Genomic DNA, 493,261 nt, shown 5'->3' with positions numbered 1-493,261 from the left:
CTTTCAAAATTTTAAGATGGCTCTCTATGGAAAAGTAAGTAAACTTCACCATTAAATGACATGTTGTAGTAATGTCTTCATTTCATACATTGTTTCAACAAGTGCTTCATTTCATGAAGACATAAACACAGTTACAGTTGTTAAAATGTTTTAATTGCAAAATATTTCAGTAACTCCCTTGGAGAACCGTTTAACATCACCTTGTTATTCTCCAGATCTTGACACCTTTTAAAATTTTAGTCTAAATTATCCTGTATCTGTTAACTGTGTACTGATTTTTAACAGGAACTTAGAAGGGATATGAAGATCAAAGCAGCCAATGGGAAGGAAATGACGGCCCTGAAGGTTTTTACAGAGGCTTTGAGATTTCTGAAGGACGACGCATTAAAAACCATTAATTCCAGTGCAGCAGGTATGGTACTCTTGGCCTCTGATTTCACCTGGGTCCTGACCGTTCCTGCCATCTGGGATCTTTCAGCTAAACAGTTCATGAGAGAAGCTGCAATGGAGGTGACAGCAGGTTTTTAGAGCTTTATTTTTCCTCACAAACATTCAGATGTTAGATTACTTTCTTTCCCACTTTAGGCAGGTATTGTGGAAGAGGAATCTGAGGAAAAACTGGTGATGGCACTGGAACCAGAAGCTGCTTCAATCTGGTGTAAGAAGCTTCCATCAGATGGATTCATCGCAGAAAAACACAACGGCACTTCTTTGGATCAACGTCAAGGATCTCAGTACATTGTTGTTGACTGTGGAGGTACTTTGCATAATTCTGATCCAGTTTGACATGGTAGAACAAACTCAAGAAAATAATTAATTCATCATCATACCCTTCAGAATGTATGACCTGAAGAATCAAGGTGTGAAAATAGTCTTTAATTCTTTCTTTTTCAGGAGGAACCATTGACATCACTGTTCATGAAGTCCTGGAAGGAGGAGCCTTAAAGGAGCTGCACAAACCCTCTGGAAACGATCTGGGAGGACAAACTGTGGACAGGAAGTTTAAAGAGTTCCTTAGAGAAATATTCACTGATGGAGTCTGGGATGAATATGAAGAAAATTATCCCAGTGAGATTCAGAGAATGATGTATGATTTTACCCGTCTCAAACAGTCAGGTGAAGATGTTCAGATCCCGTGTCCATTTAAACTGGGACATGTAGCCCAGAAAAAGAAAGACTTAGAGACGTTCTTTGAGTCTGTGAAAGGTGCGTCCTGGAACGAGGGATCAATAAACATTTCCAAAGAAAAAATGAGATATTTCTTTGAGGAGAGTCTGATGGGCATCACCAGGAATCTTAGGGAAATCCTTGATAAAAATTACAGAATTGAGTACGTTTTGTTAGTTGGGGGTTTATCTCAAAGCCAGATTCTGCGTCAGTACATTATTGATCAGTTTAGTGATACCTGTAAGATTCTGTGTCCTTTCAGAGCTCAGGAAGCAATCATGAGAGGAGCTGTTGAGTTTGGAAGAAAACCGTCCTGGGTTGCATCTCGAAAAAGCCCCTACACATACGCTGTGGCCATCTCTGAGCCCTTTGATGAGATCAAACATAAGCCAGAAAAGAAATTCATGATTGGTGAGGAGAAATGGTGCTGTGATAGGTTCATGACATTGGTGCGTGTAAATGAAGATGTCCGGTGGGATGAGATTAGAGAACTCATCCTTTGTCCGGTAGAGGAAGATCAGACATGCATGAAGATGAGATTTTATCGCACAGAAAGGATCTTTCCTAAGTATGTTGATGACTTGGGAGTTGAGGAAGCTGGTTCATTTGATGTTCCAATGCCTAACATTAGTGGAGGTAGAGAGCGCCAGGTGAAGTTAAAAATCAGGTTCGGCTCCACAGAGATAACAGCTACAGCCACAGACACGACTTCTGGTTCAAAAGGGTTAATCAAGTTTGACTTTATTAGGACAGATGATCCAAGGTGTGTTGAGCCTTATTTATATTACTCTCCAGATGGAAAAACACTACCAGAATGAGATTAATGTAGAAGAATCAGAGTAATCAGTTTTTGTTTAACTGTGCTGCTGAATTTTTTTGTCCTTATTTTCTTAGTATGAAACTTTGTTGTCAATATCAAATGGTTAAAATATCAACTTTTGCTTAAAGACTTTTAAAGTCCTTGAATTTCTTAAACAAGTTTATCATGATCTGCAACCTGTAAATGAAGAAACTTTGCAGACCTTCGTAAGAATGATCAAAAATCAACCTTAATCACACATAACATGAACCATGTCTTTAGCAATTGGGGATTCACATGAAGAAACAGAAAATTGAGTTTAAATCAGTTAATTGATGTTTTATTCTATGTTTTCAATATGTTTTAGGTGATAAGTGTGTTGATGTTATTTAAAGCAGCAGTTCTACCTTTGAAAATGAAGTTTTTTGCAGTTTGTGCTTTTTATTTTCTTGTACCTCAGTTATATTGCAGTACATTACATAGGGATGTTTGGGCTACAAAATAAAGAAAACATTAAATCAATGTAAATATTTGATGTGCATGATTTTGGTGATGACATCAAAATGTGACATTTGCTCAATTGTTGACTGTATTATGTTTATAACTTTGTATTTTATATTTTATGATGTAAATCTGCCTTTCTGCTGAAATGTTATATGCAAATAAACTTGATTGATTGATTTCTCCCTTGACAAGTACTTACTGAAGTTAATGTCAATACACAGTGTCTCAAACAACCACACCTGTTTAGCTTAAATATATTATCTTGATCTGAATGTGTTGTGGCTACTCTTCATCATACTAAGGTCCAAAAAACATAAATGCCAGAACAGTCTCTCAAGAGGAGCTTTTCGACTCACTCAAAATAAAAAGCATTCGCGGAGAGTTTTCTGGTTTCACAAGAATGTTTTTATTACTCATAAAAATAACAGAAATATTCTTCGAGTTGACGTCATACAAAAATTTAAACATGTTAATTTCCTACCACAAAATTATTTTACACCTCACTCCTTCACCAAACAGTCAGATCAACCACAACAGCTGCTTTTGCTTCTTAATCACAGCAGGGGGCTCATTGATGAGGAGGAGGGATTAAGCTAAATAAATAAATAACAGATCTAGAGGGAACTACACAGTTCATTACCCTGTGATGTCACAACTTCTCACTCATGTCTTTGTTTTGTCTGAATGTTGCTATGTGCATATAAAGTGTATTTTCCTCTTTTTATTTTATTTCATTACCTTTTAGAAACTGTGGGGTATTCACTATTAACCCATAAAAGGAATTAGAACAAGTACTCACTATTTAGACCAATACTATAATTTTTAAATTATTCTAGTTTAGTAGTATTTTTAGAAATTGTGGAGTACTCACTATTAAGACTAATATTATACTTCTAAATTATTATGCAGAGACTCCTATTCTTGCTACTGAGAAAAGGAATTAGAACAAACTTAGAATACAGAAAATATTCTTCCAGAACAGGAACATTTAGTTTTTATTTTTATTTAGAAATTGTGGAGTACTCACTACTTTTGCAAATTTATAAACATACTTAGAAAGTCCAGAGGATACTTACTTATACTTTAGCAACCCAAGTACTCCAAAATTTAGAATCCAGAAAAACTACCTAAGAAACTCAGAACAGGAGCTGTTAAGGTAGTCAATAATAAATAAATATCTAGCTGATATACTTTAGATCAGTTATTAGATTTTTTTCTTCTTTTGCTCTTTCCTTCATTTTTATTTTGTTTGTATTTCTTTTTCATTTATATAAAGTACTTTTTATTGCCTTGTTGCTGAAAAGGTGCTTCATCAATAAAATTACCTGACCATTAGAACATGCTTATCCTTGTAGGGCTGCCAGGTTGCTGGTGCCCATCACCAGCAGTCATTGGGCAGGAGGCTGGGTCACCCTGGACAACCAGAGTAACACAGATACAGCCAGGAAAAATAACCACACACACTCACATCTAATGAGAATTAACTAAAAGTTCATTTGTTTTGCACCATTATGCAGCCTTATTGTTTTTCCAATGGTTAAATGAAAATGTCTGGAATGAGGTAATAGATCAGAAAATTAGCTGGAAGGTAATTATTTTCTCAGTGTGGCCTGAAAAAGAAAGCAGAGTGAATGAATCATCACATCAAAAGGTATGACTGACACTCACACTGCATTTTCATTTTCTTATGTTTTATCTCCCAGCAACATTTTTTGTTCTTTGTCATAGAGCCCCAACACTAAATCAAAACAATGATTGTGTGTATTATTATGGCAAAGCTTTCTGGTAAATTCTAATTTTAAACACATAAGATGATAAATATGTTTTTTAAGTGTTGGTCATGGTGGCAATATGTTGGAGCAGCTGTCAGATTAGTTCTGATTTGTTCTTTTTGTGAACTTATGTTCATAATTTTGTTTTTGGTTGGGACTCTACATCATCTGTTTTTAGATTCTGTGCAACTGGAAAGACTTGTGCTCTTATCTTTATGGTGGATTAGCAGTGCTAGCTAACAACTTCTGGTGTTGTCCAGGACATGATACTGTGAAATACGGCTCTCAACTTCCTGGATGTTGAGCTCTTAGCATGTCATGACAGACCTGAGAGTCTTCAGTCAGAGGCCCCTTCAGGTTTGTTGCAAGAGTGACTGCTACTGCAGAGCCTTCCTGCTCACAAGTGTCTTTGAAGATACTTGCATGATTTGAGTTACAACAATATATAATTTCTTCGTGGGATTAATAAAGTATGTCTTAATTTGAATTGAATAAAGTTGTGGATTTGTTTTCTTAATGAAAACAAATCATTATATTCTAAAGCCAAGGTTCATGAGCTGATATCTCCAGCCAACACAGAGAAAAAACAAAGATCAAGTCATGTTTCTCCCTCAGAGCTCAAAAGATTATTTTTCTGTTAATGTTGTGCCTATACTTGACAATGGCAGTGAGTGTTTTATTAAATACGCATACATAACATGTTACATGTGTTCTTTAATCAGTTGTTTGCGCTCTTTGATTCTGGTGTATCTGAATCAAAGACTGTGTGCTTCAAGATTCATCACTGGTCGTAGTAAATTCATCTTTTTGAAATGAACACAGAAGCTGGCATGCCTCCCCTGAATGTATAACAACATTCCCTCTGCATGACTCTGGTGTTCAAGGCTATTATTGGACTGTTTAAAATGTATTTATGCACTTTCCTCCAGAAAACCAGGGACCTTTAAGCCTTATCCTCTAATGACATCCGGCATCTCTACATTCCTCATGTGCCAACAGAAACTGTTGCAAAAGCTTTCAGTTCCTCTGCTCCTTCTGCTTGGAATGACTTTTACGCTGAACCAGTCAGTGAACATTTCCACTTCATTTTAAAAAACAAACCAACAACAGATGTCCTTACAACTATACCTGCGTTTTAAACCTTTAATATCTCTGCTTTTAAAATTTAGATCGTCACTGTAGGAACTACTGCATATTATTGGCAAATTGTTTGAACTTTATATATTTTGAATTTCTCTTAGCCAGGTCATCCTTCTGATAGAGGTCTGAAGGATTTTATCTGTTTAGCAAAGGTTTAATAATAAAACAAAGAAAATAAGGAATATTTTTATTCCTTAAAATAAGATCATATGGACTTAATTATTTTCTCAATTCAGCTCTAAAAATAGCAACTTTTGAAAAATTGCTACAATCTGTTCTCTACCAAAAATATCTGAAGATTATATATTATTTTTTTTCTACTACTATATTATTCTTTGCTAAAGTGGACTACTGCTGTGAACTGAGTTAGTCAGCCAGACTTCATCAGCTGTTCACACGACACCTCATCTAATTCAGTTCCCTGGGGAGGTGTCTCATCTCTCCCCCTGCTGAGCAGAAAATGTATAGCACAATTATCCCATCAGGATATGAGGCATTAAAGAACTGACTGGGGATTGTGACATGAGTCACTTGTTGTTGAAACAGGTCTAGTTGGTCTGAGTAGCTCTAAGAAACCACAGAGTCAGTGAGTGGCAGTCAGAAAGTGTCTGTTTTTTGTTTTCTGAGTGTAGCTCTTTCTGTTGTCAACAGGAATAAAAGTCAATATGCCTAAAAGGAATAAAGGTAAATCTAAGAAGCCCACATCGAGGTAAGAGGAAACAAACTTCAGTTTATGAAAATCAGACTTAGAAATGAGGAATGTTAAACTGGGAACCAAAGCTATGTATTAATGAAATGCTGGAGAAAATTTTGATTCTCATCGAATGTAAAATCAGGAAACGTCTACAGAACATCTGCCTGCTCAAAGGAGTAGTTGCACCAACAGGCTCCTCTCCTGTTGCTGCAGAATGGAGCGATCTAAGAAATCTTTTGTTCCCTCTGCTATAAGATATAACACCTCAATCTGAACATGTGCACTTTCATTTTATTTAGTACCATCAATGATAACTTTCTTCAGTCTTTTATGAGCCTTTTTAATCCTCTATGTAGCCAAGTATAAATGTGTATAATAATGCTAATAATATATTTTTGGTCAGTCTTTACACAAATATTACAAATATGTTACACAGAACATATTCTGTGTAATATGTTCACAGAATATATCACACATTGTACAAGATGTACTCCATTGTACATCTTGTAAGTTATAATGGCCAACGTACGTATTTATTCTGAATACACTAGAAATATTTGGTTTAAGATGCAACAGTGACCTCTATGGCTTCAGTTTTCTCATGTCAGTGTAACAACGGCATAAACACTGGAAAGCATGTACTAACATTTATAGTTTACTGCTTGACCTCATTTAAATGCAGCAAAGAAAACTAAACAGGATGAATAAATTACAATTTTATATTTTATGTCAGTGCCTTAAAGAATATCTTGATGGAATCTAGTAATAAACTCTGCAGTTAACTTAGTTTATACACTCAATAGCCACAAATTTTCTAAGATGTTTATAGTCAGGTATAGGAACAATCCGGATAACAAAATACATTTAGGGTATTTATAAAAATTGGCATCAAAAATGTGTTAATTAAATTATCAATAAAATCATAAATCTTTGGTTTAATCGGGGCACCAATTCCAGTGTCTGCGGAATCATAAGTCAAACTCAGACTCTCAGAAAGGAAGGAATTCAGGCCACAGGCAGAAGAAACTCTGCACACAACAAGGAAAGATCACTGAAGCTCTTATTTGTCATAAAACTTAGCTCAATCAATGTTTCTGGAAAACCTCAAGCTAGAAAAAGGAAACATGGTTTTAGACCTTGTGGATATGCATTTATTAATAAAACAACAAAGAAATAAAGGGGCAGAAGGAGCAGCAGGGAGAAGGAGAAGGAAAGGAATGATTGAAGGAGAAAGGAGCCAATGAATTCCAGCAGCGTTGAATTTAATTTTTCCGATACCAAACAATCTGTAAAACATAGCAGACTCAAACCAACACAGCAATAACATAAGAATATCACAACATATAACCAACAAAACATTCAGCAAACATATAATAGAAAAGTAATTACTGACAGCCTTATTTTAAACAACTAATTCAGCCCAGATAAAGGAATCATCTCACTCAGACGATTCCTTCCTCGGTTGGGTCAAAGCAATGTCCAAAAACCCAAAAGTTGATGGGAAAGGGGAAAAAAACATTCCTTTTAGGAAACAGATGTTAAGGCTGGCATATCAGCGGAGAGGAGGTTCTAAAAAGAACCTCTGGTACTTTGAGTTAGAAAAAAGAGGAATGTTCCCAGGTGGGGGTAATTTAGAGCATTTCATATTTCAATTTTCAGCTTCGTCTCTAGAAGTCTGCCTGAGACTAAAGTCAATGCAAAATTTTCTACTTCTACTTTCATTCGGTACTACATTTAAAGTCTAATAAAGTTGGTTTGCAGTTGTATTCCACATTTAAAATGGCATATTATTTACCTTTGACACAGTTTCACTCAGATGGATTCATCGTACAAGGAAAGACAGGAAGATGCAGGGTGAGTACTGAAGGTTATCCTGCAATAGTCAGCCCCGCCCACTCCTCACTACTTCACAGGGCTGCCTACTGACCAGTTCTCCGTCTAACAGGTCCGGAAAATCTCTGAGACCTGGGTATTACCCTAAAAGTACTCTACAAGAGATAATCTATTTAAACTGGTGGCGAAAGTGATTCGTCTAGCTCTAACTACCTCCAATCCAGAAGTTATGACCCTTTACAGTTAAGAAACAATCAGCTGAGTAGCCCTCACAGCTGCGTAATTCCAATAACCACTTCTGTTAACGGTAGCCCACTTTCTAAATCATAACTTGCACTTGGAACCGGCTAGATTATGTTTAGTGACTTAGATGTAAGTCCCAGGGTCATTATTTACTCTCACCAAAGGAAATTATGAAGCCTCCTATTTACTGGAATCATGTACATTAGTTTTACCTTAATTAATAGAACTGAACAAAGATTAAATGACTCTATTAATTCCAATGTCCACCAACCTCATTAGAATTTTATAATATAAATTTATTAAGCAAGCTTAAGCAGGGATATGCGACATACAAATCAATAATCAATCTTATATAATTCAAAAACAGTGTAATAAAATTTACATGTACAATCATACTACCCTGTCTCCTTTCCCTAACTTTAAGTCGCACGTTCTGAAATGGAATTTCAATGAGCAGATTCAACTCATACCCAGACGATGGTGGATCTTTTGGCAACAGGAATTTCTAGCATTCTTGGTTGAGGTCTTTGCCTTGTGTGGAAAAATCCTCCTTAGAAAGGAAACAAAGCAGAACGGGTCCGAATCCTTTTGCAAACCCAGTTCCTCATCCTTGAGGGACCTTTGTCCTTCCTCCAAGTCTTGTTGCAGAGTTGAAATTGCTGGGTTGAGACGAGACCGACGATCGAATGAAGAACCGGAGATGGGGCGATGGGACCCAGTCCTTTCTTAGCGGTGTGAAGTCCGAGCTCCCCCGTGGTTCTGAAGTGCGGTCCGTAGCTCGATCTGCTTCCGTAGGTTGTCTCTCCTTCTGCGCCGCCGGACTGGGAACAACTGGTTCCTCTTTGCAGCCCCTTTTTATACAATTCTCCACCATGTATGTGTATGGGAGGGTTTGGTCTACGTGACTTTCTTCACATCTGCTGTGTCTCATGAAAAAGTCCCCACATTTCCCAACCTGTTTTTGCTGACCGTAGTGGAAAGTCCTGTACTTCCCCATTCTCCGTTGCTTCAGCCAAACTCACCGCACCGCCCTGGCCATCTGTTCAGAACTGCTTGAGACATTTCCTGTTTCAGGGCTGTACTGCATTCCTCTCTTTTTCTATAACTCACACATTCAACCTGTTGTTAAACCTGTTTGAATTGATTTCAAATTATCACAAGTTCAAATTATCACAAGTCTGATCCTCAGTTAATAATCAATCACATCTCTTACTTATTATGATTCATCAACCATAATCTTTCCACAGTTAAATCATTACAGAAATCATTACAGATCACATTTCAGACAATGCATTTCAGAAGGTTATTATGTGATTACTTGTATTCATTTTACTATTCATTCATATTCAATTTAATCAGCTTTTAATCAAACTACAAGATTACTTATTTTCTCCCAAGCCATTATGCACCTTTTTCTGCGTGTGCCTGGAAAGATCTCATACCCTTATGCCAGTTTTCTTGACAGTACTATAATAACTGTTACAGAACCAAATCATTGACTAAAATGTAATAAAATAATCATCATAAACTCCTGCAAGACAATTCATGATAAAACCGTTTCTACGGGACGTAATCCAGATTTTGTTTTTCTTATTTTATTACCAATAGAAAACATTAATGAATATTTTCCCACAGACTCATTTTGAAACAAAAGGAAGATGAACTGAGCTCAGTCAAAGTCAGGTAGGGAACATTTAGAATATTTCCTTTTCCAGTTTTCAGCTCTGTCTCTAAAAATCCACCTGACACTAAATTTATTGCACATTTTCTACTTTCCTGCAGGTTGACTGAGATGGAGACATGGTACACAGGGAGGCTTGGTGAGGCAGAGTAAGTATTTCATCTGATGTCTGTAAATCTTATTTTCACTAACAGCTTTATAACACTAAACGGTTCAAAACAGTTCTTCATTAGACTCACTGTAAATCAACAAATGAATTACACATTAATTGATGTTTTGTTTTCATATTGTGGTGTAACCAATGGGAAACAAAAGGATAATGAGCTGAACTCAGTCAAACAGAGGTAGTAAACATAATATGATACAGAAATATGAACATTTATATTTCTGTCTCACTCACATGGTTCCTTTGTTTTCTTTTTGTCTTTAAATATTTCTGTGAACTTCTGATTTCACACAGATTGACTGGAATGGAAAAAATGTAAGTAGATAAGCTCTTTTCACAGGCATAAAATCACAAAGCGCTGTACGATAAACAACATTAAATCATACAACAATAAAACAAGCATAAAAAGCACAGTAAAATCATGACAGAAAAGCCAGGGAAAATAAATGTGTTCTCAGTTTAAAACCTCCACAGAGTCAGCAAACGAATCCAACCCTATTTTCATTATTCTCAGGTTTCTATTGTGGTAATGAATCCTCCTGTGGTCTTAAGAGATGGGGTCATTTAGACCCGCCCTCTGTGCGGTTCTGCAGGGTCGAACTGACCCCATATGTGTTTTTCTGAGCTCTTATTTTTTGTGTAGTTTCCAAAACTAAAATATCTCAACAGAAAAGAAGACCCGTCTCCTGGCTGTGAGATTTGCTGCACCCCTCCTGAGCTTTGGGTAAAAACTGGGGATATAAAATGCACAAAAACAGCAATGAGGACATTGAATTGTTGCCTTTCCTTAAATGCTGAAACACAAAGGAAGAGGAGCATTGACTACAAATTAGTAGGAATAGTAGAACATTATTTATCATGACGCTTCTCTGTGTTCATGGGTTTGTGTTTCAGGATGACCAGCAGACTCACTGTTTCCAGTTGGACTGAGGACAAAACAATGACTGTCCAATCAGCAAACAAAGGAGCTGCTGGGATTGAGACATTGTACAGATTTAAACCTTATGATACAAGGTAACTTATTATGAGGTTTTTCTGTGAGACATACATCTATTGTTTTATGAACTTCCATGAGAGTGTGGATATTATGACAACTGTTTGGTACAATATAAAATATATTTCCAGTTTGACCTCTTGATTAAAGTTGGTGGGTATTTCAGTGATTTCTTTATGTTTTCTGTCAAGTGTTTTATAATTTCATGGCTTCCCACATTTAAAAACTAGGACTTGAAGAGACTTCAGGATTTCACTCAATCTTTTTTATTTTCACCACTGAGTGTGAATCAATGAGGTGAAAAACCTAGCTTTAACATACATTTTAGATGTTTGGTTTAAAGTTAATAATTTATCTTAATGACATATTCCATTTTTTTTTTTTGCGATGCTAGTGGCTCGTATTTTTTGTACAGTAGGCAGACAGGAAGGAGGGTGAGGAGAGGGGAGAAGACATGCGGTAAAGGTCGTCGGGACCGGGAGTCGAACCCGCGACGTCCGCGTCGAGGACTAAGGCCTCCAAACGTGGGGCGTGCTAACCCCCTGCGCCACCACAGCACGCCCCGACCAATTCCATTTTTAACCTTAGACATACATTTCCTTCACAATTTTAATCATGAATTCAAGAATTAAATCATTTAATTCTGTTTGGTTGAATCAAACAAATCCAAGCATTTTAGAATTAGATTTTTTACTTTTAATCAGGACAAAAGTTTTTACATTAAATATCTTAAATATGCATTTAATAGAGCCAAACTGTAAAAACTAGTAGTGCAAACTGTTCCTTCAATAAATTCTGCATTTCTTTTTTTCAAATGCAAAACCAAAGTCAAATTCCAACTGAATCCAATGAACGGCTTACTGGTAGTCCTTGTTAAATCCAAGTCCTTCTCCCATGAAATGCTGCTTTGGAGACTGTCTGCTTTTCTCAGCTCTGTTGCAAAACCAGCCAAATGTTTGGTGGATTCCTTATATCACCTGAGTTCAGGTGCTGCTGATTGGACCAGATTTCTTTCACCTGCTGAGAAGTGCTGCAGCGTGGCACACTAATGTGTGTGTTCATGCAGCCACATCTGAACACACGAGCAGATCTGCACAACATTATCCAAATTTATAGTCATGTTAGTATTTTTTAGAAATAAATTATTGGTGTTTTCCTCTCAACGGCTTTTAAATCTATTATCTGTTTTATAGAGAACTGGTGTTTGGATCTGGTGGTTGGAGAAAGGGTCTGTTCCACTTTAATCCTTCAGCTGTTTAATTCTAAGTTTGCTTCTGAAAGCTACCAATATTTACATGGTAACAATTCATTTTGTTTTTCTATAGTCTCCTAAAATATCTGTCACTTTTTTGTTTTATTAAATGATTGTTACACTGTTCTTGTTTTCATGGTACCTGTTTTTTTTCTTCCTCTACTCAAACCTTATGTGTTTCTTCCAGAGTTGTGCTGCATTTGCAGCTTTGAAATTAAAATGTAAAACTTTCAACAGGTGGGATCAAATGTTTCCAGGCAATTGGACACAAAGTAAACCTTGACTCAACAGTGTCGTGTGGATGTTTGGAGAAGAGCAAATGTACAATTGGTGGGTGGCGTAAAACAAACAGGATGATGAGGACCAGCCAGCTTTAAATAAGACTGGAAACATTGGGTCCAAGTATTCCTAGTTGAGTTCACCCCAAACCCACTTTACCTGATAAACAAAAAGTAATATAATAAGGTAGGCAAAGACTGGAGTAGTCACACCACCAGCTTACACTTTGTAATTGTTTTAGTTTTGTAAAGATTGCAGATTTGTAATGGTACAAATATTTCTATGAAGTGTGTCACAAAACAGTCGTGAAGAAATCAAATGCAGGTAGGCAAATTTAGGAGCAAAACGTTACCTTCTTCATGCTCCAATAAGATTTACATTTAAAATCAAAGTTTGTTTCTATAAGGAAATTAAATGGGCAAATGTAATAGACAACATGTAATAAATTTGCCTGGACCAACTTCACCAAGTTCAAAAATAAGAAGTTCTGAGGTCAGATTAACTTTTTACTCAGCTTTTCTTATGTTTCTTAAAAGTTTAAACATTATCCTCTGATGTTTCTAATTACAGTGTTGCTGAGATTGAGATATTTTACAAACGGAAATTGGATGAAGTGAGGTGTGTATTTGTTTGATGTTAATTTGATATATTTTATTACTTGTATAAACAGTATTTTCATTTGTTGATCACTTTCATAGCTCAGGAATGTTTATTTCAGAAAATATTGTATTTCTGTTCCAATAATCATTTCGCATTATTCATTTTCCAACAGTGCTGCTCTAAAACGAAAAGATAAAGAATTGAAATCCTTTAAAGACAGGTAAAAAAAAATTAAGTTATTGCAGCTAATCATTCAGTTAAATGTTGATTGTTGATTTATTTCATGATATTTTTCCCTAACTCACATCAGCTTATTCCCTCAGTTTGTTTATGGATTAAATTTCATCAGTAAATAATGTTGGATGTTCCTGCTTGACTGTTAAATTTCACATAATTTGCCCTTACAGAATTTTTGCTTATCAGTAAATGTTTATCTTTTAGTGTTTGCAGCCTCTTTCAGTTTTAGTAAAATGACTGAATCTGATTTCTTCTTGAAACAGATTGGCAGCCCAGCTCACTGTTTCAAGAGAAAACACAACATCCTACAAGATGGAAGCATCCCTTAAAGAGCAGCTTCATAAGGCCACGTTAGGTTTCTTTTCTATAATCAAAGGTTTACTGGTGTTTCTCTACATGTTGGTCAATTATTTATTTGACAATTTGTTGCATCGCTGATGCATGCTTTGATTTTTGTCAATGACATTATTTTCTATGTAAAACAAAAAATCCTCTGTGCTTTATTTCTTTCTGCAGAGTTGCTCAGAAACAAAAAGACAGAGAGCTAAAGTCGATTAAAGACAGGTACTGAACCTCCTGACAACTAAAACATGTTTTCCTGGTTATAAACTATTCTCCTAACTAATCACAGAGTGTTTTATTCAGATTGGCATCCATGTCATATTTATTTAAATCTGGAGACACTGAGAGCATGAACAACCCGGCCAGTAAAACCAGACTGACTGAGATGTACGACAACCTGAAACTGCTGCAGTGGCCAAAAGTCAAAGATCAGCTGAAGTCCACAAACATCCAATCAAAGGTTGTTGAAGGTTTGATTCAGGTACAGTAAACTGCTGCCAGGGTTTCAATAAGTAGTTTACTTGCTTTGTTTAATATGTAACATACTTGAACTGAAAATACTCAATAAGATAAAGAACAATGTATTTGTTGAAAAGACTATATTCATTTATGTATATTGACACTTATACTGGTTTTGATTTTGCAAATACAGGTGTTTTCCAGAAACTAAAGTTGCTGTTTGTTTTCAAATCACCTCTGCTTAGCTCCTTGTGGACTTAGAGTGATGTGTTGTCCGTGATCTGTTCATCTGTGATAACAGGCCAAACTAAAATCATGCAAGCTGCAGCTAATGAAGAAAGAAAGGAGTAGTTCCTACATTCCCCTCATTGACTCAAGAACACTTCAACCTGGCCAGACTCTTTGCACGTGTACATTAATTACTTTCTCCCCTGTTCATGGTGCTAGACAAAACTTCAGGGTTGTTTTGACATCCAGTGAATACAGCTTTGCTGAAAATAAGACGATTAACCTAAAACCAAAGTAATCATTTTAATTTATTAGGCTATGATCCAGTCTTAATGTCTTAAATTTAAACTGCAGGAAACCTTTAGGACTGCAGCAGGTGAAGCAAACAAAAGGAACCAGCAGATTGAAGAGGCATTTGGACTCAGTGAATATAGCAGTGGACTGACTGCACAGAAGGTATTGGACTGTAGGACAGCTATCTTCCCTGCAAAAATCTGCTTCTCTCTGGAAGCAGACTTCTGCAGCATCAGTGTGGTTCCTGTGTTCCAGGTTAAAGAGTACAGACAGCTAACAGTTCAGAACCTGCAGATGGCGCTGTTCCACACCAACAAAGAAGAACTTCTGAAGGTACTGTATGTGGGATAGATGTTAGAGAATTTTAACCCAAACAGGATAGAGCTTCATTCAGAGATAAAACTGAACAATAAACAGGTAACACTGAATATTTTCTCTACAGCCTGGTTTCCCTGAACTTGGAGGTCCGTACTCAGAGGAAGTGAAGGAGGATCTGAGACCTCTGATATCTGAATGCTACTGGCTGAGCTGCTTGATGGCTTTAAACAATCCTCCTCTTCAGCCGGACTGGACGAACCTCGTTCCTTCGATGGATCCTTGGGACATTTTCCCTCGAAACATTACATCTGCTTCTGTTATGTAGAGGAAAAGTAGTTTTGCAGCACAACATTATTGGTGTAGTTTGGGTATGCTGGTAATTCCTCTTTTATCTGATTTAATTTCAGTGGTATTAAAAAAATCACAAAGCCGTTCCATGCTTGTTTTCAGTATGCTTCACCAGTTTATCTAGAGCTAATAATAGGGTCAGACAGGGAGGCTGAACACTGTTGAGTAAAGTTTCAACAGTCTAAAGCCACATTTCTGCATGAAAATACTTTGAATTTGTCTGATGTAATGTTATAATCTGGATTGACATAAAAATAAAATTGTGAAAATTGTGTCAGGCGCACGAAAAACATAATATTTGGCATCCCATTTAGCACCTTGTAGGTGCCACTGAGAGGGATGCATGGGCATGATCTTGAAAGCATCAGTAATGTCAGCTTTAGCCAGCCACGCACCCCACCTGGCAGTTTTAATAAGTGAAATAGCATGATCTATTGTGGCGTAAAAAAGGGAAAAGGGTGTGTGACGGAGGAGCCGTCACGAGCTGGGCGTTAGAGTCCGTGTTAGCATGCCCGCATAACTGCGCACACACGCCGACAAACACATACATCATCACTAATTTACTTTTGTTGCAGGTTGGACTGGGGCGGTTCATCGTGGGTGCACACGCGGTGTTCCTGCTCCGGTTAAACATTTACTGTAACCTTTTTTTTTTAGCACTGGACGTTTTCCTGGTTTTTGTTTTCAGGTAGTGTGTTTCCGGATTGTGACGTGCCGGGAGGGAGTCACATGAGGAGGTGACGTCAGCAGAGCGCATTGGGTGTTGTATATTAAATTGAATATTGTATTTTTGTTTACAAGTTTATTTATTTATTTATTTTTGTATTATTTGGTATACTGTATAAACTTTAGGCTGATTTGAAGTTTGATTCAAATCAGAATCAAACTTCTGATTTGAGTTAGAGATGATTAGTATTTTGCTAGTTTGGATTGTCTGTGGGCGGAGCCTGTGGCTTTAAAAGCAGGGCTCTGCTCCACAGGAGTCAGTCGGTGGTTAGACTGAGAAGAAGTCACGCTGGAGGTGATGAACTATTGCAAGCAAAGGTACTAATGATTTTTGATTTCTAGCCTGCTCTGGATGTCCTTTGTGTGTGATCTGCACCTGCCACCTTTGTGAGAACCGAATAAATCTTCTAAAATGATCTCCAACTTGGAACAGTCATTCTTTTTTTGACTAAACCATAAAGAACCTCGTCACACATGGTGTCAGGAGTGGGATTATGGCAAGCCGGAGAAGAGGATCTCGTTTGGTGAAGCAAAGATCTGGTCTTCGATCACAATCAAAGATGGAAGAACAGGTGACTGACACAGCATGGGAAAGCATGCCGACGACGGATGGATCAGATGAGGAAGGTGAACCGAAGCCTGGCCCCAGTGGATCAAGTGCATCTGGCAGTGAGTTTCTCACTTTGATGAAGGACTTTATGACAGGTCAGCAAAAGCGAGAGAAAGGGATGCTGAAGGAACTGCGATCTCTTAGGCTGTCCCTGCAGCAACCACGGCAAGTACCACGTCCTCACCTTCAGTTAGGAGTTGGTGCGGAGCAAAGTGACGATGATGATGATGATGATGATGATGGTGATCAAAGTCATCAACCTCAGTCAGTAAGTTATACCACTGATCCAAAAATTCCCCCATATCAATTAGGAGAAGACCTTGAAAACTATTTGCTGCGGTTTGAGCGCATTGCCAAGACATGGAGGTGGCCAGAGTGTGAATGGGCGTGCCGTCTCATTCCACTCCTTTCTGGGAAAGCGCTGGAGGCCTATGCTGCCATGGATGAGGACTGTGCTCACTGCTACACGGACTTGAAAACTGCTTTGTTAACAAAGTTTGACATCTCACCTGAGACATACAGACAGAAGTTCAGAGCAACAAGTATACCTGTTGGTGAAACTCCTACTGAAACCTACCACCGCCTTAGAGGTCTCTACCGACGATGGATCCGTCCGGACCAGCATTCCAAGGAGGACATCGGGGAGCTCATCATCCAGGAACAACTGCTGAGCATTCTGCCCTCTGATGTAAGGACCTGGGTGAAGGAACATGAACCTGAGGATGGTCTGACTGCTGCACAGTTGGCTCTACAATACATGAACGCACGGCGAGGAGGAGCAGCACGGTTCTCCAACCCTGGACCGCGACCTGTTCAACCAGCTGGACATCAACGGTATCCCAGAGACCCAAGACAGGAGGTTAAAGGTGTCACCAGTTCTCTGAATCCACCATCTAATGGTAAGACATTGATTTGCTATTATTGCCAGCAGCTGGGCCACAAGGCTTCTGTGTGCCCAATAAAGAAGACTAAGTTTACTGGTTCCTGCTATGCTCCTAGAGTTGAAAATCAAGCTGGAGTCAAAAACTTTGAAACTAGAACTCATAAAACTGTGACTGTGAATGGACAGCAGGTGACTGCATTAATAGACAGTGGTAGTTCCACATCACTTATAAAAAAGAGTCTTGTACCTGTTGGATGTATGAACTATGAAAAAAAAACTGAGATCTTGTGTGTGCATGGAGATTGTCATGTTTATCCAAAAGCAGAAGTGACTGTCATTATTGATGATCAACCATATTTGCTAACTGTCGGTGTGGTGGAAAACCTACCTTTTGATATAATTTTGGGTACTGATCTACCTGTGATGTTTCATCTTTTGGAAGAGGTACGAACCGAGGGGAGTAAAGTTAGCAATGTTTCCGGACCTGTGATTACTCGTTCTCAGGCCAAAGAACAAGTTGAGTCCCTACCTGACTTTGATGAGAGTTTGTTTGAAGTTCCAAAGAGGTCTAGAAAATCCAGAAAACAGAAAAAATTTGAGAAAAAGTTAATGCTGAGTGGGAATGTGTTAACAGATTTAACGGTAGATGACATGTGGAAAATACCTGAAAATATTGCTACTTTACAGAAACAGGATGTGTCTTTACAACCTTTGTTTGATCGAGTGGAGGAAAAAACTGATGCTAAGTGGAGAGGAAGAGAAACTTTTGTGTTAAAAGATGGTGTATTGTATGCTTGTAATGAAAAACAGCGGTTGGTAGTTCCAACTTGCTGTAGGGCACTTGTCATGCATTTGGCACACACCATTCCATGGGCAGGGCACTTGGGGCGTCACAAAACATTTATGCGTGTCAGCTCACGTTTTTTTTGGCCGTCAATGTACAATGACATTAATGCATTGTGTGCTTCTTGTCCCACATGCCAGAAGACTCGTCCTGCTCAGAAATCAGATCGGGCGCTCCTCCAGCCACTACCAGTCGTCTCCACTCCTTTTCGTAAGGTTGCAATGGACATTGTTGGACCCCTAGTGAAGAGTGGGCGTGGTCATCAGTACATCCTGGTAGTATGTGACTATGCCACCAGATTTCCAGAGGCTTTTCCACTGCATACCATTACTGCCCCTGCAATAGTTCGAGTTCTGGTCCAGCTATTTTCAAGAGTTGGAATCCCAGATCAGATTTTGACAGACCAGGGAACTAATTTCACCTCTAACCTCCTAAAACTCTTTCATAAACAGCTTGGGATCTCAGCCATCAGGACGACGCCTTACCATCCGCAAACTGATGGACTGGTCGAAAGGTTCAACCAGACATTGAAGAGGATGCTGCAGAAGTTTGTGGATGACACTGGCAGAGATTGGGACCGCTGGTTACCATTCCTTCTCTTTGCCTATCGTGAGGTGCCGCAAGCATCAACTGGATTCTCCCCATTTGAACTCCTGTATGGGTGGGATGTTCAGGGACCATTAGACCTGCTGAGAAAAAGCTGGGATGCATCAGAGACCTCATCCAATGCCAAAGGTGTGGTCCAGTATGTGCTGCAGATGAGAGGTCGGCTTGCTGAGTACCAGGAAGAAGCTGAAAAGAACCTGCTGCAGGCTCAGCAGAAGCAAAAGAGGTGGTATGACCAGCAGGCACGGCAAAGGGTCTTAAGTCCTGGACAGAAGGTGTTGCTTCTCCTGCCTTCATCCACCAGCAAGCTTTTGGCAAAGTGGCAAGGGCCCTATACCATCAGCCGACAGCTAGGACCCACCACCTATGAAGTCTACCATCCTGACAAAAAGAAAGCTACACAGGCTTATCATGTGAACTTGCTAAAGGAGTGGAAAGAACTATCATGTCCAGCTCCAGAAACATCATGCCTGTTGAGGCCAGTGGAAGAGGAAGAAGAGGTTCCTGGTGTTGAAGTGATGGCTGAACAGTCAACCCCCAATCTCAGCCACTTGACCTCACACCAAGCCTCACAACTTCAGCAGATCTTCCAGAAACTGTCTCCTCTCTTTTCTCCTAATCCAGGCCGGACCTCCTTGATTGAGCATGCAATTCGACTGAAAGAGAAGCAGCCAATTCGTCAACGCCCATATAGAGTTCCACAGCAGTTGGTGGGGCAGCTGCGAGATGAAGTCGAGACCATGCTAACGTCAGGTATTATTGAACCTTCAAACTCTGAATGGTGCAGTCCAGTAGTCATTGTGTGTAAGAAAGATGGCTCACTGCGGATTTGCATTGATTTCAGAAAGCTTAATGCAGTTTCAGAGTTTGATGCCTATCCCATGCCCAGGGTGGATGAGCTGCTGGAAAGGATTGGAAAAGCCAAGTTCATTACCACTCTGGACCTGTGTAAAGGGTACTGGCAGGTTCCATTGGAGCCTTCAAGCAGACCGTACACAGCATTTCGTACCCCTTCTGGTCTTTTCCAATTTACTGTAATGCCATTTGGCCTGCATGGTGCTCCAGCCACCTTCCAGCGGCTAATGGACAAAGTCTTGCGAGGAAGTGAAGACTACAGCGCTGCTTATCTTGATGATGTAATCATTTACAGCAATAGCTGGGAGGAGCATGTCTCACATCTAGCAAGAGTGTTGGAAAAGATTGGAGGTGCAGGACTGACACTTAACATATCAAAGTGTGTTTGGGCACAACAGGAGACCAGATACCTGGGTTACCAGCTGGGGAGAGGAGAGGTGCGACCACAGATGGACAAAGTTGAAGCGATCCAAAAGTGCCCTCGTCCTCGAACCAAAAAGGAAGTGCGGTCGTTCCTGGGACTAGCTGGTTGGTATCGAAGGTTTGTGCCTCATTTTGCCACACTTGCTTCTCCACTCACAAGTTTGACAGCTAAAGACCAAAAGAATCCTGTGGTGTGGACTAAGGAGTGTGAAGCTTCTTTTAACACTTTGAAAGATCATCTATGTTCATCTCCTGTCCTCCGAAGTCCTGATTTCAGTAAGAAATTTCTGGTTCAAGTGGATGCATCCACAGTTGGCTTAGGAGCTGTCCTGGCTCAAGGAGATCCTGGGGAGGAGCAACCCATACTCTACCTGAGCCGTAAGCTGTTACCCTCGTGAGGTGAGGTATTCTGTAGTAGAAAAAGAAGGCCTGGCCATTAAATGGGCTCTGGAAAGTCTCAAGTATTATTTGATGGGCAGAGACTTTGATTTGGAGACAGACCATCGTGCCCTGACCTGGATCAACACCATGAAGGACAGTAACCATCGTCTGACTAGGTGGTATTTGTCCTTGCAACCGTACAAATTTACCATCTGTCATAGGAGTGGCAGACTTAATAAAGTGGCAGACTTTCTTTCTAGGTTGCCAAATTTTGCCAACCTTGGAGAGGAGAGGGGTGGTGTGACGGAGGAGCCGTCACGAGCTGGGCGTTAGAGTCCGTGTTAGCATGCCCGCATAACTGCGCACACACGCCGACAAACACATACATCATCACTAATTTACTTTTGTTGCAGGTTGGACTGGGGCGGTTCATCGTGGGTGCACACGCGGTGTTCCTGCTCCGGTTAAACATTTACTGTAACCTTTTTTTTTTAGCACTGGACGTTTTCCTGGTTTTTGTTTTCAGGTAGTGTGTTTCCGGATTGTGACGTGCCGGGAGGGAGTCACATGAGGAGGTGACGTCAGCAGAGCGCATTGGGTGTTGTATATTAAATTGAATATTGTATTTTTGTTTACAAGTTTATTTATTTATTTTTTTTTGTATTATTTGGTATACTGTATAAACTTTAGGCTGATTTGAAGTTTGATTCAAATCAGAATCAAACTTCTGATTTGAGTTAGAGATGATTAGTATTTTGCTAGTTTGGATTGTCTGTGGGCGGAGCCTGTGGCTTTAAAAGCAGGGCTCTGCTCCACAGGAGTCAGTCGGTGGTTAGACTGAGAAGAAGTCACGCTGGAGGTGATGAACTATTGCAAGCAAAGGTACTAATGATTTTTGATTTCTAGCCTGCTCTGGATGTCCTTTGTGTGTGATCTGCACCTGCCACCTTTGTGAGAACCGAATAAATCTTCTAAAATGATCTCCAACTTGGAACAGTCATTCTTTTTTTGACTAAACCATAAAGAACCTCGTCACAGGGTGGCTTCGGGGTGAGACTATTAATACTAGAATGAGGACTGGAATGAGGCGCAGAGAGAACGCAGATTAGACGTTTTTTGCCTGAATATTTTCTGGTTGCCACGCCGAGAGGATTGACGCGGTAGAGGGGTGGAGGGGGGGCAATCAAAGGGGCCGATCACTTAACCTTTAGACACTTCTTTCAGTAACAGGTGGGAAACTCTAGCCGGTTCATGGAGAGCTGACTGGAGATTGGGAATGACGAGGGAAGAGGAGGGGAAATGAGGAACACCTATTAAAAAACCCTGGGAGAGACCGGTAATTAGAAAATTAACAAATGGATCATCTGGGTGGCATTGTAAAAGAGTGGCTAATTCGGGGGCGAGGACAGGAGTAGAGAGGTAACGGGAAACTAATTCCTGAAACGTCGATGGTTCTTGTTGGGAAGCAGGTGGTGGGACAGACTGACTTTGGATGGGCATATCTGCAGAGACTACATAAGTGAAGGAAAGCACAATAGGGAAATGAACAAATGCTTTCATTGAAGTGTCATGATGCGGTGTGTTGAGGTGGTGAGGCAAACACAGCAGACCCAGGTAACGTGAGAAATTAAGGTTTTAATGAGGAATACAGTAAGTCCAAAATAGTCCACAAACAACCAGGCAGCACGACTGAGCAGACACCAGGGCTCAACGCGGGTAGCAACTGGTAACTTGACTGGACAACACAAAGGACTGAACGCACAATCGACACATTGACTTGACATAGACAAGGACCTGACGAGGAACAAGGAACACAGGTGGAGTTAAATACACTGGAGGGTAATCACAGAAACGAGACACACCTGGGAACAATCAAGGGGAGGAGAGGACAACGAAGAGACTCAAGGACAAGGAAAACTCTAAATAAACACAGAAAAACACAGATCCTGACAATACCCCCCCCCCCAAGGGCGGCTACCAGACGCCCAAAAAAAAAAAAAAACACAAGGGTGGGCGGAGGCGCAGGAAGGGCTAAGAGTCCAAAACAAACAAAAAACTACCCACAGGGTGGGCGGAGGCAAAGGAGGCGGGAACCACGGAGGTGGTCCGGCGGTCGTCCGGCGGTCGTCCGTGGCGCTGGAGGCAGGAACCACGGAGGTGGTCGCGGGCCGTCCGCGGCGCTGGAGGCAATGACGAGGAGTCTCGGGAGGAACGCAGAGGGTCCGGGTTTCAGGAGGAACGCAGAGGGTCCGGGTCTCGGGAGGAACGCAGGGGGTCCGGGTCTCGGGAGGAACGCAGGGGGTCCGGGTCTCGGGAGGAACACAGGGGGTCCGGGTCTCGGGAGGAATGCAGGGGGTCCGGGTATCGGGAGGAACGCAGGGGATCCGGGTCTCGGGAGGAACGCAGAGGGTCCGGGTCTCGGGAGGAACGCAGAGGGTCTCGGTCTCGGGAGGAACACTGGGAGTCTCGGTCGGAACACTGGGAGTCTCGGTCTCTGGTGAGCCGGCTGAAACGGGTTCGGAGGCTGGAACGGGTTCGGAGGCTGGAACGGGTTTGGGTGTGCCGGCAGGAACGCCTGCTGAAACGGCCTCGGGTGCGCCGGCTGGACCGCCGGCTGAAACGGCCTCAGGTGCGCCGGCTGGAATTCCCTCGGGTGCGCCGGCTGGAACGCCGGCTGAAACGGCCTCGGGTGCTCAGTGTATCAACAAGAGAGTGTGTGGTAGACACACCTATCACACTCATCTCAATAATAATTGGAATAATAACGACCAAAACAAAACACAGGAAATATTAAGGTCAAATAAATTGCAGGACCTAAATAGAACCCCCCTCCCCAAACCCCACAAACTCACCCTGTGGTCATGGTTGCTTAGAGACGGAGCCGTGGTGAGCTGCTATCAACCCACATCTTTTTAAAATGTCCACCCGATGCTACACCGTCCTTAGAAGTAAAACCTCTGGCATAAATACAGATGGTAGTGGAAAGACACACATTCCAGGCTAAACAATTACAGTGAAATCCATGACATGTTCGCATACTCCTCAGAAAGTATGTAGTTGCGCCCCTGACCCCATGTTATTGTTTTCAGCTGTGTCTCGTTCCCTTGATTATCTCCTCTCCTCATACTCACCTGTGTCTGTGTTTTCCCGTCGGATCCTTTTCGAGTATTATCGTACGTTATAGTTTTCTTGTGTCATTGTCCTCGCTGCGTTGTCCCTCTGTCATCTCTTCTAGTGCTACCCGTGTCTGGATTTCTGTTCACTTTTTGTTCATTAAAACCATAATTTTCCACTACAACCTGGGTCCACCGCATCTAATCCTGACCACCCAACTAACCATTTTATGACACAAGGTTTAGTAATATATTGCAGCAAACAAAAGACAAAGATAAAAGCAAAGTTAAAGAACACAGAAAACAGGTTTCTGCTATATAATATACTCAAATCAATATGTTCTTCGTTTTCTAAAAGTGAAAAGTAAAAATGTGAACATGAACACAAAACAAGCTGATAGTCATTACAAATAAGATAAAACCATTATGGCCTGTGGTATGACATCAACCTTCAACTGTAAACCATTGCAGTGTGATATTATAAATGTTTCAGACATTCTTGAACTCAAATTTAAGTGTGCTTTTCTTTCCAGTATTCAAGTCAGTCCCTGTTGCTCTAATCGCTGAGCCAAAATTTAGTTCTATTTTCACTTTACGTTCTTGATTTGTTTTAGAATCAAATAGTTTAACTACAAATGAACCTATTTCTTCCACCCCACTATCATCTACATATTCTGGATTTTTTTTTTCAGTCCTGAACAATCTAACACTCATCTGTGTCTGTTTTGGATCTGCTGCATTAAGGAAATGCTCTCTGGTTTCATCCCAGGCTACATCTTGACCTACTTCCAGCAGTATTTTAAAAATGTCCTTACACCACTCTTTTCCATCAGCTATGAGTTTCTTCTCTTGTTTATGTTCAGACTCATCAAACTTTTTTAACACGGCCACCCCATAAGTAAAGCGACTTCTCCGAAATGTCACTATCTTTGGGTTTCTTCCAAACTCTACAGCTCCTCTAAGGATCGCTTCCTGAGGTCTAACAGGACACAGGATTTTATATTCTGCTTCAAACTCTTCATTAATGTGCTTCTGTAGTATTTTACTTTCTGCGAACCCCCCCACTAAGAGAATGAAGTCAATTTTGAGATCTTTTTCTAATATTTCTTTGAGACTCTTGGTCATGCCCTGAAGACTCTCATCATAGAAAGATCTCAGTTTCTCTCTGGAGATTTTGATGACTCCGTTATTCCAGGAAGCTCCTTGTACTGACTCAAAGAACTTTTCTATGGCTTTCTTTTTCCGGGCCAGTTTCCCCAGATTATATGGACATGGGATCTCAATATCCTCATCAACCTGTTTGAGACGACTAAAATCAAATATCATTCTCTGAACTTCACTGGGATAAGTTTCTTCATATTCATCCCAGACTCCATCAGTGAATATCTCTCTCAGAAACTCTTTGAACTTTCTGTCCACAGTTTTTCCTCCCAGGTTATTCCCAGAGGCTCTGTGCAGCTCCTTTAAGGCTCCTCTTTTCAGGATTTTGTGAACAGTGATGTCAATAGTTCCTCCTGAAACCCACAACATGTGATAAAACTTTCCATATTGTAGATAATTGTTAGTCTTCTACAACAATACTGTCACTAGTAAAGGTTTTACTATAAACTGTATCAGATTTACACACACTTACCTCCACAATCAACAATAATAGTCTGAGCTCCTGGAGTCTGATCCAGTGAGACACTATTGTGGTTCTGTGTGATGAAACCATCTGATAGAAGCGTCTTACACCAGACTAAAGCAGCTTCTGGTTCCAGTGCAATCATCAGTTTGTCTTCAGTTCCTTCAGTTACAATTTCTGCCTGGAAGAGAAATATAATATAATCAATGCTGAACATTTCAGAACTTTATTGGTTTTTGTAAAACCTGATGTTACCTGAGTTGCAGCTTCTCTCATGAACTGTTTTGCTGACTCATCCCAGATGGCAGGAACCGTCAGAACCCAGGTGAAGTCAGAGGCAATGAAATTCTGTCCTGGTGCCTTGGAGTTGATTGTTTTCAGTGCGTCATCCTTCAGGAATCTCAGGGACTCAGAGAAAACCTTCAGAGCCGTCATTTCCTTATTATTTGCTGCTTTAATCTTAAGGTTCTTGTTAAGATCCTAGAAAATCACAATTATGAGAAAATTTGTTATTAAACATGAAATTTAGTTATTTTCAACTTCATTGAAAATGTGTAAAATCATCCAATGCAGTGGTTTTTTTGTGTACACAACACTAACAAACACACTGCTTTTACTTCCAGGTTTGTGAAATAGGCAGATTTTCCACAGAAAACATTTTTCTAATCTTATTACTTCTATGAAAAAAATTTTGGCTTTACACTGGGAACAATATAGAAATTACTTTAAACTGTAATTTTCAGCAGCCTACATGTTTTCAGTTCATCTGCTCTGCTAACAATTAACAACAAGTAATAAAATATCACATATTATGTTTCCTGTGATTTTACTCAACTCACCACAAGCTTCTGTTTTAGTGTGTGGAAAAGACAGGAGTTTAGACCTTACTTAATGTACTAAATAGACTGTGTAACATACATTTTCATTTAGGTCCTACACAGGCATCTTACTCAGTGTCTGTTGGGATAGACTCCACCCCTTCCTCAGATACCTTGAGCAGTAGTCAGAAAATATTAAGAATAAATATTTAAATCTTTACTTACTTTGCCATAGAGAGCCATCTTGAATCCTTCAAAGAAATAATGTTTCTTTGCTTCTTCTCCTCTCATTTTGATATATGTGGTTTTGGCTTCATATCCAAACTTCACAAATTCTTCATTTTGATCAAACAGGATGCAGGTTGAAGTCTTTGGGGTGTCCAGTCCGTGGTCTTTTCCCCAACTCTTTAATCTGGGATCACTTTCTTGCTCGCTGGTTGTGATATTGAAGGCATATCCACTGTAAGCAGTACCAAAGTCTAAGGCTATAACAAAGGAGTCACCCATTGTAGGATCGTGTTCTGCAAGTCAGGATGAAAACCAGAATACCAGTGGGAAAGTTAACAACTCTTTTTTTATCTGTCAGCTCCTCCTCCCTGGAGCCGTTTATCTGCTCAGACAGGAAAGGTTGGTTTCACATGCAGAAACTTTAGTCTAATCTTTAAAAGAGATTTATATACTCAGATTAATTTCTGACATTTATTTCTACCACTCATATAATTGTGTATAAATATCTCTTATAGACTTGTGATATTGTGAGATTTTTGTTTGGATATCGAACATCATTAAAGTTCCACAGTGAAAACAAAACTCACTGTGACCATACAAGTTGAGCTGCTCTCTGTGTTAGTAGATCTAGACTTTAGATAGATCTAGGCCATTCTAACTTGGGCTGCTTGCAGGCTCAAATTACCAAATTGTGTAATTTGATCTTTGTTAGCAATTTTCCTACTTTTCCTCATAAAAACATTATTTACATTAATTATGACATCAACAGCTACACAACATTAGTAGTAAATAATTTATGGATGTACAATTGCATGTGCAAATGTATAATAATAACCCTTAATGTGATAAAATAATTTAGCAGGGTTCTTTTTAAAAGTTCTAGCATTTGTTACTTTAAATAAAAGATGAAGATCAAAAGGTTTTTGTCACCTGCTGGGCCTCTTCTGTTTAGGTGGAGTAATTCAGCAGGTCTGGTAAGTTCAGTTTTCAAACTGTTTTATTGAGGAATCAGACATAAAAATTGAAACATCAACAATACAAATTTGTCCTCTTTTTGATGTGAGCATAAAACATAAAGACAATACAAAATCAAAACAAAACAAAAATGACATAAATAAACAAGGACATTCTCTAGACCCTCCTCCCCTTTCCCTAGGACTTACATCGTATCACACCGAGAATCAAATCAAATTCTCTACAAATAGAGTTATCAATATATTGCCAAAGGGGTTGCCAAGTTCTATTGAATCGCTTTAAGTTATTTGCTAATGAGAAATGTATTCTTTCCAGATGAGAGAGCCTTACCAGTTCCTCCAGCCACAATTTAACTGATGGAACCTCTCAATACTAGCTTTTTTCCTATGATAAAGGCATAAGATAATAATTGTCGTTGGTATTTATTAAATTGAGAAAGCTGAACAGAAACTCCGAGTACAATCAGAAGTGGGTCCAGCCTCAACTCTGTGCGGAACGTATCTGATAAAGTTTTGAATATGCCAGACCAAAATGTGGTTGCAGGTCTGGTAAGTTTAAGCTGTTATTTCCTCTGTACTAGTTTTTGGATTTAAAGGGGCAGCATTGTGAACAAATGACTTTATTGAGCTTTATATCATGTTACAATGTTGCTTCCTCATCCAAAACATACTTGGAGTGTTAATTTGATTAATTCACAGATGTGTGAAAAATCCTTTAATCTCCATGGCAACCATTCAGCTGTGCAAAACACCTGGACTAACCTAGCAACACCTTCGAGGTGTAGCTCCTCCTCAGAGCTCCAGTTTCCAATCTTCCACCTCAAAGAGCAAATCTCCCCTGCAAGTCTCACATTCAGCTCCTTCAGACTAGCCAGCAGATATTAGCAAACATCTGGTGGAGCTGAACAACTGCGAATTTAAAAAAGCGAGCTACTTCTCAGTGCAACACAGGAAACAATGTTGTTCAAGGTTTAATAGAGGAGACATGTGATGACTTCCTGCAGGCAGAGTTTCAAAAGAACAGGAGTTTTTAAAAAGACAGAGGTCCATCTTAAAAGCATTAAATCAGTAAGTAAAATTTCTTTTTAGTCATATTTAATATATAAGGCATTTTTATAAGAATTAAAGGTAACATAGTTAATTGATTGTACTATACTGTTGCACTATGTGCATGGAAAACATAATATACTATCATTTTATTAAGGTTGAGTTGCAGGGGAGATCTTTGAGGTGGAAGATCTGACTTTTCAGATCGTGAAGGAACAAATGTTTCCAAATGGCAAACTTTAGTGATATTGTAGAAATTGTTGGAGTCAAATGCAGTTAAAGTATGGAGTCAGGCTGATTTAATAAAACAAAACTTACTAAAACACAGACACGAATTCCCCCAAAAGCCAATTTTGAACCTGAAACAGAAAGTAGGCAAGAAATGATAGATGACAGACAAAAGATGAAGCACCTCTTGTGACTTCTTTACACTTATTTGTTGTTAAGTATAATTTGCATCATAAGTGACTGATTTACAATTATATGTTAAGCATAATTTATATGATGATGATTATTAATTAAATTTAACATGATTGTATATAATTACAAAAGCTTAAGTGAAACATATTTAAGTGCGAGTTATAATTTATTTGGATTGAGGAAATCTTTTTTTTTAGGAACTGGTTCTGTCACTGTCTTGCTTCTGTTGATTTGGTTGCTAGGTAACGAACAGCTATCTCCGTTTTCTCCTCAATAAAAAACTGAACAGAAATGTTCAGGAAAAGACATCCGAGCCTCCATCTTGATTGAAGAATCTGTTTCTTGATTGAAAGTAATTACTGACACTCAAAGAGGAATACATACTACTGAAAGTGGATCAGTGGAAGGCCTAATTATACAGAAAGAACAGTTGAGAGAGAAAATCAGAGAACAGAGACAAAATCAAAAAATTCCCAGATCATCTCCTTCTTCAATTCCAAACAATTTTTTTTGCAAAATTTTTATTGGATAGTTATAGCAGTCATGTACAAATGATGGATTTAAATATCACTTTACACAAAAAGATAAAATCTTAGCATGTCACATCAAGTTCAAAAAGAAGTTCAAAGATCAGTTATTGAGGCTTGCAGACTCTCCTCAAACATAACAAAAAAGGTTAAAGAGTGATACATAAATTGACAGCAGAAAATAGTAACTGTACAGAAAGTATTGTTTGGAGAATTTTCCAGCAGCAGATGACTGTTAATTCTGAAAGTATGCCTCTTATTTCCTTAATTTGATTAAATCCAATGACACATGCACATGTAGTATGGTGATGATATACTGTATGTGTTAATAAAGAGGCTGACCAAAAAAACCAAACTTCTTTACACCTGGTTTCCTAGATACTGAACACTGTTACCAGTACAGTACACGGTTAAAGTACAGTAAGAAACACATTTTTTTACTCTTTAAAATTCTCAAAAAAGAAATTCAACCAAGCTGGATGTTTTTTCTGAGACTCCACCAACTTTGGGTTTCTCCCCAACTCTACGGCTCCTTTCAGAATCGCTTCCTGGGGTCTAAGAGGACACAGGACTTTATACTGATGTTCGAACTGATCAGTGATGTGCTGACGTAGAATCTGGTTCTCAGCCAAACCCCCCACCAACACAATATAACCAATGTTGAGATCTTTTTTTAATATTTCTCCAAGGCTCTTGGTGATTCCCTGCAGACTCTCATCATAGAAAGATCTCAGTTTCTTTCTGGAGATTCTGATAGATCCATCATCCCAGGAAGCTCCTTCCACTGAATCAAAGAACGTTTTAGTCTCTTTATGTTCCTCAATCAACATTCCCAAGTTAAATGGACAGTTGATCTGAACATCTTCATCCAGCTGTTTAAGACACATAAAATCATACATGATTTTCTGAACCTCACTGGGGAAGCTTTGTTCGTATTCATCCCAGACTCCATTAGAGAAAATTTCTTTCAGAAACAATTTAAATTTTTTGTCCACAGTTTGTCCTCCCAGTTCGTTTTTAGGGGCCTCATACAGCTTCTTGAGGGATCCTCCTTCCATAACTTTGTGAACAGTGAAGTCAATTGTTTCATCTGTTTACAAACAGTAAGAGAATTGATTAATGGATAAACCTAAATAAAAAATGAGTTACACATTCAACAAACACTCAAAAAGTTATAATCAATACATGTCGTAGTATTTTTAGTGTCAATGCAAAGGTTTTTTAGATTTGTCTCCTATACAATTATTCAATCTTTTCTTCCTCTGTTTGAAAAATCCTCTGTTTGAGCATTCTGACTAAAACCAGAAAGATAGAGCACATCATCCCAGTTCCAAAGTCCCTACACTGGCTCCCTGTAGCTCAGAGAGTAGACTTTAAAATAGTGTTATTTAAAAATCACTGAACAGCATAGCACAATACATTAAAGATCTGCTATTGCTGGTGTTATAGTCTTGAGACCATTTTTTCATGGTCTGGGTCTCGTCTCGGACTCGACTGCATTTGGTCTCAGTTTTGTCTTGGTCTCGGGCGATGGGGACTCGGGATTTTATTTCGAGACTGGTCAAGACCACAACTATGGAAATGTCAATAAATTACCAGCATCTTGTCCAGGTAATTTGTTAACATCCTTGTTTTCACTGGATGCAAAACACACAGATTAAAATCCCTATTAATGTCCCTGCAAAGCTAGCTGTGCAGGGACAAATTACATTTGCTATGAAAAAATGTTGTCACTCACTGCACTGAATTATTGTGCGGCGGTGTTGACTGAGGTGTCGCATATATGGGACAACATTGTGTCCAAAAGTCTGCTATATAGTGATGTGACATTCACAAACGATCCGAGTCTTCTGAACTTCTCTTTACTTAAGAAGATAGAACTGGAGCCTCACTGAGAGCCGTTCTTTGTTCTTGTAATGCTCTGCGTACACTGCAGTAGCTATTATTGTTTTTATTTAATTATATACATTGATATTTATTTTAAAAGCAAATAAATAAAACCCAAGAACGTAAGAGCATCCTCATAGCTCTTTGATTGTTTTCGTCACCTGTCATGGTGGAAGGTATTACATCACTGTGCGCTGCCTGGCTTCATGCAGCAGGAGACAGAGTGAGAACATTCATGGTGCGCACGTTGTGCTTGGTTACTTCTTGCTTGTTGCCCCTTGGTTAGGGTTCATAGTTGAGTGTTGTTTACTGTTAGGGTATTACATTAATCGCTATGTTTTATAGTGCAGACAGTGGTGGTTTCTCACATGGGTGATATGGGCAAATGCTCAGGTTGTTATCTTTATAGGGATGGCAGGAGACCTCCACAGATTGTGGCACAGAGATGGAAGCAAAGCAGAATGAAGAGTTTGAATTGATAGTGATATTGGTTCAATTTATTTCACTTCTAAACATTTAATATCTAGGTGTTTTAATGAGAATGTGGATCTTTCCAAATCACATTCGGAAACAGTTTTGATTATATTTCACATTTTATTGTGTCATGTAGCGTGGTGCACCATTCTTGGTCTCGACTTGGTCTCGGACCCTAATGGTCTTGGTCTTGCCTCGGTCTTGTGTTAGACAGTTTTGACTACAACACTAGCTGTTGCTGCATCAACCTTCCAGATCTCTCAGGTCTTCTTTTTGTCTTGCTCTCAATGAAGGCAAACACTTTTTTGCTCTGCTCCCTCCCTGCCCTTGCCTGCCCTGCTTGCTCTGTTTTTGTCTTTTTCTATATTTTTGTTGCCTTTCTTTGCACATCTTCCAAATCTACAAATCATGGAGCCGGTCAACTGATCTCTCAACACTCAGGCTGTTGGTATGTACAGAGACTCAAGTTGGATGCGAGACTTGCAGCCCAGCTGATGACTCCAACACTCACTAACGGAATGGAATTGATCTTGGAGAAGTTGCTAGTTTCCGCTCAGTGGAACAACCAAACTAATTTGGATAATTATGCAACTGAGATGCATCAGAGAGCCTTTAGGGAAGAGTGAAATTTATTATCTACCCGCCCTAAGACATTTTGTATCTGAATTGGCTTTTCCCGTGTTGCCTGGGCTGCATATGTCCAATCTCCTTGAAGATATGTAAACATAATGCTCCTTCCCACCTCACACCCTCCCATTATCATCCATGTGACTGTGGAGCTGAGCTGATTTTCACTTATCCGCTCTTTGAAATGGGATCTTGTTGATTCCAACCTTCTAAAATTCAATCAGTGAAATTTATTTGTATAGTACATTTCAGTAACAAGCCAGTTCAAAGTGTTTTCATAATAAAAACACAAAAATACAAAGTCATAGAAGACACAACACAGTGTAAAGATGCCAAGTGTCATCATAACACATCAAAATGTCGGTTAGTGTTTAACTTGTCAATTGTTTGAATAATCATGAGTAACAGTTACCTCCACAGTCGACAACAACATATCCTTTTCCGTTTCTGTGATGGTTGTTCAGCAGGTCTTTGGTTTCTTCTTGTTTCATTAACATATCTACTGCCACCTGACTTTTGGGTAAGCCTGTAAAAACAAAGAATATGCATCTGAAGCTCCATTAAACAATTAGATAAGTGCTGATAGGGGTGTTAGTCAGACGTCTGTTAGTAAAATATTTTCTCCACTCTGTTGGCATTTTATGATATAGACTTCCACAGTTGCCCCACCAGTTTGCTAAGACATAATTTCTTCAAATTTTCCAGATGAGCATTACTTGAAGAGTTTGTACATTAAAAATTTCACATTTTTAGAGTGAAAATTTTCATCCTCACCAAATGTGTAAAAATAAATTTCTTAAGGAAAAAATTTGAGCTAGATAGTGAGATCTTTGGATATTTTGTAATTTCTTTTCAGGATGTTGGAAATATTAGTTTAATTATGCTAGTTTCAATTATGTTTAACTTTAGCGCATGTTAAAATATTAGACGGATCATGATTGTTTTGAGTAGGCCTCAGTTAATGTGTGTCTTTCCTGTGTCACCTACAGTGTAAAAGATTTAAGCTGCATTTAGTTACCAACTATCTTTTATTTATTTATTTATTTATAATCTAAATGTGTGAGTTTGTGAAACATAAACTTACACATTAAGTTGTGTTAACCTTTTATTAATTTAGTCAAATCTACAAGAGTTGAATAAACTTGGCTCTTTGGATTAGCACTTAAAAAACTCAAAGAAGTAAAAGACAAAAGTGGGAACTATCTCCAAGTAGTTAGAGGCGTATTTTTGTATCCTGTGTTGCACCGTGAGTGAGATGGAAGTGCGTTACATTGATCTGACTTTTGTACAGCAAATGTTTATTTTAAAGCTTGAGGATAATGTTCTGTTCACACAAAATGTTTCTGAGTAGAAATCACTGTGATGTTTAATAAAATTCCTCATCAGGTCAGAAATGAAGTTCATGCAATTTGAAACTGTTTATATTATTTATATTATTCTGAAGTAAAATAAGTAGTTGTTTTAACTTGATAATGTGAGCAAAGTAATAGATAAATGTGTGCTCTTTAACTAGGTGAGGGCAGTTGCACAATGTGAAATAATTATTTGGTTTAAATTGCAGCATTAAGTTAAAACTCATGATCCAAAATAAATTTGAAAAAAAAAATTCTGTTTGGACATCTTGTCTGTTGTTGTTAAATCAACTTCATGAACTTTAATTTCTGAGTTAAAACCAATAGAATTTTCTTGTTGACTTATTTTGCATTTTCAATTCAGCAGATGGACTTTCGTTGTTCAAGTTAAACCACTTCCAGATGTTTTACAGCATAAAATAGATAATGTTTATAAATGGCATGACTATTCTTCCACCAAACCTTGGGTAGAATTGACTTAAGATGCCTAAAACAGTTCTAAAGCAAGTCATTTACAACAAGTATTTTATTTACTGCAAAAATGTTGTTGTTGTTTTTGTTTAGCCTCTTTCATTTATGTAAACATTATGTGTATTTGAATTTAAGAGAAAAAGGGAGGTCAATTTCCTCAACCTCAAGTAATTTCAAAGTTTACATATGAATTTTATTTGAATTTGATGAATGTGAAGTTTAAGGAGTTGATTGTTAAAGCATTTTTAAAATGGATGATTTTTTTTAATTTTTTTTTTTTTACCAAAAGTTCATGGTGGTGAAATGTTTCTGTTGAGATTTTATAAAGGTAATTGAACAAATTTTGTGAATGATGCTATTAAAATAGTTACTTAAAAATGGAGGAAGAATAAAAGTATTGTTTGGTTTTGCAATTAAATTTGTTTCAGAGAGAAAGATGGATGTAGAACATTGTGTATTAAAACTTTCCAGTCCAGTATGTTACACGACATAGATTGTATAAGTAGGTTTTTTCTGTCATGGCAGCCATTTTGGAACACACAGGCAACAGTCTACCTTCACACAGGTTCATTATTTTACTGAATGTTCGGCTTAAAGGTAGTGAAGAAATTAATACAGTGTTTTCCTATTTAGGGTTATTTAAAGGAAAACAAGTGAAGCAAAGTTTCCTCTTAAAGGGTTTGAAATAAAAATATTTTTTAGTGAATGAACTAAAAGGGGTTTGAATTTAATAAAGCCACAAACTGTTTGTGTTCATATGGCACACTGATTTTTGGATATTGTTCATTTTAAAATAATTATTGTATTTTTTCTCCTTGTTGTCTTTAAGCAAAAATGCAAACTGAACATAGAATTACTTCCTTTAAATTTTAGGTAAAACATTTCTGGTTTCTATGTTAACATGAATGAATTGACTGGGAGAAAGCATGAAACAATGGTTAAACCTTCTGGTCTACAAAATTTACTCAAAGACAAATGAAAAATTTAGATTTTCACAGAACATACCCAAACAACATATAAAGCATTGCAGGCTTTGGATTTATAAAAATCAGAAAGAAGTTTTAGCTGCTACGTGCGACACAACCAGTGATTTGACAATGAAGATAAAATTATTATTTGTACTTACTCAGGTTATATTTACCTGATTAAATTCTTTTGGTCAAAAACATTTCAGAACAAATATAAAACAAACACAAATATATTGGTATTGTTTATCAATCGGATTAATTCAAACAGATCACATAAAGAATCCATTCATATGTTGAACTTGTCCTATCAAACAGACTAAAACCTGTTAAATGTTGAATGTTTGTATGCTTAATGTTATAGATCCACACAGTACCGTTACAGCTGGTATCAGGTTCTGCTGCTCCTGCAGTTTGATCCTGTGAGTCTCTGCTGTGGTTCTGTGTGATGAAACCATCAGATGGAAGCTTCAAACACCAAGTCAAAGCTGCTTCTGACTCCAAAACAACCATCAGTTTGCCTTTTGTTCCTTTTGTTACAAGACCAGCCTGAAAAAGAAATTAAAAGTGTCATCGTTCCCAGCTTTTCAGACCTAAACTGCTCTCTGAAAGTATATTACCTGGGTTGCAGAATCTGTCATAAACCGTTTAGCTGGATGACCCCAGAAGGCAGGAACAGTTAGCACCCAGGTGAAGTCAGAGGCTGTAAACTCGCCCTCCTTGGCCTGGGCTTTGATGGTTTCCAGAGCGTCATCCTTTAGATATCCAAGAACTTCTGTGAAGACCTTCAAGGCCTTAAGAGACTTATTATTGGCTGCTTTAATTTTCTGATTCCTGAGGTCCTGGGAATATATTTTAGTAGTAAATTAGATTGTATTCACACATAGATTACGTTGTCAGATTTATAGAAGCCTGCACTAGCAGCCCTATATAGAATTACACACCTATTAAGATCTTCTGATTGGTAAAATTATCAGGTAGCATGGGAAACATTTTAATGGTTATGCTGTTGATACTCAGCTATGCCCATCCATAAATTAAAATGTAATAAAGTGGCACATTATTCAAAAAACAATCACCAACCAGTGTTTGTGTTAATCCTAATAAGTATACTTCTAATAGACTCATGTTGTAGATCCTACATATATAAATATGGCTCCATAACATCATGGAATAACATCGGGTTTGATGCATCTTGGTCTAAATAACAATGACTGAAGGCAGGTTTCACAGGATTTAGGTGAGTTTTGGAGTTGCATAGTTTTTTATCATCTAAAAAAAGTTTGCATGGCTGCCGCACATTTTCACGGCAGGTAAGCGGTTTGCATAGATTTACTCAACGTTCATTTTTATACCTGCCAACTTGTCCGTATAATATGACACTGCACATTTTTTGTGTGTACGCATCTATTTATACATTAGGCCCCTGGTCTTTTTTCAACTTACATCACAATCAAGAGCCGTCTTGAAATGTTCAAAGAAATGATGTTTCTCAGCTTCTTCTCTTGTCATATTGGTGTATGCTGTTTTGGCTTTATAACCAAAATGTACGAAACCTCCATGTTCATCAAGTAGGATGCACGAAGAAGTCTTTGGGGTGTCTAGTCCAAGTTCCTTACCCCATCTCTTTATCTGGGTCTCACTTCCTTCCTCTCTGGGTTTAACATTGAAGGCATAGCTGCTGTATCCTGAACCAATGTCTATGGCTATTATGAAAGAGTCAGCTCCAGCTGGTTGAGAATGAGAAGAAAGTTAGAATCTGAAAAAAACAGTGACTGTTGATCTGACTGAACCGTTTTGATCACAATTAATTATGGCTTAATCAAACTTAAGACAATACATGGTAGTATACATAACCTGCTTGCATAAAACCAGACAATGGAGATCACACATTGAAATTTGAACAAATTACACAAGTTGAACTGGGAAAGAATTACATATATATCCTATTTTTTCTTTGTTGTCACAGTTAAATGTTTCAATTTATTAAACAAATTTTAATATCAGAAAAAGTTAAACTAACAATCAAATTGATAGTGGAGAAATTTGTATTTTCAAACAATAACTTTATTGTGGGTCCAACTTTAAAGATTTGTCTCATCACATAAGGCAGTCAAAAGATAAGTGAAAATATGCTCACAAAAAAAGTTGTTGTAAAACGGGAATAATAATATATTGCATACAATTTTTCTGTCTTTCATATCAGGAAAAAACAGGTTAAATGAGGGTCATTTGAATCCAAATCTTCCAGGGATAGTAAATATTCTGGGATAAACTATAGATGCCAATTACATTGTTTCTCCTTTTGTTCTTAATTTTTTTTTTGATTGGTAGATAATCTATTGATTTTTAAAATCTCTTCTCCTAAGTTCTGTTTGGGCAATTTTCCTATTATTGCAGAATAGCTTTTTTAAATTAATGAAATAAGTGTGACAAAAAAGCTAAAACAGGAGGTGGACTAAAATTATAAATTGCTTTTCTTGTTATATTGACCACTCAAAGTGGCGTAACGATGTGCTCACCCATTCACACTGACATTTAAATATGATACACAGATTATTAACTAATTAGGAAGTGCCTTGGTCACGGACACATTATTACTTAGTAGGTGAAAGCTGAAATTCAACCTACAGTAATAAGTAAATTGTGAAACCTACATGTGCAGCTCTTACCTTTGACATAGAGCAGCACTTGTTTCTTGATCAAGATCTTCCCCCATCTGTTGGAGATGGTGCAGGTGTAGGTGTCTGTATCTCTGTCTGTCGGGTTCTTCAGGATCAAACTAAAATCTCCAAATTTTAAATTTCCCTTCATCTCAGTTCGGTCTTTGTACTGCTTGTGCTGTTCTTCAAGCTTTTTACCACAGCCCTCATGCAGGTGGACTAATCGGCTGGTGTTATTTTTCCATGTTACTGTTACATCTTTGGGCAGACGAACTATGGTTTTACAGGGCAGCGTAACAGACTTCATTCCTGAATCCACCTCCACCTTGTAGACTGAAAAAACACAAACCAAAGAGTCGGCTGCTTTGACAACATAGTTGCATCAGATACATTTTCTATAATATTTGTGTGGTTATAATTTAGTCCATGAGCACCTTTGTATTTAGGACAATACACAGCAATACACAACTGTGATAAAATACCCAATTTAAATACCTCAAAACACCAATTGTTTGGTTCTCTCTGGCATCTTGCCTAGAGTGTGAGAGGTGACTTGCTGGTTTTTTCACTATCAAACATGCGTCTCTTATTCTATATCTTAACAAATCATTTCTGATACTAAAAGAAATTTCTAAAACAAATAAAACACTCACAAAACCTTAACAGGAACCTGTTAGCATTATAAAATAAATCTTACCTGACTTGAAATATTGGCGGAAGGGAAAGAAAAGGCCTCCAAAAACAAGAAGAACGACAAAAAGAACCAGGAAAGCTTTGGCCCATGGTGGAAATTTTTCTGTTGACAAACAAAAAACTTGTAAGATCTCTGTAATGATTGCACATTAATAAGCTATTTGTAGATTAACTTATTTGCTAAAGTTTCTGTGGAAGGTAACCCCAAATTACTGGTCTGCCATCTGGTGTACTTGCTTCGTCCAGCAGCCTGCTTACTGGTAAGCCTACCTTTACATACACACTAGTGTTGTGTCGTTCATGAGCAATTTGTTCGAATGAATAAATCATTTGAGTGAATGAACTGAAGCAAATAACTTCAACAATTGATTTGTTCACGGGTGGAACGTCCGCCTTTTGTGACTCTCAGAAAATATAACAAATATATGTAATTCAATGCAAAGTCCCAGAGTAAGATAGAAAGACATTTTTATCTACCTCTGGGAAGGGGGTAAGAGGGATAGTGTGAGGGGTGGAGGTAAGGGTGCATTCAAGGACCGGGAGGCGGTTAATTTCATATATACCGTATATGCAAGTAAAAAAGCAAAAAATGTCTCTTAGCACATTCAAATAAGGACAACTCCTTTCTAATCAAATGACAACACTTAATGATGTAATAGAACTATGTAACTGTCCTGGGTGATCAATATAACAATAATCCCAATCATGGTGTAGCAGCAAATTAACCACTAAACTAAAAAATCAATATGTTCTAACACTAATCAAAGTGAAATGCTATAATGGGTTCTTACGGGAGTTCTACAAATTCCTTCCGCATCTATTCAAGCAGGACACAACAACAGAGTTATTGTAGCTTTAACTGCTTCTACGAGCTTTTGCATAATAGAAAAGACTTGTTCTTGATCTTTGTTTAATAAGAATACAGTAAGGAATAAGTTTGTCTTCACGATAATACATGTTGAAAAGACTGGATAAAAACTGGAAAAAAACACTGACTCCATTGTAAGTTCATAAAAATATTCTTTCTAGCAACCTACCTCATCATCATCATCATCATCATCATCATCATCATCATCATCATCAAAATTTATTAATAAAGTGGTTTAAAAACCAGAGTGCTGTACAGGTACTGTAGCTCTTCAGTCATTCAAAACTGTAGATTCCATCTGAAATGTTTCCCAGCTTGCAAAGATAAGCTTCATGTACAGTACATCTGCACCACTGACCTTTGACAAGATGAAGAATCACTTTCTGTCTGATGACGTCACTTTTCTTGTAGAAGGTGCAGATGTAGACTCCACTATCTCTCTCTGTGGGGTATTTGAGGGTCAGACTGAGGTCTCCACTTTTTACTTGCTCTTTATTCATTATTGTACGTTCACAGTAAAACTTGTCTTGTTCTTTAGCTTTGTTGCTGCCATTCTGATACACATAGGCAATCATGAATTCTGGTTTAGTACGGGTCCACTCCACAGTGTCATCCTCCTCCACATGAGCTGTTGTTTTACAGGGCAGAACTCCAGACTCTTCTCCCTCCTGCACCTTTACTTCTACCTGTTGAACTGAGAAAACAAAATGCTAATTTAAATTTTACATGACTATAATTCATACTGCTAGTTGCAATGGGTATGACAAGTATTACTAATACTTAAATTCTTCTTTAAAGTGAGCTTTACAAAACACTGTCAGGGTATCTGGTCATTTGAAAGCTTGGATTTTTTGAGTGCAACAGGAATATAAAGGAAAATGAAGTTGACCATTTCTTGACTTTTACCAAAGAATGACCTTCAGGTATGGACATTTACAGGCCTCTTCACAATCTCTTTATTGGCACCCCAACATAAAAGTACATAGATATGTCTATAAAATCTCTATCTAGACATTATTGCTAAAGATATAGCTCTACAAAACATAAAAGTAACAGGTAAATAGGAGTCCATTTTCACTGCAAACCTAAAGATTCCTTAGATATTTTAGAATGAAACTGACTCAATTTTTATTGCCCACTTCTCTCACTTTTTAAAGTAGAGCCATGGTTTATTCATAAAAGAAAAGGGCAGTTTATTCTGAGGAGCAAATTTTTGTCCATTATATTCTTCCAATGTTCAGACTTTAGTAGTTCATGTTTTAGTTAACTTCTCATGGTGCTTTTCAAATCAGTTCAGTTTATTTAAAAACCCAATCCTAAGGTGTTCCCAGGCCAGCCGAGAGACGTAGTCCCTCCGGTCCTGGGTCTTCCCTGGGGCCTCTTCCCGATGGGATGCGCCTTGAACACCTCACCAGGGAGGCGTCCTAACCAGATGCCCGAGCCACCTCAACTCACTCCTCTTGACATGAAGGAGCAGCTGCTCTACTTTGTGTCCGTCCCCGATGACTGAGCTTCTCACTCGGTTGTTTACAGTGCAGGCAATTTCCGGTAAGCTTCAGTGCGTCGAACTGGCGCATTACATATGTCATGGCCAAGAGGGTAGGTAAAATTTAAAACTGACTGAGCCCAAACCTCCATTCGGCCCCTTCAGACATTCATTTTCTTATTTGTCTACAGCCCATCTAATTTGCTGAGAGAACACAACTCACATAAGGAGGTCTTAGTCCTCGATGTGGCCGTCACAGGTTCAATTCCTGGCCTGAATACCTTTGCTGCACGTGTTCCCACTCTTTAATTATCCATGTTTCTGTCTAACTAGTCTCAAATAAAGGCTGCCTGAGAACCCCTTTCACGCCCCCCACCTATTTTTTTTTATAAAAACATTTTATTAGTTTGCTTCTTTATTTGAAGTAAACTAAGTTATTTTCATAAGACTGACTTAAATTTGTCAAGTTAAACCAAATTAATGAATTAAGTTGGATAAACTTAATTGAATTACTTGTTACCAGTTGAAACAATTCAATTAAGTTGGTTTAACTATTTACTTTTTTTCAGTGCAGGAGGAATTTTTTTTATAAAAAGTATTTTTAACCTAGAATTTAATACATTTTCTAATTCCGGAATCCTGTCTCAAATGTCAGAACTGTCATGGTTCTGTTTTTTCCAGTGATCCACCAAGTGTTCCAGCTCTTTCCGAACCTTCCAGTGTTCCCAAGTCTTCCAGTGGCTTCCTGCATCAATGCTTCCGGCCTCCTGCATAGGTTCTCCATTGGTGCCCCCGGCCATTTGGCCGACTGCCACATTCTCTTTGTGGTTTCCACCGGCTGCACATCAGGCCACCAGACTGACCTTGAACGTTTTTGTTATTGTTTCTCTGGTAATTGGTTCCAACTGTTTGTCATTTCCTTGATTGCCCCGGTGTGTATATAGTCTCCCATGTGTCATTGTTTTTCCCTGGATCTTACGTTGTCTCCCTGTCTCTACTCCTTCTTCCTCTTCCTCTTGTGACTTTGAATCCTGTAGCATTTAGAGCAGGGGTGGGCAATCCTGGTCCTCGAGGGCCGGTGTCCTGCAACTCTTAGATGTCTCCCTGATCCAACACACTTGAATCCAATAGTTGAATCACCTCCTAAGTGCAGTCAAGTTCTCCAGAGTCCTGCTAATGACCTCATTATTTGACTCAGGTGTGTTGAAGTAGAGATACATCTAAAAGTTGCACCCCTGATTTAGAGTTTAATGAAACCATTGTTGCAACTACCTTGATCCATTACTCACCTTCACAAATCATGATAAAAACTATTTGTATATCTGTGCTTTATAGCAATGGGTCAGTCACAAATGTTTCGACTCATAGAGCCAACTCCTCACTGAGAGCCATACTTCATTACAGTACAAGGGAAGATCTACAAACACAGCAGCGCAGTGACCACACCATATGAGAGGCATGGGCAGAGAAAGAAACAGAGAGCCATGGATCCACTTTTTTTCTCTTTGGCTACTCAGCTCTCACTCTTTTAGTTGGGCTGCTATTCCCTTGGTGAAATTTCCAGTGTAGTATTGCTGAGCCATTTATTTTTGAGGTGGACGCACTTATAAGTTGCATAATTTTCATGAGCCCCATTCAGTGCTGCCACTAACATTATCTCAATGGCCAGTAAACATAACACATCAACAGGTATTGCATTTAAATTAGGCACCGACCTTCAACCTGCAGTTGAACATCTGTTAGTGTGATATCTTCTCTGTCGTCCCTGAGGCTGCAGGTGTAGGTACCACTGTCAGAGAAGTGAGGTTTTCTCAGAGTGAGGCTGAAGTCAAGAGAATCTAAAGCATTAGATTTCATTGACGTTCGCCCACTGAAACGTTGATTTTGTCCACGAAGATCATCATCTTCTCGGCGCACATGGATAGTTTGTGGTTTGAGATCATAGCGTCTCCAGATCACTGTGGGGTTTCGCTCTGGTAAAATACCTGAGTAGTGGCATGGCAGCACAACTGATTCTGCTCCCTCCAAAACATTTTCTCCCATTGCAAAAGAATACAGGGAGGCTTAAAGAGAAGAAAACGCAGACAGTTAACAAGTCTATGAAAGCATTAGTTACACAGTCAAGTTAGTCTTTAGCTCAGTATTAAACTGAGAAATGTAATTATTTTTTACTTATATTTGTGCTACTGTGCATGGATGAGATGGGATGGCATGTTGTGGGATGTAGAGAGAAACATAAAATATATTTATTGGGTTTCATGCTCTCCAAATATCATTTAAGTAAAAGTTTTAGTTATAGCCTCAGATAGTGCAGCATAAAGTGTTGATATACAGGAATGGTTTGGTTAGAAAAGTGGTGTAGTGGATGTTTTATAGCTGAAGCTGTTTTATAGCTCTGCCAATCCACCTAATTGCTAATGTTTGTGACATTCTTTTAGCAAGGTCTATCAACAGTAAACATGTACCAGTTTCCCTGCTCTACATTACAAAATAACCTATATTTAATATTGTTTAATTGTACAAGAATCTTATTATATTGCAATATATTGCCAAAACTTAAAACTTAGTTTAGCAAGCGTAATAAAGCAAAAAATAAACAAAGCCAAATTATCTGACATTTGGTTACGTCAGTATATAAATCACCAGTTATGTATTTTCTGGGCACCTTCAGCCCTTCATACCAGTATTAGTCAGTAACTAATTCTCCATGGGCACGGGTATTTAAAATGTTTTGTGAACCCAAGTTGTTCAAACAAGAGGTCAGCATACTTAACAACTGTGGCATTACAAGCTCTTCAAAAGTAGAATATGATTGGGCAGAAACTGTGGCTTTCAGCATGAGGTGGGGTATCAGTTACATCAAATTTAACCGGTACTCCTCATAGCTCCGTGTTATGTTATAATATGGTAATTTCTGGAACACTGAGATTGAAACCTTAAAGTTTATATTTTACTATATTAAAATATAGTAAAATGTTAGAAATATTTTACTATATTATAGATATAGTAAAATATTTCTAATATAGTAAAATATTAATTGAATCTCTTTGATTGTGCTTAATATTCCAAGCATCAGAAATGTTCTAACTCTCCCTCAACTAATTTATCTTCTTTCATCTTTAGCTGAAAATTTTGAGAAATTTAATAAATGATTTTATAATTCATTGATCATTGTTTGATTGATCATTGCTTTTTACACTGGATCTGCTGAGTCTATTACCCAATGGCACAAAACCTGTTGTAGGCCATCATGGAGTAATAACACTTACTGAACACTTATTACCATCATGGAGTAATAATGCTTATTGCTTGATTTAATTATTTTTAAATACCTTTTACTTAATTAGTTAATGCATTTTCTCAAAAATGTATTTTAAATTAAATTATTACTATCTAAAGTCATCATGATGCAACACTGTCTTTTTTAGTCATGCATTTAATACATTTATATGTTATTATTATTAAACTTCTAAAGGTATAAAATAGTTTCCAGTATCAGTCAGCCATGCTGGTTGATACTGTTGTTTTATTAAGAAATGACATAGCCGAACAACCAAGTTTAACAGTTTCATGCCTTGTTAGCGCCAAGCTTAAGAATACAATGTGATAATTTTTTAATGTTCTTGTACGTCAGTGAATTGCCAGGTACAAAATGACCAATCTGTTAAAGGGTATTAAATAGAAAAGGTAAAAAATTATCCAAACCCGTTGACCTTTAAGAGATTAATTTCTTACCTTGTAGGAAAATCACAAAGATCATTATATTCTTGAAAATCCAACCACTGCGTTTTTCTCTGGTTATGAAGAACATAACTTTTTCCAAGTACCAACCTCACAGAGGTGTTTAATTTTTGTTGCTGTGACTGTTGTGAAGGGAGCGGCTGTTAGAATGTGCATAAACCAGCTTGGCAGCTTTCATGCTGACAGTTTAGATTTCCTTCACTTTGCTGCTTCTCTGCCAGTTAAGCTCCTATAGATATTCATATGGAGGTTTCTACTGTACACCTATGTAATGCAGTGTAAAAAAAAATTATATCAAAAATGTTTTTTTAGATTTATATGGATGGTTATTACATCCATTTAGAAAGTGGCTTGTGAGGAATTTAAAGGTTCAGTCTTTTTTTATCATATACTTAGTCTTTGCTGAAAGGTTTTTCACAGAAAAAACTGCTGTCCAGTGACTGGCTCTTCTAGCATCCCAGTGTGTGTATGCTTTTTAAATTCCCTTTCTGTCCTTCATGCTCCTTGTAATTGAGTTTACTAACAATTTATAGCTCCAACTCATGTCATTTAAAGGCACGTAATTTAATCTCTGTTGGATGTTTTCTCCTATTAAAAACAACGTTTCTCTCTGCTCTCACATGTTGCTCAGTACTATTATTTGAAAACATTGAGCTTACTCTTCATCAGTTTAGGGAAAACTATGCAATATGTAGAAATATTCTGCCTAAATTTATTTTTTAATAAATAAACTTAGAGCAGTTACAGTCAATGACTAACGGCAAGAGAAACCAATCAAAACATCAGATCACAATACAGGCGGGTCAGAAGAGTCATTGAAGGCACTAAAAGCTGATTTGATGACATGATTGAAGATTAATTCATAGAATAAATTATGTGAATTCAGCATATGAAGAATTTACAAGAATATTTAAATTACTATAGAATAAGAACTGCACAGTTAAGGAAAATAAGATAAAAAGTGTGTGTATGCGCAGTGGATTACAAAAGGAATACAAATTGCATATAGAAAGAAAAACAAAGTTTTTAGGGAATTTATATAAAACGTAGAACTTCTGAATCATAAAACAAATATCAGAAATATAAAAATGAGTTAAGTAATATTATAAAGGCATGTAAAAAGGAATATTATAATAAATTATTGGATAGTAGTAAAAATAATATTAAGGCAACATGATAACATTTTAAATAATGTTATAAGGAAAACTTCTAATATAATATATAAAGAGTGTTGTAAATAAATCCAGTGGTTATTTTGTGAATATAGGAAATACCTGCAATAAAAACAGCAACTCATCTAAATTATGTTGAGAATAATATTAATTACAAAAGCTCTTTACAGCCACTAAGTATCATACAGAAACAAGCCGTTAGAATCATCCATAATGTTGGTTATTATGAGCACACAAACCCATTATTCTTAAAATCTACCATTTTTAAATTTGAAAAGCTGGTGGAATTTAAAATAGCTCAAATTATATTTAAGGCATCTAATAAACTGCTACCTGAGCAGATACAGAGCATGTTTTGTGAAAGAGAAGGGAGATTTAACTCAAGGGTTACTCAAACTTACAGATTCGTAGTTTACAAACTAGAAAGAGCTTTTGTATTTCAATTCATGGGGTAAAGTTACAGAACTAGTAAAAATGAGGAGTTAAAACAAAGTCAAAATTTAATGCAATTTAAAAGGAAATATAAAGAGGTAATTTTCACAAGATATAGAAATATGAGTGAGAATTAGCACTAATGTGTTTATGTTAATTGAGGCTAATGCATATGAGTGTGTGCGTATGGATGTATATATTTAGACATATGTAAACCCAGATAAAATGGAAAATTAATTAACCTGTTTATTTTTGTTTTTGATTGGATTCATTAATGAGGGTCCATCTGAAAATATTGTATGAGTTTAGGGGTCGGAGTTCATGAGTTCCTTACTTCTTCCTTCTCCTTTTCGAGCATGTTAACATTATTGTCATACAAAAATATGTCTTTTGCATTCCTTGTTCTTGTGCATGATTTATACTACTATCATGTTCGAAATAAATTTAAAAAAATAATAATAAAGATATAAATGCTGTATGTTAGATTTAGTTTTGACATTTTTTTATTAGAGTATGAATATACAATAAAATCATTTAAAATGACATTGCTTTAAGATTTGGTTTGCATGGTCCTGGAGTGACATGCCCTGTTTACTTATGAGGAAACATTTATTAAAATGTTGAAAATAATATCTGAACAAACTGGAATTTGTTCTTGTGCTGACAGTTGATGATTCACCTTTGTTGAACGTTCACATTGTTGTTTATGCCAAGTTTCTGTTTAAAATTTTGACTTGTTCTCTGGAAACTCAGATACCACAAAGAGGATAAACAGGTCCAACACACCCACACACAACCGAATGATCCCTTCCTAGAAGAATTTTACTGGAAACTTCTAACAAGTTGTGTGACAAGTATTTGCCAAACTTTGACTTCAAATCACTGTAGCAAGAACATATAATTGGGATTCAGTTTCGTGTAGCTTGTAAACCTCTGACTATCTATAGGAAGCAGAAATTCAAATAGTAAGGATAAATCTATGTGCAAAGTTCAAATCACTAAAAAATTAACGTGTCATGTAGCTTTGTCAAGAAAGTCCTTCAGTTCCATCTTGTTTAGGTCAAAGGGAATCTGCTTAAGAGTATATGTGTCGGTTAATTTGATCATTTTGGAACTGTCCAACTTACCAATGGCCTTTGGCTCTAATAGTTAAATGCATCACAGAGGCATACAGTATGTGGTGTGGGCTCAGCCTTGTGGATGCTGGCACCTGGGAGGTTCTTTTCACAGGCATCAACAGAACTTTAGTTTTGCAAGATGTTAAAAAGTGTTTCTGTCTCATGTGTTTGTAGAAATGCAATCATTTTGTGCAAAACTAAGGATCTTGTTTAATATTTTTTAAAGAAAAGCTTCCCTTTTAAAAATGCTCAAAACCAAAATATATGTCACATAACAAAAACCCTGCAAACAGTAAAAGCTTGAGCACACTTCCTAATAACTGTCCTAATAAAATTAACTTTGTTCATTTTTATTTCTTTCATCTGTCACAGACATCTCCGACAAAGTATGGCGTGTCATTGTTTTGATGTTTAGTTTTCTGTTCCCCCCTCCCCCTACCCTGCCGCCCAGTTTTTCTCACTTTACCAACAATGAGCAAAGTTTGCTTCATATTTTTACTAAAGGAATGACTGATTTGGGACACAGAGTAATAAGCACAGTAAATTTTCGCTTCCACTGATTTATTTAAATGTTTAAATAACATTGAGACTAGTTGCATATCCTTGCGCCTCCAGTCAACCAGGTGCTGATCAAATGGTCAGGAAATCTTTCTCCTGTTTCATACGTATATCTCGTTGACCCTGAACCTTGCGCCAAGCTTCAAATTATTTATGTTTTGGGAAGATGTCAAGGTTTCAGAAAGTTTCAGTTCAAAAGGCTGATTGGTTCATTCTTCTGATGTTGAGAGGAGAGGCGAGCTGATGCTGAGCTGAGCTCCATGTAACCAGGTAACAGGTAGAAGAGCTGCATCAGCCAAAACTTTACCTTATCACAGATAGCAGCTAATTCTGTGAAATTTAGTCCAGTCCAGACTGTAAGCCATCTGAGCAGCTTCTTCTTTGTATGCCAGTTCCGCCATGTTTACTTTCATCTTTCCAACTTCTATATCGTGGCATGGATAATGGGATGGCGTATTTACACGACGGAAATTAGCATTTCACAATAAAATGTATTTTACTGGGCAAGTCTTTTTACCGGTGTTATCGTGAATAATATGATATGGTCACAGCCCTCCATGTGCTAAGCAGAGTTGCCCTGACTACCAAAAGTATGGAGTGGCGTGTAAATTAGAGGAATGCACCCACCACCTGCATTATGATGGTGGGCCTGAAATGTGTCAGCAGTTCCTACATGATCAGGGGATTAATTTTATGTAAAAGGCTTGCCCGTTTCCCAGACCTGAATTTAATTGAACACATCGGGAACATTATATTTCGGTCAATCCACCACAAACAGCTCAGGAGCTGACTGAAGCTCCAATACAGGTCTGAAAAGAGATTCCTCAGGACAACATCCACAGTCTCATCAGGAACATGCCACAGGTTACACAGACATGTGGAGGCCACACACACTACTGAGCCTCATTTAGGCTTGTATTGAGGAAAATTAACTGACGATTAAGCAGTCATGTTATTTTCCACTTGAGTGTGAACCCAAATCCAGATCTCCAAGGTGTAAAAATCTTTACATTGATAAGGTTTGTGCTATTTTCCTTTCAATCACTTCCACTGTGTTAATAAAGCTTTTCAGTGAGAATGTATTTAATTAATTAAAATCTAGGATGTGTTATTTTAATGTTTAATTTTGTGAGCAGTGAAGTTAAATTAGACACAGATGGTTGTTAAAAAATATTTTATTTCTGTTAATTATGAATTTTCCTTTACAGCTAATAGAAACATGACATTTTAAATTAGAGTAGTAAATCCGAGCATTAAAACAATTTGTAAAAACAAAAATGACCAGCGTAAAGGTTATTTTCAAAAAGTAATATTACTCTTACAAGTGAGGCTACATGAAAGTGGCATTTAGCCACTATTTTATCAGGATCAGCTTCTCCATTTGGTTTTTGTTGCCTGCAGCACTAAAAGATGTGAACAAAACCCACCTGGTGCTAAGATCACAAACAAGCTCAGGTTCAATACTCCATTTTTTTGTTCATGCTTATCTTCTTCCAGGTGATCCACAGTTATCTAACCACGAAAAGTAAAAGTATACTTCACATTTTCGCAGTACAAGACTAATAACAATGACAACTTGACAACAAAACTAAGAAAACAAAAAACTTGACTGAAATATATATATAAAGCTATTCTACATCATCTTCAAGCAAAGGTATAAAACATCCAAAAGGCCATTCTGTAAGATACTACTGAAGAGTAATATCTTTTGATGTAGTAATTAAATTAATTTGGATGAAATTAAACTATATGAATGACAAAACTGAACTGTTTATTGTATGGGAGACTGCCATTTTAAACAGCAGGATGGTGATTTGTCTAAGGTAATTTATGCTTATTTTAGGGTTGAGCAACTTAACTCATTATGCCATTAATGCATTAATTGATTAACAGCAACGATTATTTTATCAATCATTGACATAGTCTTTTGAATCTGTTATTTTACAAGTCTGTGCTCACTAGATATAAAAAGCCACAAATAGGGTGGGATGATGTTTAGTGTCTAAAACTAAAAAAGCAATTGGGTTTAATACTGCGGCAGCACTCATATGAACATTTAAATTTCAAAACTGCAGTCCTGATCGAACTGAAGATATTTGTAAACGCTGCAAAGTTGAGTTCTCTTGTCACCAGAGTAACTTCGAATCTGAAATACATGACACACTATTGATTCCAGCAAACCACCCACTCAAATAAATTGTGGCAAGAGGCTTCAACTCGCTATGTTGGATGTAGCTTGTAGATAAGTGCAGAATATGCTAAAAGCAAAAACTACACAGCAAAGTGAATGCTGTTGGTCTAATGAACATCTTCAGAATTACAACAGATAACTATGAACCTCCCTCCAGACACAGCATCACGAGAAGAATCTATAACACTTTTCTGGAATGAGTTTTTGAAGCAATTAAAAAGAAAAAAAAAGCAACTTTGAACCAGAAGTGGTCATACATGTGTCTCAGAAGCAGTTAAATGCACCATCAGGATCCAGTAAATGCACCACATTCCACAAACAGTGATTAATTATCTTTGAAAGATAATAATGCTGAGTGTTTAAACTCGACTGATATTACAAGCCACAAAATTTTGCACCATAATAATCTTGTTAGCTGAAAAATTTTGTTAGCTGTTAGTGGTGGGAAGTGTTCCCATCACAGCACATATTCCACCTTATTTTTTTTAATCTTGTATAACTTTAGCATTATTTTAATAAAACAATTAAAATAATAATAAAATTATTTCTAGACTTGATTCTGCACAAAAGATAAGAAACAACAGGTATTCTGCTTTTTAGTAATCCCTTCCATACAAATGTTGATTTATCTCAGACAGTATGTCTACTACTTTCCACCACCATATGGCGAGGATTCAGCTACTACATAATCAATGACACCATGGCGTATAGTTCATGGAGTATATTTTTGAACATAACCATTTTCATTGGAAAATGCTTCTATTGATTCAATGATGATTCACTCTAACACATAAACCTCTTGGCAACAAGTTTCATCAGCACCATCTAAAGTATATTCTTCTGAGTAAGAACTGGATCCAACACTAACATCATCATCATCTGAATCTGTGGTGATGAAGTCAATTTTGACATTTTTTTTCTCTCCAGTAGTCAGGTTGGTCCCAGTAGCTTTTATCTCTGTGGAGCCAAACTTAATATTCAGTTTGACTTTACCGCCTCCAGTCATGTCTACAATGAATGAACCAACCTTTTCCACTCCCCAGTCATCTACATACACTGGATCTTTTCTTAATGAGCGGAAGAATTTCAGTTCCATCTCTTTCTGATCGGCTTTTACTGAAGAACATAAGAACTCTCTGGTACCCTCTGAACCAAGATCTTCACCTTCTTCCACCAGTTTCCTGAAAATATCTCGACTCCATTCCACACCTTTGGCTGTAAATTTCTTTCCTTCCTTATGTTTGCTATCATCAAAGTATTCATAAACAGCAAATCCATAAGTATAGGAACTTTTCTGAGAAGCCACAACATCTGGGTTTCTACCAAACTCTACAGCTCCTCTCATAATCGCCTCCTGAGCTCTGAAAGGACACAGAACTTTACACTGTTGTCCAAACTGGTCAGTAATGTGCTGCTGCAGAATTTGACTCTGAGCGTACCCACCCACTAACAGAATGTACTTGATGTTGAGACCACAGTTAAAGATTTCCTTGAGATTCTCAGTGATGCCCTTCAGACTTTCATCATAGAAAGACCTCATTTTGTCTCTTGAGATTTTGATGAAATCACCATCCCAGGAAGCACCAAGTTCTGACTGAACAAAGTTTTCTGTGTCTGATTTGTCTTTAATTAATGATCCCAGTGTGAATGGGCAGCTAATCTGAACATCTTTATCAACCTGTTTGAGGTAGGTAAACTCGTACATAATTTTCTGAGCGGCACTGGGAGAGTTTTGTTCAAATTCATCCCAGACTCCTTCAGGAAGTATCTCTCTGAGAAACTGCTTAAATTTTCTGTCTACAGTTTGTCCTCCCAGATCATTTCCAGAGACCTTGTGCCGCTCCTTCAGGGCTCCTCCATCCAGGACTTCATGAACAGTGATGTCAATAGTTCCTCCTTAAATAAACAGAGGGTATAATACAGATGGCTGGCTTAATAATAATAACAATAACAATAACAAAAACAAAAACACCTCTGTTGAAGTTGGAGTCATTCTAATTCACAACGGTCTGCAATCCCTTCCCCCAAAACATTCTGTCTTACAATGTTCTTGTATGTAGAAATTTAAAAATGCTTTGTGAATGATTCAATAACACATTGCATCAAAATCACAGACACATTACCTCCACAATCAACAACGATGTACTGAGTCCCTGCAGACTGATCCAGTGACTCTTCATTGTAATTCTCAGAAATGAAACCATCTGATGGAAGCTTCTTACACCAGATTGAAGCTGCTTCTGGTTCCAATGCCATCATCAGCTTGTCTTCAGCTCCTTCTGTTACAATACCTGCCTACAAAAAGACAAAGTCTCATAACTCTGAAGATCTCACAATTTCATTAGAATAGAATGTATTTTGTTGGTCCTCAAGGGGGAATTTGATCATTGTAAAACCTTGTGTTACCTGAGTTGCAGCTTCTCTCATGAACTGTTTAGCTGAAGGATTCCAGATGGCAGGAACCGTCAGCACCCAGGTGAAGTCAGAGGGAATGAACTCCATGCTCCCTGTGGCTTGGTTGATTGTTCTGAGTGCATCTTCTTTAAGAAATCTCAGAGATTCTGAGAAAACCTTCAATGCCTTCATAGATTTTCCAATGACGTCTTTAATCTTCAGATTATTGCTGAGTTCCTGGAGATGTTCATTTGATATTAGATACAGTGGCTTAGTGGTATAAGCAGTCTTCATTTCTGTTTTAAATTATATTATTTATATTAGAATTTAATTATATTTAGCATTAGTTAGTAATGCTCTGCCCAGTCTGGCTACAAACCTGGGTCCAGTTTTTGCTATTAGCACTTCCATTCTGGCCCCATCCCGTTCCTTGAAACCCAGAGAGCTGTGGTTCCAATCGGGGCGACTGGATGAGGCTGGTTTGAGTTCAATTGTTGATTGGTGCATTGGCACCATGATTTGAAATCATAATAATTACATATTCAATGGCAAATTCTTTTCATTCTTTTCAAATGGCTCAAGGTTTTGATGTTGATATGGATGATGAATCTGTGCATCTGTATTACACTGGAAACTCCACTTCAGCCAAAGTTCTTTAAATCAGAGAGCATTTCTCCAACTGAAGTGGTCAGAAGTTGGCAAGAGTCTCTGAACGAGTGAATTTCCTGATCTTGCTCCGCTCCAGTGGGGAAATTTCTGCAAGCTGCAGCATTAATTCAGCTGCACCAAATTCAGCTCTGAGATGACACTCAGATGAAAATTTTTGGAATAATTTAGTTAAGAGGTAAAGCTGAGGTAAATCTTTTCCTCAGATTCTTCATTTACAAATGTGTTCAGAAGGAGCTGAATGGGACAACAAGGAACAAATGTGTTCCACGGTCTGTGGGGAGAAACTTCGGCAGCTTCCATGTTCCCAGCACCCTTTGAGGCTGCACTCTGCTCAATGTAAAAATAATGAGGACCAAAGTACAACAGGTGAAACGGGGTAGGCCCTGCAGTGCAAATAGGCCTTTTGCTTTCTTGATACATCATATGATGTGTTTTATAAACAATTGCCAGGGCTTACTAAAATCCAAAAGGTGTGGGTATATTTGTAAGTTCTTTCTAATCTACCTTTAAAACGGATAGTCAGATTTCTAAAGGGGGAGCTTACAAATAATTTATACAGTTTACAAGCAGAGTTTTAGAAAGTAGACTAGTAATAGGACATCTGACAGGGTTGAAGCAGAATAAAGCTCATGGGCATGTTTCAACTATGCTACCCTTAAACATTTTACCCAAACACTTCTTTCACCTAGACATGAATATTTCTCTGACTGTTATATGGATATTCACTGTTGTTTAAATTTCTAGTTTGGTTGAATTTTCTACTCTGAGGATCCCTCCTGCTCAGGACTCCCTGCCAAATTAATGCTGGAAAATAATATATTTAAAATAGTTTTACTGATTTTGCTAATGATATAATGATGTATTAAAATAGAAGGATAACTAATTTAGCTGGTATTCTGCTTTTATGACAGATTAATGATTGTAAAAGAGACTACTTGGCCTAAAGTTAACAGAATGAGCTATACAAATGGAGACTAGTAAGGTAAAGCCATTACTGCAACATAATGCAAAGACTAATTAGCCATTAGAAAAACTCACACTCTTAACTGTAATTGTTCAGTGCAGGAATAGGAGCTGAACGATTTTCTTGTTGCAGATTTGTAAGAGAATGATGATGAGGAAGCTGAAACAGACGAGGCACAGACTGAGGAAGAGGTCAGATTATCTGCTGGTAGCCCAGTAAAACTCGCTTATTTCAGACTGCAGCGTGAAGGTTCCTGGATTTTCCTTGGTGAGGAGGGATAGGGACCTTTCCAAGAGTCGGAAGAAGAAGGGCGGCGGAATTGCACTTTATGTGAGTGAGAGGTGGTGTAATCCCGGTCATGTTAACGTGAAGGAACAGATTTGTAGCCCGGACATTGAACTTCTGGCTGTGGGAATGCGGCCGTATTATTTACCGAGGGAGTTTACGTCCGCCATTTTGATCGCTGTTTACATTCCCCCATCAGCTGATGCAGCGGTGGCCTGTGACGTCATCAGCGCTACTACAGCAAAAATACAGACTAAAAACCCGGACGCCTTCATGGTCATCACAGGTGACTTTAACCATGCCTCATTGGACAAAACTTTACACAACTTCCAGTAGTATGATGACTGTCCCACCAGGGAAAACAAAGTGTTGGATCTCCTGTATGCTAATGCCAAAGATGCATACAGCGCCACAGCCCTGCCCCCCCTTGGCAGGTCGGACCACATCTTGGTAAGGATGACTCCCAAGAATGTCCCCTTAGTGAGCAGGCAGCCTGTGCGCATCAGGGCAGTGAGGAGGTGGACACAGAAGGCAGCTGAGGCACTGCAGGACTGCTTTGGGTCGACAGACTGGGATGTGCTCTGTGGGCCTCATGGGGAGGACATCGACAACATGTCTGACTGCATCACGGACTACATCAGATTCTGTGAGGACACTGTCATGCCAGCCCGGACCGTGCGCTGCTTCTCCAACAATAAACCCTGGATTACCAGCTACCTGAAGGCACTTTTAAACAAAAGGAAGATGGCTTTCAGGTCTGGAGATAAGGAGGAGCAGAGGAGAGTCCAGCGTGAACTCAGAGAGACACTGAGGACATGCAAGGACAACTACAGGAGGAAGCTTGAGTCCAAACTTGAGCAGAACAGTGTGAAAGATGTGTGGAAAGGAATGAAGGACACACAGATATCTGGGGGCCGGGATAAAGCAAACCAGTTCAACCAGTTTTTCAACAGGTTCAGCTCACCTCCTGCTACTCCCCTACCACCACCATCCCCCCACACATCCACACTGCCCCAAGTCGTTCACTCCACCTACCGGCATTCTCCAGCACACCACCTCTCCTTCAGCCCCCCATCCCCCATCTCCACTGCAGACAACAACACCTACCCCCAGCTAACGATGACTACAGGCCAGGTTGAGAGACAGTTGGAGCGATTACACCAGGGGAAGGCTGCAGGACCTGATGGCATTACACCACGGATCTTGAAGACCTGCTCCATCCAGCTGGCCCCAGTACTGGCACACATGTACAACCTCAGCTTGAGGCTGGAGAGAGTCCCGCTGCGGTGGAAGACATCACATGTGGTTCCTGTTCCCAAGAAGCCAAGGCCAGCCGACCCAGAGGACAACAGACCAGTCGCTCTCACATCTCATGTGATGAAGGTCATGGAGAGACTGGTCCTGGCCCAGCTGAGGCCTCAGGTGAGGACGTTTCTAGACCCCCTGCAATTTGCCTACCAGCCCCACTTAGGAGTTGATGATGCCGTCATCTTCCTGCTGCAACGAGCACTGTCGCACCTGGATGGTGGAGGAGACACTGTGAGAATCACATTCTTTGATTTCTCCAGTGCCTTCAACACCATCCAGCCTCTGCTACTGGGTGAGAAGCTGCGGAAGATGGGTGTCGACGACTCAGTGATCTCCTGGGTGACTGACTACTTGACAGGCAGGCCACAGTTTGTCCATCTGGGCAGTGTCCTGTCTGATGTGGTGGTCAGTGACGTAGGGGCTCCACAGGGAACTGTGCTTTCTCCCTTTCTCTTCACCTTGTACACCACTGATTTCCAGTACAACTCTGAGTCATGTAACCTACAGAGGTTTTCTGATGACTCAGCGGTTGTCGGGTGTATAGGGGATGGAGGGCAGGGGGAGTACAGGACACTGGTGGACAGCTTTGTGGAGTGGTCTGACCAGAATCACCTGAGGCTCAACATTAGTAAGACCAGAGAGATGGTGATTGACTTCAGAAGGAAGAAGATACCTTCACGGCCACTGAAGATCAAAGGGGAAGTGGTGGAGGAGGTGGAGGATTGCAAATACCTGGGAGTTGTAATCGGCAACAGACTGGACTGGGCATCTAACACTGACGCTGTGTGCAGGAAGGGGATGAGCAGACTCTATTTTTTAAGGAAGCTGAGATCCTTCAATGTGTGCAGCAAGATGCTGGAGACCTTCTATCACAGTGTTGTTGCCGGTGCCATCTTCTTTGCTGCTGTGTGTTGGGGAAGCAGCATCAGAGCCAGCAACTCTAATAGACTAGACAAAATCATCAGGAAAGCTGGCTCTGTACTGGGACTAAGGCTGGAGTCCCTGGAAACTGTGGTGGAGAGGAGGACACTGAAGAAGGTTCTGTCTATTATGGACAATAAACAGCACCCTCTCCACCACATAGTGGACAGACAGCGGAGCACCTTCTCAGATAGGCTGCTCCAGCTCTGCTGTCGTAGGGACAGATACAGAAAATCCTTCCTGCCACATGCCATCTCACTGTACAATAAAAGCTAAATCATTGTTCTGCACTAATCAGTCCAATTTCGCACAACTGCACTGTGGCACACTTGCTGTACATATATTTACATATACATTCTGTTCTGCATTTTGAATCCTTGCAAGGACTGCTTTAAGCTGCTTTTTATATTGACAGCAAGTCATATTTTATTCTTATTTTATCTTGTCTACAATTGCTACTCGGTGGTGGATGTTGTGTGTCTTGTCTCTATGCTGCTGTAACTGCGAAATAATTTCCCTGCTGGGATGAATAAAGTAATTCTATTCTATTCTATTCTATTCTAAAAGGTCAAAATGTTCATGAAGAGGGAGATTTTCTTGTAGAGAGGAGGATAGGTGTGAGAGAGCGATGAAGTCAGAAAAAACCTGGAATTAACTGTGGAATTAACAATGAATATGTTTTTGGATGTTTGTAAGTAATAATAATAATAATAATAATAATAATAATAATAATAATAATTAATTGGTAAAGTGAAATAGAAAATGTAAAAATACAGGTAAAAAAATATATGCAATTATATTTAATACAATTTAAATATGTAAACATTATTAAGAGACACATCTTCACTAAAAACTATTTGGGGAAGCTGTACACAAAATACAGAAATGATCAATGTGGGAACATGCATTATAACATTACATTATAGAGTTATGAGGGATTTGTTCATACTTACTTTGTTGTAGAGTTCCATCTTGAAATTTTCAAAGAAATAATGTTTCTCTGCTTCTTCTCTCCTCATTTCCTTGTATGCCATTTTGGCTTCATAGCCAAAACTCAGAAATGTTTCATCTTCATTAAATAAAATGCAGGTTGGAGTCTTTGGGGTGTCAAATCCATACTCCTTTCCCCACCTTGGCAAGTTACTTTTTCCCTTTTTGGTTGTGATATTAAAGGCATATCCACTATATGCTGTGCCAAAGTCTATCGCTATGACAAGCAAGTCACTCATTGCAGAAGAAACTCCTACTAGTCAAGGTAAGGGAGGAATGCAACTGTGTGAATACGCAGCTGTCAAGCAGCATTTATTTCTCTAAACCACACCTCCTGCTACATTGACATTTGTTTTAGACAGAGTTGTTTATCAACCACTTTACGTGGCTGTTTGGGGCCTTTAACATATTCAAAAACTCACCAAACTTGACCCAAAATTGTCCTCAAGGAAAATTTTTGGATTTAGGGTTAGGGTTAGAAATCTCAAATGGGCGTGGCCAAACTGCCCCCTAACGTGAGTTGGGAGAAATCGTAGGTCAGAGAGATCTGAAACTGTATGTAGGTGGATCCCCCAAATTAAAAAAAAAGTCTCTTGGAGGTACCCTCTAAAATGCACAGGGAGGTGGCCATTTTGGGTCAAAGGTCAAATTTTGCCCATTTTTCACTTTTACTCACGTCGAACTTTAACAGACTCCTCCTAGGGATTTTGACCTATCGGCTTCATTCTTGGTCAGAATCCTGTAAGGGCATAGGGCTTTAAAAGTTATTGAAGAAAAAAACTTTTCGTATATATTCAGGGGGCGTGGCAGAGCGGCGAACTTGCCATACTCGCCAAAACAAACAAGACGCTATAACTTTCACATAATAAGGTCAATTGGCACCAAACTTGGCATGAGTGATCCTGGTTGGATGCCTGACAATCCTACATTGTCATAGTCTGATGTTGTCTATGCCCCACCCCTTCAGAACAGGAAGTGACTTTTATCACTTGGAAAGCTCCATGTCTGGCTCTTTTGACCTAATCAAGGTGATCTTGTGTCAGATGACAGATAACAAGTTGGTCTCACTTGTTTTAAAGCGTCAAGAGTTTTCAGTGGAGGGCGAGCCGTGGAGGGCGAGCCGTGGCTGTGCGGTGAAGTGTCAGGTTACGTTTGGCTCTAGATTCCTCATGTTTCAACTGAGCTGCACCAAACTCACTGAGATCAATTCTTGTCCACCCCCAACAGGAATCCGTTCCAACATTTGGTGGGCGTGGCCTAATTACTCCACAGTGCCCTGTAGAATATTTTAAAAAATCAGCCCCCAGCCATGCTTTTTCCCAGAATTATGAAACTACAAATTCAAATTCAAGATACAAATACAAATTTGTATCTTGTCAGGACCTACATAAAAGTTTCTTGAAGTCATGGTCTAAACCCAACAGGAAGTCGGCCATTTTGGATCAAAGCCGACATTTTGTCTATTTTATTGATGTTGTATCTGAGCGAACTCTTCCTACAGCTTTTGAGATCCAGTCTTCAAACTCAGTCAGCACAGTCTTGAGGCATTGAAGTTCAAAAGTTATCAAAGGAATTTTCCTATATCAAAGCATGTGAGCGTGGTCAAGCCTCAAATCTGGCTTTTCGCCATGAAACATCAAGATGGAATAACTTCCCTATATAAGCTCCCAGCTGCATCAAACTTCATTTGTATCATCACAGTCAGAGCTCATCACATTCAAATGGTCAACAGGTGACAACACTTTAGACCCGCCCCCTTCCAACAGGAAGTCACCTGTGTTCCTACTATTTTTCTTCCTCTTAATCTCTACTGCATGCAGATATAAGTCTGTGTTATTAGTCTGTGTTATTAGTCTCTTATATATTTTTCTTTGTTCATCCTAATGAGAAGCGTGGTGCTGTTTGGTAAAGTTGACGGGTCACAACAGACTTAAGAGGTCTACTTTGGCATTTTGAGTTACTTAAAAAAAAATTATGAAATTGACAATAGCCGTTTACCTGAAAGCAGAGCATCATTCAATACAGAGCAAAGAGCAGTTCTGACTAACTGGAACAATTCTTACAACTAACTGCTCAAAGGAATCAAGTCGCTATAACTTGGCTTCCTCTGATCATATACTGTAAGTACAGTAGTCCTGGAGTTGTTTTCTGTCCACTAGGGTGTGCCTCTGCACCACAAATGCTCCAGGGACCACAGTTTGAGATGATAAATTATTCTTTCAACACTGGCTGTTGGAGGAGCATGTGAGCATGTCTGAATTGCAAATTCTAATCCCCTGTAGTCTGCATACATCTCTAAATCAGTGTTTCTCAAACTTTCAGGGTGAAGACCAGCTGACCCATTTAACAAGCTGTCAAAGACCACTTAATTTAAAATTGCCCCTGCAATAACACATCTTAATATATGATGCAACCTGAAATGAAACTCTTCACTCATGTATTTTTCTTTGTTCATCTTAATGAGAAGAGTGGTGCTGTTTGGTAAATGTGACTGGCCACAACAAAGCACTGAAGAGTTCTCCTGGGGCATTTTGAGTTATTTATGAAATTAAATGAAAGTAACAATAGCTGTTTACCTGAAAGCAGAGCATCATTCATTACCAAGCAAAGAGCAGTTCTGACTAACTGAAACAATTCCTACCACTTACCGTTCCAGTCACTATAACTTAGGTTCCTCTGATCATACAAGTAGTCCTTAATATAAAATATAATATAAAAATTAAGAAACAAGAAGTGATATCAGAATCTGTTTTCCTCATTTCTGCGTCTGCTTCTTCTACATGATAGGTGGTTTGATTTCTCGAGGAAAAATATCCCAGGAGTCAAATCCAGGAACATGGTTCTTCCAGTCCGGCTGAAGAGGAGGATTGTTTAGAGCCATCAAGCAGCTCAGCCAGTAGCATTCAGAGGTCAGAGGTCTCAGATCCACCTTCACTTCCTCTGGAAATTCACCTAAACATTCTGGGAAACCAGTCTGAGAAGGAAATGCTCAAAGTTACACATTGATTGCTCCATCACAGCTATAAATGTATCTGTTTTCTGTCTGGTTTCCAAACTGGATCTTCTGTAAACATACCTTCAGAACTTCTTCTTTGTTGGTGTGGAACAGAACCATCTGCAGGTTCTGAACTGTGAGCTGTCTGTACTCTTTAACCTGGAACACAGGAAGATACTGCTTACACACTTCCTCATGCTGCTTACACACTTCCTCATGCTGCTTTAATGATTCTGTAGAGAAAGCTGTTCCACAGTCCAGTTACCTTCTGAGGAGTCAGTCCACTGCTGGACTCAGACTGTTGGAACATCTCTTCTATCTGCTGCTTCCTTCTCTTCATTTTATCTGATGCATTTCCAAATGTTTTCTACAGAGATCAGTTCCATATCAGTCAAATGAGACCCACAGTGACATTAAACCCAGCAGGTAAACGTCCTGAGATCAGATCTACCTGAATCAGATCTTTGGCCTCCTTTGGGTTGATCTTCCTGGACTTCAGCTGATCTTTGACTTTTGGCCACTGCAGCAGTTTCAGGTTGTCGTACATCTCAGTCAGTCTGGTTTTACTGACCGGGTTGTTCATGCTCTCAGTGTCTCCTGTTTTTAGTGAAGCGGCCATCTGTGTTGCCAGTCTGTCAAACAGTTAGTTTGGTTATTTATGCAGCAGGTCAGTAAATATGATGTTTCACCTTTCTGTACCTGTCTTTGACTGATTTCAGTTCTTTCTGTTTTTTGGCTGTTTCAGATCTGTGGAGGGAAAAGTGAAGCTTTGAGGGACACATCATTTGAGTTCAGTTATAATCAAACATTGATATAATATTAACAGTTGAATGAAGACCTGCAGATATAAATCATTAGGTTAAATATTAGGTGGGAACTAGCTAAACAAAATATTAGAAAAATCTTACTGGGCCTTTATGAGCTTCTCTTTGTAAAACATCTCCATCTGAGTCATACTGTGTTAAAAGATACAAGTTATTAAAATCATCAGTTCTCTGATTATTGGTTATTCATGGTATTTTATGGTTAATTTAAAAATCAAACCTTTCTTTGTGTTCACATCCTTGTGGGTTACAACGCTGGGGGCTGGATCTCACATCTGCTGATTCCTGCAGTCTTTAAGTAAATAAAATATTTGTCATCATTTACATGAATGTGCAGAACTGAAGGCAGAAGGTAATTAAGATAATTTATATTATGCTGATTCACAACAAGTGATGTCTTAAGATACGTCTTTGTATCTTATTCCTTTGAAGGTGAGTTTAGCTGAAGTAATCAAAACCAAACTAATTTGGGTTGCAGATTGCTGCTTAGAGAATTTATTTTCTTGAATTGATAAACTGATTCTCTGCTAAAAGCTTCGTCTTGCAGTCAGTTGTTTGTGCTTTAGATCACAAGTGAAGCTTTAAAGATTGCTCCAGAACATGCTGGACGGGAAAAATACTTTTAAAAGTCTAATTTAAGCAATCATGACTCATTCCTCACAGTTTGGCCTGCAGTATTTAAATGACATAATGCAAACATAATGAAGATTTGACAAAACTGAATATAAATATGATAGCTGAGCTTGTTACGTGACTTATACCTCTGTTTGAGGGATTTCACTTCTTCCTCTTTTTGTTTCAGTTCAGATCTGTGAGGGGAAAAATAAACAAAGTTTTAAAATAAATAACTAATAAACTATGCATTTAGTTATATATATATGTATATATATTTATACAAGCTGAAAGCTATTCAAACCTAATATTGTAATGATGTTGTGATGGGGAGGCAGAACAATTATTAATTTCTTTGAGCTTGTTGTGTGAATTTTACCTTTCATTCAATGATTTCAATTCTTCTTCTTTGTTTCTTAGAGCAGATCTACAGAAAGGGAAATTGTGTGCAAAAATGTCAGTCTATGTGACTTGCCAAAATTATTAATACTTCTGGCAGATTTACATAAAAAATATTCATCGAACCAAGAAGTTAGATTAAATTATTCTCTCAACAAGTGTTAAAATAATGTAACAGTAGTAGAGCTCAACCAGTATTGTTTATTCTATTGACACTGATACTGAAATATTCAAGGCATCTAACTGCCTGCGCTTTTAGCCTAATGATTTCATTTTCTTTTGTCTTTATAATGAAATGATTATTTACATGTAAATATGATATTTCACTATTAAGATTGTGTAGAACCTCAGTCATTCATTTATGAATTTCTCAGTTTCAAGCTAGAAATCTAATTAATAAGCTAAATATTTACTTAGCTGAAAACTGTGAAGTCACAGCTGTGATAGCTATGACAGTTATGAATGAATGAAAAACATGGTGAAAAAATGGTTTAGAAAAACATTTTCCAACATGCAAAATAATTCAAATTATTGCTGGTAACTTTTAACAGTGTAACTTTACTAATTTTACAGTCCATGGTGTCAGGCTCATGAATTGTAATCAGAGACAATCACACTGACAGGCAACAAAGGAGACCATTGTTATCTCTAATTTAGCTCTTTTTAAAAATTCAAGTAAATAGGAAGACTTTGGTTAACAGGATGACACTTCTTCTATAATATACAAGCTCCACACATACCCACAGACTAGTTCATTTAGATATTGTTACTCATTTAGAAGTATTTTTACAGATACTCCAAAACAAAATCAGTTCTGATTTACAGTTAATTAACTTGATAAATGTGGCCTGTTTCCTATATTTAAAGACTTTTACTGTAGAATAACTGCAGGATTGATGTAATGATGGTGGCTGATAATAAACCAAGTTCTTCTCAAGAACCAAATGTCTATTACTGAACATAGAAAGTACATCAGTAAATACAGCAAAAGGTTTCATTAATGTTTACCTGTTTACCATCTTGACAAGCTGGTTGAAAAGGTCCATTTCCTTTTTGACAGTGTCCTCTAGTGGTGAAAGATGGTATCTAAGATTACAGAACAATTGCTTCTGCTTTTAGCTCCTGGGAAACATCTTTCTGAACAGATATTAATAAAAGTGAAAGAGGGCATAATCTAATGGGAAAATTATTTATGTAATTTTTGGTGCAATTTATTCTTCAATAGATAAAACTATTACCACATGTAATTCAACACTATTTATAAAACCAATTTTTTTTCTCTCTTTTATTTTATGTTATTTGTTTCACTATCAATCTGCCATGGAACAGATGACAAATAGTCCTTGTGGGTAAATCTGGCATAGCATTTGTATGGCTGTTCATTAAAATGCACTGTCTGCAAGAAAAGTAAGAAAAAATGTCTGCAATGAAAACTGATGAACAGTTTATATTCTGGATACATAATTAATCACTTATACACAGAGACCATCTTTCAATGTTCAGTCTCAGCTAATTGGAGACCCCTGATCTATTTCATAAAGGTTGGGCAACTTTGTGTAAAATAATTTTACTCAAAGCTAATTTGTTTGAATGAACAAGAACTAACTTTCTGAATAAAAGGTCTGCAAATTAAGCAGAAACACATGAACCAAGACTTTAAGACATCTTCATTTTATCTATGAGAGTAAAAGTCTTGGCCCCATCAATATTCACTCACATAAGAATCAAAATCAGCTTTAGTGTCCAAGTTTGTGGAAACAAACAAAGGATTTTACTTTGATTCCACTTTTATCTCATGACATTTAAAATATAACAAGTGTTTTAAAATGGCAAAAATAAAAATATGTTTTCTTCAATGGTTTTGCAAAAGAACGACTAGGCTGAACATGTCGAAATAGCACTGAAAGTCTGAGCAGTTTGTGTCTAGCATGTGTGGGATCTGCAGAGATGTTAGCTGCTGATGGAGGAACTTTAAGCTCTGATGATTCTCTCTGCAGACCTGAATGTTCCTTGTAGTCTGAACTCTTTCAAGCCAAACCATGCAGTGATGGACGAACCCAGGAGGACAGATTAAATAGACGTATAGAAAATGATCTCACACATGTGACATATGATGTGCAATACATCAAAGTATTAGAAATACTGGATCAAAACTTTGCATGTATTTTGAAATACTTAATCTGTTTTTCTTTACTTTATTTTTCATAACTGAATCAGTCAAAAAAAGTTATCTATACTGATTATCAGTAATTTATACAACAATGTATTGATTCACCAGTCAACTATGAACTACATGCCACAGTATTTTAAATCACTATATTTCATCTGTACGACTAGAAATCAGAGACTAAAACTACCTGGTGACACATTTAAAGAGCTGATTGTACAGTTTAGATAATTGTCAGGAGCTGAACTTTTCTTCTGAAACTCCAACTTTGGTTTCTCCCCAACTCTTCAGCTAATTTCTTTGCTCCCAGGGGTCTAAGAGGACACAGGACTTTATAATGACGTCCAAATTGATCTGAACATTTTTATCTACTTGTTTGAGACCAGTAAATTAATCCATTATTATTTTAGCCCCCATAGAATATTTTAGTTCATATTCTTCCCAGATTCCATCTCCTGAATATTTCTCTCAGGAGCTGATTGAATTTTCCTTCCACATATTTTCCCCCCAGTTTGTCTTTTGCAGCCTTGTACAGTGTCTTCATGGCTCTTCCTTCCAGGACTTCATAAACAGTCATGTTAACATTTTAATCTGTTGACAAACAGGAAGATGGGATGAAATCTTGGCTTAATTCACTCTCCTGGTTTTGTGAAACAGCCCTCAGGAACATTAGAGGAAACAGAGCAGAACACGTTACTAAAATACTATTGTAACTTCAAGTTTTAAATAAAATCATGAAATTATTCATTTAAATTCATCTGTAAAGTGTCTAAAACATTTTCTATAGGTGGCTAAACAAAAGGAAAAATATCTATTGTCAAATTAACACTAAACCTGAAACCCTCTGAATGTTTTGGCCATAAACCACCTTCATCTTCAGTTTATCTGTAATAGCTTGATTTGCCAGTAGAGGGCGCCAGCAACTCATGGTCTACAGAGACTGAAGCTCCTGTTAGTACCTGCAGAGGGCGCAAGAAGTGTCTTGCGCCCCCTGCAGGCAGGAAAACATGGAGTATAAATGCATTTTGAAATAAATATTCTAAATAACATAAAACACTCTTGCATATTCGTTACTGCAAAAGTGAACAGCTCCACATTATCATTGAAATACATTTACAGAATAACATTTCGATAAACAAATCCAAGGATCAGTAGTTAAGAGTTTTGAAAAGGCAATAAAAACAAATGAAAGTGTACAAACTATTTCCAATAAATATCCATTCCAATAATTTTAGAAGTGCTTGCAGTGTTTCACTTTAGAATTTAGTGTACATATAAGGATTCAGCTTTGTATGTGAAAATTGAGATTTTTAATGTCTATAATTTCTATCCTCTATACTGTTCGCTCCCTGTATGTTGGTTTTCTATGTGTGTTTTTTTTATTGCTTTTGCTCTTTTTTACTGTGAAGCATCGTGACTCCTGTCTGAGAAAGATACTGTATAAATAAAATGAACTTGCTTATTTTCACTTACTTGTAAGTAAAACAAATATTTTACTTATTTTACTTCAATAAGTTAGTAAAATACTTACTTCAATACTTACTTACTTCAAAATATAAAACCTAATTTTATATTTAAAATGTTCGATAAAACAAAGTTTAAGAAAATCAAGAATTTAAAATTGAAAAATAAGCCAAAACTCCATAAATTACTTTCCTTAGAAACTTTTTATTCAAATATTTGTCATTTTTATCAGTTGTTTTATTAAACATGTGTTGGTTATTTATTTTTGAGAAACCTTTTGTCCTGTAAAATCTTCAAACGTATTTGATTTTTTTTTCTTTCTTTCCTTTGTACCATGTTTGAATCCTACAAAGCTTAATTAATTGATCAGAATTCAGACTGACGGTAAACTTAAAGCTACTCGTGATCAAACTGGGAGGAAGTAAATCCATCCATCCATTTTCTTCCACTTATCTGGGGTCGGGTCGCGGGGGTAGCAGCTTCAGAAGGGAGGCCCAGACTTCCTTCTCCCCTGCCACTTGTTCCAGCTCCTCCGAGGGAATCCCAAGGCGTTCCCAGGCCAGCCGAGAAATATAGTCCCGCCAGCGTGTCCTGGGTCTTCCCTTGGGCCTCCTCCCGGTGGGACGTGCCCAGAACACCTCTCCAGGTAGGCGTCCAGGAGGCATCCTGACCAGATGCCCGAGCCACCTCAACTGGCTCCTCTTGATGTGAAGGAGCAGCAGCTCTACTCTGAGTCCCGATTCAGCTGCGAACCACTAAAGCGAGAGCTGCAGATCACGGCCTGATGAAGCCAAAAGGACTACATCATCCGCAAAAAGCAGAGTTGCGATCCTAAGGCCACCAAAATGGATTCCCTCAACACCTTGGCTGTGCCTAGAAATTCTGTTCATAAAAGTAATGAACAGAATCGGTGACAAAGGGCAGCCCTGGTGGAGTCCAACCCTCATCGGAAACGAGCCTGACTTACTGCCGGCAATGCGGACCAGACTCTGACACCAGTCGTACAGGGACCTGACAGCCCGTATCAAAGGGCCCGGTACCCCATACTCCCGGAGGGACACGGTCAAATGCCTTTTTCAAGTCCACAAAACACATGTAGACTGGTTGGGTGAACTCCCATGCACCCTCCAGGACCCTGCTGAGGGTGTAGAGCTGGTCCAGCGTTCCACGAGCAGGACGAAAACCACACTGCTCTTCCAGAATCTGAGGTTCGACAATCCGACAGACCCTCCTCTCCAGGACCCCTGAATAGACCTTGCCAGGGAGGCTTAAGAGTGTGACCCCCTGTAATTGGAGCACACCCTCCGGTCCCCCTTTTTGAACAGTGGGACCACCGCCCCAGTCTGCCAATCCAGTGGAACTTCCCCCAATATCCATGTGATATTGCAGAGTCGTGTCAGCCAACACAACCCTACAGAGCCTTGCCACCGAGGAGCTTTTTAACCACCTCGGCGACCTCGTCCCCAGAGATTGGAGAGCCCAGCCCAGAGTCCCCAGGCTCAGCTTCCTCAATGGAAGGCATGTTGGTGGGATTTAGGAGGTTTTCGAAGTATTCTGCCTACCGGGCCACAACGTACCGAGTAGAGGTCAGCAGCACACGATCCCCACTATAAACAGTGTTGGTGCCATACTGCTTTTCCCCCTTGAGACACCGGAAGGTGGACCAGAATCACCTCAAAGCCGTACGAAAGTCTTTCTCCATGACCTCTCCAAACTCCTCCCACGCCCGAGTTTTTTTCTCAACAACCACCAGAGCTGCATGCCACTTTGTCCCCCGGTACCCATCAGCTGCTTCCGGAGTCCCACAGGCCAAAAAGGCCCGATAGGACTCCTTCAGCCTGACAGCATCCCTCACCAAAGGTGTCCACCAACAGGTTCGAGGGTTGCCACCGCGACGGGCACCGACAACCTTGCGGCCACAGCTCTGATTAGCCACCTCGACAATGGAGGCACGGAACATGGTCCACTCAGACTCGATGTCCCCCACATCCCCCGGAACGTGTTCGAAGTTCTGCCGGAGATGGGAGTTAAAGCTCCATCTCACAGGGGAAGAAGTAATTACTTTCTATAAATGAAACAGATACATTTTTCTTAATGTTGGTGACGGTGCTTAGATTTTTTCATACTTTAAGCAACAACAATTCTCTGAAAGGATAATGAAAGCATTTGAATAAAATTTAGCAACAGGGAAAAAACTAAAGTTGAACTTCCTTTTATTCACAGCACTGCTTCTTTTGCAGTAAAGCTGTAGGTGTGGAGGTAGAACATTCCCTAATGAACAGATCAAAGACCAAGAAGTCAAAATGTTTCAGAAAGAAATGTCTGAAGTAACCAGGAAGAATAAGTACAGGAAGTGGTGATCACTGAGGGGAGGCAGGTGAGGTAATGAGAAAAGTATTGGGCGCAGAGGTGACACAGGAGTAAAACATCCGTCCCATGTACGGAAGCTCCATTTTTCCATGCAGCCATCATGGGTTCGAGTCCCAGCCCTTCTACCTTTTCCGCATGTCTTCCTCCTCTCTCACAACCCACTTTCCTGTCAATTCACTGTCAAACAAAGGCCACTAGAGCCAAAATGAATCCTTTAAGAAAAGTACTAAACTCATGGGCCAAGATCAAACAAACATCTGATGAACAAGATAAACTAAAGAACATTCCAATCCAAACATATCTTAGAAGTGTGTATGTTTCTCTTTTGTAACATTTAATTAATTTATTTATCTATGAAGTCAATCAACTCAATCTGCTTTAAAATCTATGATGCTGTTGCACAAAAAGAACTTAAAAACCAACGACGTGACAAGACTGCAAAACATTGGAGAAATAAAATCTTTTCAGCTTTGACAATTTTAAAAATGTTCCTTTTTGAAATTGACTTTTAAAACATATCAACTGTCTTGTCCCAGATTAGCAGAATGACTTTAAAAGCCAGCAGCCCAGGAGTTGTCACTTAAGACGGATTTAATGGAGACTGTAGACCTGCAAAATACAAAACATCATTCAGAGGCGCTCATGTCTGAAATTGTTTCCAATCAGCAATAAAATGTTAACAGATTTTACAGTTTTTAATTCCCAGGTGAAACAACGGCTGAAACAAAACAAATATGTAAACACTGATGTATAGCAACCTACTTTGTTGTGGAGAATGTGTCTTCTGTAATATACATTTTTATCTATTGTTTGTTAATACAACAATGCTCAGTAGTCTAATTCAGCAGGTTTGCGTGGATGAACACTTTTCTTAAACTGGTCAAATGTGGACGAGGTTTTATAGAAATTAATGTCTCCGCTATTTTTAACCAATGTATACAACACTGAGTCTGTAAAAGACAGCAAAGATTTACAGTTAAAATTCAGTTCTTAACTGTATTTATTCTTTCATGTTTATTCAGTCAAATCCAATGAAGTTTGCACGTGCTGGGTAATTCACAAAAACAAAAGCATTACTTACCAGAAACCAAACTAATTTAGTTGTGAATTTTTTTCTTCCTCCAACCACTTCAGTTCCGTTGTTGTGACTCAGATGTCACTAAAACATGAGGATATGTGACAAGTTCTTTCTCTTTCATTACAAAGTATCTCCTTTAATGAAAATACAAATATCTGTTTTATGACGAGAGACTGATCAATGTTCTGAGACATTAATGGTTATTAGTTACTTGGGCTAAGAATGTTGTGTGTTAATGGCTAAGAATTAGTATTTAGAAACTAACTGAATACTAAAGATTCTTCTACAAAGTAGTTTTACATGAACACAGTTTTTTATATTTCTGCTCTCCACATAGAAAATTTTTATCAACAGTTTGTTCCACAGTTTTTATAAAAACAAACAAAACATAAACACTGATTTCCTTTTATAATGATTCTTTGGTAACACAGTGACATTTTAATTGTTCCTAATATTTTTTATATAAGAGAGCAGAATGTCCCACACTTTAGGAGCAGCTGTAAACTCATAGTTAAGTCTAATATTGAAAAACTTTGGGTCTTGGGTTAAATCCCATCTGCATTTCTTACACCTACACCCAACTCTGCACATCAGATTTCATCTCAGACTTTCATTTAAAGGAAATTGACAACGATTTTCAACAACAAAACTAAACTTGTTGATTTCCCAGCTCAATTGAAACAAGATTTTAGAAATGGCTTGATTATAGTTATCTTTCACATTCTGGGAGTACTGACATTTTTCATAAATTTGTTTCAGGAGCCCAAATGGTTTAATTTCGCAACATTTCTCAGTGGGGGCAGTGCTTTATAAAGCACCCTTCATTCTAAAAGCAGCTCAAAGTGCTGTACAGATGAATTAAAACAAACCCACAAAACAAAAATACAAACATCTACCCCATGAGAAAATACACAACTTTATGGAAAATTTATAAACAGATCCCAAATGACCCAGTTCAGGAAATGCAGCTCAAAAGATGGATCTTGAGCCTGCTCTTAAAAACAACAATATTTTCTGCGGCCCTCAGGATCTCTGGCAGAACGTCCCACAAACGGGGCCATAATACTGGAAAGAAGCCTCACCATAAGTTGGTGTTCTGATTCTTGGTACTGTTAATAATCCGGTGCCAGAGGACATCAGGGTCTCAAGGGTTGGTAAGGTAACGGCAGCTCTGCAAAATAAGACGGTGCAACATCAATGAGACATTTAAATAATCACAAAGAATCTTAAAATCAAACCTGAGGCGTACTGGGAGTCAATGCAATGAGTTAAAAACAAGTGAGATGTGAGCCTGCATGATTTTATCCCTGATTTTTTTCTGATTCTACACATGATTCCCGGTCACAGGACGTCTTTGTCAGTGTGAGTTGGCCGACAGTTATCACAAAAAACTGTTAGTATGAGATGGGATGAACACCAGAGTCTCCAAATGTAAGAGGGAACCCAACCTGACCCCCAAGCTGGGTTCCTGGTATTACTTACATGTAATGAAGTGTAAAGAATAAATTATAATTCACTTATTCTAAATAGAAACAAAGGGTTAAACTTAAACTTTCCCAGTTTACTGACGTAGAGAAGAAATAGGATGGGGCTTATAGTGATATGAACTATAAAAATCCTACAGCAACTTCCTCCTGCTGGCATTTCATCTGCTTTCTTTACAGCAACAAGCCAGACCAGTTCAAGCAATGGAAAACTCATACATAATAGCAATAGACTTTGGAACTGCATATAGTGGGTATGTCTTCAATGTCACACCCAGTGATGAAAAGCCAGACCCCCACTTAAAGAAGTGGGGAAAAGAAATTGGACTGGACACTCCAAAGACTCCAACCTGCATCTTGTTTGATGAATCTGAAGAATTTGTGGCTTTTGGTTATGAAGCCACAGAAACATACAACTGCATGAGAGGGGAAACTGGAAAGAAACACTATTTCTTTCAAAATTTTAAGATGGCTCTCTATGGAAAAGTAAGTAAACTTCACCATTAAATGACATGTTGTAGTAATGTCTTCATTTCATACATTGTTTCAATAAGTGCTTCATTTCATGAAGACATATACACAGTTACAGTTGTTAAAACGTTTTAATTGCAAAATATTTCAGTAACTCCCTTGGAGAACCGTTTAACATCACCTTGTTATTCTCCAGATCTTTACACCTTTTAAAATTTTTGTTTAAATTATCCTGTATCTGTTAACTGTGTACTGATTTTTAACAGGAACTTAGAAGGGATATGAAGATCAAAGCAGCCAATGGGAAGGAAATGACGGCCCTGAAGGTTTTTACAGAAGCTTTGAGATTTCTGAAGGACGACGCATTAAAAACCATTAATTCCAATGCAGCAGGTATGGTACTCTTGGCCTCTGACTTCACCTGGGTCCTGACCGTTCCTGCCATCTGGGATCTTTCAGCTAAACAGTTCATGAGAGAAGCTGCAATGGAGGTGACAGCAGGTTTTTAGAGCTTTATTTTTCCTCACAAACATTCAGATGTTAGATTACTTTCTTTCCCACTTTAGGCAGGTATTGTGGAAGAGGAATCTGAGGAAACACTGGTGATGGCACTGGAACCAGAAGCTGCTTCAATCTGGTGTAAGAAGCTTCCATCAGATGGATTCATCGCAGAAAAACACAACGGCACTTCTTTGGATCAACGTCAAGGATCTCAGTACATTGTTGTTGACTGTGGAGGTACTTTGCATAATTCTGATCCAGTTTGACATGGTAGAACAAACTCAAGAAAATAATTAATTCATCATCATACCCTTCAGAATGTATGACCTGAAGAATCAAGGTGTGAAAATAGTCTTTAATTCTTTCTTTTTCAGGAGGAACAATTGACATCACTGTTCATGAAGTCCTGGAAGGAGGAGCCTTAAAGGAGCTGCACAAAGCCTCTGGAAACAATCTGGGAGGACAAACTGTGGACAGGAAGTTTAAAGAGTTCCTTAGAGAAATATTCACTGATGGAGTCTGGGATGAATATGAAGAAAATTATCCCAGTGAGATTCAGAGAATGATGTATGATTTTACCCGTCTCAAACAGTCAGGTGAAGATGTTCAGATCCCGTGTCCATTTAATCTGGGACATGTAGCCCAGAAAAAGAAAAACTTAGAGAAGTTCTTTGAGTCTGTGAAAGGTGCCTCCTGGAACGAGGGATCAATAAAAATTTCCAAAGAAAAAATGAGATATTTCTTTGAGGAGAGTCTGCTGGGCATCAACAGGAATCTTAGGGAAATCCTTGATAAAAATTACAGAATTGAGTACGTTTTGTTAGTTGGGGGTTTCGCGAATAGCCAGATTCTGCGTCAGTACATTATTGATCAGTTTAGTGATACCTGTAAGATTCTGTGTCCTTTCAGAGCTCAGGAAGCAATCATGAGAGGAGCTGTTGAGTTTGGAAGAAAACCGTCCTGGGTTGCATCTCGAAAAAGCCCCTACACATACGCTGTGGCCATCTCTGAGCCCTTTGATGAGATCAAACATAAGCCAGAAAAGAAATTCATGATTGGTGAGGAGGAATGGTGCTGTGATAGGTTCATGACATTGGTGCAAGCAGGTGAAGATGTCTGGTGGGATGAGATTAGAGAACTCATCCTTTGTCCGGTAGAGGAAGATCAGACATGCATGGTGATGAGATTTTATCGCACAGAAAGGAACTTTCCTAAGTATGTTGATGACTTGGGAGTTGAGGAAGCTGGTTCATTTGATGTTCCAATGCCTAACATTAGTGAAGGTAGAGAGCGCCAGGTGAAGTTAGAAATCAGGTTCGGCTCCACAGAGATAACAGCTACAGCCACAGACACGACTTCTGGTTCAAAAGGGTTAATCAAGTTTGACTTTGTTAGGACAGATGATCCAAGGTGTGTTGAGCCTTATTTATATTACTCTCCAGATGGAAAAACACTACCAGAATGACATTAATGTAGAAGAATCAGAGTAATCAGTTTTTTAAAAAACTGTGCTGCTGAACTTTTTTGTCCTTATTTTTTTAGTATGAGACTTTGTTGTCAATATCAAATGGTTAAAATATCAACTTTTGCTTAAAGACTTTTAAAGTCCTTGAATTTCTTAAACGAGTTTATCATGATCTGCAACCTGTAAATGAAGAAACTTTGCAGACCTTCGTAAGAATGATCAAAAATCAACCTTAATCACACATAACATGAACCATGTCTTTAGCAATTGGGGATTCACATGAAGAAACAAAAAATTGAGTTTAAATCAGTTAATTGATGTTTTATTCTATGTTTTCAATATGTTTTAGGTGATAAGTGTGTTGATGTTATTTAAAGCAGCAGTTCTACCTTTCAAAATGAAGTTTTTTGCAGTTTGTGCTTTTTATTTTCTTGTACCTCAGGTATATTGCAGTACATTACATAGGGATGTTAGGGCTACAAAATAAAGAAAACAATAATTAAATCAATGTAAATATTTGATGTGCATGATTTTGGTGATGACATTAATCAAAATGTGACATTTGCTCAATTGTTGACTGTATTATGTGTATAACTTTGTATTAAGCTAAATAAATAAATAACAGATCTAGAGGGAACTACACAGTTCATGACCCTGTGATGTCACAACTTCTCACTCATGTCTTTGTTTTGTCTGAATGTTGCTATGTGCATACTTCCCTAAAGTATATTTTCCTCTTTTTATTTCATTTCATTACCTTTTAGAAACTGTGAGGTATTCACTATTAACCCATAAAAGGAATTAGAACAAGGACTCACTATTTAGACCAATACTATAATTTTTAGATTTTTCTAGTTTAGTAGTATTTTTAGAAATTGTGGAGTACTCACTATTAAGACTAATATTATACTTCTAAATTATTATGCAGAGACTCCTATTCTTGCAACTGAGAAAAGGAATTAGAACGAACTTAGAATACAGAAAATATTCTCCCAGAACAGGAACATTTAGTTTTTATTTTTATTTAGAAATTGTGGAGTACTCACTACTTTTGCAAATTTATAAACATACTTAGAAAGTCCAGAGGATACTTACTTATACTTTAGCAACCCAAGTACTCCAAAATTTAGAATCCAGAAAAACTACCTTAGCAACTCAGAACAGGAGTGGCTAAGGTAGTCAATAATAAATAAACATCCAGCTTATATACTTTAAATCAAAGTTATTAGATTATTTTTCTTCTTTTGCTCTTTCCTTCATTTTTATTTTGTTTGTATTTTTTTTAATTCATGTAAAGCACTTTTTATTGCCTTGTTGCTGAAAATGTGCTTCATCAATAAAATTACCTGACCATTAGAACATGCTTATCCTTGTAGGGCTGCCAGGTTGCTGGTGCCCATCACCAGCAGTCATTGGGCAAGAGGCTGGGTCACCTTGGACAACCAGAGTAACACAGATACAGCCAGGAAAAATAACCACACACACTCACATCTAATGAGAATTAACTAAAAGTTCATTTGTTTTGCACCATTATGCAGCCTTATTGTTTTTCCAATAGTTATAGATCAGAAAATTAGCTGGAAGGTAATTATTTTCTCAGTGTGGCCTGAAAAAGAAAGCAGAGTGAATGAATCATCACATCAAAAGGTATGACTGACAGTCACTGCATTTTCATTTTCTTATGTTTTATCTCCCAGCAACATTTTTTGTTCTTTGTCATAGACCCCCAACACTAAATCAAAACAATGATTGTTTCAAAACATTATTATGGCAAAGCTTTCTGGTAAATTCTAATTTTAAACACATAAGATGATAAATATGTTTTTAAAGTGTTGGTCATGGTGGCAGTATGTTGGAGCAGCTGTCAGATTAGTTCTGATTTGTTCTTTTTGTGAACTTATGTTCATAATTTTGTTTTTGGTTGGGACTCTACATCATCTGTTTTTAGATTCTGTGCAACTGGAAAGACTTGTGCTCTTATCTTTATGGTGGATTAGCAGTGCTAGCTAACAACTTCTGGTGTTGTCCAGGACATGATACTGTGAAACATGACTCTCAACTTCCTGGATGTTGAGCTCTTAGCATGTCATGACAGACCTGAGAGTCTTCAGTCAGAGGCCCCTTCAGGTTTGTTGCAAGAGTGACTGCTACTGGAGAGCCTTCCTGCTCACAAGTGTCTTTGAAGATACTTGTATGATTTGAGTTACAACAATATTTAATTTCCTCATGTGATTAATAAAGTATGTCTTAATTTGAATTGAATAAAGTTGTGGATTTGTTTTCTTAATGAAAACAAATCATTATATTCTAAAGCCAAGGTTCATGAGCTGATATCTCCAGCCAACACAGAGAAAAAACAAAGATCAAGTCATGTTTCTCCCTCAGAGCTCAAAAGATTATTTTTCTGTTAATTTTGTGCCTATACTTGACAATGGCAATGAGTGTTTTATTAAATACGCATGCATAACATGTTACATGTGTTCTTTAATCAGTTGTTTACGCTCTTTGATTCTGGTGTATCTGAATCAAAGACTGTGTGCTCCGAGATTCATCACTGGTCGTAGTAAATTCATCTTTTTGAAATGAACACAGAAGCTGGCATGCCTCCCCTGAATGTACGACATTCCCTCTGCATGACTCTGGTGTTCAAAGCTATCATTGGAAAGTTTCCAATTTATTTATGCACTTTCCTCCAGAAAACCAGGAACCTTTAAGCCAAGGGCCTCAAACTCCAGTCCTCGAGGGCCGTGTCCTGCAACTTTTAGATGTGCCTCTGCTGCACCACACCTGAATAGAATAATTAGGTCATTAGCAAGTGTGGTTCCTGTGTTCCAGGTTAAAGAGTACAGACAGCTAAGATCTGTTTGCACATGCTCTGTGTTCAAATCAGCACAAAGCACGCTGTGGAAACATCCTGCTGCTCTCTGCTTAAAAATGAGAAACATATTACTGTATAATGGCATAAATTGCTATATGATAATGATAATCACATTTTACATCTGGTTTTGCACTTCTTAAATAAAAGCATTTAATTATTTAGACAATTCTAGCATCTGAACAAAAAAAGTCAACAAAACATCAAAAGGGCTTGAAATCATTGAATCAAAACATAAAAATAAAACATTTTAATTCTCTATATTTATAATGAATTTTGTACACATAATCTCAGAGGCCTTTTGAGAATAATGTTCTTGGTATTTGGATGAAAAAAATAGGAAATTAACAACTAAAGGCACATGAGAAAACACCTGAACAAACTGGAAACAAACCAATGATTCAGTTTTCCTCTGAATTAAGAGTTGTTAAACAGGAAAGATGAATCAAAGAGAAACTGAAAGCTATCAACATTCCTACGACACCCACCTCTTAAAAACCTATTTTTCTGTTTCAGTTTTTCAATTTTCAGTTTAAAACATTATTTTAATTAGGAAACCAGAGAGTCAGTTAATTACTCTGGGAATCCTCTTTTCATTTCAGGGAACAACCTTTCTTTAATACTAAAACTAATAACATATTTTTGGTTTGATTTTTAACAATGTACAGAAAGGTTTCTATAAGTTATTGGTATCCATACACTTTGTTTGTGAATGTAAAATACTGCATGTAACATGTATAACTTAATTCCATCATAAGACTTAAAATTACAACATGCCACTTCTGCAATGGGGTTCTGAGTTTGAACACTTTAAATGAACCAAATCAAGAAGTTTACAGGATTTCAACATCATATTTATGTCTGTGAACATATAAGTTGGTTCTTTCCAATCTATTTATTGAATATGTCTAAAAATTATATATGCCTTGAAACCATTTAATTGTACAGGTCATTCTGTATTTATTTATTGTTCTGAGAATAAAAAAATAAAAATGAACATCTCTGTTTAAATGGATGTGACGGAGCAGAAGCAGGAGGTGTGGTTTACAGAGAGATAAATAAATGCAGTCTGACTGCTGCTTACTGGTACAGTGACATTTTCCTTTAACTTCACTGGTTGTCGTTTCTTCCTGCAATGGGTGATTCATTTGTCATAGCAATTGACTTTGGCACTGCATTTAGTGGGTATGCCATTAATATCACAAAAGGACAGGAAAAAAGTGAGCCATACTTGCCAAGGTGGGGAAAGGAGTATGGATTTGACACCCCAAAGACTCCAACCTGCATTTTGTTTAATGAAGATGAAAAATGTCTGAGTTTTGGCTATGAAGCCAAAATGGCATACCAGGAAATGAGTGGAGAAGAAGCAAAGAAGCATTATTTCTTTGAAGACTTCAAGATGGAACTGTATAGCAAAGTAAGTATGAACAATAATATTTATGCTTATAAATGTTGCATATACATTGTATAAATGTACAATGATGTCCACACATTAAATTGGAGGCATTTAGGTTGATCTTCAGCTAACAGTTCACTTAAAGTCACAGCAGAAAATCTCTAGTAAATTGTGTGATAAAACATTTGAATATCAAAAGAAGACTGAATGGAGATCTGGAAAAGATTAAAGGAACATACATGTAAATGAGTACATTACATAACTATTTCTTGTTAAACAAGTTGCTTGACATAATGGAAGATGAATATTAAGAGTACAGTCTCTGTACTACATTTTGTATTTAAATAATATTTTAATCTCCAGAAACTCAGCAGTAATCTGAAGATTAAAGCCGCCAATGGAAAATCAATGAAAGCATTGAAGGTTTTCTCAGAATCCCTGAGATTTCTTAAAGAAGATGCACTCAGAACAATCAGCCGAAACACACAAGGGAAAAACTTCTTGGCCTCTGACTTCACCTGGGTTCTGACGGTTCCTGCCATCTGGGATCTTTCAGCTAAACAGTTCATGAGAGAAGCTGCAACTCAGGTAATGTCAGGATTTATAGAGACCAATGAAGTTCTAAAATGTTCAAATGGATGAGAGTTTGTCTGTTTGTAGGCAGGTATTGTAACAGAAGGAGATGAGGAAAAGCTGGTGATGGCACTGGAACCAGAAGCTGCTTCAATCTGGTGTAAGAAGCTTCCATCAGATGGTTTCATCTCTGAGAAGCACAATGAAGAGTCACTGGATCAGTCTGCAGGGACTCAGTACATCGTTGTTGACTGTGGAGGTAATGTGTCTGTGATTCTGATGCAATGTGTTATTGATTAATTCACAAACATCATTTTTTGATAACAGTTGTGAACTAAAATGGCTGAAACTTGAATACTGTAAATGTGTTTCTTTGGATTATTAAACCATTCGTCTCTATTATTCCCTCTGTTTATTTAAGGAGGAACTATTGACATCACTGTTCATGAAGTCCTGGATGGAGGAGCCCTGAAGGAGCGGCACAAGGTCTCTGGAAATGATCTGGGAGGACAAACTGTAGACAGAAAATTTAAGCAGTTTCTCAGAGAGATATTCCCTGAAGGAGTCTGGGATCAATTTGAACAAAACTCTCCCAGTGCCGCTCAGAAAATTATGTACGAGTTTACCTACCTCAAACAGGTTGATAAAGATGTTCAGATTAGCTGCCCATTCACACTGGGATCATTAATTAAAGAAAAATCAGACACAGAAAACTTTGTTCAGTCAGAACTTGGTGCTTCCTGGGATGGTGATTTCATCAAAATCTCAAGAGACAAAATGAGGTCTTTCTATGATGAAAGTCTGAAGGGCATCACTGAGAATCTCAAGGAAATCTTTAACTGTGGTCTCAACATCAAGTACATTCTGTTAGTGGGTGGGTACGCTCAGAGTCAAATTCTGCAGCAGCACATTACTGACCAGTTTGGACAACAGTGTAAAGTTCTGTGTCCTTTCAGAGCTCAGGAGGCGATTATGAGAGGAGCTGTAGAGTTTGGTAGAAACCCAGATGTTGTGGCTTCTCGGAAAAGTTCCTATACTTATGGATTTGCTGTTTGTGAAAAGTTTGATGAGAACAAACATAAGGAAGGAAAGAAATTTACAGCCAAAGGTGTGGACTTGAGTCGAGATATTTTCAGGAAACTGGTGGAAGAAGATGAAGATCTTGGTTCACAGGGTACCAGAGAGTTGTTATGTTCTTCAGCAAGAGCAGACCAGGTAGAGATGAATCTGAGATTCTTCCGCTCATTAAGAAAAGATCCAGTGTATGTAGATGACTGGGGAGTGGAAAAGGTTGGTTCATTCACTGTAGACATGACTGGAGGCGGTAAAGTCAAACTGGAAATTGACTTTGGCTCCACAGAGATAACAGCTGTAGGGACAAACCAGATTAGTGGGGAAACACAAACAGTAAAAATTGACTTCATGACCACAGACAGAGAATGTGTCATTGATGGTGACCCAGAAGATGCTGCCAGTGTTGGATCAGAGCAATCAGGTCCTTCAGATTATTCTGATTAAAACATGCAAAAGCATAATAGATGCTCTGACACTTTCTTTGTCCACACAATAATTCAGTTTGTGACAGAGGCATCTTCAAGATATGGATGTTGAATTTCGGGTTTTCAGAAATTGTTAAGAAGAAATATTAACTTGTGCATGAATGGACTCTTAAAAGGTAAAAAATTATATCATTATTAAGAGAGTACTATGATGACCGTCGCATTTTTAATCACTTACTGGTTAAATTAAACATATAATTAATGTGTAATCTTGTAAAAAACATAGTTTTTTTCACCAATACTATGAGACCACCTAGCATAGTGGGCTAAAGCTTCACATAAAAATTTGCATGATCTACAATTATGGTTTATGAATTCCATAAATGAATAACGGAGATTAGCTGTGAGTCTTTAAAAATGTCTCTTTTTAAAATATGTTGTAGCTGATGTACTCATATAACCTCTGCTATAAATTAGTCAAAATTAGAAATTATGGGATAGATGTAGTTTTTTTGGGTGTTTTCTACATTACTTCCTGCTGGTGGGGATTTCTCTGAGTGTATTTCAACTGTATTGTGTCAATAAAATAATTTAAAATGTTAAAATTAACTACTGAGAACAAATAAAAAAATTAAAAGGTGATTTTTGCTTAGTTTATACTTTTACTGTAATAATCACATAAATGTCACATAAATATTATTTAGAAAAGGTTGTCAAGGTGATGTTGAATTTCAATAAAAAATAAATTAAATCTTTCTCTTTTGTTCTTGCCTTTTCTTTCTCGGACGTACAAAACCTCAGTGACCGTTTCCTTTAAAAAAAATGTGACACTCGCATTACATATTTTTTTGTATTCTTGGGATAAAACCATATTTGTTCAGGGAAAAAAATCCTAACATCTGTGTCCAGAAGAAGAGGTATTTAAAAAAAACAAAAAACATATTTAGTTTAATTCTTTGCATCTTTATTTCAGCAATAAATGTTTTAAACTCATACCCCCTCATCATGTAAACCACATAAAATTCATATGATGCAGCTTTTAAGCTGAAGGCTATCGATCTGGGAGTACAGGAGGGAAATAGAGCCGCTGCATGTAAGCTCGGCGTGAACAAATCCATGGTTCAGCCATGGAGACAGAGGGCTGCGTCCATAATAACAGATTTATTAAGGACCCAGCCCTCTGCTGCGGCCTTGTGAAAAACCGAGAGCAGTGGAGATAGTAGCGGCTTATAGCCCAGTGCGGCTTATATATGTACGTTTCCATTTAAAAAAAAAAAAAAAAAAAAAAAATTGTGGGTGCGGCTTATAGTGAAGTGCACTCTATAGTCTGGAAAATAAGGTAAATAAAGTAAGATTCTTTAATCAAAAGAGAAAAATTTAAATAACACATCAAAATTATTTTATTCCTCTATTTTCTCAGTCTAGTCTGTACGGATGTTTTGGGATTTATGTAATTTAGGTATGAATGAAAAGTTGGAGCATTTATCAATATGAACAGCACATGACGAAGTATCTGAACAAACTGAAAACAAGTCGATGACTCAGTTTCCCTCTGAAGAAAAAAGCTGCATACCTAAGAGTTAACAACCAGGAGAAATCAAATAAAGAGAAACAGAAAGCTGTTAAATTCCTGTTAGACCCACCTCTGGAAAACTTGTTTCTCTGTTGTAGTTCATTTAAATTTCAGTTTAAATATAATTTTAATTTGTAAACCACATAGTCAGTCATTGCAGTATTAATGCTCTGTGAATCCTTTCAGAATTTCATGCAAAAATCTTTCTTTAATATTAAAAAATAGTTTTTTTGGAGTTTTACATAGATTTATAGCCACATTACAGAAACGATTTTACAAGTTCTTGATGTCCATACTTTAAATTAAAAACATACTTACAATATCTACATTTTAGTCCTTAAACTTAAATCATTTCATTCAACATGTGTAAGTGGTGAGGACATGAGGAAGTGGAGCAGAGAGCAAACCGTGAGCAGATGGTATCTGGGCTTTGAGGTGTGTCGCGGTGACAGAGTACCATTTCTTTGTTTCAGACTGCCGGACCCAGAGTTTGGGACCGACTCTCCTTACCTGTACTGCTTGGCTACGTAGCAGTACTGCCCAGTAGTCCAGCACTGGGGCTGTCATGATTTGGGTGGTGAGGCAGAGGCAGCAGACCCAGGGTAAGATGAATAAGATGGTTTAATAACAAAAGTAGTCCAAAAATCCAAAAAAACATACAAAGTCCAAAAGACCAGGTAGCACAAAAGGAGCGCAGGGCAAATGCTCACAACTGGTGACACAGGCAGACTAGACAAACACGACGAGGACACGGCGAGGAACAAAGAACACAGGTGGGGTTAAATACACAGAGGGTAATCAAGGAGACAAGAAACACCTGGGAACAATCAAGGGGAGACAATACAATGCGGAGACTAAGAGACACAGAAACTCAAAATAAACACAGATACAGAACAGATCCTGACAGGGGCAGCCTGATAGACTCAATGTTAGGGGGATAAGCAGGGGAAAGGTGAGGGGTTTTCCCCATTACTGCAAGGACAATTAGGAAAGTAATAAAATAATTTTTGGTAAATTCAAAATCAGACCTACATTTTTCTTCAAAAACAGGTTTATGAAGAAACATAAGCATAAACATTCATCATTAACCCCTGTTGTTTTCCAGTTTGTTTTTGACAAAAATATATTCTTTGAGCTCCTTAAAGCCATTTCAGTGCTTTTCTTCTCTTGGCAATATTGCATTCAGTATTTACAGGTAACTCCTTTAATCATATTTGTTTTTAAAGCGTTTCAGCAAAACTTACAAAATCAGAATGACAAATGTATTCATGCCCTTTTGTTTTATTTTGTTTCTATTTTTAAATCTTATTTTTGATCTTTAAAGGTTTAAATACCTTAAATAATTTAAAGTAATCATAAGCAGCGTCATGAAAAATGTGGTGGTGATCATATAACAAAGCACTTTAAATATTAAATATAAAAATTCTAATTATTTAGCTGGTGGAGTAAATTTCTGAGAATTATGTGTGTGAACTAAGAAGTTTTATATTATTATTGACGTTAGTAATTTAAAACAAACCATTGCAGATGTTCTCTTCTCTTTAAGAGTGATTGATGTACGTCTACATTCTGCTTTGAGTTTTAATGATTTAAAACTAAGAATGTAAAGGGAAAAATCCATCCATCCATCCATCCATCTTCTTCCGCTTATCCGAGGTCGGGTCGCGGGGGTAGCAGCTTCAGAAGGGAGGCCCAGACTTCCCTCTCCCCGGCCACTTCTTCCAGCTCTTCCGGGGGAATCCCGAGGCGTTCCCAGGCCAGCCGAGAGACACAGTCCCTCCAGCGTGTCCTGGGTCTTCCCCGGGGCCTCCTCCCGGTGGGACGTGCCCGGAACACCTCACCAGGGAGGCGTCCAGGAGGCATCCTGACCAGATGCCCAAGCCACCTCAACTGGCTCCTCTCGATGTGAAGGAGCAGCGGCTCTACTCTGAGTCCCTCCCGGATGACTGAGCTTCTCACCCTATCTTTAAGGGAGAGCCCAGCCACCCTACGGAGAAAACCCATTTCGGCCGCTTGTATCCGCGATCTCGTTCTTTCGGTCATGACCCAAAGCTCATGACCATAGATGAGGGTGGGAACGTAGATCAACCGGTAAATCGAGAGCTTCGCTTTTTGGCTCAGCTCTCTCTTCACCACGATGGACCGGTACAGCGCCCGCTTGACAGCAGACGCTGCGCCAATCCGCCTGTCGATCTCCCGCTCCCTTCTTCCCCCGTTCGTGAACAAGATCCCGAGATACTTAAACTCCTCCACTTGGGGCAGGACACCCCCCCTGACCCGGAGAAGGCACTCTACCCTTTTCCGGCTCAAGACCATGGCCTCGGATTTGGAGGCACTGATCCCCATCCCGGCCGCTTCACACTCGGCTGCGATCCTCTCCAGCGAGCGGGAAGGGAAAAATTTTCATGAAATTAAAGTATATTATTAATACATGAAGCTCCTGGAGCCACTTCCTTGTAAGGTAAAAATGTTGCATATAGAACTGGGATAAGTTAAGGATTTGATGTTCCAGCTCATTGACGTTTTGCTGACCTATTACTGTTCAACACAAATCTTTGCAGGTTAATGACTACAGCATAGCCACAGGATTTGTCTTCCATTCTTTCACAATAGCTTGAAGCCAAACAAGATTCAAGATGACAGACCTTCCCTGTAACTTCAAACTGCTGGTAGAATAGTACTTCAGAATTAAAGTTACATTTCAAACCTGTTTGTTACTAATCAGCTGAGTGTTGGCCAAATCAAAAAAGGGAAACAGAAAGTAAGTCAAGTTTTCTTTTACATACCACAAAGTATGGTATGTACTCTCCTGTCATTGCTTGGCATGACATCAAAGAAAAGACAGAAAAGAAATAGAATCAAAAGCACACACGTAAACACATAAGTGTTGCATAAAAGAAAATAAATGTTAAATACAGATATTAAAGACATAAAACAATTGTTTCAGTCCTGATTTATATGTCTGCAACACTAAGGGGAGAAACATACCTGCAGGCACCGCTGCATGTGAGACCCCCTACCATAAAATCCAAACCACCATTTTGAAAATAACACCTCTAGTACCAAAGCAGGGTCAACCATATGCAAGACCATACATACATGGTCAAAAAGGCCATTTTGTCCTTGGATAAACCAGGACCAACTAACCATTATCCAGCCGGTAGTCAACTTTGTTCATCTGTCAACGTTTCTCTAGGGAACAGTGATAGAAATGGTGTTTCACTGGAACAGCACCACGAACATCCAAAGGTTGAAAGGTTGAATAAAATAAAACAAATTTTTAATCAGTTTTACAAAATAAAAAACATAAAAACAACTTTTAGCAATTATTTTATTACCCTATCTTCACAATGTCTTTTGTACACATAATATCGAGTGACTTTTGGAAATAATGTTCTATATATCTGCATGAAAAGATGAGGAAGTTATCTACTAAAGGCACATGAGAAAACCCTTGAACAAACTGAAAGCAAACCAATCACTCAGTTTTCCCCTGAATTTAAACACAGCATACCAAAGAGTTAACAACCAGGAAAACAAATGAAAGAGAAATGGAAAGCTGTTAGAATTCCTGTTAGACCCACCTCTTAAAAAGGTTTTTCTGTTTCGGTATTTTTTAATTTTCAGTTTAAAACATTCTTCTAATCAGGAAACTAGAGAGTCAGTTAATTGCTCTGGGAATCCTCTCATCATTTCAGCAAACAATCTTTCTCTAATACTAAAAGTAATACTAGATTTTTTTAGCAATATGTACAACATGGTTTATATAAGTTATTGGCACCCATACAGTTTTTTTATTTAATATTTTGCATGCAACATGTAGAAAGTAATTTCATAATTAGATTTAAAATTAGAACATACCACTTCGTTTGGTGAGTCTATTATGTGCAATGTGGTTCAAATATGGATCATTTTGAGATTTCCCTTTAACACCTAGAACAGTGTTTCCCAACTCGGGTCCTCAATGGACACTCCTGCATATTTTAGATGTTTCCCTGATTAAAGCCCACATTATTTCAGTTTATGTCTAATTAACAGGCTTTTGTTGAATTGCTAAAATCTTAATCAGGTGTCTTAAATCAGACAAACATCTTAGACATGCAGTCTTATAAGATTTTAACATCATAGTTATTTCCATAATCATATTTTCTTCTATGTTATTTCCATTCTATTGATTGAATATGTCTTTTAAAAACACATATGCCTTGAGACCATTGAATTATAAGTAAGAACAAAATGATGTGGTTGATGTCAAACTTCATTTTCATTATTTCATTATCAGAACATTAAGTAAATAGACATTTCTGTGTAAATGTGACGTAGAGCAGAAGAAGGAGGTGTGGTTTACAGAGAGATAAATAAATGCAGCCTGACTGCTGCTTACTGGTACAGTGACATTTTTCCTTACCTTCACTGGTTGTCGTTTCTTTCTGCAATGGGCGACTCGTTTGTCATAGCAATTGACTTTGGCACTGCATTTAGTGGGTATGCCTTTAATATCACACCCGGAAAGGAAAAAAGTGAGCCACACCTGCCAAGGTGGGGAAAGGAGTATGGATTTGACACCCCAAAGACTCCAACCTGCATTTTGTTTAATGAAGATGAAAAATGTCTGAGTTTTGGCTATGAAGCCAAAATGGCATACAAGGAAATGAGTGGGGAAGAAGCAAAGAAGCATTATTTCTTTGAAGACTTCAAGATGGAACTCTATAGCAAAGTAAGTATGAACAATAATTTTACACCAATATTTAGATTACCTTCCCTATTCTAGATTATGTGATAAAACCTTTGAATGTCAGAAGAGAATAAAAGAGAAAGAATGTAGAGTGATTATTTGTATAAATTGTTTGACAAGAAAACATTCAAAGAAAATGCACAAGGCCATAAGTAAACAAGGATGATGACTATATTGCTAAACATCCTGCTAGAAATGTATAATGGAAATGAAAGGTACAATCACTGCTCATATACAGTAACTACACTTTTGTATCTAACATCTAAATAAACATCTCCAGAAACTCAGCAGTAATCTGAAGATTAAAGCCGCCAATGGAAAATCAATGAAAGCATTGAAGGTTTTCTCAGAATCCCTGAGATTTCTTAAAGAAGATGCACTCAGAACAATCAGCCGAAACACACAAGGGAAAAACTTCTTGGCCTCTGACTTCACCTGGGTTCTGACGGTTCCTGCCATCTGGGATCTTTCAGCTAAACAGTTCATGAGAGAAGCTGCAACTCAGGTAATGTAAGGATTTATAGAGACCAATGAAGTTCTAAAATGTTCAAATGGATGAGAGTTTGTCTGTTTGTAGGCAGGTATTGTAACAGAAGAAGATGAGGAAAAGCTGGTGATGGCATTGGAACCAGAAGCTGCTTCAATCTGGTGTAAGAAGCTTCCATCAGATGGTTTCATCTCTGAAAATCACAATGAAGAGTCACTGGATCAGTCTGCAGGGACTCAGTACATCGTTGTTGACTGTGGAGGTAATGTGTCTGTGATTCTGATGCAATGTGTTATTGATTAATTCACAAACATCTTTACAGAGAAGAATATTATCTGATATGAGAGCTATTTTTTGATAACAGTTGTGAACTAAAATGGCTGAAACTTGAATACTGTAAATGTGTTTCTTTGGATTATTAAACCATTCTTCTCTATTATTCCCTCTGTTTATTTAAGGAGGAACTATTGACATCACTGTTCATGAAGTCCTGGGTGGAGGAGCCCTGAAGGAGCGGCACAAGGTCTCTGGAAATGATCTGGGAGGACAAACTGTAGACAGAAAATTTAAGAAGTTTCTCAGAGAGATACTTCCTGAAGGAGTCTGGGATCAATATGAACAAAACTCTCCCAGTGCTGCTCAGAGAATTATGTATGATTTTACCTACCTCAAACAGTCTGAAAAAGATGTTCAGATTAGCTGCCCATTCGCACTGGGATCATTAGCTAAAGAAAAATCAGACACAGAAAACTTTGTTCAGTCAGAACTTGGTGCTTCCTGGGATGGTGAGTTCATCAAAATCTCAAGAGACAAAATGAGGTCTTTCTATGATGAAAGTCTGAAGGGCATCACTGAGAATCTCAAGGAAATCTTTAACTGTGGTCTCAACATCAAGTACGTTCTGTTAGTGGGTGGGTACGCTCAGAGTCAAATTCTGCAGCAGCACATTACTGACCAGTTTGGACAACAGTGTAAAGTTCTGTGTCCTTTCAGAGCTCAGGAGGCGATTATGAGAGGAGCTGTAGAGTTTGGTAGAAACCCAGATGTTGTGGCTTCTCGGAAAAGTTCCTATACTTATGGATTTGCTGTTTGTGAAAAGTTTGATGAGAGCAAACATAAGGAAGAAAAGAAATTTACAGCCAAAGGTGTGGAATGGAGTCGAGATATTTTCAGGAAACTGGTGGAAGAAGATGAAGATCTTGGTTCACAGGGTACCAGAGAGTTCTTATGTTCTTCAGCAAGAGCAGGTCAGAAACAGATGAGAGTGAGATTCTTCCGTTCATTAAGAAAAGATCCAGTGTATGTAGATGACTGGGGAGTGGAAAAGGTTGGTTCATTCATTGTAGACATGACTGGAGGCGGTAAAGTCAATCTGGAAATTGACTTTGGCTACACAGAGATAAAAGCTACAGGGACAAACCAGATTAGTGGGGAAACACAAACTGTAAAAATTGACTTCATGACAACAGACAGAGAATGTGTCATTGATGGTGACCCAGAAGATGCTGCCAGTGTTAGATCAAAAACTCCAAAATATGTAGAGGGCACTGATTAAAACACTCTGAGCCATAATAGTTGTCTTGATATTTTCTTTCTTCACACAGTCAGTCAGTATGTCAATGACTTCAAGACATGGTAGTGGAACATCAAAATTGGCTGCTGATCCTACCCTTTATTTTAGCACACAGTGGCGAAACACTAAACAATCAAGATGAAAAATTGTGAAAAACATTTTTTGCACCAATGCTTTGAGACCACCCAGCCTCGTTGGCTAAGTTTTCACCTAAAAATGTACAAGACCTCGAATAATAGTTTATGTAATTAATGCATGAATGATGGAAATAATTTGCTAATGATGCTCATAATTTACTCATATCATAATTCCTGCCCTAAATTAGTAGAAGTTAGAATGTCTTGGGAATAGTATCGTTTTAGTTTATATAGTGCATGTGGTGGAGGTTTCTTTAAGTGTATTGTAACAATGGTGTGATCAATAAAATCATTTAAGCTAACAACTGAGAACATATATAAAAGTTAGCATGATTAATGTCTTCATACTTGTTTTAATTTTAGCATTCACATAAATGCCAGGCACTACTCCATTTTTGAAAGCTTTGAAGTGAAATTTAATTTCAATAAAAAACAAATTGAATGCTATTCTTCTGTCTGCCTTTATTTGCTGAGAAACATTTCTTTAAATATTGATCTTTGTTATAGTATTGACATAAATTCAACAGTAGGATGTTCAAAAGCCAAGATCAATCATTCCTGTAAAAAATAATTGTTTTCCTGTTTAGGCACCATATCTCTTGGAGAAAGCCCAGAAAAATTGTTTTTTTTTTCTTTTTGTTTAGTTTCTCTTCCATCATGCTCTTACATATCTGTCTATATATGTGCAAGTGAACAGACCATAAGCAGAGGCAGCGCTAGAGGAGTGGCCAGACAGCTTAGTGTTGAAAAGACGCAAGCATTAGAATATATATGACTTCTGGTTGATGTATCTGTAAAGGTCATGTGCACAAATTTACGCTTATGAAATCAATCTTTGTAGTTTGACTACAAACTACGAGACCGCTAAGAGATAGGAACTTATCTCTTAGAGGAAGAGATATGTTGGGCCTCCAGCCAACATATCTCTTCCTCTAAGAGATAAGTTCTTATACCAGTGTTCTGGTTTGAGGAACATTAATCCCACAATGCACCACATTAATGTACTTTCAGTTTCTACATCTGAACAGATCTACGTATTGATGTCCCTTAACTTTCTCCAGCTGAAAAGAAACAAAACTGAAGTTATGAGGAACGATCTAGAGTCAGCACACAGCTTCAGTTTTTACAGCTAGAAACTAGAGATCAGAACCGGACTCTGTGATGGACTCCGACCTGAACGTTCAGAGTCACAGAAGGACAGTTAAAAGTTGGCCTTCTATCACCTGGATGGGAAGACCACACATCGCTATGTTTGTAAACACTAAGTTGTCTGATTGCATTTATTTTTGAACAAAAGGTGGAAGGGAAAAACATGAACTTTATAATAATCATGCTATTTCTTTAATGAGAAAAACAACAGGACAGTTTTAAGATGACTGATCCTTAAGTATGTACTTACTTTAGAAAAAGTCACAATTTTATTTAATATTAGGATGAGTTTAGACAGAAAGGTAGCAAGATCAAGAGACTGAAGACATTTCATTTGGCTAGACTTGATCTGTCACCATCAGACAGAAATTAATTGTAATTCTATAGTAAATTCTTTCACTCACACAACATATACTTTTATTTTATTACCAACACCTACACCAATTGTATTTGATAGAACAAGAAAGAACATGAAAGCACAAAAAACCTATAAGAATAAGAATTTACATTACATGCATTTTATTTCAAATGAATAACATTTGATCAATATTTATCATTTTTTTCTATAAAGCCTAATTTGTCCATTCAGGAAACTAAAACTGTATGAAAGACATGCATGCATGATGTCCTTTTTTCTATTTATCACAATCTTTGAGTCTTTGAGGGAAAATGTCCCAGGAGTTTTTCATATAATGCTGAGTCTCCCAGTCTGGCTGAAGAGGCGGATTGTTTAAAGCGATCAAACAGCCCAGCCAGTAGCACTCCGAGGTCAGACGTCTCAGATTCACCATCACATCTTCAGCTTTTTCACCTTCATACTTAGGAAAGGGACTCTGTCAAGGAGAAACTTGTTAAATTTACATTTTAGGCCTTTTAAATCAAACTCTTTCTCTTTTTTTGTCCTGATTTACCTTCAGAAGATCTTTGTTGCTGTGGTACAGAGCCAACTGCAGATTGTGGACTGCCAGCTTTCTGTATCCTTCAACCTGGAACATATGAACCAGGAAGGTAAGGCATATTGCATTACTTCATTATAAAAATAATTTTATTTTCTAAATTCTTTTTATCTGATCTGATCTCTGTTCAATGTGACACTTTCAATGAAAACCACCTTAATACACTTATTTTCTGATTGTCTCCAGTTTCTTGAATTTTAACCAATTACATTTTTGTAATTAATTTCAAACATGACCTTGTTGTAACATGGATTCTTCTTTTCAAAACAGTTTTTATTTTTTGCTGAATCTAATAATATAAATTAATTATTTAATAAAGAACTGGATTAATTGAAATTGCACTTGTACTGGATTAAATTTTAGACCCCTTGATATGAAGCGAACCTGTTTGTCCCTGAAGGCCCCTGTACAGGAGGCAGCAGCATGTTGGCTAAAGATCACATTTGATGTAAATTAGCATGATATGAATAAAATGAACCAATCAGAACTGATATGGTGGAGAAAACGGTCCTAAGGTTGAATACCTTTTGATTTCCCTGTCCACCGCTGGACTGAGTTGATCCAAAAGTCTCCTCTATTTGCTGCTTTTTTCTTATCATTTCTTCTGCTGCTTCTTTAAAGGTTTTCTGCAACAGTGTGTTGGAGTGTTATACAAGTAAAAACCAAAGTTGAATCAAAAGGTATCCAAGCAAAAACAACAATCTCAGTTTACCTGAACCAAAATCCTTGTAAACTCTGGACTGGTTTTATTGGATTTCAGAAGGTCTTTGATTCCAGTCCACTTCTCCAGCTTTAGACTGTCATACATTTCAGTCAGTCTGGTTTTACTGACTGGGTCATTCATGCTCTCAGTGTCTCCTGTCTTTATTGAAACAGCCATGTCTTGTGCCAGTCTGTCCAAAGAAAATATGCAGTTTACTAAAAACCATTTCCTCCCTGGATTTAATGAGACAATTCTTTGTGAATGGTTTCCATGTACTGTACCTGTCTTTCAGTGATTTCAATTCCTTCCTTATCTTTTTAATAGTAGAACTGCAGAAAATACAAATTAAAGAACTAAAAAATTACTGCTTTCCAAACTTTGTGTACATTTTTGAATGTCAATATTTCTTATGGAAAGAAGTTGAAATGGTTTTACGTAGATAACTAAGCAGCGAATTGTTGAAAAATGTTCAACCTCATCTAACCCAACCTGATCATGAAAAACAAATGCCAAATAATATTAACTACATGTCTTATTCTCTATTTAACATTAGATTTTTTTTCTTCAAATAAATAAATATTTGTGTGCATGTACAATGTCTGTCAGATAATATATCCATTCTGTTTTATTACTTTTATGTGTGGGTTTATATATTTGTTTTGCAACCAGATAAATAAACCCATACAATTTGGAGATTCTGCACAACTCTGTGGAAACAGTTTGGATTTTGCTCCTTCATCTTCCGACATAATTGCATATCTTCATAAAGACATGCATGAAGAGATCTAACTGGAAGAGCAGTTAGATCTCTTCCAAACTGTGTTGAATTAGAGCAGAGATTCTGAGATGAACGACTCATGCAGCATTGATGTCCCCAAATGTGCCACTCGAACAATGGTTAAATATTCCCAGAATTACACTCCTGAAACTACTGAAAAAGCATTAAAGGAAGAGTTGTGGCTGATACTTTGCATCGATTTCCCTCCTGTACTGCCAGATCGATAGCCCTCAATGTAAAAGCTGCATCGTATGAGTACGATGCAGCCTGTGCTGCTAGCCTGTGCTTGTTCTAAATGAATATTAGCACTTTCTTCTTTGATTTCCAATTTTGACTTCCAATGATTCACTTCCTGCTAAAGAGCCCCCTGGTGGTTGAAGAAAAATCCACAGAAAGCCGCACCGGGCTATAAGCCGCCTGGTTCAAAGCGTGAGAAAGAAGTAGCGGCTTATAGTGCGAAAAATACGGTAATAATGTCTTTGGTGGATTTTTTTGATATATTAAATAATGCACAATACTCACTCTTTCTTTTTAAGTTCTTCTTTGTAATATGATTCCATCTGTGTCAGACTGGGTTAAAGACAAAAACTTTGTTTACAGAAGAGTCGAGAAATACATTTAGAAAATAAACATTGTGAATATTATCAGTGAACAGTCAATGCAGCATTTTTGCTGGTAAAGTTAGAATAGCCATTCTATTCAAGTAGGACTCACATTTCTTACATATATTTTTATTAGTATTTAAATTATTCTGCTTTACCTTTTTGACAACTAATTGAATTTATAAAAACACAATACATAATCATACATAGAAAACTTAAAGTAAACCCACATGCAGATCAACTGTTTTTGTTTTTTCTTTTTTTGCTCATAAATTGTCTAAATAAACTATTTAGGGCTCTATCTTTATGTTTCTGTGAATTGTTGCGTTTTTGTGCAATTCTTCTACTTCAGCATTATTTAGTCTAAAACTGGGTTCTGCTTTCAGAAGGAGGTTAGATATGCTTTAAAGTTACTGCAAAATCTGGTATTTTGAAATCACTGTTCTTTCAAAAGAAAGTTTTTGAAAAAAATAAACATAAAATGAATATTTGTTAGAAATAACAGAGTAAGGATAAGCATGGTGCAGAAAAGCTATGTAGAAATTAGATTTTTGTTCAGAAAGTTACTGAAGCAAATGTACATAGATACTAGTCACCTTTTTAATCAACTGGCTTTCTTGGTGTTAACACTTATATTATTGTTTTAACTTTCAGTTTTAGAAATTATTCATTCAATCTAAATGATTTCTTAAAACGAGTCAAATATTTATCTGCTTTCAGTTGTATTTCCTCGATTTGTTTTAAAAGACTTCTGGAGATAAAAATGATGTTGGTTCAAATAAGTTATAGCAGCAATAAAAGAGCTAATTACCTGCTTTATATCTGTTATAAAGCAGGTAATGAATCAACAGAGACATGACATTTAACATGTCTCATTAGTGAGACATGTTAAATCAAAATATGAATATTTCTTACTGATCACTTTGCTGTTTGTTGGTTTTTTCCTTCATGTCTTCAGCACTGTTGAAAATATTAATTATTTAGTTTTTTTTCTTCTAAAATTTATCAACATCCTCAGAAGTTTTAATCTTACCAAGGAAATATAATCATTTTCCACGTTACTTAAAATATTTCATACCTGCTTTGAATTGGATTATTGTCACTGTTTTGGTCATGATGATTACTGTGGATCAAAAGAAATGATACTAAGAAATTCCCAAATCATCAACAGAACAAAACTTTAATTGAACAATTAGATATTAAATTTTTTGTCATGTCTTATGAAATCATATTTATAAAAATACATACTTCTCTTCCTGATGTTTATTTTCTGCTTCCTCTGTCTCAGCAGGCCTGTTCACAACATGTTACATTAATTTCTAGCCAAATATTCTAAAACTCTCCAAACTGTTTATCTGATTTTACACTTTTGAAATTATTCAATCAAAAATATTTCCTAATATCGGTCAAATAATTACCCGCTTTTAGGTTTATTTTCTCCATTTTTGGTTGAAAGACTTCTGCAGGATTAAAATGATATTGGTTCAAATTGTTTATTGTTGTTATAAACAACAATGAATCAACAGAGGAAACATTGAGACATGTTCCATCAAAATATGAATATTTCTTACTGATCGCTTTGCTGTTTGTTGGTTTCTTCCTTCATGTCTTCAGAACTGTTGAAGATTTTTATGAATTAGTTATTTTTCTAAAATTGATCAACATCCTCAAAGGTTTTAGTTTTGCAAATGAAATATAAGAAATTCCCAAATCATAAACAGAGCAAAACTTTAATTGAACAATTAGATATTAAAATTTATCATGTCTTATGAAATCATATTTATAAAAATACATACTTCTCTTCCTGATGTTCTTTTTCTGCTTCCTCTGTCTCAGCAGGCCTGTTCACAAAATGTTACATTAATTTCTAGCAGATTTTTCTCAAATTTTTTAAATTGTTTATGGGATATTATTCATTCAATCTAAAATATTTCTGAAAATTGGTCAAATGCTTACTTGCTTTCAGGTTTATTTTCTCCATTGTTGGTTGAAAGACTTCTACAGAGTAAAAATGATATTGGTTCAATTTGTTTATTATTATTATAAAGCAGGTAATGAATCAACAGAGGAAACATTTTCAAAATATGAATATTTCTTACTGATCGCTTTGCTGTTTGTTGGTTTCTTCCTTCATGTCAGCTTTACTGTTAAAAATATATAAAATTATTAAAAACATGGATTCTTTCCTAATGTCCATATTTGGCTTAAACTTTAATAAACTTTTTCTCTGTATAAAGTAAATCTAGTTTCAGACAGTTTATATAATTGACCTGCTTTCAGTTTCTTCTTTACTCTTGTCTTCCTGAACATGTCTGTGGATTAAAAATACTTTGTTTAAAACTGAGTCTTATTGAAGAAAATAAATTTACCAAAGAAAAAGTCCTGAGAAAGTAATTCTTGGATTGGGTCTTTCACATTCCATCAAATCATATTTATAAAAATACATACTTCTCTTCCTGATGTTTATTTTCTGCTTCCTCTGTCTCAGCAGGCCTGTTCACAACATGTTACATTAATTTCTAGCCAAATATTCTAAAACTCTCCAAACTGTTTATCTGATTTTACACTTTTGAAATTATTCAATCAAACATATTTCCTAATATCGGTCAAATAATTACCCGCTTTTAGGTTTATTTTCTCCATTTTTGGTTGAAAGACTTCTACAGAGTAAAAATGATATTGGTTCAAATTGTTTATTATTATTTTAAACAACAGAGAATCAACAGAGGAAACATTGAGACATGTTCCATCAAAATATGAATATTTCTTACTGATCGCTTTGCTGTTTGTTGGTTTCTTCCTTGATGTCTTCAGAACTGTTGAAGATATTTATTAATTAGCTTCATTCTTAAAATTTATCAACATCCTCAAAGGTTTTAATCTTACCAAGGAAATATAATCATTTTCCACATTATTTAAAAGATTTCATACCTGCTTTGAATTGGATTATTGTCACTGTTTTGGTCATGATGATTACTGTGGATCAAAAGAAATGATACTAAGAAAATCCCAAATCATCAACAGAACAAAACTTTAATTGAACAATTAGATATTAAAATTTATCATGTCTTATGAAATCATATTTATAAAAATACATACTTCTCTTCCTGATGTTCTTTTTCTGCTTCCTCTGTCTCAGCAGGCCTGTTCACAACATGTTACATTAATTTCTAGCAGATTTTTCTAAAACTCTCCAAACTGTTTATCTGATTTTACGGTTTTGAAATTATTCAATCAAAAATATTTCCTAATATCGGTCAAATAATTACCCGCTTTTAGGTTTATTTTCTCCATTTTTGCTTGAAAGACTTCTGCAGAGTAAAAATGATATTGGTTCAAATTGTTCATTATTATTATAAAGCAGGTAATGAATCAACAGAGGAAACATTTTCAAAATATGAATATTTCTTACTGATCGCATTGCTGTTTGTTGGTTTCTTCCTTCATGTCAGTTATACTGTTAAAAATATATAAAATTATTAAAAACATGGATTCTTTCCTAATGTCCATATTTGGCTTAAACTTTAATAAACTTTTTCTCTGTATAAAGTAAATCTAGTTTCAGACAGTTTATATAATTGACCTGCTTTCAGTTTCTTCTTTACTCTTGTCTTCCTGAACATGTCTGTGGATTAAAAATACTTTGTTTAAAACTGAGTCTTATTGAAGAAAATACATTTATCAAAGAAAAACTCCTGAGAAAGTAATTCTTGGATTGGGTCTTTCACATTCCATCAAATCATATTTATAAAAATACATACTTCTCTTCCTGATGTTCTTTTTCTGCTTCCTCTGTCTCAGCAGGCCTGTTTACAAAATGTTACATTAATTTCTAGCAGATTTTTCTCAAACTCTACAAACTGTTTATCTGATTTTACTTTTTTAAATTATTCAATCAAAAATATTTCCTAATATTGGTCAAATAATTACCCGCTTTCAGGTTTATTTTCTCCATTTTTGGTTGAAAGACTTCTACAGAGTAAAAATGATATTGGTTCAATTTGTTTATTGTTGTTATAAAGCAGGTAATAAATCAACAGAAGAAACATTGAGACATGTTCCATCAAAATATGAATATTTCTTACTGATCGCTTTGCTGTTTGTTGGTTTCTTCCTTCATGTCTTCAACACTGTTAAAGATATTTATTAATTAGTTATTTTTCTAAAATTGATCAACGTCCTCAAAGGTTTTAGTTTTGCTAATGAAATATAATAATTTTCAAAATTTTCAAAAATATTTTATACCTTCTTTGCTTATCAGTCTTTTGTTCATGATGATTACTGTGGATCAAAAGAAATGATACTAAGAAATTCCCAAATCATAAACAGAGCAAAACTTTAATTGAACAATTAGATATTAAATTTTTATCATGTCTTATGAAATCATATTTATAAAAATACATACTTCTCTTCCTGATGTTCTTTTTCTGCTTCCTCTGTCTCAGCAGGCCTGTTCACAACATGTTACATTAATTTCTAGCCAAATATTCTAAAACTCTCCAAACTGTTTATCTGATTTTACACTTTTGAAATTATTCAATCAAAAATATTTCCTAATATCGGTCAAATAATTACCCGCTTTTAGGTTTATTTTCTCCATTTTTGGTTGAAAGACTTCTGCAGGATTAAAATGATATTGGTTCAAATTGTTTATTGTTGTTATAAACAACAATGAATCAACAGAGGAAACATTGAGACATGTTCCATCAAAATATGAATATTTCTTACTGATCGCTTTGCTGTTTGTTGGTTTCTTCCTTCATGTCTTCAGAACTGTTGAAGATTTTTATGAATTAGTTATTTTTCTAAAATTGATCAACATCCTCAAAGGTTTTAGTTTTGCAAATGAAATATAATAATTTTCAAAATTTTCAAAAAGATTTTATACCTTCTTTGCTTATCAGTCTTTTGGTCATGATGATTACTGTGGATCAAAAGAAATGATACTAAGAAATTCCCAAATCATAAACAGAGCAAAACTTTAATTGAACAATTAGATATTAAAATTTATCATGTCTTATGAAATCATATTTATAAAAATACATACTTCTCTTCCTGATGTTCTTTTTCTGCTTCCTCTGTCTCAGCAGGCCTGTTCACAACATGTTACATTAATTTCTAGCAGATTTTTCTCAAATTTTTTAAATTGTTTATGGGATATTATTCATTCAATCTAAAATATTTCTGAAAATTGGTCAAATGCTTACTTGCTTTCAGGTTTATTTTCTCCATTGTTGGTTGAAAGACTTCTACAGAGTAAAAATGATATTGGTTCAATTTGTTTATTATTATTATAAAGCAGGTAATGAATCAACAGAGGAAACATTTTCAAAATATGAATATTTCTTACTGATCGCTTTGCTGTTTGTTGGTTTCTTCCTTCATGTCAGCTTTACTGTTAAAAATATATAAAATTATTAAAAACATGGATTCTTTCCTAATGTCCATATGTGGCTTAAACTTTAATAAACTTTTTCTCTGTATAAAGTAAATCTAGTTTCAGACAGTTTATATAATTGACCTGCTTTCAGTTTCTTCTTTACTCTTGTCTTCCTGAACATGTCTGTGGATTAAAAATACTTTGTTTAAAACTGAGTCTTATTGAAGAAAATACATTTACCAAAGAAAAAGTCCTGAGAAAGTAATTCTTGGATTGGGTCTTTCACATTCCATCAAATCATATTTATAAAAATACATACTTCTCTTCCTGATGTTTATTTTCTGCTTCCTCTGTCTCAGCAGGCCTGTTCACAACATGTTACATTAATTTCTAGCCAAATATTCTAAAACTCTATAAACTGTTTATCTGATTTTACACTTTTGAAATTATTCAATCAAACATATTTCCTAATATCGGTCAAATAATTACCCGCTTTTAGGTTTATTTTCTCCATTTTTGGTTGAAAGACTTCTACAGAGTAAAAATGATATTGGTTCAAATTGTTTATTGTTATTTTAAACAACAGAGAATCAACAGAGGAAACATTGAGACATGTTCCATCAAAATATGAATATTTCTTACTGATCGCTTTGCTGTTTGTTGGTTTCTTCCTTGATGTCTTCAGAACTGTTAAAGATATTTATTAATTAGCTTCATTCTTAAAATTTATCAACATCCTCAAAGGTTTTAATCTTACCAAGGAAATATAATCATTTTCCACATTATTTAAAAGATTTCATACCTGCTTTGAATTGGATTATTGTCACTGTTTTGGTCATGATGATTACTGTGGATCAAAAGAAATGATACTAAGAAAATCCCAAATCATCAACAGAACAAAACTTTAATTGAACAATTAGATATTAAAATTTATCATGTCTTATGAAATCATATTTATAAAAATACATACTTCTCTTCCTGATGTTCTTTTTCTGCTTCCTCTGTCTCAGCAGGCCTGTTCACAACATGTTACATTAATTTCTAGCAGATTTTTCTAAAACTCTCCAAACTGTTTATCTGATTTTACGGTTTTGAAATTATTCAATCAAAAATATTTCCTAATATCGGTCAAATAATTACCCGCTTTTAGGTTTATTTTCTCCATTTTTGGTTGAAAGACTTCTGCAGAGTAAAAATGATATTGGTTCAATTTGTTTATTGTTGTTATAAAGCAGGTAATGAATCAACAGAGGAAACATTTTCAAAATATGAATATTTCTTACTGATCGCTTTGCTGTTTGTTGGTTTCTTCCTTCATGTCAGTTATACTGTTAAAAATATATAAAATTATTAAAAACATGGATTCTTTCCTAATGTCCTTATTTGGCTTAAACTTTAATAAACTTTTTCTGTATAAAGTAAATCTAGTCTCAGACAGTTTATATAATTGACCTGCTTTCAGTTTCTTCTTTACTCTTGTCTTCCTGAACATGTCTGTGGATTTAAAATACTTTGTTTAAAACTGAGTCTTATTGAAGAAAATACATTTATCAAAGAAAAAGTCCTGAGAAAGTAATTCTTGGATTTGGGTCTTTCACATTCCATCAAATCATATTTATAAAAATACATACTTCTCTTCCTGATGTTTATTTTCTGCTTCCTCTGTCTCAGCAGGCCTGTTCACAACATGTTACATTAATTTCTAGCAGATTTTTCTCAAACTCTATAAACTGTTTATCTGATTTTACTTTTTTAAATTATTCAATCAAAAATATTTCCTAATATTGGTCAAATAATTACCCGCTTTCAGGTTTATTTTCTCCATTTTTGGTTGAAAGACTTCTACAGAGTAAAAATGATATTGGTTCAATTTGTTTATTATTGTTATAAAGCAGGTAATAAGTCAACAGAAGAAACATTGAGACATGTTCCATCAAAATATGAATATTTCTTACTGATCGCTTTGCTGTTTGTTGGTTTCTTCCTTCATGTCTTCAGAACTGTTACAGATATTTATTAATTAGCTTTATTCTTAAAATTTATCAACATCCTCAAAAGTTTTAATCTTACCAAGGAAATATAATCATTTTCCACGTTATTTAAAAGATTTCATACCTGCTTTGAATTGGATTATTGTCACTGTTTTGTTCATGATGATTACTGTGGATCAAAAGAAATGATACTAAGAAAATCCCAAATCATCAACAGAACAAAACTTTAATTGAACAATTAGATATTAAAATTTATCATGTCTTATGAAATCATATTTATAAAAATACATACTTCTCTTCCTGATGTTCTTTTTCTGCTTCCTCTGTCTCAGCAGGCCTGTTCACAACATGTTACATTAATTTCTAGCAGATTTTTCTAAAACTCTCCAAACTGTTTATCTGATTTTACGGTTTTGAAATTATTCAATCAAAAATATTTCCTAATATCGATCAAATAATTATCCGCTATTTGCTGTATTTTCTCCATTTTTGCTTGAAAGACTTCTACAGAGTAAAAATGATATTGGTTCAAATTGTTCATTATTATTATAAAGCAGGTAATGAATCAACAGAGGAAACATTTTCAAAATATGAATATTTCTTACTGATCACTTTGCTGTTTGTTGGTTTCTTCCTTCATGTCAGTTATACTGTTAAAAATATATAAAATTATTAAAAACATGGATTCTTTCCTAATGTCCATATTTGGCTTAAACTTTAATGAACTTTTTCTCTGTATAAAGTAAATCTAGTTTCAGACAGTTTATATAATTGACCTGCTTTCAGTTTCTTCTTTACTCTTGTCTTCCTGAACATGTCTGTGGATTAAAAATACTTTGTTTAAAACTGAGTCTTATTGAAGAAAATACATTTACCAAAGAAAATGTCCTGAGAAAGTAATTCTTGGATTGGGTCTTTCACATTCCATCAAATCATATTTATAAAAATACATACTTCTCTTCCTGATGTTCTTTTTCTGCTTCCTCTGTCTCAGCAGGCCTGTTCACAACATGTTACATTAATTTCTAGCAGATTTTTCTCAAACTCTACAAACTGTTTATCTGATTTTACTTTTTTAAATTATTCAATCAAAAATATTTCCTAATATTGGTCAAATAATTACCCGCTTTTAGGTTTATTTTCTCCATTTTTGGTTGAAAGACTTCTGCAGAGTAAAAATGATATTGGTTCAAATTGTTTATTATTATTATAAAGCAGGTAATGAATCAACAGAGGAAACATTTTCAAAATATGAATATTTCTTACTGATCGCTTTGCTGTTTGTTGGTTTCTTCCTTCATGTCAGCTTTACTGTTAAAAATATATAAAATTATTAAAAACATGGATTCTTTCCTAATGTCCATATTTGGCTTAAACTTTACTAAACTTTTTCTGTATAAAGAGAATCTAGTTTCAGACAGTTTATATAATTGACCTGCTTTCAGTTTCTTCTTTACTCTTGTCTTCCTGAACATGTCTGTGGATTAAAAATACTTTGTTTAAAACTGAGTCTTATTGAAGAAAATACATTTATCAAAGAAAAAGTCCTGAGAAAGTAATTCTTGGATTGGGTCTTTCACATTCCATCAAATCATATTTATAAAAATACATACTTCTCTTCCTGATGTTCATTTTCTGCTTCCTCTGTCTCAGCAGGCCTGTTCACAACATGTTACATTAATTTCTAGCAGATTTTTCTAAAACTCTCCAAACTGTTTATCTGATTTTACACTTTTGAAATTATTCAATCAAAAATATTTCCTAATATCGGTCAAATAATTACCCGCTTTTAGGTTTATTTTCTCCATTTTTGGTTGAAAGACTTCTACAGAGTAAAAATGATATTGGTTCAAATTGTTTATTGTTGTTATAAACAACAGAGAATCAACAGAGGAAACATTGAGACATGTTCCATCAAAATATGAATATTTCTTACTGATCGCTTTGCTGTTTGTTGGTTTCTTCCTTCATGTCAGCTTTACTGTTAAAAATATATAAAATTATTAAAAACATGGATTCTTTCCTAATGTCCATATTTGGCTTAAACTTTAATAAACTTTTTCTGTATAAAGTGAATCTAGTTTCAGACAGTTTATATAATTGACCTGCTTTCAGTTTCTTCTTTACTCTTGTCTTCCTGAACATGTCTGTGGATTAAAAATACTTTGTTTAAAACTGAGTCTTATTGAAGAAAATACATGTATCAAAGAAAAAGTCCTGAGAAAGTAATTCTTGGATTGGGTCTTTCACATTCCATCAAATCATATTTATAAAAATACATACTTCTCTTCCTGATGTTCTTTTTCTGCTTCCTCTGTCTCAGCAGGCCTGTTTACAACATGTTACATTAATTTCTAGCAGATTTTTCTAAAACTCTCCAAACTGTTTATCTGATTTTACGGTTTTGAAATTATTCAATCAAAAATATTTCCTAATATCGGTCAAATAATTACCCGCTATTAGCTGTATTTTCTCCATTTTTGGTTGAAAGACTTCTACCGAGTAAAAATGATATTGGTTCAATTTGTTTATTGTTGTTATAAACAACAAAGAATCAACAGAGGAAACATTGAGACATGTTCCATCAAAATATGAATATTTCTTACTGATCGCTTTGCTGTTTGTTGGTTTCTTCCTTCATGTCTTCAGAACTGTTACAGATATTTATTAATTAGCTTTATTCTTAAAATTTATCAACATCCTCAAAAGTTTTAATCTTACCAAGGAAATATAATCATTTTCCACGTTATTTAAAAGATTTCATACCTGCTTTGAATTGGATTATTGTCACTGTTTTGTTCATGATGATTACTGTGGATCAAAAGAAATGATACTAAGAAAATCCCAAATCATCAACAGAACAAAACTTTAATTGAACAATTAGATATTAAAATTTATCATGTCTTATGAAATCATATTTATAAAAATACATACTTCTCTTCCTGATGTTCTTTTTCTGCTTCCTCTGTCTCAGCAGGCCTGTTCACAACATGTTACATTAATTTCTAGCAGATTTTTCTAAAACTCTCCAAACTGTTTATCTGATTTTACGGTTTTGAAATTATTCAATCAAAAATATTTCCTAATATCGATCAAATAATTATCCGCTATTTGCTGTATTTTCTCCATTTTTGCTTGAAAGACTTCTACAGAGTAAAAATGATATTGGTTCAAATTGTTCATTATTATTATAAAGCAGGTAATGAATCAACAGAGGAAACATTTTCAAAATATGAATATTTCTTACTGATCACTTTGCTGTTTGTTGGTTTCTTCCTTCATGTCAGTTATACTGTTAAAAATATATAAAATTATTAAAAACATGGATTCTTTCCTAATGTCCATATTTGGCTTAAACTTTAATAAACTTTTTCTCTGTATAAAGTGAATCTAGTTTCAGACAGTTTATATAATTGACCTGCTTTCAGTTTCTTCTTTACTCTTGTCTTCCTGAACATGTCTGTGGATTAAAAATACTTTGTTTAAAACTGAGTCTTATTGAAGAAAATACATTTACCAAAGAAAATGTCCTGAGAAAGTAATTCTTGGATTTGGTCTTTCACATTCCATCAAATCATATTTATAAAAATACATACTTCTCTTCCTGATGTTCTTTTTCTGCTTCCTCTGTCTCAGCAGGCCTGTTCACAACATGTTACATTAATTTCTAGCAGATTTTTCTAAAACTCTCCAAACTGTTTATCTGATTTTACGGTTTTGAAATTATTCAATCAAAAATATTTCCTAATATCGGTCAAATAATTACCCGCTTTTAGGTTTATTTTCTCCATTTTTGCTTGAAAGACTTCTACAGAGTAAAAATGATATTGGTTCAATTTGTTTATTGTTGTTATAAAGCAGGTAATGAATCAACAGAAGAAACATTTTCAAAATATGAATATTTCTTACTGATCGCTTTGCTGTTTGTTGGTTTCTTCCTTCATGTCAGTTATACTGTTAAAAATATATAAAATTATTAAAAACATGGATTCTTTCCTAATGTCCTTATTTGGCTTAAACTTTAATAAACTTTTTCTCTGTATAAAGTAAATCTAGTTTCAGACAGTTTATATAATTGACCTGCTTTCAGTTTCTTCTTTATTCTTGTCTTCCTGAACATGTCTGTGGATTAAAAATAATTTGTTTAAAACTGAGTCTTATTGAAGAAAATAAATTTACCAAAGAAAATGTCCTGAGAAAGTAATTTTTCTTACTGATCGCTTTGCTGTTTGTTGGTTTCTCCTTCTATGTCCATTTTGCTGTTGGAAAAATCTAAAATTATTATCAAGCATGGATTATTCCCTATTGCAATAAAATGGTTTGAACTTTAATAGATTATTTTCTGTATGAAGTGAAACTATTTGCCTATCATTCATATAATTTACCAGCTTCCAGAGGATGCACTCCTGCCGCCACCTACAAAATACCTCAGTGGGCAGTTGCTCTTGTTTCCCATTTCAGAACTTGCCACTAATTTTGAGTTTTCTGAAATGATTGAAAACTTCCATCAAATTCTGTTTGGTAATACGCCTGTGTTCACTTTGTTTTGCCTCATTGTTCTTTACTACTTTGAGATTTGTGTAGATTGAAAATGATATTAGCTACAAGCTGCTTCCGATCACAGAATTCGTCCCAAATGTTTAGCAGGGAAAATTTGTTTGAGGGAAAAAGTAACATAGTAAATAAATAGAGGCTAAGACAAATGATTAAAAAGTATCAGCAAAATAAGACATATTTCTATCTTTTGTATTTATTTATATAATATCAATCATATGAAATAATTTCTTTACAGATGATGCAGAATAAAAAACCCAGTTTGGGTTCTGTATAAAATATGATGTAAGCCCAATATTAACTGTGTTGTTTCATCCCAAACAGTTTTAGAGTTAATTAATTAAACCTCAGAGTCAGCAGCAATGATGAGTTTTATGCTCTGTTATTGCGCAATAACCAGCCCTGCCCTAAACTTCACATCTACCATGGACTGACTACTGACCAGCTCTCCGTCTGGGTCCGGAAAATCTCTAAACCCTTGAGTCTTACCTTGAGACAGGTGTAGGGGAGATATTCTGTCTAAGCTGGTGTGGAGAGATTTATCTAGCCTTTAACTAACTACAGTCCAAAAATTATGACTCTTTTCAGTTAAGAAGCAATTCGCTGAGTAGCCCTCACAACTGCATAACTTCAATAACCACTCTTGTTAACGGTAGCTCTCTCCCTATCAACAATGTGCATTTATTACAGACTAGATGATTTTTAATGGCTCAACATAAACCCCAAGGTCATTATTTTACCAATACTAAAGGAATTTCTGAAGCCACCAAATTTCTAGAATCATGTTCATAAGTTTTACACTAATTAGAGGAACCATAAAATAATAGGTGACTCAATTAATTTCACTGTCCACAAATCTTACAGAATACATTCATACAGAAGACATTCACTCAGCAGCCAATTTGTGATGCACAGTTGAGTCTATGTCAAGAAGAGCTACAGCAGTTCTGGAAGATACAGATCTATCTACAAATATAGAGACATCAGTAGGTCTTTTAATTGTAGAAAATTAACTGTTCCAGTTCATTGTCATGATGAAATCAGGATTTGTTATAAAAACAAAACATTTCACATGTGGCTTAACATCTGGTCCCAAATGGTTTCTCTTCCTAAAAGTGTGAATCCAGACAAAGGAACTGATATCATCCACTCAAGGTAACATGATGCTAGGTCCAATTTCAGGGACAGATTTTATCTCTGCTGCATCCTGACTGATTACAAATGTTGACAAACCCACTATGTGCAATAAGGTACCATCACCACAAGGATCTATGTTTTAACACACTTCCTATCTGTCTCACAGAAGAGATTTGTGTTGTAATCTAACATCTTTTTATCAGAAAAAGAACTATTGCCTCTTAATAATTTCAAAAAATATGTTTTAAGTAATAATGCAAGAAATCTATAAGATGTATTTCATTGCTGTTTTTTCTTTCCAATTTTCATTCCGTTTTAGGAATGATAAAATTTTCCTACCTTATGATTTTGACTTCTCAGTGTCCACACGCTCCGTTTGGTTTCCCTTGCCTCTTCTCGGTCGCTGTCGGTTTGACTTTGCTCAAGAAGTAACTAAAACGTAAAAGTTGCTGTTGGTTCTCCGACATCTTACAGAACAGGTTTCACAGCTTCAGGAAAAAACACCTTTGGCTCCAGTCCCAGTTACATTATTCACTGCATAAAATATCTTTCTGGTTAGATGATTATTGATTAAAGAGAAAGAGAGAATGAAACTCATAATCAAGATCTGTAGTCAGATTTTTTCATCTTTTTGCTTTTGAAAAGAAACTTGGTTAAATCTTTGATTAATAAAATGAACTATTTTCCAATCCTTAAAGGAAGGCTTCTTCTCACTACTGTTCTGATCACTGAAATTTACAAGCAGTCACAATAATGCTCTTTATTATTCAGTTTCATAAAAATATACATTTTAGTTGATAATGTTCACTCATTCTCCACCAGAGCATTTTAACAGCTTATCCTGATTGTGTGAATACAAGGCAACTAGAAAAGAAGTTCAGTTGATTTCTACTCAATCAGGATTAGATGACTAAAAATCTGCATCAGCATTTTGAAATGATTCCCTTTGACTGCATGTTTAACATTAAATTAACATTTGCACAATAATAATCCATTGCAATGCAAAAGTGTGCCTTCTGTTCAGCGTGATGACAGATACATTCCCTCTAAATGTTTGTGATGTTTTATGCATAAGCATAAGGAAATAGATAAGCACATAAACAGAAGATATGTTGTTGGGTTGGTCTTTTCATCTACAAGAGAAAATTATAATTCCTTCCTCAGAAAATAGTCACTCTCATACTTCCTTAAGCTGTATATAAAAAACAACACGCATATTTTCCAGGAGGCAAGAAACAAAAATGAAAGATGTTGCTTGGTGTGTCATAGTCAATGTCAATCTTTTTTGCAGAACTTAATAAAATCATATTTGTATTTGTGATCTAAAGAATGCTCCTCTTTAGTTAAATGAGAATGAGCTAAATGACTTTGACTCACATAAACATTTTTGCAAAAGGCTTCTGAATGAGGAACCAACCCAAACCCAGCAGGAATGGACCTGCTGCAGCAAGGAGCTTTGGCTCAGTTTCATTGGAACAAACTGCATTTTGTCCTGCAAACCACTGGAAATAAAACAAAACAAAACACTAACAACATTGCTTTTTGAAAACATACATGTACATATGTTGTCCGCCAATAATTTGCCTTTACTTTTTTATAGCAAAACTATTTTTAAAATATTAAATTCTGCTTTTTACAGGACAGATTAAGGTACTTTTTTATTTTTTAAATAACTTTTCACAGTTTAATTTAAACAATACACAGTTACATATTAAAAATAAGTAGATGCTGCAAATATTCTAAACATTTTTTTAACAATTTGGAGCTACATGTCTGAAGGAAAAGGCTTCAGACTGAAACAATAAAGATGACAGCTGCTTCCACAAAATGAAAGATCTTCATGTCAATCATGGTGTGAAGGATCATGCCTTTGTTGGTTCCTCTTTGAATGAAGTTTCTATTTTGTTTTCTAACCTGTTTTTACTGTTGGAACTAAAGGCCATGTCAGAAAAATATGATTTTAATTTAATTTTTTTATAGCCCTCCCATAAGGCTAGTCTACACGCTAACATTGTAAATATTCAGTTGGTCTTAAAAATACAGAGATGGATTTAAGGAAGCAAGATTTTTACGAGTTTCTCATTAAATACAAATGATGTTCATCACTGAATGTTTTAGCCATGAACTTTCCAGAGAAGGCAGGATGATTTTTTTAGCTTTGTGAAATTAAGAAAGTGTGCCATCTTGTGGTCCTTTGGACAGTGGGAATGATCGAATGCACAAATGTTCTCCTTTTTCAGATAAAACCAAAACAGATTCTGCATGAGTAAAAAGATTAACCATATGTAGAATAAAGGTTTTATTGCTTGTTTTGTGTAAATTGTTATATGTTTTAGAACCTGTTCCAAAACTGAGGGTTTTTTTTTTTTTGTATTTGTTAAGAAATTGGATGTTGTTTTCTTCCACTATCCTAAAACTTTAACTGTTGAATTCTTTTGTGTAACTCAGTAAGCACATCTTCTCGGTGCAGTGCTAAAGTCTGCCACTATGACTAATGAGTCACACATTCCAGAAACCAGTAAGTCCTGATGTCAAGTAAAAAGTAAAAGAGATAGTAAACCTTCATCAGAATGTATTTGTGTTTTCTCCGTGTCGACGGTACGGACCGACTGATGTAGACGGACAGTTCAGAAGAGAGAAGTCATAATGGGGAACTGGTAAGAGAAATATCTTTACAGTAATATCTTAGTGATATTAAACCTGTTGATTTAAAATTGTGTTACTAAAAGACTCATATGTAATCAGACAAGACAAGAGCCAATCCATTGTACCTCAGTGTGAGTGTAGGATCATAACATCCAAAATATAAATTGTATTTAAAAGTGTTAATTGCAAGTCAACAGAAGATGCCAAATTATTAATTTCATGAATATTTATGAAGATGCGAGATAAATCAAAATTTTATAATGAGAGAAATTTACTCAGTGGTTCATGGCAGATATGCACAACAGCGACCTCTGTTGTTCAGGTGATATATTGCAGATGAATAATAATCAGATTATGTTGGAGACTTTAGTTTTTCCTGCACTACCAGGAAGTGTGACATTATTAGTTGTCATACCTCATTTCAGCTACAACATTATAGTAGAGGAACCAACAAACTCATACTGAGAAATGAGATTAGGTTATTTTGGTGTTCTAGATGATTATCATTTTGAATTGGGACTCTGATTCCAAGGTTCACATTCTCCAAGCACAACGTCTTGGCCACTGGTAGATTAGAGTCTTTAACATAAGAACAAAAAGAGAAACTTCCTCACCGAAGGTAGTCCATTTGGTGTTTCTACCTATTCAGTCTAGAGACAGGCCAAATGACCTGAAGGATTTTATCTAGCAGGTGCTTTTGTTCAGTAAATAGGGCCATTACCTTATAAGTACCCTGTTAATGGCCTCAACGCATCTCACAGTTGCACAATTGTTCCTTAGACTTCGACTTAGGCTGACTTTGTTGTCATTTTGCATGCACAGGGTGTATACAGAACGAAATTTCGTTGCATACGGCTCAGGACAATGTTTGAGGTTCCAATGTTGTGAGTAAAATAAAATACAGTATAAAATATGAATATAAATCTAAATATAAAATATAAAGTGCAGGACTGACAGTAAAATAGAAGTCCACCCGTCTCTCCTGCACCCCAATGCATGCCTGATAAAGCACATGTGCATTCAGTGCTGCCATGTCAATCATGTTTGCCAGGTTTGCTGACCAGCTGTCACATAGTGATGGAACCTTGGTCACCCCCCGCAAGATTATGACTGAAATAAATGCCATTAGTTCTTGTGAACTAAATAGGTGAAGCAGTCACCTATTTATCCTCCACAGCACAAAAGGCTGCATGCAAATTTGCATGTGCAAAGTCTCCCAGATTTCTTTTGCTTACACTTTTTGCATGATTTTTTTGAGGTGGATCAACACAATTAATTTGGTTAGTTTATTTCTAAACTGTCATTTTATACCCTCTTAGCTTTATTTCAAAGAGAAACATTACTAATTTCTTTTAGAAAAACCTTTGCATACTTTTTGAAACAGATTGTATGTTTTGCAAACTCTATGTACATTTGGCAAAATGACCTGGATAATGCAGCATGGATCAGCTGCAAAAGGTCGCATCTCTCCAAAAACACTTCATGTATGCTTCAAAACTAAACTGACTAGTCGTAGGTATCATAGATACCCACCCCCAACATGGACTATTCACACTCCTACCTTCTGGCCTGACGGTCAACGACCACATGTACAATAGAACAATAGAAGAATAGAAGAATGGATGAATGGAGGCTAATTTGAGCCATCAGAGTCGTCAGTTTGGACAGGGTCTTAAAAACCCTGCCAGGTTTTTAAGACCGGGTCTTAAAAACCTTAAAAACCTGGCCCTCCTAGTGTTAAGGGATGTGTGGACCATGATAGTAATACGCCGTTCAATAAGAGTCACCAAAAACAATGCTGTGAAAGAAAAAACTAAATAAAACAAACAAAAAACTTCCTCAATCTTTGCTTTTTGGTCACACTTAATTATTTAAAAAAAGTTATGAGACACAGAAAACCTGAGTAATAACAAAAATACATCAGATAAAACTAATTCATTTTTCAAGGAAAAAAAGTGAATTACATGAATTAGTTGTGATTTACCAGGTTTTTAGAAATCTGAGTTCAGTTTGACCAGCCACACTGAATCAAGAAACCACTTAAAATATAAGTTCTGCTTCAATCTAAAGAAATTATTCACAAATTATAACAGACAAAGTCATTTACATCTGTTACTTACAAAGTGATTTATTTGGCTTTGAGATTTTACTAAAACCACAATATGAATCATTAACCACAAATAAATAAACCATGCAACAAGTTACTGGCAAGCTAAAATTATACCAAGAAGAAATAGATAATGAATAGAGGAGGTTACAAAAAGCACAACTGAAGTGCTGCAGGCCACATTTACCTCTGTAAAGGTCAAAGTTCACGACTGTAATATGCAAAAAAGATTGGACAAAATAACATAAATGGGATGATTAATAGGGGAAAACAAAAGCTGACTAAAACATTCAACAAAATAATATTTTAAAACAAGTGTCTTAAAATATTATTATAATATGTCAAAAATTACATATGTAATCTTTTTGAAAGATGTGTCTCATTGCATCTGGGATAAAACAAGCAAACATTTGATTAAAAACAACATCATACCAACAATAAAACATAATGGTGAAGCTGTGAGCAACTGGGACTGCAGTGATTCTTCACAGCCAGGGTGACCTGCTGATTCCCAGAAAATAGAAAATCACGACTTTTGGAAGTGATGTATGCAGAATCTATAGAAAAGGTTTTTTAATGCACTAGACTGATAAAATTAACAGCTTGAAAAGAACACAGATTTATACATTTGTATGTCTGTTTTAGCATTATATTTTATTCTAAGTCTATTCATTTTTTCCTCTATAGTCCGTGTAAGAAAAATTCGGAAGACACGGAACAACCTCAACAAGATGAGGAAGAGAGAATAAGGTAAGATGAACACTCCAGATGTTGTGTGGTAACTTTAAATGTTTAAGTTGTGTAAATAACCTTTTGAAAATGACATAAAATACCATGCAATGAAAAAGTGTTTGCCCACATAGATGTTTCATCATTTTTTTTTCTTTTATGTCACACTGAAATGTTTCAGATCATCAAACTATTGTTATTATTATTGAACAAAGACCTGAATAAATATAAAACGCAAATGGCAAATGATTATTTCATTCATTAAACAAAAAAGATATTAATTCCAACCTGGTCTTCTGGCTTCCCTCAATAAAACAATAAACTACCTGTGATTAAACTATTTTATTCAGAAAGCTTAGCTCAGTTTCAGAAGTCATACTGAGAACATCTCTAATGACCAAAAGATCTGAAAAAGTTACAAATCATCTAAAAAATATAATCAGTAGAAAACATTTTCAGGAGGCAAACAACTGCGTTTTTTATTGCATTGAATTTATCAATGTTTAAACTCCAGAATGCATTATAAACTTATATTTCTGGTCTAAATCCTGATAAAAGAATGAAACAAAAAGGCAATTTTGTAAAATGCAGTGAAACAAACAAGTGGAGCTCCACAAATAAAATTTCCATTAAAAATACTTAAAATATTAAAAGGAAAGAAGGAATGTAGGGTTAAGAGGTTAATGTGGCTCCCTGTGGGTCTGTAGTCCTATCTATATCATAGATAGTCCTATCTATCTATATCTATCTATATCGTAGATAGAACTACAATTTAGAGCTGTGGAAGTGAAGAGAATGTCAGGGATAAAGTGCATGTATGACTGGATGAGGACACAAAATTTGGTATTGTTCATTCATGGTTCATCATCATTGGAGAAATTAAGACTTTACTACACTTTCATACATGTTTCATATTTTCATAACTTTAAATTGGTGGGATTAAAATCTATTGCCTCTGTAATAACACTGGTGTAAATTTTTATGCAACTTTTCATTCTGTGATCTTTTTGACAGTCTTAGGACTTGTGAAGATGAACTTCAGCAGACAAAGTAAGCTTTTCAATCAATCTATAACATCAGAACAATGTGATTGGACATGAATTGACTAGAATATATTTATAAATTTAAGTTTTAAGTGCAATACCAGTAATTCCATATATTTGCTAATTGTCTTACAACGTTAGAAATGTTCACACATTTTATTCTTCACTCTTTAGAGATGCCCTCGAACAGAAAGAACAGGAGCTTGAATCAGCTAATAAAAGGTATTGTTCACACAACAAGCTAACAGAACATGTTTCAGTCCCAGATATTAGGAAGCCAAGTGTAACATTTCTTCTAACTTTGCTTATTTAATCATCATGAAAAAAATTTGTAGAGTTAATCTATCAATAGTCAGCCCCGCCCACTCCTCACAACTCCTCTGAACTGACTACTGACCAGTTCTCCGTCTAACGGGTCCGGAATATCTCTAAGACCTGGGTCTTACCCTACAGAACGTCTATTAGAGATAATCTGTTTAAACCGGTGGCGAGAGAGACTCGTCTAGCTCTAACTACCTTCGATCCAGAAGTTACGACCCTCTACAGTTAAGGAACAGTCAACTGAGTAGCCCTCACAGCTGCGTAGTCCCAATAACCACTCCTGTTAACGGTAGCCCTCTCTCTTAAATAACCTGCACTTGGAAACGGCTAGATTAGATTTAGTGACTTAGATTCAAGTCGCAGGGTCGTTATTTTTACTCTCACTAAAGGAAAGTCCGAAGCCTCCACATTACTGGAATCATGTACACTAATTTTACTTAAATTGGAGAAACTAAAACAATCAATGACTCAATTAATTTCAATGTCCACCATCCTCTATAAAATTTTATAAAGATATTTTTATTAAGCAAGCTTCAGCAGGGGTAAGTGACATACAGATTATTAAAGATTACAATACCAAATCAAAATAATAAAATCAACATAACCCAACATATTATCCTAATTTCCTTCCCTGACCTGTGTCACTAATTAGCTAAGAGAGGCTTTTAGGGCGCAGTTCGTCTCATACCCAGATGGCAATTGATCTCGGCAACAGAAGTCCTTAAATTCCTTGGTTCAGAGTCTTTATCCTTGTGTGGAAAAATCCTCTTTGGAATAGAAGCAAAGCAGAATTGGTCCTTGTCCTTCGAACATCCAATTCCTCATCCCTCCTGGGATCTTTGTCTGTTCTCCAAGTCCGTTGCGGTTGGTTTGAGATCGTTGGGTTGAGGCAGAGTCGACTGTAAAATCATGAGCCAGGGCTGGGGGTGATGGCTCTTGTCCCTTCTTGTCGGCGCGAAGTCTCAGTTTCCCCGTGGTTCTAGGGTGCGGTCCTCTGCTGGTGTTTCCTCTGCGTCGTCCTGTCGACTTGCCATCATTATGTTCAATCTCCCTGTCCTTCACATTCATCATAACGTTGAGTCCACACACATTTGCACCAACACATCATACATAATCATCATGTTATTCTCCTTACAGAGTAAAATACAAGAGTATATGAGTAAAATACAAGAATACATGTTTAAAAATCATTCAGTGTTTACATGTGCACATATATATTCATTTATAACTATACTTAAATCAACTCACAGATTACTTATTTCCCTCAGGCCTTTATGCTCCGTTTTCTGCGTGTACCTGAAGAGATCTCACAACCCCATACCAGTTTTCACGACACTTTTCATTCTGTGATCTTTTTGACAGTCTTAGGACTTGTGAAGATGAACTTCAGCAGACAAAGTAAGCTTTTCAATCAATCTATAATATCAGAACAATGTGATTGGACATGAATTGACTAGAATATATTTATAAATTTAAGTTTTAAGTGCAATACCAGTAATTCCATATATTTGCTAATTGTCTTACAACGTTAGAAATGTTCACACATTTTATTCTTCACTCTTTAGAGATGCTCTCGAACAGAAAGAACAGGAGCTTGAATCAGCTAATAAAAGGTATTGTTCACACAACAAGCTAACAGAACATGTTTCAGTCCCAGATATTAGGAAGTCAAGTGTAACATTTCTTCTAACGTTGCTTATTTAATCATCATGAAAAAAATGTAATGCATTACAAGTTCTCTGATGTTCCTGTTAATCTGCGTTGTGAAGAAGCTGATCTGTTATATATTTAACTCAGACTGACTGAGGAAAGGGCTAATCATGCAAAGGAAATCCAGGAGATCAGGTCAGTATTCAGTTTCTTCAATGATCTGCAGAAATTATTACTTAAGACATAAACTTCACTTCCTTGGTGTTAATGTACAATTTAGCTAAGATGAGATTTAATACAATTATTTCTCAAACAATGTTTTAATAGTTCATTTTTACCTCTACAGATCTACTTTAAGACAAAAAGAAGAAGAAGTGGAATCAGCCAGTAAAATGTAATGCTGGAAAGTTAAAAGAAATATTAGTGAAAATATTTTGTTTCTGACTTTCTAAATTTATGCGATAACCTTAATTATATGGTGAAATTATTAAACACACTAAAATGCTGTTGAACTTCTTCAATATCTATGTTAAACGTTTGTATCTGTCATGTTTTAAAACAGATTGATTGAGGCAAAAACATCCCATGAGGATGAGCTCCAGAAGATGAGGTATTTTTTGTATATTTGTTTTTATATGGAACCATGACCAGAAAATATTTACTGATCAAAGACTGTAAAAACATCAGTGATGAGGTTTATATCACCTTAAAGCTTTTATGGGATTATACAAACTTTATAGATCTTTGTCATATTTCTTTTTGAAACAGGAAAGGAAAAGAAGATCTGAAGTCAGCTAATCAAAGGTATCGTTCCCACATTGCAGTTTAAATATTTAATCTATATAACCACTTTGGTGCCCTAGGTGAGGTTTTATGTTTTATGTTTTTCATTAATTTCCTGCAGGACTACACTCTGTGAAATAACTAAGGCAACAAAGTTTTCATCACATTAATATTACTGCCCCTCTTTCTCTGTCATGTTTTTCCTCTTCGTTTCTCTATTTTCATCCTTTAGTACCAGATTATTTGGGATGTTTTGTTTTCCTCAGAGATATTATGTCTTGTCTATTTTCTCATACAGTACCTGAGACTGTGAGCAGAGAGGGAGGGGCCCACAGGGTCCTGGGACAAACTAAATAGTGGAGAAAGAGTAGGGCAACAAAGCAAAGTATCGTTATGCAGCTAATTCATATTATGATATTAAAAAGAACATTGAAAGTTACTTTTTATTTTGCCGTTTTTTTAGTGCCCCCTGGATGGGTGGCACCTTTAGAACTTGTCTATTCTGCCCCTGACATTTTCCTACCCTGAATCTGAAAATTTCAGTTCACTCATGAGTTCTGGGATTTTTCTACTAAAGCTGTGAGGTTAAGCCTTTTATTCTGATGTGTTTACCTCAGGCTGACTGAAACGGCAAAACTACAAGAAAAGGAGCTCAATGAAGTGAAGTAAGTGTTTTTAAAGTCAACTTTATCACATAGATATTTATTGATATTAATCTATGCACCACAAATTTGGAACAAACTTGATTGATTGATTGATTGATTGATTGATTGATTGATTGATTGATTGATTGATTGATTGATTGATTGATTGATTGATTGATTGATTGAAAATGTGGAAAAGGATTAGAAGCTCCCACATGGTCCTGAGGACAAAATAACAATAAGAGACTTTGACACATTTTATTCTTCACTCTTCAGATCAAACTTTAAACAAAAAGAAAAAGAACTGGAATCAGAGATTAAAAGGTATTGTTCACACAAACTAACAGAACATGTTTCTGCTCCAGATATTAAGATATTAAGTGAAAAAGTTCTACTAACTGTTTGCTTGTTTAGTGATCATGAAAGAAGTTTAATGCATTGCAAATTCTCTGATGTTCCTGTTTAATCTCTTTATGAAGAAAATGATTGATCATATCTTTAACTCAGACTGACTGAGACTTCTCATGAAAACGATCTCCATAAAGTGAAGTAAGTTTTCTTCTTTTTTTATTGATACTTTCCATAAAATAATGACCTTTGTCATTTTTTACCAAAAGTGATTTTGGGAATAAAGAAATTAGCAAGAACTTAAACCAGTAATGTGCCTTTCACACAACAATCTGAAAGAAAACATCGCAGTTAACATTATTAATCTTCATGTACAAATTCAGTATTACTATAATTTAATAAAATTAATACATATACAGTAAGAAGATAATAGAGACAAAGATGCTGATGATGTTAATTTGGAAAGAACTTTGATAACAAATATTTGTAATATATCTCTGGAGACAAATCTTCATGATGTGAGGTAAAAAAAAATACTTTAATCATTGTTTTGATGAAGCACAACGTTCAGATTTTTAAATTAAATGAAGAGATTAAAACCCTTTCAAGTGCATTAACTAACAGGTCTAATGCAAATATTTTCACCATTTATAGATCTGACCTAAAGCAGAAAGAAGAACTGAAATCAGTCAATAAAAGGTATTTTTCTCACAATTGCCTAAAATAATACATTACAATATAAAATAAATCTGGTGTTTCAGTTCATTTTACTGCAGGTGTTGGGAAGAATATTTATCTATTTCCTCTTTATCACAGCCTGGAATCACATGACAATGAGCTCCAGATGATGAGGTATTTTTCTGCATTTGAGTTTAGTTGAGACATTAACTAAAATATAATCACTGATTATAGACTGTAAAAACTATATTGATGTCTACATCACAACAATAAAACTCTTATTTTTTTAGGTAATAAAAACCTAAAATATCTTTCTGCTGTTTCTTCTGAAAACAGGGAAAAGGAAAAAGAATTGAAGTCAGTCAATCAAAGGTATTTATCCTACAGTTTAACATAAAACATTACAGTTTAAATATTATAATCTGAGAATCTCAGTTCACTCATCATTTCTTGGATTTTATATCAGAAATGTGAAATTAATGGTTTTGTTCTGGTATTTTTATCACAGTCTGACTGAAACAAAGACATCACTAGAAAATGAGCTCCAGCAAGTAAAGTAAGAGTTTTTATTTGTAGATTTTCATATCACCTGGTTAAATAATGAAACATGGAGGAGGGTTTGGAGATCCTATATTATGCAGTCTTAGTTTCACAGCACAATCTTGGAGTTGGACTTTTATCTGAGTGAAGAATTTGTCTTTTTTTGGTCTACATAAATATGTTACTGTTGAGACATTAACTAAAAAATGATTACTGATTATAGACTGTAAAAACTATATTGATGTCTACACCACAACAATAAAACTCTTATTTTTTAGGTAATAAAAACCTAAAATATCTTTCTGCTGTTTCCTCTGAAAACAGGGAAAAGGAAAAAGAATTGAAGTCAGTCAATCAAAGGTATTTTTCCCACAGTTTGACATAAAACATTAGAGTTTAAATATTATAATCTGAGAATCTCAGTTCACTCATCAGTTCTGGGATTTTACTTCAATATATGTGAAATTAATGGTTGTGTTCTGGTATCTTTATCACAGTCTGACTGAAACAAAGACATCACTAGAAAATGAGCTCCAGCAAGTAAAGTAAGAGTTTTTATTTGTAGATTTTTATATCACCTGGATAAATAATGAAACATGGAGGAGGGTTTGGAGATCCTATATTATGCAGTCTTAGTTTCACAGCACAATCTTGGAGTTGGACTTTTATCAAAGTGACGTTTTTGTCTTTTTTTTTTTGGTCTACATAAATATGTTACTCTGCCTTGTTTCAGTTTAGTTTGGGTCAAAGTAAACATGCAGTGCACCAGAACACTGTAATTTTGTCCAAAGCCAATATAAAATAAATAATATCTAAATAAATCATTATATTGACTAAATAACAATAAGAGATTTTCAGACATTTTATTCTTCACTCTTCAGGTCGAACCTTAAACAAAAAGAAGAAGAACTGGAATCGGAGAATAAAAGGTATTTTTCACAAGTCAAAGCTAAAGGAACATGTGTCAGCTCCAGATATTAGAATATTAAGTAGAAAAGTTCATTTATCATTTTGTTGCTTGTTTAGAGATCATGAGTAATGTTCAAAGCATTGCATGTTTTCTGATGTTCCTGTTGAATCTGTGCTGTGAGGAACATGATCTGTTCTGTCTTTAACTCAGATTGGCTGAAACAGAGACTTCTCATGAAAAGGAAATCCAGATTATGAGGTATTTTACTGCATTTGTGTGTAAATGAGACGTTAGTTAAATTATGATTACTGAGCAGGGCTGCACAGTGGCGCAGTTGGTAGAGCTGTTTCCTTGCAGCAAGACGGTCCTGGGTTTGATTCCCGGCCCGGGGTCTTTCTGCATGGAGTTTGCATGTTCTCCCTGGGTATGCTGGGTTCTCACCGGGTACTCCGGCTTCCTCCCACAATCCAAAATCATGACTGTCAGGTTAATTGGTCTCTCTAAATTCTCCCTAGGTTTGTGGGTGTGTGTGTGTGTGTGTGTTCATGGTTGTGTGTCCTGTCTGTTTCTGTGTTGCCCTGTGACAGACTGGCGACCTGTCCAGGGTGACCAAGCCTCTCGCCCACAACGTTAGCTGGAGTTAGGCACCAGCAGCCCTCCTGACCTCTCTAAGGGTGTACAGAGGATGGATGGATGGATGGATGGATGGATGGATGGATGGATGGATAGATGGATGGATTTGATTACTAATTACAGTGAAAAATCATAATTGATATCTACATCATAACATTAAAACTCAAAAATATCTTTCTGTTGTTTCCTCTGAAAACAGGGAAAAGGAAAAAGAATTGAAGTCAGTCAATCAAAGGTATTTTTCCCACAGTTCACATAAAACATTACAGTTTAAATATTATAATCTGAGAATCTAAGTTCACTCATCATTTCTTGGATTTTATATCAGAAATGTGAAATTAATGGTTTTGTTCTGGTATCTTTATCACAGTCTGACTGAAACAAAGACATCACTAGAAAATCAGCTCCAGCAAGTAAAGTAAGAGTTTTTATTTGTAGATTTTCATATCACCTGGATAAATAATGAAACATGGAGGAGGGTTTGGAGATCCTATATTATGCAGTCTTAGTTTCACAGGACAATCTTTGAGTTGGACTTTTATCAGAGTGAAGATTTTGTCTTTTTTTGGTCTACATAAATATGTTACTGTTGAGACATTAACTAAAAAATGATTACTGATTATAGACTGGAAAAACTGTATTGATATCTACACCACAACAATAAAACTCTTATTTTTTAGGTAATAAAAACCTAAAATATCTTTCTGTTGTTTCCTCTGAAAACAGGGAAAAGGAAAAAGAATTGAAGTCAGTCAATCAAAGGTATTTATCCCACAGTTTGACATAAAACATTACAGTTTAAATATTATAATCTGAGAATCTCAGTTCACTCATCATTTCTTAGATTTTATATCAGAAATGTGAAATTAATGGTTTTATTCTGGTATCTTTATCACAGTCTGACTGAAACAAAGACATCACTAGAAAATGAGCTCCAGCAAGTAAAGTAAGAGTTTTTATTTGTAGATTTTCATATCACCTGGATAAATAATGAAACATGGAGGAGGGTTTGGAGATCCTATATTATGCAGTCTTAGTTTCACAGCACAATCTTGGAGTTGGACTTTTATCAGAGTGAAGATTTTGTCTTTTTTTGGTCTACATAAATATGTTACTCTGCCTTGTTTCAGTTTAGTTTGGGTCAAAGTAAACATGCAGTGCACCAGAACTCTGTAATTTTGTCCAAAGCCAATATAAAATAAATAATATCTAAATAAATCATTTTATTGACTAAATAACAAGATATTTTCAGACATTTTATTCTTCACTCTTCAGGTTGAACCTTAAACAAAAAGAAGAAGAACTGGAATCGGAGAATAAAAGGTATTTTTCACAAGTCAAAGCTAAAGGAACATGTGTCAGCTCCAGATATTAGAATATTAAGTAGAAAAGTTCATTTAACAGTTTGGTTGTTTAGAGATCATGAGTAATGTTCAAAGCATTGCATGTTTTCTGATGTTCCTGTTGAATCTGTGCTGTGAGGAACATGATCTGTTCTGTCTGTAACTCAGATTGGCTGAAACAGAGACTTCTCATGAAAAGGAAATCCAGATTATGAGGTATTTTACTGCATTTGTGTGTAAATGAGACGTTAGTTAAATTATGATTACTGAGCAGGGCTGCACAGTGGCGCAGTTGGTAGAGCTGTTTCCTTGCAGCAAGACGGTCCTGGGTTTGATTCCCGGCCCGGGGTCTTTCTGCATGGAGTTTGCATGTTCTCCCTGGGTATGCTGGGTTCTCACCGGGTACTCCGGCTTCCTCCCACAGTCCAAAATCATGACTGTCAGGTTAATTGGTCTCTCTAAATTCTCCCTAGGTTTGTGGGTGTGTGTGTGTGTGTTCATGGTTGTGTGTCCTGTCTGTTTCTGTGTTGCCCTGTGACAGACTGGCGACCTGTCCAGGGTGACCAAGCCTCTCGCCCGAAACGTTAGCTGGAGTTAGGCACCAGCAGCCCTCCTGACCTCTCTAAGGGTGTACAGAGGATGGATGGATGGATGGATGGATGGATGGATGGATTTGATTACTAATTACAGTGAAAAATCATAATTGATATCTACATCACAACATTAAAACTCGAAAATATCTTTCTGTTGTTTCCTCTGAAAACAGGGAAAAGGAAAAAGAATTGAAGTCAGTCAATCAAAGGTATTTATCCCACAGTTTGACATAAAAACATTACAGTTTAAATATTATAATCTGAGAATCTCAGTTCACTCATCATTTCTTAGATTTTATATCAGAAATGTGAAATTAATGGTTTTATTCTGGTATCTTTATCACAGTCTGACTGAAACAAAGACATCACTAGAAAATGAGCTCCAGCAAGTAAAGTAAGAGTTTTTATTTGTAGATTTTTATATCACCTGGATAAATAATGAAACATGGAGGAGGGTTTGGAGATCCTATATTATGCAGTCTTAGTTTCACAGCACAATCTTGGAGTTGGACTTTTATCAGAGTGAAGATTTTGTCTTTTTTTGGTCTACATAAATATGTTACTCTGCCTTGTTTCAGTTTAGTTTGGATCAAAGTAAACATGTAGTGCACCAGAACTCTGTAATTTTGTCCAAAGCCAATATAAAATAAATAATATCTAAATAAACCATCCTATTGACTAAATAACAACAAGAGATTTTCAGACATTTTATTCTTCACTCTTCAGGTCGAACCTTAAACAAAAAGAAGAAGAACTGGAATCAGAGAATAAAAGGTATTTTTCACAAGTCAAAGCTAAAGGAACATGTGTCAGCTCCAGATATTAGAATATTAAGTAGAAAAGTTCATTTATCATTTTGTTGCTTGTTTAGAGATCATGAGTAATGTTCAAAGCATTGCATGTTTTCTGATGTTCCTGTTGAATCTGTGCTGTGAGGAACATGATCTGTTCTGTCTTTAACTCAGATTGGCTGAAACAGAGACTTCTCATGAAAAGGAAATCCAGATTATGAGGTATTTTTCTGCATTTGTGTGTAAATGAGACGTTAGTTAAATTATGATTACTGAGCAGGGCTGCACAGTGGCACAGTTGGTAGAGCTGTTTCCTTGCAGCAAGACGGTCCTGGGTTTGATTCCCGGCCCGGGGTCTTTCTGCATGGAGTTTGCATGTTCTCCCTGGGTATGCTGGGTTCTCTCCGGGTACTCCGGCTTCCTCCCACAGTCCAAAAACATGACTGTCAGGTTAATTGGTCTCTCTAAATTCTCCCTAGGTTTGTGTGTGTGTGTGTGTGTGTGGTCATGGTTGTGTGTCCTGTCTGTTTCTGTGTTGCCCTGTGACACACTGGCGACCTGTCCAGGGTGACCAAGCCTCTCGCCCACAACGTTAGCTGGAGTTAGGCACCAGCAGCCCTCCTGACCTCTCTAAGGGTGTACAGAGGATGGATGGATGGATGGATTTGATTACTAATTATAGTGAAAAAACATAATTGATTTCTACATCATAACATTAAAACTCAAAAATATCTTTCTGTTGTTTCCTCTGAAAACAGGGAAAAGGAAAAAGAATTGAAGTCAGTCAATCAAAGGTATTTTTCCCACAGTTTAACATAAAACATTACAGTTTAAATATTATAATCTGAGAATCTCAGTTCACTCATCATTTCTGGGATTTTATATCAGAAATGTGAAATTAATGGTTTTGTTCTGGTATCTTTATCACAGTCTGACTGAAACAAAGACATCACTAGAAAATGAGCTCCAGCAAGTAAAGTAAGAATTTTTCCTAGTAGATTCTCATATAACTCAATCACCTGGGTAAATACAAAATGTAGAGGAGGCTTTGGAAATCCTACATTATCCTGAGGTCCAAGTATCCAGTCTTAGTTTCACAGAACCATCTTGGAGTTCGACTTTTTGTGTGTAAATAAATATGTTTGAGTTTGGATCAAAGTAAACATGCAGTGTACCAGAACTCTGTAATTTTGTCAAAAGCCAATATAAATAAATCATCCTTTTTGGACTTATTCACTAAATAAAATCAATAACTATTAGTTACTATTAGTTAAATAACTAATAGTTTTTTACATATTTTATTCTTCACTCTTCAGGTCAAACTTTAAACAAAAAGAAAAAGAACTGGAATCAGAGATTAAAAGGTATTGTTCACACAAACTAACAGAACATGTTTCAGCTCCAGATATTAAGATATTAAGTGAAAAATTTCTACTAACTCTTTGATTATTTAGTGATCATGAAAGAAGTTTAATGCATTGCAAATTCTCTGATGTTCCTGTTTAATCTGTTCATGAAGAAAATGATTGATCATATCTTTAACTCAGACTGACTGAGACTTCTCATGAAAACGATCTCCATAAAGTGAAGTAAGTTTTCTTCTTTTTTTATTGATACTTTCCATAAAATAATGGCCTTTGTCATTTTTTACCAAAAGTGATTTTGGGAATAAAGAAATTAGCACGAGCTTAAATCAGTAATGTGCCTTTCACACAACAATCTGAAAGAAAACATCGCAGTTAACATTATTAATCTTCATGTACAAATTCAGTATTACTATAATTTAATAAAATTAATACATATACAGTAAGAACATAATAGAGACAAAGATGCTGATGATGTTAATTTGGAAAGAACTTTGATAACAAATATTTGTAATATATCTCTGGAGACAAATCTTCATGATGTGAGGTAAAAAAAAATACTTTAATCATTGTTTTGATGAAGCACAACGTTCAGATTTTTAAATTTCATGAAGAGATTAAAACCCTTTCTAGTGCATTAACTAACATGTCTAATGCAAATATTTTCACCATTTATAGCTCTGACCTAAGACAGAAAGAAGAACTGAAATCAGTCAATAAAATTAATTTTTTTCACAAATGCTTAAATTAATACATTACAATATAAAATAAATCTGGTGTTTCAGTTCATTTTACGAGAGAATTGATGTTTGGAAGAATACTTATCTATTGCCTCTTTATCACAGGCTGGAATCACATGACAATGAGCTCCAGATGTTGAAGTATGTTTCTCTATTTGTTTTTACATGTAAAAATAACTAGACTATATGGGGTTTGGTTCCAGCAAACATTGAGGATTTTTATAAATTGTATTCTTTAATTTTCAGATCTGCACTGAAACAGAAAGAAGAAGAACTAGAATCAGTTAATAAAAGGTTTGTTCACACAATAAGATAACATAATGTTCTTGTTAAAACTATGTTGTGAGGAACATGATCTGTTCTGTCTTTAACTCAGACTGGCTGAAACAGAGATTACTCATGAAAAGGAAATCCAGATGATGAGGTATTTCTCTGCATTTGTGTTTAGATGAGACATTAATTAAATTATGATAATTATAGAGTGTAAAAACTTAGTTTATGTCTGCATCACAACATTAAACTTTTTTAAGGTCATAAATACCTAAAATATCTTTCTTCTGTTTCCTCTGAAAACAGGGAAAAGGAAGGAGAATTGAAGTCAACCAATCAAAGGTATTTTTCCCACAATCAGAAAGAACACATTACTTTATAATATTACAGTCTGAGAATCTCAGTTCACTCATCAGGTCTGGGATTTTACTTCAATATCTGTGAAATTAATGGTTTTGTTCTGGTATCTTTTTCACAGTCTGACTGAAACAAAGACATCACTAGAAAATCAGCTCCATCAAAAGAAGTAAGAGTTTTTATTTGTAGATTTTTATATAACCCAATTATCTGGGTAAATACTGAAATATAGATGAGGGCTTGGAGTTCCTACAGTACAGGATCCTGAGGTCCAAAGATGCAATCTTAGTTTCACAGTTCAAAGTTCCAGTCAAAGGAAACATGCAGTATAACAGATTACTTTGTGTTTTTTTTAAATGCCATTATGAATAAAATATCTCATTTACCAGTTGCCACAAATAACAACAAAAGCTTTTCAGACATTTTGTTCTTCACTCTTTATAAATGACCTAAAGCGAAAAGATGAGCTACAATTGATTAATAACAGGTATTGATCAAACTAAAACTAGATGTTTCATCTCCAGATATTAGAATATTAAGTGAGAAAGTTCAACTAACAGTTTGCTTGTTTAAAAATTTTTATGTGTTGCAGGTTTTCTGTTGAATCTGTGATGTTAGAAAATCAATCTGTTATAAATTTCTCTTTTTAACAGACTACCTGAAATACAAAGTTCTTATGTAGCTGAGTTACAGCAGATTAGGTATGATGTTTTTTCTCTGTATCTATATTAATTTTGGACAAAGACTGAAGAACATTTTTATTAAATGCACATTGATCCAAAGGACACATTTTTATTATTTCCTTTAAAAACATGTTTTTAAAGCATTAGAAGAATTTCAATCAGTAACTAAAACACAATAATCTGAACGAACACATCACAGTATAGATTATTAATCTGCATGCCAAATTCAGTATTTTATTATAGTTAATAGTGTTTATTAAAATTAATAGATAGACTGTAAGAATAAATTAGGGATCACTTTTTTTTTTACTGATTATGTTAATTTGAAAAAAACTTTACTAACAATTTATGGTTTAAACAAAGATTCTCTTATTTCCAAACAGCCTCACTGTAGAAAATATTTCTCTGGAAGCAGATCTTTGTGATGTGAGGTAAAAATATACTTTAGTTGTCGCTTTGATAACACAAACGTTCAGATTTTTTAAATTTAATTAACAGACTAATAACATTACTGGAGTATTAACTGACATTCGTCTAATGCAAATATTTTCACCCTTGATAGATCTAATTTAAGACAGAAAGAAGATGAACTGATATCAGTCAATGAAAGGTATTTTCTTCTCACTAAAGGCTGAAATACATTACAACATGAGATATGAATCTGAGTCTTTCAGTTCATTTTACTGCAGATTTGATTGGGAAGAATATTTATCTATTTCCTCTTTATCACAGACTGGAGTCACATGAAAATGAGCTCCAGATTATGAGGTATTTCTTTGCATTTGTGTTTAAATGAGCCATTATTTAAATATGATTACTGATTATAGTGTAAAAACACATTTCATGTCTAAATCACAACATTAAAACTCTTATAAAACTCTAAAATATCTTTCTGCTGTTTCCTCTGAAAACAGGGAAAAGGAAAAAGAATTGAAGTCAGTCAATCAAAGGTATTTTTCCCACAGTTTGACATGAAACATTACAGTTTAAATATTATAATCTGCAGAGACTCACACAGAGAAAAACGGCAGTTAAAAAGTTTTATTGGCCCGAACATTTTGGCGCTCGGTCACCGGCAGAAGTGCTGAGAATCGCCACGAGCTGAGATGATCGGCTCGGGGCGAAGCTCAGGGTAATCTTCCCCCGGGACAAGACAGGCTTGGTGGAGCAGAGCCTGAAAAGGAAGGAGCCTGGAGCCTGGAAGATGAAAGGGAGGATGAGGGGGGAGACGGGGAGGAGGTTAGCTGAGGCAGAGGCGTGGTAATAGATGATGCCAATAGGCTGAAGAGAGTCTCACAGCTTGAATTTATGCCTAGGCTTCATAATTGTAACCTGAGAATCTCAGTTCACTCATCAGTTCTGGGATTTTATATCAGAAATGTGAAATTAATGGTTTTATTTTGGTATCTTTACGACAGTCTGACTGAAACAAAGACATCACTTGAAAATCAGCTCCAGCAAGTGAAGTAAGAGTTTTTATTTGTAGATTCTCATATAACTCAATCACCTGGGTAAATAATGAAATGTAGAGGAGGCTTTGGAAATCTACATAATCCTGAGGTCCAAGTATCCAGTCTTAGTTTCACAGAACCATCTTGGAGTTGGACTTTTTTCAGAAAGTCTTTGTCCTTTTTTGTGTGTAAATAAAGATGTTACTCTTAGTTTGAGTTTGGATCAAAGTAAACATGCAGTGTACCAGAACATTGTAATTTTGTCAACAGCCAATATAAATAATTAATCCTATGGACTAAATAACTAATAGTTTTTTACACATTTTATTCTTCACTCTTCAGGTCAAACTTTAAACCAAAAGAAAAAGAACTGGAATCAGAGATTAAAAGGTATTGTTCACACAAACTAACAGAACATGTTTCAGCTCCAGATATTAAGATATTAAGTGAAAAAGTTCTACTAACTGTTTGCTTGTTTAGTGATCATGAAAGACGTTTAATGCATTGCAAATTCTCTGATGTTCCTGTTTAATCTGTTCATGAAGAAAATGATTGATCATATCTTTAACTCAGACTGACTGAGACAGAGACTTCTCATGAAAAAGATCTCCAAGAGATGCTGTATTTTTCTGTTTGCTTTTACATGAGATATTAACTAAAATACAATTACTGAACATAAACGGTAGAAACATTAATGATGTTTGCATTACATCAAAGCTCTTGTGAGCTCTTGTTTAATGCTTCATTTTCTCCTCCACAGATCTGCTTTAGAAGAAAAAGAAAAAGAAGTTAAATCAGTCAATGAAAGGTATTGCTAAGAAGTTGAACGAAAACATCTATCAAAACTATTTCAGTTCTGTCTATAATCATGCAATAGTTCTACTTTTACTAGGAAATTGTGACATTTCCTACAAAATTTGTGTTATGAGGAGTTTTTATTTGTTGTATTTTAAAATAGACTGGCTGAGGCAAAAACATCCCATGAAAATGAGATCCAGAAGATGAGGTATTTTTCTCTATTTGTTTTTACATGTGCCATTAAAGCTGAGGTACATAACTTTTATTAAAAAATGTTTTGGTTTTTTTGGTTGTTTTACATGTTTGTTAGAACTGTCACCATGTCCTTACAGTATAACATGAGACAGATAATCAGAAAAAAACTTTAGCTTTAGAAATTAGCCACTCCCATTCAAAAACAACCTAGCAAAGCCAGGAGGAGAATGCTGTCAATCAAGCTCATGTATGCACTACTCACTGAGCTTATGGAGGAGAAATAACTTACTGTTCAAGGGAAACTGTTTATTCGCTTGTCATGGTAGCTAGCCTGAACATTCATGGCAACGTCTGCTGACGGGGAGAAGCTGTAGCATAGCAGAGAGAGAAGGGGAGAGAGTGTGAGCAGCATGTACACAAGGGTGACTGATAGCGCTAGGACCCTCCTCCTGGCTCTGACTGGTTGTTTCTGACTGAACAGGTTCATACTCATTTGGAAACAGCAATACTAATGTTTTAACTCAGGAATCTTCAGATGGTGGAATAACCAGGAGGTTTTCAATGGGGCTCAGTGCTGAGGGTTCTTCATTTTATCTAGAGCTGTGTATCTAAAGCAAGTAATTTCACCTTTTATAGATCTGCTTTAGTAAAGAAGGAAGAAGAACTGAAATCAGTCAATGAAAGGTATTTTCTTCTCACAAATACCTGAAATAACACATAATATATAAGATATAAATCTGGGTGTTTCAGTTCATTTTACTGCAGAATTGATGTAAGGAAAAACTTTTATCTATTTCATTTTTACCACAGCCTGGAATCACATAACAATGAACTCCAGATAATGAGGTATTTTTCTGCATTTGAGTTTAGTTGAGACATTAACTAAAATATAATCACTGATTATAAACTGTAAAAACTGAATTGATGTCTACATCACAACAATAAAACTATTTTAAGGTCATAAAAACATAAAATATCTTTCTGTTGTTTCCTCTGAATCAGAGGAAACAACTTTTTTTTTAGTTAATAGTGTTCATTAAAATTGATTCATTGACAGCAAGAAGAAACCAGAGAGCAATTTGCTAATTATGTTAATCTGGGAAGAACTTTAAGAACAAATAATTGAACAGAAAGAAGAAGAACTGAAATTTTATTCTTTAATTTTCAGATCTGCACTGAAACAGAAAGAAGATGAACTAGAATCAGTTAATAAAAGGTTTGTTCACACAACAAGATAACATAATGTTCTTGTTAAAACTATGTTGTGAGGAACATGATCTGTTCTGTCTTTAACTCAGACTGGCTGAAACAGAGACTACTCATGAAAAGAAAATCCAGATGATGAGGTATTTTACTGCGTTAAGTGTTTAGATGAGACATTAAACATTATTAGTAATTATAGAGAATAAAAGCAGAATTATTTTCTAAATCACAACATTAAAACCCTTTTAAGGTCATAAACATCTAAAATATCTTTCTTCTTTTTTCCTCTGAAAACAGGGAAAAAGAAAAAGAACTGGAGTCGGTTATTCAAAGGTATTTTTTTCAAAGTTTGACATAAAACATTACAGTTTAAATATTGTAATCTGAGAATCTCAGTTCACTCAACAGTTCTGGGATTTTACTTAGAAATATGTGAAATTAATGGTTTTGTTCTGGAATCTGTCTGACAGAATGAGTGAAACAAAGACGTCACTAGAAAATGATCTGCATGAAGTGAAGTAAGTAGTGAGGTTTTCCTAGTAGATTTTAACCAAATCACCTGGGTAAATACTGAAATGTGGAGGAAGGTTTGAGTTTCTACATGATCCTGAGGTCCAAGGATTCAGTCCTAGTTTCACAGAATCGTCTTGGAGTTGGACTTTTGTCTGAGAAAGGTTTTTTTGTAGGGGGTTGTGTTAATATGTAAGTTACTCTGCCTGGTTTCAGTTGAGGTTGGGTGAAAGTAAACATGCAGTGTACCAGAACCCAGTAGTTTTGTCAAAAGCCAAAATAAATTAATCATCCTACTGACTTTTTTTCTCTGAATAAGATATTTTCACATATTTTATTCTTCTCTCCTCAGGTCTAACCACAAACAAAAAGAAAATGAACTACAATCAATTATTAAAAGGTATTGTTCACACATCAAGCTAACAGAACATGTTTCATCTTCAGGTATCAGGATGATAAAATTCTCCTAACAGTTTGCTCTTTTAAAGATCATGGAAGAAGTTTAATGCATTACAAGTTCTCTGGTGTTCCTGTTGAATCTGTTTATAAAGAAAATTATATCTGTTCTATCTTTTACTCAGACTGACTGAGACAGAAACTTCTCATAAAAAAGAGCTCCATAAAGTGAAGTAAGTTTTTCCATCCATCCATCCATTTTCTTCTGCTTTATCCAGGGTCGGTTCTTTTCTTATTTTTATCGTTATCTTCATAGATTAATAAGTCATTTTTTACAGAAAGTGTTTTTGGAAAAAAACAAAACACTTCAAGCAAAGTTTCTTTTGGCCTTTATTTTAGGAAGGTGACGATGTTACCCAGTCATATGTTTAATTTCTGAAATGTACAGGAGAGCTTAGAGTTCCTACATGAGGCTGGGGTCCAAGAATTCAGGTTTGGTTCCACAGAACCACAATAGACTTGGACTTTTGTCATAGAGAAGTTATATATTATTTTTATTGTAATATATTGGTTACTCTACCTTATTTTACTTGGGTTTGGGTTACAAAAAACATGTAGTGTATGAAAGCACTATATAATTTTTTAAAATGCTAATAACAAAGGAATCTTCCTACTTACTATTTGTCCAATGATGGACTGGTGATCTGTCCAGGGTGTACCCCGCCTCTCGCCAGTTGACCGTTGGCATCAGCACTATCTGCACTAGAGACAAGAGTCTATAATACTGGATGGATGAATGGATTTACTATTTGTCTCAAAATAAAAGGAGAGTTTTTCACAGATTTTATTCTTTATTCTTCAGATCTGACCTTAAACAAAAAGAAGAAGAACTGGCATCGGTTTCTAACAGGTACTCATCATTGTTCAATGTAACATATTTCTGATTGCAAGTTCATTTTATGGTGTATTAATTAGATGGACGAGACAAATATAGAAAACATTTTGTGTGGGATTGTGTTTGTGTGTGGGTGCGATTTTTGCTTTGTTTTTTTACTGTAGAAGACATGTTCTGGTATTATTTTATCTGTATTTTAAGCATTAATTGAAACCAATGCTGACTATGACTTGTTAAGACAATTTTATTGGACTTTGTTGACCAATCAGACACACAAAGTTTTCCACTCTGTGCTAAATGAAATTAAAAACAGTTTATAGATTGATGCTGAATACTCTATTGTAAAGTATCACATAATTACTTCTGAAGTCCTGTTTGTTGAGAAGAAAAGAACAACTTGTTTAGAAAAAATGTGGTTTTCTGTTATTCACACAAAACTATTTAAAAAGAAATTGAGAGATTGACAGGTTTTATGGCTGCATGTCCAGGCTTACTGTAAAGTTTTCTGTTTTTGTTTACATTGTTAGAAATTTTCCATCTTTATTGATTTCACTTCAGAATTTGTGTTACAAATTAAAACATATCTACTTTATTTTAACACAGACTGGCTGAAACACAGACTGCTTATGAAAATGAGCTCCATGACATGAAGTTTGTATTTTTTAATTCTTCTCTTGAAACAGTGATTGATAATATTTTAACACATGTTGTAGAAACACAATTGCTCATTATTAAAATGTCAAAAAAGTCTTATGAGTTTATGTAATGTTTTTTTTAATATTTAACCATATTGGAAAGTTTTCTCACTTTCAATCTTTCCAATCTACAGATCTGCTTTAAGAGAAAGTGAAGAACTGAAATCAGAGATTAACAGGTATTGTTCACACAACAAGCTAACAGAACATGTTTCAGCTCTGTATCATAATGCTAAGTGGAAAAAGATCATCTAACATTTTGCTTGTTTAGAGATCATCAAAGAAGTTCAATGCATTATAAGTTCTCTGATGTTCCTGCTGAATCTTTGAAGAACATGATCTGTTTTATCTTTATCACAGTCTGACTGAAACAAAGACATCACTAGAAAATGAGCTCCAGCAAGTAAAGTAAGAGTTTTTATTTGTAGATTTTCATATCACCTGGATAAATAATGAAACATGGAGGAGGGTTTGGAGATCCTATATTATGCAGTTTTAGTTTCACAGCACAATCTTGGAGTTGGACTTTTATCAGAGTGAAGATTTTGTCTTTTTTTGGTGTACATAAATATGTTACTCTGCCTTGTTTCAGTTTAGTTTGGGTCAAAGTAAACATGCAGTGCACCAGAACTCTGTAATTTTGTCAAAAGTCAATATAAAATAAATAATATCTAAATAAATCATTATATTGACTAAATAACAATAAGAGATTTTCAGACATTTTATTCTTCACTCTTCAGGTCGAACCTTAAACAAAAAGAAGAACTGGAATCAGAGAATAAAAGGTATTTTTCACAAGTCAAAGCTAAAGGAACATGTGTCAGCTCCAGATATTAGAATATTTAGTAGAAAAGTTCATTTAACAGTTTGATTGTTTAGAGATCATGAGTAATGTTCAAAGCATTGCATGTTTTCTGACGTTCCTGTTGAATCTGTGCTGTGAGAAACATGACTGATTTTATCTTTACGACAGATTGATTGAAACAAAGACATCAGTGGAAAATGATCTCCATAAAGTGAAGTAAGAGTTTTTCCTAATAGATTTTCTAATCACCTGGGTAAACAATGAATAGTTGAGAAGTTTTTTAGTTCCTACATGATCCTAACATCAATGGATTCAGTCGTAGTTTCACAGAACCATCCTGGAGTTGGATGTTTATTAGAAAATGTTTTTTGCTGTTTTTTTGTGATATTATTAAATTTACTCTGCCTTGTTTCAGTTGAGGATGGGTGAAAGTAAACATGCAGTGTACTAAAGCACTTTGTAACTTTTTAAAATGCCATTATGAATAAAATATCTCATTTACCATTTGTCACAAATTATATTGATATGATAGTTCAGATATGACTTTAAGCAAAAAGATAAAGAACTAAAATTAGTTAAAGGTATTGTTCATACAAAAAGCTAAAAGAACATGTTCCATCACCAGATATTAGGATATTAAGTAGGACTTTTTTATTTTTATTTTTTTTAGTTACTAATGTTTATTAAAATTGATACATTGACAGTAAGAAGAAACTAGAGAGCAATTTGCTGATTATGTTAATTTGGGAAGAACTTTAAGAACAAATAATGGTGCTATATCTGGAGATACATTTTCATGATGTGAGGTAAAAATACTTTAATCATTTTTTTTATTTAATGAAGAGACTATAAACATTTCTGGAGTATTAACTGACATATGTGAAATTATGCAAATAATTTCACCCTTTATAGATCTAGGATAACACAGAAAGAAGAAGAACTGAAATTTTATTCTTTAATTTTCAGATCTGCACTAAAACAGAAAGAAGATGAACTAGAATCAGTTAATAAAAGGTTTGTTCACACAACAAGATAACATAATGTTCATGTTAAAACTATGTTGTGAGGAACGTGATCTGTTTTTTCTTTAACTCAGACTGGCTGAAACAGAGATTACTCATGAAAAGGAGATCCAGATGATGAGGTATTTTACTGCGTTAAGTGTTTAGATGAGACATTAAACATTATTAGTAATTATAGAGAATAAAAACAGAATTCTTTTCTAAATCACAACATTAAAGCCCTTTTAAGGTCATAAACATCTAAAATATCTTTCTTCTTTTTCCTCTGAAAACAGGGAAAAAGAAAAAGAACTGGAGTCAGTTATTCAAAGGTATTTTTTCCAAAGTTTGACATAAAACATTACAGTTTAAATATTGTAATCTGAGAATCTCAGTTCACTCAACAGTTCTGGGATTTTACTTAGAAATATGTGAAATTAATGGTTTTGTTCTGGAATCTGTCTGACAGAATGAGTGAAACAAAGACATCACTAGAAAATGAGCTGCATGAAGTGAAGTAAGTAGTGAGGTTTTCCTAGTAGATTTTAACCAAATCACCTGGGTAAATACTGAAATGTGGAGGAAGGTTTGAGTTTCTACATGATCCTGAGGTCCAAGGATTCAGTCCTAGTTTCACAGAATCGTCTTGGAGTTGGACTTTTGTCTGAGAAAGGTTTTTTTGTAGGGGGTTGTGTTAATATGTAAGTTACTCTGCCTGGTTTCAGTTGAGGTTGGGTGAAAGTAAACATGCAGTGTACCAGAACCCTGTAGTTTTGTCAAAAGCCAAAATAAATTAATCATCCTACTGACTTTTTTTCTCTGAATAAGATATTTTCACATATTTTATTCTTCTCTCCTCAGGTCTAACCTCAAACAAAAAGAAAATGAACTACAATCAATTATTAAAAGGTATTGTTCACACATCAAGCTAACAGAACATGTTTCATCTTCAGGTATCAGGATGATAAAATTCTCCTAACAGTTTTCTCTATTAAAGATCATGGAAGAAGTTTAATGCATTACAAGTTCTCTGGTGTTCCTGTTGAATCTGTTTATGAAGAAAATTATATCTGTTCTATCTTTTACTCAGACTGACTGAGACAGAAACTTCTCATAAAAAAGAGCTCCATAAAGTGAAGTAAGTTTTTCCATCCATCCATCCATTTTCTTCTGCTTTATCCAGGGTCGGTTCTTTTCTTATTTTTATCGTTATCTTCATAGATTAATAAGTCATTTTTTACAGAAAGTGTTTTTGGAAAAAAACAAAACACTTCAAGCAAAGTTTCTTTTGGCCTTTATTTTAGGAAGGTGACGATGTTACCCAGTCATATGTTTAATTTCTGAAATGTACAGGAGAGCTTAGAGTTCCTACATGAGGCTTTGGTCCAAGAATTCAGGCTTGGTTCCACAGAACCACCATAGACTTGGACTTTTGTCATAGAGAAGTTATATATTATTTTTATTGTAATATATTGGTTACTCTGACTTATTTTACTTGGGTTTGGGTTACAAAAAACATGTAGTGTATGAAAGCACTATATAATTTTTTAAAATGCTAATAACAAAGGAATCTTCCTACTTACTATTTGTCCAATGATGGACTGGTGATCTGTCCAGGGTGTACCCCGCCTCTCGCCAGTTGACCGTTGGCACCAGCACTATCTGCACTAGAGACAAGAGTCTATAATACTGGATGGATGAATGGATTTACTATTTGTCTCAAAATAAAAAGGAGAGTTTTTCACAGATTTTATTCTTTATTCTTCAGATCTGACCTTAAACAAAAAGAAGAAGAACTGATATCAGTTTCTAACAGGTACTCATCATTGTTCAATGTAACATATTTCTGATTGCAAGTTCATTTGATGGTGAATTAATTAGATGGACGAGACAAATATAGAAAACATTTTGTGTGGGATTGTGTTTGTGTGTGGGTGCAATTTTGGCTTTGTTTTTTTTACTGTAGAAGACATGTTCTGGTATTATTTTATCTGTATTTTAAGCATTAATTGAAACCAATGCTGACTATGACCTGTTGAGACAATTTTATTGGACTTTGTTGACCAATCAGACACACAAAGTTTTCCACTCTGTGCTAAATGAAATTAAAAACAGTTTATAGATTGATGCTGAATACTCTATTGTAAAGTATCACATAATTACTTCTGAAGTCCTGTTTGTTGAGAAGAAAAGAACAACTTGTTTAGAAAAAATGTGGTTTTCTGTTATTCACACAAAACTATTTAAAAAGAAATTGAGAGATTGACAGGTTTTATGGCTGCATGTCCAGGCTTACTGTAAATTTTCTGTTTTTGTTTACATTGTTAAATATTTTGCATTTTTATTGATTTCACTTCAGAATTTGTGTTACAAATTAAAACATATCTACTTTATTTTAACACAGACAGGCTGAAACACAGACTGCTTATGAAAATGAGCTCCATGAGATGAAGTTTGTATTTTTTAATTCTTCTCTTGAAACAGTGATTGATAATATTTTAACACATGTTGTAGAAACACAATTGCTCATTATTAAAATGTCAAAACGTCTTATGAGTTTATGTAATGTTTTTTTTAATATTTAACCATATTGGAAAGTTTTCTCACTTTCAATCTTTCCAATCTACAGATCTGCTTTAGGAGAAAATGAAGAACTGAAATCAGAGATTAACAGGTATTGTTCACACAACAAGCTAACAGAACATGTTTCAGCTCTGTATCATAATGCTAAGTGGAAAAAGATCATCTAACATTTTGCTTGTTTAGAGATCATCAAAGAAGTTCAATGCATTATAAGTTCTCTGATGTTCCTGCTGAATCTTTGAAGAACATGATCTGTTTTATCTTTATCACAGTCTGACTGAAACAAAGACATCACTAGAAAATGAGCTCCAGCAAGTAAAGTAAGAGTTTTTATTTGTAGATCTTCATATCACCTGGATAAATAATGAAACATGGAGGAGGGTTTGGAGATCCTATATTATGCAGTCTTAGTTTCACAGCACAATCTTGGAGTTGGACTTTTATCAGAGTGAAGATTTTGTCTTTTTTTTGGTCTACATAAATATGTTACTCTGCCTTGTTTCAGTTTAGTTTGGGTCAAAGTAAACATGCAGTGCACCAGAACACTGTAATTTTGTCAAAAGCCAATATAAAATAAATAATATCTAAATAAATCATTATATTGACTAAATAACAATAAGAGATTTTCAGACATTTTATTCTTCACTCTTCAGGTCGAACCTTAAACAAAAAGAAGAAGAACTGGAATCGGATAATAAAAGGTATTTTTCACAAGTCAAAGCTAAAAAACAGTGATTGATAATATATTTAACACATGTTGTAGAAACACAGTTGCTCATTATTAAAACGTCAAAAAGTCTTATGAGTTTATGTAATGTTTTTTTTTTTTATATTTAACCATATTGGACAGTTTTCTGACTTTCAATCTTTCCAATCTACAGATCTGCTTTAAGAGAAAATGAAGAACTAAAATCAGAGATTAACAGGTATTGTTCACACAACAAGTTAAGAAAACATGTTTCAGCTCCAGATATTAGGATATTATGTGGAAAAGTTCATCTAACAGTTTGTTTATTTAGTGATCATGAAAGACGTTCAGTGTGTTTCAAGTTCTCTGATGTTTCTGCTTAATCTGTTTATGAATAAAAGTATCTGTTATGTCTTTAACTCAGACTGACTGAGAGAGAAACTTCTCACAACAAGGAGATCCAGGAGATGAGGTATTTTTCTTTATGTGATTTTACATGAGACGACTAGAATATATTTTCTGATCATAGATTGTAAAACATTAGTTTTGTCTACATCACATTAAAACTCTTTGGAGGTCATATAAACTTTAAATATATTTTGCATATTTCTGTTAAATACAGGAAAAAAGTAGAACTGGAGACAATGAATAAACTATATTGTTCCCACAATCTGAAATATGACATTTTAAACATTATATCTCTGAAAAACTCCATTTGCTCATCAGTTGTAGAATTTTCCTTCAACATGTTATGATGGATTTTTTTCACATGTTAAACTAACAGAACATGTTCAGCTCCAGGTATCAGGATGCTAAATGTTAAAGTTCATCTAACAGTTTGTTTGTTTAGAGATCATGAAATAAATTCAGTGTGTTGCAAGTTCTGTGATGTTCCTGTTGAATCTGTTTATGAAGAAAAGTATCTGTTATACCTTTACTCAGACTGACTTCTCATGAAAAAGAGATCAATTCATTGTTTATTTACAGGAGACAATAACCCAATAAATTATTGATCCTGGACAGATACAACATATATGACCTAATAAAAAAATGAAGACTCAATGTTTTAGATGTTCATTTAAGTCTTTATTAAATAACATGGTTTTGTGTTCTTTACAGATCAATTTTAGAACAAAAGGAGGAAGAAGTGAGATCACTAAATCAAAGGTATTGATTCAGGAGAACTTAAACATCTTATATGATAATACTGAGTTTTCAATATTAATCATCAGTTTCTTGGTACATTTTTAAAAATTGTTACTTTGAGATTTTTTGCAAATGTTATTGTACTGTGTTTTGAGATGGATTGTTTTTGGATTGTTCACATATATTAAATTCAGATCACTATTTATGTTTTACAGTTTGACAGACATGGAGAAAAAACTCATTGTGACACAGTACGTAATATTTTGATTACCTTATTAAAGTTTAAAAACTGTAACAGATGTAAAATGCATATCAGGTTAAGAGAGCATGTAGCACCAGGATGCTACATTCAAGATGTTTCTCATCTAATAAGCATTTTAATATCAGTGGCAACATTAAAACCTCGAATTGATTTTGTTACAATAACATGCAAGCATTTTGTTTAACAGAACCTCTCTGAAACGAAAACAGCAAGAATTCACTTCCTTCAAAGACAGGTACTTTAACATTTAAAGTTATATAAATTGTTTACAATTATAAAATGTATTTTCTGCAATGTATCCTAAGAAATATTAGGATTTTTGTAGATGAAAAATGTAAAGGTCATACTTCTATTTTCTGTTACAGAATGGCAGGACAGTTATTTGTTTCCAAACCTGCTGCAGAAGCTGAAGACCTTCACAAGCAGAAATTAGAGGAAACAATGTAAGATTTCTTTAGAAATTACACTGATTAAGGGATTTTGAGAAGTTTACTTCTTTTATGTATATTTATCCCTTTGTCTTTCAAGCACGTGTATTTAGTGTAAATGAATATGTTCAGTTTATGGAGAAGGAGCTAAAAATTAGGGTGATGGCAAAGAAAATGTTACAACTTCAAAGATTTAGCAATTATAGCAATTTAGCAATTATACAGAAGATTTGTTTTATTCCCAGTAATTAGGTTTTAATTGATAAGGGTATACATTTTCAGCTCATCATTTTTAAAGGAATTTAAATGGTGACCTTGGTTGCCTTATTAGTGATAACAATGGTCTCCTCTGTTGCCTGTCAGTGTGATTGTCTCTGATTACAATTCATGAGCCTGACACCATGGACTGTAAAATTAGTAAAGTTACACTGTTAAAAGTTACCAGCAATAATTTGAATTATTTTGCATGTTGGAAAATGTTTTTCAAAACCATATTTTCACCATGTTTTTCATTCATTCATAACTGTCATAGCTATCACAGCTGTGACTTCACAGTCTTCAGCTAAGTAAATATTTAGCTTATTAATTAGATATCTAGCTTGAAACTGAGAAATTCATAAATGAATGACTGAGATTCTACACAATCTTAATAGTGAAATATCACATTTACATGTAAATAATCATTTCATTATAAAGACAAAAGAAAATGAAATCATTAGGCTAAAAGCACAGGCAGTTAGATGCCTTGAATATTTCAGTATCAGTGTCAATAGAATAAACAATACTGGTTGAGCTCTACTGCTGTTACATTATTTTAACACTTGTTGAGAGAATCATTTAATCTAACTTCTTAGTTCAATGAATATTTTTTATGTAAATCTGCCAGAAGTATTAATAATTTTGGCAAGTCACATAGACTGACATTTTTGCACACAATTTCCCTTTCTGTAGATCTGCTCTAAGAAACAAAGAAGAAGAATTGAAATCATTGAATGAAAGGTAAAATTCACACAACAAGCTCAATGAAAATCATTCTTAGTGTCTCATTTAAACACTTCTGTCATTTTATGGCATAAACTGTGTTGTGGAGATTTAATTAGTCAATTCTTTGCCACAGGCTTACCAAAACAAAGGCATCACATGAAAATGATCTTTATCATATGAGGTAATAATTGTTCTGTCTCCCCATCATCACAATATCAGGGTTCAAGAGCTTTCAGTTTATATATATATATATAGATATATATATATCTATATATATATATAAAGAATAACTAAGTGCATAGTTTATTAGTTATTTATTTTAAAACTTTGTTTATTTTTCCCCTCATAGATCTGAATTGAAACAAAAAGAGGAAGAAGTGAAATCCCTCAAACAGAGGTATAAGTCACATAACAAGCTCAGCTATCAAATTTATATTCTGTTCTGTCAAATCTGCATTATGTTTGCATTATGTTATTAAATACTGCAGGCTAAACAGTGAGGAATGAGTCATGATTGCTTAAATTAGACTTTTAAAAGTGTTTTTCCCATCCAGCATGTTCTGGAACGATCTTTAAAGCTTCACTTGTGATCTAAAGCACAAACAACTGACTGCAAGAGGAAGCTTTTAGCAGAGAATCAGTTTATTAATTCAAGAAAATAAATTCTCTACGCAGCAATCTGCAACCCAAATTAGTTTGGTTTTGATTACTTCAGCTAAACTCACCTGCAAAGGAATAAGTTACAAAGACGTATCTTAAGACATCACTTGTTGTAAATCAGCATAATATAAATGAACTTAATTACCTTCTGCCTTCAGTCCTGCATATTCAAATAAATAATGACAAATATTTTATTTACTTAAAGACTGCAGGAATCAGCAGATGTGAGATCCAGCCCCCAGCGTTGTAACCCACAAGGATGTGAACACAAAGAAAGGTTTGATTTTTAAATTAACCATAAAATACCATGAATAACCAGAAATCAGAGAACTGATGATTTTAATAACTTGTATCTTTTAACACAGTATGACTCAGATGGAGACGTTTTACAAAGAGAAGCTCCTAAAGGCCCAGTAAGAAATTTTCTAATGTCATTTTGTTTAGCTAGTTCCCACCTAATATTTAACCTAATGATTTATATCTGCAGGTCTTCATTCAACTGTTAATATTATATCAATGTTTGATTATAACTGAACTGAAATGATGTGTCCCTCAAAGCTTCACTTTTCCCTTCCACAGATCTGAAACAGTCAAAAAACAGAAAGAACTGAAATCAGTCAAAGACAGGTACAGAAATGTGAAACATCATATTTACTGACCTGCTGCATAAATAACCGAACTAACTGTTTGACAGACTGGCAACACAGATGGCCGCTTCACTAAAAACAGGAGACACTGAGAGCATGAACAACCCGGTCAGTAAAACCAGACTGACTGAGATGTACGACAACCTGAAACTGCTGCAGTGGCCAAAAGTCAAAGATCAGCTGAAGTCCAGGAAGATCAACCCAAAGGAGGCCAAAGATCTGATTCAGGTAGATCTGATCTCAGGACGTTTACCTGCTGGGTTTAATGTCACTGTGGATCTCATTTGACTGATATGGAACTGATCTCTGTAGAAAACATTTGGAAATGCATCAGATAAAATGAAGAGAAGGAAGCAGCAGATAGAAGAGATGTTCCAACAGTCTGAGTCCAGCAGTGGACTGACTCCTCAGAAGGTAACTGGACTGTAGAACAGCTTTCTCTACAGAATCATTAAAGCAGCATGAGGAAGTGTGTAAGCAGCATGAAGAGGTGTGTAAGCAGCATGAGGAAGTGTGTAAGCAGTATCTTCCTGTGTTCCAGGTTAAAGAGTACAGACAGCTAACAGTTCAGAACCTGCAGATGGTTCTGTTCCACACCAACAAAGAAGAACTTCTGAAGGTATGTTTACAGAAGATCCAGTTTGAAAACCAGACAGAAAACAGATACATTTATAGCTGTGATGGAGCAATCAATGTGTAACATTGAACATTTCCTTCTCAGACTGGTTTCCCAGAATGTTTAGGTGAATTTCCAGAGGAAGTGAAGGCGGATCTGAGACCTCTGACCTCTGAATGCTACTGGCTGAGCTGCTTGATGGCTCTAAACAATCCTCCTCTTCAGCCGGACTGGAAGAACCATGTTCCTGGGTTTGACTCCTGGGATATTTTTCCTCGAGAAATCAAACCACCTGTCATGTAGAAGAAGCAGATGCAGCAATGAGGAAAACAGATTCTGACATCACTTCTTGTTTCTTAATTTTTATATTAAGGGTATTTGTTCATGTGGGATTTCCTTTGTGTAACAATATGAAGGAAGAAAATAGAAAAAAAGGGGAATTCTTTCTACTTTTAAGCTGGAGTTCTTACTGGGAAACATAGCTGCTGTATTTTAATACCTGGAGTGTTTTTTTCTATATCTTTATTTTTTTTCTGCACTCTGAAAAAAATCCATTGAAGATTCTTGGAAAACACAAATCATGTTAACGTATATATTAGCCTTCAAATGCATCTTCTGCACGGAGTTTGGTTTTGTAGTCTGAAATGTTTGTGAAAGTGAGTTGAATTATGTCCAAGTCAAGGTACCAATCCACGACCAGAGAGATGCTGGAAATCAACAAACAAAATCCCTCTGGATGGTTATTGTTCCTGCAGTCACAGCAATATTTTTTTAAGATTGTCTGTAGATGTTGACTTCAGAGATCTAATCCAATTCTTCCAAACAAACACCTCTTACATAAATGTCATCATCATCAATTTTATTTTCATTTTAATGAAAAGCAGCTGCATGGAGATGGATTGGTTGCCACTTCTGCCTTGGAGGAAGAAGATCCTGGGTTTCACTCACATGTTATCCCGTTCCTTATTGGAGTTCTGTCCAGGTCCAAAAACATGATTCCTATGGATGAATAAAAAAGAATCAATATCTGGATTTGTAGTTTAGTCTCTTAACAGAAGTCCTACATATAGAACAATATGAAAATGTAGGTTGTCCCTGATTCTGAATGAACAAAACATGTGGATGAGCTTCCATTCAGATATTTCACACTTTTCTATTCCTTTAGTAGCCAAGCAATTCTCAGGAAGCTACAGTCACAGCTTGTTGCCACCAGAGGTCACTGTCAAACCAAAGATTCAGTCATTTCTCAGGTCCGTGACCTTTAGATACTGCGAGTCCGCAGCATCTAAAGGTCAACCAGCGACCTGCTTTAACATCTGAGCAGCAGAAATCTGGTTCAGAGGCTTTAATATCAGGAGACGTGTTTCTGCAGCTGACATGGTCATCACATCATAGGAAGGAAATTATTGATACTTTCAAAATAAAATTCATTACAAAATTACATTCTTACCTTTACCTTACTTTTTATATCTACTACTTTCTTCTACAGAGGATCATTGCTTTAACTACCTGTGAGTAAATATAAAAATTTTAAAAATGCCACAATACATGAAAAAGAGAACATGAAGAAAATAATTGTAACTTGATAACACAAAGCTCTGTTTTATTTAAAACTGTGAAACAGTTGTTAGCAGAATGGATGATTGTTCAAATTTCACTTTTTAATTTTCTTTTACTTTGTTTCCATTTACGCTTAGCATCTTTTTAATATCTTTCTCTTTCACTGAGTCTACAGCCAACAATAGAGGCTGAAATGCTCTTTATGCATTATTTTCATGTCAGGGTTAAAATTTGAAGCAACTCGATACCTGTTACACTAACAAAGTGTCACGATGTGTGTTAGTTGGTGGACCCAAATACAGCAGGTTCAGCCATAAAGTTCATCTTGTAGATTTAATGAAAAAAGAAAGAAGCAAGAACAAAAACTTACAAAATCACATGAAACCCACAGAGCCAGACCAAAACAACAACAGGAAGAATCAGCAAGGAGTGGGTAAACGCCTGCTGAGCTGGAGAAGGGTTTAGTGTGGGAGTGGCCGCTGGAACAAAAGAGCTGGGCTGATTGCTAACAAGGTGCAGGTGTGAGGAGAGAAAGCAGGAGGCAGACTGAGGACGGAAAGAAAGAACGTAAAGGACTAGGAAATGAATCTGACACTAATGAATAACTAGACCCATGAAACATAAACTAGAGTAAAAAGGAATAATTAGAGACAAAAACAAGACTGAAGAAAGAAAGAGACTAACAAATACAAAAAAACAAACAAACCTGAAAACATCCCAGGATCCTAATACAAGGAAGCATTTTGTTGTTGTTATTTTAAGCATGTTTTATTCAAGTTATAAGCATATTAACAGTGATCTGAACAAACTGGTGCTATTTAAGATGTTTTTTTGTGGGTTCAAAACAGAAAATTTTATTTTTCCATCAACTAAATAATAAAGCAGCACCCTGACGTTGTGCATCACACAGTGGGGTGATTATGCTTAAAATGATTACTAATTAAGAAAAAGGTTGTGACTTTTTTCAATAATATTTGATAGATTTCAGTGAAAGTTTCTTCCAAGATTTCACAAGGTTTTGTTGTTTTACACTAACAAAATCACTGTGCTTCAACACCTTCAAGGTTTTCTTCTTCTAGTTTTATAGTAGAATAAAATTCTGAAAAAATATTTATGTATTTTTGTCAAAAAAATAATGGACATATAATAAAATACTATCTTAAAAATTGTTCGAGACGCGTCTGCTGAATATCTTTAGGTAACTATGATGCTTTTATTTTGATAAAGTCTTCCGGAAGTGATTTCCTCAGCTTGACAGAGTGATTCAGCTGCAGAGAAACGGAGCTCAGCTTCATCCCTGCGCAGTTTCTGGTCCTGTCCCAGAAACCAGCTGCTGGATCCGGATCAACGCCGCAAAGGAGATACCGGACCAGGCCGAACCGAAGCCCAGCAAGCTGATCCGAACCGAGCCGAGCTGAGCCAGGCCAGAATAAAGACAGAGACAGACAGGCGGCTTCATCTCCTTCTGCAGACTGAGCGGAGTCTTCCTCACCGGTACGAACCGATTCTGGTGGTCTGACCTATCTGCGCGTGTCTGTGGGTCTGTGTGCGCGTGTGGGCCACTCCCTTTCATCGGCTCTACCTGCAGACTCACTGATCAGGTGATCAGAGCATCCTTCATCTGACCGGAAACACACGTGTGTTCTTAAACACACGGGGTGAGGTCATATGTGCGTGTAAATGTGTGTGTGTGTGTAATGAAAAAAAAATCTGGAGGATAGATCCGTGAAAATCAGCTATTAATCACAGCCTGTATGAATGATGATCAATAATCAGCCTCATGTGGCAACCTGGGGCCTAAGTAGCCAAATAGAGAGAAAAACTGTATATATTTCCAATAAGCACGGTATGCATTTGTTGTGATTTAATACAACAGAAAGGCCACTTTCCTAAGCAATCAGTGATAATATCATTGGTTAACAAAAGATTGTATTTCTGTTTGCATATTTATCATATTTCTTTTTTGATTTATGGGTTATATAAAGAAAGTGTTTGAAACTAAATGAATAAAATTAGAAATATATTTAAAGAAAAATACATGTAAAGGATTGGCAATAAATGTGTTCAGTTTTGTTTTAAAGCCAGACTTTTTAGTGACTTGAATTGAATAACATTTACTTGAGTAACTTTTTGGGAAAATGTACTTTTAGATTTTTTTTTTATTATGTTCTACTTTTTAATTTTACTTGAGTAAAGTTGTCATGAAGTATCACTCCTACTTGAGTAATTTCTTGGACGGCTGTTTGCCATTTAAATCTAAATATAAAGTATTTTAATCTGTTTTCTGTTGAACATGATGTGGAGAGAAGAGATTTAAAGGGAGAAATAATGAAATGATGTTCTGTCAGCAGTGTGTTTCCTGTCTGTACATAAAGTAAATGCTTATTTTTCAGAGTCAGCAGAGATGAGAACATCCTGTTGGTTCCCCTTGATTAAACTGATCCAGGATCAGTGATGTGGGCTCAGTTTCTGCAGCGATCCAACATGGCTGCCTCAGCGCTGACAGTGTGTGTGTTTATCCTGCTGCAGGCTGAGATCAGAGGTCAGTAAGAAGCACAACACATCATCATCCTCTTCATCATCAGCAGACAGCACAACTGGGAGCTGAACTCACTGCATGCTGCATTTATAAATCTGACGTGACTGTTTAGTCTGTATCAGCTGCTAACAGCTCTATGAACCTCACATCCAGTCTAAGATGTATATTCTTAATTACGAGAATAAAGTCACAACATTATCAGAATAAAGACGCCATATAATCAGAATCAAAATGGTAAAATTTGGTTTTAATGAGGAAAAAAGCTTTTATTAGGATCTGACATGGACAAATCCATGTCGTGTTTTCTTCAAAATACTCACAGTCGTTAACACAACCATTTCAAAGTCCTGGTGCTGATAATAATTTGATGCAGATGTGTTAAAAGATTAACTATTTCTTTATTTGTAAAACCGATATCAAACTTCACAAGTTGCTCAACATTTCTCATTTTAATTTTTTATTTTTCATGTAGAAATTCTCACGAAATTACTCCTTCATTGACTTTATTCAGTCACAATATTATGACTTTATTCTTCTAATTAAAAAAAAGGTTCTTTTCCAGCCTGACCCTAATACTCTGTCCTAATGTCCAGAGAATTAAAGGAATTCCTATAAACTAACTTTCTTAAATTTTCTGATCTCAGTTGTTTGTTCTGGTACTCTGTCTCAGATTAGATAATCACAATATCTGATTTTTTTCTTTCTAAACTGATTTTGTTGTTTCTTGCTGAATAAAAACCTGTAAAAACAGATCAGATGATGAGTTTCCGTCATGCCCTGACATGTTTTGACCCTGTGAGATTTTTGCTGTTTTTCCTCACTGACACGTTGATTTAGTACCAAACTTCAACATCAGTCTGTAACAGACCCTGATGTTTGGCATCTGAAGCTGCAGGGACGTTTTTTTTTTCTTCCCCACATTCCTGAAGTGTTTGTTCAGTTCCTGCAGCTCCTGATGAACATGTTCGCCTCACTTCCTGTCTATTCCTGATTCCTGACGTTCAGAAAGACGTCGGGCGGTCTGGGCCGGTACTGTTGTTGAGCAGATGGAGCTGATAAGAACCCTCCACCCTCGGCTCATTGTGACTTCCAGCAGACTAAACACTGAGACTCTGCTAGCTCTGATGAATTACTGAGGGCTGATACACACACCCTTGATTATGTTCCTCCAGGAACCTTAACAGAACCTTACTTAGTTTGTGGTAGTTTGTAGTTTTAGCAACAGGATGGCAGTAAAACACAACACATTGTTCTCTAAGGTACTTCTCTCATTGAATTATGTCATTTTACTGTAATAAACTCATCTAATAACAATATTTTTTTGCAAATCTGCACTGCTCTCCCATCCTTCTCATTCTGCTGCTCTTGTTAGTTTTGTAAGTTTACTTTTCTGACAGTTGTAAAACTTTATCATGGTTTTGTTGATGGAATAACTTCAGGAACAGAGAAGTAGGTTATGAAGTTGACAGTTTCAGTCTCTGTTAAAGTGGTTCTCTGTAGGAATTGTTGCTCTGTATAAATTGTTGCTCCGTATAAAGTGTTGCGCCGTATAAAGTGTCCGGTGAGACGTGTAGTTGGATCATCAGATTAACAATGTTGATGTAAAACAGCCTCAGGCCTCCGATGTTCCCGCTCGCTCTTCAAACTCTTTCTCCGATGCTGTCAGTGTTTATAGCCGTTGAGGCCTCAGAGTGTTTGACGTTCGTCAAAGTTCCTGTTGGTCCTTAATATTGTAACACTGCTATGTTGGTTAAAATACATGTGTTACCACAAAATAGGAGATTGTGAGTGGAGACAGAGCAGCGCAACGAAAGAGAAGAGCATGTCTATCCAGACTTTTTACTTAGCCTTCATCCAATAGAACAACGGTTTTCAGCCCATACAAAAACCACAGAAGAAGAAACAAAACAACTTCTCTTAGAGGCACAGCACGATTTCTTAACCATAGATCAACATCAGTAAATAACTGACCCTGTATGTAACCACGTTAATAAATTTAATTACCTAAATAAATCATCTTACAATAGCAACTTTGTAAGTCTTAAATTTGTTCTTGTGCTTCTAATTTATGTTGGTTGTGGTAAGTAGGATTGATAATCCTGATGAAAGCGCACACTGCCATAGAAAGTACAGTTTTTATGAGAGAGACTACATCTGTTCAGTATGTGGTGCTTCTTAAAGCCACATCTGCATAAACTGGCATAACTCATTGCTTCCAAGTGAAGTGATTCAGCACACCAGCGTTCATTTTATTGTTGGTGTGTTAAGTTGGGAACAATGGTTAGAATGGGTACCCTGACTGGTTTTAAGAGCCATATGCAACAATATGATGCACTGTGTTCTCTAACACCTTTGCATTATCTTCTTTGTCTGGAAACCATGGATCAGCCTAAAGACCAGCAACAACTAGCCTTAGCTGTTTTTAATGGTCATAATGTTATGGCTGACTGGCAGCGTTCTCTGTTTGCAGGTTTGCAGTCGGAGGACCAAGAGGAGAGAATCTGTGCGTTTGCCAGCAGCCTGAAGGGGGCGGAGCCTGTCTCCACCAATGAGCTACGAGGAGAGGTTCAGGAGAACGGCACGATACGCTGCAGTCGCGGCTCCCGCTGCTATGGATTGTGGGAAAGACTCGCGGACGGAGAGATGCAGCTGCTGAACCAAGGTCAGGAACGTTCAGGAACGCTTTTCCATTCAGAGTTTGAACCAAAAGATCTGGTCCAAACTGTGTTCTGGTTGACCCAGCAGGTTGTTGTCTTTCAGTAACAGAAAACAGAGTTTGGAAAACAAATGAACAATTTGCATAACTTTCATTTCCTCTGAATATTAGATTAACAGTCATTTATTGCTGAGTTTTTATGATTTGAAGCATCTTGTTTAGTGTTTCCTGATGGATCTGAGCGTTGTCGACAGGAGAAGGAAGAAAAAACTTATTGTTTTATGATTTGTCTGATTTCAATCTGACAGTTTAGGCATATATATATATATATATATTATACATCTCCTTTTTCTCAGACTTTAAAAAGTTAGAGGTGAATTTTATCAGGAGAAAAAGCCTCTAACTCTTAGTTAAGTAATCTGCTGCTCTGAAGCTGCAGACGATCCAACTGCTGTATGATCCTAATGTGATTAAACTCCTCTATTCATATCAGGAGTAGAGTTTGTTATTATTATCACAAAAATAAGATATCATGTAAAATATAACTTTATTAGAAGTGGTGGAAATTAACTGGACAGTAAAGAAAAAGCTATCAAACCTCAACGGTCTTTCTAGCTGCTGCTCGGAGTCTTGACCTCAGGTTTACTCACATTAAAAGGAATTATGGGATGGAGTAATCTGATTTCCTCTCATTCAGGAAGCTCCAGTGTTCCTGTGGAGGAAACAAAGGAGATAATGAGAGAACGACTGTAGCTGTTTTCATTTCAGCATGAAATCTCTGCTGGCGTTTAGGAACTTCCAGGTCATTTCACTCAGTTTCTGTTGGCTCACACAGCAAACATTCATATCCCTGAAACCTTCACACATTTTGCTTTGTTACAACCACAAACATCAAAAGTATTTTATTTGGATTGTGCATGACAGAAACAAAGAAAGGCCAGGAATTTAATGGATTAATTTCAATTAATTAATTACATAGATTTTAATGCATCAAACATTTTTATTTAGTTAATTTCATTTATTTTAACATACAAAGTTGGCAGCCAGAAGCTTTGTATTTGTTTGATTCTGACGCGCAAACAACATCCGCAAAAAATAGTGATGGACAACAAAGCTGCTTCTATTGAGTATGGGTATAATAGCACTTTGCACCACTCTGATGAGTGAATATCCTTAATACCTGATTAAAAATAATAAATATATTTATCTTGGAGCTGCTTGTCTACTTATTCAACACTTTAGCAGCAAAAATGGTTTTTGAATAGAAGATGTTGCTAGTAGTTTTTGATTAAAATTATTAAGTAAAGACCCTGAAAATAACTTGATTAAAAATTTTACTTGCGTTCCACCACTAAAACAAAGTATTGCATTACACTGAAGAGAAAGGAACATATATGGGTTTCAATTCAGTTCTGAAAAACATATACCAAGACAATTTCACAGAAATTATTGCAGTAAGCCTCTTGAGGTCGATCCCGACCAGATTGGCACATCTAGAAACAGACATTTGTTAATTTAATTTAGCAAATCAAGCTCAGTCAGACTGGGTGGAGCATCTGTTGGGTTGTTGTTCTGCTAGAAGTAATCCTTTGCCCCAGTCTCTTTTACAGCCTCTATTTAATACAGAACAGAGACGATGTGTTTAAAGTAATGTGTAGTTATGGCATTTTGCCTGTCAAACAAAAAGTAAAATAGTTGTCCTATCTTACCAGAGGATATTCTTCCACATATTTAATGTTTCTCCTAAATGGCTTGTCAATTTACAAACTGAACTTCTCATAATTTTCTTTCAGTGTTGCCTTTTATCTTGTCGATCTTTGATAAAGGCTAGATTTGGTATGTGCATGACTAATATCTGTCCCGCCAACAAACAGTGGTCTTGCCTGTGGATGTCTGTTGCCATGGTGATCTGTGAAGACAATTTGTTGTACTTAGTTTAATCTAAGATTAATGAGTATGAACGATTATTTCCAAACGTAAATATTTTAAGGTATGCATCATTGTTGTTTTATTTCACAATTCTGTACATCTTTGTGTTGACCTCTATGTCACATAAAATTTCTATCACTTAAAAAGTTTATTATCATATTGTTTCAGAAACTGCAGTTAATTACTTTTCCATAGCACTGTAGAAGCTGTTGCAGTAGTAATGCAGAGGTAATCCATCATTTAACCAGTTCCTGTTGTCAGACGTGTTTGACTAAAGACCCACTTCTCCTGCTGGACTTTATCTGGTATAAAACATGAAACTTTAATGTCAGATTTTTATCTTTTTTGGAATTGTTTTGTTACTCTGCATTTGTTTAACGTTTACTCAGCAGCACATCTGCTCACAGCTTCCAGTAAAACCGAGACTCTGCAGCCACTGAAACTCTCAACATTTGACCGAAACAAAGAGAACAGATCAGTCATTTTTAACAGTCCAGCTGAATAAACCGTTGTGTTTCCCTCCAGGTTGTTGGATGTATGTGGGCCACCACCAGGAGTGTTATGGTGACCGCTGCATCCTGGTGACTATGGCTCCATCTCAGATGCAGAAAGCCAGCTACCATTTCTGCTGCTGCAGCCACGACCTCTGCAACAGTAATTATACTGAAGCTCCGCCCACCGCCGACACGCCCACCCTGAGGTCGATAAGGAGGGACGACCTCAACCTCAGTCCCACAGGTGAGCTCCATTCAGACAAGTTACAGTGTTCGTCATTACTGACTGAAACATGTTCTGATCTAAAAAGAAACATTTTACTGCATTTGTTTGAATAAATGTCTGGTGGAACGTTCTTCTGTCAAAGTCCTTTTCTGACCCAGTTCTGACAGGCATCTACTGTAATATTTCAGTGCCAAATTTTCTATTAAAATTCTTGTGGGTATAAAGAGGCTGTTTATTTGTTGAAGCATGAAAAACAGTAAATTTATCAAGTTTAAGATAACACTTTCAGTTGAAGTAAGAAATCCTAGTAAATTAGAGGGCTCCTTGTGCTTACGTTGTCAAATATTGGAGTAACTTAGTTTCACAGTTGCAAACACAAAGAGCCAATTTTTTATTTATTTGTTTCTTTTGGTAAGTTGGAAACAGATTTAATGAAAAGGGTTTGCTTGTTATTAGCTGTCCAAATCTTTGACCTTGTCTGTTTGAATCACATTTGAACCTTTGAATATGAAGTTTCACAACCCCTGAATTAAAAATATATTTTTCTAACTACTGCTCATTCTGGATGGATTTTACCTCCAGCTCTGAAAACACAGACTGCTGTTCATATTTATGTTTTCTGGCCACTGGTTTATTCAGGGTCTTCTAAACCTAAGATCACAGAAAGTGACAGATGTTAGACAAACATATAAGATATATAATGTCTTATATGAACTTACATGAACACCTTTCCACAGATCGTCAGATGACGGCGAAGGAGACAGCTCTCGTTGCCCTGGCAACTGTGGCTATGGCAGCCCTCCTCATCATGGCGCTGTTCCTGGGATACCGGATGATGAAAAGTAAACACACTGAAACATCTTTTATAATAAACAGAAAGAAGAAAACAACATGTAGAGATTACAGATTACAGATCCTGCAGTGTTTGACAAAAATGCTTTTGTTATGAAAAAAAGCAAAGGTTATTAAGAAGCAGATGCACCAAGGAGAAAATAAACATCCTGAGTATTACTACTTTAAAAAAACATATCAAGAATATAAACAGAAAAATATTTCAGAGTTCATAATTTCAAGTTCTAAAATGTGTCCCGATGTGATTCCTGTAATAATCCCCCAAATAGGTCTTAGAAAATTTTAGTATATACATTTAGAAGATACATATGGTGAACAATAATGAATAATTGATCTTCTTCTGTTGTGTGGATCCAGGGAAGCACAAGCATGGTCTGTCTGCTGTGAATGCAATGGAAGCAGCAAACTCTGACTCAGCTGTGGACCTTGATAACTTGAAACTGCTGGAGGTATTTTTTTTCAATTATTGTGAGCGGAATAGTTTTTTTTAAGAACACAATACATTTTCCATGTATAAAATATTATGTTATGAGCAGATAGTGATCAATTTCCAAACTCTCTGTCAAGATGTTCTTTAAGATTTTTAAAACTACATTAACAACTGAAACATTTCTCCAGTATTTTACTCATGGGATCAATTAAGAACTTTCCAGAATATTCTTTTTGTCCTTTTCCACAAAACAGTAAAGACTGACTCCTTAACAGCCCTGGAGAAAATATATGTATTTTAAATTATCCTCTTCTTCCTCCTCTCTGGCAGCTGATTGGTCGAGGTCGTTATGGAGCGGTGTTTCGTGGCTCTCTGAATGAACGATGCATTGCTGTTAAAGTTTTCAGCTCTGCTAACCACCCAAACTTCTCCAACGAGCGCTCCATCTACCGACTGCCGCTGCTGCAGCAGCATGACAACATCGCCCGCTACCTGGCCGCCGACGAGAAGACGACAGCCGATGGGCGACCAGAGTTTCTGATCCTCATGGAGTACTACCCACATGTAAGTTAGAGACAAATGAAAGAACAAAAATAATATATCCAGAAAATTTGAAAAAGCAAACATAATATGGGGGAACGTTAAGCACAGTTATAGCAGAAAGTTTAAACTTTAGATTTAAATTAAGTTCTCATATTGACATCAATAAAAACTGTTAAATCTCCACAGAATTCAACCGGATTTTATTGTTGAAATAGGAGATTTTCATCCTAAAACACATACAAATCTATAATTAAAACTGGATAAAATGGGGTCTGTTTATTGTTTGTACTTTTAACAAAATCCTGGTCATTTATGGAGTTACAATGAAAAAGAAAAGAGGTAGAAAAAAACATTTAAATTGACTCTATAGATTGGAACCAGAGAAATTTGCTTGTTTTAAGCTGCTTCCAGTCTCTTGCTGGCACATTTTCCTGTTTGAAAATAGTGGAAAGTTTGGTGCCAACCATTACTGCTCTGATCTTATATCTTTTGCATTTTGTATTCCATGAATCCTATTGGCACGCAATAACCACTGCAGCCTCTAGGGGTGCTGTGGTTCAGATATTCTATTCCCACCCATGGCAGCATATCTGTGGTCCACCATTCCTCCAGTCTTTGTGCAGGGAGATGGTGCCGTCCTGTCTGTTTCCTGCCTGGAGCCGCCATCCACACACTCACACTCACACTCACACGCATACGTGTCTTTATGTGATTGTAAGGGCAGTTCTTTAAATATCATATTTGCAGGACTAGGAGCAAAAACCCAACCTAAACCAGCTTGGAAATAGTTTTAAAAACAAATCTGTATAAAGCCAGTTTTATCAGGAGTATCACAAATCAAGTTACGTAAGAGTGAATAAAAACAACCTTTATTTTAAAAAAATGGTTTAAATCATCAAACCTGAACAGACTTAACTGTAAAGTAAATTTTACTCATGTTAATCACTTAAAAACAATTAGAATCAAGTGTTGATGTTTTGTTTTTTTACTATAATGGGGCCAAACTTGATTTATGTTATTTATTGAACCATTATATTTGCAAATCATTCCTCATGATTTGATCTTTTAGGAAGGTTGAGTCCCCACAACATTAAATCCCTCTCAGACTGTTATCAGTATGTTTGTTCATAAGCACTAACAGAGCATGGAGGTCTGGATATAAACAGGATGGCAGCTCTTTGTGCTGGTTGCACTCTGAGGCGGTGTGACGTGTCTGTGGTGTTTTTCTGCATTCCTTTACAACTGGCAGCCGTTCATTAACAACTCTGTTCACAAACTGTAACCCAGACTGTAAAAAACAAACACAGGAACACTTAAATGTTTTTTTTTTTTTCAAAATATGAACTCATAACACAAACTCTCAGATGAAATCTGTTGCTTTTGAAGGAAAAAAATTCTTCTGGAAATTAAACTATAAACACTTAAAACAGAGGGGATCAGTCTACATGCTGGATTAATAAAAATATTTAGCCCGTAATAGCTTTAGACAATAGCGTAATAGCGTAGATAGTTTTAACCTTCTTCTCTTCCTATAAATGTAACAACAGCTAGTGGTTCATTTTTGGTCTTACACATATTTCTAAGTGGTTCCTGAAGCTGATTTTTCTTTCAACTAGAAAAGGTTCATTATGATTTATCTGTTATTCATCACACTGCTTAAGGCTGAACTAAAAACAATTATAGTTTTCACAACTGGATAACCGAACTCCTTAAATTGTTTTTTTTAAAATAGTACTGAACCTAGCAAGAGTCAGCTAAGTTCTAACATTTATTTCTCTAAAATAATACTAAAAAAGAAAGATACCCTAATTGGTAAAAAATATACAAGTCTTTCATGTAGGGAGATCAGAATTACTGTTTTCTGGGAACAAATCCAGTAAAAAAAAAAATCTTTGCCACAGTTCAGAGACAGTTGGCAGTTTTTCCTTTCCTCACAGCGATCCAATCTGCCCAGCAGCACTGGAGTTCTGCTTGTAGAAAGTTGACCAGTGATCAGATTCTTATAAATCCTGGACAACTCTAGACTTCAGATTTTAAAACTTTTCTTTGATGCCTCAAAAAGTGCCAAAAAAAAGTTATGAACTGCATATACATATCAGAAGTTACTGTCCATAGATTGTTTGTCTCCAATATTTGACATGAAATCTGTTTTCTAATGAGACATTTTGCTTCAAATTTTTAAGTTAATATGTTTGGAACAAGGTTTTTGTTTGGAAACAACCTGAGAATTCCTGAATTGACAACATAGGACTGAACTAAAAGAAACATGTTATTTTAAAATATCAGATTGAGAGAGAATCATTTGTATAAATAGAAAAATTGTTGGAAAGGGACTTTTCAGACTGTTTTAGTCAGTTTGAAGACCTGGAAGCTGCAGAGAAACTGTTTTAATTGAATTTCAGGCTCAAACTAAATGAAAGTCTCCTGCAATGTTTGTAAAGTATGGATCTGTTTCAGGGCTGTCTGTCTCAGTACCTGTCTGTGCATACTGTGGACTGGCTGACCTGCTGCAGGATGGCCCACGGCATCACCAGAGGACTCGCCTTCCTGCACACTGAACTCTACAGAGGAGGTATGAAGACCTTATCACAGGAGGAATGCGTCAGTGATTCACTTTAAAGCTTCCACTGAGCTGACAGACGGTTTGGGAACTATTTTCTCTGGCGGATGCATCTCTGTAAGGAGCATCAGGGGTAGCAATATAGTTTGTGTGGGAGTCAGAAGAAAAGCAATCTGTGTTTTCATAATGAAGGGGACAGACATCAGTCAGTGTGAGAGTGTTTCTGACGGTTTGGATGAAACGGAGCTCAACGTCAGATGGAGAAAAGATTCATTCTCACACACAACATTCAGGAGGGAGATTTCACAGAGTAGCACCATCTCCTCCATCTGCTTTGCTGTCTCTGTTGGTGTATATCTACTCTAGATTCACAAAGCAGATTGCACTAAGCACATGCAGGTGATTAAGTGGTCAAAACATGATATTACATGATATTTGCCACTGGAGTTGCTGTGGTTTCAGCTCTTGTTTAGCTTTTATCATCGTATCAGTTTTTTTTATCTGGTTGTCTGTATGTAAAAGCAAAAACTGTTTTTTGGTCAGGATAAGAAAGTATAACCCTTAAATTGCAGCAGGAACTTTTCAAGTTGCCGTATGAAACAAGTTTCTCTAAAACTAACAGAATATTTTGTATATTTTTTGATAAATTAAATAAAATCCCCCATCTGTCATGTGGGATTTTATTAGAAAATTCTTGCTTTAGAAAATAAATCATTTTATCCTCAGACCTGAACTCACTTGTTGTGTCTGTTCCCACTCAGACCAGTACAAGCCCCCCGTGGCCCACAGAGACCTGACCAGCAGGAACGTTTTGGTCCGATCCGATCTGTCCTGTGTCCTCGCCGACTTTGGCTTGTCAATGAAGCTGACTGGAACCAGAACCTGTCGGCCCGGAGAAGATGAAACCATGGCCATATCTGAGGTCTGGACTGTTGGTTTTTCCTGAGAGGTGATTAAGGTGTAGTCAGTTACCTGGGCGGAGCTAATGGGCTGTGTTTGCAGGTGGGGACAGTTCGGTACATGTCCCCGGAGGTTCTGGGAGGAGCGCTGAACCTCAGAGACTGTGAATCGGCTCTGAAGCAGGTGGACGTGTACGCTCTGGGTCTGCTGTACTGGGAGAGCTTCAGGAGGTGCTGCGACCTGTTCCCAGGTAAATCGTGACCCTTCCTGCACTTTCTGACCACCAGGTGTTCAGACTGCCTCACTGTGAGGGGTTGGTGTGTGTTTAGGGGAAGCCGTTCCAGAGTACCAGCTGGCGTTCCAGGTTGAAGTCGGGAATCATCCGAGCTTCGAGGACATGCAGATCCTGGTGGTCCGAGAGAAACACAGACCCAGATTCCCAGAAGCCTGGAAGGAGAACAGCCTGGTCAGTATTCCAAACTCTGTCTCTCTTACAATACATTTATCAAACTGAAGCCCTGTAGGTCAAAATCCAGCCAACAACATCTGGTCCACCAAAATATGAGTTCAAGATAACCGTTTTGATTTAAGTGATTCAATGCTATTTAATCACTTAAATCAAATCAGTTTTTTGCACATTGTCAAACTGCAATGTGAAAAGATGTTAAATATTTCATTTTATGAAGTGCTCATCAAATGCAAAGGAAGCTATAATACTTTAATACCTTAATAGGTTATTTTATCAGTACATTTTGCTGTTACCTGCCCTTTAAGAACATTCAAGATATTAATGTGGACCAAAATTAAAATCAGTTTGACACCACTGCCTTACAGAATGGATTCAGGATTGAAAGGCTCATCATCATATCCGATTTATTTCTGTTTAAAATGACAAAAACAGATCAGATACCTGAGAAAGTTTTAGAACTGTCTGGTTGTGTATGGCCTGCAGCTGCTGTTTGTCACCGACTCAGTTTTATGTGTTTATAGGCTCTGCGGGCTCTGAAGGAGACCATGGAGGACTGCTGGGACCAGGATGCTGAGGCTCGACTTACAGCTCAGTGTGCTGAGGAACGCCTGGCTGACCTCATCCTCCTGAGCCCTCATACAGCACTGCACAACCACAGGTAGAAACCAAGATCACACCTGGAACAGAGGAGGTACTGGAACAGGAAGATATTTAGCTCTTCTGTTCCGAGAAATCACTATTCAGTCATTGAGCTCTGTAGATGCCTTCTTCTTCTTCTGTGGAGTTTTATGACAGCTTACATCCATAAAGATGTATCACCGCCACCTGTGGGTATCAGATCCTATGAGTTTTTGAACCTTCCATTGCCAACAGGAATGACATAAAGTATTTGTATCTACACTAACTGGATCCCCAGTCCAATAAGCTCTTCAAAAAGACATTGCTTGATACTGGAGTTGCTGTTTTTTTTCATCTGAGCATCTGAGTATTTACAGCAGTCCAAGATAACGTGGTTCACAGTTTCTATACTCTGACAGAAGTCAGAATATCAACATATTAAACTGGCTAATATGGATTTGTCCCATTTATTAACGTCACAATACCTGGCTCTGCAAATTGTATTATCCAATTCAAAAACTTGTCTTCCCCTGGTTTCTTGTTCCCACTGCTGTTGTCGCTACTGGTGATCCATTCATTTGATTCAGGTGTGTTGGAACAGGGAGGCATTGAAAAGTTGTAGGAAAAAGCTTTTCAGGATTGGGTTCAGGAACCCTTTGTGACTTATACCCACATATTGCTTTTACATTCTGAAACAAAAGTCGAACCTTTCACTTATCATGATTTAGACAACAGTAGCTAGCTAGTTAGTGTTCATATTAATTTCACATCGTTACAGAATTTTTCTTCTCTAACAACTGATTTATAGCTCCAATCCCACCACAGCAATAAACTCGTGAAACAATCTTGAGATTTTGCTTTCTATTCCTTAGGAATCTGACTCACAGCCGCTGGACTCCTCAAGTTGGCTCCGCCTCCTGCTACATCGAGGATCTCCAAGTGGGCGTGGTTAAAAATCTCCAGGGAGACGGGCACTCGGCGTCGGTTGTCAGGACGGCCGTGAGTGGTGCAGAAGTTGGAGAGAAGAACAAGAACTGCATCAACCAGCAGCGGCAACAGGTAGAAGCACAACAGGCGACACATTAAATATGAACCCAAAAATATTCTGACTGACTCACTCTCTCTCTCTCCTCTTACAGATTAAAGCTCGTTCGGCCTCCTCAGACTGCAGCGTGATCACCACCAGCAGCCTGAGGACAGACTCTGTCCTTTGCAGCGTCTCTGAGCTAAACGGTAACTTACTGAACCCTGACGCTCAAATTAGAAAACTTTAATCCAGATAAATTTTAACTAGAACTCCTGTCCTGCAGGGGGCGCTGCACCCAGTATTCCTGTCTGTCTACAGCTCACAGAGGAAGACCTAGAGGCCTCCAAACTGGACCCTAAACAGGTTTTATGTTTATTTTGTCTTCAGCTTCTCTTCTTCCTCCTCACAAGGCCAGCATCTGTAAACATCTGTGTTTGCAGGTACAGAAAAACCTGAGAGAAACTTCTCAGGAAAACCTGATGGAGCATTCTCAGAAGCAGTTTGGATCAGCACCACAAACCTCCAACCTGCATCACAGTGTGGAGGTAAAACTTCTCAGTTTCTCTCTGCCTGAGGAATTGATACTGAACTCTGTCACACCTGTTCCTGTTCGTCCTGCAGGTGACCAATCAGGAAGAAGCAGGACCTTCCTTCTCCATCCAGCCCCTCCCCAAACAGCAGAACGTTCGCCAGAGGCCCACCAGCCTCCACCTGCTCCCCAAACCCAGCGAGTCCCGACTGAAGCTGGGAAGGCTCAGGTCCACTCACCAACAGGTATGACACTCTATGATCTCATTGGTCAGAGAGAATTGATTGGACCAATCAGGTTCATCAGTATCCAGACAGCAGAGAGAGAGATGATGGGGCTGAATCTCTGCAGGAATCCTGATGAGAACCTCATCAAATTTGCAAATCTGACGATTAACACCATAAATCAGTAAGATGCTGATCTGCAAAATAAATATTTCCAAATATTTAAGATAATTTTTAGATGCAGCTCTACATCAGGTGAACCTCCTCTCCAGGTTTGTGTGATGCATTCTCCTCCAGTAAGCCTGGATCTCCTTTGTTCCAGGTGGAGACAGGTGTGGCTAAGATGAACCAAATTATCCCATCTGTGGAGGCACACCTGGTCACCATGGTTACCAACATGAGGAGCAGCGCCACGAACGGGACTGAGGTCCTCTGTGCCTCCAGCAGCTACAGCTCCGGCGTTCCCGTCCTGGTGACCAATAAGACGAGAGGAGGAGGGAGAACCAACCCTGCAGGGCCGCAGGAGGATGAGGGGGATGAAGGACGAAGAGGAGGAGGAGGAGACGGAGACAGCCGACTGAACCTGAATCTGAACTTCAGTCCTGATGAACATGAACCTCTGCTGAAGAGAGAGCAGCTTCCTGCTGAGAGCGACCCTCCTCCTCCTCCTCATCATGGTTCATCGAGCAGAGCGGGAGGACGAGGATCCAACTCCAACAACAACAACAACCGCATCCCGTTGGGCTTAGAGCTCCATGTTCCTGCAGAGGTGTGTGTTCCTAAACCAGAAACCAGGAACAGTGAACCTCCTCCTGCAGGCTCTGTTATTCTTTCTGGATTAGAAATGGTGTCAGTCCATCCTGAGGACAGAAGTGAAGCCGCAGATACTGAAATATGTCAGAAAGAAATTAAAACTCCAACAGACGGAGGCCTACAGGAACAGAACTTGGCTTCAGAAGCATCAATAGCTCCTCTGAATCCATCATTGGTAGAAATTACAGCTACAGGAGCTCCACCTCTGGACATCTCCAACCTGGAAGCTAAAGATTTGGATCCTGCTCCTGCAGAAAGTCTGGCGTCAGAACCTGTAGAGCTGCAGAATCAACCTTCAGAAGCTCAGACAGCAGGTCTGTTGCTCAGGCAGACTAAAACCAGGAGACCGGAGCGTCCATGTTCCCTAGACCTGTCCTCCTCCTGCATCTCCTCAGGTGGGTCAGCATGCTTTCTGTGCAGAACATTCTGAGATGAAACAATGCAAAGATCCAACTAAACCCACTTCTCAGAGTTTGTGGTTCTTGTTCCAGATATGCAGGAACAAGTCAAGTTAATTTACAGCACATTTCATCAGGAAGGTAGTTCAAAGTGCTTTACACTAGAAAACATAATACAGTAACCAATTATGAAACCAGCAATAAACATTACATTTTTGTCCATCAAAATCATCAGGCAAATACATCAAATATATTAATGTTTTAGTTATTATGAATCAAAAGCATCTCTAAACAGGTGGATTTTTAGCCTCTATTTAAAGGAACTCAGTGTTTCGGTTGTTTTACAGTTTTCTGGAAGACTTTGGGACTTCGGAGGCCGACTTTGGAAATATCTTTATGTGGCTCCCAAGGTTCTGATCTGAGTCCAGATTTCACTAGTTTCTAGCTGTAATAACTGAACCTGCGTGCCGACTGTAAATTGTTCCTCTTTTGGCCCAAAGATAATAACTTCAGTTATTATGAGCAGTCCATGTTTCTCCTCCTGTTTCCTTATTCCCTGCTCTCTTGTCCTCAGATGATGTTTCTGTGATGGACCAGGGCAGTCTGAGCGCCACAGGTGAGAAAATCAAGCGCCGCGTGAAAACGCCGTACACCCTGAAGAAGTGGCGTCCAGCCTCCTGGGTGGTCTCCTCAGATAAGGATCTGGACCTGGAGTTTGAGTTCAGCAGCGGTCAGGTCCAGGTGTCGTCTGGTCCACTCAGAGCAGGAGGTGCAGGTGTGCCTAGAATCAACCAGTCCAAGTCCAGCATGGCCGTGTTTCTGGTCGGAGGAGGAACCACGGCAACCACAACCTCAGAGCCGGATGGGATGACCCAGTTCTGAGAAGCCTGCTGCTCCCAGTGGAGATCTTTCTTCTTTTTTTTTTTTTTTAAGAATTTAACTTTGGTTGTTGGAAACCGCAGTTAGCTACTCTGATTACAAAAAAAAAAAAAACATCTGAGGTGGAACAAACGTGATGGAACTGATGCTGTACATTTAGAGGGCATTATTTGTGAAACTCTTCAGATGGAAAACAGGAACTAGAATAATCTACTCTGTGTGCTCAGCAGGGGGCGCTGTGCACTACATCCTACAACAAATAGGAAAAAAGACAACCAGATGCAAAAGATACAGAGCGAAATCTGCAGGATTTTCTCTTGTAATTTTTAGGCATTTTTATTCTCTGGAAGCAGAAACAAGTTTTTTAAATGTCTCCTTGGTTATCCTATTTAACAAATAGTATCTGAAAGCATACTAGAATCTTTTTGAAAGGTTACTTTATAAGAAAAAAAAAATCTAATCCAAAACCCTTGATGCTGATATGAGACAAAATGGTAGAGCCCCTTTTCGATTAACCTTCCAGCTGGTTGTGACCTGCCTGAGTTAAAGCATTTTCCTTCTGAGGTCTGTCACCATGGCAACACATCGGACACACAGCTGGTCAGACATATTTCATTATAATGATAATGAAATATGTCATCATAAAGATGATTTTAAACAGTTGGATAATACAGAGATTCACTTTCTCTGATGTCCAACAGCAGCGTAAAAAAAATATTAGTCACATTCATACTTTAAATGTTTGGTTGCCACTTTGATAAGTGTCTTAATTTGCACATTTTTCCTCATCTTCAGTGTCTTACCAGGCCCAAATCAATAAGCACAATAATAAATCCCTCAAGATTTCTGTACGAAAAGAGGAACTGGTTAATTTGGGTGTGATGTCATTTCCTGATCCAAATTTTGACTTCTGATGTAAATCAGATCCTTGATCACCAGTTTATCTTCCTGGTGTTAGTGAAGATGTTCTGGTGTGCTCAAATACATGCACATAATTTACACTTGTATTTGAGTTTTCTACACAGAATATAAACGTAAAATAATTTGTGATATTACACCGAAAGGAGCCTGCAGACAAGTTGACACTCTGGACAGATTTTCAGACATAAAACTGGATCAGATTTAAACAAATTAACCAACAAACACATAAATACCCATTAGATTATCATATAGATGATCATCAGAAATTATCAAAACCTCCCTGTTGATGAAGTTAGTGGGAAGAGAGAGGCTTTCAACCAATAATGTTTTATTTTTTTAAGCACTTTAAGCACAGAGTTAGAGTAATATATTGTGTATGTGGTTCAGTTTTAGCACAAAGAGCAACTTATTTAAGAAATTCTCACTGAAACAGTAAATGTTGATCTGCAGCTACTTTCTTAACCTGTTTACAGTCTGGATCAGATGGTCAACAGATTCTGGAGAATCTTTTTTATTTACACTTTTAAAAACTGGCTAGAGAGAACCATAGAGAAGCAGGACTGAAGTCTGAAGACAGAGGAAGAAAACAACAGACAGGTTCAGGTTACGGCTCAGATGACAGCGGGACTGAATGAAAATTAAAACATCAGAGTTGTCGGAAGACAGAAGAACAAATGCAGTCTTTTTGGTGAACTGGACCTTTAAACAGCTGCTATCTTGCCCCGTCAACATTGTCTTCTCCTTGATGATCAATTCAAAAACCTTTAGAGTTTAGGCCTAATGTGATTTTAAATAGTTTTAGTCTGGCAGGTTAAAATTGTGAATCCTTCAGATTCTAGCAGATCTCATTTTCTATCATGTTTAAAAAAACAAACCGGTTTCCAACAGGAAGTTTTTAATGTCCATTTTTCTAAAGCAGGAGTTAGATCTTTTTTAAAATATATATGTAAAAACAGCAGAACATGAAACAGATTTCAGTCCAGTTTCATGTTTTCTTTGAGCTTTTTATAACAGAAGCTCTGCAGGTGCAGGAGACTTTTTCTGCAGACTGTGGCTGTTTTATATAGAAATGCCTGCTGCGATATTTACATTTACATTTATTTACATTTCATCTATATCAACTTGTTTAAATGTGCACTTGCAGTAAATTAGCAGCATTTAGCATTTAATAATGGTGTCCAACTGTTATTTAAGATCTGAAGATGCCTTCTTAGTTCTGTTTGGTTATTTTTGTATTTTATACACTTTGTACTGTTTTTAGATGCTGGTGTGAGTGAATGTGTGTGTATTCTGAGAAACTGTTCCTGTTTTACTTCATTATGTATGCATCGGTGGGTCTGCTAGTAGACTGAGCTGAACTTCAGAGCCAGATTGGTTCTTGGAGAACTGAAGCTGTTCTTTCATCCAGGAGGAACAGGACTTGAGGAAAGAAGACTTTTTATGGGAGTGATGGTTAAGGAGCTCTGGTTTTACTGGTTTCAGCTCCAGGATGTGTCCACCAGTTCAGCTGCTGCAGGCGTCAGTCATCATGTCCCTCCCACTAAAAGACTCTGCAGCTAATTTTGTAACCTCCCTCTGTACAGTTCTTTCTGCTGATGGATGACTGCACATTATAAACTGACGTTTCATTTGCTGGATCTTGGAAAGAAAGTTGCATCTTCATCACAGTAAATTAGAATCTCACTGGGAAGTTTGCTTATTTCTATAAAAAAAGTGAAACCCATATATTTGTTTCATACACAGTTATGTGTGTATAAAGTGTTTGTTTCTGTTCATTTTGATGATTATGACTTACAGCTAATGAAAAGCCAAAATTCTGTTAAACTAAAAATAGCATAAAGGATTTTATACACAGTAATGTTGACTTACTGAAAACTACATAAGTCTATTAGAGATACAGTAAATTATTCAAATTCTTGGTTTGGGCTCTTTTTGCATTAAGTGCTGCCTCAGTGGGGTGTGGCATGGAGACAACGAGTCTGTGGTTCTGCTGAAGTGTTAATGCCTCTCAAAGGAGGTCGCCAGCTTATCTGCATAGTTGGCTCTGTCTCTTGTCTTCCTCTGAAAACTGGGACCTTGATTTCCAAATTCAATGTAAAATTTTCTTTCATCTAAAAAAAGGACTGAGCCAAAGTTCAGTCCTTTTCTCCTGACGTTGGTTCAAGAGTGGTTTAACACAAAGTTTTCACTCATGTCTTGGAAACATCCGTGTGTCAGGACCATGAAAATCACATCTTACGTCTTTAAGAGCTTTGTTTTATATCTTTTCAATGCTGTGGTTATCATTGTTGGCTTTCCACCTCTTAGATTTCTTTCTTCCACTACACTTTGCATTACCGTTCCTGGATACAGCACTCTGAACAGACTGTTTCTTAATCAGTTGTGCTTTTTGGCTAACTCTTGTTCAGTGACTGTCTGCTGGTCAGTTCTGATAGAATAATGCAAATATACTTTTCTGATGCACCAAATTTTAGGTTTTCATTAGCTGTAATAATAATCATAGTGTTAAAAATGAACAAAAATAAATGCTTGAAATATATCCATATGTGTATAGATGAATGTATAGTCTCACTTTTTTACATTTGTGAAATCAAGTAACTTTTCAATGATATTCTACAATATTGAGATGTAACTGTAACTGTCACACTGTGCTGCTAGTTAATTCTGTTAGAGAAAAAAAATTAAATATATAGCAGCCAAGCAGTGTGTACATTAGGTTTTATTATTACAAAATGTTTAAAAAAAAGTAAAAATGAGGTTTTCCAGAAGTTTCTTTATTAGCTGTTATCTACTGAACTGAAATCACAGTTTGCTGCTGAATTTCCCTTTAAAGTCTTTACTGTAGCTCTCATATTTGTATTTAATAATCCTTATCTGCATCTGTAGAAATTCATTCAGAGTTAATATATTCACCAATGTAGCCTCGTGCATGATGCATCAGCTCAGTAAAATGTTTTCTGTTGTTAACGCAGCAGGTTTAATGGGGGCTGATTCTGGTTCAGTTCTGCTCCTGGACTGCATCACCTGCTGGTTCTTCATCAAAACAAACCCTTTCAGTTCCAGCATCTTTAAATAGCCCTCTTCTCGATGCTTGCTGCCATCTGATTGGTCAGCTAGGTAAAACACCGAACAGAAGGGGCCCCTTTAAGCCTGCCTGTGATCATGTCCTGCTTGCTGTATGACTGAATTGATTAAGGACTGTGACCATCAGTGTAATGATGTAGATATAATCTGATATGTACCTACTGTGTGTCCTCTGATGGTTCAGGGATGTTTGAGCTGTTGTTGAACTTGTTGTGCGTTTCTGTGTTTTTCTGTCCGACATGTTTTCTTCAGTGTAAATACTCACTGTAAGCTTCCATAGGGGACCAAGTAGCTCAGCTGTATACGGTTAGTGTTGTATTCTGAGCTGCTCACAGTTATAACATGTTGTATCTCCTTCACTGCATGCTGCCCAGCCCTGCACTCCATTCTTTACCAAGGTTCATCCCAGCATCTCATATCTTCATGTAGAGACTGAAATAAAAATATTGGAGCTTTGAGTTCATCATGAAATTAAAGCAAAAGGTTTCCGAGTGTTTCTTCATGTCGGGTTGTTTTTCCATCACGTGGGGAAAAGATGAGGAATTTACCTGTTCAGAAGAAGCTCAGAGTATTTGAGAGTATCCAGCAAAGTATTATCCAATGATTCCCAAACTTTCCATCTTTTGATCCACAAAATAAAAATTTAAGAGTCCTGTGACCTGAACTCTTGGTTTAGCATGCAAGAATCAGTTAAAAAAATGATAGAATGGCAAAACAATCAACAGCAACTGTTGAGCAACTGTAAATGTATTCACTATCACTAACATGCTGCTTTTATTTATTCAAGTTCTGTTTTTTTATCTTTAAAACATTGATAAAATTCATGTGCTCTCTGCTATTTTTGCTATCTAGGTTATCTTTCTCCAAGAGGATCTCAAGATGCTACACTTGCATGTTTGCTTCCCCAACTTTGGGAGCAGCTGCCGTAAACTCCTTTGTAGATTTGTCCAATTGGGAGCAGATTTAGGGGCACAAAAGGGAAGTCTGTCGAAATTAAAACTGGTACAAGAAGAGAGTAGAGAGACAAACAGTAGAAGGATGAATGGATCTTATCTAACAATACATTTTTAATACATTTACAAGACTTCATAAGAAAAGTGTCAAAGCTAGTATTTCTGAACACACCGTCAGATATTTTTTGGACTTGTTTTGAGTCCAAAGACGAGAGTTAAGACAGTGGCGGACTGTTTTAGCTCTCCACAGCTAGAATATGTCACTCAGCTCTGACAGATGTAATTCTGGATACTCCAGATAGGTTGTAGATGTGCAACCTAAACCCTCTGCTGAAGAATTCCTGGTAGCTTCATACTGGATTCTTACATTTTTGTTTGCCAATTGCATATTTTTTCCCTTTAACATGTTTGTTGGTACTGTTTAGCATTTGCAACAAAATGTTTGATGGTTCTGTGATCACTGCCAAATATCTTGAGAATAGCAAATGTTGCATCCCTTTGGAGGACTTTACACTTTTTGAATGCTTAAAGTCAATTAAACATCTTTCCCCCTCTTTTTGTATGGGAAATAAAAGCTACACAATAACACACACTTTGATAATAGGGTGTTGATCTCTTTAAGCTCCACCCCTTACCCCTTTATTACACTTACACACAAAACCTGATATAATTCAATCCAAAAAGCCTTAAAAATTAAAACATAGATTTGCAATTATTCATCAAATGATCTTCAAAATTATCACATACCTAAAAAGAATTGAGCACACAATGTACATACTTAGGAGATGTTTGTCATTTTACAATATGGGTTGGTTTACTTCAGGGAGTACAAACTTATATCGATAATAAAACCTTTGCTTTTAAAATGTTTAAATGTAGAAGTCTGCTATAACTACTAACTGAATATTTAAAGTTTGAGACTGTGATTAGTTCATATTTACAAAATTAGATTTTAGACTCAAACTAAAATAAGAGGATATTATTCACTGTTATACATTGTCAGACTGTATTATTTAATTAAATGCAGGTCAAACTGTTTTTGTATTGTTTAGTATTTTGGAGGGAAATATATTTTGCTGACTTTAACCCATTTTATTTTGTTATAGTTTCCTTTTATCTGTTTTTATTTTATAGCTAGGAAAAAGGATAAAAGAGCTCAAATTAAGCAAAGGGCAAGTCCTGCATGATGTTTATATGTTTTAAATAATATCAGTTAGGGAAATCATAGACTGGTCTGAGTGACAGTTCTGTTCCAATAGCAATACTGCCATCATGTGGTGAAATATAGACACTGCAACTGACAAACATGCAGTGAAAACCAAGGGCGTAAGAACAAGTTTTATCATTTTATCATCATATCGAAAACCTGACAGATCCGTAAATAGCTTGAGGAGAAATGTCAAACAATGTTGTCATCAACACGTTACTCTAATCCGGTGTTTCTCAATTCCGGTCCTCAGCCCCCCCCCTGCCCTGCATGTTTTAGGTGTTTCCCTTCTGCCACACACCTGGATTGAATCTTTGGGTGATTAACAGGCTTCTGCAGTACTTGGTGGCTGCAGAAGACGTCATGCAATCATTTGAATCAGCTGTTCTGGTATAGAGGCACATCTAAAACATGCAGAGCAGGGGGGGCTGAGGACTAGAATTGAGAAGCACTGCTCTAATCTGACCCCTTGTAATGCGTAATCTAACGCATTGCTATTTACAATTCAATAATCAGATTAAAGTTACGTATTCAAGTTATTTGAAACCTGTAATCCAGAAGCTGGACAAAAGACTCATTCAGCTGATCTGGAAGACTTGAATAAGACTCTAACTTGAGACGTTTTTAAGTGACTGGTTGTTAAACTTTATTTTATCTGCAATTATGGTGGCTGCTTAACTTACAAGAGTGCTCAGAGAGAACTCGCACATGCACAGGTAGCACATGCAAACTCCACTCTGAAAAGCTCTAAATGTGATATAAACCTAGGAACCTTTTTGGGGGTGCAGGCTGATGAGGTTCCAAATATACATCAAGAAACAGCAAGCGCTGCTAATTGTTATCAACAGAGTTTTACTTCTATTTACGGTCAGCGGAAGTATAAATGGATAATTTCTGATGCTTTTGGTTACATTTCATTTGGGTTTAATGCACCCATGTTTAGACTGAAATAGTTGTATAATCCAACTAAGGCAATATCATATATCTTGATATGTAAAATGTATATCTTGACAACAGAGGCAACTTCAGTGATGCCTCTGTTGTCAATCTGATGATGGGGAAACAAACCAAAGATACAGAAGAGTCAGAGGCACAGAGCTTTAGTAGTGCTGAAATCATGCTTTATTAAATCAGTAAAACTCAAGGAGGATGATATATAAGTTCTACATCAGCAGATCAATAAAGTCAAAGTGCAGGGTAAAACCATAACTGCTTCTCTTCTCACCACAGATGGGCTCAGTGATGTGAATAAAGAAAAAAAAAACCCTGACTACTGACAAGGTGAAACATCTACAAACTACAGACACTCACACTCAAAAACAATAACACATCAGCTACAATCCTCCAAGAGATAGCGCTGCTTCTGCACAGCAGAACTGGTTTTGACTCCCTGTTTTCTTATGGCCAGGAGATGTTGCTTTAGTGAAGCCAATCCAGCCATCCTGTGCCAGAAACAGCGCTCTTTATCAAAATTAATCTAAACCCAAAGAGAGCAGGCCGCTCGCCCTCTTTGCTGGTCATCAAATCGTGGTGGTATGACACAGTCAGTCTGATCACAAGACCAGTTCATGCTGCTTACATGAGGGTGATGCAAACAGCACTCAGGGTCTTGTGCTCATGGTACAACTCATATTAAACTGTAATATCACACGCATAGACGCGTGTCCAAACAAGAACTTTGTCTTTTTGTTTCTGCTTTGTAACATCAACAGGGAGCCTCTCTACCTGTTGAGGCAATCTTGAGACTTCAACTTATCGTTGAGGCACAGAGTTTAGTTTCTTAGTTTAACAGGGTATTCGTTCCAGCGGAAACTTTCTCCTGTCAGCTACTTTTACTTTCTTTTAGTTTCAGTTAATATTATTGTCATAAATAACAATGCATACATTTCCCATAACCGGTAAACTCGGCTATATACATTATGTACATGTCACAGAAAAATTGAGTCATAGTTATCCAATATGGCACATTTTACAACTTTAGACTTTAGTCTAGTTTGGCATAAATTAACGTCAAGTTTGGTACAAAAATAGTTCCTATTTACAAGAATATTCCAGATCTTTATCAAGTAAGATTATTGTAAATAAAAAGTTGAGGACTAAGGGAGTAGGGGATATGATTTTTTTTTCTCATTTTTTACATGGACCGGATGTGCACGTTGACAGTTGCAGAGTCAGAGCCAAGATCGTTGGACAGTCGGAGTGTGTATGCTCCGGCGTCGTCCTCCTTCACCCGAGAGATCATTAGGGTGGAGAGATCTGCCGTGTTATCCACGTGGAACCGCTCATCTCCATTGGGAAGGGTCCGGCCTGAGCGGACCCACTGAACTGAGGGGGCAGGATCTCCAGAGAACATGCCCGCCACTGTCAGAAACTTCCCCGGCTCTGCACTAACATCCTGTGGAAGAGCTTCGATCTTTGGTGGAGTGCCTGTGGACGGAGAGAGAAAGTCCGTGAACATGTCTCAGAGTTTCCATATTTTAGATTTCTGGCCCATAAAATCTGAATTTAAAAACAGTTTTAGATTTTATTGCTGTCTTAACAACTGAAATTATAATACTCTGTGTGCAACTTACAGTTTAGTGCTTAGGTTGAAAATGAAAAAAAAAAGTTAACTAATCTCTTTTCACTGTTTCAGCGTTCATGCCACACAGAAAAACATGACCAGGAATTTCTCTGATAGCTGATTATTAGACGCCACACCACATGACACCACATCAAATATATTAACTGTTATTTACTGGTTGCAAAGACAGAGAAAGAACATCACATCACACCAAACATCTTAAATGTTATTTTTAGATTGCAAAGACAGAGAAAAAACAAGTTAGGTGTTTGAATTCACGTCCTGGGTTTACCAGAAACATGCGCAAGTAAAGTCTCACCTGTTTTAGCCCCGATAGAGAGCGCCTTTACATGCGAGCAGGCAGACATACCAATTGTTTTGCTGCTGGAGCTCATGGAAACCACTGACTCAGCCATCATGGCAGACATGCTTGTTGCAGACATGCTGTCAAATGAATACTGGCCAACAGCAGAGTGGGAACTGCTGCTGTAACTGCTGGCCTGCATTGAGGACGCTTCCACATTAACTGACGAGGCTAAGAAACTTTTCTGCATGCTCATAGCAGCCTCAGTAGAAGCTCTTTGCTCCACAATAGCCATTTGTATTGGTTCCTCAACAAGAGCTGTGAAAATGCAAATAACAAGCAGATGGCTAAGATCACAAACAATGAGGTGTTGAGTGCAGAGACTGAATGTAAGCCGAAGTTCCTGTCATGCCTTGTATTTCTGAGTGCCAATTCAATTGATTTAAATTCATTTCACTTTTTTTTATTGAAATGAAAGCACAAAGAGTTGCCAACATAATAAAAAACTGAAAAACAAATTCAGAAAGATTACATTGACTAATATCTTAAAGAAGTGATAAAATTGTAACAACATCAATAAATACACACAGAAGGGAAAATATCTAATGCAAACTTTAACATTAAAGCATTTTTAAGCATTCCAGGACTAAACTATTAGAACGTTTTGTATGCAAGCCATTTAAAGCCCTTTGACAAAGTGCATCTAATTGAATTAAGCTGAAACACAGATGTAACTTACTAAGGACGTTGAGCGATGATGTTGCAGAGCACTGTCCAAACTTATTCCTGGCTTTTACTGTGTATTTCCCACTATCTGCAATTGTGGCTTCACAAATCTCCAGAGTGTATAAGTTCTTAGAACGGCTCAGTTTGATGTTTGGAGTGACACATATCTGGAAAACATGTTTCCTTTTATTGGAATACTGACTGACAACGTCTTAGCACAAATTGTCAAGGCAAAAAGAAAAAAAAACATTTATGTAAACCAAAAACTACTCACAAGCGTGTTGTCTTTCAACCACTCCAGTTCAGGGGAAAGGTCTCCACCAATTTCACAGGTAAACATAACATTTTGTCCCTCGTTCACGTTTTGAGACCTTGGTTGCACCAGGAAGTAGGGTGCATCAGAGCTCTTGAGTGTGACATTGATGTTAAACTGACACCGAATCAGGCCTTGCTCTGTTTGAGCTTGACAGGTGATAATCCCTTGCTCTCGCTGACTGACACACTTGATGGTCAGAGTCTGGTCATTTCCAGATACTCCATATTTGTACTGCTCTGAGTTGTCCAGTTCCTGCCCATTCAGAATCCATCTGATGTCAGAAGCCCCATGAATGTTGGCCCTAAGAGTCACAGATTGACCTTCTTTGATGGATTTCTGGATTTCAGAGGACTTCATATCCTTCACGCAAGACAATATTTCCTCATGCAACATTTTCTTTCTTAGGATTTCCTCAGAGATTGGAACAGGGCTCTTTAATTCTGAAATGAAAAATATTCAGGAGTTTATTTATAACATCAGAATATTTATAGCAGCTATAGATCCTTTCACCACAGCATATTTTCTTACCTTTCACAGTGACTGTGCAGGTTGTTGATACTGCTCCAGAGGAGTTTATGGCTGTGCACTTGTAGACACCACTATCAGATACCTCTGATTCATAGATCTCTAGATGAGCTGAACATTGGTCATCAAATAATTCATACTTTCCACCTTGAGATAGTGCCTGAAAACCCATAAAACAAGATAGTTACGGTTGTCAAATCCTATGAAATGTTTTGAATAGTTTGAACATTTATATGTTTTACCTTTCCATCCTTTGACCAAGAGACGGTAGGTTTGGGCTCTCCTGTCACCTTCACAGAAAGTTTGACAATAGAGTTACAGGATGCAGTGACATCATTGAGTCCTGTTGAAAAAAAGGGCTTCTTTTCAATAGTTGGTGACATCACCCTCTTCGGTGACTTGATTGGTGGGATCACTTGCTCCCTTTCAGATGGAGTTGGGGATTTGGGAGTTGGGGCCTTCGGAGTAGGAGACTTCGGTGTTGGGGACTTTGGTGTTGGGGATTTTGGGGAAACTGGAGATTTTACTCTTTGGGGAGATTTGACTGGCTCAGGTGACTTGACTCTCTGAGGGGATTTGACCGGTTCAGGGGACTTGGGTAATGGTGATTTAGCCTCGGGAGAAGTAATTCTGGGAGTAGCAACTACTTTCTCCTTTGACTCAGACTTTTTTATTTTTAAAGTGAAATGGGCTTCCTGCTTTCCAGTAGAATTTTCTACTAGTAAGGTGTAACTCCCTTCATCTGACACCTCAACTGCAGAAATCTCAAAGGTGGAATTGTACTGAGTGGATACAATGTGGTGACGGGCAGAAGGAGCAACGGTGGTTCCTTCACGAAGCCAGGACATAGAAGGTGCTGGTTCACCAGCCACATCACACTCAAATCGAGCATTGTCTCCTTCCTCCACAGTCAAGGACTGTGGTTTAGTCAGGATTGCGGCAGGGACTCCTGGTTTTTCCCTTGGCTCCTCAACAACAGTAGTTGTCTCTTTTACAATTTCAGTGACCGTTTCCTCTACAGTTGTTTTGGATGAAGAAACATGATACACCTCTGTTCGAGTCATCTCTGGCAGATGAGCTGATGGTGGTTCCTCATCTTTGCGAAGTGATGAAAAAGCAGCATACTCTTCCCCTGCTACATCTAACGTAGCATAATCAGAAGTTTCTCCTTTAGCATTCTTGCAGACTACACGGTATGTACCTGAATCTTCTGTCACACAGTTGTTGATCTGCAGAGTTAAAACTCCACTGATGTTGGTCATGTAGTATTTGTTGCTTTGATGAATCTCCTTCCCATTGTGGAACCATTTGATCTCAGGCTCAGGTTTGGCTTGGATATTCAGGGTAAATTTTGTGTTGGAACCGTAGGGTATACGATGAGATCGCATCCTGATGGTAATACGTGGGGCATGGTCCAGACTGAAGGGAGCCTGTGTTACAACCTCGACTTTCTTCTCTACAGATCTTCTCTCTGATCTGAGTGCCTGTTTTCTCTCCTCATACCTGGACAAAAAGTCCACTTTTGGAAGTGTGACATCTGTCTTTGAAGCCTTTCCTGCTTCATATGATTTTTCTACCTGTGGTTCAGGTAATGGAACCTTTTTTATAGGTTTAGGAATATATTCTGTTGCAAAAGTTGTTATATGCTCAGATTCAGTGCTCTCAGAGTAGGTTGAAACTGTAATGGCTTCCTTTCTAGAGGTACGTGTCTTTTCCTCAAATTCCATGTGCTTGAGTTGACTCTTGTAAGAAGAGATTCTCTCAGTGGTTGCATGTGGACGTAGCAGCTCTAAATCTTCTCTTTCTTCATACACCCGTTGTTTCTGTCTTGGAGGCTTGTATGTTGTCTTGTCATGACGTTGGCGAAGATCAACAAAACTTGGGCCAGCCTCATATTTAGAAGGAATTCTGTATGAATCATATCTTTTAATCTCTTCTCCTTCTTCCTCATCACTGTAGACTCTCCTTGGAGATGTTGGGCGCAAAGCAGACAGTTCAAAGCGAACTGGACTTAGACTAGGTGGAGAAGCAGAGTAACCAAGCTCCAACTCTTCCTCCAGACGGAGTCTTTCTTCTTCTGTTCTCTTCATAGAGAGATATTCACCTACAGGTAGCAGTAGCTCCTCATCTGAGAGGTCTCCCAGAGAACGCCTCCTGAGCCTGCGGTAGGCCTCCATTTCAGGAGAAGGAGTGCGATGCCTTGCGGGCCTCACAGTCTCCAAGTCGTCCTGAGTCATAGAAGAGATGCGCCACTTAGGTTTATACTGTTCCTTGATCCTGATGGGCACCTCATAAAACTGTTCCCACCGTGACAGACGGATACGTTTCATTCTCTTTTGCCTGATTTTTTCCATTGGCTCAGGGAATTCATATTGATCCCGCAGCTTCTTGTACCATTTCATGTCAGACAGTGGCTGGAAGTGTTTAATTTCCACATCTTCCTCGAGAACAGCTGGATTAATGACACGAGGTGCAGGAACAACATATGGCATACGAAGCCTTTTCTCATCTGCTCTCTTTTTTCTCTCCTCTTGTTCTTTCTTAATTTCAGCTTCAGTTTTCTCACCTTTCTTAGTTGTAACAGCAGGTTTAAACATAGTGGCTGCCTCCCTGACAGCTTCTACTGCTGCAGGTGGGAGAGGTGTAACAACAGTGCCTGCCAAAATCTGAGCCAGTCTAACCTTTTTATCCAATTCCTCTTGTCCAGCTATCTTTTGCTTCTCCTTTTCACTGGGCTCATATTCCTTCTTTACATGAGTTACTCTCTCCACTTTAAGAGTTGCTTGGCAGCTGGCAGATCCAGCAGAGTTGGTTGCTGTAACCCTGTATACACCAGAGTCCTCAGGGAGAGTGTCTCTTACATGAAGGATGTAGTAGTCCAAGCCTTCATGAACAACTTCTATGGATGGTCCAAAGGCTAAAGGTGTGCCATCTTTCTCCCACTTCAGTGTTGGGTGGCCAGAAACTCTAATCTCAAAACGAACATTCTGACCCTCCTTGCACTCAATGTTTGCAAGCAACCGTTTGAACATGGGCCTCAAAGTGAGATCTGCTGGTTTAGGGCGAGCAACAACAGTGAGGCGGGCCTTGCAGCTGTCATCGCCATACCTGTTACGGGCTACAACACTGTACTCAGCATCATCCTCCTTTTCCAAATTATGGATTATAAGCTGGTACAAGCCTTTGTCAGTAGTGAAGGTGTATTTCCTGTCATCATGTCCAGGGATAAGCTTTTGTCCAGATTTATGCCAGATAACACGAGGCTCAGGATGAACAGTGATGGTTACTCCAAAGCGCACATCCTCACCAAGATAGGCTGTGCGGTTGACCAGAGGAAGAGTAAATTCTGGTGGCTTCTGAAGCAGTCTAGCAGTGTCAACTCTTCGCTTTGTTCTTCTAACCACACGAGTAGTGAAGAAGTCACGGTAGGATCTAACCCCACTGACAAAAAGCTCTGCATAAGCACTATCTTCACCATACTCATTCACAACCTTGCATCTGTAAGTGCCATCATCTGCTCTAGTGATCTTGTTGATGGTAATTACAGCCAGACCATCTTCATATTCAATTTCATATTTGTCTCCAGCTTCAAGTTGCCTGACACCACAGTACCATGTAACTTCAGTGGTGCTGTCATAATTTTCAATGTTACAGATGAACTTCACATTATCTCCTTCATTGACCACTGCATGGCTAACTTGGCCTGCAAGAGGACCATGTTCAAATGGAGCAATCTTTACTTTAGAGACAAAGACACCACGCTGGGACCTGATTGAACCACCGCTGGCCACACGGGCAGCAGAAATTGCAGTGCTCCATTCTTTCTTGACCATTGCCTGGTAGTATCTCTTGTGTCTGCCTACTGGGATTGCCCTGGCACTTATCTCTTCTACAGGTTTTGTTAGCCAAGGATGCAGCAAAGCCTCAGCTGCAGTCATACGGTGCTTGCGTTCTTTTGTCATTAAACGATCTGTAAAGTCTAAGGCTTCTACACTTACTTGCTTAAATGACTCATCATCATAGCCATAGGCTGCATTTGAAATGTTATCAATCATTTGTTGGTTGGTTTCGGCTGTGAATGGATTAAGACCACTGAGAAGCACGTAGGTAAGGACACCCACAGACCACATGTCAGTAACTGTACTAACCATGTCACACTGGTGGATCTCAGGGGCAGCATACTCTGCAGTAGTGTACTGAATCTTGATTTGTTCTCCAGGTGTCAGATGTCTGGATTGCCCCAGTTCAATAATCTTCACAGTTGAGCTGCTTCTAGTTGTGTATACAATGTTTTCAGGTCTGATATCAAAGTGCCCATATCTCTGAGAATGCAGATATTCCAGAGCTGAACAGATCTGCCTGATATAGTTAACAATCTCCCGTTCATTGAACTCAAACTCTGCTGTATTAAGGCGCTCAAAGATGTCATGGCCAGAAATGAAGTCATAGATCAGGACCAATTCCTCAGGGCTTTCAAAGGACTCATGAAGAAGCAGGAAGCTAGCGTGTTTGGCCAAATTGAGTGTTGCAATTTCCTTTTTAATTATTGCCTGATCAGCACCTCTCACTTTGACAAATTTGGCCATGTAGGTCTTCTCAGAGCTAATATCAACACAGCGGTGAACAATGCCAAATTGGCCTCTGCCCAGTTCTTCTGCAATGGAATATTTGTTGTGCAGATTCTTGGTGTCGGAGTGTTGAGCTTTGCCCTTGGGGACTCGTTCAGTATCACCAACCTCTCTGTCATAAAGTAAAACTCTGGATTTGTCTTCTTTAGTCATGACAGGTCCACTGCTTTCAGATGGGGCACTCTGTCCAAATTTGTTTTCAGCAATAACTCTGAACTGATAGCTTGTACCTCCAAACAAATTAATTACGGTATAGTGGGTGTCACGGGACTGTGCAACACGTTCCCACCTCTCAGCAGTGGTCGGACATTTTTCAATGATGTAGCATATAACCTTGCTGCCACCATCATTGGCTGGAGCCACCCAGTTCAGTGTGACTGAGTCTCTGGACACATCACTGGCTTTGATGCCACGAGGTGGATCAGGCACATCAGCAACATCCAATTCAACGGTTTGTTGATCAATACCAAATCTGTTCTTGGCACAGACAATGTAGAAACCTGCATCCTTCTTTTCCACTCCATTGGCAAACACCAGGGAAGTGAACGATCTAGTGACGATCACCTGGTAGTGACCATTACTGTCAATAAGATCTTGTCCCTTCTGCCATGTAATAACAGGATCTGGTTTACCACTGAAGGGAATCTTGATATTGACCACCTCCCCACGTAAAGCTGGGATGGCTTCCTTGTCTTTCAGGTTCTTTGGTAAATTAATCTTGGCAGGGACTAAAAAGAAAAAAAATAATTACATTTTAGTGAGTTAGATATATTAACAGCACTTTAATGTTAAATATGTAATTAACTTCATTGATGAAATTAAGTGTTTTAAGCTTACTTTCAACATCTAGAGAGACTGTAGCACATATTGAGCCCCCTTGGTTGGTGGCTCTGATCTGATAAACAGTGGAGTCTTCCTCATCAGCCTCAGTGATGACCAGCTGGTGGTATCCTCCCTTAAACTCCTGGATCTTGATCTTCTTTCCATCTGAGTGGATCTCCTTTCCTCGTCTAAACCATTTAATCACAGGCTTAGGCTGTCCTGTAATCTTGCACACAAGGGTAGCATTGCTCTTGTATTTGACACTCATGTTCCTCAGCTCCTCCTTGAAGGCAGGAGCACGGACATCTATGGCAGTTGCAGGTATGATGGCAGGGGTCTCCTCACTGTAATCACTTTCTCCTCCAAGGTTTTCACACTTGACACGGAAGATGTATTCTATGCCCTCAGTTAGGTGCTTGACAGAGAATACAGTTTGCTTGATCTCATCTGTGGTAACTGGAGTCCATTCAGTCCATTCCTTCTTATCTTTTTTATGTTTCTTTTCAAGGCAATAGCTCTTGATCTTAGATCCCCCATCGCTTAGTGGGGGCTTCCAGGAAACCACACAGGAATCCTTAGTGATACCAGAAACAACTGGTGACAAAGGTGGTGATGGTCTCTCTGTGGACATATATTAAGGAAACACTTGTCAACTTTTTTGCAATAAAGTTTAGGTTGTAAAACAATTTCTTTGTTCCTTGTGAAATAAAATGTGACATTGTCTTACCCAGTTGGCTCTTGATCAGGATGGGAGAGATTAGCTCCAGTGGCTCACTGTTGCCATATCTATTCTGGGCATAAACACGGAAAAAGTATCCAGCACTGTCGATGAGGTTGGGCACACGGCAAGATGTGCTGTTAATGGAGGAAGACACAAGTTCCCACTCCATGCCCTCTTTGTCTTCTCTTTTTTCTACAATATAGTTGGTGATCATACAGCCTCCATCATCCTTGGGCGGTTTCCAGCTGATAATGACAGAATTCTTAAGGAGGGCATCCAGGACAATGGGTCCCTGAGGTATATCAGGTTTGTCTGTGGACAAAGGTACAGGATGTTATTGTACAGAAATCTGATCGTATTCCTATTATCACTGCAGGTTTTTGTACAGTACTAAAAACAATTTAATTCACATACCATAAATTTCAACATTGAATGCAGTGTCAGCCCTGCCAAAGTGGTTATGCAGTCTGATCCTATATTTTCCTCCATTCACTCGGCGCTGGGCGTTCTTTACTACTAGGTGTGTGTAGTGCTCAGTGGTCTCAATGCTAATTTCCTCTGTGTTTTCCAGTGTCTTAGCTCCATGCAGCCACATGATCTTTGGCTGAGGACGACCAATATAAACAACATGGATGCGTAGAGTTGTTCCCAGTCCAGCATAATATGTTTCCTTAAGTGGGTAATCGGGGTGGAAGGATGGAGCAGCCTCCAACACTAGAATGCCAGTGGTCTCAACTTCTCCTGCTTCATTCACTGCCTTGCAAGTATATTCTCCTTCATCTTCCTGCTGGTCTGTCATGATAGACAGGGAGTGGTTGCGGCCGTCAGAGCTCATCTCATACTTGCGGGACTCAACAATTTCCTTTCCAGCGTGATACCACTTAATTTCTGGAACAGGTCGGCCAACAATCTGGCATTTCATGACAGCAGGCTGGCCAAGCTTGGCAGTGGCTTCATCCATTTCTTTCCTAAGGCTTGGTTTACTTTCAGCTGTTGGTAAAAACAACTTAATGAAACAATGAAACATCCTGTGTTTAATAATGTTATAAACTGTATTCAGCTGCACTCACCTATTAGTTTCGTCTTGATGCATGTGGCAGTCCTACGGGGTCTACTCATTCCTGTTTCATTCTCAGCAAAGACTCTGAACTCATATTCGGTGGCCTCAGCCAGGCCTACCATGGTGAATTCCTTTTCCTTAACCCTCTGTTTATTGCACTTCTTCCAGGTGCTTTCAATAGATTTTCTGTACTCAACCCAGTAGCCCAGGACTTCCTTTCCGCCATCACACTCAGGAGGTTGCCAGCAAATAGTAATAAAGTTGTTACTTACATTCACTGTGTCAATCTCTCCTGGTTGACTGGGCTTGTCTGTGAAAAAACATTAAGTCAAATTTGTTCTTTACATTGTCTATATTCTTTTGAATTCTCTAACAGAAAAACTAAAGGAGAAACTATGCTAATATCTACCAGTACTAATTACTATATTTACTAACCATTGTTTTTATCTCCTGAAATAAAAACATTGTTTAAAACATTTTTAGTCCTAAACATTATTTGGACTTAACACTAGATTAATTAAGCAATAAATTTTTTAATGATGTAATTGCTAAATAGTAATGACTACATAAATCCTATGTGGAACTTTATCAGCACACAATACTCACCAAATGGATCTTTACATGTGACAGGATCAGATGCTGGACCAGCCTCACTTTCACCTATATTGTTAACAGCAATAATGTGGAATTGGTAGTCTGTATCAGGAGTAAGTCCATGTATAGTAAACATAGTAGAGGTGATCTTGGTCTCATGGCGGATCCATGTCTCAGTGGAAACCTCCTTGTACTCAACAAAATAACCATTAATGGCAGATCCTCCATCATCCTTTGGTCTGGACCAGGCAAGTGCCACTGAGCTTTTGGTAACATCCATTATCTCAGGGGGGGCAGTTGAAGGCTCAGGAGGACCTAATTGTGAAAGCAGATAAAGTTTTGTAAATAAAATACATAATTTAAAGCTTTTCAAAGACAGTTGGTTTGCAGAAAACAAAACTTACAGAGAGGAGTCTTTGGTACCAGTGGTTGTTCAGATTTTAGAGATGCACTGATGCCAAATGAGTTTTCAGCAGTAACTTTGAAGTGGTATTCTGTTCCTTCTTTTAAGCCCTTAACAACAAGCTGGGTCTCCGTTACTCTAGAGTCCACGGTGTACCAGGCATTTCTGGCTGCTTCACGCCTTTCTACAATGTAGCCAAGAATCTCTGAGCCACCATCATCCTTGGGTGGCTTCCAAGAGACCTTTACAGAGTTGGCTTGGATTTCCTCAAAGACCATTGGTCCCTCTGGAGCACTTGAGCGGCCGATGACTCTGACCTTAATCTGGGCTTTCTTCTTTCCAACCTTATTTTCCAGCAGGAGCTCATACAGACCAGAGTCACTCCTCTCTGCTCCCTTTATCACCAACTCACTGGAGTCCTCGGTGGAGGCAATCATAGCCTTCACAGCGATAGCTCCAGTATCCTTTGACCATTTACAAGTTGGAAGGGGTTTGCCTTTAATGGGTACGGAGAGTCTAACCACTCCTCCATGACGGACAACGTACACATCTTTGTATTTCAACTCCAGTTCATAATCAGGAGATTCTGAAAAACAATAATTTTGCAAAAACTTAGTTTTTCTGAGCACTTGTTTTATCTCATAAACCTGATTGCACAGTTGTAAATGTGGTTTCCTACCAAGCATTTCTGTTACTTTGACCGTTCCTGGTACTTCTGCAGGTTCTCCAGAACCACCAGCATTACAAGCCATTACACGGAATTTGAACTCCTCTCCTTGGGGCATGTTGGTCAGCGTGTACTCGCATATGAGAGATGGCGTGGTGTTGCACTTGATCCAGGCCACAGAGCCCACCTTCTGCATTTCAATCAAATAACCATCTACTCTAGCATCTCCCTCATCATCAGGTGGACTCCAAGCAAGCGACACAGATGACTTGGTAGTTTCTGTGATTCTTGGGTTTTGAGGACAGCCGGGTGGATCTGCACGGGAAAAAAACATATGCCAGATGTTGTGACTTTCTTAAGTTATGCTTAATATTACTTCTCATTTTGACAACACTTTAAATTATGGGATTTTTTTTCAACTTTAACCAAGTATATATTAAAGTCTTAATTTTTGCTTACCAATGGGATCTGTTGCTACTGCTGGTTTGGATGGCAAGCTTGGCTTGCTCAGGCCTCTTGCGTTAATGGCTGTGATTCTATGTTCATATTCCAGGCCTTCAATCAACCCAGTTGACCTGTACCTGGTCATAGTGACAGGGTTCTTGTTTGCACGCACCCATCGGTCAGCCCTTACTTCTTTGCGCTCAATGATGTATCCAGAAACCTCAAGACCACCGTCTTCATCTGGTGGCTCCCAAGCCACAGTCATTCCATCACGAGACACATCAAAGGTAATTGGACGACCAGGAGGTCCAGGCACATCTGTAGAGGAAGCTAGTGTTACCATTTTGCTGCTGTCATATAATACTGGTCTGCATTATACAGCAAGAGTATAATGTATAGCTAAGGTTAAGAGTCTTACTTTTCAAGCTCCTACAAGTGACAATCTCAGACTGGAGGAACTCTCCGGTGCCATAGCGATTCACAGCAGCTGCACGGAAGACATATTCATCTCCCTCAATGAGGTTCTCAAACCTGAACAATGGTCTGCTCACAGAGTCAGAAACAGTCACCCAGCCAGGTCTGTGAGCATCACGCTGTTCTACTAAATAACCACTAATGGGAGCTCCACCATCTCTGACTGGGGGATCCCAGCTGCAGGTGACTGTAGTGGCATCAATCTCATCAAATCGTATAGGCCCGTTTGGTTCATCTGGTTTAGCTGAAAAAGTGAAGAAAGAGAAATGATGGTCAGTTTACACGTGTCCTGCAGGTTATGATAATATTTTCACGGCACACAAACTTCAAGTGGACTACAATCGTTAACTAAATATTAAATGTCTGCTATGTGGTTGGTGCTGACTTAGCTATTAATACAGTAATGAATTAATAAATAAATGATAGCTGGAAAAATTTCTTACAGAGAATGATGACCTTGATGACCTCAGTGATGACTCCAACAACATTCTTGACTTCAAGTATGTAGTCACCGCTGTCATTAATGGTTGTGTCAGACACAGTTAGCTTGGAGAACTTGCCAGTGCTTTTGACCTTCACCCGATCTGTTATCTTTATCTTGTTGTCCGCAAAATACCAGGATGAAACAGGAGGAGGCCTGCCAATAATTGGTAGGTCCAGCTCCAATGTCTTACCAGCCAAAACATTAACAACCTTCTGGGGAATGCTGGCCATATCTACCGCAGGCATCACTAAAAGAAAAAAACACGTTTTTTGCCTCAGTGAGAAGTATTAACAGCCAGGATGTTGCACTACATCTTAATTATGAAATGATTTAAATGAAAATAAGGGTAGTAGAGCTTTGCTCTTTTGTTACCTCTCTGTTCCTGGACAGTGACAGCAGCAACAAGTTCTTTTAGCTCACTGGCTCCTCTGCTGTTGGCAGCTTTAATTCTGAACAAATATTGTTCTTTCTCATTCAGTTTCTCTATGGTGTGTTCAAAGTCTGTGAGCTTCAGTGTTGCCACCTTCATCCACTTGTCAGTACCAAACTTGCAAGCTTCAATGATGTAACCTGTCAACCTACTGCCACCATCATGCTCTGGCTTTTCCCAAGACAGAGTGACTGTGCTCTTGGTGACATCTGTCACCTCAAACTTATGTGGTGGAAGAGGAACTTCACAAACCAAGATGACATCTGGAGTCTCGCAGGGCTCTCCAATTCCATAAATGTTTTCAGGGAGGACACGGAAGTAATATAGCATTCCCTCCATCAGATTATCAATCTTATAGGAAGTTTTACTGCACTTGGAAGTTACTGTCTTGTAGGCTCTCATTGAGGCCTCTCGTCTTTCAATGACGTAGTTATTGACAGGAGCACCACCATCCACAGCTGGGGCTTCCCAGGAAATGGTGGCAGAGTCCTTAGTGAGCTCTTTCATCTTGATTGGCCCAGTTGGTCCAGGTGTGTCTAAGAATATAAATGTGTCTCTAGTCAAAATACAAACTTTCAAAAATTGGGTTAACTTTATAAAAACAATATAAAATATATAATGGAAATCAAACAATTAAATAAAATAATTTATAGATAGTAATATTAACATACCATAAACCTTGACAAGAATACTGACTTCCTGCTTCCCAGCAGTGTTCTCAGCCAACAGCGTGTACTTGCCAGCATCATAGCGATGAACCTTGTCAATTATGAGAGTGGTGGATTTGTTTGTGACCTCAATGAAGCCTCTATTATGGAGGTCAACACCAGGTTTGCTCCATGTTATGGTAGGGGCAGGACGGCCTGTGACACTGACAAAAAGGCGGAGGGAGCCACCAGCACGCAAACAGATTGTCTTTTTGAGGTCATCGTGGAGCTCAAAATCGGGAGGTTCTGTAAGAGATAGATGATGAGTTGCAAAATTCAGATCTAAGGAACCTTTTTTGTGTACACAACATTTTCTTTTGTGGGACAAATGCAAACAAATCAATGAAATCAGCAGATATTTATACTTATTTTCTGAGGCCTGTTAAAATATTTACCAATTCTTTCCACTGGCTCAGTCTCGGCACATGGTTCACTAAAGTCTCCTGTACCATTGACGTTGATACCAGCCACTCTGAAACAATACTTCTTGCCTGCAGAAAGTCCAGTCACCACATACTCTGCAGCACGCAAGGTCTTTTCATGGGCCTTCTTCCACTCCTCTGCCCCAGCTTCCTGCATCTCCAGAATGTAGCCAATCACATCAGCACCTCCATCTTCCACAGGTCGAGACCAAGCAAGGCTAATGCTGTCAGCATGGGTGTCGATGATTCGAGGAATAGAAGGAGGTGCAGGAGTGCCTATGAAAAGGTAGGTCAGTTTATATGAGCTCTTCTAAATTATTTACTAATAACATATGGTTTTACTCTCTACTACCGTCTTTGAAAACTATCATGACACTTATAGATTAAAGTTAATATGAAGGTCATTGACATCTTCAGTGACATGTTATCCAAAGCAATAATGAAACTTACTCGTTGGCACTCTGCAGACGACATAGAGAGAAACCTCACTGGGTTCACTCTCGCCGGCCTTGTTAATGGCTGTCACTCTGAACTGATAGATGTTTCCTTCAGTCAAACCGGCCACCTTTAGAGTGGTATCCAGGTGAGCACCATCCTTGTTCACCTTTACCCAGCGGGCACTCTTTTTCTCATGTCTTTCAACTAGGTAATGAGTTATTGGGCTACCACCATCATTTTCTGGCTTTAGCCACTCTATAGTGGCAAAATCCTTTCCTGAAACTAGAATCTCTGGGGCTCCAGGAGGAGTGGGAACAGCTAAGGAATAGATAACAAAAAGAGACTTTAGTGGTAATGAGCTGATTTGTTTCATGCATTCCTCTTTGGTAAGATTAGTCTTTTTGATTGTAGTTTAAATACCTTGAGACAATAGAATAGACAACAGAATCCTGGTTAAATTAAACTGGCATTTTGATATTTTTAATCCTCACATTTAGGGATTTGTTTTCAATAGTTTCACTTGTACTTACTGAATGTGTTTTTGGCCACCATCGGCTGTGACTGGAGGTAAACGCCGGAACCATACTTGTTGACTCCACGAACTCTGAACAAGTACTCTGTGTTCTTGAACAGACCAGTGATGTTGCATGTCAGCTCCTTGCACTCAGCATTCATGATCACCCAGTTCAGCCTGTTGGTATCACGCCTCTCTACAATGTAGTGTGTAATGTCATCTCCGCCATCCTCAAGAGGAGGCTTCCAGCTTAGAGTGCATGACTCTTCTGTTATTTTGCTGATTTCAATGTTGCCTTCGCACACTCCAGGTGTGTCTAGTCAAAAACAGACATATTTAGAGTAAGTCACTTTGCAAAAATGTGCCAAGAGTTATCAAATTACAAATAATTCAGATGGTAAACAAATAAACAAAAAACTTACCAAGCACTTTGACATTGACCTCTGCAGTCTTGGTTCCACTCACGTTTCTGGCTGTTAGGATGTATTTCCCAGTATCATCTCTGTCACAAAATTTAATAATGGCCATAGCTCTGGTAGGGGTGTACTGCAGGTGATACTTTTCACACATCTCCAATTCCCTGTTGCCCTTGGACCAGAAAGCCTTTGGATCAGGTCTACCTCCCACTGCAGCATCCAGAACCAGGTCTGAACCAGCTCTGACCACTACAGTTTCAGAGAGAAGTTTGCTGTCCAAATTGGCCTTTGGTGGTTCTGTTAAGTGGACATAAATTTGACAATTATCAACTGTCACTTCAGTTTTACTGTTCTCATATTCAGATGTATCTTGGTCATGGTCTGGCTGTTACTATGTTCAAACTGACATTGCACAAAATAAAACCAATGCAGTTCTATCTAACTATCATGTCTGAAATTATGCTTAACAGAGTATTGAAGATTTCCATGGAATAAACTCTTACCAAAATCAGTCTTGCACTGCACAGACCCCGTGGATTCAGATGGTGTGCTGAAGACTTGGTTGGCATTTTTTGCAATCACCCTAAATTCATAGGCCTCTCCCTCTCCAAGGGCAGTAACGGTGAAGAAATGATCTGTTACATTGGTGTAGTTACACTTGAGCCAGCGGCCCTCGCCTGTCAAAGTGTAGGGCTTTCGTTCGATGATGTAGCCAACAATTGGACTACCGCCATCATTCAATGGAGCTGACCATTTCAAGGAGACAGTGGTTCTTGTAACCTTGGTGACTTCAGGTTTACTTGGTGGATCTAAATGACAGTCAAAAGATTATTGTCAGATAGGATAGAACAACACATTTCTTAGCAGAAAAACATCATACTATAGTAACATTTTACTACTGGCAAAACGTACCAACTGGATTTTGAGCAACTGCTCCCTTAGAGGCCTCACTGGCTTTGCTGAGTCCTGCACTGTTCATGGCATAGGCCCTGAACTGGTATTCCAGGCCTTCAACTAGGCCTTCCACCTTGTAGTAGCATTCAAAGCATGGGATCTTATTTTCCCTAACCCACAATATATTGTTTCTCTCCTTCTTTTCAATCCAGTAGCCTGTCACCTTGCTTCCACCATCATGGTAGGGTTCCTCCCATCTTAGGGTCATTGTGTTTGCTGTGACATTAAATACTGAAGGTTTTGTTGGAGGTCCTGGAGGTGCTGTATTTAAAAAAGAGTTTAGTAATTACAATGTAGTTCAACAAAGATCACACATTTGAGATATTTATTAATGTAGTATAAAACCACATATTTTCAAAGAAAGAAAAAAGTTGAGGGCAACACTTACAGAAGGGATGTTCTGCAACGATCGTCTCGGACTCAGTGGGCTTGCTGACCCCAAATCGGTTCTCAGCTGAGATTCTGAATGTGTATTGCATATATTTGGTCAGGTGACTAACATGAAGAGATGTGCGCTTCACACTAGAGTTGATCAACTGCCAAGCTGTGGAGCCAGATTCACGCTTCTCCACAATGTAGTTGGTGATGTCAGTGCCACCATCATCCTCAGGTGGTTGCCAATTAACAACGCAGGACTCAGAGGTGATGGAAGAAATTTCAATTGGTCCAGATGGAGGACTTGGTCTACCTGTAACGTTAACTTCGACCGTAAATGTCTTGGTTCCTGTTACATTTTCCAGCGTAAGATAGTATTTTCCTCCATCTCCTCTCATGGCTTCTTTGACTGAGATACTAGCTCTGTCTTTAGATACTTTGATTGTGACTCTGTCTGAGTTCTTTAGTTTCATTTCTTCCAACTTCCATGAGACCTTAGGAGCAGGTCTACCAATGATAGGAACATCGATGGTGAATGTGCCGCCAGACCTGCATGTGACAAGCTGGTTGGGTATCTCACTAAGGTCAGCAGCAGGCTCAATGTGAGGCTCCTTTACCAGCACGGGCGCCAGAGTTTTCTTTGGTAAACTATAACCAGCTTCATTTTTAGCCTTCACACGGAAGTCATACTCATCACCCTTATTGAGCTTTTCAACAGCAAAGGTAAGATTCTTGGTGTTTCCAACCACTACCCATTTGTCTCCATCCTTTGGTCTAGCCTCAATAACATAACACTGAATGCGGCTGCCACCATCATGTTCTGGCTTCAACCAGCCTAGTAACACAGAATTATCTGTGGTATCGAGGATATCCAGTCTCTTTGGAGATGATGGCTCTGCTGTGGCAATGACTGGTTCAGTTAACTCAAAGGCCTCACCCAGACCATGGTGGTTTTCAGCTGAGACTCTGAAGAAATAAGGAACTCCCTCCAGCAGGTCCTGGATCTTGAGAATACCCTGTGTGCATTTGCCACCAGATTGCTGCCATGTCCGTCGACTAGCCTCACGCCGCTCAACAATATAGTGATGAATACGAGCTCCACCGTCATTGACAGGTGGCTCCCAGACAAGTGTGACTGATCCTCTGGAGACTTCCTTGAAAGCTACGGCCTGTGGCGGTCCAGGTGTATCCATTACTTTTACCACAAAGGCAACAGCCTTACTACCACTGGAATTCTCCAGGTTGACTGTGTATTTGCCTGTGTCATATCTAGAGCAGTTTTCGATGCTTAAAGAGCTGTAACCATCAATAGTTGTGATCTCTGACATTCCGCTTAGTTCTCCTTCCTCCTTCACCCATGTAGCAGAAGGAATGGGCTTTCCTCTGAAGTGAATGCCCAAACATATAGAACCTCCAGCCTTGACTATGTGTGTCTGTTTAAATGTGGCATCAATATCCACCTGTGGTGGTGTTAACCTATCAACAGCCTGGACAGGTTCTGGAATCTCCTTGTCTTCACCTCTGCCTACATGATTAACTGCTGCAACATGGAATTTGTACTCAGCTCCTGTCTGTAAACCTGTCACCACATAATTAGTTTCTGACACAAGTTCCTCATTTACTCTCTTCCATTCAGTGCCTTCTCCCTTCACCATTTCAATGATGTAGCCAATGATCTCCATGCCTCCATCATCAACTGGTTTGGTCCATTCCAAACTAATGGAAGTGTTTGTGGAGTCTGACACACAAACCACAGATGGAGCACATGGAATGTCTTTAGGTTCAGCAGCCTTGATTGGCAAAGAGATGTTGCTAGGAGGCCCAAAGCCAGCGTCGTTCACAGCCATGACTCGGAACTCATATTCCATATCTTCTGATAGGTTAAGCACCTTGTGAGCGCATTCAATGATAGGTTTTTTGGTAATCACCTTGTAAAACCGAACGGTTTTCTTTTCTCTTTTCTCTAAAATATAATGCTGAATAGGGTTGCCTCCATCAGATGTTGGAGAAGTCCAGGACAGTGTTATGCTCTCTCCTGTCACCTCAGTGGCATCAGGAGTTCCTGGGGCATCAGGAGTTGCTGGAAGAAAACATTTTGGAGCTCAATGATTAAATGAAGATGAACAATTTAAGTAGAATCTAGAAAATGTAGAAAATATTCTGTATATTTTCAAAGCTTTGGAAATTTTCCACTTACTGTATTGCAGTTGTGCAATTATAGGACTGGATTCCAGGGGTCTACCAACACCAAACTTGTTAACTGCAGACACCCTGAACTGGTACTCATTGGACTTGATGAGCTTGGTTGCATTAAAAGTACACTCCTTACATTCATCAGACACTAAGGCCCAGGAAATTTTGGCAGTTTCCCGTTTTTCAATGATGTAATGTGTAATCTCAGAGCAGCCATCATTTTCTGGTGGGTTCCAAGACAGAGTGCACTTGCCCTCTGAAATATTTGTGAAGGTGATTGGTCCTACTGGCTCCCCTGGTGTGTCTGTATTACAGAGTCACATGGAGATAATTAAAATAAAACAGAATAGAAGGATAAATAAAAAGCACACTGGAAAAAAAGCATTTAATCACCAGACTAAATAATATTGGTATTACCTTGTACTTGAATTAGAATAGTCTCCTTTTTGGTTCCAGATCCATTGGTAGCTTCTACAGTGTATAGGCCACGATGTGTGCGGTCAGCATCTCGGACAAACAGAGTGCTGGATCCAGGAACAGTAATGATGTCCATCATCTTTTTGGTAATCTCCACATCATCTTTGAACCAGACAACATTCGGAACTGGGCGTCCAGTGACGGTCACTTTCACCCGGATGTTATCTCCTGCCTTTACTGTCAAACCCTCAAAGTACTCGGGCCCAAACTCAATATTTGGAGGAGCTGATTGAAGAAAATTAATGTTAGTTTTTAATGTGTAGCAGTAAAAAATAGTAAGTTGGTTTTTGAATGTTACATTAATGTAAAAACTGGTGTGCATACATTAGACCTATTAGTCTTAGTGTAATATATTTACATTTTTTGCAACTCACCATTTTCACTTCGTACAGCAATAAAACCAGAGGAGTTGGATGGGGGACTGACAATGCCTATAGCATTTCTAGCAATGACTCTGAACTCGTAGCGCTCATTTGTTGTCAACCCTGTGACAGTGTACTGGCAGTCATGTACTTCAGTCAGATTGGCCTTGAACCAGCGACCGTGTCCTTGACGTTTCTCAATGCTGTAGCTTGTTATCTTGCTACCGCCATCACGTTTAGGGGCATCCCATTTTAGTGTTACTGAGTCACTGGTTACATCGGTGTAATCAGGTTGGCCAGGTGGGTCTAAAAGACATTGCATTTATATTAGATTTAATACACTATCATGCTAAACACATAATTCCAACAAAAGGGATGTATAATTGTGTATTATTTTCACAAAGACTTACCAACAGGACTCACAGCCATTGTTGGCTTGCTTTCATCACTCATTCGGCTAAAGCCAGCATCATTTTGAGCATAGACTCTAAAAGAGTACTCAAGACCTTCTATGAGTTCCAAAATCCTGTAATCCATTTCTTTTATAAGAACAGTGTTCACTTTTTGCCACATGATGCTATTCTTTTCTTTTTTCTCCACATGGTATCCCTGGATGGGAGTTCCACCATCATAGATTGGTTTTTCCCACTGGATTGTCATGCCATCATTAGTAACATTATAAACAACTGGTTTTCCTGGTGGTCCTGGAGGTCTGAATTGGTGCTTAGCAATAACCATTTGTGAGATTAGAGGTTCACTCACACCATATCGGTTTTCAGCACACACTCTGAACTGGTATTGGACACCCTTGATCAAATTGGGGACTCTAAACTGAGTACTCTCAACATGGGAGGAAGCCATCTTCCAGTTAGATTGGGAGGTGTCACGTTTCTCCACTGTGTAACAAGTAATGGCTCCCCCACCATCATCATTAGGCTCATCCCAGGAGATCATGACATTGTCAGCTCTGACTTCATCCAGGCGAATGGGTCCAACTGGCTTTGATGGTGGACCAAGAGTAATGACAAAGATGTGGAAGGATTTCCTGTTGACCTTGTTGTCAAGACTCAGGGTGTATTTGCCTTCATTCTCCTTCTTTACATTCTTAATCATTAGAGTGGCTTTGTTTTCAGTTGTCTTAAATCGAACTTGGTCACTTTCCTTCAGAGGCAGACTGTCCTTTAACCACTGCACAGCAGGTCTAGGCTTGCCTCTGTATGGCAACTCAATATGCACATTATGACCCAAACGGACACTGAGGCTACCGCCTGGGTATTCTCTGAGGTCTGCCTCAGGAGTGATGATGTAGTCAATGACCTTGATAGGGCCATGCTCAACAAAATCACCCTGTCCCTTCTCATTTCTGGCTGCAACTCTGAAGAACACCTCAGAGTGCTCCTTGAGTTTCTTGACCTCAGATTCACATTGTCTGCTGACTCCTCCCATTGACCACTCCTCATCCTTCAGCTTTATCTCAATGACATAGTCAGAGATGATGCTGCCTCCATCGTAATCAGGCTTTAGCCACTGTAGTGTCACAGAGGTCTTAGATGAATCTTTCATAGAAATTTCTTTGACTGGTCCTGGAGTTTCTGTAGCCTTGACAGGTTCCTGTGTTTCACATGGATCACCAATGCCATTCTCATTTTCTGCTAAGACGCGGAAGAAGAAAGTTGTCTTTTCTGAGAGATCTTCAAGAGTGTATGTAGTATTTGTGCATTTGTTTGTCACTGCAGAGTATGATCTCTTAGAGGAGTCCCTCTTCTCAACAATGTAGTTTGTGATCTCAGCACCACCATCAAGAAGTGGAGGGTCCCAGCAGAGGGTGACTTTTCCACGGGTAACATCCTTCATAACCAAGTTTCTGCACTGAGCTGGGGTATCCTGTACCTTCACAGATAGAGATAGTGTTTTTGGTTCTCCGACACCATTCTCTATCTTGACTGTGTACTTTCCAGTGTCAAGTCTGGTCACTTCACGCATGATGAGCACAGTTGTTGTGTCTGAGTGATGGAACTCATATTTGGGATTGCGATCTACGCATTCTTCTCCTTTGCTCCAGGAAGCAGTGGGAGCAGGTCTGCCCTTCAATGGAACAGACAACTCCACATCTTTACCAGCTTTGACAATATAGTGAGTTCTCATGGCAACATCTGAGTCAATCTGTGCTTCCTCTGTGAAGGGCATACAAATTTACAGTGTTACACAGATTGACAAAACACAAACAAGACATGTAAGCAATTTTCAATATTCTTTTTAAATTACCCAGGATATCTTTGGCCTGCACAGGCTCAGTCATCTCTAAAGGTTCTCCACGGCCAGCACAGTTCACGGCAGAGACTCTGAAGAAGTAGTTTGTATCTGGTTTAAGATTGTGAACTGTGTACTCTGTAGTCTTAACCTCACCCTTAGAAGTAACCATGGCCCAGTCTTTCTCTCCTTCAACAAGCTTCTCCACCATATAGCTGGTAACCTCACTACCTCCATCCCATTCAGGCTTAGACCAACCCAAGGTGATGGATGTCTTTGTTGAGTCCACAACCTTTAGCTTGCAAGGCTCATCTGGTGGATCTGTGAAATTAAAATTATTAGATTTTAATGAGTAGCTTAAGTCTGATGATTTGTTTTTAAAGTTATTTTTCACATACCAACTGGGTCAGCAGCCTTATAATAGTCTGACACATCAGAGAATGGTCCCTCCCCAGCTTTGTTAATGGCACAGACACGATATTGATACTCATTTCCTTCTGTCAGGTGGTACACCATCTGTTTGATGTCAGTAATAGGATCTTTATACACTCTGATCCAGCGCAAGCTCTTCTTATCCCGTCTCTCTAGATAATAGCCAATCACAGGGCTACCACCATCCACTCCAGGTTTGTCCCATTCTACTAGCATCGTGGTCTTGGTGGCCGTGTTTACTTCTGGAGTATGAGGCTGGCCAGGAGTTACTTTAGAAAAAGACAAAATTAAATATTAAGGCAAATGAAATGAAAATGACAGCCAATAATGAAATAAATGTGAGAATAAACAGAAGAAAAAATAGGATATTTAGTAGTGACTGATGAGGAAAGGATTAACTTTATTGTAATAGAACAAAAAACTCACCAAAGGCATTCTTAGCGATGACCGGTTCAGACTCGAGTGGCTCTCCAACTCCAAATTTGTTAACTCCCATCACTCTGAAAACATACTCATTTCCACGCACCAATTTTCCGACTGTGATGTGTGTATTCTCATATCTATCTGAAACAGTTGACCAGACCACTCTGCTGGTTTCACGCTTCTCAACAACATAGTGGGTAACTTTGGAACCTCCCTGGTCAGACTCTGGAACTGGTTCCCAGCTGAAGATTATCCGGTCTGCTGTTATGGAGTTGAAATTGATAAGGCCAGAGGGGGGTCCAGGTTTGTCTAAAAAGAGAGTCAAAAGACACATGATCATCAACTGTATATCTCTGTATCAACCTCTGACAAACTGGATGATTCATAAAATAAGGAAATCTCAGCAGAAATTTAAGTGTTTAACGTACCAAGGATTTCAATCCTGATTGTAGCAGAAGCTGATCCCAAAACATTTTTGATCTTAATTTCATATGAGCCTGTGTCAAAGCGAGTTGCATCCTTAATCAGAACAGCGGAGGAGTCTGTTGTGCTTTCAACAGACACAGTAGAAGAGGTTATCAGCTCCTTTCCATCCTTGAGCCACACAATAGTTGGCAGAGGCTTGGCAATAATTCCTACTCTCAGTTTTACTGAAGCCCCAGCTTTATACTGGACCACATCCAGATACTCAGGAGGAAGATCAATAGCTGGGGCACCTATAAAAAATATTTGTAAATATCAATCACAGTTATCAACAAAACATAAATATGCAAAATTGAATCCATAACCTACCACATGCATCAACACAGGTGACGGGGCCAGCAATAAGAGAAGGGTTGCTGACAGATCCAACAGCATTCTTAGCATAAACTCTGAACTCATAAGATTCATCTTGAGTGAGTCCATATGCAGTGAAGCCCAATTCAATGATGTTTGTAAAGTTGGCTTTCACCCATCTGCCATTAGGAGCTTCCCTTCTCTCCACACTGTAGCCAGTTATCTTACTGCCTCCATCAAATGGTGGTTTCTGCCAAGTCAGGCTGACAGAGTTCTTTGTGACTTCTGTGACACGAACATTTGCTGGGGGCTCTACAACATCAATGTGGAAAACATCCAAGTCAAAGGAAGAAAAGGGATACATTAAAAGTAGCTTTGGATACTATGTGTATTAGAAATTTGCCAACATTAGATATAAAATTATGTATACACTGAACATGTCTGATAAGGATAAAATTAAACTATGAAATTAAAGACTTACCACAGGCATCAATCGCAAGCACCTCTTCAGATGTCTTGCTCATCTTTCCGATACCAGCAGCATTTTCAGCTGCTACTTTGAATTCATAGATGAGGCCTGGACAGATATTTGTAACTCGCCACTGGTTTCCTGGTATTGCTGTTTTATTAACCTTCTGCCAGATGCTGCTGCTTCTCTCTTTCATTTGAAGGTGATATCCAATTACAGGGCTTCCGCCATCAGTGACTGGCTCATTCCAGCACACTGTCAAACTCTCTCTGGAAACAAAGCTAACCCATGGGGTGGATGGAGGACCCGGGATTACTGAAAGACACCAACATTTTGTTAAAGCAGTTAAGAAAGAATAATGAGTCATAAAATCAGATGAAAAATCTTTATTAAATTGACTCAATGACTTACTGTAAGGTAGTTGGATCATGACTGGTTTACTGTCAATGTGGTTGCTTAGACCATAGCGATTCTCGGCCTTGATTCTGAACTGATACTCCTCCCCCTTGGTTAGCTTATTCACCTTGATAGCACTCCTGGCGATGTTAGTTGACACCTCTACCCAAGCAGGAGTACTTGTTTCACGTTTCAGAACAACATAGTTGGTAACAGGACTTCCACCATCATATGCTGGAGGATCCCATTTTAGACATACTGTGGTCTCTCCAACCTCTTCAATCTGAACTGGACCAACTGGAGGTCCAGGTTTATCCAGCACAATGAAAATAAGAGAGATCTTGGTTGTTCCCCCTGCATTTGAGGCAGTGACTTCATATTTTCCAGCATCACTTGAAACGCTTTCACTTAGAGTTATAAGTAGGCTATCAGGAGTCACTTCTGTCAGAAGTCTCTTGGACCCTTTGATGACAACATTGTTTTTGGATATTGTCACCTTTGGCATGGGTTTTCCAGTAAGAGGAATCTCAAAAGTCAGGTCAGATCCTGCTTTTACATATACTGTATTCTTGGGGTAGTTCTTTAAGTCAAACTCTGGAGCCTCTGTTAAAAAAAACAATACAAGACTATCAAGATTGATAAAATATATCTTAAAATTAATACACACTTATCTGACTAAGCACCAAACTTTTAATATGTCTAAAACAGTGAAATTTACTAAAACAAAAAACAAATTACGTTTTTTTTTATTTTAAAATAAAGAAAGAAAATTTACCATGTATCTCCTTGACAATAACTGGAACAATCATCTCCTTAGGTTCACTGAGTCCAGCATGGTTTTCAGCACGAACTCTGAAGAAGTATTCAGCCCCTTCTCTGAGGCTCTTAATGATATGAGTCAAGGTCCTCACAGTTGCACATTTCACCCACTTGGTCTGACCCTTCTCTACAGCATCAATGAGGTAACCAGTGACCTTGCTTCCACCATCATATTCTGGTCTTGTCCAGGCAAGTGTAACACTGTCTTTAGTGACATTTGCAACTCCAAGTTTCAGTGGTGGACTTGGTACCTCTGCAAAAAACAATAAGACATTTGTGTTTAACTATGTTAGGATCTGTATCAAAAAATTATACAACTATCATTGATTATTCAGTCCTAGTATACCTGTAATCTTTGTTCCTCCCTTCGCCTCTTGAGGTGTACCCACTCCATTCTCATTTTCTGCTATAATTCTGAAGTAATAGACAGCACCCTCCTGCAAGTCTTCCACTTTATAGGTCAAAGAATGACAATTGCTCGTCACAGACACCCAGGCCTTCTTACTTGCCTCACGTTTTTCAACATGGTAGGCTTTTACTGCATCTCCACCATCATTTTCTGGAGCCTCCCACATCAGTGTTGCAGAATCTCTAGTCACAGATGAAACTTTGACATTGATTGGAGGTCCAGGAGAGTCAAGCACTTTCACTACCATGGGCAAAGTTGCTTTACCCAATGGTGATTCAATTGTGACACAGTACTCTCCAGAGTCATTCCTAGTTGACTTCTCAATAGTCAGTGACGTGCTGGATTCTGTTGCTTCAATGGTTCCTCTTACTGTTAGATCAACACCTTCTTTGCTCCATTGAACTGTTGGTGCTGGTTTTCCTTTGAATGGTGCACTAAGAGTGAATGACGTACCATGTTTTACAATGAGAACCTTGCGCATCTCAATATCAACATCAAATGATGGCTCTGCTGTTCTGTCTGCTGCTGCACCTGGATCTGAGTATGGGCTACGCACACTGCTGCCCACTTTATTTATTGCCTTTACACAGAATTCATACTCTACGTCTGTCTTTAATCCAGTGACTGTGAACTCCAAGCTTTTGGTAAGAGGTATTGCCTCAACCCATCTGGCTAGTTCTTCAGGTGACTCAGGTACTTCTTCCTCCTCATATTCCTCTTCATCCTCAATGTCTGGCTCTGGTTTGCGAATAAATTCTCTGTATTCTACACTATATCCTAAGATGGGAGCACCACCATCATTTGTTGGTGGCCTCCAGAGGATAGACACAGTGTCTTTGGTGGAATTTATAATTTTTGGCTTGGTTGGACGACAAGGAACAATCAGGGGATCTAGTGCTCTGAATGTTGCAGATGGTTCACTGGCAGGACTCAGGCCACCTGCATTTTCAGCATAGACTCTGAAGTCATACTCACAACCCCTGCGAAGTTTTGTCACCACCATGGTAACCTCTTTAACTAGATCTCTGTTCACACGGACCCAGCGCATGCCTGTCTTCTCACGACGTTCAATTACATATCCAGCAATGGGACTACCTCCATCATTGGCTGGCTTACACCATGTAAGGGTCATTGAATCTCCAGTTATGTCAGTGACATCAACACCTGCGGGAGCAGTTGGAATTGTGTATGGATCTGTAATTTTTATAACTTCACTCTCCAGAGCCTCCCCAATGCCATGCTTGTTAACAGCTAGAACTCTAAAGATATATTCATTACCCTTAAGCAGACCTGTCACTTTAAAGTAGGTCTTTGTGACATCGCCCTTTACCAATGTCCATGCCAAACGACTGGTCTCACGCTTCTCAACAACATAATGTGTGATTTTAGCACCACCAGTTTCCTGAGAAGGACCCCATGACAGAGTGCAGTCTTCAGCTGTAAGACCAGTGATCTGGAGAGGGCCTGCCGGGGGCCCTGGTTTATCGATTATCACACAATTAATTGGCATAGTAACTGTTCCCCCAATATTCTGGAGAGTTAGGACATACTGTCCAGAATCTCTTTTGACACAGTCCTTTATAACAACACAGGTGCTTGTATCTGTTGAAATAATCTGAATTCTGGCTCTCAGCTCAATCTCGTTGCCATCCTTTGTCCAGCAGATGACAGGGGCAGGACGTCCAGCAAGGTCAGCATTAATCTTCAGTGTTTCTCCTGCTTTCACAAACACAGTCTCTCTAAACTTGACATCCATCATGATGCGTGGTGGATCTACATCATCCTTGACAGTAATTGGGCCTGTATTGAATGATGAGATACTGAACTGTCCAGCAGCATTCTTTGCAATGACACGGAAATCATACTGGCTGTTCTCTGTAAGGCCTGTAGCATCATAGTAAGTCTCCGGCACATTGGTGAAGTTGCACCTGGTCCATCTACCCTCAGGAAGGTCTCGCCGCTCAATAATGTAGCCAGAAACCTTGGATCCGCCATCATACTCTGGTTTATCCCAAGATAATGAGACAGATGTTCTTGTAATAGCAGTAACCACAGGTGTGCCTGGAGGATCACATGGATCTCTTGCTGCAACAGGTTCACATGCCTTGCTGCATTTACCAATGCCAGCAATATTTTCTGCATAGGCACGATATTCATAGAGCATTCCCTCTTCAACGCCAGTGACTTTGTATTCTGTGTCTTTGATCATTCCTCTGTTCATCTTTGTCCAAAGAATGCTAGAACGCTCCTTCCTTTCTAAATGATAGCCCAGAACAGGACTACCACCATCACTGACTGGCTCATTCCAGGTCACCAACATATATGACTTAGTAGCCAGTTTGACAATAGGCGTTGATGGAGGTCCAGGTTGTTTGAAGTTATATTGAGCAGTAATTCCTGGAGAATCAAGGGAACTACTCTTTCCGTAACGGTTAACTGCATATATGCGGAACTGGTACTCTGCTCCATGTGTAAGGCGGCCAGCTTTGAAAGATGTTCTGGCAACATTACTTGCCACTATTTGCCACTCCTGTGTGTTTGTATCTCTCTTCTCCACAATATAGTTGCTGATGGAGCAGCCACCGTCATATTCTGGTGGGGACCAAGACAGTGTAATGCTGTCTGAAGTCACAGCATCCACCTTAATTCCTTTAGGTGGACCGGGTTTGTCCAGGACAACAACTCCAATACTAGCTGTTACTGTTCCAGCAGTGTTAGCCAAGGTGATCTCATACTTGCCAACATGTTCTCTGTTAGCTCCTTTAATAATAATTTTAGATGACGTTGCTGTATTTATGATTGTTATTGATGATGTTTGTTTCAAAGGAAGGCTATCCTTTTTCCATGATACAACAGGTTTTGGTCTGCCTCTCACAGGCACTTCAAGAGTTAGATCATCCCCAACCTTGACGCTATATGTTGTAAACAGTAAATTTATGGATGGTTCTATTGCAACATCTTTTGCCACCACTGGCAATCCAAGATCTTTTGGCTCACTCTTTCCCTTCTCATTTACTGCAACAACTCTGAAGAGATATGCTTCATTGGGATTCAGATTAGGAACAGTTGCTTCTGGTACTTTGACTGTACATGCTGTGCCCCACTTGTCACCACTCTTAGGTTTGAATTCCACATTGTAGCACATTACTTTGCTGCCACCATCATGAGCAGGCTTCTCCCAGGCCAGTGATGCACTGGTTTTTGTTACATCCACAAGAGTTACCTTGTTTGGTGGTTGAGGCACTTCAGACACTTTGGTTTCTTTAGTTTCAACTGCCTGTCCCTGACCATATGCATTGACAGCACATACTCTAAAATAGAATATTCCACCTTCAGGGAGGTCTTCAATTTTAAATGAGTTGGCAGTACAATTGCTTGTGATAGTAGTATAGGCCTTTCTCACAGATTCCCTTTTCTCTACAATATAGTTTGTAATTTTTGCACCACCATCATTGAGTGGTGTGTCCCAGGCAAGAGTTACTGAATCTTTCTTGAGCTCCTTAACAGTGAAGTTTTGTGGTGCACTTGGTGTATCCAAAATTCTTACTGAAATAACTGCAGATTTTGTACCACTGCTGTTCTCCAGTGTTAAAGAATATTTCCCACTGTCAAAGCGGTTAACATTGTCAATGACAAGCATGGTGTATGAAGTAGTAGTGTCAATTGCAGCATGCTCTGTTAAAGTGCTCTCAAGTTTCTCCCATTTCACAGAAGGTTCAGGTCTCCCTCTAATAGGGACAAACAAGCGCAGAGTTCCACCAGCCCGTACAGACACCACCTTTCTGAGGTCTGCATCCAACTCCATCTCTGGTGGATCTGCTCTGTCAGAAGTCAATACTGTGCCATGGAAATTGGCTGCTTCCCCAACTCCTTCTGAGTTAATGGCACAAACACGGAACTGATACTCTCCACCATCCTTCAGGTCTGTGATAGTGAGTTTAGTGACCTGAATACCTGTTGGTGGAGTACACATGGTCCATTCTTTTTCAACTGGTGCTTGTACTGCTGGTGCTACTTCTGCTTCTTCAGTTAATTCTGGTTGTGGTGTATACTCCCTCATTTCAACAATGTATCCCTTGATGTAGGCTCCACCATCAAAGTCAGGTTTACCCCACGAGAGGGACACAGAAGACTTTGTGTAGTCTGTCACCTTAGCGTGGCGTGGAGGTCCAGGTGGTGTCGTAGCATCACATGCTCTATAGAAAAGGGATAATTCACTGAGGTCTCCTATTCCAGTCTCATTTTCAGCAGCAACACGGAACTCATAAAAGTGGTCTGGCATAAGACCTGTGACCTTGAAGTTTGTTTCTGTCAACTTTTGCCTGTTGCATTTTGTCCACCTCACACTATCTTTGTCACGCTTTTCAAGATGGTAAGCTTGGATGTCAACTCCACCTGTGTTTTCTGGAGCTGTCCAAGACAGAACCATGGAGTCCCTTGTGATTTGACTTGCTTCAGGAGTTCCAGGAGCACTTGGTGGCTTGTAAGGATTGCGTGCAATAATAGGTTCACTCTGAAGGCAATCACCAGCCCCATATTTGTTCACTGCCCTGACTCTGAAAATGTACTCATTTCCTGAAAGCAAATTTTTTACTTTATGGTACAGGATTTTTACATCTGGTGCAACTACAGTCCAAGACAACCTGCTGGTCTCTCTCTTCTCTAAAACATAGTGACTGATGCTAGCTCCACCATCCAGAGCTGGTTCAGACCAGGCAAGGATGCACCTATCAGCCATGATTTCAGACACTTTAATGGGACCAATTGGTGGACCTGGTTTGTCGAGGACTTTAACAGTGATGGGGGAGGTTTTTGTACCACCAATGTTTTTGAGAACAAGGTCATAGTGGCCACTATCTAGTTTGGTAACATCCTTTATGGTCATAGCTGCACATTTGTGTGTAGTTTTAACTTCAATGCGCAAGGCTTTCTCCATTTCTTTGCCCTCTTTAAGCCACACAACCTCAGGTTGTGGAGTTCCATAAATGTCTGCATCGAAAAGCAAACTCTCCCCAGCACAAACAACAATTATATCCTTGTATTTGGGGTCCATTGAGGCCCTTGGTGCTTCAATGTCATCTGTGGCAGTGATAGGTCCAGAGCTATCTGATGGCCCACTGAAGACTCCAGCAGCATTTCTTGCAATAACTCTAAATTCATACTGCTCACTCTCTGTCAGACCAGTCACTGTGTACTCTGTCTCAATTATATTAGTAAAGTTGGATCTTACCCAGCGACCATCAGGGGAGGAGAGGTCTTTTCTTTCTACAATGTATCCATTTATTTTACTACCACCATCATACTGAGGTTTGGTCCACTGAATTTTAATTTGACTTTTAGTAATATATACAGCTTCTGGAGCACCAGGAGGATCACATGGGTCACGAGCAACAAAGGACTCAGATACTTTACTGCATCGTCCAATGCCAACAATATTTTCAGCATAAACTCTGAATTCATAACCAATGCCTTCTTCAAGATTGCAGATCTTGAATTGAGTATCTGTAATTCGAGTTTTGTTTAGTTTGTTCCAGAGGATGCTGCTTCTCTCTTTACTTTCAAGATGGTAACCAATCACTGCACTCCCACCATCAGTAACTGGCTCATTCCATTCAATGATCATCATTTCCTTAGTTGCATATTTAACATATGGTGTACCAGGAGGCCCAGGTGGTTTGTAAGGATACTGCACTACAATGGTCTTGGAGTCTAGAGATGCACTCTTTCCATATCTGTTTTCTGCTATAATTCTAAACTGATATTCTGCTCCAGTTTTCAGCTTTGTCACCTTAAAAGCTGTTCTAGCCAGCTGTGTAACAACTGGCTGCCATGTTGTGGTTGTGGTATCTCTCTTTTCTACTATGTAGTTCTTAACTTGACAACCACCAGTGTACGCTGGGGGCTCCCAAGATAGATGGACAAAAGTGTTGCTTACTTCCACCACTTTAACTGGACCTTTCGGTGGGCCAGGCTTGTCGAGGATAATAATAGTCACATCTTCTGTGATGGTGCTGACAGTGCTTGTTGCAGTAATAGAATATTTGCCAAAGTCTTCCTTACATGCCTCCGTAATCTGAATTCCAGTTGTTAATGGAGTGTTAAAAACATTAACTCTAGAGGTCACCTTTAAAGCCTGACCATCCTTTGCCCAGCTGATTTTAGGTTTGGGCCTTCCAAGTACAGGGAATTCCAGTTTAAGATCTTTTCCAGCTAACACATTGTAGGTATTAAATTGCATCTTGATGCTTGGTTCTATGGTCATGTCATTTGCAATCACTGGTGCAGCAAGTGCCTTTGGCTCACTCTTTCCTTTCTCATTGTAAGCAATGATCCGGAATAAGTATTCTATGCCTGCTGTCAGACCTGTAACAGTTCCTTCACAAGTCTTTGGGTTTCCTGCAACTCCCCACTTATCTGTGCCCTTAGGCTGCATCTCAATCAGGTAACCACCAATCCTACTGCCACCGTCATGTTCAGGTTTCTCCCAGGCCAGTGTAGCACTGGTTTTTGTGACATCTGTAAGAAACACTTTTCCAACAGGCAGTGGCACTTCAGAGGCTTTTGAAGCAGTTTTTGTCTCTACACACAGACCAATTCCATAATCATTCTCAGCCATGACTCTGAAGTAGTACATAGCTCCTTCAATTAAATTGTCAACTTTAAATGTGGTCTTGGTGCATTTTGTGGACACATTTGCGTAAGCCTTCCTTGTTGATTCTCGCTTATCAATGACATAGTTCTTGATTTTCGAACCTCCATCAATTGCTGGTGCATCCCATACAAGTGTAACAGAATCCTTTTTGATGTCTTTAACCACAAGGTTCTGTGGAGCCCCAGGCGTGTCAAGGACTTTTACTGAAACAAACTCAGAGACTGAGCCACTACTATTTGTCAGGCTTAGGGTGTATTTTCCTGAGTCATGTCTGTCAGAACTGTCAATAGAGAGCTGTGTGAAGTTCACAGCTTTCTCAACCACAGCTTTTTCAGAAAGGTCTCCATCATCCTTTGTCCATTTAATCTCAGGTGTTGGCCTGCCCTTGAAAGGAATATAGATTCTAACAGATCCACCAGCTTTTACAGTGATGCCTTTTCTCAGCTCGGAGTCAAGATAAATTTGTGGTGGATCCATCCTTTCCTCTGGCTTTGCCGTTCCAGAAAGAACAACTGGTTCACCAACTCCCATTTTGTTCAAAGCACACACTTGAATTTTGTATTCCTGGCCCTCAGTAAGTTTAGGAATTTCATATTTGTTGACACGGAGACCAGTAGGGGGTGTAACCATCTTCCATTCTTCCTCTTCAGCTTTGCATACTTCAACAATGTATCCTTGGATGGTACTACCACCATCAGACAGAGGTTTTCCCCAAGAAACTGTGATGGAGGTTTTTGTAGAGTCAATTACATTGACATATGCTGGGGCACCAGGTTTGTACTTGGGGTCAGATGCTTTGTAGTATGAACTAGGAAGGCTTGGTTCTCCTGGACCAACAATATTCTCAGCAGATACTCTGAACTCATACTCATGACCTGTGGTTAGGCCTGTAACTCTATATGACAAATCAATTATTTTTTGTCTGTTACATCTGGTCCACTTGATTCCAGCCCTGTCCTTCTTTTCAATTATATAACCTATAATCTCGGTGCCACCATCAGTCTCAGGGGCAGACCAAGTTATTGTCATGCCATCATGGGTAATGTTGAATATGTCTTCAATGTGAGGTGAACCAGGTGGAACAAAAGGATTCTTCATAGTAACTGCAGCAGATTCCAGTGCCTCACTGACTCCATGGCTGTTAACTGCCATTACACGGAACATATACTCATTGCCCTCCAGTAATTTAGTAACTTTATAGCATGTGGTGTTACAGGTAGTAGAAACAACAGTCCAAGCTAGGCGACTTGTCTCTCTCCTCTCAATGATGTAATGGGTAATAGGATTACCTCCATCATGTAGTGGTGCCCGCCATGCCAGTGTGCATCTATCCTCAGCTACTCCAGTGACATGGAGAGGCCCTTCACATGTACTAGGTCTATCCATTACCAAAACCTTAAATGGAACAGTTTCACTGCCAGCCTCATTTGTCAGCAGAAGTGTGTAAATTCCACCATCAACTCTAACACAGTCCTTAACAATGATCATTCCATGATTTTCTGTGTTTTTGATCTCTAGTCTGATTGTATTCTCAACTGGCTTTTCATCCTTGAACCACTGGACCGAAGGCAGTGGCTTGCCACGGACATCTGCATCCAACCGGAATGTCTCTCCAGCATTTACGATAACAGTCTTGGTAAAAGCAGGGTCAATTGAGTATTTCGGAGACTCGACCTTGTCACTTGCTGTTATAGGTCCACTGTTGTATGATGGCTTGCTGACTGTTCCAACTGAATTTTTAGCAAAGACTCTAAAGTCATACTGTGCATTTTCTGTGAGACCAGAAACAGTAAACTGAGTCTCAATCACATTTGTGAAGTTTGCCCTTACCCACCTGCCTTCTGGCAGATCACGTTTTTCTATAATGTAGCCAGTAATATTACTGCCTCCATCATATTCTGGTTTAGTCCACTGAATGACAATTGTATCCTTGGTCACATGGACAGCTTCTGGTGTGCCAGGGGGATCACATGGGTCCCGGGCAACACAACCCTCTGAAATCTTACTGCTTCTTCCAATGCCAACAATATTTTCAGCATAGACCCTGTATTCATATTCTATACCCTCCTCCAATGGATGACTCTTGAAACTAGTCTCATGAATAAGTGTCTTATTGATCTTGACCCAGAGAATACTATTTCTCTCCTTTCTTTCAAGATGGTATCCAAGAACAGAACTTCCTCCATCTATTATAGGTTCATGCCACTCAACAATTTGGTGGTCTCTGGAGAGAGAAGTAATAAAGGGAGTTCCTGGTGGGCCTGGCTCTCTGTAAGGATATTGAGCCACTACAGCTGATGAATCTAGACCTTGACTTTTTCCATAGCGATTCTGGGCAATGATCCTAAACTGGTACTCAGCTCCCGTCTTTAGTCTAGTAACCTTGATGGTTGTTCTAGCACAGTTGGTGGTCACATTCTCCCATGTTGTTGTGGTAGTATCTCTTTTTTGTACAATGTAGTTTGAGATTTGGCTCCCACCAATATGTTTTGGTGGGTTCCATGAAATTGTGACACTCTGTGTTGTGATTTCATCAAACCTCACTGGACCAGATGGAGGTCCAGGTTTGTCCAGAACAATTATTTCAATTGCACTTTCCTTCTTTCCTGCTGAGTTAGTGGCAGTTATAGTATACATACCAATATCGTCACTTGTTGCCTCCTTAATGCTTAGAGTTGTATGTGTAGTTGTATTGTGAATATTTACTCTGGTGGTAAACTTCAATGGGGCTCCATCCTTCGTCCATGCAATTGTTGGCTTAGGGCGACCAAAGATGGGAATATCAACATTCATGTCTTTGCCAACATGAACACTGTAGCTGCTGAATGCAGGCCGGATATCCGGCTCAAATACCAGATCCTTGGTCATCACTGGACCAGTAAGGGCTTTTGGGTCACTCTTTCCTTTGTCATTGATTGCAGTAACTCTAAACAGATATTCCTGTCCTGGATTCAGATTGGACACTGTAGTCTCCATAGTCTTAAATGTATTTACACCAGACCATTTGTCCTGGCCCTTCAACTGTACCTCAAGCAGATATTGTTGAACTCTGCTTCCACCATCATATTCTGGCCTATCCCATGCCAGAGAGATGCTTGTTTTTGTCTGATCTGTAACAGTCAAACTTTTTGGAGACTGAGGCACTTCTGAAACCTTAAGAGGGTCTACTGTTGCTGCAGGCAAGCCAACACCAAAAGTATTTTCAGCTAGGACTCTGAAATAGTAACTACAGCCTTCTTGAAGGGGTTCAATCTTACATGAAAGAGCATGACAATTTGTCACAACAGCAGCATAGGTTTTACGTGTGCTTTCTCTCTTTTCAATAATGTAGTTCTTAATCTTGGATCCACCATCTAAAAGAGGTGGCTCCCACGCCAGTGTCACTGACTGATTTGTAATTTCTTTCACTTTAAGAGCAACTGGGGCGCTGGGTGTATCTAGAACACGGACGACAACAAATGCAGACTTGGTACCACTGGAGTTCTGAGCAGTAACTGTATATTTTCCACTGTCATTTCTGCTCATTTTATCAATTACAAGGGATGTATAACTGCTGGTTATTTCAACCTGAGCAGTTTCTTTGAGAGCCTCTTCATCTTTGTCCCATTTAATGGTAGGAATGGGTCTTCCTTTAATGGGGATAAACAATCTAAGGGAAGCACCAGCTTTGATGGACACAATCTTTCTAAGTTCTGGGTCAATGTCAAGGTCTGGCTCTTCTGTCCTGTCCTGCACAACCACAGCGCCAGAGAGATCAGCATGCTCACCAACTCCTACCTTGTTGATAGCACACACTCTAAACTTGTACATTTGGTTTTCCTTCAGATTTCCAACTTCAAATTTAGTTGTCTTCACACCTGTCGGGGGTGTGCATATTATCCAATTCTCAGCAGGTACATCTGTGGTAGAGGCTGATGCATCTGGTGCTTCAGGTTGCACCACTGGTTCTGTGGCAATGCAACACTCAACAATATACGCCTGAATCTCACAGCCTCCATCACATACAGGCTTTCCCCATGACAAAAGTACTGATGATTTTGTTGTGTCAGTGACCTTGGGATTTTGTGGTGGGCCTGGTCGGAATATGGGATCAAGAGCTTTGTAGAAAACAGTTGAGGTGCTTGGCTCCCCAACACCCACAGCATTTTCAGCAGCAACTCTAAATTCATAAATATGGCTTTCCAGTAAGCCAGTTACTTTAAAGGTCAGATCTGTAACTGTTTGCCTATTGCATCTTGTCCATCTCACTCCTTCTTTGTCATGTTTCTCAATTATGTATCCAGTAATGGGACTACCACCATCTTCAGAAGGAACCTCCCAGCTGAGCACCATCGAATCCTTTTTGACATTGGAAACGTCTACATTCTTTGGTGTTCCAGGTAGGACAAATGGATCTTTAATTAGAACAGGAGCAGACTCAAGTGGTGCACCCACTCCAAACTGGTTGACTGCATGAACTCTGAAGATATATTCATCTCCTTCAAGAAGTTTATTTACTTTGAGACAAACATTCTTTACTTTTGGATCAACAACAGTCCAGACAAGCCGACTTGTCTCTCTTCTCTCAACAATATAGTGAGATATTTTGCTGCCACCATCCTGAAGTGGTGGTTTCCAAGCAAGAGAGCAATGATCTTTGGCAATGCCTGTAACAATAAGAGGTCCTTGTGGTTCCCCCGGTTTATCAAGGACAACAACGTTGACTTGGGTAGCCTTTTCTCCTCCAGGATTTTTCAGCAACAGTGTGTATTGTCCTCCATCTGAAAGTTTAGATTCCTTTACAGATATGTAAGCTTTAGTGGGTGTGTTCTTAATTTCTCTATGAATTGTATTGCCAAGCTCCTGTTCTCCCTTCAGCCAGTGAATGGAGGGCAATGGTTTGCCATGAACATCAGCATCAATTTTGAAGTTGTCTCCAGAATTAACCACAAGAGTCTGTGTATATTCAGGGTCAATGCTGATGCGTGGTGGTTCAATCTCATCCCTGGCGGTTATAGGGCCAGTGCTGTATGAGGGTAAACTGAAAACACCAGCAGCATTTCTAGCAATAACCCGAAACTCATATTGGTTATCTTGCACAAGTCCAGTTGCAACATATTCTGTCTCAATCACATTTGTGAAATTGGCCTTCAACCAACGACCCTCAGGAAGTTCCTTCTTTTCAACAATATAACCAGTTACCTTTGCACCACCATCATATTCAGGCTTGGTCCAAACAATTGTTATGGAGTCTTTTGTGATCTTTGTTGCTTCTGGAGTGCCAGGAGGATCACAAGGATCTCTTGCAATATGCCCTTCAGACACTTTGCTTGCTTTGCCTATTCCTACAATGTTTTCTGCATAAACTCTGTATTCATACTCCATTCCTGGTTCTAGACCTGTCGTTTTAAATGTTTGGTCAGTAATGAGAGACTTGTTTAGTTTGACCCATAAGATGCTATTTCTCTCTTTACGTTCAAGATGATAGCCTAAGATAGTAGTTCCACCATCATTCACAGGCTCATTCCAGGCTACAACCATGCTGTCCTTAGAACAGGCTGCAATGTTTGGTGTTCCCGGTGGTCCTGGGAGCTTGTATGGGTACTGAGCAACAATACATTCTGAAGAAAGAGCTGGGCCTTTTCCATATCTGTTTTCAGCCACAATCCTAAACTGATATTCAGAGCCAGTCTTAAGTCTGCCTGCCTTAATTTTTGTTCTTGCTAGATTGTGAGTTACAACCATCCAGTTCGTTGTGGATGTGTCCCTTTTCTCCACGACATAGTTTTTAATGGTGCATCCACCATCATATTCAGGTGGATTCCAGGAAATTGTTATACTATCAGAAGTAACTTCCTCTACCTTAACTGGCCCTCTGGGCTGGCCAGGTTTGTCTAGAACAACAATACCAATATTTACTTTTGTTTCTCCAGCAGTATTGCCAAGAGTAATAGTGTATTGGCCAACATCATCTTTAGCTGCCTCTTTAATGTTGAGGTCCAGCATTGTGTCTGATGCACCAAAGTTGACCCTGGTAGTTCTTTTCAGAGGCTGACCATCTTTTATCCAGGTAACAGCTGCTTTGGGTCGTGCCACATATGGAACCTCCACTGTCAAGTCTTCTCCTGCCAACACACTAAACGTATTGAACAACATTTTAGCAACTGGAGCAATGATGAGATCTTTGACTATCACAGGGACGCCAATTTGACGAGGATCACTAGTTCCTTTCTCATTCTTTGCTGCTACACGGAACATATACTCTTCCCCTGCATTTAGTCCACTTATAGTAGCTTCTGTGTCTTTCACAATCATAGCCTGGGTCCACTTATCCACACCCTTAGGCTGAATCTCAACAACATAACAGCCTACTCTGCTGCCACCATCATGTTCTGGTTTTTCCCATGATAGAGTTACACTGTTTTTAGTGACATCTTTAAGAGTGATTTTACCAGGTGGCTGTGGCTTCTCAGACACTTTAACTGATTCAGGCATTTCGATGGGCAAGCCAATGCCATATTCATTTTCAGCTAAAACTCTAAAATAATAATTGCAGCCTTCCAGAAGTTGGTCAACTGTAAAGGAAGTACTATGGCAAGTGGCTTTAACTGTGGCATATGCTTTCCGTGTTGACTCACGCTTTTCAACTATATAATTCTTAATTTTGACTCCTCCGTCGTTCATTGGTGGATCCCATGTTAATGTGACAGCTTCGTTTGTGACAGAGGTAATTTTTAGATTTTGTGGCGCACTTGGTGTATCAAGAACCCTTACCTGAACTGTCACAGTTTTGGAACCAGAGCTGTTTTCAATTGTGAGGTTATATTTTCCACTGTCAAATCTGTTTACATTTTCAATTACAAGTGATGTGTATGATGACGTGCTGTCAATGGTTGCTCTCTCTAAAGGCTCACCATCACCTTTAGACCACTTAGCTTGAGGAGCTGGTCTGCCTCTTATTGGAACAAACAGTCTAAGTGTGCAGCAAGCTCGTAGACTGACTACTTTGCGGAGCTCAGCATCCAGGTCCATCTCAGGAGGAAGGAGTCTATCCTCAGCTTTTGGATTTTCAGGAATAAATGCTGCTTCTCCAACTCCTTCGCTATTCATGGCGGAAATACTAATCTTATACTCCTGGTTTTCTTTAAGATTAGTGAGGGTAAATGAAGTTGCGAGAAGACCTTCCTTAGGAGTAACAATGGTCCATTCCTCCTCTTCTTCTTTTTCACATGGGATGCATCTCTCAACAATGTAACCAGTGATTTCAGAGCCACCACTATATACAGGTTTGTTCCAGGCAACAGTAATTGAGGATTTGGTCGTGTCCAGGATTCTGGGGTTACATGGAGCTCCTGGCTTGTACAGCCCATCAGTGGCTCTATAAAATAGACTGGGCACACTTGGTACACTCACTCCAGCAGCATTCTCAGCAAATATTCTAAATTCATATTCATGTCCTGTAGTAAGCCCAGTTGCCTTGAACTGTAGGTCCTTAACTTTTCTTATATTGCATTTAACCCATCGAAGGCCAGCTCTGTCTTTCCTTTCAATACTGTAGTTGGTGATAGGAGTTCCACCATCACTCTTAGGTGCTTGCCACATGACAACCATCGAATCTTTAGTAATAGCTGTCACCTCAGGGTTTTCTGGGGGGTCAGGTTTCACAAATGGGTTGTCTGCAATAGTGGGTTCTGATTCAAGAGATTCTCCAAAACCATATTTGTTCACAGCCATTACTCTGAATATATATTCATTTCCTTTGAGTAGCTTAGTTACTTTGTGCTGGGTAACTTGCAAACCTGAAATTACATTGGTCCAAACCAGTCGACTTGATTCGCGTTTCTCAACTACATATTCTTCGATTTTGGCACCACCATCATCCGCTGGTGGAGCCCACGTAAGTACACAGTTGTCAGCAGTTACATCAGACACTTTCAGAGGGCCAATTGGTGGTCCAGGTCTGTCAAGCACTTTTACGTTAAAGACATGTTTTGCAAATCCACCAACATTTGTAGCAGTCAACACAAATTCACCTCCATCTGATCTAACAGAGTCCTTGTTAGTCAGAATAGTTGTCAGTTCAGTAAACCTAACCTCCAGTTTCATTGTGTTCTCAACTTCCTTTCCATCTTTTGTCCAAGCCATAGATGGGATTGGCTGACCAGCAATATCAGCTTCAAGCTTAAAAGACTCTCCTGCTTTCAAAAGAACGGTGTCCTTAAAGATGGCATCGACCATAATACGTGGCTCAATTATGTTATCTTTACATGTAATTGGGTCAGATGGTTCGGATGGTATGCTCACAGCTCCTGCTGAGTTTCTGGCTATGACACGGAACTCATATGAGATGTCCTGAGTGAGTCCACTGACAGTGAATGCTGTTTCAATAATGTTGGTAAAGTTAGCTCTGGTCCAACGACCAGCAGGCAATTCTCTTTTTTCTACTGTATAACCAGTGATCTTAAAGCCGCCATCATAGGCAGGCTTTGTCCACTGAACTGTGATGGCGTTCTTGTTAACAAAAATTGGCACAGGCTGACCTGGTGGATCCACAGGGTCCAAGGCTAGTATTGGCTCTGAAGCTTTACTGGGTTTACCAATTCCAGCCATGTTTTCAGCCATGACACGGAATTCATAGGCAACTCCGTCTTCAAGCCCTGTTGACTTAAAAACATTGCCTTTCACAAGACTATTGCTGATCCTATGCCATATAATGCCACTTCTTTCCTTCCTCTCAACATGATAACCAATAACTTCATTTCCACCATCAGAGACAGGTTCATTCCAGCCAATTGTTATTGAGTCTTTGGTGAATGCAACTACACTGGGAGTTCCTGGTGGCCCAGGTACTTTGAATGGATAGGCAGCAACCACTGCCTCTGAGGTGATGGGAGGTCCAACACCATATCTATTTTTAGCTTTTATTCTAAACTGGTACTCTGATCCAGTGGTTAGTCGAATAGCTTTAAATACTGTGCGAATAACAGTAGATGAAAGTTCAGTCCATGTTTGGGAAGTGGTGTCTCTAATTTCAACCACATAGTTATTAATTGGAATACCTCCATCATTCTCAGGAGCATCCCAAGAAAAGATACAATAGGTGCGTGATATTTCCACAATCTTCACTGGTCCTTTTGGTGGCCCAGGTATATCATGCACTTTGATGATTATGTTCTCTGTCACAGATCCAACAATGTTCTTGGCTGTCATGGTGTAAACACCACTGTCAGCTCTAGTGCATTCACTGATGCTGATAATAACAGTAGCTGCAGTAGTTTCTACATTGATTCTTTGGGTGAGTTTTAGGGCTGCTCCATCTTTCTGCCAAGAAATTGTTGGTCTAGGACGCCCCATAACTGGAATTTCAACCTTAATGTCATCCCCTGCTTTGGCAATAACAGTCTTCTGACATACACCACGTAAGTCAAACTCAGGAAGTGATGTAGAATCTTTGACAATAATGGGCTTGCTCTCACGTGGAGCACTTCTGCCAGATTGATTGACAGCCATGACATGGAAAATATATTCCTCATTTTCATTAAGGTTCTTCACTGTGAAGTCCATGGTCTTCACTGTTGTAACATGCGCCCACTGGTCTGTTCCCTTCTTCTTGGCTTCTAGAACATATCCTGAAATTCTGCTTCCACCATCATGTTTGGGTTTGGTCCATGCCAGGCTCACAGAGTTCTTTGTTATGTCAGTGGGAATAATGCTTTCTGGAGGCGTAGGTGTTTGAGATGCACGAATTGGATCAGTAGTTTCAACTGCCTCTCCAATGCCAAACTCATTCTCAGCAGACACTCTGAAGTAGTACTCACAGCCTTCCCCTAAGTCACCAATTCTGACTGATGTTGTGGGGCACTTTGTAATTGCAGTAGCAAAAGCCTTGCGTGTTGATTCTCTTTTCTCAATTATGTAATTTGTGACTTTGGCTCCTCCGTCAATTAAAGGAATATCCCACTGAAGTGTAATACTTTCTTTGTCTATCTTTACTGGTTTGAGGTTAAGAGGAGGTCCAGGTGAATCCAAAACTCTCACATGAATGTCAGCACTTTTCTTTCCAGCAGAGTTTTCAAGGGTAATCTCATATTTGCCAGCATCAACCCTTGAACTCTCAGGAATAAGTAGCATCGTGAAAGATTCAGTGCTATCAATGACTGCACGTGGAACAGGGCCACCCTCTTTACTCCAAGTGACTTTGGGAGCAGGTCTACCTTTGATTGGCACAAAGAGACGGACGGAGCAACCAGCTCTAACAACAAGGGTTCTCCTCAGCTCAATATCCAACTCTAAATCAGGCTCGGCAGCATGTTCTACAATTTGAACCAATTCCTGGGTTTCACCAGGTTCACCAGCTCCTTTGGCATTTACAGCACTAATCCTGAAATGGTACTTGGCACCAGTTTCCAAGCCAGGGACAACAAACTCTGTGATTCTGAGTGGTGACGAAGGGGTATCCTTAATCCATTCTTCTGTTCCCTCTTTTCTGTGCTCAATTACATATCCAATGACTTCAAGCCCACCATTATCCAGAGGTTTCCCCCAGTTCAGTGTAGCAGTAGTTTTGGTTGTGTCTGTTACTCTTGGATTGACAGGAGGTCCTGGAACATCTGGCAGAAAGACAGAGGTTACAATTTGTTAACAAAAAATCAGCAAGAACTACAAATATATATAAACATTTTTTTTCTAGTCATGAAAATACTCTAAGTTGTTTTTACTTACAGGCAGCAACTATTGTTTTGACAGGCATAGATGGCTCACTTGGCTCTCCAAAACCAGCTCTGTTCTCAGCAAGAACACGGAACTCATATTCAACATCCTCAGTGAGTCCAGTGACTTCAAAACTGAGCTCAGCAATGGTTTTCTTGGATGCCCTAACCCAGCGCATCGCTTTCTTTTCTTTTTTCTCAATACTATAGCCAATAATGTCACTTCCTCCATCTTCAGCAGGTCTTCTCCAAGTCAAAGTTACTGAATGTCCATCAACTTTCTCAACTTCAGGTTTAGATGGCGGACCAGGGGGACCTAAAAAGAAGAGAATAAAAAACAAAGCAATAATGCAATGTTATTTAATTTGAAATGCAATAATATATATAGACAGTTATACATATAGATGAACAGCAGATAAAAGATTACAACCTGAATAAAGAAACTAATTGTACATACCAAATCTGTCAACCATCTTGACAGCTTCAGAATGAGATGGCTCACTAGCTCCATACTGGTTCACAGCAGAGACTCTGAAGAAATATTCATTGCCCTGAATGAGTTTGTTGGCCACATAGTGACAGTCAATGACGTTCTCTTCCAGGACTGTCCAGAGCAGACGGCTAGTTTCCCTCTTTTCCAGGGTGTAATATTTGATAGGAGAGCCTCCATCCGCTGTAGGGGCTGTCCAAGTAAGAATCACCTTTTCAGAGGATACACCACTACATTCAATGGGTCCAGGAGCACTAGGAACATCCAGAACTTTGACCTTGACAGTTTCCTCCTTTACACCAAAGGGATTGGTGGCTGTGATGATATATTCTCCAGAGTCCTTTCTGCTAGCATATTTTACAGATAAAGTGGATGATGTTGGAGTGGTTTCAATTTGAACTAGGTCAGAGGGTTTGAAGTATTTTCCTCCCTTTGACCAGAATGAGGTTGGTGCAGGTTTTCCTAAAATGCTTGTTGCAGTCACAACAATCGTATCACCTGCTCTGACAGTCAGACCTTCCTTTACTTGAGCATCAATGATAATGGTTGGTGCAGCTGTTGGAAAAAATGAGAAACATTTAACCTATCATGCCCTAATCTGCATCTTATTGTCATACTGACTTACAAAAGTGTTCAGAGTAGTTATTAATTTTTGTCTCACCATATTCATCTGTACACATAATGGTATCTGTCTGCTCAGAGGGTGGGCTGAGGGCACCTGCAGCATTCTTTGCCCTGATCCTGAACTCATATTTGCAGCCCTCTTGTAGATCAGCAACAGTAAATGCAGGTTCCACAACATTCACATTGTTGGCTTTCACCCAGATCTTGGAAGGCAAATCACGCTTCTCTACAATGTATCCTGTCAATCTGTGGCCGCCGTCAAATTGAGGTTCAGTCCACTGGAGGGTCACATTGGTTCTAGTAATGCTGATTACATCCGGTTTACCAGGTGCATCTGTTGACATGGGGTAAAGCAACAATCCATGATTGGGTATAAATATGCTCAGGATTTATAATGTTGGTGCTACTTCATCTCTTGTAAACTTACCGATGGGATCTAGGGCTACCTGTGGATCAGTTGGAGCACTCGGTCTGCCAATTCCAGCCAAGTTAATGGCCATTACTCTGAACTCATACTCCAAGCCTTCAGTTAGTCCAGTGACTTTGTGTTCCTTCATCTTTAAGGCAGATGGACTGGCCCTTTTCCACAACATACTGTTCCTCTCCTTAAATTCAACATGGTATCCTGAACATTTCATCAAAGTTTGGAACAAAATTCAGTGTAAGATCACCTTACATTAATAAAAATACTTAATTTTCAGATAACGTATTGATAAAATAATCAAACTGTTAAAAATGGCGCTGATTAAATCTTAAGCAGACTGCACCTGTAATAGGAGACCCTCCCGTCTTTCTGGGGTCAGACCAGGCAAGATATGCAGAATCATGCCGCATACTCATGATTTGAGGAGGAGGTGGTGCATCAGGTACATCTGTGAAACAAAACAGTACAGGACAGTGTTATATAGTTAGGTTAAGTAAAATATTGGATTCAATAATTATTTTTTATAGAGAAAAAGGACTTACTAAATGGATGTTTTGCAACAACAGGATCAGACTTCAGTCCCTCCCCAACACCATATTTGTTCTCTGCACTGACTCTGAAGATATATTCTGTGCCCTCATGGAGACCTGTCACCCTCATTGTATTTGTCTCCACAGAGGATGAAATATTCACCCACATGTTGGTGATGGAGTCCCTTTTTTCCAGGATGTAGTTTGTGATTTCAGAGCCACCATCATCCTTAGGAACACCCCACTTTAGTGTAGCACCATCAGCAGTAACATCCTTGAATTTTATTGGTCCACCAGGGATGCCGGGTTTGCCTACCACCCTAAAACAGCAAAGACAAAACATTTTAAACGTTATTTATGTATTGCCAATGATTTATTATTACTTAAATCTCTAAACAGTGTTGTGACTTACCTGATGAAGATGGTGGATTCTTTGGTGCCAGCACTGTTTCTTAAGGTGATGGTGTACTTGGAAGCATCAGTTCTCTGACAGTCCCTGATTAGGAGGGTGGTGTTGACTGCAGATGACTCAGCACAAACCCTGCCAGTATCTGTCAAATCTTCATCATCTCCCTTTTTCCAGGTGACCTTGGGTGTAGGTTTCCCAACAATTGGAATCTTTAAACGAACGGTGCTGCCCTCTTTGGCAATGTAGCACATGTTGGGCAACTCTCTTAAGTCACAGCTTGGAAGAACTTCAGATAGAAAAAAACAAGAATTTTAAAATCTCTTTTTGAACACTCAAGTTCCAAAATTCCTTTACAGGAAAGTTTTATAAATGTGTGCACTCACTAATTTGGTCCTTAGCAATGACAGTCAGCTCCTTAGCAGAGCTTTCTCCTGAATCATTTACAGCTTTGACCTGATACTTGTACTCTCTACCCTCCACAAGGTCCTTGGCACTATACTGCATGTTCTTGGACCTCATAAGTTCCTTGTATTTGTCTTCACCATTGAGAACCTCTAGCACGTAGCAGATAATGCGACTGCCTCCATCAGTGAGGGGTTTCTTCCAGCTTAGAGTGCACGAGTCTTTGGTCACCAGCAAGGTTTTGAAGTCCATGACAGGCCCAGGCTCCTCTGAAAGTGAATAAATGAAACAGTGAACATCTTCTTTTAATAAAACTAAAAAATACATTAATTAATGTTTAACCCACCTGTTGCTCTGACAGAATCGGCTGTTTCACAAGATTCTCCAGTACCAAGCTTGTTGACTGCTGACACTCTAAAGAAGTAGGACCGCCCAGCATCTAGGTCTGGAACCTCAAAAGAAGTCTTGGTGCAGTTGTTTGAGACAACAGACCAGGCCTTTCTTTCAGTGTCACGTTTTTCTACTATGTAGTGGGTGACTTCAAAACCCCCATCAATCAGAGGAGCATCCCAAAGGATGTCTGCACTGTCTTTGGATGTCGCTTTCACCATCAGGTTTACTGGTGGACCAGGTGTATCTGGAAGGTGAACAATACTTTTAAAATAAGACCTTAAATTTGAAATGATCAAGCACATTATATTTATGGTGTTTATAGAGTATATGTATGATATATGTACAGTACAGACCAAAAGTTTGGACACACCTTTTAATTCAATGAGTTTCCTTTATTTTCATGACTATTGACATTGTAGCTTCACACTGAAGGCATCAAAACTATGAATAACACATGTGGAAATATGCACTAAACAAAAAAGTGTAAGACAACTGAAAATACCCCTTATATTCTAGTTTCTTCAAAGTAGCAACCTTTTGCTGTGATTACTGCTTTGCACACACTCTGCATTTTCTTGATGAGCTTCAAGAGGTAGTCACCTGAAATGGTTTTCACTTCATAGGTGTGCCCTGTCAGGTTAATAAGTGGGATTTCTTGCCTTATAAATAGTCATGAAAAGAAAGAAAATCCATTGAATTAGAAGGTGTGTCCAAACTTTTGGTCTGTACTGTATGTATGGATTGATGGGTGGGTGCCAGGATGGATTGATTGGTGTGTGGATGTAAGCAGATTGACAAATAAATGGATGGATGTTCAGTATGACAGTAATTCCAGTACTAACCAAGAACTTTGACAACAATGGTATACATCTTCATGCCAGCCAAGCTGTCCAGAGACAGAATGTATTTGCCAGCATCATATCTGTTGACTTTCTCCACCATGACCATGGTGTCAATGTTGCTAGATTTGATGACAATGCCCTGACGGCCCTTAATGTTGGTGTTCATCTTTGCCCATGTGACCTTGGGAGTGGGACGACCCTTGATGGTTGCATACAACTTCATATTGCTGCCAGCATTAAGTTCAAGGAGCTCTTTCAGGTCAGCACTTAGCTCTGCCTCAGGAGCAACTAAATGAAAATACAAAAGGTGTATTTGTCATTGACAGTATTGGAAATCAGATTTCAACATTTTCTTTTATTTTCAAGACAAAACATAATAGTTTATTTGCTTACTAGTTTCTATTTGGTTTGATTAAAATTCTATTAGCTTAAAATGGTAGATATTTACAAGGGCTTGGTGAACTGGTATACAAATTACTTCATATCTGGTCTAACGTACATGTAATATTCTAATTCTAAATGTCATGTTTTCATTTCTTGTACATGGAAAATCATCATAATTAATAGAAATACAGGCTTTCAAACATCAATCTGTGTTTAATTAATAATGTGTGTTACTTAATGATAAAGTTTATGAAATGATTGGGCTTTTCAGTAGTATCCTAATTTATTGAATGGATGTGAATTTTTTGTACAGAAAAATAATGCAAAGCATACCTATGATATCCTTGGCAACATGTTTGCCTGGGATTTCAGCTGGCTCACTGAAGCCTACTTTATTGACAGCAGTGATGCGACACTGGTACTCTGCTTTGTCAATTAAGTTCTGAATGACATAGTTAGTGTCCTGTAGGTTCCTGGGGACATTGCAGCGGATCCAGTCTGTTGTGTTGGTTCTCTTGCATTCCACTAAGTAACCAATAATGGGGCTTCCACCATTGTTAGCTGGTACAGTCCAAGTGAGACTGATTGTGCTGTTGGTGGTATCTGTCACAGTTGGGTTTATAACAGGTCCAGGAGGAGCTGGAGATAACCACAGTGATTAACTTCAGACAGCATGCAGAAATTTGATTTTTGGGATAACAAAAAATAGTCAGTTTTATTATGTGTATAGGTGTTTGAAACTTACTAATAGGATCCTGTGCGGTGGTGCCTTCAGAGGGTTCACTGGGTTTTCCCAGCCCAGCCATGTTGACAGCAATGACTCGGAACTCATACTCAATTCCCTCTGTTAAACCTGTTACTTCAAGAGACCTTTCTGTTAGGGGTTTTTTATTAATCTTGGTCCACTTCATCTCCTTGGTCTCTTTCTTTTCCACCATGTAGCCCAGAATGGTAGACTTTCCATCATCGACAGGCTCCTTCCAGCTCACAGTCATTTTGTCTTTGGTCACATTGGTGATTACAGGGGCTTCACAAGGACCGGGGACAGCTGAAAGTGGTGCGCAAGTAAACATCTTTCATTAGAAACTACAATCATGTCTCAATTTTTTTTAATTGTTGCTAAATCTGAACCCAGCTCGTGAGGTAACACATAACACACAGTTGCATGTTGGATTTAAACAGCAGCGCTAATGACAAGTTTAAAGTACAGTATGAATTTGAACAGAAGCATATGATGACTTACTGAAAGGGTTTTTAGCGATGATTGGGTTTGTGATAAATGGGTCTCCAACTCCCCATGCGTTTTCAGCACGAATTCGGAACTGGTATTCATGACCTTCAATTAGTTTTTCCACATTAAATTCTAATATGTCACCCTTTATTTTTGTTGACACCTGTGCCCAGTTAGTTCTGCTGGTTTCACGCTTGTCCAAAATGTAGTTATTGACAGAGCCACCACCATCTTTCAAAGGAGGCTGCCATGTCAACTTGATACTGGAGGCTAACACCTCTGTATATGTGGCACTTGCAGGGGGCCCAGGCACATCTGATAAAAAACAGAAAAGCAGTATGTAGAATAAATGTGAATTCAGGTTTGGATGAGTTTCAATTCTTACATTTAAAAATGTAAATCCTTACCTAGTACATTGACCTGGATTTCTGCAGTCTTTGAGCCACTTGCATTCTCAGCCAACACAGTGTAGGTTCCTGTGTGTTCTTTGGTGGCAGCCGGTATTTCTAATTGGAAATGTTGTCTTTGCTGTGTAATGACCTGGCCTTCACCTGACTTCAGAGTATCATCACCTCTCTTCCAAGTGACTCTGGGCACAGGCTTACCAAACACATCTGCTTCCAGCAAGATTGTGGCTCCAGCCTTAACTGTTAAAACTTTTTGCATCTTGGCATTAAGCTCAATCCTTGGAGGAACTGTGTATTGAATAAAACATCAATAATCAAACATTTTAACTGGCCAAAGACTTTCAGTAAAAATCAAATACAATAGTTTTTTCCCCACTATTTTTTAACGTCTTTGTGACTGTGTTGAGGAATTATGTCTTACCATTCTCAGCACAGACCAGGATTGGATCTGTTGGTTCTGAAGGCTTGCTCATGTTCACTGCAGTTTTAGCAATAACTCTGAACTGGTACTGAAGGTCTCTTTCAAGTCCTGTCACCGTATACTCCTCCCTGGGAACATTCTGACTGCTGGTGTTGCAACGTATCCAAGTGTCTCCTGGAACCCGCATAGCCTCAACATAATAACCTATGATCTTGCTTCCTCCATCATTTTTAGGACGAGCCCAAACCAAAGTGACAGAGTTTTTGGTTACATCCAAAACTTCAGGTTTACCAGGAGTGTCTATAAGACAAGCATAGAAATGGGTGATAGCAGAAATCTAGCTGGAAAAAAAACCAACCCTTTTGGATATAGGCATTGGCTTTCAACTTACCAACAGGTGTTCTTGCTGTTACAAAGTCGGTTTTCTTGCTTGGTTTGCCCTGACCAGCACGGTTAATGGCTGATACTCTGAAAGTATACTCCAAGCCTTCAATAAGACCGGCACAGGGGTATTCAGTTGTGCGGACCACAGTGTCATTGGCTTTCACCCACAGAAGACTGTTTCTCTCCTTGCGCTCAATGTAATACCCTGTGATGGGACTGCCCCCATCACTCTCCGGTTTATCCCAGCTAATGAACATACAATCCTTGTTGGTCTTGTTGACATGACAATTTAGGGGCTCACTTGGAACATCTAGTGAAAAAGAAAATTTCATAATTTGAAATAAATACACTCTGTTTGCTATTGAATTTCTATTAATTAGCATCCAAGGCCAACCAGGATTCAGTCTTGGACATATTTTACCCACACTTACCAAAAGGGAACTTTGCAACCATTCTTTCTGATTGAAGGGAGTCTGACACACCATAACGGTTTTCAGCGCGGATGCGGAATGCATATTCTTTTCCAGGAATAAGTTTTCCCAATCTACAACTGGTTTTTGCGCAGGAGGAAAGGGCTGTCACCCAATCGCCTCTGCCCACATCACATTTTTCAATAACATAGTTTGTGATATTACTGCCGCCATCCTCCAGAGGTTTGTTCCAAGACAGGGAACAAGCATCAGAATCAATGTCACTGATCTCCACAGGGCCTTCGGGAGGACCAGGGATGTCTGAAATATACAGTTGTTTACTAAGTCATTTGCTTTTGGTCAGATGAAAGATGTGTAACAATTTTTCTTCAGAAATTAAAACAGTATTACGCACCTCTAATGATGATCTTTATTGCCTGGGAAATTTGTCCCGTGCTGTTCTCAGCAACAAGACTATAATCTCCACTGTCACTCCTTGTCACATCTTTGATGATTAGGACACACAAGTTGCCCGACTGATGCACAGCCAAGCGACTGGATGGGACCACTGCTTTCTCACCACGTATCCACTTGCATGTCGGAACAGGTTTTCCTGAAACAAGTGCCTCCACTCTAAGCTTGGCTCCAGCTCTAGCACTTGCAGTCTCTGGCATAACAATCTTTGGCTCAACTGTGGTTCAAAAAACAAAACTGCCTGATTATTATTGTAAAACATAGTCAATTTAGACACAGACATTTCTAAATATCAAACTGTGGTCATGTTGAATCTCTGAACTGAGTTCCTTTGCTGTTTTGATGACAGCCAATTTGAAAATAATAAGTCTGTGAAACACATGGTGTTATTAAAAGAATAAACTGCAGAAAGATAATCCTAAATACAATTGTCATGCATCTAAACATACTCATCTGTTCCTTGATCTCGGTTGGCTCTCTAGTCTCAGTGAAAGAACTCATCCCCATGATGTTCTTGGCAGCCACTCTGAACTTGTACCTTTTCCCCTCCTTGAGGCCACTGACACTGATTGATAAACCTTTAACTGTTGTGTAGGCATTCCACACTTCTTTTTCTGGTTCAGCTTCTTCTTCCTCCTCTACTATTGGTGGAGGTGGAGGTGGTGGAGGAACTCCCTCTCCTTCAACCAGCTGTAGTTGAGTAGTACAGAAAGAAAAATAAGCACATATTAATTTGTAAATTTCTTAATATGTACATATAGTCTGAATTAAAAAATCATATATCTGTAAAGATAACAGTATAATTGGTTATATCCAGTGTAATTGTTGAAACTTATATTTCAACATTCTGACTTATCTAACTGATAAAAGCAGCAAAACAACAGTTTAGCTTACAAACCTCAACAGGGGCTGGTGGCTCCGGTGGAGGTTTGACTTCAATGTATTCAATGACATAGCCATCAATTTTGGCACCACCATCTCTTTCAGGCTTCACCCAGCCAATCATTGCACTGTTCTTGGTTATCTCCAGAATTTCAATCTTCTGGCAAGGGTCTGGTTTGCCTAAAAAAAGGAGTTCAATGTGTGAATACGTTCTAATTTCTAATAAAAAGATATCTAAAGATAGAGCTAATCTTTGATCCTAAATGAAATGTAATTTGTCTTGACGTCCTGATTATTGAATGATACTTACTGACAGGATCAGAAGCCAGGTAGGAAGTAGGTGTCACTTTGGGAACTCCAGAACCATACTCATTGACAGCGAGGACTCTAAAGTAGTATTCAGTGCCAGGTATCAGACCACTGATTTTGAGAGGAATCTTATCTGCCTGAACTTCAGTCTTGACAGTTGCCCATGTCTTGCGGTCAATCGCTCGCTTTTCAACTATGTAGTGTGTCACCTCACTGCCACCAGTGATCTCTGGAGGATTCCAAGACAACATGACTGAGGTCTGCTTAATGTCTGTACCTTCGAGATTTAGTACTGGTCCAGGAGTATCTATGTGGAAAAATGACATTGCAGTTATTATTATTTTTGTTAACCTTCAGTTGGATCTTTGTCTTTTCTGGATGCTTGGAAAAACATATTTATAGTTTTCAGGCAGCAAAAACTACTACTAAAAAAATCATTGACCTACCAAGAACTTTAACATTGACAAACACAGCTTTTTCTCCTGCAGGACTCTGTAAAGTCAGGCAATATTTCCCAGAGTCATCACGGGTGCTGTCAGGAATGACCAGGAAGGTCATTGTGTCGATGATGTCGACTTTACCCTTCCTAACAACGTTGTCAATACCCATTCTTCTCCAAGTGACTGTTGGATGTGGTCGCCCTCTGATGGTGGCGCAAAGTCTAATGGGACAACCAGCACGAACTGTGAGGCCCTGCTTCAGGTTGGCATCCAAGTCAATCTCTGGTGCCTCTGTTGGATAAACAATTATTTTTGTTAAATATAAACCTGAAATCCAGCTTTGGTGTTTTGTGTAAACCTTGTCACACATTTTATACAGTGTTCATTACCTAAAATTTCCCTTGGAATCACAGCACCCTCCAGGTTACATGGCAGGCTCATGCCCACTTGGTTTTGAGCAGACACCCTGAATTCATAAACTAGCTTCTCATCTAGACTTGTGACTGTAAACTCGCACACAATAAGTTGTGCTGCCACATTGCATCTCTTCCAGCCATCATCTCCTTTCTTTGCACTCCCCTGTGCCCTCATTTCCACAACATAGCCAATGAGAGGGGCTCCCCCATCAGACACAGACTTTGTCCAGCTCAGGGTCACTGTGGATTTTGTGCTGTCCACAACCTTTAAGTTGGTAGGTGGTGCAGGAGGCTCTGTAAGTGCATATAATGAAACATGAGGCAGTGGGCTTGGTTATGGAAAAAAACATTACATATATAAGACATTATTTTGAGGCACTTACCAACTGCATCCTTTGCAGTGATTGCACGAGAAGCCTTACTTGGAGTACCAACACCAATTTCATTCACAGCTTTGACTCTATACTGGTAATCATGGAGAGGTAATAGTCCAGTGACTGTGAAACGAGTTGCAGGGACTGGATCCTTGTTGACAGGGGACCACCTGACTGCATGCTCCTCTCTCTTCTCCAAAAGATAGCCTATGATTGGTTTTCCTCCATCTCTGTCAGGCTCTGACCATTGTACAGTCATCTCCTCTTTTCCGATCTTGGTGACCTCTGGTGCTTCAGGGGCATCAGGTACACTGAACTGCGTGCCAGCAACAATAGTCTCACTCTGAACTGCAGGTCCAGGGCCCATTTTATTCTCAGCTCGAACTCTGAAGATGTACTCATTACCCTCAATAAGTCGTGTTACTTTAGCTTTATTGGTGATGACAGCATTAGAATGTACAGACCAAACCCCTCTCTTTGTCTCACATTTCTCGATAATGTAATTGTAAATATCACAGCCACCATCATCTTCAGGAACTTCCCAGGCCAGGTTGCACCTGTCAATGGTGATACCAGACACCTTGAGGTCCCTGATGGGACCAGGTCTGTCTAATACATTAATTGTACATTTAGCAGAGCTGGTTCCTGCACTGTTGGAGGCTGTGACAACATATTTGCCACTGTCTGTGCGTCTTGCACCAGTAATCAACAGTTTGGAAAAGTCTGCACCAGTTTCAAGTTGCAGTCTGGGGCCTTTCTTAATCTCCTCTGTGGTCTCATCCTTTGTCCATTTGACATCAGGCTGAGGTTTGCCCTTGACTATTGCTTCTACTGCAATAGAATCTCCTGCTCTAACAACAAGGGTTCCATCCAGTTTAATCTTAACCTCAGGCAATACCAGTTGTTCCTTAACTAGTACTTCTCCTGTTGTCACCCAATTACTTTCGCCTCCCTCATTTTTAGTCTGAACTCTAAACTGATAGATTTGATTTTCAATACACCTGTCTGCCATGAAGTAGGTCTCCTTGATGGCACCCTTGTGAAGTCTCTCCCACTCTTCAGCTTCTTTTGGTTTCTTTTCAATATGATAAGCTATGTTTCTACTACCACCATCATTATCAGGTTTCTTCCACTTCAAGAAGCAGAAGGTCTTCCCGACTTCAGATATATGGAAATCTATGGGTTCCCCAGGTTTCTCAATAGGATCAACTGCCAAGACAGGTGACTTTGTCTCTGTGGATGGACCAACTCCTATCTTATTTTCAGCACTCACACGGAAGAAATATTCACAGCCCTCAGTAAGAGGAGCCTTTATCAAGCGCTTGGTCCAGTCATTGGAGACCACTGTCCACCCTCTTTGACTTGGCTGACGGCATTCAATTATATACTGAGTAATCTCAGTTCCTCCATTGTCCTCAGGGTTTTCCCAGGAGACCATGCAAGATTTCTTTGTCACATAAGCCACTTTCAAATTTTGACAAGCTCCTGGTGTGTCCAAGACATTGACCAAAATGGTAGCCTGAGCCTGTCCACTGCTGTTCTTTGCAACAATACCATACTTTCCATAATCTGACCTGATAGCATCACTGATAATTAGTTCACAAACAGGGTAGTTGTTATTCATTTCAAGGCGCTTTTCTCGAGACAAGGCTCTGGCATCCTTGGTCCATGTGATCTCTGGATCTGGTCTGCCTTTTACTCTAGTAATCAAACTGATTATCTGACCTGCTCTGACTGTCACAGAGTCACGACAGGAGACATCAACCACAACTTCAGGAGGCACCAGGATGTCTTTTGCCAAAATAGTCTCAGGTACCTCCCTGGGCTCACTGTCTCCAACCTTGTTTGTAGCTCTGATACGTATTCTGTACTCCATTCCTTCAATCAGCCCAGGCACTCTGTAAGCACAGATCTTGATTAGATCCTTGTTGATTCTGTCCCACTGGGCAGATCCTGACTTCTGAACCTCAATGAAATAGCCCAGAATTGGACTCCCTCCATCTCTTGTGGGTTTGGTCCAGCAAATGTCTGCATAAGATTTACTCCAATCCTTAAGCTTGGGGTTACCAGGAGGTCCAGGTTTTGTGATGGCACGGGTGGCTTTGATTGGGTCAGATGTGAGTGAAGGCTCACTGATACCAGCAATATTCTCAGCAAACACTCGGAATTCATAGGTATTGCCTTCAAACAGACCAGAAACTCTGTATCTTAGGTCTAGCACAGGAGTTTTATTGACACGAATCCACTTTCCTGTCATCTCTCTGCGTTCAATAACATAGCCACTAATGGGGCTGCCTCCATCATAGTCCGGTAGGGCCCATTCTACTGTTACAGCATTTTCTGTGACATCAGAACACTCAGGAAAGCCTGGAGGTCCAGGAGGGTTGAACATATGCTTGGCAATAGTAGGAGGACTTTCAAGGCTAGCACCAATCCCAATCTTGTTCTCTGCTCGAACCCTGACAATGTACTCACGGCCTTTCTCCAACCTTGTCACCTTGGCCTTTGTACTGGTGCCACTAGAGCTAACCACTGACCAGGGCTCCCATGGCTTCTTGACATCCTTCTTTTCTACCACATAGTTAGTGATAGGTGTGCCACCATCATCTTTAGGTGCCCTCCACTGTATCATCATGTGATCTGGGGTGACCTCCAAGATGTTGATGGGTCCGATTGGTGGTCCTGGTAGATCCAATACAGTGACATGTAGGGCAGCAGTCTTACTACCTGCAGGATTTGACACAGTGACTATGTACTCTCCAGTATCTCCTCTCTGGCATTCTGTGATACTTAAGGTGGTTGAAGGTCCAGCAGACTCAATTTTAAGTCGGCCCTCGGGAGTGATCTCCTTTCCATCACTGATCCATTTGGCAGTGGGAAGAGGGATTCCTGTCATCTTAGCTGGTAGAGTAATAGTACTGCCAGCTTTGACTACAAGACCCTCAATAAGCTTCACATCAACTTCAATAGTAGGTGGTACTAAAAGAGAAGAAAACAGCAACAATGTATTAGGTTTTTAAGATCTACCTAAGCACATGAAAGAATTTGTTGTGAGAAATACTCAATGTGTCTTACATGTCTTCTCCTGACAAGTAACAGGGACACTGGTGTCAGGGCTGCTAACACCTATAGCATTCTGAGCTTTGACCCTGAAGCGGTAAGTTTTGCCTTCAACCAGACCTGTTACATGACTGTGGTTGTTGCTCACAGTTTTGAAGGTAACCCAGTCAGTTTGGCCCTCTTCTTGGTGTTCTACAATGAACCCAGTAATTTCACTTCCACCAGTGCGATCGGGCCACTCCCAGGCCAACCACACCTCTGTCTTGTCTGCATCAGTATGGTGGAGGTTTTTGGGTGGGCCAGGTGGATCTTAAAGATGTTAACAAAAGTAAAATTAATTTCGGATCATTTATGTATTTAAAAAAAATCATACCAAATGTTTAAATAGCCAACCATTTTCTGGAAATACCATGTTATTATAATGATTTATATCTTACTGAATATATAATTAGACAGCAATAATGTTACATAACCTTTACTCACATAGAGGATCAACAGCCTTGATAGGTGTCTTGGTCACGACAAAGTCACTCCTGCCAAACTGGTTTTCAGCAGCTACCCTAAATAAGTACTGGATTCCCTCCATCAGGTACATTGCCATAAGACTAAGCTTCTTATTGGCTGGAGCAACTGGTACCCATTGCCCTGCAGCCACATCCTTCTTTTGCACGACATAATGGGAGATGACTGCACCACCATTGTCCTCTGGCACCTTCCATGTCAAATAAGCAGACTCACTGGTCACCTCAGACACCACAAGATCTCTTGGAGGAGAAGGCTTATCTGATGGAAACAATGTGTTAATAATTCACATAATTCAGATTTCAGAAGTTAAAATAATTTGTTTTAGTTTACATTTCACTTACTCAGCACAAGCACGGCAACGGTTGCAGATTTCTTTCCAGCAGCATTCTCAACTGTAATAGTGTAGTTGCCAGAATCTGCACGGACACACTTGGGAATGAAGACTTTGCTACCAGTGGCCGTAACTGCAACAGTGACGTGAGAAGGAACATCTCCATCATTTTTCTTCCAGGCGACTGTCGGTGTCGGCACACCCTTAATTGTGGCACTAAGTGTGATATCAGTGCCCAGCATGGCTAAGTGGTCACGAGCCATGTTGGCATCCAAGAGTAACTCTGGCTCCTCTGTGGAAACATAAATGGAAAAGCAAACTGATTGTTATGAATATTAGAACAAAAAAGCCAATAACAGAAAAATGTCAAGTTGTTCAATATGAGGCAAAAAATAATAATAAATGAATTATTCTGTGTAATGAATGCTATGCATTATTCATACAATAGATACAATAAGCTTTTTGTTCTTAAATGATCTCCTTACCTAGCCTGTCATGGACTTTGATGGTCTGTTTGACAAAGGCAGGGTCGGATTTGCCTGCTGCATTTACTGTAAAGATTCTGAAGGAGTACTCCTGTCCTTCAGTCAGACCTGTCACCACATAATGGAGGTCAGGACACTGCTCTGGAGTCGTGTTGGCCTGAATCCACTCTACGGCACCAGGCTTCTGATACTCCACAAGGTAGCCAAAGATTCGCCCTTTTCCATCGTGGCGCGGCATCTGCCACTTCAGACTGACTGAGTCTTTGGTTTTGTCATAAGCTTCAGGGGTAACTGGAGGACTTGGACGCACTGTGAGGGGATAGTGCTCAGATTAGAGGAAACAAGCATAACACTGAAAATCCATAACATAAAAATGTGACTTAAAAACATAATACATATAAACATTTTGACCTTTTTCTAAAATACAAAAACACAACAAAACATGCTGAAATTCAAATTTGATGCAGCAAAAGAAGTTAAAAAGCATTTCACTGACCAATGGGATCCTTGGCAAGGATTGGTTTGGATGGGGGACTAGGATCTCCAGTTCCCAACTCATTCTCAGCCATCACCCTGAATTCATACTCGCAGCCCTCTACCAAGTCCTGGACACGGTACTGAGTGGCTGGGTAAAGTGGGTCTCTGGTGACTCTTGACCACCTCTTGGCTCCTGGCTCCTTCTTTTCCAGGATATAGTTGGTGATGGGTTTACCTCCATCACGAGGCCGGTTCCACAGAACCAAAGCATTGGTAGCATATACCTCTCTGACTGTTGGCATCTCAGGGGCTTCAGGGACTCCTTTATTTTGGAAATATCATGACATATATACAGTTATTTGGACATATAATTTCTTGGAGCTTTAACATGATAGGGAAAACGTACTGAACAGATCTTTAGCTTTCATCTCCTCAGACTCCAGAGCATCGCTGATACCGTACATATTCTCTGCAGATATTCTCATGATGTACTCCTTGCCTTCGGTTAGCTTTGGAATCTGAGAACATAAATAATATTTAAATCATCGCTAAACTTTGCCAATCTCCTTCCAGTGGAGTTTTGAAGATCTTGAGACAACATGAAAGAAGTGAACCAATACTACCTTGCATGTGGTCTTAGTTGTGGCAGATGTTACTGTGGTCCAGGTCTCTCTGTTGACATCTCTCTTCTCAATTATGTAATTTGAGACCTCAACACCTCCATTGTCCAGAGGAGGCTTCCAGGAGATAACCATGTATTCCCTGTGAACCTCCTCAAACACCACAGGGCCAACAGGAGGAGTTGGACGATCTGATTGGATAAAGAAACAGCAAAATAATTATTACTCATGATTGTCTCTGCTTGTCTTGGCACAAGTTTTTTCAACATTCTACATACCTACGACTATGACGTTGCAGACACCCTTCCTGGATCCGGTGCTGTTTTCCACAACTACCACATATTTGCCACTGTGCTGTCGCTCTGCCTTCACCAGGCCAAGCGACATCATGGTTGGAGTGTTCTTGAATATTATGTGTTTGTCAGCCTTCAGCTCCTCGTCATCTCTGTACCAAACAATGGATGGAGCTGGTTTGCCTGTGTAACGACCCTGAAGTAGGCAGCTCTCTCCCACACGTATAATGATCTTATCACGGAAGTCCAACTCAATGGTTGGTGGCTCTGCAAATACACAAAAAAATAATTTCCTGGTTAAATTAGTTAAATTAGGAATGGTTAAATTAGGACCCTGAAATGTTAAGCTTTAAATGTGAATCTACTCTGATTTCCTTTGATATTGATTAGCAGCTGAGTTAAAGTTTGGAAAATGACTCACCAAGTGCATCCTTGCAAGTGATTGGTTTAGTGCAGAATGATGGTTTACTCTGTCCAACTTCATTTACAGCAATTACCCTGAACTCATAAGTGTCTCCCTCTCTGAGACCGTCATATGTGAACTTCCTGTCCATTAACGTCTCTTTGGTAAGTCTGGTGAACTTGTCTTTGCCAATCATACGCGCTTCAAGAATGTACATGGTAATATCGGAGCCTCCGTCAAATTTGGGCGCTTTCCAAGCAACACTGATCAAATTTTTGGTAACCTTGGTGACTTCCAGTTCTTCAGGACGGTCCGGTACACCTTAAAAAAAAGATGAAAACATGTCTTAACATGGAAAGTAGGGTTTTTACAGCAACTAGTCACATTACTACATTTCGTGTCATCTACCAAACCCCTTTATTTAAAGCGAATGTAAAAGGTTTTATTTACTCACTCATTGGCTCCTTGATTACAATCTCAGCTGCAGTCTCAACAAAAGGTCCAATGCCAATGGCATTCTCAGCAGCCACTCTGAAAAAGAAGGCCTTTCCGAGGGTGAGATCGCGAGCAATGGCATTCTGCCTGCTGGCACTATAGGACAGTGATGTCCAGGCTTTACGCTCTCCTTCACGTTTTTCAATGATGTAATTGCTGATGGGTGAACCTCCATCATTGTCAGGGAAGAACCAGCTGAGCTTGCAGGAGTCGATGCTCAGGTTTTCAGCCAGGAATGGAATGCCAACAGGTCCAGGAACATCTAAGTTAAAACAGAATGGAATTTGTGAAAAAAAAAATCAAACATGCCTAACAGGTGTTTGAGATATATAATTTTTTTTAATCATTTATCATGAAGCTATCACTCACCTAGGACTTCTACTGTGACATTCTTTGTTTTCTCCCCACTGGCATTCTTGGCGGTCAGGGTATAAACACCAAGGTGTTTCCTTGTACAGGGCTTGATGACCAGTGAAGAGCTGATGGCAGTGGTCTCCACTTTAGCTTCTGGTGGCAGTCCAGCACCATCTCTGGTCCAGGTGATGTCAGGTGTTGGCTGCCCTGACACATAGGCAATCAAACGGATAACACCGCCTGCATGGACCACCATCCTCTCTTTAATCGAGGCATCCAGATCCACCTCAGGAGCAACTGGAAGGAAGAAGTTTCTCATTACTGCCTGCCTGCTACACTCAGTTTCAGTCTTTATAGTCCCTATTTATGAATAATGTTTAACTTACTGGCTCTGTCATTGACCTCAAGCACCTCTGGGACTTCACCTGGCTCACTGTTACCAGCAGCATTGAAGGCAGTCACCCTGAACCTGTACTGACCACCTGTCTTTAGACCACTGATCACAAAACGTGTCCCTCGGATTTCAGTTTCCTTAGCCTGGAAAACATAATGCAATTTCATATGCATTATACTGTAATCATAATCATCACATTTAGATTAAATAACTGTTTTTTGCTCACCTTAACCCAGGCCTCAGTGCCTTCCTCCTTGTACTCCACCCAGTAGCCGATTATCTTGGATCCACCATCTTTTAAAGGTGGAATCCACTCGAGATCTACTGTGGATTTCGTCCAATCAGAAACCTTTGGGGTCGGAGGAGACGGGGGACCTTCACAGGGCAACGGGTAACTGGTTACTATCCTGGTCTGTGTGCTTTTAATGTTTCATAAACACGCATGATACTCACAGATAGGGTCTCTGGCAAAGACAGGGTCTGTTGGAGGACTAGCAAGACCAGGGCCCGCGGCGTTGATGGCAGAAACTCTGAATAAATACTGAGACCCCTCAACAAGACCACTCACTACGAAGGACTCGCCAAGGCCCATGGGACGGATAGGGTCCCTGGTAACACGAGCCCAACGTTTGCCTGTGGTCTCTTTACGCTCCAGCCAGTAGCCAGTGATCGGGGTGCCGCCATCATCCTCAGGCTCCTCCCAGTTGACTGTCATTGAATCCATGGTGATGTTGGTTACTGTTGGCTTCTCACACTGACCAGGAACAGCTGAACATGAACAGAAATATCTATATTTAGTCCTGGAGCATAACATCATTATTTTTCTAACTCACTCCAGAAATAAAAATTGTTAAAAAAAGAAATTGCAGAATTTTGTAGAACTACTTTACCCCTAGTTTATGTCACTGTATTTTAACCACAATTCAAAATATGAAAGAGAATAGAATAGAATACAACAGAATTCAACTTTATTGTCATTGCACTGTCACAAGTACAAGCAACGAGATGTAGTGAGGCAGTTAATGTAGATATATCAACTTACCTTTTTCACATTGTGAAGCTGGAGTTGTAACAAATTATTGAATGAAATCATTACTAGAAGTTGAAACTTACTGCAACGGTTTCGGGCAACCTCAGGGTCACTGTCCAGCGGCTCACCAACTCCATACTTATTTTGTGCCATGATGCGGAACACATATTCGTGCCCCTCCATGAGGTTCTCCACTGTCCAGATTCGGTCTTTGGGCTCGTTCGTCACAGGCACCCAGGTCTTCCTATTGGCCACACGCCTCCAGATGACATAGTTCGTGATTTTAGAGCCACCATCATCCTTTGGTGGTAGCCAGGAGAGTGTAATCTTCTCTGCGCTAATTTCTTCAAACTTAATAGGAGCTGAAGGAGGACCAGGTCGACCTGCAAGCACAAAAACAAACTAATAAAAAAACACTCTGAATATCCAACACTATGCTCTAGGGACTAACTTACTGCTCTTTTCATTTTTAGAGTTATAAAATAGGTTTTAATTGGGACAATATTATTTATTTATAGCAATAACTGATTGTTTAAGGTAGATACACACACAACCACTGGCACACACATAATACAAAGGACCCCTGATAAGAGGGAGAAGATTTGTTTACATTTTTATGTGGGACAATATTATTTATTTATTATTTATAGCAATAACTGATTGTTTAAGATAGATACACACACAACCACTGGCACACACATAATACAAAGGACCCCGGATAAGCGGGAGAAGATTTATTTACATTTTTATTCAAACCTCTACAATATTAAATCAGTGAAAGGGCCTGTCGCTACCATCTAAAAGCCCAGAATCTCTACTTATTTACCCCTATTCTCACGCCATCTGTCACCCGAAATGGGAAATGAAGAAAATATGTCTACAACGTAGTTGCTCAAGGTATATGTCTCAAAATGTTAGAGATATTGAGGGTGAAGAAACTCACTTACGTTTTTATGTAAGTGAAAATGTAAGGTTTAAGTGCAACCTAAAGGAAATGGATTTACAGAACAAAGTTGACAAAGAGAGGGGAAAAAAAGCTCTAGAGCTGTCTGGTGCAATTTTCCAGCTAGGAAGTAAAGATTATTTGGGTGAATTCAATCAGGCATGTACTATTGATAAAATTTACAACACAATCAAAGCATTGGCGACTGGTTTATGTCTTTGCATAAAGCTTGCTACAGTGTTTACTGTATGATAATCTGTCAATAATTATAAATTTGACTGTACTGTTTTAGCATCCTTGGACTGTGTAAATATTACATCATTAAAGTAATAGATTGACATTCGGTGTTTACATATATATCTTTTTGCATGCATATGATATATTATCTTTGACATAATTTAGCTTGTTCTAAGAATACAATTGCATTTTATTTTGTATATTTATTTTATAATAATTTGGAAATTGTTCAGAAATACTACTCCTTTTGCAATGGTAACACTTGGAATTTGAACTTGTTTTTACTTAAATAAATGTCTAAAAGGTCCCAACAACATTTCATTTTTTTTAGTCTTTGTTGTTGTTGGCCTTGCCTAAAACTAACCAATTGGTGCACAAAATTGATAATCTGCTAAATACTTTGATATACAATCATGTATCAGTTAGAAGTGCTTTACAGGGGCAGAAGAATGAATGGATATATAAAAAAACACTCTGAGGGACTTTAAGAAGGATCTGAATGAAGCATAAAACTTAATAACGAAGATAAATGAAAACAAAAATAATTCAATAAAAGACACTTTTAAGATGAGTACAACATTAGGTTTGTTAAATCCCAATTATTTATGCAGTTCAATTTGTTAGTTAGATGTGTCCTTACCGAGCACGTTGAGCCTCATTTCCTTGGATGCTTTGCCAAGACTGTTGGAGGCCACCAGAGTGTACAGGCCAGTGTCATGGCGTTTGCCCTGCTGGATGAGCAGCGTGCAGCTGTCATCTGATACAATCTTGTTGATGTGCTCGTCATACTGGACCTCGACCTTGTCGTCAGGCTTGTGGGGAGGTGCCTTGTACCAGGTGAGTGTTGGGAAAGGACAGCCACGAAGCTTGGCCACAATGCTGATGTCAGAGCCCTGCTCCACTTCCATAAACTCCTCCAGCTCAATGGATGGAGCACCTGAAAATAAAATTGTTTGTGACTTATTCTTGAAGAAGTTAGTTTGTTTTTACTTTTAAGGTTCTGTGTCAATACAGACCCTGAAAATAAAAAGCAAAAGTATACTTAACCATGACATTGTGTATCTATAATTTATTTACATAGCAAAATATAATTTTCGTTTAGAACCTAGATCCCACATGTCTTTAACTGAACTTCTCAAAGTGTTGGGCTTACAGGTCTGGTCCTGGATGATGACGGGTCCAGCAGTAGTTGATGGCCGGCTTGGTCCAGCCTCATTGTAAGCTATCACTCTGAACTCATACTCATCTCCCTCTGTCAGGTCCTCCACCTTAAAGTTTGTGGTGTCGACATCTCTCCTGTTGCACCTAAGAGATACAAAACTAACGTTTAACAATAGCCGACAACAAATCATCAATCAAATTCAAACAAACAAAAAAAACACTATACTGTAATATATAGAAGTTATCTAGCTCAATTAAAGTTCAGTGATTTTTTAAAATGCTGTTGTCCTGAAATTTTTGTATTTTAGTTCTTCATCAAAGCATCAAAGCAACTGAAAGCCTCAAAAGTCAAATGTTTGATGTGATCCAGAATAGTAAGTTTAGAATTTGAATCCGACAGGATTTGATTCATATGGTTAGCCTGCATAAACAGAAAAGTAAAGCTTTACCTCCTCCAAGACTCCTTTTGGGTACCGCTGGCATCCCAGCACAGAAGATCAACACTGTAGTGCGTGACTGGCGAACCTCCGTCGTTCTTCGGAGCCTTCCAGGTCAAAGTGAGAGTGCCCTTTCTTATATTGTGGATCTTGAGCCTTGTTGGAGGATCCGGAGGATCTGCATATACAAATGATTTTAAAATGAACTCAGAGTAAGGGTGTTTGCCTGGAATCTTACTAAGAAGTTTAAAAGGCTAAATGAAGAAAGTTTTGACATACGGATGGGATCTTTAGCTTTGGTTCCTTCAGTAGTCTCAACAAATGGGCCAAAGCCAAAGCGGTTTTCAGCTTTGACACGGAAAAGGTACTCCTCACCATTAATGAGGTCTGGAACCACCAGAGACTGGGTAGCACAGTTTGGGTTTACCTAAAAGAACAAAGTCAGGGTGAAATTTTGTCCATGTTGTTTGTGATGAATGAGCAGTTGGAGGCCAAATTGTTTACCTTGGTCCAGGCTTTGCCTTCCACAGTCTTCTTCTCAATAAAGTAGCTCTTCACCCTCTCTCCTCCATCGCTTTCTGGAGGCTTCCAGGTGAGTCTGCAGGTTCCTCTGGTCACATCACTCACCTTCAGATTTCTAACAGGTCCAGGGAGGTCTGCAGATCAACAAAAGGGTTGGTAACAGTATATTATCCACCTTAATATATCACTGTTATATATATGGGCTTTTTTTATGAACATTCCTTTAAAAAATCTTGAGAAATAATACCCTGCCTCTACATACCGAGCACATTGACTCTGACTTTGACTACTTTGTGCCCAGCCGGGCTCTCTGCATTGAGGATGAATCGACCAGTGTGGCTCAGCTTGCTTTCTGGGATCACCACCAATGACGTTGTGTCAGTAGAATGGATCTAAAATAAAACAGCAATATGGAGAAAAATATAACTGACTGACTCATAAAAGGCATGTTTCAAATCTTAAACTTATCCCAAAATAGTTGTATCAGAATCACTATTAACAATTCATATGTTTGATTGTTTGTTTTATTTGTGTTACTTGGTAAAATATTTTGAGAACCACTTTTCATTTACAAACAATAAGTCAGCTGTGCAATAAATGCTAGTCTGTTGATATTTCTTAAATATGACCCCAACCTCTGAGTCAATGGGCAGTGTGTGAAGGTCGTTCTTCTTTTCAGTCTCGGCAGTTCCATCAACGAATGTCCAGGTGACTTTGGGAATGGGTCGTCCTTTTATGGTCGCAGGAATTCTGATGGTGGTTCCTGCTCTGCAGGTCAGCAGGTCGTGAGCACTCACATCCAGTGTCACTGTGGGTTCAACTGTAGAACATGACATTAAATATAGTCAGTGGAATGGAGGAAGTTCAGGTTTGGTATCATGTTCCAACATAATTTGCTTTTTAGCTGCAATAGTTCAGAGAAGCAATGATAAAAATAACTGCAGGTAGTTACATACACAACATACATGTGCAATTTGAAAGTCTGACTAATGTGATCTGTTCTTACTCAGGATGTCCTGAACCAGGATTTCGCCTGTCCTAGCAGGCTCTGAGTTTCCTGCGGCGTTCACTGCATAAATCTTGAACTTGCACTTCTTGCCCTCTTTCAGATCAGGGACGGTAATTTCAGTGGATGGGTGGAGCTTGTCGGCTGGGTTGACCCTTCTCCAATCTGCAGAGCCCTCCTCGTGAACCTCAACAATGTAACCCTTGATTGGGCTTCCACCATCTCTTTCTGGAGGAGTCCAGGTGAGTGTGATGCTGCTCTTGGTCTTATCTTTAACCTCTGGGCTGCCAGGTGGGCTTGGAGGATCTAAGGAACAGCAGAAGGAAGGGCTATATGTCTTTCTTCTTTACAGAAAAACTAATAATATTCTGAGCTTACTCGGTTTACTTAAAAATTAAAGAATTAAGCTAGTATCTCCTGAGTGTTGATGCTTAAGCAATAATGGTCACATAGTTTATGGAGTTAAAAAGTTCATAAAACAGTAAAGAACCATTCTGGAAGACAGAATCACTCACTGCATGGATCGGTGGCGAAGCGGCACTCAGTGGGTTCACTGTGTGGTCCGATTCCTGCTGCGTTGCAGGCCGCAATCCTGAACTGGTACTCTGTTCCTTCTATGAGCTTCAACACTGTGTACTGCAGGCCCTTAACCGCTGGTTTGGTGACCGGAGCTCGGTTAACACGACCCCAGTATACGGCACCACGCTCCCTCTTCTCCAACCAATAGCCCTGGATGGTGGAGCCACCATTGTCCAGAGGGGGATCCCAGGTGACGGTCATAGTGGTTGCTGTTGCAGCTATGATTTTAGGGTTACGTGGAGGTCCAGGAAGGCCAAACGGATCCCTAAGCTGGACTTTTTCTGAATCACAACCATCACTGACACCATACTTGTTTTCAGCTTTGATCCTGAATTGGTAGACTCCATTCAAGTCCAATTTGTAGACCTGAAGGACCAAAAACACAAAAAGTTAAACACTTATTTGATTACGTGTGGGGATTCTCTATTGTCTGACCAATGTTGGCTTCATTATACTATTACATGATAACCAACATATTATGGAAAATGAAGTACAGTTGAATTTCAGGTTATTTTCAGAATATTTATATTAAAACCAATACAATCTCTAATTAACAATCTCAATTTCAGGAGATTGTAATTCTAACAACATGTTTTAATCTTCAATTATGTTCCTACACAATAAACTTTAAAAGTTAGCAGCATCAACAAACCCCATATCTTCTGTCGATCAGATTGATGGTCAGGACGTCAAAGTCTGATTTCTTCTTGCTGGCATCTCTCCGCTCCACAATGTAGTTGGTTATCTCACTGCCTCCATTGTCCTCCGGAGCATCCCAAGTCAGGTAGCAAGAGTCTGCTTTGATGTCCGACACAACAACATTCCTTGGTGGAAGGGGGCGGTCTGAAAATGCATGGTTGGATTACTTAGTGTGGAAAACAAAATGGAAGTTTCATCAAACTTGACACTGTGAAATAGATTAATGAAAAGCTGTTGTGGAAGGATCTGGTTCTCACCGAGGATTTCGACTCTGATCACATGCTGAGCTTTGCCATGACAGTTTTCAGCTACCAGCTTGTAGTTTCCTTTGTCTTGTCGGACGGTCACTGGGATAGCTATCTTTGTCTTTATTGTTGTCCTGTTCACCTGGAAAAAAAAGAACCAACAGTCTGACTTTAGAGATCATGTGGGTGACCTCATCATCTCACTACTGAATGCTTCTTTAGATTCATCTTGATGCATCACTCTTTACTGAAACCTGCAATTGCTCCAATTGTAAGGCAAAGGAAAACAGTCAAGATAAATTTAGATTTAAGTGCTTTCAAAATGTGGGGTGAAGGTAAAACCGAGAAGTTATAAATGACATAGAAAAGTTGTTTATTCCAGGGTGGATTAGATACCAACAAGAAAAACTTCCGCTTTGTTACTTTTAAGCTTAAGAATGTTGTGTGAGAACTAAAATTTGATTTTTTGGAGTCAATCAAAGAGGGAGGTTAGTGGGAGAAGTAAGTGGGTTTTGTTAACTGGTGACGGTCATAGTGGTTGACCGTCATGCTTAACAATTTAAATCAGTGCCCTATTTACACAAAATATTGCCATGAGGGAGGAGGTAGCTAGTTAACAGAAGAGGTCCAAGTACATATCAATGAGGTACACCACAAGATATAAGTCAAGATTCTCTGTTTCCTAAAATTTCAGATTTACTATTGATATACGACGGTGAAGATATAGGTAAAGTATTGCACAGACTTTTCTTTTGTTTTTTTCTCAAACTTTCAGTTAAATTTGTCATCAATCCAAACTTGAATTTATCACTTATTGGTTACAGATCACCGAATCAAAACCCTACTTCACAAGTTGCTTCTCACCTCCTCTGTCTCCATGGTCATCTTCTCCTGGTCAGGATTCTCAATCACCACATCATCCTTCATCCACTGGAATGTTGGCAAAGGCAGTCCAATCACCTCTGCTGGGATGTCTATGGCTGCTCCTTTCCTCACATTGATGGCATTGCTCTTGAAAAACTTCAGAATTGAAATAACTGGAGCAACTGTGGCCAAAAACAAACAAAAAAATCAGCAAAGCTGGTCTCAAAGTTTTTAATCAACCTTTTGTAACTCTTGTACATACTTTCATCGTCCTGGATCTTGGCAGATATTGGTTTGGAAGGATCACCTTCTCCAACTTCATTTACAGCTTTAACACGGAAGTGGTACTCCTGGTTCTCAGAGAGGTTCTCAATAGTTCCACAGCACTCTGTAAAGATCTTACGATTGGCCACCTCGTACTCTGTGCTATCTGATCTCATCTTGTCAACGTAGTATCCGCTAATGGGGCTGCCGCCATCAGTGCGAGGGGGCTGCCAAGCCAGAGTAATAGTTGATTTGCTTCGGTCAGTGTAGTGCAGTTTCTCAGGAGCAGATGGAGTTCCTGGAAGATTTTATTGAGTATTAACAGGTAACTCTGAGTTTCAATTAAGATTTGTCCCAGGACATGCATTAATGTCTCACCTTTAGGATCCTCAGCCAGGATGGGTCCCAAATCTGCTGGTGCGCCATCACCGTACTTGTTTCTGGCAATGACTCTGAAGTCATATTCCTCACCAGCCAGCAAGCCCTGAACATCACACTTACAGGACGCCATCTCAATGGGCTGACGGAACAGTTTCATCTTGGTGTCTTTCCTCAGCACTTCATAGCCAATGATGTCACTGCCTCCATTGTCCAGAGGGTCTGACCAGGTGAGAACAATGTTCTTCTTCGTCACCAGGACAGTCTTCAAGTCAACCACAGGTCCAGGGACATCTTCAGAAACAAAGGAGGAGATAAGTTTCAGCTTTAACTGTCCTTCCAATATGGCAATAGGATTAACATGTTTCATGATATACTTTTGAATTACTGACCCATAACGTCCACTCTGGTTTCTGCGGTCTTGGTGCCACTGCTGTTGGTGCCGGTGATCTGGTATTTTCCATGATCTGCCCTCACAGACTTCTTGATGAAGAGATTGCTCTTCTTGCCCTCTGTCTCCACAATCATTCTCTCTTTGTCAATTTCTGCCTCGTCTTTGGCCCATTTTACCTCTGGCTGAGGTCGGCCCGTCACCACTGCAGGAAGCCTCAGTGAGTCACCGGCCTTGATCATGACGCCGTTCTTCACAGAGTCATCAAATTCCACAACAGGAGTTTCTGTAGGATACGTTCAGTAAAGAAGAAATGACAGCAATGGTTATAAAAGCTCCAATATTTTACCTCCACTGTAAAACTCTGAATTGAAATAATTTCAAGAAAGTTTAAATAGTTTTTAACTATTTCAGTCAAGGAAGTATTAAAGCAACACCTTAAATGCTCTCTATAACACACCCAAATAAATTATCTTTTCAGCCATTAATTTACAGTGGTGATATGAGAACAAATCATACCTTGGGGCTCTTTGACAGTTACAGGTTCAGTGAGACCAGGAGCTCCAGGGCCAGCATCATTGATAGCAAGGACCCGGAAGTAATAGTCTGCTCCTTCAGTGAGGCCTGTCACTGTGTATGTTAATTCTTTACACCTGAATTCTGTGCAGCGACTCCATTCTTTCTCTCCAACCAAAACCTGTACAACCAGAGTTCAGCATATAAGACCTTAGTATTACATTAAAGGCTGCAAATGTAGAAAGTCAGGTATTGTTCAGGACCTTCTCAATGTGGTATCCCAGGATCTCGCCTCCACCATTGTACAATGGTGGCTTCCAGGCCAAGATGACAGAATCATTGCCAGTGTCCACAACCCATGGAGTGGGGGGCCCAGGAGGAACTGTGGTAACACAGACAAGATTCTTGCTTAACAAACAAAAAACATGATATAGTCTGACATCTGCTAAAGTCAATATCTCAAGCTGAAAAAAGTCTAACAAACTTTCAAACTATCACCAAACCCTTTTCCTACATTTTCACTTGATTGTTTTGACAGGAACTTACGAATGGCATCCATGGCCACAATGCGCTCAGTGGGGTCACTGAAAGGCCCAGGGCCAGCCAGGTTTTCTGCGCATACTCTGAAGATATAGGTGAGTCCCTCCATCAGTCCAGTGATCTTCACATCTAGAGAATTGAGGAGGGCCCGGTTAACTCTGGTCCAGTGTTTGCTGTTCACCTCCTTCCTCTCAATCCAGTAGCCAAGGATCGGGCTGCCGTTGTCCTTTGGTTCATGCCAGGAGATGTGAGCGGAGTTTGCTGTCACCTCATGCACTCTGGGAGTGTTGGGAGCATCAGGAGGATCTGATTGGGAAGGATGAGTTTAGTAATACAATAGATGTCACTGAAATATTACTGTCTAATTTCTGCAGCAAATATATATATTTTTGTGCCTTTACTCACTGAATTGGTTCTTGGCGACAAGTGGATCAGAGATGCATGGCAAACCACAGCCATATTTGTTCTCAGCTGTTACTCTGAAGATGTATTCCTTCCCTTCGATGAGTTTGGTGACAGGGAAACTGGTGCCCTTCAGGGTGGAGGTGATAGTGATCCAGCCAATCTCATCATTCTTGTTGTCCTTCTTCTCAAGGATGTAGTTCAGAATCTCGCTGCCTCCATCATCCACAGGAGGCTCCCAGTTACAGATGACAGAGGTGTTCCTGATCTCATCAAAGGTGAAGTTTATTGGAGGACCAGGCTTGTCTGTTGAATAAGTGAGCAAAATTAGTCTTCAAGTTCAAGAGCAAAACAGAAACATCTGTAAGCTGTAAGTTTCTACTCAGGAAACCAGAGACAAGAAGGATCAGGCTAAATAGCTATGCAGATGTCCTTACCCAGGACATTGACGTAGCAGGTGGCAGAAGCAACACCATGCGTGTTTTCCACCTTGATTGTGTAGTTGCCGTGGTCAACCCTGAGAGAGTCACGGATCATCAGAGCAGATTGGCCTTTTGTGGTTTTATCCAGACCAAGACGTTCACGCAGAGGAGTCACAAATTCCTCCTCTGGTTCTGGAACCTGCACAAAGTAAAGTGAAGAGTAAATAAACAATTTCAAATATAGAAGAAAACCATTGAAGTTTTTTTTAAAGGAAACAAACATTGGCTTTGGTCTTCTTCTTTTTTAACACAGGAACAATCTTTTTGGGAGGCTCCTTGGTCACATCCTCCTCATTTCTCAGCCAGGTGACTTTGGGATATGGAGAGCCGGAGATGTAAGCATCAATGCGGATTTCCTCACCCTTCTTAATGCAGAGGCCGGACTGCACACGTGCATGCAGTGTGACTGTTGGTTTATCTGAAAGTAAAAATAAAGTGATGTAGCATATAACAGAAAACGTTTTCCTTCAGTGAAAATAGATCCAAATAGCTTTACGTACCAACAGGGTCTGCAGCCTTTATAAGTGATGTGCTGCGGGAAGGCTCACTGGCTCCAGCGGCATTTTCTGCTCGGACTCTGAACTGATACTCCATGTCTTCTTTCAGGCCAGTCACTACATAGGAGAAACCAGGAACCAGACTTGGGGTGACCCTCTCGTAGCGGTCACCATCTTTCTCTATCTTCTCTACTATGTAACCCTGTATTGGGCAGCCGCCATCGTAGTCTGGAGCCTTCCAGGTGACTGTGATGGACTTGGATGTGGGGTCATGACCCTCAACTTGGATGGGAGGGTCTGGTTTCTCTGTGTGTTAAATGACATATGTTTACAATGTTTGATGATTGTCAGACATAAGGACCATGATGTGTAAACTGAAGAAGCAAATAGTTGATCTTGTATCTGATCTACTTCCACCAGGCTTAGTTGAACACAGTTTATTAATAGGCCACCATAAACACAGGTATGAATATAAAATCCAAAACTGTCATCCAAATTTTTCAAAATCTGTTCACATTCATTGAAAACCAGAACTTACGTTTGATTTCCTCTGTGAGAACCGGATTGCGTAGCTCCAAATATTCTCCTGCTCCGACCTTGTTGACAGCCTTCACTCTGAAGTAGTACTCACAGTTGATATAAAGGTCTTTAGTGTTGTAGGTGAGGACATTTTCCCCTGACATGATGGGCATGTAGGTTTTCTTGGATGCTTCTCGGCGCTCCAGAGTGTAGCTGACAATAGGTGTGCCTCCATCGTCTTCGGGAGCTTCCCAGCTGATCTTGCAGGAATTCTTAGTGACATCGCTGGAGGTGATGTCTTTACACTGACCAGGGAGCCCTGTAAGGTTCAGGAGGCCAGAAAAAAATATTGAAACAATGGACCTGACTGGCTTTCTAAATGTATTTGAAGCTGGGTTTAGCTTGTAAGTTGTTTTGAATAAAAATAATTGTTTTGCTAATATTAATTCACAGCAGATATGTTGATAATGATTGGACTGGTGTATACCGTGAGTTGAAGTATCATACCGATAACTTTGACATTGATGGTTCCAGTAGCAGTTCCCAGACTGTTCTCCAGAGTGATGGTGTAGGCACCAGCATCAGCATGCTGGCACTTCAGCAACTCCAGGTGAGCGCTGTTCATCTCAACGGTCATGGAGAGTCGGTCGTCGGCTTTGCACTCTACTGTGTCTTTCTGCCAAACCATCTTTGGAGTTGGGATCGCTTTGTAGGGGATATTCAGATGCAGCTTCTCACCTTCAACCACAATCACATCCTGTGCATCCAGATCCATGGTTGGAGCACCTGCAGGCCAGAAGACATGTTAATTATTGAGGATTCATTCTGACTTCTGTAACGCTTTAAAACGAAAAGTCGGTCAATACTTACAGTCAGGATCTTTGGTAGCAACTTTGTCGGAGATTTCAGAGGGATCGCTTACACCAATAGAGTTGATGGCACGAACTCTAATTACATACTTTTTCTCTGGTTTGATTCCATCATCAATCCTAAACTTCAGCTCTTTAATGGGCCGGGCATTTACCCTTAGCCACTTGAGCTCTGGACGAGCCTCTGCCACCTCAACATGGTATCCAGTTATTGGACAGCCGCCATCTTTGGCTGGTGGTTTCCAGGTGACATTGATGTGTTCCCTGCTGGCATCAACAATGGCCACATCGAGAGGAGGAGATGGAGGACCTGGGCAGAGATTATGCAATGTTTAAAACAGAATTAAAATTTATTCCTTTAGGTTCATTGATAATTAGTTGGAGGAATTTTAATTCAGTCTTAAATTGAAAACATTCCATGAAGAATATCTCTCTCTCCTGTTCCTTGAACAAATCCTGTATAGTTAGGCGTACGAAAAATTTTGGCCCTGACAAATTAGAACTTACAAGTATTTCTATTCAACAAAGATGTTTGTTTTTGATAGGAAACAACATAAGGATTTTTCTAAAGCAATTTAAAATAGTATTTCTAAGTTTTAGAAAAAACAACATTCTGAAAATGATTCAGCTGTAATAGTGAGCTTGACAGTATTGTTTGTTGTAAATAGAACCTGAAGGTTTCTTACTTGTTGGATCCTCGATGGTGAGGATGACAGTGGGCTCACTTGGATCTCCCACTCCGGCTTCATTCTCAGCTCTGACCTGGAACTGCACCTCTGATCCTTCATCAACATCTGTCACCTTGAACTGCGTCTGTTTATCTGGAGTCTTGCAGCACTTCAGCCATCGAGTTCCAACCTTTTCTTTCTTTTCAATCACATACCTGTGAAGAAAAAAAATTCTGCTTAACCTATAATACACTTGCCATCCTTTTTTAAATAGAAAGCTATCCTTAAGTCTTTTAACTAAATGCTACATTTGATAGTCATTTTACTTGGTTATAGGTCTTCCACCATTGCTTTTTGGAGGTTCCCACTTGAGCTCCACATGTCTCTTAGTGACTTCCATCACTGTTAGGGCGTATGGAGGTCCAGGAGTTGCTGTAAAAGGGCAATGGAGTTTTAAATTCTCCAAAAAAAGTTGTTTTTCCTGAACTGGCTTTGTTTTAATATCTTCTAAGGAACATCAGTATATTAGTGTGATATTTTGCAAATAAAAAACACATAATGAGTTATCACTAGAAAAAAAGCAAAGAACAGGCAACTGAGGGTAACTAATATTCATAAATCTTACTGAATGTATCCTTGGCGAGAACTGCATCCTCCAGCTCGCAGAACTCTCCCATTCCAACAGCATTCTCAGCAGCAACTCTGAACACGTAGAGGGATCCTTCATTGAGGGGAGTCACTGAGTATTTGAGCTCCTTGATGGTAGTGTCAACAGTCTGCCAGGCCTTCCGCCTCACATCTCTCTTTTCCACCACATAGTTTGTGATGGGTGAACCTCCATCACTGCTTGGAGCCTGCCATTTTAGATCAGCGCTGATCTTGGTGACGTTGGTGACCTCCAGCCACTGAGGAGCAGATGGAGGGTCTGCATATGGAAAACACAGAATATTAGTCCAGTATGTAATTCCTTTCCATAGAGAATCTTCTGCTGCCAGTTTCTGTGCAGGACTTACAGAGTCTCTCCTTGCAGACCACAGGGTCACTGGGGTCGCTGGGTTCACTCTCACCGGCTTTATTGACAGCTTTAACTCTGAATGAGTACTCCTGCTTCTCCATCAGACCCTGCAGCTGGTGCTCTGTCTGAGGAACATCCTCTGCAATACGGATCCATTCCTCGCTTCCAGTCTTCTGGAACTCAATGATGTAACCTTCAATCTTTGCCCCGCCATCGTGCTCCGGTCGTGTCCATGCTAACAAGGCAGTGGTCTTGCCAACTTCCCTGACAACAGGTTTTCCGGGTGCCCATGGAGGATCTAACAAAGAGTTCAGTGTTTTATGATTTTCACATTACTCTGACAATTTAAGGTGAATTCAATTCGTTTGGAAATTGGAAACGAATTGGGTATGAATTACCACCTTATCTGAGCACCTCTAGATGCAAGTCCATAAACTAGCATCATTTGCTAACTGTTATGTTGCTGTCTGTTAGTAGCAACTGAACCCTAACCCTGACTTCTCATTTTAGAAGGTTTTCTTGTATCTCTTATGAATCTTAGAAAAAACAGTTTCCAAGTGCAAAAAAAAATGCACTGTACTACAATTGCTGTCATATGATTTAGTGGTTTAAATCCTCAAAAGTAACAGATTTATGATGTTGATAGACTTGTGACATACCAATGGGATCTTTGATAAGCACAGGATCTGTCTCTGCACTTGGTTTTCCAGGTCCAGCTAGATTCTCTGCCAAAACACGGAAGCTGTACTTCTTCTTGGTGGGAAGACCTTTTACCCTGGAACCAAAGAGATTAGTAGTATTAACAATTCTTCTGATTAATGCTTCTCACTGCTTTGGAAACCTAAATACCTGAAAGTCGTGTCCTTTATGGGCAGTTTGTTGCATCGTATCCACTTGTCGCTCTCTTGATCAAACTTCTCGATCCAGTATCCTGTGATGGGGCTGCCACCATCCTCATCTGGCTCAAACCAGGTCAGTGTCACTGCATCCTTGGCAATGTCAGAAGGAGTGACTCTGGTTGGAGGACCAGGCGGATCTAAAATAGTTGTACAGAAAAATTATTTATACAAAAATTCAGGCGTCACATAGTTTGCTGAGTGATGGGTTGAGCTATAGGACAACTTACCAAAAGAGTACTTTGCAATGATTGGTGTGTGCTCTGTAGGTATGCCAATGCCATACTGGTTCTCAGCACTGATTCTGAAGACATACTCCTTCATAGCAATAAGCTTGCAGGCCTTGAAGGTGGTATCCTTCACAGTGGCTGACAATTTGACCCACTCCTCTTTGTCTAACTGACGAGCTTCAATAATGTAGTTGGTGATGGGTGAGCCACCGTCATCTCTGGGAGGGTTCCACGCCAAAACGCAGGACTCGTTGGTGATCTCTGAGATATCAAAGGCAGCTGGCGGGCCCGGTTTATCTGAGGTGAAAAACAAATGGTAAATGGCATGTACTTGTATAGCGCTTATCAAGCCCAGAAGACCCCAAAGCGATTCGGACTACATTCAGTCATTGACCCATTGAGTGGTGGCATGCTAATGGATTATAGCCACAGGTGCCTAGAGGCAAGGCTGCCATCAACTATTTGATCAGAAATGAGAAATAATTTTCTCAGTTTTTCTATAGAGGAGTAACCCTCACAGAAAGAACTCAGAAAAATTATGTTGGTTAAATTTTGAAGACTGTACCTAGGATGTTGACATCAATGGTGGCAGTGGCGCGTCCACAGATGTTGACTGCCTCTATGATGTAAGTGGCCGTGTCTTCTCTGGTGGTGTTGCCTATGGAAACTTTGGAGTGTCCCGGCTGGGTCTCAATGGTTATACGGTCATCAGCTCGTAGGACTAAGTCAGCCTTGGTCCATTTTACACGAGGATCAGGCTGTCCTTTGACGTCTGCAGGAAGCTCAATCTTGGTGCCTGCTCTGGCAGTAAGGCCTGCCAGAAGCTTCACATCCAGCTGGATCTCTGGAGGTTCTGTATAAGATTTTTTTAAAAGAATATAGTCAAGTCAATTGTGTTTTTTATAATATAGTCTGTGCTTTGAAAAAACTATTTAATTTTTTTTTTAACTGTAGGCTAATTTTCTGTCTCCTGATTGTGTTTAATTATCCTATTTAGCAGAATCAGCACGATGAACAAACCACCGCACCTCGAGCATCTACAGCTTGAATCTCATCAGTGGCCCTGCAGGGTCTGCTGGCCCCCAACTTGTTCACTGCTCTGATTCTATAGGCGTACCACTGGCCCTCAATCAGTCCTGTCACCTGGAACCTGTGGTCACAAAAACATCTCAAATTATATCCGGTTACCCAGATCAGATTGTTGATATTTTAATTAAAATGTTTAATTTTACTTGAGTTCAGGCATGGGGTCACCACAGGGTTCCCACTTGTCTGTCCCACGCTGACATTTATCAACCACGTAACCTTTAATCGGAGCACCACCATCATACTTTGGAGGTTCCCAGGAAAGGAAGATGCTCTTGCCACTCTTATCACGCCATTTTAGGTTCTCAGGAGGATCAGGAATAGCTAGAAGAAAAACAGATTTTGATCAAATAGAAGAATATGTGAGTGACATGCATTTGCAAGAATTAGACCTGAAGAATTAGACCTAATTTTCTAAAGTTGTTTCTTGGCGCAAAGAGAGATCATACTTACTAGCAGGTGACGAGACGTTTACGGGCTCATCTATGTATGCTGGTTCTCCAGGACCACACTTGTTGCAGGCAATAACGCTAAACAGATATTCTTTTCCCTCAATCACATCTGTTACTGTGTGCTCCAGATCCATGACACCAGTAGCAACCTGAAGAAAATGTTATATTGTGCATTAATCCAACAATTAATCCATCGATTTTAACTCTCATAATGAAATCAGATATTCTTCTCAGGTGTACCTTGGCCCAGGTCTTGCGGGAAACCTCTCTCTTTTCTATCTGATAGTGGGTAACTGGACTTCCTCCATCATGTTCTGGTGGCTCCCACATCAGGTGGACATGGTGCCGAGTTACCTCAGCTACTTTAAAGTCTTTGGGTGCACTTGGACATGCTGCAAAAGTAAAAAGAAACAGGATTTGAGGAAAACAATTTAGTACTTCTTCAAAAACACAGTTTACCTAAATCAATATGAGCACATAAGAGCTGAACTTACCGATGACATTGACCTCAATCTCTCCAGAGACAGATGTGACATCATTCTCCAGGTGCAGGGTGTATGTGCCTTTATCAGGACGGACACTTGGAGAGATTGTCAGCTCTGTAAACGTTGGCTTTGTTACCATGGAGACACGCTCCTCTGCTGTGGTCAGCTCCTTTTCTCCAAAGTTCCACTTAGCTGTGGGAGTGGGGTATCCGGTAATGGGGACCCTGATGGTGAGAGGCTGAGGGACAATAACTTCCAGGCCATTCCTAAAGCCGCTTAGATCAAAGGTTGGACCAACTGTGGAAAGAAAAATGTTTTCTTCATTGACACTTGGAAGAGTTTGACTCAAAATATCAATAGCAATAATTACTACAGCAGTTTGTTGTTCAGTGCATAATTTGACATTAAAAGATTTCAAGAACAACTTGGCAAATGAGTCTCACCATGTGGGTCGTCGGCAAGCAGTGGTCCAAGCTGTTCTGCTGGATCTGAGACACCAGCAGCATTCTCAGCACACACTCTGTACAGGTACTTCTGACCAGGCTTTAGTCCAGAAACCTTGAGTTTAGCAGACAACACAGAGCGTGAATTTTCACAGCTAAATATAAGATCACTAGGGAGATAAACAGGATTATTTGGTAAAGTTTGACTGAGTTTTTGGGAAGCTCTGTACCCGGTAGGAGAGGTCAGGACATAGTCTGGCGTTGCAGCGTAACCACTTGTCTGAGCCCTCATCACATTTCTCGATAATGTACCCGGTGATCATGCTGCCACCGTTGCTTAATGGGGTTTCCCAGGTCAGAGTGACAGCGGTGTTGATTTGGTCATTGTAGTTCAGGTTCAGAGGTGGACTTGGCCTCTCTGCAGGACATAAGAGTATTTCTCAGTATAAACATAACCCTAGCCCTGCCCTACAGGATGTTGAATTCTTCACAACTGATGACTGATTTGAAGAAAATAATGCAGTTCATTGATTTTCTTAAGCTAACATCGTATTTTCAGGCACTGTTGAATGATTCTTTTGTACCAAACTGTTATGACTAAAATACTTTTTTTAATTCCTGTACATAAATGAACCAAACATTTGAACAACTTCCACTCACCAATGGGATCCATGATCTTCACTGGGTTGGTTGCAGCACTAGGCCTTCCAATTCCGGCCTTGTTTTCAGCTCGAACTCTGAAGATGTACTCCTTGTGCTCCACTACGTCATTCAGTGTAGCCGATCGATCACTGGCTCCACACACCAGGGCCGCCTCCCATTTCACAGAGGTTCTGTCACGGAGCTCAATCACGTATGCAGTGATTTCTGAGCCCCCATCAAACTTAGGAGGCTCCCAGTTGACAGTGGCTCCAAACCTGTTCACCACACCAAGGCCAACATTTTCTGGAGCGTCTGGAACATCTGGAGATTGGCAACAAATAGAAGAAAAGTTTTATTACAAAGTGTGGAGATTGTAAAAACAGTTGAGGAACTATTAGTGTTTGCTTACCAAACTTGTTCTTGGCCTGAACGGCATCGTCAGTGGCAACAATAGGACCGGGACCAACTCTGTTACGAGCACAGACTCTGAACAGGTACAGGGAGTCCTGCTGGAGACCACTGACACAGTATTCTGGAGTATCAGCCCGGTCTGTAGCAAGAGTCCAGGTCTTCCTCTTTACATCGCGTCGTTCTACCACATAAGCGATAATCTTGCTGCCACCATCATTCTCAGGCTCCTCCCAGGCTAAGCTGACCTCACCATCAGCAGTGTCAACCACCCTTAGGTTCTTAATAGGCCCAGGGACATCTGAAGAGAACAAAAAATAATTAGAAATCCTATAGTCCCAGTCTGCAGATTATCTTGTGTCCTATGACCCACAGACTTACCAATCACATCCAGGTTGATGAAAGCCTCACCCTCACCATGTTTGTTTTTGATTACCACTCTGTACCGGCCCTGGTCCTCCTTGGTAGGGCTCTTAAGACGGTACTCGGTTTTGTCAAGTGAAGTATCAATGTTTTGAACAGGTAAGCTTTTGCCATCAAAGAACCAGTCTGCATCAGCACGAGGGTAGGCATCATACGGAACCGTCATGATGAAGGGTTTTCCAGCATCCGTCACCAGATTCTGGTCAGTGGTCTTGATCTTTGGAATAGCTGCAGAGGTAATAAAATAGTTTAGAACAGATGTTATTTTCCAACTACTTTTGAGGAGTGCAAAGCTTTGAGTAATTCCAGTTTAAAATATTTTGAAGTCGTTGGATTCAGAAATGTTGAACCAGAAAAAAATCTAAACATGCAAGACATTTGCCCTTGGGAAGTGATATTAATACCTCTGCCTTAAGGAATATATTGTTTCAAGTTGGTACAATTTAAAATGGATTCATTTCATATTTTTCCAGCAATGTCTTACAGTTTTGTCAGGCTGGACTTACCTGCCAGCTCCAGTTTGGCCCGGGCATCCTTGTCTTTGGCCACAATGCGGTACTCTCCTTGGTCTCTGGGTCTGATCTCACAGACTTGTAACCTGTGGATCTTCCCCTCACTGATCATCTGGTACTTGTCACCCTGCACAATGATCATGTTGTTTCTCATCCACTTGACCTCCACTCTGTCCTTGTTGAGCTCAACCTCAAACACGACATCTGAGCCTGGAGGTTCAAACATGTCCTGTGGTGGCCTGATGATCTCCACTGGGGTCTCTTCAGGAAATAAAGACAGATCCAGTGTGAATATTAGGCAGTTTGTCTGAGTTTCTATGACTAGGTGTAGAATCGGGAAGCTGACCTTCAACAAAAAGCCTGGCTCTGGTCCTTCTCTCATCTACACCACAGGCATATTCACACTCGTCATCTGGTCTGCACACCTTGATGATCAATCTGCATGTTTTGCCTTCTTTTTCCATATGATATCTGCAAAAATAATATGGAAAGGTTTGCATAAAAATTTTTTAAACCTTATTTGTAATGATGCAGCTCAGTTTGCCTCTGATCTGCTGAGTTTGACTGTTGCTCTGTTTACATATCATGGCTTGCAAAGTAGGAAAGATACCTCGGTCCTTCTCGGATCTCTCGTCCATTCTTGTACCACTTGACAGCAGCCTTCTCCTTGCTCAGCTTGCAAGTGAACTCTGCATCCTCAAACTCAGTAATAGTCTGATCTCTGAGCTGCCCTGTGAAGTCAGTTGGCGCCTCGCTAATAATCAGCTCAGCAGCACACTTGTCATCTCCAACCATGGCAGTGTACTCGCCCTCATCTTCCATGGCACAGTCTTTAATAGTCAGGGTGTGTTTGAGTCCATCAGCTCTGTAGACAATGCGTTTGCTGAGTGTCACCTCCTGGCCGGCCTTCATCCATCTTACGGTCACCTCAGACCGGTTCACTTTACAAACAAAGCTGATAGTCTTCTTCTCCTGAGTCTCAATGTCTTCAATGGGCTCCAGGAATTTGAGTTTTTCCTCTGTGAAGATCAATGGAAGATTGCAGAATCAACCTTTCATGAAGAAGACCAACACCGATGACACATAATTTACATTTTTTTACCTGCAACTTTAGCGCTGGCAGAGCACTTGGCCTGTTCTCCTCTGTTGTTAGTCAGAGAGACAGTATAGGTGGCCTCATCTGCCTTCTGGGCATCTTTGATCCTCAGAGAGAAGACGTTGTCTCTCTGAACCATCATGTACTTGCTGCTTTCAAAAATGGTCTCCTCATTCTTTAGCCACTTGGCCTTGCCTCCCTCAGTATTGGTCTCACAGTTAAACACAATCTCGCTTCCTTCCTTCACCTCTGTGTCTTTAATTGGTGTAACGATCCTCAGTTTTTCTGCAGAAGAACAGGAACCAGTTAATGCCAGCTAGAAGGTCATGAAAACCAGACGCTAAGAAGACAAAGAAAATCTTACCTATCACACAGAGATCAGCAGGAGCTTTAACGCTGCCGATGTGAGCAACATAACCACCCTCATCCTTCAGGTCACATTTTTTCACAATCAGAGCCCTTCTCTTTCCTTCACTAATGATTGTGTATTTGTCTCCAGCTTGGATCTCTCGTTCACCTCTGAACCACTTCACCTCATAGGTGTCTTTGGACACTGTGCAGGAGAACTCAGCCTGCTCACCCTCTACCACTTCCTGGTTCTGAGGACGAGAGATGAACTCCGCTGCCAGTTCTTCAGAGCAAAAGAAGAAATTAAGACAGAAAGGACAGGATAAGGGTAAAAGCTTAAGTTAAAAGCCACTAAATGTTAAATGATCTAATCTCCTTTTTTACCATTGAGTTTTAGGGTAGCAGATGTTCTGACAGTCGGGCTCAGTCTGCAGTTGTACTCTCCAGCATCTTCCATCCTCAGGTCCTGGATGATCAAGATCCTCCTGCGACCGTCCATGATCTGATCGTAGCGTCCGCCCTCTGGCAGTTCTTCATCTCCTCTGTACCAGGTAACCTCAGCACTGGCCTTGGAAACTTCACAGATCATCTTTACGCTGTCTGTCTCAGTTCCCTCCACATTGGACAGGTTCTTGGTGAATGTGGCTGCTTCCTCTGAGCAAACACGGAGCAACAGAGTTATGAATTTGTGTTTTTACCCTGCCACTCTGGCTCTGTTTCAACACATACAGTAAACTCATGCATTTGGAGCTTCTAGTTTATGTCAAATTAAGACAACAAAGTTGACAAAATATGAAGCCAGAACAGTTTTAGATGTCCCAATGGTCCTTACCAATGACAGTGAGCATGCCAGACGTCTTGAAGGTTCTGGCATCACATTCGTACTCTGCCTCATCGTCAAACACTGACTTGTGGATGATGAGGATTCTCTGCACTCCTTTAGCAATGATTTCATACTTCTTTCCCTTCCTGATCTCGCTGCCGTCCTTAAACCAGCGAACCTTAAACCAAAACAAGGATGTGAACATCACTTCAAATGTGACCAAAGTGCAATTTTTTAAGAATAAATTCTTTTTAACAGGCCTTGAATAGATTGAGCACCTTACCTTGGCAGACTCGCGGGAGACTTCACACTCAAACCTGGCTGATTCTTTCTCTCTGACTTCCACATCCTGTAGTGGTTTTGTAAACTCCACATAAGGAGCTGTTGATACAAAGACAAACGTTCATTCATTCCAACATTTTACTTCTTCTTCTGCTAACAAATCTCATTCAACCATCTTTATTCCTTATTCTGAACCTTAGAACAATTTGTGACTGAAAAGATTGAAATTAAAGCTCCTCCTTACGTGTAACCTCCAGGAAGCATGAAGTTTTGAACTCTTTAGCATCACATGTGTACATTTTGGCATCATCTGGAGAGCAGTCATGAATGATAAGTGCTCTCTTGCGTCCATCAGCAATGGTGTCATACTTCTTGGTCTTTCTGATTTCTTGACCCTCCCTCAACCAGCGCACTTCGGCGTTCTCTCTTGAGACTTCACACTCCAGCGTGGCGGTGGCCTCTTCCTCCACTGTCTGGTCTTCCAGAGGCTTTGTGAACTCTACTGGTGGCTCTAAATCCAAACCATTTGATCAGGTGATGACTGAACATGTTTAATGTGTTCACTGTCTCCTGTATGTTTGAGTGTTTTACCTCCAACAAAGAGCTGAGCTTGAGTCAGGAAATCTTTGGCAGTCACTTTGACCTCCCCAGCCTCTGACAGTTTCACATCTCGGACAGTCAGAGTGTGAACTCTTCCTGTAACTCGAGTCTTTACCTGCAGACCCAGAAAACTCTGATTTATTGATAGCTCATTTTGTTGCGGCTCACAGGATGAGTAGAGTTCACAATCCTGTGTAGTGCTGAGTAAATAAAAGATGCAGGTTCAACATGAACGCTGTGATTCATTTTCCTTCAATTTTCAACTGATTGACTATGCTTTCCTTACAGATTAAAAATGAATGCAGCTCAATCCCACAACAATAAATAAAGGAGGTTAGAAGAACTTAATGTTTCTAATACGTGATAACGAAATTTCTTTCATTTGTTACAGTTCTTTAGTAAACACTTAAAATATCTTTTTTGTCTTATTCAAAATTACTTTAGAACTTCTGACAAAAGGCAACATATACTTTCTACTTTCTTAATTTAATTTATGCATATTTTCTGTTTTTGTTTTCAGTTGCTGTTTATACTCTGGATAAAGGAAACGATTTGGTTTTAGGTACTTCATGAATTACTCCAGTGATGTTATCTATGTGCTGTGATTAAACTGAATCCTTGTGCAGATAAAGTTGTTGGGACCGTTGGAGGGCTGAAGATAAGAGCAGCTGGTCTCGTATCTTATTTTATTTTTAACTCAGCTCTAAACGGTCAGCTTTGTGACACATTTAACTACACACAGCTGAAGGGAATATGTGGTTTAAACTAGCTGGACAAATAAAATAAGTTATTTTTCTTATTATAATCAACAAAAAACTACTTTTAAAAGACAATAAATTGTTCTTTTTGAAAGCTACTTGCCATCGCCCTCAAACAAAATTGGTAATTTTTTAAATAAAGTAAATATGGCTATGACTCTGTTATTATTGTTTCTTATATTTTTCATTTTAAAATGTACTTTTCTTCTGAAGAAAGCAAAAAAAAAGATTCTCTTAAAATATTCTGTGAAAATTTTACAGTACAACTAAATAAGGTGATATACTGAAACCATGCCAATTTTGAAAAACTTTAGAAACCTTTCACTTTTGTTTTGCAAAATTAAAAACTAAACTTTGTAAAAATCTTTTCTAATGTTCTTATAACACTTAGGTAAGTTTTTATTCTCCTAGTTCTTTGTGTAGAAATGCTGGTCTAATCTCTGGAACATATGATTCAGTAAATTGTTTTAATAAATGGACGTTTTGAGAGAAGGGGTAGATTTTTCTTTTTTTTACTCTTTTAAATTTAATACTTTTGCTCATATCAACATGTGACTTTTTTCAACTGTATGAAATGAAATGAATGAAATAAACTACTCTGGTTTACTCTTGTTCTGTTCTTGTCCGTAATAAGTAATAAGAAACTGTAACTGACCCGGTCGCTGGCTTCCATCTTCTGTCCTCCAACGAACCACTCCACTTCGATGCCTTCATATGAGAGCTCACACTCGAAGGTAGCTGTCTCTCCGGCTGTCACTGTCACATCCTTCAGTGGACGTATCTGCGTGATGGAGCGAGCTGAAGAAGAGGAGAAGCAGGACAACAGGACAAAGTAGAAGCCAGTTAGAGAGCATGAAAGTTAGTTTCAGAGAGGCTTCACAGAGCAGATAAACTCTGAGGCTGAAAATAACCCCAAGCTCTGATTGGCTGAGGACTGAACCAATGAGGCATGTCGCAGACGGCATGAATCACTTCATATATTTTATTTAAACTTGCAAGAGGTGAAGATCAGTAAAGCATTGTGATCACTAAAATTAATGAAGGAGCTGCTGTTATCAAGAAGCTGTAAAACATGGAAAAACAATGTCTGACCTTTGACCCTGAGCTGAGCGTTGGATTTGGCATTGGCTGCAGAGAAGTCAACAGCTCCGGCCATGTCCATACGGACATTATAGAGGATCAGCATGTGTTTGGTTCCTTCCTCTTTAATCTCCACGTCCTGAAGCAAAAGGAGAAACAGACAACAGAGTCAGAGACTTTATCTGCAAAAATCCAGGGCTTAGTCCCTGGAAGCCTTACCGCAGACTGGTGCAGAGCTTCTCCCTTCAGTTTCCAGTTTCCGTGGACATCCTCCTCGGAAATCTCAGTTTCAAACCTGGCTGTCTCTGTCTCAGTGACCTCCACGCTGTACAGGGGACGGACAACCTTGATATCACGCTCTGTGGAGAGAGCACCAAACCGTTAGAGGGAAGCCAATAGCATCTTTTTTAACTTTTACACAGTAAACAGTTTTTATAAGTTTCAAAATCTATATACCTCTGTAGTTTTGTCCCAACGTTTTTTTTCTAAAATGTGTTATGTTTATAACTTAGATTAAATCCCAGAAGTGTGTATCCCTCAAGTTTTTTACTCAAACACCTGGTTTCTACATGACTGTCAATGTTTCTTCTGTTTTATTTTTTAAGACCCCTAGTTTTGCTGACCCCTGCAGATGTGAACATCCCAAAGAGCTGCACCCATGGTGAGACTCTCATCCAACCATTTCTGTCTCTTAGAATCCCAGTAAGGACATTTTCTCCTTTCAGCAACTTAAGCAGAAAGTTCTCCAGTAGGCTAATATACCCCAACTACTATGAGGTGGCAACCTAATAATGACTAATTAAACATTATTAGAATCTACAAAATGGCGGCGCGCGTAGACGCAGCGGCTTTGTGCTCTCCGACTCAAAGTTTGTCTTTTCCACTTTGCGCGGTTAAAAACACCTACAACCGACTAAATTTACTGGCCATTGGTCAAGCAATCGGGGGAAGTCTGTCACAGGAGCTTTTCCGTGTCCACAACGACATTCCGGTCGATATTGCACGGACACCGGGCTCTCCCTGGATTACAATCGCAGTATCTACGACAGGGACATTTTAAATGACTCTTCACACCCTGGCCATGGTCTCTTCCAGCTGCTGCCATCAGGCAAAAGATACAGAGCAATAAAAACCAGGACAAATCGCCTAAAAAACAGTTTTTACCCGATGGCAATCATGGCACTAAATTCAAAGGCATAAGAACTTCTGCTCTTGACACCACTTTGTTAAAAAATGTAAATTCTGTTGCGACACCTCCAGGCGCTGCAACCATCTTCTGATGTCTATTTATTTCACATTTTGTACTATTTATTTCTTTATCTTTTTAATGTATGTATATGTATATTGTATATTATGTATATACACATAACCTGCATTTTAACTCGAGTCGAGCAAATCTCAATCTCGTTGTAATCTGTTGATGACAATGACAAATAAATCTTATCTTATCTTATCTAGGATCATCTTTGAGATGCAGGGATTTTTTGAAATATTATCAATAAGCGTACACTTACTCCATTTGTATTTTTCTTAGCAAAATATTGTATTTTTCAGACACAATTTTGTTAGATAGTTTTCGTTTAAAGTTGATAAGTTATAGACTTTGAGTGCTACCTTCAATGTTCAGGTTTGCTGTGGTTTTGTCTGAGCCACAGTCGCAGGTATACTCTCCAATGTTGGCCTTCTCTGCCTTCCGGACCATCAGGATTCTCTTCTTTCCATCGGTGCTGATGGCGATGTTCTTGGATGGAGTGATCTCCTTCCCGTCCTTAAACCATTTCACATCAGCAACGGCTTTGCTAAGTTCACAGACCAGCTTCACCTCGTCCTTCTCCACAGCAGTGTAGTTCTGCAGCTTGGTGGTGAAGTACAAGTCACCCTCTGCACACACAGCACATTTACACAAAACAGGTCAGCAACCTCATTTTATGTGAAATACTTATTTAAATTAGTCATTTCCATTGAATTAAAGATGGGAAAATGTTTTTTTCTGACACCGACCGATGACAGTGAGCATGGCTGTCATGCTCTTGTCCATGCCCTCCACCTTGATCATAGAGGTGTCGTCGATCGTCACCTCCTTGAAGGCCAGAGTGTGGACTTTTCCCTGATCCGACATATGGACCACCTTACTGGGAAGCAGCCGGACGTCGTTTTTGTACCAAACCACTGAGATGTTTTCATGAGACAGTTCAACGCTGAACTCTGCTGTTTCTCTCTCTTTCACCGTTACGTCCTTAATGGGTTTGGCAAACTCCAAGCGAATACCTGAAAAAAAACAACTGTTTATTATTGGGATGTTCCTAATTTTTGTTTTAAAAAGCCAAAAAAAGCAAATAAAAATTACAACCAAGTTGAACGCTAAAGAGATTTAGCAGGTAACTTTCATGATTTTTATCTTAAAAATAATATTTGTATCACTTTGACTTCAGTGATATGTAATCAAAACCACACAATCTATTCCCCCAAAATTATATTCAAATACTTTTATCCTAACTTTTTATGGCAGTAATCGCTACAAAATAATTATTAAGACTAATTAAGCTTCATTTATTTAAATGGTTCAACATGTCCTGATTACCCTGAATAACAAGTTTGCCGGTGGTCCTCTTGTCCTCTGCCTCAAACATGTACTTGGCCTCATCGTCAAAGGCCGCCGATCGGATCACCAGAACGTACACATTGCCCTCCTGTATCATCTCGTACTTGTCGTCGCCCGTCAGCTCCTGGGAGCCTTTGAGCCAGCGGAAGCTCTTTGGAGGTCTCGACACCTCCACCTCGAACCGGGCCTCATCCTTCTCATACACCTGAACGTCGCTCAGCGGTGTAAGGAAGTTCAGAGGAAGTTCTGCAGGAAAACACAGAGAATTAATGTTTGAGTAAAGGTTTTGATTTTAGGTCATGGAAAATGGAACAAATAAGGTAGATGAGAAAAACATGTGAGTTTATTTCACCTTTGACCTTCAGGTTGGCAGAGCATTTGGCATTGGCTGCAGAGTAAGACACCTCTCCGGTCATGGACACCTTGCAGTTGTACAGGATCAGAGTGTGTTTGCCTCCTTCCTCTATGATGTCCACATCCTGTCAAATGAGAAGGTTTTAACTCAGGTCAAGACGGGCTGTGGGCGATTTTAAAACGTCTGAGGTGATGAAGCAGCAGTGATGCTCACAGAGGAAGGGTTGAGCGCTTCTCCGTTCAGCTTCCACTGCCCGTGTACGTCGTCCTCAGAGATCTCAACCTCGAAACGAGCTGTCTCACCATCAAACAGCTCCACGCCGTAAATCGGCCGCACAACCTTAACGTCACGTGCTGGTGGGGAGGAAAGTTACAGGAAAAACTAAATAAAACAACAAGTGTTATTGAAAAGGAGAGGTTGTTAATTTAGTTTGTTTATTTTTTCTACAATTTTATTTTTAAAAAAGTGATCTGCTTGTTGCATCTTTAATTTAGAAGTCAGTCTTTTCACACCATATTTATTAATGGTTTATATAATTCTTTATTTAATCAGGTAAACCCCGTTGAGATCTAGATCTCATTTTCAAGAGGGACCTGAAATAAGTAGCTATAAGAAATTTAACTTGTGTTTGTTGGATAATAAATATGTAACAATTACCTGATATTACGTATTTACAAATGTAACACTAACCAGCAGTACTAGCTGGTTAATTGCCAGCTAGTACTGCAAATCATCTGGATAAGAGCCATAAACCAGCAACAGTAAAAAAGGAGCAAACATTAAAAGTAGTGAGTGACAACACAGTAAAAACTTTGTTATAAACTAAACAAGAACTAATAATATTGGTTCAAACTTTTAAAAAAGAAAACTGTAGAAATAAAAAACGTATCCTGAAATTAGATATGTTTTATCATTTTCTCAGTAATTAGAATTATTTGGGGGTTTTTCTGGATACAGGCACTTTGGGTTATGCATATTAATATGACTCATTTCCAATTATTTTTTGTGGTGTTTTCACAGATTTTAGAACATGTGTCTAAAATACAACAGAAAAGATTAATTGTAATGGTTTGTTTTGTAAAGATATTCTTAATAATTAAAACCTCAAAAACCAGATCATGCTCTTTCTCTTTAAGAAATCAGAGCAGAAAGCAGCTCCTTCTTTACCTTCAATCATTATGTTGGCCGATGTTTTGTCTGTTCCACAGTCACATACGTATTTCCCTTGATCATTTTGCGCCACTTTCTTCAGGACCAGAGATCTGCGGGTGCCTTCTGACTTCATGACCAACAACTTGGAGGCAACGACTTCCTTCTCATTGTGATACCAGACCACAGGAACGTCTTTGCTGAGCTCGCAGTCCAGCGACACCTCGTCTTTCTCGGTGGCAGTGTAATCCCGCAGCTTCACCAGGAAGACGGCATCTCCCTCTGACGAGCATAACAAACAGTTTGTTAACAGCTTTTTCCTGTTTTATCGTGTTAGTTAACTGAACACTTATTCCATAATATTTAAAAGATTTTGGATTTTCTCATTATGACAAATTTTGTTCCCTGTAAGAAAATGTCATATTTACATATCAATCACTCAAAACAAACTTTTATGTCTCACATCTGATAAACAGTAAAATAAAAGGCAGAGAAAACCCAGTAAAGGAGAGCATGCTGTTACCTATGACCGTCAGTTTGGCTGAGGAGTAAATTCCCTTGGCTTCTGCCTTTATCTGGCAGGTATCATCTAGACTCAAACTCCTCATTTCTAGAGTGTGTCTCCTTCCTTCCACGTGCATGAGCACCGTTCGACTCACGTGGAGTTTGACTTCGTTTCGGTACCAAACCACCGGCACGTTCTCGTGAGTCAACTCGATATCAAAGCGCACCGAGTTACCTTCTTTGATTGTTTGGTCCTTAAGTTGCTGCACAAATTTGAGCCTCATGCCTGGAATACAGCAGGTCAGTGCACACAGACAGGAGCGTTTGACGCCATCCAACACTTTGAAGCCACAAACATAGAATGAGCACATAGAGGAGACAGGAAGCATAGCCGTTCTTACCTTCCACCGTCAGCTGAGCTGTTGACCTTTTGTCCAATACCTCTATCGAATACTGAGACTCATCATCAAACTCACAGCTGTTTACAATCAGCATGTGTTTCTTTCCATCATCAATTACTTCATATTTGGGGCTGGGGGTGATGATTTCAACCCCCTTAAACCACATGACCTTTGGTATATCCTTAGTGATGGTGCATTCAAACTTAGCCTGTTTCTTTTCGGGCACAGATACATCCTTCAGCGTTTCAACAAAGCCCATTTCGATCTCTGGGAGATGCGAATAATTTAGCCATTATTGACAAAAGCAAAACACAGACGGTTTTTCAGCAGTGCCTCCATTCCACAAGACAAATAGATGCAGGGACTTAAAACAAACAGAGAAACCAAGTCAGTGTGTTTGACACAGGTTTGTACCTTTAACAGTGAGCATGGCACTGGTGACAGCATTCAGAGCCTGGTACGACACTTCTCCAGCCTGATCCAGCTGCACATTCTTCAGTGTAAGGAAGCGCTTTCCGGCCTCTGCTTTAATGTCACATGTCTGAGAAAAAAAGTAGGTACATCAAAAATCCTGGAGAGCTTTTTATTGAAAGCAACAATATAACCTTTTCCAAATAACGTACCGGAGACCTGGTCAGCACCTGGCCTCTGAGTTTCCATTCACCAGGAATATCCTGCTCAGATATTTCAGTATCGAAGTGAGCTTCCTCCTTCTCAACCACCTCAGCACTGGCAAGAGGTTTCAGGATGTCAGCTTCACGCTCTGAAAATGTAGACGTTTTAAAATGTTCAACAAAACCGTTCATTCACAACTTTCAAACTGTTCGAATGTTGATTCCATGAACAAACCTCCCAGTGTGAGTTTGGCTGTGTATCTTCGATTTTCAACTTCGATGGTGTAATCTGACACATCGTCAGGTTGGCAGTTGTTGATGGTGAGCGTCATGTCCTTTCCATCTTTGTTGATCTCAACTTTGTCAGAAGGAGGGAGTTCGTTCTCGCCTTTGTACCATTTCCAATTGGGAGTGTCTTTGAACAGCTCGCATTTGAATGTGGCCTTGGACTTTGGTTTCACATGCTGGTCCCTTAGAGGCTTTACCAGCCAGTCTTTGATGACTTCTGCAAAGGGAAGGGGCACATTATAGGAAGATAGGTCACACCTAAAAACTCCTACATTTAAAAAGATTTCTATGACATTTTTAACATGTATTGCAGAGACTTGAACATATTGGGTTCAGACAATCAGGTTGGATAATTTGTTTTTGTCTTGTATGTCCAATTTTTAAAATCATCTGGAATAATTACTGCCATTCCTCGGTATGCTGACGACGTCCAGGTTTGTTGTGTGAAACCTGAAGAAACACTAATTATTCACAGAAGTTACAGCTCTGTCTTGGAAAGTTTAACAACCTGTTGAACCTGTTATTTCAAATATTGAATTCAGGAAACACAGAGGACAATTTTAAACTACTTTAAACTCTAAAACTACAAAGAATGGATAAATACATTGTTTTACATTTTAGTGCTTCTAGGATTAATTTTTAATCAAGATATATCTTTGATTCACAGACAAGCTACAAAAACTACTTTTCCTTCATTTGGATATCAAATGGTTCTTGCATTTCACCTACATACAATTTGTATAGAGAGAAACAATGATCTGGTAATGTATGCAGCAAACTTTCCAGTAATACTTTGAGTACTAAGAACTGGAGGTTTGTGATTCGTTGATTAGATTTTTTACTTTTTCTGGTTTTGGTCACCTTACAATCTGTTTTCATAAAGACAGAAATCTCATTGATTTTGCATGCTTGTTTGTATGTAGTTTTTTTTGTCCAATACTTTAACCACCATCCTTCTACGGTAAATGATATAGTGCTCCTACAACTGTCATGCTAGTGTATGGAAGATTACCTGCAAACACAAATCGTCTGATTAGTTCGGCAACAAAATTGTCTGCAATTGATGTGTTCATGTCTGAAGATTCCTTCATGCTGCTGATAGCTCACCAATCACTTTGACGGTGGTTGAAGTTTTGACGTCTGCCTGACCATCTACTTCACAGGTGTAGAGGCCTGCATCCTCATCAGTGACGTTCTGGATGGTCACAGCGTGCTGCATACCAATCACATTAATGGCTACTTTTCCAGCCTTTTTCTTCAGAAGCTCTCCGTTAAGCTTCCACACCACGTCTCTTTCTTTGTTCAGCTCACAGATCAGGTACATTGGTTGACCTTTCATGCATGAGGTCTCAGGTTCCAACTCCTTCAGCCATTTTACAGGGAGCTCTGTGCAGAGAGAAGAGTGTTTCCAATACAATGAGGGAAAGTTCTTCAAGCCACCCGAGTCTGAACAGGTTTTAGCTTACCCTCAACTATGAGCTTAGCAGTGCAGGTAATCTCCTTTCCAGCATTTTTGGCCACACAGGTGTATTCTCCAGTGTCGGACAGCTGGACATCAATGATGTGCAGCTTCCGATCTTTGCCATCAGAGGTGAACTTATGCTTGGGACTCTCACGCAGGTTGCTGTCATCCTTCATCCAGGATGTGACGGCCGTAGAGGGTGTAACCTCACACTCAAACACGGCCGATGAGCCGATGGACTCGGCCTCCTGCAGCACAATGTCTTGAATCTTCTTCACAAACTTCAAAGCCACAGGTTTGAGCTTGAAGCCTGCAAATGGTTCCTCTGGTGGTGATGGACCTTTTCCACCGGGTTTCATGCCCCGACCCTTTCCACCATCACCAGGAGAGGGAGTTTGTCTTGCTGCAGAATCAGAAATAAAAACTTACTCAATGAGTTTCAGGTATTGGAGTGGATGAAGAACAAAACAAAGCATTTCACCCAAAGTCATGTTTCAGACAAAATGTGTTGTAGGTTTAAAATTCTACTGTTAGAAGAGCACAAAAAGTTTTGTTAAGACTTAAGATGAAGCAGAACTAATTAGTTTCAGGTATACAAATGGATGAAGAACAAGACAAAACATTTGACACAAAGTCATTTTTCAGACATAAAATAAGTAGTAGGTTTAAAGTCCTACTGTTAGAAGAACACAGAAAGTTCTTGTTAAGACTTAAGATGAAGCAGGATCAATTACAACAAACAGAATTCAGAGAAGAGTCCAAACACAGAATGACAGTCACAGAACAGATATAACCAAGTTAATTCACGGACAAAGATAGCAAAAAATATTAAAGGAAGTTCAAATAACAGCTGATTTCCATGCATTGTCTTCCTTAAATGAAAGTTAAAGCCACTAGGTGAAAAAAATCTTAAAATGTCCACCTGAACTTGAACAAATATGCACTCATTTACTTACCTTTAGCTACAGAGTACTTTTGACTGATTGCAGTTTTTTCATTTTAAATTATTTAAACACCAGCAGTTGCTCATCAGAATATCAATTATATGAATAAAATCCTTCAATACCCTAACAAGTATGTGCTGCAAATTTTTTCCTGTCTGACCGATTAGAATATGAAGACAAGCAAGTTTAATTTCCAGCCATATTTCTTGTCATCAGAAAGCGAAAATGATTAGACATAATGACTGAGACAAAACACCAAACAGGTTGACAACAACGGAACAATGGAACAAAGACAATTTGCTCCAGACATTAGCTCATGCAGTTTTTTGCACCTATGGGGTTTTTTATCAGTAAAATCCTCACCCCCAAATCCTCTGCCTCTTCCTTTCGAAGGTTCGTCACTTGGTTTTCCATCTGAACATGAAACAACAAGACAAGTTTTAAGACCAACTCTTAGATCTCCTATTGGAAAGTACAGTTCCAGCAGACGCCAAGAAAAAATACGTAAACATCTCTAAGAATAGACATGGGAATATGAGACGTCACATGTGAACAGAGACTTGAAAGACCTGGAAGATGAAATGGAAACATAATGGGAAAAGATGCTTGAAAGGACATTTGCTTAGACAGCAAAGACAAATGAAATCCACAGCAGCGAAGACAAACAGACAAACATCTGTTCTGCAATTGGGAATCAATGAAAAGATGAAAACAATACAGCAGATGGGATGATGGATGGACACAACTGACATACACACAGATTAATTCATCAGCATGAGATGAAAAAATGGATAAAGTGGTCAAAGAAGATGTGATGAAGATTAGATGAGAGATCTGGGATGGGATGAAGGGGCTCCAGAATCAGCTGGAAGAGTTCGCTCATCTCACCTCGTCTGGCACCAGGCATACCCGGAGTCTCAAGGGCCCCATCCACCTCTTCACCTTCCCAGTCCTCTGAAGGAACAAGATCCCAGCCCCAGGATTCCTCTTCAACCTCGCCTTCTTCAGGCTCATTTTTAAAGACCTCCTCCTCAGGCTGAGTTGTCACCCTCTTCATTTGCACAGCTCCCGGAGAAATCTCTTTCGAAAGGGGAATCCGACCTTTATCAGGCTTTTCTGATTCTGAGACCTCTCCCACTGATGGCTTCTTGGGAACTTTTTTGAGTGTTATGGCTTCAACTGAGTCTTTGGGGGAAACAGCTTTTGGGATCTCTTTGACTTTTTCAGAACTTGGCTTTCTCTCAGCTGGAACTTTCTCCAAGTCTTTCTGCTTCTCCACCTTAGACGGTGGAGTCTTTTTTAGCTCAATCTTCTTCGGCTCCTCAACAGGCTTTGTGGGCTTTTTGTCTTCTGCTTTCTCTGTACTGACCATGGGAGAAGGAGTCTTTTTGAGTTCAACATCTTTCTTTAGCACATCAGATGGTTTTGCTGGGACCTTCTCTGCTTCAGTAGGTGAGATCTTCTCTTTAAGACCTGTAGGACTTGGTTTCTTGGCTGGAACAGACGGTTCCTCCTTCTTCACAGGTTTCTGTTTCTCTGTATCTTTCATGTCTTTGGTTGTCTTGTCTGGCACCTTTGTGTCTACAGGCTTCTTTATCTGTTCATCAGGGACTTTTTCTGGCTTAGTGACTTTGGTGAAAGGCTTCAACACAACCTGCTCTTCCTTTTCCTCTGGTTTAGGAATGACTTTAGGTTTAACTTTAAGTTTATCAGTTGCTGTAGTTTCTTCATCCTTAGGTACTTGATCATCCTTTTTCTTTTGTGGTAGTTCTGGTTGGGATTTGGTAATATCCGGACTTGTGTCAGAACTTGTCAAAGAAACATCTTTGTCTTCTTTGTTTTTTAGAGCTGATGTAGGTTGATCTTTGAGCAACATCTCACCCAATTTAAAAGGAGAGCGCTCAGTATCTGTCTTTGCCCGACCTTCATCTTCAGTCTTTGCTTGTTCGGATGCGTCTTGTTTTGTGGGTTTTTCAAAAGGCTTCAATGTCACAACTTCTGGTTCTTCATCTTTCTTTGGTAATTTCTTGATTTTCTTCTTCGATAAATCTGGCTCAGTGTCTCCTTCCTTTGGTGCCTTTGTGGTTCTGGTCCACTTAGATTTCTCTTCTTCCTCTGGCTGTTCAGGTTTTTCTGTTTGACCAGCTTTAGATGGCTCCTCAGCAGGAACGGAGACTCTTTCAGGTTTTCCAAGTGGGATCATCTCTCGATCTTCTCTCTCTTGAGTCTTCTGGGCTCTCGGTTCTGCGTCATGTTGTTTTGTCATTTTAGTCTTATCCTTTGAAATTTCCTTTTCAAGTTCTTTGGGCTTACTTGGAACCTGTTTCAGTTTGGTCTGCTCTTGCTCTTGTTCTAACTTTCCAGGCTTTTCAAATGGTTTTAGTTTCACAGATTCTTGTTGCTCCTCTGTCTTTGGTAGTTTCTTTATTTTCTTCTTCTCTATACTGGGAACCTCGGGTTCCTCTTCTGTCTTGGGTTTTGTGGTTCTTGTCCAACCTTCTTTCTCTGTTGTTTGGACAATTTTAATTGTTTCAGTCTCCTCAATTTGACTCAGTTGAATTGTTCCCTGTTCTGCTGTAAAGACTCGTTCAGTTCTTCCAAGGGTTATGATCTCCCGCTCTTCTCTATCATGAAGTTCCCTCACTGATAGTTCTGGATCATGATGTCTTATCACTTCTGCTTTATGAGTTACAACCTGTTTCTCGGGCTCTGGAGGTTTTACCGGAACCTTCTTCAACTGAATGGTCTCCATTTCTGGCTCTTTCTCTTTGGGTTTTATGGTCATTTTACTCTTTAGTTTAGGAACCTCAGTAGTTTTCTCCTCTTTAATGGGAATTTTACCCTTTTGCTTAAGAGTTGGCACTGTGGTTGAGGGAGTAAAAATATATTTTATGACACTCACATTTAAACATGTAAAAACATCCTTTGGATGACATATTTGTTTTTTACAACACAAAGATCACACATCACAACAACACTGAAAAGATTATTTTTAAAGGTTTATGAATAAAACCTTTAAAATAACAAGTTGAGTGGTTTTACTGTTAAGGGAAATTCACTTTTTTATACCTTTAGTTGGTCCAGGAGCTGAAACTGGTTCCTTGTCTGCAAAAATTTAAATAAGACCAATTATAAGCAAACACTGTACAAACAAAAGCCACAATTAAAGCCAAAGACAGAGGAAGACAAAAACAATCTCAGATTTGGTCCATTGAACTTCCTTTTTTGCTGTAATATAAATGCACTTTGGAACTTTTTATTATATACAATGGTCTCATAAGACAGATATTTATGATGTAAAAGACTGTAAAAAAGTTGTGCAGACAACATCACACAGTAAAGACATTAAGTTAAACAAATCAAACAATAACATTTTCAGAATCAAAAGAGGAAAAAGTCAAACACAGATAAAGGAAGACGAAGAAAAGAAATTTTACCTTCAGGTGGAGAAATTCTTTCTGAAACGGTGGTAGGTTCAGCCTTTACACCGGGCTCAGAAGGTTTCTTCTCCACTGGTGCAACTGGAGCTACAAGAACGCCAACTGGATTAAATCACTGACAATGATCCACTCTACAAACAACAACTGAATGAAACAGACAATCTTAAAGATCTCACTGCTGCTATGACCAACAGATTTGACTTAGGACAAACAGAGATGGAAATAAGAATGACAAACAGAAGAAACTACCTTCTGGAGAAACTACTTTTTCTGCTGGTTGTTCTCTTGATAGTGGAGAGGGTTTCTTTTCCTCTGGAGGAGACACTTGAGAGTACACCACAAAAAAAGCGTAAAGACCAACATATCAAAAGATGCAAAGGTGACAACACATTACAAAAACTGACATATCACGAGTTAAGAAAAGAATTCAGAGACCCAAGACTGAATAAGCTACCTGCAGGAGGAGCAACTTTGGGTGAAGGAGCTGCTGGTACAGATACGGATGGTTTCTTCTCCTCTGAAGGAAACAATAAATAAGATGCAAGATCACGACCAGGACAATAGCAAGGCCACAAGGACACTGACAAAAGCAGTGAAAAGTTGCATAAGATAAGACAACAAATACAATGAAACCAAAGAAAACAGGAGTCTTGTTTATCCTCCAACCAAGAAACGAATCAGACACAGACAAAAGCTGACAACATAAAATATTAAGAGAGAAAAAAACTACCTGCAGGAGGAGAAACTTTTTGAGGAGGAACTGAGGGCTTTGGCTCTGGTGATGGTTTCTTCCCCTCTGGGGGAGATAATTTGGGATTACATCCAGCTCATAATACAAATACCATTAAGATTGTAAAGAAAATACTGGAACCACTAAAAACATGGAAAAAATACTTGACAAGTTAAGAGACAGCGTCAACACCAATTTATATAAAGACAAACCTGACGACCTTTAAAGTCAGCAAAGAAGATGAACACATAAACCAATCAGACTACCTGCAGGAGTAACTTTCTGAGGAGGAGGTGGAGGAGGAGCAGGTGGTGAAGGCTTTGGTTCTGGTGCTGCTTTCTTCTCTGAAGGAGATAATTTTGCAATACACCCAAGTCATGATCAAGAAAAAACTAAGCTTGAAAAGCACATAGTGGCACAACTTAAAAGACAATCTGCGGACATGTTAAGAAATGATATCAACATAAACATACATAAAGACAAACAAGGCTGATTCATGATGTCAGCAAGAAGAAACACATGAACAAATCAGACTACCTGCAGAAGGAGTAACTTTCTGAGGTGGAGCAGGAGGTGAAGGCTTTGCTTCTGGTGCAGAAGGTTTCTTCTCCTCTGAAGGAGATAGTTTGGGAATACACCCGAGCCATCATTAAGAAAACGTTTGGAAAGCACAAACTGGCACAACTTAGACTCGACAATTGGAACACATATTAGGAGATGGTATCAACATAAATGGACATAAAGACAAACATGGCTGACTCATGAATGCCAGCAAGAAATATGAACACATGAAGAAATTAGACTACCTGTAGAAGGAGTAACTTTCTGAGGCGTAGGAGGTGAAGGCTTTGCTTCTGGTGCAGAAGGTTTCTTCTCTTCTGGAGTAGATAATTCGGGAAAACACCCATTATGATCAAGCAAAATACTAACCTTGTAAAGCACGTTCCTGCACAACTCAAAACATGATAATTCATGGGGATATTGAGACATGGTTTCAACATAAAGGGACATGAAAACAAACATGGCTGACTCATGAATGCCAGCAAGAAAAAGAAACACATGGACCAAGAACTACCTGTAGGAAGAGTAACTTTAGGAGGAGGAGGTGAAGGCTTTGGTTCTGGTGCAGAAGGTTTCTTCTCCTCTGGAGGAAATAATTTGGGAATAAACCCATTATGATCTAGAAAACACTAATCTTGGACATCATGTGCTGGCACAACTTAAAACATGATCATCCATGGACATATTAAGAGATGGCATCAGAGGAACATAAAAAAACATGGCTGACTCATGAATGCCAGCACGAAACACATGAATCAACCAACCTATAGGAGGAGTAACTTTAGGAGGAGGAGGTGAAGGCTTTGGTTCTGGTGCAGAAAGTTTCCTCTCCTCTGGAGGAGATAATTTGGGAATGTCATGATCATCACGATCAAGAAAACATTAAGCTTGGCCATCATCAAACAGGTTAAGAGATGGCATCAACACAATTGGACATACAGACAAACATGGCTGACTAATGGATGCCATCAAGAAACACATAAATCAGGCACTACCTGCTGGAGCAGTAACTTGAGGAGGAGGAGGATGTGTAGGCTTTGGTTCTGGCTCAGAAGGTTTCTTCTCCTCTGAAGGTGATAATTTTGGAATATGCCCGAGTCATGTTCAAGAAAACATTAAGCTTATACAAGCACATACAAGACAAACATGGCTGACTCATAAATGCCAGCAAGAAAATGAAACATGTGAACCAATTGAACTACCTGCAGGAGGAGTAACTTTTGGAGGGTATGAAGGCTTTGGTGCTGGTGCAGAAGGTTTCTTCACTTCAGGAGGAGACACTTTGAAATAAAAGATACCAAGATCACAACTAAGGCATCGTTATGTTCAAAAAGGACTAAGACAAGAAGCTGGTGCAGATATTAGATAGTCCAATCTGCACCAACAAGAATGTGTAAAATAAAAAAGAAAAACTAAACATTTAAACAAGAGTTTTTCCTAAGACATACATTCTCAACAATACAAAAACAAGACACACACAAAAAATATGACACACAAACTAATCTAATCTTTTCAAGGTTAGATTAGTGTTCCCTATTCCAACATTATGCTGGAATATGCTAAATATAACAAATGTATTTCAAGAGTTTGATCTTAAGCGATCAAATTTACAAGAATACCTTTCTCAAGAGGTTGCAGAGTCTTCAATGTAAGGTTTTCCTCTTTCATATCTTCTCTTCTTTGAGCTTTTCTTTCAGTGGTTGTAGTTCCTTCTGAATAATCAGTCTCAAAAAAGATTTCTTTTGATTTTGGATGTGATGGCTTTGTCGATGAAAGACTTTGATGCTCAGGGACTCGAGATGTCTTCAACGGTCCAGCTTGAGATTTCTCAGGTTGGATCTCGGTTTCTGTTGGTGCTTTCTCTTTATAGTCAGCAGCAATTTCGGAAAGAGATTCATCATGCTTCTTTGTAATTTCGTCCTTGGTTTCTAGATGCTTTGCTGAAACAAAAGTGTCTTTTCTATGCTCTGTAGCTGAATAAAAAATAGACTTCTGTTCTTTTTTGTCTTGGGTTTTAATGAAAGAGTCTTTCTTAAATGAAACGTCATCTTTAACTAGAGAAACGTCTATGTTTGTTGGAGTAACTGCAGGTTGCGTTCTGGGCTCTTTTGATGAAAGCTCAGTTTCAGTTAGAGGTGGGGAAACTGAGATCACAGATTCAATTTTCATTTCCCTCAAAACTTTAATGTCTTCCAGTTTTTCATACTCATATTCTTCAGTATACCTCAAATATTTAGACTCTGTCACTTCATGATCTTCTCTGAACCTTGTAGGAACTTCTGTTTTCTCCATTTGTTCTTCCCTCTGGTATAAAGTTCTGTCCTCTCTTACAACTGACTCCTCGTGTTTTAATCTTCTTTCAGATCTTTGAGCTTCTTGCTTGAGTTCAACAGTTGTTGGAGTGAAACTTTCTTCAGGAACAAATCTCTTAATGTCTTCAACCCCAACTGTTTGTTGTTTTAGGTCATTCTTCAGATGAACTGAGACATTTTTGGAGACATCACCCAAGATTGAAGAAATGCACCATGAAGCGGTGGCCAAGAACCAAACATATAAAAAAGATCAAGACAGAAACACATAGATATTAGTATATTAATGTCTATGCATTTACACTTAAGCCTAACAGGTAATCTGTTGAGATTCTAAAGCATTTTTATCATCTTTGGCTACTGTTCACACCTTATGCTTTGGTGTGGTTAGTTTTTTTGATAACTTCCATGAGCTTTACAAATGTGACAGCTAAAAGATGTGTCAAAAATGTAACAAATTTAACAAACCTCTGACAAGAAATCTTAAGATAACACATTAGAAGATCAAGATGAGTAAAGATTAGTTGATAAGATCTTTGAAACCTTCAAGTAGACATATCTACCTTGTTGCTGAGTTTTTTCAGCCTTGTCTTGTTGCTGTGGGGCTCTGTAACCTGGAGGGGTCTTCACTATTTCAACCTGTGGAGCTTCTGTTTTACTCTTTAGGTCTGATGGTGGCTCCTTAACCTTCATTTCCTCTATAACCTTCTTTGGTGTTTCAGGAACCTTTTTGGAAACAATCAAAATCTTCTCTGGTTCCTGTAAAACTTTCTTTTCTTTTGGTTTTTCTGGAATCATCTTTTGTGTTTCTGGAATCCTTTTGGGAAGCTCTTGACCCCATCTTATCTCCTCTTCTGACTTTTCTGCGACCTTGGATGGTGCTTCAGAAACCACCTTCGGTGTTTCAATAATCATCTTTGTTTTTTCTGGAACCTTTGTCTGTGTTTCTGGTACTTTTTTGGGAACCTCTTGACCTCTCTTTATTTCCCCTTCTGACTTTTCTGGAATCTTGGCTGGTGCTTCAGAAACCACCTTTGGTGTTTCAATAATCATCTTTGTTTTTTCTGGAATCTTTGTCTGCGTTTCTGGAACCATTTTTGTTGCATCAGGGAGCCTCTCAATTTCTGTTGGCATTTTGGCTTCATCAAACATTTTAGGAAACTTGATAACCTTCTCCACTTCTTCAAAAACCTTAGTTTTTTCTCCAAACTTTGGTTCTTCTTGTGTTTGAGGAGTGAACTTGAGTACCTCTGGCTCACTCCTGGCAACCAATGGCGACGGTTTTCCAGTAACGTCAAGCTCCTTCCTTTCTGAGGCAACTTAGAAGAACAGTAATTACAAGGTAAATGTTGTAAAGAGTTTAAGTCACACTCTTACGAGTGCTAAGCATTTTGAAAGATTATGTGTTCCAGAGAAACTACCATAAAAGAGAGTAAAAGACAAAACCAGCAGATCATTTAACAAGCAGTTTGTTATATGACCTCTGCAGTACCTTTAACTGGAGCAGCTTCAGTCCAGAGTGGAAGGATTTTAGATTCAGGTGTTTGGATGACTGCTTTCTCTGGTCTGGTTACATCTTTTACTTAAAGAACATTTGTCTTGGTTAGTACAAAGGCAACAATCAAGGCTATCAAAGATTACACTCTAAGTGAGTGAATTCAAAGACCTAAATACAAGAGGAAATAACAGCAGAAGAAAAGGTCAGAGATGAGTACCTTCAGCTGGTCGGGGTTCTGGTGCTGATGGTGTAACCTCAGCTGCTGATGGCTGGACTAAAGGTTCTTCTGCTTTTGGTAGAACTGGTGCTTTAAAGAACATTTAAACAACAGCTTTAAAGACTGTAGTACACTCTGTTGAGTGCATTAAGCAGAGACACAAACAGGACAGCCAGTTTCACAAAACAAGATTCCCATCTCAACACATTTATAAGAAATTCAAACTGGACAAACATTGTGGTTCCAGTACCTCTTGGTAAGATCTCCTCAGGCTTTGGAGGAGCAATCCTCTCAGCGACTGGATGGACTTTGGCCTCCACTGGTTTGGTTACAGCTGGGACTTTGGAGAACATTAAAAATATTCCCATCTTTACACAGAGTTAATTATAAAAGTTTTGTTTAAACCAAGAAGAGAGCATTTTAAAGAGAGGAAAAAGATTTGTTTTTGTTGAAATCTGAAAACTTGTGTGGGGACAACACTGGACAAGTTGTTAAAGATCTAATCAAGAGGTTAGCAGCAAATAATATCAAACACAAAATCATGTTAAGAGCAATATGAAAATAAAACAAGACATGGGTTACGTGGTTTTTCTGCTCGAACATTCACTCCTTTACCTCTCGCTTCAGAAACTGCAGGAGTTTTCTTGGCAGGTTTTACTTCTGGCACTTTGGTCACTTTTGGTTCAGGTACCTCTGGCTTCTGAAGCTGTCGTTTTGGTTCTTGAGGAACCTTTTCTGGTTCTTTTGGCTTGGGTTCAGCCTTTGGTTCGGTGAATACTTCAGATTTAACAAAGAAACACTTGAGTCACGAAAAATACCCAAGAGTTTAAAGAGTGAAGGAAGTAAAAGACAACTGATCAAGCACATGAAATACAGACAAATAATTGACTGATGGGCATGTATCAAGAACACAATGCACAATCACTGGAAGAACAATGAATAAATGTATTCAAAGAGCCAACAAGAAAATCATCAAAAAGTATGGTTTGTTCAATTAAAGAAATTAAATATATCAGTAATTCCACAAGTGCTGGAAGGCATTTACTGAAGAAATGTCCTGTTTAATTATCATGTCTATAATTATTGTGGTGTGTTAAAGGCTCCTGGTAGTACTTTTGGTACTTTTATAGAATTAAGGAGTATTCTGAGCCATTTTGATCCAAAAAATGAAGAATTAGAGCCAATAAAGACTCACTCAGACATGAAACAAGAAACTTTATAAGAAAACACGGTCATAAACATTACCTTGTGGTACTGTCGGTTCTTCTCGCTGAGGAGTTGTGAAAGTATCAGGCCGTGGCTTCTTTACCTCAGGTTCTTTAAAACATTATTATGAAGTTCAGTTTTCTGACCACAACAAACACCAACAAGAAGATTTTTTCATGTACACACAAACAATTAAAGAAGTCTAATAAACCAACATGAGAACACAGAACAGAAATGAGATACAACAATGATGAATAAAGAGTTTGGCATTTACAAATACCTGTGACAGCAGGTGGGCGTGGAGCTTCGCGCTCAGAGGGTTTCTCTTCTGGTTTCCTGTAAATCTCGTGAACTTCAAAAGATCAAGAAAGTTTGGTTTAAAAGCCAGACAGTTAGGCTGAGCAGTTTCTGCTATCTACAGAGCGGAACGCTTCAGTCTGAGTTAATAAGAGCATAAGAGGAGAAGCGTGTCAAGAAGAACAAAACATTAATAAGAGGAGACAAAAACAGACTAAAGATCTACCACAAACCACATGTTAAAACTACAGTTAAGATCTACAAAAGAAGAAAAGCCTCTACAAGCAGAAGCTGGGATTAATAAGGTGAAGAGGCAAACATTGAGGTTAGCGGATTTTGATCAGTTTTTTTGGTTCAGCCAGAGCTCTAGAATTGCAGAATAGCTTTAAAGCTGTTATACCTGAAGTGATTTCCTCTCTGACTTCAGTACGGCCAACATATTCTTCCACAGCTTTTTTCTCTTCTGGCAGAGGAGAAAAGGGAACTTAGACAGAAAACAAGACCTGACTATGGCACTGCTTTAATAACAAGGTAACATTAATGATCAAGAAATCAACAGAGTAACAAAGTGGCATAACACATGAAGACCAAAACCAGTTTAAAACAGACAAACTGTGAGAAGACGGCTGATGTATAAATAAAGGAGTGAACAACGCTGATACCTGAGACGGAGGAGTACCGAACCGAAACCGTTTCTTCTTCAACCGTCAGACTCTTAAACTCTACAGGAAACCATTAAATGATAATCAGCTGTTACAGATCACAGGTTCATTCACTGAGACGTTGTTTCTGTGCAGTTGAGGACCATGACAACATTTTTCTGGACTAATTTAAATGTTTTTTGCATTTCTGGGATTTATAATTAAAATTTTAGTTTTGGATAGTTTTGAATAGGCCTTATAATTGTATAAAAAATCACAACAGAATTTATTTTTAATGTTTAACCTCAAATTACTAAATTTATGAATGCAAATGTATCTGATAACAGTTAATATTTGATACTTTCTTTTTACTGATTTGTACTTCATTATCTTTTAACTGACTTGTATTAATGAAACTGAATTGAATTTAAATTCAGTTCAGTTCAACTGAACTGAACTGAATTGAATTGAATATTTGTTGCAATTATTTGTATATTGCAACAAATAATTTTTGCTACAATATCGAGATTAATCTGCAGATTTTTTCAACTCAGCCATGATCCTAATCTGCAAAACAGATCATTCTCAGTTGAATTTGAGATATACTCTTTTATTTATTTATTTGCGAGTTAAAATTTATTCCACGGCACTTCAGATATGAGGATGTAGTGAAATAGTTAATGTTCTGGGAGTTTATCAGGATCACACTGTTATTTGGGATGAAAGTTAAAGGATGGAGATGAAGGAGATGACGATGATTTTGATGATTAAATGTAACGATGAAATGTTTTGATGGACCTGATGAAGGTTCATACATTCAAACAACACTAGTGCTCTTTTAAAGCTCCATATTTGTTGTACCTTTGACTTCAGATCGTTCCTCGTGGTGATAAAATTCGGAGGATTCTTTTGACAGAAAAAAAAAGGTGAACGAAGGAGGCGAAACAGACACTAAGTGAAAAATGTTCCTATTTGTCCCAGACTCACCATGGGAAATGATCATGGAACCCATGTCTGGGAGCTGAATTGACGAATCTGGGAAGTCTGAAGGTGCATTAATGAAAGCGTGATTAAATTCCAAATTAACTTAGATTTCATTTTTTTAAATGTGGGAGGACAATTTTTTCCATACCACTATGTAACCAGAATGAAGTGGTTGTACATTATTAGCTTTACCAAGATATAAGCTGTGAAAATAAAGTTTATCTTGAAACTACTCACCCTGAGGAACCTTTCCTAACACAACGTCTGTGAAAAAATAGATAGACGGATGTAATTAGATCTGTGAATGGGTGTAAATGTCTCTGACAGCTGCTGTCGGCTAAAACAACAGACCTTTGCCTGAGAGGTAAAGCTCGGCGGTGCTTCGAGCTTCTCCCATTGGCTCCAGGCGAGCGATCACGGAGTAAACGCCTGGCAGGTGAAGACATTATTGTTCTGTTTTACTCCATATTTAAGGCTCAACAACTGATTCAAACAATTTTGGTTTAATGCTGCATAGAGGTTGCGTACTTTCTACAGTTTTCTGTAACTTAGTTTAATAAGAACTCTTGGCTCTGATTGAGTAGGTATGAACAGAAGAAACGTCTGTATTTCTGTTTGTCAGAAACGTTCCTCCAGAGGAAAAAGAAGGTAAATCTTTTTGACAAACCTTCGTCCTCTACTGTCACGTTGCGGATCGTCATAAAGTGCCGTTGGCCTTCTGTCCTGAAGTTATATTTGGGGCTTTCTTTGAGCTCCCACGAGTCTTTGTACCACGTAACGGTTGCGTTGTCAAAGGACAACTCACACTCGAAGGTGGCGGAGTGACGTTCGCTGACTTCGATGTTTCGGATGCGTTTAGTAAACTGAATTTGGTCGGCTAAAATCAGACAATTAAAGATGACATTTAATTTTAAAGAGTTGTGTTTTATCTGAAGTTATTATCAAAGTGTCACATTTGATCTTTTCTTCTTTCAAGGAAAATATACTACGAACAGACAACACAGAAAGAAAAACTGCAGGACATCCGGCAGATTTTAAGAGGTTAGTCTAGTTGTGTTTGACTCACCTGGTTTGTAATCAGCTCCTGATTAGAAAATAAAGTATCGATGCATGAAGACACACTACAAACACATAGAATGGGCTCCAGCAAGGAGAGGACATGGAAAACACTCTTACCTGTTACGGTGAGTTTGGCGTTGGAGATGTGAGGACCACACACCACACGGAAGTTTCCCTCATCTTTGACCTGGCAGTTCCTAATCTTCAGATAGTGGCGGTCGCCCACACTGCTGATCTCGTATTTATCACTGTTTTCCAGCTTCTGCGTTCCCTTGTACCAGGTCAGAGAGATCTCTGGGTAGTTGATCTGGATCTCGCACTCAAACGTTGCTGTTTGGTTCTCTGTGGTTGTCTGGTCAGATATGTCTTCCATCACAGACACAGGCTAAGGACAAAAACATCAATTATGATCATTTCTATTTATTATTGGTTTTTCCTCTACATGGGACCTTGGTCATGTAGTGGAGTGAAACAGCTGTGTTACTACAAGCAGCTATTTGTTCTCAAATAAGTTTTGGCCTTTACCTCTGTGTCGACACGTCCCTCCAGCTGCTGGATTAGTCTGGCCATGTCCTCCTCTTCAACCCGACCACCATGTTCCACCCCCTGCCACAGGATATAAGGCTATTAATGCAATACCTTCACAATCTTTCAGTAATCAATATCAAAGATATGCAACATCCCGATTTATCTTGGTGCTACAAAAATTGTTTCCCACAATAGCAACAACAGTTTCATCAGCTGAAACCACTTCTGAAAGACACTATTGTGAAATGTAGATACCCTGAGTGGTACAGACACTGTAGGTCCCACAGCCTGACTGGTAATACATGAAACAGGTAATCACCTATAACACATTGTCATAATATTTTACCTGACAGGTGCAAAATCCTTTCAGTTTTCTAAGCTGAACCTTAATAAATATCTTTTAGAATTGTTGTTGTTGAAGGGTTGCTTTCTGAATTAAGGAAAACTGATAATATGAGTAAAATATGGAGCAGATTTGTCCCTCAAATCTGTACTATTACAAACCAATCCAGCTCCACTATTACAATCAGTTTTCTCCAGTACCGCTTTTCCAGTTTCCATCTCCTTCTCCCTCTTCAGGAACTCCACAGCCTGCAGGATGGCCCTGTAGTCATGGATTCCATGTTCCCGGAGGATCCTCTCATAGTCCTTAGGGTCATGACCTCGGAGCAAGTCAACAATACTGATGTTTTCAAGTTTCTTTGGGCTCTTTTGCTTGGAGGGAGTTCTGAAAATATCATACATGAAGTCATTGAGCAGATAGAGACATTTGTTCCATTAACACAATTCAAAGTCAGTGGTTCAATATAGAAATGAACTTGTATTACTTCTTAAGTTTTGTTCTGATATCTCCAATTCCTTCCCCTTCTTCCTTTTTGGTGACTGCCATGTCAGCGCTGGACTCGATCTCTCCATGTTTGTTAGTGGCGACACACCTGTAGAGACCAGAGTCGGACTTGGTCACCTCTCTGATCTCCAGTTTGGCATCCTGGCCCTTGTGCTCGATGGAGATACGGCCACCAGGGGTGATCTGTCTCCATTTGCCCTTCATCCACTTCACGCTGGGGATTGGATCACCTCCAATCTTGGCGATGAAGGTTGCAGTGCCCTCTGTGGAGAAGCAGATGTAAAGAAATAAGTAAAGCCTTACCGTCAAATGGGAATGTTTTGAGAAAGAAGAGGAATGCTGTCCCTACTCTCTGTGACTGAAATGTTTTTCGGTTCCTCAATGAAGAAAAGGTTGTCAAGCTTTTTGACTGGGGCAGCTGCAGCAGGGGTTGGTGCCTCGGTGGGTGAAGGCTTGGCTCCTTTGTCTGAAGATACATGGAAACCAAACTGAGACGGTGAGTGAAAAGTTACTTTAACAGTTTGAGTCTCTGGTTTTTATTAGGGTGGACACCTATGTGAAGGTCTTTCAAAATAACACCATTAATAGGAGATTAAAATATGGTGGTTAGCTTTTCATCAAACCTTGAACTTGTTTACACTTTACAGCAAGTTCAACTGCTTACCCTTCACAGTGACCTTGGACTTGCAGAAGTCACTACCGACTGCATTGCTGGCTTTGCACAGATAATCCCCTGCATCTGCCTTTGATGCAGAGCTGACCTCCAGGGAGGCCGTCCCACCAACAAATGTGATTTTGGTTTTATCACTGGACTTCAGCTCCCTCCTGTCCTTCATCCACTGGATGGTCAGAGGAGAGGAGCCTCTAACATGGCATTTGAGGCTCAGCTTCTCCCCCTCGTTCACTGTGACCGGTTCCAGAGGGACGTCAAATTTAGGAGGCTGACCAGTTTCTGAAGGTGAAAAAGAGGCTGAATAAATGAAAATACTTGCCTTTAACATAATAACATAATGAAGAATACTTTTTACATCTTTTACAGTATTTGTTCAAATTTAAATAGAAGACAAAAGAGGTGGTGTTCAGAAAGCCTGTGTCGTTCTGACGGTGGCCTTCAGGTCATCAGATTGTTGGGTCTGCTATCTCTCATCTTTCTTGTGACAGTAGTACATAGATCCTCTATGGACCAAAGCAGCACAGTCGTAGCTCATGAAGCTCATGTTCTTGGTATTTCTGTTTGTGCTGCTCTTGAAGGTCTTACTCCAGCTTTAGGTCACGCCTTGTGAATAACTCTCAAACTCTTGAAAGGACTGTCCATCACAATCCTGTACAGGCTGCAGATATTTATGTATTTTGTGTACCTGTTTTCTATCATTTTTTCCTTCCACTAAACTTTCCATTTATATGCTTAGGTATAGCCCTCTTTGAATAGACAATGTCTTTAGCAATTACTGTTTGTGACTTACCTCTTTGTGGAGAGAATTAATAAAAATACTTTTTTTCATTTTCTGAGAAACTGGTCTTGTTTTTTATTAGCTGCAAGTCATAACCATCAAAACAAAACGAAATAAATGCTTAAAATAAATGATTTTGCCCTTTTGAGTTGAAAAAAAATATCTTTTTGAGGACACTCTAAGATGAATTTGTATGATAGGGTATGTTCCTGAAGACTAACCTTTAGATTTTACGAGACAAAGTTAATCTCATACAAAACAATTTAGATTTGCTAGACTGGTGGATTTATCTAAACTAAAGAATAGTTAATCGTCAGTTCACATCAGAATCCTCTGCACAACTTTCAGCTGATCTGGTATAGGTTATTTTAGGGTTGCCCTCCTTACCTGAAACCGTGAGGGACACCTGACATGACACTTTCCCTGCTTCGTTGGAAGCCTCACAGGTGTAGACACTGCTGTCAGAAACCGCAGAGTCTCTGATACACATCACAGCCATGTTGTTCTTGAAGCTGATGTCATATTTTCCAGAGGCATAGGTCTCTTGGTTGTCCTTGTACCAGGTGATGGTCAGTGGCTGGGAACCGGACACCCGAGCCTCCATCTTTACTACCTTACCAGCTGAATCCACGATGGACTCAGACGGCCTCTTAGTGAAGTTTGGAGGTACTTTACGTTCTGTGGGGGATAAAGTTCAGAAAATCAGGTCATGTTGGGAGAGTAAGCAAGCCATTTATCATTTATTCTTCTTCAGGCCACTGGGCCTTTACCACAGCACCGGGAAATAAAATCTACCATCGATGACAAGACAACAGGAGCACAAATTGTGACACAAATGCAACAGAAATTAACAATATCACCCTGTGAACAAACAGTCCAACTAACCATAACTTATCCACAAAAGTAGACATGTCTCTGACAGTGACTCTGTGACACCATGTCTGATTTCAAGCCTGCCTTACACAAAACCAACCAGCCAAAAATCTGACAATAACAACATTCAGCGTCTCTGACGATACAAAGTGCACGAAATGTTACCCATAAATCCACAGGAATCAACTGGACTGCATGTTAGTAGCAGTTACAACAAACAAAGAGATGGGATGAAATGTGTTGGTTAGTGGGTTACCTATTTTAACATGAGCGTGACATGTGTCAGTTCCTTCTGCATTGGAAATTTCACAAGTGTATTTCCCTGCAGCAGCGAGTCTGTGGTTGTTAAGGACTTCCAGAGCACAGGACGAATCTGTAGTTTTCACATTGTATAGGTAAGAGGCCCAGATCAGCTTGTCATCCTTCTTCCATGTGACGTGAAGCCTTTGGCTTCCGGTGAAGGTGCAATCCAGTCTCAAGGGGTTGCCCAACTGATGAGTGACGTCCTCTAGTTTCTTTGTAAACCGTACAGGTTCTGAGAGAAGCAATGTTGGAATCAATCTTAGACACCTCAAAGACTATAGTATGTGCCTGTGCACATCTGTGGATCTTTGGATTTGTGAAAACTGTTGACGTGTTTGAGGAAGCTTTGGCTAATGGGCTCGACGCACGGGGAGCGACAAATGAGTTTTTGGCCATTGGGGATAAACCCAACACACAGGACACAAAAGCAAAGGGATACAATAGCAACTGAACGCAATAACAACGGGACATAATAGCAATGGGACGCAATAGCAATGGCAATGACAAAAGTTGCAAAAATTTAACATTCTTCAATTTTCTTGTGTCACATTGCTTTTCCGCGTATGCACAACTATGTGTACAAACTTGGAATTTCATATGCGCAAAGTCTGCCGGTTGCTTGCCTGGCGGAGGCAAAGTTCCATAGGAAATGAATAGAGAGGGAGTGACGTCGCTCCCTGGGTGTCGAACCCTTAAGCTTGAACTTCTCGATTTTTAGGGTAGTATTAGTGGTTAACAAGAGGAGCTATTTAGTTAATGCATAGAATAATGTGAAATGTGAGTGATGTATTGTTACCTAGTTTGACATAAGCATGGCAGATATCTGAGCCTTCACTGTTGGAAATTTCATACGTGTATCTCCCACGAGCCTCTTCTCTATCGTTGTTGAGAACTTCCAGCACACAGCTGCAGTCTGTGGTCTTGACATTGTACTGATAAGAAGCCCAGATCAGTCGCCCATCTTTCCTCCAGGTCACGCTTACCCTCGGACTACCAACAAAGGCAACTCTAAGTGCCAACGGTTGTCAAAATAATGTCCTTTTGACTGCTTTTGGGCCTGGAACAATGTCCTCTGCTGTTATAGCTAAAGATTTGATGTTGCAAAGAAGACTACAAAACAGGAAAACTCCAAATTTTAATAAATATTTTAGCCAAATATTTAAGTGACTAGTTTTTGTGTGTCATCAAGAATGTTTTAGTTTCCCAAAACTAAAAATTGGAAGCCTTTTATTTTATTTTATTTTTTAGACGGGATCAGTACCAAATATCACTGAGCTGGTACTGCTGAGCTTCTCTTGTTTAAATTCTCAAACTAAAGTTTCTTTCTTTCTAGTTAAGATACTGAAAACAATGACCCATTCCTGCTATGCTTTGTGGTTAGTATTTTACCTAGTTTGACCTGGGCAGAGCAGATAGCACTGTTCTCAGAGTTAGAGATTTCACAAGCGTATCTTCCTGCTGCTTCTAGCCGGTCACTGTTGAGAATCGCCAAGACGGAGGAATTATCTGTAGTCTTTACGTTGTACTTATAAGAAGCCCAGATGGGTCTCCCATCTTTCTTCCAGCTCACGTAGACCCTGGGGCTGCCATTGAAACCACAGTACAGCGACAGCAGCTCCCCGAGCCTGAACGTCGTGTCTTCCAGCTCCAGAATACTGTCCTTCAGCTTCCCGTCTGTCACTGTTTAGAACTTCCAGGATGCTGGAGAAGTCGGTCGTTTTAACGTTGTATTTATATGAAGCCCAGATAGGTTTGCCGTCCTTCATCCAGCTGACATAAATCCTCTGACTGCCCCTGAATGTACACTCCAGTGTCAAAGAGTGGCCAATTTTATAGAAGGTGTTTCTCAGCTTTTTCACAAACCGAACAGGTTCTAAGAAATCAGTAAGCAATGGAAGTGTTAGATGATGACGATAATTAGTCTTTGAGGCAAGCTGGTTAGAGACAACAAAGACGATACAATTTGATTTGTTATTCCTGCAAAGAAATATGCATGTGAGTGAATTAAGAGTTTACCTAATTTCACATTAGCATGGCAGACATCGCTTCCTGCTGCATTAGAAATTTCACATGTGTATCTTCCCACAGCTTCTATTCGATCACTGTTGAGGACTTCCAAGATACATGTATCACAAGAAGTCTTGACGTTGTACTTGTATGAGGCCCAGATTAACTTGTCATCTTTTTTCCAGGTCACATGTATCCTCTGACTCCCAATGTATGTGCACTTCAGGGTCAAAGGCTCCCGGAGTCTGAAATATGTGTCTTCCAGCTTGTTCACAAAGCGAGGGGGTTCTGAGAGGGGTAATGTCTGGGTTAGTTGTGTGGAGTATGCAAGCAGACAGGTTGAAAGAAGTAGTTTGAATCAGCTATGATTATTGCATTACTCTTTGAAGAGCACAAAAAAACCCTTGAGCTACTGTAGCTGGGGGAGTTAGTTAAATTAAGTGAGACCAGAAGTGTTAACAGTTTTTGACTTTACCTAGGCTGACATGTGCATGGCAAACGCCACTTCCAGCTCCATTTGAAATCTCACAAGTGTATGTTCCTGCTGCTTCAGGCCTGTCACTGTTCAGAACCTCCAGAATGCAGGTAGAGTCGGTGGTTTTAATGTTGTACTGATAAGAGGCCCAGATCAGTTTGTTGTCCTTTTTCCACGTCACATACACCCTCTGGCTCCCAGTGTATGTGCAGACTAGTTTCAGCGGCTGCCCAACCACGAAAGTTGTGTCTTCCAGCTTCTTGATAAAGCACACGGGCTCTAAGAAAGGCAATGATGATTTAAGAAATTTGTTCAAAATACCATATATTTTGTCTCTTTATCAGAGTATTTATCCCAAGAAAGGTGTTTTATCTTCAAAAAGTCACCTTTACTATGTTCACATTGAACATTAGAAAGATTTTTTTTAACGCAAAACTTTTTTAATCTGGAAAATGGAGTATAAAATGCAAGCATCACCTTTCACTGTCACTCTGCAAGTGGCAGAGGCTGAACCGACCCGGTTCTCAGCCTTGCAGGTGTATTCACCATCATCAGACTTAGTTGTCTTGACCAGATTCAAAGTGGCAATACCATTTAAGAAATCCATGGAGCAAATGGGGGATTTTCTCAGCTTTCCACCAGCCTTAAACCAAGCTACTGAGATATCAGGACTTCCTGCAATGCGATATTTCAGGGTAACTGCATCACCCATTGTTACCTCCACCGGCTCCATCTGATCGACAAAGTATGGTCGCTCTAAATGAAAGATGAGGATGATGGATTTAGTACAAATGTCAAATGAATATCTTAAAGAATGAGATAATTAGAGATGGATAGTCAATAGGTATTAGAGTGGAAGCTAAAGAACTAAACTCATAACATGCAAGAGTTCCTTTGTTTTTACCTAGAATTGAAATGTGTGCTTCACATTTGTCACTTCCTACTCCGTTGTCTACTTCGCAAGAGTATGTGCCAGCTGCTTCCATTCTGTCAGAGTTAAGAACCTCTAGTATGCAGGAGGTGTCTGTGGTGATCACCGTGTACTCATATGAGGCCCAGATGAGTTTCCCATCCTTCTTCCAGGTCACATTTACCCTGGGTGTTCCTGAGAAAGTGACCTCAAGCCTCAGGGGCTTACCCTTCTCGGAAGAGATATCTCTCAGCTTCTTCACAAAGTGGACTGGCACTAAGGGACGTAATTCCAATAATCAGTTACACCAAAGTCACGTTTAAATGCAGATGCTTAGAAGAGTTTCATGCTGACAAACCTTTCACAAAAAGATGGAGAGGGCAGCTTTCCTTTCCTGCGTTGTTTATGACCTGGCATGTGTATTCTCCTGCATGGGATTTATCAACTCTATGAAGCACCAAAGTGGCCACATCAGCCTTCAATGAGATCTCACAGCCTCTTCCATGTTGCATTTCTTTGGCTCCCCTGAACCACTTGACTTGCAGCGGGGCACTGCCTTTTACTTTAGCTAAGAAAGTTACACTTTTGCCAGGCAAGATTTCTTTGGGTTCAGGAGTTTCCAAAAACGAAGGAGGTTCTGGTTTAAGATAAAAAAAAGATTGGTTGTGGGATAAGTAATAGGTTTCCATAACAATCTGATTCCATTGTTAAAGACTGCAAGTCTGTACTAACCTGTCACATTAAATGAGGCACTGGTCTCACTGGCTCCTGCAGCATTCACTGCTTTGCAGGTGTATTTGCCAGAATCGGACATACTGACAGTTGAAATTTGCAGTCTGTGGTTATTATCTGTGGAGCTGATGTTACAGGAGGGACTACTCTTGATCTCCCTGCCATTATGGAACCAGGAAATTGTTAAAGGAGAAGATCCAGTAGCTTTGCACTCCATCTCACCAGGCCTTCCCACAACGAAGTGGGTATCATTAAGCTTCTTTATGAAACTTGGAGGAATCAACTTATCTGTAGTCAAAGAACATGTCATGAGCCACTTTTTTGAACTACATGTTGGATAAATTTTCTCATAAGATAAAGAGAGCATCTGCATAAAGTTCACCAACCTGAGACTGAGAGCTTGATTTTGCAAGAAGCTGTACCAACGTGATTTGCAACCTCTAGTTTATATTCTCCAGCATCCGCTTTGTCAGCAGAACGGATCTTCAGAACAGCAATTTTCTTTGTGAAAGATGTCTGATATTTGGCACCAGAACTGAGGGCTTTGTTGTCCTTGAACCATTTTGTTTTCAGTTCTGGTGAACCAGACACTGTAACTTCAATAGAAGCATTTTCTCCTGATGTGATACTCATGGATTCTGGACTATCCACAATAGCAGCAGGTTCTAAAGTTGTGGAAAGAAAACTTTAGAGCTAATGGTATAGTAGCATTGTAGTAAACTTGCGTGTGAAGTTCTACAAACCTAAAACAGTAACTTGGGAGACTGACTCCACCAGTCCTGAGTCGTTACTCAGCTGGCAGGTGTATTTACCAGCTGTTGCTGAGTCAGCCTCTGGAACTACAAGAGTGGCTATGTTGTTCTCAAAGGTTATCTTCCTGTTATCACTGTCTCTAAGGACATGGTCCTTGTCCTGGACCCAGGACACAGTCAAAGGCTCAGAGCCTTTCACTGTGGCTGTCAGTGCCAGTTGCTGGCCAATTCTTACGGACTGGTCGATGAGCTTTGTGACAAACGCTGGTCGTTCTGAATGTTTGAAGAAAGATCACAGGTGAGGAGATATGATCCTATATAAATTGAGTTTGTGAAATTGTCCACTGATTTGGTACAAACCTTTTAGTTTGATAGTAGTGCGACAAAACTCACTTCCTACATTGTTTGACACCTTGCACTCATACAGGCCAACATCATTCTGCTCAAGTTTCATGACATGAAGAGTAGCAGAGTTGCCCACACTAACAATCTTATGTTTCCAACTCTCTTTTAAGGGCCTTTTGTCTTTGTACCAGTTAACCTGGAAAGGTGGAGTGCCATACATCTCACAGTAAAGACTGGCATCTTTCCCTTGAATTCCCTCCACTGGGTTGGGAGTTTTAGTAAAGGATGGCGACTCTGGAAAATATGTTTCATACATTGAGATAATTTATCTTCATGAACAGGCAAACCATTATGACAAGCAGTTTATCCAAGCACTTGGTTCAATTTCGTGATCAGGCTTATGGCAAAGTTCAGTCCATGCTTGAGGGATCCTTCCTGGTCTTTACAAAAGCAATCCTCTATGGTAAGGCAACACTTAAATAATGTTCATGCTACTGTATGATCACACCGTAGCTTCCCCTTTAGATAAAAAGAGAATTTAATGTAATTAAAAAGGGATGTACCCAAGATCATTCCACCAAAACTGAGTGACATGAACTCCATGTTCATGTCACTGAACATGGAGACCTCTCAGACTCATGCTATATGACACACTGAAGTTTTGACGGATTCCATGCTGGCATTTTCATACGGGGTTCTGAAGACATTCATGACACAATCAAACAAAATTTGCATCACAGGACATCCATTCCTTCTCTTTCATGCTACTGAACTTCAGAGGGGACAAATCCACAGTGTAACATATCACCAAGAAATCCGTTCGATAGCTGACCTTGAACTGTGAGAGTGGTGCTGCAGCTTGCACTGCCAGCATCATTATGAACCTCACATGTGTAGACTCCATTATCCTCGAGCATTGCAGACCGTAGCTGGAGGTATGCAGTCGAATCAACAAACATCCCTTTATAATTGCCTCCGTCGCTTATCTTTTGGTCATTTTTGTACCAGCACATTTTCAAGGAGCGTGCGCTGTTGGTCTTGCATTCTAAACGGAGTCCCTCACACTGCTTCACAAAGGTTGTGGGAGGCAGTTTCACGATAAACCGAGGAGGCTCTGTGAAGTCAAGAAAAGATTAGGTTACTTTTGCCAACATAAAGCAACACTCGAACACCTTTGGGATGGATGCAGGATGCAGGCAGGTGACTGATTGCTGCGATGGGAGGAACGCAATCTCAAAGACAACACAAATATAGCTGGGAGATGATGAATTGCTCAGAATGAAGACAGAAGAGCGGTAAAAATGATGAAAAAAGATGGGTTAAATGAAAGATGGTGCTGGACAAAAAAAGAATAGTCCAACCTTTCACCAACAATTCTGCTGCATTTGTCACTGTGCCGGCTTCATTGCTAACTTGGCAAGAATAAACTCCAGTTTGCATGGCCTCGACTGAGTTGAGCTCCAATGAAGAAGAGTATTTCTCTAAACTGATTGTACAAGAGGATCCAGCAATGAGTTTGATGCCATCCTTAAACCATTCCACTGTAAATGGGGGAGTCCCTTCAAAGACTCCTCTGAAGGTCACCGTTGACTGTGGAATAACCGTTTGAGGCTTGATGTCCACCAGAAATCTCGGTGGCACTAAAACCCATACAGAGAAGTTATTATGGCACCTATAGTGAAGACTACTTTTTAAAGAATAATATTAAATCTGAAAGCTAACCTTTAGCTGTAAGAATTCCGCTGCATACACAGCTTCCAGCTTCATTTGTGACTTTACAGGAATACTCTCCTGTGTCACGACCTTCAGTCAGTTTTAACTCCAGGGAAACAGTGCTTCCAATGTGCACAAGTTTGAACTTAGAACTCTTGGTGATCCTTTGTTTTCCTTTGTGCCATTCGACAAAAAATGGAAGAGAGCCTGACAGTTTGCACTCCATTGTGACCACTGAACCCATCACTGCTTGGATGTTTGATAATCTCTTAACAAATGTGGGAGGAGTCACAGCATCTGTTTCAAACACATTGGTCTACAATTAGTTGTGTATCTATGAAGATTTATCCAAGACCATCGTCAACTTTGCAGCATTACATTAACTTAGCAGACCCGCATGGCTCTCTTCCAGCTGAAAGGACTGAATTTTACATGGACTGAGGTAGTTCTCATAGACAACCAGATGATTTCTGATTGAAGATTTCTACAATCTTTGAGCAATTTGACACTTATCTGTGAAGCTCAATCAAACTGGATGTAATATTAACCACTTAAGCTGTCTTTAGTACCTCTGCCTCTGTATGTCTTTACAGGGGATTTATAACCCAGGAGCAGTGAGATGAGTGTATGTTAAAGCTTAAGCAAAAAAAAACCTTGTGCATAATTAGTGGGACAGCATTTATTCTACTTGGCCTTATTTACATAATGACATATATATCACTTCACAAGTCAAAACAGCAGCAAAAAACTTTAAGAGCTTCTTCTCTTTGACATGCTTAGTCTTGAAATTCCTTTTGCAAGCAAATGAATAGCCAATAAAAGAACTAACAGATATTCCTCCACAGAAAACCAAGATAGAAGGTTCTCCCAAAGCAGGGACCAAAAAGAGAGAGAAATTATATTTGTAATGTAAAATAACCCATAATGCAGTATTTTTACTGTCAAAAATAACCTGAACATACTTATGCTACTGAACCAAAACGGCTTCCACACACAAAAAGTAGGAATTACGTACAACACTAGCTTACAGGATGAGATCAGACCCTTCAACCGTACCTTCAGCCACTATTAGATGCACTAACAGAGCTATTTTGTGGGATAACATACCATCAAGACAACATATTATATTTGACATGCAAAATTGAGCTTCAGCTAAAAGATAAACCACATATACTTCTGCATAACCACAAACCTTTGCGTCTATGAGTTCAACAAAAACTGAGTCTTTAGTTTAAATAAAAATCATAGGACTTGACAACAGAAAAAATAAACACAGAATAATCACCAGAGCATAAAGAAAAAACCCAGTGGAAAAATGTGATAATTCTGTTTTGCTCCTAAATTCAAGGTGTTGCATTTAAACAAATAACAGTCAGCATCATAGAACATGTTCAGCTGTAATCCATTGGATGATCAGTGTTGGCATGCATGAAGTCATAGCATAAAACAGCAAAGCATTGAAAATAATGTCAGTGTTGATACATTCTGTTGTTAAAACCAAAAGTTTCAGCTTTCATATAATATACTGTAACTTCACCTAAACAAAGCGTTGCGACTGAAAACAAAATCTTAATCCGGAAGTACAGAACAAGTCCACAATTAACTGGTCTATATATGATAGATCCAAAGCAGATTGGATTTCTGAATTTCTGATCTGATATCAAACTAAATAGTATTCCCAAAAAGCCTCATAGCAGTTCATCCAAGCCTACTGGGTAACCAACATTTACACGCACAGACTTTAGCTCTGCAACACCAACACAGGACACAGCTGAACCCACTGTGTTAATGAAGCTTAAAGCTGAACATTTAAGAAAAGAGTTAAGATGAGATTTTCAAACAAATGTGACAAACCTGTCACCGTGACCATGGCGGTACATCTCTGAGTTCCAACTTTGTTCTCAGCCTCACACACATATTTCCCACTGTGGGATAACTGGGCATTTTTCAAATTCAACTCAGCACTGTTGGTTTCATAGGACATCTTAACATGCTCGTCTTCAGTGAGCTCGTGATCATCCTTGTTCCATCGGAATGTCATGGGAAGTGCTCCAGAACACATGCATTTCATAGAGATTTCAGAGTCCACCATGCAGGACATGTCCTGTGGTCTTTCGATAAATGATGGTGGTTCTAGTGAAAGAAGACCACAAGTGAAACTCAAGGATCTAGGCTGAAGCTAAACCTTGTTAATTCTCTGATCTAAACAATGCAAAAAGAAAACAGTTTTCTGGAAACCTGGAAAATCAGCAAATAAATCACCTGACATTTCATCATACACAAAACTTTCCATGAAACTGAGAAGCATGCAGCAGACAACTTAGGGTAACAGCACAAGACATTCATTTGACTAACCTTTCAAAGAAACCTGGCAAGAACAAGTAGTCTCCCCAGCATCATTTGCAACCGTGCAGCGGTACGTCCCATCATCCCTGCTGTCACAGTCAGATATCTGAAGAGTGACTGTGCCTTTTTGAACATGGATCTGATGTTTTTTGTTGCTTCTGATCAGCTTATCATTGAGGAAGCAACTTATTTCAAATGGTGGGGAACCTGAAACGGTTCCTGTCAGGACAATGTCAGATCCTTTCACAAACTCAGCTGATTCAAAAGGCTTTACAAACACTGGAGGCTCTATGAGAAAGATAATAAAAGTAACATTCAACAATAATATCTGAAAGGAAAGCTTCATCTGATGAGGCAAATCTGGTCCACAAAATCCATCAAGGGACTCTTTGCTAAAAACACCGTCCAGCACTATTCAGCAAACTTACCTTCCTTTATATAATACTTTACTTTGGCTGTTAGCTTTCTATTAACTCTACAGAGCCATTTTCTGTCATGTTTTCATGTCTACACTTGTAGTTTTACTCATAGGTAGTTACATATATTAATGTTCACACTGGAGTTAATTCATTCATCCAACAAAAGATAACTAAGGATTGAAAGATGGAACAATGTGGACCAGACAGTAGGATCAGTTTGTAGAGGACAGCTTCTTAGGACAGCACTAACCTTTGATGGTTACTGAGCAGCTGCATTGATCTCTCCCAGCCTCACTAGAAGCCAAACACATATACTCCCCACTATCTTCTATACAGCAGTTCTCCACCTCCAGAGAGGCTACTGAGCTCTCAAAGGACATCAAGTGTCTGTGGTCAGAAATGATTTCAGAGCCATTTTTCATCCATGTGACGGAAATTACAGGAGTCCCCTGTACTTTACAGGACAGCTTCAGAGGCTGTCCAGCTTTTAGGAGCCGTGAAGGCTCAAGCTTCATTGTGAACGTGGGAGCTTCTGTAAATTACACAAGAGCAATTACAGTAAACTTTGTAAAATGGTTAGTGGTAGGAAGGAAACAAGATGGCAGATGAAAGATGGAAGCAGAACCTTTCACGAAGAGGATGGCAGTGCAATCCACTTTCCCGGCATCATTTGACACTTGGCAGGTATATTTAGCAGAGTCACTGGGTTTTACAGAATAAAGCTCTAAAGAGCTTGAGGAGACATCCTTTTTTATGACACACTTTCCTGCAGAGAAAATCTCTTTCTCCTCTCTGAACCATTTAACCAGTAGTGGAGCAGACCCAGTGAAGGCTGCTTTTATCACAACGTTGGTTCCTGGTGGAACATCCTGCGACTCAGGTTTTACTGTGAAAGCTGGAGGTTCTGTAAAACAACATTCACGTTTTAAGCCTATCAATACCTTTTGCTCAGTTGTATCTGTTGTTAAATTCCTAGTAGACCTAAGACATTGAAACTTCTCTAACCTTTGACTGTCAGTGTTCCACTGGTCTCATTTTCTCCGGCCTTGTTTGAAGCCCGGCACGTATAAACTCCTCCATCGCTTTGATCAAGATGTGTAATTGTCAAAGAGGCTGCACTTTCACTGAAATCAAGCTTGTATTTATTATCACTGCGAATTTCTTTGTCGTCTTTGAACCAAGAAACAACCATTGGCTGCGATCCAGCAACTCTGCACTCCAAGGTAGCATTACTACCAATACTTCCATCCATCTTTTTTAGAGTTTTAGTGAAGGATGGTGGAACAGCACGATCTGTGTGGAAGTAGAAGCCAAACACGGAACTGTGACAAAAGATCTGTTTTTGAGTTGAAATAATTATGTATTTCTGACTGAAACTAACCTATTACTGTGACCGAGCATGTGCACTCGTCTTTTCCGACTTTATTGGACACCTCCATCTTGTACTCTGAAGTGTCTCCTTTATCTGCTGAAAGTATCTTCAGAACAGCAGTGTTCTCCTTCAGAGTCATCTTATATTTACGACCGCTAATCATCTCTTTGCCATCTTTGAACCATCTGACTTTGAGCTCAGGGCTTCCAGAGATGGTGCACTCAAGCATAGCCATTTCGCCAACTGTAACACTGATGGACGCTGCTTTCTCTATGATCTTAGCTGGTTCTAAAACACAACACAAGCTTTAGGCTTTATAAACCAACACAGATTAACTGGGAGAATAGCTAGTAAATACAAGTGAGTTCTAACCTTGAATGGTGAGAACAGCCTCACATTTCTGCTGCCCTGCCTCGTTTTCAGCAATGCAAGTATACTTGCCACCATGCTTTATCCCAACAGAGGTGAAGGAAATGCAAGGAATGTTGTTCTCAAATGTTGTTGTGACACTGGAATCATCATCTATTAGCAGCTTAGAGTCTTTCAGCCATTTTATAGAAATTGGAGCTGAGCCTTTCACTACTCCTTGTAGTTTCACTGCATTTCCCAACAACACTGTAGAACTCTCAATCCTCTTTGAGAAGATAGGTGGCTCTGAAATGGCATCAATTATAGTAAACTTTAATAGCTACTGAGGAACCTAGAGTCAAAATCATCCTGATGATTTTTTTAAACTAACCTTTCTGTTTGACCACCGAGTTAGAGGTCACTGAGCCAACCTCATTTGAAACAACACATTCATATTCACCGGCATCAGTGCTCTCAAATGTGTGGATCTCCAGAGAGGTCAGTGATCCTTGTGACACTACTCTGTACTTTTTATCTGAGGACAAGCGTTTCTTGTTCTTTTTCCAAGTTACTTCAAATGGTGCAGAACCTGCAATCTCGCAATCCAACACAGCTATTGATCCTCTCACTGCTTCTATGGAGGGTGAATCCTTAATGAACGATGGAGGTTCTAATGGGGAACGAACAGCTTGGTAAAGACAAATGTATATGCCATATTGTACTTTTAAATGAAAAATCATTTCAAATGCTGCACACCTTTAACTGTCACTTTGGTGCTGCAGCTCTCACAACCTGACTCGTTCAGAACCTCACAGCTGTAGCTCCCGCTGTCACTCAACATGACATTGTTTATCTCAAGAGTGGCAACACCGTCCTTAAAGCTGGCAGCGTATCTGCCACCACTGGACAGCTCACTGTTATTGAAGAACCAGGTGGTGTGAAGCTCAGGGGATCCTTTGACGGTGCACTGCAGCCGAGCTGTGCTACCTCGCTTCCAAACTGTTGTACCCTCCAGTCTCTTTACAAAGACTGGTGGCTCTGCAGGGGTATGGTTAGTAAGAACCATTACATGGAGTTGAAGATGTAATTTAAAAACAAGAAACCAGCATTGAAAACAAAGCTCATTAAGATAAGAAGAACAATCTATTTCACATGACACACCAAGAACATAAAAAACTAAGCTTTTCTTGGTTTTCTGAAGGTTTCAAGCACTAAAAAACTGGAATATAAATAACTTACCTTGTACTTTGACGGAAGTGGAGCAAGAAGCACTTCCAGCATCATTTGCCACCATACACACATAATTCCCACAATCTTTCAGTGTGGTTTTTAGTATATCAAGATTTACTGTCTTATTCTCAAAAGACAGTTTACAGTCTGGAGATTGGTGGACTTTCCTACCATCTCTGGTCCAGGTAACAGTTACTCCTGTGTCCTCATCCACCTGACATTCCAGGTGAAGAGGAGCTCCCACCACGGCAGCAACCGAACCCAGGGGCTTTACAAAGTTGGGCTTATCAACAACACGCAGCTCCATGCTGCACTCAGCCATCCCAACATTATTAGATGCCCTGCACACATACAGCCCACGGTCCGCTGCCTGAAGCGTTTTGATCTCAAGAGTGTGCTTATTCTTTTCACAAAAGGTTTGGTAGTGTTCTGACATAGAGGGCACAAGCTGGTGGTCTTTTAGCCACACAACATTTAGAGGAGCAGATCCTGCTATTACACACTGTATGAGTGCCCTCTTTCCAACATACACAGTCTGGTTGTCAGGTTTAGTTTGAAAAACTGGAGGAAGTTTCTCTACAAAGATTAAGAATGAAAAGATGTTAGTGGTAAAATGTCATACTGTGTAGTAGAACCACGAAAACCAAGAGGGAGAAAAAGTATAAAAGTACAAAAACAAATATGTTTAGCTCAAAATATGGATAAACTCCTGGAAAGGCCAGAGTCAACCATCGAAAAAGGAGGAAACATGCATTGTTCTTACCCGTCACACTGAGAGAAGCAGAGCATTCGTCACTGCCATGTTGATTGGATGCCTTACAGGTGTACTCTCCACTGTCATCCTTTGATGGGCTCAGAATTTCCAGAGAGGAAGCAGTGAAGCGACTGATAATCCTGTACCTATCACCCTCTTTGATGAGGTGACCATCTTTGAACCACTTGAAGTTCACATTTGGAGCATCCTCTGTACCACATTCAAATCTGGCAGAAATGCCGATGTTGATCTCCAGAGGAACAATTCTGTGTTTGAACACAGGTTTCACTGTGTTTTGAGGAGAGAAATGAAAAAGAAATGACAAAGTGAGTAAAGCAGTCTGAATGGAAACAAAGCTGACTATTTTTCTGAAGACTGAAGTAGCCCTGGAATGAAGAGTGACTCAAAGAAATGAATCCAGTGATGACTGTGGAGGAGGAAAGTTGTCTCAGGGTTAGGTTGAGAAAAAAAGGTATGCATGCAAGGAATGGATCAAGGATGGGGAATGGCAGGTGCTGAACAACATGGAAGGTAATTCCTAGAAGGAAAGAGGGATGGATGTGAGGATGGCATGTTTATGGAGAAGTGCAGATGGGAGAGAGGAAATGTGAGGATGGTTCTGGTCTCTGATTAAAACCTCAAACTTCCAAATTTAAATGTAATTTTTATTTTTTTGGAGGTCTAGAGACAGCAGAACATGATATAAGCTAATGTGTGAAGTTAGTTGATGATGATATCAAAGAACTGTCCATCATCAAACCTTTTGAGACCACAGTGAGCCTTGAAGATGTTGTAGTCCTGCCGACTTCATTTTCAGCCTCACAGACATATTCTCCTTGATGCCTCTCCTTGACAACTTTGTTGACAATTAGTGTGTATGTGTCACGGTCTTCAGAACACTTGAACTCTTTACCAGATTTCACTAGCTGGCCATTGAAAAACCAGTTAACCTTGGTGGCATACTTGATAGTAGTGGTAAAAACAACTTTATCACTTATTTCAGCACAAACATCCTCCAGAGACTCAATAATAACTGGATAATCAATAAGGCTGCCAGAGGACTCGCTGATTAGGATGGCCTCTGAAAGATACTCCTCTCTGGTTTCTCTGTGAACAAAAGTGTCCACCTGTACCACAGGAACCTGCTCTACAGCTGACAAGGTGGTTACTTCAGTAATGTCCCTCTCTGATGTAAATTCTGTCCGACTCACTTTCCTGGATTCCTCAGCGTGGCTTTGGATTGTTGCACTTTGGAAAGAACCCATCAATTCAGTTCTGACTTCTGCAGAATGAGATGCATCTGGAGGAAACCCAACAACACTCTCTGCCACTACCACTGAGTCCATCATGGTTGACAACATCTCTTTAGAGGGTATTGAGCTGATCTGAGCCTTCTGAGGTATGTCAATTGGCAATATGCCTTGCTGTTCTGACAAAAGACTTTGCTGCTCCTGGAAAACCATAGCCCGTAGAGCTACATGCAGCTCAGACTTAAGATCAGCTTTCTGAGGATATTCTCCTTGGAAGGACAGTGTGATCTCCAGTGGGACACCAGGCGATGTGATCAGATATGTGAATGTGGTCCGTTTGGGCTCTCGTTGAACTTTGACCTCCTGTATCTCCACTGTTTCTAACTTTCCCACCACTTCTGCTAGTAAGACTGGTTGATCACTGGCCACAGCAGACTGAAGAGCTTCTCTAAGCTGACGCCGAATAGTCATACGTGATGGTTTTGGGATATTAAGAACAAAGTTGAGTTCTTTAGGTAGAGCATGAGCACCCTGAGACTCATGAATAAAAACAACACCTTTAGGTTGTGTCTTAACACTGACAGTGGAAGCTTCTGGTTTATGTATCCCGCTTGATTGTTCGACCAGGAGGACCCGCTTTTCTTCTAGCATCACTGACTGCCGGACTGATTGTCCCTCCTGGATCTGTACCGCAAAATCCTGCTCAGCAGCCTCTAAGATGGTGCATCTTTCAGTTGCCACTGCCTTTTCTTCTATGAATACAGGTCTCTTTGGGATCTTGGGTTCAACTTTTGATTCAGGCTTGAATTTCTCATCAGCGTGAAGACTGGCAGTGTGACCCTCCTCTAAAACCTGAGTGTCTGCGACATTCAAGGATTGCATAATATTCCACTGATCCTCTCTCTGAACTAATGCTCGCTGCTCTCTCAAGCTTTCAGTGAAAGGGGTCTCCTTTGGAAGGTGCAGGGGCTGGGAGGACACACCAAGAATGTTTGGAGGTCTAGATTCAGTCTGATATTGTGCCTTAATCCCATCCACAGATACACTGAGGTCTTTATGATACTCTGCTATGATCTCTCTTTGTGTCTCCGAGGATGCAGCATGGCTTTGAGCCCGCTCCTGTTTTGGTAATGCCACCTGCTGATCAGGTTTAGTAAAGGCAATGATGCCTTCCTTTGGTAAAACTGATACAGAATGGCTTGACTGAAGGTATCTTGGCTGTGATTGCTCTTTCTTTGGCTGAACAGATGCATAGTCGGGTTCTGCTGTGAACTCTGAAGTTGCCTCACATACCACAGTCCTCTGTTCTTCTTGAGTCACTGAGTACAGCAAAGTTGGGTTCTTAGCCATGTCTGCCAGCTCCATTGGGGGCTTTTCACTGCTGAGTCTTCCCTCAGACTCTAAAACACCCTGATCAGTGATAACTTGCAAATTCAAAACTCGTTTATCCTCGCAACTAGTCTGCAGACATATAGGAGTCTCTAGAGGTGCCACTTGTACTGTCTGTTCACCCTGAACCTGATATTTCTCCTCAGTTACTATGGAAGATTTACATATCTTATCTTTACTTGGCTGGATGCTTTCTTGCTCCGGTATCTGTGTTTCATATTTCTGCTCTTTAGATAGAGCCACCCTAGTTTCACTCACTGGTGCTAGCACTGGTTTAGATTGTTCCTTTTCAAGTTGTGGTTTAACGGCAGGGTCTAAAGCTAGCAGAGCCTCAGAGTGTGTTTCTGTAAGCAACAACTGCTCAGCAGATTGAGCAGAGTATAAAATCTTAACCCCCTCTTGAACTCTAAAACCTCTCTCCTCCTCTGGTCTTTCTACAGCATCTGACACATCAGCAAGAATGGGTAAAGCAGATTCCACTTGGTAGCTGCTGACAAGCTGCTTGGGCTCAGTTGTGGTCTGCATGTGCTCTGGAGTCCGGTCCGTCAAAGGCTCAGCTCTCACAGTGTTCAGGGAAAGGACCTCCTCAGATGTAGCTGACATGATTTTAGATTGTTGTTCTTTTGAGAACTCCAGTTCAACAACCTCAGGACTCAGAATTCTCTCTGAGTGCTGCTCTGTTATCTTTTGTCTCTCCTGGACTGAAGATAAGAAAGATTCCTTGGGAAGTTGCTTTGTTGGAACAGCCAAGACCTCCGGGGGATGGGCTGGGGTCAAGGAAACACTCTCATGAATTTCATGAGACTGCAGAAGGGCAGCTTGGTGGGTCAGTTGCTCTTTTTGAAGAGTAGCAGCAGAGATATTCAGCTCTTGGAGGGTTTCCACCTCCTCACTAGGAATAATCTGCCGGTCTTCAGTACTAATGGTATAAATCATCTGATCAGACCGGCTTCTTTCATGGTACACCCGAGACTCTGTGCTTTGCTCGGTTAGTGATATCTTCAAGCCTTTAGTTTTTTGAATGAACTTGTGCTCTTCTTGAGATTTTCCATTGAATACCAATAGCTCAGCACTACAAGAGTCTTCCCCATATGGGTTGAAAGCCTTACATGTGTAGATACCACTATGTTCTTGCTTAACACTCATAATACTGAAAAAGCCTGATCCATCTGGGTTGTTCACCATCATGTTAAAGCCAGCAGGCTCAATCTGGATGCTTCCTTTTAACCACTGAACATCAGGGAGTGGTTCTCCAGTCAGCACATACCTGAAAAAACACTGCCCACCCTCTGATAACTGAACTGACTCTATAGCTTTCATGAACTTTGGAGGTTGACCAGTTGCTGCAGGTGCTTTGTCATCAACCTTTTTCTCTCGCTCTGGCTCCTTTAGCTGAACATGAAGATAAGAAGAACAAGTTGACTGGCCAAACCTGTTGCTGACTGTACAGGAGTACTCTCCCTCAAATTCCCTTTGAACTTTGTTAATAACTAAACTGTACTCATCTTGTTCATGAATAAATGTATAAACTGATGAACTGGTTATTATCTGTCCATTGTGGAACCATTGAACAGAGGGCTTTGGGAATCCGGACACTTTGACAGTAAAGGCAAAAGTTTCTCCAACAATTGCGGCTGCTGAAGAAAGTTTGCTAAGGAAAACAGGTTTTTCTTTTTTCCTCTCCAAAGAGCTGGAGAAACGCTTAGTTTCTGGTTTGAGTTCAAGTGTTCTGGTTTTGTCGGGTAATTTTAAGCCAGTGTAGTATGACTCCTGGGTTTCCTCTTCCACTGTGATCGTTGAGCTAGAAAAGGCTGAGTGGAGTAATGACAGTTGAAAGTAAATCACACATCCCAGCATCAATCAGCTCAAGTGAAATCACAGTGTTTTTTTTTTTTCATTTACAGACAAGTTGTATTTGACTGCAGGATGAGATGCTGATGTACTAAAAATGTAACATTTAAACAAGCTAACACTAAACACTATTTTTGTTCAAAAATGTTTTCTCATAAAATCATTGTGTGTTCTGTCAAAAATATCACAAGATTTTAAAAATACATTCACATTGGTGGAAACAATTTGCATTAAATTTAAATTAAAATAGAACAAAACTACCATATCAAAACAGACTAATTTCTAGCATAGACAGCACATAGTGAAATACATAATAGTTAAGATATAATAAAGATAATTCAACACTACTCTATATAAACATATAGTACTGTTGAAGCAGTATTTACCTTTAACGTCCTCCTTTACCACTGGTTCCTTCTCCACTTCGGTTACTGTAAAGACACAGATTATTTACAGTTAAAAACATTTTTATAGCTGAATTCATAGTGCAAGGCGGTTAGAATCTGTGAAGAGTCGTGCAGCCATATGATCCATTTGGGTTGTTTCTTTGACCTGTTCTTCTTTCATGCCTCCATTTGTTCTTTTTAGTGCGTGGCACATCTGTCTTCTTGGTAAAGTTTTGTGATTGTCCCTCTTCATATCTCTACTAAGGTTTTAGTCAAAATGCAAGACACAGAGTCAGAGACCTTGCCTAAACATTGTTAAAGACGTAGAAGAAGAATTGCCCTGTGAAGAAGTGTGTTCATGATGGCTGTGCAGGTGAAAAACAATGTGCATGGGTGCAGGCCACAGAAAGTCAGACTGAGCAGAAGGACCAAAAGCATGCAAATGCCAACCTTTCATCACTGTGCTGCACTCAGCATCCCCAGCTGAGGTTAGATTTTTGAAATAGTGAGAGCCCCCTGGTCTGGCTCCCACATTATTAGCATTTACACAGCAAAAAGAGCTGTCTTGTTTCAGAGAGTACCAAACAGAATCCTTGACATTCAGACGGTTGTAAAGCCAAATGACAAGTGAAGTGGGAAGGCCTTTCATAATGCAGTACAGGGAGTTACTGTCTTTGTTTTGGATCAGCAACTCAGGGGGGAGTTTGATCAGAAACTCTGGGCTGTTGGAGAGGCGTTGACTCCGCTCATCTTGAGGCATGACATCTGGGAAATACAACTGGCTGATGAGGTGGTACGGTCTCTGGGAGGATTTAGGCAAAGACTGGAGCTTCGTCTTGGACTCCTGCTTCTCTTGCTCAGAAAGATCTCTAGAGCTTTCCCTTTCTGGTTGAGACACTTTACGAACAGAATCGGTGGGGATGGGGGTGTCTGCTTTGAGGTTTGCTTCTTTAGCTGAGTGAGAATAAAGTTAGGGAGAGTAATTAGGGGTCAGAGAGTAAACGGCTATGGCTATAATCAATAAAAGGTTAGTAGGATGGAGAATGAGATTAGTGAGGTGAAGGCGATATGGTGGGAGGGAGCAAAACTACACTATAGAGGTTGTTATTACATTATTCTAACAGATTATAAACTAGGAGGCAATATTACGTTATGAAAAGGGGGTCCAAAGCAGGGAGAGCAGATGGAGAAGTGAAATGGACCAGTTGGAAATCACAATAAAGAAAGATTAACCACCTTCAACTGTGAGTCTGGCAGAAGAACTGTTTTGACCGTGTTGGTTGGTAGCTGTGCAGCAGTATATTCCCTGATCGGCCATGTCGACACTGTGGATGACCAGAGACAACAGGCCCCCACTCTGAGAGCTCCTTACCCGGTCCGTGTCCAACAAGTTCTGACCGTTATGATCCCATACCACTCCAGTGAAGGGCTGTCCATCGAACGAGCAGCTGAACTCAGCCATCTCACCACTTTTCACTCTGATGTCGCTCATTTCCATCAGCAGCTGGGGGCTGGCTGAGAGTTTCAAATCAAAGAGGCTTCGAGAGCTCATCTCCACTGAGGTTACACTCTCCATCTGAATCTCAAACGTCCTCAAAGACATGGAGGAAGCTTCAGAGACAACCTCGGAAAACTCAAAACTGTGGGTTGTTTGACCCATCGACAGAGAGCTGAAACCCTCTGTCTGAGCCTCCAGTGTCTGAGTTATTTTAGTCTCAGAACTCGACACGCTATCTAAGGCTTTTTCATCTGGGCAGTAAGAAAGAATAGAAGAATTAAGTCAACACAGCACAATTCCGGTGATTTTTCCTGGTTATTTGTTTTCCAAAGTGCAGTTGGGTTGGAGTGTTGAGGATCAGTCAGGCTCAGTGAAGACTGGACAGTGGCTGTTTTCCACAGTCAATCATGCAAACTTGACAGGAGCCAAAATTTATGAAACAGATGTGGATTATGTCCGTGAGTGTAAGGAATCCGAAAAGCTGAACTTCCACAGTCCAGCTGTTTCAACCATGCTGATTTACTCTGAAACAAAGATTTGTGTCTCAAAAAACACTGTTAGGAGCTGCAGAAGTAGGAAGAGATGATATCATGCAGCACAGCAGAAAATCCTGTAGGATAAGGCTTATAGCAAGAAATAGGTCAAACTAAAGCTACTAAGTTCTCTACATGCACAAAGAATAAGGCACTTCCTCCCTACTGTCATCAAGATACCACTACAATTATGTCTAAATACAGGTTCTGGTAGCACAAATATCCAAGAAGATGATCATTTTATTTGCTATTGAAGCTAAAAATCAGAGCAGCTCTGTGAGGACATGGCAGGTAGATATCATGCTTTCTGAGATTAGCGTCTGAAGACCATGCAGTAAGTGGTGGCCTCACTCACGCCGTTTTATTTTAAAAACACTGCATGCCAGTTGATATTATTTCAAACTCACCATCAAGGTTCAAAGTGGCAGAACATGTGACCATTCCTGCTATGTTTGTGGCAATGCACGAATACTCTCCCTCATGTGAAGGGAGGACTTTGGAAATCTCCAGCAGGCAGGTTTCATCCAAATGAGACATCCTGAAGATGTCAGACTGCCGGATCTCTTTGTCATTACAGAACCAAGAAATCTGCAGATCTGGGGACACAGCGTTCACGAAAGTCAGCACCACATGACGTGTTTAGAAACAGCCCCGATAATTACAGAGGTTAGCAGATCCAAAACTCATTTGATTTATCAACCAGGGGGAGTTGATGAGAGGTGTATACCTTCCCCAGAGACAAGGCACTTCAGCTGGGCAGGATGTCCTTCTGAGACCAGAATGTCCCTCATAGGAGTGATCAGAACCGGAGGAGAAATCCGAATGGTTTCAATCACCTCAGGAACTGAAAGATAACGTGTTCAGTTTACTGACATGGTAATGATTACTTCTTTCTGCTCATCCACAGTGATTATATAAATTTTCTCTATGAACTTAATAATTCTATTTTTTTTTCCCTTAACATGACTTGGGGAAAAAAATCTCTCAAGACAACATTGGATGGTGTAATATCCTAGCAAATAAACTTAATTGTACTAATTATAAAACATTTAAAACAAAGTCATAAAATGAACCTAACTTTATTTAACCTGATGCTTTCTTCTACTTAAAAATTTAATGCTGATATTTTATTTAGTTACATAAATGTTCAGTTATTAAGTCCCTCAATTAATTAAAATAATTGCTTCAAATAATAAGATAATTATTCTAAGCACTTATTTTGCCCAGAATATTTTTCTTCTTCTTTTTGAATTAGAAAAATATAAAACTAAAAGCTTTGATGCTTCAAAAATAAACTATGTCTGACCTTCCACAGTGAGAGGGGCGGAGCTTGTTGCCTCTCCGTAGTCGTTCTTGGCCTCACAGCTGTAGACGGCGGCGTCCTCGGGGAAGACCTCCAGCAGAAGAAGTGTGTGCTCATCTCCGTCGTGGAGGAACTTGCATTTGTAGCTTGTGGACAGAAGCTGGGAGTCTTTGTACCAGGTCACCTGAGGCTGAGGAAGGCCGCTCACCTGCGCCGAGAAGCGCACAGACCGACCCGACACCACCGTCTGGGCCTGCATGTGGCGTACGATCTGAGGCGGCTCTGGCACTGAACATAGAAAACCAAACATTCAGGTAAAAAGCAGAGCAGAATTTGTGAAAATACCTTTTACGTTCAACAAAATAACATTTTTCCTTTGAACATCACTCAGCAAAAAACTACTGATGAGGAACATTCTCTCTAGCACAGATGTGAAATACTTCTTAAATGTTTTTGCAGTAAATCAGGAATATATTTGTTCCGGAAAAATGTGTCAAACTGCTGACTGAAGGACCTCTTACATCTCACGTGAAGGTTCATGGTGCTGCGGTTTTTGCCGGCGATGAAGGTGTACTCTCCAGCATCACTCCTGAATGTCTCAGAGATAGTGAGGCGATGCAGTTTCCTGATGATGGCGTAGTTGAACCTCTCTTCCTCTGCAAAGTGAATCTCTGCTCCATTCCTCAGCCAGTGACCCTCCACTTCATCCTCGTTTACCTCAAACTCAAAGGTTGCTCTTTGTTTCTCCACCACCTGGACAAAAAGATGATCATCTCAGCTTCATACATGAAATTAAGAAACTATTCAAGGAGCAGAATCAAAACTCAGATTGGGTTGAAGCTCCACATAACAGGTAAACTCACTGTAATGTCTCTGCTTTCAGGTTCAGAGATTTTAACATCTCGTCCCTCGACTCCCAGGTGTCCAACCGACATGCTCGCCCCGGCTACGGCTGTGTACTCGCCGGCATCAGACATACGGACAGACGGCAGAACCAGACGATGCACAAACTTGTCTGAGGTCATTTTGTACCTGCAGGAAAATAAATTTTAAAAAGCCAGAAGTTGTTGATAATGTTGGAAAAATGTCTAAAAAGTTCCTTCACTTGAATGAGAACTTCTTTTTACCTGTCAGACATCTCCAGCTCCTGGCCGTCCTTCATCCACATCACCTGGACGTTCGGCTCAGAAACTTCACACTCAAAGGTTGCCCTTTTCTTCTCTGTGATCTTCAGGTCCTTCAGGTGTTTAGTGAATTCAATCACACGAGCTGCAGGATATAAATATTACACTTTAAGCAAAAGTAACAATTGTTACCAAGTTATTAGGGTCTTTATGTTATTTTTTGGTATTTCTGAGAGTTGGACAGTTAAAAAGTATTTAATAACCACAATTGTAGACATTTCCACATCTTACCCTCCACATAGAGTTTAGCTTTGGTAGCTGCGGACCCGGCTGTGAAGGTGTACTCAGCGCTGTCTCCAAAGTGGACGTTCCTGAGGCTCAGAGTGTGATTGAATTGTTTGCAGCGAGCCTGGCATCTGTCTGTGGATTTGATCTCCACACCGTTCTTGAGCCATTTGTAAGTGATTCCCTCGTAGTTGACGTTCACCTCAAACGTGACGGTGTCTTTCTCCTGAGCATTCAGGTCCTCCAGCATTGTTGTGATCAGAATAGCTGAAAAGAAAGAGTCCTGAAGTTAAGTTCATGAATTCCTTCACCCTTAGAGAAAAAACTGAAGAAAAGATTTTACACTCCAATCACTTAGATGAGGATGCTTATAGGGAAAGAGGCAGCAGTTTTTAAGAAGAACTCTTTCACAAAATTGTTTCTCTGGATCTTACGGTTGACAGTGAGCGTTGCTGACACTCGGTCATTCCCACAGACGAAGGTGTACTCTGCAGAGTCATCCCTGCTGGTGTTCATGATCTTCAGCTGGTGAAGTTTCCCCTGAACCACAATCCTGAACTTCTCACTCATCTCAATCTCGACACCGTTCTTTAGCCAGGTGGACGGCACGTTGAAGTGAGAAACTTCACACTCGAAAGTGGCCACCTGGGTTTCAGGGACCTCTACGTTCTTAAGGGGTTTGGTTACCCGCAGAGCTGCAGAAACAACACAGGCTCAAATGGTTTGCTTCCTGTAATCCATTAATACTAGAAAATAATATTTTTTTAAGGCTTACACTCAACAGTGAGATGAGCACTGCAGTGCAGGTGACCAATCACCGCAGTGTATTCTCCCTCTTTGCTGCTGTCCACATCCTGGATGACTAATTTGTGAGTCCTTTTCTCAGAAAGTATGGTGTAGTGCTCGTTTGACTTCAGCTCAGTGTTCTTGAACATCCATTTAACTGGGATGTTGTCTTCAGAGATGCCCACTTCAAACATAGCTGTTGCACCCAGCAGTGATGTCACGTCCTTTGGCTTCTTCAGGATCTTAAGAGCTGGGAGAGAGTTCACATTCATAAAAACACTTTAAAAAATCTGTTTTGTGAATCCCAACTTAGTGCTATACTTACTTTCAACATTAAGTCTGGCGTTTGCAGACAGCTTTCCAAGTTTGAAGGAGTAAACTGATTCATCTTGTGTGGAGCAGTTGTTGATCTTCAGTGTGTGAACTGTGCCCTCCATACTGATCTCAAATTTATCACTGGACTGGATCTCAACACCATTCTTGATCCACTGTGCTCCCCTGACGTTCTCATGGGTCAGCTCAAGACTGAATACACCCTCCTGAGTCTCGACCACATTCAGGTTCTTCAGGGTCTTCTTGATTTTCACAGCTGCAGAGGAAAATGTAATTATTGTTTTAACAGCATTGAATCATGATTTTAATGAGATTCAGAAGTGTCTCATTCTAAAGTTATAGTTCATTATTTTAGAAGATATCCTGCTTGGATCGATCAGCAGTAAGTATATGTTTCTATTAATCAGTTAACCAATATACAGAATTAATTTTATTTTTCAGCTCAGTTTGTAAATGATTTTTGAAATTTAAATTCATATTACAGCTTATTTTCTGAGTACATTTTAAAAAAAACAGTCCTACCTTCAACTTTCAGACTGGCGGTGGTCTTGGAGGTGGCCACTTGATACGTGTACTCTCCAATATCCGTGGCTTTTGTGATAACAATGACAAGACGTCTCACGACACCGTCCACCTCACTCAGCACATTCTCACTGAAATCGACGGGCTGTCCATCCTTCAGCCACTTTCCTTCAGCAGATGGGTTTGCGACTTGACACTCCAGCACAGCAGTCTGGGAGTCAGCTACAACCAGATCTCGCAAAGGTTTCTTGATGGCACCACCTGGTGACACAGGACGGTTACATCATCATTAAAGAGACTGTCACAGAGGGCATTCAGCTTGTTAAAGTCATATCCAGCATACCTGTCACAGTAAGTGAAGCTCTGCACGTCTTCTCACCAGCAGCGAACATGTACTCGCCCTCTTCATCCTTCATTGCGTTGATGACTGTCAGGGTGTGGTGCTTATTTTTGGTTTCCATCTTGTGGCTGCCGCTGGCTTTGAGTGGCTGGTTCTTGAAGGTCCAATAGGGGTCGATACCTGGGTGGGAAACCTCAACTTCGAAGGAGACGTTCTCAGATTCAGAGCACTCCATGTCCTTCATTGGCTTCAGGATCTGCACAGCTGTTGAAGTAAAACACAAGTTATGCAATTCTCAAAATATCCTATAGATGGAGCAATGACAGGTATACTACCCTTTATTGAATTCAACTTAGCTTGATGTTCAGATCAAATCAAGTTTGTGAAGACTTATCTTCTGATCCTAACAATTTCTTTAGATTTAATGAAGAATGCTATGCCACATGTATATGCAATAAGATCCTGGGAATATTACACACATTTATTGTAAAGTCTAATGTAAGTTTAACATAAAAAATAAATAAATGCATATATATATATATATATATATATATATATATATATATATAACAACAGCATGTTAAACATTTTCAATTAAAATGTTGATCATTTATTTTGATGAAATGATGAAGAGGTCATTGTGCATTGTTTACCACTTATCTTGACCTGGTAGCAAGCAAGTTTTTCTAACCACCATACAAACTATGTTTCTTTTGTTAAAATTATGAAAAAGTAAGGTTTTGAGCAGTAGGACATTTTGCCATTTGTTTATTAACAAACACATGCTAGGAGAGTCACTGTGGGTAACTTACGCTCAACAGAGAGTTTGCAGCTGGTGTCCACTCGGCCAACAACTAGTTTGTAGCGACCCTCGTCAGAAGCGTAGGTCCTGGTGAAAACCAAACGCTGCTTGGTTCCCTTTGCCACCATACAGACCCGGTCACTGGGCACCAACAAATTGTCATTGTGGTACCACTTGACAGAGCTAACATCCTGAGCAGAGATCTTGGCCTCCAGGACAGCTTTGGTGCCTTCAATGGTAGATGCATCCTTTAATGACACAAGGATGCCAATACCTGCAACAAAGAGGCATTCCATTTCAAAAATGTTTATTTGGAGACAGAATGTTGTTTTATTTAAGTATATGAGTTTGAGAGACCTACTCTGAATCAACAGCTTTGCAGTGGTTGTGATATCATGATCAGGAGCTACAAATGAATATGATCCAAAGTCATCCTTGATAGCATCTTCAATCAGGAGTTTGTGGACTTGTTTATCAATAACGATGTGCACACGGTCAGAAGATGTAATTGGTTGTCCATTCTTCTTCCAGCTGCCTTCAACATTTTCTTGTGAGAACTTGACCTCAAGCTGGGCAATATCACCCTCGCAAACAGTTAGGTCCGTCAAAGGCTGAACCAGGGTGACGGGACGCACTAAGACATGAAGACAAAAGTATTCAGAAAGGGAAGCCAAAAAAAACTCAAAAAGTTAAAAGTTACCTCCTAAAGTTAAAGACCAACTAAGTAGAAAAAAGTGATCAAAATATATGTCACTCATTTACAATGTGAATAATGACTTACATTTCATCTTTAGTGAGGCAGTTGTTGTGAATTCACCCACTTTGAAAGTATATTTGCCCTGATCTTCCTTCTTGACATCTTTCACAGACAGACTGTGTCTTCCACGGCGGGAGATCATGACGTATTTACCACTGGGAGAGAGCAGCTTGTCCTCAAAGTACCAGGTGCCTTCAGCATCTTCACGAGTTACAACACATTCAAATTCTCCAGAGTATGTCTCAGGCACCTCGGTGTTCTCCAGCTGCTTCACCATCTCCAGAGGAGCTCCTGTTGATAGTATGATCAAATAAAGCTCTTAAGAAACTAATGCTTTGTTGAATATTCACCAAGTGCTATTTATTGTCAAATAGAAGCTACTATATACAACAAGTCTTCAAATGAAATCTTTATTTCAATGAAATCATTAAAGTTTTTTAAGCTTTGACCATGATTTCATCATTATCAACAAACCTTCAACATTGAGCTTGGCGCTGGTTCTGATGTTCTCATCATCTACAACCACGCATGAATATTCTGCGTTATCCCTCATTTCAAGAATCAGCACAGACAGGAAGTGGACCTTTCTGTCAGAGTGCATCCTGTATTTATCTCCTGAGAAGATCTGCATGTTATTCTTGAGCCATTTAACCTTAACAAAAGGCTCATTAGTTTCACACTCAAATGTAGCCATGGTATCCTTCTCTTTGGCATTGAGCTCCTCAAGCTTCTGTGTAAAAGTGATGACTTGTTTTGCTGCAAAAACATCACATCATGTTTGATTAGAAAACATGTTATTCAAGAGGAAACAAGTTATAGTTTGAAGTATTCACTGTTGTGGTACCTTGCACCAGCAGGAAAGCGTGGCTGGATGTCTCTCCAGCCTTGTTGGTTGCCTTAACCATGATGCTAGCTGAATCCTCGACTGACACGTTTCTGATCACAAGTTCACACACATGGTCTTCAGGCCAGAACCAGTTAATGCGGTCTGATTTTTCCAACTGAACACCATTCTTGAACCACTGGCACTCAGGATCTGGTCTACCAACAACTCTGACTCTGAATTTGACTTCATCTCCCAGTGCAACTGTCTGGCTGGTGATGCGCTCCAGGATCTTAGGAGCTTCCATGCTGGGTGAAAGCTTGATCCTTTCTGGTTGCAGAGGTTTTGCAGTGAGTTTGAGGCGCTCTTCCTCCTTCTTCTTCTCAGCCTCCTCCTTTTCCTTTGCATGGTGAAGAAGCTCCTCTTTTGTCTTTCGTAGCAGATCTTCATAAGAATCATCTCTCCTACGTGACTTGAGCTCAACAGCAGTGATGGACTCATAATAGCCTTCCTCTGTCCTGCGCTTAAATTTGCTCCTCAGTTCCTCAGACTCTTCTACGGCTTTTTCGTGGACAATTCTCTGGGCTTTCTTAAGCTTGACCACCTCCTTCAGCTGAGTGTCCTCAGTGGGTTGCTCAGCCTTCACCACCTCAAATGGTACTCTTCCTGACTCAGCAGGAGCTTCACTTGCTTTACCCTCAGCAGCACGGCGCAGATGAGTTCTGAAGTCTTCCTTCTGTTGAATCTCCAACTTCACAACATATTCAGCTGAACCCAGGTTGTTATCTGCTATAACTTTTACCTCTCCTGAATCATAGGATTTGATATCTGTAATCTCCAGGTAGTAAATGCCATCATAGCGAAGTCTGTATCTCTTGCTTTTGCGGATGAGTTGTCCGTTAAGGTACCAGTTAACCTTGGGAGCAGGGTAGCCGGTCACTCTGCAGCGGAATCTGGCTGTGTCACCTTCCATAACCCTGACAGGCTCAGGGAGAAGGACAATCTCAGGTTTCATTTTCTCTGTTTCTTCTTCAGCAGTTACTCCATAAGGTCCACCTTCATGAGCCTGTCGTTCCATTTCATCAATTCGTTGAACTCCCTTCCTGCCTTCAGGAAGCTGAGATTCCTCAACAAGGCCTTTCTCATCCTTGACAATCAGGGTAGCTGAGGTCTGGTCGACTCCAAACTTGTTGGTTGCTCTGCAGGTGATCACACCACTGTCTCTTGCATAAGCAACCTCATAGTCCAGGCTGCAGTAGCCAAACTCATTGACCATACGCAGCCTGTTGGCAGCAGCCAGAGGCTTGCCATCATGCAGCCACTCCACCACCATGGTGGGGTCTCCAATCGGAGTCAGCCTGCACTCAAAGTGGGCTGGACCAAAACGCTTCATTCGGACAGATGTGAGCTTCTTCTTAAACAATGGTTTCTGTTGCTTCTCCTTGTCATAAAGGTCGCCTTCCTCCCACTGCTCTTGGCCATAACGCATGTGGAGAGGCTCCAGCTCTGGGGGGGTGATCTCTTTGGCTTTGTAGGTTCCTTTGGGAATAATGAGCTTCCTCTCTGGTTCAGGCTCAACATATTCAACCTCAACATTGACTCTGCAGCGGGTGGTGTCTCTGCCAGCCTTGTTGATGGCTGTGGCAGTGTACCATGCACTGTCTGGTCCGCCTGCTGAGGGGATTTGGAATTTGGCCTCTCCTTTGGTTCCTTCAATCCTAAAACAGCAAAGTTTCATATTAACAACTTCAGACACTTTGGATATTAACTACTAGACTTACTCTCTTAAAGAGGAGAAATCCTGCATTACAAGCAGATTAAACAGCTCTCTTAAATAGGATTGACTTATTTTGATACAATGCTCTAAATACAAGAACATTCTAATACTACTGTGGATTTTCCAGAAACTCAGAGCAGATATTAGAGTTTATTTTAATATGAGACATACTTAATGTGTGGGTGCTTGTGTGGGGTGATGATGTCGCTGTTTTTCAGCCAGACGATGTCAGGCAGTGGGTTTCCAATGGCTTTAACAGCCAGTTCAACCAGAGTGCCCTCTTTCACACTGATGTTCCTCAGTTTCTCAGTAAACTGGGGACGGACCAAGGTTTCCTTAGCTAAAAAAGATAGAAACATTATGTCAACATATGTCCCAAAGGATTGTCTTGCAGTAAACCTTAAGCAGCGGTCATGGAAACTGTACAGTGAAGTCTTACCATCAACTGTGAGAGTGACGGAGATGGATGAGCGCCCGGCTCTGTTCTGAGCCACCACTGTCCATTCTCCAGAGTCATGGGGCATGGCTGGAACAATGATCAGGGACTGAGTCCCATCCTCTTTAACCACAATCTTATGGGTGTGGTCACTAACAATTTGTTGTCCTGAAAAGGCCACATAATTGAAGCTGGATTGAGTAATTCTACATTTATCAACACCTTCAATGAAGATTCCTTTTATGTGTGTCTCACCATTGTGGAACCAATAGGTGTCAGGCATTGGTCGGCCAACAACCTTCAGGTCAAATCTGGCAGTTTGTCCCTCAGAGCATTTACATGCAGTAGGTTTCATGACAAATACGGGTTTGTAAAGTCTTTCCAGCTGTTGTTCGTCAGTCTCATCAAGCCGACGAGCGGGAGATCGTCCGGGTGAACGGCTAGGTGAGCGGCCAGGAGAGCGGCTCAGAGAACGAGGTGATGTGGATCTGAGGAACATTCAAAATGTAATGAGCATTTAAATCATACACTTTGAAGAATTTGCTTTGACTCATATTTTACCTGATCCTCTGCACTGCAGGTTGTGGTGTGTATCTCTGAGGAGCGGCTGCAGATGACTCCACATATAGCTTCCCTGAGCAGACAGCATTTCCTTTCATGTTGGTGGCGAAGGCAGTGTACACGCCTTCATCTTCTGGTCGCACCATAGATAGGCGGAGGCTGGCTCGTCCATCCTGGAGAACCTCCATCTGGTAGTGGTCACCGGGCCTGATGCGCTGGCCATTTTTGAACCAAGCAATCTGCCACAAAGTCAAGGAGTCAGTGAATCCTGTTTGACTGTCTCCGTCATGTCTGTTGCAGGTGATTTGTTTAATAGAAGTAATCAAAGAAGAACCTTTTATTTAAAGATTTCTCACCTTGGGGAGCGGCATTCCAGACATCTTGCAGTGGAAGGTGACGCTCATTCCCTCCATGATTCTGTAGTTTTTGACCGGAGTGTCGAAGGCTGGCTGCACCGCCTCAGTGGCAGTGGCGGTCACCATCAACTCTCCGTCCTCAGTTACAATCTCTCTGTAGGTGATCTTCATGATGGTGAGCTCGATCTCCTGAATGATTCTCAGCTCCATGGCAGACAAATGGAATTCCTGCAGATTTCATGAAAAATATTAGATCTTTATAAGTTAAGTGAAAAAATTATCAGTGGCTTAATTTTTCTGCTTTGATAAATGCATAAAGAGTTACAAAAGTTGCTTAAAAACACAGATTTCTACTGAATTAGAGAAAGAACCTTATAATGTATGTAAAGTTTCTAACAAAGATGAATTGCCAAACTGCCAAAAGCTGCTATGATAAATGTTTCTTGTACCTGTCCGGAGATAACGGTGGTCATTGTATCCACTGTGATGGGGGGAATGTCTCCAGGTTTGGGCTCCTGCACTGGAGCTGTCACTTCCTGTTTCTTCATGTACACTTCATATTCCTCTGTAAACAAAACAATTGTTCTGTCTGTGATATAGTCAGTGTGATCAGCAATTCATATTTAAACCCAGTTTCCTTTTCATGTGTCTCTTGTTTTTACTGTTTAGGTGCTGTTTGTGGACATACCTTCCTCCAGAAGACTGATGGACGCTGAGACTTCGCCAAGTTGATTCTTGGCAAAGACAGAATATTCTCCTGCATCGTCTGCAAAGGTCATCGAGATCTCCAATCTACACTCTCCGGTCTCTTTCTTGTAGGCAACTTTATACCTGATGAACACAGACAGTGAGCTATATAATATTCCTCATACTAAGGCTGATTATTCTAGTATTCGAGTTATTTGAAGACTATTAGAAGACATGGGAATGCAAATATAAAATAAAACTAAATAATAATAACTGAGTTACTAAAGTAGTGAAAGATTGCCCAGATTGATATGATGATGCCAAAATTAGATAAATGATTCATCAGCTGATGAAAGGACCTTTGATGACTTTTCTTAATCACTAAATTGCTGCATGGCTCCTTCTTAGTGGGGCATGTTATCAGAGAGAGAATGTGTTTAACCGTTTTTATTTTAGATTTGAGGTAATTCATATTTAACTTTATAAATGAGAATAAAATTTCAGTGGCTACAACAGAACATACAAAATTTTGTCATTTTATTTTATGTTTTAGTGTATTTTGAAAGTGAGGTATTGCAATAGTTATAAATAAAAATGTTAAAGCTGCAGTTAAAGATTACTGTAAACGCATTACTGTAATTTGGTGTTTTTTAAGAGTTATTACTGTTTTCACTATTTGAGAAAGCTGGGCCAGGTCTTTTATTTTTGGTACAGGTTTGATCAATAACTTAAAAGACGTGGCAGTGGTTGAATTACATCTTTAAAAAGTGGAAACACTATCAGTTCCTACCTTTTCCTTTTATATAAACTGAAGCATTAGATTATGTCCTCAGTCATTTTTTTCCTGTAAACTAAAAGGATGTTTTCATGTTTTGTTTTGAAACAGAAAAATACAGAAATTTTCAGAAATATGCTGGTGGATCAGTTTGAGCTTGGCATTAAAGAGCTTGGTCGTTAGCCTCATGGTAGTTAGCATGTTAGCAGTTTAGTCAAGTTATGTACAAAGGATTGACAAGTTTTATAGATAAACATTGTTGGCACCTATGAAATTATGTTTGCTTTTAGCCAAACACATTAAGTCTCTTCCTGCATTACAAGAGGATCTGGACATCCTGAGCATTTAGTGTGAACATGACAAAACGAGTGTAGCGAACAGGGTGATACTGTTTAAATGGGTTTAAGCTTGATGCAGAATAAAAGTAGTAGCAGCATATATATATGATCATATGACACTGTTAAACAGTATTAGATTGTACAAAGTTATTGTGAATGTATAATTTAATTTTAAAATCCAAAGTATACTTTGGGTGATCAGATGCAGCTTGGTGGTTTTAGGAAATCAACTGGATTTAAGCAGGCCAGATACATAACATTTGCTTAAGAAGAGAAAGGATTTCCTCCCTGAGGTTTCAGTACCTGTATCCGGTGGTGAGCGGCACGCCACTCTTCTTCCAGACAATCTGAGGCTTGGGGTTTCCGCCCACCTGACACTGAAACACAACGCTTCCTCCTTCCACCAGCTTCTGAACAACGGGTGTCTTAATGAAGAAGGGAGCAGCAGCAGGGGAATCCGGCTCAACCGCACTCACTTCGGTCTCGTCTTTAGCTTCTACTGTAACTCTGATTTAAAACAAGGAACAACTTTAGTAGAAAAAAAAAAGAAGAAATACTGGTTTATTTTTCAAACTTTATAAAATAGTCTTGACTTACTGAGTAACTTCGGTGGAAACTACCTCCTGCTTGCCCTCGATGTCCTCAGACACTGTGGGAAAAATAAAGTTCTTTCAACCAAGAAATTTTTTTCTGATAGGATATGAGACAAACGTCTCTCAAACAGCTTATTAATTTAGAAAATAACTTTTTGTTTTAATTTACATTTTTCTTAAGAATTGGTAAGCTTAAACATATTTATAGTGTTTTCAATAACCAATAAACAATATGTCACTACAGCACTCAAACCATTCAGCTTCTTGCAGGTTTCTACTGGTATTCTGACAAGCTTGGACTGTCTGCTTGAATCACCCCAATCTTTAGCTGCCCACACAAATTCTCAATCAGATTCAAGTTGGGACAGACTTTGCCCAACTTGACTACTCCGAACGTTAGTATTAGTACCAGTAAGACCGGTAGTTTCATAGAATGCACTGACCTTGGACGAGCAGGTAGCAGGAGGTGCTGATGGTTCCGGCCTCGTTGGTGGCGGTGCAAGTGAAGCGACCGCTGTCTTCAGCGAAAGCCTCACGTATCACCAGCCGAGCAAATCCGCTCGCGTAACTGATCTGGAAATCAATGGAGCTCTCGATCTTGTAGTCCTCCCTGAACCACATTATGACGGGGGCCGGCTGACTGCTGATCTGACACTCCAGAGTCACCGACTCACCCTCTGTCACGTTTGTGTTTTTCAAGCCCTGCGTTGACATATTATGTTTAGAAAATAACCACTTTAGTGGAAAGTTGATAATGTGGTCAACAATCTCAACTGGGCCACTTACAGAGACCAAGGTGGGTGGGACAACAGCGCCACCTGCAGACGGTACAGCTGCTGCCTCTGGCACCTGTAACAGAGACAATTCTATTAGACTAATGTGACATTGAAATCCATTTCTAAAACAACAGTGCAACACACAGGACTTTAAATGTGATGTTCACCCCCAAGAGGTGATGAAGAAGAGGCGACAACACAGAAAAATGAAGAAGGTGCTGGATGGGCTCAAGAGGTGAGGATGAGGTTGTCAATAGTGCAGAGAAGGAAGCTTGTTAAAGTTTTCATTAGAAGAACATTTATTGTTGGATTTTTCACAGAAATCAAGAAAACCAGACCTCTACCTAACAGGAGGGCAGTCCCTAAACATAAGATGAAAACAAAACCCATAGCTTTGAGGTCTTTGTCTCATGAGAGATGAAAGATTGGAGTAAATCAAAGTTTTGTGGGAAATCCTTCCTTTAAAGCTGGTGTGTGGTATCAAACTGCAGGTTTCAGAACCATCTGTTTCTTGCTACACATCAGGTTTTCTTGTTCTGCTCAGATCCATCTCACCAAGCTACAGAACAAACCTTGGTCCTCCAGTCCTCATAAACTCTGTCCATTCCCACCATGTACGCGACCCCCGTCTGAATCTGGGTGCCAGAGCGATATGACTCAATGGATTCTTTGAACGGCGGTGGGATGGACTCCAGCATCTCACTGGTCCTAACAACTTTAAGAGACGGACTGGGAGACTTGACCGGTTTGATGATCTTTCTAGAAGAAGATGAGGATAACTCTTTCTGCAGAGTGGCGATAGCTGAGCCGGCGATGGACACCTGACCAATCCAGAGAGGAGGAAAGGCCACACCGTCATCAGAACAACGAAAGACTGGACTAGACTTTATTGTCATTCACATTTTACACTATAAAGTGCGAAAAGGAGTGAAGTTCCAATGCAATGAATGAATGAAATGTGCTGGATTTATATCTAAGGTGCACACAGCACACAAAGGATCTATGGGCCGTTAGTTTTATTAGAACTATAACAGGATCAAATGAGAGGAATTTTAGATGAAGCAGGATTAATTATGGGAAGAAAACGAAATTTGTTTTCGGATTAATAAATTAAGTCAGGAGCGTAATAAAAAAGGGGAAGGTTAAAGAGGGCTTCATTTGTTAAAGATGTTCAAACACCTCTAGAATCGCTTTATAAAACAGGTTTGCATCTCAGGCAAGCAGTAATAACCAAACTCCTGTCGACTAACACAATACAAACACTGATAAGAGTTAGAGTGTTTGGTTTATTTTAGATCATTTGAGAAATATTTTACATTTACCATATAGCAATGGTGCCAGGCAAATAAGAGTTAGGATGTCAAAGAGTAAAGCTTAACTAATGGGTCTAACCTGATACAAAGTAGTCATATATATATATATATATTTAACTCAGTTAGACACCAGGAAAATCAGAGGTAGAAATTTCTTATCTTATCAGTGTGGAACTCTAAACATGAGACAATAAGTGGCATCTGCAGCCATCTATGATCACACCTGTTCATGAAGCATGTGTGATTGTAGATATTGTTTTTGAAAGAATCAAACCTTTAGAGGCTGGCAGATGCTGCAAAGCTGGCAGCAAACATTTTGCCATAAAGCCAGAGAACAACTGAAAACTGAAGTTAGAGAGTCAACTACCTATCAGTTGTAACTCACACCAAAGCATTGGTCATTATTTCACTTTTTTAAGTTTCTCATTTTTACTCTGGCTATGTCCTACTGCTTGCCTGATTCTGCCTCTCTTACCTCCCCAACAGACTCTGGTTTGGGGACAGAAACTTTAGAAACCATGAATTGTGGAACTGGAGATGGAGTGAGACCAGTTTCCACTCTGGAGGAGATTTCTGTTCCTCTCTGAATCTGTGGTGATCAACACAGAAGCGTTAGCATGTCAAGTAGACGCTCAGAGCTGCTCAGTAAGATAGTCGGTGAAAAATAGCAAATTCAAAGTAATTTAATAATAATCATTCGTCAGAACATTGTTTAAAATGAAAACTTAAACTATATTTAGTTTTAAGCACAAAAATTAATATAACTGTTAGAACTAACAAAAAGTTTTGCTAGTGGAAATTTAACCTCGCTGACAAAGTAAAATGATTTATTTTTGTCAAATTAAGGTCTTGCTCTTTTCTTTACATGTAGTGCTTCTAACCTGAGACTGCAGGTCAGATGTGAACTCCTGAGCAGCAGTGAGCATTTGACCAGCCTGCATTCTCGTTGACATCCAGCCAATTTGATACTGTTGATCGGCAGACATAGCAACTGTCTGCTGCCTCATTTCTGCCTCTACAGTCTCGACCTCTTCAGCTCGACCGCCTTCGACATGCATGGGTTGGCGAATACGAGCCAGGTCAACGGCGGCCACTACTTTGGCCACCGCTCCAGCTTTTGTCCCTCCCTCAGCCTGGAGATAAAACCAGCAGCACAAAGAACTCAGAACAAGACAACACACAGAAAGTAGGTCTGATGAAAAAGAGAAGAAAAATATTAAGTCTGAAATTTATTCAGACTTTCTGAGTAGCATCAAGTAAAACAAGATGTTATTACATTTTAGTGTCAGTCAAGTGAACTAGCTGACGTAGAATAAAGCTAGTAATTTTACTAGCTTTATTTGTATGATGCATTTCATACAATTTTGTTAAAAACATGGAGGAACATAAAAGTTTACTTCTTAAAAGGGATAATATTGTCATGCCAGCTTCTTCACCTTAAAAATATTGGTAAAACGACCAGAAATGACCCGCAGTTGGTACATGATGGAAAATAATGTACAGATTGCAGGAATAATCCATCTTTCACATGTATCATATTAAGCCACAGATTAAGCTTCTTCTGTTTGAAAATGCAGCCGCAAGCAACACAACTACTGGGAACATGTGAATATGTTAGAGTTTTGGAAGGACCAGAGGTGTCTGACTAAAGTAACACACCAAAAAAAACTCATTTAGCTAAATTCCTCACCAAATACTCAAAAACCTTACTACATACCAAAACAAACTGCTTTGTTTCAATTGCTGTTATCAGTTAAATTTGCTAGCATAGTCAAATCTCCAGCAGCACAGCCATGAATACGGTGGATAGCTTAGTACTGAGCCATGTTTTCTTAGAGAGACTAGTGCTGAAGGGATGTAGACAATAAAAATTAAAAATATAAAAACTGAGTTTCCGACTATTTTTGACTCCAAAACTTGGTTCTCAAATGCCAGCCCTAAGAGGATGATTCTAGTAACTCTGATGATCTCCAGTGATGGGATAGTTGTCCACATGAAACGGTTGAAGAAAATGTGGCACAATTCAGCACAATTCAAGTTTTACAAATCAAAATGACCCAAAGGACACAAAAAGAAATGACAGGGACAAAATATGTGAAAAACATTGGTGAATGTTGGTTCTTCTGCAGGAATTGTCTTTTTGTCAGAATCCTACAAATATTTATCCATTGGATTTAAAAATAAGAAAGGAGAATCCAGTTGGAAGAACAGAAAAATGCCCTAGTCTTTGATAAGTTTGATTCAAAAAAACAAAAGGTACAGAGTTTTTCTGTAAATGTGAGCGTAAACTTCAAACTGAGATCAGGAACATCTGTAAAGAAGAGATTCTTGGGTTAGGATATCATCTGGATTGAAACCACAGCTTTGACCATGATCCAAGTCTAAGAAAGTTTCCAGGGGAATGAAATGTTAGCAGACACACAGAAAGACAAATATACCAACCAAACAACCTCCATTGTGGAGATACAAACAGAACTGGACAGTGCATGCTCCATGACTATGCTCGGACATGACCAACTCCAAACAGCAAGAGAGGAATTCTGGTAAAAAAAGGTTTCAGATTCTTAGCATCTGGTGTTAGCATGAGCTGGTATTATCCTTCTTTCTTATGTCTCTAAAGCAGCTAAGCCAAGGGGTAGAAACAACCCTCCTCCATACACACAATCCTCACCTCTTTGGAGTCTGTGACTGGTTTCATGCCATCATCTCCCCTCTTCCATGGCGGGGGGACTTCAGCAGTGGGGGCAGGCTGCTTCCTCGTGGTGACGGGAGACTTTACCGGCCTGGTGGGGAACAGTGACGAGGTTCACTCATTCAGCTTGTAGGTAATGTAGCTACTTTAAGTCAGCATAAATAACGTGATCCTCCTACCTGACAGTTGTGGGCGTGGGTGCCTTCACGTGTCTGACAGGTGACGGTGACTGTTGGCGCCCCCCGGTCACCTTGGGGACCAGCGAGGGCTGGGTGGGAGACTTTGACGAAGGTTTGGGTGGAACTCTGGGTGGAGTCTTGTGACCAAGTGTCTGAGTCAGTTCAAACTCCATCTTCTGAGGAAACATGCAATAAAATCAAATTAACACACAATAAACTACAATCTAATATGACTAAGATCAAAATGGTTTTGCAATGAGTAGAAAAAGTGAGGTAAAGCCAGAACCCTAACGGGAGTTCTGATCAGATCAGACATGATGTGTCATACCTTTTCCACTCTTGTGATTCTGGTCTGTGAAATCTGAGCGGTTGAAATCACTGTCTTGGTTTTCTTTGCTGGAACTGGTTCTTCTCCTGAACACAAACGTTCTGTTCAGTTTCTGATAATGTCAACTCAGCAGGTAGAAACTACAGAAGCTGACAGAGCTCACCTTGAACCAGCAGTTCGCAGGTGGACGTGGCCCGTCCACTGCTGTTGGTGGCTGTTGCAGAATACGTCCCAGAGTCCTCTGGGAAGGCCTCTGCAATCAGCAGACTGTACAGGTCTCCGTCCTGCAGGATCCGAAAGTCGGCAGAGCTCTGGATCTCGGCTCCCTCCCTGTAGAACTTGACTACAGGCGTGGGGATGCCAGTGACTCTGACGTTCAGCCTCACCTGGCTGCCCTGCCTCACTGTGGAGGTCTGCAGCCTCTGAAGGAAGGTGGGAGGCGCTGTCTCCGCTGCAGCGGGAAAAACATGGAGGAACATAAACCAATAAACTCCAACACCTCAGTGTGGCTTTAAGATTTAATCTTCAAGATTTAACTGGCATCATCAGTCAAAGTTATTTTAGCTTGCCCACACCGAGATATCACTCAATTATTTTTACTAAATGTAACAAAATTTACGGTAACACTTTATTTGACGGGTTGTGAATAAGACTGTCATGACACCGTCATGAACATGAGTAAGTCTTCATGAATATTTATGACTGTTGTCATAAAGAGTCATTCCGTAAATCATGACACTTTTATACAATGATGACATTATTCAAAATGTCTTCGTTATGACAACTTGACATTAACCAAGAAATCATGATCTGACATAAATTTGTTATAAAAGTATTACTGATTAAACTTTAGCTTTAATAACATACAGCTACATTACTTTTAAAGTCCAAACCCCAAACAATGTAACAATGAGCTCATATTTTTAAAGCTAAAACTAACTAGTGTAGCAGCATAAATGGTACGCTGCCACTTTAAGATCAATTTCAGCTGCTGCATATAAGCAGGTCTCTACCTGTCACAAGACTACTTGCGTCATGACGTCAACTCATTTTGCTTAGTTTGTTTGCTGAGCTGTGCTGGGTAAGCGTGGCTGTTTCTTTGTTTGTCAGCTTTTATCATAGCCATTAATGCAAGCTGGTTTGATTTGTTTAGCCTCCCTTGCTGTGCCTCCAACTCCTGGACCGATTTGTTCGGTTGTTTGTTTGCTGCCGGGAAGGTAAGCACTAGCATGGCTAGGTAACATCCGTCTCATGTAAACGAAGCCTTTATGTAGTGTTCTGTTACAGCTGCGCTCCATAAGTGACCTTGTGGATCTGTTTGTCTGGCCGTGTAGTAATTTACAGGTAAGCAGCTACCATAAGTCATAGTTTTTATCAGCAGTTGTATTAATAATCTACTCTATTTTTTAGCCTCCTGCTGAGTCCCTGACAACTATTAAATTTGGACGTACACTCGCTGCTGTTTTGCCTACGATGAATTGTTTTAAAAGATTTGTATGAACTTTCCCCCGCTGCCGGGAGTATCGATGGCACTACGAACGGGATAAAAAGCAATATTTTAGTGCTATTGTATCACTGTTTTACTCCTATTGTTTCATTTTTTGTCTTTCTTTTAGGGACTGAGGCTTCTGTGGTGGCGGTGGTGACCCCTGGTGGCGGTGTCTTGTCTCGTGTGTTTTGTGGAACACCCCTTTTTTTTTGTGTGTGTGTGTTTGCCGTGTCTTTGTAGTGTCCAGGGTGATCCCTTTTCTTCACTGGATGTTGCCCCTTTCCTCACTACTCTCCCCCCACTGGTAAGCCTCAGTTTCCTCTGAAATTTAAACATTTTATAATCAACTTTATTAAAAATGCCTTCACTGTTTTAACTATTCGATTTCAGGTTATTGTGAAATTAAACAACCTATTAAAGTTTAATAAATTTTTTTGTAGAATTGTCTGAATCTTGTCTCACTTCCTGTAGAACGTACCTGTGTCCTTATTATTATTCTATTTTCCTGGAGTTATTCCAGGTGGCGTTGTCGGTTTCCCTTATCTTAAACTTTAACATCTTACATTTGGGTTTCCTAATAAAGAAAATCCACCCCAGGTTGCCACAAATTGGCGTTGTCGGCAGGATCTGCTGTGTAAAGTGAGACTTGATTCTTCAGCTGTTTCTTTTTTTTTGGTTGTTTTTTCTTTTTCTCCTGTTTGTGTAGTGGCGTTTTATTTTTTATTTTTTTTTTGCGTTGGAAGAGAATTGTGTTGTGTGTACAGGCAAAACAGCAGCGAGCCTATTTAATCACAAAGGATCCAGGTCATGGAGGAGGAGGAGATCCAAGAAATGCGGGACTTGATTGCCCAATTGAAAGCAGACAACGAGCGATTACGACAGGAACAGTCACGCTCGGCCCCAGGTACTTCTACTGCCCCTTCTACTTCGAGCACATCTCAGAGTGCTTTACCTGTCTTGGGTCCCCCTGTGTCAGAGAGGTTGGTGTTTGTGCCTCGTGACAGGAAATGTCCAATGTTCAGGGGAAGATCAGGAATAGGGTTAAATGAGTGGTTGGAGGAGGCTGAGACCTGTATGAGGGCACGTCACTTATCACCTGTTGATCAGGCTTTTTACTTGTATGATCATTTGGAGGGTGAGGCACGAGAGGAACTTAGACACCGTCCTAGTGCTGAGCGGACAGATCCAGCTTGCATTATTAGAGTGCTAAAAGAGGTATATGGTTGTACTGATTCCTATGTCTCATTGCAAGAGGCTTTCTTTTCTAGAAAGCAGCAGGAGGGTGAAACCCTTCAAGAATTTTCCCTTGCACTAATGGGATTAATGGAGAAGGTTAAAGCTTGTGCACCCACTAGCATGGTTAATGCTGCTGTATTGTTGAGGGATCAGTTTGTGGAGCATGTTTTAGATGGTCCACTGCGGCGTGCATTGAAACAGTTTGTACGGGAGAAACCTGCAGCTACTTTACTTGATGTCAGGGCTGAAGCTATTAGGTGGGAACGGGAGGGATCATCAGGCGGTAGTAGGGCTCGGAGTCTTTCAGTTCCATCCCTTGGATTTCAATATGCTGTCCATGGCACTTCTCAGATTAGTCTAAGGGATCAGGGGTCAGAATTGAGGTCACTGCATGAGATGTTGGCACGACAACAAGAGCAATTAAATCAACTCACTCAGAGCATTGCCTCTCTTAGTCAAACTCACCAACAGAGTCGTCCCCCTCGTAATGTCCCTATAGTCTGTAGACGGTGCCAACTGCCAGGCCATTATGCTAGGGAATGTGATGGTGTACGTGTCCCTTCCCGTTTTCACACTCGAGGCCCTCAGCAGCCCTCGAGTTCCCTGCCTCCTAATTCTGCGGTCTCGGAAAACTAGTTCCCACTGAACTGTTGAGCCGCAGTTCGGGTGGGGCCATTATTGGCTCAGTCACAGCACCATATAATGGTATGGAAACGCCAAAGCTTGTTGCATCGTGTCCTCATTTAGATGTGTGTTTGGGAGGTGTTCAGGTGCCCTGTCTAATTGACACTGGTTCTATGGTGTCGACCCTTACAGAAAGTTTCTTTAAGGATCATTTCAAGTCTGGTGGCCCTGATGGTTTACGCCCTTGTCACTGGTTGCAGCTTAAGGCAGCAAATGGGTTAAATATCCCATACCTTGGCTACATAGAGCTTAGTGTTGAGCTTTGCGGCAAAGACATCCCAAACTGCGGGGTTTTAATTGTAAAAGATCCTCCCGGCAAAGTGGCTCCCACACCAGGTGTTTTAGGCATGAATGTAATCCAAAAATGCTATCATGAGCTTTTTGTACAGCATGGCGCAGGGTTGTTCAGTCAGGACAATGTCCCCCAGGCTCCTCATGAAATCTGGCCTGCATTGCAAAAGTGCCATCAGGCAAGCTTGCAGGGCCCATTAGACTATGTGGGGAAGGTAAAGGTGCGGGGTCGTGCAGCATGCAGGGTCCCAGGTGGGGTTATGAAGCTTGTGGCTGCTACATGCTCTGATCAGCTGTCACAGGCTGTACTATTTGAGCCTCCTGAGGCAGGTCTGCCAGGAGGTTTGCTTGCTTCCCCTGCCCTAATCCGTGTGGTGCGAGGCACAGCCTACATACCAATTGTTAATGTAGGCTCTACAGATATCTTGCTTTACCCACGTACTGTTGTAGGTACTCTGCATCATGTTAATGTTATCAGTCTGCCTCCTGGTGTTAAAGAAGAGCCCTCATATACAGCTAAGGTGTCCTCTCAGATTGTACTTCCAACTGTGCAGGACCAAATTGAGGCCATTGACCTCTCCCAACTGCCCTGCACACACCAGGGGCAGGTGAGGACCCTTCTTAGGGATTATTCATCAGTTTTTGCAGAAAATGACAGTGATTTGGGGTGTACAAACATAATTAGTCATGACATACCCCTTATTGATGAGACCCCTGTAAACCAGCGATACCGGCGTATACCACCGTCAGACTATGAAGCAGTAAAGGATCACATCAATCAGTTACTTAGTACTAATGTGATCAGAGAGAGCTGCAGCCCCTATGCATCTCCCATTGTGCTAGTCAAAAAGAAGGATGGGAGCCTGAGGATGTGTGTGGACTATCGGCAGCTTAATAGCAAAACCCGCAAAGATGCCTTTCCATTACCACGCATTGAAGAGTCTTTGGATGCACTTACAGGTGCTTGCTGGTTCTCTACCTTGGACTTGGCAAGTGGTTACAACCAGGTACCTGTTGCAGAAGCAGATCGTCATAAAACGGCGTTCTGTACTCCATTTGGTCTATTTGAGTGGAATAGAATGCCATTTGGCCTTTGTAATGCGCCCAGTACATTTCAGAGGCTTATGCAACGCATTTTCTCTGATAAGCAGAATCAATCATTGCTGCTGTATCTTGATGACATAGTTGTGTTTTCCTCCACTGTGGAACAGCATTTGGAGCGCCTGGGGATGGTGCTTGGACGCCTGAAGAAAGAGGGTCTCAAGGCAAAGCTGACAAAGTGCTCCTTTCTTCAACGAGAAGTTAAATACTTAGGCCATGTCATTTCTAGCAAAGGTGTTGCAACTGATCCGTCTAAGATTGAGGCAGTGGTTAACTGGCAGCGCCCCACCACATCCACAGAGCTGAGGTCCTTCCTTGGGTTCGCCAGTTACTATCGGCGGTTTGTTGCAGGCTTTGCCAAGCTGGCTGCGCCCCTTCACCAACTAGTGGGACATTTAAGCAGTTCAAAAACAAAGAAGCGGCTAAGACAGGACATCGCTGAGGGCTGGACTGCAGAACACCAACAGAGCTTTGACGAATTGAAAAGGAGGCTAACTACTTCACCTGTGCTAGCCTACGCTGACTTTTCTCTGCCTTTTATCCTAGAGGTTGATGCGAGCCATGGTGGTCTGGGGGCTGTCCTTTCCCAACAACAGGACGGGGTTGTGCGTCCTATTGCCTACGCCAGCCGAGGATTAAGGCCAACTGAACGTAATATGGACAACTATAGCTCCATGAAACTTGAATTTTTAGCCCTTAAATGGGCCATGACTGAAAAATTCAGAGAGTACTTGTTGGGCCATAAATGTCTTGTATTCACTGATAACAATCCCCTCAGTTATCTTGGTACTGCCAAGCTGGGTGCCACTGAACATCGATGGGCTGCACAACTTGCCTCCTTTGATTTCAAGATCCAGTATCGCTCAGGGCGTACAAACAGGAACGCAGATGCTCTTTCCAGAAAACATCCATCTACTAGAGAACAGGTTGGTGCTCTTGTTCCAGGGAGTAGTCTGCCTGAATCTCTGCAGCTGATGATGGAGAGACGGGAAGTTACGCAAGCTGCCATCACAGTCCTCCCTGAACGTACCACAAAGGATATGCAAGTATTACAACATGCTGACCCAGTTTTGCAGGAACTTTGGACCTTTTGGGCTCGCAAGAAACAACCCGACCGCACAGAGCGAAAGAATTTACCTGCACCTCTGTTGGCATTCCTGAGGCAGTGGGATCGCCTGGTGGAGAAGGATGGTGTCCTCCACCGCAAGACCTTTCGTCCCGATGGTGCTGAGGAGATGCTACAGCTGTTGCTGCCCACAGCCTTGAAGGAGGAGGTCCTGACTCAGGCTCACCAGGACCATGGCCATCAAGGTGTGGACAGGACTCTCTCACTGCTGAGAACAAGATGTTACTGGCCAAAAATGTCCTCTGATGTCGTTGATTGGTGCAGGTCATGTGAGCGATGCCAAGTGGCAAAAGATACTCGACCTCTTGCACGGACCTATATGGGCCATTTGCTAGCGTCACGACCCAATGAGATCCTTGCCATGGACTTCACAATCCTGGAGCCTTCTCAAGATGGGCGGGAGAATGTGCTCGTCTTAACTGATGTTTTTAGCAAGTACACCCTGGCCATACCAACCAGAGATCAACGTGCCTCTACTGTGGCTCATGTCCTGGTGACAGAGTGGTTTTCAAAGTTTGGTGTACCAGCCCGTGTTCACTCAGACCAGGGACGTAATTTTGAAAGTTCCCTCATCCAGCAGCTCTGTCAATTCTATGGCATCAAGAAGTCCAGGACCACACCGTACCACCCTGCTGGAAATGGACAATGTGAAAGGTTTAATCGTACGCTTCATAACCTGTTGCGTACCCTCCCCACCACCAGTAAAAGAGCCTGGACCTCTTATTTGCCACAAGTTATCTTTTGCTATAACACCACACCACATCAGAGCACTGGAGAAAGTCCCTTTTTCCTGATGTTTGGCCAACAACCTAGGCTTCCTTTAGACTTTCTGCTTGGCCATGTCTCAGAACCAAGTGCTGGTGGTGTTGACAAGTGGGTTGCAGAGCACCAGACGCGCTTGCAACTGGCTTTTGAGGAAGCCAGGGAGAAGCTGAAGATTGCTGCAGATAGGAGAAAGAGAAATAATGACCAGCATGTTCAAGATTCTCCTCTGCACGAAGGCCAACTTGTCCTACTTCGAGACACCAGTCAACAAGGAAGACACAAGATTCAGGATCTGTGGCGCTCCAAGGTGTATAAGGTCCTAAAAGTACTGGGTGATACTGGAGCAGTTTACACTGTGGCTCCTGTAGATGAGTTGAACAAAACTAAAAGGGTCCACCGGTCTCTACTGAAGCCAGTTGTTTGCAGTGACATTCCAGCATCCCCTATTGGGGAACCACTGTTGACTGATTCATCCTCTGAGGATGAAACTGATCCTGATTTGTTTTTGAGGGTAAATGTCCACCAGTCACCGCCTTCTTTGCCAGCCAACCCACATCTGGTCAGAAACAACACGGTTCCTCTGTCTGCCGAGGTATATCCTCATGAAGCTCCTTCAACATCTGCATCTCAAGCTCCTAGTGTTGCCAGCTCAAGTAAAGATCAGGGCCTTCCAAGGGTAATGAGAAGAACTACACGCTCAACAGCAGGTCAGCACTCTAATGTCCACCATCTCCCAAGACCAATGGGATTAGTGCATGGGGCTGCACACTCTCCTGATCCACACTGTAATGCTGTTTCTGCACTGTTTAGACCTTGGTGCTAGTGTTTTTGGGGTCGTCGTCGGGGCGTCGACGCAAGTTGGGGGGGTAGATTGTAGCAGCATAAATGGTACGCTGCCACTTTAAGATCAATTTCAGCTGCTGCATATAAGCAGGTCTCTACCTGTCACAAGACTACTTGCGTCATGACGTCAACTCATTTTGCTTAGTTTGTTTGCTGAGCTGTGCTGGGTAAGCGTGGCTGTTTCTTTGTTTGTCAGCTTTTATCATAGCCATTAATGCAAGCTGGTTTGATTTGTTTAGCCTCCCTTGCTGTGCCTCCAACTCCTGGACCGATTTGTTCGGTTGTTTGTTTGCTGCCGGGAAGGTAAGCACTAGCATGGCTAGGTAACATCCGTCTCATGTAAACGAAGCCTTTATGTAGTGTTCTGTTACAGCTGCGCTCCATAAGTGACCTTGTGGATCTGTTTGTCTGGCCGTGTAGTAATTTACAGGTAAGCAGCTACCATAAGTCATAGTTTTTATCAGCAGTTGTATTAATAATCTACTCTATTTTTTAGCCTCCTGCTGAGTCCCTGACAACTATTAAATTTGGACGTACACTCGCTGCTGTTTTGCCTACGATGAATTGTTTTAAAAGATTTGTATGAACTTTCCCCCGCTGCCGGGAGTATCGATGGCACTACGAACGGGATAAAAAGCAATATTTTAGTGCTATTGTATCACTGTTTTACTCCTATTGTTTCATTTTTTGTCTTTCTTTTAGGGACTGAGGCTTCTGTGGTGGCGGTGGTGACCCCTGGTGGCGGTGTCTTGTCTCGTGTGTTTTGTGGAACACCCCTTTTTTTTTGTGTGTGTGTGTTTGCCGTGTCTTTGTAGTGTCCAGGGTGATCCCTTTTCTTCACTGGATGTTGCCCCTTTCCTCACTACTCTCCCCCCACTGGTAAGCCTCAGTTTCCTCTGAAATTTAAACATTTTATAATCAACTTTATTAAAAATGCCTTCACTGTTTTAACTATTCGATTTCAGGTTATTGTGAAATTAAACAACCTATTAAAGTTTAATAAATTTTTTTGTAGAATTGTCTGAATCTTGTCTCACTTCCTGTAGAACGTACCTGTGTCCTTATTATTATTCTATTTTCCTGGAGTTATTCCAGGTGGCGTTGTCGGTTTCCCTTATCTTAAACTTTAACATCTTACATTTGGGTTTCCTAATAAAGAAAATCCACCCCAGGTTGCCACACTAGCAAAATGCAAAAACATATAGCAAAGTAGAAACATATGATTACCACTAACGTGTAATGAATTAATCAGAAAACAGTTTCAGAGCCTTTAGCAGCAGAAGGCACACAGCACCATTCCAACATCAAACTGACTGACTGACTTTCTAAACAACACAGCCAGAGAGATTTAAAGAAGAGCACCAAAACCAAATCAGGTGGATCAGCAGGGCTTTCCACCCACTGATGGTGTCTCACCTGTAACCAGGAGCTCGGCGGTGCTCGTGGCTTGTCCAGCGCCATTGGTGGCTCTGACAGAAAAGCGTCCGCTGTGTGCGGCGGTCACAGCGGAGATCCTCAGAACAGCGCGGCCATCGCTGAACGAGATCTGGACGCCGGGCAGAGCTGCGGCGGAAAGAACCTGGCCATCACGGAACCAGCTCACCTCAGGAACTGGAAAACCTGCAGAAGAAAGAGGTCAGGGGTCAGAGGAGCAGGAACTACATGCTACAGAAACTCAGCTGCAAAACACACAAGAGCTTCACTGTACGAATGTCAATCTATGTTGTTTATGAATAACAATAAAGCTTTTATAATTTAACACTAATATGGTTTCATTGATACAAAAACATGGAACTTATTTAATATTTTGTACAAATAAAACAGTATTCAAAATGAAAGACGAGTATAGTCTTTATTTCTCTATTAATCAGATGCTAAACTTTTATTTCTCTGAAATTTCAAGTTTCAAAAGTGAAAAGTCTACAATTCTCAAATTTTTTTTAACTGACAGTCATATTTTGGTATGACTGTCAACTTTTATTATCCTCCAAACTTTGCTTGATTAGCTTGATCAGCTACATGCTGGAGTGTTTGTGTAGCAAAAATAAGCACAAAGTTTCACATTTTCATTTTCATTTTCTGAGTTTATCACTCTGTGAACTTTTACTATCCTGCAAACTTTGCTTGTGACTCTCGGATTTTGCAGAATTGTGCCCACCATGATGCTGCCATCGGATGTTTTCTTACCACTAACTTGAGCCTCGAACGAAGCGGCACTACCCTCCAGTGCCACGACGTTCTGCAGCGGCTGTGTAAACGTTGGCGCTTGTGTTGACATGGTGGTCGGCACCCTGAAACAGAGACGAAGTGATTGAACCTTAGATTTTCTGCAGCAGACAGAACACATCCCGCCACCGAAGTATCTGCATGAGCAGGGCTTCATTTGGTGCAAACCATCCACTAGAAAACAGGAAATGCTGCCACTTTAGACACATCAAGTTATCTCCCCACCAGCAGGTGGCGCCAGTTCTCCATTAAACCTTTGCAAAGAAAATTCTACTAAGAACTTTATTTTCTATTAAAATCTACAAAATGCAAAAGAAAGTCAAATGTTTGGATTAATTTTTAAAACGAGAAGGTTCACAAAGAGCTGGTTGATGCAGACACTTCAAACTGCTTTAAAATGTCTTCTGCACAAAATATATATTTTTCATGCAGTTTGGTTTTTGTTTCATTTTCTTTCATTGGAATACTGCAGAGCGTGTCTCCTCACCTCCATCTGTTTCTAAACATTTCTTTTGTCATTTACTCTTACTTACTATTTAGCTGCATGCTGCAGTGTTTATGCAGCAAAAACAAGCACAAAGTTTCACATTTTCACTCACTGCTTTTTCACAAAATACACTTGATGGTTAACTTTACAAACATTTTCGAAATCCACGAAATATCCACCATATATAACAGCAGATCTTATTACAGATCTTCACAGTAAAGCCAAGCATCAGTTCGGTTCTGTTTGCACCATTTCTGTTTTCTCACTGTTGTTTTAAAGAGCTTCCACAAGACCTAGACCTTATTAGCTGATACTCAACATTTTCTTTATCTCTACAATTTTTATGATTTTTATTCTTTGAAATTCAACATTTTTTTGTTTTTGTTGTTTTTGACATCTGTTAAGATTTAATACAATCTTCAAAAGCTGTAAATGTATTTCTCAGGCAGGTGTAAATAAATCACAACAAAAGATTTGTTTTTCATAAGAAATGAGAGAAGCAACTTTCAAAAATAATAATAAATTTTATTTAGAAAGAGAAAATGTGCTGCTCAAACATAAATGTAACCATTTGATGCTCTCTGCCAGATTACAGCATAAACTAACGCACATCTGCAGTACCACAATCAGAAATGTAAAACTTTTTATCCTTTTTGGAGAAAAAAATGTGTTTTCATCTGCATTTTGATAATAATTGACATGTAAGAAATTAGTTGTACTGTTGTCAGTAATCAATGGAAACATATTATAACAACAACCTTTGTTATAACTGCTGACCAGGTTTTTACATGTTCCAACTTGATTTCTGAGTAGAATCGTTTGCATTAGAGATCCGATTCTTTGAGGTTGGAAGGTCTACTTGCCATCACCCTAATCTTTAACTCCCTACACAGATTCTGAATCAGATTCTTGTTGGGACTGTTCCTGGACCAATCCAAAACATCAGTATCCAGTTTCCAGTCAAAAGAAACACGTTGGTCAAATTAAAAGATTACTTGAAACCTAAATTTGCTAGAGGTGTGAATAACTTTCTGCAATACTTTTATTTTACAGAAACTGTGATGAGAACTGCAGGAGAGTCAATGGATAGAGATTTCTTTCTAATTATGTAAAGTCTGTTTATCTGTTTCATCTTCAACAGTTAAATCTGGTTCAATTTAAATTATTTATATGCTACTAAATCACAAAATGTTGCAACAAGATACTTCAAAACAACATGCCTCATTCAAATCCAGTGTTATTGAGATTCAGGATCAATAAGGAGTCAATTTTTATTCAATGTATAATCTATTATTACATGTTGATATGATTAGTACTTAAACATATTGATGTTAGACAACCAGACAATAAAACTCCAATGTTGTTATTATTTTCCTATTGTATATATTTTGTATTTATAAAACCTCAAACAGACTCTGTGAAGTTGCAGCTGCTTCTGATAATCTGACAGCAGCAGGTGCTGCTTCACGTACCACAGTACTACAGTTACTGCCTCGGTACTACAGTTACTGCCTCGGTACTACAGTTACTGCCTCAGTACTACAGTTACTGCCTCGGTACTACAGTTACTGCCTCAGTACTACAGTTACTGCCTCAGTACTACAGTTACTGCCTCAGTACTACAGTTACTGCCTCAGTACTACAGTTACTGCCTCAGTACTACAGTACCACTGGTCAGAAGTGTCGCTCGAAGAAAAATGTTTCTGATAATCATTGTTTTTACTGTGGAAAAAACCATCTTGATTAATCTAATAATGTTGAAGAAATGCAGGTAAACGGAAAACAAAATGCAATCTAATTCATAGAGTACAAAACAATCATCAAATCATAGTTTAGCGTAAAGAGAAAACAGAAAGAAAACAGCAATAATTAGCTGCAGTTCTAGAAATATTGTAAATATTACTAAAATAAGAAGTCATGTAAATATTTTTATTATGACTTATTATGACTTTATGTGTTTGTAAATAAAAACCCCTAAAGATCAGTTTTGAGATTGTTCATGTTGTGGAAACAAAACTAAACTGATACTAAACAGTTTCCCCATCACAATTACATGGAATATCAACCAGATAACATGAAATTACATAAAAATGTGTCTATATTAAAGCAATAGTTCTCATCGTTCACATTGTTATTAACACAGCTTTGAATAAAGTTATATTCAGCCAAAAAGCACATCATTTGATTAAAGCTGGAGCAGCACCAGGATTAAAATCATGTTTACCTAAAATAGCTTCACATGAAAATAGATCTGACTCTTAATCATTTGTTGGAGACGCATCTTTACTTTGAATATGCATGATCCCAATTACACAACATTCTTCTTTAAGTCTCATAAAGAAGTGAGACTTAAAGAAGTCTCACTTCTGAGAATTATACACGGACGTGATTCTGTGTTTAATCACGTCTGAGGCAGAAAACCAAAAGCTCATTAAATATTTTATCACTGAAAGCTCTGGAAACACCAAGCTCCAAGTTTGTTGTCAGACTTCCTGCTGGTACCAGAAGAACCCTCCAGTGATGAGAGAGGATTTCTGCCTGAGTCATTTTCAAACACGTCCAGATGATTTTAGCATCAGAATCTGGGTTAAATGAGGATTTCCTGCACTTTCAACGAGACACTGAACACCTCACCAGGACACCTGCTGCTTTATTTCACTGCCGTCAGCTGATCTCAGCTCACATTGTTTACATTCTCAGTTCCACTCATTACAACATCATCTCAACATGCTCAATCAATAATCAATACCCAGCTTAACATCAGACCGAGCCTCTTGGATCAAACCGGACCAGCCCTGCTGGTATTTACAGATCAACATCCGAGAGACAGATATGGCTGTAACCAAAAATACCTCGGCACCCCCACCCTGACCCTGCACAGTTTGATTGACAGCCACCATGTGGCACATAGCTGGAGGTGCAACTGATAGCTCTGCTGCTGATTCCCTTAAAAAGCCATGGGCCCAGCTGACAGGCCTCTCAGATGCTCTCAGCAGCTATTCTTGGCCTTCCACAGATCATTGCACACTCTGCTGCATGAGGCCTACTTCTGCAGCCAAAAATACATCAACACATCAAAACCTCAGCAAATGTCTCCAAAACTTGGAGTCCTGACCCCAGATCTAATCCCACCTTCACCAAAAGCCAGAGTCCAAGTCCAGGAGAAAAGCATATCAGTTAGGGAACAGTGGGACACGAGCTGGAACTACTCACTTGTTTCCACAAGAGTGCCTGGAAGTGATGGGACGGAGCCCGACTGACTAACGGGCAACAGCCCCCTTATCCAGAACGGTTTGTGCAGAAAAATCCAAGGTGAGAACGGTTGAGCCTCGAAATATTCCCTGACAAAAACAAAACTACACAGAGAGAGGCCGTGTAGTTTTGCTTTCCCTCCTCGCAATCCCTCCACCCGAGGCGAGGCTGGGAATGCTCCAACTGCTCAGGAGGGCCCAGACGGTGCTTTAGGGTTTTATACGAAGGGGGCAACCTGCATCACCACCTCATAGAGCCTCCCCATTGGCTGCTGGGACACCCAGGGGGGCATGATGGGAGATGGCAGCCATTTATGAAACCTCCTCTCCTCCAGTTTGCCAGTCATCATGAAGCTGTTGATCAAGCTACTATTCCAATCAATCTGGGGTGGCCTGACTGCAGAATGTTAAGCATTACATGAGACCTGAAATAAAACCCTGAAGAGTTAAACTGTGTAAAAATCTATGCAAACATCAGAGTCATAAAATAAGTGCTGACAAAAAAAAGGTAGCTGAGGGTGAGGCTGTCCCTGTCAGTCAAACTCCCCCCACCTCCATCCAGCAGCACCACCGGCTGGTTGTTACAACACACCAACAAACTTCATTTATCTTCATCCTCAGTCTGACTGATGCAGGTTCAAACCAAGGTTTAAAGGCTCTGCAAATGGAAAGCTCTAGCTCAGGCCTCAGCCAGTAGCTCAGAACTGATCCAGTAGCTGTTCTGTCCCACCATCAGGGTTTGGTAACACCGTTTGGCAACTCATCTATTAATCTTCTATCCATTTGTTGCCCAATCAGAACCTAAGTATCTACAGCAGAAACCTCTGATTTGTTTGTTTTCATTAATGTGAGAAAATTAACCTTTTAAATTCTTCATGGTCTTGTTTACATCCAGTGACTGAATCCAATATTAGCTCATTTAACAAAAATAACAACAACAAAGAAACAAAAAGACAAAAGGGTTTCTTAAAATAAGCACTGAGCAGGGTTATTTTTGAAATACCAAACCTGAGGAATATGGAACATGAAGGAAAGCACATACTCTGTTTATGTTTAGGAGTCAAGAGTCAAAGTATCACAGTACTTTCTAGAGAAAAAAATCTAACTACTCTCATAAAATAGATCAACATTTGTTGCAACGGCCCCTTTGACTTTCAATAACTCATCACCCAATCAGAAACTAAACGCACACTCCTTTTACAGTCTGACAGTTTTGTGTTGTTTTTAAGCTACAGCTGAATAAGCTTTCTTCTTCTTGAGTGTCAATGCTCGAAGCTAGCAGGATTTTCAAAATGGGCCAAATTCTCACGTACTCTGCATTTCTCTCCTGCAGAAATGCTCAGTGCACAACATGTCTTCTCTTAAAAGACTCTTCCCACAGGAAAAACGTATGTCGTCTAAGCTAAGGAAGGTCTTCAGGAGTTTTCTCAGACTCCTGAAGGTAGCCTCCTCAGCAGGTAGCTTCTGTTTCTGTATGACCATCCGTGTTGTGAGGCCAGCCCAGTTTATTGTTCAGGTGAACACAGAGATACTTATAAGAGTCCATGATCTCAATGTTCGTTCCCTTTATGTTCATTGGTGTCAGTTGGGTGGAAATCCACCACCAGTTCCTTGGTTTTATGTAGCATGAGATTATAGCCAGGTGGCTAATTTCACTCTGTAGTCCCATTGGCAGGTTGATGCCAAATTCCAATAATAAATGCTGGAATAATAAAAACATAAAATAACACTGCAGAAAAAAAACCTTAAAATCTCTCTATATTTACATTTACTCAGTGTTGACATTTTTTGCTTTCCAATAGCCAGATTTTAAGATGTTTTTTTAAAATCAGATGATGAGTGATAGGTCAATTTTTTTTTAATCTTAACTGTTTTCCAAGTGTGAGAAGCACAATGGGAAAAACTATCGTGATTGAACAGTCACTCCTGTTCGCTCAATGGTGTTCTTTGGAATAAACTTTTGCAATAGCGATGGAGCATAACCATGAAATATTTTATAAATCAGATGTGAGGTCAGAGGAAGTCTTGTGGTACCTTCCCGAGCTTCAGGCCCAGGTTGAACATAAACCCCATGATCTGAACAGCACCAGAGGGTGGGGGTGGGATGAACTTCACTGAAGCAGAGAGGGTGGGGGTTGGCTCAGATCTAATAGGTGTGAAGTTTAGGATGGTGGGGGAGGGTGTTGCTGTGGGATGGAGCAGAAGTGGTGGATGACGACTCAGAGCTGAGTGGTATATATTTCTGCTAAGAAAAATAAGCAATCACCAAAGATGAGGGGAATTACAAGAGTGGAGGCCTTTTATTAAGTCTTGCCATGGAGAAATTGGAACTTGCAACACATTTAGCAATTTATCTAGGACCCAAACACAGTAACTACTGGTTACATAAACCCCTCTGAACATGAATCGCTGAGTGTGAGTGGGTAGCTACAGTTACTGCTGGGTGATTCAATTTTGTCTCGGTGTTTCGGGGGTTTTGCAACAGTTCCAGCCGGTGGGCTCAGATGTCGACAGTGAACAGCTGCAGTTAACTAAATCTGAACTGAATCCTCCGTCTGCTGGCAGGAGAAAACCTCAGAGCAACAGCGCCCTCTGCAGGTAAGCTTTGAAACAACCTGAAACTCTTAAACGGAACAAAAATGCAACAGGCTGTTAAAATGATTACCTCTTACAGTCAGTTCATGTTTTTTTATAGATAATACATTTATTCACATGGATCCAATGAAGAAATCATCTACTAAAAGTAAAACAGGCAATAATAAATATGTAAATATTTGGTAAATACAATTCTGATCTATACAGTGCATGTTATTAGTCGTCTTTAAAATCTTTGTTTAAATAAAATGTTATATTTCTGACCCACTTTTATTACGAAAACATAAGATCAAGAATAAAAAATGCTACTTCACATTTTTTAAAACCCTAATATACTTTAATCAAGTTGTGAAATGGTATCCTTCTTTGAACCTGGTCCAATTTAGGACATTTTAAATGCATAAAATATTGATATAAATTGAAACATTTTCAAACTTTACCAAAGTTTATAGTAAACTCTGACAGAGATAAAACTAGTGATACTTTATACTGTAACTGTAAATGGCCCTTAATTAACCAAAAAGTAACAATTGACTTCACAGATTACTAACTGAAAGAGTTTATTTTCTTCATTTCAGTTCCAGAAAGTCAAATTTATGGTTTTTTACTGCCTAATTAAATATTTCCCACAAAAAAGAAAAACATGTAAATCTCATACAATTTTAGAGTTCAGTTAAAAAGATTTATACAGTTTATGAAGAAATCCCAAAGATGCTGACAGAACATGATTTTTTTTTCTCTCACTTCTTTACAGAAGCAGCTGTAATATTTCGGGGGAGAATGTCCCATTTGTCCATTGACTCAGCGTGATTCTCCCAGTCCGGATTAATGGGAGGATTATTCAGAGCCATCAGACATCCAAGCCAGTAGCATTCAGCGCTCAAATACTCCATCATATCTTTATGGTTTGTGACTTCGTGTGCAGATAAGGGTTTCTATAGAGAAGAAATAATAAAATTAATGGAATCTGAGGGAGTCTGAATAAATTTCTTTCATAAATGTATTTAAAAACCTTCATATTGTGTCTTTATTATTCTTCTAATATCAAACAAACCTGTGAACCGTTGCCATATTTCTGATTGTAGATCGCCAGCTGCAGATTCTGAATTGCTAACAGCAAGTTTTCTTTAACCTGAAACAGAGTTTTATATTCAGATCTGCAGTAAAACAATAAATAATCTGGTTTTAACATTCCGGTGTTGTATGTAATGCATGTACCTCTGGAGATTCTGTTCCATGTTTGGACTTATCCAACTCAAAGAAACTTGATATCATCACATTCTTTTTTTCCATGTCTGTTCTTGACAAGGTAAACCGTTTCTGTTAGCAGGCGATACGAAGAGGAGACAAATGTAATCATATTAATGGCAGCTGTAGCATGAAATAATAAAGAACAAAGTTGTCTTAGTTCATCAAACCACATTTTACCTGAATCATTTTTTGGACAGAATCTGGTTTTTCCCCAGCTAACTTCAAATCTTCTTTGATTTTTGGCCAGTCACATCTCAGAGTTTCATACATTTCTCTTATTCTGTTTTTACTGACTGGGCTGTTGAGGCTCATAGTGTTTCCTGTTTTTATTGAGGGAGCAACTTCCAATGCCACTCTGTAAGACAGAAACATAATGAAAACTTTCACTTTTATTTGTCAAACCCAGCTTGTCTTAACATTTCTATGAATTAATACCCAAGACCAAAATACCCAATTTGTTTAAGAATTTTTTTTTGTAGTTTTGAAATGTATGTACGATACCTGTCTTTGAAAGATTTCAGTTCTTCCTCTTTTTTATTTAGAACAGACCTAAAAATAAAAAGTACCATTTAAAAACTAAAAACACTTGTTATATGTTTAGTGGTTGAATAAAGACATTTATTCTGGAACTACATTTGATTTCTTTGGAATAAGATACATAGGAGTTATGAAGATATGAGTTATAAATACATTTAATTTCTTGAATTATCTCCTCCTAAAATGAATTATTTTTACCTGGTGGTTTGAAGTTCTTTATCCATCTCACTTTGTCTGATGAAAGGTAAAATAAATCATGTCAAATAACATCAAATCACTGATTAATCATAAAAACAATTCAGGAAAATTGTGAGATGTATTGAAAAACAGCAGCTGTAACCTGTTGCTTTGAAATCTGTGCACTATACCTGTCTTTCAAAATATTTAGTTCTTCTTCTTTTTCTTTTAGATTAGACCTAAAAATAAAAAAATAACTCTTGAAAAACTAAAAACACTTTCTTGTTTTCAGACACATATGCTTAATGGTTCAGTAAATACATTTATTCTGGAACAACATTTGATTTTATTTGAAAAAGATACATAGGGCTTGTGAAGATACTGTTGGAGCTTCCTTTTTTTGGTGTCTGATTTTAATTTTTTAGTCATCTCCTCCTAAAATGACTGAATGTTTACCTAGTGGCTTGAAGTTCTCCGGCCATCTCTTTCATTCTGTTTGAAAACAAAATAGATCAGGTCAAATTACATCAGGTCACTGATTAGTAATAAAAACAACAATTCAGGAAAACTCAAATTTTGCCATTTCCCCAAACCTTTTCTAATGCGATGCGATGACCAAACTTGCAATAAATAGATATACTTAAGACAATTTCAGATCAATTTACCTTATTTCAAAACGTTGAGTGGTTTCAATATGATGAATTCTGAAAAAATAAAAAAAAAAAATTCTACAGTTAATCTTTTTAAGGGTCAATACTTTTAATTGGTTTTATTTATTTATCTATTTCTTTATCTGATTCTCATTAACTCAGGCACAAAAATGCATTTTTAATTTCTGCTTTGTGTCCATAATTCAACATATTCATGTAAGCAGCCCCTACTTTATGAGTATTAAAGAACAGTGCACAGTACCTGAGTTGGAGTTCTGTCATTTCTTTTCCAACTTGATTTAAATCATCTCTGTGAATTAAATAACATGAAAAATGGCTCTGAATCTAGAACATCCTCATTCAGATTCTTATTCAGATCAAACAGAGTAGTAGTCATGAACATGAAGAGGAATTAGAGCTTTTATATTCTTGAATAAAACAATAAACATACCTTATGTGTTGATGTTGCTCTTGTTGATTTTTTTCTATCATGTAAATTCTGTTCAGAACACAAATTTTAATGTAGACAATCCAAGTCAGATCAAATCATTTCTTATTTAGTTAAGTTTTTACTGAAATTCAGGAGTTTAAAGGTTGCAGTAAATATTCAGACAACTGCTAAGATTATTTCACCTTCTCATTGGCTGTACTATTAACTTATTAACTATTCTTTAGATTAAAAGAAGCTAATGTCATGTCCCAGCATTATGAATGAACTGTACCTTTGTAAATGTTTCTCCTCTTCCATTTTCAGATCAGATCTGTTGGTGGAATAATTTGTTACTGAAAAATCATTTTAAAAAAACTTCAAATGTTAATCTGTATAAATTTCTTTAGACCAAAAACCAACAGTCCAGGTCTTCATTTCACTTTTAAAGAAATTACTTCTGTTCCTGTGTTTCAGTGTTTGTGGCTGTTTTCTGTCGGCTGAAGAAATGGCTGATGATTGATGTCTTCGACTGGTTCTGGTTCTGCTGCTGGTTTCTTTCTGTTGATTGTGAATTGTTTCTTTCCTCTGTGGCCTCGGCCGTGTTCTGGAAGGATGAACTGATAAAAAATGAAGATTTGATGTGAAGGTTTCTTTGACTTGTCAATAATTTATACATTTACAAGATAAATATTTCTTAATGAAGTTAAAATGAAACTGATTTGATCTTTGTTGGTTTAAACTGGAATGTACTGAATGGGCTGGACTAGACAATAAATATGTAAATGACATTTAAGGAGGGCTGCAGAGTGGAGCATTAATTGGTCTCTCCAAATTCTCCCTAGGTGTGAGTGTGTGTGTTCATGGTTGTTTGTCCTGTCTGTCTCTGTGTTTCCCTGCGACAGACCGGTGACCTGTCCAGGGTGACCCCACCTCTCACCCAGAACGTTAGCTGGAGATAAACACCAGCACCTCCTGACCCGACTAGGGACAAGGGTGTTAAAGGATGAATGGGTGGGCATTTAAAGAGTCTAATATATTTGTTTAAAGTTCTGAATAATTAAAATTCAAATAAAGACATGCATTAAGAAAAACAATGATAATAATCAGAGAAATTTGACTGTTTAAGTTGAAGTTGCTTTAGTAGATTTTATTATCTACACATGTTGCCTAAATATTTTCCACATTGATCCAACTGCTTATATTAGAAGTTTTGGAAGGTTTCCTGTTGCACAAAGTTCAAAGTCTTCTCAGTTTACTATCATTATTTACATGTATAATAACATTACATGCAAAGTACCTTTCCCACAGAAATTCCAGGCTTTCCCTCTCTTGCTGGAGAGCAGAACTGTAAAGTAAAATACATAAAAAATGTTACTGAATTGAACCGACCTTAATCCAAGAAGTTTACATCAAGTAAATACTTGAAACAGTTAAATAAACCTTCAAACTTTCTGTCGCAGCCTTTCGTTCCAAAAAAGCCAAAAAAAAACCTCCAAGAAAGGCTGTGGGTGGTAACAGGTGGTTTTGGATTTGTACACACTTTGAATTGATTCATTTATTGTAAAAGTAGAAATAAAGGTCTTGTAACTTAGTTGAAATGATAAATAATCTCAATTTAATGTTTGAAGGTGTAAACAAGTGTAAATAAGTGAATAAGTGTTTAAGTGGTCAAAAAATCATTTTACCAAACCTCCTGTCCACACCAGACATTTACCAAACAATCCACCAAGCCCCAAGCACCCGGTGTGTTCTTAATTACTCAAATTGGTGGGCGGGTCTAACAATTAACAACGTAATCTAAATAATTCCAAATATAAAAATTAATTACAAATTTTGATTCTAAATTAACTTAAATATATTCCAACTACCCAAAGAACAAAACAATATTGGTAGAAATTATAAACTACAAAACTTTTACATAAATGGCCACAACACCTTCTGTTGAGGCATATACTGTTTGGAAACCTTTTACTTTTATGTAAAATTATTTATTCTTTTCATAGGAAGACTGGGTGACTTCTTGAAGATGATGTAAAGACAGACATTCAGAAAACCACTTGATACAAAGAAGATATGCAGAATATCATTTCTTAACACAACATATAGAACCTTTAAGCAGAAGAGCTCCAGCAGGTAAATACCTGAAGTTCTACTTATGTCAGATAAGAACAGGAAACTGAAGCTGTTGGACACCAACAGACTGAAAAAACCTTGATTTCAGTGAAGGAGTTCAGGAAGCAGGGTGGAATGAGAGGCTCATCATGTTGGATAACCAACAAATCTGCAGCAACTGTGAGATGCTATCAAGTCTCTGAAATTATTTTTGACACCAACACCTTCACTGAAATGATGTGATGAATCACTGAATTGATTAGTGCAGCTCAAAGGCATTATGGGCTCCAAACTAGCAGAGTATAACTAATAAAGTATCTGATCAATGTGATCTCAGAACTGGAAATAGATGAATTCTTACCGTGTCTCTGCATGTTGACTTTGATGAAAACCAGCGATCCTTTGGATTCTAATTTAACAGATTTATGTTAGTATTTAAAAATCAGAGCAGATCAAACATCAATCATTAGAACTGCATTACTGGTGAAGTAAACATTAAGACTTGGACTGGCTGAATTTAGGTTTGAGCTTTAATTAATTATTTCAGGTCATTAAAGGTTTTGATTTCCTGGAACATTTTGTTTTTTGAAGCATTGATACTGTTACAACATATAGGCATGACAGTTACAGAGAATGTTTTTGTTTTTATATAAAATAGATTTTTTTAATAATTCTTTAAGGAAACAAATGAAGTGTTTTTTTTACAAACTTGGTCTGTTTACCTATTTTCCTCATGCATTTTTTGTCATAAAATGATTTTTCTTCATAGATCAAAGACTAGCTGCCATATTCACTTACAACCTAAACATAAATGACAACAGAAAAAACTCCCATAAAGATGTATGATGTACCTTTGCCATATTGATGTGAACATTCCTTCTGCCTGTACCAGATCAGGGCTGTGGAAAAGAGACAGGCAACAAGAACATTAAATTAATTCAAGATTAGCAGACTGAACAAAAATTGGGGTCAAAAAGAATATTCAATGAATCTGAAGGAGTAAATCCATTTAAATTCACTCTGAACCCGTCTTAGGTTCAGTCTGTTCAACATAAACACACATGCAGAAATACAGTAAATGTCAGTATTACACACACTCCTCTTACATTGAAAATGGAGTTCATAATGAGCAAAAATATCAGTTTCTCATCTTTAATGTGATATTTCGTATATTTTACGTAAAAATAAACAAATCTGGGGGAACAATTTAAAAAATATATCAGTTACAACATCCTGGATGCATAAGTGGAGTGACTTTAAACAAATTGTTTATCAAAATGGAATTTGATTTGTTCTCCCTGTGCATGTGTGGATTCTCTCTGGGTACTCCAGCTTCCTCCCACAGTCAAAAAACATATTAGGTTGATTGGTTTCTCTTAATTCTCCTTAGTGTCCAGTCTGTCTCTGTGTTGCCCTGGCGACCTGTCCAGGCTGTACCCTGCCTCACACCCGTTGACAGCTGGAGATCTGCACCAGCTCTCCTCGCTACCCCACAAGGGATAAGCATGTTGGATGATGAATGGTTTTTAAAAGTAAAATCAGAACTTTATTTACCTCATCACAAGCTGGTGACGGCGTTGAAAGTCTTTCACCTGATTAATGCTGAGAAAAACAAAAACATAACTATCATTATTATTATGATTAGACGATCCACTCATTAAATGTGAGATGTGTTTGAGTTGACAGGCTTATTACACAAATGCTGAGACAAAACTGCAACTTGAGTTTGAATAATAATATTTTTTTTTAAATAAAGTATTATTATTATTTATTTGTTTATCTTATTAATTAAATTAGAAAATTATTTGCAGGATTAGCTCTGATTATCCAGGTTTATTTAAAGAAGCATTGTAGGTGGTGATGGCTGCAGGCAGAAAGGTTCTGCTGTAGCAGTATGTGTAGCTGCAGATTTGAAAAAGCCTCTGCTGTTTTACTGCTCTCTTGGGAAGAGGAGGGTTATCAATTATGTTGTTCAGTTCATGAAACATCCTTCTCTGCACAATCATATCCAGAATCTCCAGTTTTTTAATCAGCCTTTTCAACTTTCACTGGTTCACTATGAGACAAATGATCTGTAATCCTTAGAAACTAGTGTGTGAGTTCTTTTAGTTTTAGAACAAGTCAGTCTCAGTCTCTTCAACTGTCTTTTTACTTGACTTCTAGATACAGGCAAGTAACACAGGATCAGTATCTGCGTTTTTAGTTAAAGATGATGCAAAAGCAGCAGAATTAATGGAAAATAACATTTGAAGAGTGACAGAAAACTAATTTATCAAAAATAAATGCTAAGATTTTGGTTCTCTAAATGTTGATGTGGATACAATATTTTAGCATAATAACTTAATCTATGCACATTACCATTGTTGGAGGGATTTTACGTTTTCTTGCACATTTTCCAAAGCAGCTCTGTGGAGAAATAAAAATGAAAAAGATGTCAGAAAGTGAGAATAATCTTGATAGATTTTCCAAAATGCTGACATGATGGGCATTGTTAGTTTCACTTTACCCCATATCTTTATATTCCTTTTGTTCAATGTCTTCAAGGGTCGTAATTCTTTAAAACAAACAGAAATATTAGTCTAAGATAACTGAATCTCATGAAATTAATTATTATAAAAAGGGAATCTTTTATTCTGTTAACCCCGACTATCCTGATTTCTAAACTCTGTCAGGTTCAAAACCTAAACATTTGATCATTAAATATGTAAAATGCCTGTTTAATACTGATGACAGAAAAGCAATATTATGCACAATCTTCTTTTCTTTATAAATTTGTATTTATAATATCATGTATTGCAAGGTAAAAAGATTTTGTGAGTTAAATACCTCTGGAGGAGTTCATTGTTTTGCTTCGCCATAATCAGATCTATGAACAGAAATATGGATTATAAAAAAACTCAAAGTTTAATTTACACATTTACACAGACTGAACAAATATTTATTTACTTTGAGTTTGCTTTGAAATTCCTGTGAAAACATCATGGAAATCAATAAATCACATTCAGTCCCAAATGGGGGTCCAACCAAAACATTCTGTTTAAATTTCTGAATTTCGATGACACCTATTTACTCAATTATCAACCATGGTTGCAATTTCACATGTTACTCTGCATAAAAAGTTCTCTTGTTGAAAATACAGTTCATAAAAGTCTGTTTTCAAGTAAAACATTTTCATTAAAACTAAGATGAACACAACAATACACTCAAACTGACAAAGAGAATTCAAATCCATTTCCAATCCTGTATTTGTTTTCTATTGATTATGCTGATTTCAGTACAGATTCACTCTATAGGAACATTAAAGCTTAATAAAATATTATCACCTTCCACTGCAGCTTCAAAATCTAAATCTTTAGATCAGATTGTTCATTAATTACTTTACCTGCAGTTGCCTTTCAGTCTTCTCACTGTCCTGTTTTTCTCAAAGTGAATGCGTTGTGCAGGAGTCACATTCGTCTTAAAATAAATGTTGTCTAACTGCTGGGGGATCGAGGGTGGGCGGAGTTTCTATTTTCAGCTCTTCCTACTTAGATTACCATACTGTACCCTGGATCTGCCTCTCAGTATTTTAGTTGGACCCTCAACACAACCAACTGAAGCTTTTCCTACAATGGGAGACTCTTTCATCATAGCTATAGACTTTGGGACTGCATACAGCGGGTATGCCTTCAGTATAACCTCCAGAGGGGATGAAATTGATCCTTATTTGAAGGTCTGGGGTGAAGAAGTTGGCCTGGAAACCCCAAAGACTCCTAGCTGTATCCTTTTTGATAAACAAGAAGAGTTTATGAGCTTTGGTTATGTAGCCAAGGAAGATTACCTTTCAAAAAAGGGCCAAGAAGCAAGAGACATGTTCTTCTTTGACTGCTTCAAGATGGCGCTCTATGACAATGTGAGTAAAATTTAACTAATCATTAAAGGTAAATGACTTCAAATAAAACTATTGAATATAATATTGAATATAAACCTATAGGCAGAATTTGTGGTTGATTTACATTTTATTTTTATAACCTTGACAAGTGCTGAGTTTAAAACACAAACACTCATTATAATCACACTGCTGTAGGACATCAACAGAGATCTGATGATCAAAGCAGCCAATGGGAAGTTGATGAAGGCGCTGAAGGTTTTTACAGAAGCTCTGAGATTCCTGAAGTATGATGCTTTGGAAACCATCAACTCCAACGCAAAAGGGAGAAAGTTCATTCCCTCTGACTTCACCTGGGTCCTGACTGTTCCTGCCATCTGGGATCCTTCAGCTAAACAGTTCATGAGAGAAGCTGCAATGCAGGTAAGACTGAAGTATTTCACTCAACACAGAATAAAAATTTGATTATATTCATTTGAATATTTTGGGTTTGCTTATTCTAAAAGAGACAGTCATGTTATTGATTGCAGGCAGGCATTGTGTCAGAGGGAAATGAAGATAAACTGGTCTTTGCACTGGAACCAGAAGCAGCTTCAGTCTGGTGTAAGAAGCTTCCATCAGATGGTTTCATCACACAGAACATCGGCAGAAACACCCTGGACCAGTCTCCAGGAACTCAGTACATCGTCGTCGATTGTGGCGGTTAGGCTCTTACCTCTGTTTTTATGACTGAATGTTCATATAAATACAAAATTTACATTAAAATTGTAAAAATTCCCTGTTTTGATGCAGGTGGAACCATTGACATCACTGTTCATGAAGTCCTGGAAGGAGGAGCCCTAAAGGAGCTGCACAAGGCATCTGGAAACGACCTGGGAGGACAAAATGTGGACAGAAAATTTAAACAGTTCCTCAGAGAAATATTCTGTGATGGAGTCTGGGACAAATATGAAGAAAACTACCCTGGTGAAGTTCAGAAAATAATGTATGACTTCACACTTTTCAAGAAAGGGGATAAAGATATAGAAATCACCTGCTCACTTAACCTGGGAAGATTGGCTCAGACTAAAAAGGATATTGAAAAGTTCCTTGAAGGAGTTCAAGGAGCTTCCTGGGATGAAGGATCGATCAGAATCTCCAAAGAGAAACTAAGATCTTTCTTTGACGAGAGTCTGCAGGGGATCGTAAAGAGTCTAGACAATATTTTAAGAAGAGGTTACAGAATTGGGTACATTCTGTTAGTCGGGGGATACGCTGATAGCCAGATGCTACAGAGACACATTAGTGAAGAGTACATTGGTGAATGCAACGTTCTGTGTCCATTTAGACCACAGGAAGCGATCCTGAAAGGAGCCGTGATGTTTGGGAGAAACCCGGCAGTTGTAACATCCAGAAAAAGTGCCTTCACTTACGGGCTTGCTGTAGCTAAAAGGTTTGATGCGTCAAAACACAGGGCAGACAAAAAATTCACAAACCAAGATGGTGAGTATTGTGATGATATTTTCATGAAACATGTAGAAATTAATGAAGATGTTGGCTGGAACCAAACCAAAAGCTTTAGCTTGTTTCCAACAAGCTCCACACAAACAACCAGGAGCTTTTATTTTTATCGCACACAACATAAAAGTCCAAATTATGTGGATGAGGAGGGAGTAGAGAAAATTGGTGGGTTTGTACTTGACTCACCAAACACTGAACGTGGCCTGAATCGTGAAGCCAAACTGAATATCAACTTCGGCTTCACAGAAATGAAAGCAACGGCCACAGACATCGATTCAGGTTCAACAAAATCTATCAAGCTCAACTTTATGAGGAGGTGAAAACTTTTCACCTCCTCATAAATTCACAACAACATCTGGTGGCTTTCATAGTAATTCACTGCTGTTTGTCCAAACAAGGAACAAACTGTAAAACAATGTAATAGAGAAACAATGAATTGTAACATTTATCATATTTTAAAACAAATAAGTGTAAAATCATCTGTGATACTGACTTTTGATCACTGTATGTCTGTAAGTTTTCCAATAAACTAATTGTCTGTACATCTAAACCTCAGTGTTCATGTGTTTAAATATTATATTTGCATCAACCATTTTGAGGCAACAATAGAACACAATATAATCACATAAAATCATAGAAACATGTGAAAACCATGTAATACATTTTATTTAAATTATTTGCTCTTTAAGTATTTGAAATATAGTTACTGCTGGTTATAAATAAATAACCTTTATTTTGCAATTTGTTTTTCAGAATTCAACATTTTGCAAACACATAGAAAGTATCTAATCAGGTTTAATTTCTAGAATTTACACTGTTCTATAGGCAATAAACCAGATTTATTGAGGTTAATTAGATGTTTTTGCAATACCCTTAAAATTAAACCTGTTAATTACTGGCCTGTTGGTAATTGAGCAGTAGCACAGATTTATATAAAACAGCCCTTCAATTAAAGTAAAATCTTTTCTAAGTCGAACTACAATTTGTGTCTCTCAGAATAAGATGCTGCACAATAGAGGCAAACGAAGAGTAGCAGAGAAAAACATGTTCAGGTTAACAGGAAACTCAGATGATTAAACAAATTAAATAAAATAGCCAAACAGTTTTAAATTTATGATGCTTAAAAAAGGCATGAAATTTAAAAATTACAACTAAACAAACTTATTAGGTTTTATTGAACTTTTAAAAACAATAATTACAAACATCTATTTTCAACTAAATTTAAAAGGTGGAGTTTTAAGATTTATTAAAGCTCACACTTATGTTTTTTATTCCACAGATTTAACGATGTAGAAAGCGATATTGATTCTTGATTAATTTAATTTCACTCATTTTCAGAAGCATTTCTGATATTTCGGGGGGAAAAGTCCCATCTATCCATCGACGGAGGATGATTCTCCCAGTCAGGCTGAAGAGGTGGGTTGTTCAGCGCCATCAGGCAACCAAGCCAATAACATTCAGAGCCCAAATACTCCAATACATCCTGAGGATTTCCTGCTTGATTTTCAAGAAAGGGTTTCTGTTGACAATAAATAAATAAAATCATTAGTTTTCTTTGTTAATTTTATGAATGGTAAGTATTTTTGGACAAGTCAAATCCACCTGTGAACCAGCATCTTGCTTCTCATTGTAGAGAGTCATCTGCAGGTTCTGAACTGTTAGCTGTCGGTACTGATCAACCTGAAAGAACAAACCTCAGTTCAGACACACGACTGGACCACGAGAGATGACTTCAAAATACATGATGTTACCTTTTGTGGCGTTCCTCCAGCATTCATCACGCTTTCAAACACTTTATCTATCATCATTCTTCTGTTCCTCATTTCATTTTTTGCCTCCCTGAACTCTTTCTGGTGTTATGGGAAAAAATGGAGACAAGCAGGAACAGTAATGGGAGAAACAGCAACATTAGTTTGTTTCAGATGTGCAAGAATGAAGTCCAAAGTTGAATTTCGTGTCAACTGTACCAGAATCAGTTCTTTGACAGAATCTGGATGTTTGTTGTTTGATTTTAAGTTTTTTTTTATTCTTGGCCAGTCACACCTCAGGTCTTCATACATTTCCTTTAGTCTGTTCTTATTAACAGGGTTGTTGAGGCTCATTGTGTTTCCTGTTTTGATTGACAAAGCAACTTCTCCTGCCACTCTGTAAAAACCACACATCTTTATTTACAGAAAACTGTTTTAATTCTACATTTAATGCTTTGTAATATTTGGTGAGAAAATCACTTTAACTGACAATCCAACTGTGAAAAACAAAAAAGAAAACCCATACAGTACCTGTCTTTGAAAGATTTCAACTGTTCATCTTTTTCTCGTAGAGCAGATCTGTGCAATATAATAACCCACTTGTAAAACATTCCAAGTCTTTAATTTATTGTTTCAAAAATCAAACCAGATACATAGAAACTTTCTGACAGAAAAATATATAAATGTTTATAACTGTAGATGTTATTTAGACTAGAAGTGAAAACAAGAAAAGTTGTCCAGGTATTTTTTTATTTAAGTACTGGGGCGTTATTAGACTTCTGGACTCATCAGGGGTGTCCAGCTTTCTAGACCATTTTGAAACAACAAGTAACTCAGAAGCCCTGATTATGTTTGATTTGATTATGTTTATCTAGTGGTCATTGATTAGTTTTAAAGATAGGCCACTTAATCAATCACCTGACATGTGACAACTCCATTGGTCATTTTTACCTTGATTTTTGAAGTTGTGCTTCCATCTCATGAACTCTGTGTAAAAGCAGTGGACATGTTCATCAGAATGTGTTCAACAAGGTCACACAATCTTTCAAGAAAACAGGAAGAATGGAAAAATGGCAAGCTCTTGTAAAGTCTTGTTTTAAAATTCTTGTCAAGAATGACCATACAATTTTAAAGACACAATAATTGTTTAGGTAACAACATTAATAAAAACAACTTGTTTCTTTTATTCAGCGTCCAAGACAGTAGGTCTTGTTTTCTTGGGGGGTTTTTTTGTGCTGTTTTTTCACTGCATTTGCTTTTAAACAGTAGAACATTCACAGATCTAAAACTGAAATGCCACATGTATCTGTGAGGATTTGAGTTTCCTTTGTGTTTATTTCAGGTTTCTGTGTCAATTGAATCTCCATGTTGTCCTGTGTGCCCCTTGATTGTTCGCAGCTGTGTCTCTTTCCCTGATTACCCTCTGTGTATTTAATTATTTAATCCCCCCTGTGTTCCTTGTTGGGTCCTTGTCTAATCTGTCTTGTTTGTCCAAATGTCTATTGTTAACCAGTTGCTGCCAGTTTTGAGCCTCAGCCTTCCGCTCATTCTGTGCTGCCTGGATTTTGTATTTGTATTTTCACCATTAAATAACTATTTATTCCCTACAACCTGGGTCCACTGCGTCTGCCTCACCTCATCCAACCGCACTTCATGACAGTAACACTTTCTCATAGACTGTTACTGTCAGTTTGGAGCTGGACTCTTCCTCACCCAACATTTGCTCTGCAAAAGCAAGCTTAATAAAAACATGGATGGCAGAGTTGAAGCTATACTAGCCGCAAAGGCTGGACTACTGTCATATTGAACCAATATAGTGTATGATGAGATATGAATGTTCGGTTATGAAAGAATTTTTCATTCAATGCTACAAAATTTTTCTTCAAAATATTAAGCGAAAGTTTTACAGTTAACCATTTAAATCAGCTGAATGTTTAAAGTGACAACATTTAGAAAACTTTAATTTGATGTTAACCTCTTGAAATACAAAGTACCTTTGCAGCAAGGGTTCAATTTCCTTTTGCTTTCCAGATCTGTGAGGTAAAATACACAAAATGAAAACCAGCTAACAGTGGATGAATGAATCAATGAATTTATTTATTTACTTTGCCAATTGAAGCTGTTCATCATTCTCATTTATTTTGTTTAAAAGCATCAGAGATATTTATCTTAAGATCTTTTTTTCTGCTCACACACTCATTGAAAAAAATAACATTTCATGTTTTAAATCACTGGATGTAACAGACATTCGTTTGAAAGCTTCAGTTTCCTTGTCTTTGTCTCTATGGAGTAAAATGAGCAGCTCAGCCTGAATCAATGCAAAACCATCAACTGAACAAACACTGACCACAGTCTGATGAGACAATCAATCTCATTGATTAGTTCTGCTGATTTAATCATCTAGCTGTATTGGCTAGCTGCTATCTGATCATGTTTGGTCATCATTTATAGTTGACAGTAACTATAGAATACATTATCTTAAAATTTAAATTAGGCAAATACTTACCTCAGTTTATGCTTTTGTTGAGCAACTTCCTTCTCTTGGATCCCTACAAAAATTATAAGTTTTTTTTTAGTTTTAACAAACCAAAACTTTTTTTCACTCTGGCTGGTTGTTCTGTCAAAGTTTTAAAAGTTAGTTAAAGGGTGAATCTGTTTTTTTCATTTGAGTAAATACCACATCTTTACAAATGATATAATAAATAAGATGTTGTGAGTAGAAAAGACCAGGAAATAAATATGATTGGTCATTTGAACTTAAGTCTTTCATTACCATAAAATCAGTGGATCAAAATTATTTCAACACTATGGGTCCGTTTTATTTTATAACCCTTTCATGCATGAATTTTGATCCTTTCTGTCAAGATTGTTTTCCAAAGTGTTTTTGATTTTCTTAAGGCATTTTTTTACAAAGATTTTTTGTAAAAAAATAATAATCTAAAATTTATTTTTTTTCTATCAGTTGTAATTTTCTCCAAATACAACGTTGTTATCCGTTTAATACAACAGTAGTATTAATCTTTAGGAGTTTATTAATGTCACAATAATGTTTAGAGTCCTCTACAGTGAAAGGAGGCACTGGATATTGCTGAGTTTATCTGAATGCTTTTTTGTTTGTCTCCCATTTGAAATTGAGCAAAAAATGTTCTTCACTTGCAGTGGATCCACTAGTTTCATCTTCTGTGGTTTGTGTGCATTTCTAACATAAAAATACATAAGAAACACTAGAAAATGGCTTTTAGATAGCTGTCCACTGCAGTGACCGCTATACATGAAAGGGATAGGCATTGACTCACTATGCTGTCCTGATGTTACTTGGAACCTAAATTTAATATCAGTTTTGTTGTGGGCCTCATGATGGATATTTTAGTCCCTTGTCTGTGTAAATGTAACTTCTACTTTTAACAAGTTGTTGGAAACACAAGTAACTGCAGGGAGAGAACATTTGTAGTTTTGAGTTTTGACATTTGAGTTTGTAAAACATTTACAAACTCAAATCATAAATAGTTATTAAAAATACTTTTTCAATGGTAGAGAAGTTTCCTTTGAAAATTTGAAAAGTTTCACAGTGAACTTTTTAAATCACCTAAAATCCCAGAGTTTAGAAGTTGTTACTTATTGTTAACATCTTGGAACATGAAATACTTTTGCTGCAAGGCCTCAGTTATTTTTTCTTTTCTTTAAGCATAGATATGTTGAGTGAAATACCCAGAATAAACTCCAACTCACAGTGAATGAATGAATGTTGAAAAATATTTACCTTATCAATTTATCAAGTTGTTCATCCTTCTCCTTTATTCTGTTGAAAACCAACACATATTTATTTTGATGTATCCCATCGGCTCACACAGTTATTAAAAAAGAAAAACAAATTCCATGTTTCAAATCATTTACTGTGACATACGTTCGTTTGAGGTCTTCAATTTCCTTTTCCTTTTCCTTATGAGAAGATCTGTGGAGTAAAATGAGCAACTCACTAAATTAATACAAACATACTGGCTATACTGGCCACAGTTAGATAAAACAATAAACCTTTTTAGTGTTTTTACTACTGAACTTAATGTAAGTCAAATATTTACCTCAAGTGATGTTGCTTCTGTTCGTTATTTTTCATGTCTTCAATCCTTCAAAGAAGCAAATGATTTCATGAATGTTTGTTTACACAAATCTCTCTTTTTTTAAACTCTGATAATTCTTTAACAATTGTTTCATTATAGTTTTTACAGTAAATCCCCATAAATAATTAGCAACTTTGCAAATCAGATAAGAAATTGAGTTATTGTGTGTTCACAATTAAGACCTTTAAAGTGAATAACTTCTGATTATAGCTGAAATCAAAATTAGGTCAACAAAATATCATTTGTTTTTTTAAATCACTAAACTTTTCTTATCGTCCAAATAAAAAAAAAAACACAGTGTTTCACATTAAAACATCTAAATACCTTTCCTGCAAGTCTTTAATTTTCATGTCCTTTTCTTTTAGAGCTGATCTAAGAAGTCAAACAGAATGAAGATCAGCTCACAAAGCTGAAAGAAAAAAACAAAAACAGAAAGAGACAAAAAATTAAAGAAACAGAAATTAAAAGAAAAAATATTTACCATGTATTTTGAAGTTGCACTTCTTCATAATTTAATCTGTGTAAAAACAACAGAGTCGTGATTATATTGATGTTTCCTGCCAGGTTTTACAGCCATCATAAGAAAGAATAAAAAATACAGGACATTTGAAAAGTCCCATTATGAAATGCATTACAAAATATCCAACCACTCTGTTTTAAGATATATTATTTATTTTACTGCAATGGTAGCTTTAAATAAATGCTAGTCTGTAAGGATGTGAAAGAGAAGAGCTCCAGTTAGTTTTTGCTGTCTTCACTTTGAGACAGCAGCTCTGTTACCAGAGAAAGAAACAATCTACAGGATGAACAGACATACAGTATATAAATTAATCTGTTTGCCCTCAAAAAATCTCAGCTTCTTCTATCATAAAAATAGATGGGAAATTCACTTGCTTTAACTTATTTTTGAGCACCATGTATGATTCAGGGAAGTAAACATTTTGTATCCAAACTCTCTCTCTCTCTCTCTCTCTCTCTCTCTCTCTCTCTCTTTCTCTCTCTCTCTCTCTCTCTCTCTCTCTCTCTCTCTCTATATATATATATATATATATATATATATATATATACATACATATATATATATATAGTTATTTAATTTCCGGAAGAGAAATAAATTATTTGACATATATCTCTCAATTTGCTATGCTGTCTAATAATATGTCATTTCAATAAAACAAAACAGATAAACATGGTTACCTGATCTTTTGGTATTTTCCTTTCATCTCATTTATTCTGTTTAAAAACAACACAGAAGTTTGTCATTTGATTTGTCATAATACTCAAAATTCATAACCAAAAAAGAGAAGTTTGATTTTAAAAACATGTCAAACATGTAGCTTTGATTTGTGAAGTACTTTTTTTTATAATGCTGAGTTGTTGCCCTTTTTATTTGCCCTCAAAGGTTTAAAGTTGCAGTATGAGTAAAGGGGAAGCAGAAAGAAGGAGGAATGAGCAGCACCATATGGAGGGGTGATTGACAGCTCTAAGACCCTCCTCCTGCCTCTGATTGGTTGTTCTACATAGCCCTCTCATATAAATAATATAATCTCATGACATAATAACAGTTTCAACAAAAATATTTGTATAAGAGTTACATGCTGCTGCTTTAAGGGCAAAGATTTACAAAATAAAGCAAAAAACAAACAAAAAAGTAGAAAAAAGTAAATGCAGTAAGTGAACATGTTGCACAAGATCTACAAAGATTAAATATGGACTGAATTACAAATTTAACAGTGGTTAAGACAGCACTATTTAAATGAGGATTTTGCATGAGCCACTAGATGTCATCATGGAGTTGCCGGAGAGCAGTGGCCATAAAAGAAAAATGAAGTAGAAAGTCATTATGTTGAACTAATATTAAAAATGCATTTCATTTAAATTAGTATATAAAATGGCAAACAGTAAAAATGTTTAAAGATAAATCAAACTAAAGATCTAAACCATAGCATTTTTTCCCTATATCAGTAGGTGCAGGTGGCTTCCATTGATTTTAGTATAATTTGTCAAGGAATAACAACATAGGAATGGTTTCATTATTAAATGGATTTAGAGTCAATGCCAGAACCATTTCTGAACGGAGACTTCTGCAGATTGTTTTATAAGTGGCTCTTTAATCTGCCAAATTTTACAGACTTTTTAAATAGTGACAATTTTGTTTCTCATCAATAAATGTAAAGTACCTTTCATTGATTGCTTCAGTTTCCTTTACTTTGTCTTTTAGAGCAGCTCTGTGGAGTAAAATATGAAACATGTAAAACAGCTCAAACTGAATTAATGCAAGGCTGAAGAAACACTGGAGTCAGTCAGTTGAAATGTATCACATGGATTATTTCTGCTGAATTTACTTCTGAGTTTTTATAGTGTATTGATTTGATGTTCCTGCTTGTGAGTCTGCACTGGATTTTAAGTATATTACGTTTTATATTTATTAGTGGTGGAACTTTTTAATCAAATGCAGGGAGTGTAATTAATTAATCAAAATTAATTTTAAAACTATATATAGACAGAATAAAAAACATTTTCAAGCCAAAAACCTGCTGCTAAAGCATTGAATAAACAGACATGTGACATATTTTAGGCTTGAATAACTCCTTTTTGCACAACGTGAACACAGTCTTTTCCAGTGTCCTATTAGATTGTTTTTGAAGGAATCTTGGTCTCTTTCCAGTGGACCAAGAGAAGCAGCTTTATCATCCAGTGCTGTTGTTTGCAGATATCGCTTGTAGATTGGATTTATGGGCGTACCAAAAACTCACAAATAGGTTTAATTTTGTTTTAACACTTCAAAATCTATGTAACCACTTAATTAGACAGTTCATCTCACCATGGTTTTGGGTTACTCTTGGCAACTGAAACAAAGCCCTAATGTAAACTGGTCTGGTTTCTGGTTTTAAACCTGTCACCATAAAACTTGAATGTTGTAGAACACAAGATTAATCCAAAATTAAGAGGAGCCCCAAGAATCCAAGTGGACGCAACTAGAAACGACATAACTAGGTTTAGAACAATGTTATCACTGAGGGATCAGTTCATCCCATCACTATCAGTATTTACTATGAAAACATTTCTCACCTATAATCTGCCCAGAGGTTTATGTTAATCCACCAGGAAAAACAAGAAAAGTCACTCCTCTGACAGAGATGGTGGCTATTTGTTGACAAGAAAGTTCAAACATCCATTTTTGCCAATCCATCACAGAGGACAGTAAACACATCTCAACACCAAGGAAGGACTTCTTATTGCACACTTACATACCGACATACCATGAATTCCTTTCTGTTTCACTTATCAACTTAAAAGAAGTTGATAAGTGAAATAGTGTAACCGATTTGTACACTTGGGTCTTTAGCTGGAAGATTTTAAAAACAGCATATTTTTGTCTAGTTCTGGTCAAATTTATCTAAAAAGTTACCTTATCTTCTTATGTTGCTGTTGCTGTTTGCCTTCCATAGTTTCAATTCTTCATGCAAACATGAGGCATGTGTTGGTAATGTAAATCAGGACGTACATGTGACATAAAAAAAACAAACAAAACAAAACTGTCAGATAGTTCAATGAATCCAATGTCAAGAACATAATCCAAAAAAATGTGGTCTGAAAGCCTGGTCTGTAGTTATAAAAATCTACTCTCTTGTTATTATTATTTTGGGTGGAGGGAGTAAAACTAAGAAGAGCAAATGGTCAGAAATTTTCTTCAGTTTTACATCAAGAATCCTGTTATTTGCTGAGCTACTGTACCGTTTGTTGAGGGAGGCCAGGCTTTCTTCTGCTTGTTCTAATATACATCTGTACATAAAATGAATGGAATAAAAAGGGACAAAAAAGGATTTACTAAAGAACACTTTGCCTACATGACATTTGCATTTCTTGAAATTATTTGCACACTGTTTCAAAATAAAAATCACATTCTTACCTTATGTCATCATGAGACTGAAGAGAAGCCATTCTTCAACTTTTAGAAACAACAAGTATTAATTATGATGCCATTCATGAGACAACATATTCTTTAATTAATCCAGCAATTGTACAATCTTGTTGAATTAAGCTTACACATAACTTCTCCATGTATTATTCCATAGGAACAGAAATTTTATTTTTTGTCCAAGAGCACCACTGTGCTTCTTGACAGACCTGGACTACAGAGAGGAGGTGGAGCAGCTGGTGGACTGGTGCAGAGACAACAGCCTGATCCTGAACGTTGACAAGACGAAGGAAATGATCGTCGACTTCAGGAAGAACCGGCCCAGCCACGCTCCACTGCTCATCAACAGCTCGGCTGTGGAGGTGGTCAGCAGCACCAAATTCCTGGGGGTGCACATCACTAACGACCTCACCTGGACTGTGAACACCACGTCTCTGGTCAAGAGGGCACAGAAACGCTTGTATTTCCTGCGGAGGATGAGAAGAGCACACCTGCCCCCGCCCATCCTCAAGACGTTCTACAGAAGCACCATAGAGAGCATTCTGACCAGCTGCCTCTCTGTGTGGTGTGGAGGCTGCAGCGCCTCCGACTGGAAGAACGTGAGGAGAGTGGTGCGGACAGCAGAAAGGATCATCGGGGCCCCCCTTCCCTCCATTCAGGACATTTCATCCCAGCGCTGCGTGTCCCGAGGCCGAAACATCGTCAGTGACCGCTCACACCCCCACCATGGACTGTTCTCCCTGCTGCCCTCTGGAAAGAGGTTCCGCAGCATCTGGTGCAGGTCCACCAGGTTCCGAAACAGCTTTTTCCCACTTGCCATCAGACTGCTGAACTCTTAACTGGACTGCACTCAAAATTCTGGTCTCCACTTTATACCTTGCACATGTACATAACTAAATAACTTCCATTTTACTGTCAGCCCTGCACTTTATATTTTATATTCATATTTTATACTGTATTTTATTTTATTCTGGAGTAACCTCATAACATTGGAACCTCAAAACACTGTCCTGAACCGTATGCAACGAAATTTCGTTCTGTATACACCCTGTGCATGCAAAATGACAATAAAGTCAGTCTAAGTCTAAGTCTAAGTTTAAGTCTAAATATGCTTCGATAGTACCACTAGTGTCCTTTGGCAATAATCAGATGCAATATTTTAAAAAGTCCTAAAACATTAAATTTGACCAAGTACCAAACAATACTAAAGTTATTTTGGAGGATTCAGATTTAACCACACCATTTAACTCCTTTTATGCAATGCGCTTCATGTTTTGTTGCATATTGTAGCTCTGGTCAACTGGTTTATGAAGTTAAGTAAATATGTCTTTAGATTAAAACAGAATATATTGGTAATAAATTGCACATGTAGTTTATACAAACATTTCATTCTATAACTTAGTTTAAACTAATACACTTACCTGGAGTTACAGTCGTATCACTTTCCTGTTGCTCTGCTTTGTTTTGTTCAAGCAGAATGTGTCAGTCAGATAATAATCAAGATGTTGCTTCATGGAAGGGTTGGACTTCCAGTTCATCCTGCCCAGTAAAGGTGTATATATAAATATCTACCTGAAACACCTGCCTCTCAGTTCCTGATTCTTTTCCTCTGCACAACCTGCAGGACCTGTTCCAGCAATGGGGGAATCTTACATCATAAGCATAGACTTTGGAACAACATACAGTGGATATGCCTTCAGTTTGACATCCAGAGAAGAAGAAGTAAACCCTCATGTGAAGTTTTGGGGTGAAGAAGTTGGACTAGAAACCCCAAAGACTCCAACCTGCATCCTGTTTGATGAACATCAACAGTTTGTCAGCTTTGGATATGAAGTCAAACAGACTTATTTAAGGAACTCAGGCAAACAATCCAGAGCAAAGTTCTTCTTTGATTGTTTTAAGATGTCACTCTATGGCAAAGTGAGTAATAAACATTTGTCAACAATATATTTGAGTCTACTATAAAAATCTCAGCATTAATGCTGCAGTATGTCACTTTAATAAAAAATATATTCTTTTTTCCATATGTGTTGACATTATGACAGCTAGTGAAATAGTAAAGAAATTGAGCTCCTCTGCCTTTTCCCAGTGCTAACTAGAAAACCAATCAGAGCCAGGAGGAGGAGGGTCTTAGTGCTGTCAATTGCCATCCATATAAGCTGCAGTTTCCTCCTGACATCAGAGCCTGTTGTGAATGCTAGGCTAGTTAGCATGGTTGATTGACATTAACTGACTGATTTTTGATCGAGAGTGGTTCATTTCTTCAAATGGTAATAATAGCTCAGGAAGAATGTGGAGGTAATTGATCTTTTCACAGGACTGTTTCATAACATATTGCCACAACATAGTGAGAGTTTTAACAAATATCTAAAGAACATATATATTTTAAAAAATGTTACATGATGCAGCATTAAAGTACATTTTTATTCTTACACTGCTGATGTTATTAGAACATTATGTCTGCAACAAAATTCAGGTTTTCATATCTGAATGATACTCTCTTTATATTTGTCTTGACTGAACTAATATAACTGTTAAACAGTATTTTAAGGTAACAAACGGCAACACAATTCTGACAGTGACAGTGGATTTTTTTATTTGAATATCTTTCAGTTGATTTGTGAGGTTTTTTTTTATGATTTTTGAGCTAATTCTTAAACTACATTATAATGTCTTACAGTTTTTTGTAAGATATTACAACAAAATGTTTCTACTACAAAATTCTGACAGTGCATGGGTTTTCTCTTCAGAGTGATGATCTCTATATGCTTCAATTCATTGAACTAATATAATTATCAAATATCTCTAGAAAGTCACCACAGATCTCACAATTAAAGCAGCCAATGGGAGGGAAATGAAGGCTCTGAAGGTTTTTGCAGAAGCTTTAAGATTCCTGAAAGATGACGCTCTGAAGACCATTCAACAAAACACTGAAGGAAAGAAGTTCACAGCCTCTGACTTCACCTGGGTTCTGACGGTTCCTGCAATCTGGGATCATTCAGCCAAACAGTTCATGAGAGAAGCTGCAACTCAGGTAAAACCCACAGACTGTTAGACACAACAGTAGGAACATGTCCTTATTGTTTCAAAATGTGGATTTTATCATTGCACGCAGGCAGGAATTGTGACAGAGGGAACTGAAAATAATCTGGTGTTTGCTCTGGAACCAGAAGCAGCTTCAGTCTACTGTAAGAAACTACCATCAGAGGGTTTCATAGCAGAAAACGGGGGTGAAAGCAAACTGAACCAATCTCCAGGAACTCAGTACATCATTGTTGACTGTGGAGGTAAGACAGGGTAAACGATCAAAGTTGTTGTTTAAATCAATGAGAATAAATATGAGATTTACTATACAAGACCACATATGCAGACACAAAGCAATGACAATTTAAATGTGTCAATTAAATATAATCAGTTGAAAAGGCTGGGTTAATGGAATTACAGTAATCTAACTTGAAATGTATTATTTAGTCTTCTGACCCTTGTACGTTGTCTAAAGCAGTAATTCTCAAATAGTGGGACAATCAGGTTTTGGGGGCACGAGAACTTTATTATTGTCTTTATTTATGGTTTACTGATAAACCATCCTCAGTTCACAAAGTGTAAGCTGCTCAAATTAATCAACAGGCTGCCAGTAAAAGTAGCTTGCACACACACACACACACACCCCCACACACACACACACACACCCGAACACACCTGCACACCCCAGCACACGTGCACGCCTACAGACACACGCAGGTTTGCACAAATTTCAGAGCTGATAGAGGAGAAAAAATTGAGAATTTTGTGACTGTGACTGAAAAATGGCAACAGAAACAAGAAAAGCTAACAGAACAGAGTACTAGGGCGAGACGGATATATTGCCAGAACAAATTTTGGTAATAATTCTGGTAGTAAATTACCAGAATTTACTGGTAATTTCTGGGAGTAAATTACCAGAATTTACTGGTAATTTTTTAGTGTGTCTTTTTTCGGCTGAAAAAAGACACACTATTACCAGAAGAAAGTAAATTCTTTCTTTGAAATGGAAAGCTGTTTTACAATTGTTTGAAAGTCCTGCTGTTGATAATACACTGATCCTGATGTAGTAAAAGATGAAATATTTACTCATTTAATAAGCCAATGCCAACTATAATTTCACAAAATGTTCAACATTCCTCATTTTAATACAGTTTTGTGTCGTTGCCATAAAATTATTGGCACGTTCTTCCATTATTACTACTGGTATTATTATTTTTGTATGACATACTGTATATCTTAATGTTACGATTTTATTCTCGTAATATTACAACTTTATTCTTGTGATATTTTGACTTCATTCTATTAAATTGATGGAGAAAATTTATGTTCCATATGAGGTGCATGACAGAAGATAATTGAGGTCCATTGGTCTAAAAACTTCCATTTTGTGTGTTTCAGGAGGAACCATTGACATCACTGTTCATGAAGTCCTTGAAGGAGGATTTCTGAAAGAGCTGCACAAAGCCTCTGGGAACGATATGGGAGGACAAACTGTGGACAGAAAATTTAAAGAGTTCCTCAGAGACACATTCTCTCCTGAAATCTGGGATGAGTATGAAGAAAAGTATCCCAGTGAGGTTAGAAGAATTATGTATGAGTTCACACTTTTCAAGAGAAAAGATGAAGATATGGAAATAATCTGTCCACTGAATCTAGGAATGATGGCTCAGAAAAAACAGGACATGGAAGAATACTTTAAACGAGTACAAGGAGCATCTTATGATGATGGAGTAATCAAAATATCAAAACAGAAACTGAGATCTTTTTTTGAAGAGAGTCTGTGGAGCATCACTAAGAGTCTAAGAGAAATCTTTTACAAAACCCGCAGCATTAAATACATTCTGTTGGTGGGAGGTTTTGCTGAAAGTCAGTATCTACGGAGACACATTACTGATGAGTTTATTGACAACTGCAAAGTTCTGTGTCCTTTTAGGCCCCAAGAAGCCATTTTGAAAGGAGCCGTAGAGTTTGGAAGAAACCAAGGTGCAGTGGCATCAAGAAAAAGTGCCTATACTTATGGAGTACATCTGTCAGAGGAGTTTAAGAAGTCGAAGCACAGGGAGGACAAGCAATACAAAAACAAAGATAGCATCTTCTGTGGTGATCTTTTTGGCAAACTGGTTGAAATTGGTGAGGATGTTCACTGGAATGAAACCAGAAAGTTCACAGTATATCCTTTAGAAAGAGACCAAACAAAAATAATTATTGGATTTTATCGCACAAAGAAAAAAAATCCCATGTATGTGGATGAGGCAAATGTGGAAAAAATTGGCTCATTTGTTGTTGAGTCACCGGACACATCACTTGGACTGAACCGTCAGATTGATCTAGAGATAAAGTTTGGCTTCACAGAACTGATGGTAACAGGCACTGACAGGGAGTCAGGCTTTGTAAGCACAGTGAGCCTAAACTTTATGACAAATTAATTTTGCTTACAGAAAATAAAAAACACTGTAACTTTTAAGCCATGAAATAACAACTTCCTGAACTGATTATTCCATCTTAGTTTAACTTTGCCCATATTTCCCAAGAAAACGACATGCATCCAAGAAACCTCTTTAATACAGAAACTAAATGAAGTCCAGTTCATTTTCCATTCGGTGTGTAGGCAAAATAAATGCAATATACAATAAATCTCTTAGTTTGTTCTGCTATGCTTTATAAATGCACATTGTTGAGTGTCATTAACATTAAAATGCATGAGAAAGCAAAAAGATGCAAAATGCACACTAATGTGAAGAATATAAGGATATCATGCCATGATGTCATAATCCATGACCTGTGAATATTCAGAAACCATAAAAGTTATTTCACATTTGATCACTGTTTAAGAATCTGTGAATATAGGGCGTGAATATAGTGGCGTAGGGGATGGCGCGACCCATGTTTGGAGGCCTTGAGTCCTCGATGCGGACATCGTGGGTTCGATTCCTGGATCCAGTGATCTTTGCCGCATGTCTTCCACATATCTTTTGGAGGTTTGGATACGCACTGAACATTGCATGGCAGCTCATATTACCAGTGAAGCGCGACCTACCACAGTCACCAGCGACACCCCAACAGCAATTTTGCTTTCTTTTTGTCCATATAAAGAATGACTCCTACATACATTGTAAAAATATATTACTGAAAGAAAAAAATCACAACTTTATAATTAAATTGTGTGTTTTTGTTAATACAATAACATAGAAATCATTATTTAAAAAGAAAAAAAAAATCAGTTCAACTTAGGGCGCCCCCAAGTGGCCCTGGGATCCAAAGCAGCCGCTTGCTAATGTACCTGCTTAGTTTACCTGGGGTGGCACTGCATTGAGGTGTCATAATCCCATGGAGCTGGAGTTTTCTTGCAACATTTTTGGTTTCATTCTTCTTCTTTTGTCCTGTTTTGTTGGGTTATGTCTCCAAATTTCTTGTGGTGAACTCTGGTTGAGTCATTTTCTGTAAACTCCCAGCTCATCCAATCATTCATGCCTTCTAGTTCAGTCTGTCCCTTGTAAGATCTTTTCTTGCCATGCCAGTTCTTAATTGATTCTGATTGTACATGTTGGCTGTTCATATTCTAATTTCATGTCTCCTGCTGTTTACATTTTCACTTTTTTAAAATATATTTTTACTACAAAAATAGTGTACTGTCCTCTTTCCTAGATTTGGGTCCTTCTCCACACAGGGACATAATACTTAGACTCAGACAAAGGTTAAAACACTGACAAAGGGTAGTTTCACACTGTAGCCAAATATTGCACAAATCTGTTTTTATATAAAATCCTATATCTCACAAAGTGTTTTTAAGTAGGTCCAGGGCCACTTTCATATGCCATGTCACATTTTGTCTGACTTTTGCATCTGCGTTAATAATCACACTTGTGTTTTCTGTCCCTTGTTGCATTTTGTGTACAATCATCAGCACATCATTTCAGAAATGCCACTTTCAAACACTTTGGAAATCCAGTTGACATACTTTGACATAACCTTAAACATTATGTTAACCTTAAACCTTATGTTTAAGGTTTGTCAACCCTCTGACTGAAAGAAATCAGTTCTACAAAGAGGGAGCTGGGATTCCACCACTGTGATGCAAAGGTGAAGTAGATATTACCAGTTACCATAAAGACATAGTTGTTGCCGCTAAGAGTATCAAAGCCAGTTATTCTGTTCAGGGCAATTCCTTTTCTACATAGGGCCAGTTTGGCTCTTTTGTAACACTTTTTTTTGTTTGTTTGTTTTAGTGCAACAGGGAAATATTATATTGTAAAGTATCAATTCTACGTCAAAGGGCCAATTTGGTTCTGACAAATTTTTATCTTTTTTTCTCAAAAGCACTTGAACATATAAGGGAAAAAACTGGAATGAGACTTGAAATCTGCCAGTTGCCAAACTAGTAATATTTACATGAAGCCTCTGGCCTTTTTAGATTTTCAAGTTTACAATATACCGTATAGGAGATTTTCTTGCGTTCTGCTCCTATTTGTGATAGTTAAATATCGTCTGTGAAGAAAAACTGGTAATATATCTGATAATAGTGACAATAGAAACACTGATCTTTTGACCGTTGCGTTTCTGATATAAACTTTAAAAGTAAAAGTAACATGTCTTATTCTGTTAAATCATTTACAGGTTCCCAGCAGACCTTATCTCTGTTACTGTAAGCAAGCAGATAAAATGTTTACGATGCAACACATAGCAGTTTCTGTAAATGTTGTTGTGCCATTAAAATATCACATGGCTGCAATGAAACTAGCTAACACTAAAATACTAAAACAGATATGAAATGAATGATATAAAATATTATTTTCTAGCAGATGTTTTGCCTTGAATATAATTGTGAACAAAGTGTAGGTATTATCTCTCCAGACACACTTGACAACTGGAAGTCACAATTATGTGGTAAAAAAAAGAAAAAAAAAATCTTCCAGTAAGTGTGTTAAAACACCTGACATGTCCTTCCCCAATTAGACCATTCTATTTGATGTCCTATCAATTAGGACATCAAATATAAACATTATAAATATTATTTACATGTTGTTTTCATCTCAATGTTTACAGATTGTTATTTTGTCTGGGCTTTAAAATTTATCAAATGTGTAGAGAGTATGATGACACAGCATTATTAGAATCAACCTGATTACTGGTACGATCAGGTACTAATCGTACCCAACTGGGGTTGGGTTTTTACCAAGCCCAGTTCAACTAGTTGACCATTGTCCTATCTGCTATAGACTTACTTCTTTTTGATTATACTATCTGGTGGTGCTACACATTTTTATGAGTTCCTCGGTTATTGTGCAACATAAACAACCCCATCATCTTGGCTTTCTTATCAAGTTTCTGAACAACAACCCTAAATGACTCACAGTGGGAGTTCGTTTAGTCAGTTCTGGAGAAAGTTAGGAAGACGTATCAGATGCTGAACTGTAAATTAATTGATGTCAAAGATTATGACAAGAATCCTTTTGAGAAAAATAAACATTTTAATTCACAAAAAAAATTAAAGATGAATGTGATTAGTGTGTGAAACTGTGCATAAAATCACTTGAACCAAATTATTCTCCTTATGTCACTGACTTGTTTGTAAGTTTCTCAAGAATTCATTTCATGTTTTTTAAAAAGTGTCTACAAAGTAGAAAGTGACTTTAAAGTTGGATGGAGAGTATGGTACATTCAGGGAGTGTTAGTGTTAAATACTCTATTATAAATATAAATGTAGATTTATATCTAGAATAATGTAAATCTACATTTCTAGATTTACATTTTCTAGAGCAATTTGAGCAGTTGAAATAAATTTTAACTGCTCAAAATATTGTTGAGCAGGTTTCAGTTTATCTCAAAATTAATTTGAGATAAACTGCAAAGTTAATTTCCAGTTTATCCAAAAGACTAAAATGATAAAGAATCAAAAACCTTAATGGTTTTCATTTATAGTTGTACCAGAAACAGCAAAGGGAAACTTAAATTTAATATTAGTTGTTGCTTTTTGGATTTGAATAGAAAAGAATATCCACTAAACTGTTAAAAAAATCTTGAGAATAATTGACATTATTTGCTTACATCAAATTCAATTTGAAAATGGTAGAAAGCAAGTAAGCATTTTACTTTATTGACAAGGTAAAAATAGAATAAACACCAACAACATCCTCTGCAGCTCATGACTTCAGTTCATACTCTCTGGTGTCAGAGAAGTAGTTTATTGATCATTTGAAATATCTTCTCACAAGAGAAAGAATAAATGTTTACCCTGTTCATCAGAAAAAAAAATTAAACCTGTTTTCATTCAAATATTTGTTTAAAATTTACCAAACAGCATTTTGTATGCAGCTGTTCTGCTGGAAGCATCTTCCGTATTTGTCATGAATTGCGGGTGTGAGGTGGTGAGGTAGACGCAGCGGACCCAGGTAAGATGAATAATGATGTTTTTTAATGAAGAAGCACAGTCCAAACAACGAACAGCAGGCACATGGAAACACTGACGACGAAGAAGCTAACATTGACGAGGACCCGACGAGGAACAAGGAACACAGGTGGAGTTAAATACACGGGAGGGTAATCATAGAAACGAGACACACCTGGGAACAATCAAGGGGAGGACAGGACAACGAAGAGACTTAGGGACACAGAAAACTCTAAATAAACAAGGAAAAGCACAGACCATGACAGTATTAAAGTACGTAAGTTGTTCCAATTTTCTTTTGCCCACTGCTTAGGAGGAATGTTAGTATAAAACTAATAACCTGATGCATCCAGCTAGGCTTTAAGACTGGCAATATATGATTAACTGACTTTGATTGTACTGTATTATGATGAGGACTAAATCAAATTACATGTTGATTGATGTGAATCTGACTATGTACTATCTACTATGTAACTATAAGGTACTAAAATCTTCTGTTTTATCCAAGTCAATTTAGTTAAATTACAGAGTTTTAAAAATTCCTTTTGAAAGTCCATTTTGGTTCCTGGAAAAGATTCCTGCTGTGGAAACATAAAGAACCACCAAGAAGTCAGTTCTATTTCATCTGGGGAGGCTGGCTCAGAAACAAAAAACATTGAAACATTTTTTTAATTAGTACAAGGAGCATCCTGGGATGAAGGATCAATCAATATCTAAACATAAACTGTATAAATATAAATCTTTTTTCTCAAAGCCTGCAGAGAATCATTCACAATCTTAGAGAAATCTTCAACAAAGATTTCAACATTGGGCGCATTTTGTTAGTGGGGAATTCGCTTCGTGTGTTTCCCCAAAAACACATTATTGATGAGATTATAGATTATTGTAAAGTTCTGTGTCCATTTACGCTTGGAGACGCACTACCAAATCAACAGAGGATTACAATTTTGAAAAAGTGCTTTCACTTATGGAATTGGAATTGGTGTCTCCAAACAATTTTCTTTTTACAGTTTCCTAATAGGGCTATTTGGTCTCCATATGATGGCAAATAAATCTTCATCTGTCATGAGCTGGGGGACGTTGATATCAATCTAAACAAGGACAATAACATATAATTTGTTTAAAACTACAAAAATGGAATTAGAATTGCACTCAAATTATATGATTTAAATTAGATAACATTGAGAGACACATGCTTTAAAAAACTGTACTTTTTGAAATCCAAACTTTTTTTCAGCTAGTATCTTTTCTCTCAGCATGGTCTCGATAGTTTCCTCAGGAATATTCCTTTGTCTCAGGAAATCACTCAGGTCATCCATTTTGTGATCATACATTTGAAGAGTTAAAGGTAATTTTATTTATATAGCACACTTTCAGCAACAAGGCAATTCAAAGTGCTTTACAGGAATTAAAAGGAAATACAAACAAAATAACAACCCAAAGGAAAGAGCAAAAGAAGAAGAAGCTAATAATGTTGATCCAAAGTAAATAAACTAGATATTTAGGGTTGGTAGATAAGTATATTATATATTCCTTTATTTAACCAGGTAAACCCCGTTGAGATCTAGATCTCATTTTCAAGAGGGACCTGAGCAAAAAATTTGCAATACATAGCAACCTGGTTACAAGATAAAAACAATTAATACATATGCACAAGTATAAAACAATAAAAACAATTTAAAAACAATGACACTGTTTCATAGAATCTTGTTGCCTATCTTTAAGAACTGCTCGAAATAAGTCCAGTGAAATCATTTCTGACATTTTAAGTTCAGACTGCAACTGATTCCACGCTGTGGGGGCAAAACACTGAATGCCTGCTTCCCTTTTTCAGTTCGAAAGCATGGGACATGCAGAAGAATAATGTTATTGGAGCGAAGAGAACAAAAACTGACAGTTCTATGTAGGAGAGTGGATAAATATGCTGGGGTTAGACCGAGTAAAGATTTATACATCAGGATCATTAAATGATTGTTTCTCTTAAAGGAGGCCATTCAGCTTTTGCGTACAAATCACAATGATGTGTCAGACATCTGCTACCGGTTATAAACCTTAAAGCGCAATGATACACAGTATTTAATGATTGAAGACATTTGGTCGAAGCATTCATATATAAAACATCTCCATAATCCAAAAGTGGCAGGAATGTCGCTGCTACCAATTTTCTTCTAGCTTTGAGTGTAAAACAAGATCCATTTCGATAATAAAACCCAATTTTCATTTTCAATGTCCATAGTAGATTTGCTATGTGATTTTTAAAAGAGAGTTCATTATCTAGAATAAAACCAAGATATTTATAATTACTGACAAACTCGATTTGTGCTCCTACAGCAGTGGTAAGCAATAGTGAAGTTTCTGGTATTTTTCTAGCATGTGAGAAAACCATTGCTTTTGTCTTATCCACATTCAAAACCAACTTCAGAGTTTGTAAACGTGTTTGAACTACATTAAAAGCAGACTGCAAATACTGTATTGCCTGCGATAGTGATGCAGAATAGCAGTATATTATTAAATTGTCAGCATAAAAATGGTAAAAAGCATTAATTAAGTATAAGTAAGTATCCTCTGGTCTAATTCCTTTTCTGGTTTGGAAGAATAGGAGTCTAAAAAGTAGTTGCTAATGTAGTTTTTCTGAGTTCCAAGTTCTAATCCCTGTTATGGGTTGCTAAATAAGTGTAAGTAAGTATCCTCTGGACTTTCTAAGTGTGCTCTAAATTTGTAAAAGTAATGAGTACTCCACAGTTTCTAAGTAATAATAAAAACTAAATGTTGCTGTTCTGGAAGAATTTTTTTCTGGATTCTAAGTTCATTCTAGAATCCAGAATTCTGGGTTGCAATAATATGAGCCTCTCTGCATAATAATCTAAAAATTAATCTAATATTGGTCTAAATAAAGAGTACTCTACAGTTTCTAAAATATAAGCTAAAGAGTGACTAATAAACTAAAGTCTCTGGATTCCAAGTTTGTTCTAATTCCTTTTCTGGGTTAAAAGTGAGTACACCACAGTTTCTAACAAAATAAAATAACAAAGAGGAAAGGACACATTAGGGCACATGGCAACATTCAGACAAAACAAAGGGCAAAACAAAGACATCAGTGAAGGTGGTGACATCATTATAATAATTTTACCTGAAAAACTAATCATGATATAGCCATAATGCCTTTCAGCACTGTTTGTTGTCAAATGATTTTACTAAGGCTAAACTTGAACAATTTCAATGTTACAAATAAATTCTTTTACAAAATATTTAACATTTTTTTTACTTTTGTTTTCTAATCTATAACCAGTTATTTAATTTGTGTAACTACACAAATATATGCATATACAGTGATTGCATTTTAAAATGGACACATCTTGAGAAACCTCTTTAAATTTACAAAAAAGATAAGATTCTTGAAAGATGATGCACTGGAAACCATCAATAAAAGTGCAGCCGGTAAAAAGTTCACAGCTCGTGACTTCACCTGGTTACTGACTGTTCCAGCCATCTGGGATCATTCAGCTAAACAGTTCATGAGAGAAGCTGCAATGCAGGTATTTTATTGAAAAACTTTTTAAAGCTGCTGCATGCAATTTTTATAAAGAATATGTTTTTTTACACATTTGTTAAAACTGTCACTATATCGTGACAATATGCTACAGATAATGTTTGAAAGGTTTGATCTCCTCCACCTCATCCTTGTGGTGATATTGCATTCTAAATAAATACACCACGACTGGCCAAAAACAACCAATCAGAGCCAGGCGGAGGGTTTTAGAATTGCCAGTAAAACTCATTTGTTTTGCTGCTAAAAGTGCTAATGGCCGAGAAGCAACTTACTATTACAGGAAAGCCATTTATCTGCATTGCTAAGTAGTAGTGGTCATGCTAAGTAGCCTGAGCATTCACAACAGGGTATGCTGTAGCTACAGCATAGCACAGAGTAGGGAGAAGGGGGAGGGAGGATGAGCAGCACCACACAAGATTGTGACTGACAGCACTAAGACCCACCTCCTGGCTCTGATTGGTTGTTTATAGTTCTAGCACTGGGAGCACAGGGATAAGGCAGAGGAGCTAAATTTTTCACTGATTATCTGTTTCATACCATACTGTCACATGATGACAGTTTCAACAAATATGTAAATATTTATTTTTATAAAAGTTACATACTGCATCTTTAACATTTAATTGGGAAACATATTTTCTAATACTATATTTATTTATATCCCAGGCAGGCATTGTAACAGAAATAAATCAAGAAATCTTGTCATTGCAGTGGAACCAGAAGCAGCATCTGTTTGGTGTAAGAAGTTGCCAGCCAATGGTTTCATAGCAGAACACCAAGGAAAAGAAACACTAGACCATTCTCCAGGGACACAATATGTTGTTGTTGACTGTGGAGGTACTCAATGACTTTAGAAATATTTATTTGTATTTATTTACTGTTGTATTACACATAATTTCAAAATTATGTGCAAGATTGTGACTGAGCGCTAAGTCAGTCACAATCTGACTGACTTAGATTGTGTCAGTCACTTAGACTGACACAATCTAAGTGAAAAATGTAAAGTTTTGACTTCACATTTTTTATGTAAATAGATTTGATCAATTATAATACCTTAAACAATGACCTTCAGTTTTGTAAAATGAAAATAGTTTGGTTTCAGTCACAACATGACTAAAAGCGATCATATATACATAAAAAGAGAAAAATTCAATTCATTCTTAAGTCATTGGTATTTTTAAATACTTTGAAAAATACCTGAGGATAGTTTTTGGCTTAGTTGATTCAAGCCAGTCCTTAGTAATCTTTGGCTCTGTATGTGTTCTAGGAGGAACCATTGACATTACTGTTCATGAAGTTCTAAAAGGAGGAGCCTTAAAGGAGTTGCACAAGGCCTCTGGGAACAATCTGGGAGGAGAAACTGTGGACAGAAAATGTAAAGAGTTTCTAAGAAAAATATTCTCTGATGGCGTCTGGGATGAATTTGAAGAAAAACATCCCAACAATGTTAAGAAAATGATGTATGATTTCACAGTTTTCAAAAGACAAGATGACGATGCAGAGATTTCCTGTCCTTTGAAACTTGGAGATATCGCTAAGAAAAAGAAAGAAATGGAGCAATTCTTTGAAGGAGTGGAAGGAGCATTCTGGGACGATGGATCTATTGTCATCACTAAACAGAAACTGAGCTCTTTCTTTGTAGAAAGTCTGCAAGGCATCACTCAGAGTCTCAAAGAAATCTTTACAAAAGGGATAAATGTTGAATACATTCTATTAGTAGGAGGCTATGCTGACAGCAAGATTCTGCGAAAACATGTCAATGATAGTTTTGGGAATAAATGTAAAGTTCTGTGTCCAATTAGGCCACAGGAAGCAATCCTCAGAGGAGCTGTAGAGTTTGGGAGAAATCCACACTTGGTGGCATCTCGTAAAAGTGCCTTCACATACGGAATCAGAGTATCTCGAAGGTTTAACAATTTCAAACACAAGGCAGAAAAAAAATTCACCAACAAAGATGGTGAGTGGTGCAGGGATATTTTCATGAAACTGGTGGACTCTGGTGAGGATGTGGGTTGGGATGAAACCAGATCCTTCAGCTTATATCCCACTCAAGCAGATATGAAGATGATGAACTACAACTTCTACTGCACAAAAAACAGGAGTCCAAAGTATGTGGATGAAGAAGGAGTAGAGAAAATTGGCTACTTCTGTCTGTACTCTCCAAACACTAAGCGAGGTCTGAGTCGTGAACTCAAACTGAATATTAAGTTTGGCTTCACAGAAATGACTGCAGAAGGCATTGACATAGATTCTGACCTAAAATCATCAATCAAACTCGATTTTATGAGGAATTAAAATCATCAAGATCCAAAGTATTCATTGAGTGCAGAAGATCAATGTGTTTTTGTACTGTGTGTTACGTATGTATGTGTATTTGTATTGTTCTGACCTTTTATCTTATATCTATTTTTGCTCTGAAATTGTGGGTCATCATCATATTTAAGAACTTGGCACAACTATATCCTAAATATATTTTATGTTAAACAATATTACTTGCATGAAACTTGATAAATAAAATGAATGTTATATAATCTAAAGCAAAGATTAGTTGCAGATTGTTAAATGTGTAGTTTTAATCCTTGAGTATTTCATGGATTTGTGGATCCCTCTTTGTGTGAAATCATACTGTACTGACCCTGTTTATAAAAACATCTTTTCATTTGAGTTTTTTTTACTTTGTTTTATATCAACATGAGATAAAACACAAAGTGTACCCACATGGATCGAAGTAAATTAAATGTTTCAATTGTGATTTCCAAAATGATGTCCTCAAGGTGCTTTCAAGATGAACAGGTCTAGATCATGTAACATTAAATAGAATCCACATCAGTTCAAGTTAAATATATTTAGTTCTTTTATTCTGAGCATAATAATTATAATTTGCTCCTGTTACAAAGTCAAGTTTAGTTTTAATCATAAAAAACACAGATTGAAATTAGGCAATCTAAGGAATCTAAACTGTCTCCATCAATCACTGACTTTGCAACAATCTCTCCTCCTAAAAAGAAATCAGAAAAAAATTAAACATAAAGTGAACACTGGTAATAATAATTTTATATATTAACTATATATAATTATATAATAGCATTCTCTCTTAAAAAGGGTTCACTTTAATACTTCAAGCTGTGAATTCAGCACTTTTTGTTGCTTAGCGTTCAAGTAGCATGAACTGGTGGTTTTTAGCTCAGTATGATAAGAAGATGATAGTAAAGTTTGCAAGCTAAAGGTCTTGAGTAGAATGTCTGTTAAGAGAGCTTGATAGTTTACTGAGCCCAGAAAATTATCCAGTTAATATTAACTTTAAGTGCTAGGCCACAAGAAACAATGAGAGACTAAATAATAGTTTGTAGGGGCATTAATTAAAATACTTCAACTAACTTCAGCATGAGTTTATGTTTTCCTTTAGTCTTGGGCCTTTGGATGTCTGTGGCTCCGATTTCCCTCATGCCTGCTTCAGGACCTGGGGAATCCGTCTTTGGCTTGCCACACCCAAATTAAATATACTTACTACTGGAGAGCTGGGTCAGACTCTCTGGTCCAATACTCAACAGGTTTGAATCTTCCATAAAGAAGAGGGATTTCTTTGTTTCAAGAGGTGTGATTTCTGTCCTCTTCTTAATGAAGAGGACAGAAGTCACATGTGGGTTAGACTTGAAATCAGCCAATATCCAAACTAATATTCTTTACATGAAGCCTTTCTAGATTTTTAAGTTTACAATATATGCTATATTTTCTTGAGTTCTGCTCCTATTCTGCACCCTAACAGGGTGGGCAAATTAAATAATCTGCTGTGAAGAAAAACTGGTAATATGTCTGATATTGGGAAGAAGACACAAACTGACCTTTTGGCTATTGCATATCTGATGTGAACTTTATTAATAACTTGGTGGCACTTTTTATTCTGTTCAATTATTCACAGGTTCCCAGCAGACCTCATCTGTTTTACTGTAAGTAATTTTACAGCAGATAAAATGTTTATGATGCAGCACATTACAGCCTCTCTGAAGGTTGTTGTGTCATTAAAATGTCAGATACCTGCAATGAAACTGACTTGCTTTTTCAAATAACAGTAAAATACTAAAACAGACATGTGATAAGAGACGTTATTTTCCAACTGACATTTTGCCTTGAATATAAATATGAACAAAGTGTAAGTGTTATCTTTCCAGACCTGCTTGCCAACTGGAAGTAGGTTGAAAAAATGATACACTGTTCCAGTAAGCATGTTAAAACACCTGACATGCCCTTGCCAGTCAGACCATAAAGATTAACCTAATTAATCTTCACTCTTTTGGAAACATATTTAATGCTACTTACATTTTGTTTTCATCTTACTGCTTACAAATTGTTATTTTTTTCAGGATGTAAAATTTATAGAATATCTAAAGAGTTCAAAGATGCAATAGTTTTGTAATCCAATCAGTCAGTCAGCTCAGGTATCAGGGCTCAAGGTATTTTAGCCATGGGTCATTATGTGGTTAATATGTTCTTCTTTTTCTTTTATGGTGCCTGAAAACTCATTATATCTGTGTCTCAGTAACATAGTTAAGAGCCTTTATAACTGCAGATTGCGCTCATAGCTGATCTGCTGGTTGAAGATTCAAAGTCTACAAGAGCTGGTTAAACTTAACCATGCCACATATAGGAAGCTGTTTGTGTGTGGTCTATAATCTATAAAGAGACACAGTCTCTATACTTCTTGTAAAACTCTGTATTGCCTTTGATTTCCCCCAGATAGTGTGCATCAGTCTACACTATGGGCTTCCTTTATAATAGAAGCCTCATTTTATTCAGCTAAACCTATCTACTAGTCTTTGCAACTTCATTTTCATAGAAGTCAATAAAAAAGGTGGATGCAGAGGGTAGACAATTCAACCCATGTGCAGGGACCTCAATCCCATAAATCTATTGTAAAACAAAGGCCATTAGAGCCAAAAAAGAACAAATCTTCCTATAGAGTGGTCTGTGGCCATAAAGTTGAATGAACAAGAGCCAACTTATAAAAACTGTAAATCTTTGTAAATTTGCTATAGTTGATTAATTGTGTGGTCTTGATCAAAAAACAGAAAGAGTAAAATTATGATAGAAGAACAAACTTCAATTCTTATCATTAATTCTTTTACCAGAATGAGCAAAGACTAAAATTTATATCTAACTGTTGCATTTTGAGTTTAAATAGAATATCAATCAAGCAAATTTTATTTGTATAGCACCTTTCAGCAACAAGGCAGTTCAAAGTGCTTTACATCATAAAAACACAAAGTCATAGAGCAGACAGTCAACGATTGAAACATTACAAGTTGTCAAGTGCCATCGTTACACATAAGATTGTTGATTAATGTTTCATTGATTATGCTTCAAAAGCAATTCTAAACAGGTGGGTTTTTAGCCTTGACTTAAAGGAACTCAGTGTTTTGGCTGTTTTACAGTTTTCTGGAAGTTTGTTCCAGATTTGTGGTGCATAGAAGCTGATGGACAGCTGATGGCATTCATGGAGATAGAATGTTTCTATCTCCATGTTTGGTTCTGGTTCTGGGGATGCAGAGCAGACCAGAACCAGAAGACCAGAAAGGTGTGGAAGGTTGATATAACAACAGCAGATCTTTAATATATTGTGGTGCTAAACCGTTCAGTGATTTCTAAACTAACAACAGGATTTTAAAATCTATTCTCTCTATATATATATATATGTGTGTGTGTAAGTGAAATATTGACATAATAAAATGTTTTGTTTTCACCCAGGTAGATGAAGTGAACTTACATAGTTTAAAAGAAGTTCAGATGACACTTACTGTGGTTCCTGGAACAGATTCCTGAAGTGGAAACATCTTTATATGCTGAATCACCAAGAACTGAGTTCTGTTTGAAAATCATTCAACAAATTTCTTTCTGTATTGTATTGAATGTGATTGTCCAGCAGAGAGCAGAGCAGCATTGTGAGAAGACAAACGATACAGAAGAGTAAATGAATGGGTTAATCAATCAGGTGTCAGAGTCAGACTTTCAATTCTCAGCAGGAGTTTCTTTAAAATTATTACAGAAATAATCAGTTTATTATTTCTATAATAAATGGATTGTTTTTGTCCTTTAAGCTGATGGATCTTTCAAAGATTTTCTGTAACTCTCTTAGATTCTGACAACATACAACAATAAACGTCATTGTCTCTTACTGAGATTTTACATGAAAGATTAATGCAAAGAAAAATTCTGCAACATTTTTCAATTGTTTTTTCAATAAAAATCTAAAATGGTATGGATGTATCCAACATGCCACAGATGACATTACCACCAAATCATACAGTTTCTTCTCACCAGCTACAACATAACATCATTTCACAGTGCAAAGTTTGAGTTACACCGACTGATATGTGGATTAAAACTGAGTGGATTTAAGTTTAAAACCATCAGTAGTACAAATGTCTCATTGCTGTGAAAAGCATAAAGACCGGATTTTCAGATTCCAGGTTTACTCTCTAAGACTTTAGAGCTACATATAATAGTGAAACTGAGATATGTTTTTATGAATAGACCTAATTTTTTTATTATCTTTAAAACATTTGCATATATAAAGAATTAGTTCCTTTCTAAATCCTAAAAATAATCCAGAACCAAAACTCAGGATTGCATTGGTCTCTGTAAAATCTTTATACAACAGTACATCTTTTACCTCATATGTCCTATTTTTCATAGATCCTGATACACTTTTATGATTGAGGGCGACTGATCAATCCACAGCAGAGAATAACAAATAGAAGAAAAATGAATCATATTGTCTCTGGATAATTTGAATGCAGTTTGCATGTGATGAGACATTTGTGTGGCTCTCAGATCTAAACCAGGTGCTTCAGAGGTCAGACTGCTGCAGGCTTAAAGCCGCCTCACTTTTGTCTGGATTGGTCACTCACAGACACAACTAGGAGGTTCTAAAAGTTCTGGTCATCTGAATTTTGATCAGGAAGATAAACTTTTTGTAATAAAAATGGAATCAGTGATTTATAAACATAATAATTAATCAAGACATTCTATTATTTGCAGACTTTTTTTTGTTGCTGGAGCCCTTGTTCAGTTAGAAAAAGAATTGCTAGTGGTTTTAAAGGCAGGCTGATGTGTTATTGCTGACGGAGGAAGAAGATGAAGAATAGAAGGAAGAATAAGGAGGAGGGGAACTGGTATCTGAAATTAGCCTTCATGGTTTCCAATGAAGCTGGGAGAACTTAATGAAAGCTCCCTGATTCTCAGCGTCCAACTCTTCGTCAGTGCAGGCAGACGGTCGGAGGAATTTATCCTTCAACTGTAAACTGATGAGTTATCTTGTTTAGAGGAAAACAGGAGCAATGAATGTCAATATGAACATTTTGAGAGTTTGGTTCTGGTCAAGTTTGGATTCACCTTTCAGTTGGTTCTGGTTTGTTACTAAGAGGTCTGTTTCTAATATAAATACATGTTTTACCCCTTTTAAAGGAATATATATTATGTTGAATAGAAATAAAACTAACTCAGCAACAGATGAACTGGTGATGCTTTTCTTCAGACAGGAAAGCTAAACTGGTTGCAGTTAATGGGAAGATAAATGTGGCTAACTAGGGTGGAGGTTCATCATTCCACTAGGACAACAGTCAATGGAGTTGACTATGGTATAGTTAAAGTCCAGAACTTAATGCCATCATGGCAAATCTAGGACTAGGACAGACAATCACAAATAAATCTGCCTGAGCTTGAGCTACTTTGCATAAGAAGAAAGGACAAACATTTCAGTCACTTCATATCAAACTGAACTTGTGGTGGAACAGATTAGTTCAGAGACGTTTTTCTGTTTTGCAGTAATGGGAAACATTTCTTAGGAAGAAAGAAGAAACAAATTACTTCATCTTTGAAATGTTCAGTTAAACCAGCCTTGATTTTTGGGTCATACATTTCCTCGGCAGCTGCAGGTTTCTGTTTCAGATCAGCAGGGTCACCTGGCTCTCCTCTTCATCCTTCACGCCTCCCATCCTGCTGAATCCTGACCTCCCAAAATTTTTTCCTAAGGAAAACATCCCAACCTCCTAGGGAGGGGTGTAATCTCTGAGTCAGGCCGTCTGTCAGCTGTCCTGCAGATTGATCAGCTGTCCTCAGATCAGCAGTCTGCAGCTCCCACAGGAAGTGACCTCAGCACCACAACCGGTCCACTCTGCTGTCCAGGATGGGCTGACGGGACATTTGGATAACCCTTCATCCTCAGAGACCTGATCAATCCCTCCATCCTTCTGTCATCCATCAGCTCTGCTCCATTTTCAGCTCAGCCACCAAACTGATGGCACTAATAGATCTTAAAGATCATCTTCGATATTCGTTTTATTTTTTATATATAACATATTTTCACACGTTCTGACCTCTGTGTTTTCTCTCAGCCTGTCTAACTCCAAACAGCAGCTACAGAAGCTGCTTCCAGCCTGTGATGAAGGTTTTATTTCCTGGACATCAGGATAATCAACCTGCAGCTCAGCTCTAATCCTTCTGAAGTCCACTTTTAATTCAGACGGACAAATTTCCCACTAAGTGTCCTTTAATCTGAGAACAGATGTTGCTGTGTGTAAACCACAGCTGCTCAGGACCCGAGTATTCAACAGACCGGTCATGTGACCTCCGTGGTTATCAGGCAGGTCATGTGACCTCTGACCCAGAGATGAACCTGTTGATTTTGATTTTTTCAATCTGTTTCCTGATGAAAGAGAGATTTAAGATGCAACACATTGAAGGTTTGAATTAAATTCCACAGAAAACCTGTTTCACCATTTATTATCAAACCTATATCACATCTATTGATTCATAACCTTAACTGTGTTTTTTACAGACTGATGTCATTTCAGGAGTCATATCATCAGCTCAGGTGAGGCAGTAAATCAGTTCAACTGAAATCATTTGATCAATCTTAATAGCTTACTGATTACAATGAAAAAAGATGGATGTGACAGGAAATAATATGATTTTGTGTTATTAATGGTTACATCCAAACTGACATGTGGTCATCATCACTTTGCAACAAAATGGCTTCACCTGCAGGAAACTGTGCAGCTAAAACAAGTTCAAGGTGAGAAAGTTTCAGGACATTAAAGCTGCACTATGTAACTTTTAAAAACAATATATTTTTTACATATTTGTTAAAACTGTCACCATATCCTGACAGTATAATATGAGACAGATAGTCTGTAAAATAATTTAGGTCCTCTGCCTCCTCCCAGTGGTTCTACTGGGAGAAATACACCACTCCCTATCAGAGGGCTGGTCAATAAAACAGTTTCTGTCAACAACTGGAGATCAATTTATCAATTTTAGAGATCAGTTTCAATGTTTGGTTATTTTGCAGACTTTAAATAAATGCTTTTAAGTCGGAACCTGAAACCACACTGTAACAAATTGCTGTATAAAAACGGCCAAAACTGAACAGTATCAAACTGTTTCTATTGAAAACGGTACTGCACCGTGAAAAACAATGCATTCTGGGCAATTATTACTGTTTTTAATAAAATACTGTAATATACTGTGAGTAGCATTGCATTTTGGGAATGATGTTAGATTCAACGGCAAGGAGGCTCTCTTTAAACAGAACGCTACTGTACTTCTCAAGAAGACACGTCGTTGTGACATGTGGAAGCAACCTCTAGAATTTTCTTTACAAGGACTATCCATTTGAATCCTGCATTTTATGAGCCAATCCGGTAAGTTGGAGCATAATTTATTTGTCAGATGATGTTGTCATACAGTTGTCATTTTTAAGCAGACTGTAGCTGTTTGAAAGTTAGCTTAGTTAATCTGTCATGCTGTAATAAGGAAGCTAGCATAACATTATTTGATATATCTTGACCCTGACTCCTTAAGCATCATATGCTAATCTGAAATTACTGCATTTTCAGGCACTTTCTTGATATCATCCCTGAAAGAGGGACCAAGGCCAGCTGTGGCAAGATCGTCTCCAAGAGGACAGGAAAAACTGTTCAAAAGAAGTCGATCACTGTCAACCCCTGTGTTTCAACTCTGCTAATAAACCTCATGGACTTTGAGTGGAATTTCATATAGGTTAGTGGGAACTTTCTAACCAGACTATAAATATTGTTGCCCCTCCGCGCAAAAACAAACAAACAAACAAAAAACTATACAGGCATGAAGGCAACTTATCCCTGAACAGGAGTGTTCTTGAGAGATTTTTTTTGGTTTAAAGGTCAGCATAATCTTAGACATCTCTTTTAATTTATAGCATAAATTTTGTTAAGGCTCCCACTTTCTGTTCTTCAGATGTAATTTGTAATTTTGACTGTACAGGCACAATGTTTAACTTATCTTGGCAGTATGTTGTCAAATATTGTTTCATTGTTTTATCATTTGAAGTTGGAGCTCTGATTTTGCCCTAAAGGAAATTCAAGTCTAAATGTTTCATTTAAATTTTTATCAAACTAAAATTTGCAATTTTTTTCTATGCTTTAGATTGAAAGTTAAATGTTTCATTTGTTTTATGTTGCATCATATTGTTCCTCACTTCCACTAAAAGTAGTATTTTGTATTGAAAAAGTAGTGCGCTGAGTTGTACAATGCATTATTTCATAATTTCTTTCATACTTATTTTATTTCAGACTAATCAAAAGGCCACAATTCATGCTTTATTCAAAAACTCTTTAAATCAGTTATTAAGAAATTTATTTTACAAAATAGATGGTGATTTTCTTACTGTTTTTCCAGAATACGACTTACTTTGGACAGTTTACCCTCAACATTCTTGTAGAAAAGGTTTAGGTTTAAGGCACACATACATTGTCATTTCAAAACCTTCTTCTTTGTTATGTGGCCCACTAAAGACTGTATATGAGTCAATGTTTGAGATGGTTCTTTTTTTTCCCAAATAAATGTTGGTTGACATGATGGAACTTACATTTTCTAAGTGTTTTTTTTATGTTTCTATTTTGTATTGGAAATTTACAGTAGTAAGCTGTATGTGAATTCAACAGTAATGATACCATAGAAAAACTGTAATATACTGGCAACACAGCTGCCAGTAGTCTACTGTAAATCTGATAAAAACAGCAATGTGCTGTAATCAAAAGATTTCTTTTGTGACAGTAATTTACTGTAAAGTTGATTACAGTAAGGGTACTGTATAATTAACAGTAAAATGCTGGCAACCCTGCTGCCAGCATTTTACTGTAAAAATACAGGGCAATTTGTTACAGTGCAGTGAAGACCTAATGACTGAGGTTTTGTTATTAACTCTCCTGCTCATCAGTTTATTTTTTAAATCTTCTTATTTAAAGTTTGTTTCCAGTCAGCGTGAACAGAAACGTCCAGTTTCAGCAGGTTTTACTTCTTGTTTTGAACTTTTATGTTTTCACAGGAAGTCTTGGTTCCATCTCAGGTTATTCTGAATCTTCCTCCTTTACGTCACCAAGAGTGTTCAGCTTTATTCAACATTTCCCTTCATATCACAGGGGAGTTTTATTTGATTTTTTTCACTGTGATTCCAGTTTTATAGGAACTTTTAGAAGATTGTTTATCTTGGTGTTACAGGGTGTTACACCCATAAGGACAAACCTTTGCCCTTATGGGTGAATCTGTCAACAGGAAGCTCGGCGCTCATTAACGAGGCCTCCAGGAGTCGGCAGGGACTTACCTCCAGTGACAGAGGGTCGGGGTCCACTGCCCTCCTCAACACTCCATCTGCTCCCTACCGGCGTTTGGCAGTCGATTGGATCATGTGACACCTGCAGCGCCTGCAGCTCGCCATGCACGGTGATGTGTTCGTGTCAGAGGAAAAGTGTTGGAACAAATAAAACATCCTGAACATAACCCAACATGATCAACATGATGATAGACTGGTGTGAGTGGAGGATTTTCCTCTTTAAATAGGCCACATAAATGTTCCTGACAGGTTGGCAGCAACGTAAAACCAGCAAAGTTATGCTTTCTATCAGGCAGAAGTTGCATATGTTGGACCTGTCCAAGTCTCTGCAGAGAAACATGTAACATGCCACATGATTCATTCATTCATTCAGCCGGTGGTGATGAACACATTGCAGCTGCTCTGAGCCCCTCCAGCAGCACACAGATGGTCAGGATTCTGTTATTCAGAGAAAACAGGCAGAAATGTTTCAGGGAGAGATGAGATCTGCTGAATCAGCCTTCTACTGTGGAAATGATCAAATATCAATTATTGAAGTATTGGTGTTTAGGTCGTATGACAGATGGTACGCAAATTGTAGTGATAAGAGAAGCAGAAGCAGCAGCAGAAGGGAAACCTAACCTGATTAAAAAAATGTTCAGAATCAAGAACAACTCTATTGTAATAATGTCAGATGAAAACAAAGCAAAGGTTCAACACAAACTGAGTCATATTATCATATTTAAAAAATAGATTCACGGTATTTTGAGAAGTTCAAAAGGAGATAATAAACAAAAATGACGGAGAAGGAGCTGGATTACTGTTCAGCAGACTTACTGCTGTGGGGAAGAAGCGGTTCTGGTTGTGTTGGGTTCCTGTCCTGGTGGATCAGAACCTTCTGCTGGAGGGATGGAACAGAACGAGGTCGGGTCCAGGGTGAGAGGAACCAGGAGGATCTGTAGAAAAGACTGACAGAAATGACAGGAACATTAATGTCAGCAGCATCTTTAACACACTGATGAAGATCAGACATCTTACTGTCATGTTAGTTATATCAGACAACATTTACAAATGCAGACGCTGTTAAAGTAAGAAGTTTATTTACAGCAACAGGAACAGAAAGGAGAACTGATGGCAGGAGGTGAGGATCACTTCCTCACCCAAAAGAAAAGTGGCTGAAAATAATGTGATTTTAGGGAGAACATTGTAAATAAGATATAATATTATAGGTAACTTAGTATCATGATGCAGGAAAGGCAAAGCAACACCAGGGGGCAGTAGCACATCCTCATGAATCATAACTGTCAACTTCATCAACTGATTGTTTAGTGCTCATTGATCATAAAACTTAATTTCTACAGTTTTTATGGATCAGAGTTCAAGATGTGATGAAAAAAAATCCAACCTGAAGATCTGCAGATCGCTGCTCAGATGTTTGTGGATAATCAGGACATTTTTAACCCTCCTGTTATGTTGCGGGTCAGATTGATCTGTTTTAAAGTTTAAAGTTTTTTTTTGAATAGTTGGAAATATTTTTTTCATGAAACCTTTTCTATTTGTCTTAATAGGTGCACTGTATATATAAATTGAAAATGTATTCATTTTACACATTTGCACCACCCCCTGCGTCTACTTTTTACATACATACGGTTCGGGTCAATTTGACCAGGCAGTCAAGTTTATGGGTAAAAAAGATACGAAAATTTCCAATTCCCTATGTTTCCTTGCAACTATGAACCATATAGAACCATATTTCACCACACACACACCCACGCACCCCCTGCACCTACACCCCCACACACGCACACACACACATCTAGGGAGAATTTAGAGACACCAAATAACCTGACAGTCATGTTTTTGGACTGTGGGAGGAAGCCGGAGAGAACCCACGCATGCACAGAGAGAACATGCAAACTCCGTGCAGAAAGACCCCCAGATGGGAATTGAAGCCAGGACCTTCTTGCTGCAAGGCAACAGTGCTAACAACTGCACAGTTGGTAGCCCCAAATTTTATAAATAAAATACAAAGAATCTGAAAGAAACTAGAGTGAAATTTAAAAAAAAATCTAAAACAAACCTGACAGATTTTTTTTAATGAAACCTGACTAAGATAACTTCATTTATTGTTACTGTTAAACTAAAATCTCCAGCATGGGGAAGTGGAATGACCTCGGGTTTTCTAGACAAGTTCCACAGGTTTTTGAGAGTCAAACTTTCAAAAATAAAACAAACTGCAAGCAGTTATCAAGTGGTTCCAAGCCCTACCTAGCAAATCTGACCACACTGAGATCCCTTTGGACTCTTTGCACATCAGTCGAGTTGGGAATTTGAGGACAGTGCTTACTCCTGAAAGGTGTTGCCATTACAATGCATTTACCTATGGGTGGTCATGTAAAGAAACAGTAATGCATCAAAAAAATGCAATTTCAAATAGCATAAACCAAAATTATAGAAAAAGTAATAAAATCCATATTCCGTGATGAAAATGCCAATAAAATTGATTGGAAGTGCCTTATTTACCTATATGCGATAGCTTTCCAATAAAAAAATTGCCCATATTATTTTGCAAAACTGACCCAAATTGATAAATTCATCAAAAATTCACATTTCAACAATAAGTTACCAACATTTTCTCAGAAAGCCATCTCTACATATGAATTCATTCTTGTATTTGCATGTCTCTGGATCAAATACATTATCAATAGAGAAAAAACCCAAACATTTAAATTTTAAAACATCCATATTTTATTTATAAATTACCAAGATTACACAAGCTCATATGGGATAACACCAAGCTTTTATTGTGTCTGTACATTCAATGCTTTTCTTTAAAAAAAAAAAGAGAGAAAAGTTAACTCCCATTTTACACCATACTGAAAATTTAATACATTTATTTAAAAATTATTTCATCAGAAAATTACCAAAATAGTGTGTCTACACATGATCATATCCTTTTATTTCCATGTCCCTAGACGAAATTCTCTTTCATTAAAAAAGTTAACTGTCTTTTCATAAAATATACAAAGCCAAATTAAGAAATTCATTTAAGAAAATCCACATTTTATTAATAAAAGCAATATTTCTGTCTTTTCCATTACATCAGGCTTTTATCATGTCCAGATTTACTGCTTTCTACAAAAATAATTGTTAACTTCTCTTTAAACCATACTGAATTTAATACATTAATGGGAATCCACATTTAATCCACAAAACATATACTAATTATTCTCAAATAACCATGACTACATAATAACATCAAGATATTAAAAAGTCAAAAGATTGCTTTTTTCAGAGAAAACTGTCAACCATAATTATTTAGTTTAGTTATGCAAATTAATACATTTATAATAAAAGCATAAAATATTAAAAGCCTGCCCGAAAATTCTCACTTGGTCATGTAAGAGGAATAACATGTTCAATGTGTTTTTAAATAAATAAAAAAATCTAACCACCAATTAATCATAAAATTTATGTTTAGATTTTTTTCAAAGATGACAGGTTAGACTTCCATTTTTGTGCATAATTTTCTTCCACTTTGATCAATAATTACCAGTAAGTCTCAGGGTTGAATCCTGAAGATAGAAGTTTCATGAAAATGCATTAAGCCATTTTGGAAAAATAACTTTTACCTTCTTAAAGTGTCCCCTAATATTAGATCAGGCTATAAAGGGACACATACACTTCCTTTGATATGAAACTAGTGACAAGTCTTAAACTGTTCTAAAGTTAGGCTCAATAAACGCTTTACTGCCAAAAACTAAGTTTCTTCATGCATATATTGTAAATTAGCATATTTTTTGAAAGCTTACTAAAATTAAATCAATAAAATAGCACCATCTATAGATCAACTTTTGTGATCTTTTCTCAATTCCTTAGGGTGCAACTCTGTATAAGAGTAAAACTTTATAAAAAATAAAGTTTTACTTAGCTCAGAGGTCAAATGTGTTATACTCTTTTTATTATCTCATAAAGATAAAGTGAAAAATTATTAAAATACAAATTATTCAAAATATGCCTTTAGGCCTTTAGGTGTGGTTTTGAACATCGGTTTGGTATAAATCCATCTGTTATGCAAATATGTACTTTTGGATCCTGCAACACCCTGTCCAACCCAAATACTAAAACTCAATACACCGTGACATCTCCTGATTTAATGGGTTGTAAATTCTTGTTGAAAAAACAATAAATATTGTGAAGATATACACAGTTTAGTTTTGTGCTGAACAAGGACCAGGACATTTAGTGCTTCATTGCTTGCACAACTTTTAAATATTATCTTTTTTTCTACATTGTTTTATTGTCTTGGGGTGGAAACGTAATGCATAATGATCCACCTTACAATGAGTAATCAAAACTAGGTTTTGCACTTATTGTAATATAGTACGGGATTTTGTGACTTGTAGATTTTGCTAAGAAGCCTCACCAAACCTGAGCGATCGACCATTCGTATTCAAAGCCAGATTGCAGTTATAAAATGCTTGGGATATTGAGGAAAGACAGCTTTGGATGAACTGATATTTTTGTGCAGAATGAGCAGCGCACAGACTTCATTTATAAGTAAAGGTGAAACGGCAATGACATTTTTTGTTTAGTTTTTTTAATGAAATGTGTGTGTTGTGGGCTACAGTTTGTATGTGTAAAGAACATAGAAAAGAAACAGCCCTCAAACTTAGCTAATAGCAGCGGTAGCTAATCTACAATAGCAATCACTTATTAATAATTGCAAAATAAACATTAAGCCTAAAAACACACTTTTTCAACAAAAGCGCAAACTTTCTGTATATAAACACTAACATGCAGGGGGTCAATATTTGTAAATCTGATTCCAATTAAGTCAATGCCTCACCAGCTATGAACCTCACCACACATCACTGGGCAAAGCCAAAACACATTATCCTTTGCAATAGTGGCCCATAGGTATTCAGAGGTATGATTTTTATTTTTTTGTCTGAGTAGCGATCAGGATTTCTGGTGGACTTCCTTATTGGATGTTTTCCAGTATTTTCTGTTTCTGATCCCCTATGTATTTTAGAGGAGAAGAATAATACTGTACAGTTAAAATGAGGTTCCGTGGTCTGTTAAACCAGGTGACAAGGCATGCCTTGCATTTTCCATTCTGCCCACTCCTTGGGCAGGGAACCGTGATGAATCTAATTCCTGAAACGTTTGTGGGAAAATGTCCCACTTATCTGCTGATCGAGGGGGATTGTCCCAGTCAGGGCGAAGAGGAGGATTGTTCAAAGCCATCAAGCAGGCCAGCCAGTACCATTCAGCCTTTAGAGACTCAATAATCTTAGCTTTGTCACCATCTGCATATGAGGGGTTCTGTGGATAAGAAATAATTTAGACATTGAATAAAGTTAAAAAAAATGCTTTGCAAAAATGTTCTTGTGAAATCTTTCAGCAGTGTCTGTGTATTGGCCTAAAATGTATGTAAATGTTAATCACACCTGTGATTGAAGATCTGATTTCTTATTGTAGAAACACAGTTGGAGATTCTGAATAGTCAACTGTTTGTACTCCTTATCCTAGAAGACAAGCACAAATTTCAATAAAGCATCAGACTTGTATTTCATTTTCTGTATTTATTTTAGTGTTGATGTCCAGTACCTTTGAAGAATCTCTTCCAGATGCAACATTTTCCAGTTGAAACACTTCATCAATTTTGTGCTTCTTTATCTGCATATCTTTATATGCCCTATTAAACTCATCCTAGAAATTGAAACAAAAAGTGAAAAAATGGATGGCTTTTAAATATAGTTGTAATAAGAAATAAGAATGAGCTTCAAATGTGTTTTTATCAACAAACAATATTTTACCTTAATGTAGCCTTTGATATCATTTGGTTTAAAGTGTATTAAACTTAGATCATTTTTCTTTTGTTTCCAGTCATAGCACAGCTCTTTGTAGAAATCTATCAGTATTGGTTTACTAACTGGGTTTTTTAGGTTGATGGTTTTTCCTGTTTCAAGTGCAAGATCAACCTCTCCTGCTATTCTGTGAAAACAAACAAATACAACAGTTACTGTATCAAGCTCTATAGATAAATGATATTTGTTCACTCTGTACAGTGAAGAAAATAAGTATTTTAATATTCTGTGACTTTGCAAGTTCTCCCACTTAGAAATCATGGAGGGGTCTGAAATTTTCATCTTGGGTGCATGTCCATTGTGAGAAACATAACCTAAAAGGAAAATCTGAAAATCACATTGATATATATACATATATACAGTACAGACCAAAAGTTTGGACACACCTTTTAATTCAATGAGTTTCCTTTATTTTCATCACTATTGACATTGTAGCTTCACACTGAAGGCATCAAAACTATGAATAACACATGTGGAAATATGCACTAAATAAAAAAGTGTAAAACAACAGAAAATACCCCTTATATTCTAGTTTCTTCAAAGTAGCAACCTTTTGCTGTGATTACTGCTTTGCACACACTCTGCATTTTCTTGATGAGCTTCAAGAGGTAGTCACCTGAAATGGTTTTCACTTCATAGATGTGCCCTGTCAGGTTAATAAGTGGGATTTCTTGCCTTATAAATAGTCATGAAAATAAAGAAAACCCATTGAATTAGAAGGCGTGTCCAAACTTTTGGTCTGTACTATATATATACTGTATATACGTACTGTATATATATATATATATATATATATATATATATTTTTGTGTGTGTTACTGCTGCAAATAAGTATTTCAACACCTGTCAATCAGCACAAGCTCTGGGCCCTCAAACACCTGTTAGTCTGCCTCTAAAAAGTCCACCTTCACTCCACTTCTTATTCTAAATTAGAAGCAAGTTTCCAACTACTGACATGGATAAGACCAAAGAGCTGTCCAAAGACATCAGAGACAAAGTTGTAGATCTGCACAAGCTGCCAAACAGCTTGGTGAAAAATGATTAACTGTTGGAACAATTATTAGAAAATGGAAGAAGCTAAACATGACTGTCAGTGTTCCTCAGACTGGGGCTCCATGCAAGCTCTCACCTCGTGAAGTATCAATGATCCTAAGAAAGGCTAGAGCAATGAAGATGGACCAAACTTGGGCCTTCCAACACGATAATGACCCAAAGCACACAGCCAGGTTAACCAAGGAGTGGCTCCAGAAGAAGCATATTAAGGTTCTGGAGTGGCCTAGCCAGACTCCAGACCTAAACCCTATAGAAAGTCTTTTTAGGTGCTTAAACTCTGTGTTACTCGGGCGTGCTGTGGTGGCGGAGGGGTTAGCGCGACCCACATTCAGGCAAACGTAGTCTCGACACGGTTGTCGCGGGTTCGACTCCCGGACCCGACGACGTTTACCGCATGTCTTCCCCTTTCTCCTTCCCCCTTTCCTGTCAGCCTACTTTGAAAGAAGGGACACTAGAGCCCACAGAAAGGCCCCTTGCGGGGTGATAAAAAAAACAAAAAACTCTGCGACAGCCCAGAAACCTCGCTGATCTAGAAAAGATCTGTGTGGAGGAATGGGCCAAAATCCCTGCTGCAGTGTGTGCGAACCTGGTGAAAAACTAGAAGAAATGATTGACCTCTGTAATTGACAATAAAGGCTGCTGTACCAAATATTAACATTGATTTACCTATTTGCAGCAGTAACTGAAAAAAAAATATTTAAAAAGTCATGCATTGTGATTTCTGATTTTTTTTTTTATATATCTCACTGTCATGATTCCAGCCCTTCAGCTCTGCCTTGGCTGGGCTGATTGCTCATTGCCCTCACCTGCACTGAGCTGGGCCCTACTTAAACAGCTGCTCGTCACCAGCTCAGTGCGAGATCGTCTGTTGCCACTGTCACAGCTTTCAAGCCTTGTCTCATCTTTCAAAGCGTTTTCTGGTTTCTGATCCTGCCTGTTTTTGACCACAGATTTTTGCCTAATCCTTCTGCTGTTGAAAGTCCTGTTGCTGAACCCTGCCTGTTTCTGACCCTGCCTCCTGCCTTCTGGATTTTCACTGCCTGAGACCCTCCCGTGCATGACCCTGGACCGTTTCACGACTCGGCCTCTGGTTGGTGGATTTTGTCCCTGTAGTCTGTTTGTCCCCTGAGACCCCCACAGATCTCCCCTTGTCCATTCACCCTCCCCTCCCCCGGCTGGACTCCTGACCCCTGTGGATTCCTCGTCCCTGACCCACTAGTATGACCTCATCCTTCTACACCATTTACTTTGGTAATAAAACTTTTTGGTTAACCATCCTCTTGTGGCTGCGTTTTGGGTTCTGGCTGATTCTGCTTTTAATATTACACTCACAGTGGACATGCACCTAAGATGAAAATTTCAGACCCCTCCACCATTTCTAAGTGGGAGAACTTGCAAAGTCCCAGGGTGTTCAAATACTTATTTTCCTCACTGTAGAACCTCAAAGCACAACCCAAGACATAGCTTTTATTTATTGTCTCTTAGTCTGGAAATTGAGGCGTACCAGCAGCAAAGTGACAAGCAATCGAAGCATGTAGATTCCCACTCAGTTAAAAATATAAAAAACAGAATTAGGAATACCATGCTGCACAGTAATGTCAAAATGGCTTAAAACTACAATTCAGATAAATACATAAATAAAGGGCACAGGCACAAGGAGCAAATATGAAATAAAAATCAAAGTACAACTCTATTTTGCAGAACTGTTAAGTTCACCATATCTTTCTACCATAAATGGCCAGCTTAAAATCAGAGCATAGATTTTCCAAAATTTTATATTTTGAGCTATTTAGATGTGGACTTTAGAGTAGGTAAACTTAGTTAACTGTACGCTTAAGTACCCTTAATTAGTTATCATGACTTCTATAATTTACTTCCACTTAGCATGAGTTAGGAAATTTAAACTTAATTTAATGAGTTACTGGCATTGCAACACATGGTTGTAAGCTAATTAAATGAAATGTATATTTCAGTTTGTCAACATAACTTAATCTGAGCTTGTAAAATGGTAACTGGATTGCTTAAAAACCGCTCATAACCACTGGCATGGTGGTGATATTAATGCAGGTTACAAATAGTACCAAAGATTTGGTCCTGAACTGGCAAGAGACTAATTTTGATTAGCAGAAGAAGATGAACACCTCCTGAGGATATGGAGGTGTCGAAAACTGAAGCAGCAGATGATTACTTTTTCAATATCTGGATGAGAGGTGGTAGCATTTTGGCAGATTTGTTTGGATGACAAGCATGTCAGCAGCGAATGAAGTACGGTGTTTTGCTTTTATCAAAATTTTTAACGCCACTCCATTTGTAAATAGGTAATAAATAAATTATTCTCTGTCTCCGTACTGTCTTTAAACACAGTAAATGCAGGACATTGATACAACAGCTTGTTTATGCCAAGGACAGATAGTTTCGGTGAACCTAGTTCAAACAGTTCTCAGGTGCAATTTTCATTAAGAGAAAATGCAGTCAGTCAACACAAGTTTTAAAGCATTTAGTCTCTCAGAAGCACATTTGTAGCGCTTAATTAAAGTTTCGAATGGCACCACTGATGTTAGGGGGCACTGGAGAAGTTTTTTGTCATACAACCAGTTATTAGCCAGCTCCTTTTTTGCGTATGGGTGTCCAGTTTCTGGTGATTTTAAACGGCATCTTGCTGTTAAGGAGAAGGAGCATCCAACGGAAGTTTGCAGACTGAACAGGCTTCTGAACTGGTATATTCAGAGAGTGGTTATTTGTCAGGGCTCTTGAAAGCTGTAGTATAGGTCATAAGGCGGCAGTCTGTTGGAGTCCAGCTTTCATAGATTCGAAGCCTTTTTGGATGGGGGGAGGAGGATGTTTAGAATGGGATTTTCAAAAATAGAAGGGGACCCTGCTTCTCACAATAAAACATCTTGATGTTGATCTTTGAGCGCATTACACATGATTCATAGAAATCATAGAAATCAGTTTCCATGAGTCATGCAGTCATAGAAACCACCCTCACCCCTCTTACTGTTTTCATACATTACTTTTAAACCCTAAGTAGTTTAATATTTTTGTAATTTTTCTAGTCCTTATAAATTATGCTTCTGTACTCAATTTTATATGCTCCACAAATTTATGTTGTGTTTTGGGTGCAGGTGTAGGGTTTCCCACAGAAAACTTGCTAAGCCCGGTGGTCGGGGTACCAAGGCGGTCCACCATGTTTTTGTATTAAAAGATGTTAAATAGACAGGAAATGTAAAAATATTACTGGGTAATTATATATTATGGGAAAACAACATCAGTGAAATACTATCTAAACTCACAAAAAAAAACAACAACTCAAAAAATACAATTAAAATGAATATCAATTATTTGCACTTCTGTTTAATCCAAACAGTGGTTTCAATGGTTTCACAAGGCCTTTCAGGGCTTCAGGGGCCCATAAATGCTAATACACAGTAACATTTGTTTATTGAGATTATCAATGCTGCTAAATTTGATTCAATGGTTTCAGCATACATAAATTAAAAGATTTTAAATTGTTTAACATTTATATGTAAGATTTTAAGGAGCTGGCAAGTTTACTTTGTAAAAGTTCAAAGAACAATATTCATAGTTAGATTGTTTTGTTACTATAGCTACACTCTGATGCTGTGAGTTTAATCTGAGTTTGAGCTCTGTTCGTTCACAAATACAAATTAGTAAACTGCGATTATAACTTTTTGCTTTTTAGATTGGCCAATTAAACTACTTTCCCCTCTGTAAGATCTCACTAAATCTAACACAGAAGCTGTTAGAGGAGCTGATGATTTCAGCAGCAAGAGGGGCCCCTAAGTCAAATTCTGCTCAAGGCCTCACGCAGTCTTGGACCGGCCCTAAATAAAGAGTTAAATCCGATGCGCAGAGATGCGCAACAAACGGTAGATTTAATTCAATGCTGCTAATGTGGCTTTAGTAGCTCTTCCATTTTGTGTCTGTTGAGTTTTTAACAAGGGACACAGAAACTATTTTGATTGGTCGAGTTTATGGGACGCGTTTCTCAGATCTCCGCCGGCCGCGTGCATTAACTCTGGCTGACTAAGTAGACAAAGCATTTGATACGGTTTGATGCATCGTGTAACCGGAAAAAATAATACTACAAATAATAATAAAATAATATAAAATCAGCATGATGCGTGACTGCGAGGAGAGTGCAAAAGCTCCTCACCAGGCTGAACCTGCATGATGAGGTTTGCGCTGGTCCGTTAACCACTAACACTCCGACCAACCGGGGACACATACATAAACCTTATCAGCGCAGACAGATCCGGGCTCTTGGCAGCGTGTTGAGATGGAAAAGCTGCACAAAATTCTTTGTCCATAAATATAAATCATTCTCACCACTTGCTCAACGTGCTCCTGTGAAAGCACCACTACAAGTTATTCCTGCGGTTCACATAGAGCAGCGCACCCAGAGCTAACTCGGTGGGGTTTAAACACCTTGACCAAAACCTCTGGAAAGAAACATAATTCATCACAGGGGGTTGATGTAAATATCCATACAGGTCAGCCTGTGTCCACTTTGAGTGAAAGGAGGGGTGCACGATCTGCGCAGAGGTAAACTTTAGACATCCAACTGCTGCAGCGCGCGAGGCAACGCACAGAGGCGCCAGTGGTGTGATTGGTCCGGCTTTAGATGCATAAAGTATAAACCTATTTTCTATAAACATATCTTTGAGGAATAAATCTGCTCCGCCAGTGAAACGCTTAGAGCAACAGAGACGCTTGCAATCCAGCTTTATAAAAAAAAGAAAAAAGAAGCGATTATTATTATTATTATTATTTTGATAAAAACATAAAAAAGAAACGCTTAGCCTGGCGGTGGTGCTAGTAAAGCATGGTGGGCCGCCAGGCCCATAATACAATGGGGGAAACCCTGAGGTGGTCCATTCATTAAAGTTTGGATACAACTGTGGATGGTGTGGAGCTGTACATTTTGCTGTTTTGTACAGTGGCTCTGAGGTGAAAACCACTTCAACAAATTCAAAAACACAACAAACATTAACAAAGCACAATTACAAATGACAAAAACACAACATTAACGCTACAACATTAACAAAACGAAGAGGTATGTCCCAGTGGGATACCTGAGAAATCGCTGATTGGACCATAGACATGAATACGTAAATGCTGAGTCCTAGTTACGTCGCCACCATCTTGAAGGAGCAGTAGAGAGAACGGTCCTTAATTGTACTATGTGAACTAATTTCAACCATTTTACAGTACAAACTGGACCCACTGCCTTTGCCTTTCATAGAAAATAACAAAAATTTATGAGCAGAATTTCTTGGGTTTTGCAGCCAGTACTGTGCATTTCAGTGATGAAACAAGCTTCTAAGCAACCAAGAAATATTTCCTTTAACTATTTTCTTAGCTTGGCTAACTTTCTTTTTATACCGTGTAGTTTTTCTAAAAAGGGAGAGGCAATGAGAAACCTATAATGGGCACTTTTGCCGTTTGTGTATTTGAATTGGAAGTTATCACTTGAGCGGGTCGGCCCGTTGCTGCAATACACTAAAGCGTCTGCCATATTGAAAGTGGCTTATCTTTCAAAAAGCCAATTCATATTTTATTCCATGGTTACCTAGAAGTTCACAAGACAAGTCGCTGTTTCTCTATGGTCAAACATGGTTACTTTAAGGTACATCAGTTGTCTGTAAGATGTTTCTTATAATTTATGTAGAAAATAATTTGTTTGATTTAACAGCGAACCTGAAGTGGACTGAAAGTACATTAACCCAGAGAGCAACGCGGAGACCCGGGGATTTCATCAGGACGGGTCCATAAAGATCAGAGCTGGAGATGTTTTTCTTCAGACTTCTGTTTCACAGTTCATCTCCACAATGTCTGTGTTTAGATGCCAAGTCAATGGTGAAGATATGTTTTTTTTGTATTTTTTTTTCTGAATGTGAATGAATCAGGGTGTATTTTCTATTACACTGTTAGATCATTTTTATCATTTGCTTTAGCCTGTGGCTTGCCAGATGTCTCAGAAGGCCCAGTCACTGAACTGAACCCCTGCCTGTGCTCTGTGTTACCAGTATAGTATAAATAAATTTGTAATGTATTTCACACTTTTTTTCATTTTTTGTGTATTTTTAAGTGAAATATCTTAATTTGATGTATTAGGGTATTATGACAATTTACGTAAAGAACTTAAAATAATTTAGTCTGTTAGATTTTGTTCACACTGCTGTCTATAGCACAGTTGACATATTACACTGTAATAAATATTTTTTTAAAATAAAAACATGTAGCTAAAGTTTGACAACTATTATCAAAGGCTGTCTTTACCATAAAGTGCCTAAAAATGTTAATGAAGTCATGTTTTTTTATTTATATCTTGAAATAACAAATGCACATTGAATCATGGCATTGTGTTAATATATTCATGAATACATCACTGTAAGGTGTGTGTGTTCATCAATAAAAACAATTTATCAGAATCAGTTGCATCAAATATAAACATTGTGCCCCAAAACAATTAAATAATCAAATAAAGAGTTTGAAACATTGTACTTAGTGTTTTTTTTTCTTATTTCTAAATATGATGGTGTGTGTGAGAGAATGTGTCATGACATTCATTAATTTAAAATTCTTTGTAGAACGGCACTTTATGAAGTTCGGTCCATTTACTTGTATTAGCTTGCTGGCAGATAAGCCACTTTCAATATGGCAGACGCTTAGTGTATTGCAGCAACGGGCCGACCCGCTCAAGTGATAACTTCTAATTCAAAAGCAAAAAGTAGTGTTGTCCTATCAGCTATTCCTCAGGTCTCCCATTGGGACATACCTTTTCCGTTTTGTTAATGTTGTAGCATTTTTGTAATTTGTAATTATGCTCTGTTAATGTGGTTGTGTTTTTCAATTTGTTGAAGTGGTTTGCACCTCAGGGCCACCTACAATGAAAGAACAATACTAAGTCAAAGACACTCATGAGTGTGAGAGACATTAATTGAGCTGTGTTTATCCAGTGTCTAACTGTACTCAGATTCTATGTTTGAATATTGTATCCAGTTGCTAAATTATGCTTTGAACTATACTTTTTCAGTACCAGTTAACATCACCATCATCAGCTCAAACGACCTGGATACATAGAGAAGCGCAAGATATTGAGCATGAAATGCTGAAGAAAGACCTTGATCACCACCTGCTAGAGCATAGGTGTCAAACTCTGGCCCGCGGGCCAAATTTGTCCCGCAAGGCAATTTCAAATTAATATTAGAGCCGGCCCGCCGGTATTATACGGTGGCAACGCTGTGACGCCGCATTCACCGCTTATACTACAAATCCCATAATGCTCTGCTGTTTTTTGGTGCGTTAATCAGGACAGAGGCAGACACGCCTCCTCCTCTGTGTCAGTAGCACTTATGGTAGCGGACATGGATGTATTAGGAAGGTGGTGATCCGTCTTCTTGCGCACTCCTTCGGTTGAAAGCCCCGGCGCACCCCGCATCCCCGTGCCTCTCCCCCAAACCACACTGCGACCTCAAACTACAGCTGTCACTGTGTTACCCTACCAAAAAATGGCAAAAAGAAAGACAGAAAATAGAACTTTTCTGGACAGGTGGGAGACAGAATATCTGTTTACATATGTATGTGAGCAACTTTTCTCCTCAGTGAACATGAGGAAAACGTCTCACAGGAGGCGTCTGACTGACAAACATCTTTGTTCGATAATGAAGGTTTCCTCAGCTCAAACCCTGAGCCCCGACATTGATGAACTGGCATCCAAAAAAAGATGCCAGGTTTATGACTTGGCTGCATCAGAGTAGATCAGTGTGTCGCAAAATGAGCAATAAATAAGTTTTCTATGCACCTTTTCTTGTTACTCCAAGGCCTGAATGGTTTATTCATAGTTTATTTAATGATTTATTCATAGTTGTTATGTTATTTTATTTTCAAATTTATTAGCCTGTGTACAAAGCTAATTTTGGCATTTACCTCAGAAAGGAGGCATTAAATTTTTATTTAAATTTTATTTAATATACCATTTATATGTTTTATTATTATTTTTAGCAACTCAATTATGCACGCCTGCACTTTTAAGTTATATAAGCCTTGCTTGTTCAATATATATTATTAAATCAAAACTTGTTTGGGTCCATATTAAAAGATTCATTTGTTCAACCTTGGCCCGCAGCTTTGTTCAATTTAAAATTTAGGCCCACTGTGTATTTAAGTTTGACACCCCTGTGCTAGAGGATCTAATGGTTACTGCATTTTACCAGTGTATAAAAGATTATTGGAGATCAACCATACATCACAGAGCTCATTTCCTGATGTCCAGTTCTGTTCCACGAGAGATGAATAGTCACACAACTTTGCATTAATTTCATAAAGATTTAAGTATTTTACATTAAGACAGGGTGGACTTTGTTCTATTGAGAAATGTTTTATTTACAGTCTATCATCTCGCATTAGGGGAGAATTCAGAAAAATCGTCACCATAGACCTTAAGCAATCTTCTCTTGATGGACATGATGGTCACGCCCCAAAACTGCTGAAATTTTGGTCAAAAACTGGAAAGAAGCAGTTTTTGGCAGTGGCCAAAAACGGTCACTGCCAAAAAGAAGGAGTCACTCAGACATTTAGGACTGCCTTATGAAATATGTATTTGAAACTGCAGAATGCTAGAAAATTAGGTACCATTTGCTTTGTTATAACATTTTTATCTAACTGCATATCTCATATCTTGTAGGACAAATGAAAGGAGGACTGCTGCTTGGTTTACAACTCTATATATCAGACAAAGATCCATCACCTGTCATCAGGATGTGTGCTGTAAGCCTATAGCAATTTTGAAAAACAAAAAACAGTTTGTTTACAATTTACTTCCTTATTTTTAAATATTTTTTTTGGGGGGGGGGGCGTCGTAAACACAGAACATTGCAGGTACAGACCAAGGCCTCATACAGCCTTGGACCGGCCCTGCACTGTGCAGTGATGCGCAACAAACTCGAGATTTAATTTAATGCTGCTAATGTGACTTTAGTAGCTATTCCATTTCGTGTCTATTGAGTTTTTAATAAGCACCACAGAGACTGCTTTAGTTACTCGAGTTTGTTGGAAGTGTTTTTCTGATCTCCACACGGCTGTGCGCATTAACTCTTGCTGACGAAGTGGACAAAGCATTTGATACGGTTTGATACATCGTGTAACCGGAAAAATAATATAAAACCAAAACCAACGTTATGCGTGACAACGAGACTAGCGCGAAAGCTCCTCACCAGGCTGAACCTGCATGATGAGCTTAGCGCTGGTTTGTTAACCACTAGCACTCCGACCAACTGGCACCATATACATGAACTTTACAGGGAAGACAGAGCCACACACTGGGCAGCGTGTTGACATGTAAATGCCGCAATTTTTGTTCACAAAGATAAATCATTCTCACTGCTCACTCAATGCGCACCTCTGAAAGTGCGACTACAAATTATTCCTGCGATTCACAGAGATGCGCAACCAGAGCTAACGCGGTGGGGTTTAAACTCTTATTTCAATGTAGAGTAGGCTACTCCAAAGAAACATAATTCCTTACAGGTGGTTGATGTAAATATCTATACAGGTCATCCTGTGTCCACTTTGAGTGGAAGGAGGACGTGCGATCCATGCTGAGGTAAACTTCAGAGATCAGCGTGGGAGACAAAGCGCAGAGGCGCCTGGTGTGTGATTGGTCCGGTCTCCCGGCTTCAAATGTATCAATTATGAACATATCTTTTAGGAATAAATCTGCTTCATCAGCAGAAAACAATTTTCTAAAAAAAAAAGAAACAAACAATGCTTAGCCTGGCGGGCCACAAGACTTATAATACACTGGGGGAAACCCTGAATACTGGATTGTTTAAGAGATGATGGCTGAATTATATTGAATGTGAATTTCAACTATTGAAGGTGATTAGAATGTTCTCTAACTTATGGTCTCACTTTAACACATTTACTGAGAAACTTAGAAATTTAGGGAGAAATGTTATTTACACCGGTTTTAAGTCTTATCTGTCAAAACTGTCTATGACGGAGAGTGAAAAATGAAAGTTTCTGATATTTGTCCTGTTTCAGTGTATTTATTTTAGGAAAGTGGTGAACATGCCATGATTAGTGGAGAAAGGCAATATATGATGAAAGTGTTAGTTTGCTTAAATTGCCATTGTAAGTACAATTGCTGCCTTAAAAATATGAGTTAACTAAACTCAAAAAGGCAATTGGTATGAAGATAATTAGTTATTTGAACTTTAAAATACAAATTGAAAAGGTATGTAAGTGTATGTTGCTTTGACAAGAGAAAGCAAGTTTTCATGAATGGATAATGTAACTGAGTTCTTTTAACTCACAGTATCAAGTTCAAACAAAAGGCAGTCATAAATTAGACAACTGGTATAACTTAATTATGTAAGTTCAAATTGCATATCATTTTAAGTTTCCTTGACAAGAGTAATACTTTTCTTTTGGAAGGATTAACATTCAATTAGTCATTTCTGCTCTTTGTATGAAGTTTAAGTTTGGACAACTTTTATAACTGTCCTTCCTAACTTGAAGCAAAGATTATTTTGAAGTTAGGTCACTTATTTTTTAAGGCAGCAAATTAACTTAAGTTTTTAAGTTAAACCACCCTAATAATTTTTATAGTGTAGGCTCCAGTTAAATTTGAGTCATTACTAAAATGATAAGTTCACAAGACTCAAACAGTTATTTAGTAGTAAGTGAGCTAACTCCTAAGTACACTTTTTTTTCCAGAGTATGTGCTAACTAGTTACAGAATTAATACATGTCCTGAGCCACTGGATCCCTAAAAGTAATTGTGGTACTACTGGGAAGGTTCAAAAATATCCAATGCTTATTCTGTTGCTTGATGATAACTCACCATGTTTCAGTGGAATCCTAAAGTCTTTAAAATTGGCTTTCTAATATTTTCTAGACTAATGGAGGTAAAGTATTATGTTGGGATAACTGTTTTCCATTTCAATACTACATTTTGTATTTACTTAGGCTATATTTGTTTGACTTTAAAATATGTTTTATGATTTGAAGCAAAGTGTGACAAAAAAGAAAAGGAAATAGCATATAGTCAAATGATGGGTTAAAAAAACATATATACTGTACAGTATATATACTGTATACACACATGTTTTTTTATTTTATTACATTTAATAATTTTACAATACCTGTTTTTGAGGGATTTTAGCTGGTCCTTTGTTCTCCGTAGTTCAGCCCTTTGAAACGTGTGAAAAAGAGAAACATTTTCATCTGTCCAACCATAAGGTATGACCACCCAGTGGCAGCTTCTGATATGGGCGTCATGGGCAACCACCCAGGGTGGTATCTTGTGTGGGGTGGCATGACAAAAACAAAATTGTTTTGTCAACAGATTATGAGAAGGAGAGGGGGGGGGGGGGCAGATGCCAGAAAGATGGTGTGTCCAGGGTGAAAAACACACTAGGACTGCCTATGTAGCCACCTGTAACCACCTAAGACCTTTGTTTTACTTTGCATAGCTTAGAATATTAAATGAAAAATGTGAAATAAAATGAAGTAATTCTTAAATTATATGCCTAAAAATACACTTGTTAGGTTTTTAAAATTTTTAAAAACTTTAAAAACCAACTAAAGATGGAGATCAAGGGGTGTGAAACTAAGATGGACATCCCACAGTCAAAGCCACAGTCATCACAAGTAGTTGAGACTGACAACATTAAAGTTTTTGGGGATGTGCAGATCCAAACAGATAACAGCTGATAGGCCTTTTGAATAAGCACAAATAGATATTCATTTATAAAATCGCTAAACACAGTATTGGCACTTTTCTTTTTTGTTGGTTGGTGGGGTGGGGCTAATAATGGAAAGAAGACTTGGCAAAGGAAGAAAAGAATATAATAAATATGATGACAATGATGATAAATGTGACTTGGTAGTGACATTTGTTAATTACAGTAACTTCATCATTTCACAAGAGAAAGCATTCTGTGGACATAATAGTTAGCATAGAGTCAAATGATGGATTTAAAATAATGAATGTATAAATTAATATAAAAAAATGAAATTTACAATACCTGACAGATTCAGTTATTTGTTCTTCAACCTTTATCTTTTGCTCAGCCCTGTCAAATAAACACCATGTGTGAACAAAAAAACATTTTCATCTATCCACCAATCAACTTTAGCCTCTTACGGTATTTACTTTATATTATCTATGTCTGATATTAAAATCTATTTTATTATTTGAAACAAAACATGACAAAAAATAAATAAAATTGGTTAAATTGGCTTACTTCACTGGCCATACCAGTAGTTTGCCTATAGTCACATGATTGGTTTAAAATGCAAACAAATAGATATATAGTTTTATTTAATAATGATTTTACAATACCTTCGTAGCTGCTCCTTTGTTTTCTGTAGCTCATCCCTGTGAAATAGACACCATGTGTAAACAAAACAAAAAACATTTTTATTTATCCAATCTCAACTATAACAACCTAAGTTCTTTATTTTACATTTTGCATGCCTTATAATATTAAATGAAAAATATTCAATGGAGAAACAATTCATGAAAATGTAAAATAAAGACCATAGGTTGTTATAGTTGAGGTTGGACAAATGAAGATTTTTTTTGGTGCCTATCTCCAGCAGACAAAGTTAATAATAAACATAACTGGTGTTAATATGGTGGGTGTTTTAACTTACCGCTTACTTGGACACACAGAACACTCTGGTGGATGAGGGGTTGAACATATATCTTGAGAAGTGCCAGAACTGACAGCCATACCGAAACCCCATTCACCTTTCCCGCCACTGTTAAATGCTTTTTCCACATGTTCCAAAGCAGATCTGTGGAAGAAAATCAACAGCCTGACTCAAACCTCATGCTTTTACGGGCAGTTTTTCCTCAGTCACTTTGGTGCATTTCTTCAATCATTTTTGATATTTGGAAAACAGTGAGTGCATATCTCAAAAAAATGTGGACACACAGTAAAACAGCATGGATTACCTGCAAAACCTAGTTTCTTTCTCAAAATCCTTAGTCCATTTCTCAAAATTAAATATAGGTCAATGAGCATACGTTTGCTTCAGAACGATAAGTCCTTGTTTCACTATGTTAGTCAAATTAATTAGTCATGTTGTCAATAAAGTCATGTTGGAGGGATGTTCTGTTGTAAACTATGGCTAAAGTTTTGATGACAAGTATTGTAAATTTAACTTGTGGAAGAGAAAAATCAAAAGACTGGCCAAAATTCACATTTACTCTAATTTGTTGACAGACCATGCATGGTCATTCAGAAAGAAAAATATATCATTGTAGAGCACAAAAAACAAATAAAAGTGAAAATGGGAACATAAGACAATCTCCTTGAGGAAAACTGCACATGCAGTGCTGTAGGAATTACAGTGCATTCTTCTTATACTTTCCATCACCATGCTGAGAAATAAAAATTCCCAATAGGGTTATGGAATAAAGAGTAGGGTGAAAGAAACTCCATCAACATACTGTTGTGGGTTGTAAACCACTTACTGATGATGTTGGAGCAATGAAAACTGGTATAATGTCTGCATAATATCCACTTCTTCTGTTTTGTCTCCCATCTCCTTCTCTCTCTCTTCTCCTCTGTCTGGCTGTTGACCCTGTCCAAATGCTTGTTCTTTCATTGTCAGAATTGTAACATCATGCTGTATTCCAATTACGTAGACTATATACTGTACTTGCTAGTTGTTTCTTCATGATACATTTGAGCTATTCAGAAAACTGGCTGATCATTGGTTGAGGTAATGTTTGACACATTTACCTGTGTTACCTAGATTGGGATGTTTCACAGAGACCCATCTAATACATTTTGATAAACATAACATAAATTGAATCAAAAATTGAAAATGTAGGCAAAAGCAAGGAATTGTTATATAATTACTTACATGAGGGACAAAAGCATTTGTGCAACTTGTTCAAAGGAACGAGAGACTGTTTTTTGATGTGCGCAAATGATTCCATGATTTGAAGCTCAAAAAAGCAGTTTTGAGAATTTCAATTTCAATTCTGTTCTGTGAAAAGCACCAAAGCGACTGAGAAAAATTGTAATTCCAACTGGAGTGGGGAGATAAATCCAACACAACACATACTCACACACTAATATATATATACAGTATATACGTATATATATAGTATACATATATATATATATATATATATATATATATATATATATATATATATATATATATATATGTGTGTGGGTGTGTGTGTAGGGGGGTGCATGTGTCTGTGTGTTTTTTTTTACTTAAACAAGATGATATGTATTCCACATTTAGCCACAGGACATTTAGAAAATGGATAGTTATGACATTTTCATTCGAAAAGTGCATGTGGTTACCTTATTAGATGATGCTTTTGATGAATTATGGTTCCAAGCACTGTAAGACTGTTTTTTAAAAAAAGTAACAGAGATAATAATTTGCAATTGATCTAATTTACTAACAAAACCAGTAATCTCACAAAACACACTTGCTTTAAAAAATTAACATGATTTAAAATGAGTAAAATCATTACCTGCGCTCTTGACTGGTCTTGAGATTTTCAAACCTTCACACAAAAATATTACTAATTAAATAAGGATTGCAGCAGATCATATATTCAATGTAAAAAACACTAATCTTAAAATCTAAGGATTAGGTAATTTTTTAATCTGTTGGTCTACATTCTTTCATTGTCTTTCACTTTGCTGCTGGTACCTCTGATTTTTCCACTGTGTGGCAGTAAATTATATTTATATTCCATTCTAATATCAAGAAAGATATAGAAACAATGCAATGCAAATAGACTCAAAAAAACAACCTAACTGCAGAAATGTAAAACACTTGATGACCTTGATTAATTACTAACTTCAGAGATTACTAGTCTCTGAAGGTATCTGTCAAGACCCTGGAATATTTTGAGTTGTTTTCGGACACTGGTGGTGGAGATAATGCAGAGGACTGAATGGATATTGAAGAGGCATCGATCTGAAGGCAGAGAAGAGGTGGAAGAGGGTTGAAGCTCTGCCAAGAAGCAGATGAACAGCCGGACCTCATCAAGGGAGCGATGCTTGGTAATTGGAGGAGAAGACCATCAACAGTAAGTTGGAATTGAGGCGCATGATGATAGTGATGGGCTATCTCAGGGGTGTCCAAAGTCCGTCCTCAAGGGCAGCATCCTGCATGTTTTAGTTCTCTCCCTGGCTTAATGCACCTGGATCAAATGATGGTTCATTAGAACGCCTAAGCAGAACATTGACATGCTGAAAAGGTTGTTAGTACTACCAGGGAGAGAACTCGAGGACCGACTTTGAACACCCCTGGGCTACCTGAAGCCAGGCTTTGAGATGTGTACCGAGTAAAAAGGGGGCGTGTAAGATGAAGCCCCTCTTCGATGCTTGTGTCGTCTTGCTGAAAACTACGTGACTGGCAATAAACGATGCCTCGCATTGCATGGGTCACGTGACTGCTTCATTTTGCATGTCGGTTTTCAAAATAAAAGCGTGATGAGCTGTGCTGCTTCATGGGTGGTTATTGTATTTCATCGCGCATCAGATCAGTATTTGTCTTCAGCAGTGGCCGAAATAAAAGGAACCTTTTATAGTTCATGTATATTAACAATTTTGATGATGGCACTCATCAATATGTAATGTTTGTTATTGGTTTTCTGAATTGTTGGTTATGGTATATTTTGTGACTTTATATTTGTGTTTTTTATTATGTAGAGGATTTTGAAACTGCAATGTTGCTGAAATGTGCTACACAAATAAACTTGATTGAAATGGAGCCAGCGAGAAGAAAAAATCTGACATCTGGGAATACTTTGAGATGATCGTTCACAAGATTCTTAAATAAAAATAATTAACCTCTCCACCTCCAAAATTCTCAACTTCTTGAAATTTCCACTATTTCTTTGTTCTGCAAAGATATATCAGTCTTGCACAGCAGAAACAGACTTAAAGTTGTTGGAAGAGTAAAATTCTGGCCTGATGAGTAAAAATATAAGGGATTAGATCAGAAAGCCAATAGAAATCCAAGAAAAAGAGAATTTTTTAAGAATTTTAGTTTTTCAGGAGGCAAATCAAATCTCAAAGAATACTGTCTGCCCCAACATGCACCACACTCCGAATACATTAAAACAAATGTCTATTGTCAAATCAGTCACTGACAGCCAACGTATATCAGGATTGGCTACAAATAATTTTAATAAGTAAAAAAGATTAGTTAAATAGGATTTAATCGACTCTCCTGTTACTAAACATGAGTTTGACAAAAACCTTGTGACAATATTGCATTTACAAATTTTTTTAAGTATGTCTATCTGAGTGCCAAGGCTGCCATAGCTTCAACAGCAGATATCACTAGTAAGAAATTAATGAACCACCGAGTAATGAACCTTTGGGCAAAGCAATGGGCTGGGAAGCATCATTGCTTCACAAGGCTTCATTTCGCCATCACTACATAATGACATATTTGGCTGAGCAGGTGAGATGAATAGAGTCTTCCAATTTGAATTTCCGCCTAGGGTTCATTTGCCATTTTCTCTCTCTGTCTCTGTCCTCAGCCTGCCTTGTGCTGTCTCCCTCACACCTTCAACCTGTTTCTAATCAGCCATCTGTTCCTTGTTCCATAATCATGCTCCCCAGTATACACTGAAAAAAATGAACTTAGGGGTTATTGCATTAACGAAAGAATATCATGTACTTTTAACTAAATAAATTCATGTTTCAAACAAAAACGTGATACAATCATGTTGGACAAACAAGAAATACAACAACTTAACGTTTATGAAATTTAATCATGTTGAGATAAAATGATTCATTATAGTCAGGCTGAACTTGTACTGAAGAGGACGAGTGAGATCACGGAATATCACGGGATATCACACAAGACCACGCGAGACAATCGTTTTTTGTCTCAATTTGAATAAAATGTATTCAAGCTGAGATAACATGATTCAATTTAGTCAGATTGATCTCCCTCAGAGGAGGGTCTAGCGAGATCAGGGGATCACGCAAGATTATGGAAGATCATGCGACATAACTGTTTTGCGCCTGGGAAAACTTCAAAGCGGTTTTAGTTGCACATTAAACTATAGATATTTGTTTTTCTTTGCAGGGCACTATTGGCATTTATTAACTGCACTGTAACAAACAAACAAACTACAGCATGAAAATACAGTAAGGTGGCTGGGTTTTGAAAATGCAGTTCTGTTGTACCTTTTCTAATTGTTGAGTGTTCTTTCTACCCTTTCACCCAGTCCTGTCTTAAAACACTTAATGTAATGTAACTTTAAAAAATGTCTTTGAATTAATGTAATTAAATCATGGAAAGGATTTCCACACGATTAAATAGCTTCCTTTCAGCATGTAGCATGTTTGTTGAGCTAACTTAATTTTCATGAGTTGGATCAACTTAATTAAGTAGTGTGAAGCACTGTAACATAAGTTGGTTTCTTGGGGTGGTTGTGGTGGCGCAGGGGGTTAGAACGCCCCACGCTTGGAGGTCTTAGTCCTCGACACGGACGTCGCTGGTTCGACTGCCTGTCCCGGCGACCTTTGCCACATGTCCTCCCCTCTTTCCTGTCTGCCTACTGTCGAAAATATGAGCCACTAGCGCCGCAAAAACTCTTCGGAGAAAAAAAAAAAGTTGGTTTCAGCTAAATTTGCATTAATCTTAATCAAGTAAATTATTTAGTCCAAAACATTGCAAATTAGTTGGGCTGGCTCTTTTAAATTACATTGGGTCCAACTATAGTAAATGAGTTGAATCAACCTTAATAAATTAAATTGAGCTAACACATTTTATTTAAATTAGAATAACTATAATATATTAAGTTGAGCTAACACAATTGCTTTACATTGGAATAACCTTAGTAAATTAAGTTGACCTAACAAATTTGCTTTAAATAGGAGTAACACAATTACATGGTGCTGAAATCAGGTAATCAGGTGGAAATCCTTTTCATGATTTTTTTATGTTCATCCAAAGAGTTATTTTTTTCAGTGTACATACTACTCATGCTCAGGCACTCCTTGGTGGTTTGTCCCATTATATCCTGTTTACTTCCCTGTTGATATGCTACTTACTGTAGTGTTCCGTGTTTTTCTGTGTGTTTATTTTGAGTTTCCTGTGTGTCCGTGTTGTCCTGTCTTCCCCTTGATTACTCCCAGGTGTTTCTCGTTCCCTGATTACCTCCTGTGTATTTAGTCTCACCTGTGTCTCTGTGTTTTGTCAGGTCCTCGTCGCTTGTCGCGTCATTTCTGTCTGCCTGTTTATTTGCCAAGTATAATTTCTGTTGCTACCGGTGTGAGCCCTGGCTTCTGCTCAGCCGTGTCGCCAGAACTTTGTGGACTGTTTGGAGCATGACTTATTATTAAAATTACCATCTTTCACTTCAACCTGGGTCTACAGCATCTGCCTCACCACCTTCACCACCGCACCTCATGACACTTACATTTTGTTCATGTTTCCTGTTTGTGGTCTACTTTGGCTCCCTTTCTTTCCTGTGATTTTTGTAAGTTTTTTTCATAATTTTTATTAAACTTTCACCATCTACTTGTTCCCTCTTGCTTTGGGTTCACCATCAACTCACAACATGATAGTATCAACTATGAACACTAGTAGCATTCATATTTCTGTTTGATAGTATAAATTTTGTATTTAGAAACTTTTAAAAAGTCAGGTTTTATACCTTTTTCTGTAATTATCCATTTGATCATGGTTCACCAACCCCTCCATTTCTCTGAAATCGAAAATGCTTTTAGATGGAATGAAACATATTGACATAACAATTGATTGTGAGGAAATCTAGGAATGATCGCATAACAAAATCATCTGCTAGGTCCTTCATTGCGAAGTTTGACATAACTAAGAATTTTTACAAAACAATCAATAGAATATGAAAATGAAAGCCCTTAAGTAATAATAAACCAAGTTTTACATAATTGAAAAAACTGTTACTTATAGAAAGTAACAGCTTATGGTTATTCTAATTTTGTTTTAGATATATTATAATATTATACAGTATACATATATGTAATATTTCTATTATTATATTATAATATTATAATTATAATTTAATGTCTCAACATGAAATTATAATTAGATCAAGATCAGTGTACATTCACTACCTTGGGTGCATTGATGTCCATGCATCTTTTGCTTCTGCCAGATTAAGTCTATAAACATCCACATCAAAACATTCTTCCTCATTTTCTGGTTTTCTGGAAAACATGACAGGTGTATTAGTTACAATAAATCACACTTAACAGATGTTATCAGCATTGTCAACTTCATTAAAACAAGGCCACTTAAAGCATGATCTTCTCTGCTCTCTATAACAACATGGGTGCAGACCATACAGTGAAGCAGTGAAGCTGTCACGAGGTAAAGCTTTGTCACAAGTGTATGCGCTCAGAAATGAAATCAGAATGTTTTGGAGTAGGAGAGCATAAATGAGTTCAGTGCTGAACAATTTTTGCTGAAGTTGGCCTACCTCGGTGATATATGTGAAAAGTTAAATGAACTAAATCTACACCTTCAAGGCAGAGATAACCACCTTCCATACCTCAGACAAAATCAGTGCCTTCACTTGAAAATTGGAGATGTGGTGGGGCAGGCGACTTAACTATGGAAATAATGATCCATTTGAGAATGAGTGAATTTGCTCAACTTCCTGATTGTGACGTGACCATAGTGATTCCATATCTGAAGCAGCACATCTCATCATTAAGTGGATTCTTAAAAAAATACTTTCCAGGTGATACCTCACTGGGTGACTGGGTGAGGGATCCATTCAGTCGAGCAGCTCCTACTGAATTCAGCTCTGCAGCTCTGCAGAAGAGACCCATTAACCTCTGCAGAAGAGACCCAACTGATTGACAGATTTGATTGACCCAAATCTGGGTTCCAGACTTAACAATATCAAGTCTGAAACCCAGATTTTAAATGGTCTGCAGTTCAAAAAGGACTCACTGCAGTCATTAAATATATAGAGCAGAGCGACCTCCTTATAAAATATTTGCACAATGCCTGTTTTTTTAATTTGTTCTTTGAGATTGGCAAACTGTACTGAAGTTGATCATATGAAAATGGAAAAAGTTTTGAATATTATAGTGTAAAGTCTATAAATGCATCCCAAGAAATCATTTTAACTTTTTACTTTTTGGGAATCACAGACTGAGCAGTAGTGATTAAATGTTACAAAATAAGTTAACAAACTGAACTTGGACATTGTTCAAAGTAGTTTTTTAAGCCTTTTTCTTAATCTGTTTATGATAATGTTGTTATACATAATTAGTTTGTGCAGAAAAACAATTTAGCATCAGCTCTCAATAGTATTTCAATTGAGATGTGTAGTGGAGGATGCTGAGGGTGTGAAAAAATCTTAAGTTCCCTACAGGGGGCATGACATGAACTAAATCTAAAATGTTTGGCAGATATTTGATTCCTTATATGTATTGTGTCAAGATGGCCTACCCATGTTTGAGTGGTTTGACTTCATCCTCTTGATTTGCACATGAGCTGTAAAACAGAGAATACAAATTGAATAAAAAATATAATGATAAAGGTTCCCAAAAATCCCTGACTTATGAAAGAAGGAATCTGGAGTTATCCCAAATAATTAAAGTACTTTTCACATAGTTTTTTTTACATCCATCAGGAGAGTGTCATTTCCCCAAAACATAAAAAAACAGAAGAGCAGCAATGCTGCTTAACTGTTTATGCAATTATCACCTAACAATGAAATAAATGAAAACACTATTAAGTGTTTACACAACTTTAACATTCCTATTGAGGTGCTGCTGTGTGCTTGTAGCCTTTTATCCATTAGAGATGTTTGATTTCTGTCAGAGCCAAAGCCCAGATGATGTCCACCAACAAAGGCAATCCTCCAAATGGAAATTGTGGGTGAGAATGTGTTGATTTTTCCTCAAAATAATGCTTAAGCTGTTTCTGTGATTTTTGCTTCTTTTTTATCTATTTTTTCATTTTTGCAAAATAGCAGATTAGCTACAAATGTAAGGACCAGTCTTATACTATGTTTATGTTCCATTTTACCAGGATTTGAACCCAGGACCTTTTTGCTCCAAGACAGCAGTGCTACTGACTCCACCACATAGCTTCAGTCTAAAAATGTCTAATTTAAATTTTTTTTTTATTTCTATTGATTATTTTCAAACATAAAAGTTATATTCAAACCTATTACTGATTAACTGGACTTTTTGTTAACTTTTTGGCAATTAAACAAAAACAAACATAAATATACAAAAATAAAAACACATATCCATTTCTCATTCACGAGTGAAGCTCACTTCCAACCAAACCAAAAAAGAATCCCAAATAAAATTCATGTTATAATGTCGAAAAAATCAATGTCCTTTGTTACTTATACTTTGATTTGCTAATAGTATGGAAACTAATTATAATTAACCTACCATGATTTAATGATAATTGCAAGAAATAAAGATGAGGGACCATCTTTATTGGTATTGCAGTGATTTGTAAACAAGTCCACAAATCACTGTGGACTTGTTTATGATTGGTAACTATATATATCAACAAGAAATAAAGTTATTCAAGCCATGTGGAAGGCCAAGGAAAATTCTTTATGTCAATTAAGAAATACTCTTCCTAACCAAGGATCAACCGAATATAGAAACTCTAAATGTGGCAGCTAATAATCTGACAAAACTGTGTGTTTTTTAATGTCACTGATTTGATTCAGCATGAGACCATGGCTTGAACCGTTAGGAGGCACTATCTTACCTCTGAAGTGATTGATAATTTTATTAAGGGTGTTACCCAAAATTGCCCTGTTATTGTCGGGTTCCGGGATTTTTCTTTATTTTTGAATCCTCTTGGTGGTTCACGGGCTGTCCACCAGATAGCGCCAGAGGCTGGTTTCCAGGGGGAGGTGTGCCTGTAGTTCTGCACACCTGACGATGATCTTCTCATCATCAGCTGGAGATGAAAAGACGCTGACAGCCAGCACTTCGACGCTGGAGTGTTTTCGCCAAAACGGTACTCTGAGCCCCTCGGAATCAGTCTCCGAGTTCGTTTCCTCTGAGTTCCCTCTCGAGTAATTCGTCGTTTTGTTCTCTGTGCTGTTCAGGTGTTTTCCTCTCGAGTCATTCCCTGGATCCTCCCTGAGAGACTTCCGTTGTGGCTTTTGGATTAAGCCCTCCTCGTGACGCCGTGGATGGTACCCACAGGTTGCCCGAGTTCCCATTTCCTCCTCATCTGTCGGATCTCAAGATTCTCCAGTTTCACTTCCTCCGGCTGGCTGTCGGACCCTTCCCTTCATCATCGTCGAATCCAGAACTTACCTGTCCGCCCTCCACCGCCATCTCCCAGCCTTTGGACCTCGCTCAGCTCTGCTGCCCATCCGGAACCCGCAGTATCCACCCTCTCAATCCGAGACTATAGCTACTAGAAAGTAAGAACTGATTTTCCCTTCTCGCACATCCTGTTTCCCAGCTGCCATTGAACTCACCATTTCCTTTTCGCTGTTCTGCAGTGAGCCGCAGTCAGCAGCATTCCCCCCCAGTTTGGACCCTACCACGCCAACATCTTTACTGGGTTATTGTTTTACAATAAATATTCTTCAACTGATTCTTTGTCTCCTGTGGTGTTCTGCATGTGGGCTAGAAACCTAAACCCCAGCATGACATATCTTATCTGGTTCTTGTGACTCAATGGTCAGCCAATTTTTCAACAAACTGAAGTCTAACCTGGACCATGCAACTTCATTAGTTTCAAAAAAAGTTTAATAAACAACTATGCCCATGGAAAAATGAAGATATTAACAAATGTGCTAACACCTTAACATATACAATGCCTCTGTCCAAAATTCAAGAAATGAATATTTTTGCCAAAATATTTAACAGTCACAAAAATAATAGCAATGTTTTGTTTTCCACCACTGATAATCTGATTAACTCTAACTTTACTGATTATGCACAGACTCCAACTGACTCTGAACAGTTAGCAAATCATTTCAGAGGAAAGATTTAGTCAATTAGAGCTAACATTTTATCTGAGCAAAATACTGTTTTTAAATCTAATGAATGTTTGTTTTTACCTCTGGGAACACTGGACCGTTTCTCTGTGGTTGATCACTGTAAAGTTTTCTCTCAAGTCAAACCAGCCACCTGCCTCTTGGACCCAATTCCCTCACTTTTTAATTCATTTTATAGATGTTTTGAGTATGAGATTTTAAATATTGTAAATTGCTCTCTTCAGTTGGGAGTCTTCCCCACTTCCTTTAAAATGGCAGTTGTAAAGCCTCATCTGAAGAAGCATAATGTGGATCCTAGTGTTTTTAATAATTACAGACCTGCATCCAACTTATCATTTTTAAGCAAATATTTAGAAAAGCTTTTTTATTTAAAAAAAAAAAAAACTTTTTAAAATGACACTGGCATTTTAGAAAAGTATCAATCTGGTTTTAGAGCGAACCACAGTACAGAGACGGCCCTTTTAAAAATTGTAAATGAATTTAGCTGTAATCTAGAGTCACAAAAGCTCTCAGTCCTTGTGCTGTTGGATCTGAGTGCTGCCTTTGATACAGTGGATCACCAAATTCTTTTAAATAGATTACAGCATCTGGTTGGCCTTTCTGGTACTGTTCTTCAGTGGTTCAGCTCCAATCTCACAGAACTTTTATGGTCAGAATGGATACATGTTCCTCACAGATCCATGATGTTAACTGTGGCGTCCCCCAAGGCTCTATTTTAGGTCCTCTACTTTTTAATTTGTACATGTTTCCACTTGGTGGAGCCATCAGGAAAAATGGAATCAGCTTCCACTGTTATGCTGATGACACTCGGCTATAAATCTCATTGTCTCATGACGACCCCCAGCCAATCACTGCAATTTTTAATTGTATTCCAGACATAAAGACCTGGATGGCACAGACCTTTTTCCAACTCAGCCAGGACAAAACAGAAGTTTTAATCATTGGACCAGAGGATCAAAAAGAAATTTGAATTAAAAAATTACAAACTACATTTTCTAAACCTTCAAAACAAGTCAGAAGCCTGGGTGTTCTTCTTGACTCTGAGCTCACTTTTACTCCGCATATTAAACAAATAGTTAAAACAGGATTTTATCATCTAAAACATATAGCCAGAGTTTGCACTATTCTTTCCCTCGCTAGCATGATGCATGCTTTTATTCCCAGCCGTAAAGACTACTGTAATACCCTGCTTTCTCATCTCCTTAAAAAAAACCGCGCACAGCCTTCAGCTCTTACAAAACTCTGCTGCTCGAGTGCTAACCAAGACCAGAATGTAGGCTCACATCACTCCTGTTTTAAAATCATTGCATTGGCTCCCAGTATCTCAGGATTGATTTTAAGATCCTCTTACTAGTTTTTAAATGTCTTAATGGTCTTGCACCATCTTACCTTTCAGAGCTGCTTTTACCTTATGAACCCCCGGGGACCCTGATGTCAGAACACACACTTATGGTGAGGCTTCTTTCCAGTATTATGGCCCCCATTTTTGGAGCAGTCTGCCAGAGATCCTGCCTAAAGGAACCTCAATCTCTGGAACTATGTCCCACCAACTCACTCATACTGGCTCTTTTAAATATTCAATTGTTAATACTAAAAGCTTTACTAATAAATGACTTCATCACCCAGCATAATATTGATGTTCTGTTTCTGACAGAAACATTGTTGGATGACAATACTGTCAGTTGTACGACTTGAATCAGCACCACAGAATTACAATTTTTAAAGTGAGAATAGAAAACATAAAAAAGAGGAAAGTGTGGCTTCTATATTTAAGAATGTCATAAATTGTAGCAAAATTGTTTTGGGTCATTTCACCTTTTTTGAATATCTGGGTATTGAGGCAAAAGGCCATAGACAAACTTTGACATTAACTTTATGCAAAAGTCCAAATTTGCAGAAAATTTCTTTACTGACTTTAATTAACTTCTATCTCTCATATGCATTGACTATGATTGTTTAATAATTGTCGATGATTTCAACATTCATATTGACAACCCCAAGACAGAGGAGCAAAAGAGCTGTGTGATATTTAACATATTACCCAAAGAACCCACAATCAAGGTCACACACTGGACCTGGTTATTAATAAGGGTGTGAATATGTCCAATATTTCTATAACTGATGTCGCCCTGTCGGATCACTTTATTGGTATCTTTGAAAGTACAATCAACATTGGCTCACTTAGCCAAACGGCTACTATCACAAAGTGATTTTTTTAACAGACAACACAATAGAAGCATTTAATCAAATCTACTCTTTCTGCTTGCCTAAGGGTGAGGAGTTGTTTCTACTCTTCAGATGAATAGAAATAATTCATCTACATCATTAATAATATACTGAGGTAGATGAGTTGGTAGATATTCTTCATTCTAAAATTTCAGATATTATTGAAACCATTGCCCCCATTAAAGTGAAGGCTGTGTCTGGTAGGATCAAGTCTCCATGGAGAGACGTAATCTCTCCATGGAGCCGTATGGAGTGATCCATACGGCTCCATATGGATCTCAACATAAAGTTCAACATAAAGTTGAGCTCTACGGCTCAACTCTGCTGTAGAGCCAAACATAAATGGTGTAAAACTCAACTTTATGTTTATTTTGATATCTACAATGAAAGACTACATAACTATCACTCAACACTTTAACAAGCAAGGGAAACAGTCTTTGAAGATGTCAAAAGCAAAAATATTATCAAAGCTCAAGTTTTATTTGCAACAGTTGACAGGTTCACAAACCCTCCAGTGACGTTACAGCTTGAACTGCAATCAAACACGGCCTGCAACAAATTGCTAGCTTTTTTGAAGAGAAAATTTTAAAAATCAGTAGTTTAATCTGTACACCTACACTAAATCCAGTACCAATGCTATACCCAAAGATAACAAATGCAGGCAAAATGACCCAATTTCACCTAATCAATTATAAAACCCTAGAAGAAATTATAAGTCAATTAAGCTCAGGTTCCTGCTGTCTGGATGTTTTACCCACATATTTCTTTAAAAAAAGTCTTGCCTGTTATTGCTACTGATCTGATCCAAATAGTAAAATCATCGCTCTCATTAGGTGTTTTCCCTTAGGCTTTAAAAGCAGCAGTTATCAAATCACTGATAAAAAAGAACAATTTGGACAAGTCACTACTGCAGAACTATAGGTATGTGTATTGATGTAAAAGGCCATAAATAATATATAATATAATATCTGGTTCTTTGGATGCAGAGCAGACCAGAACCAGAAGACCTGAGAGGTCTGGAAGGTTGATATAACAACAGCAGATCTTTAATGTATTGTGATGATTAGCCATTCAGTGATTTATAAACTAGCAACAGTATTTAAAAAGTCTATTCTTTGAGCTACGGGGAGCTCATAGAAGCACCCCAGTGACATTAGAACTGGTGTGATGTGCTCCATCTTCTTGGTTTAAGTGAGAACGCCAGCAGCAGCATTCTGGATCAGCTGCAGTTGTCTGATTTTTTTAGGCAGACTTGTGAAGACACTGTTGCAGTAATCAATACGACTAAAGGTAAATCCCTCAGGTGTCTGTCCCATTACTCTAAGGAAACAAGAGGGGAGGAGTAACTGGAAGGACCAGAGTGAATCATTTTGTCATCCAGTCTCTTTGCTAGAAAGTGAGTAAGATGCTTCGTAGACAAACAGGATTGTCATTCATATTTTATTATCAAGACCATTTTAATTTATCATACAATTGAAGGATTTATTGCTCATTGCAACAGACCTGCTAAGCACACAGCCAAAATGGTTACAAAGTGCCTTAAGGACAACAAAGCAATGATGTAGCCATCACAAAGTCCTGAAGTTATGAGCAGATCTAAAAAGGCGCTAGAGTGAGGCAGCCTACAAACCTTCCTGAGTTCCACCAACTACAAAATTTATTCTAAACTGCTTGTGTGAATTTGTTGTTGTACATGACATTGTGCCCCCTCAAAAATATTTACTCTTTGTCAAAAGTGTTAAATATTTGATACCTGTTATTTTGGTGTCCAGAAAATTTCCTGGGACAGATCCCACAAAGAATACACACCAAACGTTGCTGACAGGGACTGTGTTGAGGAGATTCTGCTGAGCTAAATACAGTGGAGAAAAAGAAGAAATGGCCCAATATAGGTTAATTCTATTTTTTTTTTTGTCAGTTATCTTATGTCTATGTACTTCTTTCAACCTAGTTTTAAATGCATTACACAAAGTACGGCATTTAAGCTCTAACAGTTTCAACAGATGAATTCCGAATATATTAATATCAATAATTAATACTTCCCATGTTGCTTAGTGTGAAGATAAAGCAAGCAGTTTGTCTTGATGTGATTTTTTCCTCTCATTGTAACCAATTTTTAAATGTATAGTTCATTCAACTTTTTATTTATTTGTAACCCATATTGCTTTCTAATACTGACTAATTGAATCACAGCCAGATTATTGCCAAAATAGAATCTATTTCTATTTTTACTATAATTAAAAAAGTTAGTTGCTTTTAATTATACTTTAATCAAATATATACTGCTTAGCAATACCATAGTAAGAAAAAATTAAGCAGTTCTAGATAAATGGGCAGTAGTACGTGTTTTCCAGGCACATAATGCTATTCTATGGCGTAATCAAAGAACAATGCAACAGACCTGCTAAAAGGGCTGTTTTTTAGCAGACCTTTAGGTCAGGTCTGTTATAAAACTTTATAACACTTGAAGTTTTATAACACTTCAAGTGTTATACAAAAGCTATATAAATCAAATATGACTAAAAATAATCTTTATTTCCTGATTTAACAACGGAATTGGGCCTCCGTCTCTTTAAAGACTCCTGTTCTAACTGAAACTCCACTTTCAGGAAGTCATCACAATATGGTTAGTCTATTAACCCTATATTTAACCAGGTAAAACCCCACTGATATTTAGATCTCATTTTCAAGAGGGACCTGGGCAGGATTCTGCAACACACAACAATGCAATGTTGTGCGTTGCTCTTTGAGGCAGAAGCTCTGAAGCTTGGAAACTGAAGCTCTGAAAAGGAACTGTGCCTAACAGGTCGTTCTAGGTCCACCCAGGTGTTTTGAACAGATGAATGGTTGCCACATGAGATTAAAAGATTTCTCAAACATACATAAAAAAAAAAATCAAGGCAACACTACACGTATGTTTTTAATGAGGGAATAACATTATAACATGATGTATAGCTCAAGAAAGATTTATAGGAAACCTATTGCTGAAATTAACAAGTGATTGTGTTAATTTCCTCTTTTTGCCCCTCAAAATGAACTACATAACTTAAATAGTTTGATTTAGTCACCATCTACCGTGTAAAAAGACTGGGTTTACAGCACAAGTTTACTTCTGCACCACTGTTCGAAACATTTACTTATGTTTACTCTTGTGTGGCCATTTGTAAAGCAGTGGGTTTTTACTAATTATTATTTTGAAATCATAAATGATTTCAAAATAATTCAGAATAACAAAAAATAATCTGCATCATATCTTCATGTTTTTATTAAATTAAGGTAGAAAAGTAGCCAGTGTGATTTCACCATCACTGATGTGTGAACAGCAATGATAAGAGGGTGACAGCCAAAAGATACTATTTTACTAATCACACCCTTTATTGTAGTTAAACAGAGAAATGTCTAAAAACACCTTATTTATGACTATAGCTTGTTACAAATAACTTTTAAAAAAATATAATTTTCAAAAGAAAGACATTGTTGCAAGCTTTTCCAGATCTGATGACTGAAAGTACCCACTGACATTACTGTGTGGCAAAATTGAACATGTGCACCTGACATTTAAGGTGTGTAAGAACAGAGTGCAAGGTGACGAAACACCACCACATTCTACAAAAATTATTTTGGCACAGATTATTCCTTCTGCTATTGAGTAGCTCAGTCGTAGAAATGCCATCAAAATATGTCTGATGTTAAAAACTCCTAAGGGGACTTTACTTTTTCTTTTACAGAAAATAAACATATTTTTACTCAAAATATTCACAACCCTAGCCTTCACTTATAGATCATTAAAAAAATGTGTTACCTGTTCTTGAGTAATTTTAGTATTTCACCCTCCTTATCCAATGTAGATCTGTGAATTAAAAATGCCATGCCTGAATATTAAAAGCAGTTTTTGGATACCTTGGACCTATTCTGAATACATAAACATACTTTTTACACTGCATCATATTAGTAACATGTGTTTTATGTACATATTTTGCATTCATCTTCAATTAATAAGAAAATATTCACACCTTCGAAAAAATTAAAAGGCAATTGCTTACTTTATCTCTTTATGGTTTTCCTGTAAGATATCTCCAAAGCTTAAAAAAAATCAGAATGAAGATCGTTAAAATAATTTATATGAGCTCGCTGGTTGTTAAAACTTGTGAAGAAAATACAGGAACTCTTTGGAGGCATTATTTTTGTTTGTTTCATCATATCCTGAGGGTTTACGGACAGACAACTGTCATTTTTTAGTGCAGTAAACCCCAAAAAATAACAATCTGGACAAGTCACTACTGCAACTTGTGATAAAATACATCCTGAACCTGCAGATGAAAAACAGATTTCATTGTAATTATCGAAAAAATTTAGATATTTGAATGGTAGCTGCAAGGTGGAGCGCTCAACACTGTTCCTGTGTAGCAAGAAGGTCCTGACTTTGAATCCCACCCTGGGGTCATTCTACATGGAGTTTACATGTTCTTCTCATTCATGTGTGGGTTCCCTCCAGGTATTCCTGCTTTTTTCCACAGTCCAAAAGTGTGACGTAACATAGGATTGATGGACCTGTGTGTCTGAATTGCCCTGTTTTAGACTGGCCATGGTAGGGCAATGGCAGCTTCATTTGGGTTCCTTCTCCTTCTCCCAACATTTTTACCTCAAAAGAAAACTTACATTTACTATGGAAGACAATTTTATGTAAAGTACCTTTGAAGGAGTTTTTGTGGTGGTTATTTTTATTCTCATAAATAAAGCTTTACATAATTACTGAATCTCCCGCTAAACAAAATATATCCTCAGAAACACAACTTTTTTGTTGAGGATCAACAAAAAAGTTGATCCCCCCAGATTAAGTAAGTTGAAGCCTGCTCAACCTAGTCAGCACTTAAATAGTCCTTAAATCTACTTCAAAAAACAACTGCACTTATTTTAAAATGATAGACAGCTTATTAATTTTATTATGTCCTTGTATCCTTTCCTGAAACATTAGTCTTTAAGTCTAGTCTTTTCTGAGAAAAAGTTGCATCTCTGTACAGCATCTATTTCTTGTCAAGTATTAATAAATATGTTGCTTGTTTCGGAACAAATATAAATTCTTGATTTGGCAAATTCTTTTGACAAGGCAGTTACTTGAAAGACATTGGACATACGAAAAATTATTACAGCATCATTTGACAGATTTCGAATGAAAGAAATGGTATTTCAACCAGAATTTTGATTGATGTCAAACATTCTGTGTCTCTTATTGTTTTTGAAGCAAAGGCTACCGTGCGTTCACATTTCTGTTTCAGCTCATGCCTTACCAAGGGGAAAAAGCTTACATAAACTATTTTTTTTCTGGTAAAGTAAAATAATAAAAAAGAAACATTTCTAAAAAGTGTTTAAATTAAAATAAACCTTATTTTAATTAAATTTTTGCTTTTTAATTTGATATTAATTAATGTATCTAATCCCTTTACCCGATGCCTTGGCTTCGATCTTGTGCCTTGCCGCTCATTCTTGCCTTCTCGTGAGTCCTTCTTGTGAGTGAATGTGTCTAGTTAGGCTCATACTCTGTCTAATGTACTTTCTCTGAGGAGGATGGACTTTTAGTTGGCCCTCCCTCTGCACAATATATTAACTCCACTCTGTCTGCTTCTCTTTATTTTCCTCTTCACCACCTATTGGATCTGGTCTTACAATGGAAGACTCTTTCATCATCGCTATAGACTTTGGGACTGCATACAGTGGATATGCCTTCAGTATAACATCCAGTGAGGAAGAAATTGTTCCCCGTGTGAAGGAATGGGGTGAAGAGGTTGGTCTTGAAACACCAAAGACTCCTACCTGCATCCTGTTTGATGAAAATAAAACATTTCACAGCTTTGGTTATAAAGCTAAAAATGATTATCTTTCAATGGAACGAAAGAAAGCCATTAAAATGTTCTTCTTTGACTGTTTCAAGATGTCCCTATACAACAAAGTGAGTATAGCTTAAATTTTATTTTTTGAATATTACAGTAAGGTGAGTGCTGGTGTCTAATGAATATGATATCAATATTCTACAGATGCTTTCCAGGGATCTGATGATTAAAGCAGCCAATGGGAAAGAAATGACAGCCATGACAGTTTTTACAGAAGGCTTGAGATTCCTGAAAGATGATGCTCTAACAACCATTAATGAAAGTGCGACAGGAATTACATTCGAAGCCTCTGACTTCACCTGGGTCCTAACGGTTCCTGCCATCTGGGACCCTTCAGCTAAACAGTTCATGAAAGAAGCAGCAACCCAGGTTAATCATTAACAAAGGATCCACGTTCCTTTTGCCAGTTGTTGTCATTCCTCTTATTGTTAAGTAAATATTAGTTATTTTCACCTATTTAAGGCAGGTATTGTGACCCCACAAAACGAATTGGTCATTGCACTTGAACCTGAAGCAGCATCAATTTGGTGTAAGAAGCTTCCGCCTAAAGGTTTCATTGCTGAAAACCGGGGAGAAGACAAACTGGATCAGTCTCCAGGAACTCAGTACATTGTAGTTGACTGTGGAGGTAATGTGTGAATTTTTCATTTTTCTGTTTCTTTAGAACTATTTCTACAAACTAAATTTGGTTAAGATAGTTTCAAACAGATTTTTTAAAATTAAATATACTTTATAGTTTTTTTTAAATAGCAGCTAAAACTCTGTTTTATGAATTTTAATTAATGCCTTGCTTACAGCAAAATTATCCTTCCATTTATTGTTTAACCAATTTAGAAAAAAAGATTAAATGAGAAGATAATTTTCACTTTAAAAAATTGTTTTTGCCAATAACTTTTTTCTAGGTGCTGGTTTTGTTAACTTGATTCACATCAGATCTTCTATTTCTTACAGGGGGGACCATTGACATCACTGTACATGAAGTCATCTCTGGAAGAAATCTGAAAGAGCTACACAAGGCCTCTGGAAATGATTTGGGAGGACAAACAGTGGACAAACAATTTAAAAAGTTTCTCAAAGAAATATTCTGCAATGGAGTCTGGGATGAATATGAAAAAAGTTACCCCAATGAAATTCAAAAAATAATGTATGAATTTGCAATTGCCAAGAAAAGGGATGATGATATAGACATCACCTGCCCTCTAAACCTGGCAACTCTGGCTAAAAAAACACACAAAAAGATTGAAAAGTTCTTTAAAAATGTAGAAGGAGCTTCCTGGAATGATGGGTCAATCAAAATCTTTAAACAAAAACTCAGATCGTTCTTTGCACAGAGCCTGCAAGGCATCACTTTGAGTCTCAGAGAAATCTTACAGAAATGTTTCAACATTCAGTACATTCTGTTAGTGGGAGGATATGCTGACAGCAAAATCCTCCGGAGACACATAACTGATGAGTTTATTGATCAATGTAAAGTTCTATGTCCATTTAGGCCACAAGAGGCTATTGTGAAAGGAGCTGTGGACTTTGGAAGAAACCAGGGGGTGGTAGCATTTAGAAAAAGTGCCTTCACTTATGGGATTTCTGTTTATGAGAGGTTTGATGCCTCAAAACACAAGCCAGAGAAGAAATATAAAAACAAACATGGTGAGTGGTGTAAGAATATTTTCATGAAAATGCTACAAATTGATGAAGATGTTGGTTGGAACCAAGTCAAAAACTTTAACTTGTATCCAGTTGACTCTGATCAAACTAGTCTTAGCTACAAGTTTTATCGCACAAAACATGAAAATCCACAATATGTGGATGAGGAGGAAGTAGAAAAAATTGGCAGTTTTGTGGTTGACTCACCAAATACTGCACTTGGCCTGAATCGGAAAACTGAAGTGAATATTGAATTTGGGTTCACTGAAATGAAAGCAACAGCCACCGACATTGATTCAGGTTCAACAGAATCAATCAAACTTGACTTTCTGACAAACTGAATTGTCTCAACAAATCTGTTAGGGTTTATGTGCATTTGTCTACTTCCGATCCTTTCAATGCGAACTAATTAGCAGATAAAAGTTTCTGTTTAGTGAATATTTGTAATATACTATTGAAAAGTTCGCTGGAATTTGGTTTATGTGAGAACTGATTATTTTACAAATAAAAAGTACTAGAGTCGGCTTTTCAATCAAATGTACATATGTAAAATACAAGGAGGAGTCTAAAAGTAAATGACTACACTGGACAAGGTTTAAGGAGATTAACTAGTCAATCAGTATCAGTTATATACACAGAAAAAGCAGATTACTGACAACTTTTAAAACATTTTCATCTCATCTGATGAGCTCACAGTTAACTTGAATGCTTCAAGCATGTATGTTCTTGTACCACTCAATGTTTAGGTTTCAGCAGATGAATCAGTTGGAAGTTAATACAATGATTGAAAAATTATCAAAGACACATTCAAAAGATATTTTGAGTAGATATTTCCTTTATAAAAAAACAACATATAAATGTACTTTTAATTCCTTTATTCATGTTATTAATTTAACTATTACAACAGGGTACTTCTGCAGAGGGTAGAAATGAGCTAGCATCTTGCCAATCTTAAAATTTGGGACAATTCCTCAGGAATGTAATTACTGGACAAAGTATTTTACATAAAAATGTTTGAAAAGTAATGCCTCACATTAAAGATTGACAAAACTGTCTTTATTTCACTTAAAGAACAATTTAAATTTAACATGCTTGTCAAGATTAAGCGGAGAGGTATAAAAGCAAACTTGTATATGTTTAGACTGATTTGAGATTGTTTACCATTTCATGCTATAAATTTTTTTATGCACTCTGTATTTTTTTTAGATAGAAATTTCCATTTAATATCTTTGTCACAAGCAGCCAACAACTATTAAGCAAATGCAGTTAATTTACAATTAAGCAATTGAGATGTTGAATAAAAATCATGCTATCAAATCACTGTCATGTGTCAAAAAGCTGAATTTGATGAATTTTGAAAATTTTATGAAATTTTTAATTTTATTTTTTCAAACGTCTACATCAGAGCTACCATTAAGCAATTTTTTATCAATATCCCTTATCCATCACACCTGAATCCATTACCTGAATTCCATTGCAACCAGTTATTCAGCTCTGCAGTCATCTGGTAACATGCTATTCATTTGATTCCAATGTGTTGAAGAAGGGTTGCACCTAAAAGTTCCAGTGTGGTAGTTCTCAAGAACTGGTCTTAGGCACCCTTTGTCTACATTGTAAGGTTCCTGCTGTGTTTAGTGACCTTTTGGAATAAAGGTCAGTAATTCCTGGAGGGAATTATAACTTTCATTTATGTAAAACTTGTCTGAGTCAAACAGTTTTGTCCTTATCAGAAATTAACATGTACAATTTTATTCCTGCAAAATAAAAACTGAATTCCAGCTGGCACCAGTCTGAGTTAAAGCTGAAACAGTTTCTTGAGAGTGAACAGAATCGTGGTCATGTATGACTGCCAAAATTCTCTTCTAGACTTACACTTTCAATAGAGTAAGTCATTGTGTTTTTGCAAGGCTTTATTGTGTTTTTATTAGTTTTTTAATTTTTATGAAAGCTCTATGCTTTGCTTTATTGTATTATTTGTTTTATGTAGCCAAAATACCAGCTATGAAGAGACATTGCAAATTAGCATATGCTACAAATGTCAGTTTATGATCTTTGAAAACACTTGTGCCTGCACCAATAAATACATTCAATTTAGTTCTATGACAATTTTCTGACAACACTTACGACCCATACTTCACAGTTAGGATGGTGTTATGACGCTTATGAGGCTCTTTCCTCTAAATGAAACTGATGGTCCCCCTTGGTGCTATGTGACTGTAATTTCATTAGTCCTGGAATGGGAAGCGCCTAAGGTTACGTGTCTACCTGGACCATATATAAAGAGTGCTCTTTCCATTCATAGCAGACACACAGACAGGGTGAAGCACATCAGTCACATTGTGGAAAGTCATGTGGGAGGCAGTTGCGAGGGTCCTGGCTGACTACATTAAAAGATGTTATCTGAACCTATCTGATGGAGGTCTACATCTGGGAGCAGTCTCTGGCCAGCTTATCACGACACTCTTCATCTGAGGGAGGCCAGCTGGTCCATGTCTGAGGGAGATCATCACCTAATGGAGGACCAGATCAAGGTGTACACATGCTGTTGCAGTTATTCCTAGGCATATACCAGTGTGCTTGGGGTGCTATCCACTGCCCCTAGACTTGTTTGAGAGCAAATGCCTGTAAAGAGCTTAAAATGGCATTTGGTGTTGACCCCCCCTTCCATTTTCTTGTTGCAATCTTCTGAGCCGGGCCGTAATATCCTGTAACATCATTATGGCCATTAGGTTAGAGGATATGTTTCCAAAATTAATCTTTGTCCTCATGAGAATTTGCAAACTGCAATCCATCTTATTTCAGATTAGTGACTTCCTCCTCACTGAGGTCATTGTTAGCCCATGTTGGTACAGGATAAATTTCACTGCCTTAACAGCTTCAGCCTTCACCAGGTCTTTGGCTTTTGTTTTGGAATCGATTTACACATTTTGAACCTTCATTCCTGTATGATGGTTGACCATTCCCATTATGACTACATATAGTTGTTGAACAGATGAACATGGCACCTTCATGCAAAAGGAAATTGCTGTGGTGGCGCCACATACAGTGGGGAGAACAAGTATTTGATACACTGTTGATTTTTCAGGTTTTCCCACTTGCAAAGCATGTAGAAGACTGTAATTTTTATCATAGGTACTCTTCAACTGTGAGTGATGGAATCTAAAACAAAAATCCAGAAAAATACAATGTATGATTTTTTAATAATTAATTTCCATTTTATTGTGTGAAATAAGTATTTGATCATCTATCAACCAGTAAGAATGTTGGCTCTCACAGACATGTTAGTTCTTCTTTAAGAAGCCCTCCTGTTCTCCACTCATTACCTGTATTAATTGCACCTGTTTGAACTCATTACCTGTATAAAAGACACCTGTCCACACACTCAATCAATCAGACTCCAGCATCTCCACAATGCCCAAGACCAGAGAGCTGTGTAAGGACATCAGGGATAAAATTGTAGACCTGCACAATGCTGGGATGGGCTACAGGACAATAGGCAAGCAGCTTGGTGAGAAGGCAACAACAGTTGGTGCAATTATTAGAAAATGGAAGAAATACAAAATAACGGAAAATCTCCCTCGGTCTGGGGCGCCATGCAAGATCTCACCTCGTGGAGCATCATTGATCTTGAGGAAGGTGAGGAATGAGCCCAGAACTACACGGCAGGACCTGGTCAATGACCTGAATAGAGCTGGGACCACAGTCTCAAAGAAAACAATCAGTAACACTCTACGCCGTCAAGGATTAAAATCCTGCAGTGCACGCAAGGTGCCCTTCCTCAAGCCAACGCATGTCAAAGCCCATCTGATGTTTGCAAATGACCATCTGAATGATCCAGAGGAGGAATGGGAGAAGGTCATGTGGTCTGATGAGACAAAAATAGAACTTTTTGGTTTAAACTCCACTCGTCATGTTTGGAGGAAGAAGAATGATGAGTACAACCCCAAGAACACCATCCCAACCGTGAAGCATGGCGGTGGAAACATCATTCTTTGGGGATGCTTTTCTGCAAAGGGGACAGGACGACTGCACCATATTGTGGGAAGGATGGATGGGGCCATGTATCGTGAGATTTTGGCCAACAACCTCCTTCCCTCAGTAAGAGCACTGAAGATGGGTCGTGGTTGGGTCTTCCAGCATGATAACGACCCAAAACACACAGCCAGGGCAACTAAAGAGTGGCTCCGTAGGAAACATCTTAAGGTCCTGGAGTGGCCTAGCCAGTCTCCAGACCTGAATCCAATAGAAAATCTTTGGAGGGAGCTTAAAGTCCGTGTGGCCCAGCGACAGCCCCGAAACCTGAAGGCTCTGGAGGAGATCTGTATGGAGGAGTGGGCCAAAATCCCTGCTGCAGTGTGTGCAAACCTGGTCAAGAACTACAGGAAACGTCTGATCTCTGTAATTGCAAACAAAGGTTTCTGTACCAAATATTAAGTTTCGTTTTTCTGGTGTATCAAATACTTATTTCACACAATAAAATGGAAATTAATTATTTAAAAATCATACATTGTATTTTTCTGGATTTTTGTTTTAGATTCCATCACTCACAGTTGAAGAGTACCTATGATAAAAATTACAGTCTTCTACATGCTTTGCAAGTGGGAAAACCTGAAAAATCAACAGTGTATCAAATACTTGTTCTCCCCACTGTATGGAGGTTTTAGTCCTCGACGCGGCCGTTGCAGATTCGATTCCTGGCCTGGTGACCTTTGCCGCATGTCTTCCCGCTCTCTCATTACCCACTTTCCTGTCATCGTACTTTCAAACAAAGGCCACTAAAGGCAAAACACCTAAAAAAAGGAAAGTGATCCAAAGGATGAACCATACTGGTATAGCTCCACAATTACTTTCCTGCTAACTTGTCTTTTTTTCTTTTGAGTTGCTGAGGTGGTGGAGGATGACCAACCAACCAACCAATTTCCAAACAAACTGGACATTATGATCATTGATATGTAGCAGAGGGGTCATTAGTGTTTATGTTTTTCAGTCCCAGGGCCTCCAGTGAGTCACTCTCCATAGAACTTGGACCTCTTGCATAGTATTTGAAACATACTGTCACTAGTCTTGGGGTTAAAATGTACAGATTTTAATCTTGACAGGCAGATTATTTTACTGATGAAGTCCAGTTTTTACCAACTGAGACAGCTGGCAAAAGACATGTACTGTAAACCATGCACTTTGAAAAGGACTTTGAAACTATGACCCATTCATTTTTTACAACTTGTCTTGATTGATGATTGATTGAAATTAAACATAATCATCTGACTTTCTTTCTTAAATTGCAACCTACCTTCCTGAACCATTGTTGTTATTATTGTTGTATTCACAGTTATATGTGATATATACTGCAGCTTTAATTTCACTAAGGAGAGGAAGGGTGAAGGGGGACGTGTCAACAGATATCTGTAATTTAACCACAAGCTAAGGTAGGACAGTGTGGACTGGCTGCAGTCCAGACAGGAGGCTGTTTTTTATTATCATTTTATAAAGATTGCTTGAATTTTTGTCAGCAACAAATATATTGTTTTTGTTTTGTAATTGTAAAAAGAGCAAAGACACAGCGAAATCCCTGTAGATTCCCTGGAATGATGCTTGTCATTGGACAACCTAGTTATAATCTCATACAGTCTACTCACCTCTCTTGGAGAATAACTGTTACAAATTCACACTCTTGTCTTTTTCTCTCTCATCTCTCTATTTTTTATTTTTTTTGAAAACCTGAATTCATTATTTTTTTTAGCAGCACAGTAACTGCCACAGTTGTTCTTGTCTTGTACTGACTGCTGCTGAACACCGTCAACGTCAAGCGCGCTAAGCAGGAATGAACCATTTCAGGCAGATCCAGGGTTCAGTGCAAATATGGATGTGTCTTTTGGTCTGGGAGGGGTAACATTTAATTTTTATTGCTAAAAACACAATAACAGTAATTGACAGGGCCCCATTTTTTTATATTTCTCTGTCTCTCTATATATATATACAGTATATACAGTATATATATACATACTGTATATACACTGCTCAAAAAAATAAAGGGAACACTTAAACAACACAATATAACTCCAAGTAAATCAAACTTCTGTGAAATCAAACTGTCCACTTAGGAAGCAACACTGATTGGCAATCAATTTCACCTGCTGTTGTGCAGATGCAATAGACAACAGGTGGAAATTATTGGCAATTAGCAAGACACACTCAATAAAGGAGTGGTTCTGCAGTTGGGACCACAGACCACTTCTCAGTACCTATGCTGTCTGGCTGATGTTTTGGTCAGTTTTGAATGTTGGTGGTGCTTTCACACTCGTGGTAGCATGAGACGGACTCCACAACCCACACAAGTGGCTCAGGTCGTGCAGCTCATCCAGAATGGCACATCAATGCGAGCTGTGGCAAGAAGGTTTGCTGTGTCTGTCAGCGTAGTGTCCAGAGGCTGGAGGCGCTACCAGGAGACAGGCCAGTACACCAGGAGACGTGGAGGAGGCCGTAGGAGGGCAACAACCCAGCAGCAGGACCGCTACCTCCGCCTTTGTGCAAGGAGGAGCAGGAGGAGCACTGCCAGAGCCCTGCAAAATGACCTCCAGCAGGCCACAAATGTGCATGTGTCTGCACAAACGGTTAGAAACCGACTCCATGAGGATGGTATGAGGGCCCGACGTCCACAGATGGGGGTTGTGCTCACAGCCCAACACCGTGCAGGACACTTGGCATTTGCCAGAGAACACCAGGATTGGCAAATTCGCCACTGGCGCCTTGTGCTCTTCACAGATGAAAGCAGGTTCACACTGAGCACATGTGACAGACGTGACAGAGTCTGGAGACGCCGTGGAGAGCGGTCTGCTGCCTGCAACATCCTTCAGCATGACCGGTTTGGCAGTGGGTCAGTAATGGTGTGGGGTGGCATTTCTTTGGAGGGCCGCACAGCCCTCCATGTGCTCACCAGAGGTAGCCTGACTGCCATTAGGTACCGAGATGAGATCCTCAGACCCCTTGTCTGAGGACCCCATATGCTGGTGCAGTTGGCCCTGGGTTCCTCCTAATACAGGACAATGCTAGACCTCATGTGGCTGGAGTGTGTCAGGAGTTCCTGCAAGATGAAGGCATTGAAGCTATGGACTGGCCAGCCCGTTCCCCAGACCTGAATCCGATTGAGCACATCTGGGACATCATGTCTCGCTCCATCCACCAATGTCACGTTGCACCACAGACTGTCCAGGAGTTGGCGGATGCTTTAGTCCAGGTCTGGGAGGAGATCCCTCAGGAGACCATCCGCCACCTCATCAGGAGCATGCCCAGGCGTTGTAGGGAGGTCATACAGGCACGTGGAGGCCACACACAATACTGAGCCTCATTTTGACTTGTTTTAAGGACATTACATTAAAGTTGGATCAGCGTGTAGTGTTATTTCACTTTAATTTTGTGTGTGGCTCCAAATCCAGGCCTCCATTGGTTAATAAATTTGATTTCCATTGATGATTTTTTGTTGTCGGCACATTCAACTTTGTACAGAACAAAGTATTCAATGAGAATATTTCTTTCATTCAGATCTAGGATGTGTTATTTGAGTGTTCCCTTTATTTTTTTGAGCAGTGTATATATATATATATATATATTTTTTTTTTTATTAATTTTTTTTTTTTTTTCTGTGGGGGCCCCCTGTCGGTCAAGGGCCTTTGGAATTGTCCTAACGTATACCCCGATACCGTGCCCCTGGCTGGAACAGAGACACAACTAAAATATGCAGGGCACAGTTATTTGAGGACCAGAGTTGGGAACTGCTGTCTTATGGAATGACCAAATAACCCAGTCTACTTGAATTCTCTGGATCATGGAAGGTTCAGCAGTTACAAATCTAGGCTTTTGCTGATTTACCAATTTCAAGCAGTGGTAGTCAGTGGAGTTTGTAAATAATTTTACAACATCTTACACATGATAAAATTTTCTGTCGACAATTGTAGGTCAATTTGGTTTTGTAATGTTTATTGCTTGTTTCACAATTGGTGACTGTTTTTATGTTGTAAAGCACTTTGAACTACCTTGTTGCTGAATATGCTATACAAATGAACTTGGATTGAATTGATTGATCTGCAGTTTCTCTGTACAAATAAAAATGTTGACAGAAAACACACCAGCTAAAGTAAATTAATCACAAGTCAAACCACTGACTAATTTATGTCTGTGGTTGTGTTGTACTTTCATAATGTTTGTATGTCAGTAGTGTGATGTGCTGAAGTAGAATCATTAGAGGGACATGTATTTTATTTCTTCATGTTGATATCCATAAAAGGACAACAGTGACAGAAGATTGAACAAAACAGATAAAACTTAACCAAAACAATATGCTATGAAGTGGTCCTATTGGCTTCATCATGTCGTGATCTGCAGCTCTTGCTGGAGCGGTTCACAGCCGAGTGTGAAGCGGCCGGGATGAGGATCAGTGCCTCCAAATCCGAGGCCATGGTCTTGAACCATAAAAGGGTAGAGTTCCTTCTCCGAGTCAGGGGGGGGTGTCCTGCCCCAAGTGGAGGAGTTCAAGTATCTCAGGATCTTGTTCACTAATGAGGGAAGAAGGGAGCGGGAGGTCGACAGGCGGATTGGCGCAGCGTCTGCCGTCAAGCGGGCGCTGTACCGGTCCATCGTGGTGAAGAGAGAGCTGAGCCAAAAAGCGAAGCTCTTGATTTACCAGTCGATCTACGTTCCCACCCTCATCTATGGTCATGAGCTTTGGGTCATCACCGAAAGAACGAGATCGCGGATACAAGTGGCCGAAATGGGTTTTCTCCGTAGGGTGTCTAGGCTCTCCCTTAGAGATAGGGGAGGGAGAGCCCAGACACCCAGTCATCCGGGAGGGACTCAGAGTAGAGCCGCTGCTCCTTCACATCGAGAGGAGCCAGTTGAGGTGGCTTGGGCATCTGGTTAGGATGCCTCTCCCTTTTGAGGTGTTCTTTTCACGTCCCACAGGGAGGAGGCCCCGGGGAAGACCCAGGACACGCTGGAGGGACTATGTCTCTCAACTGGCCTGGCAATGCCTTGGTATTCCCCCAGAGAAGCTGGAACAGGTGGCTGGGGAGAGGGAAGTCTGGGCCTCCTTTCTGAAGCTGCTACCCCCGCGACCCAACCCCGGATAAGCGGAAGAAGATGGATAGATGGATGGATGGATGGAGTATGCTATGAATGTAATAAACACTACAGGTAGCATACACAAGTGTTACATGTAAATCAAAGTTTCCCATGGCATGTGCATTTAAATAATATTGGATCCTGTAATAATAGTGTCTAGAGGTTTTTAAGGGTGTTGTTAATTCTGCTTTGACCTTTTTCTCACTGTGGAGCAAAACAAAGCTGAGTTTAAAGCAGCATCAGTGACACCTCCTCTACCTATGAGGCAGTGTTTCCTGTTAATCATAGTAGCAATATCTGATTTCCAGCAGATCTTATTTACTGTAAATATGTGCTCATTTATCAAGTTGTCTGTAAATAATCCAGTCACAGATTACAGCAATAAAATAAGTATTTTGTATCACCTCCTGATATTCACCCAGGAACTTTTTGTGTCACCTAAATGGGACGTAGCTTCAGTCCAATTTGTTTATAGGTAATGAAAAATATTTACCCAGAAAATTCACAAGAATTATGATTTCCCAACGGAATTATCTTAATGATCATGAGGGTGAACAAAATTTTCTCGCTTCCACAACCTTCTCAGATCTTCACATAACTTCTCCATAAGTCTGAGATCAGGACTTTGTGATGGCCACACCAAAACACTGACTTTGTTGTCCTTTAATTATTATTGGGCTAATTGATATACAGCGCTGCATAATAGATAGCGTCCTTTCCTTCCTTCTCCAGCTTTCTCTGTCTCTCTCAATGCTCCTAATAAACATCCTGCCGCTGTAAAATGGTGATCATATAAAAACATATCAGAAGGAAATGTCCATAATAATGTCTTAGTTGTCTTCTCTCTGTGTTTATTGCATATAGCACAATTAGTTAGTATCCATGTCCACTCAGGATGCTCTAAATATGGTCTGAATGACATATTTAGAGTAGGAGGCTTGAAATTCAATAATCCAATGATGATGATGCTGGGACTGAACAAACCTCTATAATACCAGGCCTTGTTATATTGTGTTTTTTGTTTGCTATAGTATTTGTGGGTTGCATAATTGTCATGTCATAGTGGCAGATTGTATCAGTAACCCCCCCCTACAGGCCAAAGTACCTGATGGACAGCCCTCCACTGTGTAGATATCTTTTAAGGCCACACCTGAAACACACTGCTTTTTTCTTTGACATGATGGAAAGGTCTAAAGAAATCAGCCAAGATATCAGGAAGAGAATTGAGCATATTGGTCTTCCAAATGGACACTCAGCAGTCAAAGCGGTTAATTATGAGGGTGTTTTTGCATATTGAGAGTGACTACTATTGTTATTACAGCAAGAAATACAGTTAGGCCAACTCCAAACTTCTACACTACAGCTGCAACTGTGGCAAAAAAATAAAGCAGAATACTCAGTTGCTGAAGTGAGCATTATATGTTTATCGAATTTTGTCTTTATATACAAAATTCATCATCCTTTCTTTATGCAGAAAAACATTCAGTGAAGTCAAAGAGCTGATCTCTTTGTTTCAGTTCCATCAACAAGTCCTTCTCTATATGGTCTTTTCTTTGTTTTACTCTTGGCTAATCCCAGCCATTTAATCTGCTATCCTCCCCAAGTTGTGGTTTCACTCAGGGCTGAGAACCCCGGTTTTTACGATGTCCAGTCCATTAGAAAAAGTCCATCTTGAAATGGATTTTTAATTATTCCTGAAACCAAGTCAAATTTTCCATTTCCACGGCCATTGTATGTCAAATAAACATAAATTCACACACATTAATATGAGTAGTGCAGGTTGCTGATGAGAGTTGCTTTGCTAGCAAAATTTTGGATAGGAAATTCGCTCTGACCATCAAAATAGAGGGCGGAAAGGGCCTCATGAATGGCCTTCTCTGGGCCAGTGGGCCTCTCGGCCTTCGAGCAGACAAATTTGAAAGCTGATTGGCTAAAAGAACTATTCCACTGCTATATCATTTAGCTAACAAGGGCTGCTGTACCTATTCTGCAGGCACTTGGTCAGATTAGACTGTCCCTGGCAACACATAGATACTGAACTCTGATTGGATGGAACACTGATAATCCACACAGGCATGTATAGAAAGCATCACAGCTGAGAGAAACGTCATAAAAAACAGAATAGACAATTGACGACATAAATCTGCATGTTAAGCTAGGTCATGCACTCTAATTAACAATAAAAGTATTTTCAAATTGCAATCAATTGACCTATTTAATGGGGGACAATTAGTTACTACTGTGTTTGGTACCAAAGTGTGTACCACACTGAACATTAGACTTAGACTTCTTAGACTTAGACTTAGACTGACTTTATTGTCATTTTGCATGCACAGGGTGTATACAGAACGAAATTTCGTTGCATATGGCTCAGGACAATGTTTTCAGGTTCCAATGTTGTGAGGTTACTCCAGAATAAAATAAAATACAGTATAAAATATGAATATAAATATGAATATAAAATATAAAGTGCAGGACTGACAGTAAAATGGAAGTTACTTAGCTATGTATATGTGCAAGATATGAAGTGGAGACCAGTTTTTGAGTGCAGTCCAGTTAAGAGTTCAGCAGTCTGATGGCAAGTGGGAAAAAGCTGTTTCGGAACCTGGTGGACCTGCACCGGATGCTGCGGAACCTCTTTCCAGAGGGCAGCAGGGAGAACAGTCCATGGTGGGGGTGTGAGGGGTCACTGACGATGTTTCGGCCTCGGGACACGCAGCGCTGGGATGAAATGTCCTGAATGGAGGGAAGGGGGGCCCCGATGATCCTCTCTGCTGTCCACACCACTCTCCTCACGTTCTTCCAGTCGGAGGCGCTGCAGCCTCCACACCACACAGAGAGGCAGCTGGTCAGAATGCTCTCTATGGTGCTTCTGTAGAACGTCTTGAGGATGGGCGGGGGCAGGTGTGCTCTTCTCATCCTCCACAGGAAATACAAGCGTTTCTGTGCCCTCTTGACCAGAGACGTGGTGTTCCCAGCCCAGGTGAGGTCGTTTGTGATGTGCACCCCCAGGAATTTGGTGCTGCTGACCACCTCCACAGCCGAGCTGTTGATGAGCAGTGGAGCGTGGTTGGGCCGGTTCTTCCTGATGTCGACGATCATCTCCTTCGTCTTGTCAACGTTCAGGATCAGGCTGTTGTCTCTGCACCAGTCCACCAGCTGCTCCACCTCCTCTCTGTAGTCCAGGTCGTTGTCGTCTCTGATGAGGCCCACTACCGTTGTGTCGTCCGCGAACTTCACGATGTGATTGGTGGCGAACCTGGGGACGCAGTCATGTGTCATCAGAGTGAACAACAGAGGGCTCAGGACGCAGCCCTGAGGGGAGCCTGTGCTGAGGGTGATGACATCGGAGGTGTGTTGTCCGATCTGGACTGACTGAGGTCTGTCGGTGAGGAAGTCTAGCAGCCAGTTGCGCAGGGGGGTGCTGAAGCCCAGGTGTCCCAGTTTTCCTGCCAGATGCTGTGTTGAACGTTGAGCTGAAGTCCAGGAACAACATCCGCACATGAGTGTTCTTCTCCTCCAGGTGAGCCAGGCTCAGGTGTAGGGCGGAGGAGATGGCGTCCTCAGTGGAGCGGTTTCGGCGGTAGGCAAACTGGAACGGGTCGAATGTGGAGGGGAGTCTGGAGACGATATGTTCTTTTACCAGCCTTTCAAAGCACTTCATCATGATGGGAGTCAGTGCCACAGGCCGGTAATCGTTGAAAGAGGTGACTTGAGGTTTCTTTGGCACCGGAATGATGGAGGCAGTTTTGAGACAGGCTGGCACTGTGGCTTGGTCCAGTGAGGTGTTAAAAATGTCTGTTAGGACACCAGCCAGCTGACCTGCGCATTCCCTGAACACCCGCCCAGGTATGTTGTCGGGGCCTGGGGCCTTCCGTGGGTTGGCTCTTTTCAGAGTCTTCAACACATCGGCTGTGTCCAGGCAGAGTGCCTCCTCTTCCTGGTGGGGAACAGTTTTCTTTGCCGGAGTACTGTTCAGTGCCTCGAACCTCCCAAAGAAGTTATTGAGTCCATTTAGAAAGTCAGCATCAACTTCGCCCACTGGGGGGGAGGATGGATTGTAATCTGTGATCGCCTTTATGCCTTGCCACATACTCCTGGTGTTGCTGGTGTCGTGGAAGAACTCCTGTATTTTCTGACTGTGGTTTCGCTTTGCTAACCTGATAGCACGGTTCAAGTTGGTTCTCGCTGTCCTCAGTGCCTCCTTGTCGCCAGACTTGAAGGCTGAGTTCCGTGCTTTTAGCATTTCCCGTACCTCCTTAGTCATCCAGGGTTGTTGGTTGGCCTGGGTGATAATGTTCTTAGTGATGCTGACGTCCTCTGTGCACTTGTTGATGTAGGCTGACACAGTCATGGCGTACTCATCGATGTTGATCTGGTCGTTGTAAGTGGCTGCTGCCTTGCATTGACCATGGGAAGTGAGAGTGAGCGTAGATAAGAAAAAAATTATCGACAAGCATCACTTTTTCTCAACCCTGGTCCTCAAGCAACACTGCCCTGCATGTTCTTGATGTTTTCTTGCCTTTCCTTGACTGGCGGCCTGTCCAGGGTGTACCCCGCCTCTAGCCCGAAACGTTTGCTGGAGATAGGCATCACCACCCCTTTCGACCTCATTAGGGGCAAGGGTGTTAGAAAATGGATGGAGGGATGGATACTTGTTCTGACAAACTGCCAGCTAGCCACTCCCCATTGCTGCATCTTTCTGCTCTGCTTGTTAGTGATGAGAACCAGGTGGACTCAATCTCCTAGCAATCAGAGTGTAGGTACTTTAGGTGTGACTGACCTGTCACTCTTGTTTGAGGTGCCACAGCATGAAAGCAAACAATCCTGGTAGCACGTAAATTGAAAATTGTGCAAAGTTTCAACAAACTGTGAAGGACAGCCGGTAAGCTCCCAATACTGTTGCTCATTCACATGGACTTGGTTTGCTTGTTTGAGAGTTTTAATATTATTGAAAAGAAAAAAAAGACAATACACTTGGTGTTTATTGGTTGAAGTAGAAAGTGAAAAAAGATTTAAAAATAAATTTAAAAAAAATGTTGGTCAGAATGTTTGACTATGAAAGTAAATGTTGATAAAGATGCTAATGTATTTATTGTTGAATTTTATTATAAAATATTTGCTATTTATTATACTTTAGGATTAAATGGTTAAAAGGGGTGGAAATTTATCTTGTTAATTTCACAATGTATTTATCTTGTTAATTTCAGATTGTAATATATGTGTTTCCGTTTGTTTTGAGGTTTTTCACCTATGTGGTTGGAGACTAAAAATTATGATGACCATGATATAAAAATAAAGATGGACTAACTAAAATGAAGACTCCTTGAGTGAAATCCAGTTATGTTCCAGAGTAGAGACTATCCATTTCAAGTGGGGATCGCACAGTAAATTAAACCTAACAAAAGCTTGACAACAGTAAAAACGACCTCACTAGGGGCAAGGGTGTTACAAAATGGATGGAGGGATGGATACTAATGAGCTTTAATATTCATGACAGGGTAGCTGTCATGAATATTAAGTAGGATTCACCAAAGGCCCCTTGGTCTCTGCTACAGAGACCAAGGGGGAGGGTGTGACCAGTGCATTCACAAGGATGAGTAACAACGCTAAGACCCTCCACCTGGATCTAAGTGGCTATTTCTGGCTAAGCAGTGTATTTGTGTGGATTGCAGCAAAACCATAAGGGGAAGGTAGGGGAGTTAAAAAAAATTTCACAGATTATCTGTCTTATACATACTGTCACAACAAACTGATAGCTTTAAAAAATACAGAAAAAAACAGTTTTAAATGAAAGTCGCATACTGCAGCTTTAAAGGACAGGGACTCATTTGTGTTAGTATATAACTTTGGATTGTTGTTAACAAAAATCATATGCAGGGTTGCCCAAAGTTAATTTTTTACTCATTTCTATTTAATATTTGCATTCTTTCAATGATGGGGAAACTCTTGCCTCAAGATACATATCTTACATATCATATACAGATATAGCCAGTGATTACACATTTTTTAAAAACTTTTTTCATAATCTGGCAGTTAGTTGGAATAATAATAATAATAATAATGTGACCAGTGATCTTCCAAGTTTGTATTCTGTCTCTCACTCACAGACTGCAGGAGGAAGGTTCTCTTATATTTTGTCTCTCTACAGGTAAAATTGCATCTCACATTTTTTTATTGTAACCATTACAATAAATGGTTGCAATGGTTGCAAAAGGACATTTATTGTCCTTTTAAATTATTGTATTTTGTGCACTTGAAACTATGATTTACATCCAATATTTTATTAAGCCTTATTGTATTTCTTCAGTCAAATAACATCTAAGAATTACCTAAAATACCCTATTACCCTATTGCTCGTAAAAACTAGAGCAACTGTTCCTCCAAATCAAAGTTATTGCTTTACACTTATTCCTACTGTACATTTTGTACCACAAAAATGTCACATAGCTGCAACAAAGTTTTTATAGCAGATGACTATAAAAGATTAAAACAGAAAACTGGTGACAACAGTAATAATTTCCTAGCAGACTCATTTCTAACAACATAATTGTGAACCTTTGACGCAGAATGGTGAAACATTGATAAGGATAATCATATAATAGATTATTCCAGTAAATGCAGTAAAGCTCTGTTGAGGTGTACTACATGAGTTGTTAGATTGCCTGTGTTTAATTTTAACTTTGTGTTAAACATTATTTATCCACACTGACAGACATACCAAAGAGGTTATTACACAATTATAATAACATGCCAATAGAACTGTTACATGTGCATAGAAAAGTTTATGTCCGTAGGATAAGAAAGATAAGATTGTTCTTTATTTCAATTTCTTGAGAAATTCAAATAACCCATTTTGGCTTCCACAAAAGTTACACATACACATGATCTAAGTGATAAAATACAACCAATAAAAAGACAGTACGGTGACCGCTGTGCAAAAGGTCTCTACTGCAGTCAGTTGTTGCTAATCAGAAGAATCTACAGGCTTGAAGGAGTTTTGACAAATAAGCTAAAGATTTAAGTAAAAAACTTAGATAACTTGATGTTGTGATACAGTAAAAAAGTGAAGGGAACAAGTACTAACCCTTCTACTTTTCTCTCACTGGAATTCATATATTTCTCCAATATCTAAAGAGATCAAAAGATGTCATAAAACACGGATATGTTCCATCCAGTCACCTTATTATACGCCATAGTTTAACAGGTCTTTCATGTTTTCCAATAAGCGAGCTATTACTTTGGGAAATGTTCAAGTTGTGGCTTGTTGTGTCAGACTGTGAGACTACCCCATGGCAGCTGTGGCTACTATCCAGTAACTTGCCACCATCAGCATATGAATGTCTTTGTGAAAAGCCCTTTGGGATCCAGTGGACTTGATAAAGTAAAAACAAGTACAAGCCATTTACCATTTACCTTTTGTTGTTAACATCCCTGCTTAACATTTCTTGTCTCTTTTTACCAGGTCTGGATTTGTTTGGGTTTCGATCTCTCTCAATTTGATCTAAATTGTGACATTTCTGAGTTAATCCAACACATAAGTACATTAAAGTACATATTTCGTTCAGGACTTTAAACTTTACAAACGCTTAGTGTTTAATTCAGTTTTCCTAGATGTTGTAAGGTGTTTCAATCAATCAAATTTTATTTGTATAGCACATTTCAGCAGCAAGGCATTTCGAAGTGCTTTACATCATTACAAACACAGAAACACAATGCAACATAGAATTAACAATGAAAACACAGCATTAAGTCAAGTTCCATCAATACATTTGTAATTGATTACATTTCAAATACAATCCTAAACAGGTGGGTTTTTAGTTGAGATTTAAAAGACGTCAGTGTTTCAGCTGTTTTACAGTTTTCTGGAAGTTTGTTCCAGATTTGTGGTGCATAGATGCTGAAAGCTGCTTCTCTTCGTTTGGTTCTGGTTCTGGGGAGCAGACCAGAACCGGAAGACCTGAGAGGTCTGGAAGGTTGATACAATAAAAGCAGATCTTTAATGTATTGTGGTGCTAAGCCATTCAGTGATTTATAAACTAACAACAGTATTTTAAAGTCTATTCTTTGAGCTACAGGGAGCCAGTGGAGGGACTTTAAAACTGGTGTTATGTGCTCTATCTTCCTGGTTTTAGTGAGAACGCGAGCAGCAGCATTCTGGATCAGCTGCAGCTGTTTGATTGATTTGTTGGACAGACCTGTGAAGACGCTGTTCCAGTAATCAATACGACTGAAGATGAATGCATGGATGAGTTTCTCTAGATCTTGCTGAGACATTAGTCCCTTAATCAGGGGCGCAACACCATATTTTTGAGGTGGATGCGAACATATCTTCGGCGCCATTTGATGAGCTTCAGCTTGCTAAATGATCTCTCTGCAGATGCAACTGTGAGAGGCATGGTTAAAAATATTCTAAGGGCTACTGTCAAATTTGGGAATACCAAATCAAGGTTTTCTTGAATGAGGAAATTTAACTTTTCTAGAGCCTTGCAACCCTTCAGTAGACGGCTTGCTGGGTATATTTCTTGAATGATATCTCTGGAAACATCGCAGGTGGTCAGGGCATATGTGGTCACTGATTCCTCCAGGTCAGCTTTTGTCATGTGTTCCATTTTAGTGATGAATTTAAATTTCTCAGACACAAGTTGAAAATTGGAAAACCTCTCAGAAAACTCTTGCAGGAGTGTGTCAACAATAACATTGAAAACCATGCACCTGAAGTGCCTTGTGTGTTCCTTTTCATGATGACCAGGGCATGAATTGTCATCTGGGAACTTCTTTTGCTTCCTAAGTCGTTTCTCTTTGAACTCAGGAGAAGCATCCATTTCAATGGCTATCTTGCATGCAATGTCGAGTGACTTCTGAAAGCCCTCTTCTCTATACTTGAGCAAAAACTCTGTTAGAGACTCGATTAGCCTAATGGCTGTGTCCATTGACACATCTGCTGCTTGTAGTGCCTTGCTTGCAAAGTTGATCTCACATAATAAGTCATACCAAACTATGAGGCACACAAGGAACTCCATACTAACAATCTCATTAGATAGTGACTTTGCCTCTGACACAATTTTGCTGTCTCCTACCACTTCTTCAAGCTTTTGAAGTGAATCTAAAATTCCCCCCATCTGGAAATGTATAGCCCCTGCCAAAAAGGTTGGTAAAATAGGTCACCAACCTTTTTGAGTTTAAGGGCTTTAGTGACTCTGATGACTAATTTGTCTGATACACACATGAACTTGAACAACTCATCTTTAATTAAAGAATCCATAATACATATGAGTGAAAAAAATGCACCCAGGAGGGCTAAGTGTTGGACCACAGCCGGGCACTGCCGCCACAACAGCTTTAGCTTTCCTGTGTTAATATTTCCTGAGTTTTATTTCGGTCATTCTTACTTAGTGCGCGGTTATGTGTCTGTGACAGGTTTATGTATCAGATATTCATAGAAATACAAAACAAATCGCGTCCCTTAATGGTTTAATAGGGGAGGCAACTTTTAACAGCCAAATATGGGACGATTCCGTATTAGGCTAGCTGCTAGCTTTAGCTAACTTGATTATTTACAACCCTCCTGTCCTGCTAATACACTGACGGTACTTACCTACTATCTTTCAACCACATTGAAAGGCTTTTTTTCATCCCGCCAACATCTTTATCCTTCTCCCTTTTCCTTTTTCTGTTTTGCGCCCCGGACAGCTTTTTTTTCTGCCGCTCCATTTTGTCAAGTGCACTTCGAGTGGTAGTCTAAAATTTAAAAAATAAAACAAAAACGCGCCTGCGTACTCTTAGGGGCGCGTGCACAGCCACCTGTATGGGAAGGGAGAGCGACAGGAGGGGAGGTGAAGGAGCAGAGGGACGCCTAATCAGTGCTGTTCCCCTGTTATTGATCATTTCATTCTGTTAATTATAGAAAATGCCAACAAGAAAAAAACATTTTTCGAGACGGGGTTTTGGCGCCCCCTCTAGTGCAGCGCCCCTATGTGTTGCATACCCTGCATACCCACTTTTTGCGCCACTGCCCTTAATCCTGGAAATGTTCTTTATGTGGCTCTGGAGGTTCAGGTCAGAGTCCATCACTACTCCCAGGTTTCGGGCCTGATCGCTGGTTTTCAGTTGTAATAACTGAAGCTGTGCATTGACTCTAGATCGTTCCTCTTTAGGTCCAAAAATAATAACTTCAGTTTTGTTACTGTTCAGCTGGAGAAAGTTTTGGCACATCCACACATTTATCTGTTCTAAGCATCTGTTCAGTGATTGGATGGGGTCAAAGGTCACCTGGTGACATCGTAATGTAGAGTTGTGTGTCATCTGCATAGTTATGGTAGCTAATATTATTTCCTGTTATAACCTGAGCTAGTGGGAGCATATAAATATTGAATAAAAGGGGTCCTAGGATTGAACCTTGGGGTACCCCACATGTGACCTCTGACCTCTTTGATGAGAAGTTTCCAATTAAAACAAAGAAATCCCTGTTTTTTATGTAGGATTCAAACCAGTTAAGCACTGGACCGGAGAGTCCGACCCAACTCTCCAGTCGATTCAGTAATATATCATGGTCAACAGTGTCAAAAGCTGCACTGAGGTCCAACAGAACCAGCACTGTGGTTCTGCCACAGTCCGTATTTATATGGATGTCATTGAACACTTTTACCAGGGCGGTCTCTGTGCTGTGGTGAGCATGAAAACCAGACTGGAAGGAGTCAAAGAGGTTGGTTATAGTTAGGAAGCTATTTAATTGTTTACACACAGCTTTTTCAATAACTTTGCTGATGAATGGGAGGTCAGAGGTCGGCCTGTAATTCTGCATTAGTGATTTGTCCAGATTGTTCTTTTTTATCAGTGGTTTGATTACTGCTGTTTTCAGAGCCTGGGGGAAAATGCCTGATGAGAGCGATGAGTTTACTATTTGGATCAGATCAGCAGCAATAACAGGCAGGACTTTCTTAAAGAAATGTTCTAGAGTTATAGATCTAGGACATCCAGACAGCAGGAACTGGAGCTTAGTTGACTTATAATTTCCTGTAGGGTTTTATAATTAAGTAGTTGAAATTGGGTCATTTTTCCTGTATTTGTTTTGTTTGGGCACAGCATTGGTACTGACTTTATAGTTGATGTACAGATTAATGCTCTGATTTTTTGAATTTTCTCTGAAAAGAAGCTGGAAAACTGGTTGCAGGCGGCAATATATTGGAATTCAGGCGGTAACGTCACAGGAGGGTTTGTGATTCTGTCAACTGTTGCAAATAAAGCTCGAGCATTGTTAATGTTTTTGTTTATGACATCTGCAAAGAAAGCCTCTCTTGCATGTTTTAGTGTTGAGTGATAGTTACGTAGTCTTTCTTTATAGATGTCACAATGAACGTGGAGTTGAGTTTTATGCCATTTTCGTTCTGCCCTACGGCAGAGTTGTCTTGCAGATCTAACTGTTTGTACATTTCTCCATGGAGATTTCTTCCTACGAGACACAACCTTCATTTTAATTGGGGCAATGGAATCAATAATGTCTGAGACTTTAGACTGAAAATCATTTACCAACTTATCTACATCATTACAGCTTAAGGGTGAGGAAGAAGAGTAGATTTGATTAAAAGTTTCTGCTGTGTTTTCAGTGAGAGAACGTTTTGTGATGGTTGCTGTTTGTATAAGTGGGTTAAAAGATAAAGAACTTTCAAAGATAACAGGAAGTGATCCGACAGGGCGACATCAGATACAGAGACATTGAAAATATTCACACCCTTACTGATAACCAGGTCCAGTGTGTGTCCTTGAGTGTGTGTTGCTTGTTTGACATGTTGTGTTAGACCAAAAGTCTCTAAAATATTAGAGAGCTAGTCAATGCATTCATATTAAGTCAATACTATTAGTCATGAAAGAGAAGTAACTGGAGAACTGTGTGAGATTTTCTGGTCCAGTATTTTACTGGCTTGAATCTTACTAAGAGGTTAGGTTTTAATAAGCCTTATCTTCCTTCAGTCAAATAATATCAAAAAACTATTTAAAAATACTTAATTTCAGAAATTCCCCAACATAAAAACTAGAGCAACTGTTCCTTCAAGTCATAAAGTGATTGCTTTACAGTTGTTCCTGGTCTGCCCTTTGTACCACAAAGGTATTTTGTAGCTGCACTCAAGTTTTCATATCAGATGACAATAAAAGATTAAAACAGAAAACCGGTGATAACAGTAATAACTTCCCAGCAGACTCATTTCTCAGAACATAAATGTGAATCTTTGAGAAACACTGTTAATCTATCGTTAAAGATAACGATAGATTATTCCAGTAAATGCAATAAAGCTCTGTTGAGGTCTCTAACCTGTGTAGTTAGATTGTCTGTGTTTAATCTTGGCTTTGTGTGAAGCATTATTTATCCACACTGAGAGACATACCAATGAAGATTTTACTAAATTCTTATGACAATATGGTAACAGAAGGGTATACACATTTAAAAGTGTATGCCTTTACGTTAAGATAAGATAATTCTTTATTCATCCCATTTCAAATATCCTGTGGGATCCACAAACGTTACACATACATGATCTAAGTGATCAAAATACAAACAATAAAAAGACAGTATGATGATCATAGTGCAAAAAGTCTCTATGACAGTCACTTGTTGAGAATCATTAGAATCTACAGGCTGGAAGGAGTTTTGACAAATAAACTAAAGATTTGAGTAAAAGATTTAAATAACCTGGTGCTGTTGTGATACAGTAAAATAATGAAGGGAACAAATACTAGCCCTTCCACCTTCCTCTCACTGGAATTTATATATTATGTTTCTTCAATATCTAAAGTTATCAAAAGATGTCATAGAACATGCACACGTCCCCTCCAGTCACCTTACTATAAGTCATAGTTTTAAAGCTCTTCCCATATTTTTCAATAAGTGGGCTACTAATTTGGGAAGTTTTCAAGTTGTGGCTTATTGTGTCAGACTGTCAGACTACTCCAGGGCAACTGTGGCTTCCAGTAGCTTGCCACCCTCAGTGTGTGAATGTGTGTCTGAATAGGTGAATTACTAAATGTAGTGTAAAGCCCTTTTGGTTTAACACTTGATAAAGTAAAAACAAGTACAAGCCATTTACCAGTTGTTGTTAACATCGCTCCTCAACATTTCTTATCTCGTTTACCAGGTCTGGATTTGTTTGGGTTTCAGTCTCTCTCAATTTGATCTAAATTGTAACATTTGTCGCTGGACTTAACACTTTATGAATGTTTTGGGTTTAATGCAGTTTTCCTTTATGTTGTGAGGTATTTCACTAGCTTAGCATTAGCTTAAGCTCTACTGTGGCCAACCTGTTGTTTCTCTGCCTTAATCTCCTCCTTTCTTCTGCTCTGTGTCAGATGATTAGTGACTCATCTTCCTCCTTTAGTAATAATGGTATCTGAAATAAATTCATTGTTCTTGTATATTTGGAAATGCTGTTGAAAACCCAGCAGATAGTTGAGGCCCTGAGGGCTAGAACAGGGAACATCAAATCCTGCCTGAAACGCTTGGTTAAGCATGAATAAATGACACACTGACCTTTTCTCCGGTGATACTGTTTTGAATTTAATCAGGTTTAAACATGAGGAGTTTTTTTTCTTTCAGCCTCTTGTCTCTTTTTAACAGCATAATCATTTTCAGAATGCCAGAGTATCCCAGATCTTCTGGCATTCTGGTCCATCCATCCATTTTCTGTTCACCCTTGTCCCTAATGGGGTCGGGAGGGTTGCTGGTGCCTATCTCCAGCTACGTTCCAGGTGGGAGGCGGGGTACACCCTGGACAGGTCGCCAGTCTGTCGCAGGGCAACACAAAGACACACAGGACAAACAACCAGTCACACACACCCCTAGGGAGAATTTAGATAGACCAATTAACCTAACAGTCATGTTTTTGGACTGTGGGAGGAAGCCGGAGTACCCAGAGAGAACCCATGCATGCAGGGAGAACATGCAAACTCCATGCAGAAAGACCCCAGCCGGGAATCGAACCCAGGACCTTCTTGCTGCAAGGCAACAGTGCTACCAACTGCGCCACTGTGCAGCCCCATTCTGGTTCACAGGTCAATAATTTCCCGTGTATCACCACAACCTGTAAATTCTAACCTGAAGTGAAATTATGGAGTTGAAAACAGGAACGTATCACATTGAAGCAATCAAAGTAGTTTGCGTCATGTAAAAATAAAATAATAAAACAACAAAAAATGTAATAAAAGAACAACAAACATGATTTCCCAGCAGGCTTTACGTAATAACCTGAACATAAAGGGGAGCAAAGTCTAAACATCATCTCAACCTTTTGCTAACTGGTAATGCATGTGACAATTGCAGTCTGCATGATTCTGCAGTGTTTAGCAGTTGATAGGAAAATACAGTAATATTTGCAACAACTCTTTATTGAATATAGTTTTTACAAATACTGTTATCCATATGTTTTTGTTTGTTTGTTTTTAGCTTTTCTGGGATCAGGACAGAGGAATTGCAAATTTTGAAAGGAAAGTCAGACATTTCTTCATCTTGTGACTCTCCAGTTCCCTCTAGGGGATGACATAAATACTGCCAGGCAATCTTTATGTTGTTCAGTTCAAATAAATTCAGTTCATTACAATTTAAATTAAATTCATCCATCTATCATATTCCTCTTATAGGGCCGTTAAGATTTCACATAATGCATCATGTTATCTACTTAGCATAAGAAATGAGAATAAATTTGAGTTTGTTTTTCAGTGGTATATTCAGGAAGCTGCGTTTTTGTGTCCATCCAGGGATACAAATGTTTCAGAAATTTTGTAATTTCTGAAACATGAACTGCAGTAACTGTTAATGTCCAGCAGATGGCAGAACATCAGCGTTTCCAGTCACAGTGTGAAACGTCTTTAACATGTTTGGGATTTTATTTTACCAGCTGCATCATCAACTTGACGTTTTTCCTCCTTCAGGTGTTTTCTGTCTGAAGATAAAATACCTGAATCACAGTCTTGATCAGGTTTAAGGGATACATATTGTAATTTGTAATCAGAATTAAATGTGAAATCTGGAATAAACAGAACTAACGCCTGAAATAAACCCGAATGATCTTTAAATAAAACTTTATTTAAGCTTGGATTAAATAAGGCAGATCTCTAATATAGATATGGCAATTTTTATAGTTAAAATACACAGAATCTGAAAGAATCTGGAGTGAAATCTGAAGTAAATCTAAAGAAAACTTGACAGATTTTTCAATAAAACCTGACTGAAGACAGTGAATTTTAGCATACAGCCTCCAGAAGGAACAGCAGAAACCTATGGAAGAGAAAAGTTTAATCTGAAATGTGAATGAATAGTGAATCTGTTGATTAGGAAATCTAATAAACAATGATAAATGGTGGCATTAAAGTAGAACCTGGAAAGTACATGATTAAATGTTTCTGGCAAATAATAGGACCAAAGACTATTTACATAATTTTAGAATAATCATGTAATTAAGAAAGAAATGTATTGTGTGTACACTCCTTGCTTTTATCATGGAGCTCCTCCAAAAGGTTTCGATTGTTTAAACTGAATAAATGATACAGAAGATAATACAATTTAAATAATTTCTGTCTGATTGTGAACACTCCTGGTCCCACTGGCAGAAACTGTTTCTGCTGATGCACAGAATAACAGTTAGGAAGAGGAAAAGGAAAAGGAAGAAGACTGGTCTCTGAAATGAGCTTTCATGGTTTCTAATGAGGCTGGGAGGACTTAATGAATGCTCCCTAAGTGTCAAAGTCCAACTTATCATCACTACAGAGATGGTCGGAAGATTTTTTATTTCTTCAGGAAACTGATGAGTTTATGATTTAGGAACAGCAGGAGTCAACATGAACATTTTAACTGTGAGTGAAAGATTCAAGACAGCCTAGTCTGTGTCAGACTTAGCTGTTTCTGGGTTGTTACCAACAAGCTTGGCAAGGATGATTCTGTCAATATGTTAGCACCTCGCTAGACGAGACAATTACAAACCTTAACGAGTTGTAGCAGCTACTTGGTCTAATTAAAGTCCAGTGTAATCAATTTGCTTATCGCCATCTGCTACAATTTAATCTTTCTATAAATAAATCTGTTCTAGCAAAGGGATTCTTTGAATAAACCACAGAGCTCTGTTCAGTCCATCATCTGGCACATTGTCATTGATACCCAATCTAGAATTTTTTTCAATATCAGGAACGATACAGATAATATCGGATCAGTGAATTTCTAGACAAGACCTGAAAATTGATGTTCACAGCAAACGATCACCAGATTTATTTTTGTTTTTGGATAAGAGAATCAGAAGCTGTTTAAACAGTTTTTTCAGAATCAAAAACAACTTTATTGTAATAAAAAACAGTAAAGTACTGGGGATGTTGTAGTGATATCAGGTGAAAACAAAGCTGACCTGGTGGATCAGAACCTTCTGCTGTTTGGAACAGAACGAGGTCGGGTCCAGGGTGAGAGGAACCAGGTAGATCTGTAGAAAAGACTGAAAGAAATGACAGGAACATTAATGTCACACTAAACACACTGATGAACTCGTGAAGATCAGACATCTTACTGTCATGTTAGTTATATCAGACAACATTTACAAATGCAGACGCTGTTAAAGTAAGAAGTTTATTTACAGCAACAGGAACAGAAAGGAGAACTGATGGCAGGAGGTGAGGACCACTTTCCTCACCCATAAGAAAAGTGGCTGAAAATAATGTGATTTTAGGGAGAACATTGTAGATAAGATATAATATTATAGGTAACTTAGTATCATGATGCAGTTAAGGTAAAGCAACACCAGGGGGCAGTAGCACATCCTCATGAATCATAACTGACAACTTCATGAACTGACGGTTTAGGGCTCATTGATCATAAAACTTAATTTCTACATTTTTGTGGATCAGAGTTCAAGATGTGATGAAAAGAAAAGATTAAAGACTTTTTAACAAATAGGAAAATACAAGTTAGAATTGGCGAAGTGATTTCAGGAAAATATATAGTAGAAAATGGAACTCCACAGGGGAGTATTATAAGTCTGTTACTGTTCTCAATTATAATAAATGATGTATTTAAAGATATTGGGAGAGAAATGGGATGTTCACTTTTTGCAAATGATGGAGCTGCTTGGAAAAGAGGGAACAATTTAGATTTAATTGTAAAGAAATTACAAGAGATTATTATTGAAATAGAGAAATGGGCGTTGCAATGCTGATTTAAGTTTTCAGTTGAGAAAAAAAGTAATATTTATTCTGAAAAAAAAAAAAATAAACAAGGATTTTTTTAAATTTTATTTAGATAGACAGACAGACAAATAGATCACGAACCACACTCCATACCAGTAAGTGGCGGTAATGCTACTGAAGAAGAAGAAGAAGAATTATGCTTGTCACGTATATTTCGAGGAAGGACTGGTTAACCTGTCATTTCCACAGTGGAGACTGGATTGAGTGCAGATTACCACCTGCCCTGTTGGAACCTTCCTCTTCCGCCTGGTTACGGTTCTTTCTTCACTTCGCGCAAATCGTAAGCGTTTTGTTTATTAAACAACCTTAACTTGCCTTCACATGTTGCTCATATAAAGCTATTACTGTATTATAGCCATGCAGGTGACAGCAATGATAATGCAATGATAATCTCTCTCTCTCTCTCTCTCTCTCTCCCTCTCTCTCTCTCTCCCTCTTTCATGTGTGAGCGTCTGCTGCATGTGTGGACGAGTGTGAGGTTTTCTAAAGGTTTGAACTTCACTTTTTGCAGTGGTGATTCACTTGTTTCGCACTTTAACACATTCTGTATTCACTGGTGTTTCAATAGTGTCTTTTCCGGCAGCTCGGTGTGATGTCCGAAAAAAAGTTCCGGTGCTGCAGGCTTTAGGAGTCTTTCACGTCGACGTGGTATTAAAATACCAGTTGGCGTGGATTTTTTGGTAGAGGAGTGTGGATACTATGAATGGAGCTACAGTGGGCGCAGCTGGGGAGGGAGCTCAATAAATTAACTCTGGGGAAAGAGTTTCAAAAGGCAAGCAAAAGCAGTCAAATGTCTCAGAACGTGACATTGAGGATGTCACTACTCTGTTGAAGGGAGTAAAGAGTCAAATGACGACACAAGAAGGATTACAAGAAGAAATGGATGTTGATAACTTAGTTCATAGTGGAGGAAAGCTGATCAGGGATCATGAAAGTGTTTTTAAAGTACCAAACACTAAAAGAAAATCTAAAGAATCTAAAGGGGTAAAACCTAAAAAGACTCAGTCAAAAGAAAAAAGTGGGAAAGAAAGTGATTCAGAGGCTTTATTTGATTCTGATAGCGATAGAGAATCTTCTGATTCCTCTGTTCCTGATGGTCAGAGTACTGATGGTTACAGTCCAGGTTTCTGGAAGTGACAAAAGGAAAACGGGATGTGGTCATAGATGATTTTTCCCAAATAGAAAATTGTTTGTTGACTCAGTTAAATGGTTAATGAGACAAGGAACTTCTGATGGGTTAAGGGACACTGAAGTATATAGACTTCGAAAACTGGTGCAAAAAATCAGAGCTCGAATTAAGTGGACTACAATGAAAGTTAAAAAACTTTTTTCTTTGGATCTTTTTTATGATTATGGGTAGTTTTTAAAATCTCATCTATAAACCTTAATGGTGCAAGGGATATGAAAAAAGTGCAGGGGTAGCTATTCTTTTCTCAATATATTTTCTTCCAGTTTCTATTGAAACTGAAGATGTTGTATCTGGAAGATTGTTAAAGGTTATTGTTAAGTATGAAAATATAAAATTTATTTTACTGAATGTATATGCTCCTGTGAACTCAAGTGAATGTTGTGTTTTCTTAGAAAAGTTGGCAAATACACTATTAAATTGTGAGTCAACAGATTACTTAATTTTAGGAGGTGATTTTAATTGTACAATAGATGATTTAGATAGGAATCATTTGGAGCCACATTTACATTCAAGGAGAATATTGAAATGTATTATTGAAACTTATGATTTAGCTGATGTGTGGCGTTTTAAAAATGGAAAGATAAGGCAATATTCCTGGGCTTATTGTAAAGAGAATTATATTACTTTAGCAAGATTAGATAGGTTTTATTGTTTAGGCATCATTTACAAATATTTAGATCATGCACTTTGTGTCCGGTGGACTTTTCAGATCATTTTATGATCATAGGAAATGTGTTTATAAATAATTTAAGACTAAAAAGTGCATATTGGCATTTCAATATTGTTTTGTCAAATGATGGTTGTTTTAAAAAAGGATTTTCTTTTTTTTGGAAGCAGTGGGAGCTCATGAAATGTCTGTTTACATTTGTACAGCAGTGGTGGGATATCGGTAAAATTAAAATTCAGTAGTTTTGTAATCAATGCACATACAATGTTTGAAGAATTAGAGACTAAAATTGTGGATCTTCAGAGTTTTTGTGAGTCCACAGGAAATTTAGGCCATTTTCAGGCACTCAAAAGAAAAAAAGCTGCTTTGGCTGATCTGCTTGGGCTCAGAGCGCAGGGAGCTCTGGTACGTTCAAGTTTTCAAAATATTTCTGAAATGGATGCTCCCTCAAAATTCTTCTTCAGTTTGAAGAAGAAAAATTGACAAAATTGTCTCATTCATTGCATTCGTTCTGAAGACAGAAAAGAGTTGACAGATTCCACTGAACAGCTGTGGACGTTTTTTCAACGTTATATGCCAGTGAGTGTAGAGAAGACTCTGTGATGACAGAAGAGTTTCTTAATGACTTGTCAAAGGTGTCAGACCAAGACAATGTCATTTTGGAGCATGCTCTAACGTTGGAAGAACTGCAGGAGGCGCTGCTGAGCATGGAAAATGGCAAAGCTCCAGGAATAGATGGCTTGCCTGTGGAGTTTTATAAATTATGTTCTGGCTGAAGATCTGTTGGAAGTTCTCAATAACAGTGTGGCAAGGGGAATGTTACCCTTTAGTTGTGGCAGAGCTGTGCTCACTCTTATTCCTAAGAAGGGTGATCTTTATGAAATAAGGAATTGGAGACCTGTCAGTCTATTGTGCACTGATTATAAGATCTTCTCAAAGGTTCTGGAATGTAGATTGAGAAAAGTGATTGATCAAATTATACATGAGGATCAGTCTTATTGTATCCCTGGCAGATCAATAAGAGATAATATAACATTAATTCAAGATTATTTAGACATCTCTACTGTAATTTGTTGGGTTTAAACTTTGGTCTGATTTCTATTGACCAAGAAAAGACATTTGATCGAGTGGAGCATGGATATTTATGGACTAGTTTAAAAGCTTTTGGTGTCTCCTTAGGGTTCAGATTAAAACCCTCTATTGTGGCATTGAAAGTGTATTGAAAGTCGATGCTGGTTTAAGTGCACCTTTTAATGTAAAGAGAGGTATTCTCCAAGGTTATGCAATGTCAGGAATGTTGTATTCATTGTGTATTGAATTGTTATGTCAAATCAGAAAGAGGATGCAGGTGTAAAGTTAAATCAAGTTTCTTTACCTTTTCAACTTTCTGCTTATGCAGATCATATTTAATGTGGCAATCACAAGAAAGTCAGATGTTTTTACTTTTAATTAAAATTATTGAGTGTTTTGTAAAATTTCTTCATCCACAGTTAATTGGAGCAAGAGTAAAGCTTTGTTAGTTGGTAAGTGGACAAAACAAGAGCCTAAATTACCTGATGAATTAAAGTGGTCGAAAAACGGTTTTAAATATTTGGGTGTTTACTTGGGGGATCAAATAGAGGTCATGAAAAATTGGGAAGGTTTTATTGAACTGATGGAGGGCAGATTAAAGAAATGGCACTGGCTTTTGCCACGATGTTCTTACAGAGGCCGTACACTAATTATTAATTATCTGGTTGCTTCAGCTTTGTGGCATCGTTTATCTGTTCTAGAACCTCCGACAGGTCTTTTGGCAAAATTGCAGAATACTACTTTAAATTTATTTTGGGACAGATTACACTGGGTCCCTCAGAGTGTTTTGTTTTTACCAAAGGAAGAAGGAGGGCAAGGTTTGATTCATTTAGAACGTAGGAAAGGAGCCTTCAGATTACAGTTCTTACAGAGTTTTTTGTATGGTGATCAAAATGTTTTGTGGAGACAAGTTACAGATTTTTTTTTTTTTCAAAAGTTGGTAATTTAGGTTTTGATCTATAAATCAGTCTGCAGCCAAGTTGTTGTAGAGGTTAAATAGATATTATCAGGGCTTCATTAGTAAAATGGCAGCAAATTTGCTTATTTCATAACTTCATAACCTTTGACCTTCTCTCCTCTGGTCTGTTTAACAGCTACAGTCTCAGATCAACTCAGCCCTCCAGGACTGTCAGCAGCAGAAACAGAAACTTTATACCTGATGGGGAAAATATAGACGACATTTGCTTAGCATTTCCCCACATGATGACAATGATTAATTATTGATTAATATATTGTTGCTATGTTGTTGTACAGTGTTTTAAGATCTTGTTCAATGTGCCCTTTTTTAACTTTGAGCCCCTGCCCCTCCAAAGGTCTCTGCACGGCCCTGAATGTTCTTATGCATCACCACTGAGTGAATAAATGAGTTTTTAAAAATCAAATCTCTCTGTTTTTTTCTGTCTTTCTTAAGATCTAAACCTAAGAAAAAGTTTTTTGAGCAGTGAGAAAAACTTTAGGAAAGTGTCAGCTCTTGTGAGAAGTTTTACTTCTGTTCAGCAACAAAGAAGAAAACAACAAATGTTTTATTTCAAATGTTTTATCAAGAACGTGAACTTTTAGCTTTTTATTATCTTTTAGAGAATAATTAGTAAGGGAAAATATAAAGTAAACTTCCACCAGTCTGAGTTTTTTTTTTTTTATAAATCTGTACTTGTTTATTTCGTTTACTTTTTAAAACGTAAGGAGAAACCAAGATGCTTTCTGTGTTTGCATAATATTACTGGCTGATTTTAACATTAGTGGCTCAGATTTTGACGTTCTGACATTCAGGGATACGAACTTCATTGTAAGCTGCTAACAGAAACTTGGTCATCATTTCAGTACTTCATAATCTCCTACAACACTTTTATCCTGGAAATGTTTTTGTGTATTTACATTTTTCAATTTTCTTTATTGATGATTTTTGAGTTACTGTCTCCTACAGGTTGGCTGTATTTTGTCAGACAATAGCTTTTATCCAAAACTGGTCAAACAAGCATTAGTAGGTTTTTCTGGTCTGGTCTGTTTAACAGCTACAGTCTCAGATCAACTCACCACCTTTAGGTAACAAAGTAGCTGTAAGCTTTAGAGTTCAGTTTTCTGTCCTTCTTTAATCTTATCAGAATAGGTAATCCTAACATAGCAATAGACTAACAGTTGATATAATGGGTGTTATAATTAATATAACAGTCAGAGCAACAATAGAGTTTATTATCAGCCAGGAAATATGTGAAGCCTGCATCTTAGCAAATAATTTGTATCTTTATCTGGTCTGTAGGGATCTGTTTCCAAAATGGGTGACAACTTTATTATAGCCATAAGGATTGACACAACACACTCTGGATATGTCTATTCTATAACTACGAGAGGAGAAGAAATTGACCTGTGTTTAAAGAGATGGGGTAAAGAAGTTGGACTGGAAAGTCCAACAACTCCTACCTGCATCCTGTTTGATGAACATGAACAATTCATCAGCTTTGGTTATGAAGCTAAAGAAAGTTATTTGTCAATAAGGGATCAACAAGCAAGAGACATGTTCTTTTTTGACTGCTTCAAGTTCCTCTATAGTAAAGTGAGTATGATTTTTTTTTTTTTATTACAGAATAAAATCTTTACTATTAAACAGATAATTGCTTTACTTTTTCAATGTACTTACAGAATTTAACCAAGAATCTGCATATTAAAGCTGTCAATGGAAAGGAAATGAGAGCCCTGAAGGTTTTTACAGAAACTTTAAGATTCCTGAAAGATGATGCTCTGAAAACCATAAACCAAAACGCTGCAGGAATGATGTTCATAGCCTCTGACTTCACTTGGGTGCTCACTATTCCTGACTCCTGTGATCCTTCAGTTAAACCCTTTATGAGAAAAGCTGCAACTCAGGTAACTTTATGTTAACAAGGTGAAGTGACAATAAATAAACATATTTACATACTTTTAGAGACATTTTTTCTCTCTCAGGCAGGTATTGTAACAGATGAAAACGGAGATAACCTAGTCTTAGCTCTTGAATCAGAAGCAGCTTTATCATATTGCATGAAGCTTCCAGCTGAAGGTTTCATCAGTGAAACCAGGGAAGGACTCCAGGATCTCCGATCTACAGGAAACCAACACATTGTTGTTGTTGCTGAAGGTAGTTTGTTTTCTGACCTTTTTTTACACATAAAATCTTTTGATTCGATTCAAATGAATTGGTTTGTTAAACAAAAACCCTCCAGAGATGGAGGCCTAAACTTAATTCAGCCCTTTTTATTGACTAGTTAAATATCTGTCAGTAAATGATCCAAAATATGGTGCAGTGATGAAGAGATCACAGTTACCCATCTCTTCACGTCAACTGTAAACCATTGACCTTCTCTTATACCTGGAATGATGTTTTTTTCTGTCTTAACTGAGAGTGTTGATCTTGTGTTGATCACTTTCTATGTTTGTTACAGATGAATTCATTGCCTTTGCTGTTCATGAAGTCCTGGAAGGAAAAGAACTGAAGGAGCTGCATAGATCCTCTGTGAATGATGTGGGAGGACAAAGTGTCGACAGAAAATTTAAAGAATTTCTCAGGGAAATATTCACATATAAAATCTGGGATGAATATGAAAAACTCTTTCCCAGTGAGGTTAAGAAGATATTGTATGACTTTTCCATGTTGAAAGGAGTGGATGATGATATTATGGTCACCTGTCCATTTAATCTGGCAAAGCTAGCTCAGAAACACCAAGACATAGAAAAGCTCTTTGAAGGAGTACAAGGAGCATCCTGGAATTATGGATCAGTCAAAATATCTAAACATAAACTGAGGTCTTTTTATGCTCAAAGTCTGCAGGGAATCACTCATAATGTCAGAGAAATCTTCAACAAAGGTTTCAACATTGGCTGCATTTTGTTAGTGGGGAAATTTGCTGAGTGTGCAATTTTAAGGAGACACATTACTGAGGAGTTTATGGATGTTTGTAAAGTTCTGTGTCCATTTAGGCCTCAACATTCAGTACTGGAGGGAGCTGCAGCACTAGGAAAACAAGATAGAGGGTTACAGTTTCAAAAAAGTGCCTTCACTTATGGAATTGGTGTCTCTGACAGGTTTAATGAATTAAAACACATCAAAGAAAGGAAATTCACCAACAAAGATGGTGATTGGTGTGGAGGCCTTTTCATGAAACTAGTTGAAGTTGGTGAACATGTTGGTCTGAATAAAACCATTGAGTTCACCTTTTATCCAATAGAAGCAGATCAGACCATGATGAACTTTTATTTTTATCGCACACAAAAGAAAATCCCAAAATATGTGACTGAGGATGGAGTAGAGAAAATAGGTTGTTTATTTCTAAATTCACCAAACTCTGAATGTGGACGCAGTCGGGAGGTTAAGCTAACGATCACGTTTGACCGCACGGATATAAAAATAAAAGCTAAAGACTTAACTTCAGAGTCTAAGTCATCTACCAAGTTTGGCTTCATGTTGAAATGAAAAGTTTTAAATCACAAAACCTGAATTCAGTAGAAAATTTGGAGAAATTTATCAACTTTAACTATAATGAGACTTCCTGTGTTTTCTATAACTAATGTGAGAGTTGAAAAGAAAATAAATATAATAATAATGAACGGTTAGCTGTATCACATTTAAACTAATGTATGAAGCTGTGTGTTTATGATTTGAACGTATTACATATGTTAATGTATTTTGAAACACTGAGCTAAGAGCTACTGGTAAATATCTACTGGAGAAATGACAGTGTAACTGATGGTATTTGGCTTTAATTGTCACCAACCGCTGCAATCTTTGTCAAGAGAAAGGAAGTTTTCATATAAATGCCTTTTGTTGTTGTTGTTCTTTTCAATTAGTCAGGTGTTCAGGTTGTCATGGTGATTTTTCTAGTTGCAGCATTGTATCAAACTCAGTGAGAATATTTACAATAAAATTACCCAAAAATAGTTTTTTTTTTTGTAGATATGTTATATTGCAAACACTTTGCAACTCTTTATACCAAAGGGAATATTCACACAATGATATTTGTATTCTAGATCTAAGAATATGCACAAATTAATTAAAAGTGAAGCTTTTGGTTTGTCTGATGACTTTTCTACCTTTTCTAAGACATAACATGGACAAGGGTATTTATACCGTTTATACTTATTCACACAATGATTTAATTTTGTATTAATATTCAGATGTACACCTAGAGCACATGTGTCAAACTCAAGGCCCGCGGGCCACATGTGGCCCGCTACGTCATTTTATGTGGCCCTCTCCCCCCCACCACCGTTTTACATCCCCATTGATTGACTTCAAATAAGTTTTGAGCACGAATAGACTACAAACTACATCTCCCATAATGCCTTCCGATTCTTACCAGCCAACATTACGGCTTCTCGCCACTAGAGTGCAGCAGAGTCACCTCAAGCTGATTATTAATTTTCCCAGCGAATAAAACTGAAACGTCGACAAGCTAACAAGCTAAAGAGCGAAGTTCCGTGATGTTTCAATCCAGGACTTTTACCGTCTCCTGCCCCCTGATTTGATGCCACAGCTGTTTTGTCCATGTTTGGAAGCACCTATCTGTGCGAACAAATGTTTTCAAAAATGAATTTAAACAAGACCAAGACCAGATCGCGCATTACTGATGAAAACCTACATGCCGTTTTGCGGATTTCCTCAGCACAAGAACTAAAACCAGACATCGACGAACTGACCAGGGGAAAACATTGGTAAGCACGAACAAACTAAATTTAAATAGAATGAATGTAAAACCAAAACTCAACTGGAATATGCATATAGTTTATTGATTTTGCTTGTTTTGTGTTTATTTACACAACACAACACAATGAGGATGTGTGAGTTGGTGACAGGGTGAAGAGGGATCAGCGTTGTGTTCAAGGACAGGCAACATCACCTCATTGTTTTGTTCTCATGTGAAATACATGTTCGTTGTGTAAGAAATAGTGAAAAAGTTTTGTGAATGAAGTTGAGAGTTAATATCAAAACTTGTTTTTTATTATTTGTCTGCTTATCTTTAAAGCAGACAAAGATTAATTTTCCCAGCGAATAAAACTGAAACATCGACAAGCTAACGAGCTAAAGAGCGAAGTTTAGCTGAGCAGATTAAAAATACTGAGCATATTTTTAAACTGCTCAGTTTAAAAATATTGTAATTTCTAAACTGAGCAGTAATTTTACATCCATGCAAACTCAAATGTAATATTTAAAACTTGAATACATAAAATCAGTTATTTAACAATATGAGGTGTTGTTTAATTTATTTTTAACATTGTATTTTCATACATTTATGCTAGGGTTGCCCAAGTCTAGTTTTCCAGACCTAAAACTCTGCAACTTTAGATGCGTTCTTTCTCTAACACACCTGGATCATTGACTCATTCATAGGCCTCTACAGAACTGAGTTGCTGCTAATGAGGGAAGTCAACTTTTTGTCTGGGGTATGTTTTAGCAGGGACGTATCTAAAAGTTGCAGTCTGGAGGACTGCACTTGGGCATTCCTGATTTATACCGTCAATGTGGCCTGTTGAGGGTGGCCAATATGCTGAAGTGGCCCTTGGTGAAATTGAGTTTGACACCCCTGACCTAGAGAGTGGCTACAAATAACTGAGTTTACTAATTTGGATGTATTTATTTTATATCTAAAGATTATTTTTTAAAGATTAATAAAGTTTCACATTTCTACTGAATTTCAGTTGTGTAAAAATACAAATGGCTTTAATCAAACCATGATTCTTTGTTTTCTATAATTTGGAAATGTTCCTGTGAGAAACTGGAAACTGCAGAGAAGAAACTTCAGTTTTAGAGACTAAAGAGAAATATAGCTATTATTTTGAGCATTCATGACTAATTATTTCATTAAGATTGTTTCAGCCATTGTTTTGTGTAACTTGCATAACTTCTTTGCTAAGCTTCTTATTTATTCATTTGTTTAATGACCAGAGAAATTGTAATATTAAGATAATAGATTAGACATATTTATAAGATTTTATGTATTAGCTCAACATTAAAAATTCAAGCAAACAATTCATTGCAACATTTTAAGGCGACAATACACACATTCTTTGTTTACAAGCTTTTTTCCTACATGTGGAAACTACATGTTTGGAGTAAAAGACTGGGACAAACAGGGAATTTATTTTTGTTTGAATGTGCAAAATCTGTTTGATTTTATTTAAATCTGTACTTTTTAAAATGCGTTGGCAGAATTCAAGATGTATTGTAGCTTTACATAACATTTCTGGCTGGCTGAAGAAAGTGGCTCAGATCTCTACAGTCCAGAGGTATGAATGTCATCGTAACCTGCTAACAGGAACTGGATCATCAGGTTTCATTAACAGACAGCACGCTGTACTTTTGTTAGTTTATAAATCACTGAATAGCTTAGCACCACAACACATTAAAGATCTGCTGTTGTTGTATCAACCTTCTCTCAGGTCTTCTGGTTCTGGTCTGCTTTGCATCCCTGGAATCAGGACCAAACATTGCAGTTGCCTTTACTTAAGAATAACTTGAACATATATATTTGATGTAAATTTGATGATTATTCTTCATAATTCTTGTATTAAAATTTGACAAAATGTAATGTTTACTTGTTTCATAATTGTGATGGGTTTTTATCTAGTAAAGAACCTTAACTCCACATTGATGATTCCTGTGTTTCTGTCTTGAGTTTTAATGTGTCAGGCATGTTTTTATCCAAAACTGGATAAACAAGCTTGGGCAGGTTTTCCTCAGCCCCACCTTTGTTAGGCAACAACATAGCTGGAGATTTTGCATTTTAGTTTCTGTTTTTATAGCCTTGTGTTTGAAGGTAAGTCTAACATAGCTATAGAGTTGACTAACAGTTGATATGACTTCAGTTGAACATTTAGAAAAGCTGGAATTGAAGTAAAGTCAAAACAGTGAAATGAAAAGATTTGTTTACATAATTTCAGTGTTTTTCATCACCACAACCAGCTGGATGTTTTCTTACAAGGAAAGCAATTTCACCATAGTTATACAGTTTGATTCTACTGCTATATATAAAACAGAGAAACAATTGATCCTATCATGAAGAGATAGTATAAAGAGCTTGGACAGGACACACCAAAGACTCCTGCCTGCGTCCCATTTGATGAACAACTAATCAGCTTTGGTTATGAAGCAAATCATTATTTCTCAAAAAATAGACTCAAAGTCACCGAGGTGTTCTTCTTTAATTACTGCTAAATTTCCTTTAGACAATCGAATTGAAAATAATTTTGTCTGAGCAAATGTGTCAGCCAATGTGTTTGGGTAGAGTCAGGATTTTGCTAAAGAGGTACAATATGTTCAGCACTTTTATGACCAAAAGTTTATTAAGAACACTATTTAACAATTGAAATAATAAATTCAACTTGACTTTGAATAAATCTACATTACCAGTTTTAATCATCTTTTTATATGTGTATTTGAAGATAACAATCAGCTATTCTCTGTTTTTAAAAACACAGTTGCTATTGATATACATAAAAAACATTAAAAAGTAAATAATTAATTACACAAGTTAAAGATTAAATAACTGCCGAAAAATCAGTGCTTAAGCCAGATAGGAGGAATATATATTTTTTAATAATAAATCAGATTAATGTAACAGAGCTATGGCACAATTCTAGGACCAGCAGTTATTGTTAATATTAGATGACTCTTAACTATCCTCTTCAGACCCACACAAACAAAAAATTCAATTAAATACATGTTGCAATATGTATGCATTAAATTAGGCTGATTAAAGATTATTTTTCTGTACTAGTTGGTGGAGCAGAGACTGCATTTCAGGAAGGCTAAGGGCTTGAGGGTTGTACAGATCTGTAAAATAATGAGCCAGAGTGACCACTGGTGACAAATTTACTGTCTTACCATGAATACAAAATTTTATATGACCACAGATCCATCCAGTTGCAGCAGTTCTTGTAAAGAGATGGTTCAGGGATTTGCGATTAAAATGCTAATTCTTCATGCTCATGATTTGTGAAAAGCAGATCCTGACAGAAACTTGAAGGCTGCAGCATGGAGTCAGAAACTGACAATGTTCGCAGGTGTTCACAGACCTGGAAATTTGTTTTTCACCCTTTGACAGCAATTGAAGGAACTATTTGTAACTGGGTCTATAATAATAGTTGTATATTTTCACAAAATGTTTTCTTTAATGTATTTGTCCTCTTATACTTGATTGTCCTTGTGTTCCTTTGTTCCTACTATAAGAGGTTTGGTCCTCCATCTCCGCCATACTTTCTTCTTCTTTTGTTCATGGTCCTCCAGAACCATTATAAATATTAAGTTATTAATTTCCTTTTCCCTTTTGTTACTCGTTCTACTGGGGAGAGGCAAGTTTTATAATCCATTGTAATCCTTTCCTTTATATTGTTCAAATGTTTATTTTTCCTTCTGTATTAATGATAGGTGTTTGGATATTTTCATTTAAGTTGCTATTACGCCTTTATAACATTTGATGCATGTTAACATTATTATTTTGTATAGATCGGGTTGGAGAACTGGAGTACATGCTATGTGCTAATGCTAATATCTCCCGAGTGACAGATTAAATAAACGGAGACCGCCTCCAAACCCAGACTCGGTGTTTTGTGATTTGTCCGATCACCACATAACACACACAACGCAGAAGTCCACCGGTCACATATTGCTTCAACTAACTGTTTTTTAATAGTATAAATTTAATTACTGACTCAGAGCTTATCTGTTTAGCTGTATTTCTATCCCATCAATAAATGAGGTGTGGTCATCATTAACACTTTACTTTTTCTTCACCACAGAAAGTATTCCTGGATCAGTGTGTTCAGTGTGTGTGTACGGTCTGTCTTTTTAAAACTTCAGGCAGTCAAGGCCTAGAGCTGCTCACTCTGAGCCAAGTCTTCTGGAGGTTTTTCTTGTCCACTGTCACCACATGTTCATTTCACAGGAGGGATTGATGCACATTGGGTGACTTGATGGAATCAGTGAAGTTTACTTCCACAGGAAACAGAGTATAAATTGACATAATACCTAATTTTGACTGAATTGTTTTATAATTGGGATTTAATTAAAATTTATTTTATAGACTTGTATTATTGAATTGTTCTATGTGTTTCTTCATATAATCTGGATCTGTTTTTCTGTGAAATGAGACATTTGTTGTGAAGAAAACTACAGTACAATTTACTAAAACATTGCTGATGTATTCTAGATTTGGTTCCCAACACAAAGATTCTTATGGAATGACATACAAAATATATTTTCAGTCTAAATCAGAATTATTCATTTTATTTGACAGACGGTAAAGAGATATCACCATGTTTTGGATAAGATTATTATGCAGCAAATTATAATATTGAGCCTTCAAGTGGCCTGAGGCTGCAGCCAACATTCAGCTACAAAATTGGAAAAGCAACAACAAAGGCAGCAAATATATTATAAAAGTGATATATAAAATAAAAACTTGGTAAAAGTTTTCATATTACAGCAGAAAATGAAAAGAAACTTTACATAATTGCAATAACTGATAATCTATTTAAAACTTTAAGTTTGAAAAAAATATGCCAAAGCTATTTTATACGTTAGTAGAACTTTAAATTTACCGAAGCTGACAACTAATCTAAAATTTTACACAAACATAGGAAAATCAAAAATCTTCCACAATTTCAAACAATTATACTATACAACCTGCTTAATCACTATGAAAATTCATTGCTTTCAACATTGAGATGATTCAATCTTTTGTTGGTCCTTTTGACACTCAATGATATTGTGAGGTAGAAGGTCCCATTCGTCACATGATGTGGGAGGACCGTACCAATCAGGTTCAAGAGGAGGATCATTCAGAGCCATCAGGCGGCCCAACCAGAAGCATTCACGTTTCAAATAATCCACCACATCATCAGGGGGTTCAAATTGATGTAGTGGTGTTGGGTTCTATAGTGAAGAAGTACAAAAAATAATGAAAAAAAATCACATAATTCCAAATAAACATTACCTTTACCTAGGATCACTATTTGTAGGGTGTCCTTTTGTGTATTGTCTTAATAATATTTTTAGTAAAACAAACCTTTAAATCTTGTTGTTTCTCACTGTAGATTGCGAGTTGCAGATTCTGAATAGTAAGCTGTCTATACTCCTTAACCTGTAACAAGTGTAATATTGAATTAGTAGCAACACAAATGACAGTTTTAATATTGAAAATCTTTGGTCCATTACCTTTGAATTTGCTGCATCACTTTTCGTCTTATTCAGTTCAAATACGTCATCTATCTGCTTCATCTTTTGTTTCATTTCAGCTTTTGCTTCATTAAACTCTTTCTGGTTCCATTCATTTAAATTACAAACAACAACATAGACAAATATTATTACTTCAGAAAAAAAAAACTTTTAGATTAAATAAAAAGCAACCACAAAGTATCTGGTTTTATCAATGAATACTATACCTCCATCAGATGTCTGATTTTAGATGAGTTTAGCTTTCCTCCTATTGATTTCAGGCTAGATTTGATTTTTGGCCATTTCTGTCTCAGGTCTTCATATAATTCTATTATCCTTGGTTTACTAACTGGATTGTTAAGGTTGATGGCTTTTCCTGTTTTGATTGAAGAAGCAACATCTCCTGCTACTCTGTACATCAGAATGACAACAACCTTTAAAGTTAAGTATCTGAAACAGTAATCAATAAGTAGTTTAAAGTAGGGCTCAAAGGTACAGTACCTGTCTTTAAATGATTCCAGTTCTTCATTTTTTTCATGTACAGCAATTCTGTTAAAAAATACAGAATGTAAATTCATAAAAAATACTGTTTTCAAAAGAGCTACCCATTTTACTTGATAAATACCTGTCCAACATCCTGAGACACAACATAATTTGAAATCTGACAGGTATGTACATATACATGTTCTCTAGAAATGTGGACTATGGACACTGACATTAACTTTGGGGTCTTTGCTGCTGCTACATGTTTTGCATTGAGATGATATTTTAGGCTTGAGTAGCTTCAGTGATAGGCTAACTCCTTTTAGCACAACTTGAATACAACAATAGTCATTTCCAGTGTTCCATCAATTGGTTTTGAACAAAAGACTAACCCCCTTTGGCCAAGAGAAAGACCTTTGTCATCCGTCTCTGTTGTTTGCAGATACCGCTTGTGTGTCAGATTTATGGGGTTACCACAAACACAATGCAAGGGTTCTGTCTCTGTACTTTTGTATAGAAAGTGATTAATTGCCTTAAAATTTTATAACTTTAAAATCTATGTAGTTAATTAATTGTTAAAATCCCAATAGTATATGTAATTCATACACAATTGAGCAAAAATTGTATTTATTTTAATTACTTTTTTGTTTTGTTTTTGCCTTTTTTAACACTTCATTAAATATAATCAACAATGTCTTTCAATAAGACAACTACTGGCCAAATCTCCTGTCAATGTTTTTAACCCAAAACACACAATGGGCAGCAGCTGGACATGAAGCTGAAGTTGGTTTCTGATTCCAGCTTTCCATTCGGGAAACAGCTAAAGGGAGAATCCGCCAATTTTTTAAATAACTTCACCACCTTTTATCTACTATAGTTAAAAAGCTACAACACCTAGACTCTTCAAACATGGACTAGATTATTTTGCTCTAATACCAGAATATTTAAAACCAAGAGTAGGATTTGTGAAACCCACTTTACATGGAGAGATTTGTCCCTTATATTAATGGTTCTTTATTTTCAAGGCACACCAGAAGTAGCGACGTTCAGGATCCGCTCTGGCAGAGCATCTCCTGGCTATTGGAGCCATGCTCCTATCTGTCAGGGGGGATGGTGGAGCTGAGTTGAAGCGTGCTTTTGGCTAAGCTGACTTCTCCGTCCAGCTTGACTTTTCAGGCTGTCTCTTGCCAGTCTTGCCTGAATTTTTAACTTTAGCACATGTTGAAATATTAGTTTGATCATGATTGTTTTGAGTAGGCCTCAATTTGGGTTAGATTTAGACTCAGTTTAATCAATATATAACTTAATCAGTAGAGAATATTTTCTTAGATATAAATCACGTTTTGATTAAAATTAGTCTATGAGGAGAGCTTTTCATATTAGATTACATTCTTAAGAGTGTTTAACTCATATATTCATCTGAAAAATGTTCTAGTTCATTACATCAAAGGAAGTAGAAAACTAATCAGAAAACATTGAGTGTAATAGATGCTTTGGTATTGAAATTGCTCATGTGTGTTTTATATGAGTTTGAAGACATTGTATGAAATGTGTGCTAATTTTTATAATCTGCTGTTTAATGTAGAAATGCACTGGGTCAAAGGAAAGACCAGGAAGGCTCTGTGCGGATGCAGAAAAACCAGTTTGGAGTGGTTAACTGATAAAATGTGGCCCCACATTCTCTGTGTAGCAAATGTTTCTGCATGGACCAGCAGAAATTGCATAACGTCACGTTCATATCAGCTTTATTCTATTATAGATTGGGTTCAAAATATTCTACTGAGTCTTGACTACAACCCCACTGGTCAGCTGCCAGCCTGCCAACATTCGTCACAGAAATAAAGATTTCTCTCCAAAATATTGATTACTAGTCATAAGTTTGTGTGTGCAATTTTGACAGTGCATGGAATACAGGACATCTCCAATAAATTCAAAATAGAGCACCTGTTTCTTGGTTTTAAATCATGACGATGTTGTTTATATCTGTATTCCACAGTTCACAAAAATTATTAAAGCATAACAAAAATGTCCATGAACAATGGATGGAAACTCATGACAAGTCATGGCACTGTAACAATTCAATTTTATGTGTCATATGAAACAAAATAGACATAGTTCTTACATTTCTTAGTGGAAGATTTATTCATTTTATAATTTTTCTGTTAGTGTAAAAGTTATGACCTTGAATGGATGAAAGTATAAAAAACATACCTTGTTCTTTCAAGCTCTTCACCCATTTCCTCCATCCTGTTAAAATAAACATTTATTTAAAAAGGAATAGAAATTAGACTTTTTGTAACAATTTCTGCAAAACTCAGTCAAGGACAGTGAATGAAAATTTAGGCAGTTCAAAGTTACAAATTGTGTGCACTACTTTGACTTTGCTTAAGACTGTGTGACATTACAGTCCTTTATTTCAAACCTGAAGTGTGAAATAAACTTCAATGGAGTTTGAAAAAAAAAATATGTGTATAGGTTTATGTCTGGTTGAACGATGTGTGTGCACAGTTGATTTTTTTTTTTTTTCATTTTTGGGTGTTATTTTATTGTAATACATAGGGGGAGACAGAAAATCTTTGGGAACCACTGGTATAGTGCATTCAAGTCTTTACCTGAAGTAATGTTACTGTGTTGTCCTTAAGACATTCCTATAAATAAGTAAGTTCATAAGGTTGAATAAATAATTCTAAAAGTATTTCATTGTAATTAAAATGATTGCAAGTTGTTTAGACAAACAATTTATGCTTTATATAAGTTTTTATAAAGAATGCTTTATCGGTAAATTCTACTTCCGGTTCCGGTTACCTACTTCCGGTTCCGGTTACGTACTTCCGGTATTCCGTTTTTGCTAAAAACAAAGGTTCACATGCAAGAGGCAGCATGGAAATGTTATCCGATGCCATCCACTCTGAATTATCATGCAGGAACGCCGTAAGTTACATCATATGGCAGTTTATACTGTTTAGTTGGATGTTATTGTTGATTTTCCTGTAATGTTATTTTAGCGAACTTGAACCACTTAATTTGGGCATATATCTCTTTACATGTTGAGATAGAGTATATTTTCTGTCATTTCAGTTTTCACCACATGTTCATGAAGACAATTAAACAAGCTGCAACTGAACTCCAGGGTCTTCATTTGTGGTTTAACTCGGTGTCACCAACAGCTACGTTGAAAACACTACAGTGAAAAGGCGGCAATTGATTATTCTCCACGATCAAAATGGCATCCAGCAACAACTCTGCATGCAGCCGTTCTTCTGGATCAGCAGTAAGTGCTACTTACGCTCGAGCTAAAGCAGAAGCTGCTAAGGTGAGAGCATCTTATGCAACCAAAGAAGCACAGTTAAAAGTTGAAAGAGCACAAAGTGAATTGGAAAAAGCTAAAATAGAGGCAACATTGGAAGTGATAACATTACAAAAGGAAGCTGATGCTGCTGTGGCTGAAGCCCAAGTGCTGGAGGAAGCTGAAGCAACACAAGAGGAGCACGACAGGAGAAAAGCTCTGTCAGAAAAGTCAATATTAGAATGTACAAGTGAATACGTACAATCTCAAATGGGCATAATACAATCTCCATGTCCTGAAAAAGCACCAACCACCTTTCGCCCACGAGTAAGCTCACTCGATACATTTGTATCATGGCATCCTCACGTTGAACACAGTGTAGAGCCACAACCCATCAGCTCTGAACAAAAGCTCACTAAGGACAATGTTGCTGCCCTAAATATGCCCAGTCAGACTATAAGTGAAATGAAACAAAACGCTCACTTCAACCCAACTTGCTCACCGTTCACGCCTCACCGCAACACCCCAGCCAGCATTTCATACCCAGTTGAGCCATTTGCACAATACATAGCAAGACGAGATCTGATCACTTCAGGCCTTTACCAGTTTGATGATAGGCCAGAGAATTATGGAGCATGGTACTCTTCATTTTGTAGTGCAACAGCGGATGTTCACCTAAGTCCCATTCAACAGCTAGATCTCATGACAAAATGGTTAGGGAAAGAGTCGAGTGATCAGGTAAAACGCATACGCTCAGTACATGTCAACAACCCTACATTGGCTCTACATAAAGCATGGGAGAGACTAAACGAATGTTATGCGGCTCCTGAAATAATCGAAAAGTCACTCTTCCAACGATTGGACAGTTTTCCAAGAATAACGGTCAAAGATAACATCAAACTGCGTGAACTAGGGGATCTACTACAAGAGATTGAAAGCGCCAAGGAAGATGGCTACCTCCCTGGCCTACAATATCTGGACACTTCTCGCGGAATTAGGCCTATTGTTGAAAAGCTCCCACACGGTCTTCAGGAAAGGTGGATGTCACATGGATCTCAATATAAAGAGGAAAATCGAGGCTGTTTCCCACCCTTTAAGTATTTCTGCCAATTCGTGTGCAAAGAGGCTAAGAGACGCAATGATCCAAGTTTCCACCAACAATACGGCCAAACACACTCAAGACCAGAAAAGGATTCAAAGAACTTTTTCTCTAGTAAACCTATTACTGTACACAAAACCAATATCTCTGTCCCCAACAACGACTTTAACAGGAACTGCCCACTGCATAATAAGCCACACCCACTCAAAAAATGCAGGACGTTTCGGAACAAACCACTCACTGAAAGGAAGGCCTTCCTCAAAGAGAAAGGAATATGCTTTAAATGCTGCTCTTCAGTCACTCATCTTGCAAAGGACTGTAAATCTGCAGTAACATGTTCTGAATGTGATAGCACAAGCCACGATACAATCATGCATCCTGGTTCTCCAGCCCAGATCAACAAGGCTCCCTCACTGGCACAAGAGAATGGCGGGGAGGGAGAAAACAGTCCTGACACAGTTGATGTCATAACAAGCTGCACAGATGTGTGCGGACCAGGTCAGTGGGGTCGTTCATGTTCTAAGATATGTCTTGCGTGGGTGTACCCTTTAGGTTGCAAGAACAGAGCAGTCAAAGCTTATGTAATATTAGATGATCAGAGCAATCGTTCCCTAGCCAGGCCAGAGTTTTTTGAACTTTTTGACATTAAAACTGAACCTTTCTCCTACAATCTCAGAACATGTTCTGGTGTGGTAGAAACATGGGGCAAAACGGCTCAAGGTTTCCAGATTGAGTCACTAGATGGGTCGGTAGTTATTCCTCTACCCCCGCTCATTGAGTGTCAGGACATTCCCAACAACAGAAGTGAAATCCCAACCCCTAGCGCAGTACTTCACCAGCCACATCTTCAATCCGTAGCAAAGTACCTCCCAGAACTAGACCCTAAGGCTGAAATACTCTTGTTACTTGGGCGAGATGTTTTACGGGTGCACAAGGTCAGGCAGAGGGTTAATGGCCCTCATAATGCTCCATTTGCCCAGCGTTTAGATCTAGGATGGGTTGTAGTAGGGGAGGTTTGTCTGGGTAATCTTCATAGGCCGACCGTCAGCACTCTAAAAACAGTTGTCTTAGAAAATGGTCGCCCAACAGTTTTTGAGCCATGCAACAGTCTTCTGCAACTCAAAGAAATGCCACACACGAATAGACTGAGTAAAGCACCTGAGCAAGCCTTGGGACAAACCGTTTTTAACCGGACGGAAAATGACAATAAACCAGCTCCTTCAATACAGGACGCCATGTTTATCAAAATAATGGACAATGCTATGTACAGAGATGAGGACAACAGTTGGGTCGCCCCACTTCCGTTTAAAGAACCTCGCCAGCGGCTGCCAAACAACAGAGAACAAGCACTCACAAGATTCTCATCCTTAAAACGCAACCTAAACAGAAAACCAAGAATGCAAGACCAATATGTGGCCTTCATGGGAAAGATCTTTTCTAATGGTCATGCTGAGTTGGCACCCCCACTGAAAAAGGATGAGGAATGTTGGTATCTTCCGACATTCGGAGTTTATCACCCACAAAAGCCAGATCAGATCAGAGTTGTTTTCGACTCTAGTGCTCAGTACCAGGGTGTCTCACTTAACAATGTCCTCCTTACTGGCCCTGATCTAAATAACACACTCCTTGGTGTTCTTCTCCGCTTCCGGACTGACAGCATTGCAATCATGGCAGATATACAGCAAATGTTTCACTGTTTTATGGTGCGTGAGGACCACCGTAACTTCCTCCGTTTTCTTTGGCATAAAGACAATGATTTAAACAAGGAAGTTATCGATTATCGCATGAAAGTCCATGTATTTGGCAACTCACCATCTCCTGCTGTTGCTGTTTACGGACTTCGCAAGGCCATCAGAGTAGGTGCAAAGGAATATGGTGCTGATACTGTCAAGTTTGTGGAGAGGCACTTTTACGTAGATGATGGCTTGGTTTCTGTTCCTTCTTCAGCTGAGGCAATAGACTTGCTTCAAAGAACACAAGCTTCACTCGCTGAATCTAATTTGCGCCTGCATAAGTTTGTTTCTAACTCACAGGCAGTTATGCAGGCCTTCTGCCCAGAAGACTGTGCAGCAGTCGTTAAAGACTTAAATTTAAGTGGGGAAGAAATACAGTCCCAGCGAAGCCTTGGTCTTATTTGGGAAATGACAACTGACACATTCACTTACTCAGTAGCCGACACAAACAGACCATTTACCCGACGTGGTGTTCTCTCATCCGTCAACAGTGTCTTTGATCCCCTGGGCCTATTGGCACCAGTCACAATCCAAGGAAGAGCTCTGCTCAGAGAACTCACTTCTGAATGTTCAGATTGGGACACACCCCTTCCAGAGGACAAACAAAGTAACTGGGAAACATGGAAGAATTCCCTTCAGGACCTAAAGGAACTACATGTCCCTAGAACTTTCACATCTACTTCTCTCAGTCAAGCGACGCATAAAGAACTGTGTTTATTCTCAGACGCATCAACCAAGGCCATAGGGGCCGTAAGCTATTTAAAGGCAACCCAAGCAGATGGCAAGGTTGAGGTTGGATTCATAATGGGCAAGGCAAAGCTAACTCCCCTGTCAGAACCAACCATACCAAGACTTGAACTCTGTGCAGCAGTCTTGGCAGTGGAAATGGCTGACCTCATTCAGGACGAGTTGGACTTACATTTTGATGCAATACACTTTTATACCGACAGTAAGGTGGTGCTAGGCTACATCTGCAACGACTCTAGAAGATTCTATACATATGTCCACAACAGAACACAGCGCATTCGCCAGTCGTCAAAGCCAGAACAATGGCACTATGTGCGTACAGAGGAAAACCCAGCAGACCATGCGTCGAGGTCATTGTCAGCAGCTCAGCTAAAAAGGTCAACTTGGTTCACCGGACCATCCTTCATCCGCCATCCTCCTGCAGAGATACCACACGTGAGTGAAATCTTTGATTTAATCGAACCTGACAAAGATTCAGAGATTAGGCCAGAAATCAGAACTTATGTTACTCACCTCCGAGTACTCAACAGTGAACGTTTCGAGCGCTTTTCTACTTTCAAGTCCTTAGTCAGAGCTATAGCAAACCTTATCCACATCGCAAAATCTTTCAATGGGACTAATCCAAACAGCAAATGCAAAGGCTGGCACAAATGTCACCTCCCGCGAACTCCAGAGGAGATAGCTCAGGCAAAAACTGTCATCCTCAAAGAGACACAAAAGGCTCACTTTGAAAAAGAACTTTCTGCCCTTAATGCTGGTAAGCCAATCTCAAAGCAGAGCCCTCTACAAAAGCTCAGTCCAATCCTGCAGGATGGTCTCATCTCTGTCGGTGGCCGACTCAAACACTCAGAAATTGAGAACTTGGAAAAAAGTCCATTAATTCTCCCTAAACACAGTCACATCTCTCTCCTGCTCACTCGTCATCACCACGAGCTAGTGGAACATCAAGGCCGTCATCTGACGGAAGGAGCCATCAGGGCTGCAGGACTGTGGCTTTTAGGGTGCAAAACACTTGTCAACTCAGTGATCCACAAATGTGTAACCTGCCGCAAATTGCGTGGGAAAGTAGAACAACAACTCATGGCGGCTCTACCACCTGAACGCCTAAAGACTTGTTCTCCTTTTACTTATGTTGGCCTCGACGTTTTCGGGCCCTGGACTATTACTGCCAGACGCACCAGGGGCGGACTAGCTGAAAGTAAGAGATGGGCCATTATGTTTACCTGCATGAGTTCAAGGGCTGTCCATATTGAGGTAATCGAATCTCTAGACACCTCCAGCTGCGTAAATGCCCTCCGTCGCTTCTTTGCTCTAAGAGGTCCCGCCAAACAGTTGTTGTCAGATCGGGGCACCAATTTTGTTGGGGCTTCCAAGGAACTAGGAATGGACAAATCAATGCAGAAGTATCTAACAGAGCAAGGTTGCAGCTGGGAGTTCAATCCTCCACATGCGTCTCACATGGGAGGTTCTTGGGAGCGCATGATCGGAGTTGCCCGCAGAATCCTGGACTCCATGTTGCTGCGAAATAAGATACAGTTGACTCATGAGGTGCTATGCACACTCATGGCCGAAATAACAGCCATCATAAACGCAAGGCCACTTGTCCCAGTGTCGTCGGATCCAGAGAACCCCTTTGTTCTATCCCCATCGATGCTCATTACACAGAAATCTTGCCTTCAACCTCCACCCGGAGACTTCTTGGATAAAGACCTTTACACCAAACAATGGAGACAAGTTCAAGCTCTTTCCAACCAGTTTTGGACACGCTGGAGGCATGAGTATTTGCCCACATTGCAACAAAGACAGAAATGGACTGTATCATGTAGAAACCTTCAAGTTGGTGACCTAGTTCTGCTAAAGGACGCGCAAGTTACACGCAACAGCTGGCCCATGGCAAAGGTTAATGCAACATTCCCAGGCAAAGACAGTCGAGTAAGAAAGATCGAGGTAAAGGGATGGAGTCAAGGTTGTGTAAAGACATTCATGCGACCAGTTACAGAAGTTATCCTTCTCATGCCAAAGGACTGAATGTTTAATGGATTGTTTAGTATAGTGGCCTCCTTAGTGTAGTGGCCAGGCGGGGAGTGTGTTGTCCTTAAGACATTCCTATAAATAAGTAAGTTCATAAGGTTGAATAAATAATTCTAAAAGTATTTCATTGTAATTAAAATGATTGCAAGTTGTTTAGACAAACAATTTATGCTTTATATAAGTTTTTATAAAGAATGCTTTATCGGTAAATTCTACTTCCGGTTCCGGTTACCTACTTCCGGTTCCGGTTACGTACTTCCGGTATTCCGTTTTTGCTAAAAACAAAGGTTCACATGCAAGAGGCAGCATGGAAATGTTATCCGATGCCATCCACTCTGAATTATCATGCAGGAACGCCGTAAGTTACATCATATGGCAGTTTATACTGTTTAGTTGGATGTTATTGTTGATTTTCCTGTAATGTTATTTTAGCGAACTTGAACCACTTAATTTGGGCATATATCTCTTTACATGTTGAGATAGAGTATATTTTCTGTCATTTCAGTTTTCACCACATGTTCATGAAGACAATTAAACAAGCTGCAACTGAACTCCAGGGTCTTCATTTGTGGTTTAACTCGGTGTCACCAACAGCTACGTTGAAAACACTACAGTTACATTTACTTGAGATTCAATCTTATCTATTATGTGGATAGCCCCCCCCCTGAATTCACTTCTCATAAAATTTGATCACAGTATTTGTTTTAGAAAAGTTGCTCTGTTCTGCCAAAGTATACTGAGAAACATGTTTCATGTTGCTGCATGTATCTTACCTTTTTTTAAGTGATGTGAGTCTCTCCTCCACATGGTGTTCAGCACAACTTTAAAGCAAAATTCCCAGAATGAAATAAACATTTCAGTTATTTAGTTATTCAAACAAAGTCAGAAGCCATATATATATATATATATATATATATATATATATGTATATATCGGTATCGGTATCGGTATATCACCCGAGAGGGCGGGGTTCGAATCCAGTCTGGGTCCTTAGGCAAGACCCTTCAAGCTACTGCCTACCTCATACCATGAGAGACACAAAAATGCATAACATGCCGGCTCAGACGTCGCCCGGCCAAACAAGGTCTGCGTCAGGTGTTGGGGAACCAGAGCACCTTGATGACAAATGGGCTACTGGAACAAGACGAAAATGGACGAGAGATGAAAATGTGGATCTGTTGGAATGCTACTACTCAAGTAACCCTAATCAGAGAGGTTACATGCAAAGACTGGTGAAGGAATGGTTACTTCGACATCCTGAAGGTTATCCTGCAATAGTCAGCCCCGCCCTCTCCTCACAACTTCACAGGGCTGCCTACTGACCAGTTCTCCATCTAACAGGTCCGGAAAATCTCTGAGACCTGGGTATTACCCTAAAAGTACTCTATAAGAGATAATCTATTTAAACTGGTGGCGAAAGTGATTCGTCTAGCTCTAACTACCTCCAATCCAGAAGTTATGACCCTTTACAGTTAAGAAACAATCAGCTGAGTAGCCCTTGCAGCTGCATAATTCCAATAACCACTTCTGTTAACGGTAGCCCACTTTCTAAATCATAACTTGCACTTGGAACCGGCTAGATTATGTTTAGTGACTTAGATGTAAGTCCCAGGGTCATTATTTACTCTCACCAAAGGAAATTATGAAGCCTCCTATTTACTGGAATCATGTACATTAGTTTTACCTTGTTTAAAGGAACTGGACAAAGATTAAATGACTCTGTTAATTCCAATGTCCACCAACCTCATTAGAATTTTATAGTATAAATTTATTAAGCAAGCTTAAGCAGGGATACGCGACATACAAATCAATAATCAATTGTAAATAGTTCAAAAACAGTGTAATAAGATTTACATGTACAATCATACTACCCTATCTCCTTTCCCTAACTTTTAAGTCGCACGTTCTGAAATGGAATTTCAATGAGCAGATTCAACTCATACCCAGAAGATGGTGGATCTTTTGGCAACAGGAATTTCTTGCGTCCTTGGTTGAGGTCTTTACCTGGTGTGGAAAAACCCTCCTCAGAAAGGAAGCAAAGCAGAAAGGGTCTGAATCCTTTTGCAAAACCCAGTTCTTTATCCCTGAGGGACCTTTGTCCTTCCTCCAAGTCTTGTTGCAGAGTTTGAAAATGCTGGGTTGAGACGAGACCAGCGGTCGAATAAAGAACCAGAGATGGGGCGATGGGACCCAGTCCTTTCTTAGCGGTGTGAAGTCCGAGCTTCCCCGTGGTTCTGAAGTGCGGTCCGTAGCTTAATCTGCTCCTCTTTGAGTTGTCTCTCCTTCTGCGCCGCCGGACTGGGAACAGCTGGTTCCTCTTTTCAGCCCCTTTTTATGCCTCTCCTCACCATGTGTGTGTATGGGGAGGTTTGGTCTACGTGACTTGCTTCACATCTGCTGTCTCTCATGAAAAAGTCCCTACATTTCTCAACCTATTTTTGCTGACCATAGCGGAATTTCCCGTACTTCCTCTTTTTCCGTTGCCTCAGCCAAACTCACCGCACCACCCATCCTGTGCGCTTTGGCCATCTGTTCAGAACTGCTTGCGACATTTCCTGTTTCAGGGCTGTACTGCATTCCTCTCTTTTCCTATAACTCACTATTATTTGTTATAACTCATTAAACACATTCAAGCTGTTTGAATTGATTTCAAATGATTACAACTTCATATTCATTGACAATAAATCACATCTTTTCCTTATTGTTAATCATTAACATAATCATTTCATAGGTAAATTATCACAGATCCTTAATCAAAAAAATTCTTTGCAGAAAGTTATGGAGTGATTACGTATACTCTTATTATTCAGACTTATTCAACTTAATTAACTTTTAATCAAACTACAGGATTACTTTATTTCTTCCAAGCCATTATGCATCTTTTTCTGCGTGTGCCTGGAAAGATCTCATACCCTTATGCCAGTTTTCTTGACACCCCCTCCATGAGATCGGACGGTGCTTCGCAGAAAAGACAGAGTCCAAAGTCAAAAGAGATCAAGTCCATCACCACAAGTGGCAGTGAGGATGTCCCGCTCATAGCAGGTAACCGGAGACGACGAAGGTGTCCAGGAATCCACAACCTCATACTCCGACAGATTGGATGGCGGAGAAAGCCAGTGTTCTGCGCCCAAGTCGTTGTCAAGTGTAGATCCACCTGAGACGGAAAGGGTGGGATGTTCCGGTGAAGGCTGCAGAGGCGAAGGCAGGTCCATGCCGAAGTCTGGCAGCACGGACGGGTTGTTGCAGTAGCCTTCCAATTCTGCTAGCAGATCCTGGAAATCCATATCACTGGGTGATGGAGATGAAGGGGAAAGGATGTCCTCACTCTGGCATGCTTGGGGAGATGAACTGAGGTTCTCAGTTTGGGTACCTCTCTCGTTAGTCGCACTGCTGGCTTGGCATCCGACGTCGATAAACAAATCTGGAGACACGGGACGTGTAGGCGGAAGGTAGTCGCCCACCGCCACAATTCGGCCATCCAACAGATGCAAAGTTGGGAGGCATTGCCGAGTAAGTTGGTGTTCCCATAACTTATGAATCACGGGCAGCCGTAGTCCCGTATACAACGGAGATGCTGTGAAGTCGTCGTCATCTAGGCCAAATGCAGAGGTCCACACGATTTTGTGCACCCGTTCCAGGGATCTAGATGTGGAATCCGCTATGTAGGGCAAATCCTCCAGCCCTGTGGCGCAGAGGATTGCCGTTACATTGCTAAAATGGCTGCTCACGCATTTGTGACACCAGCGGGAAGACGATGCAACCCAAATGAATCCATAAGATTCTGCAGTGATCCCACACCCCACACAGCAGGTTGATGCCTGAGGAGAAACAGTAACCCAGGTAACTTCATGATCAGTGGTTATTGATTAACTACATTTACTTACAACGACGAAAATGCAAAAGCGAAAGCTGAGAGTGTAGGCTGGTTTAAGCCCGTGTGCCGGCTTGTTTTGCGAGCCAAGGTGAATTAATCACAGGAGCCGGAACGTCATGATCCGGAGCGGGTTCACCTCGATCATAGACATGAGCTGAATCATGGAATATTGCCGCGTAGGTCATCAGCCATACAACAATGGCTAGGTCCGAGGTCTCACGGAGCCAGTAGAGGACCACCAGGATCCCCCAAACCGTTGCCCAAAGAGCCAGAATTATCCACTTTTGCATCCAAATTCGCCGCCCCCGACCCTTGATAGACAAGGCCTGGCGCGCTAAGTAGATGAGGATAGATACTGCGAATAGCCCTTCTAGAATAGCTGTGAGGATCTTAAATGGGGCGGCTCGGGTAGCTTGTGTGCCCCCAATGACCAATTCCAGTATGATGTCCGATGATGGTTGCTCTGGATCAGGTCTTCTCGGCAGCTGCGGTGAAGGTTGAATGGCTCGCAGGCACACGGCAGCTCTCTCTTATGCAGAAGTAGGCTCCTCCTTCGGGGGGAGGGGTTGGTAGTTCCTCTTTTTACAACGACACAGTGCTTTTAGCCACGCCTCCAGGACGATTTTACCGATGATCAACGCCACAGCAACGCCCAGGAGGCCCAAGAGGTATGGCCACAGCAGACTCAAAGCACTCATCAACCATTGTTCAACAATGTTGAGGCCCTCTTCCACCACATGAGCAACTTCTTCCGCAACCTCAGAAATAGCGGCCACCAATGTTGCCCCCATAGTCTCGTACCAGTAACAGTCATGTTGATCAGAGCCTTCTCCACATTTTTGCCAATTCTCCGTGGTGGTGGAGCAGGTGAGATTGGAATACAACAGGTTAGGTCCTACCCATTCGAACCCTGAATCTATGTTGCCATCACACAGACTTTTACGGAAAGCATGTCCTTCGGCGATGGCTATAAGGGGATTTGGAATGAACGGAACGGGTAGTCCAAGAATGCTCTTGCGCTTCTGGAGATGATATCCTAGAATTGCATCGGTGCAGGTCCGTCCGCTCACTATCGCCCTTCGCCATGTGCCATTGATTTTCCGCCAAGTAACCTCAGAAGAGTGAGTGTCATACTCATCTGCATAATGTTCTTTGCAATAGCTTTCCCAACCTCGGACGGTTTGGCAAGGTCTTCTGGCCAAACTGATTGCGCATTCTAGGACTCGTCTTGTTGTGTTTCTACAGATCATGCGCCAAGGTCTCGGGTTGACATAACTGTCAGGTCTCCAAAAAACTCCAGGCCAAATCATGCGGTCTTTAGAATAAACCGTGGCGATGTACTGGTACTTAACCCAATAGTTAGTTGATTCTGTAAGGCACGGTGTCACCCAGGCTTCAAACTCATCTTGTTGGAGTCCCCACCACTCGTAGTCCCAATTTCGAGTGTAATCCTCGTACCAGGCCCGCAGAGCCCACTTGGCAGTAGGTGCTTTGTCAGGATCAGGGCAGTTGTACCTCCAGGTGGAGTGAAAAGCGTTTCCAGTTTGCCAGAGGTCACAACGTGGCGATGAGTGGGTTTTCTTCCAACAGGTGTCATTTAGGCTCTCAAAAATTCTTTTGGCGACACACTTGTCAATCTTTGCAAAGTCATTTTTAGGAGCTTTCAGAAGGTCATCGGGAGTTGGAAGGGGTTGTGTACGCAAATTGGCAATGTGTAGCCCCTCCAACCCAGTATGAGAGCGAACCGTTCCCTCCGGGAAATCTCCCATAAAGAACGTCTGGTCTTTGGCTATGTATGTCCATGGGAATGTGTTGTTCAGCCAGGTTTCAATTTCTGTACGGACCGTGCGTGTAGAGTGCCAAAAATCAGCCCAGTATTCTTCTATGGCTGAAACTATATGATTCTGTCCCGCACATTGTACAAACTTATTCCAGAGGCAAGGATTTAACCAACTAAAGTGGTGTTTATAACAGTGCTTTTGCTCCTCTTCATACATAAACCGTCTAGGTCCTTGTCTGATCAGGAAAGCCGTCATGTTAGTCAAATTGGCTGGTGTAGGCGAAATCGTTGCATTGACTGGAAGATTACCTCGGGAGGCATTTCTGTAGGTCCAGTTCCCCGTTGGTGCTGTTGGGATGATGTCATCTGTTCTGCAGTTGAGGTGATAGTCTCCCCAAAATTCTCCTCGTGGGAGCCAGGCTCGACAGCCTGAGGACCTGTGTGGGGCTGGGTATACTACTTCGGTATCCCAGTACCCTTGACTTGGCAACAATAGCAGCGAGCGACAAGCCATGTTGCAATGCCATTCTGGCATACCTCGGTCCGGGTGAATCCAGTTGCATCTGACGGTCCGTCGTTCTTTGTTTTGCAGAACCCGTATCCAGCAGAGCACTCCGGTGTCGAGGAAGTCATAGGCGTAGATCTCCCAGGTCCGGTTCAGGAGGTCGTCCAGTGTGGAGTCGTTCAAGTTGAAGGCTCGGCGTTCCACGTACTTTTTGCCGTTGTTTTTGGCGAACAGACCGGTTCGGTTCTGGACAGAAGTTTCGTTGTCCCATGGCACAAAAATAGCCGTGGTGCTTGTATTCCAACAATTGAAGGTAGCATACTTGGAATGTCCATAGGTGACTCTTGTATGCGTAAGATACCACGGTCCAACTCCGATGAAGTAGAAGATAGTAGCAAGAACAGCAGCAGCAAACAGCAGGGCAAGAAGCGTTAGCAGCCCTTTCAGGCATAGGGATTTTCCGGTTATCGTAGTCGTTTTCCGTAGCAAAGGTTCGTTAGAGGTTTCCGAGTCGTCGTCAGTGTCAGTAGAGCTGTCTGATTCCGATGTAACATCCAGCAACTCCGGGTCTGTAGGCCGGCGCCTCATGCCGATAGCATCCATCCTGGCCAGATTAGTGCTTCTCGGGGATCCGATGTATCAGGCTTTGCACAGACTTTCCTCAAAGCCTTGAGGTGGCCCTGGTTGGCAGGGTTCTTTCCAACCCGTCTGGTGGCCCTTCTCTGCTGCAGGGCTGTAAATATGGGAGAGGGGTAGGGTAAATCAGGCTCCAACCCCCTCCACACCCACTTCCAGTGGAACACCCTCCAGTAGTCCGGCCGAGGAAACGGGCCTTGGGCGGTGCCATTTTTCAGCGCCTGGTCATACCAGGACTCGTGTTTGTACCCTATTGGGGCCGGTACTGAGATGTAGGTGTACAATGAGTGTCCATGCAGAGTTAGTCTGGTGCGGTACCCCCAGGATGACGGAGTATAAATCCTCTGGTGTGGTGGATTGGGGTAGACCCTGTCAATTTCCAATTTCAATGGAAGCCTGGTGTTATTAAATATATAACATTCTGGATTTTTTTCCCTCTTTACTATGGTTCTCGCCATACTTCGTGAAGTGGTCCAAATGACCATATCATTGAGTGCAATTTCACAATACAGTCCTTGCAGCGGTTCAAGATAATGGGGACCCCACCTAACCCGTAGCTCGATCCCCCGTACCCTGAAATACACTGTATTAAAAGTCCATGGTAGAGATCTTGGACACATAGGTGAGATTGATGCAAAATTAACCGTGTTGTCAGATCCTCTTCCTTGCCAAGCAGGCGGTGCGGTAGGGATAAATAAATGTGGCTTCGTGGAAGGGGGCGTCGTGTACTCTTCACTTTCCCCCACCTGTTTTACGTTTTGGAAATTGGTGGGTCGGAGATATATGAGATACTTGAGAAAATAGGCCTCGGTGAGCGGATTGGAAACAGTGAAATCTTCTCTTGGCATATCGAGTAGAATGGAGGTGGTAGGGAGTCTTAAAAACGGGCCTCTGTCTGATAGTCCCGATGAGACTCCAACCCCCACTTTGAACAATCTAGTCACAAAACACTGTCTCCCCTTTCGCTTTTTGGTTTTTTGCTGACCTTTAGACTTGACGACTCGTTTTTCTCCTTCCGGTGCGTCCATCAGTTTTGGTTTGTCTTTCTCCATGGAAATGCTGAGGCGAGCTTCTGCCAGGCGTGAGTTTTGGGTTTCTTCTTGGGAGGCTCCGACTCCGTACTGGACACGGTGGCGTAAGTCTGCTCGTCTGGTACCACTTTGATGGCTGCTCCGACTGAGTAGATCCCTTTATAGGGGACGGTGATCATGCGCACTGACAGCTGGACCTGACAGGAGGTGCTAGGATCAGAGGGCGTGCCCGCCCTGTGAGCCACGCCTCCCGGGTGTTGCAAAACTCCATCCCGAAACTGGGATTCCGCTGTCACCCAGTACAGGCAAGACTTCTCCTTTGGTCTCACCGCATTGCTGCCCCATCCATCCACCTCAGTGGTGTAGTAATACATATCTGAGCTGCGCACCCCATCTTCTCTTGGTACATCCGGCAGATCTACTATTGGTATTGTGCAGTCATTGATGACCTCCAAAATCAGATGTGCCCAGGTGGTCAATTCCCAGGGGCCTGTCCACCCACCGTTAACGGCTTGCTCTCGGGCGTCATCTGGGAGTGCACTGAGCTCCTCGGCTGACGGTTGGTATGCATGAGGCCGATGTACCCGGAAGACCACAGGAGAGTGGTTGGCATTCAATGGTGGAAATGACAGGGAAGCTCTAGCAGCGTCATACGGCCAGGCGGCTTGAACAGAATCCCACAGGACATCATGCGGTCCTTCTTCCCTCCTCCACACCCATGGGTCCAGTTCTTCTGGAGTGTTCGGAGGAGCGGAAGGTCCTGGTAATATTATCGGTATGGGGCTCCCATAGTTCGATTGCACTCGCCCGTAGGTTCTGTAATACCGCAGCGAGCTGTAGAACCTTGTCACTTGCCACCCTTCAGCTTCGCCTGTCAGTGTTACCTCTCCGCTCCTCAGCTGTTCTTCGCACACAGGACAGTGGTGTAGCTCATTTCCATCCCACGTGCAATAACAAGTTCTTGGTTCTTCCTTGAGCCACCCCCATTGGGTTTCCAACTTAAGCCGGGGCAGGTAACCCACTCGGCAGTTCCCACAGATTGTATTGTTCAATACCGTGACCGGGGAGACGCGAAGATGTTGTAGCATCTCTGCGGTAGCCCCCTGGTGCCTTGGCTTCTCACGGCCTGGTCCTTCCCAGATAATGGGGAGATGGTGGTCCGTTAAACAAACCGGACAGCCGCTTTTAGCTTTCCCCCAAACCAGCATCTCTCTCTCCTCCGACAGGACTCCATTTTTAGCCCAATCCAATTTCTTCAGGGCTCGTCCTGCCCAAATCCCTGAAGGTGTTCTTCTAATTACAACCACCCCTTTCACGGTGGCCAGTCCGAGATAGGGTGGAATGGTACATGATTCACTGGCCATTTCACCGGCTTCTGTTTCACTTTAGTCAGGAACCGGCTTGAGCTGCTCAACTCCTTGGATCCCTTTTCTTTCCAGCAATACTGTGTTCCTATCCAGTACTTTCTTGACGATGTCAGTTGTCTCAAACTTGGGTTTTACTGCTGCATGTACAGGTTGCTCTCTTGCTTTGACCCACACGCGCTGTCCCTCTCGGAATGGCACTCTGGGCGTCAGCTTCTCCTTTTTGTCGCTGGAGCCCCGCCCCACTTCCTTCGTGGTGAACGGCCGTTGGTTGAGTTCCATCGCAGGGGCGGGTCTTTCGGCTCTGCTTCTGTCGTTCAGGGCCTGCCCTATTTCCACCGCTTGGGTGCTCCAGCTGTTGGTGTTAGCATTTTTAGCTATCCAGCTTTTCACTAACCCTATGGCTCGTTCCACCACTCCGTTAGCTTGTGGGGTGTAGGGTGGCGAGTAAACTCGCATTACTCCATACTTCTGACACCACTGGTCAACCTGTGAATTACGGAAATGAGTCCCATTGTCCGTGCGCAGCTCTTTCGGGATTCCCAGGGCACTGCATACTTGTTCCAGCATGCCGACAACGCTATTGCCGTTTGCTTTCCTGGCTGCTTTTGTAGTTACAAACCCCGACATAGAATCCACCAGCACTAAGAGGTACTTTTCACCTCTCCTTCCTGTTATCCCCATGGGACCTGCAACATCCATGCAGACTGAGCCCCAGGGGACCGTGCTTTTGATGGACAACCCATCCATCCGCTGCCCTCGGCGACCTGCGTTGTATTGACCACACACTTCACAGTCCCTTAGCACGCGTTGGACTTGTTTCACTGGGATCCAAAGATCTTGCTCCTCCAGTTCCTTACGGGTAGGTCGCACGCCTGCATGTCCAAGGGCCTCATGCACGCTCCGCACGACCTCGACCACGTATTCTTCTGGGACCTCCCGTCCTTTGGGAGTTCTGTCCCACTTCTCGGTACCGACAAAGACGATCTTTCTTTGTTGGACATAACAGTCCACCTCATCATTCCCGCGCCAATGAGCTCCCTCATGCGTGTGTGCTCTTTGATGCTCAACATCTACTTCCAACTGCAGTTTTAGCTCAGCAATCTTTTTCCACAAGTCTTTGTGTGCCACTGGCTTGCCCTTTGCTGTCTCGAAACCATTTTCTTCCCAAATGGCCAAGTCCTCTCTAAGGGCCTGAGCACAGTAGTAACTATCGGTTACTAACCTGGCACTTTTAATCTTCCTTTTCACCAGCTCCAGCAATCCTTCCAGTACTGCCGTCACTTCTCCGGCTTGAGCACTACCGGGGGCCTTTCCTTTCTGACGGCATTTCTCTTTGCCATCCTGCTTCAGAATAAATCCCCAGTATGCCGACTGGTCGGACCCCTTTCTGGATCCATCGGTGTAGATTGTCCATTCCGGTTGTCCTGGCTTCTCAGGTGTTTCTTGTGGTTTTTTCTTACTGGTGGGTTGCGCTGGCCCAATTTCAAGCTCCGGGTCCAGCAAGATGTCCTCCCATCTTCCCCACCGAGTATTGGTTGCTTTAGTACTTTCCACAGTCCCTTTCCTTAGGTACTTGTGAACTTGACTTTGTGTGATGACTTTAACTGGTTGTCCTTGTGCTAAATCCTTCAGCACGCCCCAATATCGAGCTAACACCGCTAGCTCCTTCTCCTCCTGCGGGTATTTCTTTTCAACAGAAGTCAGAGTGTAACTCCACAGGGTAACCAAGCCTCCATTCTCGTTACTCACTTTGATCATGGCATCGTCATTCTCGCAGCTGATTTCTGCCACTAGTCTTTCTGACAAACTCCTGGGCTCTAATCTCACAGCTGCTTGAATGGCCCTTCTCAGTTCCTCTAGGTTCTGTTGATTGGCTGCTGTCCAAACCCAGGGTCTTTTTCCGTCTTTCTCATCGTCCTCACTTTTCCTCAGGCAGTGGTACAAGGGTTTGGCATATTTCTGATAGTTGGGCACATGGTCTCTGACATAGTTGCACAATCCCAATATTTTTTGTAAGTCATTTTCTGACTGAGGTGGTTGAATGTTCGTCAGCTTTTCTCTGTACCCATCAGAGAGTCCCAAGTCCTACGTGACTTGGAAACCCAGATAATTCACTTGGAACTGTCCAAATTGACATTTCTTGAGGTTTAGCTTCAGACCTGCCTTGGTGAGGTTTTCAACCACCTTTTGTAGTCTTTCTAAGTGTTCTTCTTCTGTGTCATCAGCAATAAAAACATCATCAATGTACACAGTTGCTCCCACGTCCCCTAGTACTTCCATCACTGCTGACTGGAACACATTTGGGGAGTTCTTGTAGCCCTGGGGTAACCTTTGCCACACATAGCTTTTGCCTTTGTGGGTGAATGCAGTTTTACCTTGCGATTGTCTGGCGAGGCGTAAGGAGAAAAATCCATTAGCTAGGTCGATGCAAGACTTGAACTTCTTGACTCGAAGAGTTTTCAGCGCTCCCTGTGGATTGATTAGACTGGCTCGGTTTGCTATTGTTCTTCGATTCAGGGCCTTGAAGTTGATGACTGGCCTCCAACCCCCTCCAGCCGATTCAGGTTTCTTCACCGCCTGGATGGGGCTGTTGGTGATCGGGTTGAGTTCCTCTCTGATGATCTCTAGGGCACCCAGTTCCTTCACGATCTTGTCCATCTCCTCGACTGCTCCTGGGTTCAACGGGTACTGCCGAACAGGTGGATGAACCCCACCTTCGATGTGATGAACAAACTTTGGGCCCAAATCTCCACAATCGTTCTTGAACCGTGCCACCTGCGCCGTAACGATGATCTCACGCAGCTTCTCTTTCCCAGCCGGGGAGAAGTCACTCTCTTCAAGTTTCTGCTCTGTCACCGTTGGTATGTCGACCGGCTTGTACCAGTCTTGCTTCTCTGATCCTGTTTGGGTCGTCTTGTGCTCTGTCGGTGGTTGCTTCGGGTCGGAGAAGACACTGCCGTGATCACTTTCCTCTTCTTCTTCTCCAGGATGTTCGATCTCCGGTTGCTCCTCTCCGTCTTCCGAGTCGCTGATATCCTCATACTGTTGTTGTCGAAGAGGTTCTCTCCCGGGGGAGTTCAGCGGTCGAATCTTGGCTGGTTTCATCGGTCCTTCTTCTTTCGGGACCGTCGGCTGCTCATTCTTGACTCTTCCCACATTGGGTTTTTTCAGTTCACTGCGGCTCTCTTCAAACGAGAATTCCTTAATGTACCTTGCTGCGGAGGACCCTGGTTCAACAGGTGCCTCCTTTATCTTTATCCTGTGTGGCTGCACGGCCTTGGCTTTACCTTTCTGGGTGGTGTTTGAAACCTCACTCTGGGGAATTTTTAAGGGATATTTCTTGATTTCTTGTGATGGATGGCTAATGCGGCATTGCTCCTCCATCTCAGCCGCCAATTTCACCCCTTGCTCAGTGCGGAGTCGATGTAGACGGGGGTCAACCACCACCCCCACTTCTTTGAACACAAAGAAATGGCTGTTGTTCTTGGCTATATTCACCACCCCGTTCTCCGCAATTGATCTGGCGGTGTCCCTTGGCAGATCCGGTGATCTCAGTCCCTGTACACTCACTACCGCTCTTCTCATGCCTTCGTTGCTAGCTGCCACCAGGCCCCGCTCGAGTCCGTGCCACATTTTCTTCCGATATTCCTCCAGACTCTCTCCTTCTTGGTAGACGTCAATCGGGACCAGGATTACAGCACCATAAGGGAGACTATAGCCGTTCATCAAGACTACTTCTCCCCTTGTTTTTGGGCTACAGGTAGCTTCCAGCAATCTTAAATCTGTTATGTAACATTGCCCTGCTTGGTCCTCAAGGCTGCGTCTGAATTTTCGATTGTGGATCTTGTATCTGTCATTGGTGAACACAATCAGTCCGTCACCTTCAAGATCCCATATTCTTCCAATAACCTGATAAATCCGGAGGCCGGTCTGCAGTCTAAAGTTGCTGGCCCCCGATGGCATTTCGGCTAATTCTCGGGCCATCCTCCAGGTGTCCGATTTCTGAGTCTTCTTCTTGGGGCGGCCGGGATCCCACAGCTCCTCATCCGATTCTTCTCCTTCCTCATCGGAACTGTTGGCCGCTGGGGTCTCCGTAAATGGCAGTGGATGCTTCCTTTCCGTGCTGTGGACTCGGGGATGAAACCCGAGCTCCCGACCCCGTTGAGTGGACCAATTCCTGGCCGCTTGCTCCCATTGCTCCTCAGAGAGACTGCCGACGAGCCGTCCCTCTGGGTCTTCCTCGTTGGCTGGTGCAGGTGGGATGTCCTCGTTCCGCGATGGACCCGGTGGAGCCGAGGGACCTCCGTCGTTGTCGTCGCTGCTGTCACCACCGTCGTTGTCGTCGCTGCCGCCCGTCAGGTCTATCGGACCCCTCGAAGGTTGCTTCTGCTGGTGGGTCGGTGTCGTGGCTCTGCTGGGCAGTTGGGATGGAGCCTCAGCCACCTCCGACTCTGCCCTGTCCGGGGCTCGCTCTTTTTCCTTAATCTCCTTGTATAACTTAAGTCTCTGCAGGGCTTCGTTATATTCTTGAAACTTGCGCACCCCCTTGGCAAGATGGTCTACTAGAATCCCGTCAATGCCCGCTGCCAATGTAGCGGTTTTTACTACGCTGTCATACTTCTCGGAGGGACTGTAGACAGTCCGCAGCTCACCAGCTTCCCACTCTTCAAGGAGCTTAGCGAACCATTCCAGCCATTCTTTAACCTCCGTCTTCTTAGCAACCTTCACCGGGCATTTGACGACCCCCAGACGGTGACCGTGTTGAAGCTGGGTGCAAAAGTATATCCGAGTTTGCACTAAGTGCTTCATCATTCTCTGGGCCACCTCCTTGTCGAGGGTGTAGTGGGATTCATAGAAAGCTTTCTTGTTTATCTCAGTCCAGGAATCCAATCCATCACCGAGCAATATCAGCTTCGCAGGAATTTGTGATATCGTGGATTGGGAAAGACTAGGTCGATGACTTCCCTCGTCTCGGCTGATGTTGCTCGCCCCTTGTCCCATTGCCGGCCCTTGCAGGGGATCCAGTTCCCCTCCTTCTTCGTCTTCACTCATAGTTGTCTTTGTCTTCGAGTCGCCTATCCCCCAAAGCCTCTCTTTGCGCTTTCGAGTAGGGATGGGTCCAGGCTGTGTTGGCTACTGGCTTCACTGTCTGGATCTGGTCATTCTATCCTCAGTAGAAGCTTTCCCTCACCTGTATGCTATACAGTTACTGCGAGGGTTGTGACTGATGGCCTTATCAGTCACCACTAACTCTCTTCCCTAAGAGTTAGCAACCCAAGTGAGCTATTCAGAGTCTCACATCTGTTTTTACTGACTTGGTGTCTTTGGGGCCCGCCTACTCAGTTGTGCGCCGCCCCACGTTGGGCGCCATGAAGGTTATCCTGCAATAGTCAGCCCCGCCCTCTCCTCACAACTTCACAGGGCTGCCTACTGACCAGTTCTCCGTCTAACAGGTCCGGAAAATCTCTGAGACCTGGGTATTACCCTAAAAGTACTCTATAAGAGATAATCTATTTAAACTGGTGGCGAAAGTGATTCGTCTAGCTCTAACTACCTCCAATCCAGAAGTTATGACCCTTTACAGTTAAGAAACAATCAGCTGAGTAGCCCTTGCAGCTGCATAATTCCAATAACCACTTCTGTTAACGGTAGCCCACTTTCTAAATCATAACTTGCACTTGGAACCGGCTAGATTATGTTTAGTGACTTAGATGTAAGTCCCAGGGTCATTATTTACTCTCACCAAAGGAAATTATGAAGCCTCCTATTTACTGGAATCATGTACATTAGTTTTACCTTGATTAAAAGAACTGGACAAAGATTAAATGACTCTATTAATTCCAATGTCCACCAACCTCATTAGAATTTTATAGTATAAATTTATTAAGCAAGCTTAAGCAGGGATACGCGACATACAAATCAATAATCAATTGTAAATAGTTCAAAAACAGTGTAATAAGATTTACATGTACAATCATACTACCCTATCTCCTTTCCCTAACTTTTAAGTCGCACGTTCTGAAATGGAATTTCAATGAGCAGATTCAACTCATACCCAGAAGATGGTGGATCTTTTGGCAACAGGAATTTCTTGCGTCCTTGGTTGAGGTCTTTACCTGGTGTGGAAAAACCCTCCTCAGAAAGGAAGCAAAGCAGAAAGGGTCTGAATCCTTTTGCAAAACCCAGTTCTTTATCCCTGAGGGACCTTTGTCCTTCCTCCAAGTCTTGTTGCAGAGTTTGAAAATGCTGGGTTGAGACGAGACCAGCGGTCGAATAAAGAACCAGAGATGGGGCGATGGGACCCAGTCCTTTCTTAGCGGTGTGAAGTCCGAGCTTCCCCGTGGTTCTGAAGTGCGGTCCGTGGCTTAATCTGCTCCTCTTTGAGTTGTCTCTCCTTCTGCGCCGCCGGACTGGGAACAGCTGGTTCCTCTTTTCAGCCCCTTTTTATGCCTCTCCTCACCATGTGTGTGTATGGGGAGGTTTGGTCTACGTGACTTGCTTCACATCTGCTGTCTCTCATGAAAAAGTCCCTACATTTCTCAACCTATTTTTGCTGACCATAGCGGAATTTCCCGTACTTCCTCTTTTTCCGTTGCCTCAGCCAAACTCACCGCACCACCCATCCTGTGCGCTTTGGCCATCTGTTCAGAACTGCTTGCGACATTTCCTGTTTCAGGGCTGTACTGCATTCCTCTCTTTTCCTATAACTCACTATTATTTGTTATAACTCATTAAACACATTCAAGCTGTTTGAATTGATTTCAAATGATTACAACTTCATATTCATTGACAATAAATCACATCTTTTCCTTATTGTTAATCATTAACATAATCATTTCATAGGTAAATTATCACAGATCCTTAATCAAAAAAATTCTTTGCAGAAAGTTATGGAGTGATTACGTATACTCTTATTATTCAGACTTATTCAACTTAATTAACTTTTAATCAAACTACAGGATTACTTTATTTCTTCCAAGCCATTATGCATCTTTTTCTGCGTGTGCCTGGAAAGATCTCATACCCTTATGCCAGTTTTCTTGACAATCCCCAGTCAACACTAAGCGCTAAACAACTAGTAGCTCAGTGTTCCAACATCCGCAAACGGCAACTGCTATCACAACTTGAGATTGACGAGATACAACACAAATGCTACGGCAAAAAGGAGGAACCTGGATGTCAGAACTGTGGGGACTTAACTACAAGTCCCCACCCAGTCAGGGGATACACGGCCCCATTGAGCGAATCAGAGCTGAACGAGACGGCTGCTGACCTGAGAGAGAAAATCATGACCCGAATGACAACCAGACCTCCTCGGCGCCAATTACAACGGCTGAGTGAAGTACCATCAGAGATCATTGAGAATGTGAATGCAGCATTGAGAACAATCCCTACCAACACCATAACAGAAACCAATGAGCTGATCTACAACTCAGCATCAGTGATCCTTGAGACACTTGGCTATAAGAGCAGCCATGAGACCCAATACCCACCATGGAAAAGACGGTTAGAGGCTAAAATCAAGGTAACAAGGAGGGAAGTGAGCCAACTGTCAGAGCTCCACAAGGGTACAATGAAAAGACCAGTACCCAGAAAGTACAGGCAGATGCCCATACCTGAAGCACTCGAAACTGCCAAACAGAGGCTCCAAGCCTTGGCCAGCTGCCTAAAGAGATACACAAGGGAGAATGAATCCAGAAGGATTAACAGGCTCTTCTCCACTCAACCAGCTAAGGTGTACTCTCAATGGCAGGGTAATAACAACAGAGTAGACCCACCAAGGCTGGAGACTGAACAATACTGGAAAGGCATATGGGAAAGGGAGGCGTCCCACAACAGCAATGCACAGTGGTTGATCTCTCTACGAGAGGACCATAATAACCTCCCTGAGCAAGCCTTGGTAACCATCACTGTGACAGATGTCCAAGAAAGAGTCTCAGGTATGAAAAACTGGACAGCACCAGGGCCTGACATGATCCATGCCTACTGGCTAAAGAAACTCACTGCCCTCCATGAGCGACTGGCAGGCCAAATGAACCAGCTGCTACAAAGTGGGACTCACCCTGAATGGTTAACTGAAGGGCGGACAATCCTAATCCAGAAGGATCCATCAAAGGGTCCAGTCCCACACAACTACCGACCAATAACCTGCCTCTCCACAACATGGAAGCTCATGTCAGGCATCATAGCGGCCAAGATAAGCAAACACATGGATAAACACATGAGCACGGCACAGAAAGGTATCGGTGTAAATAGCAGAGGAGCCAAACACCAACTCCTCGTAGACCGCACAGTTGCCCAAGACTGCAAAACCCGACACACCAACCTGTGCATGGCTTGGATTGATTACAAGAAAGCCTATGACTCAATGCCGCATACTTGGATCACTGAATGCTTAGAGATGTATAACATCAACAGGGCTCTGAGAGCCTTCATTGCAAACTCGATGAAGCTGTGGAAAACCACCCTTGAAGCCAACTGCAAACCACTTGCACAAGTGTCCATCAAATGTGGCATATACCAAGGAGATGCTCTGTCCCCGCTACTGTTCTGCATAGGCCTGAACCCCCTCAGCCAAATTATCAACAAGACTGGCTACGGATACCGACTCAAAAATGGGGCCAACATCAGCCACCTTCTCTACATGGATGACATCAAGCTGTATGCCAAGAGTGAGCGAGACATCGACTCACTGATCCACACTACCAGGATCTACAGCACGGACATTGGGATGTCATTCGGACTAGAGAAATGTGGTCGGCTGATCACAAAGAGGGGGAAGGTCATCCGCACAGAAGGGGTCTCACTCCCAGAAGGAACAATAGCAGACATAGAGGACAGTTACAAGTACCTAGGTATACCACAAGCAAATGGCAACCTCGATGAGGTCACAAGGAAAGGAGCCACAGCTAAATACCTCCAACGAATAAGGCAAGTCCTGAGAAGCCAGCTCAATGGCAAGAACAAAATCCGTGCGATAAACAGCTATGCCCTGCCAGTAATCAGATACCCTGCTGGAATAATTAGCTGGCCAAAGGAGGAGATAAAAGCCACGGATATTAAGACTAGAAAACTACTAACAATGCATGGAGGGTTCCATCCCAAATCCAGCACCCTGAGACTATACACGAGCCGCAAGGAAGGAGGCAGAGGACTAGTGAGTGTGAGAACCACAATCCAGGACGAAACAACTAAGATCCATAAATACATCAGGGACAAAGCCTCAACAGACAATGTGCTCAGTGAATATCTCAGACAACAGGGAACGGAGGTTGAGGTGCCAGAGATACCATCATGGGAGGACAAGCCCCTACATGGGATGTACCACCAGCAAATAACCCAAGTGGCTGATATCAGTAAATCCTACCAATGGCTGGAAAAAGCTGGACTCAAGGACAGCACAGAGGCCCTCATCCTGGCCGCCCAGGAACAGGCCCTAAACACCAGAGCAATAGAGGCCCAGATCTACCACACCAGACAAGACCCAAGGTGTAGGTTGTGCAAGGAGGCCCCTGAGACAGTCCAGCACATAACAGCAGGGTGTAAGATACTGGCAGGGAAAGTGTACATGGAACGACATAACCAAGTTGCAGGCATAGTGTACAGAAACATCTGTGCAGAATATGGACTGGAAACCCCGAGATCAAAGTGGGAAACACCCCCAAAGGTGACAGAGAACGCCAGAGCTAAGATCCTGTGGGACTTCCAGATCCAGACAGACAAAATGGTAATGGCGAACCAACCAGACATTGTCGTAGTGGATAAACAACAGAGGAAAGCTGTTGTGTTAGATGTAGCAATACCAAGCGACTGCAACATCAGGAAAAAGGAGCACGAGAAACTAGAGAAATACCAGGGCCTCAGGGAGGAACTGGAGAGGGCCTGGAAGGTGAAGACCACAGTGGTGCCTGTGGTCATCGGGGCCCTCGGGGCAGTCACCCCCAAACTGGACCAATGGCTACAACAGATCCCAGGAACAACATCAGACATCTCAGTCCAGAAATGTGCAGTCCTTGGCACAGCCAAGATACTGCGCAGAACCCTCAAGCTCCCAGGCCTCTGGTAGAGGACCCGAGCTCAGAGGATAAGAACCACCCGCGGTGGGTGAGAAGGGAATTTAGATTATATATATATATATACACATAATAGAATAATTCCATTAACTCAATCAAACTTGGACATATAGATATTAATTTCATGCTATGCTCCACAGCAAAGGGAAAAACCGTTGAATTACAACTCTAAACCACTTCTTTCTTGCTCTCTGTATCAGCGCAGCTACACGCAGATACAGACTATATATATATATATATATATATATATATATATATATATATATATATATATATATATAAACTTTGTCAATTAATCTGTTGCATGTAATATTAACGATTTAAAATCTTTACAGATTAATCACACATTGTGAAGGTTATCCTGCAATAGTCAGCCTCGCCCACTCCTCACTACTCCCCAGGGCTGCCTACTGACCAGTTCTCCGTCTAACAGGTCCGGAAAATCTCTGAGACCTGGGTATTACCCTAAGAGTACTCTATAAAAGATAATCTATTTAAACTGGTGGCGAAAGTGATTCGTCTAGCTCTAACTACCTCCAATCCAGAAGTTATGACCCTTTACAGTTAAGAAACAATCAGCTGAGTAGCCCTCGCAGCTGCATAATTCCAATAACCACTTCTGTTAACGGTAGCCCACTTTCTAAATCATAACTTGCACTTGGAACCGGCTAGATTATGTTTAGTGACTTAGATGTAAGTCCCAGGGTCATTATTTAATCTCACCAAAGGAAATTATGAAGCCTCCTATTTACTGGAATCATGTACATTAGTTTTACCTTAATTAAAAGAACTGGACAAAGATTAAATGACTCTATTAATTCCAATGTCCACCAACCTCATTAGAATTTTGTAGTATAAATTTATTAGGCAAGCTTAAGCAAGGATATGCGACATACAAATCAATAATCAATCGTATATAGTTCAAAAACAGTGTAATAAAATTTACATGTACAATCCTACTACCCTGTCTCCTTTCCCTAACTCAAGTCGCACTTTCTGAAATGGAATTTCAATGAGCAGATTCAACTCATACCCAGACGATGGTGGATCTTTTGGCAACAGGAATTTCTAGCGTCCTTGGTTGAGGTCTTTGCCTTGTGTGGAAAACCCTCCTTAGTAAGGAAACAAAGCAGAACGGGTCCGAATCAAAACCCAGTTCCTCATCCCTGAGGGACCTTTGTCCTTCCTCCAAGTCTTGTTGCAGAGTTTGAAATTGCTGGGTTGAGACGAGACCAACGGTCGAATAAAGAACCAGAGATGGGGCGATGGGACCCAGTCCTTTCTTAGCGGTGCGAAGTCCGAGCTCCCCCGTGGTTCTGAAGTGCGGTCCGTAGCTCAATCTGCTCCTGCAGATTGTCTCTTCTTCTGCGCCGCCGGACTGGGAACAGCTGGTTCCTCTTTTCAGCCCATTTTTATCCATTTCTCCACCATGTATGTGTATGGGGAGGTTTGGTCTACGTGACTTCCTTCACATCTGCTGTGTCTCATGAAAAAGTCCCCACATTTCCCAACCTGTTTTTGCTGACCATAGTGGAAAGTCCCGTACTTCCCCTTTTTCCGTTGCCTCAGCCAAACTCACCGCACCACCCATTCTGTGCGCTCTGGCCATCTGTTCAGAACTGCTTGCGACATTTCCTGTTATCAGGGCTGTACTGCATTTCTCTCTGTTCTATAATTCACTATCATTTATTATAATTCATTAAACACCTTCAATCTGTTGTTAAACCTGTTTGAATTGATTACATAAGATCACAACTTCATACTCATTGACAATAAATCACATCTTTTTCCTTATTGTTAATCATTAACATAATCATTACATAGTTAAATCATTACAGAAATCATTACAGATCATATTTCAAAAAATACATTTCAGAAGGTTATTATGTGATTATTTGTAGTCATTTTACTAATTATATTCATTCATATTCAACTCAATTAACTTTTAATCAAACTACAAGATTACTTATTTTCTCTCAGGCCTCTATGCACCTTTTCTGCATGCACCCGGAAAGATCTCACACCCTATGCCAGTTTTCTTGACACCCCCTCCTTGAGATCGGACGGTGCTTCGCAGAAACCACACAGTCCAAAGTCAAAAGAGGTCAAGCCCATCACCACAGTCGGCAGTCAGGATGTCCCGCTCGTAGCAGGTAACCGGAGATGATGAAGGTGTCCAGGAATCCACAACCTCATACTCCGTCAGATTGGACGGCGGAGAAAGCCAGATTTCTGCGCCCAAATCGTTGTCAAGTGTAGATCCACCTGAGACGGAAAGGGTGGTTCGTTCCGGCGGAGGCTGCAGAGGCGAGGGCAGGTCCATCCCGAAGTCTGGCATCGTTGATGGGTTGTTGCAGTAGCTGTCCAACTCTGCCAGCAGATCCTGGAAATCCATATCACTTGGTGATGGAGGTGATGGGGAAAGGGTGTCCTCAGTCTGGCATGCTTGGTGAGATGAACTGAGAGTCTCAGTTTGGGTACTTTCCACATTAGTTGCACTGCAGGTTTGGCATCCGACGTCAATAAACAAATCCGGAGACATGGGACATGTAGGCGGCAGGTAGTTGCCCACTGCCACAACTCGGCCATCCAAAAGATGTAAAGTTGGGAGGCATTGCCGAGTAAGCTGGTGTTCCCATAACTTCTGAATTATGGGCAGCTGTAGTCCCCTGTACAGCGGAGATGTTGTAAGCTCTTCGTCTTCTTGGCCAAACGCAGAGGTCCACACGATTTTGTGCACCCGTTCCAGGGATCTAGATGTGGAAGCCGCAATGTAGGGCAAATCCTCTCGCCCAGTGGCGCAGAGAATTGCCGTTACATCGGTGAAATGACTGCTCACGCAGTTGTGACACCAGCGGGAGGACGATGCAACCCAAATGAATCCATAAGATTCTGCAGTTATTCCACACCCCACACAGCAGGTTGATGCCTGAGGAGAAACAGTAACCCAGGTAACTTCATGATCAGTGGTTATTGATTAAGTACATTTACTTACAACGACGAAAATGCGAAAGCGTAAGCTGAGAGGGTAGGCTGGTTTAAGCCCGTGTGCCAGCTTGTTTTGCGAGCCAAGGTGAATTAATCACAGGAGCCGGAACGTCATGATCTGGAGCAGGTGCACCTCGATCATAGACATGAGCTGAATCATGGAATATTGCCGCGTAGGTCATCAGCCATACAACAATTGCGAGGTCCAAGGTCTCATGAAGCCAGTAGAGGACCACCAGGATCCCCCAAACCGTTGCCCAAAGAGCCAGAATTATCCACTTTTGCAGCCAGATTCGTCTTCCCCGACCCTTGATAGACAGGGCCTGGCACGCTAAGTAGATGAGGATAGATACTGCGAAAAGTCCCTCTAGAATAGCTGTGAGGATCTTAAATGGGGCGGTTCGTGTGGCTTGTATGCCGCCAAGGACCAATTCCAATATCAGGGCTGCGGTGTCGGTGATGAGCCATAGGCAGACCACAACGCCCCTGCGCCAGTTGATGCGGGTACGGCCCATCAGGTAACAAGCGAAGAGGGATGAAGCCAACCCCCATTTGTGGAGAACGATGGGACGGAAGATAAGCTTGGCATATCCTTGTAGCGCCACGAAGAGCCTCATAGGATGTCCCTTGGGCCAAGGACCGGTGTGGCAGAAGACTACCCAGGCCAGAGTAATCCCTAGGTGCTCAAGGGTACTCACTTGAATCGGTGCAAAAAGTGAGTTGGGATTTGAAGAGTTGGTGGAAGAGTTGGTTTCCATGATGTGAGATGATGGTCGCTTTGGATCAGGTCCTGTTGTCAGCTGCAGTGAAGGTTGAATGGTTCGCAGGCACACGGCAGCTCTCTCTTATGCAGAAGTAGGCTCCTCCTTAGGGGGGAGGGGCTGGTAGTTCCTCTGTTTGCAACGACAAAGTGCTTTCAGCCACGCCTCCAAGACGATTTTGCCGATGAGTATTGCTACGGCAACGCCCAGGAGGCCTAAAAGATATGGCCACAGCAGGCTCAAAGCATCCAGCAGCCACTGTTCAACAATATGGAGACCTCCTTCCACCACGTTAGCAATGTCCTCCACAACTTCAGTGATTGCGGTCACGAGTGTCGCACCCATAGTCTCGTACCAGTAACAGTCATGTTCACTGGAGCCTTCTCCACATTTCTGCCAATTCTCCGTAGTGGTGGAGCAGGTGAGATTGGAATACAACAGGTTGGGTCCTACCCAGTCAAACCCTGAGTCGATGTTGCCATCACACAGACTTTTCCGGAAAGCATGTCCTTCGGCGATGGCTATAAGGGGATTTGGAATGAACGGAACAGGAAGGCCAAGGATGCTCTTGCGCTTTTGGAGCTGATATCCTAGGACCGCATCGGTGCACGTCCTTCCGCTCACTATTGCCCTTCTCCATGTTCCATTGAATTTTCGCCAAGTAACTTCAGAAGAGTGAGTGTCATACTCATCTGCATAATGGTCTTGGCAGTAGCTGTCCCAGCCTCGAAGCTGTTGGCAGGGTCTTCTGGCTAACCCTATTACACATTCAAGGATATTTCTTGTGTTGTTTTTACAAGTCATGCGCCAAGGTCTCGGGCTGACGTAACTGTCAGGTCTCCAAAAAATCCCAGGCCAAATCGTGCGTTCCTTAGAGTAGACCGTGGCGATGTACTGGTACTTGACCCAATAGTTTGTTGTTTCTGTAAGGCATGGTGTTACCCAGGCTTCAAACTCATGTTGCTGGAGTCCCCACCACTCATAGTCCCAATTTCGAGTGTAATCCTCGTACCAGGCCCGCAAAGCCCACTTGGCAGTAGGTGCTTTGTCAGGATCAGGGCAGTTGTACCTCCAGGTAGAATGAAAAGCGTTGCCAATCTGCCAGAGGTCGCACCGTGGTGATGAGAGGGTTTTCTTCCAACAGGTGTCATTTAGGCTCTCAAAAATTCTTTTTGCAACACACCTGTCAATTTTTGCAAAGTCCGTTTTAGGAGCGCTCAGAAGGTCATCAGGAGTTGGAAGGCGTTGCGTACGCAAGTTGGCAATGTGTAGCTCAGTTAGTCCAGTATGAGAGCGAACCGTTCCTTCCGGGAAGTCTCCCATAAAGAACGTTTGGTCTTCGGCTATGTACGTCCATGGGAACGTGTTGTTCAGCCAGGTTTCAATTTCTGTACGGAGTGGGCGTGTAGAGTGCCAAAAATCAGCCCAGTATTCCTCTATGGCTGCAACTATATAGTTCTGTCCCGCACATTTCACAAACTTGTTCCAGAGGCAAGGATTTAACCAAAGAAAGTGGTGTTTGTAACAGTGCTGTTGCTCGGCCTGATACAGAAACTGTCTAGGTCCTTGTCTGATCAGGAAAGCCGTCATGTTAGTCAAATTGGCTGGTGTAGGCGAAATCGTTGCATTGACTGGAAGATTACCTCGGGAGGCATTTCGGAAGGTCCAGTTCCCCGTTGGTGCTGTTGGGATGGCCTCGTCGTCCCTGCAGTTCAGGTGATAGTCTCCCCAAAACTCCCCTCGTGGGAGCCAGGCTCGACAGCCTGTGGACCTGTGTGGGGCTGGGTATACTACTTCGGTATCCCAGTACCCTTGACTTGGCAACAATAGCAGCGATCGACACGCCATGTTGCAATGCAATTCTGGCATACCTCGGTCCGGGTGAATCCAATTGCAT

The 493,261-nt window shown here is 38.9% G+C and overlaps 21 protein-coding genes and 6 long non-coding RNA genes across 38 annotated transcripts; 14 read left to right on the top strand and 13 right to left on the bottom strand.

Annotated features, from left to right (window-relative positions):
• Nucleotides 1–5,952: 5,952 nt before the first annotated feature.
• On the top strand, nucleotides 5,953–15,622 carry LOC111609353. 6 transcript variants are annotated; one of them, XM_023337430.1, is made up of 15 exons: nucleotides 5,953–6,091; nucleotides 7,883–7,930; nucleotides 9,788–9,835; nucleotides 9,935–9,982; nucleotides 10,149–10,177; nucleotides 10,294–10,314; nucleotides 10,669–11,013; nucleotides 13,095–13,142; nucleotides 13,297–13,344; nucleotides 13,625–13,711; nucleotides 13,878–13,925; nucleotides 14,007–14,184; nucleotides 14,745–14,846; nucleotides 14,940–15,017; nucleotides 15,127–15,622. In XM_023337430.1, exons 7-15 carry the CDS (start codon nucleotides 10,877–10,879, stop codon nucleotides 15,325–15,327), a joined length of 927 nt encoding a protein of 308 aa, XP_023193198.1. In that variant the 5' UTR covers nucleotides 5,953–6,091; nucleotides 7,883–7,930; nucleotides 9,788–9,835; nucleotides 9,935–9,982; nucleotides 10,149–10,177; nucleotides 10,294–10,314; nucleotides 10,669–10,876; the 3' UTR covers nucleotides 15,328–15,622. The 6 variants fall into 6 exon arrangements, with proteins under 6 accessions (XP_023193198.1, XP_023193196.1, XP_023193195.1 ...); XM_023337428.1 differs by having other exon boundaries at nucleotides 10,294–11,013; XM_023337427.1 differs by having other exon boundaries at nucleotides 10,149–11,013.
• Nucleotides 15,623–15,706: 84 nt separating this feature from the next.
• On the top strand, nucleotides 15,707–18,952 carry LOC111609352. The gene is made up of 2 exons (XM_023337425.1): nucleotides 15,707–17,585; nucleotides 18,554–18,952. Exons 1-2 carry the CDS (start codon nucleotides 16,571–16,573, stop codon nucleotides 18,625–18,627), a joined length of 1,089 nt encoding a protein of 362 aa, XP_023193193.1. The 5' UTR covers nucleotides 15,707–16,570; the 3' UTR covers nucleotides 18,628–18,952.
• Nucleotides 18,953–22,931: 3,979 nt separating this feature from the next.
• LOC102236810 (heat shock 70 kDa protein 12A-like) lies at nucleotides 22,932–26,777 on the bottom strand. Its single transcript, XM_005817092.2, has 4 exons — nucleotides 26,459–26,777; nucleotides 25,671–25,895; nucleotides 25,425–25,596; nucleotides 22,932–25,305 (listed from the first exon to the last, which is right to left on the bottom strand). The coding sequence occupies exons 1-4, from the start codon at nucleotides 26,738–26,740 to the stop codon at nucleotides 24,281–24,283; spliced, it is 1,704 nt and encodes a 567-aa protein (XP_005817149.2). The 5' UTR covers nucleotides 26,741–26,777; the 3' UTR covers nucleotides 22,932–24,280.
• Nucleotides 26,778–29,400: 2,623 nt separating this feature from the next.
• Nucleotides 29,401–44,879, bottom strand: LOC111609389 (heat shock 70 kDa protein 12A-like). Its single transcript, XM_023337648.1, has 10 exons — nucleotides 44,651–44,879; nucleotides 42,631–42,978; nucleotides 39,788–40,123; nucleotides 38,566–38,664; nucleotides 37,878–38,201; nucleotides 36,652–36,935; nucleotides 35,826–36,047; nucleotides 35,583–35,754; nucleotides 32,830–32,943; nucleotides 29,401–30,519 (listed from the first exon to the last, which is right to left on the bottom strand). The coding sequence occupies exons 1-10, from the start codon at nucleotides 44,724–44,726 to the stop codon at nucleotides 29,867–29,869; spliced, it is 2,628 nt and encodes an 875-aa protein (XP_023193416.1). The 5' UTR covers nucleotides 44,727–44,879; the 3' UTR covers nucleotides 29,401–29,866.
• A 4,214-nt stretch (nucleotides 44,880–49,093) lies between these two features.
• Nucleotides 49,094–57,940, bottom strand: LOC102220921 (heat shock 70 kDa protein 12A-like). Its single transcript, XM_023336224.1, has 4 exons — nucleotides 57,622–57,940; nucleotides 52,534–52,758; nucleotides 52,251–52,422; nucleotides 49,094–52,023 (listed from the first exon to the last, which is right to left on the bottom strand). Exons 1-4 carry the CDS (start codon nucleotides 57,895–57,897, stop codon nucleotides 50,906–50,908), a joined length of 1,791 nt encoding a protein of 596 aa, XP_023191992.1. The 5' UTR covers nucleotides 57,898–57,940; the 3' UTR covers nucleotides 49,094–50,905.
• A 3,647-nt stretch (nucleotides 57,941–61,587) lies between these two features.
• Nucleotides 61,588–62,288, bottom strand: LOC111609248. Its single transcript, XR_002753007.1, has 3 exons — nucleotides 62,239–62,288; nucleotides 61,698–61,769; nucleotides 61,588–61,609 (listed from the first exon to the last, which is right to left on the bottom strand). It is a non-coding gene; the product is annotated as an uncharacterized LOC111609248 (long non-coding RNA).
• Nucleotides 62,289–71,236: 8,948 nt separating this feature from the next.
• On the top strand, nucleotides 71,237–74,939 carry LOC102217326 (heat shock 70 kDa protein 12A-like). The gene is made up of 5 exons (XM_023336641.1): nucleotides 71,237–71,537; nucleotides 71,789–72,013; nucleotides 72,089–72,260; nucleotides 72,398–73,320; nucleotides 74,865–74,939. The coding sequence occupies exons 1-5, from the start codon at nucleotides 71,256–71,258 to the stop codon at nucleotides 74,937–74,939; spliced, it is 1,677 nt and encodes a 558-aa protein (XP_023192409.1). The 5' UTR covers nucleotides 71,237–71,255.
• A 2,549-nt stretch (nucleotides 74,940–77,488) lies between these two features.
• Nucleotides 77,489–80,546, top strand: LOC102230849 (heat shock 70 kDa protein 12A-like). Its single transcript, XM_023336591.1, has 4 exons — nucleotides 77,489–77,780; nucleotides 78,123–78,347; nucleotides 78,420–78,591; nucleotides 78,754–80,546. The coding sequence occupies exons 1-4, from the start codon at nucleotides 77,499–77,501 to the stop codon at nucleotides 79,848–79,850; spliced, it is 1,776 nt and encodes a 591-aa protein (XP_023192359.1). The 5' UTR covers nucleotides 77,489–77,498; the 3' UTR covers nucleotides 79,851–80,546.
• Nucleotides 80,547–85,812: 5,266 nt separating this feature from the next.
• LOC102236722 (heat shock 70 kDa protein 12A-like) lies at nucleotides 85,813–88,773 on the top strand. The gene is made up of 4 exons (XM_023336585.1): nucleotides 85,813–86,121; nucleotides 86,420–86,644; nucleotides 86,717–86,888; nucleotides 87,085–88,773. Exons 1-4 carry the CDS (start codon nucleotides 85,840–85,842, stop codon nucleotides 88,179–88,181), a joined length of 1,776 nt encoding a protein of 591 aa, XP_023192353.1. The 5' UTR covers nucleotides 85,813–85,839; the 3' UTR covers nucleotides 88,182–88,773.
• Nucleotides 88,774–89,718: 945 nt separating this feature from the next.
• LOC111609253 (U3 small nucleolar RNA-associated protein 25-like) lies at nucleotides 89,719–103,522 on the bottom strand. Its single transcript, XM_023336560.1, has 18 exons — nucleotides 103,492–103,522; nucleotides 102,662–102,706; nucleotides 102,502–102,546; nucleotides 102,179–102,223; nucleotides 102,001–102,042; nucleotides 101,832–101,876; nucleotides 101,679–101,720; nucleotides 101,509–101,553; nucleotides 101,331–101,372; nucleotides 101,162–101,206; nucleotides 100,672–100,713; nucleotides 100,501–100,545; nucleotides 92,445–92,492; nucleotides 91,426–91,473; nucleotides 91,154–91,334; nucleotides 90,966–91,067; nucleotides 90,397–90,471; nucleotides 89,719–90,318 (listed from the first exon to the last, which is right to left on the bottom strand). Exons 3-18 carry the CDS (start codon nucleotides 102,534–102,536, stop codon nucleotides 90,121–90,123), a joined length of 1,080 nt encoding a protein of 359 aa, XP_023192328.1. The 5' UTR covers nucleotides 102,537–102,546; nucleotides 102,662–102,706; nucleotides 103,492–103,522; the 3' UTR covers nucleotides 89,719–90,120.
• Nucleotides 94,504–95,285, bottom strand: LOC111609254. Its single transcript, XR_002753011.1, has 4 exons — nucleotides 94,973–95,285; nucleotides 94,795–94,836; nucleotides 94,624–94,668; nucleotides 94,504–94,522 (listed from the first exon to the last, which is right to left on the bottom strand). It is a non-coding gene; the product is annotated as an uncharacterized LOC111609254 (long non-coding RNA).
• LOC111609256 lies at nucleotides 95,813–96,969 on the bottom strand. Of its 2 annotated transcripts, none has more exons than XR_002753013.1 (4): nucleotides 96,930–96,964; nucleotides 96,108–96,149; nucleotides 95,937–95,981; nucleotides 95,813–95,835 (listed from the first exon to the last, which is right to left on the bottom strand). It is a non-coding gene; the product is annotated as an uncharacterized LOC111609256 (long non-coding RNA). The 2 variants fall into 2 exon arrangements; XR_002753014.1 differs by lacking the exons at nucleotides 95,813–95,835; nucleotides 95,937–95,981; nucleotides 96,108–96,149 and adding exons at nucleotides 96,462–96,496; nucleotides 96,610–96,654; nucleotides 96,770–96,805 and having other exon boundaries at nucleotides 96,930–96,969.
• LOC111609255 lies at nucleotides 97,755–98,912 on the bottom strand. Its single transcript, XR_002753012.1, has 6 exons — nucleotides 98,875–98,912; nucleotides 98,707–98,751; nucleotides 98,547–98,591; nucleotides 98,046–98,087; nucleotides 97,875–97,919; nucleotides 97,755–97,773 (listed from the first exon to the last, which is right to left on the bottom strand). It is a non-coding gene; the product is annotated as an uncharacterized LOC111609255 (long non-coding RNA).
• A 4,638-nt stretch (nucleotides 103,523–108,160) lies between the features above and the next one.
• LOC111609286 (centromere-associated protein E-like) lies at nucleotides 108,161–142,141 on the top strand. The gene is made up of 71 exons (XM_023336640.1): nucleotides 108,161–108,243; nucleotides 111,027–111,089; nucleotides 112,083–112,118; nucleotides 112,286–112,333; nucleotides 113,795–113,830; nucleotides 113,998–114,045; nucleotides 114,230–114,277; nucleotides 114,429–114,476; nucleotides 114,645–114,692; nucleotides 114,851–114,886; nucleotides 115,483–115,530; nucleotides 115,786–115,833; nucleotides 116,017–116,058; nucleotides 116,512–116,556; nucleotides 116,674–116,709; nucleotides 116,872–116,907; nucleotides 117,044–117,091; nucleotides 117,400–117,435; nucleotides 117,573–117,620; nucleotides 118,818–118,853; nucleotides 118,989–119,036; nucleotides 119,345–119,380; nucleotides 119,517–119,564; nucleotides 119,894–119,941; nucleotides 120,130–120,177; nucleotides 120,728–120,763; nucleotides 120,901–120,948; nucleotides 122,104–122,139; nucleotides 122,276–122,323; nucleotides 122,662–122,709; nucleotides 122,893–122,934; nucleotides 123,555–123,590; nucleotides 123,696–123,743; nucleotides 123,826–123,873; nucleotides 124,026–124,061; nucleotides 124,198–124,245; nucleotides 124,730–124,777; nucleotides 125,143–125,190; nucleotides 125,322–125,369; nucleotides 125,492–125,527; nucleotides 125,674–125,709; nucleotides 131,263–131,310; nucleotides 131,643–131,687; nucleotides 131,876–131,923; nucleotides 132,674–132,721; nucleotides 132,804–132,851; nucleotides 133,005–133,040; nucleotides 133,178–133,225; nucleotides 133,570–133,617; nucleotides 133,799–133,846; nucleotides 134,477–134,524; nucleotides 135,113–135,160; nucleotides 135,338–135,382; nucleotides 135,564–135,611; nucleotides 135,945–135,992; nucleotides 136,173–136,217; nucleotides 136,404–136,451; nucleotides 137,099–137,146; nucleotides 137,341–137,376; nucleotides 137,575–137,622; nucleotides 137,753–137,830; nucleotides 138,767–138,814; nucleotides 138,933–138,980; nucleotides 139,149–139,196; nucleotides 139,665–139,736; nucleotides 139,825–139,872; nucleotides 140,039–140,086; nucleotides 140,154–140,334; nucleotides 140,419–140,520; nucleotides 140,648–140,725; nucleotides 140,828–142,141. Exons 1-71 carry the CDS (start codon nucleotides 108,233–108,235, stop codon nucleotides 141,023–141,025), a joined length of 3,591 nt encoding a protein of 1,196 aa, XP_023192408.1. The 5' UTR covers nucleotides 108,161–108,232; the 3' UTR covers nucleotides 141,026–142,141.
• Nucleotides 128,374–128,550, top strand: LOC111609227. Its single transcript, XR_002752995.1, has 2 exons — nucleotides 128,374–128,419; nucleotides 128,502–128,550. It is a non-coding gene; the product is annotated as an uncharacterized LOC111609227 (long non-coding RNA).
• A 1,397-nt stretch (nucleotides 142,142–143,538) lies between the features above and the next one.
• On the top strand, nucleotides 143,539–164,846 carry LOC102230588 (bone morphogenetic protein receptor type-2-like). 2 transcript variants are annotated; one of them, XM_023337356.1, is made up of 19 exons: nucleotides 143,539–143,776; nucleotides 144,676–144,824; nucleotides 147,292–147,483; nucleotides 149,932–150,144; nucleotides 150,864–150,968; nucleotides 151,336–151,427; nucleotides 151,739–151,972; nucleotides 154,409–154,523; nucleotides 155,273–155,433; nucleotides 155,514–155,661; nucleotides 155,741–155,877; nucleotides 156,402–156,538; nucleotides 157,371–157,557; nucleotides 157,638–157,731; nucleotides 157,809–157,888; nucleotides 157,966–158,070; nucleotides 158,147–158,299; nucleotides 158,601–159,486; nucleotides 160,064–164,846. In XM_023337356.1, exons 2-19 carry the CDS (start codon nucleotides 144,737–144,739, stop codon nucleotides 160,369–160,371), a joined length of 3,435 nt encoding a protein of 1,144 aa, XP_023193124.1. In that variant the 5' UTR covers nucleotides 143,539–143,776; nucleotides 144,676–144,736; the 3' UTR covers nucleotides 160,372–164,846. The 2 variants fall into 2 exon arrangements, with proteins under 2 accessions (XP_023193124.1, XP_023193125.1); XM_023337357.1 differs by lacking the exon at nucleotides 143,539–143,776 and adding an exon at nucleotides 143,790–143,883.
• Nucleotides 164,847–167,632: 2,786 nt separating this feature from the next.
• On the bottom strand, nucleotides 167,633–331,499 carry LOC102230320 (titin-like). Its single transcript, XM_023337299.1, has 215 exons — nucleotides 331,299–331,499; nucleotides 327,560–327,663; nucleotides 326,789–326,992; nucleotides 318,001–318,288; nucleotides 317,838–317,923; nucleotides 317,510–317,685; nucleotides 317,310–317,421; nucleotides 315,520–315,771; nucleotides 315,114–315,227; nucleotides 313,898–314,146; nucleotides 313,336–313,398; nucleotides 312,993–313,251; nucleotides 312,554–312,605; nucleotides 312,260–312,463; nucleotides 310,845–310,987; nucleotides 310,606–310,721; nucleotides 310,157–310,384; nucleotides 309,801–310,039; nucleotides 309,495–309,727; nucleotides 309,243–309,407; nucleotides 308,975–309,143; nucleotides 307,048–308,744; nucleotides 306,678–306,959; nucleotides 306,228–306,494; nucleotides 305,808–306,080; nucleotides 305,457–305,720; nucleotides 304,648–304,908; nucleotides 304,305–304,565; nucleotides 303,775–304,038; nucleotides 303,439–303,699; nucleotides 303,098–303,358; nucleotides 302,670–302,930; nucleotides 302,382–302,523; nucleotides 302,118–302,286; nucleotides 301,776–302,007; nucleotides 301,258–301,542; nucleotides 300,679–300,795; nucleotides 300,359–300,547; nucleotides 299,157–299,600; nucleotides 298,371–298,874; nucleotides 297,921–297,965; nucleotides 296,743–297,494; nucleotides 293,805–296,709; nucleotides 293,054–293,332; nucleotides 291,452–291,730; nucleotides 290,722–291,000; nucleotides 283,028–283,309; nucleotides 282,134–282,402; nucleotides 281,663–281,952; nucleotides 281,366–281,525; nucleotides 280,438–280,561; nucleotides 279,594–279,873; nucleotides 278,853–279,148; nucleotides 277,679–277,966; nucleotides 277,364–277,480; nucleotides 276,995–277,277; nucleotides 276,711–276,894; nucleotides 276,165–276,245; nucleotides 275,757–276,024; nucleotides 275,248–275,457; nucleotides 274,932–275,009; nucleotides 274,818–274,844; nucleotides 274,584–274,640; nucleotides 274,458–274,502; nucleotides 273,618–273,677; nucleotides 273,356–273,418; nucleotides 266,135–266,224; nucleotides 265,767–265,802; nucleotides 263,061–263,111; nucleotides 261,758–262,156; nucleotides 261,399–261,677; nucleotides 260,239–260,508; nucleotides 260,013–260,152; nucleotides 259,804–259,930; nucleotides 259,390–259,656; nucleotides 259,008–259,274; nucleotides 258,503–258,766; nucleotides 257,549–257,688; nucleotides 257,333–257,459; nucleotides 256,960–257,226; nucleotides 256,380–256,646; nucleotides 255,993–256,259; nucleotides 254,598–254,737; nucleotides 254,391–254,517; nucleotides 253,954–254,096; nucleotides 252,532–252,655; nucleotides 252,185–252,451; nucleotides 251,942–252,039; nucleotides 251,668–251,836; nucleotides 251,220–251,489; nucleotides 250,852–251,118; nucleotides 250,494–250,772; nucleotides 250,002–250,410; nucleotides 249,738–249,862; nucleotides 249,386–249,652; nucleotides 248,838–249,107; nucleotides 248,458–248,757; nucleotides 248,067–248,369; nucleotides 247,637–247,824; nucleotides 247,407–247,521; nucleotides 246,973–247,260; nucleotides 246,719–246,870; nucleotides 246,480–246,627; nucleotides 246,173–246,350; nucleotides 245,969–246,090; nucleotides 245,506–245,793; nucleotides 244,941–245,237; nucleotides 244,664–244,850; nucleotides 244,474–244,589; nucleotides 243,813–244,112; nucleotides 243,425–243,724; nucleotides 243,126–243,231; nucleotides 242,818–243,014; nucleotides 242,133–242,441; nucleotides 241,770–242,048; nucleotides 241,282–241,581; nucleotides 240,747–241,049; nucleotides 240,468–240,664; nucleotides 240,202–240,385; nucleotides 239,768–240,070; nucleotides 239,369–239,668; nucleotides 239,086–239,204; nucleotides 238,826–239,003; nucleotides 238,308–238,592; nucleotides 237,916–238,209; nucleotides 237,536–237,835; nucleotides 237,274–237,455; nucleotides 236,422–236,551; nucleotides 236,118–236,308; nucleotides 235,402–235,831; nucleotides 234,887–235,192; nucleotides 234,516–234,700; nucleotides 234,143–234,272; nucleotides 233,863–234,014; nucleotides 233,638–233,785; nucleotides 233,371–233,536; nucleotides 232,914–233,065; nucleotides 232,401–232,697; nucleotides 230,664–230,963; nucleotides 230,004–230,318; nucleotides 229,777–229,925; nucleotides 229,543–229,693; nucleotides 229,172–229,453; nucleotides 228,762–229,064; nucleotides 228,326–228,628; nucleotides 227,890–228,171; nucleotides 227,615–227,802; nucleotides 227,398–227,509; nucleotides 227,011–227,313; nucleotides 226,515–226,823; nucleotides 226,040–226,321; nucleotides 225,657–225,956; nucleotides 225,189–225,482; nucleotides 222,123–225,092; nucleotides 221,713–222,033; nucleotides 221,330–221,614; nucleotides 220,885–221,190; nucleotides 220,591–220,754; nucleotides 220,142–220,382; nucleotides 219,634–219,909; nucleotides 219,240–219,539; nucleotides 218,816–219,118; nucleotides 218,425–218,724; nucleotides 218,004–218,291; nucleotides 217,609–217,911; nucleotides 217,111–217,413; nucleotides 216,699–217,004; nucleotides 215,982–216,269; nucleotides 215,093–215,383; nucleotides 214,728–215,015; nucleotides 214,348–214,630; nucleotides 213,948–214,255; nucleotides 213,749–213,853; nucleotides 213,409–213,606; nucleotides 213,019–213,315; nucleotides 212,325–212,912; nucleotides 211,881–212,183; nucleotides 194,465–211,768; nucleotides 194,075–194,371; nucleotides 193,315–193,902; nucleotides 192,916–193,218; nucleotides 192,450–192,746; nucleotides 192,086–192,373; nucleotides 191,661–191,966; nucleotides 191,201–191,503; nucleotides 190,818–191,123; nucleotides 188,963–190,726; nucleotides 188,565–188,858; nucleotides 188,131–188,415; nucleotides 187,718–188,017; nucleotides 185,534–187,600; nucleotides 185,104–185,406; nucleotides 184,695–185,000; nucleotides 184,198–184,488; nucleotides 183,792–184,091; nucleotides 183,274–183,579; nucleotides 182,797–183,099; nucleotides 182,366–182,647; nucleotides 181,637–182,230; nucleotides 181,224–181,511; nucleotides 180,725–181,024; nucleotides 180,322–180,624; nucleotides 179,875–180,177; nucleotides 179,197–179,781; nucleotides 178,805–179,107; nucleotides 178,209–178,508; nucleotides 177,553–178,128; nucleotides 177,145–177,450; nucleotides 176,433–177,038; nucleotides 171,210–176,323; nucleotides 170,971–171,127; nucleotides 170,401–170,882; nucleotides 170,140–170,293; nucleotides 169,416–169,718; nucleotides 167,633–168,960 (listed from the first exon to the last, which is right to left on the bottom strand). Exons 2-215 carry the CDS (start codon nucleotides 327,648–327,650, stop codon nucleotides 168,668–168,670), a joined length of 84,744 nt encoding a protein of 28,247 aa, XP_023193067.1. The 5' UTR covers nucleotides 327,651–327,663; nucleotides 331,299–331,499; the 3' UTR covers nucleotides 167,633–168,667.
• A 2,507-nt stretch (nucleotides 331,500–334,006) lies between these two features.
• Nucleotides 334,007–336,108, bottom strand: LOC111609338. Its single transcript, XM_023337308.1, has 7 exons — nucleotides 336,088–336,108; nucleotides 335,918–335,953; nucleotides 335,684–335,731; nucleotides 335,360–335,537; nucleotides 335,150–335,251; nucleotides 334,986–335,063; nucleotides 334,007–334,866 (listed from the first exon to the last, which is right to left on the bottom strand). The coding sequence occupies exons 2-7, from the start codon at nucleotides 335,941–335,943 to the stop codon at nucleotides 334,672–334,674; spliced, it is 627 nt and encodes a 208-aa protein (XP_023193076.1). The 5' UTR covers nucleotides 335,944–335,953; nucleotides 336,088–336,108; the 3' UTR covers nucleotides 334,007–334,671.
• A 39-nt stretch (nucleotides 336,109–336,147) lies between these two features.
• Nucleotides 336,148–342,532, bottom strand: LOC111609337 (PAX-interacting protein 1-like). The gene is made up of 14 exons (XM_023337307.1): nucleotides 342,471–342,532; nucleotides 341,915–341,954; nucleotides 341,595–341,642; nucleotides 341,447–341,494; nucleotides 340,643–340,690; nucleotides 339,940–339,987; nucleotides 339,450–339,497; nucleotides 338,274–338,321; nucleotides 337,432–337,593; nucleotides 337,269–337,307; nucleotides 336,998–337,045; nucleotides 336,809–336,856; nucleotides 336,562–336,600; nucleotides 336,148–336,388 (listed from the first exon to the last, which is right to left on the bottom strand). Exons 2-14 carry the CDS (start codon nucleotides 341,944–341,946, stop codon nucleotides 336,349–336,351), a joined length of 696 nt encoding a protein of 231 aa, XP_023193075.1. The 5' UTR covers nucleotides 341,947–341,954; nucleotides 342,471–342,532; the 3' UTR covers nucleotides 336,148–336,348.
• Nucleotides 342,533–342,667: 135 nt separating this feature from the next.
• Nucleotides 342,668–345,006, top strand: LOC102220744 (heat shock 70 kDa protein 12A-like). Its single transcript, XM_014475416.2, has 4 exons — nucleotides 342,668–342,980; nucleotides 343,155–343,379; nucleotides 343,487–343,658; nucleotides 343,749–345,006. The coding sequence occupies exons 1-4, from the start codon at nucleotides 342,699–342,701 to the stop codon at nucleotides 344,774–344,776; spliced, it is 1,707 nt and encodes a 568-aa protein (XP_014330902.1). The 5' UTR covers nucleotides 342,668–342,698; the 3' UTR covers nucleotides 344,777–345,006.
• Nucleotides 345,007–345,612: 606 nt separating this feature from the next.
• On the bottom strand, nucleotides 345,613–348,750 carry LOC111609339. The gene is made up of 8 exons (XM_023337309.1): nucleotides 348,711–348,750; nucleotides 348,199–348,237; nucleotides 347,156–347,191; nucleotides 346,736–346,783; nucleotides 346,424–346,601; nucleotides 346,208–346,306; nucleotides 346,059–346,136; nucleotides 345,613–345,975 (listed from the first exon to the last, which is right to left on the bottom strand). The coding sequence occupies exons 3-8, from the start codon at nucleotides 347,179–347,181 to the stop codon at nucleotides 345,781–345,783; spliced, it is 624 nt and encodes a 207-aa protein (XP_023193077.1). The 5' UTR covers nucleotides 347,182–347,191; nucleotides 348,199–348,237; nucleotides 348,711–348,750; the 3' UTR covers nucleotides 345,613–345,780.
• A 6,514-nt stretch (nucleotides 348,751–355,264) lies between these two features.
• Nucleotides 355,265–362,678, top strand: LOC102229040 (heat shock 70 kDa protein 12A-like). Its single transcript, XM_023337300.1, has 4 exons — nucleotides 355,265–356,164; nucleotides 357,054–357,278; nucleotides 357,360–357,531; nucleotides 358,667–362,678. Exons 1-4 carry the CDS (start codon nucleotides 355,883–355,885, stop codon nucleotides 359,692–359,694), a joined length of 1,707 nt encoding a protein of 568 aa, XP_023193068.1. The 5' UTR covers nucleotides 355,265–355,882; the 3' UTR covers nucleotides 359,695–362,678.
• Nucleotides 362,679–363,844: 1,166 nt separating this feature from the next.
• LOC102229302 (heat shock 70 kDa protein 12A-like) lies at nucleotides 363,845–378,926 on the top strand. Its single transcript, XM_023336639.1, has 4 exons — nucleotides 363,845–363,926; nucleotides 367,912–368,037; nucleotides 368,468–369,376; nucleotides 378,790–378,926. Coding segments are annotated over exons 1-4 (1,173 nt in total). The 5' UTR covers nucleotides 363,845–363,925.
• A 2,624-nt stretch (nucleotides 378,927–381,550) lies between these two features.
• Nucleotides 381,551–416,520, bottom strand: LOC111609336. 5 transcript variants are annotated; one of them, XM_023337302.1, is made up of 17 exons: nucleotides 416,449–416,517; nucleotides 415,048–415,086; nucleotides 414,807–414,854; nucleotides 412,758–412,856; nucleotides 406,237–406,281; nucleotides 404,889–404,981; nucleotides 404,450–404,500; nucleotides 400,292–400,324; nucleotides 400,116–400,163; nucleotides 398,440–398,583; nucleotides 398,126–398,161; nucleotides 397,809–397,856; nucleotides 396,924–396,971; nucleotides 384,649–384,826; nucleotides 384,440–384,541; nucleotides 384,280–384,357; nucleotides 381,551–384,154 (listed from the first exon to the last, which is right to left on the bottom strand). In XM_023337302.1, the coding sequence occupies exons 1-17, from the start codon at nucleotides 416,484–416,486 to the stop codon at nucleotides 383,885–383,887; spliced, it is 1,398 nt and encodes a 465-aa protein (XP_023193070.1). In that variant the 5' UTR covers nucleotides 416,487–416,517; the 3' UTR covers nucleotides 381,551–383,884. The 5 variants fall into 5 exon arrangements, with proteins under 5 accessions (XP_023193070.1, XP_023193071.1, XP_023193072.1 ...); XM_023337303.1 differs by lacking the exon at nucleotides 415,048–415,086 and having other exon boundaries at nucleotides 416,449–416,503; XM_023337304.1 differs by lacking the exons at nucleotides 414,807–414,854; nucleotides 415,048–415,086 and having other exon boundaries at nucleotides 416,449–416,505.
• On the top strand, nucleotides 406,288–409,210 carry LOC111609340. The gene is made up of 2 exons (XR_002753072.1): nucleotides 406,288–408,196; nucleotides 408,278–409,210. It is a non-coding gene; the product is annotated as an uncharacterized LOC111609340 (long non-coding RNA).
• A 115-nt stretch (nucleotides 416,521–416,635) lies between the features above and the next one.
• LOC102221966 (heat shock 70 kDa protein 12A-like) lies at nucleotides 416,636–420,311 on the top strand. The gene is made up of 4 exons (XM_005815419.2): nucleotides 416,636–416,951; nucleotides 417,037–417,261; nucleotides 417,355–417,520; nucleotides 417,844–420,311. The coding sequence occupies exons 1-4, from the start codon at nucleotides 416,670–416,672 to the stop codon at nucleotides 418,872–418,874; spliced, it is 1,704 nt and encodes a 567-aa protein (XP_005815476.2). The 5' UTR covers nucleotides 416,636–416,669; the 3' UTR covers nucleotides 418,875–420,311.
• Nucleotides 420,312–445,014: 24,703 nt separating this feature from the next.
• On the top strand, nucleotides 445,015–452,837 carry LOC111609335 (heat shock 70 kDa protein 12A-like). The gene is made up of 5 exons (XM_023337301.1): nucleotides 445,015–445,141; nucleotides 450,046–450,339; nucleotides 450,426–450,650; nucleotides 450,729–450,900; nucleotides 451,205–452,837. The coding sequence occupies exons 2-5, from the start codon at nucleotides 450,061–450,063 to the stop codon at nucleotides 452,230–452,232; spliced, it is 1,704 nt and encodes a 567-aa protein (XP_023193069.1). The 5' UTR covers nucleotides 445,015–445,141; nucleotides 450,046–450,060; the 3' UTR covers nucleotides 452,233–452,837.
• Nucleotides 452,838–493,261: the final 40,424 nt, after the last annotated feature.

Source organism: Xiphophorus maculatus, chromosome 7 (genome assembly GCF_002775205.1).
Source record: "Xiphophorus maculatus strain JP 163 A chromosome 7, X_maculatus-5.0-male, whole genome shotgun sequence".
Lineage (NCBI taxonomy): Eukaryota > Metazoa > Chordata > Actinopteri > Cyprinodontiformes > Poeciliidae > Xiphophorus > Xiphophorus maculatus.
This window is presented reverse-complemented; position numbering and strand designations above follow the sequence as displayed.

Excerpts from the sequence above, each read along its gene's own strand:
- LOC111609353 (XM_023337430.1), top strand. The coding sequence starts at position 10,877 with ATGGGTTTGTGTTTCAGGATGACCAGCAGACTCACTGTTTCCAGTTGG. Across the intron at positions 13,712-13,877 it reads GAGCAGCTTCATAAGGCCAC|AGTTGCTCAGAAACAAAAAG; the intron begins GTTAGGTTTCTT and ends TTCTTTCTGCAG. Across the intron at positions 14,847-14,939 it reads GTGGACTGACTGCACAGAAG|GTTAAAGAGTACAGACAGCT; the intron begins GTATTGGACTGT and ends CCTGTGTTCCAG.
- LOC111609352 (XM_023337425.1), top strand. The coding sequence starts at position 16,571 with ATGGCAAGCCGGAGAAGAGGATCTCGTTTGGTGAAGCAAAGATCTGGT. Across the intron at positions 17,586-18,553 it reads TCTGAATCCACCATCTAATG|AAGACTCGTCCTGCTCAGAA; the intron begins GTAAGACATTGA and ends CCCACATGCCAG.
- LOC102236810 (XM_005817092.2), bottom strand. The coding sequence starts at position 26,740 with ATGGGTGACTCCTTTGTTATAGCCTTAGACTTTGGTACTGCTTACAGT. Across the intron at positions 25,597-25,670 it reads TGAGAGAAGCTGCAACTCAG|GCAGAAATTGTAACTGAAGG; the intron begins GTAACATCAGGT and ends TTTCTCTTCCAG. Across the intron at positions 25,306-25,424 it reads TATTATTGTTGATTGTGGAG|GAGGAACTATTGACATCACT; the intron begins GTAAGTGTGTGT and ends TGTGGGTTTCAG.
- LOC111609389 (XM_023337648.1), bottom strand. The coding sequence starts at position 44,726 with ATGTTCTTCATAACCAGAGAAAAACGCAGTGGTTGGATTTTCAAGAAT. Across the intron at positions 35,755-35,825 it reads TGACAGATTCTGCAACCCAG|GCTGGTCTTGTAACAAAAGG; the intron begins GTAATATACTTT and ends TTTCTTTTTCAG. Across the intron at positions 32,944-35,582 it reads ACCTGATACCAGCTGTAACG|GCTTACCCAAAAGTCAGGTG; the intron begins GTACTGTGTGGA and ends TTGTTTTTACAG.
- LOC102220921 (XM_023336224.1), bottom strand. The coding sequence starts at position 57,897 with ATGAGTGACTTGCTTGTCATAGCGATAGACTTTGGCACAGCATATAGT. Across the intron at positions 52,423-52,533 it reads TGAGAGAAGCTGCAACTCAG|GCAGGTATTGTAACAGAAGG; the intron begins GTAACACAAGGT and ends GTCTTTTTGTAG. Across the intron at positions 52,024-52,250 it reads CATCGTTGTTGATTGTGGAG|GAGGAACTATTGACATCACT; the intron begins GTAATGTGTCTG and ends TGTTTATTTAAG.
- LOC102217326 (XM_023336641.1), top strand. The coding sequence starts at position 71,256 with ATGGAAAACTCATACATAATAGCAATAGACTTTGGAACTGCATATAGT. Across the intron at positions 72,014-72,088 it reads TGAGAGAAGCTGCAATGGAG|GCAGGTATTGTGGAAGAGGA; the intron begins GTGACAGCAGGT and ends TTCCCACTTTAG. Across the intron at positions 73,321-74,864 it reads GTGAAGGTAGAGAGCGCCAG|GGCTGCCAGGTTGCTGGTGC; the intron begins GTGAAGTTAGAA and ends TTATCCTTGTAG.
- LOC102230849 (XM_023336591.1), top strand. The coding sequence starts at position 77,499 with ATGGGTGATTCATTTGTCATAGCAATTGACTTTGGCACTGCATTTAGT. Across the intron at positions 77,781-78,122 it reads AGATGGAACTGTATAGCAAA|AAACTCAGCAGTAATCTGAA; the intron begins GTAAGTATGAAC and ends TTTAATCTCCAG. Across the intron at positions 78,348-78,419 it reads TGAGAGAAGCTGCAACTCAG|GCAGGTATTGTAACAGAAGG; the intron begins GTAATGTCAGGA and ends GTCTGTTTGTAG.
- LOC102236722 (XM_023336585.1), top strand. The coding sequence starts at position 85,840 with ATGGGCGACTCGTTTGTCATAGCAATTGACTTTGGCACTGCATTTAGT. Across the intron at positions 86,122-86,419 it reads AGATGGAACTCTATAGCAAA|AAACTCAGCAGTAATCTGAA; the intron begins GTAAGTATGAAC and ends AAACATCTCCAG. Across the intron at positions 86,645-86,716 it reads TGAGAGAAGCTGCAACTCAG|GCAGGTATTGTAACAGAAGA; the intron begins GTAATGTAAGGA and ends GTCTGTTTGTAG.
- LOC111609253 (XM_023336560.1), bottom strand. The coding sequence starts at position 102,536 with ATGAAGGAAGAAACCAACAAACAGCAAAGCGATCA. Across the intron at positions 101,877-102,000 it reads AAAGAAGAAACTGAAAGCAG|TAAAGCTGACATGAAGGAAG; the intron begins GTCAATTATATA and ends TATTTTTAACAG. Across the intron at positions 101,554-101,678 it reads GAAAATAAACCTAAAAGCGG|GCCTGCTGAGACAGAGGAAG; the intron begins GTAATTATTTGA and ends TGTTGTGAACAG.
- LOC111609286 (XM_023336640.1), top strand. Across the intron at positions 114,046-114,229 it reads CTTGAATCAGCTAATAAAAG|ACTGACTGAGGAAAGGGCTA; the intron begins GTATTGTTCACA and ends TATTTAACTCAG. Across the intron at positions 124,246-124,729 it reads AATCAGCTCCATCAAAAGAA|ACTACCTGAAATACAAAGTT; the intron begins GTAAGAGTTTTT and ends TCTTTTTAACAG.
- LOC102230588 (XM_023337356.1), top strand. The coding sequence starts at position 144,737 with ATGTGGGCTCAGTTTCTGCAGCGATCCAACATGGCTGCCTCAGCGCTG. Across the intron at positions 147,484-149,931 it reads GATGCAGCTGCTGAACCAAG|GTTGTTGGATGTATGTGGGC; the intron begins GTCAGGAACGTT and ends GTTTCCCTCCAG. Across the intron at positions 150,969-151,335 it reads GGGATACCGGATGATGAAAA|GGAAGCACAAGCATGGTCTG; the intron begins GTAAACACACTG and ends GTGTGGATCCAG.
- LOC102230320 (XM_023337299.1), bottom strand. The coding sequence starts at position 327,650 with ATGTCAACACAAGCGCCAACGTTTACACAGCCGCTGCAGAACGTCGTG. Across the intron at positions 252,656-253,953 it reads AGATGGAAGCCAGCGACCGG|GTAAAGACTCGAGTTACAGG; the intron begins GTCAGTTACAGT and ends CTGGGTCTGCAG. Across the intron at positions 228,629-228,761 it reads TGTAATCAAGGAGCCAATGA|GTGTACCGGACCGTCCTGAA; the intron begins GTGAGTAAATAA and ends CTTTTTTTTAAG.
- LOC111609338 (XM_023337308.1), bottom strand. The coding sequence starts at position 335,943 with ATGGATAAAGAACTTCAAACCACCAG. Across the intron at positions 335,538-335,683 it reads CTGAAATCTTTCAAAGACAG|AGTGGCATTGGAAGTTGCTC; the intron begins GTATCGTACATA and ends TCTGTCTTACAG. Across the intron at positions 335,252-335,359 it reads CTGTCCAAAAAATGATTCAG|AAACGGTTTACCTTGTCAAG; the intron begins GTAAAATGTGGT and ends GCCTGCTAACAG.
- LOC111609337 (XM_023337307.1), bottom strand. The coding sequence starts at position 341,946 with ATGGCGAAGCAAAACAATGAACTCCTCCAGAG. Across the intron at positions 337,308-337,431 it reads ACTGAAACACAGGAACAGAA|ATCTGATCTGAAAATGGAAG; the intron begins GTAATTTCTTTA and ends TTCCACCAACAG. Across the intron at positions 336,601-336,808 it reads ATGACAGAACTCCAACTCAG|AATTCATCATATTGAAACCA; the intron begins GTACTGTGCACT and ends TTATTTTTTCAG.
- LOC102220744 (XM_014475416.2), top strand. The coding sequence starts at position 342,699 with ATGGGAGACTCTTTCATCATAGCTATAGACTTTGGGACTGCATACAGC. Across the intron at positions 342,981-343,154 it reads AGATGGCGCTCTATGACAAT|GACATCAACAGAGATCTGAT; the intron begins GTGAGTAAAATT and ends ACACTGCTGTAG. Across the intron at positions 343,659-343,748 it reads CATCGTCGTCGATTGTGGCG|GTGGAACCATTGACATCACT; the intron begins GTTAGGCTCTTA and ends GTTTTGATGCAG.
- LOC111609339 (XM_023337309.1), bottom strand. The coding sequence starts at position 347,181 with ATGGAAGCACAACTTCAAAAATCAAG. Across the intron at positions 346,307-346,423 it reads CTGTCAAAGAACTGATTCTG|AAAGAGTTCAGGGAGGCAAA; the intron begins GTACAGTTGACA and ends CCATAACACCAG. Across the intron at positions 346,137-346,207 it reads CTGGAGGAACGCCACAAAAG|GTTGATCAGTACCGACAGCT; the intron begins GTAACATCATGT and ends TTGTTCTTTCAG.
- LOC102229040 (XM_023337300.1), top strand. The coding sequence starts at position 355,883 with ATGGGGGAATCTTACATCATAAGCATAGACTTTGGAACAACATACAGT. Across the intron at positions 356,165-357,053 it reads AGATGTCACTCTATGGCAAA|AAAGTCACCACAGATCTCAC; the intron begins GTGAGTAATAAA and ends AAATATCTCTAG. Across the intron at positions 357,532-358,666 it reads CATCATTGTTGACTGTGGAG|GAGGAACCATTGACATCACT; the intron begins GTAAGACAGGGT and ends TGTGTGTTTCAG.
- LOC102229302 (XM_023336639.1), top strand. Across the intron at positions 368,038-368,467 it reads TGTTGTTGTTGACTGTGGAG|GAGGAACCATTGACATTACT; the intron begins GTACTCAATGAC and ends TATGTGTTCTAG. Across the intron at positions 369,377-378,789 it reads CTCTCCAAACACTAAGCGAG|GAAGCTCGGCGCTCATTAAC; the intron begins GTCTGAGTCGTG and ends ATCTGTCAACAG.
- LOC111609336 (XM_023337302.1), bottom strand. The coding sequence starts at position 416,486 with ATGAGCGGCAAGGCACAAGATCGAAGCCAAGGCATCGG. Across the intron at positions 406,282-412,757 it reads TCTGGACACCAAAATAACAG|CTCATGTGCAAATCAAGAGG; the intron begins GTATCAAATATT and ends TCTGTTTTACAG. Across the intron at positions 400,164-400,291 it reads AAGACCAGTCAAGAGCGCAG|TCTTACAGTGCTTGGAACCA; the intron begins GTAATGATTTTA and ends TTTAAAAAACAG.
- LOC102221966 (XM_005815419.2), top strand. The coding sequence starts at position 416,670 with ATGGAAGACTCTTTCATCATCGCTATAGACTTTGGGACTGCATACAGT. Across the intron at positions 416,952-417,036 it reads AGATGTCCCTATACAACAAA|ATGCTTTCCAGGGATCTGAT; the intron begins GTGAGTATAGCT and ends AATATTCTACAG. Across the intron at positions 417,262-417,354 it reads TGAAAGAAGCAGCAACCCAG|GCAGGTATTGTGACCCCACA; the intron begins GTTAATCATTAA and ends CACCTATTTAAG.
- LOC111609335 (XM_023337301.1), top strand. The coding sequence starts at position 450,061 with ATGGGTGACAACTTTATTATAGCCATAAGGATTGACACAACACACTCT. Across the intron at positions 450,340-450,425 it reads TCAAGTTCCTCTATAGTAAA|AATTTAACCAAGAATCTGCA; the intron begins GTGAGTATGATT and ends ATGTACTTACAG. Across the intron at positions 450,651-450,728 it reads TGAGAAAAGCTGCAACTCAG|GCAGGTATTGTAACAGATGA; the intron begins GTAACTTTATGT and ends TTTCTCTCTCAG.